The sequence below is a fragment of the Sphaerodactylus townsendi genome, linkage group LG05 (genome assembly GCF_021028975.2).
Source record: "Sphaerodactylus townsendi isolate TG3544 linkage group LG05, MPM_Stown_v2.3, whole genome shotgun sequence".
NCBI lineage: Eukaryota > Metazoa > Chordata > Lepidosauria > Squamata > Sphaerodactylidae > Sphaerodactylus > Sphaerodactylus townsendi.
In genome coordinates this window covers 26,663,059-27,183,745 of record NC_059429.1, presented here as the reverse complement: position 1 = coordinate 27,183,745, position 520,687 = coordinate 26,663,059, and the positions used below count along the sequence as shown (strand labels likewise).

Sequence of the window (520,687 nt, the reverse complement as noted above, 5' to 3'; positions counted from 1 at the left end):
CAGGCCCAGAAGCCCAGTGGAGGCCTCTGCCCTCTTGGAGCAATAACAGGGAAGTATGCAGGGCTGACTAGGGAAGAGCCAGGAGGAAGGGCCAGGGTTGGAGCCCGATTATGGGGAAGGGAATAAAAAAGATGAGGGCCTCAACAGCCAGAGAGGATACTCCCATGTTACTTCCCGGATCACAACCTGTTACCCTGTTTGAGGCCAGACGACAGGCTCCTCAGACCCTGGGGAGGACACCCTGGGCAGTGCTGGCACTCAGAGGCTCAACTGTGTGGTCAAAATGGAGGAGGGAAGCCCTGCAGTGTGCCTTGAGCTCCTTGAAGGAATGGCAGGCTGGCAAGAGGAAAGAAGGAAAGAAAGTGTAATGGAAACACTGGCCTGAATGGTGACGACAAGACAGATGACAACAATACAGAAGGATATTGTCAAGAAGGATATTGACAAGCTGGAACGTGTCCAGAGGAGGGCAACCAAAAGGGTTAAAGATCTAGTCCATGCCCTATGAAGAGAGACTTAGGGAGCTGGGGATGTTTAGTCTGGAGAAGCGAGGATTAAGGGGGGGACATGACAGCTATGTTTAAATATTTGAAGGGATGCTATGTCGAAGAGGGAGCGAGCTTGTTTTCTGCTGCCTTAGAGGCTGGGACATGGAATAATGGATTCAAGGTGCAGGAAAAGAGATTCCACCTAAACATTAGGAAGAACTTCCTGACCGTCTGGGTTGTTTGACAGTGGAATTCACTGCCTCAGAGAGTTGTGGAGTCTCCTTCTTTGGAGGTTATTAAAGAGAGGCTGGATGGCCATCTGACAGGAGTGCTTTGATTATGTGTTCCTGCATTGCAGAGGTTTGGACTTGATGGCCATCCAGCCTTGATGGGGTCTCTTCCAACTCTCTATGATTCTATGATTCTAGATCTTAGAAGAAAGGTCAGCCCTGGTAAGTATTTGGATGGGAGATCACAAAGGAAGTCCAGAACTGCTAAGCACAGGCAGACAATGGCAGACCTCCTCTGAACCTCTCTTGCCTTGAAAACTCTATGGCACCCTCTGCACAGCAAATGTGTAACGGGCTGCAGCCAGGATAAAGTAACCTGTTTTCCTGTTTTCGCGTCCACATGCAGGCAGCAATTGGAGCCCATGGAAACAACCCGGGTTGCAGTTGCGCCTTTGCATGCAGTCGCGCCTTATCTCTCTTTTTTTTGCTTTCCACCAATGCGTAGCTATGCAGGCATGCACAAATGAACCGCCACAGCCACTCTGATGTTTCACGATACAACCATCTGCACCTGGGTAGCTATGTAGATGTAAGCCACAAAAAAAAAAAATTAAGGACAATGGAGGCGAATAAAGAGCCTTCTGCCCGGCTGTTCATTTGTGGGAAGCTGCAACCTGGGATTTTTTTAAAAGACTTACTAATAGCATGATTCTTTAAAAAAAAAAAAACAGGTTGGGGGAAATCACAGGGCAGACTCGTTTTAGGGGTGGGATCTGTGTAAAGTTTCCCCCCACCCCAAAACGGGTTTTTAACTATCCTACACCTGTGTTTATTGGTCCTTATGGAACAGGTCTATGGGGTCGCCTAAGTCAGTTGTGACTTTATGGCACTTTCCACCATCTATTGATAGAATTTATAGATTGTCGAAGGCTTTCACGGCCGGAATCACTGGGGTGTTGGGGGGTTTCCGGGCTGTATTTCAGTAGCATTTTCTCCCATACAGCCCAGAAACCCCACAACACCCCAGATAGAATTTATCTTCCACTTTCTAGCCACAGGTGGCTAACAGCAACTTGATCCATCTAGTTGCTGGTCCTGAAACACATTACTCCAGTAATCTAACTGGCAGAACATCCTCTGTATATGTTCACAAACATGCACTCATTCAAATCCTACCTGCTAGCAACTTGGTAGCAAACAGAGAAACTCACACTCAAAGTACCAAATTGTAATTTCACCCAGGTATTTTCCTTACTTGATCATCAGGGAACAGGTTGCATGTGAGAACTGACCCAGCACCTAGAACTACAAACACAATTATTTCCAAGGCTGATGGGTCACACATTCAGACTGCCAATCATGAAATGTGCAGTAATCCAGGGATAATCTTTCATCGGCTGAAACAAATCACAGAAGGAGTTAACATTTGTGCAGATTTTTCATAGAGGGCTGAGTTTAAACGTCACTTTTAGAGTCTGCTTTTAGCCTGAGAACTGCGTGAGACTCATTTTGAGCAACCCCACATTTTATGTTCTTTTTGTGCTTTGGCTGGGTTTTTAATGCTGGACTTTAATGAATAACTTATGGTGTTTTCTGCTCTTTTTTAAAATGTTTGATTTTGTAAGCCACGTCTGGCAGGTTCCCTTGCTACCCTGAGTAGGCAGTCTTCGCTTAGGTTGGAGAAAATAGCTGGAAACAGAAGGGGTGACTGGTATCAATAGCCTATCTATACCAGGACGATCCTGGGTAAAAACCGGTCAACTGACCAGGTAGTTGTATAATTAAACTTGGTTTTATTAAAGAATACAAATAGTAAAACAAGAAATACATACTTACGTTCGTTGCTTAACACATGCACACAGAGCAGACAAGAGCCGACTAAGAAAACAAGGAAGAAGTTGGGTGTGATTTCAGGGATAGGTGATAGTTACCAGTCTTGATGGGATATCCAAGGAAAGCAGTGCTGAAGAGGGAAAGGACTAGCATTTCCAAGAGCAAAGGAAAGAGCACACGTGCAAGTGCACACAGATCCAGAATACACACTATGAATGGCCAAAGGACCAATATTTATACCCCAAAATGGGTCCCAAAAAGCCAGAGACATACAATTGATTGCTTTTCTGGAGTTCCAACAAAAAAAATAGGAGAGGCTTGACGAGTCCGTCACTACCCATGAGAATGGCTTGGCTATTTTCCTGAATACGGGTTGATTGCTGGGATGGGTGCAGCTAGGGTAAGTATTTGTCTGTTCACAGCTCTGATTAAATCACCTTAGGGTGACACACTGGGGGTTAGCTAGTCCCATTGTCCAACCAGCCACACCTTGGGGCCAAAGTGGTCAACTCCCTTCCTGCCCAGGATTGACACACATGATGGATCCCAAAACTCTCTGACAGACATCCATTTTGTGGGGAGCAGTATCTTGTTGGCCCCCATGCCTTCGTGACATGCCTTAGCAGGAGGAGGGGGTTCAACTGCTTCTACCCTGCATTGGCAGCACAGAAATATTCTAGGCAAATAAATAATGCAGTTGTGGAGTGGACAGATTGTCATTCATACCATGTTTCCCTTAAATACAGACCCGAAAACAAACAATGGTGCTGACTCACATGAGGTATGTTGGATGCATACACTGCAATGCACAGGCATATCCGGCAAACAGACTGGTGTACATGCCTGCAAAATTGCTGAGATTTTCTTATTTCCTCTGTCAGTTCCATTCTAAGGTCTAGTTTGCATAAGCAGAGTGGTAGAATGAACTGCACCTGTGGAGGGAGGGGACTCCAGTTCTGACTGTGCCTTCGGATTTAAAAAAAAATCCTGGAGATAAAACCCTAGCAGTGCAAGGAGGAAGTGTCTACTGACACATCATCTTTGCTTGATGGGCTAGCTTTCTGTCTGCAAGAAGCTCTTAGTACCATATGGGCACACTCCCCAACAGAATCCTCTATCTGCAGGCCAAAACAGTGGAAGACCTTTCTTGTTCCTCAGCTTTCTGAGCAAAGCAGGCCCACACAGTTCCTTTGGAGGAGTCTCAAAGGGCACCCACACATGCACACACGTGTTTGTGATCTCATAGAGAGACATTTGTTTAAGACCCATGACTGCAGTTGATCCCCAATATCAGAAAGAGCCACAACAGAATGATAACAAGCAAGAAGCAGCCCAATATACGCAAACCCCACTGGTGAGAATATGATACGGAAGAGAGTGGGGTTATGACGGGGAGCAAAATGGGATTTATTTCACTGCCAGAGATGAAACATTCAAACTTCGCAAGCGCTGGTATCTATAGCTCTTTAACTGAAGAGAATCATAAGCCCCTTTTATGGTGAGGGAACATACCTTTTGCTAGGAGGAGAAGCCAGCATCTTTCCCAAATTGGAATTTTCTATATTAATTCAATCCTTTAATTTTTGAAGGGGATTTTCAAGGCTCTGCCTGCCTGTGCTTTTAAATAGCAAAATTCTACAGAGAGACAAAGAACATCAAGGCAAGAGAGGCCCAGTGGCATAATGGATGTATTATATTCTGGTTTATGCAAATACGGAATACCCAAGGTTGCTTTAGAAACTCTTTATTCAGGCTTTATCTATATATTATTATAATACTTTTATTCCTCAAGATACGCAGGGAAGCCTATATGGAAAGGTGCCATCCCAATTATCCTATAAGGCACGTTAATGCTTAAGGCCTGCATGCCCAGTAGACCTCATAGCTGAGCAGTGATTTGAACAAAGGTCCCCCTGATCCAGTATTATGTCCCTCAGATCACCTGGCTAAACAGGGTGTCAACCAGAAACCTCAGCCCTTGCTTACACCGGCGTTTTAACAATACACTGTAGTTCACTATATTTGATCATTTTCAAAGCACCAATTTTCATCTCTTTATTTCTCCAATGACCAATGCCCCAACATTACCACAGAGCTAGTATGGACAAGAGTTGTTGGAGTAGAAATGAAATATATATATATTATATTATTATTATCATATATATTATATATATATTATATATTATATATATTTGAATCCCTGGTGGTGGAAAGCACTATCAAGTCACATATTTGATCATTGACGGTAAATAAAGTCGTCTTCTTAATCTTCTATCAAGTCACAGCTGACTTACAATGACCCGATAGGGTTTTCACGGCAAGCGACATTCGGAGGTGGTTTGCCATTGCTTGCCTCTGCATGAGCTGAGAACGTTCTGAGAGAACTGTGACGAGGCCCACGTCACCCAGCAGGCTTCATCTGGAGAAGTGGGGCATCGAACCTGGTTCTCCAGATTAGAGTCCACTGCTCTTAGTCACCACACAGTGTTGGCTGTGAATCCCTACTGTTCTACAAAGCTCATTGGATGACCTTATGTCAGTTGTTCTCTGTCAGCCTAACCTACCTCATAGAGTTGTTGTGAGGATATTTATTTATTCGTCTCATTTAAACTCCAATTTTCTCCCCCAAAAATCTTACATGGTTCTCCTCTCCTCCATTTTATCCTCACAATAGCCTGATGAGTTAGGTTGAGAAGATACGACTGGTCCCAGATCACTCAGCAAACTTCCATGGCGGAGCAGGGATTGACACCCAGGTCTTCCATATCCATCATCTTCACCCAACACTCTGACCACTACACCAGGCTGGCTCTCAATGGTGAGGAAAACATGTAAGCCACTGTGATCTCCTTAGAGATAATGATGGATAGCAAGACAGAAAGACAGACCAATGAGACCGATCCATACATGACTATCCTTCTGAAATCACCTGTTTATAGGCTCTTGGCCTTTTGAGCATCTCACTGAACTTTGTACTCCTGGTCATGCAGACAAATCAACCAGTGACAAATATTAAGATGCTACAATTGTCTTAGAACAGGGGTCAGTTCGCAACTGGTGAGCCATTGGCCACATCTCCTTCCCACACACATGTAAACAACTGACTGCTCATCTGCAATTCTGAGGCAAAAAAGCTGAGGAGAAAATGTTCTGTACAGTGATAGGTCTTGCTGGCAGGCCATTTTTAGGCCGGAATGGGTGGGTGTTCTGACCTAAGGCCATTCTTCCTCATCTCTGTCCGTCAGTCTGTCCCATTTTTTACCCCGCCTTTCTTCCAAGGAGCTCAGGGACGTGAACACTGCTCTTCCCCCTCCGCTTTATCCTTATGATACCCCTGTGAGGTAGATTAGGCTGAGAAACAGAGTGATTGGTTTAAGGTCATCCTGCAAAGTGAACAGCTGGGTGGGATTTCCTCAGCTCTAGCCTGATAGTCTATGTACTATCTCCGATGAATAGGTGAGCTACACCACACTTACTTCTCCAAGGAAAGCTCTTTAGCAAGGTTTCAGAGAGGCTGCACACACCAAGACATCCTTCTCTGACTGTGATCAGAGAAAGAAGCCCAGACACCAGTTTGGGAAGGGGGAGGTGAAAAGAATGAAAAGCAGACTTGGAGATTAAGGCTTTAAAAAGTCCTGGGAACAGAAAGGATTCGGAGATTAAATGGACATCAAAGAATTAGACATCAGGATTAGCCAAAGTTCTCCTGGGAGCCAGATGTCCCTAACATCAATGGGAAGACAGAAAGTTTTGTCTACACAACCCTGTGCTTCCCTCCCTTTGCCACTGACCTTGGCTCCTGAAAAGCAAAACTGCCCACTCAGGCTAAGAGAGATTTGCAAACTGCAGTGGTGGAGAGATAAGGAATCCAGGCCTTTTGCAAAGAAGGAAGGGAGGAAGAACCAGGCACATGTTGTGTTCCAAAAGATTGCTGGGAAGTCTATGGTTACCAGCTCTGAGCTGGGGAAAACCTGGAGATTTGGGGGTTGGAGCCTGTGGAGGGGAGGGTATGAGGAAGAGTGGAGCTTCAAATGGGGTACAATACCATAGAGTTCAGATTCCAGAGCAGCCATTTTCTCCAGGTGAACTGCTCTCTGTCACCTATAGATCAACTGTAACAGCAGGAGATTTCCAGCCACCACCTGGAAGGTGGCAACCCTGAGGAGGTCCCTGCTCCCTCCCTACTTTGTAACTGAGAAGCATATAAAGGGAACTAGGATGTGATTTCTTCATTTTGAAGGGCACTGTTTTCTACAACAGCAACTGGACGGGATCTTATCCCTTGGAGCTGACTTCCCTGAAAATTATATTTTCCTATTAGATTTCACAGAGTGGAAAGATGAGGGTTTACAGGTGAAATGTAGCAAGCCAAATCATGAACAACTTACCTAGCAAAGAAAGCAGATGCTTACATTTATGAGTGGGATAGAATCTTCTTGAAAGGCAACGTGGTCTTCTTTGGACCGAGCAGCATAGTTCTCCCAGCCATTCACAGAGCCAAAAGTTTTTTTCCCTGTGTCCCGTTGGAGTGGGAGACCTTGCAACAACAGCGGGTTTCTGCTGATTTATGTGTATATATATATATCACAATCTAGTGCTATGCCTGCCTACTTGGAAGTGAGATCCACAATCCCATAGAATGTGCAAACAGTTATTAAACCTTCTGTAACTTGATTGTTCCACAAGGAATTCCTCAATTACATTGAACACACTGTAAAATCTAAATAGATGGAAAGGGACAGTTTAAGATAATTTTAATCAACAAAAACTACCCCTCATTACTAGAAAGAAAGGTCCCCTTAAATATCTTCTTCTGGTATTCTGGAGATATGGGAACATTGGTCTGTTATAATAAGATTCTCTGGTGGATTAAAAAACTGACTAATAAAAGCCATCAGTTTTATGGAGACCCCACAGTTCTCTCTCTTTCTCCATTTCTTCTTGCCACTACAGCAGATGGGTGTACAGCCATTTTTTCTGAGCCACTGAGTTCTTTGTTTTTTTATGGCTTCCCACATGACATATGTCCAATCTCAGACTAGCAGATGTGATTACACATCTCACAAACACAAATATTGGTGTTAGTGCAAGGGATGGAATTCGCAGTATGGGCCTTGGAACACGTTTTTTCCCCTATAGAAACTATTATTTTAAAAAGGTAAAGTTTCCCCTTCAGTTGTGTCCGACCCTGGGGTACCACTGCAAGCAGTGATTTCATAGGCAAGCCGTTTTTGTGGGGTAGTTTGCCATTGCTTTCCCCAGCTGTGTGCTAGGTACTCATTTACCGACCAAGGAATGGCTGGCTGGCTGGCTGAGTTGACCATGAGCCAGCTTCCAGGATATCTGACCCACAGGGGGCTCAAACTCCTGACTGTGTGAGTGGCAGTGCAAGCACTTAACCACTATGCCACGCAGCTCCTTGTACAATTCATTCCTCCAATCTAAATAATGCCTCATGGTGCAGATTTCTCCCAAGGAGCTCCTAAGTTGTCATATTTTGTACATGCTAATGTTGGTTTTTAGAGTATCTTGGTACATAAAGACTTGCTGGCCAGATATTTGACTGTTCCAGAAATTAGGATTCATGTTAACTGACACTGATATCTTGCTTGTAGTTCTTAGCTGGAAAACTATTTTTAACAGATGCTGGCCAACCATTTCCTTGTTCAGTGAGTTGCTGGTTAATAGTTTGGAATGTCTTGTTGATGTTTCATCTCTATGTTTTCTTAATAACTTGGAAACTCTCTGCATTATTAAATGAGATACCAAGAGAGTTGAGAGACAACAACTTTCCAGCTAAGGAGAGGAGTCAGAGAGGCTCCAGCAACAATTTGATAGGTTTTGAATGTTGAATCAGAGCTATGGTTGCCAACTCCAGCTTGGGAAATTCCTACAGATTTGGGAGTAGTGACTGGGGAGGGTGGAGTTTGGGGCAGGAGCTCATCAGAGATGTAATGACATAGAGTTCACCATCTAAAGTTACTGTTTCCTCCAGGGAATTGATCTCTGGAGAATAGTTTTAATACCAGATGTCCAGGTCCCATCTGGAAGTTGGAAGCAGAGAGAAAATGTTTCATAAGCCAGGCCCTGGGTAGTTACCAGACCCAGAGGACTCTGAGGCAGAGCCTGAGGACACAGTGCAGACAGAGTTGGCTGCTCCTGAGGAAGACCAGGCAGCAGAGCCAACACCCAGACCTTCCTGCCTGATGACATACAGGTGGAGGAGGCTGCAGATCTTCCTAGGGAACCCAGTGATGAGCCAGCTGTGCATAGGAGGCAGATGTTGAGGCTGCTACTGCAGAAGCAAAGAAGGAGTGCTCATTTGACAGCAAGATATAGGAAATCAGAAGTCTTTGCATCTGATGAAGATTAACTCCTTGCAGAATCCCAGTCCCTTGAACAAGGCTGTCTATCTAAGCCTTGCTGTGAGCTTGCTTCTGCCTGGGAGCAACAAGTGTGTTACCTGTCACCACTATGTGCCTGGTTCTTCGTTGATTCCCAGCCTACTCCTCAGTTCTCCCATGCCTTGACCTATTGGACTGTGACTTGACTAAGCATTGCCTGCCACCTGCCGTGACCCACTGAACTGTGACCTGACCATGCTTGTGCTTGCTGCCCATTTGGCCCTGCAAGGTCAGACCTGACCACACCCCTGCCTGCTGGCAGCACAAAATGTGTGACAAGCCTTTTTTTTTTCTTCTACTGAGGGAACACATGCAGGCTCCTAAGATTTTTTGGGATCTAGGTTTATTTTGAACTATGACCCTTCCCCTCAGTTTCCTGGTGTTCTACAGGTAGCGAGTGTGTAGGGTTTGGATTCATTGCTATGAAGTAAGTTTTATGATCCACAAGGAGATTATGGAAATCACCGAGGTTGGATTAATATATAAATAACTAAGAAGGTTTGTTTATTTACAGTTTGGTTTTAAAAGTACAAACCAGAAGAATAAGTCTCCAGTCAAAGTAGAAACCTGGCTGAAGCACAAACATTTAAACTGGTTATGGCTTCAGAGAGCAGTTAGAATTTTCTACAATTCTTTCAATCACAAACCGACTTTTATTGACTAGCTGCAAGGTTGGATCCTCTTTCCCACAAAGGATTCCATTCACACCAAATTGCCCTTTCTGCAGACTCAGACTAAATAATGCAAAATCTGCTCATCCCCAGAGACAGGCCGAACAATTGAGCACTCTCTTCTCTCCCAGGTAGAGCTAAACCACTCTGCTATACCACTAGGCAGAGCTACCCTTCACTCTGTCTGCTCTTTTTCCTGAGTTAGAGCTGGGCTCTCCCTGCTCCCTCCCTGAAGCAGAACTCAAGTCCCTCTTCTGTGTTCCCTCCAACATCTCACCCCCCCACTCCAGTGGTGGGATCCAAAAAATTTAGTAACAGGTTCCCGTGGTGGTGGGATTCAAACAGTGGCATAGCGCCAATGGGGCTGGGCGGGGCATGGCCGGGAATTTTGGGGGTGGGGCATTAATAATTTCTCTGTTACTGTAAAAACTCTTACTGTAAAAAAAAAGTTCCTAATTTCCAGCTGGTATCTTTCTGTCCATAATTTAAACTCATTATAGCAAGTCCTATCGTCTACTGCCAACAGAAACAACTACTTCTCCTCTAATTGACTGCCTGTCAAATACTTAATACTTTCAAATACTTCATTTTGTTTCTAGAAATCAAAAGAAGGATACTTTCCTTAAACAAGGAACTTTACCATATTTCTAAAAACATGTTTTTAAAACAGCTCAACAGGGAGAATTATCCCGTTTTCTACCTTCACTAACCAGCCACATAGGAAACAACAGGACTCGATGATTTTTGGACCTAATGGAATTTCTAACGGAAAAGCAGACCCAATTAGTAACCCCCTCTCGGCACACACAAATAATTAGTAACCCCCTCTCGGGAACTGGTGAGAACCTGCTGGATTCCACCTCTGCCCCCCTCTCAAAAATGACTGGATGCTGGAACAGCATTCCTATAGGCTCATTTGAGTGGCTGATTTTCCCTTCAGGAACAGAGGAGAGCCATAATTATCTGAAGGTGAAGCTGAAGACTCTTTGAAGTGGGGAATCTGCCATAGACGACCATGTCCAAGCCAGGTTGGCACCACCACAGAGGCTTGGCTTGGGTTCAGTCAGCATGGGACCAAGGTGGATTGGTGAGCCTTGCTTGAAGTGGTGAAATCCTTGTACCTGCCTTGGCAAGCAAGGTTGATTCTGCACAGTAGAAATATAATGGGCTGACGAAGGGAAATATCCTGGTTAAGGGAAGAATTTTGCATGGGTTCCTTCCCCAATGTGGGATTGATCCATTATATTTCCCTCAACCTGTTTTTTTTAAAAAAAAAAATCCCAAAATCGTGATCTTTTTGAAAAATCCTGGCTTGAACCCACTTCCATGAGAACGGCACGGGCGTCCAATTGCTATATTTTTCCTGCCCCGCCGCCCATTCTCCCACCTTATGTCATGTCAGTTTTGTTTCTGCTGAATTGCCAACTGGTGTGATAGCCCACCATTTCAGAAACATCCTCAGAGCACATTTTGTTCCATGACAGCAACTGTGAGCACCATTTCACCCAAATGTGTACAGCAACAATGGTCGTTTCCCCACTTACCATGACCACCCTTTGCTGCACGCTACTCTCAGTGAGCGTCATTTCTGGTGCACTCCCAGGCTTCCCCACGACCCCGTGGGGAAAAGGCGCAATTTTGAGGAGCGCCAGGAATGACGCGCGCTGAGGGGGCGCGAGAGCGGTAGCGTCGGGGCGGCTGCATTGTTGCCGCCCCTATAGTGGGGAGTGCCGGGGGACCCCGCGCTACTTGGGGAGAGTAGCACGCAGCAGATGGTAAGTGAGGAAACGATGAATATGTACAGGATTCACAACAAACATTTCCTTTCCTTTTTCTTTTTTGAGCGCTCAGAGCATGCAGCTAGGCAAATGCACACCTTTGGATGTGGATGGGACATATAGCTTTGTTCCCTTTTTGGACAAATTTTATTATTTTATATATCACAAAGTTAAGGAAGGAGGTTGCATGCTTCATGTTTACATGTGTTGTGGTTTCAAAGCCTTAAACTTTTTTCCCCATGCTGTAAAAATGGGAGGGAGAGGTCCTGCTTAGGCTCCCAGGGTTGCTGTGGATACTCTACCAATCAGATGCGTTCCCTTAGCAGGGGGCGGGAGCAGGTGGAAGGGGAACTGTGGTGATGGAACAGCCAATCAGAATGCAAGAAAAACAGGATCTTTGTGCCTGCGCGTTTGCATTGTAAAAAAAAAAATAGCGAAGTGGCAAAAAGAAAACGAATTGCTTCCTTCACGGAAAATGGGCACCCACGCAAAGGACAAAAATGGAATAAAATAGACCCGGAATCAAAAATAACGGATGTAATCTATTATTGCTATGCTGTGTGGTATTGACCCAAGACAAGCCAGACACTGCAGGAAAAGACAAAAGCAAAATTACATAGTAAATCAAGTGGCATGCATTATTCTGTTCTGCCCCAGTCAGAGAAGTCATCAACCTGGTATGTTGGATCACCTCACTATCTTCCTCTGGAGGGCTTTTCTTGGTGCTCCCATCCAAACACTGACTCAGTTTCCAAGAGCTGACAAAATCAGGCTATACCATGCTGTTTTCCTCCATTTTTCTTCTTAGGTTTTTATAAAAATAATTTTCTGGCAGTATTCACTGGGGCTTAGCCGTGTAGAGTCAGTAATGCACACCAAAAAAAACCCCCTGCATCATTGCTCTGTAGCTTACCATTCTGCTCAGAAAAGTTTGAAACCTTCTTCCAGCCTCAGGAGCCTTTGTCCACTTATGGAAGAGATGGTGGAAGAGCTCCTCAGTTTGGGTGAAGGCTCCTTAGGACTGGTCGAACAGCCAGCTAAGTTGGAGGGGCTTCTTAGATCAGGGGAAGGATTCAGACAATGCTGAGCACAACAGCGGGATAGCAGGATTATGTTTGTTACCCAAATTGGTTTGGCTTGTTCCCTTTTGTGGTTGGGAGAATTTGCTGGGAACAGACCTGCCACAGGAGAGGCAGGTAAAGGATCTCCACCGATTTATACAGATGTCTATGCCCCAAAGAAATCCACTCAAAAACAGAATTAAAAGGAGAAAAGTTACAATTTGGGGGGATTAAAAATAATAATTTAAAAACACTTGTAAGTTGCAAACACACAAAGAAAGAAGACGTCTGAGGGGGGATATGATTGAAGTCTACAAAATGATGCATGGGGTAGAAAATGTTGACAGAGAGAAATTTTTCTCTCTTCCTCACAATACTAAAACCAGGGGGCATTCATTGGAAATGCTGGGGGGAAGAATTAGGACTAATAAAAGGAAACATTTCTTCATGCAACGCGTGTTTGGTGTTTGGAATATGCTGCCACTGGAGGTGGTGATGGCCACTAACCTGGATAGCTTTATAAGGGGCTTGGACAGATTTATGGAGGAGAAGGGGGGTGGTCAAAAGTTTCCTTCACAAACTAGTGCTGTGTCCAAAGGCATCCAAATCCCATTGCAAACCTCAGACTTCTTTGTCATTGGGGTTACCCATCTGCAGATGTGGACCCCACCATCCTAACCTAAGAAACTGTATACATATGTAATTGCTGTCCAGTTGCAACTCTCTTATGGCAATCCCAGTAACAGGTTTTTAAGGCAAGTAGGAAGCAGAGGTGGTTTGCCATTGCCTTTTTCTGTGGAGTCTTCAGTGGTGGTTTCCCATCCAAGTTCTGATCCAGCTTATCTTCTGAGATCTATGACTATATTCTTATGTTCTTATGTTCTTATCTAATGAGAGCAGACTATACCATGCTACCTTCCCTCCCTTCCTAAGAAATGACACATTTCGCATCTGGGGGAGTCATTTTAAAGTATAGCCCCGCAGGAGGGTTTCTAGTGTGCAGCCACCTTAAAAAAAGCTGTCACCACAATGTAATTGCAAGTGGAAACACACCTTCAAAACCTACACCACATGAAAGAGTCCAATCTCAAATTCATCAAACGTGTTGACTCTCATTTGCACCAAATCTTCCAAAGGAACTGCTCCAACGCTGCTTGAATTCCTTGCAGACAAGCCGTTGAAAGGCTGGACTGACAGGCACTGTGGGCTCTCGCCAGCTAATATGAGCGAAATGAATTTGTAACATAAAATATTTCTAGAGCAGGGGTAGGGAACCTGCGGCTCTCCAGATGTTCAGGAACTACAATTCCCATCAGCCCCTACCAGCATGGCCAATTGGCCATGCTGACAGAGGCTGATGGGAATTGTAGTTCCTGAACATCTGGAGAGCCGCAGGTTCCCTACCCCTGTTCTAGAGGATAAGAGAAGAGTCAGAAGGCAAGAATGTCAAGAGATAGATTTTTCTTTATGACTCCAATTGAACAGACATTTCTCATTCACCAGCACCCACAGGGCTTCTTATTTGGCAAAGAAGATGACTTATGTGGCAGAGTGGCCGACCTTGGTTACGTGACACCTTCGGGTGGCAGGAAAGGGGATAAGCAATTGTTAAGAGAGCAGTTTCTATTTGCTGGGCCAGAGTTTCTCAGTGACCTTGCAGCAGGCCCAGTTCTGACCACGCTGTTCAAGTCTACCCCTTCCTTTGGGAAGCCACCAGCATACAATCCTTTACTCTGAACTCCTAATCTTCCTCAGACATGAAACAATTGCAGACCTCTTGAGTATCTTAGCTGTTAACTGGTTTTCCTATATTATCTCTGAAAAAACCTCCACTACAAGCAGTCATCTGGTTAGCTGCTTTGTATTCCCTTCTTTCAAACATAAAATACAAACACAGAGGAAAGTATGGTCCCCCAACCCAGACCAACATACCAAAAGTCCACCCAAATACCTCACAAAACACTGAAGACAATTAATGCGTAAAACATTGTGTTAAACGATTTCTATCAACCAATTCAAAAACATGAATGCTTGAAAATAACTCCACAGTTTCCACTGCTGAATAACTCAGTAGGAAGTAGGTTTGTGTACAGTCACACCACTTCAAATAGATGCTTCTTACAAATCATTAGGACTTTAAACATTACAAATGCTGCATTGCATTCAGGTGAGGTGACCGCCAAACTTTTTTGAACGCTTTTGCTCTTTGATGGCACCTTTGAAGCAATGCCCACCCTATCCCGGCAGGAGAGGGTGGGTCACAATTAAAAAAAATAAAGCCTCGATCGCATGAAGGCCATACCAAAGAAAAACTAAATGCAATATTTTAGTGTTAAGCAAAAGTTGGATGCTGAACTATACGAGAGTACTTACCTTTGTTAAACCTGTGGGCCCGTCTGGAATTTTGGAAACAGGTAGTGGATGCAGAGGCGTAGCAAGGGGGGAAGGTGCCCAGTGCACTGGTGTGTCCTCTGCCCCCGCCCTGCCCTGGAACATCCCCACCCTGACCCCGGAATGCTCCCCCCACACCCCCAGAACGCCCCTCGCCACACACCCCACGTGGGTGCATGCTTGGTGCATCGCGCACCCCCCGTCCCCTTGGAGCTACTCCTCTGAGTGTATACCACTTAAAATGGATGCCATGGGGGGGGGGGGTATTGCAATATGTTCAGGCGTTTCAGATAGGGTTGCCATCTCTGGATCTGAAAATGCCTGGAGATTTTGGGGGAGGAGCCTGGGGAGGGCAGGGTTTGGGGAAGAGGGGACACCTCAGTAGGCTATAATGCCATTGAATCCATCCTTCAAAGCAACCATTTGCTCCGGAGGAACTGATCTCTGTTGTCTGGAGATCAATTGTAACAGCAAGACATCTCTAGGTGCCACCTGAAGGTTGGTAATCTTAGTTCCAGACCAAGCAGCTTTCGGAATGAATGCTCCCTGCAGCCCAAAAGATGATGCCTCCTGAGCTATCCTGAAGCACTTCCTGCTCTAATGAGATGGAGAACCAGGACAGGGTTTTTTTTGTTTTGGAGAAGGGATGCTTTGGGGAAGAAGGATGCCAGAAAGCACGCTGGAGGCTAGTGCTGTGTCCAAAGGCATCATTATTGCACTATTGTGATCCATTGCATCTGGATTGGACAGGAAAATCCAGTTGTGAATAATTGTAAATAATAGTACAGTATCTAACAATGTGCAGGTGCAAACTCTCCATTTCTTGGGGATCTTCTGTAAACTCCTGTCCTCTATGTTACTCATAAGGATGTGCCTCTTTATAACAACACTCTCTGCAATATGCTGAATGTGGATGGCATTGTTCAAACATGCCTGGAGCCATTTAGGAATAAAACCAGTGACGTGAATTTACCCTGACGGTCTGAGAATTTTTTGCATGGGAAAGAAAAAGTTCTCTTCCCCTCCCCCAGTGATATTTCAGGGTCTACAGATAAAGGCTATCAAAACGAGGAAGGGCATAAACAACTTTAATATGGATAGTCAATAAAACATATTGCACAGCAATCTATGTCCTGTCTAGGAAACATATAATGTGAGTTTAGGGCAAGTCCACAAATGATTGACTCTTTAACACTGTAAAATATGTCTCTAAACTGAGAATTCTCACTCCTACCGTCCCCACTTTAGACTGTGGCTCATCCTTTAAAAAAACACACTCATACAAACTGAACTAAAAAACAACAACAACCCAGTTTTAAAAACTGCAGCCCTGATCCACAACTTCATGTTACTTCACTGCAAGACCAGCCCTAGGATGAACTTTGCTATGGTACAACGATGACCATCGATTTCATGGTGGAGCACAAACGTCCCCATGCTGGCTGGAGGTGGATCAGTACATTGCTCCACTAGTTGACGCTTCCAGCTAATCGTGAATGGCTGCTAAACAAAGCCTTGCCATTGCCACAATGTTAGTAGTGTTCCTGATGGCCAAAGTGCTTCCTTCTGAGAACAAGGGTTTATCCAAGGAATGGTCCTTCCAGAAAGAGCAGCTGAACCAAGCCAAACTCTTTCCCTCTTCTTCCACCGAGAGCTCAGGTGGATTACAATTGGTCCCATGCTCAGCCAGTGCCAGACAGTTGGGTAACTTACATATACGTTCTTTGCCCAAGCTTGAATGTTTTGGGGAAATTGAGGGTGGTGGGGAGTATGACTTCCCAGAGGAACTGCAGTGGCGTAGGAGGATAAGAGCTCATGTATCTAATCTGGAGGAACCGGGTTTGATTCCTCCCTCTGCCGCCTGAGCTGTGGAGGCTTATCTGGTGAACTAGATTAGCTTGCACACTCCAACATATGCCAGCTGGGTGACCTTGGGCTAGTCACAGCTTCTCGGAGCTCTCTCAGCCCCACCTACCTCACAGGGTTTTTGTTGTGAGGGGGGAAGGGCAAGGAGATTGTAAGCCCCTTTGAGTCTCCTGCAGGAGAGAAAGGGGGAATATAAATCCAAACTCCTCCTCCTCCTCCTCCTCCTCCTCCTCCTCTTCTTCTTCTTCTTCTTCTTCTTCTTCTTCTTCTTCTTCTTCTTCTTCTTCTTCTTCTTCTGCACAGCATAGTGATGATAATTTAGGATTTCCCCCATCTTTCCTGCAAACTTTCCCTAGTATATTACAGTTTTTTGAGAAATGATGCAGCAGAGCTGGGGTAACACCCATGTGGAAGGGAAAGATTTTCCTGGTCCCATCTGCATCACTACCATTTTTCCTGCCCCAGTCGCCCACAGCAGCCATTTCCTCCCCATATCATAAACCTTTTTTAAAAGCAGAAACTGAATATTGTTATAGTTTTAAAACTTTGTAATCATTTGTCTACTGGGTTCCCGGTTTTCATTTAAATAAATGCCTCTGACCCCTTCCCCCAGCATAAATATGCATTTCCCCTTATATCTCTGCAAAAAAAGGGAATACAAACATTTTTTAAAAAAATGAAAATGGATTATTATAACTTTATAATACTATTCAATTATTAATTTAAAAAAAAAACCCTGAAAAGGCTCCATTGGCAGAGAGGCAGAAGAAAAGCTACTGTGGGTAGACTTGGATAATGAAAATGCAAAAGACCCCTGCCACATGGAAGCCCCAGTGCTGCTGCTGTGTGGTGTAGAGGTTAAGAGCAATGGACTCTAATCTGGAGAACAAGGTTTGTTTCCCCACTCTTACACATGAAGCCTGCTGGCTGACCTTGAGACCATCACAATTCTCTCAGAACTCTCTTAGCCCCACCTACCTCACAGGATGTCTGTTGTAGGGAGAGGAAGGGAAGGAGTTTGCAAGCCGCTCGAGACTCCTTATGGTTGAGGGAAGTGGGGTATAAATCCAAATTCTTCTTCTTCCCTGTGGAAGCAATGGGGAAACTACACATGCTAATCCCAGTGTGGAAAATAACCCACAGTTTAGCTTCAGCAGCAGAAATGCATTGAAAGGGGCCAGTTTTTCTGATTCATAGAGCTCAACTCGTTTATTACTGTTGGTTGGGCACACTGTGTATGATGCAGCCGCAGTCAAGCACTTTTTATACCATATTGATTTTAAAGGAAGAATTAAGCATATACTTAGCTCACACCCATTGAAATCAATGGGACTTAATAGCTGGGGATTTCATTTCAGATTTCTCTCTCACGCACTGCCTCTCTCCTGTGTGTGCATCTTGGGGAATGTTTTAATAGAGGGGCAGAATTCTGTGCAAGGTCAATTACCAAAAAAACAACAACATTATTATGGTGAGAAGTTCCAGGAACTGTATTTATTTGGGTAGGTTCCATTTGGAGGAGAGAACATTGGAGGTTTGTGGCATTTTTGCAGCATTTGCTTTATGTACCATTGTACCAAAAGGGAGGAGCTGTAACTCAGTGCTAGAGCATCTGCTTTTATCACAGAAGGTCTTGCAGAAGGTCCCTCAGCATTTCAAGTGAAGAAGAAGAGGAGGAGGAGGAGGAGTTAGGATTTATACCCCACCTTTTTCTTCTGTAAGGAGACTCAAGGTGGCTTACAAGCTCCTCTCCCTTCCTCTCTCCGAAACAGACACCTTGTGAGGTAGGTAGGGCTGAGCAGCGGCAGAGCTACAAGGGGACGGGGGGGTGCACCATGCACATGCCTGGGGGGTGGAAAATCACCCTCAGGCCCCTCCCCCTTCCACCCCCCACAACGCCCCCTTGCGTTAGTTCCTTTCCTTTTCCTAGAACTTTTTCAGGCTGAAAAAAAGGCCTGTTCACAGTACAGGCTAAAAACGGCCTGAGGAACTACAGTTCCCAGGAGACCTTGGAGCTCACAAGGTCTCCTGGGAAGTATAGTTCCCATCAGTTAAGCCCCATAACTAAGCCTCTTAAAAAAAAAACCAGGTTCCCCTGGGTTTGCAGAATAATACTTCTTCTTTGTACATGGTTCCATTGTTTGGATTTTTTAACCTACATGGTGTGTTTTTCTCTTCCCCCCATTCATAATTAGACTAATTGATACCATCTGGACAGGGTCTTGATGTACTTTTCTCTTACACTGATATGTTTTCCATAGATGTTCTTGAACACATATTAGTATATTTACCTCTTGACAATATTCTCTTTAGCTTTTCAGATGTTGTGTGGTACCATCATAAAATCTTGCAGATTGCTGTTTCAGGCTTGGCTCCAGTAATAACAATTGCTCCTTTTTGAGTGAGATAGAATAGGTTGCTGTTGTGCAATAGGTATTTGCTGGATTGTGCCTGTACAGTACCAGGTTGTCTCATATACCATTTTGAACCACTTGTCTCTCAATGACACACTTTCATATATCGCTGTCTTTTGAATTTGGAGGTGTGCTCAGTTTCTTTAAAATGTTGTACACCTTCAGCTCTTAAGAATATAACAATTACAATTGTGGTCAGGTTATTTCCTAGTAGTAGAATGGCAACATCCCCTTCCATAACAGGAGGACTGGACATTCATTGGAGATCCCACGATTAATCTCCCATTTCCCCAGATTGCACCTTTTTTCCAGCACGTAACCTTTTACACAATTAGTTTCCTTGTAAGGATTGAGTAATGGAAGCTTAAAGTGTTCTCTATTACTCTACAAATATACGAGCTGAGTACAGAGGAATTGGCAGATACCCAGAGTACTAATGCCAGTCTATGCCGAAACATATATATCACCAGCTGTCCGATCTTGATTTTTTTTGTTTGTTTTTGGCTAGTCCTCGGTAAAACTTGGGTCAATTTTGCTGACTCAAGACTGCTTCTCTCCAGTCTTTAGTGAAGCAGGCGGGGTGTGTCAAAATGCTTGTATCCACAAGCTATCAAACACTATCAGTGCTTCTGTAAGCAAACCTTCAGCCCCCTGAAGAAACATCTTTCCTGTTCCCCTTGAGAGATCACTGGACAAAATGCAATCGCATGCCAGTGAACTATGTTTTAAAAGCTGGTCCTTTCTGAAACTGAAAATGTTTTGTAAAATCCCCTGAACATATTTTCATTTCAAGGAAAAACTGCAAAAGGAAAAAAAAACCTACTGTAGTATTTTTCCCCCAGTTACAAACAATTGTTTTTTGAGGGTGCTGCCAACTGGAAGCCTGATCAATTTTTAACGTACAAAAATTAGTTAGTAGTTTGCACACACCTGCCACTATCCTCTCTTGCCAATTACTGTCCTTTTACAACCAAATGCTGCCTTAGGAAAAAAAATGTTTCTCTCCCTTGTTGCTATGTGAATACAAAGTTATGAGGAAACTGATAGCTGTCAACACGGTAAAATGTCACAATATGGCTACATCTATTTACAAGTCTCCCTCTTGCAAACTCCCTGTCTTTCTCAGTATTGTAAGAGGTACAACATCTCATACACTCGGTTCCCTCCCAATCTATATAGGGGGAAGGAAGCTTAAATGTTTTAGATGAAAACATCCAAAAAAGGAGCATTCATTATAACTTTGGTGTTCTCTGAAATCAATATAACCAGACCACCAACACTGAGAATAATGTAACTCACTTTTAATTTATTGTCGAAGGCTTTCACAGCTGGACTCAACTGGTTGTTGTGGGCTTTCCGGGCTGTGTGGCCATGGTCTGGTAGATCTTGTTCCTAACTTTTCGCCCACATCTGTGGCTGGCATCTTCAGAGGTATATTACAGAGAGAAGTGCAACAAAGATACACCTTTGAAGATGCCAGCCACAGATGCAGGCGAAACGTTACCAACAAGATCTACCAGACCACAGCCACACAGCCCGGAAAGCCCAAAACAATCACTTCTAATTGATTCATTTACTTTATTTGCACTCTGCCTCTCTCACTGAGATGTGGGACAGATTGCAAAATATATTTATTTTATTTCCTTATTTGTTCAACTTGTTAAACCTCCCTCCTGCGAAGAACTCTGGGCAGTGTGCAAAAGATAAGCGATTAAAAATCACAATCTAATGATTAAAACATACTCAATTAAATATAGCCTCAACAAAAAACAGGAAAAAAAACCCTAAGCTTAGATGGCAACCTGAAAGAAACCTCCGATCCCCCTGGGAGGGGACCAGGCACAGCACATGGCGGTCAGTGATGATGGTATGTGGGGAAAATAGCGCATGAGGCAATCAGCAACTGGATCCCCCCCCCCCCAAAAGCCCAGTGGAACAGTTCTGTTTTGCAGGCCCTGCGGAACTGTCCAAGGTCCTGCAGACCCCTGATGGCTGGAGGGAGAGCATTCCATCAGGCAGGGGCCAGGGCAGTGAAAGTCCTGGCTCGGGTAGAGGCCAGTCGCATCATTGAGGGATTGGGAACCACTGGCAGATCTGCCTCCGTAGGCAAACAATTCAATAGGGAATAATTCAATATTCAGCAATTCAATAGGGAACAATATTCAGCAATTCAGTAGGGAACAAGACAGCACAGGACATCCACTTAGTAATGCAACCACTCTAGAATGACAACAATTAGGAAACAAAACAAACAAACTGTTAAAGGCATGACATAACATACACAGTAACTGCGGTCCTATGCCCTGGTGCATTATACTGCAGCTCTAATCTCTTTGTAAAAATGCCTTCCTAAACATTTTGGTTTTGAATATTCTGCAGAATGGTAGAAGCATGGGGCCTCTCTGACTTCCTCAGGCAGACAATTCCAAAACAGAGCATGCATGCCTACAGGTAGTTGCCGATCTTACCTGATTACAGCATGGCACCCTCAGAAAGCTTTGCTGAGATGAATGAACCTGTTGTAGGAGACATGGTCCTGGAAATATGTGGGACCAAGGCCATTGAGAACTTTGTAAGTGATAGCTAGTGAATTAAACCTGGTAACTGATCAGTACCCAATTGGGCCACTGCGGACGGAGTGTGATATCATGCTCCACCTAGCTCTAGTCCAGGGGTCAGCAACTTTTACCACCCAAAGAGCCATTTGGTCCCATTTTTCACAGCCCCAAAGATCTACCGAGCCAGAGAGGTGGCTCCACACGGAGCCGCCTCTGGTTCGGCCCCTCCACTCACCGTTCCTTCCAGTGCTGGGAGGTGGAGGCGCTGGGCAAGGAAACCCCCTCTGCCCAATGGAGCAGGCAGCCACCTGTTCCATGGGGCAGAGGGGGGATGGTGGCTGCTCTGGAGGGACACGTCCATGCTACCCTCCAACCTCCAGTGGTCACAGGGCAGAGTGGGCATGTCCCTCCATCCCTCCAGAGCAGCGCTGGAAGGAGAGGTGAGTGGAGGGGATGCGAAAAGCGGCGCCCTCATGCACAAAGCCACCTCCAGTTCAGCCCCTCCACTCACCTGTCCTTCCAGCGCTGCTCTAGAGGGCTGGAGGGACACGCCCATGCTACCTTCTGACCTCCAGGCCACACAGAGCTGTAGTATAAGACTGAAAGAGCCACATGCGGCTCCAGAGCTGTGGGTTGCAGACCCCTGCTCTAGGTAGTAACAAAGTTGTGGCATTCTGTACTAAATGGAGTTTCTGAGTTAAGGGCAGACCAAAACAGAATGCACTACAGTAGCTCAGCCTTGAGGTTACCTTTCCATGGTCAAATAGTTACCGCCACAGGAAAATAAACAAAATATTTTCCTGAGTCAGGTTGCCTGGCTACACTGGCTCCATGCCTGGATGCAGAGACTTGTGTGCTTCAGAAGCCTCCAAAAGGGTCATAGAGAACGCTTATGTATGATTGTACCAATGCTATATGGTTTTCCTCTTGTTTATGCCATTCCAGGATGTAATAAAAGCCCCTCTTTAGTTGAATTTAGGATTTTAGTTTGACTAGATTCGCCAGTTAAGTTTAAGGCTTTGTTATTGTTAGGTTTAGGAAAGTCTTGCCTATAAGTATATGTGTTTGTCCCTTTAAGGTTTCCCTAACGTTCAAGTTTAGAAATGTTATTTTTGAAATTTGTGTCCGATGGCCAAAGCAGTGGCCTGAAAGGCTTGATATTAAGGGACAAGGAAGTTGGCTCTGGAATGCAGCTTAGACCAATGCCCAGCTGACTCCTTAACAAAGACAAAGACCATCTTTGGACTTGCAAATCGAATCTGTTGCCAGCACCCAAAGGTCCCCAGCCGTTGGAAGACATGCAGGGACCACCATTGGAGTTTGAACTTTTCTTTGTTGCAACGAAGTGAGGCAGGAGCCTCAGGGTATTACTGAAGGAAACAGCCATCTGATAAATGAAATAGCTGGGTGCGGTAGCGAGCCCACCTGGATTTTATGAATGGACTTTATCTGCTTTCCCTTCAGCACCATTGCGAGATCTCGCAGGACAACGTTTGACAGCGGGATTTGGTAATCCCATTCAGAAATTGTAACTGTATCTTGTTTGTTTTCTTATTGGTGTTTGGTGAGGGACTTGCCCCCTCTCCTCCCCTTTTCCCTGCCCCTTTGAAGTTTGGGAATAAAAGTTCTTGCACTGGGCTGCAAGGGCACGATTCCCCTGCCCGAGCTGTGACCATCACCTGCAAATAAAATCCTTTTGCTTTGAAGAACGTCGGCTTCCTGCACCTCATTAGTTGCTGAGCTGAGATCACTTATTGTTACCCGAGCACCAGCGGTAACAAAATCAGCTGGATCAAGGTTAGAGCTGACCTCTGGTTTAAATAAAGTTAGAAGAAAGCAGTGTTTGCAGCTCCACTGCCTTGCTTCTGCAACAATAATGCTGGTTCCACTATACACCCTATGCCGTTAACAGGTTGTCCCCACAATTTTAAGGTTGGAACATAACCATAATTGTGGGATGGGTGCTACTTCAGTGATATGCAGAGGGCTCTAAGCTTAGTTCCTAGCATTTGTAAAAGCATTTCCAATTGTATCAGGTATGGGTCCCTCACTGAGTTCCTAAAGAGCAGCTGCATCTTCAAGGAGATACAGCAGTGGTGAGATGAAGGATAAGGCAGCTTCCCAAATCCAAAAGCCAATAATATGTGAATTGACCACAAAGTATGGCCATGAGGAGGCCTCTAGAATCTTACCACGGGCTATGAAGTGGGTGACCATTCTTTGCCCCAGCACTTGGTCTTCCAAAGCATAAGGCAACAAAATACCCTGATGGGCTGACAGATCTGTGCTCCATGTAGTTGACCAGTCCTGAGCTGATACACATTACCACCTCTTGTTCTGTAGCTCCCACAAATCTACTTTACCAGGTGACTGCATATTCCAAAAATTTCCAATATTGTAGGAATGTCCATCTGGACATGCCCCACCCACCCTAGTGGAGGGAGGGGAGGGGAGGGGGAGGGGAGGAGTGGCATGCAAGGGAGGGGAGGGAGGGGGCCCGGCATCTGGACCTGGCCCACCCACCCTAGTGGAGGGAGGGGATGGGAGGGGAGGAGTGGCACGCAAAGGAGGGGAGGGAGGGGGCCCGGCATCTGGACCTGGCCCACCCACCCTAGTGGAGGGAGGGGAGGGGAGGGGAGGAGTGGCATGCAAGGGAGGGGAGGGAGTGGGCCCAGCATCTGGACCTGACCCACCCACCCTAGTGGAGGGAGGGGAGGCATGCAAGGGAGGGGAGGGAGTGGGCCCGGCATCTGGACCTGGCCCACCCACCCTAGTGGAGGGAGGGAGGGGTGGGTGGTGTGCAAGGGAAGGGGAGTGAGGGGTGGCATACAAGGGAGGGGAGGGGGAAGCCTTTATGGTGCAGAAATCATAGTGTTAGACTAAGATCTGGGAAACCCATATCTGAATTCCCATCCTGCCTTGGAAATTAATTGGATAATCTTACATCATACCTACAACAAAGATCTCCATTGCTGCCTTCTGTTTATGATGGCTGGTGAGGATGATTATAGATTCTTTTTCTTCCAGTTAATTTCCATTGTGGGCAGATTGTTCTGCCACATCTCTGCAGTCTGATGCAGAGTTTAATTTTAGTTTAATTCAGTTTAATTACTCATTTCAGATGCACAAATGCAACAGCATTGCTCATGTGTAGAGGGAACTGCCCACTGTGTCTCTGTATGAGTCATTATTCTGCGCTTGCCTGCTTCCAGTTAGAAGCCAAGTCCTGAAGCATATGTCATCTAGAAATGTGGTGTGTAGACTCCCATGAGGTTGCATGATTCTCAGGTGTATTCACATGTAACATTTTAAAGGTGTCAAAGTGAAATGTGTCCTTAGCTGAAGAGTGGGAGAGTCCTGCTTCGCTATCTAAAATTCAGACAATATAGGCTTCACGGTTCTTTTTGGCAGCAAACACTTTGTAGGCCCCAAAGCCTAGTTTTATTAGCATTCGTTCAGACTGCAAAAAAAAAAAAAAAGCTTTTTTAAAAAAATAGTAATAATTTGTGCAACAAAATGAATGTACTTGGTTTCATTTCAGTGATTAATGGGGGAATCCACCAGGCCAACGAGCAAAGTTTCTGGCAAGTACTTTTGGGACTTCAGTAGGTGCAACTCGAAACATGTTGGTAATTAGGCTATTCCCCCTTTTATTTATTTGCATGCATTATTTATGCCCTTTTACCAAGTCTACTGTTTCATTCTTTTAATATACTACCGTGCATTACAGGAACGGCTATTTGAAAACTAATCCATTTGGGCACCACCGTTAAAAGTCATTTGAAGTGCTACCGCTCTCACTGGGAATCCAACCCCACCACCCCCTGCTGTGTTTTTAAAGCACTTTTGTTCCTTCTGCAGACCCACACAAAGATCACCATGTTTAATTGGGGCATATCACACAAGTGCTCTCGCCCTTAGACTTATTGTTCAGCATATGTCCAACTCATATGATTAATTACTTGCTTTGCAGTTTAGTCCTAAACACCTTTGCTGGAAGGAGTTCTCATCGATTTGAATGGAACTTACATCCACCTAAATGTGCCTGAAATCAATTGAAGTCATCATTTTAGGCAGTCAAGAAAAAAATGAGCTGATCATACAAAGTGGGCCAGGTACTGCAGGGCTCGAATGAGAAATCTTGGTCACCAAGGACATTTCTTCATTGTTGCCACATAACCAGGGCAGTGATTCCTAAACATTACCTGCAAGGTGTGGAAAAGATGGAAACTGTAGCCTGAAGTACATCAGGTACTTCCTGGTCGATTCCTCATGGTCCAAATATCCTGGGTTGGGCAAGGGAAATATCTGAGTTAGCTAAGAAGTTTGCATGGTTCCCAGTGCTAAAGCTGGCTTGTCCCGCAATATTTCCCTCAACCTGGGTTTTTAAAAAACCGGTAAAATCACAAACTTTCCCCAAAATCCTGCATTAAATCCGCTTCCATGGGGACACCATGGGAGCAAAACTGATGTGTTTGTCCTGCCCCACCTTACATCGTGTCAGTTTCATTTCTGCTGTGTTGCAGGCCATGCTTTTCAAAACATTCCCCAAGCAAGTTTTCTGCCCCTTTTTTTGACAGTTCTTCCAGGAGCCAGGCAAGCGAGCCAATGCCAGGAAAGGATGAGCACTCACCCTGTTCCCGCTCACATTTGCCAAGTGCTGCTCACTAGCTGAGATACACCCCATAGAGCCCAGCCCCTTAGCTCCGGGCTCACGTTCCTAACAGGATCCGGGGCGGGCAGGGAAACACCTGCCTGTCACCCCGTGACAGCCCCAAAGACCAGCCAAATGTTATCTGGTATATCATGAGTGTGGGGGAGTGTCTCGTGCTATGGTTTCTTGCACACTTTTAAATGTGGATGGGACATAGTGCTCTGCCTAGCGCTGGTCAAAAGTTTTTACTTTGTATAGCACAGCGTGCTTGCCTTGTTGCTCACTACACCCGGCTCCTTTCCAAAACTAGAGAAAAGGGTGTGTGTGCCCTGCTTGGTTCTCCTGCGGTTGCTATGGATCCGTCAATCAAAAGCATTGCCTTTGGTGGAGGGAAGAGCCAATCAGAATGCAGCACACTGGGGATGTCTAAGCATGCGTGGCTGCATCTGCATTGTAAAAACAAAAAAAATCTGGGCTCATGAGAAAGAAATAGGAGTATTTCCTCCCAGTCTTAACTGGATTCCTTCACAGATATGAGCACCCATTTGAAGGGAGAAACTGGGATAAAATAGACCCAGATTTTTAAATACCAAATGTAATCTGGAATTTTGATGTTGTGCGGAATCGAACCCTGTTGACTAGATAAGACCAGGGGATTATCACAATGGCTTGAATTGAAGATTGGACATGATCCAGGTCAACTGGTATGTAGAGGGGTTGGCAAGGGTAGACATCACACTCACTTTATCATGTTCCAGACTATGGCTCATTCCGCACATGCAGAATAATGCACTTTCAAACTGCTTTCAGTGCTCTTTGAAGCTGTGCGAATAGCAAAATCCACTTGCAAACAGTTGTGTAAGTGGTTTGAAAACGCATTATTTTGCGTGTGTGGAAGGGGCCTACATCTGCTTATTCCTCAAATGGATCTGTATCCCTTATTATGAAAAGCTACAAGCTCCCCCCCAAATGCTCTTAAAATACTGTTAGGTGTGCAGATTCTGTGGCTATGGGTCTCAAGCAGGTTCCCTGGGAGTGAACCATGCCAAAAGGAATGATAATGTTTCAGGTGTTACCTCAGTGGATCTTAGTTGTTAGGAATTTGGAAACAGCTTTGCCCATGCACCCATGGGGACTTAAAGCAGAGAATTCCCCCAGCTGAAGGAGGAGAGAACAGACGCATGTCTGCATGTGAAAAAAAGGGCTGTTTCGATTCTGGAAAAGGCAGAAGGAAAAGCAGAATGCAGGGAACTGACCGGAAAACAAAGAGAGCTCTGAAGGCTCTCTTTGCTTCTCTCACTATCACTCACTCACTGGTGCCTTACCTATGTTCCACCTGTACACATGAACTGGCCTTATACTGAATCAGACCTTGAGTATATCAAAGTCCATATTGTCTCCTTTGACCAGCAGCAGCTCTTGGGAGTCTATGGTAGATGCCTTTGTCGTCATCCTTTTACACCAGTGTGGTGTAGTGGGGAAGAGCAGGTGGATTCTAATCTGCAGAACCGGGTTTGATTCCCCATTCCTGTACCTGAGTGGCAGAGGCTTATCTGGTGAACCAGATGTGTTTTTGCACTCCTACATTCCTGCTGGGTGACCTTGGGCTAGTTACAGTTCCCTCTGAACGCCAGTTAAGAAATTTTGACTGAAATCTTGCAAGATCACAGTCGGAGTTCTGAGAGAGATTTAAAAAAAAAGCTGCTGAAGGGAGAAAGCTGCTGCAGGGGAAGGGAGGGAGGGAGGGAGGGAGGGAGGGAAGGAAGGAAGGAGTATGGGTGGGGGAGAGGGAGAGGCAATGGTAACACTTGGAACCATCAATCATCTGGGCATCAGAGAGCATGGAGGAGGGGTGAGGCATGTTCTGCTTTAAACCCTCTTGCTGCCATTGTCTATTGATGAGGCCATCGGGGAAGCCATTCCCATCAACCCCTGCCCCATCAGCAGGTCTGGAAAGGAAAGTCTGTCTCGGGGAGTGGAGAGGGAGGAAAGTGGCTATAGTGGGAGGGAACAGTGAGTAGAAGAAAGGAGAATGTAGGGAAAGTGGCAGAGCTGTGATTTCCTTCCTTGGCAATTATTGTGTGGCCTTCACTTAAATGCCTGTACATGTATGTTAAGCAAAATTGACAAGAATTACAGTTCTAAATGTTAGGAAATGTATTTTTTAAAAAGAGGAAATTTCTTTTCCCATCAAAAACAGAAATAGAAAAAAACACAAATTGAAAAATTTGAAAAAATGACAAGTTGGACCTTGTCATTTATCAAAGATGCAAGCATTATAAAAGACAGAGAATTGGCTTCATATATACTGTGTCAAATATTAGGGCTGCACATAAAACAATCTTGTAAGATTCCAGTTATCAAATAACTATTCAACAAAGTATGGGGATATGCTTTTGCATCAGAATTAACCACCTATATATGTGTCAAGGAAAATAAGATCAAAACCCCAGAAATCTTTTATTTAAAAGTAGACATCGTGTATTCAATGTTGTGATATTAATAGATGAACTCTCATGTCGTATGTCATTTGTTATTTTGCAAAGAAGTGAGAAATGAAGATTTATGCAAAGTTATAATTAAACATATTAGTCAAATCAGAAATGTTAATGCAATAACACAACGGTTGGAAATAAAACACTGCCATAGCTGATCGCTCTTGCCATATTGATTTACTAAGAACATTTCCGTTCTGCCTATCCGGAGTTCACACCCCACAAAGAAGAATTATACTTCTTTGAGGGATGCATTTTCTGGTTTATATTAGCTTATTTGGCACCTGTCCTTCTGTTGTGCTACTCTAGAGTATAAGTCCAAGGCAGCTTACAAAATAAAACATAAACAAAAAAGAACAAAACAAAACAGCACAATAAGAAGTTAATGATTAAAACCCTACTACTGCTCTGCCGTCTGAGCTCTGGAGGCTTATCTGGGGAATTCAGATTAGCCTGTGTACTCTAACACACGCCAGCTGGGTGACCTTGGGCTAGTCACAGCTTTTCAGAGCTCTCTCAGCCCCACCCACCTCACAGGGTGTTTGTTGTGAGGGGGGAAGGGCAAGGAGATTGTCAGCCCCTTTGAGTCTCCTACAAGAGAGAAAGGGGGGATATAAATCCAAACACTTCTTCTACTACTACAGTTAACAGTTAAAACCCTATTATTATAACTCCAGTAAAGGCATTAAACAGCATAAACCAATGAGCTCTATTTAAAAAAAAACTCTCAGAATAATTCTTAGACTATAAAAGTGATGTCTGAACATAAATCCATTTAAGGAAAGCCTGGAAACATTTGGGCCTGATGTCTAGAAGATAGTAGGGTAGGCACCAAGTGAGCCATAAGGGAAATGGTATTGTAAAGGTTAGGTTCCACCACTGAGAAAACCTTCTCTCTGGTTGCCAACTAGAGCTGCCAGCAGTGGTGGGATCCAAAAATTCTAGTAACAGGTTCCCATGGTGGTGGGATTCAAACTGTGGCATAGCGCCAATGGGGCTGGGTGGGGCACAACGGGGGCGTGGCTGGGCATTCCAGGGGCGGGGCATTCCTGGGCGGGGCTGTGGCAAGGACGCAGCTGCTGCACTGGTCTTTGGGCGGGAAACGAATGCACGCAGGTGCAGGCTGCAGGCTGCCACGCACGCCGGTGCACCTCCTGCTAGACTGCTTCAAGTTCTGCGCGCTACTGCTGAGAGGAGGGGCGTAACTAAGGCAAAAATCACATGGCAAAATCACCAACTAGTAACCCCCTCTCGGCACACACAAATAATTAGTAACCTACTCTCGGGAACCTGTGAGAACCTGCTGGATCCCACCTCTGGCTGCCAGCCCTCTGGTGGGGAAGATTATGCCCACCCACCCCCACCCCCACCCCCAGCCTCACCCCCACCCCCCCGGTTTCGGATTATCATCCTCCAGGTGGTGGCGGGAGATCTCCTGCTATTACAACTGATTTCCAGAGATCAGTTCTGCTGGAGAAAGCGGCCACATTAGAAGGTGGACTCTATGGCATTATATCCCCCTGAAGCCCCTCCTCTCTGCCAACCCTGTCCTCCTGTGGCTCCACCCCCCAAAATCTCCAGTATTTCCCAACCCAGAGCTGACAATTTTACCGCAGCTGCCGGTATTTCCTGTTGAGAGAAAAACAAAATAAGAAATGGCCATCCAGATAGTAACTTCACACTTCTCTGAGAATTGGCCCAAACTCTGTAGTTTTACCATGGTTTTCCTAGTAAGGCATGTCATCAGCTCCCCATGTTCCTGCCCTACCCCCACCCCCCGTCTCCTGCCGAATATTAGCCTGGCAGCCCTGTCATTCCCCACTGTCTCTGATGGATGTCCGTTGACCCGCAGGGCTTAGCAGGAGGCATGTCTTTCTCTCTCGTGACCTTGAGGCCTATGCCTCCCGAAAACAAGTATTTTTTTTCACACTTTTGCTGAGAAAGCAGGAGGGGGAGATTGAGTGGGGATATAACAACCTAGGAGAGGCAGATTCCCCCAGAACTGGCTAGCTAGGGGCTTGCTGCATTCAATAAACACTTCTGATCAAGCATCCAGAGTCCGTTTATTGGTTCAAGGTCTGAGACCTAACACTAATTTGTCAAGAATTTATGGGGTAGGTAGTGGACATGTAATAAGGCTGAGGATTTTGCAATCAAAGAATACAACTATTAGATCTGATGCATTCAGATTCTCAGGATTTAAGTTTATGTGAATTCAAAGTCTCCAGGAGCAGGGGTAAAAATTCAGGATGAGGAGACTGAATTAATGGCTGAGGGTTTTTTTTTATTATTGCTTGGATTGATTTGTTAAAAGCTGTATTCCCCTCCTCCCCCAGTCTGGCAGCTATCAGGATGCTTTCTGGAAGTACCCAGCATAACTAGGTTTGGTCCGCTAAATCACCAAGCACCATCTCCTTCTATCAAATTCTGGGAGAAAGAATAATTAAAAGGACAAGTGCTTTGAATACTGAGAACCCAAATACTGATTTCCAAAGTGCAGATGCAGACATAAATTTGTTCTGTATTCAGTAGTCCATTACAGCGTAGTGACAATGTGATAATATCTAAAACATAATTTGGGAGGGAAGGCGCCGTGATATAACCTGATCTCATCGGATTTCAGAAGCTAAGCAGGGTTGATGCTTGGATGGCAGACCACTGAGGAAGACTCTGCCGAGAAAGGCAATGGCAAACCACCTCTGCTTCTCACTTACCTTGAAAGCCCCTTGTGGGTTTTCCAGAAGTTAGTTGTGACCTGACTGAACTTATGTACATAGATAAGCCATAAGTTGGGGATTGCAGCCCCTAGCATGCACACCAAACAGAGGCACCTCAGACTGTTTTGCCCAGGATGTCAGACTAATTTTCTTAGTAACGAGGAAAGTCTCTTGAGTTGCTGGCAGAACAAGAGAAGGTGACCAGTATGGCTTATGTTGCCATCACTTCTTAGGTCTGTCCAGTCACCAGCAGTGCTTGAAGAAACCCTGAAGTGTTTACTTGCAGTGAGTCCAAATCAGTACCTCTCAGCTTGCACAAAAAACACCTTCACAGGTTGATGTGTTATTTTTGGAACCTGGGCCCAAACAGTTGTCTAATTGTTTTTAATTATCAGCTGCTGCTTTCACTTGTTCTTCTCCCCCTATTTTTAAGTTGCCTTGACAATATGTGCATCCAAAGGGCATACAGAAATTAAATTCCTTGTAGTGACATGATAAATGCTTTTATTCTCTTTTCCTTGATGTAAAGGATTGTTATTTCTGTACTAATGCCTCTTTGTATTAGAAGTGCATGGTGAAATGGGAGGGGAAAGGGAGGTTGGGACTAAAAATACTGCTCCTTTCTTCCTCCCAGGACTCTGGGTTGCTGGTGCCACAGTTAAACAACACCTTCTCCACGTGACAATGTTACGTGGACAGAGGCGTAGCTACTCTGCCCCCCCCCCCCCCCCCCCGCGGCATTTTATTCCACTTACTTTTAGGAAAGGAGCAGGCTGAAGAAGCCTGCCTGCGTTGCCTGGGCCTGGTGGAAACTACATTTCCCAGAAGCCCCTGGGAAATGTAGTTCCCACCAGGCCCAGGCAGCGCAGGCAAGCTTCTTCTCGGGGATGTTCCATTCCTAAAAGTAAGTGGGGAGTGCGCCGTTTGGGGGGGGGGGGCGGGGGGCGCCACGGAAGGGAGGCGGGGTGTGCCGTTTTGGGGGGGCGGGGGATTTTTCTGCCCCCACGTGACCAGAATCGGTGCGCCCGGTGCGTTGCGTACCCCCCCTTCCCCCGTCTCCTGGTGGCTTCGCCGCTGTAGGTGGAGAAGGTGTTAATACCATCAGCTTCAACCATAGTATCTACAGCACCTGGAAAGGCCCCAGAACATTTTTAATCACATAAATGTAAAGGTGCAAGTGTAACCCCTATGTTCAGAATGGGATGACCCAGAAAGGGGTGGAGACTAAAAGCAGGAGGAGGTTGCAAAAACTCATGAAGTTGGAGGAAGTAAGGCTACTAGGCTGCGACCTTGATTGGGTTTTTTTATAAGCTCTTAACACCTTGTTTAAGGTAAGTGCAATGTTGTTGGGAACTAGTGGGAAGGGAGTTGGTTATTTTGCTGTGTTGTAAGTGTTAGAATGTATTGCTTCAGGGCTTTCTGAGTATGTAATTGGGGACCTTCATCATCTCGAATCCAGTTCGAATCCAAATGTACTCTGGAGTCTTCATGAGCCAACCACCAGCAGGAAGAAATGGACTTGGCTTGATCAGACTGTAATTAGAAGGACTTGGAATGAAACTTGAACAGGACCTTGAAGTGTGATGTTAAATGTTAATGTTTGGTAAGTGTCATATGTTAAGGAAAAGTAAATCATTTTTTAAAAAATTTAGTTGTTGCAAACTCCTTCCAAGTTCTGTCCCACAGAGCCCACAAGCAGAGGTTACACAAGCACCAGTTGTTACTGACCAATGGGATGATGTTACCCCATTATATTTACATTGTGTCAGGAACAGCGCCTGGTGATTGAGGGGCTTTCTTAGCTTAGTGCTTTTTGTAACAATTTGCATTGGCAAAGATCGTATCTGGGTGATGGAAGGGTACTCTCACTTCAGTGTAATAGTCACAAGATATATGTAACCAGCCTGCTATATGTAAAGGGACTTTCCTTTTGCTTCTGTTGATCTTTATGGTTTAACATGTGGAGAACTAGGCTGACCCTGATGGGCTGCTCCCAAGAGAAAACAGGATGTGCCTGTTGCCTTGAGGGGTAGACAAGCCAGGTTGCTGTATCTTTCCCTAGCACCGTCCTTGGGGCACCTAAGCTCCAAAATATCTCTTTCCACACATTGCTTGGGAAAACGGAAGGGGGGATCTCTCCGGGATAAAGGAGGCCAGCTAAGCCAGGTCTGGCAGAACTGGCTTTCTCAAGCTGGGTTCTTCGTTGCTTTTCAATAAACACTTCTGATCAAGAATCCAGAGTACATTTATTCCTTGAAGGTCCGAGACCTGACAGAGGGTGGTTTGCCATTGCCTTCCTCAGTCATCTACCCTTTTCATTACATGGCTGCCAGCAAATCTCATATCCCCCATAAACACTGTAGCCTTTTCTCTTGTTCATTTTGTTCCCCGGCCACTGGGGGTTCTTTGAATTCTCAACTTCCTTGATGAATCAAAAAGGAAATCTCTCTAGCAACAGAAGGTGCTAGAGACTTACTTTTTTGAAAAGAAATCTGGGAATTCACAGAACCTGTTATATTTATTATTACAACAATATGTTGATATAACAGTATTCTAGTGCCATTTTTTTAAAAAAAATCAAATGTCATTAAGGAAAGTTTGAAGCCTTCCTCTGGCTTAAGAAGCCTCCCTCCAATTTATGTGGCTAAATGCATTTCTTATTCCCTGGATCTTATGAAGAGCATCTTTAGATGGCAAACGAGGCATGGAGAAAACAACTGAAAAGATGGCCTCTATGATCTTCCCCAACTGGAAAAGTGCACAGTTGCAGAAGAAGGAGCAAGGTTGTTTTCTGCTGCTCCAGAGACTAGGACCAGGAGTTCAAGGTGAAGGAAAAGAGATTCCACCTAAACATCAGGAAAAAACCTCCTGATGGTAAGGACTGTTCAACAATGGAATACACTACTTTGGAATGTGGTGGAGTCTCCTTCGTTGGAGGTTTTTAAACAGAGGCTCGATGGCCATCTTTCAGGAGTGCTTTGATTGTGTGTTCCTGCATTGCAGGGGGTTGGACATGATGGTCCTTGGGGTCCCTTCCAACTCTATGATTCTAGGCCATCATCTGGAGCAGCTTTGATTATGCCAGAGGAGGGCATCCCACTCTGCTGAGCAAAGTGGTAACACAGACCAGTGGAAGTCAATCACAGTTGCTATTATTCTTTACATTTGCTTCTAAACAGTGGGCATAAACATCCAACAGTAAGCCCACTGGGGTTCAGTGAAAGGATTGAGCATCGGCTTACATCAATGGCTCTTAAAATACTTATTTATTTACTTCGCTGAAAGCTACCCTGCCTTTGTCGCTGAGGCTGAAGGTGGATTACAAAAGGCACTGATTGAATTTTTTAAACGACATCCAGTAAACAAGGCAGTAGGGCTATCATGAGAAAATTGGAAAACAATGCAAACAAATGAAAATCATGTCGAAGGCATGACATGCCTTAATGTAGAAAACTGGGCTACAAAAGACAATGACAGTGCAGTCAAAGCAAGGTGATGCCTACAATAAACACTGCACTGTTCCATTATATTAAAGCTCTAGTTCCTTGATTAAAACATCCTACTGTACATTTCTGTTTTGAACACACTTTAGTTGAGCTAAATTAGGCCTAATGTCTCCAGATAACCATACTGTAGAGGCCTAGAGTTGGAAGGGTGCATTTCATTTAATCAACAGCCAAAGAAAGAGAGGGAAATCCAAACCCAATCCAAAAACAAGCTAGGACCCAAAAAGGTTGTGTAGTCTAATAGATATCTATTAAAATATATTAAATAGACATTTTATTGCACTGTGCTCTACTGTTAACAATATTTATTTATTTTGTTTATTTATTAGTTAGATTTTTATACCGCCCTATCCAGTGGTGGGATCCAAAAATTTTAATAACAGGTTCCGATGGTGGTGGGATTCAAACAGTGGCACCGCCGCACACACGCACCTCCAGTCCCTATTGGGCAGGGAGGTTGCTTTAGTAACCCCTTCTCGGCACTCAGAAAAAATTAGTAACCACTTCTAGAGAAGTGGTGAGAACTGGTTGGATCCCACCTCTGGCCCTAACCCAAAAAGGCTCAATAGAAAGCTGTACATAAAAATCTCAGTAGAAAATATACATTCGTATCTCAAGCGCGCAACATATCACACTATCACGAAATATATCACAAATAACCACAAAGCCTCAATTGTTAGGATCATATATTAAATATTCCAGAATGCAGCACAAAAAAAGAGCTGATGTGTTTCGATCCCAGTGGATCTTCTGAGAGCCAGAGTGATGCAGTGGTTACGAGCAGGTGAACTATAATCTGGAGAATCAGGTTTGATTCCACACTCCTCCACATAAGCATCAGACTCTTATCTGGTGAACTAGATTTGTTTCCCCACTCCTTCATTCCTGCTGGGTGATCTTGGGCTAGTCACAGTTCTCTTGGAAGTCTCTTAGCCCCGCCTACCTCACAAGGTGTCTGTTGTGGGGAGAGGAAGGGAAAGGAGTTTGTAAGAGGGGAAGGAGGGAGGGAGGGGTGGCAGTGTGCTTTACGGCACACTGTAGGAGACTCAAAGGGGCTTACAAACTTCCTTCTCCCCTCACAACAAATACCCTGTGAGGTGGGTGGGGCTGAGAGAACTCTGAAGAACTGTGACTAGCCCAAGGTCACCCAGCTGGCGTGTGTGGGAGTGCACAGGCTAATCTGAATTCCCCAGATAAGCCTCCACAGCTCAAGTGGTAGAGCGGGGAATCAAACCCGGTTCCTCCAGATTAGAATGCACCTGCTCTTAACCACTACACCACTGCTGCTCTTAACCACTAAGCCACCTGGAGGCTAGCAATCCTATGATCAACTGAAACTCCCCTCCTATAGTGTAAGTCCATAAGATCTCTAGAGCAGCAGAGAACAAATCTATTGCTCTTGTCCATGGAACAGCCCTTCAGGTATTTGAAGAATGTGGTCACTCTTTCCTTCTGCAGGCCCTCAAACATCTTGCTTGCCCACCTCTGAACCCAATCCAATTTGTCTCTATTCTTCTTAAAAGGCATTGTCCAGAACTAGACACAATATAGAGCATTCAGCAGCTGTGAGTCCATTCATACCAGTTGGAGTTTTACAGCAACATTAATATATCCATTAACATCTATTCAGAAACTGTAAGATTACTTAAGCCAACTGTAGTGCATTTTTTTTAAAAAAAATTTTTTGCACCAAAGTCACAAATTATGAACTGCATATTAACAAAATGAAAAACTCAAAATTGCTCCAAACGTTTTAATTCAGGGCAATTATGAGGAATCATTCAGAATGTCAGGAAATGTCCCAAATGTAGTTTTGAACTATGGCTGAATGCATTAATAGCCTCCATCAGGAGATTAATTGATTAATGCATTAATTGCACACGCTAAGTATCGCTTGCCTAAGTGTATTCATTCTGCAGCTGTCTGGCTAAATAAAGGCAGCTTCTAACCTCCAGAGGAAATCAAGGTCCACTTTGATTCTCATTGTTGCAATAGCAAATTTCCCCGCTGACTGTAATTGGAATTGGACCTGCCCTTTGATGCTTTTAAAAGCATTTGTAGTGACTGGGAAAATACTCTGGCTTGTTTAACAGTACCTTCTTCCATTTGCAGTATTACGCTCACTGCGTGTTTTGCCCCAGAATCTTGTGTTAAGGGCAGTTTACCTCCTGGGATTATCCATGAATGCCACATTAATCTTTGCCCTAAACATCTGGCTTGAAACCTAAATGTGTGTGTGTGTGGGGGGGGGGGGGATGTCACAAATTGACTTTTCCTATATTCTAACTGCATTGGAACCTATCATCCCCCCCTCCCCCCAAAAGTTAGTAAATATATTTGACAAAAACAATGTCAGGTAAAATATGAGTCCCTTTCCAGGCATAGCGGAACCCTCCCAACGACACATAGATCCTCCCAAAGCACACGTGAGAAGATATTAACACAAATATTTTCTGTGCATGTGCAACTTATGTAGACACAAAATGGCTGCTTGGTTTTTTCACGGTTTTGTGTAGCATGTATCGAAGTGGCATGTACGCAGAAAAATGTGCAAATGTTTTTTCTTCATACAAATTATGACTGCACATATTGGGGACATCACAGGTAGTGCCATGCTCCAATACATGGTGTTGCAGGGATTACCACATGAATGGGCAAAAGAGGACTGTGAATGGCACTGCATGAGAAATACGCATATCCTGCTTGGGAAATTTACCATAAATTTCATCTTAGGCCAAAGTTGGCAATGCCTGTGCATGGGTGTACATTCTCTTGGATTATTGCGTTGATGCACTGCAATCCAGTTCACATATAATGTGTTTAGATGTAAGGTTTTTTGAAGTGTGTGTGTTGTGTTAAGTGCCATCGAGGCACTTCTGACTTATAGTGACCTTATGAATGAATGGCCTTCAAAATGTCCCATTGTTAACAACCTTGATCAGGTCTTGCAAACCGAGGGCCAAGGCTTCCTTGACTGGTTGGTCCATCTCATACTTAAAATTGTAAATTGTGAATGAGGTAAACTGCTTGTAAATGGATGTATTGCACAGGTAGAGTCTTTATCAAAGGCCCACAATTTCTTGTAGCTTCCTGTTAATAACAATACACTTTGAGTCCCTTCCAAAGGGGAGGGGTGAATCCGGTCATGGGAGCAGTGGGGTGGCCATGCTGGCAGATTTGCCTTCTTCAGGGCGCTTACCATGGCATGTACCGCCACTGTGTGGCTGCCGTCACCTTCCCTGACAGTGGGACGTGGTGCAAGATGCTGAAGCATCCCAGTGCCTCCTCCGTAACAGGGGCAGGCCAGGGGCATGTCTGGGGCAGGGGCCGATGTTAGTTGGCTGCCGACTGGCCATCTGGAGCACTACGCTGGTGGCAGCGAGGTGTGACTTATGTCACCCTTTAGGGTGGCATAAGCCTATTGCATGATTGGAGGCTTTTCAGAGGCAGGGAGGGTGTCGTGTTTGGAAAGCCCCTTTGGGAGCACCGTATCTAGCCACCTGATGTCGTGGTTGAAGCCAGAAGTGTAGCTCCAAGAGGGTGGGGGGTGGGGGCAATGCACCGGGAGCCCCCCCTGTGGGGTGTGTTGAGGGTGTTTCGGGGGCATGGCAGGAGCGTTCCAAGGGGGGGGTGGAGGACGCACTGGTGCACCAGACGCTTCCCCTCCTTGTTACGCCTCTGAATGAAGCTGCCAGTGTCAAAGCGTACAATAGTCCTCACTAGTCCCAACCAGAATGAATCATGAATGATCCAATTAAATTGCATCGACCTAGAAGACATACATTAAATGTTTACTTATTTATACCCCAATTATCTTCCCATTGGGACCCAAAGCAGTTTACAACATTATTTTTTCCTCCTCCCTTTTCTCCTCACTATAGCTTTGGGAGGCATGTTAGGATGAGCGGGAGAATAGCTGGCCCAAGATGACTTAGCCGCCTTCTAGGGCAGAGCAGGGATTCAAACCAGGGTTTCCCAGATCCTAGTTCGATGTTGTTGCTGTCTGATTTCAAACTGGACCCATTCAGAATCAGCAAGGCAGAAGGTAAAGGTAGTCCCCTGTGCAAGTACCAGGTCTTTATTGACCCATGGGGTGACATCACAACACAAAGTTTACTAGGCAGACTTTGTTTATGGGGTGGTTTGCTATTGCCTTCCTCAGGCAGCTACACTTTACCCCAGTAAAGTGGGATTCAAATAATTTAACAACCGGTTCCAGTGGAGGGATTCAAATAATTTAACAACTAGTTGTTTACAAGCACCAAAAGGAGCAAAAGTGGCATAGTGGCTAAGAGCAGTGGCTAAGAGCAGGTGCACTCTGATCTGGAGGAACCAGGTTTGATTCCCCGCTCTGCTGCCTGAGCTGTGGAGGCTTATCTGGGGAATTCAGATTAGCCTGTACACTCCCACACAAGCCAGCTAGGTGACCTTGGACTAGTCACAGCTTTTCGGAGCTCTCTCAGCCCCACCCACCTCACAGGGTGTTTGTTGTGAGGGGGGAAGGGCAAGGAGATTGTAAGCCCCTTTGAGTCTCCTACAGGAGATAAAGGGGGGATATAAATCCAAACTCTTCTTCTTCTACCATTTTAACAACTGGTTTTGCCAAAGTGGTGTGAACCTGTTGAATCCCACCACTGCTTTGCCCCCAGCAAGGTGGGTAAACATTTTACTGATCTTGGAATGATGGAAGGCTGAGTCAACTTTGAGCCAGTTACCGACTTTGAGCCAGAAACCGACTTCTGTCAGGATCAAATTCAGGTCATGGGCAGAACTGTTGTACACCGCCCAGAGCCCTGAAGGGTGGGTGGTATAGTAAGCCTCATAAATATAGTATAGTGAGCCTCATAAATAAGTAAATAAATAAACTCTGACTACTGTACTGCAGCTATGCCATGGGGCTCTTTTTGAATTAGCAAGGGCTCTATGCTCTTTTTTTTTTCACTTCTAAGGATGTCCAGAATCCATGTGAACAATAAATGTTCGTGGCCTGAAGTTGTACTACTATAGTAGTTCCTAGAGGTTCACCCACTATCCTCTCATTTTAGTCACTTTAGGAAATGGGAAGGAGAACTCTGAGAAACAGCTTCATGCTTACTGGGGTGACTTTAGACCAGTGGTGGCGAACCTATGGCATGGGTGCCAGAGGTGGCACTCAGAGCCCTCTCTGTGGGCACGTGCAAACAGAGTGGCCCTCCCCTCCCCACATCTAGGCTGGCCTGGGACACTGGGCTCAATTATTAGCATTAAACCTAGGACCTAGTTTTGGGGAAGCAGTGTAGGTAACCCTGTTAAGAGCTGTTAAACTTCACTGATTTTCATGCGAAGAACTAAAGCGCGATCCTTTATCTGGGAGTAAGCTCAGTTGCTGGCAATGGGGCTTGCTTCTGTGTAAATCCTCCTAGGGTCGTGATTCACCCATTTGAAGAGTTTCACAGTTGCTTCCACCAAGCTTACTCCCGAGTAACGCATGCCTCGCAGCCAATGTTTTTTTCTAAACTAAAACCTCAGTATTCAGGTTAAATTGCTTTGTTGGCACTTTGAGATAAATAAGTGGGCTTTGGGTTGCAATTTGGGCACTTGGCCTCGAAAAGGTTTGCTTTCACTGCTTTAGACCAATCACACCCTCTCAGCCTGCCCTGCTTCTTACAGTTGTGAGCTTAAAATGAATATGGGGAGAACCAAAGGATGGGGAGGATGGGAATATGAGGAGAACCATGTATGCCATTCCTCAGAAGGGGAAAAAAGGTTGACTTTATTTCTTTAAAATGTTTACATCCCACCTTTCCACAATAGAAATGTGCTAGGGATCTGCCATTTTTGACTGGGTTTTGTTCAAAGTGCTGCATAGTCAGAACTTTGAGTCTTTCTCCTGCCATTTGCAGAGATTACTATTGTAGGAATGTTAACATGACTGCAAGATCACATCAAGGCCCCTCTTTCTGTGCTGTGATTTAATTAATGCATATAGGTGCTGGGGCACACTGGTAAATCATATGGAATAAAGAAGTGAACTAGAAATTCCAAAATTAGTCTTAGAAGTCCTCCCTTTAAATCAGGTAGCCGTTGGAGCTGAGCACAGAGCAGAATGAACTCCGTGGATTAACAGCACAGGAAATCTGCTCAACCCAACCTAGAAAATATGAATCTGAATTTGTACTCTGCCATCTAATTATTTTTAAAATAACTGTAAGGCACTTTGAGAACTTAGCAGGATAAACGGGAAGGTTTCAAAATGTCCAAATTCTAACAGGTTAAAAGGAAAGGTTTTTAAACGCTCAATTTGCTAGGTGCACCTGTATTTTTACATGTCAAAAACACAGTGGCTCAGTTCAGAGCTGTTACACTACTAAACCATGATTTATTCCAGCTTGGTTGATCAGTAAACTGTGTATTCAGCTCCCAGAAAAATCACTTAAATTCTGGTTTGATGACACATGCTGGTTGCCTCATCTTTTCTCTGTAAACCAGGAGAGGGATCAACCCAGAATTAAACCAGGATTGACCTAGGATTTCTGCATTCATCAACTCTCTAAGACCACAGGTAATGAAATACATTCAGGCCATTACTCTAACAATAGATTAAACCACAGTTTTACAGTCTTTTAACTGAGATAACCCGTTCTTTGTGCATCATGGTCCATATCTGAATTGGGCCCATGTTATGCAGAGGAAGGCAATGACAAACCACCTCTTACCTCGAAAATCCTATGTGGTTGCCATGTCAACCGTGACTTGATGACATTTTACATATGCATGAACACACATACACATGTCCTGTGGAGAATAGGCAATGCAGATCTGACTGAAAGGCATGACCACAGAACTTTGTACCATGTAAATAGGCTATATTCGGACATGACAATGGCTAGGTGGTTTTGGCCCAGTGACTGTCACTTAGTTCAAATTGTGGCTAAACTATACAGTAAGGGGAAACAATATGTGTGACCCTAATCTCCATGGAGGTAAAGTGGAATGTCAATGTTATTATTTACATTTTTTTTAATTTATGAAAACATTTCAGTTGATGTGGGCTTCCTTGAGAGCACCATAAAGGTCAAACTTGGGTACAAACCAGTATTGAAACATACAAGGGCTCCTTCCACACATGCAGAATAATGCACTTTCATTCCACTTTCAATGTACTTTGAAGCTGGATTTTACTGTGCGGAATGGCAAAATCCACTTGCAAACAATTGCAAACAAGTGGATTATTCTGCATGTTGCGGAAGGGGCCAGATCACTGAATCATTCTAATCTGGTCCTGCTCTTCAGACTGGAGATGCTGTCCAAGATCTCAGGTCAGTGCTAGTGAATCAATATTTCCCGTTTTAAAAAAAGAATGCAGCCCCCTCAAAAGGAACAGCATTTCCCAACTCTCTACCTGATCAAAACATGAAATTAAGCAGATGCTAAACTTGTTTCTTCCCCTTTCAAGTCAAAGCAGCTTTACTGCTTCAAGATTAGACAGGTCCACTGACACTTGAAGGACTAACGACATTTATGCCAGCATTAATTTCCCATGTCTTCCCATGACTTCATGTCATCAGATGCATGGAATGTACTGGATGAACATGCCATGTATCTCTTGAAGTGAGCTCAGACGCATGGAAGTTGATACTGGAATAATTTCTGTCAGGGTGGTGTAGCAGTTAAGTGTTGGTCTAGGATTTGGGAATCCCAAGTTTGAATCCCCACTCTGTCATGGAAGCTTGCTGGATGACCCTGGGCCAGTCACACTCTCTTAGCCTGACCTAACTCACAGGGTTGTTGTGTGGAGGAAAGGAGAATGATGTAAGCTGCTTTGGATCTCCATTAGGGGAGGAGAAGATGATGAGGATGAGGATAGATAGATAGGCAGGCAGGCAGGCAGGCAGGCAGGCAGGCAGGTAGGTGTCACTGGACAACTGCTTGTGTTTACTGCTACCCACCCACATGGCTGTCCAGCTGGAATTCTTGCTTCAAAGCAAATCTAAATGTTTTTACATAGGACTGGAGGAACACAGATGGAAAATGCATTTTGTGGTAATATGCTGGGCCACTGGCTTAGCTGGCTTTGAAAAGGTTGTGACAAATTCCCAGAGGATAGTTAAATGAAACTTCCACCTTCAGAGGCAGTGTACCTTTGTGCCCTAGCGACAGCCCTGGGCAGTAGCCCACACCTTGATTGTGAGCTTCTGGGGCGGGCCTCTTAAGAGCCAGTGACCAATAAGAAGCCAGACTAGTGCAGGTAGCCCCTTTGGATGGTCCAGCAGGTCTTTTTCTAACCTACCCTCCCACCTAGCTTTCAGGACAGGGAAAAGACCCGCACATTTCCAGAGTGAACTTCAGCCTGGTAGGGATTGAGAGAGGTAGCCTGTCATCTAGAGATTCCCCACACCTCTACATGAGTGGGGGACTCTGATCCGGTGAACCGGATTCGCTTCCCCGCTCCTGCACATGAAGCCTGCTGGGTGACCTTGGCCCAGTCGCAGTCCTCTCAGAACTCTCTCAGCCCATCTACAAGGTACCTGTGGGGGAGAGGAAGGGAAGACGTTTGCGCGCCGCTTGGAGACGCTTTCAAGGTAGAGCAAAGCGGGTTATCCATCCATCCATCCATCCATCCATCCATCCATCCTCCTTCTCCCTGCACACCCCCCCCCCCCGCCTTCGGCGTGCAGGCCTTTCCTCCGCGCAGCCCCCGATTGGCGCCGTCCCTCCCGCCTCCCCAGCCGGGCTGCGCGTCGCCTGGGACCGAGGAGGCCGCCTCGGTGAGCGGGTGGGAAGAGGCGAGGCGATGCAAAGGCGGAGGCAGGAGGCGAGCGGCTGGGAGGCGGCGGCCCCGCCGCTCTGAGCGCCCCCTCCTCTGCAGACAACGCGCCCCCGGCCGCCGCCCGGCTGCTCAGCCCTCGCCAACAGCCAGCCAGCCATCCACCCCCTGCCGGGCTCCGGGCGCTTCTTCCCCGGCCGGCCAACAGCTCCTCCCCGCCTGCCGGAGGCTCAAGATGGCTTGGGCTGCCTGGTGCCTCCTGCTCGCCGGCTGCTGCCTCCCGGCCGCCTGGGCCACCGCCGCCGCCGCCGCCTCGTCCTCCTCCTCGTCGTCGTCGTCGTCCGGGCCGGCCGAAGCGGAGCGGGACCCGTCCAAGGAGGCGGACTGCAAGCTGAAGAGCATCACGGTGTCGGCGCTGCCCTTCCTGCGCGAGAACGACCTGAGCATCATGCACAGCCCGTCGGCCTCGGAGCCCAAGCTGCTCTTCTCGGTGCGCAACGACTTCCCCGGCGAGATGGTGGTGGTCGACGACCTGGAGAACACCGAGCTGCCCTACTTCGTGCTGGGTGAGTCGGTCCCCCTCCCTCGTTGCGCCCCCTCCCCGCGCCGGGCCTGATCGCCGGGATCGAGGCCTTCAGCACCACCATACCACCCCCACAACCACGGCCCCCTCCCCGGCCTTTCCAAAGCAGCCTGGGGAGGGGGTCGTGATTTTCCTGGACTGTGCATGCCAGGATGCCCCTCCTTGGCACCCGTGCCCGACCTTTGTTGCCGGTGGCATCCGTGAGGTTCCGTTTCTGTGCCCTGCAGCCTCCCGGGGTGGCCCTGACTTTCTCCTGGGGAAGCCAAACGCTCAGGCCTTCTCTGCATGTCCAGCTTCTTGGAAAGAACTTCCTGGATGCAGCAGCCATGCACAACTGGCAGTGTGGCTAGCAGAATGCTTTCCTGGGAGTAAGCTGCACTGAATAGACCAGGGGGCATTCTGAGTAGACCTGCTCAGGGCGGCCTCAGGGATTTCAGGGTTTGGCCTGGAGTTCCTGAGTTTTCCCTGCCTTCTTCAGAGGTGCAGGGAACTCCTTGGGCGAGGGGTCAACACGAATGGGACCAGTGGCATTTTTATTAAGTGAGATGAGAGAGTTTGCTAGTCACTCCGCGCTCCTTCTTCTGGGCACCATGCTGTCCCCTTGCCCTGCTTCCCAAAACAACACCAAATTCTGCCCCTACTTTACCAGAACTGAGTCCCTGGTCTGCCAGCAGCCACTCATTAATTCCTTGCATTATCCTCGCAACATACCTCACAACAGCCCTCTGAGGTAGGTTCGGCTGAGATGGAGTGACCAACCCAAGGTCATCCAGCAAGTTTCCAGGGCAGAGAAATGATTGCAGTCTGGGTCTCCCAGATCCTAGGCCAAGACACCAAAAGGCATCGTACCCTTTTTCCTAGACTCCCTCACCTCCTGTAGATATGAGCCTCAGGAGACGCAAAGGTTCAGCATATTCCCTTCTATGCACACATCAGTCTTTTGTTTTATTTTTCAACTCTCCCACTTTTCCCCAGCCAAAGACTGGGCTCAGGGCGGCTAATACACATAATTAAGCGAACAATCAATATCAAAATCAGGTTCAACAATCAGCAGTCATAATAGTAACATTATAACACTAACATCAGATTATATCAGTGGTAGCAACTGATTATTACTATTAGGGTACCCTAATTATTTATTGTTAGGGTACCCAAAAAGGGCACCAATATAGCCTAAAAGTTCTTCTACCCCCCCCTCCCCCCGCATAATTCAAATTATGGCAGTTGCGTGGGGGTGGGGTGAGAGCAGTGGTGGGATTCAAATAATTTAACAACCGGCTCCGGTGGTGGGATTCAAATAATTTAACAACTGGTTGTTTACAAGCACCATTTTAACAACCGGTTCTGCCAAAGTGGTGCGAACCTGCTGAATCCCATCACTGGGTGGGAGGCGGGGGAGGCCAGCAAATTGGAGAAGGAATCATGGCTGCTTCAGCCAAAGGCCCGGGGGAACATCTCCGCCTTACAGACCCTGTGGAATTGACTAAGATCCCACAGGGCCCTGGGGTCAGATGTTAGGGAGCTCCACCAGGCCGGGGCCAGGACTGAATTACGCAACCCAGACATTCATGGCAACAACAACCAGAAAAGAAGTGATTGGTGCAATGCGAAAGACATTGATCCAGAGAGTCCACAGATAAGAGACGTTTTAACATTCTTGCAGATTGTTCTTGACCCTTACTTAGGAGGCAGGACTTCACTGGTTTTTTCTTCCACTTCCTCTTCGCTAGCTCACTTCCTCCTAATGGCCAGCAACGGATTGACCACGCAATACATGAACATGCATACACATAACTAAGAACTTGGTTAGAAACGTAAGAAATAAACATAACCCCTTGCCCAACATCAACTCGGCAAGCAACTCTGATTCATCTTTCCAGGAGTCCACCACAGGGAGGGCCGAGATGCCCTCCGCCTGCCAGGAGAAAGAGATCTATGAGATCTCTATGAGAGCGTAGCCAGGAAGCATCTGCAGATTCCATGCTTCCTGGCTATGTTGTTCCAGGCCTTCCTTTCTGGTTGTCGCTGCCATGAATGTCTGGGTTGTGTCTCATCTCATAACCTTCCTCTCAGTCCTTTGGTCTGTACCCAACAGGCCTAGGCCGTCATGTGTGGCTTGCTGTCCCCATGCAACAGCTGTGCATCCATATCACTGGAACCAGTAGTAGCACATGTAGATTGCATGTGCACAGAGGTCTCTTCCTCTCGACAGGCACTTGCAGAAGTGCTTCTTGGAGGCAGCGGCAACACACGGCCTGTTCTACCTGTGATCAGGCATTTATTTATAGTATTTTATCCCACCCTTTCCCTGACCTGGATGGTGCAGGCTGGCCTGATCGCGTCAGATTTCAGAAACTAAGCGGGGTTGGTCTTAGCACTTGGATGGGAGACTACCAAGCAATACCAGGGTTGCTATGCAGCGGAAGGCAGTGGCAAACCACCTGTTGCCCTGAATATCCTACAGGATGGCCATAAGTCACCATAAGTGACTATCCCAAATTCTCCCAAGAGCTCAAGAGGCAGCATGCACAGTTCTCCATTTTTTTCCTTTATAATAACCCAGCAGATAAGACAAAGAGACAGACCAGCCCATGATGGAGAGTGTGAGGATTTCAAATTCCTGAGGCCGAGTCCAACAATGATAGCCTTTCCATAGACTACACTGTGCACAAGGTCGAGGTTCACCATGCATAGCATAGCTCTCCATGCATCAGTTAAACAGCGAGGCGCATTTTATTTGCAACAGGGTGTATTTTTCAGGCAGCAGAGATAAACCCATGCCATGTAGCCCTATATTTTTTTTCTTGGTGTGGCAAGTGAAAGCATCATGCCTCATCCTTCCTTTAAAAAAAACCTCCCTCACTCTGTCATTTATATGTTATACGGTATTGTTTAAATCATGTTATTCAACACTGTTGTTAGCCATCTCAAGCTGCATTTGTTGGGGGAGAGGCAGAATATAGATTTGAAGTAGAAGAGTTGGTTTTTATGTGCCACTTTTCTCTGCCTTTAAAGAGTCTCAAAGCAGCTTCTCCTCCCCACAACGGGCTCCTAATGAGGTGCGGGGCGGGGGGGGGGGGCTGAGAGAGTTTAGAGAGAACCATGATTAGCCCAAAGTCACCCAGCAGGCTTCATGTGGAGGAGCAGGTTCTCCAGATTAGAGTTGAGAGAGTTTACAGAGAACCGTGATTAGCCCAAAGTCACCTAGCAGGCTTCATGTGGAGGAGCAGGTTCTCCAGATTAGAGCTGAGAGAGTTTAGAGAGAACCGTGATTAGCCCAAGGTCACCTAGCAGGCTTCATGTGGAGGAGTATTAGAGCTCCCCGCTCTTAACTACTGCACCACCCTGTATTCCTTCTTGAAAATAAATAAATACATAAATTTCTTGCATTCTAATGCACAATATTTCTGGTGCACATCAACCACTTATTTCTAGTCAACTGCTTCCACAGCAACCCATCCATTGCTTGATTTGGTTTGATTTGATGTATAAACCATGTTAAAACAGTAATACAATAAATAATAAACCATGTTAAAACAGTAATACAATATAATCTCCCCAGGAGTCATGTCTAGGAGTGAGCTTTCAGAGTACTAGAGGAGCTCCAGTCTTGTATTTAACACATTCCACGTGTAACCCATTCTTCTCTCTATGGCACTCACGACAACAGAGAGCATCCCTGGCTGAAGATAATCAGGAACCCTTCTGACCGAGCAGTGATGTGTTCCCAGATTCATTACACTTACTGCACACTTTCAACCTTCCTCCCTTCATCTTTCCTTCTGAATTTGAAAGGCATCATGACACTCCAGGAGCTGCCAATGCCATCCAAATCAGAGTTACATCCTTCTAAGTCCACTGAGTTCCGTAGACTTAGAAGAGTATTAGGGTGTGACGGTACATCCCCTTTGAACGCCACCCACTTCTGTAGTTCAGGTGTCCTATGGGGTATGGTCACCTCCCTTCCTAAATTTATGTGCATGGTAAATTGCATTTTCATATCCCCTACCATCCAGGAGAGTGAAAACAACGACAACAAATATTTGTAAGGGCTCATGTCCCATCTCATCCTTAGTGAAAATTTTCATCTCTTTGGCAGTGCGTAGCACCAACAGGGGTGGGAGTGGGGTCTGGACACCCCTGGTGCACGCCGGTGTGTGGCTGTGGTGTGACATGGGTGTTCTGGGGGGTGGCATGGGCGTGGGGTGCACACACACCCCGGGCACCGTTCCCCCTCGCTCTGCCCCTGCTCCTTGGCACTCCTCAGCTATGAGTATCCTTATGCAAACTGTATATCCACCTAAACTGTTCCCTGTGCACATGTGCTCTTCCTGTGGCTCCCTGGGAACCTCATCATTAATTTGCAGTCACCTGTGCAAATAGCAGGTGAGAAGGCGGCATGGTATACTATAGCCTGATTTTGTCTAATCTTGGAAGCTAAGTAGGGTCAGTACTTGGATAGGAGACTATAAAGGAAGGCCTTTGCAAACCAACTCGGCTTCTGACTTGCCTTGTAAACCCTTTACTGGGGCTGCCATAAGTCAGCTGCAACTTGACGGCACTTTACACACACACGAATTGTACATGATTGGCTCCACAGAGGTGTGCTTCTCATTATGAAAAGGCAACTTACCATGCGCATAGATCTGTGGAGGGAGATGAATATACCACACAGGGCTCCTGGACTACAAAGGAGAGTCCTGAGGAAGTGTGTGAACATCTGTGTTTTACTAAAGTACTGTATGTCTGCCCTTGTGGAAGTTTCTTGTGGAAGTTTCTTTCTTGACATCTAAAAACCTCAGGTTTCAGCCTCGTCTTTCCCTCTATGTCCGTGGTGGCGAACCTTTGGCACTCCAGATGTTATGGACTACAATTCCCATCAGCTGTAGTCCATAACATCTGGAGTGCCAAAGGTTCACCACCACTGCCTATGTCATTTTACTGATTCAGGTTAGGACAAACTAACTCTGATGTTTCTTGACTCTCACCCAGGTATTTGTATTTTAATCTACAAACACTATTTTTAAATTTTTGGATGGGAAATCTGGGGGTTCCTTGGAAGGTTATTAGGTATACTTCAGTGAGAAGATTAGCAGTTCCAAGGTGGGGCTCTGCCCAAATTGCCAGAGTGGCTTCTGGGAGGGGACAGTGTGTAGATGCGCCATGGGGGCTTGCCTGATAGGGCCGCAGTGGGTCCCGAGACCCACAGCATTCCCAGTTGGGTGCCAGCCCTCATCTCTCTGTGACTTGACTTTCTTCAGGATACCTCTGCTGTGGGGGGAGAGAACAGATCAGCCTAGCTTGCAGTGACCAGATATTTCGTGTTCAATAATGGTGTTGTGTTACATGAAGAAAACTTCCCTTGGAATGTGCAACAACTGGAAAGTTTTGAATGTATTCTGAGAATAACATTCTCAGTTCGTGTAGGGTCACTGGAGAAGTCCAACAGAGTGTCTCTGTGAACTGAATTGCCCCCGCCACGCCCCCGCACAGGTGTGTGCCCGGGGCGTCACCTCCCCACAGTCCCATTGGCGCTACGCCACTGAAGTGAGGCACAGGCTTTGCTGGGCAAGCTAAAGTCAAGGCAGACCCAGGCGTGGTCAGGCAGTCCAAGGTCAAGCAAGTCTAGAAGTTCAGACAAGCAGTCAAGCAGGCTAGGCATGGAGGTACAAGGCATGTGCAGGGAGTCTGGTATGTGGAGCTTTCCAGTGAAACACATTTGTTGCACCCAAGCCCAAGACAGTAAAGAGCTTGGAATGCATAGCAGTTCCTCAACAAACAAGTCATCAGGCAGATAATTCAGTGGAACTCCAAATTCAGTGGAACTCCAAATTCAGTTGTACCATCTACAAAGAAGGCCCTTAACAAAACTTAAGCCAGCTGGTCTTTGACTGTCCTCTGCATCACTTTGGACATGACTGTGGTTCTATTCTGCACACGAACATGTTCTCTGTTCTTGTTTTCAGCAGCGGTATACCAGTTTAAATGGGATGGGAAGTGCCATCAGGTTGCAACTGATTCATGTTGACCCCAGGACCAAGAAATTTTCAAAGCAGGAGCTGGTTCAGAGCTGGTTTGCCATTGCCTCTGCATAGCAACCCTGGATTTTCTTGATGGTCTCCCATATCAACACTAACTAGGGCTGCCCCTGCTTAGTGGGCTGAAGGCAAGCATCAAGTATGGCAGGGTGGGCGGAAGGCACAGACATAGTCAGACAGTCTGAGGTCAAGTCAGGCAGGGGCAGAGTGAGGGGAAACTGTGCCCAGGCCACACATGAACCCCCCGCCCCCGCCACGCCCCCGCACAGGTGTGTGCCCGGGGCGTCACCTCCCCACAGTCCCATTGGCGCTACGCCACTGAAGTGAGGCACAGGCTTTGCTGGGCAAGCTAAAGTCAAGGCAGACCCAGGCGTGGTCAGGCAGTCCAAGGTCAAGCAAGTCTAGAAGTTCAGACAAGCAGTCAAGCAGGCTAGGCATGGAGGTACAAGGCATGTGCAGGGAGTCTGGTATGTGGAGCTTTCCAGTGAAACACATTTGTTGCACCCAAGCCCAAGACAGTAAAGTAAGACACCCTTGCTAATGGGGACAGGTTCCTGTGGAAACGTAGTCCTCCTTGGATGCAAATGTCGCTAGCTCACAGAGCCTTCTGCCATACCAAGCAGCAACACCAGCACTTCTCCTTTTACACTGAACCTGCAGCCTCTGTCTTTGCCTCCTTTGTGCAGCTAGCTCACTACTCAGCTCATCTGAGGGTTCTGGTGGCTCTCCCAAAGCCATGGCACCAGGTTCTGCCTCAACTTGCAGGGAAGGGCTTGGAGCTGGCTCTGTTGCCTGCATCTCCTTGGGGGTGGGGGGGAGCCAGCTCCTGGTCTATGGTGTTGTCTGACTTTGCATCTGTTTCCCCATCTCTGAGGGGCTGGCCCATGACACTTATCTTCTGATGAGATCAGACTAGCCAGAGCCAGACAGATCAAGACACCAGTTTAATTATGGGGCTTTCCGCACTGACAGAGTTGTACTGGTTTCTATCTAGGTTCACCTCAGTGTATTCGCACTGCAACTGAGTTCAACGTTGTTTTGTCTCAGCCCCGCTTGCCCAGAACTGCGACATCCCTGTCGCAGTTATGAACTGCACCTTTCTGCTGGAACAAGGTCGATACCTCTTCGAAGCTTCAAAGTGCGGACGCATCGAAATGATACCTCATCTGTTCAACCAATCAAGCCCCACTTTTGTGGCATGCGCAGAACAGGAGAGTCGTGGCAGGCATGTAACTGTAAACTGTAGAAACTGTAAAAATAAAAAAGAACGCTCCCGTTTCCCATGATAACACAAGCTCCAATCACGATCGAGGAGCGAAACAGGCACCAAGTTGATCCTGCCCACTTAGCTCAGTTCCAGGGGGCCAAGTAAGTTGCTGTGCGGACAGCCTGGAATCGCCCCCCACTGAAGGGAACCGAGTCGACCTTAGCTCCCTTCTGTAGTGCGGAAAGCCCCTATGTTAACTTTATGAGAGTGGGACAATGTGTTTGTGCTCTAATGTTGAAAATATTGAAAGTTGGCACTTCAGGGAGAAGGCTAGTCACAAAGCCTTGTCTCTGATGCTGAGCTTTCTGTGTGGAGGGCATTTTGGTGTGTGGCTCTATTTTCTGTCTTGTGAGCACATGTGCAATATGGCCAGACTAGACACAACTCTGGGAATTCTATGAATGGATCACCCAGCATTTTTTTTCTAAGCAGCTGACATGCCTGCTTTGGAACAGGATCATGGTATGGGGGGAAGGGGGTTGAAAACTTTTTCTTATGTTGTACAGTCCATAGAGCTGAACAGTTACCCTTACCAGAGCCAAACTGTCAATGACACCAAGAATTGGTTTTTTATACAGTGCATCTGGCAGATGTTGCCGTCTGCTTTTGCTGACCTTGATGGAGATAGGAGCCTTTCATATCTTCCCCCATCACTTTAATTTGCTGAAAATCTACCCTCCCCATTCAAAACTTCTTTTCACATAGAGTATCTGATTGTTCAGGCCTCACAATGCTGCCAAATGGGATGGTCTTTCTAGTATTGCCCCCCCCCCCCATTTCATGAGTCCTTTTATAGATTCCATCCTTTAAATGCAGGCAAGAATTGAAGGGTCAAAATATGTAGACCATCTTTGAACACTTCTCAGGTAGAAACATATCTTCTCTGGAGCCAATGGACAAAACCACTGAATTGGATCTCACTTATTTCTGGACTTCACTGGTTATACTTTGGCTAGTCAGTCTGTCTCGACCTGATATACTTCACTGGGCTCCTGAGAACATGTAATGCAGTGAGAATCATGACCTGTTAAGTAAAGGTGTGGAGAAATTGTACACATTTCTGTACATGTACAATTAGGTCTTCTGGCATGTTTAAAGCCAGACTTCACAAAAACTCAGGCCTCCTCCTAGGTTACGGCTGGCTGCTTTGCTAGTATTGTTTTTAGATGAGAAGGACTACTTTGAGGGATCATGTAGACCTCAACATACCAGCTACATGACAGCCAATTTGAGAGCCAAGAGGAGCAGTGATTAGAAAAGTGGACGAGGGCTGGGAGACTTGGTTCAGCTCCGCACTCAGCCATGAGATTTGCTCAATGACTTTGGGCCAGTCTTTAGCTATCTGCCTAACCTGCCTTATGTTGAGGCCAGGCAATTACCAGAAGCTGGCTAACTCAAGACTATCTGATTAATTACATATCAAAGAAGTTAATAATTTTCTGCCCTAATTTTGATTATGACCAGGCAAGGAAAGAGTATACTGCTGGTTATGTATTTGAAACTGATTTGACTATTTAGTTTGCTGAATTGAAGCTTGTGTGTTTATAGCTCCCTGTTTTTTGGTTACATTGAATTTGTTTAGCTTGTTTTGAAATTACACAGTCGTTTGTGACTGCAAGCCTTATACTCTGCAATTTTGCGTTTGCTTTAACCTGTGTTACTGGGCTGTTGCGAGGATAAAGTGGAGGGCGGGAGAATTATATACGGTGCTCTGAGCTTCCGGGAGGAAGAGTGGAATGAGAGAAGAATGGGAAGATAGATGCATAGGTGTCCTGTCTAGGTGAAGAATAACATTTTCCTCCCTGACAAATTATATTTTCTCTGAGAAGATTAGAATAGCAGTCGAACCTAAAAAACTGTCCCTTGTGAAAGATTAGATGGTGAGATAGTGCCTTTCTGAGGTCACCCTGTGACCTTTCAGATCTCAGAGGGTTTAAATGCGTCTTACATTTTTTTCACAAGTAAAGACACATTAATGCAGGAGCCCTACTAGGAATGGGTTCAACAGAGTCCAGGGGAAAGAAACTTAGATCTTCCACCCCCCGTGCACCATTTTTCCAAACTGAAAGGCCCAAGGGAGCTATTCGTTGTTCAGTTGGGAAAGATGACATATGGCCATGTCAGTCAGAAACTCCCTGTCAGGTCAGGTTAATGGTGATGAAAGGAACGCTCCAAGTTTCCTCCCCCGCGTAGCTCACACCTATGAAGCCCAGAGCTCAAAGAAGACATCTGTGACCTGATTCAGGGATGTACAGGGGAAAATGTGCAGTTATCCCTTCCACGTTGCGATTTTCCCCATTGCGGTTTTGATATATTGCGGGTCAGCATGAGAAATTAAATGGGAATTTTTGAGGGAGTGTTGCGGAAGCCGCAAAGGCCCGCAGGTGACACAAAAAAAGTTTAGAAACTCAGAAGTGCATAAAATATACGAATAGGACTGTATACGATCAACATATTTTATCTTGCAGTGCCATTTAAAAATCTTTCTTTTTAAGTTAAAAGAAAAAGAAAATTTCAGACTTATTTTGTAGTGTGAAGGGAGGGCCAAAAGTTTTTACATGGATTTCCAGATGGGGGGGGGGGTGCCATTCTCCTAACTCCAGCAACGTGGAAGGGATAACTATAATGTATGGTTAGGCCTCCTAATTTCAGATTCAGATGTGGATTTTCACATCCAACTGAAGAGAATCTAGACATGTGCGCCATGATGACTGACATGGTTTTTATGTTTTGTGGCAATGCGAAGCATTTGGAGTTGGAGGTGTGTTTGCGCGTGCACCCCCCCCACACACACACACACACACCAAGCTAACGCGCAAGGATTGCTTGTTTGTTGACGTAGAAAATGGTTGTCAGACTTTTCAGGCATGTGGTGTGTAGGCTTCTCTTGTCTCCACTACATCGTATGCCCCCACTGTCAATTACTTCATCCCTCCCTCTCCAAATGATTATTACATTGCAATACCCTCTGATCATCTACATTCAGCTCACTTCCTGCCTCTGAACCTCACCCATCCATCAAACCTTCAGTGTGACCAGCATTACACAGTCCCTATGATTGTTCCTTGCCTCCTGCATTCAAATCATAGAAAGATCTGCAGGGCTGGGCCCTGCTGGGCTGTCCTCCTCCTATTCCTTCTCACCCCGTATGTAGTAGTAGTAATACGATTTATTTACCGTCATTGACCAGCAAAATACAAAGGGTTAAAATAATAAAAATACAGATGAAAACAGATGATAAAATACAGATAAAAGGCATTAGAGAATTCAGGATATAAACACAAAATAGTAAAGACAGTGTCCAGCTAATAATAAGAGAGTATTAACTGGCACAAACTGGTAGAGCTCTGTCGAACCTTCCTGATTTTGCTAGAGATCCAGGCAAACTTGGCAACAGAATACGTTAGTTGTTTATTTGTATCTGATAACAATATCGCTTCTCGGCCTTTTGGCTAAGATCAAGTGTAGTATCACCCCATATGTGACTGAGTCACCTTCTCCCTCTTGCCTTTCAGCAAGTTCCACAAAAAACTGTCTGAGACTTGCACTCTCCAGCTTTCTTTCGCATATTCCTTGTCCATGCTAAATTGCTGGAAAACATAGGCTTATTTCTATCTACCTGCAGCTTAGTAGCACTTTCTACCTTTGGAGGGGGTAATGCTGTGTCTCAGCTGTATTCTTTGTAGATCGTAGATGGTAAGTTGTCAGATTTGGAGTTCCACTGAATTATTTGCACAATGACTTGCTTATAGAGGAACTGCTATGCATTCCAAGATCTTCTGCATTATGTTTTGACTTGATGCCATAAAAGAGAGAGCGAGAGCGAGAGCGCCCTGCTGAATCTGGGGTAGCATCCTGATTCTCCTCAGTGGCTGTCCAGAAGCCTTGGAAGTCCCTTAGTAGAGCACCAAGTGCAAAGTGTCTCTCTGTTGCTCTTCTGCATCCAGAAGTGGCATCCAGATATATCCTCTCTCCAAACATGAACCAAGAGCCCCAAAAGTCCTGTCCAAGAAGAGGCAGGAACAGTTGATGCTTGTTCACATATTTGGCAATAAATGTAAACCAGACCTTGGAAGGCCTAGATGTATTCCACCTGTCTCAGTGTATTAGAGATAATTGTCTCTTTTCTTCTGTCTTCTACTTAAACAAACAAACAAAACAAAACCTGATCTCTATTCTTTTTTTTAAATTTCCTGGCAGTGTGTTTGGCACATGCAATCTGACTTCTGTTCCGGGGCTTGCCCTTTTCTACCTCAGCGTCTGGAATCTCTGAGTTGTGGCAGTGGTGTCTCAGCTCCAATGACAGTCCACATAAATGTGTTCACAGGGACCCAAAATGCCAAGGCATCCTTCCCAGCAATCCACTGCCAACCCAGAGAGCAAATCTTGCTAAATGGATTTGGGTTGCAGCCCTTCCATAAGTGAGATCGAATACTATTAAATTTGCTTTGTTGACGTACTGCACTTATATAGTCTTGTCCAGCGAATGCACCCAGGAGAGTTTAAATGATGAAAAACAGTGGCATTCTTGCTGGTCACTGATTGTCTCTTAGAGAGCTGAAGGCTGAAGATACCTGGCTAGGCGTTCTCTTTTGACTTCCTGAAAGCATACAGCATCTTCAAGCAACACCAGGAAAGGATGGAACAAATTCCCCAGTCTCTTTTCTAGGGCTTTTGTGGTAGTTTGCTTATTCCTTCTGCTTTGGAAGCCAATGAAGAATAGTCTGCGGTGGAGTCAATCAATACATTTTGTGGCAGGCAGTGAAGAGAAGATAGTTCTCAAGTGGCATAAGAACAGGTGTTATAAGTTTCCATTTTTTGTTTCGAAAACACTGAAGGATATGAGCCTAATTGCTATCTTGCTGGCAGCTCAGAGGAACGTCTAGATCATATCCACTCATAATTGACCCAGTACTTGTCAGCTCTTACTTATATTTTTATTTCTTTTTTTATATTATGTTTATGCCTTCTGCTCTTTTAAAAACCCATTTATTTTCCTTTCTGCATGTTAAGAATAAAATACTGAAAGAATTGTAAAATTGTTTGCCTAGGGGTTTGCTCCCATGTCTTGCTGCCCCCACATCTGGTGTGGTTGGTATTAAACAAGGGGCACTATATGCTAGTAGGATTGTCAGACCAGCGCTGGTTAGTGGCAGAGACCTGGTGAAACACTCTATGTCACTTTTGGCTGCATAACCAGGAGTGTTACCATATTGCCCGATACTCTGGGATTTCCCAGTAACTTTATGGAAAACCCATAGAGATTGGAGTAATTCCTAGTGCATCACACAATGTGGTGACATCAATTCCAGCCCCCTCCATTTGTCCTCTTATTACTCCATTGATTAGCAGTAGGGGTAGGGACCATCAGTGTGTGATCTTCCCCTTCTGTTGGGCAGCTGGCAACCCTATGTGCTAATATGCGGGCACTTGGGGCATTTCCATCCATCCTACCCAGAGGTAGGATCCAGCAGGTTCTCACAGGTTCCCGAGAGTAGGTTCAGTGGTGGGATCCAAAATTTTTAGTAACAGGTTCCCAGGGTGGTGGGATTCAAACTGTGGCGTAGCGCCAATGGGGTTGGGTGGGGCACGACGGGGGTGTGGCTGAGCATTCCGGGGGCGTGGCATTCCTGGGCAGGGCTATGGCAAGGACGTAGCCGCTGCGCTGGTCCTTGGGCAGAAATGAATGCACGCCGGCGCGAGGTTGTTGAGTTGCACGCCGGTGCACCACCTGCCAGATCAGCATCAAACTGTCGCCACGTTGAGAGGAGGGGCGAATAAGTGGCAGTAAAAATCACCAATTAGTAACTCTCTGCATCACAATAAAATACCAGTAGCCTACTCTTGGGAACCTGTGAGAACCTGCTGGATCCCACCTCTGAGTAGGTTACTAATTATTTGTGTGTGCCGAGAGGGGGTTATTAATTGGTGATTTTGCCATGTGATTTTTGCCTTAGTTACGCACCTCTTCTCAGCAGTAGCGCGCAGAACTTGAAGCAGTGTAGCAGGAGGTGCACCAGTGTGCGTGGCAGCCTGCGCCTGCGTGCATTCGTTTCCCGCCCAAGGACCGGCGCAGCGGCTGCGTCCTTGCCACAGCCCCGCCCAGGAATGCCCCGCCCTGGAATGCCCGGCCACGCCCCTGTTGTGCCCCGCCCAGCCCCATTGGCGCTACGCCACAGTTTGAATCCCACCACCATGGGAACCTGTTACTAAAATTTCTGGATCACACCACTGATCCTACCCTATCTACGGACTCCAATAACCATAATTCTCCCTCCAAAAGACCCCTGCTTAGCAATGATAAGGCTCAATTTAGACCTAACTTGGAATCAGGGTTTATTTTAACTATAGCTGCATACACTTCTCTGCTGAGTTTCTGCAGTTGAAGCCCATTGATTTCAGTGGGTTCAGAGAGTAGAGTAACTTTGTGTAGGACTACACTGTTAGTTTGTAAAATGTTCAGATGGTCACTCAAATCCTGGTATGCCTTGACAAATGATGATTTCATTTCCTTTGCTCTGGCCAGGAATGTGTAGCTATGGAGTACATGAGGAAGGTGCTGGGGAGCAAGTAGGACTGTATGTATTCATTTATATATCAGACAAAACCATAGCTAAGCTTAACCAGGGCTGATAATCACACTTCAAGCCATGGCTTCAGATTTTAGTTGGTTGGAGCCTATCTCACCATTGTGGTATTGTGGTTAAGAGCTGCGGACTCTAATCTGGAGAAACTGGTTTGATTCTCCACTCCTCCACAGGAGCAGCAGACTCTTATCTGGTGACCTGGATTTGTTACCCCACTCTTACGCATGAAGCTATTCCTACACTCCTTAATTCGTTAGCCCTCAGAGTGTTCAATAGCCGAGATAGCTAAATTCTGTTTTTGTGTCGCTTTTCTTTGCTGAGGGACATAAGCAACCAACTCACAGGGATGTTAGTGAGAAGATAAAATGGAGGAAGGGAGAATGATATTGTAAGCTGTAAACATTTAAATAAGTGTGTAAATAACCAAGCAGGCAAGTGCAGCTTGGCCGTTCGAGGTCCATGAATTGCTTTATCTCTTGGTGTTTGCGGCATTAACAGAAAGGCCTTGGAGTGAATGAAATGTCCAATATTGTGTTGACGGTCTTACGTGCAGAGTTAGCAAGGGCCGATGGCTCAATAGTGGAGTGCCTGCCTGGCATGCAAGAGGTCCCAGGTTGAATCCCTGGCAGCTCTAGTTAAAAGGCACAATTACAGCTTGATGTGAAAACTGTTTGTACCCCTGGAGAGCCAATGCCAGTCAACACAGACAGTACTGACCTTGTCAGGCCAATGGTCTGACTCAGCATAAGACAGCTTAATGTATTTGTAGCGCAGGGTGGCAATATAGTCCTTTCCCTGTGGCCCCCCTCCCTTGCCCAAATCGCACCCCAATTATGTATAATAATATGCCTTGAGCCTTCCATGCTGGAAGCTTGAGTCTATAGCTCAGTCGCAGAAACAGGCAGGCTGCAAATCAGGCGGCGCAACATGCTGCGGCCTCCGCAGCAGAAAGGCCCATGCAGTTGCCATGGTAACTCACAGCAGAGGCCTTTGCTGGCCAAGGTTTTCCCACACACAATGCCAGCCCATAGGTGCTTAGCACTGGCCTCTGCTGAAGCATATCATGGGGTAAAACCTGGATCCTGCCGTTCATGACAATGTTGGCCTTAACCCCAGACTGGTTGTACTTTTCAGGACCTCCAAGCATGCAGGCTTGGGGGGGAGTGCAGGAACGAAGCTAACCAGGATGTAGCCAGAACTGGCCCCCGCTCACTTGTGTAAAGCCTTTTGCTGTGATGATGGTACATACTGAGAATGGCTTTGATTCAGGGCTGCATGCCATGTTTATTTGCTGCTGTTTCTCACAAACGTGGCAGGGCTCTGGCCCAAAGGAATTACCATGTAAAAAAGATAAAGGGGCCTAGTCTGAGGGTGAAGATGGATTTCCATGCAGGAGTTGAGGGGATGTGGAGGAGGTGGAAAGGATTAACTGTGTAATTGGAAGCACAGAGCAGGGAAGATTTGAGGAGGCATTTGAAGAAGTAGATGAGGGAGGCGTCCAGGTGGACTGGCGGACACTGCCCCAGGCATAGGACAAGATGCCATGGTGGGAAAGGGAGAAAGAAGAGCTTGAGTGGCAGAGCAGGAGGGATTACTAAGGAGACAAAGCAAGAGGCAGAAAGCCTTAAACAGAAGACCAGCAGGGCTGCGTTGTCCAAACTGCAGTTATCGAAAGGTGTACTTTGCAAGGAGTTAAAAATGTAATTGGACTTCATTTTTATTCCCTATACTTTTAGCTTACTTCCCCTTAGAGGAGCCTGTTTACAAGTGAAACACTATGCTAAGCATGCCTCCGGATCTGAAGGAGCCAAGCCCAGAACAGAGACACAACAGGCCACCTCCTTTGATGACAAATAATTGAGCTGTGTTTCTCTCATTGGGATCCAGTTACACCAATGCAGAGCTGTGGGCAGAATGACTGTGCCTGCCCCAGCAGAGCTTGACTAGAAGGAGGCAAGGACAAAGCAGTATAACATGCAAAAATGCAGCAGGCAGACTGCTGTGCAGCTTTAATTCACAATTCTTTGACTGGTTTCTTTTTCATGGCTTGCTAGTCTGCCTTTGCACACAGTTTGGAAATTAATGCTCAAGTATTTAGAAAAAGCAGAAATCAACATGGACACATGCTCAGAGAAACTCTTGTTTGTATTATTTCCCCCATGTGTTCCAGGGTTGAACTCTGACACTGGAAAGAGCTTCTGAAACCAGCTGTCAACAGATCGCAGCTGACTTGACTTGCCTGTTCATTGTTATCCATTGTTAATGACCAAGCCACTGAACAGAAGATTATGTAGCTGAGAGCTGTGTGTGTGAGTGTGAGTGTGTGAAAGCTGTCTAAATTAATCTGACCCTGCTCTCTTATCTGACAGGAACAAGATGGAACAGCCTTGATGCTGTGAAGCTAGCTGGTTGCTCAGTTGGCATGGGTCAGGATCTAACCATCTGGGTAGACATGGCCCTTTGGTGTCTTTGATGGACTGCCTGCCCACTGAGAAGGAAGGAGGGCTTGTGGGTGAGAGGTTGTTAATTTCCTCTAGGAAGAGACCAGCTTAATTGGCTCTTGGACCATCTGAGTCCCCAGTTTTAGCCGGAGGCTGTTGGATGAGTTACGTTCTCCATAAAGAGAAGCAGTGATAGGAAAAGAAGCTGTAGAAAGGAAACCTTCTCTTCTCCTGTAGAGAGCTGGCCAAACTTCAGCCATTGGAGGTTAATGCAAAAGTTCTGCTGGGTCCAGTTGACAGCTGCAGAGCTCACTGCTTCCAAGCTTGTGGAAGAGGAACTGGGAACCAAGTTAACCTGGAATCCCGGGTTATTTTGCTCATCATGTTTTTTAAAAAACAAATAAACAGCCCAAGCTGGAGAGGGGAAGGGCAGGTGGAGGAGAGGGCTGCTTCAACCTTTCCTTTCTGTTTATTTTTTTTGGCTGAAGGCTGAAAGAAAAAGGACACTGTATGTTATCCTCCTATGTGTAGGAAAGCACTTTTGGATTTTTTGGTCTGCATAGCGTGGAAAAATAAAGCATTTCCAGCAAAAGCGGTCCTTTCCGGGGTTTTTTTTTTAATTCTGTGAGGTATCTTTGAAGCTACAGAGACTTGAAATCTGCACATTATTGTCAAGTCTTGTATTGTTTTTATGTAGCTTCGGGGATACCTCACATATATATATATATTTTAAAAAAACAGAAAAACAACATGTTTGCCTAATTGGCAGGCAATACTGAATTTATTGGTGCACAGCAGTGACAGAAATGGCAGGCAACTGTGATGCTAGCTGACAAAACATCCGTAGGATACTACACTAAAGTGGACAGCATAGGGAATCAAACTGAAGTGGCAGAAAATGGTGGGCAGCAAGCAGCAGACAAATGAAGTGAGAGCTTTGAAAATCGGTGGGAGAAAACTGGTGGAGAAAGAAAACATTTCCTAATCTCCATACAACCAGTGGTTTAAAACCGTTTCAGGAAAAAAAGATTGCTGGGAAATGTTTTATATTCTGGCCTCAAGACATTTTATTTGTGTTGTGTGGAAAGGGCCTGTATAAAACCAATTAATAAACAATGCAATTAGAGTGGGATTACAGAATTAGAGAACAATATAAGTGACAAACTATCTAAGGTGAGGAGTATTATAAACAATACTGTCAGTGGAATTACAAAGGAAAGACAATACAATTTGTTCTCTGGCAGTTCTAATCTCTTTTAAAAAATGCCCTCTTGAACATTGCTGTTTTGCACATTCTGCAGAATGACAAAAGTGTGGGAATAGAAACCACAAGGACATCAGAAGATTCCTGCTGGACAGTCTTTCTGGTCCAGCATCCTGTCTGACCTAGCAGCCAATCAGTTCCTCTGGAGCAGGAGTCGGCAACCTTTACCACCCAAAGAGCCATTTGGACCCGTTTTCCATGGCCCCAAAGATCTACCAAGCTGGAGAGGTGGCTCCGCATGGAGCCGCCTCCAATTCGGCCCCTCCACTCACCTTTCCTTCCAGCACTGCTCTGGAGGGCTGGAGAGACACGCCCACGCTATCCTCCAACCTCCAGGCCACGCGGAGCCGCAGTATAAGGCTGAAAGAGCCACATGCGGTTCCGGAGCCACAGGTTGTGGACCCCTGCTCTGGAGGGCGAGCAGCTCGGCATAAAGACCTTCTTCTGCTGTTGCCTCCTGGCACTGGGATTCAGAGGTCTGGTGCCTCTGAACATGGAGGTTCAGAGTGGGGCGGTGGGATAGAGATTCTGTATATCATCTAGCTTGGCCCCTAGCAGTAGACCACTTATGGAACTGGATCTGCAGCAGCCTTGCATTGGCAACAAACAGGCGCAAATTGAACTTTGTTGTGCCAGCTATCAAGGGCTTCTCTGACCCTGCTTTGTCATGAAGTTTCTGGAGAGTCCTGAACTGTAAAAAGCCTCCCCTTGAACTGGTAGGCAGTTGTAAACCTGGAGAACCAGCTTTTGGGGATAAGTGTGGGGGGACATTAGAATTGGGGGTTATGCATCTATGACAGCTGGTGTCATCCCCCACTCCTCCACGTGAGTGGCAGACTGTAACCTGGAGAGCTAAATTTGTATTCTCACTCTCCACATGAGGCCTGTTGGGTGACCTTGGGCCAGTCACAGTTCTCTCAGAACTCTCTCATCTCTACCTACCTATTGTGGGGAGGGGGAGGGAAGGCTATTTTAAGCTGCTTTGAGATTCCTTAAAAATAGAGAAAAGTGGGGTATAAAAATGAATTCTTCCAGTGACTCAGAGGCATCAGGGCTGTATGAGGCCATTGATGTACCATCATCTTCATCAGACAAGAGGACGGCATTGAAGTCCTACGACTGGGGCAGGGAGGTGGTGCACATGAGGCTGCCATATACTGAATCAGGCTACTGGTCCTTCAAGGTCAGTATTGTCTTCTCAAGCTGACAGTGGCTCTCCAGGGTCCCTGGAAGAGGTCTTTCACATCACTTTTTAACTTGTGATGCCAGCCGTGGCGAAGCCACAAGGGGGCAAGGGGGTGCGTTGTGCACCGGGCGCACACCCCGGGCGCAAAATTGCCCCCAGGCCCCTCCCCCTTCGCCCCTGTGGCGCCCCCCGTGGTGCCCCCCACCCCCCTTCCCACACTTACCTTAGTTCCTTTTTCAGAACTTTTCCAGCCTTCAAAAGGCCTTATTGTCAGTAAAAACAGCCTGAGGAACTACAATTCCCAGAAGTATAGTTCCCATCAGGCCTTTTTTTTTTACAGAGAACAAGGCCTTTTGAAGACTGAAAAAGTTCTGAAAAAGGAACTAAGGTAAGTGTGGGAAAGGGGGAAGGGGGGCAGAGGGGCGCCATGGGGGGCCGCCACGGGGGGCAGGGGGGACGGAAAATGTGGAATGCACACCGGGCGCAGTTTGGCCCAGCTATGCCTCTGGATGCCAGATATGGAATCTGGACCTTCAGTATGCCCAGCAGATGTTCTACTACTGAGTTGTGGCCCCTCCTGGTAGTTTATGACACTGGCAATTGGCAACCATTGCTGGCCCTTCAGTCACTTTAGTCTGCCCTAACAATAGGCAGTTTGCTCAGTTGCCCTTTCATATTCGAGTCAAGAAGTAAGATTGAAGACAGCTGGTGTCATCCCCCACTCCTCTGTGTCAGTAGCAGACTCTAATCTGCCGTGCTTGTGCTCCCCTGCTTGCTACGGACTCCAATTTTGGCCTAGAACAGACATGGACATTATATGGCCCGCGGGCCACATCCGGCCCGCCGGATGACCCTGACTGGCCCCCTGGTACAGTAGGGCGTTTGAAAGCCCCGCGAGAAGCCGCTGCCTTGGCTGCCGGGCTTCAGCGGGCTTTCAAAAGCGCCTGTGCTGGGGAGCGAGGCGTCTTTAAGCCCACCAGAAGCCGGTTGCCCTTGGCTGCGGCTTCTGCTGAGCCTCGGCCTGGCCCTCCACAATATTTTCTGTTTCTTATGCGGCCCCATGGAAAAAATAATTGCCCACCCCTGGCCTAGAATAAGGAACCAGCGTAACAGAGGGAGAGAAACATAGTTCTCAAAGGCTGTCTTTTTCATGTGGAACTGTGAAAGCAACAATCACAATCAGTGGCTCATGAGCCTGGCGTCTCCGTGGTGAACTTTACCTGGCATTAGCTGTACAGGGCACCAGGGATGGCAAAATTTGGGTGTGCATTATTCCCTCCCCCTTTCAAACTGCTTTGCAAATTTGACCACAAAAAAAGAGAAAAGTAGATGCATTCCCACATAAAGACCGATAGAATAGTCTATTTATAGTACGTAAGAACAAATAAATCCAAAATCTGTTCCAAAGATGGGCAAATGCTGTCCTCAAAATTCATTAGGCAACTATAATATAAATATGGGCCTGCTCAACTTACATGCTCTGTTAGAAATCTGATATGCTTGTTTCTGCAGAAGGTGGTATTTTTACAGCAAGGAATGTGTAGGAGAGAGGGGTACAGAAAATAGATGGGTAAGAGTGGAGTTGGTAAGAACCGATAAGCAAGAGTCAAACCATGTTTACTTGATTCTGGTGGGTTTTCTGGGTTGTGTGGCCGTGGTCTAGTGGATCTTGTTCCTAACGTTTCGCCTGCCTCTGCGGCTGGCATCTTCAGAGGTGTATCACAGAGGGGACACAGTGTGTAGCAGACTTCCCTGCATGATACACCTTTGAAGATGCCAGCCACAGATGCAGGCGAAACGTTAAGAACAAGATCCACCAGACCATGGCCACGCAGCCCGGAAAATCCACCAGAATCAAGTAAACATGGTTTGACTCTTGCTTATCGGTTCTTACCAACTCCACTCTTACCCATCTATTTTCTGGTGGGTTTTCTGGTGGGTTTTCTGGGTTGTGTGGCCGTGGTCTAGTGGATCTTGTTCCTAACGTTTCGCCTGCCTCTGCGGCTGGCATCTTCAGAGGTGTATCACAGAGGGGACACAGTGTGTAGCAGACTTCCCTGCATGATACACCTTTGAAGATGCCAGCCACAGATGCAGGCGAAACGTTAGGAACAAGATCCACCAGACCATGGCCACACAGCCCGGAAAATCCACCAGAACCAGTTGAATCCGGCCGTGAAAGCCTTCGACAATACATGTTTACCTGGCTTACAAATTTCCCCCTTTTGTTCCCATTTTACAGACGGTGCCTGCTTGGCCTCCAACTTACTTCCAAAACCACATTTGTTTCAAAAACAAATTGCTGGGATTTTCATAGGCAAGATTCTCTGCAAGGTTTTAGATTCTGTGTGAAATTCATCATCGCATGCAAAGAACAAGCTGACCTGCCAGTGGACAATGCAGAGAAATCTGAAATAAATATTTGTGTATGGGGGCTAGTGGGGGTGGAGGGGCAGAGGGAGCCTAGAAACTTTGCTTCCTCCAGTTCGGGGTAAATTGTGGATACCAAAAAGGACAGGTGCAGCCTGAAAGTTTTGCAGATGTATGTGTATTATCCTTGCACACTTTTGTTTCAGGGGAAGGTTGTGATCTCAGTGCCTGGTATGTCGCCCCTCCATGGCATTGGTCTGATCCCAGCAGTAACTTCTTATGTTCTTATGTACAGTTTTGTTTCTGGTAGGAAACAGTTAATTACTTCTGTTTGCAGCTTAAAATACCAGTGGGTCCCTAAGTGACAAAACTATTATGTGATATTTGCAATCATCAGCTTTTTTGGGTAAGAAGGCGCTAACAGTGCAATCGCAAACAGAGTTACACCCTTCTTCCATTAAAAAGGTTTAACTCTGTTTAGGTTTGCCCTGAACTGTAAAAACTGGAATTGCCAAACAAGGAAACAGCATGCAGGAATGCAGATGTTTTGAACAGCAAAAGATAATTTGATGTGTTTGCTTGTGAATATGGTTGGCCCATTTTTTTTGCTTGTGTTCTCTGAGGCTTTCCAAATGAAAACACTCCAGCAGTCCCCCAGTTTGCTAGTAAACACTGGTTGAATCTCTATTCCCTTTAACATCCTTTTAAAAATAATCATCTGAATTATGGATTTGGAACTGCATGCATTAACCCCAGCGGTAGTAGATTACAACAGAGTGGTGAGGCAAACCAACACTCCTTTGAGAAAAGGGGAACTGATGCAGCCCATTCTGTGAGTACCCTCCCATGGAGAACCAGTGTTGTTCTTGCTCTTCTGGAAGGGATTCAACATTGGGAATCCTTGGAGCGTTCTTGGATCCTTCTTGGGTTAGCAGATGGGACTACAGTGAAAGAAGCGATCAAGTGCAGGGGAGCGTTTAGAAACGTGGGGTGATTGTAATTTGGGAGCATGATTTGTTATCATTACAGGGGAAGGGCATGATTTGTTATCATTACAGAATTCAGGCTTCTGGAGGTGTAGCCAGAAATCCTTCCGTGCTTGGTCTGTGAATGGAAAGGAACAATTTTGTATCTACAGCAAAAGGGCATCAACCAGCATCTGCCCCTGGGAAAGAAGTCTGCAGGCACGGTGTCCTGGAGTTCATTATCTTCCACCTTCGCCGGCTACTTTTAATGAGCTGGGCTTGCTTCGGCATTGCTCTCTCTGCTACTCCTCCACAGAGGGTTCATCTCCCACAAGCTCCGCTCCTCAGGGCTGCAAAGAACCAGCTGGCTGGCAGGGCGGCGATGAACTGTGCGCTCTTGACAAGGGTGACAGGGCCTGTCTGCAGCTCTGTGATGGCCAGGCGAAAAGGTGACATGAAGAATTAACCTGTCCTTACAAAAGTCACCGAAGTGACAGTGCGCTAAGGGGGAGAAAAGGAGTAGTGCATGCAGGTGTCCAGAGAGAATCCTCCTTCGCATGACCTTGTGAAAATTAACAGGTGCTGTTTCAGATCTTGTTTGTAGTTAGGGTTGGCACTTTTTTAATGGCTCTGGCCCAGCTACTTTGAACAACAACGATGCCTGTAAATTAAAGCAAAGCTTCCCCCCCCCCCCAGGAGATTAAGTGGTGGGAAAGAGCATAACTTTTGCGTCTTGAGCAGCTGCTAAGATGTGTAGAAATTAAACTGATCCACTTAGTCCGTTGGGTCATGGCCAGTGTGTTTAGTATTATAATTGGCTGTGCTGCTGTACCAGCTGAAGTTCCCCAAGGCGACAGGGTGGACATGTACTTTGTAAGGAGCATTCACTGTGGGTTTCCCACACATACACGAGTGGTGTAAGCACCTGCCGTATTACTAAAACTTGGGGACACCAAATGAAATTGATGACAAATGGATTCAAGGTGGATGAAAGGAAGAAGATACTCAACAAACAAATGAATTGCTGTGTTTGCTGTTTAAGGATATGGTGTGACCATGAGCATAGATAGCGTTAATAGAGGATTAGACAGACTCCTAGATCCACTGGTAGCTGTTAGCAATAGTTGAGAACTTCAGCTTGTAGAATGCTGTGTCTGAGGAGGTCAGCAAGGCTCCCATGCCTCAGATATTTTGTGAATGATGTAAAACGCACCATACAATTCTGTTCAGGAGAGCATTATAAAGAGAATATTGCAAGAGAATAGTTCAGGAGATGCTTCTCTGCACTTTGCTACCACATGGTATGTGTTGTCTGTCACTATATGCATTTTCTTGCTCTCAATACATTGCATATTTCTGCTTGTTTAAAACATCATGCTTAACTATGTGCAGATTTCTGCTCGCTTCAGATTTCTGCCATCCCAGTAGGGGCATATCTGCCTGGGGACATGGGGTAACCCATGTCCCTGGACGCAACTAATCTGGTCACGTGGGGGGTGCAAAATGCCCCCCCATGTGACCAGTTGCTTTCCGCCACGAAGATGACGTCTTTGGCCTCCCTCGGCTTTACTCATGTCATCGTCAATGTGGGTGGGGCTGAGGAAGGCTGAAGTCAGACAAGGCTCCCTGCAGGCAGGCAGGCAGGCCTCCTCAGGCTCCGTGAGTGGCAGTGGCACTCAACCCTTCCAGGCTCCCTGCAGACCCTGGGAAGAGCAGAAGCCAGCAGCAGGGATGCGGGGGTGGGACTCTGTGGCAGGAGCAAGACTACATGGGGCAGGGCTCCATGACCCTGTGGGGGCAGCGCCCGGAGGAGGTTTTGTCCCTGGGCGCCATTTCCCCCCCATACATCTTGATCCCAGCCCCATTTTGTTGCTTTCCTCGGTCTCATCCTGTTGAATGCATTGACTTCCACAGTGTAATCTGCCTTGAGTTTCAATGAGAAAACTGGACTATAAATAATGTAAATAAATGGTGACTAAAGAAAGCCTCTCTTTACAGAGGAAGTATATTTCTGAAGACCAGTGTTGGGAGGAAACACTGGGGAAGCCTGGCTTGGAATACACGCTATTTGCTCCCCATGAAAGGGAGGCGAATTTATGGCTGAGAGAGGGCAGAATATGATGGGTGGGCCAGGGTGGTGGGTGCATATTTGGCCTGAATCATCGTGTGACTACAAAACCTTTCCTTGTTTTGGTGTTTGCCCTCCAAAAATACATTTGTGCCAGTGTGAATATTTCCAAACTAGGCCCTTTAAGAATGCAATATTTGTCTTCAACCTTAGGATGAAACCTGCTGTCTTATCCACATTGTGGAAAGATGACAGCATTCTCATCGACAAATTTCTGGTTGCCGGAAACCAAAGCAACTGCAGATTTGTCCATTAATGTATCAGTGAAGTACAATTGGAGATTGCACAGATATCCAAAATTACTGGCTGCTGATTCATCCCTGCCAGTGCTCTGATCTCTGAATGGAGAGGTCAGGAGGCACTAGCAGAGTGTGCTGCTTGGTCTCTCATTATTTTTCCTGCTTTCTGGGCCGGAGGACTTTGTGTTCTGCAAGGGAGGCTTTTGGTGTCACTCATTTCCCCACATATAATTTATTTTGGGGACAGAGTGGATCCAGCGTGCAGGCAATCAACAAGGGCTTATTGCTCCCCAGAGCGGGGCAGCGTGAGGGTCAAACCATCTTTCAAAAGAACCCCAGAGTGCAGTCTGCAATGGAGTTTGGTGTAGGACCTGGCAAGGATCTGGGTGGAAGTGGTCAGCCTTCTGTTGCTTTTGGACTCCATTTTTTAATATGGCATGAATGCAGGTAAGCAGTAACTACCTGGATTTCTTTGCATTAAGCACACTTGGAGAGATTTGCCCCTTAAGCCCTTTCTGCGCTGGCCAATTAAACCAGGGCCCTTTCCGCACAGGCCTTTTACAGCGCCCTGGGGACGGCAAAAACGCCGTCCCAAGGGAGCTGTTCGCATGGGGGGCGCAGCTGCTTCGCAGCCGTGCCGCCCTCGCTCCTCCCCAGTGGCGCGAAGCTGCCATTTCCCCACCTCACTCCCTGAGCGAGGTTTTTGGAAAACGGCGGCTTCCAGCCGCTGCCGTGTGAACAGCAGTGGCTGGAAGGCGCCATCCCTCCCCCCTTGCCCAATCGACTTACTGGGTGGGGGGGGGGGGGGGTGGGGGGGGGGGGGGGTGGGGGGGGGGGGGGGTGGGGGGGGGGGGGGGTGGGGGGGGGGGGGGGTGGGGGGGGGGGGGGGTGGGGGGGGGGGGGGGTGGGGGGGGGGGGGGGTGGGGGGGGGGGGGGGTGGGGGGGGGGGGGGGTGGGGGGGGGGGGGGGTGGGGGGGGGGGGGGGTGGGGGGGGGGGGGGGTGGGGGGGGGGGGGGGTGGGGGGGGGGGGGGGTGGGGGGGGGGGGGGGTGGGGGGGGGGGGGGGTGGGGGGGGGGGGGGGTGGGGGGGGGGGGGGGTGGGGGGGGGGGGGGGTGGGGGGGGGGGGGGGTGGGGGGGGGGGGGGGTGGGGGGGGGGGGGGGTGGGGGGGGGGGGGGGTGGGGGGGGGGGGGGGTGGGGGGGGGGGGGGGTGGGGGGGGGGGGGGGTGGGGGGGGGGGGGGGTGGGGGGGGGGGGGGGTGGGGGGGGGGGGGGGTGGGGGGGGGGGGGGGTGGGGGGGGGGGGGGGTGGGGGGGGGGGGGGGTGGGGGGGGGGGGGGGTGGGGGGGGGGGGGGGTGGGGGGGGGGGGGGGTGGGGGGGGGGGGGGGTGGGGGGGGGGGGGGGTGGGGGGGGGGGGGGGTGGGGGGGGGGGGGGGTGGGGGGGGGGGGGGGTGGGGGGGGGGGGGGGTGGGGGGGGGGGGGGGTGGGGGGGGGGGGGGGTGGGGGGGGGGGGGGGTGGGGGGGGGGGGGGGTGGGGGGGGGGGGGGGTGGGGGGGGGGGGGGGTGGGGGGGGGGGGGGGTGGGGGGGGGGGGGGGTGGGGGGGGGGGGGGGTGGGGGGGGGGGGGGGTGGGGGGGGGGGGGGGTGGGGGGGGGGGGGGGTGGGGGGGGGGGGGGGTGGGGGGGGGGGGGGGTGGGGGGGGGGGGGGGTGGGGGGGGGGGGGGGTGGGGGGGGGGGGGGGTGGGGGGGGGGGGGGGTGGGGGGGGGGGGGGGTGGGGGGGGGGGGGGGTGGGGGGGGGGGGGGGTGGGGGGGGGGGGGGGTGGGGGGGGGGGGGGGTGGGGGGGGGGGGGGGTGGGGGGGGGGGGGGGTGGGGGGGGGGGGGGGTGGGGGGGGGGGGGGGTGGGGGGGGGGGGGGGTGGGGGGGGGGGGGGGTGGGGGGGGGGGGGGGTGGGGGGGGGGGGGGGTGGGGGGGGGGGGGGGTGGGGGGGGGGGGGGGTGGGGGGGGGGGGGGGTGGGGGGGGGGGGGGGTGGGGGGGGGGGGGGGTGGGGGGGGGGGGGGGTGGGGGGGGGGGGGGGTGGGGGGGGGGGGGGGTGGGGGGGGGGGGGGGTGGGGGGGGGGGGGGGTGGGGGGGGGGGGGGGTGGGGGGGGGGGGGGGTGGGGGGGGGGGGGGGTGGGGGGGGGGGGGGGTGGGGGGGGGGGGGGGTGGGGGGGGGGGGGGGTGGGGGGGGGGGGGGGTGGGGGGGGGGGGGGGTGGGGGGGGGGGGGGGTGGGGGGGGGGGGGGGTGGGGGGGGGGGGGGGTGGGGGGGGGGGGGGGTGGGGGGGGGGGGGGGTGGGGGGGGGGGGGGGTGGGGGGGGGGGGGGGTGGGGGGGGGGGGGGGTGGGGGGGGGGGGGGGTGGGGGGGGGGGGGGGTGGGGGGGGGGGGGGGTGGGGGGGGGGGGGGGTGGGGGGGGGGGGGGGTGGGGGGGGGGGGGGGTGGGGGGGGGGGGGGGTGGGGGGGGGGGGGGGTGGGGGGGGGGGGGGGTGGGGGGGGGGGGGGGTGGGGGGGGGGGGGGGTGGGGGGGGGGGGGGGTGGGGGGGGGGGGGGGTGGGGGGGGGGGGGGGTGGGGGGGGGGGGGGGTGGGGGGGGGGGGGGGTGGGGGGGGGGGGGGGTGGGGGGGGGGGGGGGTGGGGGGGGGGGGGGGTGGGGGGGGGGGGGGGTGGGGGGGGGGGGGGGTGGGGGGGGGGGGGGGTGGGGGGGGGGGGGGGTGGGGGGGGGGGGGGGTGGGGGGGGGGGGGGGTGGGGGGGGGGGGGGGTGGGGGGGGGGGGGGGTGGGGGGGGGGGGGGGTGGGGGGGGGGGGGGGTGGGGGGGGGGGGGGGTGGGGGGGGGGGGGGGTGGGGGGGGGGGGGGGTGGGGGGGGGGGGGGGTGGGGGGGGGGGGGGGTGGGGGGGGGGGGGGGTGGGGGGGGGGGGGGGTGGGGGGGGGGGGGGGTGGGGGGGGGGGGGGGTGGGGGGGGGGGGGGGTGGGGGGGGGGGGGGGTGGGGGGGGGGGGGGGTGGGGGGGGGGGGGGGTGGGGGGGGGGGGGGGTGGGGGGGGGGGGGGGTGGGGGGGGGGGGGGGTGGGGGGGGGGGGGGGTGGGGGGGGGGGGGGGTGGGGGGGGGGGGGGGTGGGGGGGGGGGGGGGTGGGGGGGGGGGGGGGTGGGGGGGGGGGGGGGTGGGGGGGGGGGGGGGTGGGGGGGGGGGGGGGTGGGGGGGGGGGGGGGTGGGGGGGGGGGGGGGTGGGGGGGGGGGGGGGTGGGGGGGGGGGGGGGTGGGGGGGGGGGGGGGTGGGGGGGGGGGGGGGTGGGGGGGGGGGGGGGTGGGGGGGGGGGGGGGTGGGGGGGGGGGGGGGTGGGGGGGGGGGGGGGTGGGGGGGGGGGGGGGTGGGGGGGGGGGGGGGTGGGGGGGGGGGGGGGTGGGGGGGGGGGGGGGTGGGGGGGGGGGGGGGTGGGGGGGGGGGGGGGTGGGGGGGGGGGGGGGTGGGGGGGGGGGGGGGTGGGGGGGGGGGGGGGTGGGGGGGGGGGGGGGTGGGGGGGGGGGGGGGTGGGGGGGGGGGGGGGTGGGGGGGGGGGGGGGTGGGGGGGGGGGGGGGTGGGGGGGGGGGGGGGTGGGGGGGGGGGGGGGTGGGGGGGGGGGGGGGTGGGGGGGGGGGGGGGTGGGGGGGGGGGGGGGTGGGGGGGGGGGGGGGTGGGGGGGGGGGGGGGTGGGGGGGGGGGGGGGTGGGGGGGGGGGGGGGTGGGGGGGGGGGGGGGTGGGGGGGGGGGGGGGTGGGGGGGGGGGGGGGTGGGGGGGGGGGGGGGTGGGGGGGGGGGGGGGTGGGGGGGGGGGGGGGTGGGGGGGGGGGGGGGTGGGGGGGGGGGGGGGTGGGGGGGGGGGGGGGTGGGGGGGGGGGGGGGTGGGGGGGGGGGGGGGTGGGGGGGGGGGGGGGTGGGGGGGGGGGGGGGTGGGGGGGGGGGGGGGTGGGGGGGGGGGGGGGTGGGGGGGGGGGGGGGTGGGGGGGGGGGGGGGTGGGGGGGGGGGGGGGTGGGGGGGGGGGGGGGTGGGGGGGGGGGGGGGTGGGGGGGGGGGGGGGTGGGGGGGGGGGGGGGTGGGGGGGGGGGGGGGTGGGGGGGGGGGGGGGTGGGGGGGGGGGGGGGTGGGGGGGGGGGGGGGTGGGGGGGGGGGGGGGTGGGGGGGGGGGGGGGTGGGGGGGGGGGGGGGTGGGGGGGGGGGGGGGTGGGGGGGGGGGGGGGTGGGGGGGGGGGGGGGTGGGGGGGGGGGGGGGTGGGGGGGGGGGGGGGTGGGGGGGGGGGGGGGTGGGGGGGGGGGGGGGTGGGGGGGGGGGGGGGTGGGGGGGGGGGGGGGTGGGGGGGGGGGGGGGTGGGGGGGGGGGGGGGTGGGGGGGGGGGGGGGTGGGGGGGGGGGGGGGTGGGGGGGGGGGGGGGTGGGGGGGGGGGGGGGTGGGGGGGGGGGGGGGTGGGGGGGGGGGGGGGTGGGGGGGGGGGGGGGTGGGGGGGGGGGGGGGTGGGGGGGGGGGGGGGTGGGGGGGGGGGGGGGTGGGGGGGGGGGGGGGTGGGGGGGGGGGGGGGTGGGGGGGGGGGGGGGTGGGGGGGGGGGGGGGTGGGGGGGGGGGGGGGTGGGGGGGGGGGGGGGTGGGGGGGGGGGGGGGTGGGGGGGGGGGGGGGTGGGGGGGGGGGGGGGTGGGGGGGGGGGGGGGTGGGGGGGGGGGGGGGTGGGGGGGGGGGGGGGTGGGGGGGGGGGGGGGTGGGGGGGGGGGGGGGTGGGGGGGGGGGGGGGTGGGGGGGGGGGGGGGTGGGGGGGGGGGGGGGTGGGGGGGGGGGGGGGTGGGGGGGGGGGGGGGTGGGGGGGGGGGGGGGTGGGGGGGGGGGGGGGTGGGGGGGGGGGGGGGTGGGGGGGGGGGGGGGTGGGGGGGGGGGGGGGTGGGGGGGGGGGGGGGTGGGGGGGGGGGGGGGTGGGGGGGGGGGGGGGTGGGGGGGGGGGGGGGTGGGGGGGGGGGGGGGTGGGGGGGGGGGGGGGTGGGGGGGGGGGGGGGTGGGGGGGGGGGGGGGTGGGGGGGGGGGGGGGTGGGGGGGGGGGGGGGTGGGGGGGGGGGGGGGTGGGGGGGGGGGGGGGTGGGGGGGGGGGGGGGTGGGGGGGGGGGGGGGTGGGGGGGGGGGGGGGTGGGGGGGGGGGGGGGTGGGGGGGGGGGGGGGTGGGGGGGGGGGGGGGTGGGGGGGGGGGGGGGTGGGGGGGGGGGGGGGTGGGGGGGGGGGGGGGTGGGGGGGGGGGGGGGTGGGGGGGGGGGGGGGTGGGGGGGGGGGGGGGTGGGGGGGGGGGGGGGTGGGGGGGGGGGGGGGTGGGGGGGGGGGGGGGTGGGGGGGGGGGGGGGTGGGGGGGGGGGGGGGTGGGGGGGGGGGGGGGTGGGGGGGGGGGGGGGTGGGGGGGGGGGGGGGTGGGGGGGGGGGGGGGTGGGGGGGGGGGGGGGTGGGGGGGGGGGGGGGTGGGGGGGGGGGGGGGTGGGGGGGGGGGGGGGTGGGGGGGGGGGGGGGTGGGGGGGGGGGGGGGTGGGGGGGGGGGGGGGTGGGGGGGGGGGGGGGTGGGGGGGGGGGGGGGTGGGGGGGGGGGGGGTTGGGGGGGGGGGGTATTGGGGGGGGGGGGGGGTGTGGGGGGGGGGGGTGGGGGGGGTGGGGGGTTGGGGGGGGGGGGGGTGGGGGGGGGGGGGGGGGCGGGGGGGGCGGGGTGGGGGGTGGGGGTTGGGGGGGGGGGGGGGGGGTTGGGGGGTGGGGGGGGGTGGGGGGCAGGGGTTTCCAACATTTTTTTCACTTGTGCACCCCTTGGCAACCCATTTCCCTAAAACTGTACCCCCATATTAGCAAACCCATTACGTAATTTTTTGCACATCCCCTCTGTTGTGTACCCCTGGAGGTATTTGTACCCTTGGTTGGGAACCACTGCTACAGGGTCATGACAAGTCAATCGTGACTTGACTGCACCGTTAGACCCACACAAGCTAGCAGGATGATAAGCATGTGGTCACTGGGATTACTATAAGGATGCAAAGAGTGCACTTTGGGTTGCCTCTTGAGTTAACAACCAATATCCGAAATGCCATTAGGACTGTTTTTTTGCCTTCAGGAATTTTGCTGGCCATCTGAGCCCATCTTTCTGATCGTGGAAGAGCTGCCACGCAAGTGGATGAAAAAGAAAGTTATCTCGAGTAGGCCTTGCACTAAGCTGACTTGACTATATCCCGTTTTGCATTTCTGCTTGTGCAAGATCTGGCACATGATATATTTTAGTGATCCCACCCTCCATGGCATTCTTCAAAAGATTATGCCATACCAACAGTTAGAATTATAATGGTTGTACCAGATAGCCTTTCAGTTTTTGTACACACAGTTGCACTGATCAGAAATGAAATAATCTCTTTATAATTTCACAATAGCTTTTCCACAACATCTAGATGAAACAGAACTTTCTATTAGCAGTGGCATATGAAACAGCGGTGACATAGTGGTTAAGAGCAGGTGCATTCTAACCTGGAGGAACCAGGTTTGATTCCCCGTTCTGCCACTTGAGCTGTGGAGGATTATCTGGGGAATTCAGATTAGCCTGTGCACTCCAACACACGCCAACTGGGTGACCTTGGGCTAGTCACAGCTTTTTGGAGCCCTCTCAGCCCCACCCACCTCACAGGGTGTTTGTTGTGAGGGGAGAAGGGCAAGGAGATTGTAAGCCCCGTTGAGTCTCCTACAGGAGAGAAAGGGGGCATATAATCCAAACTCCTCCTCCTCCTCCTCCTCCTCCTTCTCCTCCTCCTCCTCCTCCTCCTCCTCCTCCTCCTCCTCCTCCTCCTCCTCCTTCTTCTTCTTCTTCTTCTTCTTCTTCTTCTTCAGTAAAAACTTCTTTTCTGCTGTCATGTGGTGGGAATCCAGCCCCTTGAGCTAATGGGGCCTGTGACCTTAAGACTTAGCCCTGAGCTCTATCGCTAACACCTCTTCCATCATGACAAACCCTTCAATCATTTGGTGAAAATGGGAGATTAGGATGCACATCTCAAATGCAAGTAACATCCTTTCCACTGTTCTTCAGATCTTTCCAGAGTAGCCCTCTAGAGAACGGTCTAAGTGAGAAATGGAGTGATGTTAAATCCAGTGGACCTACATCCAATGGGTCTTAGAAGCAGATCTCTGAAATTGTACAACAGATGAGATCTGTGAGGCTGATGAGCTCTGGTGGATTTCTTTAAGTTCTTCCACATAAACAACATTGGTAAAACAAATACATAAAATGCTTTTGTTGAGTGCTCTGCAGTTCAGAGTTAACTATGCTTGTACTTCACTTTGTGGTTCTTGCTGATATTTTCCAGCCCTTCCTGTTTTGACTTGTTGTGCCCTATTATCCCTAAGTGCTGCAGCTACCTAAATTGTAACCAGAATACATTTTGCAAAGGAAGGCAGATGGTGTAAATCTGTTCCATGTTAGCTAAGGTTAGCCTTGCTGGGCAATTCATTAGAGTATAAGAACAAAAGTGAAGGCTGATGGATCAGACCAGTGGTCCATCTTGTCCAGCATCTTCTTTTATACCAGTTGCCCTTGAGTGTCAACAAACAGACATAGAGGCCACGGCCTTCCCCTGATTTTGTCTCCTAGCTGTTTTTCAGAGTTTGGCTGCCTCGGTATACGGAGGATGCCTTTTCTCACCCTGCCTCGTAGCAATTGATGGAGCTGTCTTCTACGAATCTGTCTGACTTCCTTTTAATAATCCCTTTGCATTGTGATGCAGTCCTGTATTACAAGTACTGATCTGAGGAACATGAGAAATGAATCACCCTACAGGAGGATGTGTGGGCAGCTGTTCTGACAGAATTTTAACACCCTTTCAAGCCTACAGTTCTTTGCCTATGACTGGGGGTTGCTGAGGCATTTCAGTTGCATTTGGTCGTGTGAAACTTGTGGAGGATTTTGGAACCTGATCTCCTCTTTGTGGGCTCTTTGTATTGAAAAACACCTGTGTAGACTGCAGGCAGGCAGGCAGGCAAACAGGCATGCCCTCTCCCTCCCTCCCTCCCTCCCTCCCTCCCTGCCTGCCTGCCTGCCTGCCTGCCTGCCTGCCTGCCTGCCTGCCTCTCCGTCCGTCCGTCCGTCCGTCCGATCTTTGGCATGTTCAAAAGCATCTTGCAAAATCCTTGGTAATAACAGTTTCACTAGATCAATAGAACGTGCATATTTTTTGTCAAGGGATCACATCTTTGGTGGTTGCCGCCAAGCCCTTCCATTGTTTTCTTTCATTCGTGGTGGTCTTTTATGGGATACAGCATCCCCCTGTTGCTTATGCTTTTCTCAGCACAAAAGGGAAAGAAAGCACCCATCCTTTCCGCTTCTAAACTCTCTGTGAAAAAAAGGAGGATTTTTTTTTCCTTTCAGCTGGCTTTTCCAACTGGAATTAGATGATCTTGGAGGTGGACATGTTGGTGAAGAGCTTCTTGCCCCTTAGTGAGTGAACAAGCTATTGCTGCACCCTGCTTTACACAACACCTTGTGATAGTCCCACTGAAAATAAGGTCATCCTCTGCATCTGCTGTTGGCCTGTGTCGCCATTAGTGGCTGCAGAAGGGAGGACAACTGGTGGGCTGATATTTGTTTGTATTTGTAATTCAATTTATCCCCTGTCCTATCCCTAGAGGGCTCAGGGCGGCTAACAACATAATAAAACAATCTACATTGTAACAAAAATAAATACTAATAAAATACATAAGAACTAAATAATAAGAATGAACTTTCAGATGGCGACTTAAACACCCCAAGCCTAACAGTTTGCTAATAACAGATAACAGCATCACTACATTAATACATATCAGTACATATCAATACTCAATCCATACTATCTATGCATTAATAATAAATCAGCATATTAACAATACATCAACACTACGATAACAATCCATCCACATGTCAAATATCAATACATAGACAATATCAATTAACAATATAGCAATACATTTGCTTCTCTTTTCTTTCCTCTGGGGCCAAGCTTCTGCTTTCCCACTTGACACCTTTCTGACGCTTTCAGAGACCAACTTCCAGGACAGTTCATGTTACTAAACTTCTTTTAGCTTCCCTTGATATTCTTTGGACTTTTTACATGAGGATGAAACCCTCCCCTCCCTTGCATGCCACCCCTCCTTCCCTCCCTCCCTCCCCTCTCTTGCATGCCACCCCTCCCCCTCCCTCCACTAGGGTGGGTGGGCCATGTCCAGATGCCAGCCCCCCTCCCCTTCCCTCCCTTTCTTGCCACCCCTCACTCCCTCCCCTTCCCTTGCATGCCACCCCTCCCTCCCCTCCCGCTCCCTCTGCTAGGGTAGGTGGGCCATGTCTAGATGCTGGGGGCCCTTCCCTTCCCTCCCCTCCCTTGCATGCCACACCTCACTCCCTCCCCTCCCTTGCATACCACCCCTCACTCTCCCTCCCCTCCCTCCGCTAGGGTGGGTGGGGCAGGTCCAGATGCCGGGCCCCCTCCCCTCCCTTGCATGCCACCCCTCACTCACTCCCCTCTCTTGCATGCCACCCCTCCCCTCCCTCCACTAGGGTGGGTAGGCCATGTTCAGATGCCGGGCCCCCTCCCCTTCCCTCCCTTGCATGCCACCCCTCATCCTCAGGCCTTCATCCTGAATTTATCTCGAATTTATCTAACCCTTCAGCTTCGCTACTTGTTTTGCAGTGGGGCAAAAATCTGGTGGCAGTTCTAACAAGGAAGGACCTGTACTGTACAGCGTTCACCAATAAACATGCTTTGCTTTGCTTTACTCTGTTTTTTCAGAGCTTGCTGATAATTGCTCTTGGAGCTTTGTTTCCTCTCTTAGAATGAAACAAAGTACTCAGAGGTTCCACCAACCGGGGTGCATGGTAGCTTTATATGAAAAAACCCATACCAGAGGAGAGATACAAGCCAGAAAAGTGACCAGCCCAGCTCCTGATCTGCCTGACTTGCTGACCTTTTGCTCCTCAACCCTTTCATCCCCATTTGCTGCTGCTAATCCTCCTGACAGCTAGCAAAGGCGTTTACACTCGCTGGGTCTCCTTTCGGGCTGCATAGAGCTCTCCTCCTGCAGGGAGCGGTGAGGGGAGACACGCGTCAGCTTTCGTCCACATCACCCTTCCGCTCCACCTCCTCTGTCATCTTGGCTAACTCTATCGTGGGACTGGGGATCGCTGTGGGTTGTGTTCCCTTCTCGCGATCCAATTTGCCAACGTTTCAAACTGGAGTTGGCAGGAGCCCACGGCCATTCCAGTGACTTCTCGATTAACCCTTTAGTTATGCAAGGAACCCCTTTTTGCACAGTCTTTATCATTACATCTTGTCGATGCCATTTTCACCAGCTGCCCCCTTCTCCAAAAATTGATAGTTGATTGTGTGTGGTTTTTCGTGTGATTGCAAAAAGGCACTTGCAGATGATATCAAAAAACAAATTTGACAAACAAAGCAGCAAACATCTTATTGGTTATTCAGATCTCATGTGTATTTGGGTACTCATATTTGGGTACCTGATGACCTCTATTTTCACAGCATTTAGGAACTTGCCAATGAAATGGAGGGATGTTTCATGGAGTTCCATCTGTTCCAAAAAAATATAACAATGGGGCTGTTTAGTTTCAGAACTGCTACCTTTTTATCATGGCTAATTCCCACCAGATGTTTGTTTAACCACTCCACCCCTTGCTTTTCACAGTATTTCAGTCTTAGTTGAAATGTTTCGGTCTTCCCATACACATGCAGCTTGTGAATTATTGATTGTGATGACAATAATCACATTTTAGATTGCTTTCCAGCCACCACCTCCCATAAATGTCCTAGTATAAACACTGACATGACCATGTCTAATTCTATCCTTGTAGCAAGATTCCTGGCAACTGCCTTAACTTCGGTTTCCTTTACGTGCTTTAATTAATGCCAGTGTGATTATTTCTCCATACTGCATAAATGACACTGGTGGATTGCCCATAGGCGAGGGATCCAATGTAATGGTATCGCTTTGTTTTTTTAAAACAGTAATCAAAAACATGCTACAAATGACCGGCTCATGAATCTTGCAGATACAGCATCTAAAATATAGAGCTGTTCAATAAACTGGTGGGCTGCTTTATAAGGCGGCTTATTTGAAGCTATTGGCTGTCAGAAAAGAGGAAGAAATAGTTATTCGGGGCCATCCTTGATTTTCTGTGTATTGTCACATTACCAACAAACTCCAAAGAGCACAGTAGATGTGGCATTTGTAGACCTTACAGCAACATTGGAAATGATGAATTGAGACAGATTCTGGGCTGAACGGTTACATACTAACATTGACATGAGCCTCCTGTCATTAGCTCAGCCCCTGTCCATGCATTGGGGAGATGGGGTGGACTTCAGTGGCTGAATGACAAATCAGATTCCCTGCTTCCAGAGAGGTCAGACATGTGTGCCTGCTGGGAACAGTTCCTTTCTCGATTTTATGTCAATAACGTTAGTAGCCAACGTCCATGTCCCAACTCCCCCCCCCCCCCGTTTTCTGTTCTGAATTTTAAGTCATTGATATTGCTTTACAGAGATGATTCATCTCCAGTCTGGATAGTACTGGGCATGCCTTTTAACAAAACCGGTGCAGGAGACAACTCACAGATGAACCAACCTAAAGCTAAAGTGGTCATCTTGACTGCTTTTTATTGAGAGTGGCCGATGTGAGAACAAAGAGAATGGGAGTGGAGAGTGATTCCTCAAGTGAAGAAGGAACTCAGTCAGCTGTGGAAGGGACTGTGGGGCCCTGTTGCTAGAAATAACATGGATATCACACCTGAATTACATCACACCTGTCCTTCAGTCATTCCACTGGTGACTGATGGGTTATAATTCTAGTCCAAGTCATTGTTCATTGGATGATTTGTGCTGTGTGGTTGAATTTTTTTCTGTATTTTGTGAACCACCGTGAATCTCATTGAGAAAGGCGGGCTCCAAATTTGGGAAGGGAGATGTCCGTGACTTGCAGTTTGGAAAGGACAAGAATAAAACGCTGCTGTGTCATCCTTCTAAGAGCCAGCAGTTTGCCCTTTTTGCTGCTAATTGTTGCTTTTGTCTTTTTTGTTGCAAGTAGAAATATTTCTTTGCAATGGTTTTTGCTGAGCCTTAGCGTTGGCTTTGTTCTAGTTGTTAGAGTTTCCAAATAGGGTCTTGGAGACTCCAGGTTTGAATCTTCACTCTGCCATGGAAACTCACTGAATCAGGGGTCTGCAACCTGTGGCTCTCCAGATGTTCATGGACTACAATTCCCACCAGCCCCTGCCTGCATGGCCAATTGGCCAGCCACAGGTTGCAGACCCCCCCAGCTTGCTTCATGGGGTTGTAGTGCAGATAAAATTGAAAAAAGGAGACCAGTGTAAGTTGCTTTGGATTCTCATTGAGGAGGAATATAAACGAACACTTTTAAAAAACAAAATATTTATGCTTTGCTTTGTTTAGGATAGAACTAAACCTGGGTCACATGCCAGGGTGGAGATGGACTGATGGGAAGCAGATTTCATATATGAACAAGGGAATTTTAAACATGTAATGTTTTAGTCACTTGGAGTATTTTTTTCCCATTCTCTTTGACTTAAATATGAGCTTTGCTTGGGGAGACCTCAGCCGCTGAAGATGCGAGCCATAGATGCGGGTGAAATGTTAGGAGCAGAAATTACCAGACCGTGGCCACACAGCCTGGAAAACCCACAACAGCCAATTTCTTTGTTTATTATTCATTCATTAAAACATTTATATCCGGCCGTGACTCATGGTTCAAGGCAGCTTACAATGTGAAAGGTAGGTAGATAGGCTGGTGATGTAATATTTCCTTCCCTTTTTCTCTTTCCAGTCTGTCTCCTAGGACAATTGGTCTTCCACAACTATTATGACAGAGAAGGGTCAATCAGTCCATTCTTTGGCGATGGTGCCTTCACTTTCCTGTCCTGGCTCGAGTCTCATGAAGGCCAGTTGGTCTTACAAAGGGCAGCTGATCTGGTTGGATTCACCCACTTAATTTTGCTCTCCTCTGAGTGTACCACATCCTACTTGTTTTGGGGACATCCCTGTGAAACAAAAACAACACATGGAACAGAAACAACTTTCGAAACCTTGATGGTTGAATATGTCAATTGATTAGACTTCTTAATGGAAAATAAGAACACGCGAAGCTGAATTCTATATCTGGACTGGGGGGTCTATCTAGTTCAGTTTTATCTCCTCTCTCCAGCAATAGCTCACTAAAACTTTGTGCAATGGGCTTTCCCTATACTGTTCCCCATGTGGGTGCCTCAATGACTTGCTTCACATTCAACGCAAGAAGTCTTTTGAGCTATTTTGCACTTAAGCAGGGGTGTCATTCATCATGGCGGCTGGCAGGGTAGCCTCTGTAAACTCATGGTCATCGTTTGCTTGCATTATGTGTACCTCCAGGTCACCATATGTCCTTTAAAATAAATCAACTCTATTAGCATGTATGCGTTGTCTTTGCACCTGTTGGTGGTATTCATCAAGTTGGCACACGCTCAGAACTTAACAAGATTCCAAATGGCAGCTCAAAATGCATTTTTCCTCTCTCTTTTTTTTGCAGTCAAACAGATTTGACATTGTATTGTCGAAGGCTTTCACGGCCGGATTCAACTGGTTCTGGTGGGTTTTCCGGGCTGTGTGGCCGTGGTCTGGTGGATCTTGTTCCTGACATTTCGCCTGCATCTGTGGCTGGCACCTTCAGAGGTGCATCACAGAGAGAAGTCTGTTACACACTGTGTCCCACAGTGAAGACGCCAGCCACAGATGCAGGCAAAACGGTAGGAACAAGATCCACCAGACCACGGCCACACAGCCCGGAAAACCCACCAGAACCAGATTTGACATTGGTGGGTAGGCAGCCACGTTGGCCAAGGCTAGAATGAGACTGGCTGCTGTTGGCTGCTTTGCACTGTTAGGTGCAAAGCAATGTCAAAAGAAGTGTTTGCAGACTATTGGCAATCTGCAGCTCAGAGATAAGCCACACAGCCTAACCCTCACCCCCCACCCCACAGCATTATTTTTTTAACATAACATATTTTTTTAACATTATTTTTTTAACATATTATTTTTTTAACATAGAACCAAGAAGGAATGGGGAGAAAGCACTGCAAGAACCTAAAGACACATGAAGCTGCTTCACAGTAAATCAGACTATCAGTCCATAAATATTGTCTACTTCCGTGGTGGCGAACCTACGGCACTCCAGAGTTCATGGACTACAATTCCCATGGACTGATGGGAATTGTAGTCCATGAACATCTGGAGTGCCATAGGTTTGACACCACTGGTCTATTTAGATTGGCAGTGGCTCTCCAGGGTCTCAGGTAAGAGGTCTTTCACATCACCTCCTATCTGGTCCTTTAAGTGGAGTTGCCAGGGATCGAACCTGGAATCTCCTGCATGCCAAGCAGATACTCTACCACTGAGCCATGGCATGAGTTTAAAAATCTGTGATTTCAGTTCTGACCAGTTCTGACCTCTCAAAATAAACTCAATAGTTTTTTTTCAGGTGTTTGAAGGTGCCAGTCTAAACGGAGGAGCGGTTGGGTATTCCTTCCTCTACCTTGTAGAAATGGGTTAGATGCAGATGGCCTTCATTCCCTTTCGATTCTCCTTGGTAGGTAGGGCCAAGATTGTGAGCAGCAGCTAGGCAGAGCCCAGGTTAGGGAACTCAGAGAAGTCTAGAGACCATCCAAGGGTCTGAAGCCAGCAGATAAGAAGCTGAGACTATATTGAGTCATAAACCAGGCACTGAGGTTGCAGGAAAGTCCTGTGATCAGGCACTAGAAGAGCAGAAGTTGACATTAGTTATATCTCTTGGACTCCAACTTTGGAAAGTGATGAATGTATTTTCTCCTCCCCAGCTCTAATATTCCTTCCCCCTTTAAACTTGAAGTTGATCCAGCCCCCAGCAGCATTAAATACTGAAGCAGATTTGCTCTGAGCACTTCTTGTCCAGATCCTTTAAAGACTTGCCTTGCTCTGTGCTGCATTCACCACAGTTTGTGGTCCCCTTTCCCTACCTCCAGGAATGGTACCAGAGTTGGCAGAATGTTCTTAACTGTCTAAACCTAAGCATTGCTCGAAACTGCAGCCATGCTTTTACAAGTGATTATTCCAGAGTCTTTGCACTAAAAGCCTCCTCTTGGCTTCTAGGCCCCTTCCTTGCCTTCAGTGTTTTAGTGGCCTGGGCACTGCTTGCTCAGCATGCTCATGCTGACAGGAGTTGAAGTATCCAGTGGTTCAGTACTGGTAGCTACCAGGGCCATATCCAGTGCACCAGATGCATATGTGCACAGCATGTAGATCATAAGCAAGGTGTGAGGCTGGGGGTGTATATGAGTGGTGGTGGGCGCTCCATCCGGGTTGAATGGATGTAAACATGGCCAGGCTGGAAACAGCGCATTGTCACAGTCAGTTGGGTGGGAAGCACCCTAGTGGTGAGCATTCTCAAATAAAGGATGAGACTGGCAAGGGGGTCAAAGGGATGACTGACAACCCTCTGAGGGAAACACAGAACAGGCAAGAAGACACCCAACACACCACGGCAGCCAGCTGAGGAAGGGGTCTAGGCTTACCTGGGCAGGGGGAGCATACCTGGCAGAAGGCCCGCCCATCTGATGGCAAGACTCTGAAGGTGAGTCCAAGGAAGGCCACACAAGTCAAGGAAGCATCTATGAAAGAAAGAGGAAAAAGAGCACTGGAGAAGGAGCCTGTGAGGAGCTAGAATAGGAGTCAGCAACCTTTACCACCCAAAGAGCAACTTGGACCTGTTTTCCACGGCCCTGAAGGTCTACCAAGTTGGCGCCGCGGCTCCGCACGGAGCTACCTCTGGTTCAGCCCCTACACTCACCTTTCCTTCCAGTGCTGGGAGGTGGAGATGCGGGGCAGGAAAACCCCTCTGCCCAATGGAGCAGGTAGCTGCCTGCTCCGTGAGGCAGAGGGGGATGGTGGCCATGGCCAGCCCAGTGCCACTGCTTCTCATGCTGCGGGAGGCAGTGGTGCCGGGCCGGGAAACCCCCTCTGCCCGATGGAGCAGGCAGCTGCCTGCTCTGTGGGGCAGAGGAGGGATGGTGGCTGTGGGGGTGGCAGAAGGGGGATGGTGGCTGCTCTGGAGGGACACATCCACGCTACCTTCCGACCTCCAGGTGTCAGAGGGCAGCGTGGGCGTGTCCCTCCAGCCCTCCAGAGCAGTGCTGGAAGGAGAGGTGAGTGGAGGGGACACGAAAAGTGGTGTCCTCATGCACAGAGCTGCCTCCAGTTTGGCCTCTCCACTCACCTTTCCTTTCAGCGCTGCTCTGGTGGGCTGGAGGGACACACCCACGCTACCTTCCAACCTCCAGGCCATGTGGAGCCGCAGTATAAGACTGAAAGGGCTGCATGCGGCTCCAGAGCCGTGGGTTGCAGACCCCTGAGCTAGAAAGTTGGGACACCCCCAAGTCTTGTACAAGAGACGTGGGCTCTGAGACTCCACAGGAACAAAAGCTGGCATTAGCATTTGATCATGCCGTAGTTCCCATTTATTGCTCTGGCAGGAGCTGGGAAGTCATGGCCCCTCCAGGCATTTCACTTGAATATTCTCCTCTGCTGGGGGAAGTGTGATTAACAAGCACCGGGGCGCTGGGAGGAAAATAAGAAATTTCAGTACCTTGGGTAAAAAATCCAGGTGGCTGCCCTTGCTCAGGTCTACTGGGAACTTCTTGCTCGAAATGAGTGGCGAACTGCGCCCCTGTCTCAGTCCTACCAATCTCTCAATTCAGCTGCCATTAATGGCACCCCAATGCTTCCCTTGAAGCAGTCTGCTCAGATAGGAAGGTTGCTTCGAGGGAAAGAGCAAATAGTGTGGAAGCAAAGATAATTCCAGGGCGTGGTAAAACTAATAGAAGGAGAAATTTGCTGTGTGTATAAGTAGGATCATTATAACCATCCAGAAGTCCACTGGGAAGCTGGGGTATTTCTGTTTCTTTCCAAAACAGGCATAGAGTCACTGTCCTACTTCCTGGCCTTTTCTGAGGAACTCGGCCCCAGCTTAATGGAACTAATAACGTGATATTCTCATTTGTTTATTCTGTGTATGTTGCCTATTTTTGTCTCTTTTGGGTCCACTTTTATTGTGTGGGAAAGCCAGAGAGTGCAAGTTTGGGAGTTAGAAACGTACCAGAGGTATGCTTCAAAAAGAGTACCCGTCTGTATTCCCATGAAAACTTTGTAGGAAAGAAAAACAGACCAGAATCTAGGGATTCCTTAAAGACCAACGCATTTGTTATGAGGTTGCTGGCAGCTTGCCTAGGAGCCCGATTCAACTCCCTTAGAGTTAGAAGAAAGGTGGGAGTGAATTCCAGGGAAGTTAGAACTGTCTCCTAATCACGTTGTTTCAGTCAGGGTTGGGAGTTTGTGCATAAAGCTTTTCTGTAGAGCTGGCTAAGATAAAAGAAGCGCCTGATTACGGTTGTGAAGGCTGGCTGCTAGCTGCAAAGTGGCAAAGGTTGGCTCTCTCCCTGGGGTTATTTCCCTTTATGCAAAGATCTGAGCTAGCCACAGATGCAGGAGAAACGTCAGGAGAAAATACTACTGGAACACAGCCATACAACCCGGAAAACCCACAACATCCTAGAGATTCCGACCATGAAAGCCTTTGACAATACATCTGAGCTAGTAGTCGGCCAAATGTGCTTGCTCAAGACTACACGCAGGGGCTGGCCTCTGATGTCATCCTGAGCTTTGAAGAGTGTCTCCGAGGCTCCCTGTTCCTGCTCTGAACTGGGAAAGGGTGTTAGGTCACCCCTTACATGCTCACTGTAAACAGAGGACACTTCTACAGCCAGAGCTCCCGCAGGCTCAGACACCCCCAGCTGAGGTAGAGGCTTAACCACATAGCAGAAAGTTCAGAGACTTCTGGGAAGCACAGCTAGATTCAAGTCCAGTAGCCCCTTAGAGGCCAACACGAATTTTTAAGTATAAGCTTTCAAGAGCCAGAGCTCTGCTTTGATCCTTGAAAACTTATACCCCAAAAGATATATCTGTTCTAGTGCTACTAGACTCAAATCGAGCTGTTCTACCCACACAGCTGCCCTCTGAAACTTTTGGAAATAACTGGGACACCTTTCTGCTTTCAGCGTTTTTCTGAGGGACAGAGAGTCACCGCTTTTCTCCAGGCAATGGAGAAAGACCAGTTCTCTTGCTGGATTGCAGAACCTTGCTTTTGATGGCAGAAGTTAACCGTAGGGAATGGGGTTTTATTCAGTGATCCCACTTTGTGTGTCAGGTTCAGCTTGTTCAGTTGAGAAGATCAGAAAGTAGCTGAGGTGAAAGACCTCTGCTTGAGGTCTGGAAGAGCTATTGCTGACAAGGCAAGACTAGGCAACTGGCCTATATAGACCACTTTTCAGGCTCAATACGGCAGCTTCATGTGTTCATCTGATACATAGGATCATAGATATAATGGATTGCTGTTGCTATGCACCTCCCCCCCCCCCCTTCATAGAAAGGCTCAATGAGATTTCAACAACAATGTGATTCCAATTCTGGGAACTGGCTGAATCATAATCAATCAATCAATCATTTATTTATTTGTTATTTGATTCAACTTAAAGGCTCCTCTTCCCCATACAGGCCCAGGGCAGCTTACTGTATCAATTAATAAACTGTAAAATCAATAAAGGGTTCTCATCTACATCCCGACATCATTAATCTCCACTAAGGGGAATAAAACAATCCAAATTCTAAGATATGGGTGATTCTGCACTGGCCAAATATAATGGGTTCAGGCCCTTTTTGAAAGCGTCATGGGGGAGAAGTTCCCACAGAACTGCCCCCCCCCCCAATTCTTCTAACCCATTATATTTGCTTAAACCTGGGTTAAATGAAAGTCGCTAAATCAGTTACTTTTTTTTTCTTCAACCCAGGTCGCAGATGCTTCCTGCTTGCCTGTGCTAACTACGGCAAGCAGGAAGCATTCCATTCCCACCCTCTTCTGTCTACTGTTATGGTGGATTCCCCAGGCAGCTGCCATTACAGTGGATTTTCTATTAGGTGGCCACCATGTAAGAACATAAGAACATAAGAACATAAGAACAAGCCAGCTGGATCAGACCAGAGTCCATCTAGTCCAGCTCTCTGCTACTCGCAGTGGCCCACCAGGTGCCTTTGGGAGCTCACCTGCAGGATGTGAAAGCAATGGCCTTCTGCGGCTGTTGCTCCCGAGCACCTGGACTGTTAAGGCATTTGCAATCTCAGATCAAAGAGGATCAAGATTGGTAGCCATAAATCAACTTCTCCTCCATAAATCTGTCCAAGCCCCTTTTAAAGTTATCCAAGTTAGTGGCCATCACCACCTCCTATGGCAGCATATTCCAAACACCAATCACACGTTGCGTGAAGAAGTGTTTCCTTTTATTAGTCCTAATTCTTCCCCCCAGAATTTTCAATGTATGCCCCCTGGTTCTAGTATTGTGAGAATGTAGTGCTGGTAAATGGGTGGGGTGGGGATTCTTGGGTGGGGGGATTCTCAGCTGCGCAGTTCACAGGGAAACACAGCATTTCCCATGCAAACTGGGCCACCTCCTGCCGCTGGGATCCCAGCAATCCCAGCTGGCCCCTGCACCCTGCAAATGGCAGCAAGGGCAACACAGGTTCATTTAACCCATTAGTGTTGCCTATGCAGAATCAGCCTACATCCCCCATATAATCAGCATTCACTACATACATAGAAAAGAGGGGGGAAGGGATGGGAGGAGAGGAGAGGAGAGGAGAGGAAAGGAAAGGAAAGGAAAGGAAAGGAAAGGAAAGGAAAGGAAAGGAAAGGAAAGGAAAGGAAAGGAAAGGAAAAGAGAGGCCAGCTAGTTGGATACTGTTGCTGTCCTCGGTCCTAAACCTTGTGGTGACAGTTCCATCTTACAGACCCTGCAAAAGTGTACTAGGTCTTGCAGGACCCATGTCTCACCTGACAGAGTTTTCTATTAAGCCCGGACCAGAGCAGAAAAAAACTCTAAAAAGGAACATAGTCGCTGTATCTTTAAGGTCACTACCTGCTCCACTGGAGTTCCTGACATCAATTTATTCAAGTTCTATTTGTGCTTGCAAGTAGTTGTCATTGCCTGATAGCTAACATAATGGCACAAACATGATGAAAATCTTTGAGGACCTGGAGACTAATACAGCCCAAGTTGCCAAAGGAACTTAATAGCTTTTTTTTTTGACTGATTGAATTACTAAATGAGCATGACTAATGGAAAGCTGAAGATGTATCTGGACTTTGATAAACCCTCCAAAATAATGGCTTGCAAAATCTTATTAGAGAAATTAATTGAACTTGGCTGGGATTGTGACTTGTGTTGCTCGAATTGAAAACTAGCGAGGTGACTTTACAGAAAGGTTTCCCTGCTGGAATTGAGATGGGCTTTGGAACACTTGGTTGGGAAACCGCTGGAGCCAACTGTGTCAACCTAACTGAGCCACAAGCATCACCAGTCAGGAGTGCAAGATGCAGAGAATCCTCCTTCCGGTTGAGAGCGTTTCAATAATGTGGAGCCCATGGGCACTTTTGAAGTTTTTTTGGGTCATGGTAGTTGGCACCAACATGAAACATCTACCCTATCGTACAATGCTGGGATGTTCCAAGCCAAGTATTGTTTAGCTGTCGTTCAGAAGGGGGGATGAAGAGTGGGGGTTGCTCAGAGCTGATAACTCCTGGGCCCTTCTGAAGCTTAAGAAAGCCAGCATTGTGACTTCGTTTTGGGGTGGAGATAGATAATGTTTTCAGTTTTGAAATACAGGAAGAACTTGCTAGCCATAGGGAAGCTCAGAGTCACATAGGGTTTATTTATTAGAGCCATATTAACTTATATTTATTGGATTTTAATCTATCATTGTGCTCTATTATGTGTTGTTCACCGCCCTGAGCCCTCCAGGGGAGGGCGGTCTATAAACCCAATTAAATAATAATAATAATAATAATAATAATAATAATAATAATAATAATAATAATAATAATAATAGTAATAGTAATAGTAATAGTAATAGTAATAGTAATAGTAATAGTAATAGTAGTAGTAGTAGTAGTAGTAGTAATAGTAATAGTAATAATAATAATAATAATAATAATAATAATAATAATAATAATAATAATAATAATAATAATAATAATAATAATAATAATAGAAGACTACATCTGGGACTAGACAGAGAGTGAATGCTGTGACCCACTGACCAGGGATGAGTTTGGAATACTACTGATCAAAGTTACTTATTTTTATCCCTGTTCCATTGAACAACCTTTGTATTTTATCCCCAAGATTGAAGAAAGAAGGGGGCACACTGGTGAGTGCCAGGGCACCTCCTGGTTGAAGTGTTGGGGATCATTGTCCTAGTACATTTCCCTACTTTTTCAACTTTCAGGAGGTCTGCACTTCTAATTCTTGAGCCAGGCCCTTTCAAACAGCTCTCCAGGCAGCAGGCACCCCCAAAAATATGGGGATCTGTGAAGGAATTCCTGCAACTGCCAAAGTGATCTGTTTTTCATTTGGTTGTACAGAGCAAGAAGAATGTTCTGTAGTCAGAAGAGCCATTTCTGGAAAGTTCCACACCTGGAGGCAGCACACATCTTTTGTGACTGTCTGTGGCTCCAGCTAAGCACTCATTTGTGAGCCACCGATGTGGCTTGTGCCCTGCTTACCTTTGTGGCATGTATCCTACCACTTGTTGGAAGCTTTCCTCCAATCTAAAGAGCCTTAAGTGGTTCTTTAAAGTGGAGGAAGGCTCCTTAGGCTAATAGCAGAGGAAGGCTTCAGACTCCACTGAGTGAGAGGGTATTAAGCTAGTTCTATATTTGATCTAATTCCAATACCATATGTATGATAAATGGCATCTGAATGCGTGAATGAACTGGCAGAAATTGTCATTAGAAAGATGGAGTTTTGAGAGGAAGTTCAGTTGGTGGAGCTAGTCTCTATAACAGTGGTTCCCAACCTTCCTAATGCTGCGACCCTTTAATACAGTTCCTCATGTTGTGGTGACCCCCAACCCTAACATTTATCCATTTTACAGATGGAGAACACTGATGCAGAGAGTCTTAGGCGACCCCTGTGAAAGGGTCGTTCGACCCCCAAAGGGGTCCCGACCCACAGGTTGAGAACTCTGCTCTATAATGATCCCTTGACACACATGAATCTTCTCCGTGTTGCTGTAGCCTCCACTGATCCATGGATTGTCCCCTGACTTTCTCTGTGTGTCTGGTAGAGAATCCTGCAGTTAGCAGAAAACATCATTTCAATGATAATAAATACCCTACTGGTGCCAGGGAGGAATGGAGCTCCTGAAGAACTGTTTGTCTGGTCGCTCTGGAGTTGTTTCTTGGACAGCCTTCCAGTCCTTCAATGACTTTTGCAGGTGCCAAACGGTGTGCGTGTGTGTGTGTGTGTGTGTATGCAATATTAACTGTTTCTCTCATCCAACCCCAAAATTTTGGAAGTTCATGGCTTCTTTATTTGGCCTGGCAGTAGAATATTGTACAGTTTTATTAGAAAGAAACTAAGGTGTGAATAGCGGAGCTAAGCTGGAACTGTGTGTGTGCGCGCCTGTGAAAGAGAGACTGAGAAAGTTTTTAATATAATTCTTAATTAGATTTGTATGTATATTATTTTTGTCATCTGATCTAAACCGGAGATGTTGAGACCTAGCAATTTAAATTAAATCACTTTATCTATGACTCACCAAACCATAGCTTCTAGCTATGTGTGACAGCTCAGCTGAGACTTGGAAAAACCTCTTGTTATTTTTCTTGGACTTAAAAACGGGGAGGGGATGGTCAAGATCCTAATAGGTCACACTTAGTGGTTTGTGGCTGCATTTGAGTGGATCACAAGGTACACAGGCCTGAGATACCTCTTTCACACATGAACATGTGAACGCATGCTCCCTCCCTCCATATTTAAGTATCGTCAGCTGCCCTGAACAGTGTCCATTCAGGGGACATTTTATTCAATGGTGCTTACTCCTATTAAGATGTCTCTAGGATTGCAGCGTCAGACTGCAATCTACCTACAGACCACCCCCCCCACGCACGGCTTTGACTTTTATATTGGTGATGTAAAGGATTCTGCTTTAAATAAAATGGTGGTTCTTTGGTGATAGAAAAAAAAATGTCACAACTAAAGTGACGTGTGGAAGGCAGCCTGTAGCTCAGTAGCTGAGCTCACGGGCAAGGTCTCACATTCAATTCCTTGCACCTCCAGTTTGAAATCTGAAAAAGCCTCTGCTCAAAGCCTTGACAAACTATTGCCAAGTAGAAAAGACAATACAATGGCTAGATGGAGCAGGAAGACCCAATTAGAGTGAAGTAGCTTCATCTTGCAAATTGTAGCCACATTCAAAGAGTTGAAAACGGATGGTTAATGGAACATCTTCCTAACACCTGCTGTAAGAAACCTGTATGGGTTGTCCGGGACATTCAGTGTTATCTGCTCAGGATTGCTTCTAGTTGGAATCTTGCCAAGGGATTCTAGCTCTGCTCCAGCATGGTGTAGTGGTTTAGAGTGGCAGACTCTAATCTGGAGAACCAGATTTGCTCCCCTCCTCACCCACAAGAAGCCTGCTTGGTGATATGCCAATAAAGGTCATTTGATTTGATTTGATTTGCCTGCTGGGTGATCTTGGGCGAGTCGCAGTTCTTTCGGAACGCTCTCTGCTTCACTTACCTCACAAGATGCCTGTTGTGGTGGGGGAAGGTAAGCCATTTTGAGCCTCCTTGCGGGAGAGAAAAGCGGGAAATAAAAAACAACTCTGTATTGTCGAAGGCTTTCACGGCCGGAATCACTGGGGCGTTGAGTGGTTTCCGGGCTGTATGGCCGTGTTCTAGTAGCATTTTCTCCTGACGTTTCGCCTGCATCTGTGGCTGGCATCTTCAGAGGATCCAACTCTTCTTCCTCCTTCTTCCTTCTCTAACAGCAACTTAAATACAAATGGGGCTTTCCTCTCTCCTCCATGTGTTTAATTCCTGCCTGCGAGCCTGCCGAGCACATAGGACCAGTTGCCAGTTTGAAAAGGTGGCCGTGGTAACAGTGGCCTTGCTCAATGTCTCTGATATTCTCCACCATTGTAGGGCCAGTTGTAGAGGCAACGGCATTACTGCCATAGTGTTTGGACTAAAATTAACCACACCAGCTGTGTGGATGTTAAGTTGGCACCTGGAAGCTTCTTGCTAAGAAGCTCTCAGCTTTGCCAGCTTGCTTCATCTTTTGGCAGGATGAGCAGCTTACGAGCTGGGAGAGGCAGGACAGCTTCTGGCATTGAGGCACAGGCAGCCCAGAGTGGAGTTTTTAATTGCAAAATATCTTGAAAATTGCTACTGTAGAGTTGGCCAACATCTGTCGGAAGGGTTGTCCTGCCTTCAGCTACAGTAGTTGGCACAGATTAACGATGGGGTTTTAAAAAAAACTAGGACAGCAGAAGGGAGCAAAGAAACGGTTTCTTTTTGTCGACTCACAAAAGGTACAGTTTCTTAGGGATAGTTAACTGGCGGCTCGGCACATAATCGTGATGCAATTTTACCTGGCCCGGAGGACCCTACTGAATTTTAATCAAGGCGCGGCGAAAACAAGGCATAGCAAAGCGTTGCTTGTGGAAATAAAAGGGAGTCTAATTTCACTGAGGTTCTTTGTGCCCCCTGCCACGTTCATATATCAAGATTCGTCAAAGGTTGATCCCCCCCACACACACACGCATGCCAGGTTAGCAATATCAGAAGGACATTGCTGAATAAATGCATACTGCTCCTCTATGCTAACCGCAGTTTGGCAGGTTCAGGATATTGGCCACCTGTCAAAAGAAAAAGAAACGCAAGCTGGCATGTGACTGTTTCATGTCCAGGCTAGATGGTCTCCTTGTCTCTCCTTCACCCGCCTTAGAAAACTGCTTCCTTTGAAAATGTCCACAGGAAAGCATTTGTCTTAACCCCACTCTTGATTTTTGGAGCCCTCACTACCTTTCTACAGAATTGCATGGTTTCTTGAAACTTCAAATGCTGTGAGAGAAAGTGCAAGTCAGGGGGGAGAGATTTGGGGTTTGTTATTTGATTTGCTTTTAAATGGAAAGTGTTTTTAACTACTATTGTAAGCTGCCTTGAAACACGAGGAAGGTGGTATAAGCAAAGAAAGAAAGAAATAGTGGTGGACCTGAGGGCAAGTCCACACTTCTGACTCTGGCTTACCCCATGCACGGCCTTAGGCAAGCTGTCTTCAGCCTCAGTTTATCCCTCTGTGAAATAGGAATAATAGCGACTTGCCTTCACAAAGGTGTTTGCATCATCCTAAAACCCCTGTGATACATTTAGATGGGTACTGTTATATCCAAGTGGAAGCAAAGGCAGTTGATTCCTGAATGTTTGTTATGACCAGTGAGATGTACCAAACTGCGTACTCCATGTCCCAGCCTTCTACCCAATCTATTTGGTTTAACTGGATTGGATTTGGAGTGCATTGATGACATCATTGTGTGTCTTTGAGGCTCAGACCTTGAAAGTCATTGGATGGAGCTTGTACCTAAGGGGCGGTGCCTGACAGGTCAGAGGTGCCTGATAGGTCAGAGGTGGAGCTTAGTGAGATGGAGTGGAGTCTCATGAAACTGGGGAGGGAAATGGTACTTGGTGGGGTCAGAACTTGGTTGCGTGTGGTGACTGAGAGAGGTGTCTGATGAACTAGGGGATGGTACAAAGGAGATAGCAAAGACTGTCAAGCCAACCTTTGTTCTGTTGCATCACCCTTGGTCCTTTCACTGGAGAACTTGAGAAGGAGCGTGGATGTTCAGGTCAAATCAGGAGCCTGGAGTACTAGATTGAGCCTCTGATTTCACAAAGATCACTTTCAGTTGCAATGATGGGTCCATGGGTTGTGTACCTATTCATTTGTCATACACTGTTCCTTTGAGGCTGTATTGAAAGGAGGGTGGACTACAGATGTGGTCTTTTCCAGATGTTCAAAGGGCTTGGACCCTACACCATACTTTCTCATGATAGAATAAACTCCTTCCCAGTGACTCCCACCCACCCACAACACCATGACTGTGCTGCCTTCAGTCTTTTTACAAAGCTGAGCCATGATTTCTTCCTGACAGGCTCGGTTGGAAAGCCTGTATGTAAATGAACTTCTTTTTCCTTAGTAGCCTGTTACCCTAGCAACACAGTTCCTATTCTGCCTTGGCTGTGTCAATGGGGCTCTGGAGATAATATTGGTGACCCAGAAAAAGAGAGGGTGTCCAATATTTTCTGGTTATCTAAAATAAATGAACTCCCCACCTCACAAGGTCTGTTTAGTTTTTATGGGCAGCTGCTGGCAAGTTGTTGAGAGTTCAGAAATCTTTGATTCCAGGATTGACAGATCCTCTTTGTGAACAAAGGAATTACAAGATTCTAGTTAAGCAAGTGCTTGCTCCAGTTATTTTGGGACAGGCCTCTGTTGGATCTGGTTTCCTGGAGGCTGACTCAGAAGCTGCAAGTCAAGATCTGGTGCTGGAGGAATTTTCCGTGGATATACCCCTGCCCTAACAGTTGTACCCTCAAAATTAGGGTTGCCAGTCTCAAAATGGTACCTGGAAAACTCCTGCTATTCTAGTACATCTCCTGATGACCAAGATCTTTTCCCATGGAGAAATTGGCTGCTTTAGAGAAGTAGCCTCTATGGCCATTTCCACACAAGCCACTGAAAATGTTTGCAAAACATTTCCAAAATGTTTTCAATCCTCCCTGTTTGTCCGCACTCAACCCCTCAAAAATGGTTCCTGGCTGCCATTTTGTGATTCTCCTGTTTTAATGTCTCAGTGGATTTGTAGCTTTGATTCTTCGAAGCCTGGCTCTGCAGTTCTTCTTGGGTTGTGCCTTCGTAACTTCGAAGGTATCACCCCCAAAATAAAAAAGAAATGACAAAAGTAAACATGCAAGACAACGGAGCCAGCTCAGAAGATGACACTGAGAAGGACATCCAGAGGCTGCAAAGAGTGGTAGAAATTTTTTTAAAGCCCTCCTCTCAGCAAGTGAAAATGTTTTTACAAAAAGAATCACTAAAATGAAGGATGCATGTAAAATGTTTTGAGGCTAGAAAAAAAAACCTTTGGCGCTAAAAACTATTTAGAACTCTTCTGAGGAAATGTTTTACTTCTTACCTCAAAACATTTTATTTCAGTTGTGTGGAAAGGGCCATTGCCATTATGCCTTGCAGAGGTTCCTTCCCAAACCCTGCCCACCCGAGGTGCCACCCCAAAAATCTCCAGATATTTTCCAACCCAAAGCTGGCAATCCTACTCAAAAAGCTGGGTACAGCTTCTGCCTTGGTTGTTTTGAGTTTCTGGAACAAGGGTCAGGGAGTTCCTCATGATGCTGTAGCCACTCCTTTTTGATGGGTGTGGCCTAGTGGCTAGAAGCCAGGCTCACAAGTCAGGAAGCCAGCTGCCTGGGTTGAGTCTGACCTATGCCATCTAGTCCTGAGTCTCTCAGCCTCATGGGGGTAATAATATTGATGTGCCTGACTTGGTAACTGGCTGGAAAACAAGAAGATAGTAATCATGTGAAAATGTATTAAAATGTTTATGTCTGTGTTGCCAGACTGACCCATGGTTGGGTGGGGGCTCTGTTTTAGACAGTGATGCCTCTACCCATCCTGCCAACCATTGGGGTGCCTGGCAGTGCAGTGCCAAAATTGGGAGCCATTCTCTGTAGCCTTGCATAATTCCTTCTGATACCCTTCCTGAAGGGACTAAGCAAACGCAATGCCCCTGCCCTGGAGAGCATTCCCATCTCCAGACCTGGACCATGCACCCTGTGAAAACAATGGACTCGTTAATGTGTTTGCTCCACGTGTTCCTGCCCAATGTTTTATTAACTCAATTCTTCTTTCTCTGATTAATACCTCTCTAACAACCACCTAACTTGCACTGTGGTTGTTCTATAGCTGTAATTTCATCAGCTACCTTCCCCCTTTCAGGCACTCCCAAGCTTGGAACATCAAGTTAATGCCTCAACACATTAGATTAATGACCCAACCATTAAAGTTGATGTCTGTCTCTTGTCTTTCTCCAGAAAAGCAGAACTTCTCTTTGTCCTGGGAAGGTAAGGGTCACTCTGCATTACCCTGAGGGTCCCTTTTTCCCTATGAGAAGCTCCCTCTCCCAGTAGCCTGTGTTCAATATCTCTGGACACCTCTCTGCCTATGATATTGTTCCACAACATATTGTTGTTCTTCTACCAGAGCAAAGCACAGGTCGCTCACCTCTGCTCATCAGCCCATTCCGCTCCAAGATCAGGTAGCTATAACCCTTACTCCCCTCATCTATTCCAGACCTATCCCCTCACAACTGTTTATGTTTTAGGGCTGTTTTGATTATTGTGTGCTTGTGTACCTTCACGATCCCTTATTAAAATAGTTAAACTTTATTCGCTTTCCTGCAGAATTTCTTGCAAAAGCTGATTTCCTTAAAACATAGTCAGCCAAGATCTCGAGCTTGCCCAACCTTTTGCTAAGCCAAGAGTTTGCTCTCACTAATTCTCCACTCTCTAAGGGAGAGACTCCCACCACTTCAGGGCACATCTGGGCTATCATGTTGTACTACTAGGATGTGTTCATTTTTAGCTGTGTGATTTTTTAAAAAAATCAGACTCTTTTGTGCACCCCTAATAACTGAAATGTTATCAAGGGGTTGTTCAAGTTCAGAAATTTGGGATTATTTTTACATTTCAGTGAGTAATTTTCAAGGGAGCCCTGGTGTGAATGCATACAGGCCTTGGCATTTCTCCCAAGTGAAAAATTAACTGCAGTATGCTGTTCAAACATGGTGATGCTGCATATTGAGTCTGTGTTTATTCAAGAAGGAGGGGCTTCTACCCTGCCCTTTGGCCCAAAGAGCCTTTCCTGTGATGAGATCAGCTTTCTGAGTTTCCAAATTGGAGGATCCAGGCGGTAAGATACAAGCCGCTCATCTTTTGACAGTGCTCAACTGACCCAGAGCAGATTGATATTTTGCTGCCCCTCCCCCCAAACCACCCTGATGTGATCTGTCAGTGACAGACACTTTGTTAGCATTAAGTGACAGGCAGCATGCACCTCCGAGGTGAATGACACTGGTTCGCTCTGTGCCTTCGCTGTTCCATTAAATCCCAGTGCATGCTGGGATTAAGCCATTCTTTTACAGATCAGGGCTCTGTCTACCCCAGACTGATTTATAACAGACTTATAGTCTGTCAGGTCATCAGGGGATTTGGAGTCAAGTGTCATCAAAATGCTAGTATGAGGTGGGGTATAAATATCATAAATAAATAAATAGTCAGTGAATCTGACAGCGTTTTTCCATCTTCACCAAGCCCGCCTTATAAGATGATACACTTGACTGTCTAGGCCCGGAAATGTTTTGGGATCATATCATAGCCTTTAAAATATTTTTGACTAGAATACAATATTCCTACTTTGGACAGGCTGAAATAAACATGTGCCACTGACAAATCAGTCCAGCTGCTGCGAGACAGGGAAAGATCCAGATTATCTTATCTCCGTGGTGGCGAACCTTTGGCACTCCAGATGTTATGGACTACAATTCCCATCAGCCCCTTCCAACATGGCCAATTGGCCATACTAGCAGGAGCTGATGGGAATTGTAGTCCATAACATCTGGAGCGCCAAAGGTTCGCCACCACTGTCTTATCTAGTATCGGTATTAAAGACATCACATAGACTACCTTTTGGAGAACTGTAAGACTTATCTGCGTTTACCTGTGTTTGAGGCTTTTGCACCAGGATGATACCCAGTCCTCCAAAACATCTATTCTTCTTTCTTCAGTGCTCCTTGGACACTTGCTTTCTTTGTCTTGTTTGTTCTCTTTTATATTGCTCTTTTTGGTGTTTTGTATAGTTATGCTTGTGTTTTGATTGCACACTTGATTTGGTCATTTTTGTCTTCCAACTTTTTTGTGCAGTATGGTTTTTTGGTGAGTTTCCTAGTTTGTTTGTTTGTTTGTTTGTTTGTTTGTTTAATTTATTAAACTTCTATACCGCCTTTCCCCGAAGGGCTCAGGGTGGTGTCCATCAATTATATAGCGGTAGTCTTGGTATAGTAGATGTTTGTTTTATTTTTGTGACTCATCCTTTTTTAAAATTCCAGTGTGCCCTTGCCCCTGCTGTTAAAATTTGTTTATGAACTGCCTGGCATTGTGTCTTAGTTATCAATTATCCTTTCTCATTCATGAACCCAATTGGATGTCAAGTCAGTAGCTATGACGTTAACTCATCTCTCTGTGCTGTTATGGGGATGACCCAGTGTGGAGAAAGGGTGGGATTCAAATGTCAGGAAGACCTGTATTTGAGTAATCCTTGCCTACGGTGATAGGTTTGTGCTACAGCTAGATAAATCCCCTAAACGTTACTAAAGAATTCATGGGAAGAATGCATATAACAGCAGTATATGAGAACCCAAGCTAACTTCATTAATTCTAAATTCTGAAACATATACTTACCCTACATATTAGCACTGGGTTTAAGAGACAGCCAATGTGACATTTGCAGGGGTGTATCTGCAGAAAATGGTGGCCAGGACAACCACTGAAATTGCGCTCTCCCCCATCCCAAATCCATTGGGTCTATCACATCTTGGTAGACCAGCTCTCCAGTGGCCAGGTCAGAGCTAGTCTACCTGCAGTTGAAAGCAGTGGGTAACCTGACTGCCGGAGGCCAAGTCTACCAGTCTGAGGAATAGTTGGAGCTGCTTCATGTTTTATGTTCTGCTGTGTTTTGAATAGTGAGTTTTAACCACTTTAGTTTGTAGCTACTTTGGGCAGTATTAAGAAAATACAAATAAATATACCATCAAGGCTGTATCTACACATGATTGGCTACTGTGCTGTTATTGCACTGTATCAGGCTTTAGCAATTGGGTTGGCTTTGTCCGCACAGGAAAATCCAGTTGCAAATTATTGCTGTGGTACAATGATCAAGCAATAGCTAACACATGGTCCCCTTTCAAACTGCCTTATAATCCATTTAAGCAGTTGGTTGCTAATGGCAAGGACGTAGGTAAGGGGTGGGTTCATGGGTTCAACCCCCCCCCCATTACATGTCTGGCTTGCTTGAAAGTAGAGGCATACTGGGGGTAAATGGTACCCGGAGACAAATTGTCTCTGGGTGCTCAGCACCCACCGGCCACCTCCTGGAGATGGGGCTCTGCCCCCTCTGCTGCCCCCCACTGGCTGGGCTCCCAGCCGGCAGCCAGCAGTACCTTCTGCCCTCCCCTCCGGGAGACTGCTGTCCCTGGCCTCGGAGAACTGCTTTTATAAGCACTGAATCCAGGGGGCGGGACCATACCCTCACTCGCCCTTGGGGGTGTGGCCATGCCTCCCCAAGCCCCTCCTCGCCTACTGACTACTGGGGGCACTGAACCCACCCCGTGAAAAATCTGTACCTACGTCATTGGCTAATGAACTTTTTGTATCATTTCAGACAACCATTTCTGGTAACAGATTTTTTTTTAACCTTTTCAGACAAAGACATTTGTGTCCCATTGGCATCATGGGGCTCAGTGTTTTGTGGGGGGGGGGGGTTGATGAAACTGCTTTCTCCCATTTCAGTTCCTCCTTGTGCTTCCGAATCACTGCAGTGTGCTGTTTAAAATGTTTAGAGTGCTTCCAAAAGGATCACTTTTCCTCATCTTTTTTAGCTTGTGTGGTCTTTTTCAGCTTTTTTAAAAAAAGAAACGTTCTAAGGATAGCGCTATAGTGCTATGGAGCTAACCTTAGAATGTTAAAAACAGCCGAGAAAGAATGCGCTGCTTAAAAAAAGGTGGGGGGAAAGCACGACACTGTTTGAAATAGTCAGAGCACTTCAGAGGTGGCTGGTAGATGCACTGCAATGAGCTGTATGAAATACCTATACTGCTTCTGCTGGAATTGTGCCAACAACCGATAACTTTAAGTTTAGAATAGTAATCTGAAAGAAACTGAGAGTTTCATTGGGTGCTGTGTGGTTTCCGGGCTGTATGGCCGTGTTCTAGCAGCATTCTCTCCTGACGTTTCGCCTGTGTCTGTGGCTGGCATCTTCAGAGGATCTGATGTTGGGAAAGCAAGTGGAGTATATATCTGTTGGAGTGTCCAGGGTGGGTGGGGAAACCTTGTCTGTGAGTAACAAAGGCGGCAACCAGGTCAATAGTTGAGGGCATCTGAATAGAAGTATGAGTAACAATGAAGACTATAGCCTGGGAGTAACCCCGTAGAGACCTTGCTATCTACAGGGTTACTCCCAGGCTATAGTCTTCATTGTTACTCATACTTCTATTCAGAATGCCCCTCAACTCATTGACCTTGCAGTTGCCTGCCTTTATTACTCTGAACAGACAAGGTTTCCCCACCCACCCTTTTGGACTACTCCAAACAGATATATACTCCACTTTGCTTTCTCCCAACTATCAGATCCTTCTAAAGATGCCAGCCGCAGTACGCAGGCTAAACGTCAGGAGAGAATGCTGCTAAGAACTACTGCCATACAACCGAGCATCTGTGTCGACTACGCGGTCGAAGCGTAAGAACGAGACGAGCCGCGGAGATAACATCTGGTGGAGATGCAGCCAGCAGCGGAGACCCCGGAGGGTCCGTGTTCCTAGCGAGTCTCCCGTCTGCGGTTCCTGGCACCTTTTATTGTTTACTCTATCAGTGTAGGAGGGAGGACTGGGAGGAGTTCAGGGAGAGCGGGAGGTTGAGAGATGATCATGAAATGCATGATCACATCTGGCTACGTCTTGGCGAGGAGAGGAAGCGTGCAGGCGTCTGAGCCTAATCCTCACCTGAGGGGCAAGACCATTGTCCCTGCGCCCGGTGATTGAGCCAGACAGTTCATGACCCGTGACTCATGGGGGGGGATGAGGAGTGAGTGCGTCGCGACGGCAGGCCGCCCAGGTCCGTTGGCGTCCCAGCGTTCTACTACGGCACTGCTGCAAGAGTCGGCGGTGCACTACCACATCTCCTCCCCTTTTTTACATTTTAGAAAAGCGCGGGGCCGAAGCGTAAGAGGCGATTTAAAGGGGCGCTTGTCTCCTCCGTCGTTTGGTCCAGGCCCTGACCAAGCCGCTTGTGCAACATTAGAACTTGGTTGCTTGGGGTAAAAGGGGAAATCGCGAGGGCTTACACGCGTTACAGGCAATATTAGAACCGCGTTGAGCGAAACCAAGATCCGATAATAAGGCACACAATTAAGACAGCATGCCAGAGCTGTACAATAGCACTCAACCATCCTCCGGCAGCCAGCGAAAACCAGAGGGCTGACCACCAGCGAGGCAAAACATCACACTTCAGATTAGATACAATTTCTTTACATCACGTAAACAATTGGGAATCATCAGGAAGATTAAAACAATACATATTATGTACACTCTCTCACCGCTTTGGTGATTCCAGTTAATGGCGGCTATGATTATTTAAGAGCGGCAATAGAAGTTCTTGTTGCTTTCCGGAGGCCAGGGCATCCAGGGCAGTGAAGCGGAGTTGGTGGACTTAGCGAGTCACAGTCCAGCTGGCCAATAGTACAGGGAAATAAGTCCGGGGGGCTCCCACAAAGAGGAAGTCGCGAGCGAGGCAGACTCAGCTTTGGAGAGGACGATAGCATCGATCCGACAGGAGGGATTGAAAGGCGGAGTGGAAGCGATGGCGGCGGTGTCAGCGGGCTCCTGGGAGGTGGAGCCTGGGGTAGAGGGTGACAGCGGCGGTGGCAGAGAAGTCCGGCGAATGGGAAGAAGCGGAGATGCAGTAATAACCGAATATGCGCTTGATAAGAAAACTGGAGCATCGCGATGAATTTAAACAATAAGACATGGTTACCAAAGCTATAAGTTCGGTGACTCTCTGCGAGCAGAGGGAGTAGGAAGAAAGCGTGTTCGATAACATGCAGGGTGGCTGAGGGACAGCGGAGAGTTCCCAAGAGTTAACCTATCGGGGATGTTCCGGCTGTAAGTTCAAATTCCGGCCGGAGTTAGGGGAGGAAGGAGGATGGCTGATGCGTAGATGAGGATCCTGCAGGGGGTGACCCGACTGTCACCCGGTGGGAGTAGTTGTATTCTGGTAGCTGCTGATGGCTGTAAAATCCACAGTGATAGCCGCCAAAGGCTGCAGCTTTAAGCGCAAGTTCTTGGGCGTCTAAGTAGTCGGCTGCTGCAAGGGAGTCTTCGGGTTGAAGGCGGATCTTCGGGTCGGATTCCGATGCTGATTGTAAGTCTGCTGAAGGCTGTGGGATGGGGTGCTCCGGGGAGGCCTGCAATTTCGTCTTCGTGGTGGTAATGGCCTGGCCGTTTGGCATCGTTCCTCGAGCCCGGTCCGGACATGTCGGGTTGGAATCCATACAGGGCCTGTAGGGAGACGGCCTGAAGCATGCCCCCTTCCCCAGGTTATGAGGGGGCGGTCCCCGCCAGGTTCCGATCTGGGAGGTTGGCGGTAGTAGACTGCTTGGCGTGGGGGAGGGGTCACGAGCTGCCTGAAGGTGTCTTTCGTATGGGGGTGACCCTGTTGTCCTGATGGTAGAGGCGAGCAAATTTAGATGGAATTAATGAGTTGAAAAGTACTTTTTGAGAACTGTTTGTTGTATGTGGCCTTCAAATGGGGGGGCTAACTCCCCTTTCTTTTAGTTGTCTGGCTAAAATCTCTTTGAAGTTGCGATTTGCTCTTTCCAGCGATTGCTTGCCGGTGTTGCTGTTGTGAAAGGGAATCCCGTGTGTTAACATAGCGATTCCCAGTTGGTCTGCAGAACCTGGAGCATGGCCGCGGAAGAATATCTTGGGCTGGCGTTGTCCGTTTTAAGCGGAGAGTGACCCATATGGCCGGTTATGCATGCGCAAAGAGGTGCTGGATGGCGTGATTGGTGGTCTCCGCCCACCGAGGTGGGTGTAGCCCAGAGCGTACCCAGTAGGTATCTATGGTTCACGTGTAGGAGTGCTTCCAGGGGGGGAGCTAGGGCAGGGACCAGGAGTTCACGTCCATTTGCCACAAGTCATTTGCCAGGGCCCCTCTCGGGTTTACTCCGAGGGAGTCTGGCGAGGGCAGCGTGAGCATTGAGCGCAGGATTTAACGATGGACCTAGCGCCTGGTTGAGAGGATGCTGCAGGATCCGGGCCGAGAATGCTTTTTTGCCCCTGGTGGAAAAAATCGTGTGACTGGAAGGGGTCGGAAAAGAGGGTGGAGGGAATGTGGGTAAGCGTTGTAACCTGCGTGCTGGTTTCCCTCGCTGAGGGGGCCTGAGGAGGCTGGCGTGTGGCTGCGCATATGGCTACTACAAAGTACTGGGAGGTTCTGGATGCTAGAAAGGGTTCCGTAGGCGATCAGGAAAGAGACTCATGAGGTTTGGAGTCGAGGTAAAGGAGGGCCCGCGTAGGCTCCGGGTCAGGTGGGCGAATTACGTCGCCACGTATTGAGGAATGCGACCAGAAGGTTGAAGGGTTGGGGGAAAGTTTGAAAGAGGCCAAGAATGGCGGCGGCTGAGGTCAAACTCCCGTTGAGCGGAGAGCTTGGGGCGGTGTGTGCGGTCTGCCATTGACCATTTCGTTGAAATGCAATGGGGCGCCCGGCAGCGCTGCCCCCGTCGGCGAAAGATGGTGGGGGCGCCTTGGAGTGGGGCAGGGGCGGCTAAAGGCCGAATGATAAGGACAGGGGGTAGAGTGGAGGAGAGTGAGGCGAGGGTCTGGGGGGAGGTGGAAGAGGATCTCCCCCGCAGCGGGAAATTTTCTAGGAGCCCAGCTGGAGGGGTGAGGAGGCATTCAAGAGGTGTTGGAACTCTGTTCTGTTTAGAGGCATGATGATTTTTTCGGGGTCCCATCCCACCATTACCAGAGTGCTTTGCTGGCGCCCTTGGTTGATGAGATCCGCGTAAAACGCTGGCCCGGGGTGGAGAGAGATTTTTAGCGGGCACATGAGAGCAGAAGTAAAGCCATTATTCGACCAAGAAAGGTTTGTGGCGGCCGTGTGTACCCTAGGACCCGGTAGGAGAGGGGGGGTGTTCAAGAGGAAAGAGTGAGAGAGGTTGATCTTTGAGGGGGGACTTCGATCCACCCATGTCCCGGCGGAGCTAGGACCTCCTTTACTGCTCGAAAGGTGTCCTTGTGCTTCTGGGTGAGTTGGATCTTGTCCCTGGATTTTTTGCGGCGGGAAGTAAGCTGAAAACAGGGGAGGCTGAGCAAGGGGGTGGTGAGAAGCGAAGAAGGGGCCGGACCCAGTTGAGGGTTCCGAGCAGCTGCTGCGACTGGAGGAGGCGTGGCGTGTCTGGGATTTGAATCTCGGTATGACAGGGAGCGAGGAGTAAGTGGAAGAGCTTATGCCCCAGATGCCTTAACAAAATGGCTGCGTTCTTCTGCACCTTTACCGGGAAGGCGATGTATAGAGCCTGACGCTGTTTTTTAAAGCGTGTCGGCATAGCTTAGCGTCACCCACTGCGGGGGGATGGTGGGAATGCGGCTACTAGGATATCATCCATGTAATGGATGATCATAGCTCGAGCGCTTTGGCTGAAAATGGGGCTAAAGAAGCGTGATGGGCCGAAGAATTGACACAAGGTGGGGCTGTTGAGCATCCCCTGGGGCAAGGCCTTCCATTGAGTATCTGGCCGTGGGCTGCTGATGATTAAACTTACCGGCACCGTGGCTTGAAAATGTATGCACTTTCGGTCTTTCAGGGGAGAGGGGGGATACAAAGAAACAATCCTTCAGGTCCAACAAAAGCAGGACCTGGTAGTCTGAGGGGATAAAAGAGTTGGGGTTGGGTAAACCACCGCATTGAAGAGAGGAGCCCATGGGCTGGATACAGGCATTTACTGCTCTACGAGATCCTGTAATGTCGCCACCCGGCCACTCTTCTTTTATTACAAAGACAGGTGTGTTCCAGGGCGTGTTGAGACCTCCAATGTGGCCAGCGGTCAGCTACTCCTCCGCGAGTTGGTGCATGGCAATCAATTTCTGCTCTCTCTGGGCAGCGGCCACTGTTCTACCACCACACTGGGGTCTTCCGTGGTCCCGCGTGAGGGGGAGGGAGGCAGTGGGCATTTGTGAGCTTACCCCGTCTCGAGCTCTCAGCCATGACCATGGGGAGGGCGATGAAGTTGCCGCCCGATTTCTAGGGGGGTTTCTGGAGTGCGGCCTGCTCCCTTTCCTCCCAGGGAGCCCAAATGTGTCCCAGCCCGGCCACTGATCAGGCAGCCCGAGACACTTTGTCGATGGCAGGGCTGGGAGAAACTCCCCGCACCCTGGGGTTCACCTGGGCCTCCGAGCTGTGTGGAGTGGAAGGCTGGGATGCTCTTGGGGCGTAGGAGCCCGTAGCGTCTTGGCACTGCCCCTCGTGAGGCCGTTCCCTGCAGGATGCCGCCCACATTGGGAGTGTCGCGAGCTCCGAGCGGCAGGCGAGGTCAAGTGCCCCTGTAACAAGGAGTGGATTTCTGCTTAAGGGTGGAGAAGGCTCGGGGGGGCCGGGCCTCCCTGAGGGTGCCTTCTCCCTTTGAGGGGAACCCCTTTCGGTCTTGGTCGTAGGCCCCCTACCTGGGCAGTCTGCAAATCTTCACGGAAGTGTCCGGACTGGTGGCAGATTGAAACACCTGCCTCGGGGCTGTTTCTCCTGCAAGCGATGGGGAAAGGGGCTGCGGTCAGGAGGTCCAGCGTGAGTGGGCGAAGGAGACCCGATATCACCTGGCGAAGCCTTAAGCATGTCGGCCAGTTCAGGGTCCTTACCTAAGCCATGTGATTGCCACTTGCGGCATTTCAGCGGAGGCGCTCTCTTTGGCCGAGGCAGCCCTAGGGGGAGTTCGCCCTGAGCCTCCCTCGTTGTCAACCCTGCCTCTTGAGAGCCTCCTGGAGCCTGCTCACAAACTTCGGCGTAGGGTTCTTGGGAGTTTTGCGGATGGCAGAGAAGCTCTGTGTGGGCTGGCCAGAATTGGGGATAACCCTGACAAGCGCCTTGTAAAGCACTCCAGAGGCGACCGTAAGGGTGGCTTCAGGTAGGACAATCTGATTGTTGGGGTTACTGAAGGCATCCCGAGCCGTTAAAGGATTCTTGCGGCGGTGTAAGCGCCGCCCGGGCCCGGTTTACCCTGCTAAAGAGCATTGCTGGCCGGAACTTCGCTCTCCCAGATGCATAAATTGTCGCGGGGCTCAGGAGGAGGGCATCTTGGCCGGAAGGCCCGGTCTTCCAGTCGTCCGGGACCATTAGGTGGCTCCTCGCGACCGCCACCGAGCATGCTTCTCACATAGGGGGTGGTGACTCCCGTCCCGCACCGCTTTTCGCGAGCTTCGGTGTGGATTTTATAGCTCAGGGGGCGGTACTTTCGACCCAACCCGCCCGAACTATGCCATCCTCCCCCACGGTATCACTGTGGAGTGGGCGGGGTACAATGCAGAATCTGTGCATCGTCTTCCGTCAGGTTTCTTTCTTCTGCCAGATCGTGGCTGTCACGTTCTGCAAGAGTTTTGAAACCAGCGCCATTACGTCGGCGCTGAAGCGGAGGTGCAGTGGCCGGAAAATGAAGGCGGAGCAGAGGCGGCCGAGGCAGCGGAAGAGTTTGAATTGGGCGAAGGAGCGAGGAGGGCAGAAGGAGGACGAAGGCGTCCAATTTGAGTGGATAGAGAAAATTCCGGAGGTTGAAATTGAAGGTGAAAGATCGAAAGGAGGCTGACCTACAGCAAAGGGAGGCTATAAGGTCTGCAGGCTGATGGCGACAGAACATTGTCTCCGTCAGTAGCAGCGACACCCGGTAGCGAGGCTCTGTCTTGAAAGAGTCGCCCTGATGTTTTCCCAGTCCTTAAGATTCAATGTCCCCCCCTCTGGGTACCATGGACACTGAGCTTCAATCTCCTCAACCAATTTGCGCAGCTCGCTTCTCTTTACGGGGACCCTGCCGCATTTCGATTAGCAGCTTTCCAGTTAGATCCAGCGTGCTTGTCATAAGCCCTGCTTTTGCAAGCTCCCATACTCACCGGTGTTCCGTCCGGACGAGAGAGTGTCCCTAGGGCAGCGTGTCTCTGGATCGCCCGATCCAGAGGACGAGAAGCTGATACAGAAAGCGGTGGTCCCCTGGATCACGCCCGATCCAGCGGACTTCGATAGCATCGCTGACCCCTTCCCCAGGCGGCAGTGAAGCAGGGTGGAGGTTGAGGATTCCGGGTTTTCGGCACCAGCTTGTAGTCGACCCGCAGCGGTCAGCGTAAAGAGCGAGACGAGGCGAGCGGAGATAACATCTGGTGGAGATAAGCCAGCAGCGGGAGGGCCGGAGGTCCGTGTTCCTAAGCCGAGTCTCCCGTTCTCTGCGGTTCCTGGCACCTTTTATTGTTACTCTGCTCGGGCAGTGTAGGAGGGAGGACTGGGGAGTTCAGCGGAGAGCGGGGAGGTCGGGGAGATCATCATGTGATGCATGATCTCATCTGGCTAACGTCGCGGAGAAGGGCGTCTGGCGTCTAGAGCCTAATCCTCACCTGGGGGCAAGACCATTGTCCCTGCGCCCGGTGATTGAGACCAGACAGTTCATGACCCGTGACTCATGGGGGGATGAGGAGTGGGGGTGCGATGCGACCGGCAAGGCCGCAGGTCCGTTGGCGTCCCAACGTTCTACTACGGCACTGCTGGGTCGGCGGTGCACTACTACAGAAACCACACAGCACCCAAGTGATTCCGGCCGTGAAAGCCTTCGACAATACATTGAGAGTTTCATTTCTAGTCCATTGGGTAACCACAGTGCACTTTCAGTTATCCTGGGTTTAAGGCAGGGCTGGGGTTGGAGATCAAAGGGTGTGGCTTCCACGCAGGGTTGAGCCTCAGAATTTTAAAAAAAATCCCCTGAAAACGAAGAAGCTGCTCAGAATTCCTACCTGCATTTGAAAGATCTGGGGTCAGCACATGTCTCTAAGGGTTTGGGTTAAATTGGTTCGCTATTAAGTCAATTTAAAACTGATTTTGAATTAATCTGTGAGCTAAATTGATGAAATTAAATTGGCGTGATGACTGTTGCCGAGCAATGGGTTCAGATGAGGGGAAAGTGGAGGGTCTTTTAAAAAACCCCCTCTATCTCCAAGGATTGAGATAGTTTACGTACATTTAAACAATTCATTCCCCTGCCCCAAGATCACGGGCTGACCTTCCAAGGAGGCTTAGTCGAAAATAGATTAATTTGGCCATCATTTTGTGCATGGGTCAGGATGCCAAGGAGTAGATTTTCACATTCTTTTCAACATACAGTCTGGAGGAACGATTGTACATCTGCATGAAAAGTGATAAGCATGCCATTGGAATCCTGTGCGCATTCACTGATGTGGGGTTGGTGTGTGTGTAATTATTTCAGATTCAGACTTAGAGTTTGCCTTGCAAAAAAAAGTTGGCCACTGGCCATTACAAAAGAAGTACTTGTTTGTGGCAAGTCATGGCAAGGTATCAAACCCATAATCCGGCATAATAGCTGATAAATGAAATCAAACTCCGTAGAAAGCAAAAAGCATGTCGAAGGTTATTATTCTACATGAAGTTTTTGTTTTAGTTTGTTGGCTGAGTGCTTCGTTATAATTGTTTTGTATTATTTATAATGCAACCCAAACCACAAGCCGTTGTACAAAGGTTGAACTTTTTCAAAAGGGCTCACCTGCCAATTCCTAGTGGCAGAGGTGTAGCTGGGCCAAACTGCACCCGGTGCACAGTCTATATTTTCCACACACACACACCGCCCCCCCCCCCCGGTTTCCCCCCTTCCCACACTTGCTTTAGTTCCCTTCCTTTTCCTAGAACTTTTTAAGGCTGAAAAAAAGACCTACTCACAGTTCAGGCTTAAAAATATCTGATGGGAACTATACTTCCCAGGAGACCTTGTAAGCCCCAAGGTTTCCTGGGAACTGTAGTTCCTCAGGCCGTTTTTAGCCTGTACTGTGAACAGGTCTTTTTTCAGCCTGAAAAAGTTCTAGGGAAAGGAAAGGAACTAAGGTAAGTGTGGGGAGGGGGTGGAGGTGTGCTTCAAGGGGGCGCCATGGGGTGCAGGGGCAGGGGGAGGGGCCTGGGGTGATTTTCTGTACCCCCAGGCATGCAACCGGTGCACGGCGCACCCCCTGTCCCCTTGTAGCTCCGCCACTGCCTAGTGGCCATTAATTCCCTCTCTGGGTTGATTCACTCTGACGCTATTCTGATACTTTGATTCTGAGGTGACAGCAAAACATTTCTCTCCAAACCCACCCCTTATTTGCCCTGTTTCCCAGTGGTTGGGCATCTGCTTTACATGCAAAAGGTCCCAGGTTCAATTCCTTGGATCCCTAGTTAAAAGGATCAGGGCTCAACAAATCTCAGGTGCCAGGTTGCTATGGTGCCTAGAAATTTTATTTTGGTGCCTAGTGTTTTCAGCGGTGATTTTATAATGAGGGTTTTTTGTTACAAAGACAGCCAGGGTTACCCCCATTGCTATTTATACACTGCAATATTTTTGTCATATTACAGCTTGAATAAAATTACGAGAAGCTGAAGTGCTTAGCAGTAGGTTTTTGTGGTAGCAGTAATGAGGAAAATATGGCCATTAAAACACAACAGGCCAAGAGCTGAAAAATGAGTCTGGTGCCTAAATTTTGGAGCTGGTTTCTAGAACGAAAGAAAAGTTCTCAAGGCCTGAGGTGGTAGTTGATAAAAACGGTCTCCACTTGGTCCCTGGAGAGCTGCTGCTACTCAGAGTACGTAATACTGACTTTGATAGACCCAAGGGTCGAGGCAATGGTATACAGAACTGTCATACGCATTCCCCTAAACAAATACACAGATATTGAATCCTGTTGATAGTAATAGTCCAGCTTCATTTACTCCAGCATAAAACAATGTGGTTTCATGTGTGTCCCCCAAGTCTTGAGTGCTGCCTCCTTGCCTGCTCCTCACCTTTGCGTTTGGCCCTTTGTTTGTTGAAGCAACCCAAGGCAGCCAGACATCTGACAGCCCCCGCAACTGGGAGGCTGTGATTTTATGCCAGCCATCTGCTTAGGGAGACTCATTGCAGTGACAGGAGTCAGTTTCGTTTTGCGGCTGCCATGCGTCGGCCCTTCATTTTGACAGAGCAGGAATGAGGGACAGCTTGTAGCAGGCTGGAGAGCCGATGGGCGTGGGGCAGCAAGCAGTGGGTGAAGGGAAGGAAGGGAAAGCAGCAAACAAAAGAAGTAAAGAGTGACAGGACAAGGAAAGAAGCCAGGTACCACTGGGGCGATCTGTGTGGTGATTATCTATGTATTGATTAAGTCGTGGGGGACATTCTTTGTATGTAGAGCTGAGTTTCTTCTGTCTTGCTGCCCTCAAACTATAAAGAAAGTGGAAGGTAAATAAAATGTGACTGTGACACATTTTGTGAAAGAATGGTAGATAATAGCACTGAAATTATGCTCTCCCCCCAATGTAATAACTCCTACAGGTTTTCTGAAAGAGCGGTAGATGTTAGCACTAAAATATGCCCCCCTCCGCCCCCGGAATAAATCCATCCACTGAAGCTGCCTCTCCTGAGTCCCCCTCTCTCTTGCATAAACATTTGTCTAGGATATATTATCATACCCTTCCCACTTGAGCAAGAATGGAGCACAATCTTCTTGGGATGTATTCCCCTTGAGGGGGTTAGCAAATGGAGCACAATATGTGTTCCTAAGGTGCGAAAGGTACTGATCTCATCTGAGTTGGAAAAAAATTCCACAGAGAAACCTAAGGTTGTGAGATCATTTGTAATTTGTTGGTTCCCTTTGGAGCGGAATGAATCAACGAGCATATGCCGTGTTAACTTGCCTGGCCTTGCATTGTGAACCCAAAATTTCAAGGCTGATATCCAGACTCTCGTAGTCATAAAATTAAAACCCCCTTCAAGGCCTAGGCTGACATGTGCAACACAGTTGGATAGTTCGAGAAGGTTGCGAAAAAACTTGGACTGAATTCTTTCTAGCTCTTTAATTGGGCCGCTGACACATATTGGGGTTCCATATAGCATATTTGAAATTAATTTGGATTTGAAGATTTTAACTGGTGAAGGTATGCATTGACCTCCTTTGGTGAAAAAGAAGCGTTTAATCGCAGGAGTATTGCATTTTGCAAGGGTGGGAATGTGGCTGAGTTGAGGTGACCATTTCAGATTGAAATGAAACATCACCCCCCGGTAGCGGACAGATGGCACTTGTTCTAATGTGTTCCCATTGATCTTCCATGAAGAGGGTCGCCAAGATTTGGCAAACACCATAGTCTTGGATTTGGCGTAGTTTATCTCCAATTTATCAATTGCGCCTTGTAACATTACTAATATTCTAATACAATCTGCTGTTTTCTTTTAAATCTCAAATCCTGCAATTATTTCTCATCCACCATATTTTTTCAATAGATAGTGATAAATGGTTTCCAGTTTTCTGCAAACATCTCTGTATTACTGTCCCTTAATGTCTTTTTTTAAAAAACTTTTTGAGGTGAAAATCAAACTTTTAGAACATTCAGGCCTGCATTAATTTGTGTGCCTTTGAAAGGGGAATCAGGCACATCACCACATGGTATTGGTATCTACATACTGGCTGATCCGAAATTGGTGGTGCCAGGCTTTGGTTCCCAGCCCCCTTTCTGATCCTTTGTGTGGTTTCACAAAAGTATTTCCAATAGCCATCCTCTTTCATTTGGCCTTGGTTCTTTCCAAGTTGCTTCAAAGTCTTTTTACCCACAGCAGTGGCACAAAAGCTGGAAAGGTACATCTGGAAGACTGGGGGCTTCTTGGTGATCTGTTTGCCCACCTTGAATATAAAACACCATCCCAGCCAGGTGCTTGGAAGAGGGAAGGGTGGGTAAAGAGTTCCTTTCAGCAGCTGTTGTTTGTATCAATCGCTTTTGAAACTTCATTAATTCCCTGCACAAAGGCTGAGCAAGGTGTAAACGGCAGGTAGTGATTCTAGGAGGACTTAAGCCAACCTTGTCAGCCGACACCATGGGGAGCAAGCCAAAAGCTACCAGAAAACTGGCCACTGCACTGCAGTAAATGTTGGGGGTTGGTACTTGGAGCACAGGCAGATGTTCATGCAAATCTGGGGTACAGTCCAGCAGAACGTTCTACACAAGCTCCCCTCAAAACAAACAAGACCTGTGCCAAAGGGTAGCTTTGGAGGGCTGAGCATCCTTATTCCAGCCTTGCCAGTTATCTGCACCAGCCTATGTCTGGCTCTGTCAGGAACCAGACCTAATCGGCATTCCCCCATCCAGAGTTCCTGTGGCCAGTTGCCGTGGACTAGAAGGTGGCATATACATAATAACGTAATAACATAAGAAGATTCCTGCTGGATCAGACTAGTGGTCCATCTAGTCTAGCATCCTGTTTCAAATATTGTTAACCAGTTGCCCTGGAATGCCACATAAATGAACCGTGGAGTCCAAGACCTCTTCTGTTGATGCTGACACCCAATGTAGATATTGTGATAGACCTATACCCTCTGTAAACCTTCTAAGGGCATAACTCTGTTTAGGATAGCATTATTAGATAGATGAGTCAGGTAGATGCTGTTGACCTGAAGTCCCTGGTGAGACCATCCTGATTACTGAAACTGACTCAAGATTGTTGGTGAATGTCATTGTCAGTGTTGTCAGAACTTCTGTAGTTCCCTCGTCTCCTTCCTTAAGAGGATCCGTATATGACAAGATATAATGGTGATGCATTGTGTGCATGGAAGGCAATGGAATCAAACACCAAAAAGAGAAAAATAAAAACTTAACCAAGGCATTGCAGAGAACCGCAAAGGCTAAAAACGATAAAATCTATACCCAAATAAACATAATTGTTATATAGCGAACAAAATGAAATTAGTTAAAAACGTGAGGCCCGAATTTCAGACTAAATTTTCAAAAATCAGTGGAAATTGTCATACATATCCTAAATGCTATGGATGATACACTTATTTCAGTGACCAACAAAAGACCATAGTGGTCACACATAGAAATATTACTATAAGAATAACACATTCAGAAATGGACCTCATAGATATTAATACATGTAAATGGAAAACCTTATATTCTGTGTGGCCAGATGTTTTCTTGTAGTCAAAATCATGGATTTGGTGCCATTAAGATTGGCTCACATTTGATCTGGTGTATAATTATCCATGTTTCTGGATATGTGACATCAACAAGTGGTAAAACGTAATGGTAACATAGGACGAAATATCGTGGTGATGCATTATGTATATGGTGACCAGACGTCCCGCTTTTGGCGGGACAGTCCCGCCTTAAAACAATTTGTCCCGCATCCCGCGGGTTTTTTGAACCGTCCCGATTTTTGGAAGGCTGCCACACTGCCTTCTGGGGCGTGCCCCAGAAGGCAGAGTGGCAGCCTCCCGCACACGCAGCCGCAGGAGCGCACTGCCTTCTGGGGCGCTCCCGTTTCCCGCTCTGTCACAGGTTTTAACCTGGGTCTCAGCTGATTGCAAGCAAAGAGCTGGCCAGGAAGTGCTTTAATTGGCTGCGTTTCCCTTTGTTGGTTGAGGTCTCGCCTCTCAGCTGCATAGCCACACAGGGTCATAGGGGAGGCAGCATGACTGTGGGGGTCCATGCCTGCCTGCCTGCCTGTGTAGCTATATAACTCCGTGCGAAGGCATGATGGCAACCTGCATTGCTTCCATGGGCTCTGTTCGCTGCCTGCACGGAGGCATATAAACGCGCCGACGGGACAGCGAGTTGCTTTATGCCGACTGCAACCTGCTGTACTGCAACCTGCTGTACTTTTGCTGTACGGAAGCGGCCTAAGCACTAGATGTGCGCATAACACAGCTATAATCCTTCCAATAACCCTGTAAGGTACGTAAACATTATCATCATTGCAGACTGGGGAGGAGGGCTGAGGCTGAGTGGCTTGTGGTCAGCAAGTATTCATCAGAGATAGTGGTCTTGGTAGAAACAGCTCACATTAAGTGGATAGCGGATAGCTCAGCAGGGGGAAGGGTGATCGTAGGAAGAAATTAAAATTGGAGGAGACAGAATCCAAAGTCATTAAGTAACAGAGGCCCTGAAAATCTTATTAAAATTATTGGAATGACTTATTGACACAAAGACAGGGCTGGCTTTTCACAAGGCACCCGCAATAGATATAATAGGTACCTTTTCAAATTGCCTTTGAAGTTGCAATATAAACAGCACAATCAAACAACATAATATAGCCCAATCAAACACTTCTGAGTGGTTAATAACATTAGGAATAAATTATAGATGATTTCTTGCCGGGTGGTAATTTTCTTGGTCCTGTTGGGAGAGATGAGAAAATGAATACTAGCATCTTACGGCTCGCTCTAATAATGAACATAAAGGTACATCAGTTTAATTTCCTTACTCTGTATCCAGAGTTGCTGCTAAGCAAACAGTTGGGGGTGGGGGGGAAAAAAAAGAAGAATGACTCGAACTCTACAAAGAAAATGCTTATCGATTTATCCAGGCAACTCAAATTGGCTCTTATTTTCAGAAATTCCATTTCTCTCTAGGGGAGGCGAGATCTTCTAAGAAGGCAGTTTTCTCTCACCTTTTCAGCTCCTTTTTTTAAAAAATTTTGATTTCGGATTATCGCCTCTCGCGGTGGAAAGTGATCATTGTGCCCCTCTGAGACTTAGAAACGTTTTGGTTTCGCGGTGGTGTATTTGTGACAGGTGGGAGAGGCAACATTGGCTAAGGTTCTTGCCCATGTCCAGGTTACGCATTCTTTGAAGCTGTTGTCTGATGCAGATGCCTAAAAATAAGTCCTATGGAAGGTGGGTTTAGTGCACACTACAGTTAGACGCATGGCATAGTGGTACTCCTCATTGTCTCATCATGCGGTCAGAAGAGGGTTGCGTTGTACAGAAGCAAGCAATAATTTCCACTTGTGTGCTAAAAAACATTCAACTTGCCAATGGAGGAAATAACTCAGAGGAGCAGTTCTCAAACTTTAGCAATCCAAGTGCCACTATTTTGATTTTTAAAACATTTCGCGCAGCGGCTGTTGTGGACTGTGGTTTCGTAGCTCTTGCTCTTAACATTTTGCCCACCTCTATGTTTAGCAAAAACCAACACCCAACCATACCCTCCTCATATTGTCGAAAGCTTTCATGGTTAGATTCAACTGGTGTTGTGGGTTTTCCGGGCTGTGTGGCCGTGATCTGGTAGATCTTGTTCCAAACGTTTTGCCTGCATCTGTGGCTGGCATCTTCAGAGGTGTATCACAGAGTGAAGTCTGTTACACACTGTGTCCAGTGAGAAGGAAATGTTTAGTGGGGTATATATTGTCCATGTCCCAGGGTGGGGAACCAATCAGTACGTGTTCGGGTGGAAACTTGCTATGCAAAAGTGTGCTTGACTGCATTGTATTGCAGGTGGGGTTTTCAGTCCATTTACATTTGTATTTGCATTCCCTGTGGCAGTAACACTCTTAGTGAATGCAAATCCTGTGTCTGGATGGAGTCCATTGTCCATGAACCTAGCATGCCCTTGGCCTTTGATTCTGGTGCTTTTAAGTACTGGTAGGCAGGTTTTGTTACTTCTCAGAGTCTCTTCCTTCTTATTGAAGTTGTCTTGGTGTTTGTGGATTACGGCCACATACCCTCCTCCCTTGCCAGCACCAGACAGCTCATTTTCACAGCACGACCAGCAAGCCACATATTTCCACTGGAGGCTTTCATCCTCACAAGTACAGTGAGACCCTTACCAGCTGCACTTTTAAAAAAGAAATTTAAAAAATGCTTGCAACATCCATAAATAGTCTGCAATTTATTTGGAAAATGTATTCATTTAGAAGAAATTTGTGCTGCCTTTCCTCAGAACCTGCTTACATCCGTGAGGGTAGCTGATAGGGTTGCCAGGTCTCTGGTTCTGAACTGGACCATCCAGTATTTGTGCTTGCTGTCCAGGAAATAAACTGAGAAAAGGCTGGACTCGCAAATGTTGGATATTTTCTAATTAAGAGTTCTAGGAAACAGGTGGTTCCAAGGGGCAGATTTGAGTACAGGGGCTCAAGGGTTAAAATAGAAAGAAAGTGAGAAAATAAAGGAACCAAAAAAAATCAACCTTAGGGGGTGGTTGTGATGGGTGTCTGGTCAGTGTGTAAAATGTTACGTCACAGCAAGAGACTAACCGAGGTGGTTTGCCATTGCCTTCCTTCGCATAGCAATCTCTAGTATTCCTTGGTGGTCTCCCATCCAAGTATTAGCTAGGACCCACCCTGTTTATCTTCTGAGATCTCCCGAGATCATAGCCTGGGCCATCCAGGTCAGGGTGGTGTGTGGTCTGGTGGATGGTACACCGTAGGTTCTGCTAGCTTTTCCATCCTTCTCCACCTGAGAGGAAGAGAAGATGAAGTGATGAGTAGAGTGGTTTCTGCTTTCCCTGAAAGGAGTAGGTAGTGTTTTCTTGTCCATGTGTGAGGAGGACTAGTTTGCTGACACTCCTCTGTGCTGCTAACTTTTGGTCATTCATGCTATTTTTTCCCCTTCTCACTTGGGGGGCTGCTTTGTGTGTCCCACCTCCTCCACCCCCTCCAAGCTGACAGCCTCTTCTGGCTCCCCTGTGGGGGAAAAAGTAGACAGCTTTTCTCTTTCCCTCTCAGTGGGACAAAACTGTTAAAAAATGGAGATGGCATAGTCCAAGTGGCTGCTGGGAGAGGGCATGATGAATTTAAATTCCCATGGTGCCCTGAAACTGCCCAACCACGAAGACATTCCTGGCTGACCAGACAGTGGGTGGGGAATTGTCACTGTTTCAAAATCAGTGCAATAGTTCCAAAAGTCACCTCAGAAGGTAATTTTTTGCCCCTGAGAAAAAGCTCTCCCTTGGCAGCTTTTACCTCGAAGGCCCTACCGTCTTGACTCCAGAGGCAGTGAAGTTGGGATGGGGGATGGTATCATTTTTGCTTACATGTCTGATGCAGAGATTTATTTACTTCATGTATGCCCCAGTTTTTCCCTTAATGGGGACCCAAAATGACTTGTAACATTCTCTGCAAGTTAAAATCAGTGAGATAAGTTAAAATCAGTGAGTTAGGTGGAAATAAAGGAGGTGTGGAACAGCCCATCAATTACTTTTGTCTCAGCCTCCAAAATCACGAAAGCTGAACCCCTGGCTGGCGTGGGATCTGTCTACCAGTGTTGGTGTGACATGAAGCAGTCACAGCAGCACTGGCTCTTTTTGGTCTGAATCTTTCTCTGCCTCTGGTGGGCTCATTTGCCAAGTCATGTAGTCCCTGCATGGATGACTGATTTTTATCAGTTGTGTCCATTAGTGTTGTTGAAAATATCTGGCAACCCTAGTGTGAGTGTAAAGTACCATTAAATCACTCCCGACTTATTGTGACCCTACGACCCCTTCCGCACGTGCAGAACAATCCACTTTCAATGCTTTTTAGCTGGATTTTACTGTGTGGAATAGCAAAATCCACTTGCAAACAATTGTGAAAGTGGATTGAAAGTGCATTATTCTGCATGTGCGGAAGGGACCTATGAATCAACATCCCCAAACTGTCCCATCATAAACAGCCTTGCTCAGGTCTTGCAAACGGAGGGTCGTGACTTCCTTTATAGAATCCATCCATCTTATGTTGGGTCTTCCTTTTTTCTGTTGCCTTCAACCTTTCCTAGCATTATTGTCTTTTCCAGTGACTCTTGTCTTCTCATAGGCCGTTTCTGCAAGGCCACACTGGGGGATGCGTCAGCATATACACACACACCCGGACCGTTTGCATGTACCTTCCCTGCGACCTTCTGGCGCGTTGCCCAGGCCACGCCCTGCGCGACAGCTCTGGAGTTGCAGGGCAGGGGGGACGTGTCCCCAGGCCTGGGTGATACGTCAGAAGGTTGCAGGGAAGGTACGTCGTTTGGGAAAGAGGGGATGGCGCCTTCCAGCCACTGCCGTTCGCACGGCAGCAGCTGGAAGCTGCCGTTTCCAGAAAACCTTGCTCGGGGAGCGAGGTTTGGAAACAGCGACTTCGCGCCGCTGGGGGGGAGTGAGGGCAGCGCGGCTGCTATGCCGCTGCACCTCCCATATGAACAGCTCCCTAGGGATGGCGTTTTTGCTGTCCCTAGGGTGCTGTTATTGGCCTGTGCGGAAAGGGCCATAGCGTGGCCAAAGTACGATAGCCTTAGTTTAGACATTTTAGTTCTAGAAACAGTTTAGAACAGTTAATTTAGAACCCACTGATTTGGGTTTTTTTGGCAGTCCACGGTATCTGTAATGCTGTCTTTCAACACCACATTTCAAAGGAATCTACTTTCTTCCTGTCAGTTTTCTTTATTGTCCAGCTTTCATACCCAAATACAGGGGACACCAAGACATGAGTTAACATGATCGTGGTTGCCAGTGACATCCTTACGCTTAAGAATCTTTTCTGGTTCCTTCTTGGCTGTCCTTCCCAGTCTCGATCTCTTTCAGATTTCTTGGTTGGCATCTCCCTTTTGGTTGATGATGGAGCCAAGGAGTAGAAAGTGCCCAGCGCTTTCAATTTCCTCATTGCCTACTCTAAAGCTAAGTAGTTCTCCAAGTAGACATTACTTTTGTCTTATTGATGGGCAGCTGTAGTCCTGCTTGGACACTTTCTTCTTTAACTTTCAGCAGCCAGTGTTTCAAGTCTTTGTTATTTTCTGCCAGTAGAAAATAATTCAGCAGAGCCACAATTTGAAAGGCCAAGAGTTCTATTTCACCTCACCTCTTGATTGGAAGGGGCTGTTCCCTGGAGGCTGAAAACACTTGCTTGCTAGTTAATGAACTTCTCGATGGAGGTCAGCTGAATGGTAGCAAGAGTGGGCCTGGAAGAACTTTCAGAGCAAACTGGAAGAAGACCACCACCATCACACACAGTGTCTGAATTTCTGGTATTCATCTGAAAACCACCATTGACTATCAGTCCATGAAGTGGCTTCTCTTTCATCCTCTCTACTGTGACATCCTTTGCATTGGAAAATTAAGTGGAAATTAGTTCAGTTTTTTTACTGGATGTAACTACTGGGATTGCATTAGGACTCGATGTCACTGCACCAAATAAGAGTTCTCAGGGATGACCTGTCGGATCTCAGCAACCAGTCACCACATTATTCTGGTTAGTGCTCTGGTCTTTCAGCAAACTAAATCACTGTAGGCTGTGGGAGTTCCTGCCCTTGAAAGAGTGAAAGTTGATTCCATGCGGGTTCCTCCCGGGTAAGCATGTACAGAGTTGCAGTCTGCGTTAGATTAATTATACTTGCTGCAAAAAACATGTTGTGCTGTATCACGGTACGCCTGGACAATATAGCCATAGTTGTGTTCCATTTGTAAACATGCAAGCCAACAGTAATTTGGATCTGCCTCTAGTGCTAATTGGATCACACAAATCTCTTGCAAAACAGCACAGAAACAAAGGAAAAATGGCTCTCTGGTTATCCTTAACTGGCAAAGCTGGAGATTAATTTTAGCTGGCACATTTACGTGTCTTGTCAAATTGGATACTGTCTACAGATGAGACTTTGCTTTTGCGGGAAGGTGTGTGTCCTCTGTTTTCTAGGTAACAGGCAGATCCAAATTGCTGCAGGGATTTATATTTTCAAAGGAAGAACAGCTACAGACTGGCCCAGTAGTGCCAGTACTACCTGAAATCTGTTTTGCAGAATTCTAACCAGACTTCACGTATCAAAAAAAGCCCATAATAAAATGCAGTGTTGTTGCACCTGGATTGCGTTCTAATGGGTCATTACAATTACTTGTAGTCTTTGTTCATATGCATAGGGGTTATGCCTGATGAGTTGGGGAGGGGCTTTGAATCGAGTACTGGATTTCCTGATATTAACAGTGAGGCAGGCTGGTATTTTGTTCCTCTCTTTCTTCTGATAATATTTTAAGCATTCTGATAATGCTGATAATATTTTAAGTGGCCGTCATTTTCTTAGGATGCTGGGTTCAGTTCTGGGTAGTGTGTGAGAGCCCAGAAGGGGCAGTCGTGGCCACTGGCAACAAGGGGGGAAAGTGCTCGGTGCACTGGTGTGTCCTCTGCCCCCGTCCCACCTTGAAACGTCCCCACCCCGGAACGCCCCTGCCACACCCTCGCCACAGGGGCGTGTGCCTGGTGTGTAGTACACCCCCTCGTCCCCTTGGAGCTATGCCTCTGCTGGCAGCCCTGCACCCAGGATACCCATTTGCGGGTGTGAATTAACCTCCCTGCATTTTGCTAGGTTCAGGCAGCATCCAAGACATATCCAGTGGAGCTCCCTCTGTGCATGCGTGTGTTAAGTGCCATCAAATTGCTTCCGACTCATGGCGACCGTAGGAATTAATGACCTCCAAAATGTCCTGTCATTATCAGCCTTGCTCAGGTTGTGCAAACGAGGTAGTGATTTCAGATGCGGACTGGTTCCAATCTGACAGAAACCTTCCTGCAGATCTTCAGTAAAGCCATCTTGCTCCTGAACAGGAGGGGCTGTACAGTTCTAAGTACAGGAGCAGCAGTGGCGTAGGAGGTTAAGAGCTCGTATATCTAATCTGGAGGAACCGGGTTTGATTCCCATCTCTGCCGCCTGAGTTGTGGAGGCTTATCTGGGGAATTCAGATTAGCCTGTCCACTCCCACACACGCCAGCTGGGTGACCTTGGGCTAGTCACAGTTCTTCTGAGCTCTCTCAGCCCCACCTACCTCACAGGGTGTTTGTTGTGAGGGGGGAAGGGCAAGGAGATTGTCAGCCCCTTTGAGTCTCCGGCAGGAGAGAAAGGGGGGATATAAATCCAAACTCTTCTTCTTCTTCTTCTTCTACAAAGGGCTCTCTGAGCCTCAGTCTGCCTCGTACTATTCAGGAAGGACATATGGCGTGTGACCTTAGGTCAGGCTGGTACTCTAGTGTCAATTTTTCCATTGTACAAATAACATTATAATAAATCCCCACTGCAACCCCCACCCCACCCTGCCACAATTTCCAGCCTTATTCTCGTGAGAGAGAGTAAGCATGTTCCAGCACACAGTCGTCAGTTCCTCGGTGTGCTCCTATGCAACTACAGTTTTATGGCTACTACTATTCCAGCATAGTGTAGTGGTTAAGAGCAGGTGCACTCTAATTTGGAGAACCAGGTTTGATTCCCTGCTCTGCCACTTGAGCTGTGGAGGGTTATCGGGTGAACCAGATTAGCTTGTGCACTCCAACACATGTGTCAGGACTGAGCCTGTCAGTGACGGATGGCAGGCAGAGCAGGGGGAGGTGGTTTACCATTTCTTGATATTGGGCAGAGGTCTGATGTCCTCCCCTTGCCATCCCAGGACATCCCGGACACAGATCTTATCACAGGAAAGTGTGGACTGTTCCCAGGCTTGCAATGCTTTGTAGTAAATGCTTTGTAGTTTGTAGTGGGGATGGTAGGAGCCGTTTGGCTCGGTGGGAGGGAGCAACGGGATATAGTTGGTGGGTCTGAGCAGGAATCGCCAGATTCCTCTTTGGCAATGTTACCCTACGCTCTGAAATAAAGGCTTTAGAACAAATCTACAGTTTCCGTTGTTTCCAGACCCGAGGTCTGACAACATGCCAGTTGGGTGACCTTGGGCTAGTCACAGTTCTTTGGAGCTCTCTCAGCTCCACCCACCTCACAGGGTGTTTGTTGGGGGGGGGAGGGAAAGGAGTTCATAAGCCCCTTTGAGTCTCCTTGCAGGAGAGAAAGGGGGGCATATGAATCCAAACTCTTCTTCTATTTTCTTAAGAAGTTGCAAAAGGTCTGTTGGGGCAGGAAAATGGTGATGGAATTGCTGGCAAAGAGGATGGGAGAAATGGTGCTAGATGTGAGCAGAATGGATTGAAAATCTGTGCCATTCTCCTGGTAACCAAGCCCACTCTCTGTACAGTCTTTCAGGAAAGATTGCCCCAAAGCAGGGGGGAGGGTTTGGAGGGGGGATGAAACAAAGCAGAGGAAACTAGAAAAAGGGATGCCTGCACAGTGCTTTCATGTTCAAGCCCCCCTCCAAATTCTGCCGTTTTGAGGGGGGAGTGCACAGCAGAACTGCCACATGGAAGTAGCCACAGAAAAAAAGTAAATAAGAAAGTACAAGGAAGAGAATGAGACAAATAAAAGCAGGTCAGGTTGAGAAAGAAAGAACCTAAACTTATTACATTTTTTTGCCTGCATTTTTCCCACTGTACTACTCAAGGCACTGTACTTCCACGGCATTCCCCTGAGGTGTCCTGTCCAGGCAATGAGCATATCCGAGTCTGGCTTTGCCTTCCATTTCTGAACTGAAATTTGCTTTCTATTCTGGAGGGAGTTCTCCAGCAACTGAATGCAATCTGTGTCGTTAAATATTGGTCGTAACATATAAAAGTGTACAAATTGCCCTGCTGGATCAGACCGAGGTCAATTCAGTCCAAGATGCAGTTACTTACAAAAGTTAGTGGCATGACTTGGAAAATTCAGCAGGAGGACAAGAAATGGATCCTCTTGCTGGACTGTTTGTCTGGAGGCATAGTGGGGGGAATGGTGGCTGGGGCAACATCTGCTCTGCGCACCTCCCTACCCCCACCGTCCCCCCACACTTCTCCCCAGAGGCGTAGCTCCAAGGGGGAGGGGGTGCATGATGCACACCCTGTGGGGGTGTGGCGGGGGCGTTCCGGGGGCATGGCAGGGGCGGGAAGGGCCGAGGACGCACCGGTGAACTGGGCTCTTTCCCCCCTTGCTACACCTCTGCCTCTCCCATATGCTCTACTTACCTAAGCTGGCGGGAGCCTGTTGCAAGCCACTCCTGGATGCTCCGCTGGCTGAAGGAGCAGCCTGGCGGGGCAGGGCCAAGGGGAGGGGTGTGTGTGGGGGGGTGGAAAATCCCCCAACATGACCAGCTGGTGTGGGCCTATGGACATGTCCCCGTGGGTGCTCCGCCTCTGGGTTTGTCCCTAGCAGTTGATATGGAGAGGACGATTCCCCCTGCATGATGCACACCAGTTGCTCTCAGACTGGAATTTTTCCCCAGTCAGGAAGCAAGAAGATCCAGAGCTAAAGGGGAACCAGGCTTAGGTTTGCTGTGTGTCTGGATGGGAAATTTCCTAGGAATCCCTCATGTCATCAGGTTTATTCCAAGAGCTACTTGTGACATTTCTGGGGCTTTCCACTTTAATCCAGAGGGGAAAAAATAAACCTCCCTTTCCTTGTTTGAAGGGAATTTTGGGAGTGAGTGTGGAGACATGTTGGTGTGGATGCATCCTTTGCCATCATTGTGTGGAGAGGGTATATAGCTTAACTCTGTTTAGATCTCTAAAGCTTTAGATCTCTAAAGCTAAGCAGGGTCAGCCCTGGCTAGTACTTGCATATGAGACCACCCAGGAATACCAGAGGCAGGAATAGCAAACCACCTCTGAATGTCTCTTGCCTTGAAAATCCTACTGGGTTGCCATAAATTGGCTGAGACTTGATTGCATTTTTCCCACACATCAAGGGGTAATGTTGAAATGTATGATTGGTGTTTGGAATGTGCTGCCACAGGAGGTGGTGATGGCCACTAGCCTGGATAGCTTTAAAAGGGACTTGGACAGATTTATGGAGGAGAAGTTGATCTATGGCTGCCAATCTTGATCCTCCTTGATCTGAGGTTGCAAATGCCTTAGCAGACCAGGTGCTCGGGAGCAGCAGCAGCAGCAGCAGCAGAAGGCCATTGCTTTCACATCCTGCATGTGAGCTCCCAAAGGCACCTGGTGGGCCACTGCGAGTAGCAGAGTGCTGGACTAGATGGACTCTGGTCTGATCCAGCAGGCTATTTCTTATGTTCTTATGTTCTTAACTGCCCTGAGCCTGTAAGGGGAAGGGAGGGGGCATATAAATATAATAAAATAAACACATAAATAGAAAAATATTATAATACTACAGCTTGGCTCAGTGGAGAAAAGGCAGTGAGGGAGAAGGTGGAAGGGGTTCAGGGCTGAAGAGGGTCCCTATACAAGGGATAAAAAGGAGGAGTGAAGTGGGGAGACAGCAGCAGCAGCAAGTGGAGCAACATCAGGGTATATCAGGATGCTGTTCCCTTAAAGAGCCCCTTCCCCTGGAGGAACAGCCTGACAACTGAGAAGAGTCATAGGACTCAAGCCATGGAAACTACCTTCTGGAACATAATAGGTCATCTCTGGGTTTTCGGTCAGCAATCTATAGTCTTCCCTGTACCCAGCGCTTGTACAAAAGAAAAATCTGACCATTACATTTGGTATTGTAAATATCTTTGTCACTGGGAACATTACTGCTGTTCTTTTGTCAAGTGATGCAGGAGCAGATACCGTATATACTCAAATATAAGTCGAATTTTTCAGCACATTTTTGAGCTGAAAAAGCCCCCCCTCAACATATACACGAGTGAGGTGTATTTTTAAAAATATTTTAGGGTTTTTATTTTGTCGGCCACCAGGGGGCACAGTTTTTATGCTACCAGCACCAAGATTTCAGAGTATCATCAGGTGATACTCCTGATGATACCAGCCAAGTTTGGTGATGTTTGGTTTAGGGGGTCCAAAGCTATGGACCCCCAAAGGTGGTGCCCCATCCCCCATTGTTTCCAATGGGAGCTAATAGTAGATGGGGATACATTTTGAGGGTCCATACTCTTTGGTCCATACTCCTTGAACCAAACTTCACTAAACTTGGGTGGTATCATCAGGATAATCTCTTGCTGATACCAGCCAAATTTGGTGATGTTTGGTTCGAGGGATCCAAAGTTATGGATCCCCAAAGTGGGTGCTTCCATCCCTCACTGTTTCCAATGGAAGCTAATAGTAGATGGGGCTACCCTTTTGAGGGTCCATAACTTTGGACCCCCTGAACCAAACTTCACCAAACCTTACCAAACCTGGCTGGTATCATCAGGAGGGTTTCCTAGAGATACTCTGAAAAGTTGGTACTGCTAACATAAACATTCCTCCCCTGACAGGCACTCAATTTTCCCCCAGATTCTCCCTTTAAATCCCCCCCCCTTCTGAGTCGATTTAAAGGGAGAATCAGGGCTTACAGAGCTAGTTTACTGTTTTTCTTTGAAATAAATATTCAAAAACATTTAACTTACTGATGCCTCAATTAATGTAATTTTATTGGTATCTATTTTTATTTTTGAAATTTACCAGTAGCTGCTGCATTTCCCACCCTCGACTTATACGCGAGTCAATAAATTTCCCCAGTTTTTTGTGGTAAAATTAGGTGCCTTGACTTATATGCGCGTTGACTTATACACGAGTATATACGGGGTACTCATTCTTGAAGCCATCAGTAAATGGAAAGGATCCAAACACTGCAGAATGGTGGTGGCCAGTGCTATGAAGTCGCAGCTTGGCTGAGTTTTCAAGGCAAGAGACCCACAGAGGTGGGTTTACCATTGCCTATCTCTGAAGATACCAGCCACAGATGTAGGTTAACTGTCAGGAGAACATGCTAGTGGAACATGGTCCTACAACCCAGAAAACCCACAACACCCTTGTGATTCTGGCTGTGAAAGCCTTCGAGAATCCTGAACTTTTTTGGTAGTCTCCCATCCAAGTGCTAACCAGAGCCAATCCTGCTTAGCTTCTGAGACAATCCTGGACTTCTTTGGTAGTCTCCCATTCAAGAGCTAACCAGAGTCAACCCTGCTTCGCTTCTGAGATCTGTCATGATCAGGCTACCCTGGGCCACCTAGGTCAGAGCAAGGGAGCAGAACAGGTACAAGCTTTGGTTGCGAATGTCCAGGTCAGTAGTCTATACTTGGGGGCTCAGCTTGAATCTGAATATCATGTTGTACTTGTGGGCCATCTGGCTGTTGCCAGAAGCAGGGTTGGGCAGGGGCCAGAAAAGGAATTAGTTCTTCTAGCAGGAATCGAGCTTCTGTTGCAGCGATCTCAACATTCGTGTATATCTATCATCTCCATGCATCTGCTTTTGCAGGTGATATATCTTGAGTTAGAATATCATCAAGAATACATTGGGTCTCCAGTAGAAAGCAATATAGCCTGCAGCCCTTTTAAATGCCGGGCTGACAAATTTTATTGTATTGTATTTTATTTACTTAGATAGATAACCTTGTCTGTCCCTGGGGGCTCGGGTCAGGCAGCAGCCTTTGCGGAGAGGAACGGCGAAATGCCGCCAAAGCAATTGCACATAGGCAGGGAAGAAATGTTGAAAAATTATGCAGCTCAAGCAAATCCTTGTTTATGCCTTATTTGCTGTTTTCTCCACTTTCTGCCTTCAGGAACCAGTTCTGCATGGACTGTTCTGCTGAGCAGCCCATGCACTTTTGCAATGCAACTGGAGCGTGTTGCAAAAGGTTCTGAAACATGTTACAAAAAGTTCTGGGGCACGTTCTCCTTTCCCATAGGCAACGGCCCAGCCCTGTGGGGCTGCGCTGCAAATTCATGTGAATCGAAAATGTGCCCAAGAACACCGGCGGCTTCTTCATGTTGCAGGGGAAGGTTGGGTGGAGGACAGGCGCTGTTTCTTGGTAACTCTGCTCTGGGTAACAACTTTTTCCTGCATATCTAAAAATGTCTGTTTTCTTTTGCACATTCAACAGCAGGGATTACGAAAGGGGACGAAGGAGAGAGAGATTAACCCTTTCATCCCTTGCCATTTTCTCACTGGACTCTTTTCCACTGAAAGATTAATTGTATATTAATCCGCCATTTCCCAAAACTGTCTTTGTTTTAGAATGGTCTGCTTGAATCCTAGTGCCTACCTAGTTCTGTCCCCAAGGCATTGGGACCCGAGCGGAGCATTCTAGAACAAAGAAGGTGCAGGAAATGGCGGATTAATACCCAATTCTACTGTCATCTTTCGACGGAAAGGAGTAAAGCTGCCCCATTTCAAGCCCTTTTTGTTCCTACTGTGGAAATGTATGCATGCTGGGAAAAAACATACAGGTGGCTTCCAGCAAGAAACTGGTAGGAGAGCAAAGGATGGTTTGATTGATTTAGTCTGTGGACTTCATAGATTTACATGGAAAAGAGGGGGGGGGGGCTGTAGGTGATAATTTGTGCTTCTGCAGCTTGCTTTTATTTCTACCCCCTCTGGGTGAGATGGGTCTGTGGGCTTCAGTCCTAAAGTCCAGCCATGACGGCCCTACTGAGAAACCGTTAAATGTTTCCTGTTGTCTGTGCTTGATAAAGCCATTCCCACAGCTGTAATTATCTGCAGAAATTACATGATTTTTTTTTTGTTATCATGGAAAGGAGCATTTGGCTGAGGAAACATGTCAAGTCCCTTATTTGGAGCATGTAAATGTTCCCTTTTTAGAATTTTCTTTGTCTAGTAATTGGACCACCCTGGCCTTGAGACAGAAAAGCTAAACACCATTCAGTGTTGCCTTATCTTTCTTTCTCTAGAAGGGCTGCTGTTTCCCTCTAGGACAGGAATCATGGCTCAGATGTTCAGGGAATATTTTCCCACTTCACCAGCATGGCCAATTGGCCATGCTGGACAGAGGCTGATGGGAATTGTAGGTCCTATATAACTATAAACTAGAGTCTAGGATTTGGGAGCATTAGACTCTGGTGCGAGTCTCCCAATGAAGTGCTGATCCTGTGCTCAAAAGTCACCTGGTATTTTGTTTGATATGAAGGCTTCCTCGCAATCTTTAGCATCATTCCTCACAATGTTACGTTTCCTTTTGTTTTGAAGAAGGCTGGCAACTTAGGATAAGGTTTAAACGTCAGTGGGAAATTTCCCTTCTGCGCCACTTCCTAGCATAGCTCAGGTGCAGGTGAATATCCAGACCAAAGCAAAAGAATTGTTTCTACTGTGTGAAGGGCAGAGCTGAATCTGCACCTGGGGAACAGGGAATGCTGTCGCCAGATTAATTTCTTGTTCCAAGTGATGTTTGCTCAACATGTATGTGGAAACTGCAGCTTCATGACCAAATGGCCTAAAGTGACCTGCTTTCTTTTACCATTGGTAGCAGAATTTCTGTGCATTCAAGATCCCTTTAGCAATTTCAGGAGCTGTCGCTAGAGTGGAGACGGGGAGAGGTAGGTAGAGGTATGTGGATTGCCAAGAATCCATGTGAGTTGGGCGGGACGTCAGTGAGAATCTCTGACCTGTGGACAATCCCATGGCATCTGGCATCCAAAAGACAAGAGTTTGTAGTCTTGCAAACTGGCAATAGGAACAGCTTCACAAATCAGAGGTTATCCTTTGCTGGCATGCATTTTTAGGTGAATGTATTTTCCCTCCCCTTTATAAATGTCCCTGAAAATATGTGCTCAAAACTTACTGCCTGGATTATAAAAGCAGACCTTGCAAAGCGTGGCAAGCGCTCTCGCTCCACTCGCCTTCATTTCATGCTCCTGCACGAGCCCACAGAGCAAATGTTAGTTTATTTATAGCTAGCTTTCAACTGGAAAGTCCCTTAGTCAGTTTACAGCACAATAAAACACAATCAAACTCAGCACAATTAAACATGGCAGTAGCAATTTTGTGTGCATAAAAATGAAACGACCCCAGATGTATATAAATAAGAGAGCAGAAGTAGTCTAGTTTTTAAAGAAAAAGGGGTACCCCCCTCATTCTGTTCCCTCCTCCAGGTACCTTTCTCTTCAGCTGGGCATCAATACTGGAAATGACATCAACTAGATAAAAAGCTCTTGTGGAGGAAGACTGCGGGGTAACAGGTGGCAGACACTGGAGCTATTGTGGTTTAGTAATTGAAGTGCTGCATTAGAATTCATCCACTGGGCCATGCAAATCCCACTGGGCCACGGAAGCTTACTGGGAGAACTCAGGTCAGGTGCATGCTCTCCATCCAGCCTACCTCACAAGGACCTTGTGAAGATAAAATGGTATGCTTCATTTACGCTGACCTGGACTCCTTGGAGGAATATCATGATAAAACTGTGGTAGATAAATAGGAACTGGAGGCTTCAACAGTCTTCACGTACTTACTCCATCATTTACTTATAATTTTATAATTCATTAAAATCAGCATCCTATCTCTATCATTCCCCATGGAGGGTGTGTGGAAGGGGAGATACCCAGGCACAAAGAAGGACCAGGTTTCAGTATTTCCTAGTCGTAGAGAAAATGACATTCAGGCTGGTGGCACATGAATTTGGGTGTGGGGGAATTTTCAGCTTCTGCCATTCCTTCTTTAACACAACTATTACACAGGAACACGAGAGGTGCCTTGCTGGATCAGACCAGCGGTCCATCTAGTCCAGCATTGTGTTTCCTACAACAGCCCACCAGTTGCCCTGATTCTGTCTCCTTGCACTGGAATTCAGAGGTTTCTTGCCTCTTCATCTGGAGGTTCTCTTTAGCCACTATGGCTGGTAGACATTGGTGGACCTCTCCTCCTCTAAATCACCTCGGAAGCAATCTGTGCTCATGGCCATTCCTGCATCCATTGGCAGTGAATTCTAGATGACGACTTCTCGAGTAAAGAAATACATCCTGTCACAGTTTCAAAGGAAGAGCATTTGCATATTTCCCCCTAATTCCCTCATATTTTGTGCAATAGAAGAGGGAATGGGCTAAAGATTCCAGTTGATTAGAGTCACAGGAGCAGAAACTCTTCACGCCCCCTATTTTTTAAAATCCACCATAGATCAGCACTGAAGGCAGAACATAGAACCTAGCCAATGATATAGCTCTCCTAAGGCTAAGGTTCAGAATTAAGCATATAATATCTGCTATGCATCCCTGTTTAAATGGTATCGAGGAGCTAAGGGGTGAACATGTTTTGGATGCCGCTGCAAATAGGTTTTGAGGTTCTGTTTCTAGTCATCTTTCTTTCAGACTATTATAGGCTTCAGCATGAGACAACATACCCAAGGATTGAATAGAAATGCCAATTTCCTCAGTTTTGTTTGTAATTAATGGGAGCCAGTTGCAAAATTTGGATTCTGTTATCATTAGATGTAAATAACTTGAAGGATCCTGTTGAAAATGGACCCGCAACCAGAACCTAAAAGTTCCCAACCAAGCTTTTGTTTCTAAGGTTGATTGTCCAGTTTCTAAACACAATGCTGCATAGGGCACACAATTTGGCAGCCCCATGGTTTTGTGTAGAAATTTAGAGTGGACCAAATTTAAAGAGTAATTTACTGATTTAATCCAAATGGGGGCCCTAATATGGGGATGCAATTTTAGGGAAATGGGTTGCCAAGGGATATGCAAGTGAAAAAGGGTTGTGGGAACCACTGATCTAAATCAGTGGCTTCCAAACTTTTTCGAACCACCATCCCCTTGGTTCCATAAACTCATTCCTTGTGCTCCTATTATACCCCTCAAAGAATATTTAGAATAGCAGTTTGCACAACCCACTATGGAAAACAATAACAATAAAATTCAAAACAGTAATAATTAATTGCACATTTATTCAAGATCCAATTAAAGCTTTTTAGTTCAATTTGTTCAGTAAAATTGATGGACTTAATGTAATGATACCAGTTTTTCGAAGTCTAATGGTCATTTAGCAAAAATCTTAGGTACCACATTTAGTAACTGCTTTACTGTTCCGTAAATTCTTAATGCAATGAATGAGCTTGATGAAGTGATACCAGTTTTCTAATGTCTGGTTTAAAGTCTCTTAGCAGGACTCTTAAATCACCACATTTAGTAATCTGGAGTCGATTTCTTTGCCTGGAGAGATGTCATTTGGTAGTTCAATTAGTTCTTCCTCCGCTATCCCCACTTCCTCAGTGTCTGAAAAAGGATTTATCATCCAACCTGGGATTTCAAGATTGATCTTGTTCCCTTGCGACTGCAAGAAACTTTGCTGATAGTTCTGATGCATAAGCACTATCACGCTTTTGAGTTCATCCCTGGGCAAAGCATTTGTGTCTTCAGAAACCTCCACAATAACTTCAAAAGGGGCATAAAAGCATCTCGTGCAGTTAGTTGCCTTTTAATTGCCAATGAACTTCAGTATGAAACAGCAGATGTTCAGGATCTTCATCATTCTCCGCTTGGAGCTGGCAGAATAGTCACTCCTTGAGAGCATGGCCTTTCTCTTTTTCGCTGCAGTGATAACAGTGTCTAATGGCTTGTACAGGCAATTGCTGAGGTTTTTTGCAACCAGATGTTAGCAATGAACGACACAGTAAATGGTAAAGACATTTGGCACTGCTTTTTTTTTCAAGGAATCCACACACCAGTGTTAGCGACCAGACACCGATGGTGCTCCATCAGTTACACAAGGAAGCATATTAATAAGAGGAAATTCCTTGTCGTTGAAGAACTGCTCAAAACATTGGTTCCTCTTTAATATCTGTTCTTAGTTGCCTGCAATGAATAATTCTTGAGTCAAACTTGCATCTTTTATAAAGTGAGCAGCAAAGATTCATTGCCTGGCCGAGTTGATTCATGCAACTGTAATACAAATTCTATTGTCCTCAGTATAAGGCATGATGGATCTTCCACATTTTCAGTCATTTCATCTATGCGTCTTTGCACCGAACAGTTGCTGAGAGGAAACGTCTTTCAGGGCTTACCAGCAATAACTTGCAAACTGACGAAGACGCAAACACATGTGCAGTGGTGGAATCCAAAAATTTTAGTAACAGGTTCCCATGGTGGTGGGATTCAAACTGTGGCGTAGCGCCAATGGGGCTGGGCGGGGCACGATGGGGACATGGCCGGGCATTCCTGGGCGGGGCTGTGGCAAGGACGCAGCCGCTGCGCCGGTCCTTGGGCGGGAAACGAATGCACGCAGGCACAGGCTGCCACGCACGCCAGTGCACCTCCTGCTAGACTGCTTCAAGTTCTGCACGCTACTGCTAAGAGGAGGGGCATAACTAAGGCAAAAATCGCGTGGCAAAATCACCAATTAGTAACCCCCGCTCGGCACACACAAATAATTAGTAACCTACTCTCGGGAACCTGTGAGAACCTGCTGGATCCCACCTCTGCACATGTGGTGACAACAGTTTCTCAAAACATGCTATGTGGTCTGACTAGAGTTCTGGTGGAGTATTTACTCAAAATTCCAATAATCTCCACCAGATTTCAGCATTATGCAGAGGCAGACCCTTGCAGTGCCATTTGCCAGCCTGGTGCTGTAGCTGGGGCAATCATAAATTAGCAAACAACATGGTAGAAGGGCCCCCCTGCCACCCTCTTGCCTGTTAGTGTCCCCATAGATGAGCCTGCTGCCCCCTGGGGATGGTACTGCCCATTTTTGGAACCACTGGTCTAGATGGTTGAGCTGGCCCTGCTTTCTAGTCACAGGCAAAATGGAGCTGTCACTTGTTATAATACATTTTCACAAACGTCATGGCTGTAGCCTGTTTGTCTGGAATTCAGAGTAGCCTTAGCATCTGTGGCTTAATCCTTACAGCTGCTGCTGAAGTGGTGGGATAAGATAAGGCTGTAACAACCACAACCACAACCACAACAAAGAAACCCAGAAGACCTTGTGTGATAAAAGGGCAAAGAGGATTAGCAAGAATCAGAAAGCTCTGAAATTTGGGATATGTGACTCCGGAGGTACAAGGAGAGGGGATTGGCTGCTTGACAGAATTTCAGGTCTGTGGAACAGCACCAAGAAGGCAGCTATATGAGAAGGGAATAGAGGGATGGGAGATGAAGGGCAGAGAATGAGAGACCCCTAGCAAGAGGGTGGTGGCTTTTATTTGACCGACTGCTGCTGGTACAAGACAATGTCTGCATTTGACTCCTTGGGAGTTCTTCTTGAGGCACTGCCTTTCCCTGCCTGGTGTTTGTTTAAAGCACACTTCCTGAAAAATTGGCTGAAGCGGAATCAATTGTTCTGGCAGTCTTCTTTCAAAACCGCTTGGCTGACCAAAGAAGCGTGCTGAGAAAGCTTAGGCCTTACGATTTCCTTTGGAAAGAGACAAAGGCAGGGGAACTAGAGGGGGAAAAAATCAAGTTTAAATAAATCCATAAAAGGAGGAATGAATTTAAGCGAAAAAATCCAGTCAGATAACCAATTTGCAACCTGGTCACCCCGCTCTTCTTCTGAGAACTTCAGAGTAGGTCTCCAGAAATGTTCCTGTGAGTTTTGTTCTGTTGAATTTCAAAGCTTGGTGCTCTCAAAGGGAAAGCTGGGGCCGAATCCAATTCTGCTGAATCTCAGAGAACTGATGTTAGTGGGAGCTTAAATGGGTAAAAAAAAAATTGTCAATTGAAGTCAGTGGGAATATTTCAGCTGATTTTAATGAGCGCTGGAAGCAACCACAAGAGACAATTCTCTCTCAACAAGCGGATGAATATATGACCCATTTTGTGGGTTTTGTAAGAGTCAAGATAAAAAAAACCTCCTAAGAACCAAGCAAAAACTCCCTTAAACTACTTTTAAAATATGCCTAGGGAAATCAAATAGATTAAATGGAAATATTGTGCACATGTATTTACATATGCGTTTCCCTGTATCCAGACATTCTGAAAATACTGGGATAAAAGAGAGGAACAAATAAAATTGGCTATTCAGTTTCTAATATGACAAATAGAGGGATCAATAATTTTGAATACAGCTGAGATTATTCGGCTATGTCATGTTAGGAAAACTTCCGAAATCTGTCAGTCCAATCTTTCTGTCCAGCGGCTTAAAACGGCCGTGCAAGGGGAAAACGTGTAGGCTAAGGAGCTCGCTCATGCATGCATGTGTGTGGTTTGATTTTTCAGAATTTGACATTTACCCTGATGACAGACTCTACTAGGATACTCCATTTGAGGACGATGGGCTGGATGCCACACAAAATTTCCACTTGTGTGGAAAGGCGAGAAAAAGACTGCAACAGCACCTTGTGCTAAATCAAATTGACAGAATCCCCACTCGTGTTTCTGCCTGTTCGAGATCTTGTGCAGCCAATTTCTGGGCTCTCTGTGGAAAAGGGGTAGTCAGAACTTGGAAGCAAAGCTGGGTCGGTGGTTGGATGGGAGACCGCCATGAAGCAGGCAGCGGCAAGCCACTCTGTTTCATTACTTGCCTTGAAAACCCTATGGGGTCGCCATATGTCAGCATTTTACTCACAAACACCAGTGACATGTAGTAAGGTCAATGGCTGGGGAGGCACTGGGTTTCCACCCCCTCCCCTCTGTACACACTAAATACAAGCATGCTTTAAAACAGCAATGAGTGTGCTCCTAGTTTTATATGTTGATAGGGAAGGATGTGAGTTAAGAATGAATTTACAGTTATGATTCCAATCATTATCTAAATGTATAGTCATGGTTGCTTGACAGCATCGACCTACATGGAGGGTTTAAGGTTACTTATGTTTAAGTTTTCCAGTGCTCACTGAAAGGCTAAGAGTATTCGTTTCAGCCACAGCACCAGTACATCACCAGAAGCGAGGCTGAGTTCGTGGCCGCCGCATCTCCATGTATCTGCTTAATCTGTGGGCCTGCCTCTCTTCTTAGGCCGGGGGGGGGGGGCAGACATAGTTCTCATGTGGTTGGTTCTCCACTGCCACTAGGTCTGCCTGGCTCTTCCTCCTTCCTCCCAGCTGTTCTGCCTCCAAAGTTCCACCTCCAAAGTTCCACCTCCAAAGTTCCGCTCGGTTTTCCATCTGCCTTCCCAGACCCTCCTCGCTTTCCTCTTCTGTCACCTGTCTGTAGAGATGCCACGTGGCCCAGCATTCCAGCACTTCCTTGTGGCCCCATCCATGGTCTTTGGGTGAGTGCAGCTAGCATGGGGGGCAGCAGTGATGGCAGGTGGCCCACAGTGGTCGCGGCAGAGCCCAGACAGCAGGCAAACCATCCCCGACATTATTTTTTACTTTTTGTAAAACTGATATTTGCATTAGAGTATGATAGGTGAGGCTCTGCCTCTTCTGATCACATGTCCCTCTCCCTCTCTCTCCCGCCCCTCTCTCTCACACACACTACATATATATAGGTAGAAGAGTGCTGGGTGTTGCACAAGATCATGTGCACATGGAACTGTGCTAAGTCCACTCGTTAACATTTGTGCTTCAGTAGATTCAAACTGTTGTGTGGTAGTATGAAGATACTCCCTGTTGTGTTAGATGCACAGTAGTTCATCCCCAGTGCTAACTACCACATAGTGTGGCATACTTAAAATGAATCAACCCTAGTTCCATGGTCTGTGATCAGGCATTTGTTTACTTTTTGGTTGGCTATTGACATTTTTATTGGATGTAGTTATATGTCATTACTTATTTAATATAAATGATCAGATTGGGAAAGACTGTAGGATCAGTCCCTTGTCCTGAATACAACACATGGTAAGTAATGGGTATGGCCCTTCATTATGGAAACCTGTATATCATAGGTGTCAAACTCGCGGCCCTCCAGATGTTATGGACTACAGTTCCCAACTGGAGGGCTACGAGTTTGGCACCTGTGCTGTATATGGATCTTTGGAAACCAGCCAGTGACTAGGGATGCATGAATTCTGCTCTTTTATTTTCCAGGCTTCCTTCTGCCTGTTCATATAGCATTGCGTTTTCACCACTCATATCTGCAAAGGCAGATCGGCAGTTTTCGAAGTGAACATCCAAACTAAGGTTGTTCATCGCATCTTCGTTATTATGGACAGTAGGCTTAACGGTGCATCATTTTGCCCCTTCAAAAGCATGAAAGTTCCTAAGTACTTCTAAAACTTTCTGTTTTCAGTGTAGATTTAAACTGCCATTTCTCATTGTATCTGCATTATTATACACAATAGGCTTAACTGGGCATCAGGCTGCCCATTCAAAAGCAGGAACTGTCTAAATGCCAATACGAAACATTGTTTTTAGATTGCCTGCTCTGTGGATTTAATTGTGCATCCCATTGCTGCTTATTTTTTTTAAAGTCAGTAATAATAATCTCAAAGCAGCTGTTTGTTGGGGACCGCTAACTGCCACAATGACAGTATGGTTTTCACACTGGAAGTGGAAGATCACAGACAATCGAGGCAGACCTAACTAGCCCCTAAGAAATACATCTGTCATCTCTTTCTGCCAGTTCCTTGAAGCCCCTGACATAACTTGCCGGGGAGAGACTGATTGTGATGAACGCAAAAGGAGGCGGCTCAGTGAAGGTGAAATGGATTTCTCTCCGTTGCTTTGCTTTCCACAGGCGAGTGACCTCCTGCTGCTTCTGAACCTCGTGGAGGGAGACTGTTCCCCTCAGTCCCGTGCTTGCTGTATTCAAGACCAAGCTGATTTATATAGATCATCAATTTGACAATTATATACACCTGCAGGCTTAATTGCCCTCCATTTCCTTCAGCCGCAGACAGATTCATGACTTGATCCAATTCTTGTCACTCTGCAACACGCTTGATTAGACCCCAAAGTCCTTTATACTGATCTGTCTCTGCGTTCCGCTGGTCGTTGGACCCCTTTTTTCCTTTTAGAAAAAACATAAATTAATGAGCTGTAGCCAGCTCTTTCCGTTTTTCTTTTTATTTGGCATACTGGTATGTTTGAAGGCTGCTGTTGCTGTCGTCGGATGTATGGCAGTGATTTTGGGAGGGAGTAAAGACAGGCCTGTTGCACAGGATTTTAAAAAGGCATAAGCATTCAGATAATAAAAACTGGATTTTGGAATTTGTTAATGGAATGCTTGAATTTTGTGTGAACGTTGGGAGGGGACAGATTTTGTACTTATGGATTTCATGACATATCTTGAGTTTCCTTCTCCTCCTCCTGCAAAGGGGATTGTAAAAACTCAAATATCATTGATGATGATAATAGTAATTCTAAAATTGGCCTCAGCAAGCAGCTGAGAGCCAGCGTGTATTAATGGATGCAATAGCAGGCTAGAACTGGAGAGGCCTGTAATCTCTATTCAGCTATGAAACTCAGTTCAGACACTGTAGAAAACTGAGGTATAATTAAACTAACTCTGGCTACTGTGATTCAAAGCATCCTACTCTATTATCTGTGGTTGTTTCAGCTCTGGCGAATCAGAATCTCCAGCTGGTTTATTAACCACACTTCATCTTAACAGTGGTTTTGCTTGATGTTTGAACACAGGTGTTGCAGTTTAATCCTGGCTTGTTCTCTGGCAACACCAAGGCAGCGAAGCCAGTGGTTTGTATATTTATTTAAATATTTACATGACACTTTTCTCCTTGTCGGGGTCCCAAAGCAGCTTACAGGCCTCACACACACAAACAAAGCAACAGCCAGCAGAAGGAGAAAGATCAAGCATATATCCAGGGCTGATTCAAGGCTACAAGTGGAGGTCCTTTGATTTTTGCTCTTTAGCATGTACCAAAAGGCCTGTTGGTTTGGCCCTGCCCAGCTATTAACAACTGAAACAGGAAAAGAAATAGAAACTCAGCTTTGATCTGAACTTTTCCCATTACCATGATTCCCTTCCCTGTTAAAATAGCCCACACTGTAACACCTGAAACATGGAGAAAAGCCTCTGTATACAGTCAGGTACCTGTCCAGGTGACAATAAACCATAATTAGGATGATGCATGGTGAACAAATTAGCTGTACATTCTAGCTAGAAATCCCAGATTGGTACCAGCCAACGCTCCTACGTTCGTTGTGATCAGATGTCACAACCAACTTGGGTTTAATCTATCCATCGTTTATTTGATGTATGAATACAGCCCTTAAAAAAAACCCAGATCAGATGGCAAATTGTGAATGTTCCTGTAATCTTCCACTCCTGGTCTCTGATCTTGGCCAGATCCATCTGTGGAACTGAGTTTCAAATTTGTGTTACCTTCATTTACTGTTCGTTGGCAAAGCTGCTTATGCTTTCCAATAGATAATGAGGAAGAAGGCTAAAAAAAATGTAATCTCTGAATATTCCCTGTAAATCAGCATTTATGTCAAACATGCCTGTTGGGCTTAATTGTCGTGCTTTATTTTCAATGCTGTTTGAATGCAGAAAGACAAACAAGCAATGCCTTTACAGTTGCTGGCACCATATTTTCTTATTTTCTTTCTGATGATAAGGAGTTGCAAATCATGCTCAGATTGTGATCTCCCTTTGAATATATATCGGGCATGATCAAGGCCAGCCTTTAGCTATGAATGTGTTCTCACCTCTGGAGAGATGCTGAACAACCAGCCACCATTGTTCCACGCAGCAAGCCTGAATTTGCTAAGATAATATCTGATTCCCATTGCCCTTTTGGCCCTCGCTGTAATGAGCACTTAAACAAATTAGCCTGCAGGATTGGGCTAAAGTTAACAGTCCATCTCATCTCTATAATGCATCCCTCCATCCCACCACAATGGTCTATCTGACCTAGCCTTCACAAATAGGTTCCGATGGCATGCCAAGTCCCTGGCAGATGGTTTAGAATAGATGGCCGTTACCTTGACTGTCAGACTTTAACGGATATTAATTGCCTCCATACAAACCGTCCTTGCTGTCTTGGGGAAGGAAGGTAGGCTGGGAAATGTTATGACATACTCCCCTCTGTGCTATGAAAAAAAATTAACTTTGGACACGAACAGCAAGAGCAATGAAGTTGTATTGTATGGATTAATTTGAACTAAAAATATCCCTCATCTGTATTTTTATCCACCCACAAAAAAACACACATACCACATCTCCCCTCCCCCATGGGTGAACACAACCCAAGAAGGGCAATTTTGTGATCAGAGGAGAGGAGGAGGAGGAGCTTGGATTTCTTGCCCCCCTTTCTTTCCTGTAAGGAGACTCAAAGGGGCTTACAAGTTCCTTTCCTTCCCCGCCCCCCACAACAAACACACTGTGAGGTGGGTGGGGCTGAGAGAGCTCTGAAGAACTGTGACAAATCCAAGGTCACCCAGCTGGCATGTGTTGGAGTGCACAAGCTAATCTGGTTCACCAGATAAGTCTCCACAGCTCAAGTGGGGAATCAAACCCAGTTCTCCAGATTAGAGTGCACCTGCTCTTAACCACTACATCACACTGACAGGAAGAAGAATTAAGTGGCTTTACTTTGTTCTGCCTGCAGAGGCTGATTTGGATAAAAAGAAGAAAAATTAGCTGCAGAGGACAGTCACTCAGAATTCTTTGTGATGTCCAGATTGGCCATTAGAGGAGCCCAGGGCAGAGAGCACGACTTTGCCTGCTTGCCATGTAGAAGGGTCTCTAAGCATCCTTCTGCAATCTGGCAGCCCAGGTAGGCTGGAGATCATCTTAACCAAACAGTTCATTTCTTGCTGTCGATACATCTATAAAGAGACCTGTTTAATGTGTATTTAAATGCAATCATGCAGCTACTTAGATTATATATCAATTATTTTAAATGATTTATAACTTGTGTGTGGATTTTTTTTGTCTGAACTAGTTTTAACAGCATAGAAATTCAATGAATCTCCCCTTGGGATCTCTGGCGCTCGAATCATTCTAATTTTGAGGACGAAAAAAACATCGTTATGAAAGTATTGGATTTGGCAATTTTATGATTAACCTAATTGCATTAAAATTCGTCAAAACAAGGCTTTGAATGTAGGCTTCTAAAGATGTATGATAAGGATGACTTTAAAGAGCAAGATTTGATTTCTCGCCCCAAAATTCCAATATTGAAATGGTGCCACACTCTGTCTGAAATTTCATTCAGCTGTAATCTTGTCTTATATTTTTCAGTTTTGTTCCTCCTCTTTTAAAACCGGTATGCTTTCATTTTGAGCATGCACTCAAAGGCCTTTGGGAATCGAGTGCATTTTAGACATTCACAGAAGAACTGTTACTATTAAAGTGGTAGGAGAAGAAGAGTTTGGATTTATACCCCACCTTTCTCTTCTGTAAAGAGACTCAAGGTGACTTAAAATCTCCTTTCCCCTCCCACCCCCCAACCCCACAACAGACACCTTGTGAGGTAAGTGGGGCTGAGAGAGTTCCAAAGAACTGTGACTAGCCCAAGGTCACCCAGCAGGAATATCGGAGTGCAGAAACACATCTGGTTCACCAGATAAGCCTCTGCCACTCAGGTGGAGGTGTGGGGAATCAAACCCGGTTCTCCAGAGTAGAATCCACCTGCTCTTAACCACTACACCATGCTGGCTCTAAGTAGAACTAGAATCCCTACATTTGCCGTAGTAATTTTGAAAAAAAAAACCCTCTCAGAACAGAAGGAAAACAGAGCAGCTTATTTTTGCAACTCTAGTGTGAACTGTTGGATTAGAGTTAATTTACTTCATATTGTTCACACCTAGAAGGGTGTAGAAAACCAGCATGGTGTTGTGGTTAAGGTGTTGGACTAGAAAAGGGGTCTGCAACCTGTGGCCAATTGGCCATGCTGGCAGGGGCTGATGGGAATTGTAGTCCATGAACATCTGGAGAGCCACAGGTTGCTGACCCCTGGACTAGAACCTGGGACACCCAGGTTCAATCCCCACTTGTGCTTTGGAAGCTTACTGGGTGACCTTAGGCCTGTCACACTCTCAGCCCAGACGATGGTTGGTATATGGATGGGAGACCTCCAAGGAACACAGAGTTTGACACAGAAGCAGGCAATGACAAACCACCTACAAATGTCTCTTGCCTTGAAAACCCTATGGGGTTGCCGTAAGTCGGCTGTGACTTCACAGCAAAAAGTATTGACTGAAGGAGATATGGCATAGAGCGGAGCTTATCCAGGAGTTGATAGGGAGAGAGAGCTCAAATGTGCTCAATAAGGATAATATATGTAAGGAGCAAAGAGGCAGTGTGGTGTAGTGGTTAAGAGCAGGTGGACTCTAATCTGGAGAACCAGGTTTGATTCCCCACTCCTCCACATGAGCAGTGGAGTCGTATCTGGTGAACCAGATTTGTTTCCCCACTTTTACATTCCTGTTAGGTGACCTTGGGTCAGTCATGGTTCTCTCATAACTCTTTCAGGCACACCTACCTCACAAGGTGTCTGTTGTGGGGAGAGGAAGGCAAAGGAGTTTGTAAACCCCTTTGAGTCTTCTCACAGGAGAAAAAGGGGAGGTATAAATCCAAACTCTTCTGCTGTTTATGATCTGAAAGCAAAAATAAGATTGGGATCTGCAGGACCAAGGACAGCTCCCAAGCACACCAATGCATATAACAGCCGGAGTGAACCCTTACATCTGCTACTGGGGCTGGCTGCTTGTCTCAGGTTCTGCCTGCCTCCCTGTAAGACTAAAGAGAATCAGTATTCTGGCCTAGAATCTTATGCATCCTCCCTGTCTAATGAATTTCCAGAGCATCTATTGTCACTTTTGGGCAAGACAGGCAAGGGGATTGTGAAAACCTGATGATAACGGCAGTTTCTAAAGAACTTTCCAGCTTGGTTGGATCAAGCGACCTGGACATGGGGTCTCATGGAGCTTTATCCTTTCAGTATTGGGTATTTATCCTTTCAGTGCTGGGTTCCATAACCTGCTTTTCTACAGAGCTATGTGATCATTGGCACTCCAAGTTCTCTTGTGCAGGGAAACACACCCTGATGCTCTGTAAGTAGTTTGGAGAAGGAAGGAAGGAAGGAAGGAAGGAAGGAAGGAAGGAAGGAAGGAAGGAAGGAAGGAAGGAAGGAAGGAAGGTAGGTAGGTAGGTAGGTAGGTAGGTAGGTAGGTAGATAGGTAGATAGGTAGATAGGTAGATAGGTAGATAGGTAGATAGGTAGATAGATAGATAGATAGACAGATAGATAGATAGATAGATAGATAGATCCTTATTGTTCCATTTTTGAAAATATTGGCAGCCTGAAGCCATTACTGATGATCACAACTGTTGCCACCATTTGCCTCTAGTTCTAAGTAGCCATAGCAAGGACTTGTTCTTATACTTGAATGGAAATGAAGTTGCCTTATTCTGAAGTATACCATAGGTCCATGGATGTATATTACATGCTCAGACTGGTAGCAGCTGTCCATGGTGCTAGGCCAGGGGTAGGGAACCTGCGGCTCTCCAGATGTTCAGGAACTACAATTCCCATCAGCCTCTGTCAGCATGGCCAATTGGCCATGCTGGTAGGGGCTGATGGGAATTGTAGATCCTGAACATCTGGAGAGCCGCAGGTTCCCTACCCCTGTGCTAGGCAGAGGTGTTTTACATCACCTGCTGCCTGGTCCTTTTAAACTTGTGATGCTTGTTGGGTGAACCTGGGGCCTTCTGTGTGCAAAGTAGAGCTCTTCCATTGAGCCACAGCCAATGTTCCCTGTAAGCCGCGTGGGGGTGCAGCCATGCAGCCACCATATTGGTGGTGTGCGGATCAGGGCCATCTGGCACGGGGCTTCTGGGAAATTCCTCACAGCACTGGAGAATTATTAGAGGAACTATTGGCCAGAACATTTTTCCAGTAATACTGGGGGAACAGAAACACAGCAATAACCTCATCCACCCAACTCCAAAGTTTTATTTGCTTGCCTCGTGAAAACATGCACTACAAACAATTGCTAATGCTTCCCTAGATTCCACAACTCTCCTGTGGTTTGGGGCATGTGGGCAAATCCTGTGGTTTGGGGCATAGGGGCAGATCTAGGAAGATATGTTTCCCAAGCCACTGCAAAAGCGCATGGCAGATCTTGCTCTGCTAATTTAAATGGTGAATCTTTACTGTTACAGACTTGCTTAAAATGTTAAAACACATGTGACAACCTGCCTCCACAGGGTTGCCCTGAGGATGAATTAGGTAAGGATTGTAAAAGTCTTGTCCCACCAAAAGGGCTATAAGAATGAAGAATGACAAGATTGATGCTCTGCAAATGGAAAAATGCTGAAGTGATCAACAGAGAATATCTGTAACCATATAGCACTTTCTTTCAAGCTCAGCAATAGTTTAATTAAAGAATGAGACTGTTATCCTTGATCATTGGGATAATCACCTTTCCCCGATGCTTTCAAATTAGCCAGGTGGAAAAGTCTGACACGTACCTGAAGACATGTTCCTATTTCCCTTTAATATCCGGGAGAATCTTGAACTGGTCAGGAGTCTTTTCTGAGTGTTAGTATATGCGCAGTGCAGAGCTAAATTGTTATAGGGGAGCAAGATACATTTCATATCTAAACCAGAGTAAAGAGGGCTTTCAGATGTCTTTCCCCTTATGCTCCATCTACCATATTACTTACAGAGGAAGGAAGGTGAGTTTCTCCAGCACTCTGATTGCTAGTTGCTGTTGGGTGGAACATATTTCCAGTTCTACCTCTCCTCTGCCCTATTCCCAGTCTGGGAAAAATTATTCCTCCCTCCCAGGTCAAATATCCAGCATTTTAAATAAGCTAGCTTATTTATACACACCTCCTTCTTTTTCATGCCACCGCTGCCCTTTTTGCCCGTTAGAGACTGATTCCCTCTCAATGTGGGGCCTTGACATGCCCTAAAACAGGGGTAGGGATCCTGCGGCTCTCCAGATGTTCAGGAACTACAATTCCCATCAGCCCCTACCAGCATGGCCAATTGGCCATGCTGACAGAGGCTGATGGGAATTGTAGTTCCTGAACATCTGGAGAGCCGCAGGTTCCCTACCCCTGCCCTAAAAGAACTGTAATGTTAGTCAAGGATAGGGATAAGAACATAAGAGCCCTGGTGGACCAGGCTGGTGGTCATCTACTTCGGCATCCTATCTCACACACTGGCCAACGAGTTCCTCTGGGGGGGTATCATCAGGGAACAGAGGCCAAGGTATTTCCCTGATGTTGCCTCTTGGTTTTACTACCTCTAAAAGTGGAGGTTCTTTTCTTTATTCCCCATAGCTTGTAGCCACTGATAGACCTCTTCTCCATGAATATGTCTAATCTCCATCACAAAGGAGCAAAACCAAGGGGCATACATTGAAAATGCTGTGGGGGGGGGGGGGGAAGAATTAGGACTAATAAAAGGAAACATTTCTTCACGCAGCGCGTGATTGGTGTTTGGAATATGCTGCCACAGGGGGTGGTGATGGCCACTAACCTGGACAACTTCAAAAGGGGTTTGGACAGATTTATGAAGTCAATCTATGGCTACCAATCTTGATCCTCTTTGATGGGAGATTGCTAGTGCCTTAGCAGACCAGGTACTCGGGAGCAGCAGCAGAAGGCCGTTACTTTCACATCCTGCGTGTGAGCTCCCAAAGGCACCTGGTGGGCCACTGCGAGTAGCAGAGTGCTGGACTAGATGGACTCTGGTCTGATCCAGCAGGCTAGTTCTTATGTTCTTAACACCCTCTGGCAGCAAATTCCACATTTTAATTCATCACTGTGTAGAAAAAGCATTTCTTTTCATTAATCCTAAACCTTCTGCCCATCAGCTTCATTGTATGCCCTCGAGTTCTAATATTTTGGGAGAAGGGGAAAAAGTTCTCTATGTGAACTTTTTTGACCCAAACTGGAGGGAATCACATTGTGGAAGCAGCAAGGGGCTGCACAGGCAGATCTGCTCTCCCCAAGGCACTTACCCTGGTAGAGGGGAAAACACGCCAGTGGGCAGATGCCACGTCCCTCCAGGATGCCTGGATGTGGTACTGGGCACCATGGCAGCACTCCTGCACTGCTGCTGGCCCTGTTGGTGAAGCAGGGGCATGCCAGAGATGTGCCCAGCATTGGACCCAGTGTTAATCAGCTTCCACCATGGGATTGTAGCCAGTTATGCCATGGCCTGGGGCTTGGACTTATGCCATCCTTTTGGGTGGCATAAGTTCATTAAACCCTGTGGAAGGCATTCCAGTGGTGGGGTTTCTGTGTGTTTTTTCTGCCTCCCCATACCATCAGAAAGCCCTCTGGAGCTGGCGAGGTGACATGACAGTGAGGCATCCCCGGCCACCTGGGGCTGTAGATTGGGCTGCCTGCCTCTTTGTCCACCCCTTGCATAATTTTTTTAAACTTCTATTACTTCTCTTCTTCTTTGCCTCTTTTTTCAACCTAAACATCCCAGACTCTTCAGCCTTTCCTCATCAGGAAGGTTCTCCAGGTGCCTAACCATTTTGATTGTTCTGAATTTCTTTGTGGCCAAATTTCTGCCCTGACGCTGACTTGTCTAGTATTGTGACTCCTGTGAACCACCAAAGGAAAGTTCTGACAATCCAGATCTTCCCTCTCTCCTCCATAGCCATTTCTGACCCCAGAAAAGGAATTTTTGTGTACTAATAGCTGCTGCAGTGGTCAGGTGGCAGTAATCGGGAAGGAGAAGGGAACGTGCCCTTTCTATCTCTTGCATGAGGGGTGCTCTGTTCAAGGAACAGAAAGAAAGGAACGTTTTTTCCCCTTCCCCCTTTACAGCCAGCTAACCAATCCAGCTGTTGCTAGTACATGCAAATCCTCCAACCCTGGCAATAAATTGTCGAAGGCTTTCACGGCCGGAATCACTGGGGTGCTTTGTGGTTTCCGGGCTGTGTGGCTATGTTCTAGCAGCATTCTCTCCTGACGTTTCGCCTGCATCTGTGGCTGGCATCTTCAGATTTCAGAGGATCCTCTGAAGATCCTCTGAAGATGCCAGCCACAGATGCAGGCAAAACGTCAGGCGAGAATGCTGCTAGAACACGGCCATACAGCCCGGAAACCACACAGCACCCCTGGCAATAAACTTTTTCAGAATTGTAAACGGCTGCAAGGAGAGCAGAGAGCAGGGAAGATCCTGCAGTCCTTGCTTCTATGGAATCTTTGGGATTTGAAATCTTGCTGGCTCACTTTTCTCTTAGCTTTCATGGTACCAGAATGAACCTGATCATGGTGAATAACGTGCCTATGTGAATGTGTTATGGCTTGTTTGTAGGATCACAACACATGCAGGTGAGGGAGGGAGGGGACCATGTTAGCATGGTACGAGATTGCACCGTATACTGTAACATGAATCCCTTCTGTTAAGTGTTCTGCTGAGAAAGAAGACATTCTGCAGTCTGTTTTGAAAGAGAATGGAACCGAGGAATGGCATGTTTGGAAATCAGCAAGCATACATTTCGGTCCCTGCAGACCTGCAGCAAGGCCATATGAGATGCTGTATTTAATAAAGGAAGTGTAAAGCTTACTTAAATACATCTTCTGCATCAATGAAAAAAAATTTTGTAAAAAAGAAGAGCAAACAAAGTACTCAGCATAGAACCCAGGAGAAAATTATTTTTAAAAAATTAAAAAGGAGGGGAGGTAGGTGTGGATCATCCTTTGGCAAAGGTGGCTTAATTTTAATTGTAAAGTTCTAGAGGATTTATGATAATTACAGTGACTGTGCAATGCATAACTTATTTTGATTTATATTTCCTTGTTTATGTGGGTTTTGAAAAAACATATGTAACATTTAGAAAATGGGTTTGAGGTGGGGTTGGCCAGGATTGGAGCGAGGGGGGAAAGCGCCTGGTGTACGGGTGCGTCCTCCACCTCTGCCACGCCCCTGCTCCAGAACACCCACGCCCCCGGAACGCTGTTGCCACACCCCCGCAGGGGCACGCACCCAGTGCGTCACACACTCCGTCCCCTTGGAGCACCGCCTCTGGGGTTGGCCAGTTAATTCAGGAGAATGTGCCAGTTTTTCAGACTCGAACCCGAGAGCAGAGGGCACTTTTCATCTGCCCACTACATTTTAATGCCACCCACTCTCCAAGCAGCGTACTACTTTGTCTCTTCTGTATTTTACCTTCACAATAACGCCTTGAGAAAGATTAGATTGAGAGAGAGTGACTGCCTCGGGGCCATCCGCCAAGCTACATGGTTAAGCAGCAATGTAAACCTGGGTCTCCCTGATACTAGCAAGGGCTGATGGGAATTGTGGTCCATGAACATCTGGAGAGCCACAGGCTGCAGACCCCTGGCCTAGGAGAATCTCAAGGCAAAGTTTCAGCAACATAATGCCACTCACTCCTTATTTGTTTTGCTCCAAGTACAACACCATAACGAGGCTCCTGGTGGAGAATAGCACTGATAGTGACCTTGGAAGGACAATGAGTCTCTGCCCAGTGGCCGCTTATCCACATCCTCTTCTCCAAGGACTGACAACACATGCCCTTGGAATGTTAAATTACGTGAGCATGAATGTGTCACATTACCCTGAACAAAGGATACAGCTCATGAATCTATATGATGGGACATCAGATTCATGGCCAGTGAGAGAAAGAGCTGAAAAGCACAGATTTCAAGTTCAGAGTCTGAAAGATATTGATGGTCGCTCCGCTTCCCCCATGTGGCTTCCATTAAGGGTTTAGATGGGAAGCCATTAACACTAGTATTAACTTCTAACACCTTGGATTAAAAAAAAATAGCCATCTGGAGCCCGGGGTTAATAACACCAAAGGAAAGCGCTCATTATCCTTCAGAAAGCAGCGTATGGCAGGATCACATATGATCCAAGTCTTTGGAACATATTGGAGAACTTTATTCCTAAGCGTCCAACTGGCAACTAGATGCCAACCATGGTGACCATCTTAATGGCAACCAGATGCTAACCATGGTGACCACCTGAGAGGTAAAAGAAACAAGAAACCTGAGTGCATTGAGAGTGCAGTCCTCACAAAGAACAGTGTGTGGAATGGCTCCATAGGGGCTTGTTCTAACCTCTCCCTCCAGCCATCTTATGCATACTGCATACTGTGGCTCTTCTGATTGAACAATAACTCAGTGGGCCTATTCAATGGCTACCGAGTGGCTCCCAGGCTTTCCTGCCACATCTTGACCTAAGCCCTCCTACACAGGCTGTAGGCTCTGCTGGGAGCATACTTTGAACGAAGGCCCTGTGAAAAAGCGAGGTGCTGTGGGGAAAAAGTGGCAGGGCTTATGCTGTCACAGAGCAGCCACACTGAGTTACGGAACTCTCAGAAGAGACGTGGTGTGGGATGCGGGGAGGCAGCTGGGGCTGGAGAGTAATGCTCTACAGAGGCTGTTCTCCTTGTTGTCTAGAACCAAGGACAGAAAGCAGATGAGTAAGCCTGAGGCAAGAGGTTCAGTGGCATTACTAGGTAGACGGCTAATTGCTGAAGTAGGAATCAATGGCTGGAGGCAACACAAGGTGACGAAGCAGAGGTTTTGTTTATGTTTCCAGAGTACTTATATAGGCAGCTTAGAGTGCTAAGTGAGGTTCAAAGCAAGCAAAGGAGCCCAAGCTGTTCAAGTCTGGAGGGCTGGAGGAGGAACCTGGAAGAAGTCCTCACTCTGGCCCTGAGATGGTCCTGCTGCTGGAGTTGATCACTTTTGAGGCTGCAGAATTTTCTGTGGGCAAAAAACTCAGAATCAGCCATTCTGGAGAATTGTTATCAACCAAAGTTGAGATGGTGCTTGAAGAAACTGCTTGGTAGCTCAATGCTATGCAATTTTGTGATAACCTAGATGTCTAGTCCTGAACCAGCTTTGGTCTTGCTAGTTCCCAAGCTCTGCTTGTGTTTGATTCATGCTGCTGTTTCCATATGTACACACACACACACACACAGAGAGAGAGAGAGAGAGAGAGAGAGAGAGAGAGAGAGAGAGAGAGAGAGAGAGAGAGAATGAATCTAAACAGTCCATGACTCATCCCTCTTCTTTGGCTAGAAGATCACTCATAAAACACCATTCCTCTAGAGTAGTAATGCTCACTGAGTGGGTAGGGGCCAAAAGGTGGGTCTCAGTCCTTCCAGGTGAGTCCTGATACCACAAGGGAGGACATGGAACAAGGTGTGTTGGGAGAAGAGACTGGCCAGCTTGTTAGCCAGTTTGGTTTTGCCATTGCACAGTGTGCAGATTGGTCATAGAATATAGTTGGCTTCTCAATAACATATCCTGATAAATGCTAACCATGACAAATTTAAAAAAATGTAAACTCATTGAAAGTCCATTCATGAGATTCTCCCTTTTATTGCAAGGGAGTAGGGAGAAGTGGTGTGGAAATACTTTTAAAGGAACCCCCAGCCCCAGAATAGAGCCAATTTAGAAGTGAATCTCACCTCAGAACGGTTGTAAACCACTGCTGGAGAAAGATGTCCATGAATGTCCTCATGGTAGTGGGTAGTGTACAGTACCCTTCTCTGGTTATATGAGTCTTCTTCCTTCATCCACAGAGATTTCAGGCAACACAGAAGACATCCCATTGGTGCGCTGGAGACAGCAATGGCTGGAAAATGGCACCTTGCTCTTCCATATTCACCACCAAGATGGCCCACCCAATCTTCCTGGCTTGGAACCCACGGAAGAGCCTCAGAGTGAGTCAGCAGAAGAAGAACTAAGGATCCTTCACATCTCTGTAATGGTGAGTACCACAATTGCCCTGAACTCCAGATGAGGTTCTAAGCCCCTTTACCCTCTTATCAGTTATTCTGGGTATGGGTTTGTTGTCAAGATGGCATGTTTTGAGTAGAAAGGGCTGATTAAAAACTACAGTTGGTTACTAAAATGTGACCTGTGGAAAAACTGGAAGTGAATATTCACCACATGAGGCATTTTGAGAGAAACAGAAAGAGCTTTATTAAGGCCAGCAAAATTGCCCCGGGTTTCTGTTACCAGATTTCACCTGAAGAGAAGTTCCAAGCAAATCTGAAGATGCTCCTCAGGAGGTAACTTCACAGTGTTCGCCCCTTGTATGTTCTCACTTCTATCGACCAGACATTCTCTGGGAGTTACATCCTTGGAACTGAATTTCCGGCCTCCTGCAGTGATTGATTCAGACCATGGTGTGGGGGAAGTTGGGCTGAAGTTTGTCCCCTCTCCCCATCCCCCACCCCCATTTTTGCAACTTACCTGAAATGATGCTATGGAGCTCCTCTTTTACCCATTGTGAAATTTGTGCAGAGAGCACCCATGCATCGACATTTCTCTACTGGGGCAAACAGCAACTCTTTGGAGTTGTTCCAGGCCAGGAAAAAAAGATCAAGGGAGGTTTAAGATCTAGTCCTCCCTGTGTGCCATGGTTCAAATCTGAACTGGGCCCCTGCATACCTGGAAATTACATTTTGAGCACAAAACCCCCAGTGCATGCATGGTCATCAGGATCCAGTGTGGATACAGGATCGGGGGAACATGAGCGCAGTCCATTATGTAATGTCTTCAGTCAAGACATCTGTGAGGTTTCAGGAGCAGCCCAAAGCATCCTAGTAAACTAGCTTAAATGGCTCTCATGTATTATGCCTTCGCACATGGGCATGTTTGTTGTGAAGACTTATTCATAAGCTGGTTCATGATTGCCATAGGTAGCAATGACTTCTATTATGTGACCATGATCAAGCTTTAGTGCCATCCCCTCTTACATTGGCCAAGATGAGTTTTAGCCAAAGTGTTTCTATTATTATTATTTTTTAAATACTATCTTAAAGTCATGAGCCTTAAAATATGAAGTCATGGTGCACTTTGCCTCTATGTAGTAGAATCTCATTTCCTCCTTTTTTTTCCCATCTTGCTTGCCTTTATTGTTTTTCCAAGCAGCAAACATGTTTTTAACTTGCAAAACTGACTTAAAGATTAATACATTAGTTGCCTCCATTTTAAAACACTGTTCTACACACTGGCTTTAACTGCTATGTTTTCGTACCACATAATGAACATGAAAGTTTCCAAGGCTTTCATTTATTCCGTAAGAATTAAGATACATGTTCCTTTGCAGGATGCAGTGTAAGCCTTCAAGACTTCATTAGGTAACTAAAAATATGGATTTAACAGCTGAATATGTATACAGCATGCCCAGTTGTCATTAAAAACGTTTTACTCATTCAAAAAGAGAAAATATTTCTTAGGAGTTTTTTCCAAGTACTCCCCAGCATTTACAATTTCCTGCAGAAAAATTGGGGAAAAAGTTCTCAGAAAACAACAAAACTAAAAAAAAAATTTTTTTCCTGCTTCTTGAGACTGGCTCCCATGGGGTCAGTGTTTGTAGCCCATTGCAGTTAACCTGGGTAGGATATCAGCTCCACTCAACATCCCACCTTGCAACCGATGTACCTGTGAAACTCAAGGGTTGGATTTATACCCCTTTTATTTATGTTTAAGCAGACTCAAAGCGGTTTACAATTACCTTCCCTTCCCCTCCCCACAACAGGCACCGTGAGAGTTAGGTGGGGCTGAGAGAGTTCTGAGAGAACTGTGACTGGCCTCATGGGTAGGAGTGAAGAAACAAATGGGATTTACCAGAGTAGAGCCCACCATTCGTGTGGAGGACTGAGGAATCAAACCCAGTTTTCCAGGTTGGAGTCCATCACTCTTTATTTATTTATTTATTTATTTATTTATTGGTTCCACTTTTATACCGCCCTCCCCCGGAGGGCTCAGGGCGGTTCACAACATAAATACAAACAAGTGGATACATAAGATAAAAATACTAAAAATTATTATCAATTAAAATGCAGCGCTACAGATCATAATCATTTAAAAAACAGATGGCGTCCAACCCATAACTCCTCTGGTCCCTCTGAGAGGGGAACAGCGGGTCTCAGCTGTTAATGGGCACCTATCAGCAGCCGGCCTCCCCAAAAGCCCGGCGGAATAACTCAGTCTTACAGGCCCTGCGGAACTCGTGTAGGTCCCGCAGGGCTCTGGACGGCTGGAGGAAGAGCATTCCACCAGGCAGGGGCCAGGGCCGTAAAAGCCCTGGCCCTTGTGGAGGCCAGCCGCATCATAGAGGGGGCGGGGATCTCCAGTAAATTGGCCTCTGCTGAGCGCAGAGACCGACGTGGGACATATGGGGCCAGACGGTCCCTAAGGTACGAGGGTCCCAGACCGCGTAAGGCCTTAAAGGTTAACACCAATACCTTGAAGACGATTCGGAATTCAACTGGGAGCCAGTGCAAGCGGTGCAACACGGGCGTGATATGATCTCTAGAGGCACCGCCGTGGAGCAAACGAGCCGCCGTGATGCTGGACCAGTTTCAATTTCCGGATCAACTTCAGGGGTAGGCCTGCGAGAGCGAAGTTGCAATAGTCTAATCTGGAGGTGACCGTTGCATGAATCACTGTGGCCAGATCCGCCTGGGAGAGGAAGGGGGCCAGCCGCCGGGCCTGGCGAAGGTGGAAAAATGCAACCCGGGTTACATGGGCCACCTGGGTCTCCATAGAAAGAGACGAATCCAGGTGGACCCCCAGGCTGCGGACCGAGGGGGCCAGTGCCAATGAGGCCCCCTCCCACACCGGCGGCTGAAAGCCCTCCGCCCCGGCGACCAAGCCAAAGGGTTTCCGCCTTTTGGGGATTAGGTTTTAACCTGCTCTGCGTCAACCAACCAGCAACCGCGTCCAAACAATGCTGTAGAGCTGCAGGGGCGGTGTCTGCTCCCCCCTCCATCGACAGAATGAGCTGGGTATCATCAGCATACTGATGGCACTCCAGCCCAAAGCTTCGTACCAGCTGAGCAAGGGGTCGCATATAGATGTTAAATAACAGCGGGGACAACAGCGCTCCCTGAGGCACACCACAATGAAGCGGGCACCTCCGGGAAGCTTGGTCCCCACACCACACTTGCTGATTCCGGTCCCGGAGGAACGAGGCAATCCATTGAAGGACATTACCCCGCACCCCGGAAACGGCCAGGCGGTGGGTCAAAAGATCGTGATCGACCACATCAAACGCTGCGGTGAGATCCAACAATACCAGCAGCGCCGATCCGCCCCGGTCAAGCTGCATACGGAGCGTATCTGTGACGGCGACAAGAACAGTCTCCGTCCCATGCCCAGCACGGAAGCCGGACTGGAAGGGATCGAAGGCTGATGCGTCCTCCAGAAAACCCTGAAGCTGCTCCAACACCACTCTCTCAATACCTTCCCCAGAAACGAAAGATTCGAAACGGGGCGGTAATTGGCCGGATCACTAGGATCTAACGACGGTCTTTTTAAGAGTGGGCGGACCACTGCCTCCTTCAACCCACCCGGACAAACTCCTTGCTCAAGGGAGCAATTTATAATAGTCAACAGGTGGGGTCGTAGCTCCTCCCGACATGCTTTAATAAGCCAGGAGGGGCACGGATCCAGAGGACAAGTAGTAGGTCTAACAGCAGCTAGGATTCTGTCAACATCGTCTTCGGAGAGCAGGGAAAACTGGGCCAAACAAGGGCCAAAAGACGGCAAGGGAGCCTCCAGTTCACTAATTGTCTCCAAAGTGGCAGGAAGGTCCTGGCGGAGCGACGCGATTTTATCTGCGAAATAGCTCATAAATGCCTCACAGCTAATAGCCAATTGATCATTTTTTGAACCCTCTGATAAAGAGGTAAGGGATCGAATAATACGGAACAGTTGTGCTGGGCGAGAGCTAGCAGATGCGAGAGAGGAGGAAAAGAACACTCTCTTTGCCTCCTTCGTCGCCATCTCATAGGCCTTCATAGTTGCCCTATAAGATGTTCGCGCAGCCTCGCCACGAGACTTCCTCCACACTCGCTCTAGCCGTCTAAGCTCCTGTTTCAAACAGCGTAGCTCCTCAGTGTACCACGGGGCTAGCCGAGAACGGGGTCGAAGAGGGCGTCGGGGAGCAATAACCTCGATGGCATCTGAAAGGCGGGCATTCCAGTCCGCTACTAAACCATCGAGGGTGCTGGTGGGTTCAGGATCCCGCAGAGCATTCAGGAATCCATCAGGATCCATAAGTCTTCGGCGCAGGCATAAATTCGCTCGTCGCTTCAGACAGGGTGTTGCGGCATGCTCATCCGAGCCTTCAGGGCATAGTGGTCAGACCATGGCACTCTATCAATAGAGGATATGACCACATTCACCCCTGACCCAAAGATCAAGTCCAATGTGTGACCAGCCTCGTGAGTGGGGCCAGAATTTACCAGGGAGAGGCCCAGCGTCGCCATGGATGACACTAGGTCCGCGGCCACCGTGCATGAGGCGGCGTCGACATGGACGTTGAAATCCCCCAGAACAATAAGCCTGGGGTATCGCAACGCCCAGTCCGCCACCACCTCCAGCAGCCGCGGCAGGCTGTCTCCCGGGGCGCTAGGCGACCGGTACACCAGGAGAACAGCCAACCTCTCCAATGCCAACCACTCCAGGCCGACACACTCCATACCAATGATCTCAGGGACAGGGATTGCCCTAAAAGGGATGGAATCTCGGACTAACATTGCCACGCCGCCCCCCCGGCCCTGTGTTCGCGATCGGTGGAGACACGCGAAACCTGGGGGCGCGACCTCGCCCAAGGCAACGGTCTCGCCTTCTCGCACCCAGGTTTCGGTGACGCAGGCCAGGTCCATCTGCTGAACTCCAAGAAAATCCCGGAGGACAGCGGTCTTGTTATTTATGGACCTGGCATTTATCAACACCAAAGACGAAGCAGGGTGTCTCTGAACCCAACCACCTTCGTCCCTTGGGATAGGTCGGAGGTCAGAAGGTGAACGAGCATACCCATATCTCGTCCATCTTCTCTCATATGGCCGCCGCCTACCGTCATACCTGCCCCGTCCCATCAGCACTGGGATCCCTAACCCCAAAGAAGGTGCCCCCATTCCCGCTGTCCCCTCCTAACCCAACCCCGGCAAAAACTCTCCACCGTAGGTGGACTCAGCTCGCCACTAATTAACTAATCCTAATCTATCTAACTAACACTATACAATAGCAAGCTAAAACAAGTATACAAATCACCCACTAACTAATCTCATCTACTCAGTTAATTAATTAATTAATTAATTAATAACCACATCAAAAGAGGGGGAAGATGGTAAACCCCAGCAGAATGCAGCCCAGTTTCTTGATGTCTTCCGCAGTGTTTATATGGTATGCCTCTATTACTGTTGCAATGGGGCTTCCTAAGATATTAAAAAACCAGGCCCCTGAAGATGACAAATGTAGCCACACACCCCCTGGTGGCAAAGGCAACAACCAGCAATAAGTAAGGAAACCAGCAAGTTGGAACCCACTGCTATTTGTTATCTTCTCTAAAGTCTGGGAACACTGATGATCCGTCTGTGAAGGGAGGCTATCAGGTCCCACAACTTGCTCAGCTGTTTGGCCACTGGACAGCTGAAATCCAATGGCAGTAGTAGCTCCCGAGGCCCCTCTAATTACCCGAGCTGTACATGATTTAGGGGATCTCTCCCACCATCCATAGGACTCAGGCGGCTCAGTTCTTGTCCACGATATCGGGTATAGCCGGCAGGCCCAGTCAAATATGGCCCAGTCAAGTATGGCTAGTCCAGACGGCCCTGTCTCCACTCTCACAGCCGCGGAGTCGATTTTCTTAAAGTCTCCCGCTGCATCACTCACCGCCGCTGAATACAACTCAATCAGGGTCTCCCAGTCATGGGGCTCCCGACGTAGCTCTTCGCGCCTCCGCCAGTCTTCAGCCGGAAATGCCCAGGTCTGCGCCCAGCATGGGGTGATCTCTGCCACCGACCATCCCCCAGGGGTTTCTGCCACCAACCCCCTAGAGCACACTCTATTGATGAAAAAGCTGGGCGCCACCAACGAGGGCAGAAACCGGCCGAGCAGGGAACACAGCGTAAACTGCGTAGAATGCAAAGGAAACAGCGTAGGGCGCAGAGAAGGCAGGAGTAGCAGCAGACGGAGGGCAGAAGGCACAAAAAACACAGAATGGAACCTCAAGAAGGTCTCTGCCACTGACCTCCTCAGTAGTAGTAGTGCCTTACACGCAGGAAAACTAGGTCCGAATATCGTTATTAAAAGGGAGACCCGCCAGGATCGCAACGACGGCAGGAACGGCAGGAGGAGAGAGACGGGGAGCACTACACGAAGCAAGTACTGCATGCCGCTGTCTCGCTATTTCCACTCACCAAACAGTCTTTCAAAAATTTGTCCTGTGAGTACAAGGTGTCTAAAACTCTTTTTTGTTCCTCTTTCCGGGTTAAAACGCGGTAAAACACAGAAAGGAGTTTAAAATCCCATTGTTATTGCGGAGCTCCGCTGCCGAGCTCCGTTGCGGCCGCCATCTGGCTTTCTGGATGAGGTAGTATATGACCCTGAAGAGCTTCTGCCAGAGGAGACAACGCTGATCTTTATAGATGCAGGATCCGATTCAGTATAAGGCAATTTCATGTGATCTGTGGTGTCCTGAATAGCTTCTTGTCCATCCCTGTGAAGGTCAAAACAGCAGCAATTATGCAAAAACAAGCCAACACACACACTTAATTTACATAATTTATGTAAGATGCAAAATTCAGCTTCTGCAAGTGCAGAATTTTGACATTTTCGGTTCAGAGCCTATATTGCACTTAGCTTAATGAAGATGGCCATTCCCTGGTGTTTGACTCTATCATCCTAATGAGAAGCGTCTTGGTTCTGAACATTCCTTTTTTAGCTACTAATTCCAGTACCTGCTGCCTGAATTTTCTTGTTATGAATTTGTGCGATACTTTTTAAAAGCTTGCTATCACAACTTATGGTATCACGAGCAGGAATGAGGGGACTTTTTCTCACTATGCAGCTTTGAATAACTGTTTGAATGTGATATTGGAAGCGAGTGTGATGGATACCTTGGGCCAACAAAAAAACCCAAATCTGTGAGTTCTAGATCAAATCAAACCTGAACTGTCCCTAGAAATTAGAATGACTAAACTGAGGCTGTTGTACTTTGGTCACATCATGAGAAGACAAGAGACCCCATGGCCCCTTCTGCACATGCAGAATAATGCACCTTCAATCCATTTTCACAATTGTTTGAAAGTGGATTTTGATATTCAGCACAGCAAAATCCTTCTTCAAAGTGCATTGAAAGTGGATTGAAAGTGCATTATTCTGCATGTGCGGAAGGGCCTGAAAAAGACAGTAATGCTAGGGAAGGTTGAAGGCAACAGAAAAAAGAGCACAACCCACCATGAGATGGATCGATTCTATAAAGGGAGCCGTGAACCTCAGTTTGCAAGGCTGTTCATGATAGGGCATTTTGGAGGACATTGTTTCACAGGGTTGCTGTGAGCCAGAAGCAACTCAACAGCACCTAACACACACAGCATGATTACCTGGTGTTACCTTAACCAAGCATTACATTCCCTGTTAAAAAAAATAGGCTCCTTCAAATAAATATAAGGCAGATTTAACTAACAGCTGCATGTTGCCTTTGCTTAATGACAAGCAATTGACTTTTGCCACTATCTCATGCCTCCAGTGGCTGCCATTATTTTCCATTGGTTATTAACCTTTCGCTGAAGAGCGGTTTTAACAAATATCAGGGGTGGCCTTAATTGTTGTATACAGAATCTATGATATGGTACAGTTTTTGATACCGAGAAACAATTGAGAGCCACCATGGCTAAGAGTGGTAGACTCTAAACTGGAGGAATGGGTTTAATTCCATACTCCTCCACTTGAGTGGCAGACTCTTACCTATTCTTATACAGTGAACTGGATTTCTTTAATCACTCCTACACAGCTCCCAAACAGTCACAGTTCTCTCAGAAATTGCTCGGCCCCCAACTACCTCACAAGGTGTCTGTGGGGGGGAGGGGAAGGAAAGGGAAGATGATTTCAAAAGCTTTGAAACTCCTTTTGGAAGAGAAAAGTGGCAGAGGTGGGATCCAGCAGGTCCTCACCAGTTCCTGAGAGTGGGTTACTAATTATTTGTGTGTGCCGAGAGGGAGTTACTAATTGGGTCTGCTTTTCCGTTAGAAATTCCATTAGGTCCAAAAATCATAAAGTCCTGTTGTTTCCTATGTGGCTAGTTAGCGAAGGGCTGTTTTAAAAACATGTTTTAGAAATATGGTAAAGTTCCTTGTTTAAGGAAAGTATCCTTCTTTTGATTTTTAGAAACAAAATTAAGTATTTGAAAGCATTAAGTATTTGACAGGCAGTCAATTAGAGGAGAAGTAGTTGTTTCTGTTGGCAGTAGACGATAGGACTTGCTATAATGAGTTTAAATTATGGACAGAAAGATACCAGCTGGAAATTAGGAACTTTTTTTTTACAGCAAGAGTTTTTTACAGTAACAGAGAAAGTATTAATGCCCCGGGCCTCTTGAAATGCCTGGCCATCACTCTATCGTAAAGTCCCAATCTTACTCCCTAATACTTACGCTACTGTTTGAATCCCACCACCATGGGAACCTGTTACTAAAATTTTTGGATCCCACCACTGAAAAGCGGGGTATAAAAACCAACTCCTCCTTCTTGAAACTGAACTGAGAGCTGGTAAGGGATCAGTACTTATTCTCAGTCCTGTTGCCTTTTCGGGACACTTATCTGCAGTATTAAATAAGGAGTACTGCAGATATTCTCTGCATCTGGGGATGTCTAGATAACGTTTTAAGTCCACAGAGTGGTAAAATACTAGGATTGAGCTCAGCGACAGGCATTACCACTAGGGAACATGGGAAATGTAGTTCCAGCATCCTGCCTGCGCAGTGCTTTGTGCCAGGAAGCAATACAGACTACATTTCCAGGGGTTTGGAAAATTAATGGATGTTTGCATAAACATACAGGCCTTAAAGATGAGACCTCGGCCACTGCTGTTTTCATCTCACCCACACTTTGTATGTTTTGTGAAAGGGAAGACTGGAAGCTAGAGCCAGTATGATGTAGCGGTCATAGTGTCGGAGTAAGATCTGGAAGAAGCCAGGTTTGAATCTCCACTCTGCCATGGAAACTTGCTGGGTCACCTTGGGCCAGTCATACAACTCGAACTGACCTACCTCACAGGGCTGTTGTGAGGATACAATAAAGCACAGGTGTCAAACTCACGGCCCTCCAGATGTTATGGACTACAGTTCCCATCATCCCCTGCCAGCATGATGCTGGCAGGGGATGATGGGAACTGTAGTCCATAACATCTGGAGGGCCGTGAGTTTGACACCTGTGCAATAGAGGAAAGGAGATCAATTTGGGTCCCCAATGGGGAGAAAGTCAGTAAAAAAATTAAGCTATTTGCTTAAAGATTGATTAGGACAGGCAAGGAGAATGCTGGTGCTGGGGGATCCCATTCAGCGGCCCATCCCAACAAACGTGGGAGAGGGTTTGGGCTTGGAAAATAATGAGCTCAGGGACGTCAGAAAGGAGGAGGTTCATTTCCGAATCCTCCTCTCCAGCTCCATGCTTTGATATCATGACTGATGCCATTTAAATGCCACCGTCCCGCACTTCTGATTCTTTCTCTGCACATCTGTGCCTCCCACCCCTCTGACAAAGCATCGCCAGGCACTTTGATTGGGGCTTTCTTGAGCATCCAGAGCTGGGTGCCTTGCTGCTGATGCAACCTTATTACCGGGAGACAAATAGCTCTCTGTAATTACCCTGCCCTCCTGACTTCTTTCCTCCGAGAAACTTTTTTTTTTTTAAGCGAGAGAAAGAGGGAGAAACAGACTGACAAGAAGGCAATTCAGCGGGTGCCAAAGGAGGAAAAGCAACAAAAGAGCAGTGTTGGGAGAGCCGGGGTTTTTCGTCTTGAAGTGATGCTCGTACTGCTCCTTTTGCCAGTGGAAGATAATTAGCGGGAGACAATGTGTCATTGGGCCACGCTGATACCGAGGACGGGGCTGTTTAATGAAGCCTGCCTTAATGAGAATGTCAATATCTCTCCCAGATTGGTGCCAGGGGCTGGAGCTCTCCCTTCATGTTTTGTTTTTGATTAGTCCTGGAGAAAAATTAATGTAAGCGGCGTAAACAGAGCTGCAAACAGCATTGAGAGCGTCTTTGCCCCTGAGGCTACCGATTGACTGCCAGATAGGAGCCCAGATTTAGGGGCCAGATCCTTCGCTTGTGCTGCGGCTTGTGCTGCGGTTCCTGAAGTTTATTTGTGACCTGTTTTTGCTGGAGATGTGATCTCCTACAATTAGATACTTTTTCTCCAGGACTCAGACCCCCTCTATTTCCCACATCATTTAATCGGAATAATAGTAATACTAATCTAGCCTGCCAGGTCACCTCTCGTTAAGAATTGGATTGGAGACCACCAAGTAATGCCAGGGTTGTTGTGAGGAGGAAGGCAACGGCAAACCACCTGTTAATTGCTTGCCTTGAAAACCCAACAGGGTTGCCATACATCAACCAGTGGTGGGATTCAGCAGGTTCGCACCACTTCGGCAGAACCAGTTGTTAAAATGGTGCTTCTAAACAACCAGTTAACTTATTCGAATCCCACCATCGGAACCGGTTGTTAAATCATTTGAATCCCACCACTGACATCAACTGTGACTTAATGGCACTATACACACTCAGGAGGAGTTGCTTTGATTAGAGATACTCAAACACCTTCCAATTCCACTCACACCCTGTTCACCAGTTGTGAACAGGAAGCCAGTTTTTCAGTGGATTGTTCATTAGTTTGTCAGCCTGTTTGTGGCTGTTTGGCCAGTGGTTCCAACTTTTCCTTCCAAACGGTATCGGCTTTTCATTCATGCTTGTTCTCACATGACCCAGTAGACTTCTACATTCCTCTCCTGTGCCACTGCCCCGTTGTTCCACTCAGCAGGCTGTTGTTGAAATAGGCTTGACAACAGTACATGTGAAGGGGATCTGGGAGTCTTCAGTAGACCACAAACTGAGTCAGCAGTGTGATATGGCAGCCAAGAAAGCCAATGCAATTCTGGGATGCATCAATAAGTGTATAGTGTCTAGCTCGAGGGTTGTAATTGTTTGACACCCCTGCACTCTACTCTGCATTGATCAGACCTCACCTAGAGTACTGCGTTCAATTCTGGGCACTGCAATTTAAGAAGGATATTGAGAAGCTGGAACGTGTCCAGAGGAGGGCAACCAAAATGGAAAAATGTCAGGAATCCATGCCCTACGAAGAGAGACTTAGGGAGCTGGGGACTTTTTAATCTGGAGAAGCGAAGGTTGAGGGGTGACATGATAGCTATGTTTAAATATTTGAAGGGATGTCATGTCAAAGAGGGAGCAAGCTTCTTTCTGCTGCCTCAGAGACTAGGACACAGAGCAATGGATTCAAGGTGCAGGAAAAGAGATTTCACCTAAACATTAGGAAGAACTTTCTGACTATCAGGGCTGTTTGACAGTGGGATTCACTGCCTCGGAGAGTTGTGGTGTCTCCTTCTTTGGAGGTTTTTAAACAGAGGCTAGATGATCATATGTCAGGAGTGCTTTGATTGTGTGTTCCTGCATTGCAGGGGTCTGGACTTGATGGCCCTTGTGGTCTCTTCCAACTCTATGATTCTATGAGATCAACTCAGTCAAACATGAGTGCTGAGAAATTTGCGACATCTCTAGCTGCAATTGTTGCTGATCAGCTACCCTGCTGAGTTCCTTTGTTTGCACTTCGTTGCAACAGATGATCTCATTATGTCATGCATCTCCAGACTTCTTCTGCACAATGGTGTAAAACAGGGAGCACATTGCTTGCATTGTACCGGTCATTACTTACGAGTAGGTGAGGCAAGAGAATTCTGCCCTAGGGCTAATTTGCCTTATAGGGTTGTGGTGTACAGAGCAGAGGGGAGATCTCTATACTGTCTTGAGCTTCTTAAAGAACTGGGGGTGGGGGTGGGGATAAAATATAACGAAAATCATGATAAAATATGTACATATTTGTGAAACACTTCAAACTTTTTCATGAAAATCCACTATATAAATACCGAATAGTATTCTTTGCAAACTTTGGCTGTTTATTATTTCTTCCTCCCTTTTATTTATTTTATTTTATTTATTTATGGGATTTCTATACCGCCCAATCCCCAAAGGGCTCTGGGCGGTGTACAGCATGGGTTCCACATACAATATATAAACAAAACCCCATTAAATTAAAAGTAAGTTTAAAAGTTTAAATATTTAAAATGCAGCAGTAGTCAACAAAATGGCGTCAGCAATACCCCAGATTGAACCCTCCCAAGAAAGGGGAACGAGACAGTAACAGAAGTGGGTACCCTAGATGACAGGGGGACTCCGAAAACCGGAGGAATAGAATAGAAGGGGCACCTAATCAGCGGCTGGGCACTCCAAAAGCCCGGTGGAACAACTCAGTCTTACAGGCCCTGCGGAATTCACCAAGATCCCGCAGGGCCTGGACAGCTGGAGGGAGAGTGTTCCACCAGGCCGGGGCCAAGGCTGAAAAAGCCCTGGCCCGAGTGGAGGCCAGCCGCATCATTGAGGGGCCAGGGACCACCAGTAAATTGGCCTTTCCCACCATAGCCTTGGCAAATTTTTCATCCCCCCCCCCACCTTTTAGCTGAAGATGTTTAAGGACATAAAAACAGCCAGCATGTTCACTGTTAAGCTTTTGTTCTACAAGGTCAATATTCGGCAGTGCTATCTTAATCAGAGTTACACCCTTCTAGGTTCGTTGAAGTCAGTGGACTTTGAAGGGCGTAACTCTGCTTAGAAAGGCTCTGAAAGTGTCAAACATGCGGTCTATGGGTCAGATTGGCCCCTTGAGGAGCTTATCAGACCCATGAGACAGCTGAGGCAACCCTGCTCCCCCCCCCCCACTCAACTGGCTTGCAGACCCGATAAGCCCTCTCAATACAGTCACCTCAACCATGCTGCGGGCTCATCAGTCCAAACCCCCCGCCCCCAGTGCTATTCTGAGGGCAGCCAAGTCAGCCACCCCCTCTCCCCAGGGCCCAGCCTGACCAAGTCACATCCATGTCCTATTTGGCTCTCGTAAATGAGTTCTTCAACACCCCTGGTCTAGGATTTCAGAATTTCAGATTGCAGCCCTGGAGCGTGCAGCTTTGTTGATTTCTCCTCAGCCGAAGTTGCTCATTTCTTTTACCTCGTCCCAGTCTTGTCCCAGGAAGTTTCTGTGCTGCTGTTTTCGTTTTGACAGTGCAGACTTAAGAGGAATTAATCATGAGGAGCTGCATCGTGCTGCAGTCCAAAGAGGCCAGACTGTACTCTTTTTCATGTTCATCTGCCATCAGGGAGGGCTGCAGTTTGCCGCTTGATTATGCAAGCAACTTTTCTTCTCAGGCAAATCTCTCTCACACACACACACACACCCCCCTCCCCATTGGGTGTTAAGCAATTAGATATGTTGGCAAGGCAGGATTTTAGGTTCCAAAACAGGGTTCCTCAGTGCGGCACCTAGGTGGGGCCCTGGCCCAGATGGTTGCCCATCTAGTTGCCCATTGGGCTGTGCAGATTTTTAAAAAGTTGCTTTGGCAGCTGCCGCCACCACAACACAAAGACCTTAGCTGGATGACCGAAGATAAGCTGTGGGGATGCACAAAGATCTGTTTGAGCAATAGGGTCATTGTGAAAGGCATACTGTTCAACCAAGGTTCTTCCTGAAATGTTGGGGAGTTACTATTAGAGCTACGTGATACCACAGCCTCTGAGATTTTGTGGTTGTGACAGCCGTATCGTCATTGGCCCTGCATTTTTGCCAGCCATTTTGCGATTGCTCCTAATTGTTCAATGTCAGAATTTCAGAGGTGCCTGCAGGCTCAGAAAGGTTTAGGACCCCGGCTCTAGAAGAACCACTAACCGATCAGAAGCCAGTCGTTTGTTGCTTGAAATGGAAGGGTGGGGCACCCATCTGGGAGCCCAAATCCTTGTTGCTTAGGCACCCTTCATTCATTCATTCATTCATTCATTCATTCATTCATTCATTCATTCATTCATTCATTCATTCATTCATTCATTCATTTATTTATTAGATTTCTATACCGCCCCATCCTCGAAGGGCTCCTGCAGTGCCATTCGACCCAGAGAGAACCCGCATGGTATTGTAGTTAGACTCTAGGATCACTCTAGGATCTTGGAGACCCGAGTTTGAATCCCCCCTCTACCATGGAAGCTCACTATGTGCTTTAGGCCATTCATGCAACCTACCCTACCCTACCGGGTTATTGCTTTGAAGGAGAAATGGAAGTGGGAAGTTATGTAAGTTGCTTTGGGTCCCCACTGGAGAGAAAAGTGGGGTATTAATGAACTGGCTGATTGATTGATTGATTGATTGATTGATTGATTGATTGATTGATTGATTCATTCATTCATTCATTCATTCATTCATTCATTCATTCATTCAATCAATCATATTTTGAATTTTCCACTCTCACTGCAGTTCTCTGACTGTATTTGTCTAGCTGCCGCAAAGCACGTGTGGGGACTCACTGCCTCTTTAAAGAACTTGTACATCCCAGCAATAAAATCAGGAAGCAACATACTCAGTGATATCACCCCTGCAGTGTAGCATGCAGCTAATCTTCTTGGGATAGGTACTGGAAGAAATAGCTCTTATACTACCTTTTTAGGGAAGAACTACACCTTACTCTTGACTCAAAGCTGCCACCAGGTAATGGCACCTTTATGTCAGCTATTCATCTCTTGAGTCAGGCATCCTTCCCATGTAACCAGGTCAGCAGCATCATGACATCATCATTGTTACCTAGCTTAACAGTATGAATATTTTTCTCAAAGTAGCAATGGGGAAAATAACTCAGCTTGGCAGTGTGAGAGGTAGGCTAGGTGGGATCTTTTAGAGAACTATACCAGAATTGGCTTTTGAGATGTTCTACAGAGAATGCAAAAGATACCAAATTGTAGTTTAAATATTTTTATATAAATTTTGGTTGCAAACAATCACACAGTAAGACATGGAGAAGCATACACACAGTTCCTAAGTGATATACCGTGTTTCCCTGAATATAAGACAGTGTCTTATATTAATTTTTGCTCCCAAAGATGTGCTATGTCTTATTTTCAGGGGATGTCTTATTTTTCCTGTGTTCTGTTCGTCGGGCATGCTTCCAAACAAAAACTTTGCTATGTCTTACTTTTGGGGGATGCCTTATATTTCGCACTTCAGCAAAACCTCTACTATGTCTTATTTTTCGGGGATGTCTTATATTAGGGGAAACAGGGTAAGCAGGGAGGAAAAGGATAGGTTTGGATGATAGGTTGGGAGGGGAGCAGGGGACTTATACGTTACCTAAATTCAGCTGAAGAAGTTCTGGAAGAAGGCAGGGATTCCTATGCCAGCATGGAGAGTGTGAGCCAGCAGCAGCTGGAGCCAGCCTGGAGAGCCAGCCTGGAGGGCTTGAGCCAGCATTGAGAGCCAGCATTGAGAACTTGAGCCAACTTCTAATAAGGAGCTGGAGCAAGCTAGCGCTATAGTAAAGAGCAAACCTCAGGAGTGTGGAACTTGGGGTGTGCTTTATTTTTATACCCCTTTGAGCAGTTTGGGGCGGGAGCTAGTAAGTTTCTATTCCTGTATTTTAAAGTAAGTTTCTATTCCTGGCTTTTCTGGGTTTCCATGCTGGGATTGCAGGGCTGAGCTAATTAAGGGCTCCTCTATTGTTTCTGCTTCCCAGGATAATAGAGTCAATTGGTCCTTGATTACATCAGTGGAACCTTGAATGGTTTATGCAGAGGTACTACCTAAAGTCTCCGCCTAGAATATTCAAATTTGGCTGAGGCTTTTGTCATCAGGAAGGGATCTTTTTGTTAGGGAGATGATGTCTCAGGGAAGGGGAAATGCAAAGGTGTGGCATCCAGGAGTTCTACAGATTCCATTATGTTAACGGAGTGCTCTGGCAAGGTGTGATAATCAAGATGCATGTCCTTGTCATGAGGCTTCCAGATTGCATCACTGCAGTGACTCATAGATCTAATCTTTGCAAACAGACTGTTTTGCCTTAGACTTGCTTTCAGCTTGGACACTCTGCTATCCACCCATACAAACATGGAAACTGGCATTTTATAGCACACAGTGTAAGAAATAACATGAAAATCCAATATTTCATAAGTCAGGGGATGAAGGGCAGGGTTACATCATCTTGCATCTTTCCCCACCTCCACCTGGGGGAAACGTATGACATTATGTACATGAACCGAAATGGTACTGTAGAGAAATGGATGAATGTGACAAGCGGCTGCCATTTTTGGCAAAATAAAGGCTGGAGTTCACTGAAGATTTTCCTTCTCTGTTGGAGTCTCTTTCCCATGTGACCTCTGCTTTATATTCCAGTGCTGAAGAATCTGAACTTTATCCACCTGACTTCACATTAAACTCCTCAGAGCTCATACATTCTGATCTAGTCTTCACTGGGATGATAAACCCCTGTCTAGACCGAACCATCTCAGATTGCTATGAAGAACAAATGCTTTCCACACAAAAAATACTTCTATTAATAGGAGATGGGCAAGTCAGGAAGAGAGCTTCTGGCCTGTTTTTTGTGATGCCTGTTTCTTTGTGTAAAGAAGGGTTTTCTTTCCCTCTTGTGAATTGTGTGATCTGCCACTTCCAGATGGTTCAGCTTGGTTCAGCTTGGTTTACTCAGGTTCCTTCCTTCCTTCCTTCCTTCCTTCCTTCCTTCCTTCCTTCCTTCCTTCCTTCCTTCCTTCCTTCCTTCCTTCCTTCCTTCCTTCCTTCCTTCCTTCCTTCCTTCCTTCCTTCCTTCCTTCCTTCCTTCCTTCCTTCCTTCCTTCCTTCCTTCCTTCCTCCCTGCCTTCCTCCCTCCCTCCCTCCCTCCCTCCCTCCCTCTGCAACATCATTACCTGTCATCCCTGAAAAGTTACATGGGTTTTCTTCACAAAGTCTAAAGGCTTGTGAATGTATTTTCAGGATGTATCAATGAAGCCGCCCACATCAGTTCTTGTAGGTTACCAATGAAACGATGTGGTTGGTTTTCGTATCTGGTGTTATGTGGGTGGTTAATCTCAGTCCAAAATAAATGTGTGGCATTTGTAGGAGCAAATATGCATTTTTAGCGGAGTAACTAACTGTTGCTAGGAGATGGTGTCCAGCCATTGTGACTTACGCCAATCAACCTATGAAAGTTTGTGTGGGTGTCATTCTTCGGCAAAACTGGAGTGCACCTAAGATGACCTTTTAGTGCTCAATTCTCACTTCTGGATCTGATTGCAATTTAGGGAAGGGAAAATGTCGCACTGTATTTCCATTACTCCAATATTTTCAGAGGGTACCTAGCATTTGTTTATAACCCTGACAGCAACAGGCTTAAGCAGGTGGCTGCAGAGAAGCGTCGTATTCCTTTCTTTCTCTTTAAAAAATGAAAAATTGCCAGTAGTAATTGCCTAAATGAACAGAGACTGTGGATTTAATTCCCCTGTTTAGCATTCCCTGTTTGTCTGGGATGGGAATGACCTGGGGTCTCTCTTGAATTTTGCAATGTGAGAATGAAATTTGGTAGTGACATTTGGTACATGCATTCAGGACACCATTCCATATCTCAAGTTTGAATACTAATGCAACTAATGTCCTCATTTTCAAAAAAGGAAAGAAGAAACAAATGTCAAAGAAAGGTTTTCAAAGAAAGGAAAGAAGGAAAGTGTAAAAAATGTGTTGCAATGAAACAGTGTGGTGTAATGGGTCAAAGCATTGGACTAATGTCTAGAAGACCTGCGTTCGAATCCCTGGTGGTGGCGAACCTTTGGCACTCCAGATGTTATGGACTACAATTCCCATCAGCCCCTGCCAGCATGGCCCATCAGCCCCTGCCAGCATGGCCAGGGGCTGATGAGAATTGTAGTCCATAACATCTGGAGTGCCAAAGGTTCACCACCACTGCTGTAGAAGATTGCTGGGTGACCCGGGTCCAGTCACACTCTCTCAGCTTAATCTACCTGAGTTGTTGTGAGGATAAAATGGAGGAAAGGAGAATGATGGAAGGCACTTTGAGTCCCCTTTGGTAGGGGCTAAACGAATTAAATAAGTATATAAATTCCCTGGGAAAATTGAGATATCAGAATGAAAGGCAGTACACACAAAAAAACACAGTGGCGAGGTTTCAAGTTCACAATTTCACTCAGCCTCCACATCTACCCTTAGGGGATGGGCAAGAGAGCCAGAAAACCCACTGCAAGGAGGCATCGTTCTTGAGGACTGGGTTTTCACAGTGAAACTTCTTAAACAATATTCTCTGCTTGACGTTCAAGCACCAAATATCTGTGCCCATTGTTAAGGAGAGAGGAAAAATGTAAAATACTTTGTAATGTGATTGCTGCCCTGACCCGGATGGCCCAGGCTAGCCCAATCTTGTCAAATCTCAGAAGCTAAGGAGAGTCAGTCCTGGTTCGCACTTGCACGGGAGACCATCAAGGAAACCCAGGGTCACGACGCAGAGGCAATGGCAAACCACCTTGGTTCATCTTGTGCTTCGGAAACCCTATGGGGTCATTACAGTGTGACATCTGAAACGAGATCCAGCATCCACCGAATTCCCCTACGTGTAAGTTGCCTGCAACTTTAGGAATAGGGCAAGATATGTCTAATGGATATAGAACCTTTTTTCCTACTCCGTTTTTTTAACCACATAAAATTATTTAATCTTCCTTGTGTGTCGCTCTGAGCGGCAAGAACTAAATCAGATTGGGAAGAGCTCCAAAAGGATTTTTCCAAACAGTAATGTGGCGAATGAGGCTCAGGGTAACTGTTATGTGATGATACTCCACTTGATGCCAAACACCTAGGTTTGCAGGTTATGAACTGGTGGGGGCTGACCAGGGTCATGGACAGTTCAATGGAAACGTCAATTCAGTGTGCTGGGGGAGGGACAATAGGAATATTCTATGCTAGGGATTATTATGAACGAGAGTGAAGACTAAACAGCTGGTACTGTAATGCCCTTCTAAGGATTCTACGATGCAGCCAAATTTGTAATGTTAATTCTGGGAGCCATAGCCTCACATAGAGTACTATAGTGCTGAAAAGGTACCAGAAAAGACAGAGGAAATGATCAAAAGATAGGAGGGCCTTCCACACAAGGAAAAGCAAAGGAGTCTTTTGTGTATGTGTGTGTGTGGAGGGGGGGGATAGCTTAGAAATGATGTAAGGGAGGAATTGTAGTGGTTTATACAATTATGGAGAAATCGGACAATGTTGTCTTCATCTGCTGTAGTAATCGAACTTGTGGACACCCTGCAAAACTGATGGGTGGCAAATTCAGGACAGAGACAAGAATGACTTCTTCACTCAAAAAGTTCTTCATTTCCAGAATGCACAGTCCCAGGAGGTAGCCGTGGCCATGGTTTTTAAAATGGGTCTGTCAGTGGCTGTTAGTCTCAATACCCAAGGCTTTGGCCTCCATTCCTTGTCTGTTGACCCTCTGAGTTGGCTATGGTGTCAAAAGGATGCTGGATTAGGGGGATCTGGCACTGCTTTTCTTACGTTCTTTTCTAATTCTCAGCTGTCTTAGGCAACTGTTGGCTTCCATAGGGCACATCGGAATCTAGAACATTGGTGTTAGAATGTGCCAAAACCTGTGGCTCAAACTCCAAAGATTATTAAGTTTGACATGTTAAAATGTGGATCCAAAACAAAAGTGATATGATAACTTTTATTAAGATCATGTCTAATGTCAGCCAACCCTGAGGTAGAGCATCAGCCACGGCTTCTTCCCTGGGTGGGCCCACTGCCACCAGCCCCCCTCCCGTATGCCTCTTCTGCCCCGTGCCTAAGTGCCCTTTTCCCCAGCAACTCACAAGCACTGCATTTTCTGTGCCCCTGGTTGCTCAGTACCACCAGGGAAGAAGACACAAGAGGTTCAAGCAGTGCTCCTGATGGTCATAGCAATGGCACTCCTAGCTTCACGCATTGCCCAATGCTGTTGAAGAAAAGGCATGAAGGTGGCTGTGGGTGTGGGTGGTGGAAGGGGTGGTGGGCATGAGCAGAAATCAAGGTGTGAGGGTGGGGATTCTGGTGGCAGGCAGAGGAAAGGAGGCAATCCCTGGGCACTCTGTCCAGGGCCCCACAAAACCTGGAACGGCCCCTGCTAAGGCCAACCAACCAACATTAAAACAACATGTTGTTCCAGTGTTTGAGTTCTACAAAACTCTTCATCAGGTTGGATGTTAAAGGAAGAGGGGGGAAATGATCTTGAGGCCTCTTCATCAAGGTTACAGGTAGGATGCGTTGCTGACTTTAGTGGGCAGAAGGTATGGCTAAGTATCAGGGCCAGCTGTACTACAGAAACAGAAAATGGAAGCCATCCAGTTGAAAAACACATCCAGACGTATGTGATACGAAACAAAATCCTTGGGTTCCTTAAAAGGCCAAGAGTTGGGGGGGGGGGGGGGGAGAAATCCAGCATTCATTGTATTAATGACACTGGAGATTAAGTTGATGCACTCAGAGAAGAGTTGGTACAAGCCAAATTGCAGCGATATTCTTTTTCCGCTTAGCCACTGCGCGCCTTCTTGTCCGAAGGGCTGCAGCTTCAGCGATCCAGCCGCATTTTAATAAGTGTCAAAGTCTTTAAGTTGGGGAATTTGAAGGACCTGGCTCCGGGATCCTGGCCGGTGCTAAGCAGCGCTCAGGGCTGTCTGAAGTCTTTGCGGCTCCGCTTTATCTGCTGGTGTTTCCCCCTGAGGACGGGCTGGAGCATTCTGTTCCCATTAGAATGAAAATGTGTGGGGGTGGAAGGGGGGGGGGAGAGGCTGGAGCCGGATGGCCATTAGAAAAGGCTTTGCCAGCTGCTGCTTCTCCTGCCCATTTAGCAACTCTCGCTTAATGCTTTGTCCTAATGGAGCAGATGATGGTTATTATTTTATTTTTATCAAGATCACCCATTGCCCAGCGAGGGAATGTGAATGTGGCCCGGAATAGATATGAAGCGGTGAGCTGGTGGCTGCCTTTCACTTATATTTATATATTGCTTCCCCTCGTCTTGCAAGATTTAAAAGGAAGAGGAGCGGGGAGAGCCCCCCCCCTCCCCTTCTTGACTGGTACCTGTAAGCTTCAGGGTGCTGATTAGCGCAAGGGGAAACGGGATTTGTTGCTGGGGAAAAAATTACTGCTTTAGGGATGCACCAGCAGTCCCAATTTTCCCTCTTACCACATATTTTCACACACCTTTGCAACCAGGTCCCCCTTTTCTTGTTCTACTTCTTTGTGTGTGTGGGGGGGGAGTACATCCTGTTGCTTAGGCAACCAGGCCGAAGCTCTACCCCTCCTCGTTCTCAGCTGGCAGTTGCACTGTCCACCAGTGCTGCCAAACCAGACGTTGGTCCTGTTCCATCTCTGGTCAGACCTAATTACATCTGATACGCATCTCTCTGAAAGTGAGGCCGGGCCAGTCGCTGTCCATCCACATTACATTGTGGTTTTTTTTCAATTAGTGTCTGAAATTGAATCTCCTTTGTCCACTAGTTAGTTGTAGACCCCGCTGCCTCCTAAGTCTGTCAAAGGGATTCACCGCCATTTGGGAGGTGGGGAGTTCCAAACGGGAACCTGCGTCATGAGGGCCCAGTTGAGTGTGGAACCTCAATGTGGGACCGCTGGCTGTTTTCCCAGGCCAAACTGATGTATGTGTTATGGAGCCTGGGTGAACAGTATAGCGGGAGGCCACCTCCTCCTCCCCACACTATAATCCCATGCCAAATTAGACCTAAATCACTGATTGTTCAGAGTGGAAAATATGCCCCCTCCAGATTATACAACGGCAACATAAAGGTTTTGGATTGGTTTAGGACTCTAGCCCTGAACTCTATTGAATCTGTCGGAACTTTCAGAATCTTCAGAAAGTATCATGGGCAATAACCCAAAGGGCAGCTGAGGAGGCAGAACTAATCGGAAAATGGCCACCCAGGGTGGAGGGGGGTAATCACTAAAATGTTGGGAAGTTTCAAAACTGTGATGATCAGTGATTTAAAATGGGTGTTCCCTGCAGACACAGAGGTGTAGCCTCCTGGTGTTTTTTTTTTAAGAAGGAGCCAAGATTTGTTCTGTGTTTTAGGGAAGAAGAACTTTGGGGAACTTTGAGCACCAGGAAACACCCCTGTGGGCATCATGGTTCCCACAAGTGCCTGACTTGGTTTCAGTGATATAGGAGATCTGGGGGACACATTCTATTTACATCTCTTTCTCGGGCTGTGAAACTGTTTGAAAGAATCAGATTTTAAGCTTCAAAAAAATTGGCATACAAGGACCACTGCACCCCACCAAGTTAGCCAGGCTGGTCACATAGTTGGTATAAGACAGTGGGTTTGAAGTGTTATGAGAAATCCTGTTGTTTTTTTAGGAGCTCACCAAGAATTCCTCAAAACAAGGTAATTAATTGTAGATAAGCCTCTCTGAAAAGCTGTTTGCTCACCACCACTCACTACGGTCGCACGGTGTGGTACTTTTAACAATGATGAAGCCCAGTAGGGTAGGGCTGCTTCCACAGTAAATGGAAGGACACCCCTAGGCATTTGTGAACATTTTGATCAATTCTAAAGCTCCTTCAGGTACACCTTTGCCCTTGCATTCCTGCCCGCAGTGGGGGGGAGGTCCCATACCCACTTATGATCTTGTTGAGATGCCAGGCTGTGCCAAGCAACTGCTGAGAGTTTGGGGGCACAGGCATGGGGTGTGTGCCAGCAGCATACATGCTGAGATGCCACTTCCTGGAAAAACCATAGAGTTTCTGGACGTTCCTAGAGTTAAGTGATGTCAGGGGGTTCCTCAGAATTATCATCACACCATGAACAACACCAACTTTTTAAAAGTCTCTAAGCAGTGGCAGACATCAAGTGTTGCTCTAAGCAGTGGCAGACGTCAAGTGTTGCTGGCAGGAGTCGTCCTATTATAGCAGAAGACCTGGCAATACTGTTTTGGAGGTCCCTTTTTAATAAGAAATGTGAGATATAAATATTTTCAGTCAATCTGAATAAGTAGATACATAAATGGAATTTCTCAAGGCACTTCCAGCTGGTCCGTTACTTGTTTTCACCGCCTACCAGATCAGTCACTGGTTCTGATAATGGCAGTCATATAGAGGAGTGAGATTGTGCTCTTCCCTTAGGGCGGGGTGTCCAACTCTGGCACTTCAGATGTTCACGGACTACAATCCCCATCAGCCCCTGCTGGCATGGCCAATTGTAGGAGACTGGAGAAGGAATTCAGTCCTGACCCCCCGCCTTGTCTGAGGCCCCTTCTGCACATGCAGAATAATCCACTTTCAATCCACTTTCAGTGCACTTTGCAGTTGGATTTTACTGTGTGAAATAGCAAAATCCACTTGCAAACAATTGTGGAGGTGGATTGGAAGAGCAGTATTCTGCATGTGCGAAAGGGGTCTGAGTATTTTCTCTTCAAAGGTAGGTGGAGTTCCCATGTCACATATAGGGTGGAGGGAAAGAAGTGCATGTCTGCTTCTCTGCTACCTACATGTATATATGTCTTGGGGAGATGATCTCAAGGGTTGCTTAGGAGTCTAATATTCCATTAGTTTGCTTATTTGGGGAATTCAGATTAGCCTGTACATGCCAACTGGGTGACCTTGGGCTAGTCACAGTTCTTCTGAACTCTCTCAGCCCCACCCACCTCACAGGGTGTCTGTTGTGATGGGGGAAGGGAAAGGAGTTTGTAAGCCCCTTTGAGCCTCCTGTAGGAGAGAAAGGGGGATATAAATCCAAACGCTTCTTTATACTGACTCAGACCTTTTGGCAATTAAGAACGGTACTGGCTACTAGGGCTGAGTACAAACAGTTGCCCTCAGTAAATTCTGGATGGTTCTTCCTCTTCCTCTTCCTCCTCCTCTTCCTCTCCTTCCTCTCCTTCTCCTTCTTCTCCTTCTCCTCCTCCTCCTCCTCCTCCTTCTTCTTCTCCTTCTTGTCCTCCTCCTCTTCCTCCTCCTCCTCCTCCTCAATAGCCTGTTAGAAACAGCATTTCATATTATAGAAAGCCAGTTTGGTAGTTAGTGTGGGACTGGATCTGGAAGACTAAGGTTCAAATGGGAGCTTGCTGGGTGACTTTGGGATAGTTACACTCTTAAGCTCTTTTTTGCTGGCCTAATGGCCGTAATAAAACTGAACTGAACACTCTTAAGCGGATTCTGCATGGGCCAAAAACAGCAGTGTGAAAATGGCATAAACCCTTTTTACACCGTTTTAAATCATTTTACACAGTTTTCAAACCGTTTTCACACCACTGTTTTTGGCCCATGCGGAATCCATTTTAGTCCCGCCTATCTCATAAAGTTGTTGTGAAGGAGATGAAAATGATATAAGCCACTCGGGGATCCCACTGGAGAAAAAGGCACGGTATAAATGAAGTTTAAAAATCATATTTTTAATTAAATACATTTTCGGGGCTTCTACCTTTCATACCACAGAAATACCCTATGTGTGATCTTCTTGTTATGAAAGATTTCCATTTTGTGTGACTAGGGCAATATGTGTAATTTTTTAGCTTTAGTACACTTGACTGGAAACACAATTTCTTCGAAGGTATGCATTTCCATTCACCAAAGCTACGAAATATACACATGGCCCTCTCCACATCAAAATGGTGCTCGTGCAAATTATACATAGCATGCTGTCCCGCTACGTGAGGCAGTAACGCAAAAATTTTTTGCATAGAGCTGCGATTCTTCTGAAAATAATGCAAAATGTTATCTTCCTTGATTAAGAATAGGAGGCACATTCTCTCTCCTTTGTGAGAGAAGATTGGTCTTTTGAGAAAGAGAGCGGAGCGTCTGGCTGAGAAGCCATGTTCACGTTGCTTTGTCCGGCTCACCTGAAGCCTGCTCCATTTTGATTCCCACAGGGGGGCATGATAGCCTTGCTGCTTTCTATCCTCTGCCTGGTGATGATCCTCTACACTCGACGGCGTTGGTGCAAACGCCGTCGGGTGCCACAGCCCCAGAAGAGCGCCAGTGCGGAGGCAGCAAACGAGATCCACTACATTCCCTCCGTGCTGATTGGGGGCCACGGCCGGGAAAGCCTGCGGAATGCCCGGGTGCAAGGCCACAACTCCAGCGGGACCCTCAGCATCCGGGAGACCCCGATCTTAGATGGCTATGAATACGACATCACTGACTTGCGTCACCACCTGCAACGGGAATGCATGAACGGTGGCGAGGACTTTGCCAGCCAGGTCACCAGAACCCTGGACTCCCTGCAGGGCTGCAATGAGAAATCAAGCATGGATCTTACACCAGGTGGGAGCATCCTGTCTGTACCTAGTTGCAAAAAGTATCTTGTCTCTACCTAATTTCAAAAATATTCAGCTGGATGAGGGGTTATTATGATGCCAAGCCCAGATATATATGTCGGTGTTCTTCAAACTCGTCATTCTTTTCTGGGCTCACCTTTAACAGGTTGGAGAGTCATCTTGGTATGGTACATGGGTCTGCAACCTGTGGCTCTTGAGATGTTCATGGTCTACAATTCCCATCAACCCCTGCCAGCATGGCCAATTGGCCATCTCGAGAGCCTGGGATATTAGTAAGAGTTTCAGACTAGGATCTGGGAGGTTCAAGTCTCTACCATTGAAACTCTCTGGGTGACTTTGGCCCGCTCACTATTTGCTTAAATTAAAGAGTAGAAAACAATATTGTAAGCTGCTTTGTGAGCTTACAAGTATTATAAGCTGCTTTGGGTCCCAAATTAGGGGGATGAGTAAGTTTTCTAAAAAATGAACCATCCCAGAATAAGTCTCTCGTAGCCCCACAGACACTCGCACATGATTTTATGCACACACGCACACACACATATGTACATATGTCTTTCCTTTTTCTTCTCTTTCATTGGAAGATCCATAAGGATTTGGGATGCCAGATTATCTGTATCTTTAAAAGCAATCGCACAGTAATCTAGCTAGGATGGGGCAAAGCAGGGTTTCCCAAATGAGCAGTGGGGTCCATGTAGTATATTTTAATTAATATTAAATTTTAGTAGTTATTATTATTCCTTTTCAGTATAGAATGCTGAGGTATGTTTTTCAAGTCGATGAAAAGCTGGATAGCCCTTAGCGGGAGGCTCAGTGGGGGCAGCAGGTCTGGCAGGCTAGCACTGCGAAAACACCCCCATGACTTTTGGCATGCACCTGAGACAGCAAAGAATCTTTTTAATCTCATTATGATAGTGGGGGAGGAGGAGATCGTGGAACTCTGTTGAGCTTTTGTGGTTTGGACTAAATTGTTCTGAGGTCACTGTTTGCTTCTCCCACCCCACCTCCCAAGTGTTGTCCAGGGATAACTCAGCATCAGATTTATGTTTGGGTGGATAATCATCTGAATTTGTCTGCTGCTGATTCCAAGGGAATGAGAGGGAGAAGTGAGAAGCTGTCCTGGCCTGGGTTCCTCATTCTTCTGCTCTCTGGTCTCCCCCCTACAGATGCTGCTCATGGTATTGCCTGAATAGCTGGAAATGAATACTCTCTCTTTCTTCCCTTCTTCCCCTTCCCTTCCCCTTTCTCCTTGTTTTGTCTCTTTTTCTCAAAGTTTTTGCCTTAAATTCTTCCTGTTCAGGAAGTGACAATGCCAAGCTGTCCTTGATGAACAAGTACAAGGATAATATCATCGCCACCAGCCCTGTGGACTCCAACCACCAGCAGGCCACGCTGCTGTCTCACACCTCTAGCAGCCAGCGCAAGCGGATGAGTAACAAATCACGAGGTATCGCGGCGGGATGTCCTTCTGGGGCGGGGTAGAAATGGGGATCTGGTGTGGGGCAGTGCCATGGCTGGGTATCCTGAGAAGAAGCCTGCTAGGTTGGAACAAGGGTACATCTACTTCACCACCCTCTTCTTAAGAGTGGCCAGTCAGGAACCACACAAAGAGTGGCCAGTCAGGAACCCGAGTCAGTAAGATGTTACTAACAGTCCTCCTTTGTTGGTTCTCCCCAGCATTCTGCCTCTGAGCATGCAAGCGTTATTAAACTTTCACAGCTAAGAGCTATCAACAGACTTTCTCTGGCATTAATTTCTCTTCCACCCCCTCCACTGTTTTTGAGGCAAATCGCTCAACCTTTCTCTTTCAGCCCCATTTTCCCATCTGTAAATAGGAATGTTTTGGAAGACAGAAACACTTCAAACGGCTTTTTCCCCTTCCCCTTCCCTTCCTTTGCTGATACCAAGAAAAGTATCCCTGAAAGATTCCGTTAGCTATTCTGACTGCTGATGCCTGTGTGAAGAGTTTTCAGTAGACTCGGCGATTCATTTAGCACTGCGCTTTTCTCGCACTCACAAAGAAGGCAATTGACATTCAGACTTACCTCGCTCACAAGGCCCGTTTCTCTGCTGAGTCAGGCACCTCTTTTGATCAACTCGGCAATTTGTTCTCAGTTCACAATGGACAGCATTGCTTGTCATTTTCCTCCTGCACAGTGTTCAGTATGGGATTGGCTGGCTGTGGACGCATGCTCCCCGTTACTGGCTTTCTAGGCTCACGTATTCTGTGGGGCCATCATCCCCTGGGGAGGTCATGCACCACTTCAAGCACGTTAGCATGCATGTGGGGGTTTTGCCATTGTGCAGTTGGTGGCATTCATTAGACAGTGGCATTTATTGTGCTGATGCATGCCCTTGATTGACTGGATCAAACTGCAGTTTCCAGGCAGCAGTGTGAGAATATGTAAATACAATTAATACGAACGGGCAAAGTGTGCACTGGAATGCTGAAGAGAAAAGCCACGTAGCTTTCCATCTCTCTCTCTCTCAGATGCAACCGCTAAGGGAACAGGTGTATTGGGGGAACCGGTCAGGGAGGTGAACAGCTGTGACCAAAAAAATTTGCAGTCTAGACTTAACAAACATGGAATCAGTCAGGCGACATGGGCAAGGTTAGGTTACAAAGACATGCCAGGCATTCTCCCTCCTGAAAGGATTTATATATTCATTTTTATTGCTTTATTGATCTTTTCTAGCCTGGAGATGGTGAAGAATGGCAAATGGAAGACCAATGTAAGAATGACATGGTGTGCAGGGGTCTGCCAACGATGGCTCTCCAGATGTTCATGGACTACAATTCCCATCAGCCCCTGCCAGCATGGCCAAGTGGCAGGGCTGATGGGAACTGCAGTCCATGAACATCTGGAGAGCCATCGTTGGCAGACCCCTGGAAGCCTTATTTTCCCAATGGATGTGGAGATTACTTACTTGATCACTTACTGTGATGGTTCTGTTAACAATTTTCAGACAAAATGCAGTCTGAACAGAGAGTGATCTAACATCCCTGTTTGGTGGCGGAAAGAGCCATCCAGTCACATCCGACTTATGGTGACCCCATAGAATTTTTAAGGCAAGAGACACTCAGAGGTGATTTGCCACTGCTTGCATCTGTGTAGCAACCCTGGACTTCTCTGATAGTCTCCCATCCAAATACTAACCAGGGCTGACTATGCTTAACGTCTGAAATCTGATCAGGCTAGCCTGGCCCCTCCAGTTCAGGATATCCTTGCGTAGCATCATGCAAATGGTGTTTACATCGATTAGCAGCTACTATCTTCTCGGCCTTGCCTTGGCTTGGTAGTTCTTAAGGTTGTATCAAGCTTCTTTTGCAGTGTTTTGCTGATTTTTTTTGCATCAGATTCTTTTGCAGTGTTTTGCTGAGTTAATGCCTTTTTGGAGAGGTGGGGAGTTGTATAGGTGGCTGCCATTCATTCATATGGGGGGATAAAGAGCTTTACTTGAGATTCACAAGACCTCTTAACCGTGGTGGCTCTTCCCTAATTTACTGGCACCCTGAAGCGTCTACAGCAAGGGTGTCCAACTCTAGTGTTTCAGATGTCCATGGACTACAATTTCCATCAGCCCCTGCTGGCATGGCATCTGGACTACAATTCCCATCAGCCCCTGCTTGGCCATGCCAGCAGGGGCTGATGGGAATGGTAGTCCATGAACATCTGAAGCACCAGAGTTGGACACCTCTGGTCTACAGTGTCCTCACACACTCCATATTGACATCCCTTCACTATATAAGCCTTCTCTTCATGCCTACCCGTGCCTGAACAACCTGCCTGCCATGACAGGCATTTTGTTAGTTGAGAATAACATTGACAGTATGGAAAATCTTACCGTAATTATGGTCTACATATGGTGAGAACATGTCATAATAGTTGGAGCGCTTCCACATCTGTGCTGCTTTGTGTACTTCAGGCATTCTTCCTATCCTGAAGTTCTTGCATTTGCATGTTGCTGTAGCTGTTCTTCTGGGAGCTTAAGGACAGTACTGGGTTGAGAGCTTGAGGTTTCGACTGCACCTTAGAGCGTGCTGTTCTTTTCTTTTATGTGTGTTTTTCCCAATCCGAAGCAGCCTTCAGGTAAGAGTAGGGGAAGGGTGGACGGAAGAGAAGCCCAAAGCCCTGTTCGGTGTGTAGCTTGGCAGATCAAAGATAACCTTGACATTTACACCTGAGAAAAACAAGAGAGGAGTCCACTCTTTCATCTCTGCAGGAACTGTTGATACGCACGATAAGACGAACAGCACTTCTCTTTGTTGTGCAGTTGAGCAAAGGGAGAGTGGAACATAAGCACGTAACTTTCGGCAGCTCTTGTGAGTAACATTTCAAATCACTGTTTTTTCAATGTAGCCGGCTCTGCGTTTCTGAACCCTGAGGGAGATTCTGGGACTGAAGCAGACAATGACCCTCAGCTGACTTTTTACACGGACCCGTCACGGAGCAGGCGGCGAAGCAGGGGTATGTGCAAGTAAATATGGGATTTTGTGTTGATGGTAATTGAGAATGCAGCTCTCCAGCAGCCATGGAATAAGTGCCACCAAGCTAAGCCCAAGGCATCAAAGAAGAGGAGGGTTTGGAAAGCAGTTTGAAGGAAGACACGAGGGTGGTGGTAGTAACTGAGAGGGATTTTAAGAGGGATTTTCAGACCAATATAAGTCTGTGCAGTAGAAACTCCATTTCTGAGCTGCAGTTGTGCCATAATTATCCAGTCATTAATTCTTCACAGCAACATCTTCTTGCTGTCCCTCCCTAGAGCGAGAGTACAAACAGTCGCAACCCTGTCTGATGTGGACTGCAGCTTATGCAACAAAACTCCCGCTTTAATTTTGTTTCTGTAAAAGTGGACTGCTGAGGAGAGTTTTTCTGGGCTCGAGACCTGTAAAAGGCCTGACAGGTTCATTGGACTTGGACATTTAGATGGCATCGTGTCTTTGTGCTAGCTTTTTAGACCATGTTTGTTTTTAAGGCAGGGATTTCATCTGATTTATGTCTTCTTGTTCTCTACTTGGGGTCCCAGCTGGTTTGAGAGAAAGGCAGGTTTACAAAAACGTTTGAGAGAAAAAAAGAACAGAATGAAGAAAGATGGGCAGTAGAAGGGAGCGAGAAGAGTTGCTTTGACAGCAAACACAGGAGCTACACAACACGTTTGAAAGCCCACTGTTTCAGACCCAGACTTCATGTTACAGCAGCTGTGGGCCAACCAGGGGCTGCCAACATCACTTTATAGGAAAACTGATGTGAGGATCATAAAATTGACCCTGTGGTGTCATGGTCCCAGTAGATCTTGTTCCTCATTCTCCTGTTCCTTCTCAAGTATCAAAACAGGCAGTGGTGGGTGCCACTCATGTGATCATGTGGGGGGCGCAAAATCACCTCCCACACCACTCCGTCAGCGTGCCCCCCCCCCGGTCCAGCCCCACTTACGGCAGCCCGGCTCCCCATGTGCAGCCAAGAGCTCCGGAGTCCGGCCTGGGCGGGGACTGGCATTGCCCCCAGGGGCATGTAGGGAGCCGGGCTGCCATAAGTGGGGCCACACAGGGGAAGTGCAGGGGCCATGTAGGCTGGGGGGGGGCCTCTGGGGCAGAAAATGGGCCCGGGATCCATTTTCTGGCGGTACGCCTCTGAAAACAGGGATGGGATTTCTGAGACTTGAAAAGGTGTGGGGAGCAAACAAGAGCTGCTGCACTGTGGGCCCAATTAGGATTAGGCCCTTGTGGCAATTTTTAAATGGCTTACTGTTCCTCTAAAATGTCATCGGTGGTTATGGCTTGGACCTGTGCCCCCACTGACACATAGTTATCCCTCGCATTCCTCTTTCTACTCCATAATGCTTAAAACTGTGTCCCCTTTCTGTGTTTCTTTCAATGCTAAATGAAAAAATCCATATGCTAAATGAAAAAATCCGTACTGATCTTTACTGATGGGCCACATGTCCATCAATAACCGTCTGCAAGACAGCAGTGGGTGTATTCTAGCTCTCCTCCTTTGTTCTGCAAGCCAGCAAGGAGGCACGGCACTCCTGGTAGGTGCCCCACAAGTGTACCCTAGAGGGCAGAATGTCACTATTGGTCAAGTGATACATTTTAGGCTGGTTTATGAAGGAATAGTGGCTCATACAGGATCATACTTTGAGACATACAGTAAACCCCATAGGGTTTTCAAGGCAAGTTGCATTCAGAGGTAGTTTGCCATCGCTGTAGCCTGCCTCTGCATTATGACCCTAGTATTCCTTGCTGGTTTTCCATTCAACGACTGTTGAAGAGTTGTAGGCAACTTATTCGCATCTGGAATTCTGTATTTTGTTCTTTCCCAGTTCTCAAAGAAATCCACTCAGCACCTTCTTTACATCTGCAAAATGCTGTTGGGCCTTTTCTAGGGCCCGTTTTGATGCTTTTCCATCAGCCAATTTAGTGGGAAGATTTCAAAAAATCCCACGGCACAGGAGAGTATGTGTTTGCAATTCAGGGGAAGTAGACTCTATGTCACACCCTACTGCATTGTGAGCTCCCTAAAGAGGAAAGGAAGTCTCTAATTCAACCACTGTTAATCCGTTATACTAATTCAATTGCAGCTGACTCTGACTTAGCTCTTACAAGAATTTTGTTGGAAGACTGGGTTTCTTGCATATATTTGCAGATAGCTAAATTTTGTATGTTAGCATATAATAAGTGCAGATCCATATTAAGACAGGGAGCAGTATTAGATGATGGAGACTGTAATAACGTTGTAAGTTGAGGCTTCTTTGACCATTGGGTTGCTGTATTTATGTTCAATTTGAATCTGTCTTTGTTTTCTTTTTGCTGGCCTTGCTGGCCTTCATTCACTCAGCACATGCTGAGGTATGAAAAAAAATCACTGAATTGGTACCAGAAATTTTTCTCTCCCCCTTCCACCCCCCCACCCCCACCCCCGAGTATTGGAGTTCTGGGGCATCTTCTGCCTCTTTTCCCAATAATACCACCAGGTGAGCACATGGAAGTTATAGGGATCTCATCTATACATATATAGTTAGATATATCTAAACTCTGCAGAGCAGAACTATAAAATGCCACCCAGCCCTTTCCTCTGCCGATGAGCTAATTGGGGAAGGGTCCTGGAGGCTTTGTCTGGTCTCTTGGAGATTGCACGAAATGTGGATGAGCAATTTTGAGAAACTCTATAACATGAGAGGTGGCATGCAAGAGATGGGGAGGGAGGGAGGAAGGGAGGGAGGGAGGGAGGGGAAGGCATGCAAGGGGAGGGGGGAGGGGAGGGAGGGGAAGGCATTCAAGGGAAGGGGAGTGAGTGAGAGGTGGCATGCAAGGGAGGGGAGGGGAGGGGGCCGGCATCTGGACATGGCCCACCCACCCTAGCGGAGGGAGCGGAGGGAAAGGGGAGGGGTGGCATGCAAGGGAGGGGAGGGGGCCAGCACCTGGACATGGCCCACCCACCCTAGCGGAGGGAGCGGAGGGAGAGGGGAAGGGTGGCATGCAAGGGAGGGGAAGGAGGGGTAGCAGCGTTTGAAAGCCAGTGCTCTCTAGATAAATGCAGCTACAGATAAGAATTGGAATGTGAAGCTTAAATTAGCTCCAACCCTCTCTTTAAGAAGGGTTCCCAGCAGAGCCGGCACAATCCATCATCTTTTCCAGGCTGATAAACACATTGCTATGATAGATTTCTCCCTGCGTGAGCTGTCTGAATGAGATCTCAGAAACCCAAGCCCTGTCTCTTCTGCTCGTGCATTGCTGATCCCTAAGGCACCTAAGGTGGCAGTGTCAAGGAGCTGGTTGTCATGGAGAAACCAACTTATGGAAAGGACTGGTGGTGCTGGTTGTGGAAGAGGAATTAAATCTCTAAAGACTGGATAGTTTTTACACTGATATCTTTTGAAGGCAAGTGGTAAGACTTGCTTCTCATGATATGGCAACCGTGTCAAGCAGAGGTGAAGGTCAGGGCAGGCGGACCCGGCCTACCTATTTATTGTTATCCTGAGGTCTCATTTAACCTTTTCCTTGTGCTACGTCAACAAAAAACAAAACAGTGTAGTCAGAAGATTATACTCGTGTCTACCACCACACTTCATCATTCAATGTACAACAGAGTTGGCACACTGAACAAGATGGAATTGTAGTAGATTGACAGTGGTCATTGGCAGGGGCCTAATTTATTCTGTTTGAACTCCATCCTTGATATCGAGGCTTCTTGAATCCAGTGAGAAATGTCCAAAATCATACTAAAATCATTTTGATGACCCCCAGAAATTTCTACTAATATTTCACCAGCACATATGCTTGTAAATGGACTTCACAGAGGCAAAAATTCAGTGGCACGGCAAAAGAGTCTCTGTGTTATAGCCCTGGGGATCTCCACCTAGGGATGCTGATAACCAGAGATGAGTTCAATAGTCTTTTTCATTCATGTCTTTTTTGCTAGAAGTGGGAGCTGCCGTTCTGGTCAGCTGTGGACTGCCCTGTTAACATTCGGAAAGTTTGCAATGATGGTTGCTTTGAAGGATCACTGGAGGCCAGGAGCAAGCTGAGACAACAGACCGGGCAGAAAGGTCTGCATGGGTTGTCCGGTTTGGAAGCAGGCCATTGCAACAGTGTGTGAACAGCGCTCTTTGCCATCTTCCCTGCAGCCTAGGCCCAAGCCCACTGGCTTCTGGGACATTGTCTTCACTGTGGGGCCTGTTTAGGTCACCTTGTTGCAGGGATTTTTTTAATGGACTAGTCTGCTCCTGCACTTATATGCCTCCTTTGCTGCTGAATGTTGGGAGAATCACACCTGGTGCGTGTGTTTCCCTTGCAAAAGTAGCAGAGCGGCACAGAGGCTGAGCACAGGGAAGCTTACCTGGGCATACACGCGTGGCTGAGCTTGCTAGAGAGAACTTCAGACGCAAAAGAAAGTCAGAGTCGTTTGTAGTTTCTAATCGATTAAAAAGAGTATTTATTAGTGAACTCCATTCTGGATAGAAAGGTGGAGAGATCGGTTCACTAACTAATCTATTCTAGCTGGATGGAGGCGGATGCTCGAGGTATGCATCCTCTCCCTAGGCATGGTGAAAGTAAGATGGAGAAGTTCTGAGAAGAAGGCGGAAGCAAGGGAGGAGGTCCCTAAGAGTATCAGTCTGCATCAAAGGGATAGAGTCAGCATGATAGAGTAAAGGTGACAAATTCCTAAGTCCCTATCTAGCCACTAGCTTGCTAGTAAAAAAAAACAAAACTCCTCTGTAGGATGAGGCAGGAAACAGCGTAAAGTCCCTTTCTTCCAACACTGGACAAAGAATACTTCTTCAGTTCCTAGTTGAGCCAGTGCCAAGTGACATGGGAGGACCACTTGGGTTATCACCTGGCCCCAAGAAGCCTCAGTTTTTGGCTTGGCTGTCAGGCTGAGCAACTGGTGACACAAATGATGAGAAGTGTGGGGGGGGGGATATGTTTGTTTGTTTGCTTATTAGACTTACTATACCGCCCACCCCCAAAGGGCTCTGTTGAAAATATAAATAAGTATATGACCAAGCTGTTCTCAGAAGGCTTGGGATGCAACGAGATTGCTTCTTCCCCTAAAGCAAAGGAAGTTCCTGTTTTCCTTCACCTCGCTGGAGCAGAAGGTTCTTCAGAGGACCACAGGATGCATCAGTTTTGAGTGTTTAGGGAGCACCCATTCAGAAATATCTGTCTCCATCACAGGAGCATCCTTGGCTTGCCTTGCACCCATTTCCCAATCTTTTGTGATCGCTCCCCATGACAACCACTTTCTGAATGATCCCACTTCCCATGGAAACTAACTTGTGGTAATGTCCACTATTGTTCCCCAGAATTTCCAAAGGGCCTACAGTCTCATTAGAATTGGAGGCATCTGAAATAGTACTTCTAAGGGTTTATCACTGGGAGCCATGTAAAAATAGTACTTCTAAGGGTTTATCACTGGGAGCCATGTGGGATTCAGCCTATTCGCACCAATTCGGTAGAACCAGTAGCTAATCTTTTGTCTAGTTCAGAGAACTGGTGTAATCCCACCACTGAGTCCTTTCGGAACCGGTTGTTAAATTATTAGAATCCTACCACTGAGTTGTCCCCCAAGTTGTATCTGGGGACAGGTTCTGAGCCATACTTTGGCTTGTCTGAAACTATCTAATGAATTCAAATAACATTACAGAAAAGCAGGATGGTTTCAGGACATTTGATTTGGCTCAGGTCACACGTCTGTGCCTGGAAATTGGCAAGAATCCCGAGGAGGGGGAATACTGCTAACAGCAGTGTGATGTCACTTCTGGGGAAAACCTGGACGTGACCTCACACCTCTCTAGCAATCACAGTTCCTAGAGAAGACTGACATCACTTGCAAGTTTTTCCCTACAACAACTTTTTTGTTTATTTTTCTGCCTTGACGTGGCAGCAAAAAGAGAGGGTGGCTCGCAAGAGGTCTCCCACCATAGCAGGAGGCTGACCAACCCTCATTTGGGTGACTCTTGTATATTTCATGTTCATCTATGACAACATCATCGGTACAAATTGGGCATGCTCCCCTTTCTCCCTCTTGTGTAGTAAAAGAATTTCAGTATTTCAGGTACATAAACTTGTTTCATTGTATGCAAGAGTTGTAGCTAACAGAGCTGGCTGTGGGTATCCAGGTTCCATTTACCTTCAAAAATGGCATCTTCTCTTGCAGTGGCTAATGTGGTTCCATTCTCGGTCAGCCACAAAGCCTGCCCAGACTTGCCCATTCACACCTGATTTACTGGAGCGGGAACCAAAGCAGTGCCTCCAAGATGGCGGTGGTGGCAGCAGGCACATAGCCTGGGACAGTCCCAGGGAGCTGAGGAGACAGCACAACAGGAGGCTGGCAAGGACAGGCCCAATGGGGGCTCAGGCAAAGACTTGGGCGACTTCCAGTGATCAGCTATGACCACCGCCGGCCAGATGCCGAGGCAGGGGTGGGTTGTGCCCTGCCCTCCAGGCCTTAAAGGGCCAGGCTGGCTCTCAAATGGGAGGCCAATCTGGGGCCTGGCAGCGTCTGACACATGGTCCAACAGCGTGTAGAGGTCTTGAGGCAGGCCTTGGCCCAAATGTTGGGGATAAAAGGAGAAGGAACAGGAAGGGAAGGATGAGAGCAAGAGATGAAGACAGAGTGTGGGACAAAGTTGAGAAAGGGAGCAAAGAAGCAAAGAGGACAAGAGTAGGGAAGGAGGGAGCCCTTAGTTCAGCCTGGCTCCAACCGTCAGCTGAGGCTAGAGGAACATTGACTTCTGTGGAAGCACCAGCCGGGCCCCACTTGCTGGCGGACTGGGCATAACCAGAGCTCAAAGGCGGTTCACTATCCAGGCCCCAAGACCAGACCACTGAATGGGCTGAGACCACTCAGGAAGGTTTGGAGGGATGGCGCACGGGCCTACTGCTGAGCCGGCCCAGGGGACATGCCACATTTACCAAAAGTCATGCTAATCCTGTATGCACGTCATAATTGTTCATGCATGTTAATAGGTGGCTTTTATGAAACACACACAAACCCAGGCCTTCAAGCACACAAAAAAGAAGAGGTCGCATCTTGCTACCATAGTGAGCGGAAACTACAGTTTCTCCTGCACTGGAGTCTGCATGATTTCCCACTGATGTTGCCATCAGCAAGAGCGCGCTTATTTTATGAGCGGGCCAGGAGTGGATCGGTGGCATTTGGCCTGCAAGGGGGCCTCCTCCTCCTCCACTTGCGTGGCAGCTCACGGTCCAGCCATCTGGATGCCGAGCTGTCTTTCAGAACTGGATCTGTTTCAGTAAAGAAGGGATGGTTCGTGGTGCCGTTTGCACAGCTTGCGGGTTAGAAAGTGCTACCTAGGCATTGAGCCAACATCTGTGCTCTTCGTTTTCAACAAGTGGCTTTCTGGAGGACTGCAAAATAAAGCCCTCGGGGGGACGGGGAGGCATATTCTCCAAAACAGCTATCAGGCTGCCCCTATTTATTATTTCCGTTGTGCTGAAACAATGCAGTATTCATTTGTTCATTTGTCTGAACGTTTACGCCTGCTTTTCTGTATGGCTCAAGGTGGCTTTCAATACATAGATGAACACATCCATGTAACAATAAATAAAGTTCACCACTCCCTACCTAATAAAAGGACTGTGCCTTGCACTCCCTTAACTGTCCTGGCAAATAAAATAGCCTTTCTGGGCCTCCAAAAAGTATCCAAGAATGGGGCCCCCTTCCTCTCTGTGGAGCGTCTGCTCAGTACAGTAGGAACAACCCCAGAGAAAATGTAGACCCGAACTGAGGTCAGGTGGTTAATGTAAGGAATAGCCAAAAGGTGGCAAACTGAAAAATGTAGCTGATACATGAGGGTATATAGGGAGACACCTTCCTTTAGTTAGAGAGCCAGTGTGATGGAGTCAGACTTGTCAGACTTGTAACTGGGAGACCTGAGTTCGAATCCCTGCTTGTGCCATGTACTTGGGTGTCCTTGAGCCGATCACACTCTTTCAGCTTAACTGACCTCATAGGGTTGTTACAATGATAAAATGGAGGACAGGAGAATGATATAAGCTGTTTTGGATGAATGGGTGGGTGGACGGAAAGACGGACAGACAGACGGAGGAGACAGACCAACCCACATTTTGGTTTCAAAGGTCAAAACCAACATCTTGAATTGAACTGGGAAATAAAAGGGCAGCCAGTGAGACTCTTTTAAACTAGGCAAGACCATAACAACAATCAGGCTGCCTTTTTTTGGATCAACTGCAATTTCCAGGTTATCTTCAAGGGAAGGCCGAGGTAGAGCATGTGGTAGTAATCCAGCCAATATGACATCATGATACCCTGCAAGGAGAGTAATCTCTCTAATGTAATTCATCTCATGACCCTGGAAGGATACAAAATAGTAGGATAAGGCAGGGGAGATTGTCCTGGATTCCTCGGAGGGAGGAGGGGTATAGATGTATAACCAACATTATCTATATGCAAAAATGAACTCTGACTTGGCAGAATTCCTTGAGTTGTCTTCAGCACATCACTTCTGCCAATGCAAGGACTTCTGTCTTCAAAGTACAACTTGCTTGGCTTCCTTTTCCCCAGTTAGCCCTAAACGTCCCTGATTTGTCAGGGCACTTCGGGCTTCTGCCAAAGAGGAGGGGTGCAAGAAAGTGGTACTGTTTAGGTAGAAGTCCTTGTGTCTGTGGAAAAGTTGTGCTGGATCCAACCCCTGGGCTAATTCTGAAATTTGAGCCGTGAACCTTATTTTTTCCCCCTTTGCTTTAAAACTCGGTTATCTAACAGGACGTAAAGGGAGCGGTGCTTTGTTTTGATTGTCAATGTCTGCTGCCGAAGTCGGCCTTCAAACTGTTGACCACAATGCACAGATAAAACACCCACCCATCCCCACACAAACACAAGCTCCTCCCTCAAGGCCGAGAGCAAGGTGGGTGAGCTGCTAAGCCCTTAAAGGCTTCACGTCTGATTGTGTTCTCTCTCTCTCCTGTATATCTGAGATTTGCCTTCTGCCCTGCTGGGACATCATACCAGCTGTCAGAGATAGTAGACGGCAGGATGCCTTGGTGCCCAGGGGATGTGGATAGAGGATGCCACTCAGGAGCGTGGTTCGGAGACTTGTCAGGTGCAAATGAGTGGGCGGAGTGAAGTGCTTGGCAGGGAGCTGTTAATTACCCTGGGGAGCTGGATGTCTCTGCACTTTGCAGCTAGTAATGAGGAATGCAGCTCTTTGCAGGGGCCATTCCACTTGTTAATGCTGTGTCTGGAAACTACCATCCGCCCTGGTCCTGAATCAACACAGATGAGGCAAATGTGAATCAGAACCTGTGCAATCTTCATTCCCAAGACGATTAAGCACCGAGTCTGCCCAAGATCTTGGGAAATCTCAGACTACGCCCTTCTCCTCTCCTTCTTCCAGCTCTTCATTTAGCTCCACGGTCCACTTTCCTGCCAGTGTCTACCACCTGGCCATTTATTTAGCCCTAGATAGGAGAATGGTGGGTTTCATGTAGCCTGTGGTAGGGAATGGAAGTCGCGGGTTGCATCACAGTGCTTTCTGGGTAAAAAGAAGGAAGACCTTTCTCCACACTTACACAATGGGTCATGTCCATGTGTTTGCAGGCCTTTAAAAGTCACAGTGATGCCATGCAATAAAATTGCAGGGAAATGGCGGTTCAATCCCCGACATCTCCCGTTAAAAGGATCAGGTGGCAGGTGACGTGAAAGTCTTCTACCAGTGATCCTGGAGAGCCACTGCCAATCTGAGTGGCTGTCCTGGATGGGCCGATGGACCAGTTCAGTAGAAGGCAGGGTCATGTGTTAAAGTCTTTTCCCTTTCCCCTGTGACGGCTGTGATGGCATGCAGTGTGTCTGTGGCCCACATCTAGTCACTATACTTTCAGAGTCCCTTGTGTGGGGCAAAGGACAGTGGAATGCTCAAGTTCCTGCAGGCTCTCCTGTTTCATTGATCTGCTGAGAGGCACAGTTCTTTCTCTTTGCTTTCAAAAATATCACTTGGCTTTCTTCCAGTGGTCATTAAAGCAGGTCAGGTAAAGACGTTCCCCTGTGCAAGCACCAGCTTATTACTGACCTGTGAGGTGACATATGACATCACACCGTTTTCTAGGCAGCCTGTGTGTACGGGGTGGTTTGCTGCCGCCTTCTCCAATTTAGCACATTCAGCTTATTTTCCTCGGTTTAATTGGTTCTGGTTCTATCACTGTAATTGTGGCCCAGGACCAGGCGAGATGACCTCTGGATTCTTCCCCCTCAACTGTTGTCTCTTTTGCCCTTGCAGTTGGCTCGCCAAGGAGTCCAGTGAGCAAGACCACCCTGACCCTCATTAGCATCACTAGCTGCGTCATTGGCCTGGTGTGCGCTTCCCACGTGAATTGCCCGCTGGTGGTCAAGATAACGTTGCACGTCCCAGAGCACCTCATCGCTGACGGTAAGCATACGCACTATATATTCCACCCTGCCTCTTTTTCCACAGGGTCAGCTGCTGGACTGGGGGAGGGGGGTAGTCGGACACAGTTAGTTTCCTATCGAGCCACTTTATGTACAGTTCAGGCAGGATTGGAAGCAGAGAACAGATCAACGCGTAAATGTGACTGAGGCCCCATGCTGACCAGTCAGCAAGGACAGCGGTCATCCACTGTTGGTTGGGACCCTCAGGCAGGTCACATAGCCAGTGTGCTCATCTAGAAGGCCATTTAAGACATCTCCCCACCCACAGCCCTTTTTTGGTAGAACCCACCTTTCGGATTACGTGCAGGTTTTCAGTCCAAGGATAGAAGCCTCCTCTGTTCTCAGGTGCTTGCTGAGAAGGGAGCATGGCTTATGGGCCTGAGACCCCCCATATTCCTGTTTTCATGTTGCCTGTGGCTTGCCAGACTGTAGGAACAAATGCTCTCCTGTGAAAACTGAGTCGTGTGCTTGCGCTTCTGCCAAGCCTGGGCCTCCTCACCTTCTGCTTGTGGAGGGGTAGGAAGAGAAGAGGCTTGAGTAAGGCAGAACACACTTGAGTTACCTCATCAGTGAACAGCCTGGAGCTGAGGGACCCAGTGATGGTGCCTGTTGATGCCTTTTGTTTATATCAATGTTGCTCGCCGCCCTGAGCCCTATGGGGGTAGGGCGGGATATTAGTTGAATAATAAATTAAAAAATAAAAATAATGATGCAGTAATGGCCTTTCTGGGTTAGGAAACGTGTTTGTACCACGAGGAGGGGGAAATAGTTGGGTGCTGTCCTGTAAACGAACACGCACACGTCCCCTCCAAACTAAACAAAAGTAGACATAAGGAGGAGTAAAGTCACACCTCTGTTTCTTCTGGACAGGCTAGCTTTCTGTGTGCAGTGAATTCTTTTGTATGAGTGGATCTCACGAGCAGCCGCTTCCTGTCTGGCCTGGTTCCGCCCAGATCCAGGTTTCCATCTGAGTGAGAACTTCAACTTAGCCAGTAAAGGGGAGCGGGGGTGGGGGTGGGCAGGGGAGGTTTCCTGAGGACACCGATTTGGTTGTCTGCAATGGCACTCCAGAAGGTGGAATCTAGTGACAAATAAAACAGGTTTGAGGAAACTGGAACTGATTTGAAAGGAGAAGTTAATGAGTGAGAGAGAATTTAACGTGACTTTGAGTCCCTCCCCACCCCTGCCGCCGTTTTACTTCTGTGACAGCTCCCTTGCTAACATGTTTACATCCTTCCAGTGCCTGTACCTCCCAACTCCATTGTAATTATACCAGGGGTGTTCTGATCAAACCCTTCCCACGGGGTTATGTGACCTGTTTTCTCATTTTCACATTCAGGGAGGAGGCCTGTACTCCAGGCAGGCCATTGACAGTGAGGTGTAGTGATCAGAGTGCTACGGTCCAAACCTCCTCTTGATCATGTAACCAGTAACACGCCCTCAGCCGAACTTACCTCACAGGTTTGTTGTGAAGATAACATGGAGGGGAGAGAGAGAGAGAAGCATATGTGTTTCTCAGAGCTCCTTGGAGGAAGAATGGGATGATACCTGGAGAGATAATGAAAGGCATACAGTTTTACTTAGTCACTTGTCTCTGTAGGATGGAACAAGGCACTCACAAATCCACAAAACAATCCATTGTCTTTTTCATGCTGGTTCCTGCGGCACGCTGGCTTTTCCCAAAAAACAGCAGACAATGACTATAGATGCATGACCTTCGCACTGGCGGAGAGGCTTCCGAAAGAAAATTTGTGAATGTACCCTATTTTGCAGGAATTCAAAGAACGAACAATGTCCTTGAGAGGGAAATAATGGGTTTTGAAGTGGTTTGGAGGGGAGAACTTTCAAAGTGCGCTCGTGAGCAGATGTACCCATCCGAAGGCGTTGCAGTCGGTGGACTCAGAAAGGCAACTCTGCTCAGGACTGCATTGTTAGGGTGTTTTCAGTCACATGTGCTGCTTAATGTGGGTGTTCTGGATGAGAAACTCTCCCGGTTCTTCCTCTTCCTCTTCTGCATTTACAGTGATCAAATGTCCACATAAATAACAGCAGGGGCAATTAAAGAGGATAGAGGCTTTGTACGTGAAAGCATTCTCTATTTCTCCCTCCACCCCACCCCCCAAAAAACCTTCCATTTTGTTTATGGTGCAGGCAGCCGATTTATCCTGCTGGAGGGCAGCCAGTTAGATGCCAGCGACTGGCTCAATCCTGCCCAGGTGGTCCTCTTCTCCCAGCAAAACTCCAGCGGCCCCTGGGCCTTAGACCTGTGTGCCCGACGACTTCTTGACCCCTGCGAACATGAGTGCGACCCAGAAACCGGTAGGTGGGCGTGGGAGGAAGGTTCGCCCTGCCTGGGTGGGATCGGTTCTCCATATGTGACAATTAACAGAACCCCATCCAACAAGTGTTGATGAGAAACCTCGCTGCTCACAGGACCTTTTCAGATCTGTCAAAGAATCTTTTGATCCTCGTGCATGGTGGAACGCACAGACTGCACAGACGCACCAAGCTGTCTTGTATGGAGTCACACCACTGGTCCTTTTCGTCCAGTATTTTCTGCTTGGATTGGCTACCTGGGATCAAGCCTAGGACCTTATGCATGAAATAGACTCAGTTAGACGAAGACACATCCTCCAGAGCCAACGTGGTGTAGTGGTTAAGAGCTGGTGCACTCTAATCTGGAGAACCGGGTTTGATTCCCCGCTCTGCCACTTGAGCTGTGGAGGCTTATCTGGGGAACTAGATTAGCTTGTGTGCTCCAACACATGCCAGCTGGGTGGCCTTGGGCGAGACACAGTTCTTCAGAGTCTCTCAGCCCCACCCAGTTTGCAGGCTGTTTGTTGTGGGGGGGGGGGGGTGGAAAGGAGATTGTAAACCCCTTCAAGCCTCCTCCTCCTCCTCCTCCTCCTTCTTCAATAAGCGTACCTTTAGTTTGCCAGTCATTGCTCAAGAGGAGACCGAGCAAGTCTTTTGTTCTCCCTGCACAAATGTCTCCGTGAGCATCTAATCCTTTCCTTTGCAGCCGTGGCTCACTTCTTTACCTAGCCCGCATTCCATTGTGGAGCTGTAACGCAGGGCCATCTGCTATGGCATCTGTCAGCCCCAGCAGGCCTGACAGAAGGGAGGGTGTTCAGCACCCTTATGGGGAGGGAGGACCCTTTCCAACTTCACAGGTTTTTGTCAGCATTCGGTGGGGCGGGGAGGGAAGAAAAATCCACGAATTCGTTTTTTGTTTTTCTGCAAGAGCTTCTGCTGTGCCTTTTGTCCTTTTGGCCATATCCTGACTTGATTTTTTGTGTGCAGACCCTGACTTGTTTTCAGCAAAGTTGTAACTCCGCAAGTCTGATCCGCACCCCACAGCAAACTGCCAGATCTCCTACATACAAAGTCAGCGCCTGGTTCTTTGTCCCGTTATCCAGGGGGAAACGGAATGCTGCGTGCTTTCCTGGGAGCCAGACACTGGTTTCTTGCCCCTTCTCCTGCCAAGACAGTGTTTGGGAGGGGGGATGGCTTTTCAAGCCAGACAGAAACCTCTGAGCTCGGTTTTCAAAAAAATGCGGAGAGCTTTGGACACCTTCCTAGATTTATTCCACCTTCTGGGCCCCTCCCCACCAACCATCTGCTCCATGGCAGAGCATGAGAAATCCTTGCGCACGCCTGTATGCAGGCAACCTGCTTGTGGGTAATGATCTGCAGATTGAGGCTCTAATCCAACACTGGCATTAGAAAAAGGGAAGGAACAAGGTAGCTCTTTCCTCCCCTGAGACCACTCCCAAGTCAGCACTGGTGCCTACTTTTCTGATTCAAGTTTGAAGTCTTCCTCAGGCCCAGGAAGTCTTCTTCCTAATAAAGAGACCGCAGGAAGGCTTCAGACTTGAGGCTAAACAGAGTGGAAGGATACCAGCCACCATTAAAATGAAATAGGTAGTTGTGGTGGGTTTTCCAGGCTGTGTGGGCATGGTCCGGTAGATCTTGTTCCTAACGTTTCGCCCGCATCTGTGGCTGGCATCTTCAGAGGTGTATCACAGAGAGAAGTCTGTTACACACTGTGTCTAGTGACATATTTCTCTCTGTGATACACCTCTGAAGATGCCAGCCACAGATGCAGGCAAAATGTTAGGAACAGGATCTACCAGACCATGGCCACACAGCCCGGAAAACCCACCACAACCAGTTGAATCTGGCTGTGAAAGCCTTCGACAATACATTGAAGTAGTCATAGGTGTTAAACTTGCGGCCCACCAGATGTCATGGACTTCAGCTCCCATCATCCCCTGCCAGCATGATGCTGGCAGGGGGTGATGGGAACTGTAGTCCATGACATCTGGAGGGCCGCGAGTTTGACACCTGTGAAGTAGGTAGTCTTCCTAAAGCAGGTCGCAGTGATGGGAGCAGGGGGATCATTACAAGTTTGGATGGGCTGTGGCTCAGTGGAAGAGACTCTGCTTTGCATGCGTGTGGTCAGAGGTTCAATCCCCATCGTCTCCAGTTAGAAAGAGCGAGCAGTAGGGGATGTGAAAGATCTCAGCCGGAATCCCTGGAGAGTTGCTGCAGGTCCGAGTAGACTACACTGACTTCAATGGACCAATGATCTGACTCATTACCAGGCAGCTTTGTGCATGTGTACTTTGGGGAGTGGCTGTGGCTCACTTATAGAGTATCTCTCTGGCATGTAGAAGGTCCCAGACTCAATCCCTGGTATCTCTAATAATAAGAATAAGAGTTTGGATTTATATCCCCCCCCTTCTCTCCTGTAAGGAGACTCAAAGGGGCTTACAATCTCCTTTCCTTTCCCCTCCCCACAATAAATACTTTGTGAGGTGGGTGGGGCTGAGAGAGCTCTGAAGAACTACGACTAGTCATCCAGCTGGCATGTGTTGGAGTGGACAAACTAATCTGGTTCACCAGATAAGCCTCCACAGCTCAAATGGCAGAGCGGGGAATCAAACCCGGTTCTCCAGATTAGAGTGCACCTGCTCTTAACAACTACACCACGCTGACTGTCTAAGGATAGGGTTGTAGGTGATGTGAAAGACTTCAGCCCAGTGATGGCGAATCTTTTTGAAACCGAGTGCCCAAATTGCAACCCAAAACCCATTTATTTAACCTGAATACCGAGGTTTTAGTTTAGAAAAAGTGGTTGGCTCTGAGGCGTGTGTTACTCGGGAGTAAGCTTGGTGAAGCAACTGTGCAATGCTTCGAATGGGTGAATCACGACCCTAGGAGGGTTTACTCAGAAGCAAGCCTCGTTGCCAGCAACCGAGCTTACTCCCAGGTAAAGGATCGTGCCCAGACCAGCCTAGATATGTGTGTGTGTGGGATGGGGTGGGGGGTGATTTTCCGCCCCTCCACATGACGGACTTTGTGCACGCGTGCCCACAGAAAGGGCTCTGAGTGCCACCTCTGGCACCCGTGCCATAGGTTCGCCACTGCTGCTTTAGCCTGAGACCCTGGACAGCAGCTGCCAGTCTGAGCAGGCAATACTGACTTCAATGGACCCATAGCCTGGTTCAGTTTAAGGGAGCATCAGGTGTTCAAACATTTCTAAAAATACTTACCACCCATTTTCTCATGATCCATGTGAGTCAAAGTGGCAGGCGTCATTGAAAAGCAGCGATGGTCTCTGTTTACAGGAATCCAAATGGAGACCCTCACCTCTATTTATGAGCCATCAAAAGTTTGTTGGGAAAGCTTTATGGATCCTCTGGAATCATCACAAGGTTGGATCCGCTGGGGAAACTGGTTGCATAATACTGGAGCAGCCCCTGAGCAAGACTGAGCAGAAAAAGACCTCCGTGACCTGCCTTGTGTTCATATACTGGGGGAGGCGATTCCACCCGTGTGTGAGTCCCACATCACAAAGGGCTTTAAAGATTAATCTCAGCAGCTTGGATGCACAAGATGCCCTAGCAGTCACCTACACCAATTCCCAGAGAAACCATTGAGGATTCTTGACCAGGTGACAGTCAGTCCCATCCACGCCTTACCAGGGGTGGAGAGGAAGGCAGTAGGGGGCTGCTTTTGAGAGCCACTTCTCTGAAGACCATTGCTACTGAGGGAGCCAAAAGATCTGGTAGAGCGAATGACCCACCTCCCTCCCTCAAGATCTGCTGCTGCTGTCCATTCTGAGTAATAGATTATCTAAGGAAACCTATGGCCTTTTTCTCACCAGTATGGGGTAGTGGTTAAGAACAGGTGCACTCTAATCTGGAGAACCGGGTTTGATTCCCCGCTCTGCCACTTGAGCTGTGGAGGCTTATCTGGTGAACTAGATTAGCTTGTGCACTTCAACACCTGTCAGCCTTGGGCTAGTCACAGTTTTTCAGAGCTCTCTCAACCTCACCCACCTCACAGTGTGTTTGTTGTGAGGGGGGGAGGGAAAGGAGATTGTAAGCCCCTTTGAGTCTCCTTGCAGGAGAAAAAGGGGGGATATAAATCCAAACTCTTCTTCTTCTCCTCCTCCTCCCCCTCCCCCTTCCCCCAATACTGCCAGTCCCCATGTGCTCCCCTGACTTCCTGGGATCTTGGAAGAGAGGACAGTGCTTAGACATGGGTACTTAGCCCGTCTCATGGATTATGTCATGTAAGGTAGCTGGTTGTTTTTCAGCTCTCCCCCTGTGTGTTTACCAGCAGCCTGACACGGAGAATTTAATTAGAGCTGTGACTCCAGGCCAGCCCAAAGTATCGTGTTTGAAACGTCTGTGTTCCCAACTGCTCTAAAAAGCAGAGGAAAACAGACCAAGATCGGTGGGTGGGTGGGTGACCATATCACTGCTTACTGGCTGCATTCAGATGTCACAAACAAATTGGTGTGTGTTTGTGACAGGTACAAACTCAGCTTGCTGTTGTGTAGGCAAGCGAGCAGCCCTCATATCCTCCCACACTCAGCATGGAATTGAAGATTTTGGAAACCATCTCCATTTGGCCGAATCTCTGGATGCAAATGTGTTTCTCCATACCAACTGGGGTTCATTTGTATTTTCGGTGTTAATTAACACGGTTTTAAGCTCAGATACTGTTTCTAAAGTAGCAAATTGACCTTTTCAGTTGCTCTTTGTGGCCAGCTGAGATTCTAAATCACAGGTAGATTCCAATTTACAGTCTCAGTTTGTGGAGAGAAACCAAACTCTAGTTTGCTCAGGCACCAACATTGGGATTCGAACACACCTGACCAAAGTTTGAAGGAAGGCTTCTGAAACCAGGAAACCTTGGATTCCGCAATACATTAAACCTTGGATTGCCTTCTGTTTCTGAAGATAGGTGGAAAAGATCACATCAACTTGGCAATTAACTGTTTTGTCAAAGGTTTTTGTCAAAGGCGATTCAACTGGTTGTTGTGGGTTTTCCAGACTGTGTGTCCGTGGTCTTGTTCCTAACGTTTTGCCTGCATCTGTGGCTGGCATCTTCAAAGGTGTATCACAGAGATAACTGTGATACATCTCTGAAGATGCCAGCCACAGATGCAGGTGAAACATTAAGAACAAGATTTACTAGACCACGGCCACTCAGCCCGGAAAACCCACAACAACCAGTTAACTGTTTGTTTCCATAGTGCACAGAGATCTCTCCAATTACTGGATGAGAGTGTATCCCTTGTACTGGAGGTTTTCTATTGGTTTATCATAAATTCTTTGCTTATAGGATTTGATTTCCTCCAATGGGAGAGTCCAGGGATTGCATGGAAAACCTGCTGCATTTAAACTAGTTACAGTCATAGCAATGTAGGAAGAGTCCTGCAGGATGAGACCAAAGGTACTCATGTTATATCTGAACATGAAGGCCTATGGCCCAACAAGAGACCACTTTTCTTCAATGGGTATGCCTTTTTGGAAGCCATCTGAACCAATGACCATCCTCCTGCTTAACAGCAATGAAGTTCTTCCTTTTCTGTGTCCCCAACCTGCCGCCAGTCAGTTTTATCGACTGACTCTGAGTTCTGGGATGCATCAATAAGAGTATAGAGTCTAGATCGAGAGGAATAATTGCACCACTCTGCTCTGCATTGATCAGACCTCACCTACAGTACTGTGTTCAGTTCTGGGCACCACAATTTAAGAAGGATATTGACAAGCTGGAACGTGTCCAGAGGAGGGCAACCAAATTGGTAAAAGGTCTGGAATCCATACCCTATGAGGAGAGACTTAGGGAGCTGGGGATGTTTAATCTGGAGAAGCGAGGATTAAGGAGGGACATGATAGCTATGTTTAAATATTTGAAGGGATGTCATGTCAAAGAGGGAGCAAGCTTGTTTTCTGCTGCCTCAGAGACTAGGACACAGAGTAATGGATTCAAGGTGCAGGAAAAGAGATTCCACCTAAACATTAGGAAGAACTTTCTGACTGTCAGGGCTGTTCGACAGTGGAATTCATTGCCTCGGAGAGTGGTGGAGTCTCCTTCTTTGGAGGTTTTTAAACAGAGGCTGGATGAACATATGTCAGGAGTGCTTTGATTGTGTGTTCCTGCATTGCAGGGGGTTAATGGCCCTTGCGATCTCTTCCAACTCTAGTAATATGAATCTAGTGATATGAGATGGAGAGAAAAAATCTTTTCTGTCTACTTTTTCCATATTGGTCAAGAGTTTACAAACAAGTATTCACTTGTGATACTGAGAGTGAATGGAGTTTAATATCGATTGGTATCTTGGCACAAAGGAAAGGAGGGTTAAATCTGTACTCATGCATACTTTTCCTGACCTGGCTCCATTGCAGGTATCCACATCAGTATCCATTGCCTTGCCTCAGCATGGCAAATTGCCCAGGTCAGCTTCAAATTGAGAAGCTGGCATGGGAGGAAGGTTTAAACTTCCCTTGGCCTATGCCACAGTCCCCATCTGAATTGTGCATATCCATGCCTGAATTTTGGAAAGAAAACAGAGAGAGAGGTGGGGGGGAGGGAGAAAGAGAGGGAGACTGGGAGTCTTCACAGAATTCCCTGCGTTTTGTCCTTGACCTTTTGGGTCAGACCAGAGGTGTGTCAGGAGTTCTGAGTCTGGAGCTTACAGTGACATTAAGCTCCATTCTCACTTTTGACTAAGGCTCCTTCCACACATGCAGAATAATGCGCTTTCAATCCCCTTTCAGTGGACTTTGCAGCTGTATTTTGCTGTGCGGAATAGCATAACCCACTTTCAAACAATTATGAAAGTGGATTGAAAGTGCATTATTCTGCATGTGCGGAAGGGGCCTAAGAAAACAAACAAAAAACCCCACCCAAATGTCCATACCTGAGAAGGTATTTGAACCCCTTGATCATGTTAGATGCCATTTCCTTTCTTTTTCCCTTTGATAAAATACTGAGATGGCGATGTACAGTGTATTGTGAATACAGCTTCAGCAAACAATAGACTGACATAAACTCCAATAACAGCCATATTTATTTTTTCATTATAGAATTGGTTCTTGTCGCTGAGGCTGCACATTGCGTTGAAAGGTCTGCCACAAGGCCAAGATCTTCTTCCGGGATACCTGAGATGCCGTTTATGATTTCCATTTCTGTCGGTTCTTCCCTTTTTAGGTGAGTGCCTGTGCTATGAAGGTTACATGAAGGACCCTGTGCACAAACACCTCTGCATCAGGAACGAGTGGGGCACAAATCAAGGGTAAGTGATGCTTTCAGATTTTCAGGATCATTGTGTGATGATTCATCTGGTGTTTGAAGGGCCAAGACAATCAGTAGAAGCTTCACAATCCTACATTTCAGGATGAATTCCAGGAGGTTTGTTCTTTGGTTCAAACACTGGGTGGGTATCATGTTTAAAAAGCCAACAACACAAAGCAAAAAGTGAGAGAAGGAAAGGCCAGAACAAATCCAGAATGAGTCCAGATGATTGAGGCGGGAACCTATGGGAAGGAGGCAGAATAAGCCAGCAAATTTCTAAGGAGCAGTCAAGCCAGGCTAGAAGACAGCCTGGTACTGAGAAAAGTTAGCTGTCCAATAGTGCTTGTTCTGTGAAGACACAGTGAAATGATGGATTCCAGTTCAACTTGGATATGTGCTTCCTGCCCCTTGAAGCCTTCCTCAACAGTTCTAACAGGGCAGTGTGGGAGAGGAATTCCATACATGGTCAGAGGAACATCCTCAACATTCTCACCATTATCATAACATATTGCAGGACTCAGTCTTGGTATAGAAATCAAATGTCTTAGGTCAGGGGGCTGCAACCTGCGGCTCTCCAGATGTTCATGGACTACAAATCCCATCAGCCCCTGCCAGCATGGCCAATTGGCCCTGCTGGCAGGGGCTTATGGAAATTGTAGTCTATGAACATCTGGAGAGCCGCAGGTTGCAGACCCCTGTCTTAGGTGAACTCCAGCGCAGTCAAACACAGATTAAGTCTTGCAGATGCTGTGTTGAGTGACTTGGCACATTGGTGAACAGATCTGCAGAGCTGCTTTGTTTAGGGTTTTTTTTCCTAGAAACCCTTCCTGCCTCTGGAATTTATGGAACCAGATCTTCCTTCTCCTGCATTTAGCAAGTGCCTTCTGATGCCGGAACTTGTTAGGAATTGGTTGGTGAATTCGTGAAGCCTGTCTGTCCACCGGTAGAATCCCAAGGCATTACCTTTCTGGTGGCTAGCCTTTGCCCACATAGAGAACAAAATATATGATTATTTCTCGTATTGCCATAAGCAGTCTAAATGAAATCTTTTGCTTGTGCCATGTATACCTATGTATAGCTCTGTGTATGGCCACACTGCCACCTAGTGTTCAGGGGCCAAGTGTGCAGACACCAAGTTATTTGTCTAAACTCTAAACAGTCGAACTACTTGTCGTGATAAGGCTGCCTGTAGATCTTTCTTATGCATTGAAATGCCTTCGTACATAGTTTGAGTTCTTTATTTCTTTTATGCAAATGTGGAGTAGTGTTTGTAAAATTTACACAGCTACAGGAATATTTAGCATTCGAATATTTAGAATTTTTTTTTGAATATTTAGAAAAAAAAAGTCATTTGTTTCCCATTCTGCCCTGCATGTGAAATCAGCAATCAAGAGCAGTCATAATCAGTCTTCAAACTAGCAGCTCCTAAAGCGGCAGCACATACAAGAGCAGCCCCAAAAGTGTGAAGTGGGTGCCTTGCTTCTCTGATATTCCTTGTTTAACAGAGGAATGGAGTGAGCTCATGAACACATGATGCTGAGGAGCAGCAGTGGCGTAGTGGTTAAGAGCAGGCGCATTCTAATCTAGAGGAACCGGGTTTGATTCCCTGCTCTGCCGCCTGAGCTGTGGAGGCTTATCTGGGGAATTCAGATTAGCCTGTGCACTCCCACACATGCCAGCTGGGTGACCTTGGGCTAGTCACAGCTCTTCTGAGCTCTCTCAGCCCCACCTACCTCACAGGGTGTTTGTTGTGAGGGGGGAAGGGCAAGGAGATTGTAAGCCCCTTTGAGTCTCCTATAGGAGAGAAAGGGGGGATATAAATCCAAACTCTTCTTTATACTGACTCAGACCTTTTGGCGATTAAGAATGGTACTGTCTACTAGGGCTGAATACAAACAGTTGCCCTCAGTAAATTTTGGGTTTTTCAAACCCAGGAATTTTTGGTAAAGCAGAATAAAGCTGGTACCTGCAGACTCTGCCTCATCATTCTGTTTTATCGTTGCCAAGTCTGGGTTGGGAAATGCCTCCAATTGTGGGGGAGGGGGGGTTGGAACTTGGAAAGGATGAGGCCTGGGGAGGGGACTTGACTTTAATGATGTGTAAGAGCATAGAGTCCACCTTCCATTTTATCCAGGTTTACTGATCTGCATCATGTGAAGATCTATTGTAATAGTGAGAGTTCTCCAACCATACTTGGAGATTGATAACCCCGTTCTGCTTGCATGTGTGTGGACCTGGCCTGAAAAAAGTTCCCACAAATAGAGGGCTGTCTGCTAGTCTGCTGCCTTAATGCTCAGTTAGTGATGCCAGAAGGAAGGCATTTTGATACAATTTTACTTGCCTTAAGCAGAGCCAGCGTGGTGTAGTGGTTAAGAGCAGGTGGATTCTAATCTGGAGAACTGGGTTTGATTCCCCACACCTCCACCTGAGTGCCAGACGCTTATCTGGTGAACCAGATGTGTTTTCGCATTCCTACATTCCTGGTGGGTGACCTTGGGCTAGTCACAGTTCTTCAGAACTCTCTCAGCCCCACCTACCTCACAAGGTGTCTGTTGTAGGGAGAGGAAGGGAAAGGCACTTGTAAGCCACCTTGAGTTTCCTTACAGGAGAGAAAGGTGGGGTATAAATGCAGACTCTTCATCTTCTTCTTAATTGCAATATGACCAGTGCTCAAAGGCCCAAGTTTATGGGACTCTCTTAGACACCTCACTTTTCTACAGTTCTCAGTTGGCAGTTGAGGACCGGATTGATGTATGCTTGACCGCCAGAGAGCACTTCAAGGGGACTAAATATAGGACCAGTTTGCTACCTTTTACCTTGCAGCCCCCCCCCCCCCCGCTGCCTGCTTTCTGGCCCACCCTCTAGCACAGGGGTAGGGAACCTGCAGCTCTCCAGATGTTCAGGAACTACAATTCCCATCAGCCTCTGTCAGCATGGCCAATTGGCCATGCTGGAAGGGGCTGATGGGAATTGTAGTTCCTGAACATCTGGAGAGCTGCAGGTTCCCTACCCCTGCTCTAGCACCTTTGTTCCGCTTGCAAAATCTGACGTTGCACCGATCTCTCAGGGAACGCCGAATGTGCAATCCTTTGTAAAAAGGATCCAAAGCCATTACAAGTCTGGATAAGCTGTGACTAAAATTAATTGGAGAAGGGAGCTCTTTCGCTGCAGAGACCCCGAGGAGTCACTTGTAAAGCAACAAATGACGTCTGAAGAGGCTGGATTGGATTTTGAAGGGATGCTACTAATGGAATCTCAGGGTGATGCTGTAGATTCAGTTCTGCCGCCCCCCCCCCCTTTTAGAAAAGAAATGCATTGACTATGTTTGCTCGCATATGTCAGCTGGCTTTTTTGCAAGTGTTTTTTGATAGAGTTGAGGCCAAAAACGTGAGAGATTAGTGACAGGTCTCTAAAAGAGGGGAAAAGCAGTTGTGTACCATAAGCTCATATTATGTGAGGTTTCTCCCCCTTCCCCTACATCAGGGGTCTGCAACCTGCAGCTCTCCAGATGTTCATGGACTACAAATCCCATCAGCCCCGTGCTGGCAAGGGCTGATGGGAATTGTAGTCCATGAACATCTGGAGAGCCGCTGGTTGCAGACCCCTGCCCTACATATTTCACCTACTGAAATTGAGTCTGCCGCTCTGCACTCTTCTTAGCCCTTGAAGGGAAAGAAGACAGACAGAGGGAGGGGACCTGTTGTTTCCCCTTCCAAACTGAATAACGCCTCCAGTGTGGGGAGCAGGAGGAGTTTTGATAGGTGAAATCATACGGGGAAGGGTTAGATCTATTTCCCCATCACAATCGTTCTCATCCTGGCCCCGACCCATATTGAGGCTCCTTGTAGCTCCCCCTTTCCTTTAACACCTGCTGTGGGGATCCTGCCTTTTCAAGCATGTTGACTTCAATGGACTTAGAAGGGTGTAATTCTGCTCAGAGATGCATGGTGAGTGATTCCAAGAAATCAGATGGTTGGAGTCGTGTATCCAGAATGTGGAACTCTCCAAACTACTTTAGAGCCCAATTCAGACCCGGGGAGGGGGGGGGGGGCGAAGCAGGCTCACTTCTACAGCTGGCGCAGCCTTGTGCCCGCCCTGCCAGCATAAGAGGCTAATGCACCAGCGGAGGGGGCAGATTCGCAATCACCTGGGAGCCATGTGTCTCCACAGCACCCAACCCTGGAAGCAGCTGCCACGTCCCAGTTCTGTTGGCACAGGATTCTGTGCTGGCATGGCTGGGGGCAGATCCGACCTTAGCCAGCTTCCACCTGGGGGCGTGGTGCTCGGCCCTTGGATTTACAGCACCTTTGGGGACAGCATAAGTCCATTGAGGCCAGTGGAGGATTTTCTGGTGGCGGGAGTTGTTTGTTTTTCTCTCGTTCCCGTTGCTGCTAGAAAGTTCTCTGGAGGGCTCTGGATCGGGCTGCCCACCTTACAGAACACTGTTGTCCAAATGAACGCAGGAATCGGCAGAAAGCTAGTACGCTAATGGTAACCCAATCTCATCGGATTTCACAACTAAGCAGGTTCAGCACTGGTTGGTATGTGAGACCATCGAGGATGTCCATAGCTGGTATGCAGAGACAAGCAATGGCAAAAAACCCTGCCCGTTTTTCTCTTGCCTTGAAAATCCTACAGGGGTCATCGTAAGTCAGCTGTGATTTGATGGCACTTTCCAGCATCAAAGACACTGAAATCAGCAGACTTAAATACTGGAGTACTTCTGCACAGAGTCCCCCATTTAATGTACTAATTGGGAAAATGTCTATTATGTGAGGTGTGGCCTTTTAGTGATTACATTAGTATTTGAAATGCTACATTCTTGGCGATTTCACATCATGATAATACCCATGGTGTGAGTTGCACTTCTACACAGCACCACTTGATTTTGTCCAGGTATTACCACTTTTTAAAAACCATCCCCTTTTTCTATGGCCGAATTCTCACTGAAAATTTAATCTAGACACAACCAAGTTTCAAAAGAATCAGCACCTTTTCATCCAGGTTCCAACATCCTCACTGCAGCATGTTTCTAGTGAAGACATCAAGGCCTGCCCCTTGGGGCGAGTGGGGTGTGTGCCTGCTGCCAGGAGTGCAATTGTTAAGCTAGCAGTACCAAAATTTCAGAGTATCTTTAGGAGACCCTCCTGATGATACAACCCAGGTTTGGTGAACTTTGGTTCATGGGGGCCAAAGTTATGGACCCTCAAATGTGTAGCCCCCATCTCCTATTAGCTCCCTTTGGAAACAATGGGGGATGGGGGCACCCCCTTTGGGAGTCCATAGCTTTGGACCCTCTGGACCAAACTTCACAAAACCTGAATGGTATCTTTAGGAGACTCTCACCCAGGTTTGGTGAAGTTTGGTTCATGGGGGCCAAAGTTATGGACTCTCAAATGTGTAGCCCCCATCTCCTATTAGCTCCAGTTGGAGTGTTTGTTTCAAAAAGGTGCATATACAAGCAGGTCCAAAAAAATCCCATGATGGGGGGGGGGGAGTGGCAGAAACGGGACTGATCTGTGTTCTGCAGTTCGACAGTGGGGAGATCTCGAGGGAACCTGAATATTTTGGGTGACTATCCCAGGATTAATCGCCAGTGAGGAAATCGCCCTATGAGTGCGATCTCACCAAAATTCAAGCATATCTAAATCCTAATGGCTTCCCTGGGACAATAGAGCTTCCGTTCTGTTGACATTAGTGGATTTACAAATTTGTTACATTATTAGTTCTTTTTATTATAATTTATTTGAATTAATACCTTGTTCTGTTGCACCAGAATTGGATGGGAGCAGCTTGCATATATACTTATACAATACAGTTCTTTAAAGTGTCATATAAAGTAATAATATAAAATGGATAAACTAATAAGCAGTATATAGATGGTGCTAGTTATTTTATTTTATTTAAAAGATTTATATTCTGCTTTTTCAGCCAATCAAGGCACTAAGGCGGATGTCAACTAAAAAACAGAGCAGTATTAGACACCTGTATAATTAAAGTAGTATAACAAATGCTTAATTGTGGCTCTAGGCAGGGCCTCTAGCTCTCCCAGATTACATTTGATCTCCAGAGGTCCCCTGAAGAAATATCAGCTTCAAGCACTGATCTGCCTCCCCCAAATTCCCCCATCCTCAGCACTGCCCCGAATCCCCAGGAATCCCCCCCACACCTCTAGCTGCATCATGCGCTGGGTATCTTTGTGTCTTTGATCAGAATACAAGATGAGATTCTGTGTATCTTTGACTTTGCAACATCATGATGGCAAACCAGCGCATCCACAGTTGAGGTTGCTTGGGCATAAATATGTTAATTTTTTTCTGTTTTGAGATGGAGGGGTGTGAGTGGGGAGTTTGCACCATCACCTTCCCTCCCTCTTTGTTCGTTTGCTGCTGAAGCAACAGCTCCCAGCATTGTGGAATTGCCCGGAGAGCGCAAGAGCTGCTTAAGTGAGTGGGAAATTGCTGAAATTAGACTCCAACCGTTTTGATGGCCTGTAGGCTAGCTGGGGAAGGGGCCCCTTGCCCACTGACATACACGAGAACACTATGGATTAATTACCCCTTCGCCCTCTTTAACAACACTATCCTCATCGCAATCATGGTGCTTAAAGAGTGTCAAAAGAGGCCAGAATTGGACTCTCCCCCCCCCCCCAGCCTTTTTTTCTTCTTTCAGGACATGTTTATGTCTGAAGGGGGATTCTAATCCATGTTAATTAATGCGAGAAGTGAACCAGCAAGTTTAATTAAATTAATGCGCAGCTCATGGGTGTGATCTTACGCAAGGGGCATTGGACGAGTTGCAGAGGGGATGCCAGATTCTCCCTCACTCCCTTTCTCCCGCCCGATGGTTTTGCTTTGGTATTCCCTGCTGTTTGTTGTCAATCTGTTGTTTCCTAGAATTGAGGCTGCTAGCAAACATTGGTGGAAAAATGCAGCAAAGGGGAGACAATTTTATTAATTCCAGCTAGCGGGTCTCAAACTCTTTGTAGTGGGCTCTGCTTCTCTTAGAACTCTTCTTTTCAGGACCACTTTGCAAACTTCCCATGCTACTTTCCCCTTATTCAACATCAAATGCAAGAATCATGCATCGGTTAACCATGAGCAAGTTTTAAGTTTTGATTCTCATTTATAATCTTTTTACATGCAGAGCATGAAGAAGAAGAAAAGTTTGGATTTATACCGCCCCCTCCCTTTCTCTCCTGTAAGGAGACTCATACAATCTCCTTTCCTCACCCCCACACAAACACACAATAAACACCTTGTGAGGTGGGTGCAGCTGAGAGAGCTCTGAAGAACTGTGACTAGCCCAAGGTCACCCAGCTGGCATGTACTGGAGTGCACAAGCTAATCTGGTTCACCAGATAAGCCTCCACATCTCAAGTGGCAGAGCGGGGAATCAAACCCGCTTCTCCAGATTAGAGTGCACCTGCTCTCTGACTGAGCAACAGATGGTATTGTATGGTCATATCACACAAAGGAAGAAGCAAACTCACATTTGCCATCCAGCTCACCTGTTTCACCGCCCGGCATCATGACCCACCTGCAAATCCTAACCCACCCCACAGTCTGACCTACGGTTTGGTTTGAGAATGGTGGCTCTTGAACTGTTTCCCCCCACCTTTTACACGGAGGCAGGTCTCTGGGTAGTGAACAGCGCGATAAAAAGCAATCCATTCCGACAATTAAAAAATAATCACACAATTAAAACAATATTCAACAGAGAGCACGAGAGCAATTTAACGCTGCTGGAAGCTCGAGCAAACAAGCAAGTTTTAAATTGGGGTCTTAGACTAATAATGGCGCAGTTTGACAAACAGAACTGGGGAAGGCATAACAAAGGCTGGGCGCTATGGCAGAAAAGCCCTGTTCTCAGGGGGCCCTCTCCTTGCCACTGTAGGCTTACAGATAAAGCCCTGTGTTGAAGTTCTTAATATTTGGAAAGGATCAGAGCAGATAGCTCTTAAGACTCCAAGCTCAAGTTTCTGCTGCCGTTTTGCTGGCGACACCCTACAGACTTAGCTTCTCCGAGGGCAGAAACTTGGAAATCCCCCCATACACACCTTTCAGGGAATACTTAGGAGACTGCATTTGGTGCCCAGTATCACATCCTGTATGGATTTCCTCCCTCCACTTGAGTAGAATTGCCAAACAGAAAGGTTGATATCCTTGGGAGTCACTGCCATAGAATTTAATGAGTCTTATGACAAGGAAGCATTCAAACATCATTTTTTAGTACTGGAAAGTGCCTTTATGTCACAAGCAATTTATGGTAACCCCACAGAGTTTTCATGGCAGAGACCAAGAGAGGTGTTTTGTCATCGGCCTCCAGTACCTTTTCACATCGATCACACCTACCTCACAGGGTGTTTGTTGTGAGGGGGGAAGGGTAAGGAGTTTGTAAGCCCCTTTGAGTCTCCTATAGGAGAGAAATGGGGGATATAAATCCAACTCTTCTTTTACCTCACAACAACAAGGCCTTCGAAGGACCAACGGAGCACTAGTAATTGCTAATTTTTGTGATCAGGATTGAGAAGTCTCCTTAAAAAACACAAATGCAGAGTTTGTCTGTAGCGGTCAACACTCCAATCAGAACATCCTTAAGGCTTAAGCGTAACAAATGGTTTCTTGCCTCCTCATCTCTCCCCGGAGCCCTCTAACTTTCTCCCAGTTCACTCTGCCCATTTGCCAGCCTCTCGGTGGTTCCTTAATCACTCGCTAAGGGACTCCACGCTGTTCGATTCCTTCTAGGATCGTCTATTGGATTCTCATTGTATCCTCTCAGGGCTTCCCTCATTTGAACTTGGAGTCTCGTTTTGTCAAGCTATAGAGGACCCCCCCCCCCCCCCCGCTTTGCTCTGCTCACAAATCTTCTGGAAAGAAAGGGCAAGCCAGCCACGCTATGCTTTCATGGTCCTTAGGGAAGCTTCCCTTCGAACTTGCCCAGCAACTCAAGATTGCGTTAAGACCTTGTCATCACTGTTCAGCGTGCAAATGAGATTATCTTCCAATTAGTGTTCTCCTCCTCTCTTCCCTTTTTGCATTTCCTAGTCCCCAAGAGACATAATTACCTTCAGATGCCCTCTTGTAATTCTTTGGTTCATTTGTTCCTCCTTGTTCTTTCTCCCTTTTCTCATCACTAGCACTGCATAGTGGTTAGAGTGTTGGGCTAGGATCTGGGAGACCCAGGTTTGATTCCCTGCTCTGCCATGGAAGCTTGTGGGGTCACCTTGAGCCAGTGATACTCTCAGCCTAGCTGACATACCTGGGTTGTTTTGAGAATAAAAGGAAAGAACAGTGTAAGCTCCTTATGTCCCAAAATGGCAGCAGGCACCCCACCTGCCTCTTGGGACTCCTCTCAGTCCGCTGGCACCCCATCTGACTGACTGCTTGGTCCACTACCAGCTCCGCACATCCTGGCATCTTTCCCCCAGGGATAAATTTTGGTTTTCAAAAACCTGGAAATTTTTGGTAAACTTTCATCAGCTTTATTTGGCTTCACAGAAGGGGGGGGGGGGTTAAACCGAAATCCATTTTTCCCCTGCGCTCCCTGCCATGGCTTCTCAAGTCCACGCTCCTCTGCCCTCCCCCCATTGTTTCCCAAGTCCACATGGGAAACCATGGCAAGGGAAGGGGCTGCTCCAAGAGCTGAAAAAGCCAAATCTTATTGACCTTTTTTGGCACCAGGCTTATTTAGGTCTTCCTAATAGCCTGGGTTTTTTTCATAAAAAGCAGAGGCGTAGCTCCAAGGGGAATGGGGAGTATGATGCACCGGGCGTGCACCCCAGTGAGGATGTGGCAAGGGCATTCTGGGGACATGGTGCGGGTGGGACAGAGGCGGAGGACGCACTGGTGCACTGGCTGCTCCCCCCCCTTACTACGCCTCTGGTAAAAAGAAAACCTGAAAAAACCTGAAAACCTGTGGTGGGTGGGGGTGGGTGGGTGATTCATTTTTGCCAAATGATCACACCTAGTAATGAATGCGTGTACTTGCAACTCTAATAGACAAACAAACTGCTTTACATAGAGCTTCCCAAGAATTTTGTCATTTTTTAATAATTCCTTTTACTGGTATTAGGTAGCATATTGGATCTGAATCATGAAGTCCATCTGCCAGCCTTTGGTCTTCTCCTCTCCTCTCCCAGCTTACCTCCTTCACAATTTGATCATTTATGTGAAATCAGAATGGATGTCCATGCTTCGTAGGCCCAACCCAAGTAATTTTAGCACCTGAGACAGAAATGTAGAATGCGGATTTCCTTCCCTCCCCAGCAGTAATGGCCACCAGGCAGCCAAAGTGGAGCACTTCTAGTGCCCTTTTAAGATGTGACAAGCCTGCCAAATGCATGTATATCCTCCCAATACGCCTGGTCACCATGATGTGTCTATAGGGGCAGCATGTGTTTTCACCCTGCTTGTACAGATCTGTTTTGTGTGAACTAACTAGATACATGAGCTCTTAACCTCCTACGCCACTGCTGCTCCTTGTGGGAGATCTTCGGGTGCCATCAGCTGGATGGCAGCCCTAGTTACTGCAGTTGAGCAGGAGCAGGCCCAAAGTCTAATGAGAGACACAGCCCCATTGCTAGTCATGTTCCTTAGTGTTAGGTCTTGGACCTGTAGTCAATAAACGGACTCTGGATCCTTGATCAGTAGTGTTTATTGATAGGCAGCAAGCACCCAGCTTTAGGAAGCTAGAAAGCTAGACCTGGCTTTCGCAGGCCCATTTATCCCCCTGGATTTCCCCCTCCCATTTTCCCTAAGAATGTGTGAAAGAGAATGTTTTGGAGCTAGGTGCCCCAAGGCCAGCACACAGAGAGATATAGCCACTTGGCAGTCTTCCCCTGCAGAGCCATAGTACTTCCCATCTTCCCTGACGGTCAACCAGCAGGGTCAGCCCAGTTATCTACATATGTAAGCATACACAGAAAAATTAATAGGAGAAGAATCCATTAACATGTCACCGGTTTGGTTACAATGGTCAAGCAATAGCAAAGGGAAAGTACATTCCCCTCGCCCAGGTGTCATTCTTAACCCTTTGCATCACACAGCTGTTAGAAGCCTCAATCCCCAGGCACTGTCCCTGACATTTAGCCTTGCAGGCAGCGGCAGTCTAGAGCAGTGGTGGCAAACCTATGGCGCGGGTGCCAGAGGTGGCACTCAGAGCCCTCTCTGTGGGCACGCACAGAGTTCGTCATGTGGGGGGGGGGGAAATCACCCCCCACACTTATTTAGGCTGGCCTGGGCTGCTGGGCTCGATTATTAGCATTAAACCTAAGACCTAGTTTTGGGGAAGCAGTGTAGGTAACCCTGTCAAGCGCTGTTAAACCCCACTGATTTTCATGCAAAGAACTAAAGTGCGATCCTTTACCTGGTAGTAAGCTCGATTGCTGGCAGTGGGGCTTGCTTCTGAGTAAACCCTCCTAGAGTCGTGATTCACCCGTTGCACGGTTGCTTCAAAGCAAAGCCACTGACTACCACTAAGCTTACTCCCGAGTAACGCACGCCTCAGAGCCAACCGGTTTTTCTAAACTAAAACCTCAGTATTCAGGTTAAATTGCCGTGTTGGCACTTTGTGATAAATAAGTGGGTTTTGGGTTGCAATTTGGGCACCCGGTCTCGAAAAGGTTCGCTATCACTGGTCTAGAGAGAACTCGGGAGGAGGTTTGAAATGTTGGCTGGGAGGCAGCATGAAGGACATGAGACAGCCAGGCCAAGGAGATTTCCCTGTAAACTTGTGTGGTTGTCTGGAAGCTGAGCTGGGAAGAAGAAGGAAATCCAAGTACTGTTTTCTCCCTTTCAGACCAGAATAGGATCCCTGGCCATGAAACTAACATTTGCTGCTGAGTCTTGCCAAATTCCCCGTTTCCCCCCCACTCCACCGCCACAGTTTGCCTACAAAGAATTTTCTCACAGAAAAGGTTATATTTTCTTTTAGAGTAGTGAGCAAAAACTTTATCTCTCTTGCCTAATTACACTTCTAGCGCAACCCTATCCTTGGCAAGCTGCCCTTTTTGAAGTCATTAGTCTTCTCAGTGGGAAGAGGAGATCATCAAAGACTCCGTTTCCCAGCACTCCCTGCTGTGCTCCTATGTGCGAGAGGATTGTCGAGAGAGCATGCTAACATAGCCTGCCGTTCCCTTCTCTGGCCCCGAGGAGAGATTTCTTTGAACTGGGGCCTGGGGAGAGGGCTGCCGACTCTGTATCTCCTGACTCCTCTCGGAGAGTTTCATTTTAAAACCAATTTGGCAATTAAAGGCAGCGCAGGACATCAGCAAAACGTGGGCTGAGGATTGTGGGTAATACTGACATGTAGAATTGTGCTGATTGCGGAGTATTTTGTCACTGAAAGCCCCCAAGAAACAATCACCCCCGCCCCCATCAGATCCATAAATGCCTGCCTGAATCGCAGGGTGAGTGGTACAGATAAGGTCTGTGAGATTGCCAGGTGAAGTAGTGGTGGAAAGAACTGTCAAGTTGCAGTCAACGCATACGACGCACACAATAAAAATCCTAGCTCATTCACTGTTTGCAAAGTTAACTACCAGCATTTCTTGCAAAGGCATTTGGAGGTTCCTTTTCAGGCAATCCACCTGAGAGATTTTATGGGAAATTGACAAAAGTTTTGCTAGCTTTGGCAGAATTTGTCAAGATGGTTTCACACTTCCCTGGGCAGTCTCTTAATGTGCATGCAATTTCATAATGAAACTGAGCGCATATGTATTGTGCAAGTGCAATGAGAAAGACCGGCATTCATTGACTTAGAGATATGCCTATGCTTTTGAATGGCGGAGATGATGTGCAATTAAGCCAGCTGAAGGTAACCATCTATGGGCTTTTCCCCACTCACCACGACCCCCGCTATGCCGCGCGCTGCTCTCAGCGCGCGTCATTTCTGGCGCGCGCCCAGGCGTCCGGCTAAGTCACTCAAAAGTGTGCCCGCTTTACAAGCAAGAGCATCCAGTGGTAAACGACGCGGCGCTGAGGGGGCGCGACAGCGGCAGCGTCGGGGCGGCTGCATTGTCGCCGCCCCTGTCATGGGGAGTGCCGGGGGACCCCGCGCTACTTGAGGAGAGTAGCGCGGGGCTTAAGGTAAGTGGGGAAAGGCCCTATGTTGTATTCTGAAGTCCCTGACACAGATTGATTGAGGCGTTGGAATGTTCAGCTACTTAGGGAACATGACAGTTCACTGTTTAGCATATATGAGAGAAAGGAAAGTTAACAGTTTGTTTGGGATGTCAGTGAGATTCTGGGGGCTTTTATGCACTTGTGGTCTCCTTCACATGGAGGCTAATTACCTGCTGCCAGCATTCTCTAGCTTTGCCCCGCTCTGGTGCAAAAAGACGTGCCAGAAGTGCTCTTGCTTTCCCCATGGAAAGCTAGAAGCACACGTGCGGCAAGAGGAAGCACATCAGGACAAGAAATCTTACCCTGACGTGTCTCCTGTCTGGGCATGCTGCAAACAGGAAGCATGCGAGGACAAGATTTTTTGCCTGAAAACACCTCTCTCGGCACCCTGCAAACAGGAAGCACATCAGGACAAGATTTCTAGTCCTGAGGCACTTCCTGTCCCGCCACATGCCACAGCACCAGTGAGTAATTGGCTTGAGTGTACATTCCCTTCAGGTTGGATTCTTGGTTACACACATGTTTCCCCCTCTCCGGAATTCACTGTGCTCTCAGATCGGAGAATGTATGTGGGTTCTGAAAGCTTTCACAGTACAACTTTTCAAAGAGAATGAACATGCTCTTCCCTTTCTTTAGGTTTACTCTCTCCTCCTGGCTTTCCCTGCAAACACAACAGCAGAATCAGATCTGCTGTGGATGCTTTGCAGTGGTTTTTTTCCCTATGTTAACAAAAAAAACCCACAAGAAAAACCCACTGTGAAGCACATGGCCGCGAGATAAGCACTGTATGCATAAATGGCAGAGACTGGGGGAAAGGAGTTGTTGGAGGAGATGCAGATTAGGTAATGGATGGAAAACCAGGGGCTTGAGGCAACAATAGGAGATTCAGCCATAAATTGAAGGGAAGAGAAAGAAGAGTGAGGTCTAGATGGGGGTCGAGCAGCACCTACAAACAGGGCTGATTTAATTCAAAGAGTTCTCTTCACGTCAGCAACTCTAGTTGTGTGCTTTTGTTGTTGTTGTTGTTTTCTCACACCCTCAGTGGCTACACAAATCATGAATAGCCCATTCTTCCCCTCTAAAAACAATGCATATTAAAAAAAAACGTGGGGGAAAGGGTTTTCCCCAGCATGGTGCTGTTGAGTCAGTCTTTGAGATGTGTCCAGAAGGGGAGTGTGCCTTGTGTCTGATTGAAAGGAAATGCCCCCTTCCTCTGCATTTTCACAGTGAAAGGCTGAGATATCATTGCTGATACCGCCAGGTGTGGTAATGTGGTAATTCTGTTCCTACATTACAATACAAATGTCTTTCTCTGTTCTCTCGATTAGCATTTGAAAAGTCCCCGATGTGCTCTCTTCCTTTCCCCCAGGCAGTAGGTGGCCAAGTGATTTTTTTTTCCAATGTAGATGACCGCAGTGGGACACCATGTACCTTCCAGCAATTAATATTACCAAGACATTTAAATATAGTGTTTTTCTGGAACAGTGCTGTGCAAATGCTTGGTTAAGTGTAGCGTTGTGTTAGTGGGAAAAGGAAACTATGGCTAACTGATGCAAAACTGAGTTGCATTGCGCCGCATGGAACCTCTGTTGCAAGCACAAATTCGGCAACAATCTTGCTGGCAAGAGGACCACCAAAGGGGTAAAGCATTTATGTGGAATCAGCCCAGGTAATGGAAGCTTGAAGGACTGAGATCTGTTGTCCAGTAACCTTTGGTTTCTAGTCCAGCAATCTAACCACTACACCACACTGCTTGGCACACTGTAATGCTGGAAAGGTTGACAGAATAATGGTGGAGAATGCTTTCCTCCAATTGACAGCAGCCACTTGATTTGAGAGTTCAGTATCTCCAAACAGATGGGAAATGCAGTCTGGAGAGCCATCATTCAAGTATAAAAACAAACAATCTTACATGAATGAGTCTGAGGGGGATTCTTGGTCTTGCATTCGTCTTTCTTTCCTTTCTCCCTGACTCTTCCTGCTGCTTGTGACCAGTTGCTGAAAGGCTTCTTGATTCACATCACATCTGAGGGTTTTTCTCTAGAAGCCAGGATTCCAAACTAAATCTCGTTTTGTAGGAAAGAGCACAGATCAAAGTGTAGGCTTTGGACAAAGCAAAAAAGCATGGTTCGCCCAGAATGTAGAGGTCTTGTTAGGCTTCCTGGTGTGGTGGGAAGATGGAAAGAAGCACCCATGCCTGCAGATATCCCAAGGAACAAGGAAGTTTTGTTCATGTAGTGGCCGAACTACGGTTGGCTCAAACGTAGCCTGGTTTTAACAATTATTATTCTAAAGCAGTGGTTCTCAACCTGTGGGTAGCGACCCCTTTGGGGGTCGAACGACCCTTTCACAGGGGTCACCTAGGACTCTCTGCATCAGTGTTCTCCATCTGTAAAATGGATAAATATTAGGGTTGGGGATCACCACAACATGAGGAACTGTATTAAAGGGTCGCGGCATTAGGAAGGTTGAGAGCCACTGTTCTAAAGTATGGACTGAACTACACATTACTCTTTTTGCCATGGTTTAGATTCCAGGGCTCATTTCCATAAACGAAAGGCACATCTGGTAGCAGAACGGAACTTTCCTCAGTGAAAATGATCAGTAGGAGCCAACCCCATATTTATTTCAGTGTGGTGTGGTGTTGTGGTTAAGAACAGTGGACACTAAACCTGGGGAGCTGGGTTTGATTCCCCACTCCTCCACGTGAGTGGTGGACTCTTACATGGTGAACTGGGTTTGTTTCCCTGCTCCTACACATGAAGCCTGCTGGGTGACCTTGGACTCGTCACGGTACTCTCAGAATTCTCTTAGCCCCTCTTCCCTCACTAAGGCCCCTTCCGCACACGCAAAATAATGCGTTTTCAAACCATTTTCACAACTGTTTGCAAGTGGATTTTGCTATTCCGCACAGCTTCAAAGAGCACTGAAAGCAGTTTGAAAGTGCATTATTCTGCATGTGCGGAATGAGCCTAGGTGTCTGTTGTGGGGAAAGGAAGGGAAGGAGTTTGTAAGCCGTTTTTAGACCCCTTATAGGAGAGAAAGGTGGAGTATAAGTCCAAACTCCTCCTCCTCTTCTTCTTATTTAGTAAACACAGCCTCCAGAATTGGGGTGCTTTATGGTTTCCGGGCTGTATGGCCGTGTTCTAGCAGCATTATCCCCTGACATTTCGCCTGCATCTGTGACTGGCATCTTCAGAGGATCTGATAGGGTGCCAGCCACAGATGCAGGCGAAACGTCAGGAGAGAATGCTGCTAGAACACGGCCATACAGCCCGGAAACCACACAGCACCCCAGTGATTCCGGCCGTGAAAGCCTTCAACAATACATAGCCTCCAGAATTGTTTGATCAAGGAGACAGGTGTGAGGAAAGATGAAGAGTTAATCTCCTGCCATTTTATAGTTCAATAAAGCCACTGCGGGAGGATGACTCAAAGTACCCATACATTTTCCCCAGTCAAAGTACCGTAGCTTGGCTTTTTCCAGCAATAACATGGCAGGGAGGAAAGTTTCAACTTCCCCTCCGTCCTTCTCCTTGAGGCAATGACTATAGAGGCTGCATTTGCAAGGGGGGGGGGATCATTCAGGTAGCTGAGCCCTCGGCCTGTCTCCTTGATTGTAGTCGCATTTGCTTCCAGGCCTTCCTTGATGCCTGCTGCAATGTCTTGGACCTGACATCTCATAGCCAGGGGTGGCCAATCTGTGGCACAAGAGCCACGTGTGGTTCTTCAGCAGATAAGAAATGGTCTGACCAGCATACTGAGCAGCTCCCACTGCACTCCAGCATTTCCTCTGGCACGATTTGTTATTTCCCTGTTGCCTCCAGATATGCCCCCTCTCTCTCCAGCAGGCTGTTATCCATAACTGGCTTCAGAGCTGAAGAAAAGATCGTGGCTGCTCCCTCTCCTTCACTGTTTATAGGACAAAATATCAGTGGGATTACCCCCATGTAACGAAAAGTGATGCCGTTATTGTGCCTGTTAGACTTCTGTATAAAGGTCTGTAATGTCCTTAAATTTAGCCATTCCAGTCCTCAGACCAAGACCGTTCCTCTGTCCAGAGCGACTCCGGTATATTTCAGGCCCTGCTTTCGTCCCACTTAGCTTGTCTTTGAAGCAAGGCTCCTTCTGTTCTGCCACTGCCTTTGTAAAAAAATTCTGCCGATCGATGTGGACAACACATCAATATTTTACAATCCTCCGAGATAGTTGGCCAAGGCAATATATTGCCTGCATTATGGGATGGCTCATTAGCATTATTTGCAGAGAGGTGCAGACCACTACCATCAAGAGCCTGACACAGAATACACAATGACCCTCCTGCAGTGGATGTCTCGGGGCTGCCCCTCCTCCCCGGAGTGGATTCGCTGATTCGTTTTAGCGTGCTTTGGTGTCTTCAGCATTATTTTCCTTTAGTATTGGAAGGCACCGGCCACCAGCGAGCGCACCTGAAAGGAAAATGTGAATATTAAATGCCGACGATGAAATATTTATTCTAAATTGCTGTTTAAAACATGACTGTTCTAACATTGTTTAAGGCTCACAGGGAGAGTCCTCCGTTTAAAGATTACAGGAGGTATACCGCATGCATTCTTGCATATGGCATGGAAAAAATTTAAATTGGCAAAGAGCGACAATGACCCCAAAAAAGAAAAGAAAATTGCCTTTTTAATGCAGTCACCATATTAGAATCTGTGCATTTTCCAATTTGGAAAATTAAATTAACTGTAAAGCTGGTACACTTCTACAATGACAGGTTTTCTTAATTCAAATTGAGGATTCTTACCATATGGCCTATCATTTCTGTACTCCAGTGTTTAGAGTTGTAAAGTGTATTAAATGTGAAATGGAGAAAGACATCTTTGTACATGTGCAGCAGCGAAACACCGCGGAACTACCGGTTGTACGGCCAATTGCAGCTTGAGCAATATTTCCCTATATTTCTAAAGCTGCATGTTTGCTTCACAATTAGGATAATAATACAGGAGGCCACTGACATATTAAAAAGTACCAATTTAGTCCACCATAAACTTTTGTGAGCTGGAATTTTATTAGTCTTTAAGGTGCCACAGAACTCCTTTATTTTACAACTACAGATTTACCCCTCTGAAATTAATAACTGTGGATGTTTACCATCTATGCATATATATGACTGCCTGCATAAAAGACGAAATGAGTCCTGAAATCTGTGAGCAGTCCACTCAAGTATTACAGTGTTCATGCAAGTAGAGCTGCTTCACACATTACAGTTTTTAAATGGTCCTCAGACTTTACAATCTGAATGCAACACTTGCCTTCATTGTATAGGTATATCTATCAGGGAACTTGGAATAGCTTGTGTGGCAACAGGCTTGCTTTGCCTGGCAGGCCCTATTCTGCTCCCAAGCCTCACCCAGGGGTTGCCAACTTTTCCTGGGGAGGATACCCATGTCCCTGGGCGCACACCTTTCACTCACGTGGGGGAGCTGGCTTCCAGGGATGTGGGGGGGGGGGAGCTGTGCTCTGTCCCCCAGTCTGCCATACCCCACCCCACCCTGCCCCTCTCCCCAGCCCTACTCCCAACCACCTCCCTCCATGCCTCCATGCCCCTTCCCCAGGCTTTCTGTAGCCCAGCTGCTGCTTTCTCCAGAGCCTGGGAGGAGCAATTGCCGGGCCTCCAGTGACGTGTTTTTAAAAGCACTGAGGGCAGGAGGTGGGGCTTGGGGGTGTGGCCCCTCCCCAAGCCCTGCCCCTAGCCTTTGCGCTTTTAAAAGCACATCGCTGGGGGCTGGCAACTGCTCCCCCAAGGCTCCGGGGAGAGCAGCAACTGGGCTGCAGAGAGCCCAGTGGGGGCAGGCTTGGGGTGGGACCTTGCCCCTGAGCCCCACCCTAAGCCCCACCCCTGGCCTCCATGCTTTTAAAAGCATGTAACTGGAGGCCGGCAACTGCTCTCCCCAAGTTCTAGAGAGGGCAGCAGGGAGCCTAATGAGGTGGGGATTTGGGGGGGGCATGCCCCCTGAGCCATGCCCCTGAGTGTGTGGGGGGGCGCCTGGAGACCGAGTTGTCTCCGGGCACCATTCTCCCTCCGTACAGCTCTGGATCATGTGGGGGGTGGGAAATTGCCCCCCTTCCTCCCCCTCACCCCTCCAGACCCAGCAGAGGCCGCTGCCTGGGGCTCAGGTCAAGGTCCTCCACGTCACCTAATTCCAACTTCTCTTAAGTGGAGATATCAGCCCATTCTTTAGCAGGACATAAAGTTTACAAGTGCCTTACTCATTCTGGCATCCTTGATGAGTCTCCTGAGCTTCTGTCAGTTAAGAAAAAGGGGGGGCCATTTTCTGCCTCTCTTTTGAAGTTTCCCGAGTTTGACTCAGAAGTGGATAGCGGTAAAAGCAATATTTAATTCAGGTCCCTCTCTCTCTCTCTCTTTTTTCCCCTCCTGAAACTATTTATAGGTGCACTTGAAAGCAAGTCAGCTATCTGAGTAGCTCATTACCAGCCCCACATTTCACATTTAATGAGTACCATTGCCATCCCGCCCTCGGTTTCTGAAGTCCAACTTTCGCTTCGCACAATGGTTTCCATAGCAGGGATCCCAGTGGCTTTCAGGTCCGATTCGGTTTCAACCAATTTCCTTCTGCTCAAAGACTTGAAACAGCTCGCCGAGGAGGAAAAATGACACGTTTGTTTTCAGAGAGCCGACTGGGGTTCGAGCGCATTTTTTTTTTGTTTGCATTGGTACTGGAAGTTGCAGCAGAGTATCCTGAGAAAAAGCCTCCTGATAGGCTGCATGGGCCAGCATGGGGCCACATGACAGGTGTTTTTTTTAATGGCCCAAGAAGCCAAATGTCTCTTTGTGCCTGCTGGCCTGGAGGCACTTTAAAATGAAAGGAAGCTTAGTGATCAAAACCACTTTCTCCGTGTCCTTCATTGATAGCCAGCTCTTCCTTTCTGTGCCGCTGAAAAATGGTCCCTCTCTATTCTGCTTGATGAAGAGTTCTGAACACTCAAAAAGGGTCCAGTTACCTTCTGTGCCGCCAAAAAAGAGCAGGTGCAGCTTCAGTCCTGGTATTTCTTGTTAAAAAGATCTCAACTCGCCAATGTTTTTTTGGGGGGGGGGGGAGACCCCTTGGAAAGCCACTGAAAATCAGTTGTGATACTGGACAGGAATGACCACTGTTGGAAGAGGCAGCAACGGCTTCAGATGTTCAAAAGGCAATCCAAAGGAAAGTGCTCTCTCTATCTGAAGTGTACGTTTTGCCCTATTCACCTGTGTAGTGGTTCAAATGTTAGGTTAGGACCTGAGAGAACCAAGTTCAAATCCGTGACACTTCTCTGTGTCACGGGGAACTCGAGGCCTGATCAGATAAGTGTGGGCAACCGCTGTTTTCGATGTATGTTTAGAATTGCCAGGAGCATTTGGCCCTTGCTGGTTAAACTTGGATCAGTCATTTTTTCTCAGCTAAGCATGTGTTTTTATATGTCTCTCAGGGTTATTGTGAAGACAGAGTGGGGAGATGACAGTATTTGCTGCTTAAAGATCCTTGGTGTAAAGGGGGAGTGAAAATATGAGAGGCAGGCAAACGGACAGAGAAATAGCATTGACTGTTAGTGTACTAGGAAGCACCAACTTCCCTATTATTAGAGAGACGAGGTTGTTGTTTTTCTTTCAGGAGGTAGACTGGGCCCAAAAGTATATTTTGAGCTCCATCTAGAGTGTGTGGGGGGGAGGGAGAGAGAGGGGGGGCTTGAAGGAGTGGCGGAGCCTTGTGGTGGTGTGTTTGCCCTCCCAAGGAAGTCTGCTTGGTCACCATGGACCAGTTATTCTCTCTCTCTCTCTCTCCTTGTCCTACTCTACTTCATAGGGTTCTTGTGAGGATAAAATGGAGGAGGGGAGAATAATGTTGTGAGCTGCTTCATAAATGGGGTATAAATATCTTTAAAAATGCATAATTAGGACACAAACCTATAATAGGCTAACTGATCAAAGTCAAATTTCAAAAGCGCCCCCAATTATTCTTTTACTTTTTAGTGCAAGTAATTACAAAAATTATGGGTAGCAGGTACCATCTGTGAAGAGGCATTCCTTTTTTCTCCCACACAGGAGAGAATTCCTCTTTTAAATGGGGCTCGATGCAAGGTGTTGCAGAGCTATTTCAAAGCCATGAAAGCGTGCAGTCCTTCCCCCATTTTTTGCTATCATTGTGTTAACATGCTGATGCATGCAGATTTAACCACTTAATTACAAGGCAAACAATTAATTGACTACGGCTTCCTTTTAATTGGGTTACAGCTTTATTAATAATGCACATAGTGCAATTAATGTGGTTTGCGGTCTGCATTGTCATTCTATCTATATTCTTTTTGCTCCATTTGGCTGTAGACCCAGACCTGATAGCTGAGGATAGACAGTGGCAGGCTCAGTAAGCGGGTTCTCTAGAGAGATCCATGGACCCTGGAAGACTGGTTGCCAAATTGATCTGGAATACACAGTGCTTGTGTAGATCACCGACCAGCTCTCTCTGTATGTAAGGTGCAATGAAGTCACAGCCATAGGGTTTTCCAGGCAAGAGACTAACAGAGGTGGTTTGTCATTGGCTGACTCTGCATAGCAAACCTGGACTTCTTGGATGGTCTCCTAGGCATAGCTAGGGAAAATGGAGCCTCGTGCAAAATCTGAGTTTTGCTGCCCCCCCCCCCCCGCCCCCACATGTTCGTTTGTGTTTTTTGTATTTTTAAGTGATTTTTCAGTTTTTGACCTGCAGGGGGCGCAGTTTTTAGGCTAGCAGCATCAACATTTCAGGGTATCTTTACGAAACCCTCCTGATGATACCACTTAGGTTTGGTGAAATGTGGTTCAGGGGGTCCAAAGTTATGGACTCCCAAAGGTGTAGCCCCCATCTCCTATTTGCTCCCATTGGAAACAGTGGGGGATGGGGCACTGCCTTTGGGAGTCCATAACTTTGAACCCCCTGAACCAAACCTCACCTAACTTGGGTGGTATAATTAGTAGAAAACTCCCTGAAATTTTGGTGCTGCTGGCCTAAAAACTGCACCCCCTGCAGGCCAAAAACTGAAAAACACTAAAAAAAATACAAAAAAACCCTGTGTTATTTCCCCCAAACTGGGTTTTTTAAGAATTGCACTATCCACAAGTCTTTTTAAAAATCCCAGGTTGCAGCCGCTTGCAAACGATTGGCTGGGCAGGAGGCTGTGTTTTATTCAGCTGTGTTTTATTCAGCTGTGCTTTACATCTGCATGGCCCGCGGGCGCAAAGAGTTGTATCGTGCAATCGTGAGATGTCAGCATGGTTGTGGGGGGTTCATTTGTGCATGTCTACATAGCTACGCATCATTGGGAGGTAAATTTAAAAAAATAGATATGCCTCTGTGCGAAGGTGCGACAGCAGTCCTCATTGTTTCCATGTGCTCTAATCTGTGCCTTCACGGATGCATGCAAACGTGAACACAGGAAAGCAGGTTACTTTATCCCGACTGAAACCCACTATACATTTGCTGTGCAGAAGGGGCCTTAGTGAAAGCAAAACCTGTCAGGAAAAAAACTAATACAAAGTAAAAACTGTTAGCACCTTAAGCGTGGTTCCCTTGGATCTATTCCGTTAGTCATGGTGCTCTCATCCATTGCACAGGGTTTTTCCTTGATGCAAAAGAGTGTTTTCCTTCCAGGGAAGGCTATTGGTGGCACTGCTTCTAGAAGAAAGGAACTGTGGGAACCAGGCTTGGGTGCATCTGGCTACTCATGTGCCATTTGCTGCCCACTGGATGGAAGTTGGAAATGGAATCAGTAATGGAAGTGGATCAATAATGTGTCAGTATTTGTTCTGCAATCAAGATCAGGTTGCTTTCCCATTCTGACAGCTCTTGCTTCTCATTCCCAGTAGAGGTAGGCTGTTGCTGTTTCCTTCTTCAGAGTCGTTGCATGAGAGGAAAGAAATGCTTATCTTGCCCAAAAGTCGAGGTCTCCAGAAGTAGTTGTTTCTGGGCACCAACAATGGAGGAACATAAAAGATTCCCTCTCATTTCTTGGAAGGTTTTCCCTCTTCTGTCATGCATCTGTCCAGCTTTTCCCCAGGGACACCAGTGGTATATTTTTCTTCCTTCCAGCTCATTATCCATTGTCAGAAAGTCTTTAATTAGAAGGGAAATAGTTTGTACAACTCCCTTGAGGACTGAGTTGTTGGCTGCTCTGCCACTTATCAGGCACACCCTAATGTCACAGGGTGATTATTTCTGCTGGCTCTGTTGGCAGGACAGAAGACAGCAGCAGTGGCGTGAGGAGGCAAAAAGATGATGCCAGGGCGAGGCAAGGCAGGAGCTTTGCCACACAGCCCAAGCCCAGCACCAGGCAACTTTTGTAGCTGGCCACAGAAGACAGCAGATGGGAGAAGGGCTGTCCATAGAGCAGAACAGATTTTGTGTGGCAGTTATGCATCATCACAGCTGACTCACAAACACATGCCTATGTTAAAACAGGCATAGAGATGGCACTGGGTGTGAATCCAATCAACAGATGGCTTGACTACCCATCATGGAAGCCTGGTGGCATTGCTCCTGTTGCTCTTGGCTCTCTTGCGGGTTAGGGTTTGGGGTGGCTCACAGATGTAGGTGAATATGAGTTGACACACACAACAAATCCCATAGCTTGCATTCTCCCACTCTGCTCAGCAAAGTCTGAAGGCCTACTAATGACAGAAACGGGCCAGAGGAAGGCTCCATAGGCTGAGGGAAGGCTTCACATTTTTGCTGAGCAGAGCAGTAGCATATAAACCTGTGTTTTTCTTTTGACTTCCCCTTTTGTCCTAATGCCCTGCATTGCCCAGGCTAACCTGATTTCACCAAATCTCAGAAGCTAAGCAGGATCAGGCCTGGCTAGTACTTGGATGGGAGACCACCAAGGAATAATGTCACTATTTAGAGGAAAGCAATGGCAGACCACCTCCGTATGTCTCTAGCCTTAAAAACCCAGTAGTAGTAGTAGTAGTAGTAGTAGTAGTAGTAGTAGTAGTAGTAGTAGTAGTAGTAGTAGTAGTAGTAAGTAGTAGAAGAAGAAGAAGAAGAAGAAGAAGAAGACGAAGAGGAGGAGGACGAGGACGAGGACGAGGACGAGTTTGGATTTATATCCCACCTTTCTCTCCCCTAAGAGACTCAAGGTGGCTTACAAGCTCCTTTCTCTTCCTCTCCCACAACAGACACCTTGTGAGGTAGGTGGGGCTGAGAGAGTCCCAGGGTCACCCAGCAGGAATGTAGGAGTGCGGAAACACATCTGGTTCACTGGATAAGCCTCTGCCACTCACATGGAGGAGTAGGGAATCAACCCCAGTTCACCAGATTAGAATCCATCTGCTCTTAACCACGACACCACGTTGGCACTCTTGGGTTTCCATAGGTTGGCTGTAATTTAATGGCACTTCACAGACACACACACGCACACACACACACACACACACAGGGTCTCCTTCCTTTCCTATTTCCACCCATTCTATTCCTTTCTTTTCTATAGAATTACCCTTTTCCTCTGAAGCAGTCAGAACCCATCCTCTTGAGATGGTGGGTGTCCAGGTAAGGTTAGGACAACCTTTCATTTTTCTCTCTATTCAAATTGACCGCAACCATTCCAGACAATCTACCTCAATATTTAGAACATAAGAACATAAGAACATAAGAACAAGCCAGCTGGATCAGACCAGAGTCCATCTAGTCCAGCTCTCTGCTACTCGCAGTGGCCCACCAGGTGCCTTTGGGAGTTCACATGTAGGATGTGAAAGCAATGGCCTTCTGCGGCTGTTGCTCCCGAGCACCTGGACTGTTAAGGCATTTGCAATCTCAGATCAAAGAGGATCAAGATTGGTAGCCATAAATCGACTTCTCCTCCATAAATCTGTCCAAGCCCCTTTTAAAGCTATCCAGGTTAGTGGCCATCACCACCTCCTGTGGCAGCATATTCCAAACACCAAATCACACGTTGCGTGAAGAAGTGTTTCCTTTTATTAGTTCTAATTCTTCCCCCCAGCATTTTCAATGAATGCCCCCTGGTTCTAGTATTGTGAGAAAGAGAGAAAAATTTCTCTCTGTCAACATTTTCTACCCCATGCATAATTTTATAGACTTCAATCATATCCCCCCTCAGACGTCTCCTCTCCAAACTAAAGAGTCCCAAATGCTGCAGCCTTTCCTCATAAGGAAGGTGCTCCAGTCCCTCAATCATCCTCGTTGCCCTTCTCTGCACTTTTTCAATCTCTTCAATATCCTTTTTGAGATGTGGTGACCAGAACTGAACACAGTACTCCAATTTATAGCTGTTTTTTTTTCCAAACCCGCACCCCAACCCGCTGTGTGCCTTGCCTTTATAAAACCAGAGGAAGGAGAGATGAAAAGTTCCTTTTCTCCTTCCCAGCCAACCTTTTCCCAGACTGCCCTGGTGCTGCTGCCGTTGCTCCCCGGGTGTCCCCTATTCTCCTTTGCAACTCCTGCATATCCTGTGGAGAAAAGTATAGACCTTTGCTTTCCTCCCTGTAAATGTCTAGCTGGGAGGTGACAGCAGGAAGGCAGCTGAAGAAAGGAAAAGACAGAATGGCCGAAGACCGGGTGCCTTGATAAATGAGCACTGTAAGGAGCCAGAATCTGAAAGGAGTCTTGGCTGCAAGTGAAAAAGAAGCAGGTCGTTTACAGGGGGTGCGTCTTCCATATAGGCCAGTGTTGGCAAACCTTTTCGAGACCTAGTGCCCAAACTGCAACCCAAACCTCACTTACTTATCGCAAAGTGCCAACACGACAATTTAACCAGAATACTGAGGTTTTCGTTTAGAAAAAACAACTCAAGCATTAACATCTTTTGTCTCTTCCACACACTCGGACTGCAGCATTGGTGGTGGGGGAAGGCGCCCTCTCTGTGGAGCTGACACGGTGCCCAAGTGAGCTCGGGGTTACTGGGCCTGCTGCCTGGTCTGGTAATGAGATGGGGGAGAGGGGGTACTTGTGGGGTGGTAGGTGGTACTTACAGCAAATCAGGTTGACTCAAGAGGACCTCCCTGAGCCTCAGCTCCAGCTGACAACAGCCTCTGGTGGGGCGGGGAGAGGCGGGAAGGGGGAGGCTATGAGTCTGTACTGGGGTGAAGGCACGCGTGCCCACAGAGAGGGCTCTGAGTGCCACCTCTGGCACCCATGCCATAGGTTTGCCACCACTAATATAGGCAGATCTGCACTTTGTCATTAAGCGCTTGACCATAGTTCACACATACACGTTCTTTGCTGAAGGTCTGCCATTTTGAGCAATGGACAAGCATTTAATAAGTCGTTCATCCAGGTAACACTTCTGGATCATAAGAACATAAGAAAGAGCCTGATGGATCAGAGTCCATCTAGTCCAGCACTCTGCTACTCGCAGTGGCCCACCTTTGGGATCACCTCAGTTACAGCCTTTTCTAGGAGCAGGACTGTTTACACATTCGGCTTCCAACCAGCAAATGAGGAGTGATCCTGTGTGGAAAAGTCAAGGAATGTCTCTGTGTGGCTATAAACCAGGCCTTAATAAGTGAGCTACTAAAACTCTGCATCCAGACACAGCTAACCTCTGAACCCCAGAGCTAAGAGTTCTCCTCTTTTCTTTTACTAGGTGGCAACATTGAGGGGAAGGACTTGGCCTCTATGCCTTGTTTGTCGGTCCTCCAGAGCAACTGGTTGGCTGCTATGTGAACAAAGGATGCCGGACTAGATGGATCACTGATCTGATCCAGCAAGGCAACTTCTATGTTCACTAGCACAGATGCTGTCTGGATTCTGTCCCCATCTCTGATTGGCTGATTCTGAGCAGGCAACTGAAACGGGTTACATGAACCCATGTTGCTTGTGCCACCATTTGCACGGCAGGTGCAGGGGCAGCGCAACAGGAAGCAGCACAGTTCACACAGGAAATGCAGTGCTTCTGTGTCAGCCTCGTAGCTGAGAATCTGCCCACCTAAGAATCCATCCCTCTGAGAATCCATCCCTGAGAATCTTCCCGCTTACTGGCACAACAAAATCCACTCTAATAGCAGCACCTGGGGAATCCACCGTGATGGTGGACGGAACTGGGTGGGCATAGAATGCTTCCTGCTTGCTGTAGTCCGCACAGGCAAGCCGGAAGCATTTGAAATCCGGGCTCGAGGGGGGAAAGTAACTAATTTAGCAACTTTCATTCAACCTGGCTTCAGGCAAATATAACTGGTCAGAAGCATTTGGGGGAGGGGGTGAGTTCTGTGGGAACTTTCCCCCAAAACGCTTTTTAAAGGGGCCTTAACCCATTATATTTGGCCTGTGCAGAATCGCCCCTTGTTTCCTGAAAATTTTAATCCCAGAGCTTTGACATGCATTGCTTTCACTTTTTAAAAGTCATACCATATTTGCATGTATGTGTTCTTGAGTAATCGCTAGTTATGCACTGACCTAGATCACACAGGCTAGCCTGATCTGCTCAGATCTCGCAAGCAAAGCAGGGTCATCCTTGGTTAGTATTTGGATGGGAGATTGCGTTGCCAACTATGGGTTGGGAAATACCTGGAGATTTTGTGGGTGGAGCCTGAGGAGGGTGGGATTTGGCCAAGGGGTGGTACTTCGATGTGGTAAAATGCCATAGACTCCACCTTCCAAAACAGCTGTGAACTGATCTCTGTCTCCTGGGGATCAGTTGTAATAGAGGGAGATCTCCAGCCACCACCTGGAGGTTGACACAGAGGCATAGTTGGGCCAAACTGCACCTGGTGCACAGTCTATATTTTCCACCCCCCATGGCCTCCCCGTGGTGCCCCCCCCCCCCACGACACTCCCCCTTCCCACACTGACCTTAGTTATTTTTCTAGAACTTTTTCAGGATAAAAAAAGACCTATTCGCAGTTCAGGCTTAAAAATGGCCTGATGGGAACTATACTTCCCAGGAGACCTTGGGGCTCACAAGGTCTCCTGGGAAGTGTAGTTCCTCAGGCTGTTTTTAGCCTGTACTGTGAACAGGCCTTTTTTTTTTCAGTCTGAACAAAGGTAAGTGTGGGAAGGGGGTGGGGGGCGCTGCGGGGGGGCGGAGGGACAGGGGGGAGGGGCCTGGGAAAGAGGAAGGGGGAATTTTGCACCCCCCACATGACCCAAAACCGTGTTCCTGGTGCGTGGCACCCCCTGCCCCCTGGTAGCCCTGCCTCTGGGTTGACAACCCTAACTGAAGACTGTTAAGGAATATTAGGGGAGCTATGCCGAAGCGCAAACCGCCTCTGATTGTCTCTTGCCTTGAGAATTCTACAGGGTCACCATAAGTTGACTGCAACTTGACTACAAAAGAAAAGTCTTTAGCTGGTGGTGACAGCTGTAGCTAAATTACAAAACGTGTGATGAACTGGAAATCTACAGAGCTACTGTCAAAATGCTACAAATCAGAACTGTGGCGGTATCAGAATTCCCCAATGAGCACATTTCAGATCCTGGCTATGCATTAAAATGCAGCTATGCATAAACCAGGCTCTGAGCATAGAGAATCCTGAAAGCACCTTCTGAAGAGAGAGGCAGAAAAGGTGGGTATCCTGGCCTTTTTATCACACCTTATCTTGTGCCCTTAGGAGCTAATTGTCTTTGCTTCCTGCCTTCTCCAAACAATTATCCACAAAAGGAGAGAGTGGATAAGCGGAGATAGACAACAAGATAAAGTGGTAGGTAGTTCTGCAACCCGCTTCTTCTCTCTCTGCCTGCCTCTTGGGGAACTTGTATCAGAACCTGGTTTATACAATAAGCATAATGTGTAGCCAGCCCTGAGATTAGAATCTCCTATCAACAACTGACTGCTTCACCATCCACAGTTTATTATATTTATTACTATTCCTACTACAGAGAAGATGCCAGAATAAACAGACAATTAATAGTCCAGACAAAAACTGCTCCATGGTATAAACTATTTAAAAGAGATCATATTAGAGCTACATATCACTGAGCCACTTTCACACTTTAAACAAGAGAACCTAAGAATTAGCTTATAGCTTCTATTAGATTTTCAATCCAATGCGCCTTCCAGCAGTGCTTAGTGGTAGATACACAGGAATACCATTTTCTCAGCGCTTTTGTATCTGTGGAAAACAAGAGCCTGAGGATCTCTTTCATTATATACTCCTCTCTGTCGCTTTATATTCAGAAATGAGGGGAAAAGGTTTTTTGGAGCCAATACTACCTAGGACTAGCTTTTTTGTGTCTGATGATGAGAAACTGAGATTTTTCTTATTATCTGATATTACGATTCCTATATTTAACCTTACAAGATGGACGTTCTCATTGTCCCTAGCGGCTAGGAAACTAGGAGACAAAAGGAAGTATTTAAAAGCTGTTTGAACTGAGTGTTCCAAAGTACTGGAAGGAGTCCAACTTAGACTAGCTAGGAAGAAGCTGCAAAAACATCTGGCCCACTGATGGAAAGGTATTTGATGGGGGCATTTTTTAATTTTAGAGAATTTAGAAGGAATACAAATAATTTATATTTTAATGTAAAACTAAGTTATTGTTTTAATGTAAATGTTTTACCTGCATGTATCTCTGTATTGTTATAGCCAATGGCTCAAACAATAAAGACTTGACTTGACTACTATTCCTACTACTACTACTACATGTATGTGTAGTATGTGTACAGTCAGGTCCCAGCTGACTATAGCAACCTCATAGGGCTTTCAAGGCAAGAGATATTCAGAGGTGGTTTGCCATTGACTTCATCCATGTCAGCTGAGATAATCCGTTAGAGGGCTATGACTGGTCCAAGATCTCCCAGCAGGTTTTGTGTGGAGGAGTGGGGAATCGAACCCAGTTCTCCAAATTAGAGTCTGCCACTTTTAACCACGACACCACACTGGCTCTCTGCTGCTGCTGCTGCTTTATTAGATTTATATTCCAGTTTTCAACTACAAGGTACATCTTGGATACCTGCTTAAATATTCCATACCAGTACAAAAACATTATGTAATCCAATTATTACAACTGCTCCCTGTTTGTGGACAGGAAACCCACAGCAGAATGATAGCCTAGGAAACTGAGAAGAGGTGGAGATCAAAGCCATCCAACTCCCACCACAGAGCACTTCAGCGTAATTAAGCTGATAACTTACTAACATATCTGTTGCTAGAAATCATACCTCAAACCATAGAGCTGGGAAGACTGAAGTGCTAGAGTAAAACTCTTCCTTTGACATAGGAAGGCTGTCCTAAAGGTGTGTGTGAGGAAAAAAAGGTAATAAAAACTCTAGACATGAAGAAGAGGGGTCTCTTCCATTTTGGGCAGTTTTTTGGATGGGTAGGTCACCATAGATTCTCAGATAGGGACTCTACCTTGTCCATGAGACAAGAGACAATAGCCATAGCTCCCAACCTGGAGATCTAAGATCATTACGAACCCTAACTTCTACTTCCAGTAAAGCTTTCTTGCCCTGAATCAAACATCATTTGAAGTACCTAAAGAAGGGAGAGAGGACTGCTTGTTTTCACCTTTTTGTTCCCCTGCTAAATCCCGAAGCTTGAACAGGACATGGGGTATTATGTTATTCATTTGTTCAAGTTTCTTATATTTTGAACCCTCTGAGTCTCATCTCTGGAAACTCTTCACACCTGTTTTGTTTCTCTGTCTGGTGAGTGGCGCTGGGGAGAGGCAGCAGAGAAGCTCTCCATTCCTGGAGCACGATAGCTGTGAAGTGTGAAATTGCGATAGATTGTGTGAAATTGCAATAGATTGGGAAGGACCTGTGACTCAGGGCAAGGGCCTCCGCTTTGCCTGCAGAAAGTCTCAGTTTCAATCCGATCATCTCCACATAAAAAGGACCAGGCAGTGGGTGATGTGAAAGACCTCCGCCTGAGACCCCCGGAGAGCAGCTGCCAGTCTGAGTAGGCAATACTCCTGACATTGATGATAGCCTGATTTAATAGGAGGCAACTTTATGTGTGTCCCTGTGCTTGCTTGTATCAATCTATCAATCTTTATTATGATCATAGGCCAGCGTAAGGTAGAAAGCCAGCAGGGTGTAGTGGTTAAGAGCAGGTGCACTCTAATCTGGAGAACCTGGTTCGATTGCCACTTGAGCTGTAGAGGCTTATCTGGTGAACCAGGTTAGCTTGTGCACTCCAACACATGCCAGCTGGGTGACCTTGGGCTAGTCACAGTTCTTCAGAGCTCTCTCAGCCCCACCCACCTCACAGGGTGTTTATTGTGGGGAGGGGGGGGAGAAGGGAAAGGAGATGGTAAGCCATTTTGAGTGTCCTTACAAGAGATAAGGGGGGGGGGTATAAATCCAAACTCCTCCTCCTACTACTACTAGTACTACTACTACTACTACTCTTCTTCTCCTTCTCCTTCTCCTTCTCTAGAAAAGATACAATTAAAATATAAGATTTTATAAAACAAAAACTATTTATCTAAAAGAATGTAAATTTTAAAAGGAAATCACAAACACTTAAAAGCTAGAAATGGGGGTAGGCATAAGGGAACAATGAAATTGGCAGATAGAAGACTATGGCAAATTATGCACAAGGTGTTTGGTGCATGGTGGAGACGAATGTCCATCAAAAGGGGCTGTGTTATGCCTCTCTTTGAATCAATACTGGGTTCTCCTTCTTCTGCCCAAGAGACATGCTGTTAGGAGCTGTGGGGGCCAAAACCCAGAACCATTGCAAAGATTGGCTTGTTTGGTGGTGTGAGCTGCCTGCTTGCAGGTGGAGGTATTCATCCACTCTCTTCCATACCACAGTGTCCCCTTTCAAAATGGACAGCAGAGGAACCATACCCTTGCCAGTGATAGCTTTTGACATCACTTGACTGAAGTGATTTTGGTCCAGGAGGTACAGAACTGCTGCCTTAGCCTGAGCTCTTCAGTCTAGACAGTGTGGTACTGATAATGAAAAGGGTGAGCTGCTGCTACAGGACCTCTGCCTGTGTTTGACCTCACTCCTTTCTCTTTTGATTGTCTTCATCATTCTGTTTCCTTCTTTGGCCTTGACCACATTTCTGCTTAACCCTTGATTGCTTCTCATGGATCCTGACTTCCAGTCTGGTGCAATGTTTCTGCTTCTGATCGTCCTGTCACCTGCCCCTCTGGCTTGACTTTGACTTCCTGGCTCTTGTCTAAGTGGCCTTGCTCTTCAGCATCTGACACAGATGTTGTTGTTGCTTACAGATTTTTCATCCCATTTTTCTGCCCTTGCAGGGACCACCAAGGCTGCTAACAATTTACATGACAGGGTAAGCGCATCACATTTTAAAACTGTTAAAATTAACTCATCTCCCCCAGCACACATCATTAAAACAATTAGACACAGTGGGTTGCTCTTTAGAGGGGGTGTAATTCTTAGGCACTATTGTCAGTGGTAAAAAATAAAGAGTTCCTCAAATATTTACTTGGCAACCACTGTTCCAGGGCTACTGGGAATTTTAAAATCACTGTTTTAAGATAGACCAGAGGAAAAAAATGACATTTTTTATTATGACTAAGATTTCCTTTTCTTGCACCAAAATATTCTCTTTGCAAGGGAATTCCTCCCTTTTACATATCGTTTTGCAAGGCCTTTCTTGTGAACTAGACAGTTTTTAAGACTTAGGGTTTCAGTACTTCTTAAAAAATTTAACTTTACTGGTCCTATCCTGGTGGTTTCCTGTTTCCCCTGTTCACTTTGTCACTGCACCCTGGGTCTAGGCACTATGGAGCCAACGCCAAAAATAATTAAAGAAAAACTTTTATTTTAAACTGACAAGGATTCATTCAGCAGAGGGGCAAAGAACCAACAAGCAAAAAAAGACAACCCCTTTAATAGGGTTTCAAACAGTTACATCGAATCAGAAATTATTCATAATAATAATAATCCACTCCCATCAAGATTCTTCTCCAGAAACTCTCTGGCACCTCTAAGACGTCAATTATCCCGGAATACAAACATCTTGTGATAGATCCTTGTCTCAGATGCTCCTTTGCACCTCTGGTCATCCTGCCCTATATTAATCCTGGGGAGCGGGTTCTTGAAACATTTTACTGAGCTGTTGGAAAAGTACCAGGCTCACTGGCGTACCTGCCTAGGGACCAGGGGGTACCCTATGTCCCCGGGCGCCCCCCATTTGGTCACGTGGGGGGGGCGCCACCATTTCAGGGTCGTTTGTGTGTTTTTAACATTTTTAGGGTTTTTTACGTTTTGGCATGCAAGGGGCGCTTTTTTAAGGCTAGCGGCACCTAAATTTCAGGGGACCATCCAGAGACTGTCCTGATGATACCACCCAAGTTTGGTGATGTTTGGTTCAGGGGGAGCAAAGTTATGGACCCCCAAATGGGGTGCCCCATCCCCATTGTTTTCAATGGGAGCTAACAGGAGATGGGGGCTACCCATTTTGAGGGACCATAACTTTGGTCTGAACCTAACTTCACAAACTTGGAGTGGAATCATAGAATAGTTAACAGATGATACCCTGAAATTTTGGTGTCACTAGCGAAAAATACACCCCTTCCAGGCACCCCAAGAAAGTTGCCCAAGATTCTTTGTTTTGCAGTGACTTTGCTCCATTGTAGCCAATGGGGAATTTCCGAGTGTGTAGGCAGTCTGCACATTTTTGAAGATAGAGGCACCAGACTTTCAAGGTGGCTCCAGGAAGCCCTCCTGGTAATAGTATCCAGGTTTGGAGACCTTTGCTTCTGGGGGTTCAATTTTATGGGCCCCCAAAAGGTTTATTTTGTTTCCCTGCTTCTGCACATGAAAGCCTGCGGGCTGAGTTCTCTCAGAACTCTCTCAACTCGCCCCCTCCCCCCACTCCAGAATCAAAGCTCACCAAGCTTGGATGCTATTACCCAAGACCTCTTGGAGCCACCTTGAAAGTCTGGTGCCTCTATCTTCAAAAATGTGCAGCCTGCCTCAGAAATTCCCCATTGGCTACAATGGAGCAAAGTCACTGCAAAACAAAGAATCTTGGGCAAATTTCTTGGGGTGCCTGGAAGGGGTGTATTTTTAAAGCTAGTGAGACCAAATTTTCAGGGTATCATCTGGTAACTATTCTTATAATGCCACCCAAGTTTGGTGGAGTTAGGTTCAGGAGGACCAGAGTTATGGTCCCTCAGATGGGCAGCCCCCATCTCCTGTTAGCTCCCATTGAAAACAATGGGGATGGGGCATTCCATTTGGGCGTCCATAACTTTGCTTCCCCTGAACCAAACATCACCAAACTTGGGTGGTATCATCAGGGCAGTCTCTTGATGATGCCCGGAAATCATGGTGCTGCTAGCTTTAAAAATGCCCTCCCTGCAGGCCAAAAAACACCAAAGATCCCCCCCCCCCCCAAAAAAAAAGCCCAAATACCTTGCAGTTGCATTTGTTCATATTTGGGCAGGACATAATCAGACACTTTTTGTCCAAATGTGCCCAAATTTGCCCAGATTCTGGCTGAATCTGGTATTTGTTTCATCTGAGTCTCCAACCCTCAAAAGTGATGCTGTTTCAGGGCGGGGGAGAATCCACCCTCAAACAGCACCACTTTCAATTTTGTTTTAACCGGGGGCCCCAGATTCTCCCTTTAAGGTGGATTTAAAAGAAGAATCTGGGCTCCCTACTTTACACACCATTGAAAGTGATGCTGTTTGTGGAGTGGATTCCACTAAGGAGAGTGTTGTTGTGAGGAGATGATGCTGACATTTGTTTAGTAAATGTTTTGCTGGGGGTGATTTGTGAGATATTTACATGCTTAATGCACACCAACTTGCACTTTGGCTTGGGAGTTGTTTCTCAGGCTTACAACCTACCTCATAGGGTTGTTGTGATTAGGAAATTAGAAGAAAAGAGATTGGTGGGAGAGAGGAGAGCCATGTATGTTTTGCTTTTGGGAAGGTGGGAGGTGTTTTGTGAGCTGGTGCAAAAAATCATTGTTGTTTGTTCATGGTGGGGGGAGGTGGCCGCCCATTTGCAGAGGCGCCAGAAGCTCAAGGTTTGTCCCGGGCTCCAGTTTGCCACCGAGGGAGACACCCTTGACCAGGCTTGTGTTGTTGTTTTTTCTATGTCTCTTAGTCAAAACTTTAACACATTCAGTATTACCAGGCAATGTGACCTTCCTCAGCCTTTGCTAAGACATTTTAGTGTTTATGCCAGTATGTCCTGAACTATTATCTCTTTTATTCCGGGCCTGCAGGAACGTCTGAGAGGCAGGCTTTTTCATGTTTAACAGAGGAACCATTTTACGTGCCTAAAATCAAACTTATATGTCTGTCTAAGGATTACACTTCTCTAACTAATTTCTACATTAAATTCTATTTCTTATGGTCTGGTTACAACTTCTTCTGCCCTTTTCTGTTAAGAGATTTCTGCCATCCCTTTCAACTGCTGGTTCCCTCCTTGAGGGAGGTTTGCCTCTTCTTGTGACAACCCAAGCATTATTCAGAATCTCTGATTTACTCCTGTGAATTGCCATCAGGAGTGGCTCCAGTTCATGCAAGCACGAAACTGTAGGATCAAACCTAGGACTATTTGCATTCAAACCGCTTCTGGCCAGCCCCGAAGAGATCACATCCTCTTAAGAAGTGGGATCTTTTCATGTGCAAGGTTAGTAAACAAATCGTGTGGGAATAGCATAATAAATACTCCTTTTAGCATTTTGAAGGAATTCAGAGAATGGGTTTCAAGTCAATTTTCCTCAACCATTTTTTTTCCTTGCTTCTGGGCACTGCTTTTTAGAACTCATCATGAAAGAGTGTTCCTCCTTTTCAAAATGTTTGCGTTTGCATACCAAAGCTCTTCCACTCAATTAAAATGGACAGTGCTGATGGATAAGTGTTAGAGAAGAAACGGTGGTAGGGAAAGTGCCTTATGGCAACCTCTACAGGGTTTTCAAGGCAAGTGATTAAGCAGAGGCTATGTTTCCATTGTCCAGGAGCAACCCTGGACTTCTGGTTCTGGTGGGTTTTCCGGGCTGTGTGGCCGTGGTCTGGTGGATTTTGTTCCTAACGTTTCGCCTGCATCTGTGGCTGGCATCTTCAGAGAGGTGTATCACGCGAGAGAAAAGTCTATTTTCACACTGTATCCTAAGTGAAAGGGAACGTTTAGTAGGGTATATTGTCCCATGTCCCAGGGTGGGGAACCAATCATTAAATTAATTTTAAGGTGGAACTTGCCATGCAAAGTGTAGTTGAGTGCATTGTATAGAGTGTGGGGTTATCAGTCCATTTTTAAGTATTGGGAGCCAGGCTTGCTGTTTTAATGTCTCTTCTTTCTTATTGAAGTTATTACCCAATTGTTTGTGAATTTCAATAGCCTCCCTGTGCAGTCTGACATAGTAAGCTTCTGGAATTGTCCAGAATTTCAGTGTTCTCAAATAAAATATTATGTCCAGTTTTGTTTAACACATGTTCTGCAACTGCAGATTTTTCAGGATGGTTAAGCTTACTATGGGTAGCCTGTGAGTATCATAATATTACGGTGATATAATGCTTAGATTGATCCTATCCTTATCTCCTCCATTCCACTGAGCAAAGTTTGAAGTCTTTCTTCAGTCTAAGGAGACTCTGTTGGGTGAAGAGTCACTTCAGTTGGCAGAAGGTTCCTTGGAGGACAGGTGGAACCACACAGCTAGAATTCAGCATTTCCTACTGAAATTAACTGAAGTTGTCTTAATTCACATAGTGTGAAACCATGGCTCTAATTAAATTAATTAGTGTGATTGTGTGTATGCTGACCACTCCATTCACTATAATTCTATCAAATCAGAATTTAAAAAGCCAGGATCTGAAGATATAGTTATCCAGGCTTGATCCTGGTTTAATTCTGGCTTGTTCCCCAGCAAAACCTTCTCCAGCTAGAGAGAGAAGAAAATGAAACCAGTATTTGTTGGGGCAAACATCAGAGTTGAGTGATCATCTTCCAGTTGTATCCTGGTTTCACGGTCTGTTAACCATGGTTAAAATATGCTATGGTTTTGCATGATGTTTGAACTGAGCCGCTGAATTGCAGAGACACAAAAGAAAGAACTTTTTCATGCTACATGTCATTGCACTTGATATTGGCCTCTTAGCATAGGTGGCTTTGAAAGAGATTAGTAACTCTGACTGTGGCAAATGGCCATGTTTACATGTGAAGTTGCATTATACTGAGTCAGTAGCAATACCAGGATTGGCTACTATCGCTGGTAGCAGCATTCCGAGGTCTCAGACTGAGGTCTTTCATGTCACCTTCTACACTGGCAAGGGTTGAACCTGGGGCTTCCTGCATGCAAGCAGATGTTTTACCATTAAGCCGTGGCCCCTCAGCCCTGTTACGTGATGGCACCCAGCGTGGCTCCAGCTATTTAAAATAAATGCCAAACGCCTGACATGTGCGGAAGGAATTAGCCTTCTCACGTGCAAATTATGGTGGCAGACCATCCGGATAATGTTAAGTGGAATGTCAAAGGACTGGAAGTATGCCCTGATGCTGCAGGCCTTGATCACACAGTTTATTGAAGTTAATTGACATCATTGCTTGTCTCTCTCCGGGGATATGTTAGCCATTAAAAAGCAAATCGTGGAAGTTAAAATGCGGTACGGGTTTTACCGGAACCCGCCACGAGTGCCAAAGGTTTTCCCGCTGAAGCTGCAGACTCACTGACAGTTCAGTGGCCATAGTACGTTGAGTTTGAAGCAGGGAGCTGATACCGGAGCGAACGAGGATGAAAAAGATTTCCGGTGAGATTACATTGCTTGCCTGCAAAAGAGCTGAAATGAACACTTCAGACTCTAGTTATTAATAACTTGCTTTGGCCATGCAGGGTGTTGCAAAAGTCCGAGGGTTAGAGGAACTGGCAAGTAAATGAAAGCAATTTGCGGTTTTCGCGGCATTTATGAACGCAGAAGCGTTGCTGTTTAAACATTCCTATCATTCTGCGTATATAAGATCTCTGCATTAAAAGAGCAGTAGGCATAGGGTTGAAAGCTCGTGTATCCTAGCAATCTGGAGGGATCGGGGTTGATTTTGAGCTCACCGCTGAATATTCATGGAATGAGCTTACTCAGGGAATTGATGGCTTTATTGCATTTCCCGTGCCAGCTGGGTGAAAGACAGATCACAGCTTCTCAGACTCTCTCCATCCCCTACCTCACAGGCGTTTGTTGTGACATGAAGAATTAAGGAGATTGTAAACGCTTTGAAGGTCCTCATGCTGGAGAGGGGGATCTAAAGGCTTCTTCTTCTTCTGAGATACTAGCTAAAGTGCATTTGGTTTTTTGAAACAGGAAACTGACTTTAAACATACAAAATTGGTGTTTGCAGTGCATCGAGGTTTTCCAACTTCTTATACTGCACAATGGGCTGGCTTGAAGGGATTTCTAGTTGCTTTGGTTGTTTTTTACCTCACACAAAAGAGAGCAGTTTTTTCCTCTTTAGATTTAAAATTCTGAAGTGGAGCCAATAAGAAGAAAAGTACATGTCTTGTACCTATACAACACCCACTGCTCACCTTGGCTGTAAACAGTCCAGGTACTGGGCTTGGTTTTCTTCAGTGAAATAGTTTGGAGAGAAAGAATTCTTCCATGGCGTCTTTTTTAAAAATAGATTTTAAAAAAATATTTCTCAACATAAAAAATACTTTCACAACTACGATTACATTAATACAAAATGAAAATAAGAAATCCAAAAGGAAACACACAATAAAATTGAAACATAAATCTTGCAATAACTGAACATCACTTGTTACAGCCATGGCTTCTTTTTGATGCTGAATTGCATATGGAAAGATCCAGTCACAGATCTGCAGCCGCATACATGGGGTGGGGCTAAATTGTGTCATGACATTGGATTTTCATGGAAACACAGCTCATCACTCTTCACGTCAGTGGAAGCCTTTGAATTCAGCTTAACCTCCTCAATGAACCAGCCGTGCATCCTTTCTGACTGGCTTCCATAAAATCAAAGAGATGGCTGAATTAAGAATGCTCATGTTCAAGAAGCAACCTGGATTTTTATTCCTTTTAGCAGGTGAGGCGACGTCTGTAAGATATTCAGAGTCTCCTGTCATGAAGTGGGTGGCTAAACTAGGCCTGATAGGCAATAAATATAAAAAAGATGACGACAGAAGATGAAATGTGCACTCTAGACTCTTTTCCTGGTACTTCATAACTTGAGCCTGACATTTATGTGAGCAAATAATAGAGCAGGGAAAGATTTTCTGAAATACCCATGCTGAGCTCTTTTTGTTCTGCTTGCCACAGGCTTTCTTTCTTTCTTTTTCTTTCCTTTTCTTTCTTCCTTCCTTGTTTCCTTCCAGCCTCTGAGTACTTTTAGCAAGCTACCAGAGGCAGGGGCCACACTACACAGGCATGTGCCAGTGGAGTCACGCGTAAGGGGCGGCAGAAAATCCCGCCCTGCCCTACTGCACTCCCCTCACCCATGGATTTAGCTTGCAGCTGGCTGAAAAAAGCGGCAACTGCAGGGGTTAGAGGCTCACAAAGGTCTCCTGGAGAAGTGTAAGTTTCCCTGCACCGAAGCGTTTTTTTTCCAGCTGCATTTTGAAACCAGCTAGAATTAAAGATTTAGTGGGGGAGGAGGGGGGCAGGCGCCATTTTGCGAAGGTACCATCCCCTATGCCTCTGCCTTCCTATCTTCCATTTCTTCCCTGCCTTAACCTCTTAATATTCAAGGTGGCTAACAAGTTGTGAGGATGCAAAATATACCAGCTAGCAAGATTAAAATGCACAAATTAAAAATTACTTGATTAAAAAATAACACAGAATTAAAACAATAATGCAGAATTAGATCAAGCATAGCCCAATCTGCTGAAAGGATTGGGCCAGCCACAATCACTTTTCTCCTCTGCTCCTCTATCTAACATTTGGGGCTTTGGATATTCCTTAGTGATAACAGAGGGTGAATTAATCGAGATCGTACATCAACATATAAATTGCAGTCGAAAAGAATATGAGACAGGGAATCAAGAGAGCCGCAACGACAATATCTTGTTGCTTTGGAACTTGTTGGTATCTTCCTATTGTCCCAGCTGAAGGGAAGCTATTAAGATGGGCCACCATAAAGGCTCGGTGCTGTTCAACAGTTAGTATAGAAACAAGATAATTGGCTGTGGTCCCATACTTAGAAGTGATTCCCAAAGCTTGAGGGGAACAAACTGCAATATTAGTTGAGTAAAAGATGTGTCGCTCACATGATCTCTCAACCTATCTTTAATTTGAGTCAGAATAAACTGTTTACTACTAATTTGCAGCGTGGTCAGGTCAATTCCAGTACTTCTGATTTTTGAAATAATTGCTTCGGACCACCATGATATATGGTTATATTTGAGAAGGTGAGAAATGATATCATTCTTATCTGTTCTAAAATGAATCTTAAGCCTGAATCTTATCACCTGCTCTCTGAAGCCGCTGTCGACAGGGCCTTAGCTGCTGTTAGACCAACTACCTGTCCTCTGGATCCGTGCCCTTCCTGAAGCGCTTAAAGAAGCCTGCGGGAGAGCCCTGACCCCACATCTGTTGAATATCATCAATGCACTCCCTTGAGCAAGGAGTCTTTCGGGATGGAGTTGGAAGGGAGGCAATTAGTCCCACCCATCTTAAAAGACCACCGCGTTAGATCCAAGGGATCCACAGCCCGAATTACCGCCCGTCTCGAGATCTTTCGTTTCTGGGGAAAGGTAATTGAGAGTAAGTGCTGGAGCAGCTTCAGGCTTTCTGGACGGCCCTTACGGCTTTAGAGCCCCTTCCAGTCCGGCTTCCGTGCTGGAGTACGCGGAAGGCCGAGAACTGTTCACCGTCGCCCGTCACAGACGCACTCCATTATACAGCTTGACGAGAGCGGATCCGGGCGCTGCTGGTTTTATTAGATCTTACGCGAAGCGTTTGATATGAGTCGATCCGCGACCTTTTGACCCACCGCCTGGCGGCCTCCAGTCACGGGGCGATTAATCCTTCAATGCGTTACCCTCGTTTTGTTCTCCGGGGAGCCGGAATCAGCAAGTGAAGTCGCGAGGGATCAAGCCTCCCGGAAGTGCCGCTTTCTTCGCGGTGTACCCAGAGAGCTATTATCCCGCTATTATTTAACATCTATATGCGACCCCTTGCTCAGCTGAGTGCACGGAGGTTTTGGAAGAACAGGTCTGTCATCGAGTGCACGCTGATGACTACTCCAGCTCATTCTGTAGCCGATGGAGGGTGGGGCATAGCAGTCGCCGCCCCTAAACGCGGCTCTACAGCATTGGGTTCTGGAAGCGGTTGCTGGTTAGTTCATGCGACAAGAGCAAGAGTTAAAACTGAATCCATGTCGAAGGCGGAGATCGCTTTGGCTTGGCGTGGTAGCGGACTTTTCAGCAGCCCGGTGTGGGAGGGGGGGGGTCACATTGGCGCCCGACCCCCTCCCACGTGCGCATAGCCTGGGGAGTCCCACCTGGATTCGTCTCTTTCTATGGAGACCCAGGTGGCCCATATAACTTTCGGAGTTGCTTTTCTTCCCATCTTTGCCAGGCCCAGCGGCTGGCCCCCTTCCTCCTCCCAAGCGGACCTGGCCACTGTGATCCATGCAGCGGTCACGCTCCAGGTTAGACTATTGTAACTTCGCTCTCATCAGCTGGCCTTCCCTTGCGCATTTCGCATCCGGAGACTGAAACTGGTCCAAACATGTCGTGGCAGCTCTTGCTCACAGGCAGCGCCAGTTGGGGATCACATTCAGCCTGTGTTGCGCCAACTGCACTGGCTTCCGAGTAGAGTTCCGGATGCGTTTTCAAGGTGTTGGTGCTGACCTTTAAAGGCCTTCACTGGCGGCCTGGGACTCCCTCGTATCTTCGAGACCGCATCACCCCATATGTTCCCACATGGCCTGCTTCGTTCGTAGAGGCCAATTTATAGTGGTTCCGGCTTCGATGATGCGGCTGGTTCTCTCCACACGCAGGCCAGGGCAGCCTTCACAGCCCTGGCCCCGGCCTGGTGGAGCAGCTTCTTCCACCAGCTATCCTGGAGACCCTCTTGGGACCTTGGTGAGTTCCGCAGGGCCTGCAAGACAGAGCTGTTCCGCCGGGCCTTTGGAGAGACCAGCCGCTGATGGTGCCCCCCCCCCCTCTCTGGCCCTACACCTGGGCCTTTAACATCTATCAAGATCTGCTGTTCCTCTCTAGGGGGAAGAATTTAATATTAGGTATCGGGCGCCGCCTATACCTATATCTATGCTTTTATTCATTCTACATTTTATATGTTAATGTGTAGCTAGTTTCGCTGCTTTTATAAGTTTTAGCCTATTTATGATATTTTATGACTGTATCCATTGTATGCTGTACGCTGCCCAGAGCCCTTTGGGGACGGGGCGGGATAGAAATTTAAAGTATAAATAAATAAATTTTAAAAAGCCAATACTATACTGTGGAAATCCAGGCCTTAGTTTTAAGTAGGGATAAGCCTGAATCGCGGCATAGAGTGCAGAGTGTTCCACTATTAGGGACACCCATACCCCTTCAAAAAAAAAGGATTTATTTTTTTCAGTTGCTGAATTAAAAGCATCAATCCATATAGGTATCCCATAGAGCAGAGATGGCGAACCTTTGGCACTCCAGATGGCCATGCTGGCAAGGGCTGATGCAAATTGTAGTCCATAACATCTGGAGTGCCAAAGGTTCGCCACCACGGCCATAGAGGATTTTTGATATCAACTTTGCCTGGAAAATCTTTAAAACAGCTTCCATTGATTGGCAACCTTTCCCATAATAGAATTGTACAATGCCCGAAGTTAAAGCTTTCCCAAAGGTTACAGAACATGATCTTTGTAAAGACCAAGTGGAATTATAATGAAAAATCAGGCCAAGATATTTGAATGATTTAACCTTCTCTAAATAGATGTTCTCAATTTTCCATGTGAATGGATGCCAGTGTTTCGAAAATACAACTTTAGATTTTACATGATTAAGTTTCAATTCATTCAAGTCACAATAGTTAAAGAATGCTTTCAAGTATCTTTTGAGATCAACTCTTGTTTGCTATAAAATGGCAGTATCGTCAGCATATAACAAAAGTGGGACGGAGCTAGTACCTAATTTGGGAGGGTGGCCTTCAATTGTACTGAGATAAACATATAAGTCATTTATGTATAAATTAAACAAATGCAAGCTAACATGCAGCCCTGCTTAACCCCCCTTGTTGTTTTAATTTTATTAGATAGTGAGCCTAAGTGATCCAGTTTAATTTGACAAGAGGTACCATGAAACATTTTCCAGATTAGTATAAGTAGGCAAGGTTCCATATCCAAATGAGACAGTATAAGCCAGAGAAGGTTTCTAGAAACTGTATCGAAAGCATTGCTCAAATCCAATAATGCAATGTACAGTTTCTTCCATCCTTTGTTAATGTACTTGTCAATAAGGAAGGAAAGAATGAGACAATGATCGATTGTAGATTTTCCAGCTCTAAAGCCTCCCTGTTCTGGGCCAATTATATTATTCTCAATTATCCGGGTTTTTAACTTTGGCTGTTTCCACACGGGCGGAATACAGCAACCCAGGGACGCTAAAAACAGCATCCCTGGGGAGGGGTTCGCACGGCCACCGCTGCTGCATCACAGCAGCAGCAGCCTCGCAACACCCGAGCAGCTCGAAGCCACTGTTTCCGAACCTCGGTCCCTGGGCAAGGTTTTTCGGAAACAGCGGCTTCCAACTGGAAGGTGCCATTCCCCCCTTTCTCGAATGTATTACCTTCTCTCTGACTTTCTGGCACGTCGCCCAGGCCAGGGGACACGCCCCCCGTGCCCTGCGACTCCAGGGTTGTTGCGCAGGGCAGGGGGCATGGTCCCTGGCCCGGGCGACGCGCCAGAAGGTCGGAGGGAAGGGAAGGTGTTCGGGTGACGGCGCAGCCTGCACCATCTTCCCCACCCCTACCGTGACTGTTCGTGCGAACGGTCCCAGGGGGATGCGGCAGCGTCATATACGCCGACGCACACACAGCCCCGAGCATGGCCGTGCAGAAACGGCCTTACTTTCTAGATATTTAGCATAAAGTTTGCCCAGAGAGATGGCTTATAGGTCTATAATTTTCAGGTCTATTTGTGGGCCCTTTCTTATGGATTGGCATTATAATCAATGATAGCCAAGTTTCAGGAATTACACCATGCTGATTTTAAAAAGTAAACTTCACTAATATATGGGAGCCCACCAGCCAGCATGTTCCAGGAGAACCTCACCGGGGATTCTACCAATACCTGGAGTCTTATTTCTCTTAAGATGACAGATTAGTTGAAGGATTTCATCTAGTTCAGGGGATGACCATGATATGAGATTATCACCAGGTGAATTATCCCATATGTCAGATATTTCTTTGGGATCGTGGAGGAGTTCTGAATAATGTTCAGACCACTGTGATTCCATTACATTTATTACTGATGAATGTCTTATAGATCCATCCACTAACGCCCAGAATAGTTTGACATTGTTAGATTTTAAGGTATCATATAAAATAGCCCATTGTTTGTTAATATTCTGGGTTCTCTTCCCTTATATTTGAAAACTGGTGTGTCTTTTTATGTTATAAATAGACTCTCCCAAAAGAAGTGTCACTAGTATTACAGAAAAGCTTTAAAATCTCCCTCAAGTGTCTTTTTGATCAGACACATTCAAAATAAAACCACCTGGGATCAGATACTAACCTTGGTTGGGTAGGTTTTGCTAACGAGTGCAATTTGGAAACTATTTCTTAAGAACATTTCTGAGACAGGGAACTAGGCTCAGAACTGATTATCAAATCTCTTAGGCAGTTTCCACACGGGGAAACAACAGCTCTCTAGGGACGGGGAAAAAATGGTCTCTGGGGCACTGTTTGCACACGAGGCGCTGCTGCATCACAGCAGCGCTGTCCTGGCTCCCCAGAAGTGGTGCGAAGACGCTGCTTCTGAAACTCGCTTGGGGGGCGAGTTTTATGGAATACTCCGGTTGCCACCTGTTGCCGAGCAAACAGCAGCGGGTGGACGCCAGCGTATTCCTGTGGCACTCCCGAACAGCTGCCTACCTTTTTCCTGCCTTTCGTCGCTCTGAGGAGGGAAGGGGACATGCCTCCTTGCCTCTGTCGCTTCAGCCATTGCTCTGGCCAGGGGGCGTGTCCCCTTCCCTCCTCAGAGTGACGAAAGGCAGGGGAAAGGTAGGCCGCTGTTTGGGGGGCTACACAGCCTGTGGGGCCATTTGCACAGGGCTTGCATTGGCATCATTGGCAAGCCTGCATGTGAGGAAACTACCTTAGAGACAAAAAAGGTTCAGATTTCAGATTTAATGATAAAAGATTAGCTATTCTAGGTGATCAATGAATTTTCCCCTCCCTCGCCTCCCTTGCATGCCACCCCTCACTCCCACCCCTCCCTTGCATACCACCCCTCCCCCTCACCTCTCTCCCTTCCCCCTCCCTCAGCTAGGGTTGGTGGACCATGTCCAGATGCCAAGCCCCCTCCCTCCCCTTCCTTGCATGCCACTCTCTCCCTCCCTACCTTCCCTTACTGCCCTTCCATTGCATGCCACCCTTCACTCCCTCCTTTGAAGTGGTTTGATTTCTATCAGTAATTTGGGGGGGGGGACTAGTATTTGTATCAAGTGTGACTAATGGTACATGGTCGCTTTCGGTCCATTTCTCAATCCCAAAATGGTAAATTAGATCCATAAGATTAGGTGAACAAATCCCATAATCTATTATACTACAAGGCCTCCGGCATGGCGAGAGATAAAGGAAGTAAAGACAGCATGAGTCGGGGGGAAGTGGGGATTAAGTGGAGCCATTCAAGGAACTAATTTGGACTATAGGTTCTCAAGCGATGAACTCAATAAAAAACCGGCCACTTTTGTTTGATTTTATATCATTAAAGTTACTTGAAACAGGCAAGTTAGTATTGTCAAACTCATTAAGTGTTTGAGAATCATTAATATCCTTACCAATTTGCGGCTTTAAAATCACTCAGAATAAGAGAAAAAGGGAAACATCATTTCCAAGTTTGATATGTAATTACTAAGTTGTCTCCAGTGATTGCCAAGTTCCAATTCTATATCATTGGGAGATAAATATACATTGACAAGTAACAATGATTTTGGATGCAAATCCATGATTAAAGCCTGGGTGAGTGTGTTCAAGATATCTTGTTATAGGATGTTTCTTTAATAAGGATACAGAGGCCAGCTTGGTAATGTCCCCTTGGATTAAAGCCAGATAGATGGAAGGAGAGAAAACCTTTCAAACTTAGACATCTATTGACCAAGTTTCTTGTAGTAGAACAATCAAAGTTAGTAAAAAAAATATCCATCAAATCATGGTCGTCCCTTTTGGATTTCCACCCAGCTGTATTCCAAGAAAATAATTTTAGGCTTGAATTTGGGCATGAGAATTTGGTAGATTTAGTTGGTCTGCTCAGTTGTACCACCCTATCCAAATCCCCTGTGTCATCATAAACAACGCACCCATTCACAGATTTACCATTTGAGACGGCTCAGAATCACATTTACTAAATGATATATCTGTGTTCTGGTTAGCTGAGAAAGAAATCTTAGGTGAGATATTAGGACCATCATTATTTACCTTGTCATAACCTGGAGATTTGAGGGACAAAGGCATAGGGTGTGAGGACATGTTGAATTAAATTAGACTTCGTCATTTCCAGCCTAGCAATTATACCTCCCTGTTCATTATATGGCAAATGAATAAAATCATTACAAGCCACATTTTCTACATTAGCAAGTGGTGAAACACCTTTAGACTGTACAGGGACCAATGCATTAGAGGAATTTGATGGTATTACGTTATTAGTCTCATTGGGCTGCCCTGGGCCTGATATAGGTGAGGTTTCATTTATTTCTTCCAGCTCTTGTGCCCAAGTCTTTCCAATTTCCAATTAGTATTATTCCATATAACCCTTGAGGATCTCAGATCTAAATCAAGATCCAGCCAATTCCCTACCCTCTCCGATGTATTTTTAGGAGCTATTAGTATTTGTGGAGGAGGAGAGTTGGCTGCTGTGTGCTGAGAGATTCCAGTATCAGCCGCAGGCATTCGGTCCATTGAGGCTGGCAAGGACAACAAAGATCTGAATAAACCATAGGAGATCTCTGTAGCTCAGAAGAAGTAGCTAAATTGCTACCTTATAAAACATGAAGTATCTTTTGATGAGAGTTCCCTGTTTCTTTAGTGATAGATTCAAATTGATTCCAATCCTCTTTAATTTGTCTAAGCCCAATAAAGATGTTAGTCTGAGGTTGAGGTGGTGCATCCACAGTCATAGGAACTAAATTATCAGTTCTCCGTTCATGTATTGCCATCCCACTGAGCGGGCTTCTTATGTTGTTTTTGAAAACTCTAGTTACAATAATGTCAAACCATTGAAATTAAAATTGACTATGCTTCAAAAGCAAAGTCAGTGTCTTCGCTGAGTAAAAAGTCAATTCAAGTCTCTTATAGCCAAAAAGTTGGGGCAATAGCTCATAGATCTGTAATTGGGTTTCCCAAGGGGCACAACCCAATAATTGACTCAAGGAGTTTCTTATTGTTAAAAAAAACTAGTTCGTCTATTGTGGTTCCTCAAGGGTCCACCGATTAGCATAGCTATTGGATTCCTTTGAAGAACCAAAGCAAACGAACTACAAATAATATTGTTGGTACCAGGAGGGCTTTCTTGATTAACTGCTACCTGGTCCATTCTGTGTGACAGAGAGCACTTAGAAGTGCCTATTTTATTAAAATTAGATAGCAGCAACTTCAGAGATTTGGACATTGGAATGGCTTCCTTAGACAAAACTTCAGTTAGTGTGCACAGACTGACATTTGTAGAGGATGGGTAAATAAGATTATTTCCCTCTCTCCCTTTGTCAGATTGTGAACATTCCTTCTCCTTAGTGCACCTGTGAGGAACATGCTCTGGGTTAGATTGCTTGTTGCGGGATTGCTGGCTTGCATTCAAATTGCTATCTGTAAAAAGGGCAGCATCCTCAAGTGGAGCATCTTCAAGAGCTGGGTACCCATTTGACAACACCAGTCCTTCACAGAAACTGAGTTCATTATTATCAAACACAAATTGATCAGTTTTAGTCTGTTTAGGGGGACTTGTGGTTGGGGGACTTGTACAGAGACCGGTGAGCAGAATCTTTCTGACATGGAGAACAGCAGCAGAAACAAAAGTGAAAAGGTAGAAGGATGGAAGGGAGGGGGGAATCGGCCAGAGGGTGGGAAAAATAAAGTATCTCCTGACTGTTGTGTTTGCATGGACACACCTTTTGCAAACCCGGGAGTTTGCAAAAAGACCGCTAGTTTCGTGATTTTAGAAAAATACAGGTTGAGAGAAATAAAATGGGCTTAAGTCGTTTGGGAGAATAGACCTGTGTGAAGTTCTTCCCCAAAACTCTATTTATAATGTCCTGAAGATGTTATATTTGTGCTGCGTGGAATCCACCACTGTCTCACAACCTAACTTCCTTCATGGCTGTTGGGAAGAGACCGTGGGGAAAGGATACTTGTGTGTTCTTCCCTCAAGTGTTTGAAGAAAAGCTCAGTTAAAACAGACTAGATCAATGATGGCGAACCTTTTTGAGTCCTAGCGCCCAAATTGCAACCCAAACCCCACTTATTTATCGCAAAGTGCCAACCCAGCAATTTAATCTGAATGCTGAGGTTTTAGTTTAGAAAAAAACAGTTGGCTCCCTCTTCCTCCGCCCCACGCACTTGAGCAGGGGCCAGCCTGCTCTAGCCATCAAGTCTGCATGGACCGCTATGCGCCCTCCCCCTCGGGCAGCAGCCCTCATGCAAGTCTGCCCCCCCCCGCCTCGGGCAGCAGCCACCCAGAGCACAGACATCAGGCCTGCCAGCCGAGTCCTCCCTGCTCACTGTGGTGCACGCACGTCGTGCTCAGTGGCCCAGACCAGCCTAGATGTGTGTGTGTGGGGGGGTGATTTTTCACCCCCCACATGACGAACTTTGTATGTGCGTGCCCACACAGAGGGCTTCCAGTGCCACCTCTGGCACCTGTGCCATAGGTTCACCATCACTGGACTAGATTAAGGGTTGGACGCAGACTAAATTAGTGTTTTCTAACAGTTCCTCTGATTTTGTGCAGAACACACCCATGTCGTTTCTCAGGATCCCCTGTCTCCTAGAAAGCAGCATTTTGTGGAGATCTGTAGGAGACAAAAGTTTCCATTCTGCCACTGACAAACCCAGCCTAAATCCTCCCCAGATACTATCTGAACACTTCAGCTTCTTTTCATTTACCAGACATCCTCTGTGTATTTCCACATCACAAGAGCTGAAAATCAGACTAATAAGGAACTGCAGTTCTGAGGGTTTTCAGTTCTTCATGGAATAATAGATCCCACAGACTTGCACTGTGAACCCAAAGACGGAACTACATGCCGGTCTGTTTATTTCATCTCAGCCCTGCTAGTCACTGACTTTTACGAGGACCGAATTTACAACCTGTTTAGAAGCTGGAGTGAAATATAAGCTCTGTCGTTTCCATCAGGGCTAATCCAGTCTCATCAGGCAGTGAACTGTGTTTGATCAGGCTCCGTTTTCTTTCTTTGTGAACTCTAAAGGATGGTAACTGAAAAATCCACCAAGAGTTACAGAATCATAACATCCACCAGCCTGCGGGGAACATCAAAGGAGTGGGGAAAGAAGCACTGTAGGGGAAGGGGAAGAGAAAGGAGTGAAACAAAGTGATTTTAACTTCAGGGGGCAAAAAGATACTGACTGAAAAGGTAGGACAAGCTGAAAATGATCTTCTGTCCATGACTCCTCCCAGGCATCAAGCTTAAGTCTTCCAGAGTTTTCATTGTGCCCAGGATGAAAGGCCAGCAGCTCCCTTGGGGATGGCAGCAGAAATTATGATAAGAAAAGGGACTCCATTGTTACCCTAAGTTAAGGTGACCAGATTTTCACGTTTTAAACGCGGGACGTGTGCGCGTGCATCCGCGCGCGGGGGGCCGCGGGAGCGCACTGCCTTTTGGGGCGCTCCCCAGTTTCCCACCCTGTCACAGTTGGCTGCTGCACTGCCTTCTGGGGCGCTCCCCAGTTTCCCGCCCTGTGACAGGACGGGAAAAGGGGAGCACCCCAAAAGGCAGTGCGGCAGCCTTCCAAAAAGCGGGAGAATTAAGCAACCCCGCGGGACAAATTGCTCAAAAGCGGGACTGTCCCGCCAAAAGCGGGACATCTGGTCACCTTGCCCTAAGTAGAAAGTCTCCACTTTCCTTGGGGGAATTAGCTGGAGACAGTGCAGAAGGGGATAACTGGGATCAATAACCTATGTATACCAGGATTGTCCTGGGAGAAATCTTTCAAATGAGAAGGCATTAAAATATTGTCATTAAAATGTTGTTTTATTAAAGAATAAAAATAGCAAGACAAGAAATTTATGTTAGGCAATGATTTTATGCACCCAAAGCATACCTGAGCTGACTAAGAGAAAAAGGAGATAGTTGGATAGTTATTAATTTTGAAGAGATGTCCAGGTTAAGTAGTGTTGAAGAGGAAAACAGCTAGTGTTTCTGGAAGCAAAAGGAAGAGGCCACACTGGTGGAACACACACACTCTATGAATGGTCAAAGGACCAATGTTTAAACCCCAAAATGGGTCCTGAGGCAGCATGAGGTGAGCTGGTAGGATAGCCAAAGACAAGGAATGGATTCCTTTTTTAGGGTTCAAACAAAAAGATACGAGAGGCTTAATGATTTGGCAGAATCCAAGAGAATACCTGGGTTGTTTTCTTTAATACTGATTGATTTCTGAGTTTTGGTGCAGATCGGGTAAGTAACCATCTGCTCAAAGTGCTGATTAAATCACCTCAGGGTGACACAATGGGGATTAGTCCCGTTGTTCAACCAGGCACACCTTAGGGCCGGGGGAAAAGCTCAACTCCCAACCTCCTTCCTGTCCAAGCTTGACACAACAAGATGGATCCCAAAACTCTCTGAGAGGCATCCATTTTGTGGGGAGCAGTGCCTTGCTGTTATGCCAGTCATTGGCTTTCATGCTTTCATGGCACCCCTTGGTAAGAGAAGGGTTCAGCTGCTTACACCATAGAGCAACAAGCACTTTCAGACATTTGAGTGGCTGCACAGAAGGAACTTGTTACATCTGCAGGGTCTTGGTTCTTCTATTTCCCATTCCAGTTATTTATGATCCAGGGCACTGAAATCAACGTGGTGGGCCAGTGTGGGGTATTGGTTAAGAGCAGGTAGACTCTAATCTGGAGATCCGGGTTTGATTTCCCACTCTTCCACATGAGTAGCGGACTCTGATATGGTGAACCAGGTTTGTTTCTCTGCTCCTTCACAGGAAGCCTGCTGGGTGACCTTGGGCTAGTCACAGTTCTTTCTTAGCCCCACCTCACAAGGTGTGTGTTGTGGGTAGAGGAAGGGAAGCAGTTTGTAAGCCACTTTGAGACTCCTTACGGTTGAGAAAAGCGGGGTATAAATCCAAACTTTTCTCTTCTCACATAAACAGGTCGCCCCTCAGCCTCTTGTCAAGCTGTCGATTAGCTAAATCAGGCTGTTGCTTCACTCTTGCCATTAGTCCAAGGAGTCCCATATTGAAAACAATTTCTAATGCAGGAAATGAGAGGGTTCCTGGTACAGCAGCGTTCCCTAAACTATGACGTAAGAGAACTGCCTCATATTAGAAAACAAAAAAAAGCAGTCCACTAAAAACCATCCTCTCCCAGCTACCATTTGCACCACAAGAAGAAAAAAATGCAAACATCTACCACTCTCCTGTTCCTGAGGACATTAGAATGCTTTTTGAAATAAAGAAGTAAAAGCTTTGAGGAAAAGAAACAAGGAACTATGTCACATCAAGGTGGACTGTGGGAGTAGCAAAGTTTCTTCAGATTTCTTTGGATCACTAACAAGAACAACGAATTGGTTAAGGAACCGTCACTGTATATACAATGCTTCCTCTGAGCGTTAGTGTCGTCACTGTGTTTCTCGATTATGGTCCAGAGTGTCCCCCTCTAATGAATGGCAACAATTCAAAATTGTTCAGTTCGAGGACTAAACAATGTTAGAAATGTTGTGAGTGCTTAGGACTGCTTTGGCTCTGACAGCACTACGATTTCAATCAATGCCAACAAATTATTTAGAAGGTAGATATTCTCAAATACCAGTTGAACAACTAATTTGTATTTTCAGACATGAAGTAGAGAATCTACCTCATTATGTACTGAACTGCCCCCTGTACGCAGAGCCTAGGGCTAAGTTTCTGCACAGTTTTATATCTCTGTCCCAGGTGTATTCTGAGTCAGATAAAATATACCTTCTCCTTGCAGATTTGGATCCTTACATATCCTATAGGGTTGGCCTTTTCGCTTTTGCAGCCTCAAAGATTCATTCCAAGAACGCACAAAAGTAAACGATTAAACTAAAAACTGTATGGGATATGTCTGAATCCAATTTTAACACATTAGAAGGGGGATTGTGAGGGACTTAGTGTCCACATAATTGATTTTTAGTCATAAATTTTTATCTGTTTGTATATTAAACTGGATTAGATGTTTTAATGTAGTAATATTGTAATGGCCTACGGCTCTACAATAAAGTTGACTTGACTGCTTTGGTTTTACTACAGTCTGTCTGAAAGTCACCATCAGCTGCCCAGTTCTGAGGGAATGGTTGTACCATTAACTGCTGTTTGGTGGAGGACTTTTCAGTGGGCGCAGCTTTCTTCTCCCCTCCCCATGACAAGCTACCCCTTGCCAGGTCTGCTTTTCAACATTGTTTGGGATGTTGGAGGGCCTTAACCAGTTGCCATGATTTGGGAGCATTTAGTCAGACAATGCCAGAGAAACAGTTTGAATTTTACTGCGCTTGGGTCCAGGATTTGGCCTCTGCATTTAATTGGAAGAGGAAAGGTAATTCCACACTGTCGATACTGCTTCTGCAGTGGGATGTTTACTCTTACCTTCTGAGGGCTTACCTCCTCTGGCTTGTTTTTCTCAACCTATTCCTACTCCTTTGTTCTCTCGACTTCTATGAGGGAATAAGAGGGCAGGACTAGGTTGAGAAAAACAGACCAGGGCTCTGCTGTTGATCTGCCTGAAGCAAGTCTCCTCAGCGATAGAAAATAGTTTGCGAGTGAGTCTGGGGAAAGGCTGGGTCTCTCTCTTCCTTCCTTGTTAATCAAAGTTGATGGGACATTCACTGGTCTCCAATAATACTTTTTTTCTAATGAGCCTGTTCTGACAAGAAATGACTGTGGGCCATGAACCACAGGTGAGCTTGAATTGCTGTGCGTAATTGGCTCAATTCTGGCCCAAAGAGCTGTTGATTTAGCACCTTTTCACCAGAGCTGAATTCAGCACCCGAATAGGAACATCTCCTTTTGGAAGTGTCCATTTTGCTTTCCCTGTGGAACAATGGGCCTACTGATCTTTTGTTCCGTACTTGCAAGCCTGCTGAGGAGGAATAAAATGCGTCCATTAGGAGTATGGAGAGGTATCAGTCAGCTCCACAGAACTGGCCTGTTTAGCTCTTTGGAAATCTTGCCTCATTCAGGAAGGTCCTGTTGTCTGATATGAATAAAAATTGCCCTGTTCCAGCTGTCGATTTGAACAACGGCGGTGGGAAACATACAATCATATCCATGCCCTGAAAGAACATCAAAATATGTACTTTTGCAAACAGCCCTTTCTGAGTGCTGCACATGAAAGACCATCAGATGAGAAATGAGGGTATCTTTCATGTCCTTGCAATAGTGGTTAGTGTGGCCCTCTTACATATCAGGAAACGATCCTCCTTCCCCATCCCTAATCAATATGATGCTTAATGACATGCACATTATTTGCTTGTGTTTGCTACTGGGAACCTTTAGCTCTCTTTTCCTCCTCCCCTTGATTTACTGATTTCATTTTTCATGCCACATTTTCTCTTTACAAAGTCATCACGTCATCGGTAACAGCTTCCTCTTGCGTGTGTGCAAAGAGCCATGAAGTCACAGCTGACTTATGGCAACCCAGTAGGTTTTTCAAGGCAAGAAACTAACAGAAGTGGTTTGCCATTGCCTGCCTCTGAATAATAGCCCTGGTATTTGTGAGTAGTTTCCTATCCAGTGCTACCCAGAACCGATTCTGAGATCAGGTTAGCCTGGGCCATTCAGGTTAGCTTGGGCCATTTAGGTTAGGGCCCTCCCCCTTTTATTGGCTACATATCCAGTAATTTTTTAATCCTGACTTTCCCTCCAGAGCAGCAGTGGCGTAGGAGGTTAAGAGCTCGTGTATCTAATCTGGAGGAACCAGGTTTGATTCCCAGCTCTGCCGGCTGAGCTGTGGAGGCTTATCTGGGGAATTCAGATTAGCCTGTACACTCCCACACACACCAGCTGGGTGACCTTGGGCTAGTCACAGCTTTTCGGAACTCTCTCAGCCCCACCTACCTCACAGGGTGTTTGTTGTGAGGGGGGAAGGGCAAGGAGATTGTCAGCCCCTTTGAGTCTCCTGCAGGAGAGAAAGGGGGGATATAAATCCAAACTCTTCTTCTTCTTCTCAGAGTGGCACATACAGTTGGCCCAGTGGTGGGATTCAAATAATTTAACAACCAGTTCTGGTGGTGGGATTCAAATAATTTAACAACTGGTTGTTTACAAGCATCATTTTATCAATCGGTTCTGCTGAAGTGGTGCGAACCTGCTGAATCCCACCACTGGGTTAGTCCCCCCTCTCCGGTTTTCCCTCATAACAACCCTGTGAAGTAGATTAGCTGAAGCAGTTGTGACTACTCCAAAATTACCCTTGTAAGCTTGATAGCAGAGTAGGGATTTGAACTTGTCATGGAACACAGACTCTGACTCCTCTCTAGGTAAAGAAGACTCAGACCAGGATGAGGATGAGGTTCCAAAATTCCCTCCCCTACCACCACCCCAAGAACGTAAGAATCTATTTTGTTGTCCAGGAATAGTCTCAAGAGAAAGAGAGTTCTCGCCCTGAGCTACAGCCCTGCCCTCCTCTTTCAGCACCAGATCTCCCATCTCAGACTCTAACACAGCTCCTGAGGTCTGTTCCCTACTGGCCACTCAAGTCCCACAGGACCAAGAAACATCCCCATACAGTTGGAGCACTTGCTGTTATTAACCACCATGGCACCTTTAAAAATTGGCACCCTATTCCTAGAGTGGAGGGGGTGGGATTGCATCCCAGCTCTGTGAGGAATGTTTTCCATCCTCACTTTCTTTTTTTGCCTAAGGATTTATTTGAAATTTTGTTTTCTTTTAACCACTGTACCATACAGGGTCTCAGCTGCTCTCTGTGCCTGGAAGGCTCTTCCATATCTCCTCAAGCTCAAATTTTGTTGCTTACATTGCTTTAAAAAATCATAATAATCTGCATAGCACCTTCACTTGTGGCATAGCACATAAATCATAATAATCTGCATAGCATTTTCATGAAAAGTCTCTCTTTCTCTGGTACTGTTCCCACTGAAATAAGATTCATTTTCTGGGGAAAATCAGTATTGAGAGATTTATTTCTTTTGTATGAGTCAGCATTTTGGGAATCCTGTTGGGCATTTGGTGGTGGTGGTGGTGGTGGAGGAGGAGGAGGAGGAGGAGGAGGAGGAGGAGGAGGAGGAGGAAGTAGTAGTAGTAGTAGTAGTAGTAGTAGTAGTAGTAGTAGTAGTAGTAGTAATCGCCTTTCTCTCCTGTAAGGAGACTCAAAGGGTCTTACAAGATCCTTTCACTTCCTCTCCCCACAACAGACACCTTTGAGGCAGGTGGGGCTGAGAGAGTTCTGAGGGAACTGTGACTCGCCCAAAGTCACCCAGCAGGCTTTGTGTGTAGGAGTGGGGAATCAAACCCAGCTCTCCCAATTAGAATCTCTTCACCACTATACCACGCTGCCTCTCAACTGAATGGAGAACTTAGATTCTCAAGAAACTTGGCATATCTTTTGTAAAAAGGAGCATGGGTGGAAGCTAGCATTCATGAATGCAGAGCTATATTTGAAAAGCCCGGGAACCATCCAAAAACTTCAGGGGATGAGATTCTGGTCTTCCCACTGGCCTAGGCTAAAGCGTGCCATGTACTGATCTTCCAAGACGGATGTGTGTAAAGTGCCATCAAGCTGCAGCTAACCTACAGCAACCCCGTAGGGTTTTCAAAGCAAGAGATGGTCAGATGTGTTTTGCGTAGGCTCTGAGAGAAACGTGACTGGCCCAAGGTCACCCAGCAGGCTTCATGTGATGGAATAGGAAATTGAACCTGGTTCTCCAGATTGGAGTCCATTGCTCTTAACCACTACACAATCCCCTGAGGGATGAGGGATGAAGTAAGGAGGAGACATTGGTGAGTTGGAATGAAAAAGGTGGTGATGATAATCTGTTGCTTATAGAAATTTCAGTGATTTTTATAGATGATGTGTTTTTCTCTAGGCCGTGGCCATACACCATATTCCAGCGTGGGTTTGATTTGGTGTTAGGTGAACAACCTTCTGACAAGATATTCAGGTAAGCCTTAAGCAGATTGGAGTGACTGACATTTACCTCTGCTTCCTTCCTCCTTGTCTATTCTCCTCCCACCCCTCCACCCCAGATTGTTTTTTCCTCTTGTTATAAAAAGAATAAAATGTTAACAGAAGTCTGCTGGCATCTTAAAGAGGAACCACATTGGCCCTTTCTTCACAACACAAATCAAATGTTTTCAGGCAGGAAATAAAACATTTCCTCCATGAAGTTTCGTGTTTAGCCCAAAACGTTTTATTTCTAGCCTGAAAACATTTTATTCGTATTCTGTTCCCTACTTATTCTTTTTGTGAAAAATCTTGAAACTGTTTTCACTTGCTTTGCAATCTCTTTAAAATGTGTTCCACATCTCTCCACAGTCCCTGGATTTTCTCATTGGTGCCATTTTCTGAGCTCACACTGGCTGTCTTGTGCTGTATTTCCATTAGTTTTTTTTTTAATTTGGGAGGGGTCGTGTCTACGTAGCTACACAGCATGAGGATTTGAAGCTTTGTAGCTACGAATCTTAGAAGGTTTTTTTTAAAAAAAGAACAACCACAAAAAAACAACCACAATAGACTGATATGCATATCCCCCTGGAATTAAGTGGTTGAGTGTTTGCATTTTCAGTACTAGAGGAAAGGAATTGGGGGTAGGGTCTGAACTTCTGTATCTTATCCCTTCATTCATAATCCTAGTTCCCTCGATGATAGCTGTCTGTCTCCTTCTAGTTCTGTGTTCTGCAAATGGGTGAAGACTTTTTGCACAAAGTCCATGAATGTCACATAACTTCTGGGTTCCCCAGTAATGCCTTCTTCATGTCCTATACTTTAATTGAGATTTCTTGGGGTGTGTGTGTGTGTGTTTAGTGGTTAGCCACCCTGGAGGGCCTGATGAGGCTGAAAGATGGAATAGAAATCTTGGGGGGAAAGTTAAGATAAAGAGAAATCATAAGCAAACTGAGGTAGCAGGGAAGACGATGGAAGGTAGCTTTCTTCCTTTCCACTGAAGGTAAGCCCACATTGATGTTGTATACATCTTGCATATAGTGAGACCTGACAACCATATGACAATAGTACCGATGGATGTGATGGTCTCCACTAGTCCAAGTGGAAAAACCAGAAGCTACAGCTATTGAAATTAGGGGGGGGGGGGGGGGAGGAGACAGTTCCAATGAAATGTTGCAGATCTATCTATTCCAGGGGTAGGGAACCTGCGGCTCTCCAGATGTTCAGGAACTATAATTCCCATCAGCCCCTACCAGCATGGCCAATTGGCCATGCTGGTAGGGAACTGATGGGAATATGTAGTCCCTGAACATCTGGCCATGCGGTGAAACTGATAAAATTATTCCCTGAACATCTGGAGAACCCGCAGGTTCCTATTCGTACTCCAGATCCCAAAATTCTGATGGCCACACTAAATCCTTGGAAGTCCACACATTCGCCTGGATTCAGGCTGTGTCATCTCAGTATTCAGGCTCCATCCTCATACTATTTTAAACCTTTATATTCCAAACCTCTTTAAAGTTCACAAGAATACAAGCCAACGAACAGTGTAATTGAGAGCAATAATGCATGTTAATTAGGAATCTGACACTTTAGAAACAGGAATGCGATAGGGATATGTAAAGTGACAGATTACTTCAAAATTCAAAGCTTTTGCTTTCAAAGGCAGAATTCTAGGGGTAATGGCAACCCCTCTCTCCAAAAAGCAAGCAGACACAATTGTCCCTGAGTAGCCTCTTTTCTCCGTGGAGTCTGGAAGGCCTCTTGGTTTATGAAGGACCTTTGAACAATGAAATGGTCAGGCAGACAGAGTGCAGGTGGACAAAAACTGAAAGCAAATGTGACCAAATGCAAGTGACAGCACATTTTCATGCTTTGCACTCTGGGGGTGCAAAGCAAGCTCTTCCAACATTGCATCTTTCAGTGCTGTTCTGCAGAGTTTTTCCAGGTTGTGAAGGAGCTCTTTTCTTAAGCCCCAGAAGATGTTGACCTGGAAACATACAAGCTCACCATGACTCTTTTGCAAAACATCTTGCATTTCCCCCTTTGGTTTGGCCTGGTACTGGGATTCCTGCCTTTTTCAGTTATCCATGGGATTGCAGAGTTGCTAAATGGGCATAATTGGTCATAATATTGTAGTTTCTGTGCCTCCAGGCTATCTTTTCTGTGGCTGATCAATGGAGAAAAAGTCTTTTCTAGGCAAAGTTCACATCTTATTAAGAGCAGTGTGTAGCAGAATCTCCTGGGGGCACATCACTAACTAGCAGGGGCATTCTTCAACACCCTTACCTGTCTGTGGAACTCAGACATTTGAACATAGGGATTGCATTTAGTGCCCATTAAAAATAGCTTGACAGGACAGGGAAGACATTCAGAGATAGATTGGGCAAAATGGTAGACTAAGTCGAGGTGGTCTGAAAATGGGCACGCTCTCCAGCCCTATTGAAATGGATGGGACCCCCTTTGAAATGGAGAATTGTTTTCTATGTACCTTCCATGAGTCTCCATTCTCTCCTGCTTCCAGATTCACATACACTCTTGGAGAAGGGATGTGGCTACCCCTGAGCAAGAGCTTTGTGATCCCCCCTGCTGAGCTGGCCATCAACCCATCAGCCAAGTGCAAGACAGACATGACTGTGATGGAAGATGCCGTGGAGGTCAGGTAGGTGCACCTCCTGGGGACACTGCTTAACAAGACATTGCAGATGAAAATGGGATTTCCCAGGTTTCATAGAGCAAGTTATCCCTCCATTTGCAACCAAAGTAACACACTCTTTATACCTGGAACTCCCTGTCAACACTCTTGTGTGATTCTGCCTCTTGCTCTCTCTCTGTCTTCAGATCTTGCTTTCTCTCTCTCTGTGTCTTCAGATTTTTCTTCAAGGTCTACCTTTCGTAGGAAGCTTTTGGCACTATCCTTTAGTTGTCACTTGGTCTGAACCAGCCTGGTATATATGATTGAACCAAATGCATGTTCTTCCCCTAGTACCTTTGCACTCCCCTGTATCAAATTTTATTTATGTATTCAAGATGTTTACATGCCAGCTGTCCAGAATCCTGATGTTCTGGATGTTTGTTTGTTTGTTTAATGCTGATTTTAATTGCCTATATTTTGTATGGTGTATTTTGTTTTCTCTCATGTTTTATTTTGCAAACTGCATCGAGCTGGTTCTCTGGAGAGGAGCCACAAAAATTTAAGTAATCAATACATTCCAGTTCTGCTCACTGTCCTGCTTTGGCTGCCCCCCCCCCCCCTTAGCGTATATGGCCTTTCTCTCCACTCACCCACCCACCCAGTTCTTAATTTTAAAGACCTGAAGGACTTCCTTTCCCTAAATAAGGGTGGACACCATCAGTGATTCTGTTTCCTGGCACCCACTTGCTTCTTCCCTAAAGCAAATAACTAGTCCTACCTATTCTGCACTTCATTACTTCAGGTGAACTCAGGAGGCATCACCTTAGTGGCTGTAGGGACCACCCACTCAGAACCAGCAGCCTTCCCAACCTCCCAAACTTCTGCAACTGACAAGCCCCCTTGCCTATGGCAGACCTTTTCATGGTGGTGCCAACTCCTCATTCTTCCAATTCTTCAACTGCCCACAGACTCAACAAGATCGGGGAACCCTGCCCTATATGAACCTATGTAGGTGCTGCCAGTCCCCACTTCTTGTCCTTTCTTCTGGGTGATCCACGTACCTGCAGCTCACAGTTGAGCCTTCCCCTGGGTGGCCTGAAGAAGAGGCATGAAGGCCACCTTTGTTGTCAGCCATTGGGAAGGGAAGTGCTTTCCCACAGGGTGCTCTGTTGATTTGTCAGCTGGTCTTGATGTCCTCATAGGCTGGCTGATGTAGGTCTGGGTTGATTTAGTAACCCTGTGGCTGTGCTGATGCTTCTTAATAGTTCACGGCATATTTATATAAATCTATGTTTATTGGCTTGGATCCAGAGGAGCCATTCCATGAGGGTAATGGCACTTAGGCAGAGGGTAATTTTTTTGGTGATTCCCCGCCCTCCACTGCATAGCTCCACATTGCCCTTCCCACGCTGTTTTAAACCTCCAGTGCCTTGCATTCAGTGGACAAGGGGGAAGTTTCTGCTGTGTTGTTATTGGATGTTGGAACTGAACCGATGGCTTTCTCATTCAGATACAGATAACCTGCTTCACTTTGTTTAAGGTCCATTAGATCTAACCCATTCTTTTAAATTATTTTTCAGGTGTTTCGTTGTCTTGAGCTCTATGGAATGGCCTAGAGATCAACATTTTAAATAAATAATTTGCAAGCGTCCCAGGGCAGACATGAATTTTGGTTTTATGTGTATGGTCTCTGACAGCGTTGTAGTAACAATTCTCTCTGTGTGTGTTTTTCTCCACCACAGGGAAGAACTGATGACTTCCTCCTCCTTTGACAGCCTGGAGGTTCTTCTGGATTCCTTTGGACCTGTTCGGGATTGCACCAAGGACAATGGAGGCTGCAGTAAAAATTTCCGCTGCATTGCAGATAGGAAACTGGATTCTTCTGGTTGCATGGTTTGTTGGTTTTTTCCCCAGATATGTGCAGTTGCTATTTGGGGGAGATAGAGTAAGAAGGATCCATCTATGTGGGGAAATCTCTGTGGCTCCATGTGCTGATTTAGGGCACCACACCTGTACACTGCAGAACATCCACAGGCAGCCTAGGCTAATTTCTTCAGTTTGCATGTTGCCAACTGGGAAGTCTCAGGATTAGCCCATGTGACATTAACTCCCAAAGGAAAGAGGAAGGGCTGTGGCTCAGTGATAGATCATCTGCTTGGCAGGCAGAAGGTCCCAAGTTCAATCCTCAGCATCTCCAGTTGAAAGGTCTAAGTCACAGGTGTCAAACTCACGGCCCTCTAGATGTTATGGACTACAGTTCATGATGCTGGCAGGGGATGATGGGAACTGTAGTCCATAACATCTGGAGGGCTGCGAGTTTGACACCTATGTGGTAGGTGCTGTAAAAGACCTCTTCGTGATATACTAGAAGAAGAAGAAGAGTTTGGATTTATATCCCCCCTTTCTCTCCTGTAAGGAGATTCAAAGGGGCTCCTTTCCCTTCCCCTCCTCACAACAAATACCCTGTGAGGTAGGTGGGGCTGAGAGAACTCAGAAGAACTGTGACTAGCCCAAGCTGGCATGTGTTGGAGTGCACAAGCTAATCTGGTTCACCAGCTAAGCCTCCACAGCTCAAGTGGCAGAGGGGGGGATCAAACCCGGTTCCCCAGATTAGAATGTACCCGCTCTTAACCATTGCACCACGCTGGCTCTAGAGAACTACTGCCAGCTTGAATGGATAGTACTGACCTTGATCAACTATTGGACTGATTCGGCATAAGGCAGCTTCGTGTGTGTGTGTGTGTGTGTGTGTGTGCGCGCGCGCCTTGTTTTTTCCTTGACTCATTCCTGTTTTTTGCACTGAAGTTCCCATTTAAATACAGTACCATAGCACTCGTTAAGAAGCAATGCCATGCCCATTTCTTCTTTGAAAGATAACACATAGGCCCCTTCCGCACATGCAGAATAGTGCACTTTCAATCCACTTTCAACGCACTTTGAAGCTGGATTTTACTGTGCAGAATAGCAAAATCCACTTTCAAACAATTGTGAAAGTGGATTGAATGTGTATTATTCTGCATGTGTGGAAGGGGATTCATGCTTTGTCCTCTTGCAGTGCCTTTAACACTCCATTCAGTTCCCACTTTCCTCTCCTCTCTTCTGCAAGTTCCTAGTTTTAGGACTGCTTCATATAGATCAAGCCTGGGTTTGCCACAGTGACAGTCCATTTGACAAGAAGATCCATTGCTGTGCAGTAGAGTATCTGTTTTGCATGCAGAAGGTTCCAGGTTCAGTCTTAGAGGCATCTTCAGCTAAGGGCTTCACGTGCTGTATATTGCAAAAAGCCTTTCGCCGCTGAAGATTTGGGGAGTTGCTGCCAAGCATATCTGCTTGTCATGTTCACACTTGAGGACACTTCTCAGATATACGCTGGAAACAACAACATAATGTGTGAAGATGAATGAGGTATGACCAGTAGAAATAGGTAGATAATTCATGCATAGCTATGTTGTTGATTTAACAATTGCAAAGTTTCCCTGGTGCTGCAGAGCGGGGCTTCTCTGCAGACTGTATTTTTCCTTCTGTTCAGTTGGCAACCCTTGCTCTGCTCTAACCAAGTATGAAATTTTAAAAGGGAGGGAGGGAGGGAGGGGTGGCATGCAAGGGCGGGGAGGGGGGAGTCATGAGACTGGGGAAGGTTCCTAGTGCTGGAGGAGAGACCCCCACTAGCAAAACAAATCTCATCTGCTGTTTTTTCTGTTATGCTAAATACTACCATGCTCAGGAGTTGGCAAGAAACTATAAAATATAAAATGCAGCAGCTCCCTGAAGGATACATTCCTCCCTCTCCCCTTTCTCTCTCTCTCTCTGTGTGTGTGTGTGTGTGTGTGTGTGTGTGTGTGTGTGTAAAGCGCCTTCAAGTCACAGCTGTCATATGACAATCACAGAGCCGGGGCTTTCAAGGCAAGTGAGAAGCAGAGGTGTTTTGCCGTTGCCTTCCCCTGCAGAACCTCCCTTGGTGGTTTCAAGTACTGGCTGCTTAGCTTTTGAAATCTGAAGCGATTGGGCTATCCCATGCTGCCTTATAGTTAGGGGGAATCGAGACTTGAACGGTTAATTCCTAGTCCTGTGAACAGCCCTCCACTGTTCAGAAGGAAGCGCGTACTAACTGCTTTGTGACAGATGTTCCCTTCTGCCTCCTCCGCAGCCCACTCCTCCCCCCCCCCCCCCCCGTTCCCCATAGCCCATCTCCCTGCACCCTTTTGCAGAAGAGCTCATGTGCGAGACAGGTGGAAAGCTATCCATCTTTTTCCAACTCTGGGTGCCAAGCTGCCAAGCTGGTCTCATGGCTCACCCATTCCTTCTATACCTGCCCTGGGCAGGGAGAGGCGTTTTGCTGAAGCTGGATGCGTCAGACATTCACAGGGAATCAGCAGGTGGAACGCTTTCTGCACAGAGACCTCTGAAATGGATGCCCATTACGTGTTTGTTGGGGTGGAGGGATTCTGGCAGCAATCACAGGAGCCTTTGGGAAGAAAAGATAAATGCTTTTCTGAAAGAAAGAGTGAAACAAACAAATCTGTACCTGCTTTTTTAAACACTGGAACCTTTCAGGAGGCTTTTTTTGTTCAAATCAGGAAACAGTAATTTTGCAGTTCCTGAATCGTTCTTTCTAGAAATTGCAGTCTTCAACAGTTCCAAGCCTTTTGATTGACTAAATATGACCACAGTTAATTGAGCAACAGTAATATATGTAAGAGATCTATTATTAAAAAAAAAAATACAAGGTGCAGTTTTATATTTTTAAAAAACTCCAGATGGCAAGTGCTGTTTTGCAAGAAGCGTTCTCCCACACTTTCACAAGTGGAGAGGGGATTGGTTGTTGTGGGTTTTTCAGGCTGTGGGGTTGGGGTCTGGTAGTTTTTGCTCTTAACATTTGGCCCACATCTGGCATCTTCAGAGGTACGTCACGATGAGACGTGTTTTCTCTTTGTAGAGAGAAGTGTTTATTCAGGGATTACAAACAATTCTCCAAAACATTATTGTCAGCGTTTGTGCTGTAGTGGCCATGGAAACAATCCAGGTTGCTTTCACACCTTTGCATGGAGATGCTTTTCTTTTTCAAAAAAATTCCTTCAACACATACATGGCTATGCAGAAATGAACCCCTACGGCCATGCCGATTGTCCCATGATATAACCAGCTGCACCTGCATAGCTATGCAGGTGCAACCTGAATTTTTTTTTTAAAAAAAAAAGGAAAATAGTCTCTCTGCAACAGCTGGGCAATGTCAGGTGGATTTTCCCTGATCGTGGTGGTGCAGTGGAAGGAAGGGAAATAAAGCGCCTCCTGCCTGGTCATTTGCGCAGGAGCAGGGCAGGCTCAGTTTGGGGTCAGGATCTGTGCAAAGCCCCCCCCCCCCAAAAAAACAGTTTATATATAAAAAGGATGACATAAATATGAACTTGGCACGGCTGAGCTCATTTACACCTGAGTCAAGCCCCTAGCTGGGCTGCCTCAACGTGGCTTGAAGCTTCATTGAAACACCGTACTTTGTGCCTACTTTGTGTTTCTACGGCAGTGGTGGTTAATCTATGGCACGGGTGCCAGAGGTGGCACTCAGAGCCCTCTCTGTGGGCACGTGCGCAGAGAGTTCGTCATGTGGGGGGAAATTCCCCCCCCCCCCCACTTCTAGGCTGGCCTGGGCCACTGGACTTGATGTGCGTGCATCTCAGCGAGCAGGGAGGACTCGTCTGGCAGGCCTGGTGCTTGTGCTCCAGGTGGCTGCTGGGGGGGGGGGGGGCAGAGGCGGCAGAGATGCTAGAGAGGTGCAGAGTGACGCATGTGGGACTTGCTGGAGGCTACAGCAGGATGGCCCCTGCTTGAGGGGGTTATTCAGAGTAAACTGCCGTATTGGCACTTTGCGATAAATAAGTGGGTTTTGGGTTGCAATTTGGGCACTCGGTCTCGAAAAGGTTCGCCATCACTGTTATATAGCGTCCTGGACCTTTTATATTTGCCCTGTGTGGAATCGACCTAAAAGGTTACGACTACAAAAGCATAAAATGGCAGCAGTATTTTAAAAAGAAACAAGCGGCAAAATTCAGTAGAACCTCGGGAGGTAAATTCTGTATGCCTGAAGTAGGGGAAAGGTTTTGACCTGTCACATTTGATGCCAGGCAAAGGGATAGGGGAGGGGTTTCCATAGGGGTGGGGCCACAACAGAGAGTGCCCTGCTGTTCCTGGACCACATATCAGAAGGCCCAGAGGTGGGAGGTCACGAATTGTAATTAAAATCTTAAAGACTGGGGAGCCTCATATGGAAGTTGGTGGTCTCTAATCCAGATCTTCCAAGATAAGAATCATTATTTTGAATCGAACCCAGAAATTGACAGGCAGATGAGAAAGTTCTTTAAAGCATCAGCAGACTGTATCGCCTGTAATCTGCACTAGCTCTATAGTGATGGTTTTTATACCGCATGCCCACAGCTTGAAAAGCAAAGAAAGGAAATTTTTTTGGCTTTAAAAACATTGCTTTCATCATATGCAGAGTTGTACATTGATTAATTAATTGATGAATCAACAAATCTGGTGCGTTAATTGAGGATCTTCTTAATTAGATGGCAGGGCTTTTTCCTACTTTCTGTTCAAGCACAAACATACCCTTCTGAAGCAAGCGGTTGTCCTCCGTGATCCATGTTTACCCCATCTGTGGGACAGTAATCCATATTTAATGGCCTCCGAAAATCACGGGGGGATTCTCATAGTTTCCTTTTTATGGGCTGGAAATTGCAATACGGAATTTAACAGGGTTTCTAACTTACAGGTCCCCCGTATCAGAGTAGTTGACATATGTCGTGTGGAATGCTAAAGCAGCTTTTTCGTGAGCAACTTCCATTTGGCAGGCACCCAAGTGAGGCAACACGAAAGTGTGCTTAGATGTCGCAGCAGAAGAGGGAGATGGCAGGCATATCTCGGAGAATGAGTCAACAGAGAGAAAAGCCTCAAGCCTCAAGGATTCCCTGAGCATCAGAGCAGGCTATGAAGTGGACTTGCCCTCTCTCTGAAGCCTCTGTTTCCCTCATCTTGATGGAGTTAAGTCTCCTCATAGCTTCTTTCTCTGTGGGTGTGGAGAAGCTGTTTTAGTGTGGAAACAGAAATTGGCAGGGAGAGTCTTGCTTCATCCCTAAGAAGTTTCCATCTGAGTAAGGGTTATCAGTGCTTGCGGATTCAGACTTGTATTCCCCAGTAGTGCTTCATGTGTTCCATGCTGGGGAAAACCCCATGTGAAAGCAACCAAAGGCACTCTATCTATGTACAGGGTAGGGTAAACTCAACAGCCTGAAGGCACTACTGGGACATTGTCCTCCACAAGTCTGATTATTCAAGAGAGCCATTGCCACAGTCCTGTTCAGCTCTGCGATGCTCTCGCCCTGAGTCTGACTTCCCTGGCTGCCAAATCAATCAGGAACACGCACGCTGGCCTCCCCTGCCCACCCCCGACTCGCTAGCACATCTGGTCAAGCAGATGGGGAGCTGATGAGATGGAGTTGGGTGCTGGGCAGGATCCCCAGGTGCCTCGTTTGCCTGTTTGCCATCATCCCAAACATCTGGGCCTGCGTATTGAGTGGCAGCATCATAAAAACACCTACGGTGCTCTCGCGCTTTGGCATTCCAGCTGGTGCCGGAGGGGGAGGTGCAACCGGGGCAAGATGAGAACCTAGTGAGTCTGCAGGGGGCTGTTTGTTTTGGAAATTACGGAATTAATGTCAGCACGCAACCTGTGTCCTGTTGCGTGAGCTTCAGTCGCCAGGGTGGGGGGGGAAATGCATTTCGGAAAACAAATCCTTCGTTAACGCTGCATGAGCCAGACCACAAGACAGCGGTGGGAGTGTGATCCGCAACTCTTTTCCACTTCGTTCTGCAAGGAGATCCATTTGCAAGCAGTGGGTGGGATCCCCCAGGCCCGTTCCACTAGCAGAGGCATTTCCTCTGCCAAAAATAGCCTTCCACCACAAGAAAGAACTTCTACTAGGCCAGGGGAATGGAGTCATGGAACACAACCCTATTCAAGCAGCACACCGGGGCTGTATTATTCATTAACTATATATTCAGTTTTGTTAAATGTTTTCTGTATACTGTTATTCAAAGGAAACACAGGCTAGAAAACAGGGAGACCACCTAATCAGAAGCACAACCATTTTCTTAAGTACCAAAAGGTGGATTCTATTCCAAGTTGACTAACTGGAGATAGTAGAGACGTGACTCACTCTGCAATCCGAAGTCCGGTGCAGTGATCTAAGAAAGGTGTAAGGAAAGCCCGTTCAAGCACCTGAAATTCCCTGCTCAGAATTAGGAAGGGTGAGACTTTTGATGTAACCACAATTAGCATGCATTGGTCAGACTCTCCTGCTACTTGTGAATTGAGCCACTTTTTGGATTACCTTTTTATTTGAAGCCTGGGTCAAACATGGGGGCAAGCAGCTTTGCAGCTGTGAAATGCCAGGGGCTCAGGGCTGGCCTGCATCAGTGATGACCCATCTGCTGTAAACACTGTTTTACAAGTCCTGAAATGCATCCCTTTCCATTTTTCTATACCTGGAAAGGGCAAGAAATTACAACTCCCATGAAATGATGCAAAAATGCACATGTACAAATTGATCTCTGTAGCTGCTCAGTGAGTTTTAGTGTCGTAGTGTAGCGATTTTCACATCAGCTACTGACAGATCCTTTACTACTGGCCCCCGGGCTTCTGCGAGTAGCTCTCTACCTCTATGATGCCACCCAGGTTTAATAGGAAGGGCAAGAAGAGTGATCAGAAGAGCATCAGAATATTAGGCACAAGAAATCATGAGAGTGAACTTTAGGAGCATTTTGAGGGTGGAAGAAGGTGTAGAATTGTTGCCTCATAGATGACTGGCCCATGAGGAGGGAGCAGTTTAGCAGTAGGCTGTGTGAGGGAAGTTAAAAGCTCATGTATCTAATCTGGAGGAACCGGGTTTGATTCTCCGCTCTGCCGCCTGAGCTGTGGAGGCTTATCTGGGGAATTCAGATTAGCCTGTACACTCCCACACACGCCAGCTGGGTGACCTTGGGCTAGTCACAGCTTCTCGGAGCTCTCTCAGCCCCACCTACCTCACAGGGTGTTTGTTGTGAGGGGGGAAGGGCAAGGAGATTGTAAGCCCCTTTGAGTCTCCTGCAGGAGAGAAAGGGGGGATATAAATCCAAACTCTTCTTCTTCTTCTTCATTGACTACGTCCCCCAGGAGGAAGATATTGCTGCAAGGTTATAAGCCTTAGCCAGAAAATTATTTATCACAGGAATGTGGAGGAAGTGAAGGAGGGGTGGGGGCGAAGCGGGGAATTGCAAAGGAGGCACCTGAAATCCGATGGATGATTCTGAGGAAGAAATGTGGGTGGGGTTCTGATTGAGGGTGTGTTGCAGCAAACTTGAACTCCCTGGCCAAATGATGCAGTGAAGGTTGGTGCCACAGTGGAGATACAGCCATGCCACTGTGTGTTGGGAACACAGTTCTGTGGCAGTCAGCAAACTATCAAGAGTCAGCATGGCGTGGTGGTGAGAGTGTCAGATTAGGGTCTGGTTCAAATCTCCATTCCTTCTATGGAAGCTTTCGGAGTGATCCGGGGACCGTCATGCCCTCACAGCCTAACACACTTGGTGCTACAGTGAAAATAAACAATTGTTTTATTTCACCCTACCTTTTGCCACTGATGTCCTTTATTGGGCCTGGGCTTTGGAGAACATAACTGGCGTAAACCCTAGACACAAAGTTGTTGTGAGGACAAATTGGAGGATAGGAAAGCAATGTACACCACTTTGTGTCTCCATGGAGAGAAAGGCGTGGTATAAATAAATCAAACAGATAAAATAAGAGGTTTGCAGTCTTTCATACTGGATTACTCATCTAGCCTGTGTCGCTGTGCTTTCTGCCCTGACAGTGCCCCACCGGCCTCAGTCCCACGAAAGACGGCACAGGCTGTTACGATCGCCACATCGGTGTGGATTGCTCTGATGGATTCAATGGCGGCTGTGAACAACTCTGTCTGCAGCAGATGGTGCCTCTGCCTGAAGACCCTACTCTGTATAATATCCTCATGTTCTGTGGGTGAGTGCCAGGGCTGGAAAAGGGAGCATCCTTTGTTGAACCCTGTTTGAATAGGCACCAGTCCCACCTTTGCTTGCTTCATTTCCCCCAGATATTTGCATCCTTGGAATGTACTAACTGTTCTGGGGTTGTTTAGTTTTGGTCCTGAGCCTTGCTTCTCTTTGCACCCATCTTCATCCACGGTGATCCTCCACTGCATAGTGCTTTCTTCTGCTGGGTGCTTTTTGGCTCATTGGAAGACACTGGCCGTTGGTGCATTCTCCACTTACCCTGCAGCTGTTTGTTCTGTAGTAGGGTTTCTCTGGGGCTTTCTGTTTTGCCTTGATTACCTTGCTGCGAAGAGTCCCTAGCTGAGCCAAGCTACATCACCATTTTGCCCACCTGTAACTACCTTGCTTGCTTCCTTGCAACTCCTTTTGGGCACCTTTTTTTGTTTTTTTTCTATCTTTGATCAAGTGCTTATTCACAAGAGATGAGGAAGGTCCAAGGCTCCAGCGACAGATCTTTACCACTAATGTTAAACTAGCCCTCCGGAATGCTCTGTAATATAATGGTTGAACTACTGTCCCCTCGCTGTTTCCTTGTTTCCATTCCTTGCAGCATTTTTTTTTCTTTTGGTTTGCTGACTGCTATCCAGCATTACTTTGCTGACAGGGTCTGTTGTTCCATTGGTAGACTTTTAGATTGAAAACAAAACAAAATTAAAATGCCCTTCTGATTGATTTGAAATGGTACAATTGGGGTGGGGAAAGGTGGTGAGGAGTGAGGAAACCCAAAAAGAGAGTAATGCCCAGTTGGAATTCACCACACAGAGAAGTGGCTAACACACTGATTAAAAGGGTAAAAGATAAATTGGGCCTTTGGAGTGTCCGGCCGCTGATATGGTGCCCCCTTCCTGCTCTTTATTGCCCCTGTCTTGGGGCTGTTACATCAGAGTCCCCTCATATTGAGGGGCCCGCCGTTCCCCCCCTCTTGGGGGTAGGTTTTAATTTAGGTTAGGACACCTGTTTATACATGTATTAATCTGTTTTCGCTGTTTTTAAGTTATTTTATTGATGACATGAGATGGAGCCTATGTATTTATATTTTATGTGTGATTTGCTCCTGCCTGTTGTTGGATTCTGTTGTTCACCGCCCAGAGCCCTTCGGGGATTGGGCGGTATAGAAATTGAAACAATAAATAAATAAATAATAAATAAATAAACAAACAAACAAACAAATAAATAAATAAATGTTTATTAGAAACTACATTCAGGATACGAGAGAAAGACAGCATGCTGCTGCTAGGAAGAGTCTCTGCTTCCAAGCAGAAGCAGGATATTAGACCTGAGAGTATCAATCTAAGGACAGGCAAGAGGTAACACAAAAGGACAGAGGGGTCGCTAACTTTACAATTGTTTCTAGCTGGCCACTTGCCCCCTCCCCCCAAACCGGGCCTTCTTCTCAGTTCCTTTACACGTTAGACATTGCTACATCCAACACACATGCCATCTCATTCGCTTTCCCTGAGGAGGAATGTGCACTTTTCACATTTTTGGAAACCGTGGGAATTCTCTGATCTGCTGTGTGGTGAGTTCGGGAGTGGGGAAAGTGTGTGCTGAAGCAAGAATCTGACCCAAAGGGAACGTACGCTCACTGCGGAGCAGATCACAAGTGTTTAAATGCCCACTGTTTTTGCATTGACAGAAACTCCTGGAGCCAGTGGAATTCATTCCACAATCGAAAACCACCCCTATCATGGGAAAGGGCTGGGCCAGCATACTGTGAGGTGGGCAGCTGCCAAGTCTCAAGGTTTCTGGTAGGGCTCAATGCTGCTGACCTCCCACTGGTGCACCCTTCCCTCATCTACTCACCTGAGATTGTTCCATTACCCATCATCCTGGCTGCACATGCTGTCCAGCAACTCTAGAGAAGTTTTATGGGTAGTACACAGGAGCAGTGCTCCTAGCAGCAAAGCTTTAAAAACAAACCACAAACCCCCTTGCTCACCACAGCCAGAGCTGTCAATTCTTCATGAATAGCTTAGAAAACAGGAAGTGTTTAATGAAACCAAAACAAAAAGAGTTTTTTAAAAAGTAAAACCGTTTCCGCACGGCCAAATAACAGCGCCCTAGGGACAGAAAAAACGCCATCCCTATGGTGCTGTTCGCACAGGAGGCGCTGTTGCATCGCAGAAATGCTATCCTGGCCGCCCCCGAGCTGGACAGGAAGGTGAGTGGAGGGGGTCGACCCAGATGGAGCTGCCTCTCTGGGTGGGGAGCAAGTTGGGGCCGCTCACACGATAGAGTGTGAACGGCCTCCGAGCCTCCACCGGCACAATTCATGCTAGTGGAGCTGTGTTTCCGCCACTGTGCGGAAACAACCTAAGAGTCAGCCTGGGAAATCTCAGTCACTGTTTGACTATCCATACACGATTCTCTGGCACTGCAGTTGCATTTATAGTAAACAATTTTTTAAAATTGCCATACACAAGGTCTTTTTTTTTAAAGAGGGAAATCAACATGAAATTACTGGAATGAAGCACACTATCTAGCATCATGTGGGTGGCCTATAAAAATTAGTGTCACTTCAGCAAAGCAATAATTCTGTGGCTGGACCAGAGAGACCTGGGGTTGGGATGCCAGCTCCTAACTCTTGATAGTATGCAATTAACACCAGAATCAACCATCAGGAGTTTGGGTGTGATGCTAGATGCCTCCCTTTCAATGGAAGTGCAAATACAGCTGTGACAACCTGTTAGGTCTCGGAACATTAAGCCAATAAACAGACCCTGAAGTATCAATCAGCAGCATTTATTGATAAGGTATTGAAGCACCATACTTGGGAAAGCCAATTCTAAAGAAGCTGGCATTTGCAAACCCATATATATCCCTCACAAATCCCTCCTACCAACTTTCCAGACCCATCCTCTGGAAGTGAGACTGCCTCAAGGTCAGCAACAGACACCGTCAGAGCCCACACTAAGATAGCAGTTCACTAGTTCACTACAAAACATGCAAAGCCAGAAAGCATAGGTCAAGGAAAGAATGCACAGATGGCAGTGGTAACATATAGATGGCTGGTTCCATATATCAAAGAGGTATTGATTGGTTATATCTGGTGGTTACATAGTTTCAAGAACACGTTTTGTCTACTCAGATACGCATCCTCCTGACACAACCTTGGTCAAAATTAAATTGTGGTCAAACAGACCTAAGTAATGAATTTAATGTGACATAACAAATCCCCCACTGGGCTTCAGTTGTAAACATAACGAGGCACACAGAAAAACAACATGCGTGTAATACTGAAAATAAATTGCAACTAATAAGAACTCTACACAGAGTAGGAGGAAAACAACATCTAGATATTAACTTAATTGGGGAACAAGTGCCCTGTAATGCACTTGTTGCAATTAGAGACAACCCCTCCTATAATTTTAAAGCATAACACACAGTACCTTTACAATTGGGATAATACCCCCTTATAACGTAAAAGTACAAACTCCAATGCAGACCATTACAGACTTAAACACTGGACACCACTGTAACACTCTGTGAACGGCATGTTCCAGAAAGATGCTAAGATTAAAACACATTATGTGATAAGCATCGAGGCAAAACAGGGTGGGCTGCCATGTTGATTTTTCCCAGGAAAAATAATTCAGGCCTGCATGTATTTATCTTCCCTGATGAAGCTCTTTCTGCGAAACTGTGTGCACTGTGAAAACCAACTCAGACTTTCCCCGGCTGCTTTGGTGACTCTAGATAACTTGAGTGATTGTTTGTACTATCATGTTGCTTGACAGTGTTTACACCTGTAGTAGTCTGCACTGGAATTTGTACTACTTAGTGCTCATTAGTTGCAATTTATTTTCAGTACAGTGTAATACATGCAGGTTGTTTTTTTGTGTGCCATCTTATGTTTACAACTGAAGCCCGGAGGGGCATTTGGGACATCACATTAAACTTAGATCTCTTTGACCACAATTTAATTTTGACCATGCTGAACAGCCTGATTGTCTTTCTTAGGGTGCCAAGGAGGCCCCATGTTAGGATGTGTGGGGATCCTGTTTTTCATTTTGCTGCTCTTTCATTTTGCTGCCCTTCAGAGGCAGCCATCAACTTTCTTGTCAAAATCACCTGATAATCCATAACCGTTTTCCTTTGGCAGGTGCATCGAGGATTACAAACTTGGTGTGGATGGGCGATCGTGCCAGTTGATTTCCGAGTCCTGTCCAGAGGGCAAGGACTGTGAAGACAGCCGAGAGCTACCGATGAACCAGACTCTCTTTGGGGAGATGTTTTATGGTTACAACAACCAAACCCATGAGGTAGCACCTGGCCAGGTGCTGAAGGGGACGTTTAGGTAATGGTTTTATTGGAACAAGGCAAGGACGTAGGTAAGGGGGGTTCTCAGGTTCAACCCCCCCATTGCATGTCCGAAGCTCCGCCCCCTGTTTGTGTTTTTTTGTAGTTTTTGTAGTGTTTTTTAGTGTTTTTTTGTTTTTGGCCTGCAGGGGGCGCATTTTTAGGCTAGCAACACCAACATTTCAGGGATTTGTTGGGAGACTCTCCTGATGATACTACACAGGCTTGGTGAGGTTTGGTTTTGGGCTGGGGGAGGAGGATGGAAGGGGGTGGGCTATGGGGAGGGAGGCAGGGGGTGACCCCTAATCTCATAGCAGCAGCATTCTGGGGGCTCCGCTTATGCTCTCCCTCCCTGAACATATAAATCTATGTCAGGGGTGCCCAACTCTGGCACCCCAGATGTTCATGGCGCCCCATGCTGTCAGGGGCTGATGGAGTTATGGAATCCCAAAGTAGGTGTCCCCATCTCCCATTGTTTCCAATGGGGCCTAATAGAAGATGGGGGCTACACCTTTGAGGGTCCATAACTTTGGACCCCCTGAACCAAATTTCACCAGACCTGGGTGGTATCATTAGGAGAGTCTCCTAAAGATACCCGAAAGTTTGGTGTTGCTAGCTTAACAATTGCACCCCTGACAGCAGGCACCCTCCAGATTTCCCCGGATTCTCCTTTTAAATCCACCCCCCTTTGGCATGGATTTAAAGGGAGAATCTGAGATTCCCAGTTTAAACATTGACAATGATGCTGTTTCAGGGTGAGAGAGAATCCACCGCAAAGCTGCATCGCTTTCAATGTTGTTTTAACTGGGGACCCCAGATTCTCCCTTTAAGGTGGATTTAAAAGGAGAATTTGGGCTCTCTAGTTTAAACACCATTGAAAGTGATGCTGTTTGGAGTGGATTCCAGCATCACAGCGGCCACCTATGGGGGTGGGGTGGCAGCGGTGCAAAACTCAAATTTTGCACCCGGCTCCATTTTCCCTAGCTATACCTCTGCCCAGAGGGGAGGGCAGAAGGGGCTGCCGGCTGCCGGCTGGGAGCCCAGCTGGTGGGGGGGAGGGCAGGGCAGGGGAGTCTGCCGCCCCTGGCCACGAGAGCTGCCTTTATAAGCACTGGGGCTGGGGGCGGGGCTTGGGGTGTGACCACGCCCCCAGGAGCGGGTGGGGGCCTGACCCCACCCCATGAACCCCCCCATAAAAAAATCTATACCTACGTCCCTGGAACAAGGCTATCCCTTCCACTCAGTTTCCAAACCACTGGTTGTTTTTTATTTGTATAGGGTTTTCCATGTACATGGTGTGCTAATGATAGAAGCGAAATAGACAGTGCCCTGCCCCCAAGGAACTTACAGTTTGAACTGTCACAGTGGAAAAGGAAGAGAAGGATGGGGTCATAAGAGATTATTATGGGCAAGTTCAGTTTCACAGCCTTGTGTAGAATTCTGATTTTTCTTTTGCTTCCTTTCCTCACAGGAGTGGGTTTTCCTCAGGATGCATGTGTGAGGGACATTCAGACTTTGGAGATTGATAGGAGAAAACTAATTAGGGAAAACTTTGCTATAGTGAGTGACAAAAGGCTCAGTGTTCCGGTTTATTCTGTATTTTATTTTAAATCATCTCTTATTTTCTTTTGAAAATGCACCCCTTGGGGTGGCTTTATCAAGGAGGAGAATGCTGCGGAGTGAGAGAAACTTCTGCCATTTTCTTGCTGGAAAGCTTTAGTCCTGAACTCTTTTACTTCTGCTGTAGAATAATTTTCCACAGTGGGAATAAAAGCAGCTGAAAAGTGACTTTTTCAGGAAAAAAATGGCAGGAAAGGAAGGGTTTACAACCCACCCCATTCTTTCTGTTGAGGAGGAGGAGGAGGAGGAGGAGTCCTGGAGGGTGTGCTAGCCAAAGGGGAGGTCAGGGAAGGTTTAAAATGCACATGGTAGAAAACATAACCTGTAGCAGAAGGTTGAGGAAGTCTGACAAAAAATGGCAATGTTGGACGAGAATTTCTAAGGCACTGTTTTCACCACAGGACTGTGTTTATTTGTTTGGAACATCTTCACGCCACCTCTCCAAAGACCTGCCTGAGACAGCTTAGAAGATTTTTGAAAACAATAAAATCATAAAACAACAAACTTAAAAACAATCAATACTCAAACAATCTATAAAGCTACAAACCTAAAAGAAGTGAAGGGGAAAAAATGCTAAACTGTTCCTGTTGCTTTTCCCTCCGCAACTGTACTCCCCCAGTGGAGTTCTAGATACAAGATAAAGTGATCAAAGGGTGAGGTTTGCAACAGGAAAGCGCCTGCTGAGGAGGTGTTTCATCAGTCCTGCAAAATCATCCCCTCCCAAAGAGGCTTTGCCTAGAAGGGGCTCTGATCACGGTTGTACATGCATGCATTTCTAAAAGGCTTCCCTAAAGAAGGTGGTGAGCCACCACTTCTCAGGGCCACGGAGAGAACATCAAGGAGCTGTTGGTTCAAGTTGGAGCAGACAGACATCTTGCACTGCCTTTTCACACATTACCAAACACACAGGTTGTGTCTGGTCTGGGTCTTCATCCTGTGCCAGACATAACACAGGCACATGTGAGTTGATAGATTTGTGCAACTTGCGGTGTTGGAGGAGGAGAAGAAGAAGAACAAGAGGAGGAGGAGTTTTGATTTATCTCCCACTTTTCTCTCCTGTAGGGAGACTCAAGGTGGCTTACAAGCTCCTTTCCCTTCCTCCCCCCACAACAGATACCTTGTGAGGTAGGTGGGGCTGAGAGAGTTCCAAAGAACATTGACTAGCATAGCCCACGGTCACCCAGTAGGAATGTAGGAGCGTGGAAACACGTCTGGTTCACCAGATGAGCCTCTGACACTCAGGTGGAGGAGTGTGGAATCAAACCTGGTTCTCCAGATTAGAATCCACCTGCTCTTAACCAGTGTGGTGTAGTGGTTCCAAGCCAAGTGCCCTCCTGTATGCTGTTTCCAAATCAGTTCTCTGTGTAGATACAAAGAGGATGTCTCCTGAGCTCCTTTGAAATACCACCAGCTTCAGTGAAATAGAGGGAAGGCAGGATGCAGGACTTTCCTTTGGGGGAAGAGATGTTTGGGGGAAAGAAGAAGAAGAAGAAGAGGAGGAGGAGGAGGAGGAGGAGGAGGAGGAGGAGGAGTTTGGATTTATACCCCCCCCCTTTCTCTCCTGCAAGGAGACTCAAAGGGGTTTACAATCTCCTTTCCCCTACCCCCCACAACAAACAGCCTGTAAACTGGGTGGGGCTGAGAGAGCTCCAAAGAACTGTGTCTTGCCCAAGGTCACCCAGCTGGCATGTGTTGGAGTGCACAAGCTAATCTAGTTCCCCAAATAAGCCTCCACAGCTCAAGCGGCAGAGTGGGGAATCAAACCCAGTTCCTCCAGATTAGAATTCACCTGCTCTTAACAACTACACCGCTGCTGAAGGAGGTAGGTGCTAGCAAACATGCAGTAATGCTTTTGAGGATCCCTGGCATATTTCTTTCTCATTTCTCAGAGGCTAAATCCTCTCAATTACCTATTTATTCTCAATATCTGTAAGGCCAGGAAAGAGCTGTGGAATGAGTGGAGCCTGTGATCAGAACTATAATAATTGCTTTGAGAAGAATTGCTTTATCCCGTCTCTGTATTTTGAACTCCCCACCCACTGTTTCCTTCAACATATGCTGAACTTCTCTCTCCCCCCCCCCCTCAGGCAGAATAACTTTGCCCGTGGTTTGGATCAGCAGCTTCCAGATGGGCTGGTGTTGGCCACTGTCCCGCTCGACAACCAGTGTCAAGAGGAACTTTCGGAGCCCACTCCTGATCCGGATTTCTTAACCGGTGAGTAGCCCCAGCCAGAATCTGTTCCAACTTGTGGTCCAGTCTCATAGCTACACACTGCAGGAATGCAAATAGTTTTAGTGAACCATGTGAAATTTGACTACTGTAGCAGTTCTGAGTGTGCATTGGACAATGGCCAAGAAATTTAATAAACCGTGATAGTAAGTGCCTTCTGAGAAATGTGATTTGATTGCCGTTCGTCCCTTGGATACCTTTCTCTCGAGGAAAGTTATTTGGATTCAGCGTTAGGGTGATCCACATGGGGTGAGAATGAAATAACATTTAAATAATTAAAGCAACCATTCTGCCAGTGACGCATGAGAGAGGATGTCGGCCAATTTATTCTCCTTGAACTTTGCCAGCTCCTCCCAGTAGACTGTAATTTTTGAAAAAAGCAATAAAAGCTTGATTTTATTCACAAAAATAAGCAAATCAGGCATTGCTCTGGGGGGAGGGGAGCAGAAATGCTGAGCAAGGAGGTTCTGTTTTTTTTTCCCCCATAATCATTTTTGAAGAGGAGAGATGCACTTGAAAGGGATGGGGACCTAAGTGCATTGAAGCAAATGCGATTTTGAGGGACCGTGGTCTCCTGTGTTCTCCGGGGGGTGGGGGGCAGGAAGCTGTGTCGCTGTGTCAGCCTCATATCTTGATGACTGAAAGATCACACTCCTAATGGAACCTGCCTGATAATTGCCCAGAAAACAAAATTGCCTGCAGCAGACGTGATCAGCTGGCGGCTTGTGTAATGGAGCTGCCCGTGAAGAGCTTTAATTCATCACACACAAACATAGACACACCTTCAGTAATCTAAGCAAATTTTTAATCAAGGTGAGAATAAAAGAAAAGTTTTCATCATTTAATTTTAAAGAAAAGAAGGCACATTTTGGAAATGTAAGGGACCACTGTGTATTCTTTTTCACTGTCTCCTGAGAGGTTCATTTAGGCAGAATACTCATCCCTCTGCCCCGCCCACTCCCCAAATAGTGAGCTCGTATCATCTGAGCATGCCTGTCCCCACACCTGTAAAGCTGTTACAAGTAGATGCCAATGTTTTTATAGAGACTTGACCATTTGTAACAAGGTCAAACTCTTCCGCATTAGGGAACAGAACAGAATGACTCCAAAGAATAAAGGAATCAGCCATCCCTATCTTATGTAAACAGTTAGACCAGAACTTATGTAAACAGAAGACCAGAACAGAAGACAGAAGACCTTATGTAAACAGAAGACCAGAAATGAAAAGTAGGTTTTAACATTCAGTATCCTACTGCCTAATGCAGGGGTGTCCAACTCTGGCGCTTCAGATGTTCGTGGACTACAATTCCCATCAGCCCCTGCTGGCATGGCCATTCCAGCAGGGGCTGATGGGAACTGTAGTCCACGAACATCTGAAGCGCCAGAGTTGGACACCCTTGGCCTAATGTTTTCAGGATGCTGGTTTTGAAGGGCTGGGGAGCCATGAGTGACTGAAGCATGAGGAGGACAAGGCTGAGGACAAGGCTGCCCCTGAACTCTCTCTGGAGTCACTCCACATAACTGATCACCCTTTGCTGCCCCCTCGCCAGTGGCCAGCATTCGCAAACCTGGAGTGTCCTCCCCCCACCCCCGTACCTCTCCAGTGCTGTATCCATGGCCCACGGTATAGGCTGAGTTAGAGGCTTCCCCATAGGAACACCTTTCGAAGTGCCCTCCCTGCTGAGCACAGAGGACAGCTCATTAAAAATGTAATTAGTGGGTAAATTAACACAGCAGGGCCGTGCCTTGGGGACTGGCCTTGCGGCAAAAAATTAGAAGGGGGGGGGTCTTGTTATCTTCAGAAGTGGAGCCCACGCTGATGAGAAGAAGCAAACATAAGCAAACTCCTTTCAAGTTGCACTTTAATTACTGAGTAGTTGCTGACCCACAGACCTTCCTTTGGTATAATTAGTCTTTCCTTTCTTCGCACTTCCCGCCCCCCCCCCCCACCAACCTTCCTTACTGCCTCTACTCATCCCCTTGTCTCCTCCCATCTCAATCTCCACATTTCTTGCTGTCAGAGGCAACATTTAATTAGACATCTTCTTCGATTAAATATGTTGGCTAGTGTGGCCGCTTAAAAGCAATCTGAAGTTGGATGAGGGTCAGCAGCTGTTAGTTGTACACAGTTGCTTTCCTTGACTGGGAAACTAGGACTGCAAAGTGCAAGAAGGACATGCATTCCCAGAGGTATTGCTGGTAAAGTCATGACAAATAACCACGGAGGACAGGATTTCGAATGGTGGTGATCGTAACCCTTAAAGCAGAATGAGGTCAATGCACGTGTATTCTATGGCAATACAAAGAAAAAACCAACCCATAAAATGTGGTTGCTTTCAGGCACACAATTCAGATTCCTGAGAATTGTTTCATCTTAGACGAACTGTCTGAGACTCCGGGCTTGACAAAAATCTATGAACATAAATCTAGTTTCCAAAATAATGCTGTGAGACTAATCGCAGTCACTAAGATTATACAGCAACCTGTTAGTCATGGTTAACTGCAACCATCTCCTCTTCCACTTTGCTGCCTGGGATAGGGGAAGTCACAGGTGGGACATCTGTGTGAAGTACCATCAAGACACAGCTGGCTTGGGTTTTCAAGGCAAGAGACTTACAGAGGTGACTTTGCCATTGCCTTCCTCTGCATAGCAACCTTGGAATTCCTAGGTGGTCTCTCATCCAAGGTCGATTCCACATGGTCCAAATATCCCAGGTTGAGCAAGGGGAATAACCCAGTTTGGCCAAGAAGTTCGCGTGGTTCCTGATCCTCAAGTGGGTTTGTCCCACGATATTTACCTCATCCCAGGTTTTACCTCATCCCAGGAGCCCCTCGGGGATAGGGCGGTATAAAAAATCTAATAAATAAATAAATAAATAAAAAAACTGCTAAAATCGTGATCTTTTCCCGACATTCTGCATTGAATCCACTTCCCTGCAAACGTCCATGCAAACATCACTGATTTATTTTTCCCACTGCACCTCCTGATCTCCCTGCCTTACATCATGTCAGTTTCATTTCTGCTGAGTTGCAGCCTGCCCTTTCTGAAGCATTCCCCAAGCAAGTTTTCAGCCCTTTGACAGCTTTTCCAGGAACCAGGCAAGTGAGCCTGTGCAGGAATGCACGAGTGCTTGCCCTGTTCCCACTTGCTCTCGTCAAGTGCCACTCGCTAGCCGAGCCACAGCCTGGAGACCCCAGCCCTGCAGCTCCAGGCTCATGTTCCCAATGGGGTCCTGGGGGGAGGGGGGGAAGCATCTGCCTGGCAAAATGACAGCCCCAAAGAACATAAGAACATAAGAACATAAAAACATAAGAACAAGCCAGCTGGATCAGACCAAAGTCCATCTAGCCCAGCTCTCTGCTACTCGCAGTGGCCCACCAGGTGCCTTTGGGAGCTCACATGTAGGATGTGAACGCAATGGCCTTCTGCGGCTGCTGCTCCCGATCACCTGGTCTGTTAAGGCATTTGCAATCTCAGATCAAGGAGGATCAAGATTGGTAGCCATAAATCAACTTCTCCTCCATAAATCTGTCCAAGCCCCTTTTAAAGCTATCCAGGTTAGTGGCCATCACCACCTCCTGTGGCAGCATATTCCAAACACCAATCACACGTTGCGTGAAGAAGTGTTTCCTTTTATTAGTCCTAATTCTTCCCCCCCAGCATTTTCAATGAATGCCCCCTGGTTCTAGTATTGTGAGAAAGAGAGAAAAATTTCTCTCTGTCAACATTTTTTACCCCATGCATAATTTTGTAGACTTCAATCATATCCCCCCCCCCCAGCCGCCTCCTCTCCAAATCTAAGAGGGGTCAAAACGGCTGCAGCCTCTCCTCATAGGGAAGGTGCTCCAGTCCCCTCAATTATCCTTTTGTTGCCCTTCTCTGCACTTCTTTTCTATCTCTTACGATATCCTTTTTTGAGATGCGCGTGACCAGAACTGAACACAGTACCTCCAAGTCTTGTTGCACCTCACTGCTTTATATATGGGCACGACAATCTTTGCAGTTCTTATTATCAATTCCTTTTCTTAATGATCCCCAGCATAGAGTTTGCCTTTTCACAGCTGCCATGCATTGAGTTGACATTCCCATGGAACTATCAACTAAGAGGGCCTAAATCCCTTTCCTGGTCTGTGAGCTGATAGCACTGGACCCCTGTAAGCGTGTATGTCAAGTTTGGATTTTTTGTTCCTGTGTGCATCAGTTTACATGTTGCTACATTGAACTGAATTTGTCATTTCTGAGCCCACTCACCTAATTTATCAAGGTCCGCTTGGAGCTCTTCGCAATCCTTTGTGGTTCTCACCACCCTACATAATTTGGTATCATCTGCAAACTTGGCCACCACGCTACCCACCCTTACTTCCAGGTCATTTATGAATAGGTTAAAGAGCACTGGTCCCAAAACGGATCCTTGGGGGACACCACCTCTCATTACATCTCTCCATTGTGAGAACTCTCCCATTTACACCCACTCTTTGTTTCCTGTTTCTCAACCAGTTTTTAATCCATAGGAGGACTTCCCCTCTTATTCCTTCATTGCTGAGTTTTCTCAACAGTCTCTGGTGAGGAACTTTGTCAAAAGCCTTTTGGAAATCCAAGTAGACAATGTCCACCGGTTCACCCCTGTCCACATGCCTGTTTGCACCCTCAAAGACCAGTCAAATGTTATTTGGTATATCAGGAATGGTGTGTGTATGTGAGTGTCTCATGCTGTGGTTTCTTGCATACCATAAAATGTGGATGGGACATAGTGCTCTGCCCAGTATTGGTCAAAAGTTTTTGCTTTGTATAGCATAACATGCTTGCTGTGTTGCTCACTGCGCCGGCATATACTGAGTGATGCTAAATACACGCATTTCTCTTCAAACAGTGAGGCGATCATTTGTGTTGGGAGGTACGCTGATAAGCATGTGCTCCCAATACGTACCGTTAAAATGGATTATTATAACATCTTGAAAAACCCTAATGGGAGAGGATTTTTCTCATCAGATAGATGATGCCTCTAAGTGGACTGGATGTGAATTTTGGATCATCTCTAATTCACAGGTTGTATCGGACAGTATGAACTGAAGCAATTAACAGATCTGGGAAAGGCAGAAAGGGTGTGAATCCCATTACAATTTGTGGGTAAACCCCTGCCATTCTTGTCAGACTGGAGTATAATTAATTCTGCCAAGAGAAGACCAGATTTTGTGTTTGATCGGAGGAAGCGTCAATTACTTGTTGTCGTTTTAAAACATCTCCAGCCTGGAATAAGACATCTCCTGGCTAAAAGCCTACGTGCACCCGTTGCAGGTGTCTTTCAGCACTAGAGAAGAATTCTCAGCAGTGAAGGAAAAGGATGATATGTGAAGGGTTGGAATAAGTTTCATATCCCAGACCACCATTCACATATAACATTAGGAGATGTGTCCAGATCTCAGCCTTTCACAGGGGGCATCTCTTGTCTGTGCAGATGTGAACATGAATTGGATTAGCCCTAAAATGTGTCTAAATGACAGCCAGTTTACACATTTGGCTGACTTAAGGATGGGATGCAGGCAGCCAGCTTCTCTCCCTCCCCCCCCCCATCCCCTCCTTTACATGAAAATTGCCTTCTCTTTCAGTGTGCTAGAGTGAAATGCCCTCCTTTGTTTAGTGAAGTGACCTTTCAGATACAGCCTCTGACCAGCAACCTGAATAAGTACATTCCAAAAATATACAGCTTATTAATTTATACATTTATACCCTACTTTTCTCCCTATTTGGAACCCTGTAAGTTTCTGTAGCACAGGAAGGATTTGAACCCAAGTCTCCAGGATCCTAACCTGACACTACACCATGCTGGCTGTCCGATTAGATTTGGCTGAATATATCTCGTAAGACCAAACACAATGTGTTAAGAATATGTCGCCTCTCATGGCTGATTTTCAGTGCCTTCCACAGTGATGAAGCCAAAGGGTTAAAGAATTTTGTTGTTCTTCCAGCTGAACAATCATTTGCAGAGAGCCAGTCATTCATTCATTTATTACGGTCTACTGGCCCATTTAAACAATCATATACAGATTACGAAATACAATACAAATTCAATTAACTAAATAATAAAGTAAGTTTCATAAATTAATAAAAATGATAATTATTACTATAATAAATCAGTTTCTGGTGTTCTCTGATTTTTAATTCTGAGTACTTCCGCCAAAAAGTTTGCTACCTCAAATGTGCTCTTGAAGTTCTTGTCTTCTAGAAGATAGTAAATGCAATACCGTACTGAACTTCCTCTCAGATTTGTTAATATGGGAAGACTCCTTTGTTGGTGCTCACGATGGTAAAATTTACTTAATAAAATAATGTGCTGCAGGGTTTCAGTGTCCTGGAAACTACAGGGACACAGTCTAAGAGAGTGTGGAACACTTGCAAACCTACCACAAAGGGTTTCTGATGGGAATACATTTAACCTTGCTTTTGTAAACAGCCTCGGTAGTGAAAAATAGTCAAGACCTTCAGATAATTTGCACAGCAATAAGGTGCCAAATAGTTTATATGAAAAAAGGGCAGAGAGCAAATAGCGTGGGAATGGAACCCAAGATTTGCTGATGTAATATCCCATAGTCTCTGCTCTATTGATTTAAGTACTAAATTATACCCCAGGAGGGCAAGAAAAGAGCAAGACAGACCGGCTGAAGTGGCTTTTCACATAGCTGTTTTCATCCAACTACTGGAGTAATCATCCTGATAGATTGATAAACCTGGGCCCCATAAGAAGATCTTTTCTTGAGCCAAAGGCTCAATGCTATGAACCACACCCTGTTGGTCAAGGGGCATCCATCCATTTCTAGTAAAAGGACTGCATTAGAGACACAACTGGGTACTTTTAGGATCACCCTTAAAAATCTAGACTGGAGTTCATCAAGCTCCAGTGATGCTCCATACTGCTATGCTGTATAACAATTGCATCACCACCTTTATATTAAAAACCTTCAAAGCAGGAAGAACATAATGTCCCCTGGTGAAATAAAACAGTAAAATGGAGAGTAGGACAACATTTGCTTTTTCAGAGCTGGCTGTTTATTAGTTGACCTGGAGCCTGACTGATGGTAATTTAATCCCAAATACTGAAAACTCCTGATTTGCTCTAAAAAATGGCCATCAATGGGCCATTGACAGTGTATACATTTTCTATCAAACACCAGAACTTTAGACTTCATATAATTAATCCGTAGATCATTTATGTTGCAGTAGTCAAGAAATTTCCTTAGTATAATGGGAGAGTATAACTGTGTCATCCGCATATAGTAAAGTAGGGATCTTCCCATTGCCTAGACCACAGGTGTCAAACTCGTGGCCCTCCAGATGTTATGGACTATAGTCCCCATCATCCCCTGCCAGCATCATGCAGGCAGGGGATGATGGGGACTGTAGTCCATAACATCTGGAGGGCCACGAGTTTGACACCTATGGCCGCCCCAGACCAAGAGGGTGACCATTGTTGTCCAGCAAGATTGATTCAACATCGTTTATAAATATGACTAATAAAGTTAGGACCCATCTACAACCTTGTCCAACTCTATTTGACATAGATATTTTTTGGAAGCTGCTGCATCTTACCTTTGTGACTGATTTTGAACATGCAGCACTCTAATAAAGTATAGAAGTCTTTTGTCATTTAGGATTGCTTCTAGCTTTTTCTATAGCTTGGTCCTACGAATAGAATCACATGCGGCCTTTGGATCAATAAAAGCGGCAAACAATTTGCTGCACATTGGCCTTGAATATTTCTCAGCCAAGTGGGAGAGAATTAGGCCGTGATCTATGGTGGGGTGATTTCTTCTTAAAGCAGCTTGAGCGTTTGAGACAATATGGTACTCATTTAAGTAAAGGAACAGCCTGTTGGTAATGAAACTGGCATAAACTTTGCCCGAAATGGATGACAGACTAATTGCTCTGTAGTTGTCAGGATAAGAAATTGGACCCTTCTTGTAAATAGATACTACGCTTGCTTGTTTCCAACAAGTCTGAATCTTACCTTGCATTAACAGCTGTAAAATGGATGACAATTAATGGAGCCCACCAGGGCTGATTGGTCCTGGTGGTTTGGCTGGGACATGATTGGTTCCTGGAGCTTTACCATTTTTTAGTTAGGCAATTAACTCAGCCACTTCTTCTACCATCACAAAGCCATACTGAGGAACTGTGGAAAGACCAACTTTGAGTTGGAATTCATCTTCTCAATCATGGCCTTTAGTTTCTATAAAAGATTTGAAATGGCCGAGCCAATCTGGGGTAGTACTTAAAGGACCAAGGAGACATGAGTTCAGATTCCCACTAGCCACGAAACTTTATGGGTGATTTTCTTTTAGCCTTCCCTACCTCACAGGGCTGTTGTGATTGTAAAATGGAAAAGGTGGGAAGGGGAACCACATACACTGCACTGATCTCCTTGGAGGAAGGGCAGATAAAAGTGCACTGCATTCAAAGGAACGTCTGTGGAAAGGTACATTTCTGCTGAACAGATTTTTCCCCTGACTTTTCTGCTGCAGGGATGGTGAACTTCAGCGAAGTGTCTGGATACCCTCTACTGCAACACTGGAAAGTGCGCTCTGTCATGTACCACGTCAGGCTCAGCCAGCTGACTATCTCCCAGTGTAAGTGACGCTGACCCATTCAACAGGGAGCTTTTAGGATGCTTTAGGCTCAGACCCTGAGAATCAAGAGAGGAGCTTGGAACCCCCTGGGCAGAGAATGTCACAGAAGGGGGTAAAGCCATGGAGCCCTGCTAACTGGTCTCAAGTGGGGAATCATTACCCCTTTCCCATGTGGCTTTTAGCAGATATGTATTGATCACTACTGCTGCAGCACAGGGGAAAAGAGAAAAGGATATCAAAGCATTTGTTGGGGGAATGATGGCGATATAAACATGGGAAGGGGATGGGCCTTGTTGAGAATGGCTTGCCCCTAGGTTTCTGCCACCAAACATTCAGATTTAGCCCCTGAAGACCCTGAGAATGAGCTTAGAACCCAGTAACCATTTCAAACCCAAGACCTAGCAAACCCTAAGGTGCACTAATTCCTTTGGCCTGTAGAGTCTATCCATACTTAGTGACTTGAGGTCTCTGGAGCCCTTATTTTGGTGAATATTTACAGTATTGATTCAAGATTTGTTCTCAGGTATGCCATCAAAAAAAGGTGATGTCTTACATTTGCACGCAAGTCATAGTTTTGTTTAACAGCATCTTTTGGGGGGTGCATATCATTTTTAAGGAGTTGTTTTACATTCAGGGTCATCTTCTTTTCAAGTAAATATAGTACTGATCCCAGCCGGTGGTATAAATGGTGGAGGGAGACAATAAGAGCATGTTCTTCGAGGAAACAATATGGGTATCAAAAACAATTAATTATACTGACAATTATGCAGTATTTTCTTTTTAGTATAGGATATTAAAACATTTTTTCAAGACATTAAATTCCAGATCCAGTTTGCTCATAGGCCTTAGTAAGGGCAGTTGGCCTATATGCAGGGGCGTACCACCCACAGGAACACGGGGCAGATGACCCCGGGTGCAATGGTGGGGGCACAAAATCGCCCCACCCCCTCCTCCCCCATGCCGACCAGGCTTGGAAGAGCTGGGTTGGTTCAGGGGAGGCATCTAAAGACAGACAGCCTGCTGCCAGGAGCCGGCCTGCTGCCATGGCGTCCATCTGGGGGTGCTGCTCAGACGGGTGCCATGACAACAGGCCAGCCCAGGAGCTGGCCTGCCGCTGAGGTGCCCACCTGAGCTGCCCTTGTCCCCGAGCCCCACCTCCAAGCATGTGGGCGAGGGGCACCTGGAGGAGATGTTGTCCCCGTGTGCCATTCCCCCCGATACGTCTCTGCCTGCATGTTAATTCAGTCAACTACTTTTACCAAACTGTTGCCTTTGTCCCTTCTCATTAATTTCCAGAATCAATAACCTGTCTGTTTTGGAAACAGAACATTGAGATGTTTGGACCCAGTTCTGATCCTAAAGACAGTTCCTGTGTTCTTTGATGGGGAGGGGGCTTTTCTACAATTCTGTCTTCTGCAGCTTTTGGCAATGCTCTCCATTCTCTGGATGGAGCCACGTCTCGAGCAGATTTCGTGGCTCTGCTGGACCAGTTTGGCAACCACTACATCCAGGAAGCAGTCTACGGCTTTGAGGAGTCCTGCTCCATCTGGTATCCCAACAAGCAGGTTCAAAGGCAGCTCTGGTTGGAATATGAAGATATCAGCAAAGGTAGGGATCACTGCTGCTTTTCTTCAGAGCGGGCAGGGTGACAGAATCCAATGCTGGACAAAGATAGAACCCCGTGGTTTGGAGTTACAGTAAGACAGGGCTGGCAGCCTTCTGTTGCTAAGAAAATTCTGCTCTCAGAATAAATTATGCATGTAACGCTATTGGCAGAGAAAAAGGATGCCTCGCCTGCATAATGAGGTCTGATTTCTGCAGCATTTGTGTTTTTACAGTTTTGAGAAAGGGCATGAAATGAAGGAATGGCACTAAAGGGCTGAAAATTCTGGACTGTGCTGGAGAAGAAAGAGAGCTGGGCAAGAAACAGAAGTGCCAGAAATCCTTTGATGGATTGATTTTAAGATTTGTAGCCTGGCTTCTGTTCAAATTATCGGCTTTGATGTCTCTGATAACAGTGTCCCTTCACCCACATCATCAGCCTTTCGGGACATAGGTAGAACCGAGTTCTTTCTGGCGTGGGGCAGACTTCTTCCTTGACCCCACAGTAACAAGCAGTTAAAACAGAGTATTTTCTGGTGAGGAAACCATCATTTGTAAACTTACAGATTCTAGCCCAGGGGTAGGTTTCTCCAGCCTGGTTTTTCCATCAGTTCTCGCCAGCATGGCCACCACATGCTGACAGGGGCTGATGGGAATTGTAGTTCCTGAACATCTGAGAACCTCGCAGGCTCTCTCAGATGTTCAGGAACTACAAACTTTCCATCAGCCCCTGCCAGCATGGCCAATTGGCCATGCTGACAGGAACTGTTCAGGCTATCTGAGCCCCTGTTCAATTCTTCCTGTAAATTTGCTCCACATCTTTGGAGCCTGGAAACGCTTAATTTAAAAATGTTGACTTTTTGTCAGACAAGATCGTATGCTGTACTTTTACTCAAGAAAGATCTGAGAAAAGATGGCAGAGAATATGAGACAAGCAGTGATATCCTAAGCAGATTTTGTTTTTGCTAACTTTATGGTGACCCCATAAAGATTTCCAACGCAGGAGACAAACAGAATATTTTGCCATGGCCTGTCTCTGTGCAGAGACCCTCAACTTCTGGTGGTCTCCCATCCAAATATTAATCAGAGCCAACCCCACCTAGACTTCTGAGATTTGACAAGGGCAGGCAAGCCTGGCCTATCTAGGTCAGAGCCCTAAATGGATTAGCAGCCTTTAAAACTTCAAAATATTTTAAAAGGGTAAAACTCTACTTAGGATGCCCATGCCAAAGATATATCAGAGATCAATGTATCAGGAAGATCTTTCCCTCTGAAAGAAAATGTTGGCCCAGTGAGGAAGAGTCTAGGGGATACTTAGAGCGGCAGCCAGAAGAGGGGACGAGGGGTACAGAATCTTCAGCAAGCTTCAGCTGAGGGATAATATCATTATCTTTGTTCTAATCAAGCATAGTACATGGATAGTGCATGCATTCTTCAGAACATGATGGCAAGACAGAGAAGTCAAGAAAGAACCTTAACATTAATGCCCCCTTTGTAAAATGGAAAAAAATAAGAAGGAATATTCTCAAGGAATCAATAGCAAAGTACACAAGTACAAGAAGGTATATTATCAATACAGTCGTAAGCTATAAAATGAAAACACCACCTGTACCCTGAATGTGAAAAATGTGACAAGATTACAATTGTAAAGAATATTCGATACAGTATTAACAAGTGTGTAAATACACAGAAAAATGAACAGAAGTATAAGGATCATTAAAAAAAATGTTAACACATGACAAACTCCATTGCATCCTGCAATTCTGTGTACTCAGTTTTAAAACTGCCACCAGTTCAAAACAAGGGGACAAAAAGGTCTCTAACCCCACTGTAGGAAATGCAATGTTATTTTTGACATTTCTTACATTTCTGCAACACAATTATATACTTCTGTGTATTCTTGTTAGTGGCATGTCGAATATTGTTTACATGCATATGCTTGTCACATTTTCCAGTTCCAGGTTTTGCAATTTACACTACTCCCCTGTTTTTCATAATATCATCTGTAAGATGTCCACCACATCTTTAAGCCTAAGGAACTCCAAAGTATGTAGCCCACCAAGTGTAGACATGAGAATACTTCCTTCATGTAAAGAGCTTCTCACCAGGATTTGGGCAATCTGAAGGCCAGCAACACTAGCAGGTAGATCCCCATCAAGACCACCTACCTGCTGCATCTGCCAGCCCCCTAATAGAAATTCTTCTCCTGTGGAAGTGGTCCATGAAGCCCTAAAAGAGAGAAACCCCATAACAAGCTTCAGTGTGACTTATATTTGCATTATACTCTAAAGCAATGGTCCTCAGACTGTGAGCCAAGGCCCCAAAGTGGATTGAGCTCTCTCAAGGTAGAGTCATAAAGTCCAGGAGGAAGGGAAAACTGGGAGAAGAGGCCTAAATTGATGGCAAATTTGGGTTTGCCCCTGCAGAAATGGGCAAGATGGCCATGAAATAAAAGCCTGTACTATTTTTATAAATGGGAGGAGGAGGAAGAGGAAGAGGAAGAAGAAGAAGAAGAAGAAGAAGAAGAAGAAGAAGAAGAAGAAGAAGAAGAAGAAGAAGAAGAAGAAGAAGAAGAAGAAGAAGAAGAAGAAGAAGAAGAAGAAGAAGAAGAAGAAGAAGAAGAAGAAGAAGAAGAAGAAGAAGAAGAAGAAGAAGAAGAAGAAGAAGAAGAAGAAGAAGAAGAAGAAGAAGAAGAAGAAGAAGAAGAGTTGGATTTATATCCCCCCTTTCTCCCCTGTGAGGAAACTCAAAGGGGCTTACAATCTCCTTTCTCTTCCCCCTCCCAACAAACATCCTGTGAGATGGGTGGGGCTAAGAGAGCTCAGAAGAACTGTGACTAGCCCAAGGTCACACAGCTGGCAAGTGTTGGGAGAGTACAGGCTATCATATATACTCGCGTATAAGCCGAGTTTTTCAGCCCTGTTTAAAGGCTGAGAAAAACGGGAGTCACCATTTTCTATACATCACAAGGAGGCTGGGGGCGGGGGCGGGACAACCTCCCTGCTGCTGGGAAGCTGCTTGTTGAGGTGAAGGGGGAACCCTGAGGCACCCTGGCTGACTGGGCTTCGTCAAATCCTGCAGAGGGAGCTTTTTATTTGGGCAGTGACATCAGGGGGAGTCACTGCCCAAATAAGGAACTCCCTCTGCCTCCCGGCTTCCCACCCTCGGCTTATACCGGAGTCAATAAGTTTTCCCAGGTTTGGGCTTTTACACGGGTCAGTTTATACACGAGTTTATAAGGTAATCTGAATTCCCCAGGTAAAACTCCAAACCCGGTTCCTCCAGATTAGAGTTACACCTGCTCTTAACCACTACGCCACTGCTGCTCCTCAGGAACCCTCAGGAGTGGCAAATCAGTGTTTGCAGCAGGAAAAAGGAACTGGCAGAAATTATACCATCCCTTCAATTCATGGAAAATGTCATCAAGATTCAACTGTATAATTTGACTAATATAATGCATTTGGGATTGCTTTTCACCTCCCTTTAAAAAAAAAAAGCCTTCTCCTTGTTTATTTGTTCTAACTGCTTGCAAACATGAGCCCCAGAAACTTTTTGTATGTTTTATATTCTTAAATAGCAAGGGAAATGTTGGACTGTCCATGAACATGAGAGGATGTTCTGGGACAGATTGTCGTAATAAGGATAAGAATAGCTCACCTTTATAATTGAGATTATGATTAGCAGAGAAGATGTCAGATTGGAATCTGATCAGTCTCCTAGCCAGAAGCAATCGCAAATATCCAGGGAATTATGTAGCAATGCATTATTTGTATGGAAGCTTCCAGAGACGATGCGGTATAAAGAGCCGGAGATTTACAAGAGTGGAGCTCAGGTGCGCAATTTGCAGGGTGTTCTCCTCCATGAGTCCTCTTAAAATGAAAGGGAACTAAATAAGATCAACTCTCATTCATTTCAAGGGTGCTTGCGTGCTGGATTGTGCCCAGCCTTTAAGATGACTTACTCTCTTTCTTTTATATGTGTATATCTATCTATCTATCCTTTTTCCTGAAGACTCTGTTAATCCCATTGATTGCTGGCTTAGCTGCGGAGGAAAAAGAGAGTGATTCCATATTGAACCGAGGTGGATTTGATGTGTTATCCCTCGTACGCCTCTTATTGCGATACGTCTGGATGTCACAGGGCCATCCTGGAACAAGGACAAACCAGTGTAAAGCATTACATGTGGGCAAGGACAGTAGGAGCTTGGCGAAGAACTGGTTAGGCAGCAACGTTGCCAAGAAGGATTTAAGGGGTTATGGTGGCTAACAAATTGAACATGATTCAACAATACGATGCCATGGCAAAGTTCCATTCTAAATTTATTAACAGAAGCATCATCCATCTAAGGCTCGGGAAGTGTACTGCCACGGGGCTCAGCACTGCAAAAGCTTTATTTGATCTACCATGTCCATTAGCAACAGTGATAAAGTGGAGGAACCTGCCAAAGATCAGCCTAACCCAGTAGACAAAACCAGCCAGAATGGGGCCAGTGGATACTCCGCTGACAACCCTGTGCTCTGAAAGCCCCCATTTATAAAATGAGAGCTTGTTCTTAGAATACAGAAGTGTGTGTGTGTGCGTGCGTGCGTGCGTGCGTGTGTGTGCAGTGCCACTTTATGCCCTCTCCCGGCTCTGAGTGATAATGTTCCAAAGGTCACCCATTTGTCTTGGCCTGCTCCCCTCCCCTCCCTCGCATGCCACCCCTCCCTCCCCTCCCCCTCCCTCCGCTAGGATGGGTGGGCCAGGTCCAGATGCCTGGCTCCCTCCCTCCCCTCCCTTGCATGCCACCCCTCACTCCTTCCCCTTTCCTCGCATGGGCTATCCTCAGAGGTGGGATCCAGCAGGTTCTCACAGCCCCGCCCAGGAATGCCCCTCCCCCAGAATGCCCGCACACGGCCCCGTTGTGCCCCGCCCAGCCCCATTTGCGCCACGCCACAGTTTGAATCCCACCACCATGGGAACCTGTTACTAAAATTTTTGGATCTTAAATAGATCCCACCACTGGCTATCCTGCCCAAGACTTATCTCAATTAGGATGGATTTTTCAAGATCAGGATCATTTATATGTTAAGAGTTCTTGAAAATAAATCTCCATTTCACTACTATCACTCTTATTCAGGGCAGAATGCTTAATGGGCCAAATGTTGAAGGTGTGAACCTAATGTTGTAGTAGTAGGAGTAGGAGGAGGAGGAGGAGGAGGAGTTTTTTATATCCCACTTTTCTCTACCTTTAAGGAGACTCAAAGCAGCTTACAAACGCCTTCCCTTCCTCTCCCCACAACAAACATCTTGTGAGGAAGATGGGGCTGAGAGAGTTCTGAGAGAATTGCGACTAGCCCAAGGTCACTCAGTAGGTTTCATGTGGAAAAGTGGGGAAACTCCACATGGGGTGGGGAATCAAACCCAGTTCTCCAGATTAGAGTCCGCCGCTGTTAACCACTACACCACACCGGTGTATATCAAGACACCTGGGCTTTGAAAGAGCATTTCAGATGTTTCCCTTGAATACCACTGATTGTCCATTCGTGTCTTCAGCTTTCCACCTAGAAATATGACTAACCAACCTAGCAAATATGGGTGTCTAACCCTACATACTAGGCAGCTGACCAGATGGTCCATTGCCAGGGGCTCCTGGCTAACTTAGGAAATCTCAGGCAATATGGTTCCGCACGCCTAAACTCATGGTGCAACATTCAGCTAAATGTGTGTGTGTGGGGGGGGGGGGGTAGAATAAATACCTGTGACTCAGAAAAGCTCATAGTGAAATAAGTGTTGTTGGTTTGGAAAAAAACCAGTGATAGAACATCTGCTTTGGAGGCACAAGATGCCAGGTTCAATTTCCAGTATCTCCAGCACCAGGATCAAGTAGTGGATGAAAGGGAAGACCCCTGCCCAAGACCCTGACGAGCTGCTGTCAGTTGATGTAGACAAAACTGACCTTGACAGACCACTGGTTTGATTCCAGATAAGGCACCTTCATGTGTTTATCTTGGGGAAAGGACTGGATACTGGACATCACATAAAGGCTCATTCACCCCCTTCTTTCTCTGACACTGAACGGCTTAACTATTGAGTGCTTTACAGCAGAGAAGAGGTCCTTGGGCAATCAATACTGGTGGCTGTAGTGCAAAATGTAGCTCGGCCTATATTCCCTCCCATACTAACTTTGACTAGATGCTGAATTCATTTGGCAACTGCATTTGTTGATTTTTTTAAAAAAATGAAACTCTCCCACACTGCTGCAATGCATTTTCCAAACCCCAGCGTTTTCTCTTTTTCATGTCTCAGGCAACACCCGCTCAGAATCTCTCTTTCTTTAGATCTTGCATTTTCTCTTTTCTTCTCACCACGCCGCTCATTTTTTGCTTCTCTTCAGTCTTGTCACCTGCCACATTCTCTGCTTCACTCTCCTTTCTCCCCCCCCCCCATGGTGCACGTCAAGAGCTTAATATCGATTGAAAAATTGCCAGAGATAAACGATCCGCGGTCGCTGCTGCTTTCTTCCACCCGGCCTGCTAAGCAGAAATTTAAAGCTATCCCAAAGCGGTCTATTTCCATCACAATGGGGAGGCTAAGAAATGCTCTGTCTCTTCTCGGTGCCTTCCTCCTCCTTTAACAACCTTGTTTTCTTTGTGGGTGTTTCTTAGCTGAGACCCCCCCCCCCCCATACACACCTGCCTATTCTCTGTAAAAACAGGGGGCCTATTGACAGCAGATGTTGTGAAGGAAATGGAATTATTAACTCAGACACAAATGTTTTGTCTCCAGCTCTCCTTAAAATTTGGTTTCTCAGACTTCTAGATCAAAGGGTGAGATGTTTACCGAAAATTGGTACAGTCAGTGTTATTATGTACCACTGGATCTTTCCAGTTACAAACCGCTTCTGGTCAGAGTAGACAGTAATGACCTTGGTAGAGCAGTGGTCTTGAGCAGCTTAAATGAGTGGCCCTGACTCAGTGATAAAGCATCTGTTTTACATGCAGAAGGTTCCAGGTTCAATCCCTGGCATGTCTAGTTGAAAGAATTAGATAAAATAATTAGATAAGACGGGATGAGGCCCTACTACTTCTAGTCAGAGTGGACAATACTGATCTTGGCAGACTGATGACCTCACCCAATATAAGGCAATTTCATATGGGCACTCTGACTCAAGTTTTCCCAACATGGCGCTAGTATTTCCCCAACATCTGCTCAGCTTTTCAGAAAGTGGGCAGGGCCATTATAAGAGAGGGCTTATTACTGACTGCCCTCATTCAAATGAAAGGATTTGCCACAGCTGCAGTAGCAACCATTGGAGAATAAGGAGGACAGGTAGCCTTCCCTCTTCAGACTTTCCTTTTTTAAATTCTTCTTCTTTCCTCCTCCATAGGCTTTCCTTTGTTTCTTTTTGTTCCCCAATATTTTCTCCCTCCTCTCAGGCTTTCCTTCATTGGTTTTTATTCCGTTTGTGGTTCTTTTGCACAATTGCTTTGCTTCCTATGGCAGCCATTTTTGTTCTTTCAGCATCCATTTGCAGGTAGCATTCACTGCACCCTCTCAAAATAACAGAAGTGCCTGCTGGCTCAAGCAAGTTGTGGACTTCTCCTTTAACCACTACTCTGTAAGGATCTCTCATACAATGCCTTGACCCAGGTCCTCCCTAGTCACTAAGCTGGCTTTAACTAGTTCAAAAGAAGGAGGCATCACGTTCATCCTTCCCTTTAGGAGGAGCAGCAGCAGAAGGCCATTGCTTTCACATCCTGCATGTGAGCTCCCAAAGGCACCTGGTGGGCCACTGCGAGTAGCAGAGTGCTGGACTAGATGGACTCTGGTCTGATCCAGCAGGCTAGTTCTTATGTTCTTAGGTGTCATTCCAGAGTCCTCTTGGGCAACATCTTGTTTCTGAAAGAGAAGGCCATCAAGTTATAACAGTTATGTCCATGCACCTTCTGCATCTCTCTGTTCTAGATTGCTCACAATAGGGCGGTTTCCAGATAAAAGGGTATATACACACTGCCCTTTTAATGAATTGCAAGGAAGGTATGATGGAGTTTGAGCTGGGGAAAATCAGGAAGCCTGTAGAGTGCCAGTTGGGCCATCACAGTCAAGTCCTCTTCTGCAAAGGTTCATCAGGAATGTGATCACCATGACCTTATTTGGGAAGAGATCCACCCTGAGGAGAACTTACAAGAGGGGTGGTTGTGCAATGTGGTCATCAGCCTCCTAAAAACCAGCCTTGCAATGAAATATGAATGAGCAAAAATCGTGAGCTGGCCTCTTAGGCCCATTCTTAACATTGCTTGTCCCACAAACTGCCCCAGGGAGTGGCATCTAGGCTGGCTGTTGTCCCATAGTTCCAAGCTAGTCAGCTAATAGCTTCCATCAGATTCCAGGATAGTTAACTATGGTGCAATACCAGTAGTGTTGGGTTTGGTCATAGGAATTCATGCCCAAAATAGAGTGTATCTGGGTCACTTATATGAAGCCAGAACTCATATATCAAAGCTGCCTTTTACGGAGTCAGATCAGGGACGTAAGTATAGATTTTTTTTATGGGGGGTCTGGGTTGGGGGGGCATGCCCCCACATGCCCCTGGAGAGACCAGAGAGCCCAAATACTCTTTTTAAACCTGGGTGGCATCAGTAAGAGACTCTCGTGATGATACCTCCCAGGTCTGGTGAAGTTTGGTTCAGGGGGTCCAAAGTTATGGACCCTCAAAGGTATAACCCCCATCTTCTATTAGCTCCCATTGGAAACAATGGGGGATGGGGCACCCCCTTTGGGAGTCCATAGCTTTGGACCCCCTGAACCAAACCTCACCAAACCTGGGTAGTATCATCAGGAGAGTCTCCCAAAAAAATCCCTGAAATTTTGGTGGTGCTAGCCTAAAAACTGCGCCCCCTGCAGGCCACAAACCAAATAATACTAAAAATACAAAAAACCCACAAACTGGGGGCGGAGCTTCAGACATGCAATGGGGGGTTGAATCCGAGAACCCCCCCTTACCTTTGTCCTTGATCGGATAATTAGTGTGACCAACTCAGAACTATCACCTCTGACTACAGTGGTTCTCTGAGAACTCAAAAGAGATTGTTACTCATTCTGTTGCTTGAAATCTTGCTAGCAGATACCAGGTACTTGACACAGATTTTTCTACAATGCAAAAGGTATGCTTTCTTCTTGAGCTAGGAGATCTCTATGTGTGGTAGATCACCTTCAAAGACGAGATGTCCTCATGAATTGGAAGTCCAGATTTATATGACTGCACGGGTCATAATTTTCCTGTAACTAACAGTTTTCAGGGGAAAGTCTTCATTCTAAAGTGCAGATTGATTTCTAAAGACCTAGTTCTCACCAAGGTGATGCCGCAGTATCTGGACTGAATTTATTTATTTGGTGGCGGTGGTGGAAAGGGCCATCAAATCACAGAGACCCCATAGGGTTTTCAGGAAGAGGCAAACAGGTGGTTTGTCATCACCTGCTTCTGCATAGCAACCTTGAAAGTTCTTGGTGGTCACCTATCCAAGGGCTATCCAGAGCCCACTCTGCTGAGCTTCTGAGATCAAGCTAGTTTGGGCCATCTAGGTCAGGACATTTATTTACGTTATTTTAGACATTTATACCTTGCTCTTCTCCCAAGTGTTACTTACAAGATTGTTCTCTTCTCTGCCATTTTATCTTTGTTACAAAAATCCTGTGAGGTGAGGCTAAGAAAGGGAGTGACTAGACTGGGGTTACCCAGTTTGTTTCCCTAGCAGAGGCGGGATTTGAGCCTGGCTGTCCGAGTTCTAGTGTGACACTGTGACCATAACACCACTTCAGATGTTCACCTGGTGGCACGGTTCTGCCTGTCCTGTCTGCTGCTTTCAGCTGGATGAGAATACGTTCCACTATAGTTGTAATGTCTCTTAGTTGCAGCAAACTCAGCAATCCTCAGACATGCTCATAGGACAGAAGTATAGTTTAATAGCGAGAGAAGCCTGGGGACACTAAGTCATAGACAGAGAACAAGAACTATTGAAGAACAACAACCGGTTCATGATAAAACACTAGGCTTAATAAGTATCAGGTGTGCCAGGGGAATAATCCTATTTTAAGGAACATACATCACAATAGTTCTTAAAGCCCAAATTGCTTTAAGGGTTTTCTCATCCACCATCAATACGCCCCCCCCCCCGCCCGCCCCCCCAGCAGCAGAAGAGGAATGGGTATAAGGAGGGTTCAGGGTGATGTCCATAGCAGTGGGTCTGTGGCATCTACATTAGAGACTTGTCAGGTTACAATGCTACACTGAACACTGGATGCTGTATCAGTCACCCCTTTAGAAATCCATACACAGAGCATACACAGATGCCAAAAGAGAAAAGGGTCACCCTGTACTGCTGTTTATAAGGTAAAGAGAATAATATGGCAGATTAGCTCATCAGAACAGCATGTGTGGTCCCTGTGCTGGGAAATGGAAGAATGCAGCCTGTAGATTTTGAGATGGTTTGTCACACACCTCTTTCTAACCAGATTGCTGAGGGGGAGCTACAAATTCAGCAATTACTGGGGGCAGTGCAGCTGTTGCACAGCTTAGGAGAGCAAGAAAAGGACTACAGCCAGGTGTTCGCAATACCTGCAGCGAGAAGCTGCCCGGAGCCTCCGTCAACGGCAACCTAAGCAAATATACAAAAGCCTTCAAAGCGATCGTTCCCCCACGTCCTCCAGTGGCATCGCTGTGTAAATTTGCTAGCAGAGCTCTACGTCTGGATAAGAAGCAGCTGAAGCCAGAATTTTTCTCCTTCTCAGTTGAAAGTGGTTGGCAGCTCGGAGGCTCAGAACTGACAAGCAGAGCTTTAACTTTTCATCTTGGATACGGTGGCTGTTTCTCCCACACAGAGGAAATGGTGTACCGCTGTGTGGGCATTCAGGAAACTCATAACTCTGTGACATCGGTGTATTTTTCTTTGGGAAAATAATCTTCCAGTCTCCCAGTTCAAAGCCAGGGAGGAAAATCAAATCCGCCAATTTCTTTTCTTGTCTAATGCTGCACGATGGTTGGAGGGGAAAGCAGTTTGGGGGGCTGCTGAGGGCACGGGGCTACCCTTTCCCTGCCTTCTTGGTCTTACCCAGTCCCACCCATGACTCCACTGAGCCCCACCCCCAGCAATCCTGAAAGGCAGAGAGCAAATTGAAAGGTGTGAAACTAAACACAGCCCTTGAAGATTCGTCCCTGATATGCTTCACAACTTTCCAGGCTGGTGGGCCAGCTCTGAAGGGTGAAATTTATTCTGTTTGGGATCTGCTTGAACTGAGCAAACCAGCTGCTGGGTTGTTGTACAAAATGGAAGGTTTAGTTGGCGCAAATGGGCTTTTTTTTCTTACTTCATTACCTAGGGTTGAGTCCTGCAGATCTGTTTTCCTGTGGTGCCAGGAGCTTTGATGCAAGAGATGTTCAGTTCCAGGGAAACTCCTGGAAAGGGAACCTGGCATAGGATTTCCAATATACTGGGTTTAGGGTAGACAAGAATATATACACCCATCACACCACCCTTTCACTGTGAGCAATAAAAGAACAACAGCAAGTTCAGGGATTATTCAGACGAAGGTACTGAATGAAGTTGCTTCTATCTATCTATCTATCTATCTATCTATCTATCTATCTATCTATCTATCTATCTATCTATCTATCTATCTATCTATCTATTTATTTATTTATTTATTTATTTATTTATTTGACTTAATAAACTGCTGTCCCCCGAAGGGCTCAGAAGGAGGAGGAGTTTGGATTTATATCCCCCCTTTTCTGAAGAAGACTCAAAGGGGCTTACAATCTCCTTGCCCTTCCCCCCTCACAACAAACACCCTGTGAGGTGGGTGGGGCTGAGAGAGCTCCGAAGAACGGTGACTAGCCCAAGGTCACCCAGCTGATGTGCGTGGGAGTGCCCAGGCTAATCTGAATTCCCCAGATAGGCCTCCACAGTTCAAGCGGCAGAGCGGGGAATCAAACCCGGTTCCTCCAGATGAGAATGCACCTGCTCTTAACCACTACGCCACTGCTATGTGTCCATCAGGGTGGATCTTATTTATTTATTTATTTATCAGTCTTATATACCGCCCAATCCCCGAAGGGCTCTGGGCGGTTAACAACATAAAATTTCAGATACATATAGACTGTAAATAATTTAAATTAGATTTAAAATGCAGCAAATAATAAACAATAAACAATGCCCGCAATTCCTATTAGACCCTCCCAGGAGGGGAGAAGAGCATGGGTCACATAGATAGTAATAGGCCCAAACATAGGAGGGTGAAGGGGGCACACAGTCAACGGCTGGACACTCCAAAGGCCCGGTGGAACAACTCCGTCTTGCAGGCCCTGCGGAACTCACCAAGGTCCCGCAGGGCCCGGACAGCTGGAGGAAGAGTGTTCCACCAGGCAGGGGCCAGGGCTGTAAAAGTCCTGGCCCGAGTGGAGGCCAGCCGCATCATTGAGGGGCCAGGGACTACCAGCAAATTGGCCTCTGCTGAGTGCAGAGGCCTAGTAGGGACATATGGGGTAATGCGGTCCCGGAGGTATGAGGGTCCCAGGCCACGTAAGGCCTTAAAGGTAAGCACCCATACCTTGAAGACAATCTGGAATTCAACCGGGAGCCAGTGCAAGCGACACAGTATTGGTCGAATATGGTCACGGAAAGCGCCTCCCGTGAGCAGACGGGCCGCTGCATTCTGGACCAGTTGTAACTTCCGGATCAACCTCAATGGTAGGCCCGCGTAGAGCGAGTTACAATAGTCCAACCTGGAGGTGACCGTTGCATGGATCACCGTGGCCAGGTCTGCGTGGGAGAGGAAGGGAGCCAGCCGCCGGGCCTGTCGAAGATGGAAAAACGCAACCCGGGTTATATGGGCCACCTGGGTCTCCATTGAAAGAGACGAATCCAGGTGGACCCCCAGGCTGCGGACTGAGGGGGCCGGCGCCAATAAGGCCCCCTCCCACACCGGCGGCTGGAAATTCCCCCCCTCCCCACGACCAAGCCAGAGGATCTCCAAATCTTCGATGGGTTGCGTTTTAACCTGCTCTGTTGCAACCAACCACCAACTGCCTCCACGCACTGCTGGAGAGCTGCAGGGGCGATGATCGCCCCCCCCTCCATCAACACAATGAGCTGAGCGCCATCAGCGTCCTGATGACAGACCAGCCCAAAGCTCCGTACCAGCTGAGCAAGGGGTCGCATGTAGATATTAAATAACAGCGGGGACAATAGCGCTCCCTGAGGCACCCCACAATGAAGTGGGCACCGCCGGGAGGCTTGGTCCCCACACCACACTTGCTGACTCCGATCCCGGAGGAACAAGGCAATCCATTGAAGGACAGTGCCCCGCACCCCGGAAGCGGCCAGCCGGTGGGCCAAAAGATCGCGGCCGACCATATCAAAGGCTGCGGTCAGATCTAACAATACCAGCAGCGCCGATCCGCCTCGGTCAAGCTGCATACAGAGCGTACCTGTGAAGGCGACGAGAACCATCTCCGTCCCATGCCCAGCACGGAAGCCAGACTGGAAGGGATCAAAGGCCGATGTGTCATCCAGGAAACCATGAAGCTGCTCCAACACCACTCTCTCAATTACCTTCCCCAGAAACGAAAGATTCGAGACGGGGCGGTAATTGGCCAGATCGCCAGGATCTAAGGATGGTCTTTTCAAGAGTGGGCGGACCACTGCCTCCTTCAACCCACCCGGAAAGGCTCCTTGCTCAAGGGAGCCATTGATAATCTTCAACAGGTGGGGTCGTAGCTCCTCCCGGCAAAGCTTAACAAGCCAGGAGGGGCACGGATCCAGAGGACAGGTAGTAGGTCTAACAGCAGCCAAGGCCCTGTCAACAGTGGCTTCGGAGAGCAGGGAAAACTGGGCAAAACATGGGCCTGAAGACGGCAAGGGAGCCTCCAGTTCACTAATTGTAGACAAAGTGTGGGGAAGGTCCTGGCGGAGTGATGTGATTTTATCCGCAAAAAAAGCTCATGAATGCCTCACAGCTAATAGTCAATTGAGAATTTATAGAACCCTCCGACAAGGAGGTCAAAGACCGAATCACACGAAACAATTGTGCCGGGCGAGAGCTAGCGGATGCGAGAGAGGAGGAGAAGAAAGCCCTCTTCGCCTCCTTCGTCGCCATCTCGTAGGCCTTCATAAACGTCCTATAAGATGTTCGCGCCACTTCGTCACGAGATTTCCTCCACGCTCGCTCCAGACGTCTGAGGCCCCCTTCCATATGGCCCGGAGCTCCACAGTATACCATGGGGCTCCGCCCGAGAACGAGGCGCAGAGGACGCCGGGGGGCAACAACCTCGATGGCATCGGAGAGCCGGGAATTCCAATCCTCCACCTGCTCATCGAGTGTGCCGGCAGGTTCAGGATCCCGCAGAGCATTCAGGAAACCAATTGGATCCATAAGTCTCCGCGGGCGGGCATAAATCAGCCCGTCGCCTAGACAGGGTTGGCGCGGCAGGTCCATCCGAACCTTCAGGGCAAAATGGTCGGACCATGGCACTCTATCTATAGAGGATACGACCAAGTCAATCCCCGAACCGAAGACCAAATCCAGCGTGTGACCAGCCTCATGAGTGGGGCCAGAGTTTACTAAGGAGAGGCCTAGTGTCGCCATGGATGACACCAGGTCCACGGCCGCCGCACAGGAGGCGGTATCGACATGGACGTTGAAGTCACCCAGGACAATAAGTCGAGGGAACCGCAACGCCCAGTCAGCCACCACCTCCAGCAACCGTGGCAGGCCGTCCCCAGGTGCGCTAGGCGACCGGTACACCAAAAGGACGGCCAACCTCTCCAAGGCCAACCACTCTAGGCCGACACATTCCATGCCGGTGATCTCCGGGACAGGGACAGCCCTGAAGGGAATTGAATCACGGATGAACATCGCCACAGTTCTGCGCCGGCCCTGAGTTCGAGCCCGGTGGAGACATGCGAAACCTGGTGGCGCGACCTCGCCCAAGGCGACGGTCTCACCGTCATGCACCCAGGTTTCGGTGATGCAAGCCAGGTCCATCTGTTGATCTCCGAGATAGTCCCGGAGAACTGCGGTCTTATTATTGATGGACTTGGCATTGAACAACACCAGGGACGAAGCAGGGTATTTTCTCTGAACCCAACCACTCTCATTCCTCGGGATAGGACGGAGGTCAGAAGGCGAGCGAGCATAACCATATCTCGTCCGTCTTCTATCATAAGGCCGCCGCCTACCGTCATAATTACCCCGTCCCATTAACACTGGAATCCCTGGCCCCATGAGTGGTGCCCCCATCCCTCTATCTCCCCGCTATCTACATATTTGGAAAAGGGCTTTGCTTCAGTGGAGATTCTTCCAACCCCAGCTCGGTGCTTTGTTCTCATTCAATAGCTGTGTACTCCTGCTGATTCTCCTAAGGAGCTCTGGGCAGTAGGTGTGAAGTCGTGCCATTTTATTCTGATAGTATTGCTACGAATAAAAGAGTGGCAGGTGCCTCAAGGCCATCCATAAGCTTAGTCTGTGTGGTGATTTGACTTCAGTTTTCCTTCTGCAGAGTGATCATTCTATCGAACAGACTTTTTCTTATGTCAAGTCACAGCCAACTTATGGTGGCCCCGAAGGGTTTTCAGGGCAAGAGATGTTCAAAGATGGCTTGCCATTGCCGCCTTCTGCATAGCAACTCTAGACTTTTTTGGTAGTCTCCCAATCAAGTGCTAATCTGAGATGACCCTGCTTAGCTTCTATATCTGACAAGCTTAGGCTAGCCTACTAGCTCTTTAATTCCAGACCAGGGTGATAGATAATAGCCTCTCATTCCACTGAAAGATACACAGTGTGGCATGCAGAAACTGTATTTATTTGGCTCCCAAGGCTGTTAGGATGCAGCCCTTTTTCCCCATATGCAGAGGCCCCTGGAAGATGAATTGTGCATCCACCTTCAAGCAGAGGCGTAGCTCCAAGGGGTGTGTGTGACGCACCGGGCACGCACCCCTGTGGGGGTGTGGTGAGCATATGGCAGGGGCATTCGGTGGCGGAGCAGGGGTGCAGGACTCACTTTCCCCCCCTTGCTACGCCTCTACCTTCAAGCACTGAATGTGCACGTCTGCATTCTATCCCTATTCAAAGCCCAGTGATTTGGAGAACTTGCACCATAACATATTTCCAGAACTTTCCTTGGAAGTGTATGTTTCCGCCAGGGCCAGATTTGAGGGGGGTGGAGGCAGTGCCTGCACTAGGCAGCACACAGAGGAGCAAAGCAGCAGCACAAATTATATTTTTTAAAGTATGTCTGTCTGTACTTTTGCCCCCATTCAAAAACATGTAGATTCAAACCTTCTGTATCATTCTCTGCCGTTATGTTGCTCTCAAGAGCCTTCCTGGAGCTTCCCTTCCACAGAGCTACAAAACTATAGAAAGAAAAGAACTAGTTTGCTCCAGATGGGGGGCAGCAGGTGGCCATGGGGAGAGCTCCCTAAGTGGCCTGGCAAGCAGAGAGGGAAACGAGCCTGCTTCATACACATCGGCACAAAGTCGACAAGGCACCACCCCAGCTTCTGTAGCAGCCGCCGTTGCCGCCAGCGCGAACAGTTGGCATTAAATTTAGAATAGAAACCAATTAAAAGATAACAAGCGAACATAAGAGAACATATGCTCAGGATAGCAAGATTCTAAGTGTTTAAAAAAACATGACCTCCAGCTATCACAAGGGAAGTTTAAATATTGTTTCGAAAGCCCAGCAAAAGTATTTCCATGCAGATCTATCTGGCTGCCAGAGACTGCGTTGACCTCTCAGCCAGGCAATTTGTATTAATGAGGGGGGAGGCAGGCCAATAGGGTGGCTTAGCGGAAGGAGTTTAGAAGAACTCAGCTGGGCCTGTGAATGCTCTGATGCAACCCAAAGAGGCACTGGGGGGCAGGAGGCAGTCCCGATTGCTGCCTTTCAAATATATTGCCCTGATTAACAAGATTATGTAAATGTTTCTTTTAAAAAAAATAGTAATGTGCTCAGTGGTGGGATCCAAAAATTTTAGTAACAGGTTCCCATGGTGGTGGGATTCAAACTGTGGCGTAGCGCCAATGGGGCTGGGCGGGGCACGACGGGGGCGTGGCTGGGCATTCTGGGGGCAGGGCATTCTTGGGCAGGGCTGTGGCAAGGACGCAGCCACTGCGCCGGCCCTTGGGCAGGAAATGAATGCATGCAGGCGCAGGCTGCCACGCACACCAGTTCACCTCCTGCTGGACTGCTTCAAGTTCTGCGCGCTACTGCTGAGAGGAGGGGCGTAACAAAGGCAAAAATCATGTGGCAAAATCACCAATTAGTAACCCCCCTCTCGGCACACACAAATAATTAGTAACCTACTCTCGGGAACCTGTGAGAACCTGCTGGATCCCACCTCTGAATGTGCTCAGTTGGCGTGCCACCTGTGGGATCTCATAGGTGGGACTTTGCAGTTCTGCAAAAACAGAAGGGTAATGAGCAAGGGGCACTTGAGAAGCAGGGGAGCAGATCCGGCAATCAAAGCTATCCCTGCAGGTTGCAGCCGGCAAAGCTGGGACACAGGTCGAATCACGTCAATTGAGTCCCTGCGGTCTGATTGCAGTCACACATTTGGTGCCAAACGGCAGCCCTCTGCTTTGTTTGCTTGACAAAAAGTTTTACTGAATTGGGCCCTTGGTCTTCCAAAGTCGGCACAGCCCACTGTGACTGGCAGCCGTTCTTCCTGATAATTGCTGCAGATCTAACATATTAAAGTCACAGCTAGAACAGTCAGTTGAAAAGACAGCCAGCGTGGTGTAGCGGTTAAGAGCAGGCGGATTCTAATCTGGAGAACTGGGGCTGATTCCCCACTCCTCCATCTGAGTGGCAGAGGCTTTTCTGGTGAACCAGATGCTTTTCTGCACGCCTACATTCCTGCTGGGTGACCTTGGGCAAGTCACAGTTCTCTTGGAATTCTCTCAGCCCCACCTACCTCACAAGGTGTCTGTTGTGGAAAGAGGAAGGGAAAGGAGCTTGTTTTTACAGGAGAGAAAGGTGGGGTATAAATCCAAACTCCTCCTCCTCCTCTTCTTCTCCTCTTCCTCCGGCTGAAGTCTTTTGCATTGTGTCCTACCAGATCCCTTTAACAGGAGATGCCAGAGACTGAACCCAGGGCTTTCTGCATACAAGGCAGATGTTCTAACACTGGTCAATGGCCACTCCCCAAGATCCTCAAGTCCGGATGACTTGGACACAAGCCCCTGCCCTATAACGACCACTGGAGAGTACCTGCCCTTTTTCTCCTCAACCAGACAGGCCTTTCATTTTTCAGGAGATTTCCCAGCAATGGGCTGGCCTGGCAGGCCACTGACGGCCAGGAGCAAGCTATGCCAAGCAGCCTGGGCCGACAGTGCCCAAATGGCCACTCAGCTCCAATCCAGGACGCAGCAGTGCCAAGTATGGGCATGGGTTCACCCAGTCAGATCTCTTGGCTCAACTTGCTCCTGGGTTATTTGGACAGCATGGTCAGGGTTGCCAACTGGCCAGGAGAAAAATGTCCTGCTTACTGTGTCCAAACGGACAGCTGAAACTTTTCATGGCATGAAGCTAAATAACCTGATAATTGCTGCAGATCTAACTGATGTTAAAGTCACAGGTAGAACAGCCCGTTGAAAAGAGAGGCCCAATAACTTGTTTTCACCCTGATTTGGATGGCCCTGGCTGGTCTGAGCCCATCAAATCTCAAAAGCTAAGCAAGGTCAGTCCTGCTTAGTACTTGGAAGGGAGGCTACCAAGGAATACCAGGGCCCATGATGCATAGGCTGACAGGGGCAAAGCACCTCCGAATCCCTCGTCTTAAAAACCCTACTGGCAGTGGTGAGATCCAAAAATTTTAGTAACAGGTTCCCATGGTGGTGGGATTCAAACAGTGGCGTAGTGCCAATGGGACTGGGCGGGGCACGATGGGGACGTGGCCAGGCATTCCGGGGCGGGGCATTGCTGGGCGGAGCTGTGGCAAGGATGCAGCCGCTGCGCCGGTCCTTGGGCGAGAAACGAATGCACGCAGGCGCAGGCTGCCACGCACGCCTGTGCACCTTCTGCTAGACTGCTTCAAGTTCTGCACACTACTGCTGAGGAGCAGAGGAGGAGTGTAACTAAGGCAAAAATCACGTGGCAAAATCACCAATTAGTAACCCCCTCTCGGCACACACAAATAATTAGTAACCTACTCTCGGGAACCTGTGAGAACCTGCTGGATCCAACCTCTGTCTACTGGGTTGCCAGAGCTTGACTGCAACTTGATGGCACTTTTCACATGCACACATAACTTGTTTACCGAAGTAAAGCCTGGCTATGTTTCTATAGCACCAATGCCATAGAAACACAAAGTAGGCACTAAGTACGGTGTTTCAATGAAGCTTCAAGCCACATTGAGGCAGCCCAGCTAGGGGCTTGACTCAGGTGTAAATGAGCTCAGCCGTGCCAAGTTCATATTTATGTCATCCTTTTTTCCTGGTTCTCCTCCTCTGCCTTTAAAATTCTGTGTATTGTATTGCTATTAAAGGCACAGGATCACGATTCGTTTGCTTTTAAACTAACAACTCTGTGCATGGTATTATTTGGCTAAACTACTGAACATTGGGGAAGCGCTAGAAAGTACTGTTGTTACTGGGGATTTGAACTTCTTTTGCTGTCTAAAAACCACGTCTGCAGCACATCCGCTGTAGAATTGTGATACATACTACAGCCGTTGAGGATAAAAGCAAAATTGTCACATTTAATCTGTCACAGAGATCTCAGACTCTTAAGACCTGCCACAGTCTGTGATTTTATACCACCATCTAGTGGCCACCCGATTATAGGCAGCATTACTTCCATTTCCTTTCCTGGTTTATTTACCTTTCTCCTCTTTTAACACAGATTGAATACATTGATTTTGAACTTCATTGTTCCTTACATAGAGAACAGTACATTACTCTCTGTTCTGAATCACCACAGCCCAGTCCAGCTAAATCTGGTCATCATTGAGTCCCATAGAAAACTACTCGTCATAATTAATTTACCTCATCAATTTCTACGGTGCTTCATTAGAAGAAGAAGAGTTTGGATTTATATTCCCCTACCTTCTCCTGTTAGGAGACTCAAAGAGGCTTACAATCTCCCTTCCCTCCTCCCCCCACAACAAACACCCTGTAAAGTGGATGGGGCTGAGAGAGCTCTGAAGAACTGTGGTCATCCCAAGGTCATCCAGCTGGCGTGTGTTGGTGTACACAAGCCAATCTGGTTCACCAGATAAGTCTCCACAGCTCAAGTGGCAGAGCAGGGGAATCAAACCCAGTTCTCCAGATTAGAGTGCATGTTCAGTAACCAGAATCTCCACTTAAAAGGTAATAGTTGATGTGAGGTCCTGGCCTGGCTGGCTCGGATTAGTCCAACCTCATCAGATCTTGGAAGCTAAGCATGATATGCCTGGTTAGCCTTGAATGGGAGACTGCTAAGGAAATCCCAAGATGACACACAGAGGCAGGCACTGTTTGTCTCTTGCTTGGAAAACTCTGTAGTTAGTTGTTGCTTGACAGCGCTTTCCACCACAGATGATATGGAAGTCCTCAACTGGAGACCCAGGAAAGCCCCTGCATTTTGAAGTGGGCAAAGACAGGTGAACTGTCTGACTCAGGATACGACTACTCCACATGTCCATGCGACTTTAACTGGATTGGGGTCCATCTTCCCAAATGCTGATCCAAATCATCTCTTCTATACATAATTGGCTAAGGGTTCAAACATCCAACAACATACCCTTAGCCAATTAGCATGCAGGATACATAGTGGCCAAAGCCCTGTGCTTCCTGCACTTCAATTGGTCATTGCCACCTGCAGACCACCTGTTCTGCATCCTGGCAAAAGCCTCCCCCAAGCCACGTCGGGCCAAAAAGGCCCAGCAACACCCTTCCCCGCCTCCTCATGGCCCCCCTCCCCCGCAAGCTGCACCAGACTGAAGAGGCCCTCCCCAACCCTTAGCCACCTTTTTGCTACCCTCCCTCCCTCCTACCCACCGCTTGCCACCTTACCCATGTTTTTAATGCCAAAATAAGCCATTGTTGCTAAACCGTTCTCCCTGCAAATTTTATATTTAGAAGAAAAGGAGGAGTTGGAGGAGGAGGAGTTTGGATTTATATCCCCCCTTTCTCTCCTGAAGGAGACTCAAAGGGGCTTACAATCTCCTTGCCCTTCCCCCCGCACAACAAACACCCTGTGAGGTAGGTGGGGCTGAGAGAGCTCCGAGAAGCTGTGACTAGCCCAAGGTCACCCAGCTGGCGTGTGTGGGAGTGTACAGGCTAATCTGAATTCCCCAGATAAGCCTCCACAGCTCAGGCGGCAGAGCTGGGAATCAAACCCGGTTCCTCCAGATTAGATACACCAGCTCTTAACCTCCTACGCCACTGCTGCTCATTTAGCAACTTTATTGCCTGTTCTAGACCTTTATCTGTATAGGCAAGTTAGCATGGGCAACGAAAGCAAATATCAAGTCTATTTGAGCATCCTTACCAAAAACAAACAAAGATAAGTCCACAGGAAGAGGAAGAATTGGTCCTTCTTTTCTATACCATAAGGAATCTCAGATCTGCTTACTATTGCCTTGCCTCCGTCCTCTCACAGTAGGCATCTTTTTAAGGTAGGTGGGTTTGAGAGAGTTGTGGAAAAACCATGACTAGCCCAAGATCACCCAGCAGGCTTCGTGTGAAGGAGTGGAGAAACAAACCTGGTTCACCAAACGAGAGTCTGCCATTCATATCCAGGAGTGGGGAACCAAACCCGGTTCTCCAGATTACAGTCCACTGCTCTTAGTCACTCACCATGCTGGATCTCCAGTAAGGCATACTTGAGTTGGTTTTTGTTCATACAGTCTTCTCTCCCCACCATTGATTCTCATCAGGGCTAGTTCTGTTTGCAAATCATTCAGGATGCCAGTGCTCCACGGGGGCTCAGCTGGCTCCCAGGCACTAGTGGCATGACTGGCATCACCTCCAGGACCAACTTTACCACCAAGGCTTGGACATGTCTGGCCACGACACAGGCCAGGAAAGGTACGGGCACCCCCCACTCACAGTGTCAAAATAGATTGATCCAGCCCTGCTTTGTGCCTACTGCGAACCGTTCTTTTGTTCCAGGAGACAGCTTGTCAACCATGTGACACCGTGATGTGCAGCCCCAATCCAGTTTTTAGTTTTTATTGACAGAAGGGTCATGTGAAGGCTTGGAAGGAAATGGAATTGTGCCTATCAAGATGGACAATGCGGCTGGCAATAGTGTGTTCAGTTCCAAATGTCGCATTTCAGGAAGGATATCAAGAAGACAATTATTCAGCAACCATCTCGGACGCGGAAAGTTTTGACAGGCCGGTCATGCAGGAAGGGTGGTTAAAGAGCTGGTCGTGTTTAGTGTCCATGTTTTTTTTCAAGGCAAAAGGAAAACAAGGTTGATGTCAAAAAAACAAGGATATCAAAACAAAACAAAGGAAGGTGGAGATTTCTAGCAGAGGGTTCCCAGTGCTGAGTCTCAGAATTATTTCCAAGAAATCTGGGACAAATAAACTGGTGTTAAAAGCAATCTGGTAGAATAAATGTTTTCCAGACCGAAATGCACTGTCGGTTCCAGAGAATGGTTACACCTGCGTCGCTACAGTTTCTGTTTTGTATTTCTGCATTTCAAGATGTCAGGTCATGCTGCCCCTGTCTGTTGATTCTTCCTTATGTTGTTTCTTGCAGGTAATTCCCCCTCGGATGAGTCTGAGGAGCGAGAGAGAGACCCCCGGGTCCTTACTTTTCCGGAGTACATTGCCAGTCTATCAGAATCGGGCACTAAACGTATGGCAGCTGGCGTGCGCATGGAGTGCCAAAGCAGGGGCCGTTGCCCTTCTTCTTGCCCCTTGTGCCATGTGACCTCCAGCCCCGAGTCTCCTACTGAACCCATCCTCCTTGAGGTCACCAAAGCAGCACCCCTCTACGAGCTGGTCACCAACAATCAAACTCAGAGGGTGAGTGGCTAATTGTTGGGTGGGGGTGGGAATGCTCCTACCTTCAGCACCACTTGGAATTGTTAGGAAGGTTTGTAACTCTGATATCTTGCCAACAATTCAGGATTTCAAACACCTGGGATTATTTTGTGGAGAAGGCCTGAGTATGGCACAGAGGGAAGAGAAGGGAAGGGAAACACTTGCAGGCTTTGCTCTTAAGTATGAGGTCTAGAAACAGACTTTTAAAAACTAGATTGTCTGGATGCTAAATTCTAGGGAAGGGTGTTAATGAACTTCTCACCAGCAAAATTTCCCCCTGGATTTTGACTCTTTGCATTACTTGACTTTGTTGTGAAATGGCACTGGTGTTTTTTTGTTTTTAAATGTCCGGACTGTACATGCGCAGTTTACCACAGTTTTAGGGTCACTTCGCAGACTACAGAGGCCCTCTGTGTATATCTGTTTGGCAGACATGTTCAGAAAGTTCCATGCATAAAATGTGATTCTCAGACGTTTAGGGGCCCAATTTGTAATTGGACTATGACACACAGATAGAAGGAACTTAAGCCATACATAAACACATATGCTGTTTTCTTGTCCTGAAGGCTATGCACAAGTTCCCCCAATGGGGCAAATAGTGGTCCCTTTAAGCCATTTGGGGTTGGGAAGTCAGTGCAGGGGAAGGCTTAAGTCCCTCTCTGTAATAAAAAAGAAGAGAAGAAAACTAGAAGCTACAGCAATGCACACAGCAATTTCAAAATTAATTTCAGAAATTTTCCTAGTTAAACTAGGTAAAACAAGACACCGGGTGGTGCCAGCCCAGCAGTAATGAATGGAGGGGGAACTGCACCTGGGGCATGAATTGCCCACGTGAGCCCTCCCTGCCCTGACACGCCCCTGGCCCTGCCTCCCCACGTGACTGCAATGGCGGTGCCCGGGACAAGCTGCCCCATATGTCCCCATTGCAGCTACGCGCCTGCAGCCCAAGCAATAAACATGAAAGGGGATACCTAGACATGCCTAGTTTGACAGAGATTCTTTCCCAGGGTATTTATTCCTGTAAATACATTGTGTGAATTTGTGTGTCTTAAGACAGATCTAGGAACATCAAAACACTACAAAGTGAATTAGTGGTCGGTCTGCAAGGGCTGCTCACACAACCGCTTGTCAACAACCCATGTTAGCAGTGAATATTTTATCCACAGGCTGCCTTGATCTGTTCAGAAATAGGAAGAGCTGACCCAATTTTCAGGGAATGTCCCGTCATTTCTATCAGACCCCTGGATTGGAGATTGGCATGGAAAGGGGTTGCGGCCAGGGGTTGCCCCAGATGGGACGTCCCTTCCACGCACACCCTCCTTTTCTGCTGCCCCCTTCAGCCCTGGAGCGGGCAAGGGACTTCACTGGCTTCCACTACTCTGGTTCTGGAACTTTACTGGAGAGGGCCCAAGGGACCCCCTCTGCCCCTGAGGCAACCCCCTGTTCAGTCAAGGCATGCCCTGATGCATGACAGGGAGTGCACAAGAAACAGTGTATTAAACAAATGCTGTAATGAGTAAATAAGAGAGAGCATGCAAAAATTGGGCGGAATTAATACAGGAACCCTACAACTGCACAGGGCAAAATTCACACAGAAAAGAAGCCAGATGGAAAACAACAAATGATCTTAACAGAACCGCCACATTTTGTTCCTGTTGTTACGTTAATACCTGATCCCAGAGGGCCAGACTCAACTTACTGTGGAGGTGAGGGATCAACTCCCCAAGAAAGCAGCTCATCTTCAGGGAGTGAACACACTTCTTCTCCGTGTAGGGCTTTATATGCTCTCTGTCAGAGCTTTGCCTCTTTGACAACAAGGATAGCAATTTGGCTTCTGCTTTTCCCAGTGGCATAGCGTCCAGGAGACGGGGGGGGGGGGCGTCTTGCACTAGGCATGCAGCGGTGCAGGGGTGTGGCGGGGGCAGGGGTGTTCTGGGGGCGGGCGGGGGCATAGCAGGGGTGCAGGGCACACACGTGCCCCGAGCGCAGTTCCTCCTCACTACGGTTCTGGTTTTTCACTCCTATTTTTCCCCAGTCCAACCCGGAAGTTTGAAAGACGCCTGGAAAAATGTAAGCTTGCAGGGAATTGGCAGTGAGACCTGAGCATGACAGAAAAGCTGCCTTGAGGCCACCCGCTAACCTCAGGCTTCGGATCATGACAGATCCTCTTTGTTTTCCCTGTTGCACATATCTCGTTTCACTTTGCCCCCAGTGAATGCACGGGATCCTTAAAGAGGCATTATTAATTTACCGGAAACATTTGTTATACCTCCTCTCAGGAGGAAAAGCAGCACAGTACAGCCTGACCTCATCAGATCCCGGAAGCTAAGCAGGGTCAGTACTTGGAAGGGACCTCTGAGGAAGACTCTGCAGAGCAAGGCCGTGGCAGCCCACCTCTGCTTCTTGCTTGCTTTGGAAGCCCCTTGCTCTCCCAGGGGTTCCCAACTTCTCCTGCGAAGGGGCTTTCGTTTTCTCTCTAGGGTAATGGTAGGATTCAAATAATTTAACAACCAGTTCCGGTGGTGGGATTTAAATAATTTAACAACTGTTTGTTTACAAGCACCATTTTAACAACCGGTTCTGCCGAAGTGGTGCGAATCTGCTGAATCCCACCACTGCTCTAGGGCAGGGGTCTGCAACCTGCATCTCCAGATGTTCATGGACGACAAATCCCGTCAGCCCCATGCTGGCAGGGGCTGATGGGATTTGTAGTCCATGAACATCTGGAGAGCGGCAGGTTGCAGACCCCTGCTCTAGGGTAACTGCTGCCACCACCTGACCTTTGTAGGAATTTCCCACTGGGGAGGTCCAGGGCCCCCCACCTTCCTTGCCAACTCTGAGGCTTCACCTCTGTGTCTCCCACTTCCCCTCTCCTGGGTACCACAGGGATGGTTTATAGCCTGGTGCACTCCTGGAGGAACAGCTGCGTGCAAACTGCCAGCCTTCCCCCTGGCACCCTCTGTTTAATATAGCATGTCCAAGACAGTGAAGATCTATGTGGTACAGAGAACTGCTACCAGCATCCAACATTTAAAAGTGTTTCTTAAAAAGAAATTGTTTATAAGTAATTTCAACACAGCACAGCAAGGGAAGCAAGTCCTCTGTCCCTCTCTCTCTATACATACCCTGTCAGTTGTTAAAATTGGACAGCCTTTTAAGCTTAGGGTATTACAGTTGTCTACAGATTCTCCATTACATGGAAGAAATCCTTCAGCTCCTTGGGCGAGCACATGGTCAAAATGACTGCCGTCTCCAAAACTCAGGCTCGAGCATTGAGTCTTTCAGTGGTCCAACCAGAAGAGCCCTTCCTATACCCCCCAAAATTTTATTAGTTCCCAGCCCCAACTTCAGTCTGGGTCAAGGAATCTTTTCCTGCTGGCTCTAGGTAGCCTCTTCCTGAAGCCCTTCTCTCCTTTCAAGACCTCCAAATCTTTGATACCTGCTTGGAGAAGGAGGAGGACATAACCCATCCTGTTGACTCCACTACCTGTATTAGCATTTCTAAAGGTGACTGGGTGGGGCTGGAATTTTCCTGTCCAGAGGGGGGAAAATGATTAAAATATTATCTTCAAATTTCTAAGGGGGGGTCATTTCTTCCCAGCACCCAACAACTTCAGATATCAAAAACACAAGACAGCAGTATATATAAACAGCGTATCAGCAAGCACAGATAAAATCCAGTTCCCCAAGGAGTATAAAATACAGTGCTTAAAATGCTTGGAAGGAAAGAAAAGATTTAGTCTGACATCTATAACATCCCGGCTAAGAGCTCAGCTGTGTGATTTCTTCTGTGTTTATTTTGAACAGGGTATTTCTTTTCTTTTACACATTTATTTGCCAGGATTGCTTCAGAAGTATCCCCCCCACCCCCCACTGGAAAACACACACACACACACACACACACACACACAGCTTGAGCTATTTTTACTCCTGCTGAGCAAAAAGTACAGGTACCTGTGGGTGTTCTCAAGCACAGATAAAAGCATGGGAGGGGTTTGTTCCAGTAGAAAAACTGCAAGGAAGGGAGTCCTCTCCCTTTCCACATCATTCTGTTCTTTGATAAATCAATCTGGAGGCTGTGTTTTTCAAACAAAAGAAGTAACTTACAATAAAATGGAAGAACCCCAATGTATTGCTCAGTCCTTAGCTATACTGTGTACACTCACACAGACCATACAGAATCCCAGCAGGGTGTGACTAATGTCCAAGATACAGGATGAATGGTGATAAGGTTAGGAGACAGGGTAGTGCAGCCTGACTGTCCTTAGGTAATCTTTGGGCCTTTCCCCACTTACCTTAAGCCCCGTGGTACTTGAGGAGAGTAGTGCGGGGTCCCCTGGCACTCCTCACAACAGGGGCGACGACAGCACAGCCGCCCCGACGCTGCTGCTGTCGTGCCCCCTCAGTGCGCGGCGTCCCAGGCGCTATTCTTAAGGGTGCCTTTTGATGACCCCACGCAGAGTGCGGGGTTGTGGGGACGCCCGGGCGCGCGCCTGGGATGCCGCGCACTGAGAGCAGCGCGCGGCATAGGGAGGATGGAAGAGAGTGAGGAAAGGCCCTTTCACACAGAAGTTGGTTCCAGGTAGTAGGGTCAAAGTTGACTCAGCCTTCCATCTTTCTGAGGACATTGCCAGCTTGCTGGGTTTAAGTTGTAGATGACTGGGGAACGTAATGACAGAGCACTCTGTAAACATAGTCTGCCTAGCAAACATCGTGATGTGACATCACCTCATGCGTCAGTGATGACCCGGTGCTTGCACAGGGGGACTACCTTTACCCTTAAGTCTTCCTTGACAGCCTGAGGAGAAGGCAGGATTGAGCCAATCATTTCAAGGCTAAAGGCGGGCTGGCAGGATGACAGGAGCTATGGAAGACTCCTTGCATGCTCCTTCTGTGTCTTCTACCCGCAGTTCGTGCACCAACAGCTCTTCCTGTAACTGCACAGCATTGTTGCATTACCTTCTGTGACTACACAGCATTTTACTTTGGCTGCACAGGGTTTTCATGCAGCTGCATGGCATCCTCTTGAAGCTAAACCCGAGCAAGGGGAATGGTTTCTGCTCTCACTCTGGCATGGTTTTAGGTGTATCGTCATGTTAGTAGTTTGTAGTAGTAAAACAAATGTAAAATTCTGTAGCACCTGGGAGACCAACAAAATTTCCCTCCAGTATAAGTTTGCATGAGTCAAAGCACACCTTTTCCAATACAGGTAAGACTGCAGATCGATCAAAAGGTGAGAATATGTTACCAACCCAGGCCAGTTGGAGTCAGGGTACAGAAGTACAACACCAAACATAGCTTGATTAGTACTGAGAAATTACATCGAGGTGGAAGTGCAGAAAACTAGCATTTATAACATGAGAATCTTATGCCCCTATTCAGTCCAGGGGAGGGTGTACATAAATGGAACTCGTTAATGAATCCAAGTTCCTCAGTTTTGCATTGGAATCTCCCTTTGAAGCTTCCTTGTAAGACAACTGCTGCTGGGGCATGGTGAGTCCATGGAAAACAGTGGGGCCTGAGCAACAGCAGGGAGCATGGTCCCTACTGACACTGCGACAACCACAAGGACCACCAGATGGGGCTCTCCCATTTGGAAGCTGTCAGGAGGCCTGTTATTATAGGGATTTTGCTATTGCTGCTTTCTGTATGCTGGGGGTGGAGGAATGGGTTAATTGAATTTCTAACTGACTTTCAACTGTCTTCTGTATGATGTTATACTGTACCAGGTGCTGCTCAAGGTCAGTGCCTGGCCGTCTCTACCGTTATCTCTTTCACAGTTCCTTTTGGCCGCGCTTTCCCAGGATGGGGGTGTGCAGTCTGTTTTAACTACTGGGTTTTGCACAGGCAAACCTCAGTTCTGGCATGACCAGAGAAGATCCTCAATACTCAATAAACTACTGTTCTTTTACATGAGTTTGTTTCAGTTTTTGGGATTCTGACAGAAGCCCATCAAAGAAGGGAAAGGAGTTTCACAAATACCTGCAAATAGGGGTGAGGTGGGGAGTCTGTTTTGGTTCAACCTTTCTGTGTGCTCCTGACACTCCTTCTGTGCTTTCTTCCTTTTCTCTCTCTTTCTCTCTTACTCTCAGCTCTTGCAAGAGGCTACCATGAGTTCCCTGTGGTGCTCGGGCAGTGGGGATGTTATCGAGGACTGGTGTCGCTGTGATTCAAGTGCCTTTGGTGCCGATGGCCTCCCGGCCTGTGCCCCCCTCCCACATCCCGTGTAGGTGTCCCCCTCTATCCCCTGGCAGAGCTAAGATTTTTGCTGAATGTCTCTTCAACAAACCCACGGTCTACAGTAGGAGTCCCCATTTCTTCTTTTCTTCTGCTGTCACTGTTTTTGCTGCTACAGATTTGATCCATGTAGTCCATTCTACCATCATCTTTATGTTAAAAATGTACACACACACACACACACAGTGCTTCTTTATGTAATTTTTCCACACCATTGAGGTCCACAGAAAGGATTTGCCCAGTTTTCCCCCCCTGAAAAACTTTGGGAGCAGGCTGTCATACTGAGGCTGCGAAGTGGAAGTTAAATCCCTTTAATAAAACCTTTTGCTCCATACATGACTTTGCTGATCAAACCTACCCTCATCCCCCTGGACTGGTCACTAGATCTAGAAGAGGGAAGAAGGTAAAGATGGACATCTCCAGGCAGGGCGGATTCAGTCTGCTGAATTGTGCAGGGAAGGCAAAGAAATTAATGCTGTCCTCCCCTTGAGCCCCCCAGCCTAAATCTGAAACAAAAATTCCCCCTGAAGCTGTCATTTACTTTTTAGAAACCATTGTGCAGATCCAGTCACAAATCTCCCAGGATCTCCTCTACTTTGTCCCTTAAACGCCACCATTAGCTCCTGTTTTTCAACCCCTGGATCAACGTTGCGGGACTCACTCCCTGAGGGAGATCCTCAGAATGGCCCTTGATTGTGCAGGGCGTCTCCCGGAATTCCCGCAATGGATTACATATGGGAGTTGCACAAGGAGAAATGCCAGAGAGAATCGGAGGAAATCAGAAGAGATTAAAATATGGGCTCAGACCCCAAGATACCTACCATGAGGTAGTTGCTAAAAAGCATGTGTGCCTGTTGTCTTCCATGAGGTCACTTTATAACCAGCAGCCAATCAGGAAGCATCTAGATCCAGCCGACCAGGAATGAAGTTTGGCTACTTAGACTCCAGAACAAAGCAGGATAGCCAAGTACTGGTCTCCATTTCCTTCTCAGGCACAATTCAAGGCACAGCACTGTTAGTTTTTATCTCTAAAGATCTAAAGGCTGTATCTAAGTGCAGCTTTCAGGCATGTGACTTCAAGTGAGGATTCATGCTGGAGCCCTCTTGCCATAATCCAAACTAGTTCGGGATCTGACCCATTTTTTACAGTTCCCTTCATGCAAACCACTATCTCCAACCTTTCCAGGACAGAAGCGTTATGGAGGTGGCTGCATGTATACATTCTTCGGCAAGCTGGGCAAAGGAGAGTAATCCTGGTTGGGCACTACCACACCAGAGGTGGGATAGTTTGCACCAGAGGGTTTGCACCAGAGGTGGGATCCAGCAGGTTCTCACAGGTTCCTGAGAGTAGGTTACTAATTATTTGTGTGTGCTGAGAAGGGGTTACTAATTGGTGATTTTGCCATGTGATTTTTGCCTTAGTTACACCCCTCCTCTCAGCAGTAGTGCGCAGAACTTGAAGCAGTCTAGCAGGAGGTGCACCGGCGTGCGTGGCAGCCTGCGCCTGCATACATTCGTTTCCTGCCCAAGGACCGGCGCAGTGGCTGCATCCTTGCCACCACCCCACCCAGGAATGCCCTGCCCCCGGAATGCCCGGCTACGCCCTTGCTGTGCCCCGCCCAGCCCCATTGGCGCTACGCCACAGTTTGAATCCCTCCACCATGGGAACCTGTTACTAACATTTTTGGATCCCACCACTGGTTTGCGCGTCCCTGTGTCATGTGAGTAGCAGGCTTTTGTCTCATTCGTGGTCCCTTGAGGAGGCTCAACTCCCACTCTGGACTAGGATGCAGAGTAGTTTCCACCAGTTCCCTCTTTTTTCTGCAGACTTCCCATTTGCTTCTCATGTTGTTCCTGAGGGTCCCCCGTCCCCCAGAAGGAGGACAAGGGGAAGCAGCAACAGTCTGTTCCAGTGACACAAAAGCCCTGCACAAATAGAGAATTCAGTCCGCAGCTGTGCCATCTCCAGTCCTGCGGGGGTCTTTGAAGGTCTTAGCTAATCTCTCTTATTCATGGGGGCTGGTGTACTAGCATCATTTTGGATCGCTGTTGTGGCAGTATTTATCTAATACACTTTTACTGCTGACTTTTTAAATTGAGTTTTACGGTATTTTATGTGCATGTTTTATTGATACTGCATTCTGCGGCGAGTCACCTTGAGGGCCCTGGCAGGCGGAAAGGTCAGCTACGTATGTTCAAATTAAACAAATGGATCGATAAAATAAATATTGCAGCAACATCACGGTGAAAAGGCTGCCAATAGCTCCCCCTCCAAAAAAGACAGATCATTTATTTTAAGTAAACAATAAGCTTGAGATTCTAATACCAAGGTATGTGGAGAGGTACTTACTTTTTAGTTGCCATAGATCCTACCCCTCCAAACTCAGCAAAATGTGAAGCTCTTCTCCAGCCAGAGGGGATTTCCTCCAATGTGACTCGTTCGTCAGCAGAAGGCTTCTTAGTTGGAAGAGCCACTCAAACGGAAGGAAGCCTTCTTAAGCCAAAGGAGAGCTTCAGACTTTGCTGACCACAGCAGGAGGTTGCATGCCAAGGGTGGCAAGTTGCCTCAGAGCCACAGTAGCCAAGGCAATCATCATTTAGGACCAAAGCCAAGGATGCTATTTAGTTTGCCTTTCTCACTATTTGTATGAGTTACCTTGGTTGCATTGGATTTATAGATTTTGTAAGCAAACCTTGATTGTGTTGGAAAGGCAGAATAAACATCTTTTGAAATAATGAATAGCACAATGTAATCATGCTATAGATCACAGGTGTCAAACTCGTGGCCCTCCAGATGTTATGGACTAAAGTTCCCATCATCCCCTGCCAGCATCATGCTGGCAGGGGATGATGGGAAATATAGTCCATAACATCTAGAGGGCCACGAGTTTGACATCTATGCTATAAATGGATGGATGGACGGACGGACGGACGGACGGACGGACGGATGGATGGATGTGGCCTGGGGGCTGGATCTGGCGCAGCTGAGGCAACCACCCACTCCCAATTTGGCCTACAATAGCTATCCCCCAATGCTGACCACTTCCCCAGTGCCGTTTCCCTGCTGCAGGCAGGCAGTCCAGGCAGTGATCACCACCCCCTCTCAATCTGACCTGGTAAGTCCCCCCCCCCCGCCCCAGTACCAATCTGAGTTGGCAAGGCCACTACAGGCTCGCCAGCCAAGGCAGCTGCCAGCCCCCTGGTCTGGCCTAACCAAGTCACATTGTAACAAATAAGTTCAATACCCTGGTTTAAGAGATAATTGCCCCGATCAGACAACTGGTGATAAATATCATTTCTATATTATTGCATTTGTATCCTGCCATTCTTGAAGATTTGTAGACTGAGGAGGAGTGTATCCTGTATGGCAGACTGAGCGGAGAGTTCATGAGCAGCCAGAAGTCATTCAGTAAGCTTCAGGGCTCAGTGGGAGAGTTCACTCTGGTTGGACGCAACCAGTTTTTCTGCTGTAGAAAAAGAGAGCAGAGGGAACATCCTTGACCACCAAAAAGGCTGTGCTGGGAATCATGGGGCCTACACGGATGGAAGGCAACAGGGACTGGAATGCAGAGGGCAGTTAGCGAAGACTGCGTGGAAAGGCAGGCTCGACCCAACCATCTTGCCTACTCTGCCTACTCTGTCCAAATGCTTGCTCCTACTCAATAATATCAGTTGTTTGAAGGGAAGTGAGACAGTTTTTTAGTCACTCCGGCAAGTATAATAATTTTGTACAATACAAAGTAACATTCACAAGAAGTGGTCCAGATCTGCCCTCTTCCTTTCCCTCCAGTATGTGAGATCTAGTATAGACTAGTCTAGGTATAGACGAGATTACGTTGGGGCCAGATTGCAAAGGAAATAGTCATGGAAGAGGCACCCAGCCTGACCAGAGGGGTTAGCTGTCTTGGCCTTCATACATTTCTGTTCTTCCGGTGACTTGAAAGGCAAAGAACTGAATCTGTCTCTTGAACGCCAACCCTGTATCAAATTAGACCTGTTCAAATGCGTTTAAATCAGTCAGCTTCACTTGGGGTAAATCAGCACAGGATGGGCTCCATTCATCTCTTTCCTACCTAGCACATAACTCGAAGTCCTGAGAGTCCCCTTTAGCCTGATGTCTTTTCTTCTCTGCCTTTCTTTGCACAGGCTGAGGTTGTCCACTGTTCATGAGCCCAGCAGCTCATTGGTGGTGGTGGAGTGGGAGCACTCAGAGCCCCCTATTGGGGTGCAGATTGTAGATTACCTCATCCGCCAGGAGAAGGTCACTGACCGCTTGGACCATTCCAAGGTGGAAACTGGTGAGTCCAATTCATTGGAAGGTGGGCATGGCGGTGACGGTTTCCACCCAATAAATAAGGAAAATAAAATCTCACTTTGAAGTACTACCAAATTGCCCAAATGTTGTTCCTTCTGATCAACTGACCCAGAGCCAGATTTTGAGGGGCAAAGAAGGTTTCAGGAGGAGGAGGCATTGCCTTCTTCTGACACAACTCTGCTCTCATTGTTTCGGATCAAAGTCTATAACTGCGAGCATAAGTATTCCAAAGCATATTCTTGCATTGTTCCGTCTTAGAGAGGTTGATGTCGGCAATTTTAGCATCCTTCCAGAGCTACACCATCCAAATCCTTGCTGCTATTCATGATTACAATAAAATCATACTTTTCCTAGTACCAGATGACTATCTCCCAGCATAATGGGCTGTAGATGTTCTACTAAATTATATCACATCATAATTTGTAACAATTCTTTCCAAAATTCCACAAAATGCATCTTTCCGCTGATTGTGAACCCAATGCTTGCAGTTATCCTGTGCCACTAAAGGGTGTATTAACATCCAGCAAACATCTGAAGGGACAATTTCCTTAAAGCTGAGCAAGCCGTGAAAAAAAGACCCCAGTTCCTCCTTACTTCCTGACAGCCCTGTTCAACCAGTTCATCAAGAGAGCTGTTGTTGTGAAGCGGCGGAAGACGTGAGTCCCTTCTTAGTGTATTCCCTGGTCTTCCTGGTGAACAATCTGTGTGAAGGTGTTAGACCCAAAAGTTCTTCAATTGATGGACTTGTTGCTCTCAGGGTAAAATTATATAAGATGCTGGGAATTCTGCAGAGAGATTTTGACAAATCAGTTTAGACATGGTGTGAGGAGAGGCCAAGCTAAGTTTTCTCCCTGCGCCATATTTCAACCCATAACAGCTCCAGGGAGTCACTCTTTGCCCCACTCACCCATGCCAAACATACAGGGACCCACATCAGTACCAGTATGTTTGCCCAGGTGGGGCACATGACAACTCCATAGGGCTTGACACTCTGCCTGCCTATATTATCTTCCTGGTCCCAACTGGACCTTCTATATGCTTGAATTCTCAAAAAAACACAAAAACCTTGGTGGGAGTTCTGCTTACTGATTTCCCATGTTCCCTGGAGTTATCAGGTTGAGCATGAAATCAATTTCTGGATTGTCATGTAAAGTCATATTTGGAGTTCAATGTGAAAGCCAAAAGTGTTCTGGAGACAGTTCACTGTTACTTGGGTCCTTTCTTCTTCTCACTGAAATTCATGGTGTCACCCAGACGCTTGATCCAAGGCAGAGCCTTTGCTTCAGATCCTCGTTCCCCGTTTCCTTTTGTCTGTCCAGCTTCCACTCACTACTGTATCATCAGATAACAGCCATCTTGCCTGTTTCCCTAGAGACAGTTCTGAGCTTTGTGGATGACATCATCTCCGGGGCCAAGTCGCCCTGCGCAATGCCAGCGCAGGTGCCTGACAAGCTCTCCCTGACCATCTCCTTGATCATTCGCTGCTTGGAACCAGACACCACCTACATGTGAGTTGAAGCAGCTGGTTGTGTGGCATTTGCCAATTGGGTCAGAAGATGACTTCATGAGGACCAAATGCTGCAAAAAAAAATGCAATCTGGCAAGCTCTCAGATTGCACTGAACTTTCTCTTCAGCAATATACTCAAAAGAGTGTGTTTCTCCGCCAAGGCATGCTGTTGAACCTTTCATGTCTTTGCAGACTGATTTAAAGTAAATGAGAAAAGTCCTTGCAAAAATCCACCAGGTGGAGGCACTTAGACTCCAAGTTTGCAGCGATATGGGGGCAGAGTATTTTCTGCAGAAAATTTTCTAAAATGCAAATTTCCCAGAAATCCTTTTCCTCCCTTCATTTGTAGAGATAGCCTCTGTTTATCTATGGCCATTTCTCCACTGAGAAATTAAATCTAGATACAACCGCGTTGCAAAAAAATCGACACCTTTTCATCAAGGTTTCATCCTCCCCACTGCAGCGTGTGTGTGATGAGGACATCCACGTCTATCAAGCTTTCAAACAGTGCAGCAGTCCCCAGGACCGTGCGATCAAATGCACGATCTGCTCAGCGGCTCTTTCTTCCTCGTCCTGATTGGTTGTTGCACTGTGTTGGGGCGGGAATTTTTTAAAAAACTTTTTTTGCGCAGCTACCTCACCACGCACATGCATAGATAGGACGGTAGCTGTTTTTCACGCTGAGCTACGTTTATGCACGGCTTCGGTACTCTTTACCCACACAGCTGCACTGGCACAAAAGTGTAATTTTAGTTAACAGTTGGCATAGAAATCATGTTCCACGCAGCCACGTTTCCACGTAGCCTCCGCCAGCGCAAAACAAAAAAAGGGGGCTACGCTGCATCGCGCACAGGCCACTGTGCTCTGATTGGCTGGAAGGCTCCGCATCACTGCCAACAGCGGAAATTAAATCTAGATTGAAACCCCAATCCTCCCCACCGATAAAAAGGTGCACTTTCATGCAGGTTCTGAAAAAACACGCGATCAGGGTGGAGAGGGAGCGCCAGAACCGGGATGAATCCGTGTTCGGCAGTACAGCAGTGGGGAGTTCTTGCTGAAACCTGGTTATTTCGCGCGAGTATCACGCGATTAACTGACCATGGCGAATTGACCTATAGTTATCAGGGCTGCCATACTGCAGATCAGCCATGTTAGATGGACTTAGTGTGAGATACGACTTATGGATAAGCCCCAGTGCTTGTCCATGATCCAGGTTTGTGCATGGTGTATTCTCCTCTTTTTGCTAACGTGGTTAACATTAGCTAAATATTGCAATAGTGTTGAATAAATTGCCTAAATATTTAAATAATATCTACAAAACTTTCCAATTCAGATTAGTCTGGAAAATGCAAAGCACTGGTATTCGTTCTCAAGTGCCTTCATAGTCACAGAATACGCCCATTCCTACCTGTTGACTATGAGATTTTGTTTATGGTGGCTCATTCCCTCTTGTGTAAGAGATAATGCCTCTTCTGCTATGCTACCAACCATCTGCATTTTTATACATACCGTATATTATCAATAATTAGTAATTTAAAGGAAAATGTGTTACCTGATCTTTCATCAATCAAAAGGTGTTGGACCTATTGGTCCAAATTATTGAATGATTAACTTTGTAGCCCAATAAATTATCCCCAACTCTGTAAGACTTGAAAGTTGTTGAAAATCAATCAACCATTCAGGGGAAGCCAAACTGCCTGGTTTAAATGTGCAACAGGAACCAGGCAGGCTGGGGTACGTCAGCCATACATACTGGACAACATTTCTTTTTCTGTCACCAGGTTCACACTCTGGGGTGTAGACAACACGGGCAGACGTTCCCGCTCAAGTGATGTGACGGTGAAGACCCCTTGTCCAGTGGTGGATGATGTGAAGGCCCAAGGTAACCATGGTAGTGCGAGGCACAGAGCCCCTCCATTGGGCAAAAGAATGTTTCTCGCACAAAGACATGAATGATCTAGATCCCTTCTGCACATGCAGAATAATGCACTTTCAATCCACTTTCAATGCATTTTGCAGCTGGCTTTTACAGTGCAAAATAGGAAAATCCACTTGCAAACAATTGCGGAAGGGGATTCAAAGTGCATTATTCTGCATGTGCGGAAGGGGCCCTAATCTTTCCTGCCTCCCATTGCCTGAGAACAAAAAACTGTCAGCGAGGCACTAGAATTGCTCAGGTTTCTGAATACTCCCAAGAGTTTGTTTGGAGTTGAAGCACTGACTATTTTGCATCTGGATTTCATGTGTACATCTGTGGAGCACAGACTGGTCATGAGACCAGTCTCTTTCTCTCTTTCTCACAATACTAGGACCAGGGGGCATACATTGAAAATGCTGGGGGGAAGAATTAGGACTAATAAAAGGAAACACTTCTTCACGCAACGTGTGATTGGTGTTTGGAATATGCTGCCACAGGAGGTGGTGATGGCCACTAACCTGGATAACTTTAAAAGGGGCTTGGACAGATTTATGGAGGAGAAGTCGATTTATGGCTACCAATCTTGATCCTCTTTGATCTGAGATTGCAAATGCCTTAACAGACCAGGTGCTTGGGAGCAACAGCCGCAGAAGGCCATTGCTTTCACATCCTGCATGTGAGCTCCCAAAGGCACCTGGTGGGCCACTGTGAGTAGCAGAGAGCTGGACTAGATGGACTCTGGTCTGATCCAGCTGGCTTGTTCTTATGTTCTTAACACCAGCAGAATTACCACCATATAAATATGGGGGGGGGGGGAAGTGGCTAAGGTATGGTCTCTTGGGTTAAAAAATGTTTGTTGAGAGTGAAGATTATTGCTGTAAAGTATCCTTTACCGTGAATGCCCACAAGTTGCTTCGTGTTTTCTAATTTTATTCGAAAATTCAGAAATAGCAGACAAGATCTACAACCTCTTTAATGGCTACACTAGTGGGAAGGAACAGCAAACTGCCTACAACACACTGCTGGATTTGGGCTCACCAAGTCTGCACCGGGTCCTCTATCACTACAACCAACACTATGAGAGCTTTGGGGAGTTCACCTGGAGATGTGAAGATGAACTTGGGCCCAGGTAAGAATCTCTTAGAGCTGATCCCTGGTCTAGCATCACAGAGAGATGCATTAGCCACCCTCCTTTTGAACACTTTGGGTTTCAAGGTAGACCAGTTTGCTGGCTGCTGTTTTGCTGCGTTTGCCAGAGTTTAGTCCTGACTCCACCCCCCCACCCACCCCCGCCCAAATAGCATATAAAACAGATCATATAAAAACTTGGAATACCAAACAGAATAATGTAAAGCAAGTATCACCAAGTCGGAACGAGTGTGCTAAGCAAGTTATATGGACACAGGTATAATAGTTAAGAGCAGCAAACTCTAATCTGAAAATTGGTTGTGGTGGGTTTTCCGGGCTGTGAGGCCATGGTCCGGTAGATCTTGTTCTTAATGTTTCACCTGCATCTGTGGCTGGCATCGTCAGAGGTGTATCACAGAGAGAAGTCTGTTACATACCAGTTGAATCCGGCTGTGAAAGCCTTCAACAATCTAATCTGGAGAATTGGGTTCAATTTCCCCCTCCTCCACATGAGTGACAGACTCTAATGTGGAGAAACAAGTTTGATTCTTCACTCCTCCACCTAAAGCCTCCTAGTCACAGTTCTCTCTGAACTCTCTCAGCCTCACTTACCTCACAAGGTGTCTGTTATGGGGAGGGGGACAGAAAGGTGCTTGTAAGCCTTTTTGCTTGTAAGCCTCTTCAATGTAGATAGAAATGGGGTATAACAACCAACTCTTCTTCAAAAGGAAGGAAAGCACCAGCCTATTGTCCTGTGCTGTTTAGTTATTTAATTTATACCCCATCCTTTCTTGGCAAAACTGGGCTCGGGAGGGGGGGGGGCGGCTAAAAGCAAATAATATTAATTACTATTAATATAACAAAAATTTAAAATATAACAACATATATTTCATTACTTTTAAAATCCTTAAAATGTAAGCTAGCTAAAACAATGGCACCAGCCGTGATCTTCTCTCACATATAATTTAAACTAACATTAAAAGGGAACCACTCTCTCTTCATTTATGCTGTCTGAGGGGACGGATAAGGGAGTCTGTGAAGGGAGATGGAAGAGAGACATGAGAATATGGTCAGGTCCAGGGGGAAAAAGAGGGCGGGAGGGAAGCCTTCTTGCACCGTTGCCTTTCAAGGACACTCTTGCCATCTCTCAGACTTGTCTCCACTCTTCTTCCATTGCCTCTTCCCACCATCTCCAGAAAAGCCGGTCTCATCCTCTCTCAGCTGGGAGACCTGAGTGCCTGGTGCCACGGCCTGTTGCAGGAGCCCAAGATTGGCCTCCAGCGCGCCGCTCTCAAATTCCTCGCCTGCCGCTACAGTGAGATCAAGCCGTACGGGTTCAGCTGGTCAGACCTGAGCCGGGACCTCAAGAAGACATGCGAGGAGCAAACCCTGAGTGTCCTCTACAATGACTACGGGGACAAAGACAACTGAGGGGGCTTACTGAAAGAAAAAAGGAAGCCCTGGAGATTTCCTCAGAGTTGGGGATGGGAGTTTGTAGGTGTGGGATGGGTGGGGTTTTATACATGGATCTTTGGGGCCTTGGCAAGATCGCTAAAAACGCCCATGAAAGAAGATGGTGTTCTTTGTATTGGATAACCCAATTGGTCCAGTAGCCTTCTACAGTTTGTGGGGTCCAGGGGGGGGTGCTGTTTGTTAACGGGGGCAGGGAGTGCTGTGTCAATGTTGCCAAGACGCTTTAGTGCGGAGAGGCACAGGTGCATTTGCGCCTGTGTGAGTGTGTGTGTATGTGTGAAGAAACTCATCCTAAATCTAGAATGGGGTGTAAGAATGGCAAGCTGCTATCCCCCACAGACCCAGATAAAAATGAAAAATAAGAATCCTTAACAGCAACGAAACAAGAAAATGCTCCTTTGGGAATTAAACAATTCTGCAACAGGAAAAGAGCAAAAGAGGCAGGTCCAGAGGAAGTGGTAAAGATAGTCTGTGTGAGCTAAATATCTAAATTCTTACAGAAAAGGTCTCATATGTTGTTACAGTGTCAGCTTCTTTCTGTCTGCACATGTTCCATCCCTTTTTCATGCTTCTGCAGACAGACTCTCTAGAAGAACACTGGGACTAGACGCCCCTTTCCCCCTCCGTCCATTCTCTATGGCCTGTGTCTCAAATTTACCACCTTGAGGTATGTCAGAATCTACTGCAACAGTGCAGGGGCCCACAGAGTGGCAGGATCCACAGTGTGGTCTAGGACCTGCTCTGTTGCAAAGACTGCAGAGTGCTGAAGGGTCAGAAGCCTCATCCGCCTCACCTGACAAAACCGAATTCTGTCACCTGCTAGTTCAAGCGGAATAAATCACACAAGTCTTATTTTGGTGAGTTGGTCACGTCCACTAAGCACTCTTAGGTTTTCTTAAATGCACAACCTGAAAGCGAAGGTTGGGCTGTCTTGTTCAAGACACTGCCAGCCAGCCTCTGTCAGCTGGCGTGACGAGTTAATAACAGATGGTGAAGAACAGATGCAAAGAAAGACGTTGATTGGGGTCAGCATATGGAAGCAGGTGAGCTGGGATGAGGGCCCATAGCACTGGACAGGGAGGAGGGAGAAAGTTCTCTTCTGTCACTGTAAGGGATTTCCTATCTTCTTGTTACGTCTCAGCAAAGGAGGTCCACGTGCACAAATAGCACAGAGGTGGGTGTACTTCTGGATATGCATCAAGATCTGGCTCACAGTGGTCATTTGGGCTCTGCTGAAGTAGCTGACTGTCTAGGTACGTCTGTGGCAAACACAGGACAGGCAAGGTGCCACAGGACAGGCAAGGTGGAATTTAACCTGTTGACCCAAGTTACCAGACCTTAGTGAGGAGTTCAGCTTTCCAGCTCCCCCTCCACACACACACACACAACAGAAATACTGCTTCTTTTACTGCTATCACAGCCAAACACTTGTTCTGGAAAGGAAACTATCCCTGGGCGTTTCCCCACTTACCTCGACCACCCTTTGCTGCGCGCTACTCTCAGCGCACGTCATCTCTGGCGCACTCCTGAGCTTCCCCACAACCCCACGCTCTGCGCGGGGTCATCAAAAGGTGCCATTTTGAGGAGCGCTAGGGATGACGCGCGCTGAGGGGGCGCGAGAGCGGCAGCGTTGGGGCGGCTGCGTTGTCACCGCCCCTGTAGTGGGGAGTGCCGCGGGACCCCACGCTACTTGGGGAGAGTAGCGGGCAACATAAGGTAAGTGGGGAAACGGCCCCTTTTTACTCTCACTTTAAAGCATCTTTGGATTTAGAAGCTGGCATTCCCTACCCTCTGGTCTAAATTGTCCTGGATAGCAGCTTTGAGAATCTCATTTGTTGTAGAATTCAAATTGAGGCAGGAGTCTGCCACTCTTTTTTTTTTAACCTTGATTTGCATGCCAAGTTAAGTATTTAAATATCTGCAGAAGAACTACCATATCTCTAAATTAATAACAATGAAAACAATAACTTTACTCATAATTAAATTCACTTGCTGCAAAATGGGGGAAGCCAATATAATTGAGCAAGAATTGCCTCACAACTGCTGAACAAAATGAGCAGAAATCACAGTCCTTTTCCCCTAAGGGCCGAGTTGTGTTGCTGACATGCCCTGCTGACAGATGTGGTCGGGGAGTATCGTGCTTGGAACTTGATTCCCAAGCATGTACGGGCCTGATTCATACTGAAACTGAGGCACATGTGGAGAAGAGTCTTAAGCCTTCCTCCCTGAAATGGCCCCAGGGACTACCACTTGTCCTCTTGGGAGAACATTTGTGGCTCTCCAGGACCATTTCAGGGCAGGGAAATGCCAGGAGTAGGGTTGTTTAAGACCCCTCTCCACAAATTCTGCAGTCCCTATCTGAATGAGATCCATAAAAACTTGAGAATTAAGTTTCAAGAATGAAAGGCCAAGACCGTGACTGCCAAAAGGTCATGGGGGTCATGAGGCCAGTTGAACAGCCCCTTAAGATTTACCCTTGTTTGGAAGTAATAGAAGATAGAAAGATTAACCTTACAGTGCCATTCTAAGAAGTGTTTCATCCATCAAAGACAATTGACAGTAACGGTTCTTAGTAGAGCGCAACTTTGCTTAAGACGGCACAGTTGGTTGCCCAGTTTCAACTTACGTTTGTCTGTGTGTGCGTGCGGGTTCTATCTTTGTCTTCTCAAGAATCCACTTCATTTTGCTTTCTGCCATTTCATGGTGTGGTGGGGCAATTTGAGGATGGATGGTCACCAGCGTTCACTCTAAGTTTACATTGTTCATACTGAAGTATGTGTTTCCTCTCAGATGGCCAGGCTTCAGAATTTAGCCCAAAGTTCCAGGGCTTCTAAGGTTTGTTCCGGTGAGAGGCCAAGATGAAGGCGACAGGCTATTTTTAATTCCATCTCCACTTCCACCAGGCTTCATCCCAGGAGCAGTGGACACAGCCAGGTGCCTCCTTTGACCTACCTTCCAATGAGTGTCTTTATCAAGCACTGGAAGGTTCTACCATTCCCTTTCCAGTCTCTACTCCCATAATCTTCTAGGCACCATTCTTCAGTTCATTTAAAATATAGTAGTTCAATTTTATTCAGTTGCAGACACACACACCCTGCCCCACTTGCAATGGTAGTGGAGCGGCAGTTGTTTCCTCTTTGGTGTTTTGACCCCTTTGACATGTTGACAAGAAGAAGAATTTGACTTCACAAGTGAAAGCCGTCATAGGATAGGGGACCCTGTGTTGTGTTGCTAATGGCCTCTTTGTTCTTTCCCACTTCTGCAATCCCTTCTCCAAACTTGTTTGATTCTCTTTATGCTCTCTCTCCCCACCTCTGCTTTTACTTGTGTCTGGAGATGCAGACAGCCTTTCTCGAACACAAAGACTTGAATACGATGAAAGAGGTTTGAGTCTCGCAAGCTTATATCCTGGAAATCTTGTTGGTCTTTAAGGTGCTAATCTCGTTCTTCTACAGCAGGCCAACTCGGCTGAAACTAGAGATGTAAATGTTTAGAAACCTCTGAACTCCATGCTTTTTCCAAGCGTTTTGTGCGGGTGGGGGAGGTTGGCAGGGGGTGCGGAAATTTTGTGAAAACATGAAATGTATTCTTATTGAACCTAAATTCATGTTATTAATTTAAGAACATAGAACACATCATTTATAATTTAGTTGGTGTATTATTATTACCATTGGGCATACTTGCGGAATTTAAAAAATATAAAATATTTAAACATATGAAAGCAAAATTGCAAATATACCCAGTACTTGAAAGTGCTGTGGGCTGCAGCCAGTGCACATACATCTTATATATCTATTTGAGAAGTAGGAAAAACTAAAAGATAAACTGGAAACCAAATTGTGAACTGTAGTGTGTAATATGGGCACAGACAGTCTTAAATCTTCCCAATAAGGTGCCAGCCACAGATGCAGGCGAAACGTCAGGAGAGAACGCTGCTAGAACACGGCCATACAGCCCGGAAACCACACAGCACTCCATTCCCAATAAGAGTCACTGCATATTTGAATGTCAAGTTAAACTTTATAAGACTGAATTCTTTATTAATATATCATCAAACACATAGCTCAATTATTCGTATATTAGCTGTAAACATATCCTCGGAAGTATTTTGGATATGTCGACAGCTTACATATGAATTGTCATTCTTGAATGCTGTAGATTTTTCTTTAAAGTTTCATTCTACGCACTTTGAGTAAGTAAAACCTTGTCTTGAAAAGTATTTTCCCCACAGCAGAAGTTATACCCACACCAGGTTTACTGGTTTTTTTCAGCAGAAATATTCATTTCAAAGTTGTTGTGGGGTGGGGGGAGGAATGGTAAAGGTTTTATTTTCCAGATTTTTTTACAGTTTTGCAGGTCTTTATATCTATCATGGGAATCATCATTAGCTAATGGTGATGATTGTATTACATAGCATGTTTCACACTACAAAAGGTGGTACCTGACGCCATGGGTGCCAGTTCAGATTTCAGCAGTTTCATTCCGATTGTGAGAAGAACTTGTATTTCAAAGAGCTTGTTTGTAGGTTTCTGCCTTTGAAAAAAATGTCACTCGTTCTAAAAGAGAAACCTTTCACAGAAGATTGTGTTTTTTTCAGTGACGGAAAATCATTGGGAAAAAAACATTGTCACAAAATGTTTCCAGGTTTTTTCCCCTGGACCTTCACCTAGCTATTGATTTCAACGGCCTTTTTAGATCTTTAAAGCTCCTCTTGCCAGGGAAAGCTGCACTCAGCTCAGTTTTGGCTCATCCTGGCTTCTGATTTGCTGGCGATGACATGAGAATTGGCAAGAGGCCAGAACCCAGACAGCTCAAGATCTGAAGCCAAAGCCTCCTTTCGCTTGCCAGTCGGTAAGCTTTTGATCTGGTCTGAATGGAAGAGGAGCTCAATTATGGGGCGACATTGTGACAAAACTCCACAGATTTTTTTTTCTTCTCAAAAGCAGAATCCATTGATTCTCCTTCAAATGGTTTGGGGCACAGAAGGAAGTTTCTTTAGGGATGGATGTGGTCAATGCAACGCCACGGAAAACAATTCGAGGAGAGGTGCATAGCATCGAAGAGTGGCAGTTTAGCGTTCCGCAATTTGATTCAGTCAGACTGTGAATTGTATTTCAAGAACGTTATAGGAAACACCTCTCTCCACACATACACACACACAGGACTGAAAGGCATCTTGAATGGGAGGCCTTTGAGTGGAAAAAGCAGAAAGAGTTAACCCCTCTTCCAAGGCATTCTGCTCTTCCCATGGCTGCAGTTCATTTGTTTTAAGTGTTGGGAGATGCATTGGCTGTATGATGTGAGATCAATGACTATTGTGAGATCAATGAACTAGAGAGAAAAAATGCACCTGAAAGGAATAATTGTGTGTGGGATGCTTCTTCTGAACTCTTCATACTTTCGGTGTGACTGTAAAAAGATGAAGTGAACCCAACTAGATCAGATTAAATGGTTCGTCTGGTGCAATACTCTCTTTCCTGCAGTGACCATCCAGATACTTCTAGAAAATCCTACAAGTAATGTGTGAAGGCAATATCTTTTTACATTGTATTGTCAAAGGCACCCCATCTTTTTAAATTGTTCGTTGTCCTCCCAACAACTGGTGTAGAAAGTTATTGTACCTTCAGAGATTCCATTTGCCTACCATAGCTAATTTCCACAGTCTCTGTGGAGTGACCTTATTTAGCAATTCCACAGATGACTAGGAATGACCAGAGTGAGGGAAGTAACATGTAGATGGCCCAGCCAAGGGGACGAAAGATGTTGTTGAATGACATGTTTTATGGATTCCCTGACATGAGGGCGGGGGTGACAATCCAAAGAAACAAAGTTAATGGTGATTTTAAGAGATGCTATGAGGCTAGCAGGAGGAAGGTAGCATGGTGTAGTGTGATATCTTCAGACCTCAGAGGGTGAGTACCACCAAGCGAGGCTCTGCAGAAGAGGGCAATGGCAAATCACTCGTGCTTCTCACTTGTCTCAAAAGCCCCTTGCTGGAGTTGCCATAAGTGTTTTGCAACATGATAGCACTTACATACATATGAGGCCTGCTGTCAAATAAGATCAGCAAACAGATGCCCCACCTCAGCAAAACTTTTTCTGGAATTTGTGTACCTAGCCCATACTCATTGCAACAAGAGACGTTTGAAGTGATGAAACAGTGTGGTAGCTGCCATCTTGAATTTAAACTGACCCATCGCGTTGAAAACAGCAGCTGTTGTTTTGTCCTGATGGCAAGAGGCTTGTCACTGGGGTCAGGCAACAACTGGAGAAATGATGAAATCTGTGTCCCTTGAGAATTATGACTTCCCCCACAAGCCATCTTAACAATACGTGCGTGCTCTTGGTATTGGAAAAAGTCACTTCAGAGTAATATGCGCAATGAACAAAGGTGCCCAAAAGGATGCAAGTATTTGAGCCAAGAGAATGGGCGCCCTTCTTTTATGAGACGTTGTGGTCATATGCAGTCCATGGCCCAAGGGGATGAGGGTAACAGTCTAGAGCCATGGTGGCGAACCTTTGGCACTCCAGATGTTATGGACTATTATTCCCATCAGCCCCTTCCAGCATGGCCAATTGGCCATGCTGGAAGGGGCCGATGGGAATTGTAGTCCATAACATCTGGAGTGCCAAAGGTTCGCCACCACTGGTCTAGAGAAAGAAAGTTAATAGCAACACAGCTTGCCAGAAGTTTCTGAATTTCCACCCCTCAGTAAAAGAAATCATGGCTTCTCTGAATTTTAATCCATTGAAACATTTATACATTTCCCGAAGGATAAAACTATGATTCTGGAGGGAAACTAATCAATCATTATTAGATAATCCATGTACTTCTCCTAATAGGTGCTGTATTAGAAGAGGCATCACTTTCTTTGGGAGAGAAAAGGAATGCCTCTTCCAAGATGGGGGGGTTGACATGGGTTTTGTATGTGCTTATGCTAGTAATAATGTGTTTTTTTAAATCTGCTCTTTGAATAGAGCACCTTCATTATCACTCTAAAGGATTTTAATTAATCATTCTTACGAATTAATTGGTCACACATGCCAACTCTTAATTTCTAGAGCCAAATCTTTGCATGACCATTTTTAAGCCTCCTTTTCCCAAACCCATGATTTTCTTTTGCTCGCGCTCTGTCACTACTTTTTATTTTTTCCAGTGCTTTCCCCTTTGTGTTTTCACTGCCGGAATCCCAGTCCCTAAATTGGCAAGGCTGTTCTCTCTACCTAATCCCTACCTAAGGTTGTGCAGCTCAGCCTAATCTCCTGATTTAGAATGCAAAGATACAAAGATCCTTCTTTAAACTGCCGGGATATTTCCTGTGTGGTTGTTTTTCTTGTGGTTACTAACTTTGCTTGTACCCTTTACTAGATTTTCCAAGCTTTATTATCTTCTTGAGTGGAGGCTGAACTTTATAGCGTTCTGGGTCCAAAGATGGACCCTGCATCCTGCGTCTGTTGCCACTCACAAAAGTATTCCAACCTGGTTTATGTTTTGTAAGCATTTTAAAACTCTCTTGGAATTGCAGACGAGAAGTGGTCACGCTCCTCTATATTTTTAGTCCCCCTTTTGGTGAGTTCACACTAGATTGTATAGCTCATTTTAAAATGTCGTGGTTTCTCATGCTGCAGATTGCTGAAAACAGGCCTGGCCCTCATTCCTAAAAGCAGCCCTCCGCCATCATCAAGCAACTGAGCCATTGCCAAGGAAGCGGTTTTCTTCTCCAGGAACATCCTGAGTCCTCACTGCTGTGGCTTCTTCTGTTTCCAGCCATTAGCCCTCCCCTCAAATATACTTATGCATGCACCCACAGGGGTGTCAAATGCATTTGTTACAAGGGCTGGATATGACATAAATGTGATGTGATTGGGTCAGCCCGGGTAGGGGGGTGGCAGCCTCTGCCAGCAAGCCCCCAACTGGCCAGACCAGGGGTAGGGAACCTGCGGCTCTCCAGATGTTCAGGAACTACAATTCCCATCAGCCCCTACCAGCATGGCCTATTGGCCATGCTGACAGAGGCTGATGGGAATTGTAGTTCCTGAACATCTGGAGAGCCGCAGGTTCCCTACCCCTGGGCCAGACGGACCAGATAAGCACTGATGGAAGTGGTCAGCAGCAGGATCACCAGCCCAGATTGGCATGGGTGACTCACCAAGACTACAGCTTCTTTACCCCCTCTCCCAACCCTATTCCTCTTTCCTCCAGCCCAGTAACCCAAGGGACCACTTCCAATAATCCATCTGCCATTTCCTTCTCCTGTCCCCTCTGACTACAACAGCCACTGAGTTTTCTCTGCATGTGTCTAGAAAAGAAAGAAGATTCTGAGCCAAGTATCATTCATAACCCTTTCTTAGAATGACAGATATGAATTCAGCCATCTTGGTCATGGCTCCTGCTGTATCATATGTATTTGCACTAGCTTTGCCTATGCCAATGAGCATGCTCAATACAGCTCAGACAGGTGGCATTGGCAATGAATGGTGTTTTGACACAAGGGCCATTTCAGTAAACGGAACATCCAACACTGAATGCTTGCAGGATTTTGGCCTATAACAAATGACCGTTAGGTAATTATCCTTCAGACATTCACACTGGCTGTTTTGTAGGCCAAAGGAATGCTGGGGATGGGTGTTTTTTTTTTAATTGTATGCTCCACAACCTGACTGACTTTCAATGTGATTGGAAGAAAACCAACTATGGGCCAAACGAGGCATGCTTGTGTTTTAAAAACCTAACTAGGGTTCTCCACAGCGGCCGCACAGCAACTGTGGGGAATGACTTTAAAAAAATAAAGGACAGCCTATTTGGGCTGAGACCACCACCAGTACTTTTCTGATGCTGAACAGCCCTGAGGGGGAAGTTGTTTCCCTATTTTTGTTGTTCCACATGCACCAAATACTCCACATGATGTTTTTAAAAATTCCTTACAGATGGTTTGTGGCTGGGGGGGACCCCAAGTTAGATCCAGGAAATTCAAGCCACAGCGTGTCCAGTTTGGCCCTGAGAGGAACTTTTCTTGCTTCTTAAAAATGTTGTAGTGTTGAATTGGCATGGTTACTTTTTACTCGCCGCAAGTTTATTTATTATGAAGAAGGTTGAGCCAGTATGTATTGTTTTCCTCAGCTGACTTATTTACTCTTTGTTCCTGGTTGTACTCTTAAAATTCAAATGCTATGTTTTGGCTACTGCAGACAGATGATGGTCAGGGCTGGCAGCAGTGAGTGGAAGGGGTGGGGGGTACAGTATTCTTTATTCTTTTTTAAACGGTTTCAAACTAATAATTGTAACACTCTGTAAAATCCAGATGACCATTTAACAGAATATTAAATGGCAGAGTTAGTAATTTGTGAGGCTGGGAAACTGCAGTGTTTGTTTATATTTTCAGACCAGCCGACGTCATCTGTTCCTATTTTCTTGGTGATATACAAAATGCTTCGGGTGTAGCTGTCTTGGCTTGCAAACTCAGGACAATATCCCAAAATTTTGTTTTGACCTAGGAAAGGCTTAGAAAGGGACATATCTCTCTGGTCTCCAATACTTTCCTGAACCAGTGCTGCAAACACAGGGAAATCATCTTCCTTTTTCCAAGTGTGAGAGAAGGCGAGGGGGAACTTGCCAAGGGTAAGGTGAGCCAGTAAGCGCGTTTCTGGCCTTAATATTAGTTCCAGATGTGTTGCGTACAAACAAGTTTACCAACTAGCACAATTTAAGCTGTGCTGGCAACCAAGATCACTGGCTAGAATAAAAGGCAAAAGGATAAACAGGAAGGAGCCATCAGTCTCATGGGTAAGGGGGACCATCCATTTTTAGATGGCCGTTTGACTGATAATATGGTGGTAAGTCAATCTGAGCATTTAAGGGGAGTACCCGTCCAATTGTGAAGTGGGGCCCTTTTCACATACCCTGGCTACGGAAACCAGATATAATCACCTCCCAACTGTAATCAATGCTCATCAGTATCGTAGATGATGAAGAAGAAGAGTTTGGATTTATATCCCCCCTTTCTCTCCTGTAGGAGAGACTCAGAGGGGCTTACAATCTCCTTGCCCTTCCCCCTCACAACAAACACCCTGTTAGGTGGTGGGGCTGAGAGAGCTCCGAAAAGCTGTGACTAGCCCAAGGTCACCCAGCTGGCGTGTGTGGGAGTGCACAGGCTAATCTGAATTCCTCAGATAAGCCTCCACAGCTCAGGCGGCAGAGCAGGGAATCAAATCCGGTTCCTCCAGATTAGAGTACACCTGCTCTAAACCACTACACCACTGCTGCTCCCAGCCCACATTCTGCCATTATTTCCTTTGGGCACTCCCTTGGTTTGCTTCTCATGAGTTGCACAGACTTTAATCAACACTGAAACTCTGACATCATAGTAGCTGAGCCAATGGTATTGGAAAGATCACAAACACAGGTATGTATTTACTTTCAAGTACTCAGCGAAGAAAACATGCTCAAATTTGTAAAGTCCACAATGGCCCAGAGTCTGTTCCAGTGTCACCAAGCTAATGTGGGGGGTTTTTTTGAACACAATAATTTTATTTTGAGTTTGTGGGCATGAAGAGATCACAAATATAGGTAGATTATTTATTTTAATAGATTTTTATAAAAAATAATTATCAAATACAAAACAAAATTAAAATAGCAGCAGCTTCAATTGTGAGTAAAACCCTCCCTCAAAAGGGGACAAGATGCTCCAAGTTTGCTAAAGGTGATCCCATAATCCCGTGCTAAGTAACTAAGTGATTCATGACAAATACATTTTCCCCACTGACATTCTTTCAGCTCTACTACCAGAACAAGACTTTTTCATAAGACAAGCCACAATACCAAACCCACAGAAAGACAGTTTCTAACCCTTCAACACCTACTTGGGGAGAATGAGATGGTTTAAATGCTAGAACATCTGTCTGAGGGAAATGAGGACAGTGATCGTGCAATCAGGTGGCTGAGAAATATTCTTGAGCTCTGATGTCAACACTTTTGAAGCCCACAGAGGCCTGAAATGTAGTGTCAGAACCTATTCTGAGGTCTCACACAAAGGGATTGGTTGAAGTGCTGGAGAGACAGCAGATTTCTGAAGGTGTGAATATAGCTCATCTTTTTTCCCCTCAAAAAAAAAACCTCAATGAAAATGAACCCCCACTATAGCACTCCAATGCTGTGTGGGCCCAAGAAGCCACAGGACTGAGGACATGGAACAATTTTTGTTGGGGCAAAAGCTAATTTGGTTGTCTTTTGTGGGTTTTCTGGGCTGTAGGGCAGAGTCTGGTAGTTTTTGCTCCTAACATTTGCTCCTAATGTTTCACCTGCACCTATGGCTGGCATCTTCACAGGCAGGCAAAGCTTTGGGAGAGAAAACTGCCATGATTATGCAGCCTGAAAACAGTAAGTTGAGTCTAGCCAGGAAAGTCTTCAACAATACATTAGTCAGGCTGTTTAAAAAAAAAAGCAGTGCCAATCTTTTGTTTCATAGATAGGTTATTTCTTAAGCACAGATGCTCTGAGCAAAAATTAAGATCCTTGCATGGACATCTGATGAGTAAAAAATATTGAGTTTGGATCTAGTATAAGCACCACAGGGATTCTCATCTCCCCACAGCAACCTTTCCAATCCCAGTCAAGTTCGTTCCTGGGGTTGCAGGACCACAGTGTAACAGCCAAGGAAGTGTATAGTTCTTCACAACAAACTTCTCAATCAACCACTCCAGGAACCTCTATCTGGGACAGGCACAAGCTGTCTCTTGGTTGCCAGGCCCCACAGTTCCCAGCAAGAGAAGACAGGCCATTTCTCTTTTGGATGTGGCACTGGTGCGGAAGAACAGCAGAACATTGCACCTTCTGCAGCCGTTCAGTGGTACCAGCACACAACTGCACCCTGATATTTCTTTTCCCTCTACTTTCTGTGCAGGCAATGACATGAGGTGAACAAGTTGGCCATTTGGTGACTGGAAAAGTCGCAGCTCTTGGGTGCCTCCTTCGGAATGAGATACTGTATTTGAACTAAGCTTATCACTCCCACACCCAGCACACCTGGTCTGAATGCTGGACTATTTGTTTATTTTCACTTTATGAAATTTAATACTCTGCCCTTCCCCAGCCAGAGCCAGGGGAAGGGCAGAGTATTTACTTTCAAGTGATGATTTAACACATGATTTAAAACAGTCATAAAATCAATCCAATGTCACATAAATTAATAGCTTTTAAAACTATAAATCGATGATGGCATAAACCTAGGTGACCATAAGGACCCTTTAGCCCATAATAAACTATCAGCACCATCCTGTTCATCTCTCTTACCATTTATTCTCGGGATGGGGGAAGGAGGGGGTGGAGTTGGGAGGCCAGTAGATGGTACAGACTCAGGACCCCCTTAGCTAAGGAAGGCAGCTTTACAATGAAATATCTCAATTTCGCAGGCCTACGGGACCGAATCAGATCACGCAGGCCCTGATGTCAACTGGAAGAGACAACCTAGACCAGGGGTGTCCAACTCTGGTGCCCCTAACCCTGACCTAGACCACCGGTCTGATTCATCAGAGATCTTTTATTCTTATTCAGCCACTCCAACTGGCTGCCCCTCTAAGCTACTGGGACTGTTCTTATTTATTTAGGGTATTTCCATCCTGCCTCTCCACTGGTTTCACACAGTGCCCCCTGAAAACGAACTACAGCTATTGTTGGCTGCCTGATGAGTTTATAGCACGAGTTTCCAAATGCACATGTCTGTCATTCACACATTGCATTTTTTTAGTTGTACATCTGAAAATGCAACATGTCGGACAGCTTTAAGAATTTCCACATTCAGTCCCTTGAAGCGGAAATTTATTTTCTAGTTGACACGATTGTAGGAACATCCCTGAAAACATACAGATGAGACTTTAAAAAGATTAGATCATATGAAACAACTTCATGGGGGCACAGAGTAAGTGCCATGAGCGGCCATGGCTCAGTGGTCCAGCATCTGCTTGTCATGCCAAAGATCTCAAGTGCAACCCCTGGCACATCCAGTTAATGGGGTCAGGTAGTAGGTGATGTGAAAGGCCCCAGAGAGCCACTGCCAGTCAGAGTAGACAGTACTGTGTTTGAGGGACTCATATTTAATTCAGTAGAAGGCAGCTTTACATGTTCATGCATTCATATAGTATGGATGCCACCAAGAACCCAAGGAGTGCACTCTTGAGGGAACGCACTTGGACCTGACAAGGGGCCCTTCCACACACAAAAAGTACAGCAGGTGCAATAGGCACGAGGCAGGCAGTGAACGGAGCCTGCGGAAGCAGTGATGGTGGCCATCGCGTCTTTGCACGGAGGCGCGTATTTTGTTTGGTACTTACCTCCCTTGGCTGCGATGCTATGCAGGCAGGCAGGCATGGACCCTCACAGCCATGCTGCCATCCCTGTGACCCTGTGTGGCTACGAAGCTGATAAGCAGGACCTCCACCAACAAAGGGAAGCGTGGCCAATTAAAGCGCTCTCCAGCGGGCTGTTCACTTGCGAGCGGTTGCGACCAGGGTTAAAACTAAAGAATTACGGATAGCGCAATTCTCGAATAACCCGTTTTGGGGGAACTAACATGGGGCAGCCTTGCTTTAGGGGCGGGAGCCATGTGAAGTTGCACCCTCAAAAGGGTTTTGTCCTGTCCCCAGCCCAGATGTATAGGTCCATGTGGATGGGGCCTAGGTAGCTGTAAAGCCCATATTCCTGCTTCAGCTGCTGCCTGGTACTAGCTGCGCCTTCCTACATGCATTAATGATAACCAGTAATCCCTCTAATCCTTCCCCAGTACTGTGTGGCGCGTCGAAGACACTGAGTGAACTGAGAGCCGCCTGGGACAGCTCCCCCTGCTGGCTGGCCCCTATTCTGCATGGCATCAATACAGGTACTCATGCAGCTTACAGGGAATGCTGATTATAGCCCACCATAAGTTCCCCACCACACAGACACACAACTCACAACTGCAATAAATAGTGAAGAATAATATTGATATCTTAAACAAAACAAAACCCTGAAGCTCAAATTTCCCACAAATTTATATCTTGGAATTGTGTTTCACACTTAACACTTTCAATAGTGCTTGGAAGTTGCAGTTTGTGTATCCTGATGCTGTCAGAACATTCTCCATTCATGATCTGTGCTCTGGTGCACAGCTTGAACCCACAACCAATCGTTCTAGAGGAACAGCCCATACTGAAATAGCTGGAGCAGTCAATCTCAATGGAGATTATATGGGAGAAGTATCGGTACAGATATGGGGTTCCCAACACAATGTTTGCTTCGCAACACTAAGAAAGCATTACGGTTGCCATTTGTGAACAGGGAATGTAACCTACAGTGCCTCGTCTGCATAGTTGTGTACTGGAGAGAATGACCAAGCATAGCAGACAAAGCTCTCTTTCAGGAAAGTTTGTTCATTACTGATCTTCTCGCTGAAGAACACCCAGTAAGATTCTGAGCCTCTCCAGGGTGCCCGAGAATATTTGGAAAATCTCTGGTCTACCCGTGGATCTATTCAACACATTCCACAGCACTGGTCCATACTAGTGCTTAGCCCACACTAGTTTCATTAACCAACTAAGTTATATCAACAATACTAAACATCTTGGGGCAGCCATTTTGCAGGCTTTTGAATTGCTCCTTGCCTGTGATAAGAATGTCCCAATGACCCAGCAGGGAAATGAATTTTTTTTCTTTACAGACACAAACAGCTGCTACTTAACATGCATCGGAAGGATAGCTACGCTTGTAAACAAAACCAAATGGCAGGTCCTTAACCTGTGGACTTGTTTGCAAGGTTACCTTGACTTGTGGCCTCTTAATGTTGAATAGCATGGGTTTTTCTTTAAAGGTAGTGCTTTTTAAAAATGCAAATGTGCGCAGTTTCAGTTGCAGCCCTTGGCCTGTAGCTACGCCAAACACTTCTTGGAATCTAGCGATTGGGGGGGATTGTGAAGCAGCTCCCATTGCACTGAAGGGCATTTCTTGGGGTAGAAGAAGAAGAATCAAGCTGCAAAACCTTCCAGCTGGAATTGGTGTTCCCTGCTCATAGAAAGTCATATCACGCAGGGACAAAGTCAACTCTGATCCCCCTTTCATGCTAGCAGTCTGTGTGAATGGAAATCAGTTGGAATGGCTTGTTCACAGGTGGAGGATCATTAAAACACGCTTCTCGCATCTCTCACCTAAAACTGTGCAGTCTCGAGAAAAGGTGTACACAAATTCAACGGCCCCGCTGTTTGCATAACTTGCCCTCCAGTCTCCGGGAATTCTCTCACCACCCGACCCCATAATTTTTTTTTCTCCCAATGGTCAGCACTTCACAGCAGCACGTTTTTCAGCTTAATGAACAGCAAATAAAAATATAATATAGATTTGTCATAAAATTATGCTTAAATATTTGCAGACGGATCGCTTTTATCTTCCTCCCCTCCCCCCTTCGCTAAATCAAGACCTAGATAGTAAAAAGGTGAGGAGGGAGGAGAGGGAAGAGACGGGACTCAGAGCAAAAGGAAAATGGTCGTGAGGCAGCAAACCATTTATACAGTAATAGAATGAAAGGTGCCTAGGAACCTGCCCCCAAGCCAGGTTGATAAGAGAGCTGATGAGGCTGGAACAGGCCCTTGACTTCATCTTCAGCCCGACCGGAAGGGATTTGAACTGGGGAGTCTTCAGACTGTTCCTTTCCCTCCTCTTATGCCTCCTGTTCTTCTGCCCTCTCCTCATTGCCTTCCTCCTGTGCCGCACCCAGTTGCACTAGGCCTCCGTGATCACGCCAGCTCCTGTCCCTCAGCCCTTCCAGTGCCCCTGTTCATGCTCCCCCACAAGCCTTGAATCTTCCTCCAGGTTCTGGCCCTGACAGCACAGACTGTCTTAGTTGCTGTTATTGATTCTCTTCTGCAGCCGGGTCCCGACAGCTGCACTCGTCCTGGTCACAGTCATCTGGAAATGGAACCACCTGAAGGGATCAGAGGAAAGGACGGTTCAGGGAAAGGAGGTCTGGCTTAATTAATGCAGCCCCTCCCCACCCCTTCAAAACAGACATGGTTCATGCAACTGTGGTGGGTTTTCCGGGCTGTGTGGCCGTGGTCTGGTAGATCTTGTTCCTAATGTTTCGCTTGCATCTGTGGCTGGCACCTTCAGAGGTGTATCACAGAGAGAAGTACGTTACACACTGTGTCCAGTGTCCATCACTTCTCTCTGTGATACACCTCTGAAGGTGCCGGCCACTGATGCAGGCGAAACGTTAGGAACAAAATCTACCAGACCACAGCCACGCAGCCCGGAAAACCCACAACAACTACATGAATCAGGTTGTGAAAGCCTTCGACAATACAATGACTCATGTAGTTCGATAATTAGTCTATCAATCTCTTCCCCAAAAAGCCCTCCAAAATTACGTACGGTCATAAAACACACGAAGCCGATTTACAAAGCCAAATAAAAATCTTCAACAAAGATACATCAATCTACACCTGTGTAGGTTTGCCACAACCCAAATTCTTTTATTGTGTGGGAAGGCATCACAATGTACCCTTGGTGTGAAAAAAAAACAAAAGAACACACTCTGGCTTCCCGCCAGGCATCACAAAACTGAGAAGTCAAAGGAAAGCCAGAGGTAAGTGCAAAGAAATAAAAAAAATGTTTTTCTGATCTTTGTTATCTGATTCCCATGGCAAATTGTTTCCTCATGGGGAATGCTCCACCCTTCTGCCGTAATGTCTGGCGTGGCTTCCCAAGGGCATCCTCAAGATCACGTGGACGATTTTCACACCAGCGGTGGACTCCTCCAAAAACATCTGGCAAGGAAATTCAGCGTATGTTTGGGAAGATTTATCGAGTCAATTACATGAAAGGGCAAGGGGATAGGCCATTACAGAGCTCTCCATCCTGATCCCCTTTCCTAACTTCTCACACTTTATCTGCCCAGATATACCTCTGGGCACAGAAGAAATTCCCACAAGACTTTTGTGGCTTAGATTCATTGGAACAGTTCAGCTAATAGTGGTGTTTTCCTCCAGTGAAAAGCACCGTCCCTGTGCTTAGAGAGGTTCAGCTGCTCAATAGTAGAACTTGCTTTGGCATTCAGATGTTTCTAGATTTAAACCTTAGAAATTGTCCCTAACACAAGACATATAGCATGATTCAGGTGGAGGGTTTCCCCAATCCAACTTGCATTACACATATGGCTGGGATGCACCTTTAAAATTTCTGGGGCCCCCAAATATGCTGCAGAGGATGGTGGGAGAAGGAACGTCAGCCTTCCTTCCTTCCTTCCTTCCTTCCTTCCTTCCTTCCTTCCTTCCTTCCTTCCTTCCTTCCTTCCTTCCTTCCTTCCTTCCTTCCTTCCTTCCTTCCTTCCTTCCTTCCTTCCTTCCTTCCTTCCTTCCTTCCTTCCTTCCTTCCTTCCTTCCTTCCTTCCTTCCTTCCTTCCTTCCTTCCTTCCTTCCTTCCTTCCTTCCTTCCTTCCTTCCTTCCTTCCTTCCTTCCAGGGGGCTTCATTGAAAATGCTGGGGGGAAGAATTAGGACTAATAAAAGGAAACACTTCTTCACGCAACGTGTGATTGGTGTTTGGAATATGCTGCCACAGGAGGTGGTGATGGCCACTAACCTGGATAGCTTTAAAAGGGGCTTGGACAGATTTATGGAGGAGAAGTCGATTTATGGCTACCAATCTTGATCCTCTTTGATCTGAGATTGCAAATGCCTTAACAGACCAGGTGATCGGGAGCAACAGCCGCAGAAGGCCATTGCGTTCACATCCTACATGTGAGCTCCCAAAGGCACCTGGTGGGCCACTGCGAGTAGCAGAGAGCTGGACTAGATGGACTTTGGTCTGATCCAGCTGGCTTGTTCTTATGTTCTTATGTTCTTATGTTCCTTCCTTCCTTCCTTCCTTCCTTGTTCTTATGGAGGAGAAGTCGATTTATGGCTACCAATCTTGATCCTCCTTGATCTGAGATTGCAAATGCCTCAACAGACCAGGTGATCGGGAGCAACAGCCGCAGAAGGCCATTGCATTCACATCCTACATGTGAGCTCCCCAAGGCACCTGGTGGGCCACTGCGAGTAGCAGAGAGCTGGACTAGATGGACTTTGGTCTGATCCAGCTGGCTTGTTCTTATGTTCTTATGTTCCACCCCACTCCATTTTCAGTGGCCAAAATGGTTGAGGGGGTGGTGGCTGTTTGTCCCACTTCCAGTTCCACATGTCCCAGACAGACAAGTGGAACCAGCAGCAAGTGGAACCAGCAGCAAGTGGAACCAGACAGACAAGTGGAACCATACTCCGCAGCTGTTTTTGCCTGTTGAAATGGCATAGGAGGGAAGGCTGAAGCCAGTCCTGCTGACTCAGGGCCCTTCAGCCCTTTTTAAGGTGAGTCCTTGTCAGACGTGTAGCGCAAGTCAAGTCAGGAGAATCACTGACTCCACTCACCTTTCATGTCTTATGTGATGAAGACCAGAATCAAAAGAAGGAAGTCTAAGGAAGCCCACCCTCTCCTTGTGGCGTAGTGGTTAAGAGCAGGTGCATTCTAATCTGGAGGAACCGGGTTTGATTCCCTGCTCTGCCGCCTGAGCTGTGGAGGCTTATCTGGGGAATTCAGATTAGCCTGTGCACTCCCACACCTACCTCACAGGGTGTTTGTTGTGAGGGGGGAAGGGCAAGGAGATTGTCATCCCCTTTGAGTCTCCTACAGGAGAGAAAGGGGGGATATAAATCCAAACTCTTCTTCTTCTCTGTGAAAACTACTGCCGTAGTTCTCATAGGACTCAAGGAGAAGGTGGGCTTCCTTAGGCTTCCTTCTTTTGATTCTGGTCTTCATGAGTCCTATGAGAAACATTTGCAGTCAGAAACATCTGAGTCCTATGAGAAACATCTGCAGTCAGCGGAAACAGTCCCGAGCTACATGTACAAATGGTAGGCTAAGGCTTTGTTGTATCTTCAGCACAAGTAGAGATACAACACAACATCTCTGGCAAAGCGGTGTGCGCACCCACCACCAAGACAGGCTCCTTGCTCTATTACGCAGAAAGTGCCTGAGTGTGGCTCCTTCCACACATGCAGAATAATGCACTTTCAAACTGCTTTCAATGCTCTTTGAAGCTGTGTAAAATAGCAAAATCCACTTGCAAACAGTTGTGAAAGTGGTTTGAAAACGCATTATTCTGCGTGTGCGGAAAAGGCCTGTGCAGAGCAAGCAGTCGACTAGTGGTAGGCTGTAAAAGGGATCCCTCCACTCAGAGCTGCTTACAAAAGCAACTTGGGACACTGAGTGTTTGCTTGGAGGCTTTTCAGATCTTTTTTACCTGACCTGATGAAAGGGTCATGAGACAAGAAAAAAAAACACTTTTATCTCCAGTATTGGTTGACGTAAACAAAATGGACTGATCAGGGATTTGGGAATGATGCTCAATTACATGGCAGGAATGGAATAAGATGTTCTTATCACCAGTTTGGTTTGGCCAGAGGAGGCCCCAACACCCTGTCTCCTCAGTGACCATGAAGCAGCCCCTTTGCGCAATTGCCAAGAAATTAATGAGCTCCACCCTACAGTGTGTCCTCAGGGCAGACGGGCCCCTGGGTTACTCCCGCTTCAGGTGGAAAACAAACCCCAGCTCTTTTCCACACTCCAAACTCCCAAGCTCTTTTTTACTCTCTCCATGAGTGATGAAAAGAAAAAATGTTTCAAGATTCGCAGCAGTCAGAAGAAAGAGATGAACCAGACTCGTACATGTTGAAACAGTTTTGTCTGTTTCAAGGTTCCCTTGGGCAGATATCAAGTATGAATTATGGCCACTGTGCAAGAGATCTGAGACAGCGAGGGAGAGGAATCTAAAAGGAGGAACAAAAGAGACCCACCTGGTATCGTTTTCAAGGGTATAAATATAAAAGAAGACCCTTCAATGTGTTTTCAAACCGGGACTTGAGAAACTGAACAAGATGTATCTTTTAAATGATACCTTCTGATTAACCAATGTGTTGGTGAGGAAGTATTAAAACATTCAGGAAAAGCAGTCATATTCCTATACCAACATTACAAGCTCTCTATCCTCATGGAATCCTTACCAAGTCGCTGGTCTGCCAAAAAAACCCTCTGCATAACTGGTACAGGATCCTAACAAACTGAAAGTATTCTGGGGCATATTACAAGGCAGATGCTCCATTCAAGCATTTTTTTTCCTAGCATAGCAGGAACTATCTATCTATCATCATCATCATCATTATCATTATTATTTATATTTCATAGACCGCAGAACCCCCAAAGGGCTCTGAGAGGTATACAGGGCCCATAAACAAGGCCAACAAAACAACAGATAGAGATATAAATATGAACATTAAAACCCTTAAATTTTTCCATAGCAGCATCCTCATAAAATCTAATTAAAATTATATTATTTATGACGTCTGGTCCCAAGGCTACGCTACACTACACTACACTACACTACACTACACTACACTACACTACACTACACTACACTACACTACACTACACTACACTAAAGGCACTGGAGTACTCAAGCAACAAGACATTCAGGGCTTAAGAGCTCAAGCTGGCAAAACTGTCAGTTCTGAAGAGATAAATGAGATATACAAGCTAGTGGGTTGGGTTCATACATGAATGCCCATAACTTGATGATTGCGACTTGAATGGACTGGACGCATCAGCACAGACTGAACTTTCACATTGCCTCAAAACAGCCTGTTTAGAGGCAATAAACTAAGAGTAAAGCACTGTTCTTTCATCCTTCCCTTTTCTCACACTTATTTTATTTTTCTTTATTATTAGATTTGTACACTGCCCTCCCCCAAAGGGTTTCACCTATCTTCTGGTCTGAGATCTTGAGAGAACTTTTAGAATGCTGTTAGACCTGTATCGTGACAGTGTATAATAAAGCTTCAATTGCCTTTTCTTTTCTTGCAACATATGTGGTAGAACAGGTGATTTGAATCCGAAAATAGATGAGCTATTGCTTATTAGGACCAGCAGAATAAATTAAAAAACAGACCAAATAGCTACTGGAGGAAAAATAACTCTAGTATCAGCCGTGTAGAAAACACAGTCTTTAATTCCCAGTGTGTTCTGAAAACTGGTCTGCCTCAGGGGACACATTTCTTCACAAATGAATATGACAGTTGAACATCTGCCTTGCATATATTTTTCAAATTCTTAACAAGATAAGACTCTAAATAAAGTTACAAAACTAATCACTGACAGAAGATTGCATTGTGTTGAATGGAGAAGCAGGTCCAGCTGCCTTACTTATTTGTGAAGTAATTTCTCCTTTGACAGAGATGGGGCTTTGAAACATGTAGGGAATACAAAAAAGATTGTCTGGAAAAGCTGGAAAAGTTGCTGGTTTTTTTTATAAAGAATGCTTAACCTTTCCCATGCTAGTCTTTTCCATCCCTTTCCCACTTTCCCCCCTTTATTCGAGGTTTTCAACCCATACTTGCAAGGGAAGCATGAAGGTTGAACTTTGATAGTGGTAGAAGTTATGTGTAGGGTTCATAGGGAAAGTGACAGGGTGGGAATGGGGGTTAATATTTTCTGTCCCTTTTCTACTTTTTCTGTCCCTTATTTGATGTACATTGGTGCAGAATGCTGCAGCCCAGGTGTTGACTACAATGGGTCATAGGATGTGGGGAAAAATCCTTTTTGTTTCAGTTTTTTTACCCCAGAAACCTAAAAACATGATGTAACAGTCAGCCTCTCTCCACAGTTGGTACTTGTTGAAAATGTAAATCTGACCCTGAACCCAGAAGATCTCGCCCTTAAACCCAGAAGATCTCGCCCGTAAATCCTCTGTGAAACAGGATGCCCCACCCCGCCCCACCTACCTTCCTGGAGGAAACTGTGGAGGAGCAACAATCACCCCCGTCATACCGACAATAGGCTCTGTTGTTGATAGTGTCACACCAGCCATCAGCTAGGAAAGGCTATAAAGAGAGAGAAGAGAGCATTCAGTGAATGGAAACCGACTGATGAATAGGTCACTGTGGGATTAAAACCAACAAAGAGTCTTGTGGGATACTGAAACCAACACATTTAGGGCAGCATCCCAGCAATATGAAAGACCTTCAATGACAGGGAGAATCAATACAAACAAAGAAAATACATTATTTTGATTTGTATATGTTATCTGAAAAGAAACATGCACATGGAACAAAATGCCAATAGGGCCACAAGATCAACTGTGTAAAAAACCAATTTGGAACTCCAGAAATCAGGTCAAACGTCAATCCCTTTTAAGATGCTACAATCACATATCCAAAGAGCCTACCAACTGTGCACTGATCCACCTGATATATGCACTTGCCATATTGTTCAAACAAGGATAATGAGTGTATTTATCATGTTATTACAGCTCCAAAATGCACGAACTGACCATGATTTGTCAGGACTCACATTCACCCACACCAAAGCTGAAAATCCTCAGCAAATATACATGTTACCCTTCTTCACACAACAGGGAGCATTGCAGGTAGAACATGCTTCAGGTGCATGCTCCTGGCTCATGCGACTGTAGCCTCTGAAAAGGGCTCATGAGGAAAATGTTAAGAGACATCCCAACTTTGGATGCGTTATCCCAGCTAATACACTTTCCAGGTTGCCACTGATGGCTTTGTAAGATTAGAATTACTTATCTACCAGCTAACTAAAGCACAACAGGCAGGCAAGTTCTGGCCTATCCAGAGGGAAAAATCATCTAGTCTCTCTCTCTCTCTCTCTCTCTCTCTCTCTCTCGATTTCCATGTGGCAGAGGGTTTGTTTCTCTCATTCATATTCTGACTCACTGGGAAAACCAAAATTCCACTTCCTATGTAGTTTCCATATAATTATTACAAACAATCACCCGTTGCCCCAAATGCATCAATCCAAAACGACTTTCAGATCAGCATCTTTAGGCAGGAGGTGTTGACATGAGGAGAAGGTTTGTCCTTGCTATATACATATGACCACTAATTGCTCCCTTCCCCCCACCCCCCACCCCAAGCTGCCAAAAACATACCCAGTTCTGAAACAAACACCAGGCTTCTATGACAACCCTGGAGAAACAGGACAGCTCATGCTAAAAATTATCCTGAGGGAAAGAATGGAAGAAAATAATACAGAAAAATAAGGGCTCGCTAATTGGATTGTATGCTGGAAGAGCCTGAAGCATGCTGGAGAGAATTAGTTTGGGCCATTTGCTGCAAAATCCATTTCAGTTCATCTGTATGATTTTGCCCATGGGAGTTTTAGATGCACTGATAAAACACTGCAAAAATGGATCTTTGTGCATATGATTGCATTAAAAAAAACATGTGGTATGATGATACACACGAAGATGCCAACACACTGGTTGTCAGGACCAGGTTTCATTTCCTGTAACTCCCAGTAAGTTTCAGTTTCGTATTCCCCAACAACCCTCGTTCCCGCCACTACCTAGGACTGCCCACTGCACACCCTACATACACTGGAACTGAGGGCAAGAACCCTCAGTTCCAGCACCCTGTAGCTAGGGCGACATATATCAATAAAGTTATTCCTGTTTCACAGAGCTGACTTCATTTGAGTGTGTTCAGCCTTACACTGGTACAATACCAGACTTGATACAATTGTATGCGCGCATCAAGACTGCTTTTCTTTTTTGCGGTGTTTTATTTCACATAGCCTAAGAGAACCAAAAGCTTGAGCAAACTGAGAAAATACCACACTCTGTAGAAAATAAGGAAAACAGAACAGTGGAGAATTGCTAACGCATCATTTCCACTTCAGAAGCAAGACCGGGACATTTCAAAATCCAGAGAGAAATGTGAATGAGATTTTTGGAACCATACCTAATGTTAAAGGGACAAGGAGATGAATCTCGTTAACCCAGGCAACATTAAAGAGAACTGACAAAGAACTATGCATGCTAGATGTCTTCTTACAGAGAGATGTTTTTACACAGGGAGGCATTACACAATGTGACCTTCCCCTGCAGCTCCAGATGGTTCAACCAACTCAGGACTTTACCACCTCAACCCCGGTCTCAAATACTGTGTCTTTGCAGGTGGGGATTTGTGTATTGGGTAGGTAACTACTGCATACTACAGCAAACGAATTTACACGTTTATAAATGTTTGAAAATGGAGGTTTTAAAGGATGCATAGGCATGAGTGAAGTTTATCAAATGATTTAATAATAAACCTAATGCTAATGTTCATAATAGAGTTCCCACAGAGGACAGGGTGCTTTACAGCCCCGTGTAAAGGGAGGAGGCGAACCACCGCTGGAGGTGGCACGAGGTCACCCTGGTGGATTTGCCCTCTCCGGTCACTCTCCATGACAATGGGGTAGATCTGCTGGTGGGCAGCCACGGTGGTTGAATATGGCACAGAGTGCTGCACCAGCGTCCCTGGGTCCCCACCAGCGTAACACAAGCCACATTAATGTCCCCTTGAATGGGCAGCCCTCTCTGAAGACCTATGCATACCTTTCGTGCAATATGTTTCCAAGTTGTGGATGCAGCCTGGCCCTATTACAACCCCACCTCCCCCCCCCCAAGAAACCCAATTAGCATATAGGTCACAATAAATAGCTGAGTATACCCCAGAAGAAAACCTGACTGGCTCAGATACACTGAAAGAAGTTCTTAACAGAACAGACCCTGGAAGATGGAAATTCAACTTCTGGAAGATGAAAGAAACAAGAATCACTCTGGCACAGTAAATACCAGCTCTCACCACATGATGGTGCATTCAAACAATATTTAGCCTACAAAACAGTTATGATCGCTTGAAAAATTAAGGTTCACCTCTTTTTCATGCTAAGAGAAGAGTTTGTGTAAACACAGTATTAGAGTGGTTATCCCTAATTCCACGAAGAAATATTAGTAACCTATGAATGGCTGGGGAAAAAAGTCAACAAAAAGAAGTCTCTATAAGTATTCCATACCCTGGCACCCTTCATGTTGTACTTACCATACACTGGTAAGTCCATATGGGTAGAATGTTAGAGCACTAGTGTCCCCTGGGCGACCAATCATTTGAATGGCTCTGAGTCACATAGCAAGTGCTTTCAAAAGTAACCACAGGGAAGATACCATGTAGAATGCTAAAAAAGCAATGTATTTCCTCATGACCTAGGCTACTCATAGGCTTTTAAAGTTTTGGAAAACATTGTTCATACACAGATAAAATCCAAACTAATTCAAACTATGGCCCTTTCTGCACGGACACTGAGGGGGGGGGGGTGCATCGGCATAGTTTATGCCGGCGCACCCCTGCGGGACAGTTCGCATGGACGGTCCCACTGGAAGCGGTGGCGGCGGCACAGCCTTCGCACAGGCTGCGCCGCTCCCAAACGCTCCTTACCTCCGGTCACCTTCTTTCACGTTGTGGAGGCCAGAGGACACGCCCCCCCCTTGCCAGAGCAACGTCGTTGGAGAATGAGGCCAGGGGGCGTGTCTCCTGGCCTGCACAACGCGACAGAAGGTGACCAGAGGTTAGGAGCGTTTGGGAGGGCTGGGAGAGAAACGCCAGCTTCCACCCAGTGCCATTCGCATGGCACCAAATGGAAGCCGGCATTTCCAAAATACCCCGCTCCCTGAGCGAGATTCAAAAACACTGTTTTGGCGGGAGCCAGGCGTCGCTGAAGCGATTTGGCAGCGGCGCCTGTGAGAGTAGTCCCTGCCAAAATGCTGTTTTACCGGCCCACCGCCGCCGCTTTTGGCCTGTGTGGAAAGGGCCTATGTAAAATAAAAATAATCCAAGCTAATTGTTTCACATTGAAGCTTGAGGAAAAGATTGGGTGAATGGGTTTGATGCCAAGGAATGTTCGCAAACATTTTAATGGCACACAGATCAAACCTACCTGTCAGAATGTTTTGACGCCTGAATTACCTTAAGGAAAGGGGAAAGCTGTCAGCTCAGCTAGAATTAAAACCTCACAGAGCACCTAAAGCAGGACGGGCTGAATACTGCCAAAACATTCTGGAGGAAAGAAGCTCAGGGGTAGGGAAACGAGAGGGAAGGTGGAAGGAAGAATAAAAATAGAAAATGGACAGTGAAAAATAAACTGGGAGCATGTATTGTCGAAGGCTTTCACGGCCGGATTCAACTGGTTGTGGTGGGTTTTCCGGGCTGTGTGGCTGTGGTCTGGTGGATGCCAGCCACAGATGCAGGCAAAACAGATGCAGGCGAAACGTTAGGAACAAGATCCACCAGCCACGGCCACGCAGCCCGGAAAACCCACCAGAACCAAACTCGGAGAAGTATAGGTGGAAGTTTGAGAAAATGGGCAGAAAATGGAAGGAACTGAAGCAATTTCTCTCCTGCGGGCTGCTAATAGAATATTATGGTATTTGTTTGTACCTGTCTATCTCTCACATACACATGCACACATGTTCATGTAAACTGGCAAGGCAATGTGAGCCTAGCAATTCTTGGCTGCCTCTGGCTGCCGACTGGAAGAGCAGTGGGAATGTAGTCTGTGGGAGAAAACAACCATATTCGTTGTTCAAATTCAGTATTTTTCTTGGCTGTTCAACAGTCGCAGAATGCTGCTCATTTTACCCTTCTCTTCCATTTCCCTCTTTTCCTTTTGACACGCATGAGGGGGCAATAAACATGCTTCAGCGCACAACAAAGTGAGAAGGGAAGGTCAGTGTGATGCCAAAACTCCCAAGCACTGGACACGTCAACTTATCTTGAAGAGAACTCCCTAGGGACAAGGATAATATAGGGAACTCAGAAGAACTTGCTAGACTCATGACTCTGACCCACAGTAAACTTCTCTGAAGTTTCCATCATGTAATGTTTTCTAAATAATTCATTCTTAATGCCTTCTGGATGAAGTACATTTTTGGAAATCTTGCTACAGAGAGCCTCTTTTTAACAAAGCAGAAGCCAGAGATGGCCCCTCTGTGGGATGAAATGAGGCAGGCTACTTTTGAGAATCTGCTAGTAAGGCTGGCGGAATGGATGTTGGATACAATCCACCAGGAAGCTCACTTGCACAAAACTACATCAAAGACATGGGATCTGTGGAAGAACACCAATGGTTGTATCCAGACTAAATTGGCAATTTCCGCCAATTTTCACGTTCTGTTGCAGACCTATCTTATGCTTTCCCCCCCAGGATCTCGTACCCTTCAGAAACAGCATTTTGCTGGCCGGACAGAGCACATGGCCGGCACAAAGGTCAGCTCAGCCTTTTGTAGGCTCTGGCTGGCCTCTTCTAAATGACGTCATGGTGCTGGCGCTGCAATGCTTGCCCACAAGGGGCATGGCTCGGAGGCCCCCCAATCTGCTCTTGCCAGGGCAGAAGCCAGGGACTCCTTCCTGCCCTTCAAGACCGCTCTTTTCATGGAGATCAAATTCCACCTGTATTCACTACTTGAGACACTATCTTTTAGGAACAGGAGACTTTCTGGAAGATAGTGTCTCATATTCCTGAATGCAGGTGGAATGAATGCTATTCAGACATGCCACCTGAGGCACAGAAAGGTCTTTTGATTTGACCTTCCATCACCCACAAAGCACGGTTTCCTCAAACGAACAGAACAATGGGAATATATCTATTTGCTGTTTGAGACATAGTTTTGATGTGGTTCTTGGGAGGAAATAAGATGCCAGCTCCCATCTTTGTGAATTCAAGTTCCTCTGAGAAGTTAAGGCAAGTTCAAGGATTCAGTCCTTCTTTCATCTGCATTTCATGAGTTTCCTTAAACATTTCTTGGAGAGCAACTTCACTAGACCAGAAGTCTAATTCACTACAAGGCACCTTCATGTGTTCAAATATTCTTAACTCAAGGGACAATAACTGTCCTTATGCAATCTCACAAGGACTGCAAAACACAGCTGCAAGGGAATCCAAAACAGTGTGCTACAATGAGGGGGATTTCCCTTGTACTTTTAAAATTGAAAATATCTCTGTCTCACCTAGAAGGTCTAATTTAGTAGATACCACCAGTCATGATTGAGTTCATTCTCCACTGAATGTTGTGAACTTCCAGAGTATTTGGCACTAAAACCTGTATTTTTTTAGCTAACCAAGAAGGGACCCCCCTCCCGAAACAAAATTCTAATGAGGACAGAAAATGCTCCAGAAGGGACGGAATACTGAGAACGGGATTGCAAGTTACTGCTCAAAACCCTGGGTCATCAAAACATTGGAGAGAAAGATTTTGGAGAGTATTGTCGAAGGTGTGTAACAGATGCAGATGTTTCCAAAAACATAAGTTAGGGTTAAAGCTAGGGCAGGGAGTCAAGCTCCGGTTCGGGTTTGGTTGAGCTCTGGGGCGAGGACTAGGACTAGGGCTATGGTCAGTTTCAGGAACAAGATCTACCAGACCAGACCACACAGCCCGGAAAACTCATAAGAACCAATTTTGGAGGGTGTTCACCAAATGGTTCTCCTTCCTGAAGTTCTCTGTAGAGACCCAGGTTGCATTATACAAAATGGTAGTCTATTAAATACTGATTATTCCAGTTCTCCCACACTACTTAAGCCATAATTTTCATTGATAGATGGTCATCTTTTGGGGACAATTCTGGACAATAACAGGCTAAATTTCTGCTTATTGATATCTCCTGCCAAGTCAACACTTGTTTTTTAGGCAAGCGAAAAGCAAGCCCTGAAGCCACAAGGCCTTCATGGCCCATTTCATACCTAGTACCTGTCAGTTTTTTGTTACAGACTTTAAACAGGGTGTTGAACTATATGGAAGCTTAATGTTAGAATGCCAGCTCAGCTGAAGGAAAATTCAGCTCAGTGGGAATCCTTTGATTCCAATACAACTGAGACTTTAAAATGCCTACTATTATTGGGCCTTTCTCAAAAGATATAACCGGGGTGCGCACACAAAAAAACCCTACATTCAGAATGAGAAGATGGATAGGAAGGGGGAGGGGAGGAAGCAAAAGTAGTACAAGCAACGGAAACAAAATAGTCTTGAGGAGGGCAAGAAAAAGGAGGAGGAGGAGGAGGAGAAAGAGAAGGCAGTCAGAGCAAATAACGTATTGGATCATAGAGTGGAACCTCTCAAAGGCCCTTTCCACACATGCAGAATAATGCATGTTCAATCCACTTTCAATGCATTTTGCAGCTGGATTTTACTGTGCGGAATAGCAAAATCCACTTGCAAGCAACTGTGCATTATTCTGCATGTGCAGAAGGGGCCAAAGAATTGCATTTAATCAGATTTTTTTTGTTCAATATCAACTAATCAGCCACTGTCCCACAAGGCTTTTGTCCCTGCAGGCCCAATGGACATGGATCCATGCAGCATAGTCTTGTTGTGAGGTCAATAAAGAAAAGCTGGCTGGATCCAACGCAAAGTATACAGTACAAAGAGATATAGTAATCCTAACTGCAGCTTCTCCACAGCTGCTCCCCGCCCCCACCACCACCACACTTGGCTTGGCTTGGTAAACATGTCTGAGAACTTCAACTGGAAGAAAAGTCCCTGGGATGAGGACTGCAAGGGAACCACAGCTGGTTGAAGAATGAAGCACTTTATTCCATCCTCCTTTGTCTCCGGGCCCTTTCCCCCTGGTGCACCGGGCCCTTTTCCCCCTTGCTATGTCTCTGCCACAGCTAACAGTCATTGATGGATCTCTCCTCAATAAATCTGTCTAATCCCCTTTTAAAGCCATCTGTAATCACTACCTTGAAAAGCAATGACTTCCACACCTATTACCCATCAACGTCATTGGGTATTATGGGAGAGAAAGAAAACGGTCTTCAAAGGCAGTCCCACAACCATTATAATTTTGTACTTCAAGCTGACATTTGCAAGTTGACGCATAAGCATCTCCAACTGCCTTGGTGAATCCATATAATACTCGCCCACAGATTCGGGCTTTTGGTACTTAATTACTTACTGTGCTATTAGCCTTTCTACCAAAGTACTCAGGATGGCTTGCACAGTTTAAAATGCAAAATAAAAACACACACAAATGCCAACAAGAGCCTAAAACTCTAAATATCAACTCCATATAAAAGCCGCTTAAGATGCAAAGTTAAAATGATAAAAATCAACAGCACGCTAATAAACATCAGAACAATGAAATCCCAAAGTGCAGCAAATGGATGGACAGTAAAAGAAAACACAACTGAAACCATCACACTGGAAACTGCCCCACTAAAAGGTGTTGGGAGGATGCAGACATCTGTCCACAGGAATTGCTGCTGGTCAAAGATCTTTCTCACATTGCCCTACGACCCAAAGTCCCTCCCAGTACAGGAAAAGTTTATTCCCAGGGATGTGGAACCCATCTAGACTAATAGCGGTGTGGACCAACAGGCTAAAGTAGAGGAGGAAACTGCTCCTTTAGCAGTACAGCTCTGCTGATTTAAGACAGAGAAGATGGTGATTTTGTCCCCTTCCCAAACTACAGGAACAAATGCAGAGCCTCACATACCTTGACAGGGGAGTAGCAGTGGCGTAGTGGTTAAGAACAGGTGCACTCTAATCTGGAGAACCGGGTTTGATTCCCCGCTCTGCCACTTGAGCTGTGGAGGCTTATCTGGGGAACCAGATTAGCTTGTGCACTCCAACACACGCCAGCTGGATGACCTTGGGCTAGTCACAGCTGTATGAAGCTCTCTCAGCCCCAACCACCTCACAGGGTGTTTGTTGTAAGGGGAGGACGGGAAAGGAGATTGTAAGCCCCTTTGAGTCTCCTATATAAAACTCTTCTTCTTCTGTGCACAGTTTTACAGATCAATACCAGCACCACGAACTGCGCCTGGATACCAACTAGAGCTGGATACCCACTAAAAATTGGAGGAATATGTGCTTCAGGGCAGGCTCCTATGAATATTTCTGGCTACCCAATTCTACACCAACTGAAGTATTCAAAGGCCACCCAATAGAGACTGTTTCTTTAGTCTTGCATTGCAGCCCGCTAAGCACAGTTACACCCTTCTAAGCTCACTGATTTAAGTGGATTTAGAAGGGCGTGATTCTGTTTAAGACTACAAGGATGCTACCCAGGCCCATGTAAAAACTGTGATCTCAGTGCGCAAAACGTCGCTTATTGTTATTTTCACAGGCGCACACACTATCTGCTGTGCTTTGCCCATCTGGAAGCACTGTTCTTTTCCTGCTGTACTTCGACAGAGTTCACTCCTGTGTAGGAAAAAATCATCACTTGGAAAACAATCCCCTCAGCCCTGCCATTGGCTGCAAACAAAGGAGTGCGCCGCAGAAGGCAGAGCCAGCTGGAAACAGCCCCATCCTTATTGAGCAGAAGTCAGCCCCAACCCACAGCAGCATTAAAAGGAGACACTGCCGTCCTCTCAAACAGCTGGTACCAACCACCACTGGAGACCAGAATAAAGGGGTTGGGTGGACATGATCTTGGTGTGGTCTGGCAATCAACTGTTTGTGAAGTTTTCAGGAACAAGGAATGAAGTTTCTTGCCCAGCATTCTGCTCCTGTTCCCAACTTTTGCCTTTGTTTTACTGTGCATCTCACAACATCTTGAGATGTTTCCTCACAGTTGCCTAAAAACAGTTCATTGAATGTGTATTTTGTTTATTAACTACATACGTCTGAAGCTAGCATCCTGTCACCTTGCAGGATTTTCTACACATGCAACAGAAGAAGATGGTAATGCAGTGGGCAGAGGGCTGAGGTGGTGGGATGGATTGCAACCCTTCAGGTTGGCAGAAAATTCTTAGATAAAGGAAAGTGTTTAAAAATTGTGCATTCCCCATCTGCAATCTGAATTGGTACAACCCGTTCTCCAACTTTATCCTGACACACTTGTGAATCAAGGAGTTACAAAACTCTGAAAGCTGCAGAAAACCCCCCATTCTCTCCCTTCAACAAAGGTTGATTAAAGTGTGTCAAGAGATAGCAGAATTCTTACAGTTCCACCCCATGCATGATTTCACTTGCTCTGACCTAGAGTTGGAATACAGGCCTTTACTGTGAAGTTCATTTCTTGTCTTTTGATTGCCAGTCATACCTGCCCCAGATTTAGACATTTCTTGTCGAATTTGCTATCAAGTATAATAAGCACAGCTTAATTTGGAAGCTGTGCTTTTCTAGAAACTGGGCTATGCATGCATGTCTTGGGCTATGTGCGCAGAAAATTAGCATATAAAATTTCAACTTTCTATGTGTTATAGGAGTAGAATATTATTTTGGACAACATTTCTGGCAATACTGTCTAGTCTTTCAGTATACCACGAACTCATTTGAGTAGTTTCCAAGTCCGAGGTGCTATTTGAGGCAAACGGTGGCTATATCCACTGGATGGCAAGCGTGGCATAATAATATGGCTATGAGGATTGCACCTGGAATACATGAAGCGAGTATGACAGAGAGAAATGATAGCTGCAGCATCACAGAGAAAGAGGACGTGAGGAATGCTGAGCCAGATGCTGTATTATAGTCTGAAATATTGCTAACATATACTGCTAACAGTTACAACACACACAAACAGACTAAATCAGTGATTATCTACATGCATACTCTGTTTTCTTGCATGCAGATAAACACAGCTGTTGTTACTTATTGTAAACCCGTGCTACAGCGTTATATGAGGCCTTTCGGCAAATTATATTTTGCAGACTTTGAGGAGAAAAAACCTGCCCTTAAGTTGTAAGATAAAATGGTGTAATGGTCCAAGGGTAGGACTAGAATGTGGCTGAACTGGGTTCAAATATCTCACTTTACCATAAAGCTTACCAGATTATCTTGGGCCAGTCACACATTCTCAACCTAACCTACCTCACAGGGCTATTGTGGGGCTAAAATGAGGGAGAAAAGAAAAAGCCACATATGTTTTACTATACTCTTCGGAAGATGGCTAAGATTTTAAAAAATGCACTAGACCGATATATACCAGAACACTGAAATGTAACCTGACGTTAGGCCACTAAAGAAAACTAGTCATATACCTAATTTTAGTAAGAGTCAGTGTGGGCTGATCTACTGTGATGGCTAAGACTAAAATCAGGAAATCCCTGTTGAAATTTCTTCTCTTCTACCAAACGGGTAAGCAGATTTCTCCAGAACTGTATAATTATCATTCTGGAATTTTGCGTGTGCCGAGTGAAGCTCCTTCTGAATTCCAGTTTAACTAGAAACACATCTAAATTCAGTGCTGAGACTGGAAGGTGTGCAGCCTGCCACCTGTAGGTCACAACTTGTCTTTTCACCTTCTCTCCATTATCAACACCACTGTACACAACAAAAAAACACAACATTGTTGTGCTGTTTTATGCTTTATGTTCTCCTGTATTTTATGGTTTTGGCCCTTATAAATTCTGTCTAATTTTTTAAATTAAAAACACAGCAATAAAGTATTTGTGTAACTATGAATCAGTCTTGTAATAATAAGGCCATCTTCATGTAATTATATCACCTCAAGCTGCCTTTTTTTGCAGTGTTTTATCAATGCACATGAGCACTGGTGTGTTCAATACAAAGTTCAGTTTTACAGCTCTGAATTCTTCTCCGGCTTGGTGAGTAAACCTAAGCTAGAGAAGAAACCCCCCCCCTTCCCTTTTCTCCTCTTAAGAAAGGATATTGGTTGCTATGGGAGATGCAAACTTGCTCTCTGCATGCATATCTAACCCAGGATGGTACGTGAATGCTGAGAGAAGAAAGACAGGGGCAAACGTAGAAAGTGGTAACCTTATACAGTGGTGAAAATCTGTCCTGAGTTTTGGCCCATAATCCAACCCGAGTGTTCCAAGTTGGATCTACCATACAATGAAATAGAAGGCAGGTAGCACAGTCAGATGATGAACTGCACCTTTTCAATTTCAGGTGGAATTTTTGGATGCTTCATTAAATGCTCTAAGAGCTTCATCAAAAGCTCCCTGCAAATAGGAAAGCAACACAGCAAAAAAAAGAAAGAAAGAAAGAAAGAAAGAGTTGACAAAGAACTCTGTGTGCCAGATGTCATCTTACATATTTTTTACAAAGGGGAAACATTAAACAACATGACCTTCCCCTGAAGTTCAAAATGGTACAGTTCTACCAACTCAGGACTTTACCACCTCAAGTCTGGCCTCAAATACTGTGTCTTTGCAGGTGGTGATTCATGTGTAGGGTAGGTAACTACCACAATCTGCTGCTGGAGATGGCACGGGGACGCACTGGTGGAGTTGCCCTCCGCAGGGCACTTGCCCCAGTGTGGGGTGGATCTGCTGGTGGACAGCTGCCGTAGCCCTCCACAGTGGTTGAACGTGGCGTAGTATGCTGCACCAGCATCCCTGTATCCCCACCAGCATAGCCGGTGATGTGGTTGAGGGAGGAGATGTGGAGATGTGGTTGAGGGAGGAGCCAACAGCTTCCACCTGGCTGTCGTCTCAACTCTAGTGCCCGGAGCTTTGGACTTACGCTACCTTTTCAATGTGGTCTACGTTCATTAAACCCAATGGAGCTTTCTGACAGCAGGGAGGCTGTTTGTGTATTTTTGCTTTTCCATGTCACCAGCTCTCTTGTGAACGATGGTGTGGAGCAGTTGCAGTGCCATGTCCGGGTGCCCGGCCCATTGAATAGGGCTGCCCGTCATTTTGCTGAGGAATAGTGTTGGCCAAAGCAAATATTGCTTTAATTCATGCTTCTGTTGCTTTTAAACTGCATCTTTCAACAATTCTGTGCTGCCAAAAAACAACTGCCATTCACTCAAACATAATGCAAGGAGCCAAAAACCAAAGAGGTTCTATTCAAGTAGTAGCAAATGACCTTTAAGTTCCCAGGTATCTGACTTGCTTAGAACAATCTTTGACATGATGCAGACATAAGGATGTGAATTTCAAAGGTGATTATGGAGATCATTAACAAGTCGTAAGTCCACATACTTCCCATCTTTCTGACTCCAAATTATTAATTCCTCTGCCCTTTCACTAATGTTCTTAACAAGAGTAGAGGGTTCTTTCTGTACTGGCATTTTAAAAAGGTTAACAATCAATTTCCCTTTCAACTAGAGTTGCATCTAATGTCAAACTATGCTTATGATTAGAACACTTGCTAAAGTTATATCCATAGCTACAGTCAGCGCAGACTAGAGAAACGTTTGCCTTCCATAGTGCTCAGGAAAGCCAAGAAATTTGCACGTGAATAAAAGAAATGAGAAAAAAATAGCTTGGCCTTTTTGCAAATCTCACAGAATCAGTCAGAAGATGCCTCTTTCCTCTCTTCCTCCAAATCTTTTCCCCGCAGCACATATTTTACTGATGTGTTGCTGATGCTGGTGGCAGCCAGACACCTGGCCAGCCACTGAATGACTGGGAAGAGAATCCCTCTTTCACATCTATTGCCAAATTCCCTGATGACTACATTTCCCAGGGTACCACTGGTATGCTCTAAGAGATGCTTCGGGAAGTGAGGTGATCTACATTCACAGTTCATTCTCTCTTTGCACAGTCTATGGGTGACTGTACAGAAGACACACTCCTGGTTTCTGAGTCTGTGAAACCAGTGATTACCATCTTGAAATGACTGTAAGATTAGCTCGTTTCACGAGCAGACTCAAGGGGTATAAGGAGGCACAAAAGTAGTAAGTCTCAACTTAAAATCTCCAATGTTTTCTTCTCTGTGACTATGAGCCTTTGAGCTATGAGAAAGCAGTCTATAATTGTGTGAACAAATATATCTGGTCTTTCTACTTGCAGCTGAACAGCCTCTTACATAACAAATATATCTGGTCTTTCTACTTGCAGCTGAACAGCCTCTTACATGACAAACTATGAGGGGGATACAAGCCTAACCAGTTGGTGATCAAGCACCCTGTTTAGAACTTTTCTGCCACAAACTGAGATCAGGAATGTCTGCACTATACCTAAGTAACATTATGCAGGTAGATCATCAAGTCAAATTTCAGAAACAGAATCTTCTTGGACACCCCTACCAACTTGGTATGTTATAGACACTCAGCTACATCCTAAACAATAAAAGACTAAGAAACCAAATGTCCTGACAATGAACGCTCCATTGGTGGAGGGCTTCTTGTGGGGACATTCAAGTTCTTCCCCCTGAAGAGCCCCTCTGCTTCCCCCCCACCCCACCCATCCAAATTCCACCCTCCCCAGCCCTATCCTACACCTTCTCACCCTCTCCTATTCCAAACCTCATATTGCCACCCTCCCCCACCCCTACCCACACATTCCAACCCTCCCCGCACACCAAGCCTCACCTTCCCACCCTCCCACCACCCCAAGCCACATCTCTTTAAACTCTCCACCACCAAGCCAAAGACCCAGAACTGGGTAAGTGGCACAAATCATTCTGGGACCAAGGGGGGGGGGGGGCTATGGCCCCACTAAAGCCCATTGCGAAGGAGATGCTTCTTCTTCCACTCTTTCCTAGGGTCCATTGCATCTCCCCCACAATGGGCTTTGCTGCTAGTAGACAGAATAATCTGGCCCCGTTGTGGACATAAACGAACAGCTTACCTCACAGGAATCAATGCAATGAATGGCTTTTGGATCTGGATGCCATTCTAATTTTCCAGTGCACACAATATTCTGAAATGGAAAGGAAAAAAATAGTATCAGCAAACATCACTGTCACCCACTTTTCCCCAAGTGGCCAATGAAGTATTCATCAAAGTTCTATGGTGCTGGTCTTTAGATTCCATGTAAAGAATTATTGAGTCCACACACATCTAGTATTTCAGGTCTGAGAAAATATATTTAAAATTTCGCTGATAACAGCAAAAAAGAAAAAAAAAGGAAGAACTCCAGTGACTTTCATATTTAACTGGAGACTTCCTGATTTACTCTTCTGATGAATTCGCTATTTCAGACCCAGTTCTCCTCATGTCCCGAAATCATTCAGATTTCTGCAAAAATCCACCTTTAGAGTGAAAAGGGCACCACCGCCACAAAAAAATTACCATGGCTAAAAGAGGGTGTGTGAAAAAAGGAAGTACAAAAAAGTTAGTTCAACCTCACGGGAACTAGGGTCCCACAATAAAGGCCTCTGTCACATACATGTATATTTTACAGATGGAAATGCAGTCAATATCCTTAACTAAAATGCATAAAAACTGACATGGTTTTATCCTGTCTTAGTGGCGCCACCTAGGGAATGTGAATTCTGACAGCTAAAGTTACTGACTACGACGACGCACACTGATATCGTAGCAGCAACCAGGAGTAGCCAGTTAACCTGTATATATGTATTATCACAGTGTATATGGGTTTATAGGTAAGCATTTGGCTATGGAAGCTAGATCTAACAGACTATCAGTAGGCTGGAGGCCTATATACAGTGTGTTGACCTATCTGTTCCCTATCAACAAAACAGTCCATTGTAGCAGAATTTTTCTTTCGCAAGGTTCGGAAAAGTGTTCTAACTGAAACCATTTCAAATGATGAGTTTTAACATTTTTATTTGCATTCTTCCCAGTCATAAGCAAATAAATTGCTTTTTGCAATATAGTGAAATTTTTAAAACAGGCTATATTGTGAGTATAAATTGTGAACTCTGGCCAGACTAGCCTGCAAGTAAGCTGAATTCTGAATCTTACAAATGGAAGAGCTGGGGCACCCAGATTGGACGGCGCTCACGGCTTCAGTCATCTGGCCCTAATTGTAGGACTTCTCTAGTGACCTTTCAGGCGCTATTCTTCAACCAGCTTAGTTTCCTTCACAGCCTCAGTCCCTGCTACTGTTTTTTCTCCCCTCTCTGTATGGCAAGCCCTTCGTGGAACAAATCTGATCCAACCATGCCACAGCTTTTGGCAGACAAAGCAGGCAGGGAGGAGACGTAAATCAAGAGCTTACACACAGAGAGCAAGAACAAAAACACGAGGAAAAGAATTTTAAAAACCGAGGCTTTAGTGACAACTCCCAGCAAGGGAGAAGAATTTTGTTTGACGACCGTGATCCCTCCGCTCCGTGTTACAGTCTTGCTTCCTCTCTCTCCTCTTTGCTGAGCTGTTTCTTTTGATCTGCCCCTAGGTTTGACTTAACTTGATGCACAGTAGACCCCAAAGGCATAACTTCAGCTTCTTAAAAATTCCCAAGAGGGGATGGGCGGAAGAAGAAGAAGAAGAGTTTGGATTTATACCCCCCCCCCCTTTCTCTCCTGTAAGGAGACTCAAGGTGGCTTCCAAACTCCTCTTCCATTCCTCTCCTCACCACAGACACCTTGTGAGATAGGCAGGGCTAAGAGCGTTCTGAGAGAAATGTGACTAGCTCAAGGTCACCTGGCAGGCTTCATGTGTAGGAGCAGGGAAACAAATTCAGGTCACTGGATAAGAGTCTGCCACTCATGTGGAGGAGTGGGGAATCAAATGTGGCTCTCCAGATTAGAGTCCACCTGCTCTTGACCACTACACCAAGCTGGCTTTAAAGACCACAACTTCCTCCCCCAGCAGTCTCCTTTTCAGCATATCCAATTCCTATTACTAACTTCAGAGCACTTAAAAGGCTGTGAGGACCAGATCCTCAATGGGCTTGCAGTGTGGTGCTCTGATGCACCCAGAGGATTTTTCAAGTCCCCCTCCTACAGCTGTTTCAACACTTGAAAAGGATCAGCCAATCAGGATCAGGCCCTCACAGCATTTTACAAATTCTTTAAAAGTAGCCACAAAGATGCCATTATGTTTAGTTTGGCATAGTGGTTTAGAGCAGGTGCATTCTAACCTGGAGGAACCGGGTTTGATTCCCCGCTCTGCCACTTGAGCTGTGGAGGTTTATCTGGGGAATTCAGATTAGCCTGTGCACTCCCACACACACCAGCTGGGTGACCTTGGGCTAGTCACAGCTTTTCGGAGCTCTCTCACGCCCACCCACCTCACAGGGTGTTTGTTGTGAGGGGGGAGGGGCAAGGAGATTGTAAGCCCCTTTGAGTCTCCTGCAGGAGAGAAAGGGGGGATATAAATCCAAACTCTTCTTCTTCCTAGGCTGCAGACGGGTTTAAAACCAACAGATTTTTTTTCTCAGTCCTGAAAAGGCTCCCGTCCTCTTTACCTGGATTCGGACTGGCTGTAATCTGTGATCCATGCTGTCAACAGTGACATTTTCAGGCAGCGTCACAGGATCACATAGTGGAATTAGGCAGGAAGGTATGCACACGGCACCTGGGGCGGGAAAGATACACAAAGCACACAAGTTTCCGCATTTCGAGATAGGCCTTCATTCTACATTGCTGCCGATTTGCGAGTCAGCATAATGGCTCATATAATATGGTCCCTCAAAACCTTTCTAGACCACATGGTTAGAGAGAGACATGCCAGGTTAGAATTAGAGGAGTTGGTACAGGCTGCAAGTGATGGTTCTGCTTGACTGCCGGGGGGAGGGGAGGGGGGGCAGCCTACAACCCCCTTGTTCTTTTTACCTTGTTTCCAATTTTCCCCCTAGCTCACTAAGAAATAAAAACTGGACCAAAAATGTCATGCTATTCTGAAAATTGAAAAGATACGCATTAAGTCATTTTATGCAAGTTTATGGGAATGCAAACCAATTTTTTTAACATCACGGGAATTGCAGAATTTGGAGCTGTGCTAAATATGTGTTACATACAATAGCTATACAGAGAATATCTATAGATGTAACCAGCATTCAGAGGTAGCATCCAAGTCAGGTCGTTGTGTTAGGTCCAAACTAGATGAGACATTTGGCATCAGTCTGGTTCAGTGCAGGGGTGTCTTGACCTGGCTTGTACCCATTTACAGCCAAATGACACTCTCTTGAAATAGAGTTTGGAAGCACACTGGGGCCAGAGTCAGATTGGAATCCCACTATCAGAGAACCAGGGGGCAGGAGGTCATCCTTCCCCTCCTGTACTGCTTGAAGTCTTCTCTCCTTCAGCACTGTGGTCCCAACCCAAATCAGGTCCTGGCATCCTTTTGCAAATATTATTTCAGGACATCAAGATTTGCCTGTAAATTGATTCATTAGGTCAGACATAGGGGTGGTCTTAGCCATAATAAGGCATCTGGGGCAGTTGCCCTGGGCCAGGCCACTCCTCTTCGGTAAAACTTTTTTTTTACATTTTCCCAACAAAAAAAGGAAAGAAAACAAAAAAACAAAAATACATATACCACTATACACCCCCATATTCACAGTTACATTAATACAAAATAGAAATAAAGAATACAAAAACCACAGAAAAGAATAAACACAGCCAATTATAACTAACTAAACTAAACACCTTACAGTGACTTCCAGCTATCTCATTGTTGCATTCTATTCGATTCTAGGTTTGGGCATATATTTAAAATAAAACAATTTTTCAAATACACTCTGCATTTGATATTCTACCTCATCCTGCTGTTTTCTTTTAGATCTCAAATCCTATAATTATTTCTCTACTACCATATGTTTTCAATAGACAGTTCGTAAAAGGTTTCCAGCTTTCTATAAACTTCTCTGTGTCACTGTTTCTTATTAAAGCTGTCAATTTTGCCATTTCCGAATATCCTGTGACTTTCAATATCCAGTCTTCCTTTGCTGGTATTTTATTATTTTTTCCATTTCTGCACATACAACGTCCTTGCTGTAGTAGACAGGTACATGAAAAGTAGCCTTCATTGATTTGAGAAAACATCTCCCAATAGTTCCCCCCACCCCAAAAAAACACCCTTTAGGTTTTCTCACAATTGTTATTTTCAAAATGTTTTGTATTTCTTTTAGTATCGTGTCCCAAAAGGATTTGGCCTCTGTACATAACTACCATATATGAAAAAATAATTCCTCATGTTTCTGTCATTTCCAACATCTATTTCATATATCTTTACACATTTATACCAGTTTTTTGGGTGTCAGATACCATCCATATAGCATTTTATAGTAATTTTCTTTCAGACTATAGCATGCTGTGAACTTCAAATAACTCTTCTACAGTCTCTCCCACTGCTCCGTTTGTATATTCCTGCCAACATTTCTTGCCCATTCAATCATTATAGACATCACAGCCTCATATTCTGTATTTCATTTCAATAACATCTTATATACTTTGGTAATCAGTTTCTCATCATTTGTACACACACTACTTTCAAACTCTGCCATCTATGTATCAAAATCCATATTCCTTTGGTCAGTTTTAAGCATCTCCAGTAATTGGTAATAATAACAATATCATTTATCTCATCCATAGGTTTAAGATCCCATTTACTGTTCTAAAAATTCAGCAGTTCTCTATACATGGTCATTTCTCCTGTACGTTAAACTTCTTTCCTAGAAAAAAGCTTCAACTGGGGACAATCATAATGGCATTGCACTTGCTATGAATTTTTTATATTTCAATCATACCCAGAGAAGTATGTCCTTCTGACAAAGTGATTAGAGAACTCTCTATGCATCCTTTCCTTTTCACTCCACAAATATCCATGCCATCTAAACCTCCTATAAAATCCATCTAAATCCAGTATTCTTGTATTTTTAACACACATTTCCTTACCCATATCAATACAGCAGCTTCTAAATATAATTTTTAATTTGGCAACGAGAAACCTCCTCTTTCCTTTGCATCTTGCATGTTTTTATATTAAATTCTTTGTTTCTTGCCTTGTCAAATGAAAAGACTTCTGTCCTTTTGCCATTGCTTAAAGCATGTTACAGAATTAATTACTGGTACAGTTTGGAACAAAAATATAAATCTTGGTAGTACATTAGTTTTTATCACTGAAATTCTACCCATCAAAGATAAATTCAGTCTATTCCATCTCAACCAGTCTTACTTCACATCATTCCACACTTTAACATAATTATTTTGGAATAACATACAGTTCTTGTTTATCAACCACACTCCCAAATATTTAATTTTTTCCCACCATACATTCAGATAATTGAGACTAAACTGTGATGTTTGATCCATATTATAGTCAATATTTTAGTTTTAGTTTTATTCAGCTTAAACCTTGTCAGTTCCCCCAAATTCTTTTATTTTGCATAACAATCTTTCCACAGTTTTCAGTGGCTCTTCCAATATAATCACTACATCATCTGCAAAAGCTTTCAATTTAAAGTGCTGCTTAACAGCTTTCAGACCTCTTATGTTATCATCACATCTTATGTTTCTGTTAAGAATCTCTCAAGTCAGTATAAAAATGTAATGGTGAGAGAGAGAATCCTTGTCTAGTTAAGAAAAGGAATCTCACATTTTTCTGACATTTCCCCAGTTACAATTCTTTTAGCATGATGTTTGGTATAAATTGTCAAAATTTAACAAAATTATTTCCAAACCCCATTTTTCTTAAAACACTGTGTATAAACCACCAAGAGACGTTATCAAATGCCTTTTCTGCATCCAGAAAAAGTAGGGCTACTTGCTTATCGCTGTGCTTCTTGTAGTACAGTGATGGCGAACCTTTTTGAGACCGAGTGCCCAAACTGCAACCCAACCCCCGCTTATTTATGTAGAAAGTCACCAACTCCAGCAATTTTAACCTGAATGCTGAGGGTTTTAGCTTCTAGAAAAAAACCCGGGTTGGCTCCCTCTTCCTCCTGCTCCCCACCCGCTTGAGGCAGGGGGCCAGCCTGCTTCCCCAGCCTCCAGCAGAGTCCCATACGCAAACTGCTCTGTGCCTCTCTAGCATCTCTGCCTCCTCTGTGCCCACCCCCCCAGGCAGCAGCCACCCAGAGCACAGGCACCAGGCCCGCCAGCTGAGTCCTCCCTGCTCACCGTAGTACACACACGTCGTGCTCAGTGGTCAAGGCCAGCCTAGATGTGTGTGGGGTGTGTGTGTGATTTTCTGCCCCCCACATGATGAACTCTGTGTGTGCATGCCCACAGAGAGGGCTCCGAGTGCCACCTCTGGCACCCGTGCCATAGGTTCGCCATCACTGTTGTAGTACTTCACCACATTCAATATTGTTCTGACATTGTCTCTCAGTTGTGTTTTTGGCAAAAAGATACTTTGATCTTCATGTATAAAAGTTCTTTTAAAAAAACCTCTTAGCCAAGTTCACTGCAAACAATGTGTAATTATTGTTTAAAAGTGAAATTGATCTATAATTCTTAACATCTGTTCAATCTTGGTCATCTTTGGGGATCAAAGTTATATTAGCTTCTCTCCAAGAATCTGGAGTTTGCGCTTTTTGTAAAATCCCATTCATTGTTGCCAGAAGAAGTTCCATCAGTACATCTGTGAAAATTTTATAATATATCACTGGAAACCCATCAGGCCCCAATGATTTATTCAGCTTTATCTGCTTCAAGGGCTCTACTAGTTCCATAGTTGAAATTGGGCCATTCATCATCTCTCTTTGTTCTTGGGAAAGTTGTGGTATATTTTGCTTAGTTAAGTACTCTTCAATATCCTTTTCCCTTGACATGTTACTTTCAAATAATTTTGACTAATATTTTCAAAAAAGCATTCTTAATTATTTTCTCATCATAGATTAAATTACCTTTCCATGGTATCGTTGTAAAAAATCTGTTCTCTTTGAGTTTTCTTAGCTTTGCTGCTACAATCTCCCTGCTTTATTGGCCCATTCGAATGTCTTTTGTTTAGCAAAATTAAGATTTGACTCCACTTCTTTTGCTGTCAGTATTGAAGATTGTTGTTGTAAGATCTTAATATTATGCACAATCTCCTTCTTATTTGGATTTTTTTAAAAAATCCTACTCTTTTACCTTTATCAAGTCCAATACATGTTGCATTTTCTGTTGGTCCAATTTCGTGTCAATAGTATTCTGTTGAACCAAAAATCCCCTCATGTATGCTTTGAAGGCCCCCTCAAGGAAGGGGTAAAGAAGAAAAGAAGCAGGCTTCTGCTGCAGCATGCATCCACCCTTCTGGGGCTCAGACAGCTGGGGAGTCATGCACACTGGTGCCCACTGAGGCTGGCAGCCGGCCTGGCAGCAGACCCCAGAGTTTAGACCCTCCAGGCTTAGACTCTCCAGCTGCCAAAGGTGATCCCACTCACCGGTCTTTCACAGGGCAATGACGACCACTTGATGGGGCTTAGGGTGGCCCAAGTATGGAGGGGAAAGCAGAGGAGGAGAAGTGATTCAGGAGACCCATCTCGGGCTTTTGCTGTGGGCCTCAGAATCACTAAGAGAATCACCCCAGGCCAAACTCATACAAAAAGTCAAATTTAGTTTGGCCCCAAGTCTGTTCCATTAAAATCACCCTGTGATCATCTTAAAAACAGAGTGTGTGTGTGTGTGTGTGTGCGCGCGCGCGCGCGTGTGTGTGTGTCTGTTTTAGAGAAAAAATGGAAAACCTGAAATATATCCAGTTATATTTTGCTTACTGAACACTGTAAAATCCATTTAGCATTTGAAAACCCAATTTCCCAACACTGTAAACTCCATTTAGCATTTGAAAACCCAATTTCCAGGGATTAACAATCAAACAGATTTTAACTTCAACAGAAACAGCCCAAAAATACCCGCCTTGTTGCTTCGGCAGAAATCTTTCTTGAGAAGCACAGGGATTTTTCCAGAAAGTGTCTTTGTTAATATTCTAGTAACTCAACTGTTGCCAAAACAACTACACAATGAAGCTCCAACAACAAGGAAAAAGGACTCTTCTCTGACTACACAAGCAAACTAACACTAAAGCAAAAAAGAACTGCCTTGGAATGTGAAGTGATGCCACCTTAGCAAATTTCTTGCATTTCAAAATGCATTTTTCACAGCAGCCAATCAAATGCCCAGAAAGCCCACAAGCAGACTCAGAGAAGCAAAAGCTTCCTCCAGTGTTGTCCCCCTTGCAAGTGGTGGTAAATCTGTGAGTACCAGTTGTTGAGGTGGGGGGACCAATGTGAGAAGGTTTTGGCCCCTGTGCACTGCTTGTAGGTTTTCCAAGGTAATCTAGAAACAAAATGCTGATCTAGATGGACCACTGGATTCATCTTGTACTTTTATCCAGAGCTGAACCTGAAATTTATTCAGATTTATAGTCAGATTTGTATGATTCTAGAACAGAATAAACTGTCATCAATAAATATAGGCATGGATCCAATGGAACATCTCTATAGAGCAGGGGTCTGCAACCTGTGGCTCTCCAGATGTTCATAGACTACAATTCCCATCAGCCCCTGCCACCATGGCCAATTGACCATGGTGGCAGAGGTAATGAATTCTGTCCATGGAATGTGACTTTCTCATTTACCCTCTTCTGCTGAAGTTCAAAATCTGACACACACAAACACCCCAATAGTGCGAGGGGGCATGGAGAACAAGAAAGTCACATGCTGTATTGGATCCAACATGAGGTCCAACTGGCACTATTTTCACTCGGGAGGCGTTAAGCAAGTGCTTAATTTTCCTGAACTGGACTTTTAAACCATTATATGCTTGCTGATGTCCATGGTGGTACAATTGTTAATGCTTGGCATTTCAGCGACAAACCCTCACAATTCCTGTGGTTCAAAAACCACAGAGAGTCAGACTGAAGGATGATAATTGCCCTTTCTGGCCTGAAAGTCTCTTTGCAAATCACATAGTGCTGGACTTGGCTTCCCAATAAGCAAAGATATTAATTGCTCTAAAGCTTACCCTCTGGATAATTTTTAAAGGGCAAACCAGAGAGAAGGCTGCCAAAATGCACTCAGAATATACAGTCCAAAACCTCTGAGCTGTTCAATAACCTTTGCATGCAAAAAGTGGATGGCTAGCAGATTAATAACCCCAAGTAAAGGTTTCCCAATCTGTGTTCCAGGCGACACTACAGACTGTCTTCTGCTTAAAAATGGAAATCCTCAACAACATACCCAATCATCCTAGCCAGATTAAAAGGGATAAAACAATAAAATGAAAGAGATTTTATTTTATTTAAAATATTTCTAACAAAGGATATTTAAAACAAACAGTAGCTCTAAGAACCACTGGAAACTCTATGGCCAAACTAGTTCTCACCACAGAGGTTTTGGTGATTCCTAGAGGTAACCTTTGTCACTTCCAGGTTGTTCTATGAATCACCAGGAACTGTGGCACTGCCCCTGTACCTGGCCTGACCCTATTCCTTCTGCCGTGCTGTTGGAATCTCCACCCGGCCTCAGAATGGGGTGGGCCTCGTCAATTGGGTAGGAGGTCAGAAAGAGAGCACTGGGGGAGGCAGGCAGAAACAAAGTTGGAATATGGGAAAGAAAGATAAAGAGACAGCTGGGGTAGGTGGGTAGAAAGAGAGGAGAGAGCTAGGATAGGTGGACAGAAAGAAAGAATTGGGGTAATGGGGCAGAAAAAGAGAGCTGTAATAAGGGAGCAAAAAGAGAAAAAAGAATAAGGGAAGGATGGAGAATGAGAAGCAAACAAGTTTGAGAAGAAGGGAGGAAACAAAGGAGAGGCAATGCCCCCACCCAGCAAGTTTCTTGTGGGTCCCCATTTGTCAGTGTAATAATTACTAACCATTGATCTAATTCTTGAATTGAGCAACAGACGTAGTTTGGCCTTAACTTGGAAATCCTGTTCCAGGCATTTTTAAATGTAGTGAAGGGAGATAAAGAGGAATGGGAACATCAGAAATTAGCACTCTTACCGATTCCATAACCTTGCTCACACTTATACTCTACTGAATTCAGTTCTTGGGGTGGTGAACATTCCCCTTGCAAATCTTCACACAACTTAAATTCATCAGTCCACAAACCATCTTTAGTGCATAAGATTGGGGCCTGTATAAGAGAAATGGAAATCTTCAGGATGAGCAAAAATTCAAAGCAGGATTCACTACAAGCAATGCTTCCTCATTAAATGGAACAGCCAAAGCATGGTCTTGGCTACACTAGCACAAATTTACATGAAGTTTTTCTCTCTACTGATTTTACTACTTCTTTTGGTGCTGCAGCACTGGATTTGGGCAAAAGACACAGGTCAAGGAAACAGATCGTTCTATTTTACAGGCTTAAATAGAAGAGAAAATGATTGCTGTTAGAATGGTTGCAAAGTTGGTTTCCAATTCCAAATGGATGAACTAAAATAGAACACTATAAGAACATAAGAAAGGGCCTGCTGGATCAGACCAGAGTCCATCTAGTCCAGCACTCTGCTACTCGCAGTAGCCCACCAGATGCCTTTGGGAGCTCACATGCAGGATGTGAAAGCAATGGCCTTCTGCTGCTGCTGCTGCTCCCAAGCCCCTGCTGGTCTTCTAAGGCATTTGCAATCTCAGATCAAGGAGGATCAAGATTGGTAGCCTCCATAAATCTGTCCGAACCCCTTTTAAAGCTATCCAGGTTAGTGGCCATTACCACCTCCTGTGGCAGCATATTCCAAACACCAATCACACGTTGTGTGAAGAAATGTTTCCTTTTATTAGTCCGAATTCTTCCCCCCAGCATTTTCAATGTATGCCCCCTGGTTTTAGTATTGTGAGAAAGAGAGAAAATTTTCTCTCTGTTAACATTTTCTATCCCATGCATAATTGTATAGACTTCAATCATATCTCCCCTTAGAAGTCTTCTCTCCAAACTAAAGAGTCCCAAACGATGCAGCCTCTTGGGGGAGGAGAGGAGCCCCAGGGAGTACAATACCATAGAGTCCACCTGTCAAAGCAGTCATTTTCTCCAGGAAAACTGATTTTGATCACCTGGAAATCAGTTGTAATAGGTGCCTTGAAGTTGGCAACCCTACTATGTACGTACAAGAGAGAGGGAGAGAGTACACAAGGGTATGTGTGTTCCCTGCTCCTTTAATACACACACCAGTCTATTCCATAAACCAGTGATTATGAGTACAGACTTTGTAGGAGGAAGTGAGGTAACAGCATCCTTCCCCTTCCACCACTGCAGTGGCAGTGCTGCCCGAGCTTCATCAATTATACAATAATATCAACTACAAGCAAGCCAAGCAAAAGTGAGCAGCCAGCATTCTGCATAATGGAAGCAGAAACTGCCAAACATTTCTGAACCTTTCCTGCAGCAGACTCTTTAGGAGAGTTGTGAATTATTCAGGAACTGGTAATACTTTTCAGTGGCCCTTACCCTCTTACTCTGTGAGCTGCAGCTGAGAACACACTGACTGTCGAGCTGAAAGCCATTGGTGCAATTGTACATTCCCTCAAAGACTGGTGGGGGTGGCTTACATAGCACTGGAACACAGCTGCCTTCTTCCCAGAAGCCAGTATCCAGACACTGAATACTCAGGAACTTTCTGGGGGGGGGGAAAGATTTGAGAAGACACAAAGAAAACTGATTACATCACTGCATTAGAACATTTCCAAAGGAACAAAAGATTTTAAAAGTGCCACATTAAGGGACTTGGTAGACATGGCTGGCCTGAATATGTGGATTTTTCTATCCACTAGGGAGCCAGCCAGCCCTTGGTTATCTATATCTATAAACGCGAAATACCACTGACTGACTGACTCACTGACTCATCCAAAGAACTCAAAAAACACCGAACCTACAATGTTGAAATTTGGCACACTGGTTGATTATGTGGTTTAGGTGCTCACTAAGAAAGGATTTTTCAAAATATTCAGTTTTGCTCGAGTTATGACACATTGACTGTTGAACTCTGGCCATCTGCGTTACTGTTGAACTCTGGCCATCTGCACGAACATTCTAAAGGTAACAGTTAAAAGCCTGCTTGCCAAGCTAAAGGATGCCAATCTAAAGGGGAGTAAAAATTATTAGTTTCACAGGAGATTTTAATGAAGGGCACTTTGATGCTCTACTTCCATGTGTCGAATCGACAAGTTCTGATAATGCCCACCAAACAACAAGCACAATTGAGCCAATGGTGGCCCAACTGGATTCTACCACCGACCTCCTCACCAAAACAGCTAAAGGGAGGAGAGGGTATGCTGAATGTCACCCTGAAAATCAAAGAGAGCCTGTGATGAAGTATGCGTAGCGAAGCACGGGTGCCCTGCTAGTCAAACACAAAGACTGACCTCCCTTTTATGAATATCAGCCCTCTTCGATAGTCCTTCAAATCAGCAGCCATCCCCACACTTCACAGCAGCAATTCCATAAATAATTATGTCATATGTAAATTCCATAAATAATTATGTCATCTGTCTTTGGGATTTACTGCCCATTAAGTACATTAGGCTTCTTGGAGCACTTCTGCCCTGCTATACTCACTGGTAGCTGAATCAGCTGTACCACAAGTACACCAGAAAGCTTTGAAGTGTGCAACAGCACACCATAGCCATTTATAACACTCTTACTTTTCCTCTCCAGGTGCTTGAGATGGTGATTTTATGGTGATTTTAAAAGTGCAAAATATACCACTTGTACATATTCTAAGGAAAGCGCCAGAATCCTAGCATTCAATTAAAATGATGCTTCAAAGCAACTGTTCCACAAAACTAAGAATATCTTTATTTCCACAAAGCTTTCTAAAACCAAAAGACACAGGGCAGTCCTAAGCAGAGGTACACCCTTCTAAGACCACTGACTTCAATGAAGGACCATGTCCTCCTGCACTGGCCAGCCCACCTATAAAGTCCTTCTCTCTGTGTCTCCATCCTTCAGAGGCAGGGAAAATGGCAAAACATGGCAGGGCCTTTCTCTTGGGGTTTGTCTGATGTCCAACCTATTTTCTTTTGGGTACCAGGCCAAAACACAGGCTTTTGACTAAACAGTTTGATCTTTTAAAACTTTTTGGAGTTTGTGTCTAGTCTGAAAACAATTTTATGAAATTCACTGCATGCTGCTAAGTGTTTTGTGGTGTTTTTAGGCTGTCACTGGGCTTTTAATGGCTAGATTGTTTAAACAATTTGTTTTTTTTATTTGCTTTTTATTTATTTCAGTGCTGTTCTATGATTTTTATCATGTTCTGTTTTGTAAACCACCCAGAGCAGGTTCTCTGGAGAGATGGAATGCAAGTTTTTGAAATGAATGAATGAATGGATGAATGAATGAATGAATGAATGAATGAATGAATGAATGAATGAATGAATGAATGAATGAATGAATGAATGAATGAATGAATGAATGAATGAATGAATGAATGAATGAATGAATGAATGAATGAATGAATGAATGTAGGGAGTAGTTCTAGTAGTAGTTACTATACTTGATGAATAGCTTGGTAAGCTAGATGTTCAGGTGCTGAACTCTCAAACAATGAACTACACACTAAATTAACAGTGCATAATTCACTATTGCCAGATTTTATTTTAATTTCAAACTATAAACATCTAGAAACATTACGTAACTCATTGTACAGAACACAAATGACGAAAATAAATGTGTTACAGATTCTATTCAGATTATGTGATATGTATACATATGTGCCTTTTTGGACAGACCAGTGTGGTATGGGGTTGGACTGGGATTTTGGAGACAGCACAATCCTGTGGGAGGGGCACTTACACCAGAAGAGGCAAACTGGGAGGTGGGTGGGCCAACCTAGAAGAGCTTGGACCCCACCAAACTGCACTGGCTGCTGGCCTGGCTGGGGACAGGCTAGGGCAGTGGTGCGAACCTACGGCACTCCAGATGTTCATGGACTACACTTCCTATCAGCCCCTGCCAGCATGGCCAATTGGGGATGATGGAAATTGTAGTTCATGAACATCTGGAGGTTCGTCACCACGGGGCTAAGGGCATTCCCATGAGTGTAGCCAACTCTAGTTGGCTTCTGCTGAGCTATTGAACCAGGAATGTTCCTGGCGTAGGCTGTTGACTTATACTACCTGAAAGGAATCATATAGAGGGCTTTCAGATGGCCAGGGATTCTCCGATTTGTTCAGCCTCCCTGTGCCCCTGAAAGCCCTCTGGAGGTGGTGGGGTAGCTCCTCCAATTCCCACTCTGCCATAAAATTCACTGGGTGTCCTTGGTCCAGTGACTTTCTGTAAGGGCACACCTAGATGACATATTAACCCACAGGGCCAACCCAGGGAAGCCCCAGCCATTTAACCTGAGCATTTGTTGATTTAAAAATGCTGTGGGACCTGATCCAGTTTGAGCCCTTGGCACGGGGGGAGGAAAAGGCTCTGTCCCCACTCCGTTCTATTTTTTTCAAGACAGTGTGGGAACAGACAGTAGTATCTCCCATAGCCCTGAGCAAGACTGAGCCCCTGTGGCATTGTTAAAACAACAGAAAATCTGAGGTAAAATGCCTATGGCGTCTCAGCCCAAGCTATCTCAGTGTTGTGAGGTAAAAGGGAGGCGAGGAGAACAATTTTGTCAATTGCTTTGAGTAACAACCTCTGTAGGTCCAAGAGTTCAGAGTGTTTTGTTTTATTTTTTTGGTGCAGAATCTGCATCGCTTGACTACAGAGCTTTCCTCTGCGTGGAGCATTCTTTGTTCACGCCCAGTAGTTGACATGTTCTTCAGGAAGTGCTGGAGGTTCACTCACATTAATCTTGTACTTCTTAAGGACATCATACTCCCATAAGGGAACCATTCTGATTTCCTTCCTTCCCTGTAGAGGGCACCCCCTTCTCCCCCCTATTTTTAGTCAAATAACCTTAAAGCTCACAGCAGTTACTATGACAATCTGCTTTTGTACTCCTGATCACCAAGGTATAATTTTGGCTTCTGTGAAGGAAGCCAATGAGTCTTTACAAACTCCCATAATTTCTGAAGTTTTTCTCTGAACTCTGCCCAATTTATCAACGTGTACCCAGTAAAGAGAACGAATCGCTGTGCCAAGAGAATGGTGGGGTGGGGTTGGGGAGGGAGGAGAGAGTAGTATGAACATTTGCTTCATAAAGTGTGGGGGAATAAACCTAAAAAATGTATGTTAAAAGAATTGAAGGGACTATGGAAGTATGTATTTGAAACAGTTCCCATGGGAATACAAACACAACCACTGGCTGGCACTGTTGCTTCTTCCAAGTTCTGCTTCGGTGAGAACTCAAGCAGCACAGATTCTCAACGTAGATACATGAGAACCTTGTGGCACCTTCAAGACTGAATAAAATTTTGTCCCAGCATAAGTTTTCAGGGACTAGACCCCACTGGGTCAGAATGCATACATGTATCTCCTGAAGTGGGCTCAAGTCCACAAAAGATTACAATGAGATTAAATCTTGATTCCTGATGGTGCCAGGAGAATCCTGCTGGTTTTTGCTGCAGCCTGGGCTTCATCATGAGAAAAGGGGGCTCCGGTCCTGCCTCTGAGAACTCACACGATCCCTTTGGCGAAACAGGCAGAGAATGTTGGAGCCGACTCTGCAGCCTGACCGTCTGTCTCTTGTTTGACACTGGCTGATTACCCACTGGCACTGAGGCACACAGTGGGACCGGAAGAAGATTGGGGCAAGAAATCGTGTCCCGATGCCCTTCCTCTTTTACTGCACACCAAGAGAGGCGCGTCAGGGCAAAAATCTTGTCCTCTTTGTAGCATGCTGATGGAGGAGGCACTTTGGGGAAAGGTTTCTTGTCCCAGCAAACTTTCTCTTGCCCTGCGTGTGCGACAGCACTTCTGGTGCGACTTTTTGCGCCAGAGCAGGGCAAGGGCAGGGAACAATTGATTTCTGTGTATCTTCTCTCTTCTTAGCAACTAACTGCCCTCCTCTCACACACCCCAGGAACAATTGGCCACTAAAGGAGAGAAAAAAATAAGCAAACTGCCAGAGACCAGCAAGATCCAGTGAACACTCCTCTGATGACAAGTCAGCCGGGGGCCCTGACCTCCTATGCACAGCCAACAATAACAGTGTTACAGGAAGAAGCAGCTTCTGTGGGGCCACGCTCAAACCCACAGCCAGGAGCCAGTGAAGTGACCCCTCAGCCTGACAGCTCTGAGCTGGCTGGTTGCCAGTGCACTTGCCTCCCTCATCACCAGTCTCAGGAATGGTATAAGAGGAGAACATTCAGGGACCCAGCAGAGGCCCTGCGTTGGCAGCAAGGAAGAGGGCTTGCAGGAGAAGGGCTGAGGCAACAGCAGGTTCCCAGTGTTACAGGCTGCCGGAGTAGCCTGGTGTTTATAAACAGGGTCAATACTTGGAAGGAAGATTACCAAGGCAGACTCTGTGGAGGAAAGAATGGCAAACCACCTCTGCTTTTCATATGCCTTGAAAGCCATTTGCTGGGGTTGCCAAAGATGGCTTCAACTTGACAGCACTTTACATACTTTATACTTTGCATTGCAGAGGGTTGGACCTGATGGCCCTTGGGGGTCTCTTCCAACTCTATGATTCTACACACAAAATGTCCTCCATTAATATTCTAAAAACCACAAAATGTGAACAACCCCCGGAAAAGACGTTTTCGTTTTGTTTTTTTTCAGTATTATAACTATTCGATGCAATATGCAAATATTCTGCTAGTTTTATTATTATATGAAGCTGTGTCTGTTTAAATGGCACACTTCTCTTTATAGTTCTGTTTTGTCTTCAGCTTTAGTTTTTCTTTTTTCCAGATGACAAAAATTAAGACACATGTGCCAAGGCAGCAGCTGTTTTCAGCTTTACTTTATCTTTATTTTGGGGAGCATTCACAATTTAGCTTCAAGATAAAGGTTGCAAGCACGAAGCCATTACTGACCCATGGGGTAGCATCACATCACAATGTTTACTAGGTACCAATGTCAGAAGGACATTAAGAAAGGCAAAGGAATTAAATCTTGCCCTAGTCAAAGCCCATCTTTGTTTAGGATTTATCGGTACTTTCAAATAGCCTGCCATCTGGACTCTCTCTAAAACAATACCATGATAAAGAGGGGTACATAGGAGCCTGTTTTACAAACCAAGGATTGGTATTTGTGATCAAAGAGATGGCTTTTTATTGCTTAGAACCGTGGTGGCGAACCTTTGGCACTACAGATGTTATGGACTACAATTCCCATCAGCCCCTTCCAGCATGGCCAATTGGAGTGCCAAAGGTTCGCCACCACTGGCTTAGAATATTTCCTTGGGCGGCAAGGAAGAACGGTTGAAGAACGGTTGTGCTCTTACTGTTTCCAATCCAATCCAATCCACAAACCTTTATTAGGCATAAACCAGAAGTACCAACTGAAACTGTAGAACATATTTTATGCATTCACCCTAAGCATGCTTATTATAGACCTGATTTCTCCAATATATTACCCTCCCGTGTTAGGGACTGCCCTACAACATTTGGGGTACATTTTCTTTCGGATAATCAGTCAGCTGAGATAATAGAGCTGGTAGCTGAATTTTTAACGAATGCATTCATGAACAAATAGGGTTCAAATGTTTGGGTCTGTTATGTAGCCAGTACTATTGATGCCTAATAAAGGTCTGATGGATTGATTGTATGCTATGTGCTAACTAAGCTAGAGCTGATGCATTTCACATCCTGAAGCAGCAAAATGCATCATCTGTAACTTAGGTTTTTTTTGTCAGATTTAAAAAAGGCTGGCATATGTTTTCCAACAAATTCAGATCCATTTAAAAAGTTTGTACCTCTGCTGCAGCAGTGGCATAATGGTTAAGAGCAGGTGTACTCTAATCTGGAGGAACCAGGTTTGATTCTCCACTCTGCCGCCTGAGCTGTGGAGGCTTATCTGGGGAATTCAGATTAGCCTGTACACTCCCACACACGCCAGCTGGGTGACCTTGGGCTAGTCACAGCTTCTCGGAGCTCTCTCAGCCCCACCCACCTCACAGGGTGTTTGTTGTGAGGGTGGAAGGAGATTGTAAGCCCCTTTGAGTTTCCTACAGGAGAGAAAGGGGGGATATAAATCCAAACTCTTCTTCTCTTCTTCTAACTGTTGGTTGTGCTCCCGCAGCTAGCAGGCATCAGCCATTATTCAGCAAGCCACTTAGGCAGCAAATTATATTTTGCATAGGCAAAGCTTGCATTTGCAAACACCTGGGGAGTTCGGGGCCAATCGATTCAAAGCAAGAGCCACCCAGTTCACTTCTTAACATCCATACTACAGGGAGCAGAGTGCACTCAAGTGAAACCCTCAGGTGCCTGAAAAACAAGGTTGTCCTTGCCTAACCCTGAAACAGAAGGAGGAGGGGGAGTTAAATTGCGGCTCTCCTGGCCAGCTAAGCTGCCAGTTTACTGAGAGGCACCAGAAGAGGATGGGAAAGGGTGGGGGGGTGGAACTGCACGAAACCTCCTTTTGTAGCTCAGCCATTACGATTTCTTCTGATCCCACAAAACTGACATTTATTTAGGATTAACAGAGGAGCCAAAAAAAACAAAGCAAAACAAAACAAAAACCAAAAAAAACCCCAAGAGTTTTATGAAGAAGGAAAAAAAAACCCAGCTCCAATATTTAAAGGGCAGAATTGGAAAGCCACAAAAAGGCATGTGAGGCTCTGTGAGAGCTGCTTTTGATGTCCAAGCCTCCACGTCAATCTTGACAGCCTCACGATCCATATGGTGCGGAGGGGGGAGCACCAAGTGAGTATTAGCAGCAGCCAGGCTTGGGGTGCCAAAAAAGACAGCAATAAATTAGCCCCAATGCTCATATTATCTGCCAATAACAGGAGATTCCAGGACTCCAAGCTGGAAAGAGCAGCAGAGGTATTTACTGGTAAACTGGAAGAAAACAAAACTGGTCACTGGGGCATCTTTGTCTCTTGTGTTTGCTCAGGAACAGGAAAAGCATGGGCGGTGGGAGGGAGGTGCTGACAGACACGCACTTTATATTTTTCCCTATAAGAACCTGAGAACTTATCAGAGATATCACAGCTTTGGAGCAGAGCAACTTTCCCTGATTTAATGGCACACTCGGGGCCAAATAAATCACCAGGATAAGTAGTTTACAGAGTAAAAGCCCAGGTGAGCAGGCCAAGATTTACTAGTGTGCAGCCAACCATCTGCAAATTGCACGGAGGACTCTCCTCCAGCTTAAGACCGATTCACCCTCTGAAATGTTTGTTTCTTGTGAACATCATAGGCAGCAAAACAGGAGGAGGTCTGCAATGGGAGGGGGAAATCAGAAACCCCACACCCCTTTCTTCTGCAAGCAGAAATGCTCTTCTGTTGGAGGAACTTCACAGGCGACTACAGGCCATTATCTTAATGTGGACTGGCAAATCTTAGAATGTACAGTTTAACTTGTGATCCAGGTTAACTTTCAGTAAACTACTGCTGGTCTTTCAAGGCATGATTAATTAATTGAAAATTAATTACTTCTTTCTGCAGCTAAACACCCTCTTTCGTACCGCTTGCTTACCTGTGGCTTTTCTCCTAGTTCCATACTGTTTGGTATGGGAAAAATGAGAAATTCTGTTCAAACTGAAAAAACGATATGCGTTTATGGGAACAGGAAAATAGATTTGAATATTATATTTTGATATAAAAGAATAAGGGAACTATATAAACTGAAAATCAAGGAGTCTCTCAGTGATAAAAGTAACTGGTCAGCAAAGTTACAAAGCAGGGAAGATCTTATCATATCACTAAGGAATTTATAACATCCTGGTACAGGACTAAAAAGAATTGTGATACAGCATGTCTTATAGACCTAACGGCATCCTCAGCTAGATAAGAGGGACTAAGTTAATAAACACAGAAATGAAGATGTCATGGTTTCCCTGTTGTGGAGTAAAAATGACATCTGCTCTAGCAGGAAGAGCAGAGACAGTGAAGCGGACGAGTCCTGTCCCTCTGTAATGCTTAAAGAGGTCAACAGGATCTCTGCGTTGTGAGCTGTCAACCCATAATCATGCTCAAAATATAGCATGCAAACTGAGCAAGTTGTTTTGCAAAAGCAAATACAAAAATACATTTAGACGGTCTTCACAGTTTAGTGGGAAGACTTTTAAAAAAGTTTACAGGGCAAAAGGAAAAAAAAGAGAGTGAAAAAAAGCCCCAGGGTTTCCTTGGCACAGGCTCTGGAATTCATTTAGTGCACAAATATTAACAGGGCTGTATACATTTCCAGTTAATGTTACATGGCCTGCTACCAAACTCCACACTCTTGGTCATCCTCGCTCTATCCTCGTTCACCCGCGATGGCCTTTCTGAAGCACTTCCAACTCCCACCCTGTAGATTATTTCCGTTTGCCTTCCCCACATGCAGCCTCTTTTTATGATCTAACTTCAAGCTACTCCACTGTTTGAATAAAGTGGGTCTTACTGAAGGAAATGGGGCCAGGGAGGGATCAGACATCCTCACCAGTCTCACCAAGAAAGAAGAAGAGAGAGCCTGAGAAGGGCTTTAACAGAAAGGAAGAACCACAGACAGAATTTTTTAAAATGTCATCGAGAAGCCTGTGGGCTCTCGCATACTGCCTCTCTCATGTGGGCACACATGCACACACTCCCCCAACCCGTCCCATATTTTCTCCTCAGAACTTTTCCCCCGGTTACTCTCCTGAAATATTAAGAAGACCTGAAACTCACCCATTTGTTCAGTAAGCAGTTTTGAAATCTCAGAATAAATCTCGGCAAGAAAAAAGAACTTGCTGGTGAGTTCCAACTGACTTCAGATGACCCCCCATCCACAGGACATTTCAGGCAAGATAAGAGCAGAAGTGGTTAGCTGCTGCCTTCCTCCAAATAGGATACCCAATCCTCCTTGGTGGTCCATGCCTACCAGCTTAGCACCTAAGCTCCGACAAGTTCAGCTTTATCAGGCTAATGCGGCAAGAAAGATAGATTTTAAATGGAGTAAATAAATAATGGTTAGAAATATGGTTGTCCTGAACAACTTGAGGGATTGGGGAGATCTTTTTGTAGGCTTGTAAGTATCTATTTGCATGGTTGCTTATGGTGAGTAAGAATTGCCTCTAGACAACAAGATAGGAAGTATTTGTAAACAACTTCTTTTATTTCTTTCAGGCCATAAATATACCACAAAATATACAAAGCTGGCAGATAAGCTACTAAAAGAAATCAAGGGCTAGTAACCCATGGGGCTAGACAACTGATTACTGAGAAGCTTTGAAAATATCCCTGAGGCCTTTTTAAAGGCAGTAGTTGGGACCTCTTTTCCTCATTCTGTTCATGTCATCAGCAGATTTGGTAGCTGATGAGCAACTTCCCATTAAGGTAGAGTTTCTTAAACTTTTGAACCCTTTTGTATTTTTGGTGTTTTTTCATGTTTCAGCCTGCAGGGGGCACAGTTTTAAAGCTAGTGGCAACAAAATTTCAGGGTATCATCCGGAGACTATCATCCGGGCCAAAGTTATGGACCCTCAGAAGGGTAGCCCCATCTCCTGTTAGCTCCCATTGGAAACAGTGGGGGATGGGGGCACTCTTTGGGGGTCCATAAATTTGGCCCCCCTGAACCAAATTTCACCAAATTTCACCAAGACTCTCCGGATGATACCCTGAAATTTTGGTGCCACTAGCTTTAAAACTAGGCCAAAACATAAAAAAACACAAAAAATACAAAAAAATCAGATGGACCCGAATTTTTCAGTCATACCCGAATATTCAGGTAAATCCAAATATGTTATTTGTCTTATTCAGGCATACAGATAATTTTATGCCCAAATAAATCCGAATTTTACTGAATTTCTAGGGTATTGATCAAGCCTAAATAGAACATCATCTGAATGGAATTCTATGCTACACTGTGTAAAATGCTGTGTCCTCAAGATTTTTTTTTAAAAAACTGATATTCACTTAATCGCTTGGGAGCCCCATCACCTGTGGCTCTTCTGAGCACCATTTAGAAATATGGTTCTTGAAACACAGGACAGGTAAATGGGCAAAGCCGTTGCCCAGTGGGGCTTGTGGTGAAGAAGAGGTTCCATCCTTGAAACAGCTGTTACCAGAAGGAGAGGGAAGTTGCAAGCTTGCCTGAGCTGCAGGTTTCATACCAGGGGTGAAAGTAAATGAGGCACTTTTAGCTGATGGTACCTGTGAATGGTTCTTCAAAAGCTGCAGCATAAGTACCACTTTTTTAAACACCTTGCAGGCCCAAATGTGCAATTTAAAAAGGCTGGGGGAAGGCTGATGGAAGGATACTAAATTATTCATCCCACTAGTGTGTACATATTGAACATTGTGCCTATTTCCCTGCTGAAAATCTGGTGTCCAGCACCCCTAGGCTGCTTCTGTCCATTCTTTAGAAGACAGGTACCCATAGGTTTTCCTCACAGGGAAGTAAAAGCAGCTTGGACTGACAATTTTCCTTGTGAAAAAGGTGCAAGAGAAAATTTCCCGTGTTAGCATCCTCCCTGAAAGCATGACACAAGCAGCTGCAGTCCATACAAGATCAAAGCAAAACAAAAGCCCCAGGGAGAAAGAACCATGGAATCCCAGGTAACTGACAACTCTCCTAAACATATAGAACCCAATTCTCTCCTAAAGCCACAAGTGAAGAGGAAGGGGGTTTGTTTGGAATAAAGATAACGGGGTAGAAAATGACAGTAAAGGAACATAGTTCCTCCTCCACATTTATGTGTGCAGGTATACAAGAATCTATTGAAGCTTTCACAATTGGCAGAGATGTGGAGGAAGGATGAAGTTTTCTCTATCTAAAATTTTCATAAGTCCTCAATTCTTCATTGTTAGAACTCAGCTCCACCTAATTTACAATTTATCATCCATTTTTGACCACTAGATGCCACCTTCAATAGAAGAAGAAGACAAGGAGGAGGAGGAGTTTGAATTTATACCCCACCTTTCTCTTCTGTAAGGTGACTCAAGGCACCTTACAAACTCCTTTTCCTTCATCTCACCGCAACAGACACCTTGTGAAGTAGGTGGGGCTGAGAGAGTTCTGAGAGACATGTGACTGGTCCACGGTAACCCAGCAGGAATGTAGAAGTGGGGAAACAAATCTGGTTCACCAGATAAGACTCCGCCACTCGTGTAAAGGAGTGGGGAATCAAACCCAGTTCTCTAGATTAGAGTCCACACAGAGGCATAGCACGGGGTGCACCGGTGCATCCTCCGCCCCATCCCACCCGGAACACCCCATCCCACCCCTACCACGCCCCTGCCACACACCCACAGGGGCATGCGCCCAGTGTGTCGTGCACCCCCCGCCATCTTGGAGCTATGCCTCTGAGTCCTCCTGCACTTAAACACTACACCATGCTGGCTCTACACGGCACTGCCATGTAGAAAGCTTTGTGAGTACTCAGGCTAGAGTATGTTAAACTATTTCCAGATTCCTAAGCATACTCCTCTCTGATGGCCTACAGCTGGACTTCACTGACATACTCTGCAGGACACCTTCATATGAACAAGAATTATCAACACAGTCCAGTATTCATCCATATAATGGGAAACATTATGACTTATCTTACGGAATTGTTGTGAGGTTACCCAATGAATGCTCTAAAACAGTGGTTCTCAACCTTCCTAATGCTGTGACCCTTTAATACAGTTCCTCATATTGTGGTGACCCCCAACCCTAACATTTATCCATTTTACAGATGGAGAACACTGATGCAGAGAGTCTTAGGCGACCCCTGTGAAAGGGTCGTTCGACCCCCAAAGGGTTGAGAACCACTGCTCTAAAATATGCAAATCTAAAAGTTGAAATTTATAATTTCCCATGGCTGATACCAGTGGGACTTGCTTTTCAGGAAAAGTGAACAGAATAAGTAAGTGTAGGCTATACAAATGTTTGCAGAAAACGTGAATAAGAATAGCAAATGTCCTCCTGAACTTTCAGCCATTCACCAGCTACGAGTCCTTATTTTCATAGATGACATGTAGATGAGAACACACTGATATCTTTCCAAGAAATAATTTAAGTCAAAATAACAGAAGATTGTGCAACTGAATCTGGTTACTTCCTTTACAAACACTGGGCACAGGAAGTGGCAAGTATTTATAAAAAGGATCTTGAAATGGGAAATCTGTTCTCTGGTCCATGCAGAAGTTTTGCATGTCTTCAACATTCTCAGAGGGACTGTCAGACATGCCACTGACCCCAGGTCAGAATACCAAGGGACCTCTCAAAAAGCCTGTTTTCCTCCAGGCAAGCAAAATACACTTTTGCGGGTTTGCTGAATTATTACTTAAAAGTCATAAATACATGTGGGGTGGGGGGGGAGAGAAGAAAGTAGTCGTTCCTTTCCAATGCATTCAGCCATTTAGGATGCAAAAGATGCAAAAGAACAGCAGGTCCAATGGAAGGGCCGGGCCAAAGAGCAAACAACCCTTAGCAAGAACTGTCCTGTCCCCAGTGGGTGTCAACTGCTTCCCCCTCGGAACCAAAACTGGCGACCTCCCACTCATGACAGGTGTAGCTATTTTAGCAGACCCTGGGACTCTCCACCCAGTACAGGGGGAACTACATAATGATCTCTGTATTTTTCCTGATTCAACTTGAATTTTGCATAATTATATTTCATCCTTGACTTCCTGCATATCATGGCCCCTTGACCCCGGTGTTCTGTTTTTTCATACTCCTATACAAAATAACTGCCAAGGGAGGATCTACTTTTAGCACCTGAGGAAATGGGCTCTAGTCCATGGCAAATTGTGCTGGACGAAATGTTGTTAGTCTATAAAGTGCCACTGGAGTCCTGTTTACATCTCCTGATACCTTTCCCTCATCTCCTTCCAAGGACTCAGGATAGGCAGACAGGTGATTCTGGTGATGGCAGTGGAAGGATAAAACTTTATTCCTTTCCTAATGTACCTCAGAAGCAACGAGCTAGATGAAGGCTGGGGAAACAGCTTTGCTGCAAAACAGAAAGCTAAAATTCTGCCACAGAGTAATCCAAATCCTACAAACTTGCCAAGTAATGCAAATTTTGTTCATACAAACTATTTAAAATTTGTGGTATTTTTTTCGATCCAGGAATAATATTGTCTTTTGAAAAACATCCAATACCACTGAGAATCTAGAACACTACATTTAAATAAAAGTTTTGACAGTGTAATTATGCAAATTCATATAAAATATGTGCTGTTTTGATCTTTTTCTTTAAAATTCTTTAAAATGTGAACATTTTAAAATTCTTTAAAATGTGAACATTTTCCCCCACATGGATCAAAGCAGGGAAGAGAGAAATGGGCCTATGGGGAGATAAGAGCAGGTAACAGCTATGTATGAATGGAAACAAGGCCATGGCAACTAGGACTACAGCCCAAAGATATCTGTGACACTGGATATCAGAACATACTTGACTTTTGACCTATTAAATAGACACCACTTTTCTCTTTTTAAGTTCTTCTCCAGTTAGGAGTGTTAGAGTTTTTGTGTCAAATATAACCCATGTGATGTTACAATTAGTGTATTGGACAAAGAGCTGGGAGACCCAGGTTTGAATTCCTGCTCTGGCAACGACGTTGACCTCAGGTCTGCCACTCTCTCAGTCACACTTACGTCACAGGGTCGTTCATCCAAATATATACTTGTAGCCCAATGGTATGCTTGTTTACTCAATTCTGTTTTGCTCAATGGGACTTGCTTCCATAATATCTATCCATCTAGACCAGTGTGCCCAACTCTGGCACACTGTTCATGGACTACAATTCTCATCAGCCCCTGCTTGCATGGCCAATTGGTATCTGAAACGCCAGAGTTGGACACCCCTGGTCTAGACAGTCCCCTGGTCTAGACAGTTGACATCAGTGGGCCAAAGCAAGCCCATGAAATAGCCAGGTTCCCCTTCATTATGCCTGGATCTGGCTTCAATTGAGAACCCCTCCCCTCATCTATCACTGCCACCTGCTGGGTGCCACAGTGAAGGCAGGAAGCAGCTAAACACCCTTCCATCAGGTTTGACTTCGGCTTGGTTCAGTCTCCCCTCTCCAGGGACTATTTGGTATTTAATTACCATTGTCACTTCTAAGAGTGGGAGGGGGTAAAAACAACTCTTGTTTAAAAACCTGTAGCTTTAAACTGCAGTTTCCTGGATTCTGATCAATACAACACACATTACAACTCAATTCAGCGTGGTCTCAGGAATGAAGATCTTCTGCACACTTGTGATGACAAGATTCTCTTTGATGTGTTATCTCAACAAATCGTTCGTTATGTTCAATCACCCTTTCATCAACTAACAGGCACAGAAAATCACAGCCATGAACTCACTGAAGTATGAGATAAAGTATGCATGAGATATCCCCTCCCCAGTACAGTAAGGGGAAATAAAACATTTAGAGGACTAATTGGCATAATTTGGGGAGGTTTGAGACTTGTAAAGGGTAATGTTAAAAGTCAGCATTTATTCTCCCTTTCAGACTTTCATTGCCAAAGAAAGATGAATGACTTGAATGAGCAAAGAAATTCAGGTGCACCTTTCTTACCTCTATACTTCTGTTGCAATTCCAAATGCCACCCAACCTGTTGTTCTAGGGGGTCCCATGTCCCCCAGCAGCAGCATTTGGGGGCATTTTAGATGAGAGTGGAGGAGGAGGAAGGCAAGAAAGTTACACTTGGGGTACTGAAATCCTTCCATCTGAATCCAGGCTAGAATAGAGTATGCAAGTGAATACACGCAAATTGACTTTCCACAATATTTCTAAACACAGAATTTGGGTTCTCCTTGCCAAAGAACTTGAACTGCGGGTGCAGAGAAGTCGTCGCTAAACAATCTCTTAACCGAATGTAAACCTTTGAAATCTAGGAGCATTTATTTATTTAAAAGATTCCTATTTTAGCCCATTCCTGCTGTGCACTCGAGGCCGTTTACAAACCGATTTAAAACCACTGGAACTTGCCTGCAAACTCTAGAAACAACTATCAAAATAAACAGTTTTAAACAGGCCAATAAACAACTCATAAAACATGAATCCTTAGATCGTAAGTAGTTTAACAAGCAGCATAGTCTTGCTCCTTATTCAGAAGTCTAGGAGAGACATTGTGAGAGGACACCCCGTGAGCTTCAACTCCTGGCTCCAAAGGCATCCCTTACTTAGAGCTTCCAACTCCAGTCATCCCATAACTCAAACAATTCTAGGATGAGTTCATTTGCCAGGCACTATGTCTCTCATTCTGGTTGAAGCATGGCTTACACAAAGTAGATAAACACATATACATAAAAACATGAAACTGCCTGTCGTAGAACATAGGTCTATCGTAGGCCCTTTCCGCACGGGCCAATAAACGCGGGCTAACCATGGTATAAAACCCGTGGGGGGGACTTCACACAGATCCCGCTCCTAATGAGAGTCTGCTCCGTGTTCCCCCACCCCACAACCCAGGTTTTTCAAGAATCACACTATCTGTGATTCTCTTGTTTGAATGTGGATTGCAGCTGCAGCCGAGCAAACGGCTGCCCCGGGAAGCACATTACTTGGCTGCGCTTCCCTTTTTTTTCAGTCCCCACCTCTGCTGTGGAGCTGCAGAGGGGCACAGAGATGGCAGCATGGCTGCGGGGGTCCATGCCTGCCTGGCTTTGAAGCTACGCAGTGAAGGGAGGTGAGTGAAAAAGAAAAAGCGCCTCTATGCGAAGGCGCACGCCCTGGCCAATGTGCTTGCTGACCACGAGACGCTCAGCCAGGCAAATAGTCCAGGGCTACAACACGTTCATTTATCCCACCTGCAACCTGCTTTACATTTGCCGTGCGAAAAGGGCCATAGTCGGTAGGTAGGTAGGTACACAGCTTTTACCGTGTAGAGCACAGGTGTCAAACTCGCGGCCCTCCAGATGTTATGGACTACAGTTCCCATCATGATGCTGGCAGGGGATGATGGGAAACTGTAGTCCATAACATCTGGAGGGCCGCGAGTTTGACACCTATAGTGTAGAGCCAAAGGCCATTACAGTTCGCACACACAGATAAACTGCATCAAATCACTGTTGGTGTGATTGGCAATGGCTTTCTCAAGGGTCTCAAATAGGGATCTTCCACATCCACACACTTACCGGATCCTTTTAACTGGAGATGCCAGGGATTAAGCCAGAGAGCTTTCTGCATGCCAAGTACATGCTCCACCAATAAGCCACAGTCCCTCCCCTGACTTTATCATTCATCTCAACACATTAGGAAGCCTGCCCCAAATATATCAGCTGACCTTACACCTCTCTGCCTGCCCTTCTGTGGCTCCTTAGATACTAATTTTGTTCGTCCTTTTGGCAACAAAACCTTGCTGCCTCTGTGCCTCGTCCAACATTAGATATACATCTCCTGGGTAGATAACCCAAATTTAGTCATGTCTTAAACTGAAATGACTGAATGGATGAACATGGAGTCCTTGGTCTACTCCAATGCACATGTCATGGGTCGATTCCGCACTTGTGTTATCGACCTAAGTTCGAGCTGCATTCAACCTAAGTGCTCCACACAACCACTGGGATCGACGTGGTTTTGTACCAGCTTCGCCCCGTGTAACAGTCAAATTTCCAGTTGAGAACTACTACTTTTTCAGGGAACCACGCTCGAACTCAGCTCGATTCCAGTAAAGTGCGGAATCTCTGGTGCCAGGAGTCCCCCATTCAGCCAATCACAGCTGAGTGTTTTGGGCATGCGTACAGCTGGAGAACCGCTGCGGCAAAAATCGCGCCTAATCCCCCCCCCTTCTTTCTTGAGTTCGAAGCGATGGCTGGTCGCACAAACAGTGCACAATTTCCGCGTACCAATGTAAGCGGCCAATCCAAAAACACCACCTGCGTCCCTCCATTCCTGTGGCTGTTTTTTTTTATAACGTGTGTGGGGATAGATGGAACATGGCCGTAGAACAGTAGCCAATCGGAACGGAGCGGCAAAGAGGTACAGGATGATTCCGCCCTCCGAGCTGGGATCAAGCTGGTTGCAGTGGGGAACAACAATGGCTTTGACCTAGGTTAGTACCCTTCTCAGGGAACTGGGTCAAACCTATTTTACCTGTGTGCGGAATCGCCCATGGTGAGGGGAAAATGATGTTTGATTTCCTGTGTACCTTCCAAGGAATGCAGATGATGCTATATTTTAAAAAGAAGTCTTAGCCTAGTATTTCCGCACGTTTAGTGCTGATTTGTGCTGAGACAGGGAACAATAGGGAAATAGTGAAGGAAGATGAAATGTTTGTTCTACTCACTTCCTGGACTTTCCCTCAGTGGTTTCTGCCACGTGGTATCCAGGCTTGCATTTGTACCGGCAGACAGAACCGACGTCATGGGTCCCCTGCATGCACTGGGAGAACAGCAGTTTAGCATTGGCGACCGGCGGTGGAGTGTCACACTCTAACTTGCAGTAAGCTTCTGGGAGTGACCAGAGGCCATCCTCCAGGCAGGTCAGCCACTGACTCATTCCTAACTCCAAGAGAGAGAGAAAGAAACAGAGCCCATTCAAACAAAGGCTATGTGAGACCACCGTGAGCTGCACCCCACCCTGGTTATTCCCAGCCCTTGCCACCCTTCCCTGTGCCAGATGGGAAGTATGGGGCACAATATTTTACCAGGCAAACAACACCCTAATATATTGTCGAAGTCTTTCACAACCACAATCAATGGGTTGTTGTGTGTTTTCTGGACTGTGTGGCCATGGTCTTGTAGTTTTTGCTCCTAACGTTTCACCCACATCTATGGCTAGCATCTTCAGAGGCATGTCACAGTAAGATTTGTTTCTTTTTCACTGGGTCACAGAGAGAAACACATCTTTCTGTGACATGCCTCTGAAGATGCCAGCCATAGATGCAGGCGAAACGTTAGGAGCAAAAACGACCAGACTACAGCCACACAGCCCAGAAAACACACAAAAGCCAACACATAAATTTCCTAGAAGATCACACAACTAAGGGCCTAATAGCATATTATGTTTTCCCTGGGGTTTTCCCGGGTCACGTCAAGAGATGTGTTCTGGAACTGTATAATTTCCAGGTATTCATGCTGCAGTGCATCAGGAAGAGATATTAACAGAATCATAGAATTATAGAGTTGGAAGAGACCACAAGGGCCATCAAGTCCAACCACCTGACATGCAGGATTACACAATCAAAGCATTTTTGGCAGATGGCCACTCAGCCTCACTTTAAAAACCTCCAAAGAAGGAGACTACCCCCCCCTTCCTCCCTCTGCCCCCAAGGCAGAATATTCCACTGTTGAACAGCCCCTACTGCCAGGAAGTTCTTCCTAATTTTTGTTTGTTTGTTTTATTCATTAGATTTCATAGACCACCTCATCCCCATAGGGCTCTAGGTGGTTCACAACACAAAACTAAAGAGCAGTCAATAAATAACTTAAATTACCTCTAAACCTCTAAATTAAAATCAGCATGCAGCATAACATCCCCATATTAGCGGCACCCGGTCTTAAGGCGGGGAGGGACTGGCAGCGCCCCAGATGGAACTAATATAGGGCACTGCCAGAGATGACACTATGACAGGGCCTCACAAGGAGGCAGCCAATCCGCGGCCGGCCTCACCAAAAGCCTGGTGGAATAGCTCAGTCTTATAGGCCCTGAGGAACTCACTAAGATCCCGCAGGGCCCAGACAGCTGGAGGAAGAGCATTCCACCAGGCAGGGGCCAGGGCCGTAAAGGCCTTGGCCCAGATAGAGGCCAGCCACATCATTGAAGGGCCAGGGACTTCCAGCAACTCTGCCGACGCAGAGTGCAGCCGTTTAGGTAGAATTTCTTTTCCTGCACCATTCCCCACATACCATTTCACATTCACATTCTCTGAATAGTATCCATCACATACCATTTTCCTTACCTGAAAGGTCCCAGAGTAGCCACTGTTTCTCCTGCTGGGAGCTCAGGATACATTGCTGGGTTATACATTATGTTTCCCAAATGGAGAAAATAGCAGTTCCCTGGTGCCATTTCAGGTCAGGAAAACAGCATTGGGGTGGAGGGTTGGGAGGCCTAAGCCCCCTCTTCCAGCAGCCCCAATACTAATCAGACCCCTGAATGCCAGGAAAATGTAGAGCTTCTAAAGACTTTATTTCATCTGACCCAGGAACATCCCAGGTATAAATGCAATACATAGTTAGTCCCTAATAAAAAGAATTGTTCACTCACAATCTGGGATGTGAAATGGGTCAGTAGTAAATCCTGTACGAGGTTTTACCCTGTTGAAACCCTTCCCTTTAAGAAATGACCCCCTCTTGGAGGCCTCCGTTTCACCACACAGATTTCATTTCAAAGATGTCTTTTGAGTTTGTTGAGCCCAATCAGCACCAGGCGAGCTTGGGCCAAGCTGCCAGGGGCAACTGGGGTGAAGGCACAGAGACTGGGGGATCTGCTTCCAGCACCCTCAGATCTAAGAAACTGGAGAGATGCTGTAGTCACAGTTGGGCCTTTTATTGGAAAAAGTGGCTGTCTTCCCAAACAGGGACCCAGAGGCCTCTTGAAGGAAATACCCACTTCCAAGTTCCTCAAGCATATTCATCATGTCACCAGTGGCAGCCAAAAATTTAATTCTGGTAACTAGCAGGGAAAGCCTCCAACATTCTCTGCACAAGAGTAAATAATTTTGTTTAAAAAACAGCCACTGCCAACACAGAGAGACAGAGGCCTGTATCCTACCACTCAGTTCCACAAAGTGTGAAGCCTTCCTCCAGCATAAGTGGATCTTCTATCCCTAAGATATTGCCTCCTCACCAGGAAAAAAAAATCCCTATTACTGGCATGTGGATTACTGCCCTGCAACAGTGATTACAAAATTATCACTAAGGAGAATTTCTCACTGCAACATTTGGCTTCAGCCACCATTAAAACATGAGAAAACACATATACAGCTAAGAGGTGAATGAGTGGCTGTAGAGGAGAAATAGTTCCTTCATGCACTGAGGTAAGTTTTGTGGGCTCTGTTCGAGGAGAAGAAGAAGAGTTTGGATTTATATCCCACCTTAAGTTTTGTGGGCTCTGTTCGAGAAGAAGAAGAGGAGTTTGGATTTATACCCCACCTTTCTCTCCTGTAAGGAGACTCAAGGTGACTTACAAGCCCCTTTACCCAGTGGTGGGATTCAAAAATTTTAACAATAGGTTCTGATGGTGGTGGGTCGGGTGGGGCGTGACGTGGTGAGGGCGTGGCCTGGGCATTCCGGGGGTGGGGCATTCCAGAGCTGGGCAGTTCCAGAGCGGGGTGGGCATTCCTCACTTGATGAGATTTGTTGTACCCAAGGACAGAGATTACCCCCTTGTTCCTAGTGGAGTTAATCATTAACAACCGGTTCTCCAAACTGAGAAAATTTTAACAACCGGTTCTACCGAATAGGTGCGAATAGGCTGCATCCCACCTCTGCCTTTACCTTCCTCTCCCCACAACAGACCCCTTGAGAGGTAGGTGGGGCTGAGAGAGTTCCAAAGAACTGTGACTAGCCCAAGGTCACCCCCGCAGGAATGTAGGAGTGCGGAAACACATCTGGTTCACCAGATAAGCCTCTCAGGTGGAGGAGTGGGGAATCAAACCTGGTGCCCCAATTAGAATCCACCTGCTCTTAACCACTACACTGCGTTGGCTCTCAGAACCACATTCAGATACACTGTCTATAGAGAAATTGATACAGTTTCGCCACACATACTAATATAACATACAAGAAGCAACAGCTTGGATAGCTGCTCAATGCACATGGAAGTCTATGGAAGTAGTAGGCCATAAACAATTTCTCTTCATTTACCATTAATTCTAAAAATACAAGGGTTTCCCGGGTAACTTTTACCTGGGGAGCCACAAGCTCTTTTGTATCACCCACCAGCTACCAATCATCTAGGTTCAGAAAAATGTTACATCCCTCTGTAGCTAGATGGGCTACCACTACAGCCATGCACTTAGTGAATAACCACGGTGCTGTCACAAGGCCAAAAGGTAGCACCGTGTATTAGTAAAAAAAAAATTGCCACCCTGAAATCTGAGGTGCTGGCTGCAGTCAGGATGTAAAGAGATGCATCAAACCAGGCACCCAATGACTGCAAACCAGGCACCCAATGTCAGTTGCTTATTGAGAGGGCAAAGGTCCAAAATGGGGTGCTTGCCAACTGATTTCTTATCGATCAAAAAATATCTCAAAGCCCAATTTTAGCTTGGCTGAAGGGAACTTCCAAAATTGCACCCATCTGAAGCAGCGAGTCAACGGCCTGCAACAATTCAAGTCACACCTCATATATTTCAATTCCAAGAAGGGACCAACTCCAATTTCAGAAAATAACCAACGCCTATTATATGTAACACCCATGTATTGCCAGTGACGGAATCCCCAAAAGACGGACTCCCCAGTGACGGACTCCCCAGAGAAATGCAAGACTCAATCAAAGAACCATCTATTATCTGATCATGCTTTCTTTTGCTTACCATTAGATGGGGGAGGGGAACGACCACCCTTTCTACCTCTCTGGGCAGCAGAGAACTTCTTGGGCCCTCGTTAACCAAAGGACAGTCAATTTTGTGCCCAAAACCCATAGAAGGGGTGAAGAGGGACTGGCACTGGTGTTGAGTAAAGCGTGGAGCATACCAAGATCTATAATGGGAGGTTGACTGGCTAGAGATTTAGCCATATTCTTTTTTTAGGACCTGGAGGATATCAACCATTTTAGGATTGAACAGGTTTTTCCCATCAAAGGAAATATCCTCCAATCTTAGTTTGCCATCATGTGCCAACTCAGAGGATCTCAGTCCAATAAGCCTGCGGAGGCAAATGGCCAAAGCCATGGTCTATGAGGAGGTATCAATTACATGTCTCACTCCATTCACTTAAGGAGATCTGCTCCTGCTACAACTACAAAGAGGCCTCCCTGGGTAGAATGACGGAAGGTATGGTCAAGGTCCATAATGACCTCAGGAAGAAATATCGTAGCACTCAGCATGATATTGAGAATCTGCCGATGAGAAGATTCCCTGGACACCTGCCAGGGCAGATCATGGGACCACTTTCAAGGGGAGCTGCTGCCTTCCCCTCACTGGGGTGAAGAATTGTCTGTGTGACAATTGTTTTTGCCACTTTCACCCCACATTTGCAGCACTTTTTGAAAAGAGCCAGCCCTTTTTTCTCCATGTTGATTTCAAATGACAAGACAATAAACTGACAGAGATCCAGGAATTCCAAAAGCTTATGTCCTGTCAATGCAGTGGTGAAAAGAGAACTGAAAGGATTGGTCCCTCCCCCTCCGATCTCATAACTTTTCGGCAGGTAATCTTCCTACATACAGCTCCAAGGAAGAGGGGGAGAAAGCACTCTGTTGCTACAAGAATGTCTAAAGACTAGCTTGATACATTGTCGAAGGCTTTCACGGCCAGACTCAACTGGTTGTTGTGGACTTTCCAGGCTGTGTGGCCGTGGTCTGGTAGATCTTGTTCCTAACGTTTCGCCTGCATCTGTGGCTGGCATCTTCAGAGGTGTGTCACAGAGATTTCTCAGATGCAGGTGAAACGTTAGGAACAAGATCTACCACGCCACGGCCACACAGCCCGGAAAACCCACAACAACAAATAGCTTGATAATCTTCTCCACAGCAGGCCTGCATATTTGCAGTCCAATGTGGGACCACACATAATACCACGAAGATGAACATTTGTTTTGATTCTTCGTTTATATTTCTAAAACAAAAAAAACAGAACAGTGGGGGTGTTGAAACTTAAGCTGGACACCTATTTACTGAATTTAATCATGTTATACAAAGAGATTTTTCAGAGCACACAAAGACCACCAAGCGTCAAGATGTCATTAATTTCTTTGAACATGTCCTCTTTCACTTTCAACAAACTGGACTTCCATGCCCCCTTCAACAAAGGGAATTTTCTCATCTTCCCCAAAGATCCCTGATGATTACGCATTTGCATACGTTTATTTATTTATATCTTGATCTTCTCTGCAGCTGGACCCAAAGACTTCAAGACTCTTCTCCCCTCCTCCGTTTTCACACAACTACCCGTGAAATAGACTTGGCTGAGAGTCTGTGACAGGCCCAAGGTCATACAGGAAGCTTCTACATTAGAGGTGGGGAATCTAGTCCAGGATCTACTACGCCACATTGGCTCCCTTAAGTGTATAGTTCTTGCACTGTACCAGAGGGAAGATGAGAATGCTCCCACTGGAAAGGCACAGATACGATGTGGAATATAGACATAATTTTCAAGTTGCTCTTAAAGGCATCCTTAAAGAAGAACCCTGCTCAAAAGCCAGAGACTTACCTTGAAGCTTAGCCGGCTTGATGCAGGAGAAGCAGCATCGCTTCAGGAAGGTGGTTCCTTTAGGGCAAGAGAACTCAGCATAAAGCACATTTGACTGGTCAGGAATCTGGCAGTCAACGGGGTCACAAGTCACAGATCGGTCCCACTGCCCAGAATTGCAAGTCAGCAGGATTTCTTTCTAAGAAATAAAAAATTTAAAATGACTACCAGTTTCTATGGATGGGACTGCAGAGAACTGGGGCAATCTGAAAACGGCCAGTAGTTTAGCAATTTAGGCAACAACTCATTTTAATAGGGAATACATTTTGAATTCTTCAAAAGCATCATAAGGAGAGATTAGCAACGTTGGCTCCTCCCCTTGACTTGCAAAGTACACAACACATTTTACAGGAATTTTTAAATTGTTTTAGTGAGTCAGATTTGGCTTTCCTAGTTTCTGTGTACTTGAAGCTGCAAAAAGAGAGAAATACCTTCCCCAAGACTGTTTTGGTTCAGAAAACCACAAGGGGGGGGGATCTCATCTCATTTTCAGCTCTTGAGTGTGAAATTTTTCCAACATTTTTTCCAGCTGTGACACTGGAGATTCTTCAATTTTTATTTTATTATTTTAATTTTTTATTTATTATGTTTTTGTTTTTATTGTATTTTCATTTTAATTTCATGTTGTATGTTTTACAAAAGACATTCCACTATTACTAACAACATCCCTCAGCAGCCAGGATATTTATGAACATTCCATCCAGACTCATCAGCCCAGACAATAGGCAGGTGCCAGAGGTTTCACTGGTGGTACCATAAGCATCATCAGTAGACCCTTTAATGCACAGATGTCAAACTTACGGCCCTCCAGATGTCATGGACTACAGTTCCCATGCTGGCAGGGGATGATGGGAACTGTAGTCCATAACATCTGGAGGGCCGCAAGTTTGACACCTGTGCTTTAATGCAATTCCTTAAGTGCTGACAGTACTCAATGGAACAACATGGCTGGATGTGACAAAGTTCTGCAGACAGCCAATTTGGTGCAACAGTTTAAAACTCACTGTTGGGGAGAGCGAATCTGGAATGTCATGGTTAGAGCTCCCTCGACTCACCTGTCCTGAGCGCAGCATTTGCCCTTGACTGGCATGTAGGACAAACCCCTTTTCACAAGTAATGAAGCACTGTGTGAACCCCTGATTGCTAGGGGTGCAGTTGACCACCGCAGAATGATGGATACGTGGCAGCGCACAGATGCCTTGTTCTCCGCAGGTGTTTGGCGTGCAACTGTAGGGGGGAAGAGACAGAAAAAGGGCAAAGAGAATCCAGATGTAAATTCTCACCCTGCAGAAGAGCCGCATTCTATTCAGCGCCATGACGAGACAATATGGTCACTAAAGGACCAACAGTGCCAACCAAAAGGAGTTACCCCCTTCTAAATCCATTCCCATCTGATTTGGCAGGGTGCAATTCTTACTCTGTAGGTCTTCCAAGACAAAACAGGACCTCAACAACAGCTTCTCCCACAGTTGATTTTTTGTAATGAAAACAATAGGGAAAGAAGAAACTCCAGAATCCAGAATCATTCAGTATTTATGCCAAATAAATGGACTCACACAGCCGGCACTGATTCTGCCAGTCTGTTGGATTAGCATGGATCACAGCAAGATTTGACATAGTTCTTGCGGGGCTACTTTGCACGTTCTACAGAAGCAGAAACAGAAGAAATCTGAAAGACACACACGTTTTCTCTCTGTGCTCCCAGGTCTTGGAAAAGGAACCTTCTCTACCACTAAATTACATCTCCAACCTTAGATTAGGGTTGCCAGCTCTGCATTGAGAAATCCTTAGAGATTTGGGGGTGGAGCCTGGAGAGGAGAGGGACCTCAGCAAGGTATGATGCCATAGAGTCCACTCTCCAAAGCAGCCATCTTCTCCAGGGGAACTGATCTTGGTCATCTGGAGATCAACTGAAACAGTGGAAGATCTCCAGGTGCTACCTGGGGAGGGGCAGCCCTACTGCACCTGCCACCATCAGTGTGGTACCTATCTAACACTAATGCCTGAATCGATCATGAGAGGCAGTGTGGTGTATTCATTAAGAGCAGGTCGACTCTAATGCGGAGCTTGATTCCCCACTCCTCCACATGAGCAGCAGACTCTCATCTGGTGAACCAGATTTGTTTCCCCACTCCTACATTACTGCTGGGTGACCTTGGGTTCACACAGAACTCTCTCAGTCCCACCTGCCTCACAAGGTGTCTGTTGTGAGGCGAGAAAAGGATAGGAGTTTGTAAGCCACCTTGAGTCTCCTTACAGGAGAGAAAGGCGGGGTATAAATCCAAACTCTGTCTCTTATTATTATTTATATCCCATTTTTATATACCCAAATCTTAATATATCCATCGTTCTTCCCTCCTCCATTTTATCCACATAACAACATCAACAGCCCTGTAAGGTAGATTAGGCTGAGAAAGAGTGACTATACAGCCTGCAGCACTCAAACGCAATCTGGTTGTGTTCAGCAGACTTCCTGGGTTTCCTGTCTGCCTGGCAGAGCTGACAAGGCCGCAAAGTCAGGCCTGCATATCTTGTGTACTACATACGGTGAAAAATCCAGTTCTTCCATTCCAGAATGTAATGAGCCATTACCCAAATGCCATAGATTTATGTATCTCCTGCTTCCTTCAAAATCCACATTTCCTTTTAGTGTTTAGTGCTAGATACATATGACAGAGAGCATTCCTTTTGCGGCTTGGTTTTGGTTAATTTTAGGCTGGTGGCCTCTTGCAATTCCCCAAACTGCTGCTCTGTAAATTTTGTTAAATCCAATGGATCCCTGGCATGTTCCCTATCCCCATGCCTATCTCATCCTTTATTTGCTTTAAAAATGTGGGTTACTCAGTAAGAGCCAGGAGCCTTTCACCCCGAAGTAGCCTACAGAAATGTTATCTGCGCTATTGATTTTCTGAATGAAAAGGAACAGATTATAATAGCCCATGAAATCGTCTTAGAAAGGCTCATTAATAAATCATAAAGAGAAGACCAGCTCAACCCTTTTAATTCTAGAAAAGGGCCATGAGAAAAAAAAAACCTATAAAAAGCTTATGCCTCAAAATTCAGCAGTTATAAACCCACCACAGAGTTGAATAACTCTTGTGGCTTCACAAAGATATGCAGAGGCAGAGAGGTTGAAGGGGCAAACAAGAACAGAAGGCAAAACATAATTTATGAGGGGAAAATAGTGCTACAATATAAACATTTTAAGATATCAGGGGTTGTTTCCCCACTTACCTGCTGCTGCGTGCTACTCTCCCCAAGTAGCATGGGGTCCCCCACCACTCCCCACTACAGGGGCGGCGACAATGCAGCTGCCCCGATGCTGCCGCTGTCATGCCCCCTCAGCGCGCGTCATTCCTGGCGCTCCTCAAAACGGCGCCTTTTGATGACCCCGCGCAGAGTGCAGGGTCGTGGGGAAGCCCAGGAGCGCACCAGAAATGACGCACGCTGGGAGCAGCGCGCAGCAAAGGGTGGTCGAGGTAAGTGGGGAAACGACCAGGGACAGGAGAGGGGAGGAAAATGGCAAGGTAGAGAGTCAAAGAAGAGAGCGACTACCAAATGACAGCTTTCACCCTTCAGTAAAGAAATGTTATCTGTTATTCTGAATGAAAAGGAAAATATTATAAGTAAAGATATTATAAGTAAAGAAATGTTATATGTTATTCTGAATGAAAAGGAAGATATTATAAAAGCCCATGTGTTGTTTTAGAAACAAATTAACTCACAAAGAGAAGGCCCAGGATTTTTGGAAAATAGGAATTTAGATCACACCAAAGGCCTATTTACAGATCTTTTTCTTGGAGCCGAGGTGACTCACACAGCCTTCTCTGAGGAACCAGACTTGTACTGAACTAAACCTTCCCCTGAGATACAAGACATTCTTAGGACACCAAGTATAAAAGCTTTGGGGTTGCTGCTGAGAGGTGAATTTTGTGGTGAGCAAAATAGAACACAGAGAGTATAAGAACATAATAATACAAGGAAAGCCATGGTAGATCATACCAAGGTCCACCAAGTTCACCTGGCTTCCTGCCCCACGAGATAACGAAAGCAACATTATTCCCATGGGACAAGAGGGCCAGGGGAATCCTAGCTGTCTACAAGTGTGTGAAGCCATAAAACAAAGATCAAGGGAAGAATGCACAGATGGCAGCGGTTGCATATAACAGGCTAGTTACATATATCTCAATAGCAGCAGCAAAGTGTTATTTTAAGCAGATCCATGGTTCTGGGAATACCTATCAACCAACTAGATAGCATCCCCCTGACATGAAATGAGAAATCGTGCCCGTGGTCCTTTCCTGGTCCTCACCAAATATTTTCAGGAAGTGGGTGGGGCCAAGAAGGGCTTTTGCTCGACAAGGCTTCTCACTGACTACTGGAGATTTGAATGGCTGGGCAGATTTTTGAAAAATGTTGTTTTGGCAGCAGCCACCACCATAACACAAGGATCTGCACTGGCTTATTGAAATTAAGATGTTCCAATCATTTTGTGGTTGGCTTCACCTCCTACGGCAGCTACTTTGTCAAAATTCCAAATGGGCCTGCAGACTCAAAAAGTTGGGAGACCCCTGCCTTGAGCCACACGTGTGACCTTCAGCTTGTGTGTAACCTTGACTGAGGAAAAGTTGAGGCTGTGCATGTTTCACTGGGGGTAAAGTACAGGATTAAGTAAAGAGTCAGATATGGAGCAGCCAGTGACTGTGTTCACTCATCAAAAGGTTTTTCCATTAAGGAAGAAGGAATGGCATTAGAGTCTGATAATGTCATGGGGATGAGATGGATCTCTGGCCGTAAAGGATCTTTTAGAGAGGGCCAGGGAGGGGGCACACTAATCTTTTGTCCCACCTGCTGAGCTGTTCCATTTGGCTTGTCTTTGGGGACAGTGTAAGCTTAAAACTCTTACACTGAAATAGTCTACAGTTCCTGTAGAGCAACCTGTTCGACTGATACAAACAACACTAATAGGTCAGATAAAAAAGAACAAAGCTGTTTAGATGTTGTACCGTTTTAGTTTTAGTCCAGTGGTTCTCAACCTTCCTAATGCCGCGACCCTTTAATACAGTTCCTCATGTTGTGGTGACCCCCAACCCTAACATTTATCCATTTTACAGATGGAGAACACTGATGCAGAGAGTCTTAGGCGACCCCTGTGAAAGCGTCGTTTGACCCCCAAAGGGGTCCCAACCCCCAGGTTGAGAACCACTGTTTTAGTCATAACATACGGTGGCCTTGAAACTACAGTGAGTCTCCAAGCGTCCTCTAAGCCCTGCCCTATGAAGCATTTCCCATGCGCAATGAAGTGAAAGGTCTGTCAGCCACAACAAATCTGGGAACCTCTCAGGCTGCGGAACTGTTGAAACTAAACGGGGCTAATCAATCATTCACGTTACATCACATTTTGTTCTTTCACTGAATTCTGCTAATTTTTTATTTCAGCTTGAGCAGTTAACTGCAACATAAGTGTGTTAATCTAAAACATTCAATTACCTGTATTTCTCGTGGCGGCTTCCCTCGTTTTCCGGGAGGCAATTGCTTGGGTTAGAAGCATCTGAGGAAGAATGCGTCCGCAGGGCCACCGCGGAAATGCCCACAGAAAGAGAGGAGAAGTTGAACACAGCTGAGCTGATTTGGCGAACCGCCAGATTGCCAGTTATGTTGATAACCAGTGGATTCTGCTGACAGGACAGCTCATATGTTGCTGAAGGTGTTTAAGGAACAAAAGAGAGCTTTTAAGTGATGCTGAAATCCCCATGAACCCATGGCATGAGCTACTTTCTCTGAAGCGAAGGTTTTTAAAACACGGTTTAAAAAAACACCCTGGAGTTCCTCAGAAACTTATCAACAGGTCCTTCAACAACAGCATCAGTGATGAAAGCCAAGCTCCTGCGAAAAGTGACCTGCATACCACTGTCTCGGTACCAAAAGTTCCAGGACAGAATTCAGTATGAATTTCATGCAATACGTGAAACAAGGACATGCTCTACAATACCCATATTTGTTTACATCATTGACAATCTGCCTTTCTCATTGAGAATGAACACCAAAGTTCTCTGTAGTGCAACCAGGAATTCCCTACAGCAGTGATAGCGAACCTTTTCAAGACCGAGTGCCCAAATTGCAACCCAAAACCCACTTATTTATTGCAAAGTGCCAACACAGCAATTTAAGTTGAATACTGAGGTTTTAGTTTAGAAAAAACAGTTGGCTCGGGAGTAAGCTTGGTGGTAGTCGGTGGCTTTGCTTTGAAGCAATCGTGCAACTCTTCCAATGGGTGAATCACGACCCTAGGAGGGTTTACTCAGAAGCAAGCCCCACTGCCAACAACTGAGCTTACTCCCAGGTAAAGGATCGCGCTGTAGTTCTTCGCATGAAAATCAGTCAGGTTTAACAGCGATTAACAGGGTTACCTACACTGCTTCCCCAAAACTAGGTCTCAGGTTTAATGCTAATAGAGCCCAATGGCCCAGGCCAGCCTAGATGTGTGAGGGTGGGGGTGGGGGTGGCGTGTGCCCATAGAGAGGGCTCTGAGTGCCACCTCAGGTTCGCCACCACTGCCCTACAGAGTTAAGAGGTTCTTTCACTAACAAACCCATGCAGAAATGATTCCGCAAAGGCAGAAAATGTGAAACTCAGTGTATTGTTGAAGGCTTTCATGGCCAGATTCAACTGGTTGTGGTGGGTTTTGTGGGCTTTTATTTTTAATAAATACGGTTCTCTGTACTACGAGTGCCCCACTGTCTTGATTGTGCTATCTAAATAGGAGGGGGAGGAAGGCTGAGCAGCTTTTCCTCCAGGACCTCCAGTCTACCCTGTGGAACCCAGGAGAGGAAAACCAAGGGAAAACTGAGGCAGAGGCCTCACGGTTGGAAAGGAAGCCAGGGAACCCTGATCTTCCCCAGTGGGCAGTCCTCAAATGATCAGGTGGTGGCAGCAGTTTACCCAGAGAGAAAGCAAGCCCTCCCCAGGAAAAGACTGAGGGGAAGGAGTTGCACCTTGCTCTGGTTATGACCCATCTACTCTCGTAGTTGAGTAGTTGTTCCAAATATACAGCTAGGCTTGTTTTCTGGGGAATAATCCCATGGTATAGCGGGGAGCAAGAGCGTTGCGCTGTGCTCAGGAGAAATTGATATTCCAGATCATCTGGAAATAAATCTCCATGGGGGTTAGCATATTCAGAGACTCCCGTGAAAAACTCAAGGTAAAGATGTTTTTCTCAATATGCAACCACCATTTCGAAACCTGGAGCTCCCTCATTTCTAACAAAGTTAAACTTTCTGGATCTGAACGAAAACATAAACGCAACAAAAACTGTAATGTTACAGCCCATGCCCTGGTTTCCAGTAAATACTGTCCTGATTTCAAACAAAGAACACTGTAAGGGACACAACGTGGGGTGCCCTCCAAAACACGCCAGCTGGGTGATCTCCAAAACACGCCAGCTCTCTCAGCCCCACCCACCTCACAGGGTATTTATTGTGAGGCGGGGGGGAGGGAAAGGAGATTGTAAGCCCCTTTTGAGTCTCCTACAGGAGAGAAAGGGGGATATAAATCCAAACCCTTCTTCTTCTTCAAATTACCCACTTTTGCCATATTGTCCACAGGTGCCTTAGCACTCCCCCCCCCCAAATCTGGATTGCACTCTAAGACCTGAAACTGACCAGCAGAAACCACACAGCTCGAAGGAGAGACAGCAGGGAGGGAAATGAACATTTGTACGTTCCCATATGTTATATACTTGGCAAACACACCACTTAATGGGTCACAGAGAACATTCCAATCCAGACTTTTTCTTTCACATGCTAGATTTGTAGGCACATAGAATGTTGGCAGGAGGGAGCCTTCCAACCCAACCACCTTGAGAACTTTTTAGGTCAGGCTACTGTGGGATGAAATGTTTTAAATCGATCAATAAACAAGCATTTGCGTCTCCATCATCAGTCTGAAATGGTGGAGCTCATTAATAGATATATCTCCTGGGTTTTCTGCTTACACAGTCTTGGAGTAACCCCATTAGCTTTGTTCCCGTCAGTGTGCACACGTGCTTCTCTGATTCTACTGTTGCCACTGGTTACACAGATTTCACAGGGTTTCAACAGTGCAGTCCTAAGCAGAGTTATACCCTCTTGAGACAAGTGAAGACAAGCTGTAGAAATACATCACTCTTCTCACAGAACAAAGCAAAGCCCTACCAGGCTTATTTATGAGAGGCTAAGGAATGGTCAATATTGCTCAATTTTACAAGAATCGCACAGTAAAGAAGGGAAGAAACAGATGCTGCTGCCTACAGGACATGGGTTTGCACAAAGATCCACTTTGTGACTTGCATACTCACCCAGGAAGTGGCTGCGGCCACTGATGTCACCCAAATGAACGGTCACAGTAGGTTTGGGCTGGTCCCCAGCTGACATCCCATCAGAAGCCAGAAAAACAAGCAGTGAGGTAGCTGTGCTGGGTCTGCTGAAACATACCTGGGCTCCAGGATACAGCAAAGGACAAGAATGTTAGGGCAAGTACCAAAGTACATCATGGGGGCGAGGATGATTAGATAAAGACAGAAAGAATTCCCTGTGCAAACTAGTTAGCAACATGGGAGTTGTTCCTTCTTCACCTCGAGCTTGCCTCTCTCTCTCTCTCTCTCTCTCTCTCTCTCTCTCTCTCTCTCTCTTTCACTTTAAAAATTTTTAAAAGTAAACAGCATACATTTCCAACAGGTATTGAATTCCAAAATTAAAGCTGTTGAAAAGTCCCCGGTGCAAGCATACGTTTGACGCCAGGGTGTCCACGGTGCAAGCATACGTTTGACGCCATAGGGCAGTAGTGGCGAACCTTTGGCACTCCAGATGTTATGGACTACAGTTCCCATCAGCCCCTGCCAGCATGGCCAATTGGCCATGCTGGCAGGGGCTGATGGGAACTGTAGTCCATAACATCTGGAGTGCCAAAGGTTCGCCACCACTGCCATAGAATGTCATCACATAACAACATTTACTAGGCCAACTATACTTGCAGGGTGGTTGGCCAATGCCAAGTCCTTGCACCCACAGAAACCCACTACTGGATCCACCCCACTACCTGTACCAACCCCTCAAAAGAAACAGAAAGGATGCTGGTGTTCTAGGTTCCTGTCAGATGGCCGTCCCACCAGTACTAATTTCATTGGAAGTTGACATAAGATTTGATTATTTGAGTAATTCAAAGGGACTTTGTACATCACTAGAAGTGAAGTTTCCGCTCATTCCTACACATGGAAACATAATCCATTGCACCAACCCTTCCTTCTTAAAGGGTCCATGCTACTGCGAATGCGAGAGCACTTACTTTCAGCCAAATCCTATCATCTGAGAGCATTTTCTCCTTCTCAATATCTTGCAGAACGTTGTGGCTGGTACAAGGGAACCAAGCCATGAGAGGTCGATACTCCAGTGTGTCTTGAAGATGAGGCTTGCACAACTAGAAAGGAAAGATTTTCAGTTGCGGAGGGCAAATGAAGGGGTTTGGAAGAAGACAGGGGCATCCGAAAGTCACAAGGAAACGGTTTCCGTTGTGTTCTAACAAAAAGACTTTTGAAAAATAAAGTAAAACATGCAGGCAAGTCCCCTTAGGTCTACATCCTGCTCCCAAGAACTCATTTTGGGGGGCAGCAATAGTTTGATTGCTACAACGGCATCACTATGAAGGCAACTAATGTGGGGGAGGGATCATAGACCTTCATGTGAAGTTAGTAGGGAAAGAAACTATTTTAGGGCTGCTGAGAGCCACTAAGAGCCTTAACCAAGGATACACCTCTGGGTCAGATCACTCTCTCTACCAGAAGAATGCACACATGATGCTTGATCAGAATACACTGCTGGTGCAACACCTTAGCTAGTTGCACCAGAGCGGGGCTGTGGTTAAGAGCAGTGGATTCCAATCTGACAGCCAGTGTGGTGTAGTGGCTAAGAGTGGTGGATGCTAATCTGAGAGTCAGTGTGATGTACTAGTTAAGAGCAGCAGACTCTTCTCTGGTAAATGGATTTGTTTCTCTGCTCCAACACATGAAGCCTATTGGGTGACCTTGGGCTAATCACAGTTCAGCCCCACCTACCTCACAAGGTGTCGGTTGTAGGGAGAGGAAGGGAAAGGAGTTTGTAAGCCGCCTTGAGTTTCCTTACAGGAGAGGCAGGGTATAAATCTAAACTCTTCTTCTCTTTCTTCTTCTAGCTCCATGGCCCCCCATGGAGACCGAGCCCCCATAATCTTGTACCCCTGAGCAGGAAAAAAAATCCCCTCACTCTCACAAAGGGTTCTCCAGTCACCAGGGAAACTGGGCAGGTTTTTTGGTCCTGATGGGAAGAGTAGGCCTCTGAGGCCCACTGGTCGATGTACTCCTTGGGAGTGTAGTGTCCACAGTCCTCGATGCTGTTGGTGATCTCAAACGGTTCGCAAAGGCCATCTCCTTCATAGACATAGCATAAGCTTGGTTCACCTACAAAGTTATATAAAAAATGAAAACAGAACAGTCTCTGGGATTTTGTGACCAACTAAAAATCACTTTCAGCATCAAAACACACAAAGTCCCCTGGTACATTTGATAGTTCGCTGCAGGGGCATTATCTACCCCAGGCAAGATGGGCATGGGTCCGGGAGGCAAGTGGTAGGCCGCATCTATGCAAGCAACCTGTCCACATCCTCAGACTGCAACAACTGAAACTGCTCCATCACAACATGACCAGATAGCCCTCTGGACACCCCACTGAAAAATGTTCACCAGTGGCATCCAATCCACTGCAGATCTGGGCAACTTTATCCGGGAAGTGCCCAGTAAAAGTGTCACAACAGATCTCCGGGGGAGTCCCAGCCCCTACCCCAGTCCACAATCCTTCTGCTGGCTGTCAGGCACTGCCTGGCAACCCTAAATGCTCAATTAGCAGGCATCACCCAGAGGGCATGTGTCCCCACCGGCCACCATATCTAATGAGTCACTGGGAGACATCAGGTCCCACAGGTCATTCTAGAATCCTATTGGATCCATTAGACTCTGTGTGCAAGTAAACATCAGTTTGATGCCTAAACAAGAGCTGGTATTCAAAATATATAAGGGATAACTATAATGTAGTTATTTAGACAAGTACATAAATTGATCTTTATAGCAAAGACTAGGATCCTCCCTATTCAGGCAAGTACTACTGATACGTTTGCACAGAATAACCCACAATGATATTTTCATATTGCCTTTTGCGGACTCACCAACACAGTGGAATCCTTGTTCTTTTTTACAGGTTCTAGAGCAACCATCCCCATTTAATTGGTCTCCGTCATCACACTCTTCTTCAAGACTCCTAAAAAAAAAATCACTAATATATTCCTTTGGGGGAATTCAAAGGGCTTCATGTATCAATTGACCATGTTTTAGACATCAAAATAAGCTTTGTTCATGTCAAGTCTGCTCAGAATTGATGCTCTAAAGACATGGGAGACAAGCTCTAGAAAACCATAGCCATTCACCAGGTCTCCCTTCACACTTTACAATAAAAAGCAAGCATAAGTAAACTGGTCTTGAGGGGGATGGGTAAAATGGGGAGAGGAAAATGTGATTTATTTATTTTTTTAGAAAATCCACAATCAGAACTATCCCGCTAAGTATAACAAGTTAATGTGAAAACAACAAATGTCAAAACATACATCCTGTTCAATTCAGTTGACTGCAAGTCAATTGTTTCAGTTCGAAATAAGGTACCTGAATTGTGTTTGCATATCTAAAATGGACTGTGTGAATTCATATTATTTTATGGTTTTTGAAAAAATAAAGTATCTAACATATTTACAATTTTTAGTACATATTTAGTAATATTTGATTAAATGAAAGTTAATTATGTATTAAATCTCGTCCTGACCTGGGTAGCCCCATGCTAGCCTGATCTCATCGGATCTCAGAAGGTAAGCAGGGTTGGCCATGGTTAAAATTTGGATGGGTGACCTTTAAGGGTCATGTCATGGAGGCAGGCAATGGAAAACCAACTCCAGATATCTCTTGCCTTGAAAACCTTATGGGAGTGTGGAGAAATGGCTCCTTCCCCCCTCCCTTTTCTTTTTCTTTCCTCCTCCCCTCCTCCCATCAGGTATCATAAATTTGGAGGACTATCATAGATTTGGAGCCCCCTCCCGCCCCGCTTCTGAAATGCTCCCACCCCCGACACATGACGGCAATAACGGCACCCAGCACAAGCCATCCTGGATATCCCCATTGCCGATACACGTCTGGAGTCAGTGTGGTGCACTGTAATCTGGAGAACAGATCTTGGTTTCCCACTCCTCCACATGATAGGTGGACTCCAACCTGGTGAACTGGGTTTGTTTCCCCACTCCTGTCATGTTGGTGAGGGAGCAAGCTTGTTTTCTGCTGCTCCAGAGACTAGGACCAGGAGTAATTGGTTCAAAGTGAAGGAAAAGAGATTCCACCTAAACATCAGGAAAACTTCCTGGCAGTAAGGGCAGTTCGACAGAGGAATGCACTACCTCAGAGTGTGGTGGAGTCTCCTTCTTTGGAGGTTTTTTAACAGAGGCTGGATGGCCATCTGTCAGGAGTGCTTTGGCTGTGTGTTCCTGCATTGCAGGGGGTCGGACTTGACGGCCCTTGGGGTATCTTCCAACTCTATGATTCTACTGTAACTCTCTTGGGGCAGACCTCATCCTTTACTCACCTTCTTTCTGTTATTTTATTTATTTTCACCCTGGAAAAAAAGATTGGTAGCCAACTTTGCAGACCATTGGACAAGAAAGCCAGGGATCTAAGAATGACGGTGTGCATCTCAGAGCGCATCCCAGAGAAAGTAACAGAACACATTTGCATTTGGACGCATCTCTGATTGACACCAGCCGTTTCCAAAAACAAGGACATCCAGATGCTGATGAGCAGAAAACTTTGCAGAAAGAAATGCAAAATATAATGCAAAATTATTACATACTCTGGTACCTGTATACCTTAATGGAGAGAGTGGGAGCAGGATTGAAACACCAGATCAAAACTGCTGGCTCGTTCAAAACAGGACTTACAGGGACTGCTTGCATCCAAATACTCACATGCTTACTTTCCCATCACCACAGTAAGAAGAGGCATGGAGGTGGATCAGAGGTGGGGAGGCTTCTCCTACAGCTGCCCCGGCCACAGCTTGAACCTGGTACCGATACAACTGGCCCGCCATGACTTCCCTGCAAAAGTGCAAGACAATCAAACATGCATGCAGCGACTGCCATTTTGCCATGTCTTCCCATATTCCACAATCACATATAAATAACACCCCAAGACAACTGGTTTCATGTATAACTGTTATATCGAATATGATTTTTTAAAAAAAACAACCCTGGAAAAAAGCCCTGTGGTGCCATAGCAAGAAAACGGAGGCTGCAGGGGCGGATGGAAGCAAAATTACCTTTGTGGGTACACCTTCCCCTCCAGATGGCACGGGCAGTGTTCTTGCAGAAAAGTTTAACATAAATCAGATTTGACATGAAGCATGACCAAGGAAAGTCTCAAAGGGAAGAAGTTGAGGGTGAGGTTGTATGGACGCTCCCGAAAAATATTGCTCCAGTTTGGAAGCAAATGCAGACCCAAATGCCAGCGGATGGCGATCCAGTGTGTGAATCTGAATCATGAAACTGCCTTAGACTGAATCAGACCATCAGTCCATCAGGGTCAGTATTATCTAGCTAGACTAGTCATAGCTCTCAGATAGAGAGGGTCAAAGGTCATCTGTGACTTTTCCAGAGGTGCTGCACGACAACAACAAAACCTTTACTAGGCATTAAGTAGACCAAATACAAGATGATTTTAAAATCAGCTGCTTTGAAAAAAAATACAGAACAGACGTGAAGTAAAAATTGGTGTCACTAAGGTGACGAGTCATGGATTTTAAGCACTTGCAATAAAAAGGCTGCAATGCTTTCAGTGTCCTCGTGATGGTCGTAGTCCAGCAGTTGTATCATCTTTAAATTACAAAGGTTCTTGGGCTTAGAGTCAGACTCAAGGGCAGGAATGGTGCATCTTAACGTTGATGATTGGGGGCAGATAAAAAAGGATATGTACAAGAGTTTCAGGCGTTTTCGGACAATAGGGACAGACTGTCATGAGTTGGAATATTCTGTAATCGGCCGTGGAACAAAGTGGTGGGAAGCGCATGACGTCCAGCCCTTGTTATTATCTGCCTATGTTTGGGCCCTGTCAAAAAGCACAGGTATTTTGCCATCTGCCCTGATCTGGGCTGAGTGCTTCACAAGCAACTGGTAAAAACTGGGACAATCTTGTCCTAAGTAAGGGTGTCTGCAACTGAGCCAGTCTAAGGTCCTTGGAGAGAGATTCCGCCTTGCAATTCTTTGAAGTGGTGGCAACAGTTGGGACACTTTATGCAGGACGCCATTCCAGACGAGGACCTAATGATTGACGGGGATTGGACTGTCCCCCATCACTATCTTCCACTGAACTGCCTGTTGCCCATTTGGCATACCCTTCTCGAGCCTCCTCCTTGTTTGTGTGCTTAATTGTCGTTTCGTATCTACGGATTGTTTTAAAAGCTGGTTTTAAATGTCTCTTTTGCTGCACCGCCTTGAGGGACTCGAATTGGATAGAAAGGTAGGTTAAAAACATTTCAAATAGATGAATAAATAACGATAGAGAGGTCAGGGCATGGGATAAGGAATCTCACAAGAAAGTGGGTCCTGGCCACAAAGGGCTTTACGGATCAGAGTCAGCATCTTCAATTAGACCCAGAAGTATCCAGGAGAACTGTGCAATTATCGTGCCTTAAATAAAATATGACCCTGCTTCCCTGATGCCCTCCAACTGCTACTCCCTTCCAGTCTCTGTATGCTGGAATTCTGTTTAAATTTTTAAGATCAAGTTGTAAAGTGGGGGGGGGGGGATAGGACTGAGTAGCTGGTATAGGATGGGTGGTCAGACTGTTCCCTTCAGTTGTTATATTGTCTTATGTGGTAGTGGGGTAGTAAATTGCTTAGTGCTAGCTTAAAGATGGAATTAGCTTAGTTTAGTATATAGGATTTAGTATTAGTTACTGAGTTAGGTTTGTATTGTGTTATATTGTTTTTAGGTTATTGGCTAGTTAGTGGGTTTTGGATTTATTTGTGATTGTATTGTGTGAAAGCACTCTAGTCACAAGAAAGCCATCTTTTAAGAACTAATGTTCCTAAATTTAACACTCGTGGCCTTCCAGATGTTATGGACTACAGTTCCCATCACCCCCTGCCAGCATCATGCTGGCAGGGGATGATGGGAACTGTAGTCCACAACATCTGGAGGGCCACAAGTTTGACACCTATGCCTTAAGGATGCTGTGGGTTAGGGCTTGCCTTCTCTGGGTTGGGAAATTACTAGAGATTTTGGGAGAGTTTGACACCTGTGCCTTAAGGGGACAACCATAAGCCCAGCAACCCCTTCCAACCATGATTCCAGAACTCCTCCCAATACCAACTCCCTTCACTCACGTGTCGATAAACTTTCGGCCTGGCTGCATCACCATCGCTGGGGATCCATCCCGAAATGGTGGATCCCGGAGAACTCTGTACCTCACCGGTTTGCAGTTGGAGCAAAGCAGGCTCTGGGGTGTGGAAATCAGGAGGGCAGCATCAATCTGCATATGATCATCGAAAGTGTAGATCTTTACTCCAGACACCTTCTTGTTCAGACTGAGTTTGATTGTGAGAGGGATGTCACAGAATACGTCCATGGGTCCCAGGTGTACGGAGTCCCCCTGCTCTGTCAGGATCTCTATGTCCGATAGTGCCCTAGGGGAGTCCGTAGAGAAGTAGGTGGTCCACACCATTAGAGAGTCTGGGTAGACGGGATGCAGGAAACGCAGCTCCAAAATGCAGCCAAGTGGCTGAGGGCAAGGGGTGGTCATGCTCATGTTGAAGAGATTGAACTCAGGGCTCCAGGCCTGCAAGCTGAGTTCACAGGGCTGATCCACATCTGGAGGCCCTGCAGAGGCAATGGAACCAAATAATCCTTTTTTTGATAAGCAGGGATACTCAGAAGGATCCATGCAGATTCAAAACAGAAGGAAGGGGACAGACTCTACACAAAGCTTCGTCAGGGTGGAAAAGGAGGGCCCCTTTCTACGACTTTTTGGAAATTATGGCAACAAAAGGGCTGGGAATAGCTACCAACCTCCCATGGGACTTGGGAGTTCTCTCGGAATTGTAACTGATTCCCAAACTACAGAGATCAGTTCCCCAAGAGAAATGACAACTTCATGGAAAAATGGAAGCCGTAGAAAATTACTGCATTCTCACTGAGACCCCACCCCTCCCCCAAAAAGCTCCCCAGGCTCTTTCATCAAATCTCCAGGAATTTCCCAACCCAGAACCCCAAATGAGAAACTATTAGATTCATAGAAGGATCACCCAACAGCCAGAATTGGCTGTGAACCCGTAGCCTCTCACTCTAATTGGCTTAAATCTCCTTTCAGAAATAACACCGCACACCCAAATCGTATTGACTTCTCGGTCTGTGGCATCGCTGTAATTGGCTGGGATCGCTTTAGGATGAAAGGTAATGGTGGCTGAAGCAGCACCAGAGACAACCTATGTGGAAAAGATTGATGCAAACTGGTGATAACCAGTGGCGTAGCGCCCACGGGGCAGGGAGTGTCGATGCCCCGGGCAGAGCAGCGGCGGAGGCGTGGCCGGGCTGTTGAGGGGCGGAGGGGGCGTTCCAGGGCAGGGGTGCAGGGCACACACGTGCCCTAAGTGCAGTTTTCCCTTGCTTCAACTCTGATGCCAACAGTCCTACTATTATTTCCAGCCACTGTTTGCAACGGTTTGCGCTAATGCTCAAGATAGGAAATCACCAGTCAGAGAACATGCATGTCAGCACTAGCAAATAACTGTACCTGTTCATTACGAAAGGATGCTACATCATCAAGATGTGTGTGTACTAGGCATGCATTTACTTTTAGATCCCAAACAGCATGTAAGATACTAATTCTACCCCATGGTTGAATCAACCCCCAACCCACCATTCATATTGTCTTTGCAGATAAGGATTTGGGAGCACATACTTGTCTAAGGGTGTGAGGAAGCAAATAACAGGTCCAAATATCACCTGAGTCAGGAGCTCACTAACAGGACAACCCTATGACATTAATGGCATTTCATTAGAATGTCTCTGTACACACCCATGAATACACATGAAGCTGCAGACCTTCGTCCACCAAGGTCAGTGTTGTCTACTCAGGCTGCAGATGCCAAGTATTGAACCTGGGACCTTCTGCATACGAAGCAGATGATGTACCACTGAGCCATGCCCCTACTGAACAGGAGTGCATTGTTGGGGTCTTTAGACAAAAGCCCCTGTGTTTCATTCCTCCCACCACCCCAACCTAACACTAATCTCTTCAATATGTTTATGTGTGTATAACATCAACGTAGGTACGTTGCAAGGATGTAAAAGGGACCAGGAAAATACACATGGGCTGTTTCCACACACACACACGGAAATGCCCCTCAACCAGCATGAATTGTGCCGGTGGAGGCTCAAGGACTGCTCGCACAGCAGCATGCGAGCAGCCCTGACTTTCTCCCCAGACGGAGAGGTGGCTCTGAACGGAGCCACCTCTCCATCGGCCCCCTCCACTCACCATCCCGTCCAGCGCTGCTCTGGAGGGCTGGAGGGATACGCCCATGCTGTCTCCAACCCCTGGAGGTCGGAGGGCAGCGTGGGCATGTTCCCCAGCCCTACAGAGCAACGCTGGACAGGATGGTGAGTGGAGGGAAGGGGGAAAACATTGTCTTCCCAGCGGTGCGGTTCACACCGCGCTGGTAGGAAGACGGTGCTTTTAAAAAACCTTGCTTGATGAGTGAGGTTTAAAGCACAGGCTTCACACTGATCCAGGGTTGACAGGACGGTGCTGCAGCAAAGCAGCAGCGCCTCCTGTGCGAACACTTCCCCAGGGATGGCGTTTTTGCCGTCCCTAGGGCGCTCTATTCCGCTCGTGCGGAAAGGGCCATAGATTGGAACACCCCAAAACTGTTATTGTTGTCATCACCATCACCATTATTTAATTCAGTGGCATCACAGAAAAGCATGTATTTATTTTTAGCAGTCACCTTATATTCCTTCCTCACCTCTCTGCCTCCAAGGCGTTCTTCATTAATATTGTCACCAGATGGGAAATGCCCCAGTAGCTGCTAATAATTACCAAAGGGCTACAAGAATTTCTTTTTCCTATAGCGAGATTGCCACGTAATAATGATGACCTGTAAACTCTTCTTGTGCCTGTGCGTGGAAGCCAAAAGGGGCTTCTGTCTCCTGTGCAGTATGAAATGCCTTCCTTTTAAAAAGGAAAATGAAATCTACAAGCACTCTCCCATTGATGGGACATGTTTACCCGTGTTGTGGGAGAAAGGACAGGGAACTTTACCTACTGCTTCCTCTGGAGTCCAGTAGCCAGAGGAATCGCAAATCCGAGGAGAGGAGGCCTCATGTACATACTGGCTAAACGTTCCATCTTCGGCACAGTCTCCGCAAAGATTTCCTGATTCCCTAAAAGAGAAGGGGGGGGGGGGAATACTCTGCTCACAGTTTTCTACAATATTTACTTTTGTCTGTGTCAATGCTTTGGTGGGGATGTCATTCATTAAATTTTACAGCATATATAAGGTGCCTCTCCTGAATCTTGTTTGAGGCAGCTTCCAAGTAAAAAGTAATACCGTGAAATCACAAAAAGCACAATACAGGATCAATATTAAAATAAAAACCAGTCATTCAAAACAACTACTTCCCTTCCCTTCTGCTTTTCCTCAATGAAAGCTGTGGCTTCCTCCTGTCTAACTGCATTGAGCAACTGAGTTGTGGGATGCCAACTGTCAAGGGACTCTACTAACAGACACATATAATCCCACACATAATCAGAGATAGAGCAATTGACGGCAGCAATGAACTAAGGATCTCTCTACCAAGGGAAGGCTATTCAACTTCATTGCTTTTATCTTTCTTTCTTTTTTGCTGTCAAATCGCAGCTGACTTGTGTGTGGAGGTTCCCGCTTAGGGCTTCTGAGGCAAGAACAGTTTAGAGGTAGTTTGCCATTGCCTGCATAGCAACCCTGGTATTCCTTGGCAGTCTCCCATCCAAATACTAACCAAGGCCAACCCTGCTTAGCTTCCAAGGTCTGATGAGATCAGGATAGCCCTGGCTACCAAGGCCAGAACTTCTGCCCTCTAGAATGACTGTATAAAAACTATCCTTTTCCAATGGGCATTTAGCCACTGGTTAACTTTGTTTTTAGGATCTAATTAGGCGTAATAGATGAGCCATGCCTTTTCATACAAGCACCTGCATTACAAAGGCAGGTTGGGGATAAGGTAGCACACAGTTCAGAGATATCCCTTCCTCTCCCCACACCACATCCACACAAACTTAAATGACTTCTCCTTACCTTTCATAAAGCGCCCCGCTAATGGGGGGAGACCAGTGTATGGTGAGGGAGTCCTGGCTCTGTCCAGTGACAATCGGCGGCATGGGAATAGGGGTGGGTTTTCTGCCCAGACTCCACTGCTGATACACCAAATCCAGATAGCAATGCATTCGAGCCACTTGGTTTGGGGTGAAACTGTCTGTGCAGTCATCATCTGTGACAGGGAGGGGGAGAGAAAAAGACAATTTGTGAAACAACTCAAGAACAGGGTCGTATCCAAATCTGGGAGGATTCTTACATCACTGCTAGAAATGAGCACAATGGTGAACCACAGGAACTGAAAGGTTTCTATTACATGTACTGAACCACAGTCCTTTGTTCTCCACTGTTGAGTTCCCCGCTAAAATTTATGCACATCAAAGAGGACTTTGATGCAGTCCCTGTATCCAGAGGCGTAGTTGGGCAACATGGCGCCCCCACGCCCCGTGGTAGTTACACAACCCCTCCCGGGACCCCCCCTACCCCATGGTAGCTACGTGCACACACACACACGCGCCCCATGGTACATATGTACCCTTACCTCACCCACTTACCAGATGGGGGGATTTTCCCTGGGCCCCCCACGACTCACTGGGGGGTGCCCACGGCATTTGTCCCCGGATGTCCCCATTATAATTATGCAACTGTCTGTATCAGTCCTGAAAGGGTACACCTCAGACATAAGTGGATCACCTTAGAGAGAACCAGGCCTCCACCTTGCTGCTCCAATCCTCACAGGAGAATGGCGCACAAGTGAGGAAGTGGCCTTCTAGATCCACAAAAGGCCCTTAGGAAAGCTGAAGGAAGCATAAAGGAGCATGCTAGACAGCCCCTCCACTCTTGCAAAACCTCGTATACCACGTTAGAATAGCAGGGTAAGGTGGGCCTTTTATAAGCCTCCAATCCTCCAATAGTCAATCAGAAGTTTGCTGGGCAAAAACCCTATCTATTTCCTAAAAACACTTGGCAGGCACCAGAAAAGATGTTAGCAGGTACCATGGCACCGAAGGGACCATTTTGGGGAACCCCTGATTTAACCCCTTAGAATAAGAAATAACTTAAGTCAACAACTCAAGCAATTTGTAAATGAAATACATGTGAAACTCAGATGTTCACCTTTTCATTGATCAGACTGTCTCACTATGTACCAGTGAAATCATGAGTGGCAGAAACTCAGTTTCATAAACATAAAAGCAGATACCTTCAACATGTTCTATACCTTTTGTTGAACTAGGTCGGGCAAGGGTTTGTCTTCCCCATTCATTACCTGTGTAGCTCATGTAATTGTTGAACGGAGTTCCAGAGAAGTGGGTCTGGCCACAGGTGTCGTTGGTAGGATCCGGGTCTCGACAGAGTTTGCTTTTGGGCGTAGGAGCCGTATCTGCACAAAGGTCTCCAGTCTCCATAGATGGTGTTGTCTCCCTACATGGGTCATCGCAAGATTCCCTTTCGTTCACCCCTTTAAAGACGTGGTAGAGTCCCAAGACATGCCCTACTTCATGGATCATCGTATTCGTATGACCTGGCATACCATAGTATGTTGGATTAAGGACCACTCCTCCTGGAATCGAAATTGCAGTCGTTGTCAGAGATAGGCATAGAGACAAAGGGGTCTAGTATCTTATGCTAATTAAATGGTATCATCCATAAAGAGACATTTCAGATTTGAACATCAGATCTGCTGTTGTGAAGAGGCTTCATTTCAGTACTCACCACTCCACAGTCCTTCTTGTCCAAGCAACTTTGGATGCTGAATCAGTGCATTAAAGGAAGGTTCACAAGTAGTCTTTAAGACCTTGAGCGGTCTGGGGCCATCATACCTTCAGGACCATATCTCCCCACATTGCCCTCAGAGGACTCTTTGGTCCTCCTACAGCAATCTTCTAGTGATCCCTGGACCCAAGGAAATATGGTTGGCTTCCACCAGAGCCAAAGCCTTTTCAGTCCTGGCACCTACATGGTGGTACGAAATTCCAGCAAACATCAGAACACTGGAAGATATTAAGAAGTTTTGTGGAGTGTGCAAAACTGAGATGTTTCACTGAACAAATAATTGAAATATAATTGAAACCATATGGAATGTATAGAACTATATTGGCTCGGTTTGCACCCTCTTCTTTAAGTTTTATTACGTGGGCAATGCTGCTTGGTTTAAATCGCCATCAGGGTAATTTTTATGCTAAATGTTTTTAACTGGAATTGCAATTTATTGTTTTAAATGTGATTATAACCATGTACGTTAGCCACCCTGACCCCAGCTTAGGCTGTGGAGGGCAGGGTATTATCAAATCCCCCCCATGTATTTTTTTAATTGTTAGATTTTCCCAAGTTTGGAGAACCGTCTGTTTACAGTCAGTGTAGCCCTGATTCACAGAGTTGGATGTCTGCAGATGAGGCTAACCTTGGCTATTAGAATATAAGATATTTGACTTCATCTAAGCAAGTACTTTTGGATTGATAAAATGACCAGGCCACCTATATTTTCAAGGAAAATATGCTCCTTTTATGTGACAACATGGCATGCATGAGAGTTTGATTCACTGAATGGAAATGCCCTTAAAAACAAAAGTCAAAAAACAAAAAAGCAAAGAAAACTGAGACAGATTTCCCAGCCAAACCCCAGTCTGAGGCAGGAGGCTCTCTTGCTGAAAGGAAAGGAAAGGAATGGAAGTGAGTGAAGAAAGAAAAACTTGCTAATAGCTAAGTTAATGGGATGCTCGAGCCCAGCAGTAATCCCACTGTGTCAACCACTAGCTGCAAATGGTAGGTCTTCCCACTTTCAAGTAGAAATATGAAACCCCGTCTGCTGGAGAAAATATGAGCAAGGAAGCGAGAGTTGAAAAAGGATACCGTGACGTCGTGCCCGATCCCCTCTCTTGAAGACTGACAACTGCCAGTTTGTTTTCAAACCAAGTGAACACACAAAATTTCCTCTGAGGAGAAAAAGGATCCCTTGTGAAAGTTTCAACAGATTCCTCAGGGCCAAATGGGCTACAGACACCAAACCAGAATCCTCAGAAAAGTGGAACCAAATGGATTCAGAAATGTCTCATGAAGGAAAATATCCAGCTACCTCACACTATTCCAATTCCCAAATCATTCTGGACCCTCAGGCTTACCACTGTTTTCTACTTATGGACTTGACATGAATTAGCTTTTGACCCAAATCTTTCATCCATAAGTGACCTTACAAAGGCCATTACTTTCATGTCATATAGGAACATTTGCGGTGTGGCATGCATTCACAAAGGCCTTGGCTTTCAAAACAAAATCTGAGTCAGCTAATCATCCTAAGCGCCCAAAGGCCAATTATTTGGCATCACCTCAGGAACAGGGAATTTACCTAATAACAATTCAGACCTTCTCAAAAGCCCAGCAGGTTACAGGCACTTAAGCAAAAGGTTTGCCTCGCAAGATGGGTTGGTGCCTCTGAACTTTTGGATCAGTTCATTCCTGACAGTTGGCAAAAGCAATGGTCTGCATCCAACAACAACGTTAAGAAAAATTAAGGGCCTTTAAGTTTCTTAAAAGGAGGTAGTGATTCCCACCAATGCCCCCTTCTGTTGCAGCCCACTGAGGCTCATTCCGCACATGCAGAATAATGCACTTTCAAACTGCTTTCAATGCTCTTTGAAGCTGTGCGGAATGGCAAAATCCACCTGCAAGCAGTTGTGAAAGTGGTTTGAAAACGCATTATTTTGCGTGTGCAGAAGGGGCCTGACTGTTTTTCAGGAACTGTATAATGGGATTCTGCAGTGGAAGGGAAAATTGGAAGAAATGTCTGCCTTTAAATCTTTGGAATGCAGTGGGATACAAGACAGTAGCAGTCATTCTGAACTCTTATATAATTTTTTAATGTCACAACCAAATTTTACTAAGCAAGGACACCTGAAATTTAAGAAAGATACCTTGCAATGACGGGGAATGAGAGACAGGTTGAGAGAAAGTGCATCCACCTTGCCTTCAAGCAAGACCACAGACTTGGCTGAGAAGGCAAAGAGAGAGTGCTGCAGGATTTTGTTGGTATGCAACTATACCCTATGGCAGAAACAGTCAGTTTCTATATACTCATGTGTCACTCTTTTCTCTAGACTGGAGAGCAAGAAACATAGTTTGCCACATAAAGTAACAGAGATGACAAGGTAAAGTCAGTACCATCTAGCAGTAAAAGTAAAGGTAATCAATACAGGACATGCTAAGATCTGAAGTTAGACATGTGCCCATCCAAGAAAGGGTTTTCTCAGTCTTGGTGTCAATATTTTGGAACTCCCTCCCCAAAGGGATTCATCTGTCTTCCTTTATCATTGTTTTCCACCAGCAAGTGAAGACTTGTTTGTTTCATTTGGCATACCCCCAATAACAGTTCCCGGACCTCCTCCCTGGCTTTGGTGTTGCATGTTTTATCTGCTTAGATGTTTTTATTGAACTGTTTGATATACTATTCTCAACACTGTTTTCATGTTCAAACTTTTTCAGGTTCTCTGCGCTGGGAGCACTATTTGGGTGGAAAGGCAGCATAATTGAATGAGTGAGTGAGTGAGTGAGTGAGTGAGTGAGTGAGTGAGTGAGTGAGTGAGTGAGTGAGTGAGTGAGTGAGTGAGTGAGTGAGTGAGTGAGTGAGTGAGTGAGTGAGTGAGTGAGTGAGTGAGTGAGTGAGTGAGTGAGTAAATAAATAGGGATACAAACTGGGTGGCATTTTGCAAAAGTGGTCATAGGGAATCCCCCCCTCCCATTCTAATAATTTGTGACCCATGTGAATTAGTGGGAATAAATGCTCCCATTTGGATTTCTGCATCGGGGACCAAACTGTCTTCCACAGACTCCAGCCAGAAGCTTGGGAAGATGGACCAAGAATGTTGATGGTCACTGCCCAATGGAAACTCTGTGGCCTCCACTGAACTCTGCCTGAGCTTCTAGCAGAGAGAATCCTAGAAGAAGGTTGCACACAGATTTTCAAAATTCATGAGTGGGAACTGGCATTTTTACAAAAAAGGGTTAACACCAGGGCCACAGCTTTGAGTGTGCCTCTGAGTATGCCTTTTCCTCACCACTTAAGAATCAGAGTTAGTCTCCACACAGCACTAAGGAGTACAAAGCCCACAACAGAGGGCAAGGCTACCTGGCAAGCACTTTCCACATATTCAGAGAACAATTACTCAGAACTCAGCCCTGGCATAGATTGCAGGTAGAGCCTTGAAACAAATTAAACTCTCCTGCTATGAGAAAGAGACAGCGAAGACAGCAGGTACAGCAATCAGAATATAGCTGATACCTCTTAAGCGAAAGAATTATTTCCCATCATTAGTGTTGGGCTTGTATGTATATTCAGGAAAATACTAAACCTATTTGCAGACTCAGTTGAAAGTTTCTTTATCACAGATAAGCCAGCTGAATTGCATGCAAGCCCATTTCTCGGAACACCCAGACATACCCAGGTGGCTGAGGGCATCCTTGTCCCAGGGCCAGGTGGCAGCGCCCGCCAGCTCCTCCCGAACAGAGTTGGCAAAATAGACATTGAGGAAGTGAGTGCTGTTCAGTTGTAGGACTTCCTTGAGCTCCTTCACACTCATGTATGCCCTGCAGAGTGGCGCGGGAGAGAAAAGAGAGATAAACATCAATGAAAGTGAACAAATCTGACATTCTTAAAGTGCCTTGAAAAAGTGCACTTCACATACTTTTATGCTTACAATCTTAATTGTATTGTATTATTCGATTTGTATAGCACCTTCCCCTGAAGGGCTCAGGGCGGTGAACAACAGAATAAAACCAAACATCAGTAATCATAACATCAAGCAAAAAAACATCAATAAACATAGCATCAATAAACATAGAACCCCACCCCCTGCAGGTGTTTCCAATGGGGTGGGTGGGGAAGGACTCTCACTTCTTCCTGTGGGTAGCAGGTGGCAGCTCTTCAGGTGAACTTCTGTTTGGCTGGCTGGAAGACAAACCAACAGGGAGGCTCTATCCCAGGCAGGGCTGAACAAGCTGGCTGCCTTGAGCTGCTGGTGGAACATATGAAGTAATATAATGCCCTCCAAGAGGCATATCATGTGTAGTTGCATTCCTAAGACAGGTTAGTCTTCATTGTAGTATCTTCTCTTGTACTGACAACCAGAGCATGTTGAATGTTATGAAAAACATGATCTAAACCTATCAAAGAAATCTCAGTCATCAGTAACCTGATTCTCAAGATGTAGTTTGTGCTGATAAAGCTGTGGTCACTTCCTGCAATCAGCTGTCGGCACTCAAGCTCACAGGCTGCAGGGGAGAGCAAATATTATCCACTGCAGGAGGTTCCCAGGTTTCATCCCTGGTATTTCTATTATTAAAAGTATCTCAGAAACTAGGGCTGATCTCAGAAAATAAGCTGGGTTGCCATGCTAAGTTGTGTTCAGCTTCCAGGAGTATAAATTTTACAGTTCCATCCTGCTTCCATCTCCGCCTTCTCTGCAAGCACACACACCCCTACAGTTCAATTTGGGTCGCTGGCCACGTTGAACCTCTAGCCGGTTTTGGAACTTTAAGAACACTGAATAGGCATCACCACAAAATGCTGCCTTCGGGAGCTGAAGCCAATTAAAATGGAAGTCAATTAAAACGAGCCAATCACAAAAAACTGGGTGGTTCCAAGCCAAGCTTCCTCCTACAAAGAAGGATGTCCTTTCTGAATGGGACTCCATGTAGACACAAGTCTTATTCTGTTGTTCTGAAACACCCTCTGCTCTGCGTACATGGATGAAAAGCAGGATAATCTGTTTGATTTGGGCAAGGGGACTCTAGGAAACACATCAGTAGGGTCCATGGCGTCCCTGGGCACTATTTCAGGGATCAATGTCCTACATCATATTAAACCATGGCTTATATTAATCATATTTCAGAACTCAAGCCATGGTTTGATCATCTGAATGCAAACACTATACAATTTCCCTGAGGTCCATAAAAATTTCACCTATGCAGATTATACCTGTGATAGTCCCACTGACACAAGGAAGGCATCACTGGACACCACCATCTTCTTAAGATGAAAATGCACCCAAGAGTTAGTCCTAGATAGCGAATGAAGTGAGGAGGCACTCTTCAAGTACAGCAAAACTCATTTCCCAGAAGCAGAAAACATTAGGCAGAAACTCATTCAACACTCCAGAGCTATTCAGGAGACACAAGTCTTAAAAATAAACTTGGGCTCTTGACCTATGTCTCTGTGTATCTCAGGAAAATAAAAACCCCTCTCCAAAGCTTTGAAACCATCCAAATTCCACAAGCTGAAGTCAGTCAAGTTTACACTGATATTCCCGCCACTTCTTTAGAGGATACATTTTTTCTCACTGCCGCCTGTGGGTCCCTTGACACCAGTAAAAGTGCATTCTCTCTCTCAACCCCACCCCTCCAACCATTCATTATAAATCATTCTTTCATTTAGTCACCACAAGCAAATTCCTACTGATCCAATGACATAAAAAGAAGCTACAAATGGATTTGGGGGGTGGGGGTGGGGGGGTGGGACAGGGACAGACTAGTTCCCTCAACAGTGGAATAGCAACTGCAAACTAACAGTCATGAACCTTACCCAACAGGATCAAGCAACACATTACAGAGACCAAAATAAGTCTGGAACGGATAATTCCCTGGGGCTCCTTCTTTTGCTAGTGTTTCCACTGGTATTTTCATCTGTCATAAACAAGCATCAGAACCAACATTAGACGCTGTCTCTTCCTCAGCAACTCAGTTATTCCTCAGGCCCACCCCCTCTGTGATATTCGGGCTGCATCCACAGGGAGCTGGATACTGGGCTATCATAGCAATATTTCTGTGTTGACAAGACAATCCGGGAGAGACAAATGGTTGCCATGCACAGTGTAATGCAGTCCAAGCATGTTAGCACATCATCTGGAAGGAATGGTGTATATTTTCCTGCCCTGGAAAGGTCCCATTTATATCCATGCTCTTTTTCCAGCCTATGTCCCTTGTAGGCACCATTTTCCAACCTTTCTTTTCTCGCTACATTATCGCAGGACTTTTTGTAGGCTTTTTAAAATTTAACTGCTTTTGTGCTATATCACAATATAATGATCTATTAATGATCTATAGTAGAGGTTCCGGTTCCGGTTTGACTGGGAGTAGCAGCTTGTTTTCTACACTCCGCGTCTCATACCTCAGATAAGCAAATTTTAATAATACTTAAATGCGTTAACCAGAGTGAACTGTCTCTAATTTCTTGTAACAACTAAAGAAACAAATTAAGACTCTGAAACATAGACGCTGAAGCAATTACTATGAGCTGTAAAAAACGCAGGAGAGATAACGAGGACCACAATGCATTTAAAGCCAAGCAGTTAAGAATTGATGAATTCTATCCTGCACAAATAGAGACAATAAACCGTTACAGAGCCCTACAAATCGAGGAGGTAGGAGGAGGAAGTGAAAAACACCCTTACCAGCCTCACAATTTGTGGGGCAAGCTTGGGAATGGATAAAAGTAAAACGAACAAAAAAATCCAAAATAATGGGGAGAGGAAACACCATGAACAACCTCCCAGCAGTAAATGAACATGATGAGTATCGTCAAGTTGCTACTTCTCACAGCTGAGACACAGTAGTAGAAAAATATTCAGAGAAATACAAACTATAAATTATAAAATAGATATGAGATCCTTAAGAGCAAAACTCATAAGGAAACTTCCAAGAAATGAACAGACAATTCCAAAACCAGCAAGTAAAAATGTCATCAAGGCAAGGAGATTAACTTTTAATGAGATAGAAAAAACCCTCACAATTGCTAATCCTAGTTCCAAACAAGGTTCAAGCTGCTTGGAGATCGGCAAATACAGAGGCTTATCAGTGCCCTGGAATGATAAACAGCAGGCCAGAAATCATCTGAGAGAGCTATTAAGAGGAAAAATTAAACATCTAGATTTAAAGGCGGTAGAAACTCTCCAAAATTACAGCCAATGGAAAAGAATAATTTTGACTTTTTATTCTGATTATATTCCCTCAACCTTAATGAAAATGTGCAACCAGTTAGAAAGGAAAAGGATCTTCCCAAGACGTATATTTAATAATGCGCTCACATGGCCATTGATATCTAGGGCCGGCATAATGGCTAAGCCCATGGCAAAATTCAACAGTATAAATAAAGCAAGAAAGGACTGTAATAACACTGAACCAGAGACATCAATGGCAGAAATGGATGATAATTTTCAGATGCTGGAAAACAATTTTAAAATATCCTATCTGGCATTACCAACTGCAGAACAGGAGGATATCATAAAAAGAATGGAGACCCTAAAACAAGAATTAACACTATGCAGGAAGCAAGTACCAAAAGAACACAAAAAAAGAGAAGAGGATGAAAAATCTACTAATACACCTGAGTACAGAAGGAGTCAACAATTCACGATTGGAATGTATGGAGGAACAGAAAGAACCATTGCTATAATGTAGAAGAAGAACAAAACTTTACTAATCTTTTCCCCACCTCTAGGGCACAAAATCACAAAACAAAGTGAAAGCAGAGGGAAGGAAATTCTCACACGCCAAGAGGGGGGACACCATACAACTCAAGGTCAAAAGGAGGAAATCAGATGTGGAAATGGAGCTTGATCCTCCTGCCCTCTAGAAATTTGATGACAAGGGAAAAGGAGCAAAGGGAAATCATGGAAGCAGGGAAATAATGGAGATAGAATATGGAAATATAAAATCAAAAAGCGCTTAAGATATATTGATGAAAACAATAAAGGGAACTGGATCGGGACTATGAGGGAAAAGAAAACCCAAAAAGGAAAACAACCAAAAAACAATGGTTGTATCTTCACCGGACAAGACAGGCCTACTAGAATTTGACTAACATGGAGTGATACCAGCCAAGAACAGATATCTGTGCAAGCAGAAACGCATGAAAGAAAAAATAGAATTAATTCAAGATGAAACTAGCAACACAATACACCTCTACAGCCAAACCAAGAAATGAATTATCAACTAAATGACTACAGCAGAGACATGCAAAACCACTTGAGGAACGGATACATCAAACTTTATATTTCCCCATGGAACGTAGCAGGGTGGGATGAGATGCATCACATCCTATGATCGCATGTTCCACTCCTTCAAACATGATTTTCAAGTGACATCATTATTTTACAAGAAACGCATGGATGGCTCAACCCTCTTGAACTTGATGTGGCTACTCTCAGAGCTATGCAATCTAGGAGCAACACCAGGTGAGTAGGGTCCGGGGAGACTGAAAGGAGGCTTGGAAGTATACTGATAGCCACCACCCTAAAAGCCAAATGCTATCCGTTTAGCCGACTCCACCTCAATTAGCGATGTCCTGTTCCCAGGTATCATGGAGAGAGGCCAGCCTCGAGTCATCATTATAAATGTGTACTTCTCCACCAGCAGTAAGGAAGCTCCAGCTAAGAGCAAAAAATGGAATGCTTTGGACCAATATGTAACACAGAATTTCATTGGAATGCCCTAGAGGCCTTAATTTTTACTAGCGGGAGACTTAAATGCTCGCTTTAGGCCCGGAATTAGACTCCTTTCTAGCAACAAAATATCATACGCTTCTGGAGAATGGGGGGTTAGGAAATTATAAGCTCCCACACATACGGATTTTCAAAGACCAAAAGGCAAATTACGCCGGCCTCCTCTTGGCCAAGATGGCACAGAAAAAAGGTCTTCAGATACTGAATGGTGCTTCAGAAAAGGACCACCCTGGTGAAATGACTTTTATGGCAGGTAACAGAGCCAGTACAATTGATTACATTCTTGTGTGCAATTCCTTACTTCCATATGTGCAAGAATTTCAGGTGTTCCCCTACTTGGAGGGAGATCACCTTCCTCTCAGTTTAAAAATCAGCCTAAGAACAACACAGACGCATGTAACCAATTGCTATAGATCACAGCTGTCCTATGTAGGCAGAAGAATCAGATGGTCTGGGGAAATGGATCTTGAGTTAAAAAAATTTTTAACACCAGAAATGCTACAGAAGAGCGCCACTGTGTTCTCCACTGCCAAAGACATCTTGGATCCTATTTTCCTGCCCTGGAAAGGTCCCATTTATATCCATGCTCTTTTTCCAGCCTATGTCCCTTGTAGGCACCATTTTCCAACCTTTCTTTTCTCGCTACATTATCGCAGGACTTTTTGTAGGCTTTTTAAAATTTAACTGCTTTTGTGCTATATCACAATGTAATGATCTATTACCACTTATCTATTTCCATTTTATTTTTAATGGAACCATCATTCCTTTTTGTTGGGAAGATATAAGGGAAAAGGTGTGGGCAGTTTTTGTCCAGATCGCCAGAAAAGGAATGGGGAGGGGAAGATACAAGACAGCTAACTGAAGTTCCCAAGAATTTTTCAAAGACTGTCATAGAGTGCATCACAACCGTCAGTGTCTGCATAGTGGTGGCCAAGTCAAACTTATCCAGGGATTGCTACAGATGATATTCCAGCCTCATCTACTAAGAAGTACTGGCAGCTTCTGCCATCCCATAGCTCTCTTTAGGCTTCCTTGGCATTTCTGTTTGAGAAATGGGAATACATCATCACATGGCAAGATTTCTGTCTCATCTGCATTATCGCTTCTATCAGCTATTTCTTTACCATATTGTATATCCTGTCTTCTGCCCATTCACATCTCCAGAGTGTCTATGTACTCTTAGCTACCTGACACACACACACAAATAATAGTGAGGAAACCGTACTCTGCCCACACCACTAATTCAATTAGGATGTTTTGCATGTGACAGAGAAACAACTTGGCTTAAAATCCATTGTGGCACTCTCTTTTAATCTGAAAGGGAAATAATTTCCCCATGATTTTCGAGCATTAAAATTTGACTGTAATCATAGGACAGCTATGTGTCCCACTTCTGTGAAACTAAAACACACGCACAGACTCCTGTTTTCATTCAGTTCTTGCTTCAAGGTCCTGTCATCAATATAGCAACTTCAATCAGGGACATAGGTATAGATTTTTTTATGAGGAGGGTTCCTGGGGTGGTGCCATGCCTCTACCCACCCCACAGGCCCCACCCCCAGCCTCAGTGCTTATAAAAGCAGCTCTCCAAGGCCAGGGACACCAGACTCGCCTGCCCCGCCTCGCACCTCCCCCTACCGGCTGGGCTCCCAGCCAGCAGCCAGCAGTTCCTTCGGCCCTCCCCTCCGAGCAGAGGCGTAGCTAGGGAAAATGGAGCCCAGTGCAAAATGCGTTTTGGGGGCCCCCCAATGGGCAGCCGCTGTGATGCTGGAATTCACACCCAAACAGCATCACTTTCAATGGTGTTTAAACTAGGGAGCCCAAATTCTCATTTTAAATCCACCTTAAAGGGAAAATATGAGGTCTCCAGTTTTAAATGCTGTTTTGGGGTGTATTATCCCCCAATTTGGGGGGTGCCTGCTGTCAGGGGTGCAATTGTTAAGCTAGCAGCACCAAAATTTCAGAGTATCTTTAGGAGACTGTCCTGATGATACCACCCAGGTTTGGTGAAGTTTGGTTCAGGGGGGCCAAAGTTATGGATCCACAAATGTGTAGTCCCCATCTCCTATTAGCTCCCATTGGAAACAATGGCGGAGGGGGCACCCCCTTTGGGAGTCCATAGCTTTGGACCCCCTTGACCAAACTTCACCAAACCTGGGTGGTATCAGCAGGAGACTCACCTGATGATACCATCCAGGTATGGTGAAGTTTGGTGAAGCTATGACACAGTTTAACTCTTGAAGACGACCGGGGGGGAGGGTACACAAGTGGTGAAATTCAAATAATTTAACAACCGGTTGTTTAACAAGCACCATTTTAACAACCGATTCTGCCAAAGTGGTGCGAACCAGCTGAATCCCACCACCGAGGTACACCCTTCCAATAAGGAGGCTTCAAATACATTAATTTTTAACAATTCAGCAGCTAAGTTTAGAAAGTTTAGAATGCACAGTTTTAGTACAAAGTCTTACCACACTTGTTAGACTGCGGGGTGGGGGGTGGAGAATTCCATAACACAAATCTTATATGGTTCTGAAAGACAGGAAGGATTCTACTGTTTTGTTATAGTTTGTCACTTCAAAGGAAGGACAAGCAGGGAGCTATATCTTTGGTAGATCTTGCTATCTGGGGGATGGAAAAAAATCAGCTTGAAGAGACAGTCTCTGAAAGCAGTGAGTCTCGTTCTCTGCCATACACTGAAAACAGAGGCTTTGACAACAAACAGGAGGTTCATTGCCAAGGGGTCTGGATCGAGACTCATGCCTGATAGAAAACAGCTCCTGAGCATGAGACCACCATGTTGCCCCTTGTCTTCCTGTAAGACTCCTGTGCTATTATTCAGTTAGCAATTATACCAAGGTGATCTCAAAAGTTAAAAAAGCATTTTGGAGGGGGCGGGAGGAGAGAGAGTAGAGCGGTACTGAACACAAAGAGCAAAGCCTACCCGTGAAGTCACATTTTTACGTTCTCCAGTCTTGCAAGACCAAGAGATATCATAGAACAGATAAAGTGTTCAGCCCCCACCCTAATAAAACATCCACAGGCATTACTGCAATCCTGTCTACACCTTTGGAGTACGGGAATAGGAATTTGCATTCTGGGACGTTTGTTATATTTATTTGGCTCCTGTTTTCCCAACAAAAAGCAAAAGATTGTGGCAAGATTTTCATTAAGGCTGACAAGCTGGCTTAGCAGGGTGACAGCCCAGAGAACAGGATGAAGTCACACCATTATTTTTAATCCCATTAGGACAAAACGGCCCATCTGACTACAGTCCTTCCACTTGCTGCCAGGCTGGGGAGCTTCTCCTGATGGAAGCAATTCCAGATGCACTGTGCACAGCTGGGAAGGACCTCCTAGCAGTGCAAACATCTGTCTCGGGGAATAAGGGAGCGAACAGCTGGAACTGGTTTGCAAAGTGCTTTTTTGGGATTCTGAGCCAAGCTTTACTTCTGTACCAATCAACAAAATGTGCATGCACGCGCGCACACACACACAACCTACAGATGTTTTGCTCTGAAGTCCACGGCTGGCAGTGAACACCTTCAGATAAAACCTTTTTCTTTTCTTTTTTTGCAATTCCTGGTATGCTGCAAACACTTTGATTCATTCCCAGCCAGAGTTCGGATCCTGGCTCTCACAATTCAGCAGGGGAGGCAGGAGAGACTGAACAGATGCAAGGGACTCCAGTGTTTTTGTGCAATGGAACAGTAGTGTTGAAAAAGGAAATGTCAACAAGGACAAACTTTCTCATCTTTGCACAACTAGTTACTCCTGCCAGTATTGTCTCTTTTCTACTACCATTAGGAGGCCTGTTCTCTTTGCTTCAGGACATAACCCTAGAGCAGTGTTTACCAACCTCTTCGAGGTCAGGGTACCCTTGACCTCACTCTTCATATCTCACGGTACCCCTGCCGCAACCCTCCACCTTCCCCTCCCATTGCCCCTGCTTGCCACACACCCCCACCTTCTCCTCCCAGGGTGAAGGGAAGCACTGGGGGTGGTGGAGGCTGCTGACCTTGTCCTTGCTGGCACGAGTGGGAGACACCACAAAAATGAGGGGGGGCGATAGTGTTGCCGCGGTACCCCTGGGACATACCACGGAACCCTGGTTGAGAATGGCTGCCCTAGAGCATGACTGGCACTAAACAATAATGTAACCAGGACCCTCTAATTGTGGTAGGTTAGGCTGAAAGAATGTCTCACCCAGCAAGCGTCCATGACACGAGTGGGAATTTGAACCTGGGTCTTCCAAATACTAGTCCGACACTCTTGAACGCTACATCACACTGCCCCAGCCATTGGTTCCCTCTACCATTCTCATTCCAGGTACACATTTAAACCTTGCGCCAGAGATGTGAGGCTGTTCGTCCGAGACCACAAAGACTCTTGCTCTGTGGCTCTTTGTCTTGGGGGCTGGGGCCCAGGCACTATGTGCAATTATATTAAATGGCTCTGCATTTGTAATTATGTGTATTTGAACCCCTACTATGCTCAGAACCATGCTTTGAAATAGTGAGGAAATGTCAATCTTTACTATACTCTGTTCCTCAGGAAGATGATTGTTCAGTCATTGGAGGTGTAGCAGTTGAGAAAATTGTATTCTTCCACATTAGAATATTGTCCCAAATGAATATGAGAATTATCATTTATTTTTATGCACTGCCTTTGTCCGAATGATTATTTTGTGCATTATTGATCATGATACTTTGATGAAAGAGCATGTATGCCAAAATGTATTTTTACTTTTAAACTGTCAAAGGCATGCGGGGAGCTGGGCTAGGTCGGCACTAGGACCCAGGCGGAGCATTCTACAACAAAGAAGGGCCAGGATGCTTTGTTCTGTGGTGGAGGAATATGCAACCTTACTATCATCTTTCTGTGGAACAGAGTATACTAAGCTTGATGTGACTATGAAAGGTTGGGTAAAAGCTGCCAAGTCAGAACTAATCTGGAGGATGGTTTGTTGGCATTTTAGCTCAACAGTGGCTCTCTGGTTTTTTTCCAGCTCTACTCTCCTCTCTTCTTCTGATCTAGCTTTGCTCTTCTTTTCTTGCCTACTCCATCACCCCTGCCTGTGCTCTTTCCTGGCCAGATTTATGCGCTGCTTGCTTTGGTTAAAAATTCTTGCTTCGCTTATTGATTGTGACACTTCCTTGATCCGTGAGCCGCTTCCCACCAGATAGATCTCCCACACCCATGCCTGATCTCTGACTCATGCCCATTTGTGCTGCCATGTACTGGCCCGGATCCTGATAGTTGGAAACTTATATTTGAGGAGTCTGGGACTGCAACAAAAGGGACGGGCTGGGAGATGTTATCAATTTGGTTTTATTAGCGGGTGGGTAGAGATTATATCACACTTAATAGTGGAATTATTGAGAGATCCAAGCACCTGATGAACATCGAACACAATCTGTTCCTCATAAAAAGGATCAAAGTGTTGGCACAGGGAAGGTGAGAAAGGAGATAGTATGGGAAGAGACGCACTGAGCTGTGATCAGCGTCCGAGGTCAAAGCACAAAAGCGTTTCCAGGATAACTTGGGTGCAAGTGGAGAAGGCATTTCCTTTTGCAACCAGTTTACTCCTGAGAAAACTGACACATCGCCTCCCTATGTTAGTTTCTGAAAAGGAGCCCAAGAGCTGCTGCACTTGCAATGGAGAAACAGGGAGGGAGTTTCTGGAAGCTTGCTGGATCCTTTGCTCTCTGCCTAGAACTCTCTTTTTATTGGTTCTGCATTTGGCTTCCTAAAACCTTTTTCAGACATTTGATTTTGGACATCCGTCGCATGTAATGGGATCTGCAAATATGTGCAGTTACCATTTTGTGTGATTATGCCTGTTTTTCAGCTTTGGTTCTTATGAAGGGCACGTGTTCTCGCATTCCAAAAGCTGTATGTACATAGAAAAAGATGGATGTTGCCCTTTTCACACAAAATGGCAACTGTGTGTTTCAGGAGGATTGTGGGTGGTGCCCCCTCCTGCTACATATGGTTGGTGGGTCCAAGTCAGATTTTTGAAAACAGCTACAGTGATGGAGAATTAAGGAATAGAAGTATGTTTGTGTATATGTGAGGGGGAAGGTTGTTACGTTCCTTGCTGTCCAAGAGTTAGTTAAAATAGTAAATGCAAAGGTGGGGGCAGGCTGCTTCTACACCTTGGAGTTGGGAGTGTTGGAACCAGGGACGTAGGTATAGATTTTTTAGGGGGGGGTTGGGGGCCCCGCCCCCGGCCTCAGTGCTTATAAAAGCAGTTCTCCGAGGCCAGGGATAGCAGACTCCCCTGCCTGTCCACCCCGCCCCACACCGGCTGGGCTTCCAGCCAGCAGCCGGCAGCCCCTTCTGCCCTCCCCTCCGAGCAGAGGCGTAGCTAGGATAAATGGAGCCCGGTGAAAAATATGACTTTTGTGCACCCCATGGGTGGCTGCTGTGATGCTGGAATCCACCCCCAAACAGCATCACTTTCAATGGTGTTTAAAGTAGGGAGCCCAAATTCTCCTTTTAAATCCACCTTAAAGGGAGAATCTGAGGTCCCCAGTTTAAACATTGAAAGTGATGCTGTTTTGAGGTGGATTATCCCCCACCCTGAAACAGCATCACTTTCAATGTTTAAACTGGGGACCTCAGATTCTCCCTTTAAATCCATGCAGAAGGGGGTGGATTTAAAAGGAGAATCTGGGGAAATTTGGGGAGGTGCCTGCTGTCAAGGTGCAATTGTTAAGGTAGCAGCACCAAACTTTCAGGGTATCTTTCGGAGACTCTCCTGATGATACCACCCAGGTTAGGTGAAGTTTGGTTCAGGAGGGCCAATGTTATGGACCCTCAAAGGTGTAGCCCCATCTCCTATTAGCTCCCATTGGAAACAATGGGGGATGGGGCACCCCCTTTGGGAGTCCATAGCTTTGGACCCTCTAGACCAAACTTCACCAAACCTGGCTGATATCAGCAGGAGAGTCTCCTGAAGTTTTGGTGTTCCTAGCCTAGAAAATGCGCCTCCTGCAGGCCAAAAACGGAAATAACACTGGAAAAAATACAAAAAACCCACAAATGAGAGACGGAGCTTCGGACATGTAATGGGGGGGGGGGGTTTGAACCTGAGGAAATCCCCCCTCTGCCCTTACCTACGTCCTTGGTTGGAACCCAGGAGTTGGGAACATTGTTTGTATCAGAAAATGGAGGATAAAATGGAGGGTGTAAGGGGCTTGGTGTCTGCATTAGGGAGAAGGGCACAGCATTAATTGATTTAACATATAAAAAACTAGCAGGAAACCCATGCTTCACTACGCATACTTCATCACAGGCTCTCTATGAATTTCAGGGTGACATTCAGCATACTTCTTTACAGCCTGTTTGTGAACTTTGGGGTGACATGCAGCATATTTTCTCACAGCCAGTCTGTGGACTGATGGGTTTGTTTTTGCATATTTTGCAGCAGCTTCCTGTAGTTGTCTTTTTCTAATGCAATGTGTTATTGCTCTCTTTCACCTGGTGGGCTCCAAAAGACGTCATTTGGAAGCAGCCGTTGTATTTTCGGGATGCAGAAAGGAAGTGTTCTGCCACTGGATGCTGATGAGTGAGAAGGCTGTGAAGAGGTTCAGGGTTGGGTTGAAGGGCAGGGACTGTACCGCCACTGCAGCACATTCCTGGGGACTCATCCTGCCACTTCAGAGCACGACACCAAGAACAAGGTTGATTGGAGGCCGAGAGCAATAAACTTGTCTCCACAGTAATCTATCTGATGTCTATATGCAAAACCCAACAAATGTTTAGTAGTCCAAGGTGATAGTGTGGTTTGTAATCTATTTTGATAGTATTTGGCTGTAGTGGTGTTGTTAACGTGAGGGTGGGTGGAGGAGTACTTTTTCACAGCCAGTCTGTTAACTTCGGGGTGACATTCAGCATACTTTTTTGCAGCCTTTTTGTAAACTTTGGGATGGGTGACATGCGGCATATTTCCTCACCGCCTGTCTGTGGACTGATGGGTTTATTTTCAAATAGGTTCACATGCATTGTGGAAGGTGGTGTTAGAGTGGCGCACCATGGTGAAGGACGTGAAGGACATGAAGCTGGTGGTGTTTAACTGTCACCCTTAGAATGTTCGTGCACCAAGTCTATGGACTGAGGGGCTGGTTTGCCCTTAGAATGTTCGCGCAGATGGCCAGAGATGAGCAGTTAAAACAGTAAATGTGTAATAACTCGAGTAAAACTGAATATTTTGAAAATATGTGAGCACCTAAATCACATAATGAACCGGTATGCCAAATTTCAACTTTGTAGGTTCGGTGGTTTTTTAGTTCTATTGATGAGTCAGTCAGTGAGTCAGTTAGTGGTATTTCACGTTTATAGATATAGAGTTAAAAATTAGTTACTCCAAGTAAATTCTCCTAGGTTTTTCTCCCTTTTTATTTCTCTCTCTGTGTGTACATGTGTTTAGCTTATTTGTTTGTTTGCTTTTCTGGTCCAAAATCTAGAACGAGATGTTATGGTGCTGCCACTGAAAATGGGAATCCTGTGTCAAATCCTCCCCTCCCCTCAGCAGATACCCTTGTTATTTCTCCCCTGCCCCAGCTTATGATTTGGAACAAAAGTTGTGAACTGTGATGTACCATGAACCGCTTATCTACCTGAATGTTACAGAGAGAGAAGGAAGAACATAACACAAAGTTGTTGATTTCAGAAGCAGCCCCATGTTCAGCATCATGGCTTTTGACAGCCTGCATACCTCGTTCCTGAGACCAGTGCGTTTGGGACAGATCTCTCCATGAGCCGGAAGGGTGAAATGCCAAGGAAGTCCCCACTTTGAAGAGGCTCTTGATCTCATAAAGCTTGAGCAGCAGTGGAAGGAAGTCCCCACCTTGGAAGTGCCAAGGAAGTCCCCACCTTGAAGAGTGCCAAGGAAGTGCCAAGGAAGTCCCCACCTTGAAGAGGCTCTTGATCTCATAAAGCATAGAGCAGCAGTGGCGTAGTGGCTAAGAGCAGTGGCTAAGAGCAGGTGCACTCTGATCTGGAGGAACCGGGTTTGATTCCCAGCTCTGCCGCTTGAGTTGTGGAGGCTTATCTGAGGAATTCAGATTAGCCTGTACACTCGCACACACGCCAGCTGGGTGACCTTGGGCTAGTCACAGTTCTTCTGAGCTCTCTCAGCCCCACCCACCTCACAGGGTGTTTGTTGTGAGGGGGGAAGGGCAAGGAGACTGTAAGCCCCTTTGAGTCTCCTGCAGGAGAGAAAGGGGGGATATAAATCCAAACTCTTCTTCTTTTCTTTTTCTTCTTCTTCTCCAAGCTTCAGATCTGTTTTCAAAATAGAATGTAGACACAAAATAGAATGTAGACCACATTGACATTTTCTACAATTTTGCAACACTGAGCTTCAGAGAAGGCACATGTTACAACCAGGAGGGTCAGCATTGCAGCTGGATTGAGACTGAAGGGAGGCAGAAGTCTGGCCAAGAAGGGAGGCTCTGAGACAGAGCCCTTGATTCTGCCACACAGAAATGAAGAGCACAGAAGAAGGCGAACAGGTTGCACGCAGAAGGGAAACCACTGCAGGTCAGCTGGGAGCATGGGTCTGCAATGATGTTGGTACAAAGACACACGTAGCTGGCTTCTCTGGCTCCCTGGGAAAAAGCCCTCTTCCTTGGCTCTCCGAGGCCCCTTCTGCACATGCAGAATAATGCACTTTCAATTAACTTTCATTGCACTTTGCAGCTGGATTTTACTGTGCGGAAGTCAAAATCCACTTGCAAACAATTGTGAAAGTGGATTGAAAGTGCATTATTTTGCTTGTGCGGAAGGGGCCTGAGTGATGCCCTCTTCTCTGTCTAGTCTGTTGCCTCCTTCCACTCTCAGCCAGCTTCCACCACCCTACTACCCAGGATCTTGATGAACTCTGTTTCCTGTGCACTTGGCCTGGTTCATGTAAATGAGGCCAGGAATAATAGGTTCATTCCCAGTCCTGGACAGCGTGTGTGTGACTGCCCCAAGGTCACCCAGAGTTTCCAAGCCTAAGTGGGGATTCGAACCTGGACGTGCCAGATCCTAGCCCAACACTCCAACCATAGCCCCACACCGGGCCTTAGTTAGTATGAATAATAACAACCAACTACACTGACCCATATTATCTGTGACTAACAAAGCCTCCCAGGTCTCTGAGAAAACCCAGGCAGTCTGAAAACAGCAGATTCATTCAGTCCTTAATAAGTCATCATACACAGTTGTGGCCACATTCATCTGGATAGGCTACATATTGTGAAAAAGCAGGAAAGAGTTAAACTTGGGCCAGGAAGATCTGGATTCAAATCCTGACTTGGTTCTGGTGCTATGAAAGACTGAGTCAGCCTGACTCTTCTCTCAACTTGCCCTCTCTTGCAAGGTTGTGATGAGAATAAATAGGGCAAAAGACTCGCGTAATACTGGCCTGAGCTTCTTGGAAGCGGGGTTGAATGAAACGTGATAAACAATTATTATTATGTGCATGTCTCTAAATATTCAAGAGAGAATTTTGGAGTGGGAACCACATTAATGGGCTATCATTTTCCTCCACCAATAAATCTTAGTTCAGTCTGTATCTTACTGCTCCAGCTCCTTGGGGGTTGTTTTGTTTTGTTTTGTTTAATGGGAGCTGAGAGACAAAATCAATCCCGCAAGCGGTAATCCCTTGCAAATGGAACATAATAGATTTTTTTGAAGAGGCAGTTTATTGACCCGCTAGGCCTTAATGGCCCGAGAGCTGCTGGAGTGCGGCATGCGGATTCACCAGCAGACCGTTTGCGAATGCAGACCAATCGAAAAAAGGGTAGTAAAAACCCTTTTAAGTGGCCTGCACTCCAAAAACACAACAGAGAGTTTCCAGCATTAGAGCCTTTGCTATTTACATTAGAACCTCACGTGCCTGTCTGAGTGAGAGGCTGAATGGAGCACCCGGCAGGGAGCCAACCTCTTCCCTGCCTCAGCTGAAGGGGATGACATCAAACCAAATGCTGGGGGGACTGGAAGTGCCTGACGGAGTCTTCACAGATGGAGAAGAGCCAGACTTCAGTTCAGGAGCACCTTAAAGAACAAGAGTTCCAGGGTATACGCTCCAGCTTTGACCCTCAAAAGCTCATACCCAAGAAATCTAGCTCGTCTTTAAATTGCCACTGGACTCAGATTTTGCTCTTTCACAGGCCAGTGTGGCTGAACACCTGAAGCAGAAGGAGTAGGTTACCATGAGAGACACTAGGTCAGTGGTGGTGAACCTTTTCGAGACCGAGTGCCCAAATTGCAACCCAAAACCCACTTATTTATCGCAAAGTGCCAACGCGGCAATTTAACCTGAATAACCCCCTCGAGCAGGGGCAAGCCTGCTGTAGCCTCCAGCAAGTCCCACATGCACCTCTCTGCGCCTCTCTACCATCTCTGCCCCACCCCAGGGCAGCAGCCACCTGGAGCACAGGCACCAGGCCCACCAGCCGAGTCCTCCCTGCTCACTGAGGTCCAGCAGCCCAGGCCAGCCTAGATGTGTGTGTGTGTGGGGGGGGCGATTTCCCTCCCACATGACGAACTCTGTGCGCACGTGCCCACAGAGAGGGCTCTGAGTGCCACCTCTGGCACCCGTGCCATAGGTTCGCCACCACTGCACTAGGTCAATTTCTCCCTCAGTTCCAGTGTTTGAAAACAGCATGGCTTCTGACCGCTGGTTCTATGCTTGCTTCTTTTACAAGCTACACTCAACTCTGCACTGAGTAAAGGACAGTGCACAGAGAAATCCTGTTCTTCGTGCATAGCCCTTTTAAGGAGCAACCTGGTAGTTGCTAGGGTAGAATAACAAGCTTGAGACTTCCGTTTTAAAAGAATGCTACTGGTTCTCGTGGTTTTTTGTTGTTATTGGGGGTTTTGGTGGGGGGAATGTTCCAAGTACTCCTAAGTGTTTTCATAGGCTCTGGAGGAAATCCAAGATACTACACATGGCTTGCCTTTCAAAGGACATCAATCCCATTAAAGCTGGCAGGGAGAAGCCAGATGCCTGCAAAGCAGACATTCAGACCCCTTCTGCATACGCAGAATAATGCACTTACAATGCACTTTGCAGCTGGATTTTACTGTGCGGAATAGCAAAATCCACTTGCAAACAATTGTGAAAGTGGACTGAAAGTGCATTATTCTGTATGTGCGGAAGGAACCTCAGAGTTTTGCTCAGATAGATCTACTCAATTACAAAAGGAGTTGGGAGGGCACTTTCAGTAGATAGGAAGGGGTGCCGTTTCTCACAGCTCTGACCCTCCCAGGGATCCCCTCCGTAGCGCCCAGCAAAAAGTATTAGAACTGCATTATAAACCAAGCTGTACAACTTGAATAAAGGCACACAAATTGGCTTCCTTCTTAAGACGTGCTTTACTCATAGCATTTGGATATATATGGTATTCCTGCATATGCTGGCTGAACAAATATCTGAGAAAACAGGACAAGATGAAAGATGTACGTTATGCTTGGAGGCCTGGGAGAGCTGACAAGAGCCTGGGATACGATGGTCTTCCATATAAACAGGTCTGGAAACATTGCCCTTTGCCAGTGCTCTTGCATCTCAAGGTGCATTTTTTGTTTTCTTTTCAAAACTGTGACTTGGGCAGTTTCAAACAGAAAGGTCCAACTTAATTAAGACTTTGCCTTCAAATGTCACGTCTCTAGCCAGGGCACCTGGGGGTCTCGGTGCCACGGTACCACTTGCAAACCCAGGGCACTGGGGTCAAGCAGTCTCAGGCTTAACTTGGGAATCTGACTTAAGCTTAACTTGGGAAACTGGAAGCTCAGCTCGCCAGTTATTGGGAATGACAGATGCTCCAGTCGCAGCATCCTCTTCAGGCACTCAAGAGAACAAGGATTTGCACCTACGCCACTGGCAGGTAGTAACAGGGATTAGCCAGGCCTGATAGAAATGCTAGGATCCGAAACTTCTAATCAATCCAGTGAGCTGGGTTTGTTTCTCAGCTCAGTGTTCCTTACCTGTTTCTGTGCTGCTCTTTGCACGTCTGCAATCCATAAAGAGCAATGTTTGGTAGACAAATCATATAGGACAGCAAGTCAGATGGGGATAGTTCAAGCAATAAGCAGGGATGCTGTTGCAAAGAACATTTACTTAGGGATGGGCATGATAACACGCCCCTGGAGTCAACAGCCTCATGCACCTCCTTGCATACAACTTTGACAAGCTACTTTACCCTGACTTGCAAGAAAATTTACTCTTGCAGCTTTCAGATTGAAAGGCCCTAAGCACTAACTCACATGAATTTTCTCATGGGAAGGTATACCACTATGACTTTACACTTCACACAAAATTACAATAGCTTGTCCAGTTTTACTGCAGTAGCTCAAGGACACCTCTTTAATGAGGCATTGCTACAAAAATAGTAGGAAGTAAAGCCCTAAACAGAGATATCATCCAGCCAGCAGCATGCCAGCAACCTGTTATGTCCAAGGAAAATGCAACCGGCATAGTCACAGCCTAAGAACAATTTCATTTTCAGGGTATTGACACATTCGCACCAAAGTTGGACACTAGCCCTAGCTGCATTTAGTCACTTTTCTGCCTTGCCACCATGACATCATCCTGCTCTTCTGGTTCTCGCTGAGAAGTTCAATACCCAGCCTCAATCCAAGCCACATGGAAACAAGAAATTAGAGGTAAACAGTGACAGGCTCTAATCTGGAGATCTGGGTTTGCTTCTCCGCTCCTCCGCATGAGTGGTAGACTGGCCCCATGATTGTAGCACAATCTCCCCCCTTGAGGCGAATCAAGCATCTTCATTATATAAATCCAGGAAAGTGGTAAAGACGTACCTATTTGTTTTTGCTTTGGGTTGAAGAGATGGTTTTCCCCTCTTGGTAAAATAATTAATTTTTAAACAGGCTTTATGAATTTTTAATCGGCTTTTATGAATTTTAAACAGGTTTTATTGATCGTTTTTAGGTGGTATTGAATTTTATGGCTCTTATGTTGTAACCTACCCTGAGGCTTTTGGGTATAGGTTAGGATGAAATACATGCATACATACATACACACTAATAGGTGAACTGGGTTGGTTTCCCCACTCCCCCACACAAAGCCTGCTGGGGGATCTTTGGCTAGTTACAGTTCTCTCAGAACTCTCTCCCATTCCCACCCACCCCACAAGATGTCTATTGTGGAGAGCGGCAGATGCTTTCAGACTCCTTAAAAGTAGAGGAAAGCAGGGTAGTACACCAATTGCCTATGTTATATCCAGGGAAAATGCAGCACCCACCCCTCTCTTGGCCTCCCTGCAGGCCAGCTTCTACCCTCCCCAGGCCCTGGGGAGAGCAGCATCCTGCCTCCAGGAAGAGGGGGCAGGGGGCTGCAGTGGACAGCAGCGGGGCGGCGCTCCACCCCTCCTCCTCCCTCCCCTCCTCCTTTCCCTCCGCCGAGCCCTGCCCTCCCCCCCCCCCAGCCTCACTACTTTTAAAAGAACGTCCATGTAGGTCAGGTCCTGCTCTCCCCAGGCTCTGGGGAGGGCAGAAGCCCGGCTGCAGGGAGCTTGGGGTGGCAGGGCTCGGGTGGGGAACACGGAGAACAAGTTGACTCCAGGCGCCATTTTCCCCCCATACGCCTCTGATCTAGTGCATCATCACAGCCTTAAACTGCATCAGACCAAACATCAATCGAGGCAGGTATTGTCTATTCGGACAGAAGGCAGAGATCTTTCACATCACTGACTTCAATTGTTGTTGTTTTTCGGACTGGAGATGCCAAGAATTGAACCTGGGGCCTTCTGTGTGCAAAGCACATGCTCTTCCTCTGAGCTACAAAGCACACACCCCCCCACCACACACACTTTTGTTATTGCAAGTTTTCAGCTCTGGAATGTAATACACACTTGAACTCTACCTACAGGCATGGTTCTCCTCAGCAGAATCAATAGGAAAGTTCCATCCACATATTCAAGTTCAATACTACACAATAGGTACACTGCAATCCTAAGCACAGTTGCATCCTTCTGGGGTCTGCAACCTGCGGCTCTCCAGATGTTGGCCATGCTGACAGGGGCTGATGGGAAGTGTAGCTTGTGAACATCTGGAGAGCTGCAGGTTGCAGACCCCTAAGCCCACTGACCTCAATGCACTTAGAAGAGGACAACTCTGTTTGAGAAAGAAGTTGTATTTACCACGCAGATCCAAGCTGAGAGGAGCTTACCCCTCAGCACGCCGCCCTGTGCCATTTCTGGCAGCCATCAAAAAGAGTGAGCATCAACGGCCAATTGTGCAGATCTGCAGAATCAATATTTGTGTTATGTGCGGGCTAACTCTGTCCAAGGTTTGCTCTTTTTTTGGCCGACTGTCTCGTGCTAAGCCTAGCAGAACGAAGCCAGCAGAGATCTGAACCATGAGATTTGCTGAAAGGCGTAAAACAGTCAGTAAGATGTTGCCTTATAAAACACGTCCCAAATGGATGAGTGTTAGGAGAAGGATTGACCGTGGGTAACCAACAGAGTCGGCAAGGCAGAGAGTGCAAATTCCCGGTATTGACCCAGCAGACAGAACTGGCTGACGGAGACGCCTACAGAGGCCCATCAGGTCAGGGGAAACCAAGAGACATCCCAAAGAAATAACCTTATCCTGGAGCTTGGGAAAGCAGCGTAGCCCTGAGAACCTACAGCATCGCAGTCCTGAGTGGCTCACCACAAGGGATTAGAGTGCAGATCCGGAAATTCCTAGTTTGAGTTCTGGTGCTTCCTGACGGCGAGAGCCGAAAATTCCTATATCTTTCGCTACAGCCTTGACTGTGACAAATCCAGGACAAGAGCCAAGTCTATTTGTTTCTGAACTCTGTTTATAAAAGGAACTTGCCAGTACTGCTACCTCCTGGCGGCAAAAGCTTTTGCTTCCATACTCTTTCATATATGATATCAGATTCTAAACATATAAATCCCACTCCCTATTCAGAGCCAAGCGTCTTGGCATTCCAGGTTAGCAGCTCTGTGTAAACAGACCAAAATCCTAGACGTTCACCTTTTCCCCTTGTACGTAGAAGGGTCCTTGGGATAATTTACTGGGAAGGCTATGCAATGTAAAGATCGTATTTTTAAACTCGATACCATTTTTTTTTAAACTAAAAACCCAAGACTACTTCAACTCCCACAATGTTGGCCTTGGCAGCAGAGGTTCCCTGGTGCTTGGATTTCTCTCTCTCTCGTGGCCTCTTTTATACTTGTTTGGAGCGAAGGGCTGTGGAGCCTCCGGGTTCCACAGCCTCTGGCCTGCCCCCCTCAGTCTGAATAGGAACAATTCCTATTTCCTAAAAATAATGGCCTCGGCTGAGCCAAAGCAAACTGAAAACAATGTATTCGTTTAAACAGCACTAACAGTTTTCAATGGAACTTGCCAACCAAAACGCTAGCTAAATCCTTCCAGTGAGGCTTTCTCTTGGACTTAAAGGGAGTCCCACAGACTCTGATTGCTAATATTCATGTTTATTTCGGGATCAGCATTTTAAAAACACACACCCCCTTGGGGCCAGGGAGAGGAAGAAACAGTATTTCTAAGACAGGAGCCTCGTCTCTCACAGTCTGCACCGGAAGGTACAGCCAAAAAGGGTGTAGTGGTTCAGAGCAGGTGCACTCTAATCTGGAGAACCAGGTTTGATTCCCTGCTCTGCCACTAGAGCTGTAGAGGCTTATCTGGTGAACTAGATTAGCCTGTGCACTCCCAACACATGCCAGCTGGGCGACCTTGGCCTAGTCGTAGTTCTTCGGAGCTCTCTCTCAGCCTCACCCACCTCACAGGGTGTTTGTAGTAGACAGCAGGAAGGGAAAGGAGATTGTAAGCTCCTTTGAGTCTCCTTACAGGAGAGAAAGGGGGGATATAAATCCAAACTCTTATTCTTATGTGGCCGCAAGAAATCACTGAAGTGAACACTGTTTAAAAGGTACTCCCATTCAAAGGTGCACACATTCACTGCCTCATGAGAAAACTGCAACTTGGGGTGAAATATCCACACAACAGATTTAAACATTGATTTCTCATTCCCTCTTCCCATGGCACCCTGGAATGTCAGTACAACTCTTTTCACTTTTACTTTTTGTCTATCAAGTCACAGCTGAGTAATGATGAACTGAAAGGTCTTCAAAGCAGAAGTCATTCAAAGGTAGTTTGCCACTGTCTGCAGTGGTGAAGCTACAAGGAAACGGGGGGTGCGCAGTGCACCAGGTGCATGCCTGGGGGCGCAGAAAATTGCCCCAGGTCCCTCCCCCTTTCCCCCACCCTCTCTGTGGTACCCCCCAGCAGCGCCCCCCGCGGCCTGAGGAACTACAGTTCCCAGGAGACCTTGGGGCTCACAAGGTCTCCTGGGAAGTATAGTTCCCATTAGGATGTTTTTACTGAGAACAGGATTTTTGCAGGCTGAAAAAGTTCTGAAAAAGGAAAGAAACTAAGGTAAGTGTGAGAAGGGGAGAAGGGAAAGCGCCACGGAGGGGTGCCGCGGGGGGGGGGGAAGGGCAGAGCGGCAGGGGGGCGCGGGGGGCGGAAAATATAGTATGCGCACCAGATGCAGTTTGGCCCAGCTATGCCTCTGACTGTCTGCCTCTGCATCATGGCCCTGGTAAACCTTGGAGGTCTCATACCCCAATATAGACCAGGTTTGAAGCCAAAATTTGTCACCCAGCAAGTGTCCATGGCTGAGTAGGGATTCAAACCTGGGTTTCCCAGATCCTAGTCCAACACCCCAACCACTGAATCACACTGGTACAACCCAATGAATTAATGACCTCCAAAACCTCCTATCTTTAACAGCATTGCTGAGAGCTACGGTTTCTTTAATTGAGTGAATCCATCTTACGTCAGGTCTTCTCCCTTTCCTTCTGTCTTCAACTTTCCCTTGCAGTATGATTTCAGAGGGCACAAAAGGAAGCAGTCAGAACAGAGGCCGGGGGAGGGGGGGGAGCCGCCACCCTGAAGCACAATTCAGCCTGCACTGCTTAGAATCCAAGCCACCATTTATCAAAGAGGAACCCAAGATCATAGTAAATGCATGAGACAGCAGCAAATATTTTATGACGAGCATCCAAATTCTCATGGCCCTTGAATATGATCTAGGTTTTCGATGAAGACTGAACACCACAGATGTGGTAGAATTTGCATTAACATTTGTGGGCTACATTTCAAGGCACTGGCTTTTGGGACAGAGATTGCGAGTTTGTACCACTCATATCACACAGAATGCCTGTATGTTGTCACTCTTCTTAGTTGCAACACAGCAAGAATACTGATGCTTAAATGTTTAGTTATTCCATTTTCATTAACATTGTACTTGTAATGCCAATAAGCATGCCTGCTAATGTAGGCTTTGTATCTCCTTTTTTTCTCATTCCCTCAGGACTGAAGATAGAGGGGTCTTCAGCCTGCATTCTCAGACATTATGAGACTGGCTACTACACAGAGTACCACCACTTTCTAGAATTCTCTGATTAAAAGACATCCATCTAACCTTCTCTTTGCCTTCTTCCTGACACCCAAAGGAAAATATTGCACACACACAAACTTTTAGTTAATGCATTTTTTAAAACCCACACTAAATAAAATGATTATTGTATACATGAAGGGAAAAAATGGGGCCAGGTTTTGCATGCCACCCCTCCCTCCCTCCCATCCCTTCCTCCCCTCCCTTGCATGCCACCCCACCCCTCCCCCTCCCTCCCCTCCCCCTCCCTCAACTAGGTCCAGATGCTGGGCCCCTTCCCTTTCCCTCCCCTCCCTTGCATGCCATCCCTCCCCTCCCTTGCATGCCACTCCCTCCCCTCCGCTAGGGTGGATGGGCCAGGTCCAGCTGCCAGGCCCTTTCCCACCCCTCCCTTGCATGCCACCCCACCCCTCCCCCCTCCCCTCCCTCCACTAGAGTGAGAAGGCCATGTCAACACGTTTTCTAAAACACCAGGCAAAACCACGGTTACTTCATACACCTGCCACAAAAATGAACCTCCTCCAGATAGCGAAACTGAGAATACAACCTGATCAGAATGGCTGCTGACAGTAGCCCTTTTCAGTCATCATGTCTGTTCTCAGATATGGGGAGAATGTGTTTCATTCGACCCTCCCAGTATGCATAATTGCCATTTTGTCTGAAAACAGTGATAGGCATGTACTGTCGAAGGTTTTCACGGCCGGACGTGACTGGTTGTTGTGGGCTTTCCGGACTGTGTGGCGGTGGTCTGGTAGATCTTGTTCCTAATGTTTCACCTGCATCTGTGGCTGGCAACTTCAGAGGCGTATCACAGTAAGAAGTGTGTTACGCACTTCTCTGTGATGCACCTCTGAAGTTGGCAGCCACAGATACAGGCAAGACATTAGGGACAAGATCTACCAGACACTGGCCACACAGCCCAGAAAGCCCACAGCAATCAGTGACAGGCATATTTTCCACTTCAGGGCATGCACACCAGAACCCTCCATTCTTGAACATGTATACAAAGGTTGCAAATACAGATGCTGCCACTTTTGGACAAAGTAGTGATTGTGCATAAGGTTCAGGTACAGCATGGTCTTCTCGTGTGTGTGTGTAAAGCACCATCAAGTTGTCGCTGGCTTAGCTGTCTCACTAGGGCAGGGGTCTGCATCCTGCGGCTCTCCAGATGTTCATGGACTACACTTCCCATCAGCCAATTGGCCATGCCGGCAGGGGCTGATAGGAGTTGTAGTCCATGAACATCTGGAGAGCCAAAGGTTGCAGACCCCTGCACTAGGGCTTTCAAAGAACAGACTAACAGAGGTGGTTTGCCATCACCTTCCTCTGCACAGTGGCCTTTGGTAACCCTCGGTGGTCTCCCATCCCAGTACCAACCAGGGCCGATCCTGCTTAGCTTCTGAGATCTAACGAGACCAGGCGACGGGTCTCCCTCTACCTGTGACAAAAGATGACAACTGAAAAGAAATAGTCCAACTTTCACAGGTATTTTGTAATGATTTTTCTCTCATGTCAACTGTGACTTCAAAAAGTGTGTAAATTGCTTTGACAACATGTTGAATCAAAAAGAAAGTGAATAAATGCATCAAGATAAAATACACAGAAACAGATGTGTGTTGCAAAAACCCCTTTAAGTATCATGCAAGAGCCTCCCACTCAGCTCTAGATACAGAGAGGAATGCAGGTTGACGTATACAACATTCAATCGATGGTGACCAATATGCATGGGTATATAATGGGGCGAGGAGGGACAAAACACCACACAGATTGCTCTTCCCCCTCCCTCTATACTTTCAACAGCACAATATTTGCCCATGGCTGCTATCCCACTAAAATCAACACCTTCCATTGACATTATTTGTACTACACATTTCCTACGCACATGACCTTCAACAATGCCACTTCTATGAGACGCAAAGGCTGGCATGCACTTCATGAATGTATTTTTTTTTACTATAAACAATCCCCTCTGACAGTATGGCCAATATCCACCATACTCAGTGCATGAAGTGGTTGATTCTGACAGGTGGACCTAGTAAGCAGAAAGGTAACCTTAAGGGCCTCAGGATAGCAGGATGAAAATTCTGCGTAGTGTAGTGGTTAAGAGATGGTGGATTCTAATCTGGAGAACCAGGTTAGATTCCCCACTCCTCCACCTGAGTGGCAGAGGCTTATCTGGTGAACCAAATGCGTTTCTGCACTCCGACATTCCTACTGGGTGACCTTGGGCTGGTAGTTCTTCTTCAGAACTCTCTCAGCCCCACCTACCTCACAAGGTGTCTGTTGTGGGGAGATGAAGGGAAAGCAGCTTGTAAGCCACCTTGAGGCTCCCTACAGGAGTGAAAGGTGTGATATAAATCCAAACTCTTCTTCATCTTCTTCAAATAAACAAATGGCATTTAATTCATCAATTAGAGATGTAGATCTGGGAGATGGTGGACTCTGGCATGAAGTTCCCTACCGACTTAACTGAATACTTCTGAGTCTCAGTTCACCATCTGCTGCATGAGAATAATAAGTTATGCACATACATTTTTAAGAAGCACTGTAGCAACCTCTCTCTCCCATATATGCTACACGCACAGACAAACACTGACCTGACCACGAAACAGAGCCTGGCATGAGACCTTGTGAACAAGGCCAAGTTTGGCTGTTGTAGGTTTTCCGGGGTGTGTGGCCATGGTCTGATAGTTTTTCTTCCTAACGTTCCACTTGCATCTATGGCTGGCATCTTCAGAGGTACATCACAGCAAGACATGCCTCTGAAGATGTCAGCCATAGATGCAGATAAAACGTTAGGAGCAAAAACTACCAGACCACACAGCCCAGAAAACACACAACAGCCACTTGATTCCAGCCATAAAAGCCTTTGATGATACACTGAAGACCAAGTTACACCTTAATCACTGACATTACGGGAAGAAAGTAAAGCCCTCTTGAGCCCCTTTCAGTACCACAATGGCCGCCCACACACAGACAGGCCTCACAGCTGTTTCAACATTTAAAAAGTCATGGAAGATAACAAATGCCTAAGCCCACACATTGACACTCTTAAATCGCTTTAAAATGGCACCCACAGTGCCCTTGGGTCAGCCCTGGAGATGCCGTCACGTCTAGTTGGCCCTTAGACTGCTGCCACAATGGTTCCTCCAAGAAATCCCATTCACATTACCCCTCTGAAGCAAATGGCTATGATTCATTTCTTCCAGGGAAAACTGCAGCACTGTTGCAAGAGTGACCACACTTGCTTTCCAACCAGTCCAACTTGCTTTCCAACCAGGAGGTGTAACCCTTGAACACATATCTTATTAGACATTCTCTTCACAGCATGGCACTGTTCAAGCTCATAGGGCCTTTGCTGGATAAAATGATTTTATGCTATTTTTATTGTTTTGTTTTAATTGTTATAATGTATGTATGATGTTTTCATTGTAATTTTTTTACTGTTTTAACCAGTGTAAGCCTCCTACAGCCTTTGGTATAAGATGAAAAAGAAGACTTTGGATTTATATCCCCCCCCCTTTCTCTCCTGTAAGGAGACTCAAAGGGGCTTACAATCTCCTTTCTCTTCTCTCCCTCACAACAAACACCCTGTGAGGTAGGTGGGGCTGAGAGAGCTCTGAAGAACTGTGACTAGCCCAAGGTCACCCAGCTGGCAGGTGTTGGAGTGCACAAGCTAATCTAGTTCACCAGATAAGCCTCTACAGCTCAAGTGGAAGAGCAGGGAATCAAACCCAGTTCTCCAGACAAGAGTGCCCCTGCTTTGAACCACTACACCACGCCGACTCTGGTAGTTTAGCCACTTACAAATAAATAAACAAATAAATAAAGTCAGAATATTGTCAAAAAGCCCTGAAGAATCAGACCAATAGGTTCACCTAGTCCAGCATTCTGTCCCCAAGGGAGACCTGTAATGAACAACAGTATGCAACGGAACAAATAGGTACTAGCTACGGTTTTTCCCCAAGGGAGACCTGCCAGACTCTTCCACAGTGCCCACAAGCAAAGTAACAGATCTCGGCCTTCAGTTGCTCCACAGCTCCCTCTAATCAGAGATAAGCCCTTGCCGCAGAAACCTGGCTTCGACACAGCTCGGAGAGAACAAGGTCATCTCGATCAGAGTGACCAAAGGCCCTGGACTGGCCCCAGGACCTTCCTGCTGCTTACGACGGATTATTGGAGAATCCGAGGGTGGAAACTGGAGTCTTCCCTCCGCGTTAAGATCAGATCCCTGGGGTTGCAGCAGTCTCCATCGTCAAAATCGTTCATCATGTTATTGCACTCCATGTTGCAAACACCGTCTCTGCGTTCCCAGGTGTAGCAGCGTGCCAGCCGCCGGCAGTCCCCTCCGTCATAGCCGGTCAGCGGGTGCTCGCATTCCGGGTCGCAGACCTCGTTGCCAATCTTGCCGGGCTCGCAGTTCATGAGGATAGCACGGTAACGGAGCAAGGAGTTGTACTCCTCATGAAAGTTCAGCTGCCAAGTGATGTTATAAGGACCGAAGGCCTTGCTCAGGGCTCGATGCTGATGGACTATCTGCTCCAGGGTGACGGTAGGATGCAACCCGTCGTCGTCATGGATGTTGACCACACGATAGCGCACCACTTTTTCATTCCTCAGCGGCCAGTGGCTGTTGTAGTGGGAGATCAATTCCACGTTGTCGCAGGCAGTCTGTCCACAAGGAGGCGGCAAGAACGGGGACAGAACTTGAGGTTCTGGGGCTTGGAAGGATTCCACCAGGGGGTAGGTCCCATCCTTAAATGCCACCCACTGCTGATCTAAGCGGCTGAACCTGGCACTGAATAGTATAGCTGACTCCCTATCTTCAATCTTTCTCAAGAAGGCCCGCTGAAGTTTCTCCTGTGGCAGAGCGACACTCCAAAGAGCTAGCAGGGTCACATGCCCCCGAAAATTGTGCCCATCCTCTGAGTTGTCACCGCCCAAAATCAAGGTGCGACAGGAGGCCATGTACGGGCTGTGCAGGGCACCTGACTGCTGGGAACTACGAGCGACACGCTCCCCGTTGAGGTACAGCAACATCTGGTGCCCATTGTAGGTGGCAGCAAGGTGGGTCCAGGTGTTGAACTGATAGCGGTGGTGTGCCAATATGACAGAGGATCTCTTGACACGGTCCGTCCGGACTGAGAAAAAGAAGCGGGCATCTTTCTTCCCCAGCTTCTCCTGTGAGCGGATGCCCAAAATCCAACCCTTGTCACTGGCAACGTGAGAGCAATTGTCAAACACACCTGCACAAGGAAGAAAGAAGATTTTGAAAACAGAGAAACAGGGGCAGGCAGAACTGGTAAGATGGGAGGGAGGGATCTTCTCTCAGTGCTGAAGAGCATCAAAAGCAATACAACACACTTAAGGGCCAGCCACAACAGCAGTGGCGTAGGAGGTTAAGAGCTCGTGTATCTAATCTGGAGGAACCGGGTTTGATTCCCAGCTCTGTCGCCTGAGCTGTGGAGGCTTATCTGGGGAATTCAGATTAGCCTGTACACTCCCACACATGTACACTCCCACACATGGGTGGCCTTGGGCTAGTCACAGCTTCTCGGAGCTCTCTCAGACCCACCTACCTCACAGGGTGTTTGTTGTGAGGGGGGAAGGGCAAGGAGATTGTAAGCCCCTTTGAGTCTCCTGCAGGACAGAAAGGGGGGATATAAATCCAAACTCTCTACTCTACATTTAAACCAACTGGAACACTGTGGTGTCCCTCCAGGAATTCTAGCTGGGAACCTGTAGTTTACTGAGAATGCTGCAAAGCCCTCGCTAAATCCTCTTCTACAATCTACAATTCCTGGGAGGAGGATTTCTCAGTTAGTCAAGAACAAGATGAAAACAGGCATAAATTTGTCCTTTCAAGGCCAGCACAGTGAATCATACAGAGACACAACGAGAAACGTCACTTCTGACTCCCTCTGATTAATTAATTTTTTTCCACAACTAGAAGGAATTGCTGTTCTAGCTGAACCTATTCCAACTGGACTTGTGCAACAGTACTCGCTGGAGCAACCAGGCACCCCCCAAACTCCAGCACAACCTGACAAGTCTTATGCATCACTTGGTGTCTGGGATGAGAATCTGCCCTGTCCAGCAAGCAGTCAGCCTTGCTCTCTATTCAGGGAGCTATCCAGAGAGTTTGGTGCTGACTGAGCAACCGAAACCCCCAGAGGAGCATCACGGCAGACAACCTGGATGAGACATTCCTAGCCTCTGTCCCATCTCTGTATATCCTGAGACAGGCTCATTCCTTGTCTATTCCACAGAACACATATTTCATCAGGTGACTTGGCCAGAGGGTGGGAGGCATCCTGGAGCAATGCTCTGACCTACCAATTTTGCAGCTAGGCCACGCAAATCCAGGGGGTGGGGGAAACTATGCACATGCATAATAAAGAACTCACAACAGATGGTGTTTGGTTGGCATGGAACATGCCAGATATCAGTAAAATTAAGATGTATGTTTTCAGTTGCCTTGACCTGGATGGCCTAGGCTAGCCTGATTTCATCAGATCTCAAAAGCTAAGCGGGGCCAGAACTCGGTAGTACTTGGATGGGAATACTGTTGTAATGAAGAGGCAGGCAATGGCAAACCATCCCTGAAGATCTCTTTCCCTGAAAACCCGACGGTGCCTCCATAAGTCGGCTGCAACTTTACAGCACTTTACAGCTTTCTAAGGCCATTGCCACACAGCCACGCTGCAGGGGTGCATCTGCACGGACGGTCCTGGTAGGGGTGGGGAAGACGGCACAGGCTGCGCAGAGGCTGCGCCGTCCCCTGAACGCCTTACTGTCACCTCCGGCCTTCCGGCGCCTTGCACAGGCCAGGGGACACACCCGCCCCCTGCCCTGCGCGACAGCTCTGGAGTCACAGGGCAGCGGGGGCGTGTCCTCTGGCCTGTGCGACACGCTGGAAGGCTGGAGGGGCAGTAAGGTGTTCGGGAAAGGGGGGGAAATGGTGCCTTCCAGCCGCTGCCATTCTAAGAGACGCAACGCAGTTGGCTAGAACATCAGACTCAAACGAGAGGTTAAAATCCGTGCTTGATTCTGCAAACCTCCTGGGTGACTTTCACCCAGCCAGATTGCGTGTCTCTCTCTGGCCCCTTCCACACATGCAGAATAATGCACTTTCAATCCACTTTCAATGCACTTTGAAGCTGTGCGTAATAGCAAAATCCACTTGGAAACAATTGTGAAAGTACTGGTTGTGGTGGGTTTTCCAGGCTGTGTGGCCGTGGTCTGGCAGATCTTGTCCCTAACATTTTGCCTGCATCTGTGGCTGGCATCTTCAGAGGTGTATCACAGAGGGAGGTCTGTTACACGCTGTGTTTTGTAAATTGTAATTGTAAATTGTGAAAGTAAATTGAAAGTGAACAGTGAACAGAAAGCCTTTATTGGCATGTTAAAAGAACACCGTAGCTAGAAGCTTCTCGGCCTTTTGGCTGAGCTCAAGCTTCTGAGCTTCTCGGCCTTTTGGCTGAGCTCAAGCGTAACATACTCTATGCGAGTCAATCTGTTCTTATCAGTTTAAATTGAAAGTGCATTATTCTGCATGTGCAGAAGGGGTCTCTGTGTCTCCATCTCACCCTCCTCACAGGGTTGTTGAGAAGATAAAAAGCATGAGGACCATGTAAGCCACCTAGAGCTCCTTGGAGTAAAAGCCGAATAAAAATGCGACAGAACCACGTTCCCAGCACTTCGAAGCGCAACACTGTTCTTGAGGAACCATGAATCTTGTGACGGACCCCATTTTAGAAGCCTGGACAGCAATTAGAAATAAAGTCAGGAACATGTCTGAAGCTGGGATCAGACAGTTCCAGTCCAGCACCAGTTCAAAACAGAAAAGAATCCCCGAAGTCAGGGAGCCAGTGAGTAGAGTCTTCAAGACTGGAATGTGAACTGGAGCAAGCAGCATCCCAAAAAAACCCCATATTGATACAAAGATAGTCAGCTTACCTGGCCTATGAAGAGAAAAAACCTAAGCACCAGAAGAACGGGTTGGCCATTGAAGACCACCAACGCAAACTCAGCCCACCTAAAGGTGAAAACTTCACTCCTCCATTCACAAAAGTGGGCTTTGTCACCACAAGTCTTTCCAGCCAGCTACTCTGGGGCAAAGGGAAGGACAAGGTGCCAAAGGGCAAAAAACCGCATGCCGGCAAGAGGCTCCATAAAGACCCCGCCCCCAGCTCTCTTTTGAACTTAAAAGCAGCCACGTGTGCACCTGGGGAGGAGGATTCAGATTGAGTTGAAAGGTGAGAAGGAAGAAAACCCTCCCCACCTCAGTTTCAGGGGTGAAAAATATTTGTCCACTCTGGAGTTGCTGTCTGTTCCACAGAGGAACCCACAGCTCATACCCAATAGACCAGTGGTTCTCAACCATGGCAGTCGGGACCCCTTTGGGGGTAGAATGACCCTTTCACAGGGGTTGCCTAAGACTCTCTGCATCAGTGTTCTCCATTGGTAAAATGGATAAATGTTAGGGTTGGGGGTCACAACAACATGAGGAACTGTATTAAAGGGTCGTGGCATTAGGAAGATTGAGAACCACTGACATAGACCTTCTCCAGAGACAGAATGGATCTTGCTTGCTTCTTGTCTCCCCCACCCCTCTTTGTTGTGGCCCAAAAAGCCTGGGGTGTCACACACTAGCTAGCCAGCAGGATCCTGGCATCCCAAGTGATGTGGCTGGATACCCTATAGAACACAAAGAAAAGAGCTTCCAAAGGAGGGTATTATAACATACTCCACCTGTCTTTAAAAAAACACCCAAAACCTGCAGCTGGTGCAAAACGCTCTTGACCACTTGGTGGAGAACACAGCAGTTCCAAAAACGTCTTACTTCGGCTGCCTGTGTGTTACTGGGCCCCATTCAAGGCGCTGCCTTTAACCTTTAACCCCCTAAATGACCTGAGATCAGGATACTGGAAAGAATGCTGCCTTCCACATATTCCCTTGTGCGCCAGTATTGTCCTTGTGCATAGAGGAACAGATAAGGGCAGTGACATTTGCAGCTTTCTTAGAAATGGCATCCTCTGTTTGGGAAATCTCCCTCCAGAGCTGTGTTTGGCAATTCTGGTAGACTCTTGTTCCTATTTTAGATTCGCTTCCTTCTAATTTAAACTGAAGGATGTTTTGAGTTTACCATGTCCTCCTCGTTGGGAATGGGAGGAGAGGAAAATCACTAGATTATAGCACCCCTGCATGATGATGGGAAGCGAAGAAAGCGCAGAGGCGACAACATTTAGTTTTCCATGCCTCTCGACAGAAGTGCAAGGGAAGAACTATGTAAAATAAAAACAATAAACTACTTAAAAGCTAACATCCTGTGCCAAAAGCACTGAAGAAAAATTGGCATGCTGGTTTATTTTGAAGGATTTTTCAAAAAGAAAACATTGCATTGTTCCACTATTACAGCATCATGACACTGAGCCCATGAGCAATTATGCAACAAGACATACCCAAAATAACTTACCGGTATCTCTAAAAAGAAATAAATTGGCCAAAAAAAAGGACACAAACACACACTAAAAATTATTCAGAGTACAGACTTCAGAACACTTTCCTGGGAGTAAGCTCCATGGAACAGGCCTGAGTAATGTATTGTCAAAGCCTTTCACAACCGGATTCAACTGGTTCTGGTGGGTTTTCCGGGCTGTGTGGCCATGGTCTGGTGGATCTTGTTCCTAACGTTTTGCCTGCATCTGTGGCTGGCATCTTCAGAGGTGTATCACAGAGGGAAGTCTGTTACACATACTGTTACACACCAGACACAGTGTGTAATAGACTTTCTTCTGTGATACACCTCTGAAGATGCCAGCCACAGATGCAGGCAAAACGTTAGGAACAAGATCATAGTGCAATTAGGTTCTCTTTGAGCCAGTTGTTAGAGTGTGCTCCATACAAGATTCAGTTGACTTCATATGAATACTTGCCCCCTGTGGATTACTATAAAAGAATTGCACTAACTTTTAGCACATCTAAAATGCCTTCACTATTGTTGAAACATCGCCACTTTTTTTCCAGAAGGTATGATATTAAAATTATGCATCTCTTTAGGAATACTACTATCCACAGACTCATTGAGGACACCCATGCTACACCTGACAAGAGAAATGCAAATTCAAAGGAGTTCAACAAACCGACTGCTGTTGAAGTAACCCCTAACAAGAACTGGACACTCTTCAGAAGCTTTTACCAAAGGGAGATCAAAGAACTAGCGGTTGAGTGGAAACTAACTGAGAGATGTCCCTGAATAGGAAATCCCACTCTTCCCACCAACATATCAGCTTGAGAGTGGAGGATGTTTTGCGCCTCAATTCTGCTCCCAATTCTGTTTAAGAGGCCTTGGGGATGTATTATGCTCTGGAAATTCCCCTTCTTGCCCAACCTTACTTGCCTATAATCCTGCAGATTCAAAGTTACTGTTCTCCCAGATAACTCCTCCTAATGAAGCAGAAATTGTGTGCCCACATATAGTAAAGGGGGGACTGCCAGTCCAGAGCTAAAGGCAACACCTTATTCAACCAGCCCTACTACAAAGGCCTTTGAGGCTGCACCTCGCCAAGAACACAGACCACCCTATTACAATGCCAGAGCCTGTGTCCAAAGCCACCCACAGCAGCTCACGGTGAAACACACTGTTCCCCTCAAATATTGATCTTACTCCAACACCTATCCAGGAGGCTACCTCTCTAGCACTTGAGAATGTATATCATCAAACCTCCCCCCCTTACATTGGGAGGTAGACTGCCTCAGATCCCACAAATGTACTGGATAAAGATACTCTCCTAAAAAGGCTCCAAAGAAATCTTGGTTCGAGGAACTACTGAAAAGAGCTGAGGATGACCCCCACTTCAATCCAACAAGCCCACCCAAACATCAGCATCCCTCTGTCAAAGGGAGGTTACTACAGTCTCAGAGAACAGATCAGGTTATAGATAATAACAGATCATCTGGGATTTCCATTCAAAGTTACCGATTGAAATACATGTGCATTTAAGGAGCTTCTTGGATAATACAACTCAATAAGCCCACCAAAGAGACTATGCAATTGACTATTCTTCCACTGACTTCCAGATACACAGCCTACACTCCATGCCAGACCCGATTAGGCTACAAGGTAATGGATGTGTGGTCCAAAATGACTCCACGCAGATTACAACCATGGAGTGACCAATCTCAGTGACGCCAACCCTTATCTCAAAATCTCTTAATACAATCTGGGACCAACTTACAGCATGGGGAAGTATCTCCAAATCAAGTCAGAGAAGAGATGCTGATTTCCCTCATCTACCAAGTGGAATATAGCCGGATGGATCAAGAGAAATGCGATATCGTGATTTCCTCACTTATCTACAAAAAAATTTCACACGTTTATAGCCTTACAAGGAAACTTGGTCCAATTCAGAGCTTGCCTTAAATGGCTACCAACAATACTCTCTTCCCTGCTACTGCAAGAGTATCCAAGTTTGGTGCGTTATTCTGGAGGACTTTCACTATTTGTAGCCAACAGCATCAACCGGCAACTCCTCTAGAGCTCATGTCCCCCTCTTGCACAGGCTGTTTTGGTAGAGGGGAAGCTCTTCCACATGATTATAGTGAAAGACTTGTATATACCTGCTGGATTAAGCGCGAGACTCCTTAAATCAACGCACATGGAGTAGGATATCATCATTTGGCCAGAAAATTTAGAAAATAAACAACCATCTACGGAGGAATTTGATCCTGGTAGGTGATTTTAACGCATGGAGGTGGAGTGGGACCTTTCTACCACTTTGGCCCGATTTGAAGTCAGGAGGGATAATGATCTACGTGCATTACAGCTTCTTCTAACCCCAGCTCTTCGTCTCCTCTCAAAAGGACTCTCATTGAATCACGGCAGGAATTCAGTTAATCAAATTTGCCATCAAATTTAACAAATTATGAGTTAAAAAGCGGCCTCCAAGTGCTACAGGAATGCAGATAGCTTTGCAACCCAGTGGCTTCGCTCGGTTAACTAAGCGTGATGGAGTTACATCTTAATATCCCCTATCTACACCAGTGTGTCACATCTTTTTTAGCGTTGGGGACTTGACTGGCTAAAGTGATCATCTTCCACTCAATGTAACTTTTTTTCATTTTGAGGTAAAGGACTAATAGAGGACCCACCAACTTTAGGACATCAGAAAATAACATGGATTTACCTCAGGTGGCAGCTGCTACGAGAAACACTTCATAGCTCTTTTACATTTTAATAAATTAAAAGAGAATATATTATGAGCTGACACACCAGAACGATGGAATACATCACTTTGAACAACTAGTTTCAGAATTTAGCAGGGGAACTTCAAGCCGTCTCCTCGGTGACCAAAATCCTAAGGCTGTAAACAGGATCATAGAGAATGGTTTGATGCAGCTACTGTATGTGAATTTAACAACTTAATACGATCATTATATAGAAGTTACCACTTAGCACAGGTGAGGAAAAGCTACTCAGCAATATAACTAACTGAAAAGGATTTTCAAGATTATGTAAGGGTACAAAATGGAAACGAAAAAATCGAATTCGAACAGCAGTGGGAACAACTATAACTCAAGCTAACACTTTAACAAAATAACATTGTTAAGCAATTCTGGCAGATCATATTAAATAGAAGGGCCCAAACTTGCGGTATCCAGATTGCCCCATATTTCACTTCAAGAGCCGATGGTTCAGTTATTTTTTCTAATCTGTTCAATGCTAGCCCTAACTGAATACCCTGAAGTTCCACCTCGAAAATTACCAGAGGGAGCTACCAGATTGGCCTGGGGTTAATCCTCAAGAAGTGAGTAAACTATAGTATCAGTGGTTTGAAAAGCGGTAAAAGGCCCCAGGTCCTGATGCAATAATACCAAATGCTAAATCCTCACCCGAGTGGTGGGCTGCAAGCTCTGAAACGCTTCCTTATTTACCCATGTAAATTACAGCAGGACGCATCCCAAAGATGTGGCTGGGGCGTCTATAGATTGTCCCCAAATCTACAAAAGGGTGATATTACAAATCCATCAAACTAGCGTCCTATAAGCCTATTATCATGGTGTGGCAAACTATATGCAAAACTACTCCCCTTAGGAGAGTGGAAGATTGGGTTCAAACAAGCAGAAGTAATAGGACCCGGGAGCAAATTGGTTCACTAAAAATAAATCAACGCACTGGATCATGTAACAGTTTTAGCACACTTCAGCTAACAAAAGTACTAACTCATATGATAACCGTAAAACTGTTTTGCAGCCTTCCTGGATGGTTAAAAGGGGCATTTTGACTCCATATCTAAGGAGCCCTACTGTGGATGAAATTGTGGCGTTACACATGGACCCCAGACTACTGTTTCTTATAAAGTAGCTACACACTTGCACTAGCTGCAGAATAAGAGCAGCCAACAAAGGACCGCTCACAGAAAATATCACATCACAACCAGAGGGGTCAAACAAGGGCTGTACATTGGCCCCCACTTTGTTCAATATATTCCTTAGTGATCTGAGTGCCAGCAACCCTCCAGAGGCCAATGGGCATGTTCCCAAACTAAGCACTAAACACGTGCCAGCGTTACTGTATGCTGTGACACCGTTCTTCTTTCCCACACTAAAGTTGGTCTCTACTCGTCTCTTAAATTGCTGTGCTGAATATTGTAAGAGGAGCAGACTGAGTAATTAACTATGAAAAAACCAACCGAATAATGGGTCTTCACTAGAAGACCCTGAGTCACATACATGGACCATCAATAACAGACCCACTTGAGAACAAAGTTAACCAGTTCAAATATTTAGGCATAACTCTTACCTAGCAACCTTAATTGGAGCGGTACATAGGAAGTTAGCACTTTCGCTGCAGCTAACAACAGTGCCCTAGCAATTCCAGCGTTTCTTTTTCACTGTGGGCCACCGGTATATACCATCTCCCGCGTGAAGGTGTTCAATGCTTAAATCGACTCTCAGCTCCTCTATGGAGCACCCTATTTGGATGAAGACTATAAAGCAAAAATATAAACACAGCCCAGTCCCGTTTCTTCCACAAAATTATATGGGCTTAGATTGTGCTTCATAGCCAGCCCTATGTCAGTCTTTAGAACTAGGGCAAAATATCATATGCCACACGATGGCCTGGCTACGAGAACTGTCAGATGCTGGCTACGTTATCCACTGTTTGCAGGATCACTCCGGTTTGTTTACACCTCATGCTTTCGACTATGCAAATTCTGGGTGGCTGGAAACTAGTCACGGGGAAAAAAATCAAACACTCTTGAGCTTTTCATTAAGAGTAGTTAATTCCTCTTTTTCCTATCAAGAGAGCATATAGCTGCTTGAAAACTAAGCTAATAGAACAAGAGTATCCGGGATATGATAGCAGCTCTTTGTGAGGAAAGCGTGTTCCCCTGACCCTGCTTATTCCAATTGAACAAGGACACATGGCCAATTATTTACAGTGGATCACCAACCTAAATTAAGAAGAGCTTTTATACACTTTGGCCAGATTCAATCCTAATGCCTTCTATGCTGCTCTATATGGCGAGATATCAACAAATTGATAAACAGAGGAGGCTATGTCCATATTGCAATGCTAGGTCAGGTGGAGACTTCTTTCGAATCATACCCTCTTTCTTATTGTTAGTAAGGTTTGCAAAGTAATCAGAATGTCACCAATCTGCACTTATCCCATTTCTGTATAACCTAACTAAATCCCCAACTGATGCTCTATAAGATACCTATGCTTTTGTGCTTTTGAACAACATGGATCCCACAGTGTGTGAGAATGTAGCAAAATTACTGCTGGCACAATAATAGGCGTAGAGTCTAGATGAATACCAACCAATGTCTATGTATTATGACCACATATAGCCAGCAGTAATTTTGCTAGCTTCTGTCGAGGTATCCGGTAATGGCGTTTAAAATTGGGATTAGCCTTAGCTGAAGGAATGTCCCTATAGTTACAGAAGGACCATGTATATATTTTGAAGTTATTTAGTATTTTAGTACCAGTGTCTATAATTGTGAGCAATAATGGGCAAATTTTGTATGCTGATTTTGTATGTTTATTTTATGCCAATAAAGGCTTGTGAATGAACCACATAGATGCAGGCGAAACGTTGGAACAAGATCCACTAGACCACGGCCACACAGCCTGGAAAACCCACCAGAACCAGACCTGAGTAATATTCTGAGTAGATCTGCTTAGCACTGCTTTCTTGGTCTATCAACATCATTCCTGTCTACTCTAACAGGGAGCAGCTATCTAGGTCTGAGGCAGAGATCTTTCACATCATCCGGTTTTATTTTGCTTTAAAACTGGGCCATTTACACCCCATTCCAAGAAGGTTCTCCGGGACAAATTGTCATCATTTTAAAATTAACTTAAAGCTCAGGAATTATATATTAATGGGTTTGATGCCCCCCCCCCAAATGGGCGGAGGTAGCCCTGCCCACCCGGCTGGGGGTTGCTCTGCCCGGTGATTGGGGATTGTCCTCCGTGACAGCAGGAGTCCTCCATGACGGCGAGAAACTCCTTGCTCATCCCGCCTTGCTTGTGGGCCACTGTAGAGAGTGGGTGGGGCTAGAAAATCAAGCTGCCCACACGTGACTTTAAATTTCTGCACCTTGGGAAGCTGCCCAGTTTTCCCGATGGGTGGTACACCACTGAAGGAGATAACCCCAGCCTTGATAGACTATGGGTCTGACTTGGGATAAGGCTCACATGCTCCTATGCTCACATGCGCTCAGGATTAGAACTAATTGGCCCTCAAGTCCTTGCCACCCTGTGCATTGCTGCTGCATTAAGGATGGTAGCGTTAGTGGTTTATTTATTTTATTTATTTATTTTATTAGGCTTTTATACCGCCCCATCCCCGGAGGGTTCATCACGGATTGGTTGGGGAGAGGGCCTCTTCAAGCCTCCACACCAATGTCTTCTGACCACTCTAAAATCATTAACAAGGGAGCTCTAAAAGCAGAAGTTTGGCAGTTTTCCAAGCTGTGTGGCCAGGATCTGGTAGTTTTTGCTCCTAACATTTCTATATTTATAGCTGGAATCAGTGGGTTTTCCAAGCTGTGTGGCCAGGATCTGGTAGTTTTTGCTCCTAACATTTCTATATTTATAGCTGGAATTTTCAGGGGCATGTCGCTTCCTGTAATGAAAATGCACCACCCATAGATGTAGAGTGAAAGAACATAGGAACAAAAGCCCACCAGAACCCTGGCCACACACAGGCTGAAAAAACCGATAACAGCCAGTTGATTCTGGTCATGAAACCCTTGGACGATACAATCTTCTCATCGCATCACATGGTGCCCATCAGCAGGGAGGGGCCATTGAACAACAGCAGAGCATATCTGCTGCATAAAGTCCCAGGTTCAAAACCCAGCAACTCCTGAAAAAAAAAGAATCAGGTAGAGGTGATGGGAAAGATTTCTACCTGACACCATGGAGAGCCACTGCCAGCGGAGCAAACAACATCAACCGTAAAGACCTGATAGACCAATGATCTGATTCAATACCAGGCAGCTTCATGCGTGTTCATATTCCTGTAATTATTTGTAAGGGGAAAAGGGAACGGGGTACCACGGAAAAGAGGCACCAAAGAGTTGGTGTGTACTGTGCAAAACATCACCAATCATCTATAGTGGCCCTATATGGAGGCTAACTGAGCCCAAAGCAGCTTACTAGCCACATGCTCAATGCCCTCTGGATTTTGCAATCAGTCTTTGGTTGGAATTGCAAAATCCAGAGGGCACTGAGCATTTGGCAAGTAAGCTGCCCTGGGTTTGGTGGATTTGAAATTATGCCAGCTTAAAGTGGATTTGCTTTCAAGTTTGGTGGAGGTTCCTTCCAACTCTACCCCAGAAGCCATGCACAGTTCCCACACAGAAAGATGGTGCCTTCCATGTATTTCATTTTTCTGTCATTCAGGATCCTCATAAAGAAAATGACCCTGTGCCAATTATGCTAGCAAAGCCTTGCCTAGTTACCTTTGCCTACTACAAGGGTGCCACCCAGTGGTTGCTAGACAAGTATTTTAGTTGCTGCTTCACTTCCAAGAGTACCCACTTTACCAAATACTGGCCAGAGTTTTGGCATGACACCATGACTGAGTCTGTGATCCAAAAACCATGAAGTTGTTCAGAGAAGACAGCAGGCTGAATTAGAATACTGTAGCATCTAGACACAGTGCCCAGGGTCAAATGGAAGCACAGTGCATTGGCACGACACAAGTTATCTAGCAAAGTCAACCTGATCGCTACCCTGACTTACATTAACATGCGGAGTACAACTCAGAACCTTTGGAAACTAGATTGCTAAGTTGAAGGCAAAGCAAAACAAGCTGCGACATTTTGCAAATGAAAATACCTCTTGCAAATCTGGACAAATTTAATCGTACAGTTTTGGCCCAGGATAATCTTTCAGTGGGTGCAAGGATTTCAGTTAGTACAAGGAGATCCAGTGTGGTGTAGTGGTTAAGGGCAGGTGGACCCTAATCTGAAGAACCAGGTTTGATTTCCCCCTCCTCGACATGAGTGCTGAACTCTTATCTGGTGAACTGAATTTGTTTCCCCGCTCCTACGCATAAAGAAGAAGAAGAGTTTGGATTTATATCCCCCCTTTCTCTCCTGTAGGAGACTCAAAGGGGCTTACAATCTCCTTGCCTTTCCCCCATCACAACAAACACCCTGTGAGGGGCTGAGAGAGCTCGGAAAAGCTGTGACTATCCCAAGGTCACCTAGCTGGCGTGTGTGGGAGTGAATTCCTCAGATAAGCCTCCACAGCTCAAGCAGCAGAGCGGGGAATCAAACCTGGTTACTCCAGATTAGAATGCACCTGATCTTAACCACTATGCAACTGCTGCTCCTGCCAGGTCACCCTGGGCTAGTCACAGTTCGCTCAGAACTCTCTCAGCCACACCTACCTCACAAGGTGTCTGTTGTGGGGAGAGGAAGGGAAAAGGAGTTTGTAAGCCACCTTGAGATTCCTTACAGGAGAATAAGGCAGGGTATAAATCCAGACTCCTCCTCTTCTTCCATCTGAAGAAAGTGTGATTTTCCTGCCTTCTCCGGTTCTCTGGGAACAAACCTTTGGGGAATATTTTGGGCTGTAATGGGAATGGAAATCTGGGGAAATGGAACTCAGGTGGAAGAATTTGCACCTATGGAATCTTCAGCTTGGATCTAGTCACATCTGCGCAGTTTCTCTGCAAATACATTTGGAAAGGTTCCACAGAATCTACCGAAGACTTGGATTAACAGAAAGCTGCCTAGCAACTTTCTGCTAGGCAATAAAAGTGATGAAGTGAAAACATAGGTAATGTAGAGGAATACTGTGATCCCTGGGGAACAGAAGGTAAGTTGCACAATACAGAAGTGATAACTCTTCAAATGCAAATATCTGAAACCCTACAAGAGGAGAGAGTTGCCGGGGAGGGGAGGGGAGGGGGTGTGTGTGTTAAAAAGCAGCCAGATAAAGGGTTAAGTAATGCAACCCACTCCACACCACTTCCCTTCACTAATAGTAGTTTCGCCTTCTGGGAATGGGTGCTCATTACACACTGCTTTGACTGAACGTGTTTGGGGTATGGCCCCCATTTGGTACAGAGGAGACACTTATATGTACAAAGTTACCATTATTCTGCTATTCGGCCATGATGCACCCCAAACGGGACTCTGCTGACCTATAAACAGGAAAGCGAAATACATGGACAATCTGTGTAAGATAAAACCCTGTATTGGGGTGTAAATACTTAATTTGCCTCCCTGAAAATTTATTTTTAGTTAAAGAGAAATGTAAAATCCTCCTGCTCTGTGGGATGGACACCCTGAAGAAGTGAGAGGAGCTCCGTCATTCAGTGGCATATCTGCCAGAGGGACATGGGGGGGTCAACTGTCCCCAGCCCCCCCCCCCCATTAGATCACATCATCCTTCAGGAGAAGCCAAGGGCTTGCCAGGTGCCCTTCAGCGCAGCCCCGCCAGGATGCCCAGGACCTCCGCCACTGGCTAAGGTAAATAGGACATGGGGGGGGGGGCAGTGAGGTGTGTGTGCCCAGAGCAGGTGTTGCCCCAGGCACCATTTTCCTCTAGTACGCCTCTGCCATCATTGGAGATCTTCAGAAACCACTGCAAAAATTACTTGATTTCCAGGTTTTCATGGGATATCAACAGCTTTCAAGCAGAGAGGAGAAGGTATCTGTAGGGCAGTTATATTTGGTTTTCAGTTGAAATGTTCTAATTACTGCTCATGAACTACCTTGAGCTAAGAAGAAACACAGGGTATAGTTTGGTGAGTGTATGTACGGGTGGATGTGGAGTGGTATAGTACAAGCCGATCTCAACAGAAGCTAAACTGGGTCGGTAGTTAGAAGGGAGGCCTCAGGAAAACCCTGCAGAGGAAGGCAACGGCCACCCGCTCTGCTTAGCCACTAGCCTTGAAAACCCCACCAGAAGTTGCTCTAAGTCAGCTGCAGCTTGACGGCATTGTACACACACACACACACACAAATAAAGAAGAGTTTACAGCTAAAAAGAGATTTTTGGAAGGGTTGCAGGCAATGCTAGCTGTCAGATGTCAGGGTGGCTCAATAAGAGTACCAGGGATTGGGAGCATAGGGTCAGTGCCCTGCTCCACACCCTAGCCCAAGCAAAATAAAAAAAATTAATTATATGACACAATTGATACTTCATGAAGGTACAGAATATTCTCAGCACAGAATCTAAATTGCCCGGGGTGCAGAACTACATCTATACAAACAGGGGACCTGGGAGACTTTGCAGGGGGCATCTCATTTTCCCCACTCCTCCTATTTCCACCTTCCTATCCCTGAAAGCCCTCGTAGCCTCTCCCCTTCCCCTTCTCTTCTTCCCAGCCAACCTATTGCTATCCCTTCCCCCAGCTTCAACTTTCCCTCCTTCCTTACCCCGAATAGCCTCTTCCTGGGAAAAGTCTGGCCAAGTTGCACAGTGCTGGCCGCTAATCCAGACCTAATGATATTTTGGGAAACCCACACGGATTTGTGAGGGGCAGCTAAGTTCCTCCTGTACTCCCTTCCCCACACTTTTTCCTGTTTCTCTCCTGCCAGCCACCGTATCCCCGTCTTTCCCTGCTTTTTTTTCTCTCCTTCCCTCTCACCCACCTTTTATCCGCTCTCCAGCTATATGTATTACTGACTACCTTTACACCCCACCTTTCTCCACAAGGAGACCTAAAGTGACTACATTCTTCTTCATTTATTTTCACAACAATCCTGAGCAATAACTCAGGCTAAGTATGTGTGAATGGCTCAAGTTCAACCAGTGAGATGCTACAGCAGAGTAGGAATTTGAACCAGAGGCCCCTTCCACATGTGCAGAATAATGCACTTTCAATCCACTTTCAATGAACTTTGCAGCTGGATTTTACTGTGCAAAATAGCAAAATCCACTTTCAAACAATTGTGAAAGCGGATTCAAAGTGCATTATTTTGCATGTGCGGAAGGGACTGAGTCTCCCAGATTCTAGTCTGAAACAAGCCGGATTTTTCTGCACACCTGAGGGCTCAGGTTTGTAGAGCAATCTGCTTTGTCTGTCTACAGACCCAATCTCTGGATTTAAGTATCTACAGATCTGGTCGAGTTGAGAATCAGTGTATTCATGATAAATTCAGATTGTACTGGTTGTGGTGGGTTTTCCGGGCTGTGTGGCCGTGGTCAGGTGGATCTTGTTCCTAACGTTTTGCCTGCATCTGTGGCTGGCATCTTCAGAGGTGTATCTCAGAGAGAAGTCTGTTACACACTGTGTTACACACTGTCTGTTACACAGACTTCCCTCAGTGAGACACCTCTGAAGATGTAGCCTAAGACAGGCTCGAAACAAGATCCTCCACCAACACAGCCTAACCCACAAACCAGTTGAATCCGGTTGTGAAAGCCGTTGACAATACATCAGATTGTACTGGTGATAAGTTCAGATTCACACAGATCAAGCCATAGGAAAGGAAAGCCTTGTCCAGAGCTATAGTGTGGCCTCAATTGGAATACTGTACTTTGTTCCAATCACCTTATACTTATCTCAAAAGTATATTGCAGAGCTGGAAGAAGAACAAAGGGGGGCAACTAAGCAATTAGGGAGTTGCGACCCTTTTTCTACAAGGAAAGGCTGAAGAGTCTTGGACTTCACAGTCAAGGAGTGGGAACAACTCAGGGGAAATATTTATGAAATTATACATGGAACGGGAAAAAGTGGTTAAAAGGGGCCTCACCCCCTTCCCCATACTAGAACTCAGGGGCACCTAATGGAATTGTTGGGAAAGAAATTTAGGACAGATAAAAGCCAATACTCCTTTACTCAAAAAGTAACTACACTGTGATTCACTGCCAGTGGAGGTAGTGCTGAAAATATGTATGTATAGCTTTACAGATTCATGGAGGAGAAGATTCAACAATGGTGAATGATGAGAGAGCCTCCATGTACAGGGACAACAAACCTCTGAATACCAGCACCGGTTGGCAGATGTAGGGGAGAACCTCGGCTTCTAAGCCCTGTTCATCTGTCTCTTCAAAGCAATTGGTCAGCTGCTCAGTAAACTGCACTAGATGGGCCCCTCGCAGGCTCTTCTAATATCCTTAAGGTATTCCTCATGAGGACTGTAAGAATGTGGCATCACTGATTTTCCAGGTCTACCTGTTCTAATTTAACCTTCGGTAGTGGTCAGACACGGTCCAATGCATTGAGGAATATATTTGTGTGTTGGTCTCTTGGGGGTTTCCAAGGCGGGCTGTGAGAAGCCAGAACCCTTCTGTTCTGAATTGTGGCGCAGGAGATCTGAGCCCCAAGACCACCCTCAGAGGCAAACCCCTGACCTCAATGGCACCGGCTAGCCCGACCTTGTCAAATCTTGGAAGCTAAGCAAGATGGGCTCCAATCGTCCAAGGCCGTGACCTGCAGGTAGGCAATGGCAAACCACCTCCAAACATTTATTGCCGAAAACGGTCACCATAAGTCAGCGGTGACTTGAAGGCACTTTTCACCCCAGAGTCCCATGAGACACAGCAGACCTGACTTTCCAGTAGATACATGGTCTATCGATAATGATATGGAGGCTTGTACAGAATGGAGTTCATAGCAGCTGGGGGAAGGGCAGGGCAGAGAGCACAGCAACAGTGCCAGCCTCGACAGAGTTCTTCCAATCTGAGCCCACTGGGGTTCATGAACTCCAGACAGGCTTTCAAGGTCACGCAGGAGAAGTGACCCCGAGTGGACATCCACCACCCTCCTCTCCAGCGCATGCTCAGACGCTAACCCCACACCCACACACCTCTCTGGTTGCTCTCAAGAGGCTTTCCCGCCCTGACAATCGGTCGGGAAGTTTTCCAGCCGCTCCCCCCACCCCCACCCCCGCGCGCGTTTACCTGCGATGACGGCCGGGTTGCTCTGGCCTCCCTCGGGCTTCACCCAGGCCTCGACGGTGAATTCCGCGCGGGGCAGCGGGGCGCAGACTCCCGGGCGCAACAGCAGCTGCTCCCTGGCGCCGGAGAAGTAGACGGCGGCCACCGAGCCCGAGGTGGCCCCCGGCCCCTGCGACAACAGGCCGGCCCTGGCGTGCTGGCGCAGCGGGAAGGCGTTGCTGCTCTCTTCCCACGTGTCTTCTCCTCCCCACGTGTCTTCCACGCTGCTGCCCTCCGAGCGCCGAGCGCGCCTGGCCCGCAAAGGCCCCGCGCCCCGGCTCCCTCCTGCTGCCGCCGCCGGACGGGGGTAGGAGGCGTAGGGGTGCTGCGGAGGCGCCGCCGCCGCCCGGAGCCAGCAGCGCTCCCCGTCGAGGGCGCCCGACGCCCGGCTCTTCCAGGAGGCCCACAGCCACACGGTGGCCGCCACCAGCAGGGCCACGCCCGGACGCCCCATCCTCGCCGTCTCGGAGCGGGTCCTCCTCGGCGATCCCTCGACGCCGGCCTCTTTCACATGGATCGGTGCCCTCTGCCCGTCTCCGGCTCCTCCGCCTTAGGTGAGACGGCGCGCCCAGCCCTTCTTCTGCCCGGGCATCCTCTGGCAGGCGAGGGTCTTCGGACGGCGCCTTTCCCCGGCCAGATCCCCGATCGCCGCTTGCCGTCCCGCGCCAGTCACCGACGCCGCTCTTCCTTCATCGTCCGCCGGCCCGGGAGCCTCGTCCGGGGTCCCTCCTGCCTCCTCTCCCTTCCCGACCACCGGCGTTGGAGCTCGCCGGGGTCCGGCTTGGCGCCCAGCTGTCAGCCTCCCGCCGCCGTCCGTGGGGCTCCGTTTGCTCCACTGTCGGTGCCGTCCAGGTGATGCGCAGCAGCAGCAGCAGCCCGCGGGGGGTGTCCCTCCGCGCCGGGTGGAGCCCTGAGGAGGCAGAGAAGCGCAGGCGGTCAGGCGGGGCGGGGTGGGGGCCTGCGTCTGGCGAGCCTGTCGCTCGCCCTCCCGGCTTTATGGGAGGAGGACTGATGTTGCGGAGGCCCCGTCTCATAAATCCTGAGCATCACTCCGCCGCCCGGCCCTCTGCTCCCGCGCCCCCGCCCCCCTGTCTCTTCCCCCTCCCCTTCGCGGGAGGGGGCAGCGCGACCCGATCCAGGCTAATCGGTCGGGTTTACCCCCAGGTAAGGGAGGCTGCAGGCAGGTGGCAATCCTGGGCAGGTGGGTTCAGAGTCCATCCGAGCGAATCCAACGGAACTCCTTTCCGAGCGCCTCTGCTAACCTCTGCCCAAGATGCCCCTTGCCCCAGCCTCCTTGCTCGGAAGGAAGTCCTCCGGAAAATTCGTTGGGATTTCCGATGGAGGCCGGCTCAGTCGGGCTTCCTATCGGAAAGTGGAGCAGAGCGGGGTGGGGGGTTCCCGAGGAAACGAGGCTGGCTGGTTTCGAACTCTGCAAAGTATGGCCATTGATATCCAAACACACACACATCCCTTTCAGCCGGCACTTGGCTTCCCGAGAGAGCCAGTCTGACATCACAACCAGTGGCACTAACAGGACTGGGATGGAGCAAGCCCGTGAATTGCGCTTCTTGGTGCAGGTGCAACCCCCTCCGGTTTACTTACTTAGGTGGTGCCCGATCAAGAGCGAGAGGTCAAAAGGGAAAGATGCGCTTTGGACCCATGGCCACGAACAGCTCAAAGAGGGGACAGAAGGGGCGGGGGCCCAGATGGCTGGCCAGGCGAGGGGCGAAGGGGGGGATGGCTGGCCAGGCGAGGGGCGAGTGGGGAGGGAGCAGGCCGAAGGGGCATGGAAGGTCTGTTGGCAAGAGACCAAGCACCTTCCAGCTCTGCAGGAATCTGTTTTAAAAACTTAGAACACTTCTGGGAAACTTCCCTCCGCCTCCCCTGCCGGCTCCCCTGCACCCAGCACCCTTTTGGCATGAGGGGGGGAGGAGTTGTCCCCCCACACCTCTGCTGTTGTTGCCACCGCTGCCCTGTGGCGACTGCTTGCCTTTGCATAGGATGCCACTGGAAGGGAGGCTTTCGCTGCTACTGCAGCAGCGGGAAGGGGGCAGATGAGATGTGGTGCTTCATGTTCCCCTTGTGTGAATATCACCACCACCACCATCATCTGCCAGCATGTGGAAAGTGTAGTTTCAAGGCAGGGGTCCCCCAAAAAATAAGCAGACCCCCCCCACACACACACACATATTCCGCATTAGACTTGTAAGCCTCTCTTTCCTTTAAATGCCTTCAATACAGCAGTGCTTGATTTGTCTTTATCAGCTGGGCATTACTCATGTGTTGAGCGAAGGGTTCTGTGTAGCTACGAAGCTGATACATTCGCTGGGAAGAACCCAGGGCTGTGGCCTGTCTCGCTAAGGGGTGGCGCCTGAACAAGGATGACCCTGCCGACCAAATCCTTGCTACACCTTTAGCTGACCTGTAGGGCTGCATAAAAATGGGGAGGGGAGGAGCGTGTCCAAAATAATAACAAATGGGCTATGGGCTACCGACAGATGCTAGGATCCATAATCCTTGCGCCTTTGAAGTGTAACAAACTCAAGTGCCTATGTGGCAGGCAGCTACCCTGTGCTATTGTCCAGCTGGTTCCCATTCCCACCGCTGCCCACCAGGAATAAAGCCCCAGGGCTGGTGCCATCTGCATTTCAGCCCCACCGATGTGGCCACAGGGACAAGGTACTGGCCACTGGTTGATAACCATCCCCATTTGCCACAGATCTACACACACACTCCGCACTCCGCCGCCCAGGACCTTCTCCTCTCTGCTTCCGATCCAGTGTGATGGTGCCAGGATTGCACAGGCTTCCTCAGGCTAGGAGAAGCAGTTCTCTGTGCAAACAGAAAAGTGGCCTCCCTCCCTGGCTTTTATCGTTCCAGAGAGAAGAAAGCAGCGCTGTGTCTGGTACCCTCAGCCAGTTTTGTTGTAGGAAACCGGCTTCTCTTTCTCCCAGTTTTGATGGACAGCAAGATGGGCGGGGGGGGGGGGGGGCTGCGCCAGAAAAGCAGTAGTTGGAGAAGAGAAGGGGGCAATCAGAGTTGTTTCCCTGTTCTCCCCTCCCGAAGGAAAGCTTTCCCCCCCCCCAAAGAAGCGAAAACAGCCCCAGTTAGTTTATTCCTAGCTATATGTGCACATATATAGCAGATTCTGGCCGTGGTGGGGCCACCTGTCCTTCTGCTCCTGCATTTCAAAGCAATGACTGTCAAACCCTAATTTCTGTTCTGGTGGTGGAGAAAGCCATTCACAAGTTTTTCAACACCAGCCCGCCCGGGATGTTCCTGTGTGTTTGCACCAGTGCCTGGGGTTTCTCTCCTGCCAGAACTCCTGCTGTGACATCACATTCCCAGCCGTCCCCCCCACTGCCCCACAACGCCTTTCTAACTTCACTCTTAACAGGGGAGAGAACAGCTCCCCCCTGTAAAAAACCTGCAGGTTCCTCTCCTCTTTTCCCTTACATTGACCAAGCCAGCAAGCAAAAACATTTTCCCTTCTTTCTTTCCTCACCCAACCTACACAACACCAGGCTAAAGGTTCCTCCACCACCCACCCCGCCGCCGCCTTTAATCTGACTGCAGTCCCTTCTGTTTGACATGATCCGGAAAGGTAAGCTATGTTCAAACCCCCCCCCCCCCCCCAGCGAGCAAATTATATTTGAAGCAGACGCTGCCCCCTGGCTTCCCCCGTCCAAGACTTACCCCACACACATTACCAGCTGCAGAGGAGACACTCAACTGTATTTTGTAAAAAGCGTAGAAAACCCACCCGCGGTGCCAAACGCAGAGGCAGCAGCTGTGCCAAAAGCAACCCATTTAAGGAGGGTGGGGGGAGAGAAAGAGGGAGAAACTTCAAGGAGAGTTTCTTATTTGTTTATGAAAAGGCCGTGTCTTGCCCCTGGTCAAGTGAGGGGTCTGCGCAGGACCTACAATCTATTTTGAAATCTCAACCGTGAACTTAAGAAGAAGAAGAAGAAGAAGAGGGAGAAAACACCCTTCTTTCTGCTCTCCAAAGTACTATCTGTGGCGATCAGACGAAAGAAAGGTTGCCAGCAAAAGGCTGGGAGGCCCGTTTTAGGGTACAAGCCTTTTCAGATCAGCAACTTGGAAGGAGCGGATTGAAGAAAACACAGCGGGCGCTGCCTGGATATTTTCTCCTCTTTTTGAACGTTGGGGTTGGGATAGAGAAAAGGGGGACAGGGCTTGGAAACGTTCAAAGGATGAAAGGAAACACATCCAGTGAGAAGAGCCCTTTAGAGAGGAGGAGAGGTTGATATCCCTGACCCAGGCAGGTAAACTTGTAAAGGGGGGGAGGCATTGAATAACTAGGTAAGCAGGAAGAGGAGAAAAACAGGATATGACAACGGAGGTCAAACAAGGACAGGGAATTTCTCCAGCTGGGCAAAGAGGAAGGGGTTTGAATCTAGGGCTGAGAGAAGAGGAGAGGATCTCAGCCCGACATGGTGGGTGGTTCCATAGCAATAAATCTATGAGAAGGCTGCACACAAAAACATTGGCAAAGGTAAGACGGGTGAGAACCTTCTTTCTTTGAAAGCCTCCTATCTACTTTGGCATCTGGAAACCTACCTTCTCAGCCTGTTTATTTGGGAAGGAACTTTTACTCAAGCCAAGGGGATGGCATTTTAAGGGAAAGATGTTTTTGGAATGGTACTGTGGAATGGACTCTGTCTGGGTACGATGGCTGTGAGTTTGGACCTCAGTTCATATCTCAACCATGAATTCCTGGGTGGGGAAACCCTTGCATTATAGGGGGCATAGTAATCTGGAAGTGTGTGGGGAGAATGGTTTGAGATGCATGTGTTTAAAGTATTTTGACACACACACACACCCCCGTCAAATAAATGCCCAGTATTACTGTCAGGATGTTCAATGCAAATTTTTGCTCACGGGTATAGACGTTTCAGCTTATTCCAGGAATGGGGAGAGAATCGGGCAAATTTAGGGAAATGATAGGGTCACACCTGGAAAGAGAGTAGTGTCAAAGGCCAAGATCTAAAAATAAGTTCAAAAAGGAATTATAGAACACAGATCTTTATCAAGTATGTGGTTCCTTGATTGACAGTTCCTTTTGTTCAACTAGCCAAAATGATTCCTGTGGTCAAAGTGGTCTAATCAAAGAGGGCTTTTTACACAAGGCCGGGATGGGGCCTTGCCCCTTGTCCCCTGGCACTCAAACGTCGTGACCAAAGAAGATTTTTTTCACCTCTGCCTTCTCTGATACTGGGTAGATGGTTGATTCTACCAATTCCCATTATCAGAGAGAAGAATTCTGATCTTATTACACTTGACTGAAAAAGACTAACAGAGCTAATTTCTTCAGATGCATAGAAGCATACATCTGTCTGTCTGGGCCAAACAAATGAAAGAAAGGGTAGAGAAAATGTTACATAGTGTCTGGTATAAAACAAAATTTGATCGTTGCTTTTTAAAAAGACTACCTACTGTAAAAGGGGGCAGTCAATTGAGAAGTCTTGCAAGGAAGAAGTCACTTCACCATTCAGGACACTGTGTTGTGTAAAACGCTTGACAGACGAAATAGAAGGGAAGTTGCCTGGTACATGGCAGAGGAAATGGTGCCATACCTTAGTATGGCAAGTGAACACACGAAGCTGTCTTTTACTGAATAGAAGGTAAGATACGAAGCATTTATTGTCATTGTGCACGCACAATGAAATTTACAAGCGTTCCTTGATGCACACTATTTCAGACCTCACACCCCATCCTCACATTCCCCTTCCTCCACCCATCCCTGCCCAGCCCCAAACACATCAACACGAAACCATGGAGTTCAGCATAGCCACAGCTCTAGAACAGAAGCCGTCTCTGAGCCTGTTTGTCCTTGTTTTTATAATCCTATATTGTCTGCCAGATGGTAACATTTCAAAAAGAGAGTATGCCGGATGAGATGGGTCCTTCAGAATATTCTGAACTTTCTTTAGGCAGTGGGAATTATAAAGTTCTTCCAAAGAGGGGAGAGGGCAGCCAATAATCCTCTGGGCAGTAGTGATCACCCTTTGGAGCGCCTTCCTATCTGCCACTGTGCAACTGGCAAACCATGCACAGATGCAGTATGTTAAGACACTCTCTATAGCACAGCGGTAGACGGTCACCAGCAGGTTTCCATTCAGTTGTTGTTTCCTTAACAGTCTCCAATAGTACAGTCTCTACTGGGCCTTCTTAACCACCGTGGTAGTCTGAACACCCCAAGTCCTCCTTAATCATAACACCCAGGAACTTAAAGCTGGCCACCCGCTCTACTCGATCCCCATTTATAACCAAGGCCTGAATTTCTGAGCTATTCCTTCTATAGTCCACTATAAGCTCCTTTGTCTTGTTAGTATTAAGAACCAGATTATTTTCCCTGCACCATGAGAGCACCACAAGAACATTAGCCCATGAAGGTGAGTATTGCTCACTCAGACTGGCAACAACGCTCCAAGGTGTCAGGTAGAGAGGTCGTTCACATCAACTACTGCTTGATGCCTTCCACTGGAGATGCCAGGAATCAAACCAGGGTCGTCCTGCATGCCGACAAATGCTTTGCCAAGGTGGGTTTGAGAAAGCAATCAAGAAGCAGAGAAAACAAAAGGGAAGATTCTGGTATTACCATGAAGGAAATGGCAAAGGCTTAGGTGGGAGATGGGAAGAAAGAAATTGGGAGGGTTTTTTTTTTCAAATTAAAATTTAATTTTTCACAAAACAACAACAAAAGAAAAGGAGGAAAGATAATAAGTATACGAACACAAAAAGAAGCTTGAATGTGAAACTGAAAAGGGGTGGGGTGGGGGAAATGGAGAGGCAGATCCTAAAGCCGAAGGCATCTCACACACACTGATTCTAGATGTTTTTAGAACTACCGGGTCTCAGATAAACCCTAGCTGATTCACCTGTCAAATTTGAAGGTCTCCAGAACTTCTGGAGAGGGTGAGGTCAGATGAATCTGCTCTAATGACAGTAAGCGTTCCTTTCAGTAAAGTGCAGGAGGGAGCTTCTGCAAACTCAAACCAGTCCACAGCAGGAACGTAGGAAAGGGGAAACAAATTGTCATGTTTCCTGGAAGTCCCCTGGAAGGAATAAATTGTTTGCAAGGTATTAAAACCATCAAATGCAGGAGAACCAAGAGGAATGCAATCCCCCCCCCCCTCATTCTCCCAGTGAAAATTGTCAGTCATACAGACCAGGACTGTTTCTGTCCCCAAACCAGTCCTGAATCTGGATGGAAATGGGTCAAGATGATCTGTTTCCTCCAAGACCACTTGAAGCTACATAGCCACCACCTGCTCAAGAACCTTGTCCCAAAATGGAATGTTGGTCATCAGGTGAGTGACAGTTTAGTGCATTTGGGTCCAGGAATATCCTCTTCAGGAGGAATTTAATGACCGTCTCTTGCAAAGCACTCAGAACTATATCTTCCCATAGAGAGGAATCTATTACCTACTAGATTTACTTTACCAGTCCAGCCTACCTTGAAGCTGTTAGTCACAAGGATCAAGGGTAGAGTGTAAACACGGTAGACAAGATACTTCTAAGCTGCTTTACTGTTCACTTTATTAAGTCTCATCAAGGGAAATTCATGCAGTAGAACTAAAGTCCATTCTGCTAACATCCTGAGAATAAATTAAAGGTGGCATGCAAGTCAACAGAAAAGTGAGCTCAAACCATGGTAAATGTGAGCATAATAAAGTGCTTGCCTGTGCTTGATTTATTTAATTTATTACTTATCATCTACGCCGTCCTTCCCCAGTTGGGCTCAGGCTGGCATGCCAAATTGATAAAGTTCCAGTACAGCCCTATCCTTAGTGCCATTTAAAATGAGGATAAATCAAATAACCTAAAGCCTCCCACCCAACATCTCTTATCAATCATGTTGGAGGGGGGGAAGGGAGACCACCAAGATGAAAAACTGTGACCATGTTTGCTTTGAGTTTTGTTGTTTGTTGTTTTTATGCTCCACTTCTGCGTGCGGCATTTTCATCATCCGAAGCTTGTTGGTAAGCCAAGGGACGTTCTTAATGCCATAGGAGGGAGGAGAGTGTATCCACAGCCAAAGTCATTGATGCATTCCACAGGTCAGCTAGGGATGCAACAGGATCGCCAACCTTGCTGACTAGAATAGCATCAAGAGACACCAGGAAACCTGCTGGTCGGGCCATCCTAGCAGGCCTCCCATCTTTGTGGAGATTCCCAATGTCCATGAGTCCAGACCTCACTGGATATTGGTTGATCTGTGGCAAGGAAAATCCCCCTATTGCCAGGTGCTGCCACTTTGTTCCTAAAGAAAACTAAATCAAGAATGTGCCCTACTACGTGCATCGGGACCAGAATGTTTTGAGGCAACCCCATGGTTACCCAAGTAGCTCTCATCAGGTTGGCCTCAGAGGCACTTAGCCTCATCATCAGATTGGAGACAGCTACCATCAGCTCAGGTAGCAAAACTGTTGGGCAGTATGCGGAGTGGTCCACCATAGAACCCCAGTTCTACCTTGAGTTCTCATCATCGGGTACATATGCTTAATAACTGACTCCGGAGTCTGGATAAAAAAAGAAGAGTTTGGATTTATACCCCACCTTTCTCTCCTGTAAGAAACTCAAGGCCACTTTCAAACTCCTTTCCTTTCTCTCCCCACAGCAGAGACATTGTGAGGTAGTTGGGACTGAATCATGACTGACCCAAGGTCCCCAGCAGGAATGTAGGAGCGGGGAAACAAATCTGGCTCAACAGGCAAGACGCTGCCACTCATATGAAGACCCAGAAACAGGTCTTGAAGCCTCTGAAAATGGGTCACCCTCCTTAATGGCTGCTTCTGCTATTTTTGCACCCTTCTTTCTCTACTCATCCTCCTTGTCAGCTGCACACGTTATCATCTTCCAACCCCATTTGCAATAAAAATGGGGGGGGGGGTCTGCCCCTAGTAATTTTACAGCAGTAGCTGGAAGGAGGGTGGGGGGAAGGCTGAGAGTTGGCAGGAGGGGTTCAGAGGTGGAAAAGCAAGAGAAGAGAAAGAGATGGGGGGCCTTCATTGTGGTGCTGTTTTTTGGCAGCCTGACCTTTTCCCCAGCTGGCAGCCCAAGCCAGGAGGAAGCAGGGAAATTGCCTAGAAGCCCAACGGGGGCTTTGCCACCTCACTGCCATCTGCTTGCTGTGGGAGATGCACCATGCTGAGGGAGATGCACCATTGCCAGCCATTTTGAAGCCATCTGTGATCTTCACACGTTTCCTCAACCTGCTTGCCCCCCCTTCCCCAGTGTGCTTCTTCAGACTCCTCTCTGGTTCAAGCTGGCAGAGGAGGGAGAGATGACAGAAGTCCCCACTCCCAGGTAATTGACTTCAAACTCTCCATTTGGAAGAGCAAGTGATTTGTCATGAAACCTTCTCCCCCATGAGTGACATGTTGATGGGCGGAGTTGGCTGTCGCAATGGAGATGTCTTGATTTCCCTGCTCGTGAAGTCAGTAACGTGTGGGCTAACTCTTTCCTCTTCACAGTGCAAGCACAGACAGAAGACTAAAGGTGGTACTGTGCTCAGAGTTCTGCAGTTTTCAGCAGATAGCTGTTGAGTAGCATCGTGGCATAGTGGTTAAGTGCTTGCACTGCCACTCACACGGTCAGGAGTTGGAGCCCCCTGGGTGTCAGATGGATCATGGTCAACTCAGCCATCCATCGATGTCTTGGTCGGTAAATGAGTACCTAGCTCATAGCTAGGGAGTAGAGAGTAGCCAGGGAAAGCAATGGCAAACTACCCCACAAAAGAGGCTTGCCTATGAAATCACTGCTCGCAGGGTCGGACACGACTGAAGGGGAAACTTTACCTTAGCATCTACTCTCCCATGCGTAGCGGTTGTTTCCCAGTGGTAAAAGAGCCATGTCTTTCTTTTAAGGTTGATAGAAAGTAGGGGTGGTTGCACAACTTGTACCATGCTATGACCCTCACACTCTGGTAAGGTTGAAAACTAGGTCATTTCAGGCAGTTTACCAGGACTGATATTTCAGCTTCGTAGCGAAAAGAACATATGCTGTCACGTGTGATGAATGCGACCAATTGTACCATCTTAGTAAGTAAAATGTGACATTTGATTATAAGTGCGAGGTATGCACATTTTGCAAGGCTGGATCTAGAGAGGCAGAGGCAGGTGCGCTGGGTGACAGGTAGAAAGGGGCGGCGGCAGGAGGGGGGAAGGCTGAATTGCCTACGAGAGATTCTGCAATGCGTGCCACCCTGTTCATAAGGCTACTGCTGGAAGGTGGGGGAGGCTCAGCTACAAAGAACAGATGGCTTGTTCTGCAGCCCATGTGTCTCCTTCTCCCTCTGGGCCTCAGGGGGGAGACACAGCTCTTGGTAAGGCAGAAATTGCAGCTGTTAATCAGGCGAGCGAAGAGGAGGGTTCTTGAGGAGCTTCCAAAGAGGTCAAGTTCAATGCAGTGGAAGAAGAAGACCTCCAGGCAACTTTCCTTGGTTTCACTAACCTCCCTCCTTCCCCCAGCCAAGGCACACTCTGTTCTCCCACCTGTTGGACCTTCCAATTCCTGGTCTTCCCGCTCTTCCCCTTAGGGACCACATGTTGAGAGTGGTTATGGTAGACTTTGGGCTGGTGAGACTTCCGGGGGTGGGGCTTAGAGCATGTTCTAAATACTCACAGGGGGAGAAGAGGTTTGAGGGATGTGACTGCCTGATGTGCCCCCTCTTTCCAATGCCCCAGCCTTGTTCTTTGATGAGGCACTGCAAGTCCTGGAGCAGCCTGGAGTGGAATGGGGCAGTGGGGAAAAGGATAGGCTCTTCTCTTGCCCCCCCCCCCACTTTAAAACTGGTAATTGTGTTATGCTTGGCTTTGCCAAAGGCCATGAGTAGACCTGCCCCCTCCTCTGATAGGCTTGGCCTTCCCAAAGAACTTGATTTTACACCTTGGGAAAGAGAGGTGGGGGACAAGAATGAAGGCCCTCTTCACATGCATTATGTGCCATCAAGTCACTTCTGAGTTAGCAATGAATGACCTCTAAAATGTTATTTCATGAACAGCCTTGCTCAGGCCCTTCAAACCAAGGGTCGGGGCTTTATTGCATCAACCCATTCATTGGTAGGTCTTCCTATTTTCCTACTGCCTTCAACTTTTCCCAGCATTATTGTCTTTCCCAGTGATTAAAGTACAGTAGTTTCAGCTGAGTCATTTTATCTTCATCAGGGTTTAAAGGAGCATGGGGTGGGTTTGGGGTTTCCTATGTCAAAATTATGTGTGCTGTATTTTTTTATGTATATAAAAAGAATGTCCAGGAAAAGTCAAGGCTGAAAAACTTTATCCTTGGATTGCGTTTTTGTGTGCAGGGGGGTTGAGTGAATAATCACACATTACAGAGATAAAGTAAAAATGTAATTATTCATTAATAGTTCATAGAGGTAAATATAAGTTATTCTATCATTTAAAAGAGTTGTTGACTATATATGTTGATTATATATGTATATATAAAGGAAACCATGTATATATGGGGAACATCATGTTGTACTTTTGCCCCTCCCCTTTTAAAAATGTTGATCTGTCCCATACATTTTCTATGCAGAAAAAGACTTCTGTAAGAAAATCATAACCTATGACGGGGTTCCTAGAAGAACCAACTTCAGTTCGTAGTCCGAGGCAACACTTTAAGCAGCATTTCAGAAAGCAAGACCCATTCCTGGAAAAATATCTTCCATGTCATACAGTAACTGATAGTTTTTTCTTCACTGTAGAGCGCTTATGCACGTTAGCTGATAAAGAATCAAGTAACATGTGTCCTACCGGTTAGCAGAGGAAGTGTCTTATTAGGGGGAGGAATAGGGTGGCCAAAGGCTGGAATGTAACCCCCATGTGCAAAGGCTATGGAATGGTGACCTTTGTTCTCATAATATCTGGTTGGACACTGCAGAAAATGGATGGGGCTCAAGGTCACAGTTCACAGAGGGTGCCCAAAAAAACCTTGAGCCAGTCCTGGACGGGTTACCATTCCAAGTAAATTTGGATTTGTGGGTTGGTTACCACACCAAAAAGGCTGGCAGCTAATCCACAGGTGTCAAACTCGTGGCCCTCCAGATGTTATGGACTACAGTTCCCATCATCCCCTGCCAGCATCATGCTGATGGGAACTGTAGTCCATAACATCTAGAGGGCCGCGAGTTTGACAAGACTATGGGATTTGGCCTTATTGAGCCAAATTACACCTGTCAAGCAAGTAACATGTTTTTGAGAAAATGTGGATTTATTAGGGTACTTGCAAATGACAAACCGCTTTTACAAATATAACCTTTCTTCTTGCTGTGAAATGTACCTGCCAAGGGAATTTCGCCCTAGCGGTCAGGTTGGTCTGCCTCTCATTCTCTTGCACTGAACAGTACCCCAGAGACCACAATTTCTCCTGGCTGCCTCTGTTGGGACCTGTTCACTTCCCAGACAAGTTCTTTAGAGTCCTGTGTCTCAGACCGACCCAGAGACTGAAGACATAAAATCCTCCAAATAAACTGTTTAAAGAGAAGGATCTATTAATAGGCCTGGCTCAGACGTTGCCACTCATATGATAAAATGACACTCGGAAACAAATATTTCTGCAGAAATGTTTATTGCACTCTTCTTGAGCAAGAGAGGGAAGGTACGAAAACAGCCATCGCAGATGGACTGTGGAGATCGCTAAGCCTTGGTTTGTGGCTCATCATCCCCACTAAATGGAGGGGGGGCCGGTCTGGCCCGATTTCGTACACGAGCTCTTCTGAAAAGCACTTTACTCAGTAGATAGCAGAGCCAAAAAGATTCCACTGCAAGTAGGAATTTTCCAATAATAAGGTGCATTTGATGCTGACATCATTGCAATGTAAAAAAAAAGAAAAGAAAATACTTTTTATTTACGGATTATTGTTTGAAATATGGGTACAAATATAAAGACATAATGTCAGGGGTCTGTAATAGTCCAGCAGATCTCTAATATCTTATTTTTAAGCCCTCCACCTTTATAGAAACCGAAATTGCTCTCAAACAACAATAATACAAGCAAACCAAAACAAGAATGTCATCTGATTCCAGCCTAATGATACAACTTCCATGATTGGTTGTAGTCTTGAAATCTGGTGTTCCAGTACATAACAAACAAAGGCCACCTCTCAATACATTTCTTACACTGAGAATTAATTAATGCATTTTTCCTTTGAAAAAACATTCTCCTGGAAATATAAATAACAAACAATACTGATTACTCTATTATAACTGCTGCATCAAGCTACAGCAGTTATCAAGTTGTGCTGTCTATATGACACCCCCTCCCCCCCCCCAAAAAAAAACCCCTTGGCTGTTCAGTGTTTCATTTTCTTTTGTTCATTTTAATTATAGGGATACCAACTTCCAGGTGAGACCTGGAGTGGCCTATGTAGCTCTGTGCTGTATACTGTGGCATCCACTTTTCAGGGACTTGGATGTGAAAGGTCTCTCCCAACATCTGCTATTTGAGACCAAACTAGACATTATGGCAGCCACGGATTCAACCCATAGCTACCACCATTTCATCAGATCTTTGCAGCTTTTAAAAACACTGGCCAAATTCTTCCCTAAAGTGGTAGCAGCGTCAAAGGTCAAGCCCTTGCCTGCCATAACATCTAGTTTGGCCCTTAGATTCCTTAAATAGAGGTGCCAGGGATGAAGCCTGGTACCTTCTGCTTACAAAGCAAATTATGTACATTGAACTATGGGCTCTCCCATAAACATGCATCATCTAACTTGCTTTCAGAATGCCTTTTCTAATGACCATTTTTTTAAAAAAGTGTGTGTTGTTTCACAGCAACTTCTATGCGCATTAATGGAATTTGGCCAGCCAGGATTTTTAATGATTCCTGTTTGTTGCTCATTGCGTGTGTGTTCAGGAAGAGACTCTTGCTGGGTGGGTGCTCAGAGGACCAGTGGAAGAAGAGTTTGAATTTATATCCTGCTTTTCTCAACTGTAAGGAATCTCAACATGGCTTGCAAACTCCTTTCCCTCCCCACAACAGACACCTTGTGAACTGCTAGAGAACTGTGACTGCTAGAGAACTGTGACTAGCCCAAGGTGACCCAGAAGGGCTTCATGTGGAGGAGTGAGTGGGGAATCAAACACAATTCTCCAGATTAGAGTCCACTGCTCTTAATCACTACACCATGCTGGCTCACCAGGCAAGTTCCTCAGTACTATATCAAGAACTGTATTATTGTAATGTTACCCAGGATGGAGACACAGTCTCACAATAATGTGGAGAAAATGGGCTCAGAGCAGACTGCTTATTAATATTGCTCTGGGTAGGAATCTTTAATACCAATGTATACAAAGATGAGCTCTTCATATGCATATATAGGTTTGGAATAGAAAGGGGTATTGGGAAATAGGTTTGGAATAGAAAGGAGTATGGTGTGTGTATATATATATGTAATATGACCTGATCGCGACATGAAGAAGATCCGGGGTTCAAAACCAAATGGAGAGCATCTGGTTCCAGGGGGCAACGTGTTGGGCATAGTGACAAATGGCACTGGTGTCAATGGCACTGGATGATTGGCCCTTTGGAGGGTAGGATATTTATAGGTTGAAGAATCACCTTTTTTGGGGGGTGGGTGTCAAGACAACCTTTGGGAGGTGTCCGGATGGATTGTTTGAGAAACAACAGAGTGCATTGTAAGGTGGTCAGGAGAGGTTAGTTACAGAAGGGAGTGTCTGGGTTAAGATAATCAGGGGAGGCAATGTCATCAGGGGTTCTCTTGAGGCTGGAAATGAGTATCCATTCAGCAGGGATACTGCATCGTGTTGAGGACACATTCTTCTTTGGCTGTGGAGCTGAAAATGTGCTGCTATGGCAAGCAAGCTGAGAGCATGAGAACAGAAAGGAAAAAAATTACTGGAAGTTCCTTGTAGGTAGACCTAACTATTGCCAGAGAATGGGCTCCCCATCTCTGCAACACCAGCATCACCCTTTAGGCTGGCACATGGGCAGGGATACTTGTGAATAAGCACTCCCCCCGCTATGCCAGGGCAATATGGTAACAATAAACTACCTTGAACCAAGAGGAAAGGTGGGATATAAATGTTGTAATAAATAAATGAATTAGAACATCCAGCTCTTCATGGACCAGGTAGAGGGCCTCATATGGTTTTACAGCCCACTGTGCAATTACTTCATAGTGTATGTTTGCTCAAAAGTAAGGACCACTGGATTTAATGAGGCTTGCTCTCAAGGAAGTAAGTGTAAGACTGAAATCATATTCAACCAGTTGTCATGATCTCATAGCAGTGCAGAGCCCTGGGAAATGATAACAGGATGCCGATAATGATTCTGAAATGCAATTAACCATCTCTTGCTTCAATGCTAAAAAGCAATCAGTGCAGAATTATACTTTTAAGATAGAATGTGTTGACATTTAGATTCTCTTCATTTCAGAGTAATTTTTAGCAGAAGCATGACCAATAGTTCCCATGATTTCCTCAGCCAGTTTTCTAATGAAATTTACTTGCTGTTTCCCCAATATTTAATTCCAAAGGAGATAAGAATCAAAGTTCTGCGTCTGCTGAGTAGCTATAGATGGTTTCCATGAATAATAGGACCCATGATGTCACTTTCTACTGTATATTGATTCTAGCAGCAAGAGGTGGTGGGACGATCATGGGGTGCGTCAGTATCAAGCATGGGTCTCTAACTTTGCTCTGTCTGTGGGAAGTTTTGGAATTTTAAGAACAAGCAGTGGGTGCCGGTGGTGGGATTTAGCCGATTCGCATTGGTTTGGTAGAACCAGTACCTAATTTTTTGTTGAGTTTGGCAAAAGTAGCTTTCAGAGCCCCGGAGCAGGTGCCTTGCTGCCCAGCTGTTCTGAGGCGCTAAAAGCCCCATCACCCTCTCTCCCAGGGGAGGGGGCGCAAGGGGGCTTTCAGAGCAGCAGCAACAAGGCCCCATTGCCCTCCCTCCACCCTCACAAGAAGTTCCTTCACAGCAGGTAGGTGGGTGGCAGGGGGCATGATGTGTGTGCGGGGGGGGGGAACTGGTTGTTATTTGAAACCCACCACTGTTGGGTGCCATCATAAAATGTGTGTTAGGAGAAGAATGTGGCCAACCAAAAATAGCTACCATGGGAAGTGGGGCCTCCCCCTGCAAATGAGAGGTTCCAAACCAAGTAACTTCTTAACTGAAGCATCTGTTTCCTTACAAACCCAAAGGTGATGCCCCCTCAGCTTTTCTGAAGAACTTCTTGCCCCAATGAGATGGAGGAAAGCCAGAACTGACCCTGGGGCAGTGTTAACCAAAGGGCATCTGACAGGGCATTTGGACCAGCTGCTTCAGGCTCTGAACTGGATACGTCCCCAACTCCCTTATCTCTGGATACGGCCCCAACACCCACCCCCTCAGTAGATGGCTTAAGGGCTACCCTTTGCTTCAGCCTGGGGTGGCCACAGTGGAGATGGAGGGACAATGGGAAGCAATTATTCTAATCCCTCACCCTAGTCTTTTGCTGACAGCACCAGAACCAGAAAGAACACCACTAGATTGGCCCCTTGCTTTGAGGGAAATGGAGGTAGGCGCCAGGAAAGGCTGCAGCAGGTGCCTTGAAGCAGGTTGTGGGGCTCACTTGTGTAGAGTTTCATTAACACAAAGCATTTGCAGACATCAACGTAAGGATGAGCTCAAATTTCAGATGTCATCTGGGTCAATCCAATTATATTTTAGGTTCATTACTCCCTTGTGAATCTGTGTGAGTTTTTATTCTTGAACTGGTTTCCTTTCTCCATGCCACATTTTCAGCTTTATGTTAGAATTCACTGCATAAATACAATGTGTGTACTGTAAAAATAGAATATAACTGATTACAGAGTAAATCCAAATTGATTCGTCTCTAAGTACACGAATGGTCTTTCACAGTGTTTGTTCTCTAGCTGTATTGCTATTGTTATAGTCTGCCTTCTGCATTTTATAGGAAGAGAGACTCCTCTGTTAGATTTCTTGGCTGATCCTTTTTGGTCCTTTCCCAGTTGCTCACCTCTCCTGAACCTGAATATTGGATAATTCCACAACTCAAGGTCCTAGCTGGGCGAGAAGAGTAAGACTGGTAACTATCAGGAGGTTTTGAAATCACTGCAGAGCAGGAGGGTTCTACTTTCTCAACCTTGCAGTGTTTGGAGACATTGATGGCACATTATCAAACTTGTCCTCACAACAGTCTTAAAAAAAAAAATTAGGCCATTGATCAGGATTCTTCGTCTGGCTTTTTATCATCTTCGTCTGTTGGTACCCTACCTGTCCCATGATGAACTCTGTGCGCATGTGCCCACAGAGAGGGCTTTGAGTGCCACCTCTGGCACCTGTGCCATAGGTTCGTCACCACTGCTCTTATGGAGTGATCTTAAGTAAAACTACTCAGAAGTCCCATGTTATTCAGAGAAGCTTATTGCTGGGAGGATATTGTTAGGATTGCCTGTTCAGAAGTGTTATTCTCAGGGTGCTTCTAGGAAACTTAGAGACAGTGCATGTTGGAAACTTTCAATGCACTTTGCAGCTGAATTTTTGGCAAAATCCACTAATTTTGGTAAACAATCGCTAAAGTGCATAGACAATGGATTGAAAGTGCATCATTCAGCATGTGCGAAAGCATTAGAGAAGGGAACCCCAGGAGATAATGCTTTGAAATGTTGTAGATGAACACATTGAGATTCCCCATATTTGTATGAGAAAGACCAGTGGGTTTTCAAACCATGTCCAGGAAAACTCCTAGTTCCTTGTATGATTGTCAGAGAATTCCTATTTACTAATTTGTTTATTCATTGGGTCCAGCGTGGGCCCAAATCAGTTCACTCGCAACATTATCCCATTTTCCATTCAATCCACACAATAGACTTATGAGGTAAGGTAGGTTTATAGCGTGTGACTGGCCCAAGCATGCTTCCATGGCAAAGAGGGGATATGAACCTGCATCTCTCAGGTCCTGGTCGGACACTCTAATCACTACACCACTCTGGCTGTCATACTGGTGGATGAACTTGCCTGACAGGCAACTAGCCTACCATGATAGATCTTCCCTTGAAACAAACAGCTTCAGGAAAGTCTGAGCATGTTCTGGGAAACACACTCCCAGCAAAGCCCAATTGGCTGGGCAAACCCTTGGTGAGAACTAATTTCACAGCTGCAGAATGTTTTCCAGAAACTTCTACAAGAAGGGTGGCCAATCTATGGCTCTAGACCAGGGGTCTGCAACCTGTGGATCTCCAGATGTTCATGGACTACAAATCCCATCAGCCCCTGCCAGCATGGCCAATTGGCTGGCAGGGGATGATGTGAACTGTAGTCCATAACATCTGGAGGGGTGCGAGTTTGACACCTGTGCTAGAGCAAGATATGGCTCAGTATGTAACCAACTATGGCTCTTTTTTAAAAAAAAGATAATGAAATATTTAAATCAAAGTGTATTGGAGGGGAGTTGGGATGTCAGAATAATCATCAGGCATATGTTTTGATGGGACAAATTGCTTCTAAGAGATGCTTCCCTGAACAATAATTGATACATTTGATCAGGTACCAGTAATCCAAGCGCAAGCCATTCACTAAAAAAAATTGTGCAGGGTTTTCCTGTGTATACTTGTTACTTATTGTGTGCCACTTCTGTTAAAGGGCTTGCAACAACCACTGTTTGAGCCACGAATACTCTATGGATGATTAATTGACAAGTTTATCAGCAATGCTGAACTGCATAATTTCAGTTATGGAAACGGTCCTTGTGTTGCTTCATTGTTGGTACCTTGCTGTGGTTTTGATATCACCAGTTTGGTCTTTTAATTATAAAAGGTGGCTGACGGCTGTTTTCCCACATGAAAGCATCTGGAGCACATGTGCAGAATTTCTTCTGCAAATGAGTTGATGTGGAAGAGCAGTCCCTGAACACAGGGGAAAAAAGAGCCCTCTGTAAATGAGCAGAGACAGTGTTTCCTTGGGTCCTGAAAGTTGTGTGTTTCAGATGAGAAACACAATATAACAGGGGGGAAATGGGCTATCAGAAAATTCCACTTACAGGACAATTGTGTAAGTGTGCACATGTGATGGTGGGTGCAACAAAAACAGCTACCCAATAGCAAAGAGTTTCGACAGCCAGTCATTTCTGTTGCTCTGATTAACAAAAAAAATATATATGCCATTTTTCCTTATGGTGCTACAGAAGGGATCACAAGGTGCATGTAGGATTTCCAGGTGACTGTCTGGAACAATTGGGAGACTGGAGGGTGGGGCAAGGGAGGGGAGAGACAATTTATCACAGAGACTGACAAAATCCTAGAGCATCAGTGGCCAGGTGTCCATCACTGCCAGGTTTTAGCTGAAAGTGACACTGATGCATTGAGAACATTTTATCCCCCTATTTCCGCCCCCCCCTCATTTGAGCAATGGTGGGGACTAGAAAGAGGTGGCAGAAGATCGTCTGACATAGCAGGTATGTTGGTATCCTGACATAGCAGGTATCCCCAGGTGCATGTGTTGGGCCCATAGCCAGCAGGGGCAGAGTGCATAGGCTGGCACCAAGGCGGCTGGTCTGAGCATGGAGCTGCTTGGTATTGGAGGAGATTCAGCTCCTTGGCCATAATTACCTTCACCTTCAGTGTTCTTTATGAAGACCTCAGCAATTTAATAAAAATAAAGACACGTGGGAATTTTTGCTTGTTACAGAACAAGCAAATATCTTATTTTGGGAGTCTTCCTCTTTGTTCCTTTATATTCAGCAAACATATATAACCTTGTGCAAGCCGAGACATTGAAACAGCTGGACACATTTTGCTGCACAGCCCCTTCTATGACTATCTCAGCTGTGCATTTATCATTCCTGTCCTCCAGGAAAATCCTGCAAGATTGGCGGAATTGCATACTTCCCTTTTCTCAGGGGACCTTGACTCTGGATCATCAGATAGAGTTTCTAGGCTCTGTGCAGCCAGCAGTCTGCCATGGTTCAGTGCCGACTCAGCAAAACACAGCTGGTATTTCTTGAACTCCATCATCTAACAGTTTTCTGTCAGTGAAACACATCTTGTATTGGGGGTGTTGTGGGGTGTTCCAGGCTGTATGGCCGTGTTCCAGTAGCATTTTCTCCTGATGCTTCGCCTGCATCTGTGGGTGGCATCTTTAGAGGATCTCTGAAGATGCCAGCCACAGATGCAGGTGAAGCATCAGGAGAAAATGCTACTGGAACATGGCCATACAGCACGTAACACTCCAGTGATTCCAGCCGTGAAAGCCTTCGACAGTACATCTCGTATTGCTTGAACTCCATCATCTAACAGTTTTCTGTCAATATTTTTGCTACTGTATGTTTAATGCTACTGGTCTATGACTGTCCCTAACATCAACTACTACTACTACTACTTGGTTCTTGTATATTTTTCTATGGAAAAGAAGGAGGAGGAGGGGGGAAAACATTTCCACAGTATGTTGGGAGTAACGCCGGTGGCTTCCCAGCCAGCTCCTTATTAGTGCATCAAGTGCCTGGAGCATTTCCAGACTCGCTGGTAATAATTCTCCTGGCATCGCACCGAGGATTAAGAGGCAGCAGGAAAAAATGTATAATATGGCAGCACCGGCAAAAGGAAGATTGTCCAAGAGAGAGAAAGGACAGTGTGGTTGTTTGCCGTGAATATGCTGGCTGAATGGAAAGAGATCACTCTGCCTGCCGTTATGATGGTGATGGATTAACATGTAAATTGGCTTCGCTCTGTATTGAAAACAGACCTTTCTCACTCACAGCGGGGCCACGCGAGGGCAAAGGCGCTCCTTGTTGCAAAAGCAGCCTTCTGGGGAAGGCTGTCCCCCCCCCCCTTCCCCTCTGAAGTAACTTCAGAGTATTAGCACAACAATAAATTAATTAACCATGGAAAGACGTGCCATGTGTACAATGGAAGCGCTCTGCAGAAACTGGCACTGTTTGCCATAATTTTTTAGGAGATATTTTTCTCCATCTTGTTCCAGCCTGCAAAACAATTATCCACATCATCAATACAAATCTATTTGTTGCAAGCTGGACCAGATCCTTTAACTTACCAGAAAAGTTCCCAGTGGGCTGCTGCCCCGGAACACTGAGCCACAGGGCCCTTCCAGGGCCGGCAGCAACACAAAGGCCGGTTGGCTCAGACTCCAGCCGTGGCGGTAATCGCTATGGGAATAGGCTTGAAAGAGCCTGTACCCATCATGGTCAATACAGCGGCCCAGATCTGGGTTCCGGAACCCTGTGGTGCTTTGAGCACCATAGGAGTCACTTAGCTTGGCCTGCTCCAGGGCAGTTTCCAGGGGCCACTCCACTCCAGCAGACAGGGCGGAAGGCAAGCATCTATTGGGTTGCTTTCACACACACTGGATAATGCACTTCCAATGCAGCTTTAGCAGTCACTTGCACCTGGATATTCCTCTGTGACCTTTCTCCATGTGTGAAGCTTACCACAGATTTTCCCAGTGGCCAGACCTTGTGTCTCGGAAACATTTCCCATGAAATCATTCTGCACACCTCCATTCTCCTCATCCTCCCCCCCCCCCTTTGTCTCTTCATTTCAGAGGTGGGATCCAGCAGGTTCTCACAGATTCCCGAGAGTAGGTTACTAATTATTTGTGTGTGCCGAGAGGGGGTTACTAATTGGTGATTTTGCCACGTGATTTTTGCCTTAGTTACACCCCTCCTCTCAGCAGTAGCGCGCAGAACTTGAAGCAGTGTAGCAGGAGTTGCACCGGCGTGCGTGGCAGCCTGCGCCTGCGTGCATTCGTTTCCCGCCCAAGGACCGGTGCAGTGGCTGCGTCCTTGCCACAGCCCCGCCCAGGAATGCCCCGCCCCCAGAATGCCCAGGCACGCCCCCATAGTGCCCCGCACAGCCCCATTGGCGCTATGCCACAGTTTGAATCCCACCAACATGGGAACCTGTTACTAAAATTTTTGGATCCCACCACTGCTTCAGTTGCATTTATTCCACACGTTTCACTGGAAAAAGTATTATTCCCAGTGGTGGTGGGATGTCATTCATGAGGCAGAAGAACAAACCCTCCTTTTTTTCTTTTGCACAGACGCTATAGGGTTACTGCACTGTTACAAGGAAGGAGAAGTTCAAAAATGTCTCAGCCTCCGTTTTGACCGTTGAAAACTACCCACACAAAATGGAAGCACCAAAAAAAAAAAAAAACCCTTACCGAAGCAGGCGCTATTACCTGAAGGAACAGAAACATGTATCCCACCCTGCCCCTGCAAAAAAACACATTTTCCAGCAAATTACCACTGCAGAAATGTATGATAGTTACAGCAGCAGTCTCTTTTTGCAGCCAAACACACGTGGAACTTCAAAAGCCCCCCACCAAAACAGGAACTTGGAAATGAGGGGAAAGAGTATGCAGGAAAACCCTGAGAAATAGGAAAATCCAGTTGCTAACAATTGCTGAAGTGCACTGAAAGTGCATTATCCAGTGTGTGGGAAAGCCTCCTTTCTCTTAACCATCTGCTCTGTCAGGCAGAGTACCATGAAACCCATTCAGTGGGTTAAGTTGCCAGAACTCGTCTGAGGCTCCTGAACGTGTGCGAGACTGAATGACTGTGGGTTTTGGACCTAACTTTCCTACGGACAAAGGAAGGTGCCTTATACTGAATCAGACCACTGATCCATCAGCACCAGCGTTATCTACTCTGACTGACTCTGTGGTCTCAAGTGGAGGTCTTTCGCATCACATACTCCCTGAGATTTTTCACTGGAGATGCTGTGAATGGAAGCCATGACCTTCTGCAGGCCAAGAAGATGTTCTATTGCTAAGCCACGGGCTCTTCTCAAGCACTCTAGCTAGCAGGCCATAGCAAGGATGAGATTTGTGTAGATGAGCCTCACTTCTCCTGAGAGCATCAGGCTTTTGACAGCAGTGGTTTGAGGCATCAAACCCCCCTCTATCTGACTACATTCTTGGGGTGGGCATAGCTGTTCTTTTCTCAAAGCCAGAACCCTTTGTGGGGCACAAGAGAAAAACTGGAACAAAGGCATCAACTCTGGAAAGACCTTTTCTCAGTAATGACCTGCCTACCCCGGTCTGAACTGCACGCTGCAAACTCACTTTCATGAAACTGCCAAAAGGCAATTTTTGAGAGAGTGAAAGCAGCTGAAAAAGGATTAAGGAAAAAATCACAAGCGAAGCAAAATGCAAACACAAACCACTTCAAGGCTATACCAAGAGGAATAATGTCTTCTGGCACAGTAAATGCTGGAAGGTGGAGGGTTCCCCCACTGTAGCCTCAACCTATACCCTGTGCTGATCCAAGAGGAAAAGGCCAAGATTTTGCTCTAAACCTCTGGTTGTGTTCCTGTTGTATTCCTGCTGCAATCAGCTGCCCCGAGGAGCCGAAGAAGTAGAAGAAGAGGAAGAAGTAGAAGTAGAAGAAGTGGAAGAAGAAGAAGAAGAAGAAGAAGAAGAAGAAGAAGAAGAAGAAGAAGAAGAAGAAGAAGAAGAAGAAGAAGAAGAAGAAGAAGAAGAAGAAGAAGAAGAAGAAGAAGAAGAAGAAGAAGAAGAGTTGGATGTATATCCCCCTTTCTCTCCTGTAAGGAGACTCAAAGGGGCTTACAAACTCCTTTCCCTTCCCCCCTTCATACCAAGCACTCTGTGAGGTAGGTGGGGCTGAGAGAGCTCAGAAGAACTGTGACTAGCCCAAGGTCACCCAGCTGGCATGTGTTGGAGTGCACAAGCTAATCTAGTTCATCAGATGACCTTCCACAGCTCAAGTGGCAGAGTGGGGAATCAAACCCGGTTCTCCAGATTAGAGTGCACCTGCTCTGAACCACTATACCACTATACCCTCTGAGCCTTTTCCAATGCCCAGCTGGTTCCTCTAGTGTCATTCTTGTCCTCACTACCTTTTCATCAGCCCTTCAGAGCTTAGACTCCAACTCAATGAGACCACCAGGTAAAGTCTTTAGGATGTATTTCCAAAGGATGTATATATCTTTATGGGTATGGTCAAGTGGACTGTCAGGAGGAGCTCTTGAAAAAGAAACTCATTTATTCCAACTAGGGGAAAAATTGATTTACCATTTGGATAACTATGGGCTTTTTTTTGGGGGGGGGGGATGCCAGATTTGAGGAGACAACACATCCTCGTGATTGTAATGGGATTTCATCAGCCCAGCCCAAGGGTTCCTTTAGAGATAAGTCAGTACTTATGATGATGGGAATCCATGATTGGCTTCACATATGTGTATTTAAGCTAAAAAGTAATTGCTGGGGGGGATATGCATTGTTACTGTCTTTTGTCCTACTAAGACTTAAAGTAGCGGGGGGGGGGGAGCAGCAATTTTAACCAAGGAACCTATACAAGAGAAAAGATTCTTATGTATATTCCTCTGCAGCTAATATACCGGTACTTGTCTGAGGATTTGATCATAGCTCCCTAGTGTGATGTATAGCTTGGCCTTCAACAAAATAACCCAGTTAGCCTCCCTGCCTTGTATCTTAGATCTCTGATATTTCCCTCCTCTTCGTTGCCTTCTTCCGTGGCTCTACATAACAGTAGGCCTTCAGGAACAGTACAGGAAGCAAAATAGGAACCTCCAAGGCAATTGGCCCTCCAGAACATTCCTGTTCTAGCTAAATCCATCACTGTTTGAGAGCCAGTGTGGTGCAGACGCAGTGCTTAAGAGCGATGGATGCTAATCTGGTGAACTGAGTGTGATTCCCCACTCCTCCACATGAAATCTGCTGGGTGGCTTGGGTCAGTCACAGTTCTCTTAGAACTCTCCCCCCCCCCCCACCTCACAAGGTGTCTGCTGTGGAGAGGGGAACGGAACGTGGTTGTAAGCCACTTTGAGACTCCTTAAAGGTAGAGAAAAGCAGGGTATAAAAGCCAACTCTTCTTCTGTTCTTGGTGTTGCTGTCATTCAGTATAAAACTTATGCTGGTTTGCACACACAGGTACACATACTACTGGTTCTTCAGTGATCCAGTGACCCCAGCCTAGGAAATACTTTCTCCAGATACCACAGCCAGAACAACAGAGGCCTTTTCCTCTACGTCTGCTGCTGGTATTAACACATAAAGCAAATCCATTTAGGCTCGCCACAGGGGGAAGCAGCAGCTCAACAAGTTGCAGTGGTTAGACATTCTTTGGACCAGCTTCTTGGTTTTCCAGAAAAACCTAACCATCTAGCCAACAGCAAAGACGGACTGGCCTCAGAAGCTTGCCAGGTCCTAACGCAGCCAAGGAGGCAGTGATCCCCACGCTCTTGCCCCCACCCGATAGCAAGCATGGGAAGCGATGCACAGCCAGGGTGTGGTTATGCTTCACAGACACCTTTGGCTTGCCTGGGCTGCTGCTGCTGAAGATCTTGATCGGATGAGCAGACAGGGATTATTATTATTTTTAGCTGCAAAGTTCAGAAGTAAATTAAGCTGCACCACAGAAGTCATCAAGGATGTTCCGTATTCTGTTCTGTTTCCCAAGGCAAGAAACTCTGGATTGGCTTTCAACTTAATTGATCTTGAAAATGTTCCACATTTCTATATACCAATTCTAGAAATATTTCTAGACTTGAAATCCAGCATGGTATAGCAGTTATTATTGTTACTGTTGTTGTTAATTTCACAGCTGCCAGTTCTTTAGCTGGTGGTCGTTATTATGGTTGATTTCACAGCTGCCAGTTCTCTAGCTGGTTGTTGGCCTTTCATTACAATTAGAGCCTCACCCAGAGAGACCTGGGAAGTCGTAATGTATCGGCGTAGTATTCGTGCGGATCCCAGCAGGGCTGCCTTCTGAATCTGACAGATATTAATTTTGAGGACTTGAAGATGTTTCAAGTGCTGCCCTTGTGTTTTTGGAATGGCGCCCAGGGTGCCCATTACCACTGGGACGACCTCAGCTGGTTTGTGCCATAGATCCTGAAGCTCGATTTTCAAATTGTGGTGTCTAGTGACCTTCTCATGTTCTTTTTCAGTGACCCTGCTGTCACCAGGTACTGCTATGTCAATGATGGTCACCTTGATCACTGTGATGTTCAGTGTATTATGTGCCAACACTTTGTCCGTTTGGATTTGAAAGTCCCACAGGATCTTGACTTTCTCATTTTCCATGACTTTCTCTGGACAATGTTCCCATCAGTTATTAGCTGTTCTTATGCTGTAATTCTTGCATAAATTCCAGTGGATCATCTTGGCCCCTGAGTTGTGCCTCTGTCTGTACTCAGTCTGGGTGATCTTTTTGCAGCAGCTGAGGACATGATCCATAGTTTTGTCAGCTTCTTTGCACAATCTGCATTTTGCTTCGTCCGAGGATTTTTCAATTCTGGCCTTGGTCAAATGTGTCCTAATGGCTTGCTCTTGAGCAGCTAAAATCAGGAATTCGGTTTCCTTTTTTCAGAGTTCCAGTTGTCAACCACAGCCAGGTCTTTTCGTTGTCCACCTTGTCCTTGATCTTCTCTGGAAATTGGCTGTGCAGAACTTTGTTGTGCCAGCTTTCGGTTCTCATTTAATCACATTTTTTCTGTGTTCTTGTTTGGTTGTCTGGGTTTTCAGCAAATGTCTGTTCTTCACTTCAATCAGTGCCTATGCTTGACCTTCATTCACATAATCAGCCAGCGCATGTTTCTCCTCTTCCACTGCTTGCTTTACTTGCAGTAAGCCTCTGACACCAGATCTCCAAGGAAGGTATAATCTATTAGTATCACTGTGTGGGTGTAAGGCATGGTGCACTGCCATAAGCTTCCAAGTTTTTCTATCCAATGCATCCAACTCAGCCTGTGTCCAGTAGATGATTCCCGCAGGGTACCTGATGACAGGTATGGCCCAGGTGTTGATGGTATTCCCACCATTTAATTTAGATTTTGAAATTTTCCTGACTCTCTGGGTGTATTCTCTGCTGACCACAGTCTTCACTTGCCCATGCTTGAAATTATCCAGCTGCAAAATGCCCAGGTTTTTATAAGCTGCCTCTTGGTTGCGCTTGATGAGTTGGTCATCAGGCATTTCTATGCCACCACTTTCAGTGATCCTGCCCCTCTTTATTGCCACAGTGGCGCACTTTTCCAGGCCAAATTCCATTGAAATGTCAGTGCTGACTATTCGGACTAGTTTCGGACAATTCGGACTAGTGTTCACTAGTTTCTGTCTCTATAATATCATTAAAACCACTCTCCCAACCCAAGGATTGCAAAGCGGAAAAATTAATGCTGATTTATAAGCTTGAGTGCAAGATACTGACCTTTCCGGATTTTCCTCACCTTCTAGCAGCCCCCCTAAAAACTCCACATTACCAAAGATGGGAGATGGAGAAGCCTTCTGGACAAAAGACCATGGTGCATGGTGAGGGGTGGGGGGTGGGCAGGGCTGTGGGAAGAATTGAATCCATGTAAATATTTGGGAAATATATGCCTTGCAGCCATCTAGCGGCAAAAAAGGGCAAAGCAGGCACACTGCTGTATCTATTTGCACACTTGAGAGGAACTTAATTATTTGCCTTGTATCAATCCATGTGTCAATAGAGCTAAAAAGTAAGCATTTATGGTTGTGACTAAGCTACTGTTCTGCTGAACTAGCACATGTTTTGTCCACTATGCCCGAAAGTGGTAGAGTGTATAAAGGATTGTCCACAGTTGACATGCATCTGGTTCTCTGTGGAGGTTCAGTGCATTGCTGTTTTGCTGTGGGTTCTTGGTCTTGCCTAGTAAAAAACTGATGGCTCTGAGAAGAGATGGAAAAAGAGCAGTAAGTTATGCTAAAGCTGAAATTTTTGCTGAATTGTTTTTGTTGGCAGATATCACTACTGAGCCGGGAACATCTGTTCTGGTTTGAGCCCTTTCTCTGACACCTCTACTGAAATTCCTTTTGGTGAGGAGACCTTGAAGGAGCTCCTGTTTGTCCCCTAGTCTCATCTTTTCTCACTCACTACAGTGGATGCATCTGTTCTCAGTACCTAAAAAAACACATGTTCCTCTTCAAATAGAACAATAAAAGTCTAATATTCCTGCATCCCACGGGAGGCGAAGGGCTCATAGTCATTCCAGTTTGAACATCAGTTGATCCTCAACTCTGAAGATGATTCTCAAATTGTTCCTGTTATAAACAGTAACCTGGCTACATCATCTCCAATAATGAATAGGTTGCCTGATTGGGGGAACATTTTGTACGATATATAATTGCACTCTGTATTCCTGGGTACCCACTGTACAGCAGGAATGAGCAGGATTTGGAAGAGATATGTTCAGAGGCTGGGAGACTGTCTTTCATCAGCATGAGAGATACCAAGGCACAGTGGAACGTTCTACTTCATCTGTTCCAAGGCCAGATCCTGGCCCCGGGAAATAGTCCTGGGCCTGAGCCCTGATGAGTTTGGATCCAAATTAAGCCCAGCTGTTCAGCCATGGAACTGTTGATAAAGCTGAAACATACTTGAGTTGGGACATGGAGTGTGGAAGTTCATGTAACTATAGTAAGGAAATAAGAGTATTTGTTTTATCTGGACAGGGGTACAAACTGGGGTTAAATATCAAGCAATAAATGGTTATCAATGTACTGCCGATTATTAAATGTTTATTTATTTAGAGAGCCTGTGTGTTGTAGCGGCTAAGAGGAGATGGACTCTCATCTGGAGAACCGGGTTTAATACCCCACACCACCATTTGAGCGGCAGACCAGTGATGAAGGGAGTGGGAACTGTGCCCAGGGCATGAACTGCCTGCACATGCACCCACCCCTGACATGCCCAACCCCAACATGCCCCGCCCAACCCCATCCCAAATTGCCTCTGACATGTCCCAGTCCCACCTCCCCACGTGACTGCAATTGGCCATGCTAGCAGGGGCTGATGGGATTTGTAGTCCATGAACTTCTGGAGAGCCGCAGGTTGCAGACCCCTGCTCTAGATTCATGTCCATTCCAGCTAGTTAGCCAAGCGTCATCACAACTGCCCATTGGTTGGATTTATGAATGGCAGCATGGACAGGTTCAAAACAGAACATCATCCACCATGCAGAGCATCTGGCATGACCTTGCAGAGCTGCATTGAGCTTTTTAGCAGCCCATGATAACCAGAGGCAGCCAGTGGAACAGTCCCCCTGTGAATCCTCAGAGGGCAGAGGTGACATCAGACAACAGCTTCCTCCTAGGTTTTTGTGAATGTAATGGGGAAGCGACGTGTTCTTTCAATAATGGATGAGAACAGAGTGCTCTGTGTGATGCAGACAGGGATGCTTTTTAACAAATTAATTAGGGAAATCGAGAAGGCAAGGTGAAATAATACAAGTGTTTATGAACTCCCATGGTTTATTCATGGGAATGACAACATGGAAACCAAATGGTGCCTTCCTAATGACAGGCATCTCCAGCTAAAACCCAAGCTTGCTTTCTACCATGTTGAAAACTCAGATCTATATTTGAAAATTCATATCCAGTTGTGGGGTCACTTGGAAAATCATATGGATGAACCTGCTACTTCTATCCCTCCTGCCCCCCAACAGACATTGCTTGCCTTTTAAGTGAGCTGAGCACAAATGTTTAAATCCAATCCTCTCCCCAAAATCAACCCAAAGCCCAAGAACCAGGAACTTGGAAGTCATGGCCCACCTTCAACACCAATGTTATGTACAAATTTTCCCATATCACCCAGCAAGACAGAAGATTTCGCAATAGATACCTGTTTTCCTCACCCACGGCCATTTGGATTGACTCTTGCTGTCTATGCTCCACAAATTCAAGTGTTTTTTTTCTGCCCCCTCATCCTCCGAAAACAGTAAGAAAGCAGAGGCGTAGCTGGGCCAAATTGTGCCTGGTGCGCAGTCTATATTTTCCGCCCCATAGCCCCCCCCCCCCGCAGTGCCCCCCCCCCCGGCAGCACCCACCTTCCCACACTTACCTTAGTTCCTTTCCTTTTCCTAAAACTTTTTCAGGCTGAAAAAAGGCCTATTCACAGTTCAGGCTTTAAAATGGCCTGATGAGAACTATACTTTCCAGGAGACCTTGTGAGCCCCAAGGTCTCCTGGGAACTGTAGTTTTTCAGGCCGTTTTTAGCCTGTACTGTGAACAGGCCTTTTTTCCAGCCTGAAAAAGTTCTAGGAAAAGGAAAGGAACTAAGGTAAGTGTGGGAAGGGGGATGGGGAGTGCCGTGGGTGGGGGAAGGGCCAGGGGAGGGGTCAGGGGAATTTTGCATCCCCGTGTGACCCAAAACCATGCACCCGGTCTGTGGCACACCCCCGATCCCTGGTAGCCCTGCCTCTGTAAGAAAGCCTCAAAGGCCTCTGGAATGGATAAGAAAAGGTGTGGGGATGGAGGTGCAGAGAACTGAAGGTGTCTGCCATCATTTCCTAGCAAGGACGTAGATAAGGGGGGGGGGGTTTCTCGGGTTCAACCCCCCATTACATGTCCAAAGTTCCTCCCCCCCCGTTTGTGGGTTTTTTGAAATTTTTTAGTGTTGTTTTGGCTTGCAGGGGGTGCAGTTTTTAGTCTAGCAAAACCAAAATTTTAGGGATTTGTTGGGAGACTCTCCTGATGATACCACCCAAATTTGGTGAGGTTTGGTTCAGGGGGTCCAAAGTTATGAACTCCCAAAAGGGGTGCCCCATCCCCCATTGTTTCTAATTGGATCTAATAGGAAATGGCGGCTACATATTTGACGGTCCATAACTTTGGACCCTATGTACAAAACCTCTCCAAACCTGGGTGGTATCATCAGGAGAGTCTCCTACTGATCCCACCAAGGTTTTGTGAAGTTTGGTCAAGGGGGTCCAAGCTATGGGCTCCCAAAGGGGTGCCCCCATCCCCCATTGTTTCCAATGGGAGCTAATAGGAGATGGGGGCTACACTTTTGAGGGTCCATCTATTTGCCCCCCCATGAACCAAACGTTCCCAAACATGGGTGGTGTCATCTTGAGAGTCTCCTACTGATACCACCCAGGTTTTGTGAAGTTTTGTCAAAAGGGTCCAAAGCTATGGGTTCCCAAAGGGGTGCCCCCATCCCCCATTGTTTCCAATGGGAGCTAATAGGAGATGGGGGCTACACTTTTGAGGGTCCATCTATTTGCCCCCCATGAACCAAACGTTTCCAAACCTGGGTGGTATCATTAGGAGGGTCTCCTAAAGATACCCTGAATGTTTGGTGCTGCTAGCTTAACAATTGCACCCCTGACAGCAGGCACCCCCCCCCCCATTTTCCCAGATTCTCCTTTTAAATCCACCCCCTTCGGTATGGATTTAAAGGGAGAATGTGAGGTCCCCAGTTTAAATACTGAAAGTGATGCTGTTTAAGGGTGGGGCATAATCTACCTTAAAACAGCATTACTTTAAATTTTGTTTTAACTGCGGACCCCAGATTCTCCCTTTAAGGTGAATTTAAAAGGAGGATCTGGGCTTCCTAGTTTAAACACCATTGAAAGTGATGCTGTTTGGGGGAGGATTCCAGCATCACAGTGACTGCCCATTGGAGGGGGGGGGGCAAAACTTAGATTTTGCATTGGGCTCCATTTTCCCTAGCTATGCCTCTGCCCATAGGGGAGGGCAGAAGGGACTGCTGATTGAGAGTGCAGCCAGTGAGGGGGGGCTGGGGAGGGGAGTCTGCAACCCCTTGCTTTTTAAAGCACTTAGTATGGGGGCGTGGCTTGGGAAGGTGTGGCCATTCCCCAGGGGTGGGTGGGGGTGTGGCCCTGCCCTCAACTCCCCCATAAAAAATCTATACCTACGTTCCTGTTTCCTAGTATTGCCTTTCACCCCCATCTGGCCTCGCTCCTTTTTAAAAAGAAAAGAAAACCCTACAGTCTTCAAATTGACTTTTGAGTCAACCCGCTTGGCTGCTTAAAATCATGTTCCAAAAAGCTTCAGTTCTTTCTCCTCATATTTCCGTTTCGTCTGGACTCCTCGGGATCTGTTCTCCCTCATGAAAATTAAAAACCAGCAATGCACAGAGCAGGTGGGAGAGGAGCAAAAGCGTGAATTCAGAAGATATTTGAAACTGAGCCGTGAGGTGGACATTTGCAGCAGGGCCAGTCTTTCCTTCAGCGACGTCTGAGTTAGTGATACATAAATGCATGACACGAAGGTGGAGTGGGTATGTTTTCGAATATTTACTAGAAAAGGGGACAGCATAATAATTGCCGTTTCTGTGAATCTGGGGTCAGGTCATCTTCAGAGACTGAAGGAAGGGGAGGTCAGACTCAGTAGCTATTGAACAAGCCTGCCTGTCAACAGCCTGTTTTCCTTTCCCCTTCCAGAAACACACAACGGCTCATCCGTTTGTTTATATTTAGGGTTGCCAACATTTTCTTTTTAGACTGGTCCCGTCCAGAGGTGGGATCCAGCAGGTTCTCACCAGTTCCCGAGAGTGGGTTACTAATTATTTGTGTGTGCCGAGAGGGGGTTACTAATTGGGTCTGCTTTTCCGCCTCCACGCCCTCGCCTCCCCGAGAGGCATACTGCCTTTGAATGTGAAGGTTCCATATAGCAATTGCGACTAATAATGTAATTCCCTGAACTGGGTTAATCCCTTTCAGGTACTGCAATTCATTGATTCTCAGCCTTTCGTACCTTTTATCTCACCAGTCTCTATCAAAGAACCTGTGTGTTTCACCATTGCTGTGTTCAGATTTGTGAGATGGAGTATTTTCTATAATGTGATAACGATTTAGAAATGACCTGGTGCAAAAAAATTGGGGGGGGGTTGTGGTGGGGTGGCTGCCCATGGGGGGGGCCATCCAACTCAGGTTTTGTCCAGGGCTCAGGTTTGCCTAGGTACGCCACTGCCCCCTTTGCTGAGGTGGGGCTGGCAAGGGAACCTGTTACTAAATTTTTTGGATCCCACCACTGGCCCCGTCTGCCGGGACTTCAACAGCCACATTGACATGTCAAAAATTTATCATATCGTTCATGATATGGAGTGGAAAGAACAGGGAGTGCAGCGGGGCTGCAACTGGGGCTGAGTTAATTACCGAAGACTGAGCATGGTCCCTCTCTTCCCCAGACTGCCCTGGAGACATGGTAGGGGGGAAAGGCAAGCATCATCCTACCCTTATTGGGATTAAAAGTGGTCAGCTAGTTTCGAACCAGAGATGCAGCAGAGAGGGAAGAGTGGACCTATCCTTCAACATTACCCCAGCTTCAACTCTTATCCCCTCCCCTCTGTGGTGAGTTTCCGTAAAAAACTTTCAGAGCATAATTTGGCGGTCTGCTCGCATGACAGCTTTCCCAAGTGAATATAGGATCAGAGAAATTCATTTGATTTACACATACAAATTGTTTCATGCTGTCATCCACAGAAATGTGGCAGTGTCTTCCAAGTGCTGCTGCTGGGTGCTGCTGCTAGCCTCACTGCTCCCACTCTGGGGCATTTACTGTAGTCTGTTGCTCTTCTGCTGTGGCCTGGAGCCGTGGCTACCACCCACCCATCCCATTGGCTGCCTGCCAATTGCCTGCACAAGTCTTCCTGCCTCACGAAGGAGTGGCCTGACAACCCCAGTCAAGTGGCACTTGGGGCACATGCCCTGGCCCTCCCCACCCTAGATACTTGCCTTGGCAGCCAGTTGTTTATCAAGGCCAATCTTGACCATGTTGACTTGTAGTGGCTGTTTAAAGTTTCAAGTCAGGGGAACTAGAAAGGACAGGGGTCCCTGAATCTGATTGTGCCTATGGGCACTTTGAAATTGTGAAATAGTGCAGTAGATTCTTCCACAAAATGGTTGCCATCATGGGACAAGCCTCTCACAAAATGGCTGCCATTGCTGGCCCACTCATCTCTTTACTTTGTCATTTGAATTCAGTTTCCAAAGAAAGAGGAGAATTTTCTTCTTACTTAGGCAGTGATGGAGCGCCAAGGGGGCGGGGGATGCAACGTGCACTGGGCGAACGCCTGGAGGCGGAAATTTGCCCCTGGTCCCTCTCCCTTTTCCCCGCATCCCCCGCAGCTCCCCACAGCACACACACACCGCCCCTTCCCACACTTACCTACATTCCTTTTCTTTTGTAGTACTTTTTGAGGCTGAAAAAAGCAACCTATTTACAGTTCAGGATAAAAACTGCCTGAGGAACTAAAGTTCCCAGGAGACCTTGGGGTTCACAAGGTATCCTGGGAAGTACAGTTCGTCCGTGATAATGATGACATAACGCTGGCAATGGGGTGGGAAGGATTCAGTCGTGTGTGGTCAGCAGCCATGTTATAACAGCCACTGGCAGCATTATAACGGCGTTATAACGGTGATATAAAGCTGTAACAACACCGTAATAATGCCATTAGAAGGCCGTAATAACATCGTTAGAACGGCATTAGAACGGAACCACTTCTTTGCAAAAGTAGTGCTGGGTGTCAACCATCAGTCAGTAGCAGCCATCGATCATGCCGTTATGTGCTGTCAAATCACAACTAAGGCTAACCCAGGTGTGAAACTTGCAGCCCTCCAGATGTCATGGACTACAGTTCCGATCATCCCTGCCAGCATGATGAAGCATCCTGGGGTGGGGGGGAGGCAGCCGTGTTGGGTCAGCAGCCGTATTATAACGGCCATTGCCAGCTTATATCACGGCATTATAACGGCGCTATAACGGCGCTATAACGCTGTTATAGCGCCCTTATAACACCGTTATAATGCCGTTATAGCGCTGTTATAACGGAGCCACTTCTTTGCAAAAGTAGTGCTGGGTGTCACTACCGTCAGCCGGTAGTAGCAGTCGAGGGCTGAGAGAGCTCTGAAGAAGTGGTTGCGTTATAACGGCACTATAATGGCTTTATCACGGCGTTATAACGGCGCTATAACGGTGCTATAACGCCATTATAACGCCATTATAGCGCTGTTATAACGCCGTTATAACGCCGTTATAGTGCAGTTATAACGCAACCACTTCTTTGCAAAAGTAGTGCTGGGTGTCACTACCGTCAGCCGGTAGTAGCAGTCAATCAACGAGACGAAGCATAAGGCCTCCTGCAGGGTGAGGAACTCCATCTCCTATTGGAAGAGAAGGAACCTGCTCGAGAGGAGTGTCAATCATTGTTTTCCTTCCCGCAGCAACTTCTGAGTTCTAGGCAACAGAGTGAGGAAATTTCACTCCACATTGTTGAGGGTTAGACTGCATGAGTTCAGAGGAGGAGTTATGGTCACCAGATACCCTTGAGATTGGAGGATGACCCAGGAAATGGAAAGAACAGGATGTACATTATTTATTTGCTTTCAGGTGTGCATCTGTACTTACGTGCTGTCAAATCACAACTAAGGCTTGGGAAGAAGAAGAAGAAGAAGAAGAAGAAGAAGAAGAAGAAGAAGAAGAAGAAGAAGAAGAAGAAGAAGAAGAAGAAGGAGAAGGAGAAGGAGAAGGAGAAGGAGAAGGAGAAGGAGAAGGAGAAGGAGAAGGAGAAGGAGAAGGAGAAGGAGAAGGAGAAGACGAAGAAGGCGAAGACGAAGAAGGCGAAGAAGAAGAAGAAGAAGAAGAAGAAGAAGAAGAAGAAGAAGAAGAAGAAGAAGAGGAAGAGGAAGAGGAAGAGGAAGAGGTGGTGGTGGTGGTGGAGGACGAGGACGAGGACGAGGACGAGGAGAAGTTTGGATTTATATTTCCCCTTTCTCTCTTGTAAGGAGATTCAAAGGGGCTTACAATCTCCTTTCCCTTCATGCCCCCTCCCACAGCAAGCCCCCTGTGAGGTGGGTGGGGCTGAGAGAGCTCTGAAGAACTGTGACTAGCCCAAGTTTGCCCAGCTGGCATGTGTTGCAGTGCACAAACTAATTTGGTTCACCAGATAAGCCTTCGCAGCTCAAGCGGCAGAGTGGGGAATCAAACCTGGTTCTCCAGATTAGAGTGCCCCTGCTCTTAACCATTACACCATGCTGGCAAGGAGCTTTCAAGGTACATGAGAAGTGTATTTACTTTGCCATTGGTTTCCTCTGCAGAATCTTCAGTCATCTTTCCTCAGCAACCGTATTATAACGGCTATTGCCACTGTTATAACGGCTTTATAATGGTAATTGCCAGCGTTATAACAGCATTATAATGGCGCTATATTGGCATTATAACAGCGTTGTAGCGTAGTTAGTATGCCATTAGAACACCGTTATAACAGCATTACAACGGACCCACTTCTTTGCAAAAGTAGTGCTGGGTGTCACTACCGTCAGCCGGTAGTAGCAGTCGATCAGCGAGATGAAGGATAAGGCCTCCTGCAGGGTGAGGAACTCCATCTCCTATTGGAAGAGAAGGAACCTGCTTGAGAGGAGTGTCAATCATTGCTTTCTGTCCCGCAGCAACTTCTGAGTTCTAAGTTGGCAACAAGAGTGGGGAAATTTCACTCCACAATGTTGAGGGTTAGACTGCATGAGTTCAGAGGAGGAGTTATGGTCACCAGATACCCTTGGGATTGGAGGATGACCCAGGAAATGGAAAGAACAGGATGTACATTATTTATTTGCTTTCAGGTGTGCACTTCCATGCAGGTTCTTAAAAAAACACATGATAAGGGGGAAAGGGAGCGCCAGAACCGGGATGAATCTGTGTTCAGCAGTTAAGCAAAGGAAAGTTTTTGCTGAAACCTTGATATTTCGCGTGAGTATCACGCGATTAATTGACCGTGGGGATTCCACCTAAGTCACAGGATGTTGTTTGAGTGGATACCTCCTGCCCTATCTCCGGTGATTGCCAACCAGGGAACTGGCAACCCTACTTGTATCTATTCTGGGATGTGTAAGCAGTTCCAAAGTACACAGCAGCGTGCTTGCACTACCTTATTTACAGCACACACAAGTGCTGGTTCTTTCACTGCTGGCTTCCTGCCTTCATATCTAATTTTGTTTAGATATTCAAATACTGATTGTAATTAGTGCCTCCCTCTTAAGGTTTCTATACCTTCTACTATCCCTTAAAATATGTTCTTATTTAGTAAAACACCTGTGCGCCCCGTTCGGCACGTGCCGCTGGTTCCAGAGACTAACTGAAAAGATTTAAAAATTTGAAAAGCCCCACCTCTCAGCAGCCCCACCAATCAGCAGCCCCAGGACAAGGAGAAAAAAAGAGAAAACCCCTGTTAAAAATACACTGTTTAAAAGATGTGGCTTTGAGAAAAGGCCTCTGAAAAGAAAACCAGAGCTCACTCAGCCCTTTCTGGCCCACTCCTCTTCTCCACTGCTACTCTTCTCTGCTGGTTCCAGAGACTTAAAATAAAGATTCTTCCTACTATCACTACTGGGCAGCTTTTGCTGCAAGACTCTGTTAAGAGCTTGAAAGTCTTGCTGGCCTGTTGGAGAAGCAGATATCATGACAGCAAAAATATGTTGTTGCTTTTAGCGGTATCTAGTTAAGAAGCTAGCTTCCTATTTGATCTGGCCATGCTGATCCTTGTTTCAGTAACCTTGAGCTAGACTACTGTAACATACTGTACATGGAGCTGACTTTGAAGATGAGCTGGAAGCTGCAGCTAGTGCAAAATGCAGCAGCTCTTCTGTTAGCTAGGGCTAGTTGACAAGACCCTATCATTCCTATCCTGAGCACCCTACACTGGCTCCCAAATCAATTCAGGGTTCAGTTTATGGTACTGGTGCTCATCTCATGACTTGGCCCACATACTGAAGGACTGCCTCTCCGTGCAAGTTCCCACGTGGCAGTTCCAACCTTCCCAGCAAGATCTTTTATCAATCCATGTGTTATCAAAAGCATGTTCTGCCATAGAATCATAGAGTTGGAAGAGACCCCAAGGGCCATCAAGTCCAACCCCCTGCAATGCAGGAAAACACCATCAAAGCACTCTCGTCACATGTTCATCCAGCCACTGTTTAAAAACCTCCAAAGAAGGAGACTCCACTGGGGTTTGTCTAGGTACAAGAGAGAATACTTGCATGCTGTATGCTGAACACCTGCAGTGTAGTGACTAAACATGTTGGCTTTCATGACTAAATCTCACTTCAGTTTGTGGAAAGTTTGTGGGTGTTCCTTTCAGCTGGTCCTTGGGAGATCAAAAATCCCACAGCTATCCCAAGTGTCTGTTCTGACTCTGACTCTACTCTTCACTCCTTGAGGGTACCAAAAAGGAACTCAGTAATGTCTACTATCTCCCCCTGCCCAAGACTCTAAGAATATTTCCTGCTAAACAGAGCTGCGCACCTGCACTGCTGCTTACTGACTCTGCCTGGTTGCCATGCCGTGGCAATCTATCACAACTTGCAATTTCAAGCTACTGTGCTTCAGGGGTGGTAAGCTTATCCACTACCCTTCTCTGTTATTGTCGTTCAGACAGCAAGACCAAATAGGTATGGATTGTTTTTGGAGATCAGGCTTCGAGCATTCAAAATACTGCTTTAATAAATGAATAAAAAGCACATATGGTCGGTTCAAGTGAACAGGCTGAATAAGGGTATAAAGAAAAGGTGGAAACATGCAATCCCGTGTCCCTATATTCAGTACTTACCCTACTCAACGTTTAAATAGGACAGGCTAGAATTTCTTGAAGATGCAGTAGTTAAAGCTCAGCATTACCTTAATTCTCATGGTTGGGACTTCTCCCCCATCATCCCTTGCTATATGGACAAGATAGAGGACCAGGTAAAGGTGTGGTCCTTCAAGGCTTGTGCCAATCTGGTCAGAAGTTGTAAGATAACACAGCTTCTTCTCAGTGTCTGGAAAATTTATGATCCAACCCCCTGGGATCATTGAACTCTTCCTGCTTCAAGAGGAAGGGCTTACTATCTAACAATTTGGCTCCTACCAATCTCTGTCCCTTTTAGGTGTGTCACTCTAGCAGGATGTGAAATAGTAAACCACTGTCCTACTTTGGACAGAGCCATTAACACATGTAAGCTGTCAAGTACCTGGTGCTTGTAGCTTGATTGCTCATCTGCTGCCCCCTCTTTCCTGCCAGGTCTTTGCAGAACAGAGTGCAGTGACTGAAATAATAGAGTGGATTCTTGGGTGGGGAGTTGGTTTATAAACCACCAGGTGGGGTCCAGAATTCTCCTGGAATTGCAGCAGATCTCTAGACTATAGAGATTGGGTCCCTTGGAGAAAATAACAGCTTTGGGGGAGCAGAGTCTGTGGCATCACATCCCCGCCTCTCTCCAAACTCCCCTCTCCCCAGAAACTGCCACCAAATCTTTAGGAATTTCCCAAGCTTGAATTGGTACATTTAGTGTAGGACATTTCTCCACACCAAATAATATGCATTTTTAACACCACTGAGCTGAGTGACCGGGTGATGGTTTGTTGTCCCATGGGGATGGTTCAACTTAACTTGTTTCAGGGCCATTCCAGCCCTGCAGTTTCTGATTAGTTGCCCCTGATCTGGTAGATGGGGCCAGCATCAGTTCCTAAGGAACTACCCACCTCACGGTATGTTGATGAGCGCAATGATGTCCAAAGCATTCTGGTTCATCATCACCAACTTAAGCTGATATCCTATGCCCAAAAGCAAACACGATGTATGTGGGGGAAGCCTAGAGAAGCAGGTAGGATACTGAAGCCATCCTCCATTGTTTGGCACAGCCACAAACGATTTGTGAGCAAGACAGTTTTGCAGAGCAGGTCTCTGCGGTAAGTGCCATGACCCAAGCCCATTCCTGGAAGCCTCAGCCTGTATGATTCAGTCAGCAGCTAATGCATTTCTGAAGCACTATCAGCTCTCTATCTCCTGAGCAGCCTGGCTTTTGTTTGTACCTAAAAGACCACCCTGCTTAGACAGGCACGCAGAGCACTAAGTGTGGGGTGGCTCCGGCGGCCAGCTGCGGTGACCTCATTGCTGAATGTGCACACCGAGCGCTTGATTGCAACGAGCTCCGTGAGCCAAAAAGGTTCTTTGAGTGGTGAAATTATTTTTCCCCCTCGCAGAGCTTAAATCAAGTGATGAAATATTCATAGGGCACTAAAGCGAGTGGACGGGCTGGCTGGCTGCTTTCTTATGGGAATATCAATATGGCTGGAGACAGCCTTAATCCAATATGCTAAGAGCTGCGTTCCCTGCTGTTGCTTTGGGTTCAGAGTTCTTTTCGGGAACCGTGTTTTTGAGCCCCTTCCTCCATTAGCAGGAGCAGGTACAGATGGCTTGATGGAGAGGGTGGGAAGGAGGGAGGGGAGGAAACAGCCTGTGTGGGTAAGATGGGGGAGGGGAAAGCAAGGCAAAGTCAGCAGCATGGATTCAGATTGCCAACCTCCAGACGGGGTCTGGAGACCTGGCTGGAATTACAATTGACCACCAGATGATAGGAATCACCAGATGGAGAAAATGGCTGTTTTGGAAGGCAGGCTGGATGACATTATACTCCACTGAGGTCTCTTCAAACCCCACCCTCCCCAGGCTCCACCCCAAAACTCTCCAGGAGTGTCACAGCCCAAAGTTGGCAATGCTATGGGGAAATGGTGTTCCCAGAGCATGGCTCCACTTCAGAATCTAAGGAGAAGGAAGGAAGGAAGGAAGGAAGGAAGGAAGGAAGGAAGGAAGGAAGGAAGGAAGGAAGGAAGGAAGGAAGGAAGGAAGGAAGGAAGGAAGGAAGGAAGGAAGGAAGGAAGGAAGGAAGGAAGGAAGGAAGGAAGGAAGGAAGGAAGGAAGGAAGGTCCATCTAGACCAGCATTTTCTTTCCTCAAATAGACAAATATGACTAGGAAACTCTCACAAAGAGGTCTTGGGCTCCAACTCTTCCACGTTTGTCTGTCCCAAACACCTAGGAGGTAGACTTATCATTATGCAATATTCTATGTAGCTACTGTGGCAGATTTATCATCTATGAATTTTCAAAGTTCCCTTTTTACAGGATCCATCACTGCTCGACTCTAAAGACCCAAGATAACAATTTTTCTATGTATTTTTCTGTGATTCTTGACTCTTTGATATACTGGCCTGTATCCCATTGCACTGCTTGGCAAAAATCTAAAGTTTATCTTATGCCTCAATAAGGATACTTCCTCCTACTGAAATGGCTCTTCTGCCTCCTGGAGCTTGCTGAGCAGAGGGGCACATTGCAGGCCACTACAACCAAAAACAGTGAAGATCCTGACATTTAAGCATACCAAAGAATTCTACTTTTAGGATATTGTGGGTTTTCTGGATTGTATCGTGTATGGCTATGTTCCAGAAGTATTTTCTCCTGACGTTTCACCTGTATCTGTGGCTGGCATCTTCAGAGGAGTTCCTCTGAAGATGCCAGCTACGGATGCAGGTGAAACATCCAGAGAAAATACTACTGTAATCGGCCATACAACCTGGAAAACCCACAACATCCTAGTGATTCTAGTTGTGAAAGTCTTCACCAATACAATTCAACTTTTATTTCCATCATTTTAGTTTTGCTTGAGTTGCACAACCTGTTTTACTTATCATTCCAGCTAACTGGGCCAAGTCCCTGGGTATGTAACATCAAACCATTGCCAAAGACACACCTGTCAACATCTGTAAAAGAAACACTGGCATTCTTGTTCCTGACTCCGATGTCTGGCCCCTGCCTTAGCCCATAAAGATGGGATGGATGGGATTCAATTAAAATCTCATTCTTGCAAGTGCATTACAATCATGCCCATTAACACAGCTCATGTTGTCATGTTTAAAGATTTAAAAAGAGAACTGAAATGGGATCTGCTTCCCCCAGTTTGCTAATACGTTTGCAGGGCACATCTCATACACTTTACCCATTTAATTCAGTTAGTAAGTCATACTACAGAACAACAGAGGAATTACAAGGAGTTCTGGTTTGGAAAATAAGTGCAGAGACTCACTGCATTAAAAAAAAAAAACCTTTTCCTAGATGGTACCGTTTTAGTCAACAGAATGGAAATTCATGGTTCAGTTGTAAACACATTGCTAAGGCCATTGAAGTCAGTGGGTTTGGTAGGGGGCGGCTCTTTTTAGCACTGTGCTGTGACTGATCACTCCTGTATACTAAAGAGCAAAACTTGCACATTGAAGGGAGCTGGGTTCCAATTTCACCTTTCCCCCTCACATGTTAGTTTTCTGTGCTCAGAGTGGTATTCATGACGTAGTCCGTTGATTCTTTTACTACTTTTAAATTTTAATGACTCAAGAAGATACTTCTTTTGACACCCAGCCTTGCCAATTTCACTGGCTTTACCACTCCAGTAATTAACCTTTACCATGATCTCTTTTTTTTGTAAAAAAAGAGGTCATTTTGATCACCTTGAAATGGTGGCCCAAAGAGTGGGAGGAACTACTGTGGTGTTGAAAGGGAAAGGCAGGAAGTAGCAAGAAAAACCCAGGAAAGCTTAACACTTGACGATCTCCTTTGCTTTCCCTGCAAAGGGAGGGGGGGAAGTCACACTTAAAAAACTCTCAGGACACATAGAGATTCTCTGATCTGAGGGCAGGGGGGCTGACAATGATGATATCCTCACTGGCGATTAATCCTGGGATAGTCACCCGAAATATCCAGGTTCCCTCGAGATCTCCTCACAGCCGAACTGTGGAACACAGATCAGTCCCGTTTCTGGCACTCCTCCCCCACCTTATCACAGGATTTTCCTGGACCTGCTTGTATATGCACCTTTTTGGAAAAAAACTCTCCAATGAGAGCTAATAGGAGATGGGGGCTACACGTTTGAGGGTCGATAACTTTGGCCCCCATGAACCAAACTTCACCAAACCTGGGTGGTGTCATCAGGGGGGTCTCCTAAAGATATTCTGAAATTTTGGTGCTGCTAGCTTAACAATTGCACCCCTGACAGCAGGCACACACACCCCAGGTGAGGATGTTGGAACCTGGATGAAAAGGTGCTGACTCTTTTGAAATTTGGTTGTACCTAGATTAAATTTTCAGTGGGAATTCGACCATAGTCCCCTTCCTTAATAAAATCCAGGGTTCATTACATGTGTATGTTTTAGTACTGGTGGGGAGCAGCAAAACTGCTTGAGCCACGTAGGGGTTGTCAACCTCCAGGTCGGGTTTGGGATCCTCTAGGGATTACAACTGGTCTCCAAATAGCAAAAATCAGTTCCTCTGGAAAGATTGGCTACTTTTGAGGGTCGGTTCTACAGTTTCACATTTTTGTTGAGCTCTTTCCCCTCCCCAAACTGCACCCCTACAGGCTCTGCTCCCAAATCTCCAGGAATGTCAGACTTGGGGTTAGTAACCCTGGCTCCCCTAGAAGAAAGGGCAGCTTTGGAGGATGGACTTTATAGGAATCACATCCCTGCAAAGCTCCCTCCTCTCTACAAACTCTGCCCTCAAATCCCCGGGGAATTTTCCAAGCTGGAGCTGATAAAGCAGAGTTGGCCAGCCTGGTGAAAACAACATAGATGCACCAGGCAGACTGAAAGTCAGTTGCACAAAGGACAAGTTGCACAAGTCAGTTGCACAAAGGACAAGTTAGAATTTCTGAATGAGACGCAATCGACAGATTAAAAACAAAGGCACCTGGTGCTGCTCTAGTGCTCAGTTGTGCTCTCAGTCCACTTCATGTCCAAACCGTTGCCTTCTCTGAGGCTTAAGTCCAGACCTTTCAGATAATGAAGCTGGTCTATGGCCTACTGTACTAAGAAGATGGCTGTGAAAATATTAAGTGTGTGAGGCAATGAAGTGTGTAATGGGGGAGGGGGAACTCAACACAATAACGTGGTAAATTCTAGTTCCCAAGTAAGATAAGGGAGCATTACGTCAATAAAATAGGGAGAGTTGGCTGATAGACTTGAAGATTAAATGCACATTGAATGGACATGAGCCTAGGGAGAAGAGAGGCCGGTGAATAGATGGAGTGGAAGGATGTGCCCCAATGAGAGATCTGGCAGTGCTTTGTGGGTAGACTAAAACAACAGAGACCCATTGCAGCCAAAATGGAACAAGGCCACTGGGACTGGCTGCTCTGCTTTCTATCCAGGCTAGTCAACTCCCATCACCGCAAGACCCAAACAAGATGGAGGAGCCAATAATACAGAGCCATATCTAGAGGCTCTCTGACTGGCCCACTGTGTCCTCATCCTTCCATTGCATCGTTCCTATCTTGGCTGACTGTTTGCATAAGGGTAACCAGATGATCCTGAATCAGAGGAGAGAATAATGAAAGATTCAATATGATTTTGTTTCTTTTTCCAGATTTTGCGTAGGCCCCTGGCTGTTTACAACCGGTGTGGTACAGTGTTTATGAGTGACATTCTAAACTGGAGAACTGGGTTTTCTCCATGTGAAGCCTGATGGGTGACCTTGGGTAGTCACAGTTCTCTCGGAACTCCCTCAACCCCACCTACTTCATAAGGTATCTGTGATGGGGGGTGGAGAGGGAATGCAGTTGTAAGCTGCTCTGAGACTCCCTACAGTAGAGAAAAAGCAGGGTATAATAACTTCTTCATGGGTAGCTAATTTCAGCCAAAAAAGAGAGGAATTTGTCCAGATGAGAATAACATGGGAAATGCTTACACATGATAATAATGAGCCGTTTCAATTCAATTTGATACACCTGGTGAACCATCATAAATTTATCTCAGCCATTTTTAAAATAAAAACTATCGAGTGATTCCATCTACTGTCGCCCTGCAAAAACAGCCATTTTTCTTGCATGGGTTTGGGGCAACATTTGGACCTTGCTAGACTCTGTGTGTGTGCATAAATGGGTTGACCCTCAATGATTTGTTTGCTTCCTGGAATGAAAGTGCTGTAATCTTAATGCCTACACTGATCAAATTGTGAGCCTGCCAGTATCCAGCATCAAAAGCTGGCATATTAGAGTGTTAAGATTTGAAGTGGCTTTTTTCTGCATTCCTTTTAACATTTTTGTAACATCTGCCTGATGAAGAGACCTACAGAACTTGAAAACTTCCACAAAGTTTTGCATCATTTGGATTTGCCTCAGTAATAGAAGACAAGGCCTTGGTATCTTTAGCAACTGGGTAAAAGAGAGGGATTTGTCAGGTGTTGCTCTTCTGAACTCAGCTACATAGGAAGCAGTATCTGCCAAAAGCCCCTCTCCTGTACAATGCACATAAAAGAACCCTTTGCATCCAGTCACATAAGTTATCAGTCAGACTCAATGATCCATCACACTTACCATTTCCCTCAAGTAGGACCCAGGAAAGTATCAGTCTTCCCTTGCAGACAAATACTGTTACTATGTGCATCTTCTATTCATAATGGAACCATCCTGTGACAACAAATGGCTCAAAAGAGAAGATCCAGGTGGTCTAAACCACAGATTTGCTCATAGTCTCCAAAACACTGAGGGCATTCTGTGAGATACCGTATATACTCGAGTAGAAGTCGACTTTTTCAGCACATTTTTAAATGCTGAAAAAGCCCCCCCTCGGCTTATACTTGAATATATACGGTAATTCCAAGATGGCCGCCGGAGCTGTAGCACACGGAGAAAGGAGATCACACCAGCTGTGTCAGAAGCATTTTGTCTGCAGCCAACTTAGAGTATTAAATTCACTATTCCCTTTTGTGTTTTTATGTAAAGCTAGGCTTGTAAATCCTTCAGCTTTGATAAAGCCACAGTCTTTGCAATTAGAGTTGTGGTGCTAGCAAACAGTATCTGTTTCCTTTAAAATTGCCTTGCTTAATGACATTTTTAAAATTCTAGTGAGCCATTTTTGAGGGAGGCCTTGTGGGTACTCACAGTCTTTGGAATGAAGCAGCCAGGCAGTCTCCCTTCTTGCCTTCATCCTGTTCGTCCTCTGATCACGAAGATTGCTTTTAGTCAACTTTTCTTACAACCAGTGAGATACCTTCATGAATTTAATTGGTATCTATTTTATTTTTGAAATTTACCAGTAGCTGCTACATTTCCCACCCTAGACTTATACTCGAGTCAAGAAGTTTCCCAGTTTTTTGTGGTAAAATTAGGTGCCTCGACTTACATTCGGGTCGACTTATACTTGAGTATATGTTGTTGTGTGTGGTGTGTGTGTGTGATCTCTATTAGCCCTTTTGATTAGTCATGCCCCTCTTTCTGTTCTTTATGAAACTCTTCACAACCTGTCCAGAAATTTTTAGAAAGTTGTCAAGGACAAATCAGTTCTTGTGTCATAAGCAGGCATCAGAATGCTTACCAAATAAGGCTTAGGTAGACATTCTGTTTTCTTGTGAGCTGTTCTCTTTTCTTTTATCTTCCCAATTATCTTTTCAGTTATTAATACATTCTAAAATTTTGCTGATCCTCTCACAATCTTTGGAGACTGTAATGCCAGCTGGAAACTAGCTTCCTTGGGGTATGAGGAAGTGCGCTAAGACTTGTAGCATCAGTTCAGAGGATATCCACACTGCCAGAGGTGACGGTAGGTTCTACTGCAGTCAAAACTTCTGCATGAGACAATTCCCATTTTGTTATGAACAGCATCTTCAAAGCCAGAAAGATGATGAGAAGAAGAACACAAGATGAGTCCTATGGTATCAGACCAATGGTCCATCTAGTCCAGTAACTCATTGATACAGTGGTCAACCAGTGACTCTAGAGGACCATCAAATGAAGTATAGAGGCCAATGCCCTCTCTTGATGTTCCTCCCTAGCACTGGGTTTCAGAGGTTCATTGAGTCTGAATATGGAGGTTCTTTTTACCCACCATGGCTAGTAGCCACTGGTAGACCTAAACTCCTAACTCCCAAAACCATCCATAATCATGTCCCTCGCTAGATCCCCTAAATATTATTATAACATCTGTCAGAACAAATGGAGGCATTTGCTAAATCCCATGCAAAATTATTGGTCTCCTCAAAGAAAACTTTGGTTCAATCCACATATTACGAAGTCCATGTTATCGCAATAATTACTTTCAACAGGAATGGGGGTTCCTTTCTGGGAATTTAATTTCTCAGACACCGACAAATCTCATTTGGATTGGAACTATATGAGGCATCATTCTTCCCACTCTGCTTTCATGGCCTGAAATGGTCTTAGGAAGCTGCTATGTCCATGGCTGGTCTTAACATGGGTTGCCAAGCAAAGCACAGCCCCAAATGTCTTCCCCATGGGTCAATGAGGTAGTGAGGCCAGGGAATGAGCCACAGTGGCTGCCTCCACCAGCCCATGCTCAGATGTGGCCTCACTGACTTAGGCCTCAGCTATCTTGCAGTTCAAGGTGCCCACCAGCCCAGACTCCAGCCAGCTTAAAGCCTGCAAAACATACAGCCTGCCTGGTGGACAATCAGACTAATGTCAGAACACCCACCCAGGAACAGGAGGGGCTAGGAGATAGTCTTCATTCAGCAGGGTTCCTCAAGAGTCACCCCAGGAGGCAGAGGGTGAGCCCAACCCTATCCATGGGAAGGGTGGTAACCAGTGAGGAAGAGATCACTCCAAAACACAAAGGGTAGAGGGGGCAAAACTTGGAAGGAAGGAAGGTGGAGTCACAAGCGATCAGTTGAAGAGGTGGACAGATGGATAGCCTACACCAGAGAGAGAAGATAGGCAAGTGCACAGGTCAGGCAAACGCTAAAGGAATGCAACTTCAGTTGCCCTGTGCGTTCAGAAGCTGGCCCAGATTGGGGGGAAAGGGGCCAGACAGGACAGAGGCAATAAGCAGGGCACAGGCTTGCAAAGCAGTGAAGAATGCAGGCACCAACTCTGCCCTAAAGGAGTCCTTCCCATGTATCCTGACTTCTTCCAGTTGGCAGCCATTGTATACTTCCAGACAGTCACAGCTGGTAGCAAGCAAATTTATTTCCCTGGAAATAACCTACCTTTGGATGACAATTCAACAGATGGATATGAGTCCCCCTCAGAAGGCATGGGTTTGGGCAGTGGATGGCAGAGCAGCAAGCTCGCCTGTTGAGAGAGATAATGGTCCAACACCAGGAGTCCAGACGGCCCTAGCGAGGCATAAGGCCTTGAAAGAAGGATAAGGGGAAAGTAACCAAGTTGTTCTAAAGGGACTTCCCAAGGCAAAGGGAGATGATTACAGCGAGCTAAAAGAGGCAGTTCTTGACTGATATGAAGTGACTCCTGAATCAAATCAGAAGTTCTGTACCTTGGTTTACAAGAGGGATCACCCAAAGGTATTGGTGACATCCACAAGCAATGCAGCCTACCAATGGGGTCAGCCTGTCACCAAGGGGTAAAAACAGATAGTGGGTGAGGTAGTCTGAGCAATAAATACAGGTCCTGCCCCCCTGGGCCAGTTATTGAGTCACTTGTAGCAAGGCAGATGATCTGAAGAAAGTCACTACATTATGCAAGAATTTACTGGCTGAACCCAAGATAGCTCCCCAGGACCCACCCTCTTGAACAGAGAACAGGGCAGATCAAGACACAGTGAAGTCCCAGGGCCACACGGGGGGCCTGGGCCTGAAATACCCAACAGGGATCTTGGCAAGGGGGAGCCCACCCTGGTGAAAGACACCCCAAGAGTCAGATGCCTCAAGATTGGCCCCGCCACTTGTAGTATCTTGAAAGAATGTAATGGGAGCACTGAGGAGGTGAGCCATAGAAACCGGTGGCCCTGCAGATGAAAGCACGGCAAGGTGGTTTACACTTTCCCTCTTCTTGCATTCCATCAAAAAGTCTTCAAATTGAACACAAAGTTGGGAAATCTATCATAGCAAAACAAAATATGTTGAGTGAGGGTGTCGATAATTGGCGGTACATGCTGTTCATTTGGTAGGGCAAGGGCCTGCTGTGTATTTTTGACTCTATACCCCTGTGAGTGGAGATTTGACACAACAAACAGTACCAGTACCAGGGGCATCCGAAGCAGATTGCCAAGTACCTGCAGAAATCTTGAAAAAGGATTTTAAGGAAAGGAAAAGAAAGGAGCCCCCTGCTTCTGATATTCTCCGTAGAAGGCAGCTCAGCCAACAGTTACCATACAGTCCTCCCATATGATGCTGAGGCACCTGTCCAAGACTGGCTCGGAAGGGAAACTATCACCTCTTAAATCACACTCAGTTCTCTCCAGAGCTGGATCTTTTCCTACAGGCTCCCCCACCTGCACTTGGACCATATGACCCAAAAACAGACTGGGAGGCATTCCTTCAGCAATATTTGTGGCTGCTCCGCTTTTGCAGCTTCTCTGTTGAATGCATTTCCTTTATGCCCAGACACAGCACTTTCTCCAGAAACCACAAAACTCCTGGGTAACATTTGGTTGTTCTCCAGCTGGCTGGAAGTTCAAGGCTGTCCTGCCTTGGCAAAGGGTCCTATGACAGGGTTGCTACCCGAGCTGAAAGAAATCAGTTGGATTTGGGGATTTCTGACATATGTCCAATTGCAAGATACCTGCCCCACCACATTTTGCTGTAATACAAATTCAGCCATGGATCTGAATCGTGCCTCTCAGAACCTTCTAAGGGCCAATTCACATTGTAGCAGTTTGAGAACTTCTGGCAGACGTGATCAGGGAGTTCTACTCCAGGAACTGGATTGTTGCTGGTGTGCATGGACTTGATTCAGATAAGGACGATGGAGAAAGGGTGCTTAAGACCTCCACCTGCACCATCTTCCTGTCCTATAAAAAGCCTTGGGAAGACCTCTTTCCTCCACTGAGGATTCCTCTCTCTTCACTATATGATCTCACAGCAAACTGAGGCTGCCTGACCTTATAGTTTGCAATTTGTGGGTAATCTTCATCTTGTCCAACCTGAGTTCAAGCCACAATTTGTCCATGAAGCTGTGTGTATGGCTTTCAGCAGTCATATGCTACCTTACTGGGGGTGCCTTGGGTAGGTTGCCCTGAGCTCCTTTTTGGAAGGATGAATTGCTGATGTAACAAATAAATCCATCTGATGAATTTGACATGTGCAAAAGATGCACCACTACTCGGGATGCCTGCGGTGTTTCTGTGCTGGCTGACAAACCTGGACAAGGCAATTTGGCCCTGCCTGTTTTGCAGAGTCCCAGAGGAGGCTTCCCAAAGTGCATTCCTGCAAAACTGAGTACACTGCAGAAGCTGCCAAGTTCACCTGAGGTCCAGTTTGTTTCATTTGTCCTTCATTTGTCATTCACAAACCCTTATTTGCATGGGACCTCCAAAGAAACTGCATGCGTTCTGCTGCACGCTCTCTTCAGCCTGTCAGGAAAAGAAGCCAGAATCTGCTTAAGATAGCCAGCGTTACTCAGGTAGGATGCAAGGCTGAGACATTGAATTCTACAGCACACAACAGTGCTTCCCCTTAACTTCCAACCAGGGAATCCCAAGCTGGGGAGGAGCAGCCAGAACAGCAGGTTGGATCTCAAAGTTCAGAACCAGGCCTTCTTGAGAATGCACCTGAGGAGCTGGGGAATGAAGACACTGAGCAATGATGCCTGTGGGCAGAGGCACAGCAAGGGGGGAAAGCACTGGTGCATCCTCCACCACTGTCCCGCTCCAGAACGCCCCCGCCATGCCCCCACAGGGGTGCACGCCTGGTGCATCGTGCACCCCTGGCCCCCTTGGAGCTACGCCTCTGCCTGTGGGCATATACCCCAAAAGCTTTTGGAAGGCTTGTATGGCTGTGTTGTCATTCACTGTGGATGGGAAGCCACCCAGATACTTTGGCAAAGCAATAATAACGTTTTCGTAGCACTTAAAAGCTACAGTCCCTTTGCAACAGCCTGGAAGTGATGTGTGGTTCACATCAAGCTTATCACTGCTCAGTGCTCCCTCTGGACATGCAGCCCATTCTTGGGGGCCCTGCGCTTTCCCCTACATCACAGGTGTGGCTCAGGACGGAACTAGATATGGCTCTCCAAAAAAAGAGAAAGAAGACGAAACCTCTACTTTAGGATTTATTAGAAGGGTGGGTGGGATGGCAGAATAACCAGTATGTGAAAAGAATGGCAGGCAAAGATTTTGATGAGACAAAAGACCTTCTTAGAGATGCTTCACAGAAAGGGATATGAGAGGGGTTAACAGCTGCCAGTAATCTATGTGCAAACCACGCACAGATTTACGGCAGCAAGCTAGGACAATTCGGCAGGCTGCTTCTGTGTACATTTATTACTTGTTAAGAGACCTCGTGTATGCCTTTTCCCAATAAAGGACTTTTCCCAATAAAGGACTCAAAACTTATAGTATTCAGGCTGTAGAAACAGAATTATTAATCAACTTGTCAGTTATCACTTCTGTTATGCTGTACAGCTTTTGTCAAGGAACAGTCTCACAAGCCCTATTCTTCTTGGTTCTGGGAGCCCGGAAAAGCCCAGTGGTTGCCATAAGTTTTTATCTGGCAGCATCATCCCTTTCCTTTACTCCCAAGCTTCATGATCAAGAACAAGAGTATCGGGATATGATAACAGCTGCGAGGAAAACGTGTTCCCCCCTGACCCTGCTTATTCCAATTGAACAAGGACACATGGCCAATTATTTACAGTGGATCACCAACCCTAAATTAAGAAGAGC

The 520,687-nt window shown here is 46.5% G+C and overlaps 2 protein-coding genes and 1 pseudogene across 2 annotated transcripts; 2 read left to right on the top strand and 1 right to left on the bottom strand.

The window, feature by feature from the left end:
* The first annotated feature begins 43,785 nt into the window (after nucleotides 1–43,785).
* Nucleotides 43,786–328,597, top strand: ASTN1 (astrotactin 1). Its single transcript, XM_048498038.1, has 23 exons — nucleotides 43,786–44,378; nucleotides 149,619–149,806; nucleotides 174,862–175,255; nucleotides 176,540–176,713; nucleotides 179,628–179,735; nucleotides 190,030–190,179; nucleotides 192,351–192,518; nucleotides 199,713–199,797; nucleotides 256,240–256,314; nucleotides 258,841–258,978; nucleotides 260,694–260,844; nucleotides 268,851–269,017; nucleotides 273,170–273,364; nucleotides 277,074–277,201; nucleotides 285,734–285,838; nucleotides 287,258–287,446; nucleotides 310,169–310,437; nucleotides 316,548–316,681; nucleotides 320,839–320,990; nucleotides 322,380–322,515; nucleotides 324,297–324,397; nucleotides 325,379–325,562; nucleotides 326,758–328,597. Exons 1-23 carry the CDS (start codon nucleotides 44,048–44,050, stop codon nucleotides 326,990–326,992), a joined length of 3,957 nt encoding a protein of 1,318 aa, XP_048353995.1. The 5' UTR covers nucleotides 43,786–44,047; the 3' UTR covers nucleotides 326,993–328,597.
* LOC125434058 lies at nucleotides 55,133–55,199 on the top strand (annotated as a pseudogene).
* A 9,003-nt stretch (nucleotides 328,598–337,600) lies between the features above and the next one.
* Nucleotides 337,601–469,950, bottom strand: PAPPA2 (pappalysin 2). Its single transcript, XM_048497826.1, has 22 exons — nucleotides 469,461–469,950; nucleotides 451,303–452,319; nucleotides 423,573–423,764; nucleotides 419,409–419,702; nucleotides 418,124–418,316; nucleotides 417,109–417,230; nucleotides 414,173–414,665; nucleotides 411,758–411,886; nucleotides 409,925–410,016; nucleotides 408,970–409,163; nucleotides 408,017–408,148; nucleotides 407,031–407,166; nucleotides 404,186–404,396; nucleotides 399,751–399,922; nucleotides 398,657–398,834; nucleotides 392,627–392,840; nucleotides 374,840–375,008; nucleotides 373,399–373,531; nucleotides 365,939–366,048; nucleotides 363,413–363,484; nucleotides 348,862–348,960; nucleotides 337,601–342,978 (listed from the first exon to the last, which is right to left on the bottom strand). The coding sequence occupies exons 1-22, from the start codon at nucleotides 469,948–469,950 to the stop codon at nucleotides 342,904–342,906; spliced, it is 4,917 nt and encodes a 1,638-aa protein (XP_048353783.1). The 3' UTR covers nucleotides 337,601–342,903.
* Nucleotides 469,951–520,687: the final 50,737 nt, after the last annotated feature.

Excerpts from the sequence above, each read along its gene's own strand:
- ASTN1 (XM_048498038.1), top strand. The coding sequence starts at position 44,048 with ATGGCTTGGGCTGCCTGGTGCCTCCTGCTCGCCGGCTGCTGCCTCCCG. Across the intron at positions 44,379-149,618 it reads GCTGCCCTACTTCGTGCTGG|AGATTTCAGGCAACACAGAA; the intron begins GTGAGTCGGTCC and ends CTTCATCCACAG. Across the intron at positions 190,180-192,350 it reads AGAGCACCTCATCGCTGACG|GCAGCCGATTTATCCTGCTG; the intron begins GTAAGCATACGC and ends TTTATGGTGCAG.
- PAPPA2 (XM_048497826.1), bottom strand. The coding sequence starts at position 469,950 with ATGGGGCGTCCGGGCGTGGCCCTGCTGGTGGCGGCCACCGTGTGGCTG. Across the intron at positions 452,320-469,460 it reads CAACCCGGCCGTCATCGCAG|GTGTGTTTGACAATTGCTCT; the intron begins GTAAACGCGCGC and ends TTCCTTGTGCAG. Across the intron at positions 423,765-451,302 it reads AGACTGCTGCAACCCCAGGG|TTTCATTGATGTTTATCTCT; the intron begins ATCTGATCTTAA and ends AGATTTGTTCAC.